Below are 575,000 nucleotides of genomic sequence, written 5' to 3'. Positions count from 1 at the left end.
ACACACACTATACAAGAAGCCTGCAATGCACACACACTATACAAGAAGCCTGCGGGGCGCACACACACACACATTATATACAAGAAGCCTGCGGTGCGCGCGTGCACACACACACACACACACTACAAGAAGCCTGTGGTACACACACTATACAAGAAGCCTGCGGTGCGCGCGCGCACACACACACACACACACACACATTATATACAAGAAGCCTGCGGTGCGCACACACACACTACCAGAAGCCTGCGGTGCGCATGCACACATTATATACAAGAAGCCTGTGGTACACACACACACACACACACACACACACACTACAAGAAGCCTGTGGTACACACACTATACAAGAAGCCTGTGGTGCGCACGTACACATTATATACAAGAAGCCTGCGGTGCGCACACACACACACTATACAAGAAGCCTGCAGTGCACACACACACACACACACACACACACACACACACACACACACACTATACAAGAAGCCTGCAATGCACACACACTATACAAGAAGCCTGCGGTGCGCGCACACACACACACACATTATATACAAGAAGCCTGCAGTGCGCGCGTGCACACACACTACAAGAAGCCTGTGGTACACACACTATACAAGAAGCCTGCGGTGCGTGCGCGCACACACATACACATTATATACAAGAAGCCTGCGGTGCGCGCGCACACCATACAAGAAGCCTGTGGTACACACACTATACAAGAAGCCTGCGGTGCGCACACACACACACTATATACAAGAAGCCTGCGGTGCGCACACACACACACACTATATACAAGAAGCCTGCGGTGCGCACACACACACTATATACAAGAAGCCTGCGGTGCGAGCACACACACTATATACAAGAAGCCTGCGGTGCGCGCACACACACACACACACACACACACACACACTATATACAAGAAGCCTGCGGTGCGCACACACACACACACTATATACAAGAAGCCTGCGGTGCGCACACACACACACTATATACAAGAAGCCTGCGGTGCGCACACACACTATATACAAGAAGCCTGCGGTGCGCACACACACTATATACAAGAAGCCTGCGGTGCGCACACACACACACACACACACACATTATATACAAGAAGCCTGCGGTGCGCACACACACATTATATACAAGAAGCCTGCGGTGCGCACACACACACACATTATATACAAGAAGCCTGCGGTGCGCACACGCATTATATACAAGAAGCCTGTGGTGCGCACGCACACACATTATATACAAGAAGCCTGCGGTGCGCACACGCACACATTATATACAAGAAGCCTGCGGTGCGCGCACACACACACACACACACACACACACTATATACAAGAAGCCTGTGGTACACACACACACACACTATATACAAGAAGCCTGCGGTACGCACACATTATATACAAGAAGCCTGCGGTGTGCGCGCACACACACAATATACAAGAAGCCTGCGGTGCGCACACACACACACACACACAATATACAAGAAGCCTGCGGTGCGCACACACACACACAATATACAAGAAGCCTGCGGTGCGCACACACACACACAATATACAAGAAGCCTGCGGTGCGCACACACACACACAATATACAAGAAGCCTGCGGTGCGCGCACACACACACAATATACAAGAAGCCTGCGGTGCGCGCACACACACACAATATACAAGAAGCCTGCGGTGCGCGCACACACACACAATATACAAGAAGCCTGCGGTGCGCGCACACACACACAATATACAAGAAGCCTGCGGTGCGCGCACACACACAATATACAAGAAGCCTGCGGTGCGCGCACACACAATATACAAGAAGCCTGCGGTGCGCGCACACACACACAATATACAAGAAGCCTGCGGTGCGCGCACACACACACAATATACAAGAAGCCTGCGGTGCGTGCGCGCGCACACACACACACACACTATACAAGAAGCCTGCGGTGCGCGCACACACACACACACATTATATACAAGAAGCCTGCGGTGCGCACGCACACGCACACACACACACACACACACACACATTATATACAAGAAGCCTGCGGTGCACACACACACATTATATACAAGAAGCCTGTGGTACACAAACTAAATATGAAGCCTGTGATATATACACACACACACACACAATAAAATAAACCTGTGGTGTGTACACACAAATAAAGGACACTGGGGAGGATGGGGAAGTTGCCCTGCTCACACACAGTACTGCACATAGAGAAGGTATTGGTGCAGCCAGGAATGTATCCAGCACAGCAGACAAGGAGGGAAACGTCCAATCAGGATGGGGTGCAGAGGAGCCTCCAAAGCTTGGAGGGTGGGGGGTACTACGCCCAGCCGATGACCTAGGTACACCCTCATTGCATGTACAAAGCACCAGGAACATGACAACTGCAGCGGCCAACCATGTTTCCAAATCACTTACCTCATAGGAACAGAATGGAGGGTCACGTCTCTTTAATTACAGCGTCCCCAAGGGCTCCATGGCATTGCCTTCCACATGCATGGTGCACAATACTGCACGGGCACCCCGAGCCTGGAAAGTTGGTGTGCAGGCACCGCCGTGTCTGGGATTTTTCTCCTTTGGTTACAAGACTGAAGCGACAAGTACCGAGCGGATCACTATTTGCCAGGAAGGGAGCCGGATCCTCCCGCGCAGGCGCTCTCGTCGTTCACACGGATAGGATCACTATTTGGCAGCTGTAGAAGGGGAGGCACTGGAACAGGCAGGGGTTTTGCATGTGGAGGAGGGAGGGCAGGGACGGGGCCGTTGTTGGCCACTCTCAATAACAAGCAGTGAAGTCCGGAGACAATAAAGGTGACGGAAGAAGTCGCCGCTTAGTCAGGCCTGGATGTAAGTGACTGTGAGTGGTGCACAGAGGGCTCGGCTGAGGACATGTTGCCCTCGTGTGTCTCTTGTTGTCACTGTGTACAGGATGGCTGTAGTGACGTCAGCTTCAAATCTCTGCCTTTTCACATGGCCCGGCATTATATTAGTCATACGGCGGGTGTACCTACCTCAGGAAACTTACCACCCGTCAAATACTGCTTCTGTGGATGGCGCTCTGCAGCAGCCGCTTTCAACCTTTTGTTTTGTTTTTTTTTTTTTTAGCAAGCTCGTCCTTTAAAACCATGCACAAATCTAAAAGTTCTATTCAACTAAAAAGCAAATATTTCTGATAATGCAGTTTACTAATTGTTAGGTGTGGTGGCTGCATTTGTTTTCTTTCCTTTTTTTTTTTAGGCCTCATGCTCCCCGGACGGGTTCTTCCTCCCCTGGACACCTTTGCTCTATGGGAAGCTGTGTTTGTGCAAACACAGTTTGTCACTTGGGAATTCATTCAGGGGATTACAGACCCCACAAGAACCCCCTTAGACCCTTTTTCACAGAGGGACACTTTTCAGGTGGTTTGGCCTGGAAAGCGCCTCTCAAGCCACCCCAGTGTAAAATTCCGAGTGCTTTCACACTAGAGCGGTGCCTCTAAAACTATCGGCGCTTTACCGCTAACGCCCGCACCACCCCAGTGTGAAAGGGGTCTTAATCAAATAATAACAAAACCACCTAAAATAGAACAGGAAAGGATTTTTTTTTTTTATAATAAAACATGTTATACTTACCTGCCCTGTGTAATGGTATTGAACAGAGGGGCCCCAATCTTCTCTTTTCTCGGGGGCCCCTCCCCCTTGCCGAGTGCCCCCATAGCAAGCTGCTTGCTGTGGGGGCAGTCGTGAGTGCTCGCTCCTGAGCCAACTCTTTGCGTCCATAAGACACACAGAGGACAGCTCAGCCCTGCTTCCACCTCAGTGTCTGTGATTGACAGCAGCGGGAGCCAATGGCTCCTGCATCTCAGCCAATCAGGAGGAAACGACCAGATGTTCTGCAGAAAACTCCAACTCAGTAAAATCTCCAATCACGTCACTTCCAGTGACTCTCCAGCAGCAATAATTAGGAGATTTCAATGAGTTGGCTGTTTTCACAGAACATCAGGTAAGGAGGAAAAAAGTTGTCCCCGCCACCATGTTAGTTAGTTACTAATGAGTGGACTAACAATGTCCACCCATTATATTGTGTACCTTAGTGTATACCCTGCCGGTGTTCTGTGAAAACTTTCCAATTATTGCTACTGGGGAGTCACTGGAAGTGACGTGTTTAGAGATTTTGGTGAGTTGGAAGTGACGTGGTTGGAGATTTTGGCAGAACACCTGGAGAGCCTCAGGTCTCGTGCACACCACTGGATCAAGAGCTTAGGTAAGTATTAGGGGGGGGGGGGGGTTGTATCTTCGTGCATAGAATGCATGAAGGTAAAAAAACTCAGCCTTTACAGTCACTTTAATTAAATGAAACAACAAGAGACAACTACCTTGGAAAATATTAGGCCACGTTCTGTCATTAACCCTTTTGCTGCGAGAGCCTTTTTTGCAGGCCTGAAGATTACAAAAAAAAAACATATATTTTCTAAAAGCAGACATCCTAGAGAATGAAATGGTGGAAGTTCCAATTTTTTTAGGTTACTTATTATTACCGCAAAGGCAAAATTTCAGTAAACATACTAAAGTAAATTTTAGGGCAAACAAATGCAATAAACTACCCAAATTTTTGATAAAATATAAAAGATGAGGTTGCACCGAGTAAATAGATACTCAACATGTCAAACTTTAAATTTGCATGTGCCTGTGAAATGGCAACAAACTTAAGTACCCTATATTTTCTATAGGTGATGCTTCAAAAAGCCCCCTAAAGGTCATCAGTTTAGTGTTACAGGGGAGGTCTTGTTGTAGAAATATTGCTTTTATTCCAGCGTGTGTTGCAATATGTAATGTGTATCGCAATAAACAATTTCACATGTAGGGCCCCCGACGTGTGCGTTTACATTCATACGTGCGTATATGTGGGGGAGCCTAAATTTTTTTTCGGGGGGGGGGATTTTATGTACTTGGGTGTAACTTTATTTTTTTTGCAAACCTTTTTTTGCTTAAAGTAGATATCATTTCATCTGTGCCCAGTCTTGCCACGAAGAGTTAATCCAGCTTTGTGCAATCCTCTTATCTTTCTTCAGTAAGGGCATTTTCACACTGGGGGGCGTCGGCGGTAGCTGCGCTTTATGGTAGTTTTTGCTGCGCCTTTCACCCGCTAGCGGGGTGCTTTTAACCCCTGCTAGCAGCCAAAAAAGGGCTAAAAGTGCCGCTGTCAAATCGCTTTGCGGGCACTTCGGCAGCACTGGCCATTGCTTTCAATGGCAGGGGCCTTTTAGGAGCGGTGTATTCACCGCTCCCGCAACTCCCCAAAGATGCGGCTTGCAGGACTTTTTTTCCCATCCTGCAAGCGCACCACACCAGTGTGAAAGCACTCTGGCTTTCACACTGGAGTGGCAGGGGAGGCGTTTTACAGGTGCTATTTTTAGCCCTTTAACGCCTGAAAAATGCCTCAGTGTGAAAGTAGCCTAAGATAAAAACGGACACACAGAGAAATAGGTGTCCGTTCTTCCCCCTTGCTGTGAGTGACAGGTGATTTCCTTATCTCATGCAAGAGTGTGAGAGAGGCATTCTGTGTACTTCACATCCCCTCTTCCTTTCTTCCCCAGCTCTCCGAGGATTGTCTGCTCCACACCTCAGCATGATTGGGCATGATGAAGTCATGTGGTACCTTTACTGGGTTTTGACTGGATGTTAGTAATCATGGTACATAATCCACGATACCAGCAGAAGTTCAGTGTAAGAAATATGGATGCCTGGCCAAGGGGAGTGTAGAGGTGGGCGGGGAGTCTACTGACATCACGACTCCACCCATCGAGGCCTGGACAACAGACCTGCGCAAAAAATTCGGAGTATTGCAGGGCTCCAAACAGCTAAAGGGGAAATATTTGACAGGTAAGGATACATGCAGGAGAGGCATGTATATCCTTATAGATCAGCACTATGGAAGTAATTTAGAAATGATGAGAGTGGATTTACATCCACTTTAACGTTTTTTTTTTTTCATCACACAGGGAACAAAAAGTCCCCTAATATGATTTTTAGGTGACAGGTTCTCTTTAATGAGACATGCGGGGTCTAAAAGACGCATGTCTCCTCTGGGCTCCACTGAATGTATTGCAATGTAGATCGCATTGCGATACATCCCTTCTCGGCTATGCTAGCCGGAACACTGAGAGGATGACCCGGAAGTGACATCATGCGCGCTGCTTTCCGGGTCACAGCAAAAAGGGGAGGGGAGCAGTTGTGTGTTTGCTCTTCTCTCTCCCCTCTACCCACCATGTCGGTCCCTGGCCCACAGATGGGCAAGTGAGGCCTGGAATGCATGGCAGGGGTGCCGGTACCAGGGTTGTGTAGAGGCATTTGGGTGGCAGCTCAGCTGGCCGAATGCTTCCACCCACAAGCAGGAGTTTGCCTTTCAGTTTTACACACAATCCTGGTGACTGCAGCCACCGGACTGTGTGTGAAACCCCCTGACCTGGCAGCGAAAGGGTTAAAAGCAAATGATATAAGCAAAATCTTTAAAAGAGAAGTAAAGGTTTTTTTGGGGTTTTTTTGCCCATCATACTTACCTAGGTGGATGCAGCATCGGACCGATGCTGCATCTGTGCCCTGCCGCCTCTGCACTGGGAACCGAGCCATCGAACACCACCGATGGCTCTGTTCTCACAGATCCCCGAGTGGAGAGCTGCTGACTGTCAATCAGCAGCTCTCCTCTCTGCTCCTCCAAGCTCACTGGAGTGCTGAGCTGCAGGGGGGGTGGCGTCCGTCTCAGGCTCTCAGCAGCCCACGGAGAGGCTGAGACAGGCAACAGTCCAGTCACCTGGTGGATCCAGACTTTATTGTCATGATGACGCGCGGTGCCTGGACTAATTTCAGTGACGTCAGCAGAGTGCAGATGTTAGACCGCTCTCTGCTGAAAACAGGTCACAGGAGTGCAAAATGAATTGCACTCCTGTGACCCATAGGAGAGGCCCAGCCAAACAAGCTCAGGCTTGACTTCTCCTTTATAACATATTGTTGTTGTTGTTCAGTCGTTTAGGTATGTCCAACTCTTCGTGACCTCGTGGACCATAGCACGCCAACACTGCCTCCCGGAGCTTGCTTAACTTCATGTTCATTGTTTCGTTAATGCTATCTATCCATCTTGTTTTCTTTTGTCCTCTTCTCCTTTTTCCTTCCATGTTTCCCAGCATCAGGGTCTTTTCCAATGAGTCCTCTCTTCACATTAGGTGGCTAAAGTATTTGAGTTTCAGCTTCAGGATCTGGCCTTCCAGTGAATATTCACGGTTGATTTCCTTCAAGATTGACTGATTTGAACTTCTTGCCATCCAAGGGACTTTCAGGAGTCTTCTCCATCACCATAGTTCAAAAGCATCAATTCTTCGGCATTCAGCCTTCCTTCTGGTCCAACTTTGGCAGCCATAGGTTACTACTGGGAATACCATAGCTTTGACTATATGGCACTTTGTCGGTAGAGTGATGTCTCTGCTTTTTATATTGTTGTCTAGGTTTGCCATTGCTTTCCTCCCAGGAAGCAAGCGTCTCTTAATTTCATGGCTACAGTCACCATCTGCCGTGATCTTGGAGCCTAGGAAGATAAAATCTGTCACTAATTCCATTTCTTCTCCTTCTCTTTGCCAAGGAGTGAAATGACCTGTTGCCATGATCTTAGTTTTCTTAACCACTTCTGGACCACCCACTGCACATATACTGCGGCAGGGCGGCCCAGCTGCGCGAACCAATGTACCTGTAGGTCGGTCCCTGCATGAGAGCACGCCACCCGTAATCGCGGTACAGAGAGGCAGAACAGGCAGGTCCCCATTCTGACAAGGGACAATACTGAGATCTGCTCTTCCTAGTGATCAGGAACAGCTATCTCTGTGTTGTCCCAGTAAGCCCATCCCCCACACAGTTAAAACACACCCAGGGAACACAGTTTACCCCTTGATCACCCCCTAGTGTTAACCCCTTCCCTGCCAGTGTCATTTATACAACGATCAGTGCATTTTTTAGTACTGATTACTGTAATAATGTCAGTGGTTCCCAAAAAGTGTTACTTGGGGTCAGATTTGTCCGCCGCAATGTCGCAGTCCCGCTAAAAATTGCAGATCGCTGCCAATACCAGTAAAAACAATAAAAAAAAAATAAAAGTCCATAAATCAATTTCATAGTTTGTAGACGCTATAACTTTTGCGCAAACCAATCAATATACCCTTTTTGCGTTTTTTTTTTTTTTTTTTTTTTTACCAAAAATATGTAGAAGAATATGGCGGAGTACAAAATTAACCACATCGTGTTAGCATGCTGCAACTTGCACGACTTTTTAAAGCGAAATGCTACTAATTATGTTGCCTCAGTTGGGCCTGAGGCCGGACTTCATGAACCAACAATGATGGCCCTGAAAGCTGGCCGTCCTGGCTTGCACCCATGAAGTGCGTCAAAAATATGTGGAGTATTTTGTGGGTAGGGGGGCCATTGCTATGCCAGAAAATTTTTAAATATGAGCTGAAAAAAAAAAATGATATGATAAAATCTTGAATTGGATTTACTGCTTGTGTTTCTTTTATCTGTCTCCTAGGTTATCCTACTGCACTTGTAGTGCCAAGTGGTTTTTCCATTATTAAATAAAACCCATTGTCACTGTAAACACCAACTTAATACAAAAACTGGTATTGAGCATTGAAAGAAGAAGCCACACATTGTTGAGTATAAAACATTTTACTCCGTGGACATTCACATGTGCATTGTAAAACCTTTTTTGGTAAAAAAAAATAACATCTTTGTTTTATGAATTTTTACCTTGAAATTTTTTTTTTTGGTACATAAACAGGCATGTTTCAAAACATAACATACACAACTCAGGAACTTACAAAGTTCAACATTGAAAAACTGAAGGCAATATCAGACATTATCGTGTCAAAAATGTGTTGATCTTGCCTTCATCAGATGGGGTGATGTCCCCCTGTAAAAGCCAAATTTAGAAGATGCACACAAATTGGGAGTCAAAATGGGGATTTCCCTACTGATTCCATGCCTAATGTCAACATGTGCTATCTCGCATCATGGGGGATCAATGGACGTGCTTTGAGGGTGCAGCCCCTTCCTCTCACCTACTAGAGTTGCGAGGAAGGGGTTGCACCCACAAAACGCGTACATTGATATCCCCTCATGGCAGATAGCACATGTTGACACACTGTGTGCATCTTCAAAATGTGGCTTTTAAAATGTATAAAAAGGTTATTTACATTTTCTATTAAAAAAAAAAAAAAAAAAGTTGTTATTTTTTTGGGATTTAGATTCTCCCTAATACATCAATCATATTCTTCATTCTTTGTTCAACCTCCTTGGTTTTTTCCTTTATGAGGTCTAAATCCCGACTACACCACATTATGTCCTTGATTAGCCTTTGTGCACTGTCAGTCATGAAATGAGTAGATTGTTCTTCCACAACATGCACATCACCTAAAAGAAAAAATACACTTCCATCCAGCCTTCCCTCAACCCTTCACTCAACCCAAGCTGAGGCTTCCGAGGACCAACCTGGGCCTTCCATCCTGGAAGAAGTTAAGGAGCCCAGCTGGAGCTAGGTATAGTATTTTTTAACAAATTTATTGTCCAAAAATTATTGTTGTTAACTAGATATTATTATTGATAACAATTGAATGATTTAACAAAAAGTGTTTTACATATCAATAGACAGTAGGGGCCAAAAATGATTGTGACAAGAATGAAAAATGCTGGGCTCAGAATGATAGTCTTTTCTATTTATTAACATTCAATTTGCAACAGTCATGAGCTGAAAATTGTGTGTGATTGGTGAATCAAAAACTAAAACTATGTCCCCTTTTCATACACAGGAAGACCTCAGCCAGGACGAAGCTCTGAAATGTGGCACACAGGAGGAGGCGAGGGTGTCAGCCAGGAGGTGGCGGGGGGTAAGTGTCAGCCAGGAGGTGGCCAGGCCAAGTAGGAGCCTTACCCAATCCCAGGTGCCTCTCCTCCGCCTTCCAACAAAAAGGGAAGATGTGGAGGAGGCAGCACTTGGCCTCATTAAGGAGGCTAATGCGGCCCTGAAAAGCCCCCCTGATGCTGAAGAGGCCTATGGCTGCAATGTAGCTGCCAAATTGCAGCAAATGGAGGAGGGCCAACGCGTCATCTGTGAGAAAATTATTTTTGAGGTCATTCATAAGGGGTTGAGGGGCCAAATGATTGATAACATGCACTTAGGTGCTCTCACCCATCCTCCTCCTCCTCCTGCCACAAGTCCACCTCCAGAGCCACAGCCTCCAAGGAAGGCTGCATGGAAGCGTGGAGGGAAGGCTGCAAGGAAGAAAGTGATGGCCTAGGTTCAGTCTGGTCTGACAGAAGACGCAGGCTGTGGTAGTACCACAGCCTGGGGACAGATATGTCATCTGCTCAGGGCCAGTGCTACCACTAGGCGGATTAGGCAACCGCCTAGGGCACACTGCCGCCTAGGGTGCCCAGCCACTGGCTATTTTACTCCCCCACTGTCTGTCCTCCACAGAGCCATGTCAAGCAAGACTATAAAAAGTAATTCTAAACATTGTTATAGAGATCTGGCTTTAAAAACAAAAATGATTATTCAGGAGATCACGAGAAATAATAAAGAAATACGTTTGTGAGAACTCTGTGTGAATATCAGCAGCAAAATAAATTAATTCTTCTAGCATTATAAAGAACAAAAGAATGCGCTGCATTAAAAGATCCAATAATTTTCAGCATGACGAATGTGCTATCTCCCTTACGAACGCTAGTTTTACCAGACCGAGCTCTTCCATCTCGTACTTGATTCTGAGCATGCATGATTTATGGCGCATCGGAATTGCATACAGACGATTGCATTTGGAACTTTTTCCAACCGAAAAATAGAGAACATGCTCTCAATTTTTTGCTGGCTGGAATTCCGCCAGCAAAAGTCCTATGGAGCATACACACGGTCGCATTTTCCGACCAAAAACTCTCATCTGAGTTTTGCTGGCGGCATTTCCAATCATGTGTATGGGGCATAAGTGGCATATTCCGTGCACAAAAAGACAGTTATGCCCTGTACACACGGTCGGATTTTCCGATGGAAAATGTCCGATCGGAGCGTGTTGTCGGAAATTCCGACCGTGTGTGGGCTCCATCGGACATTTTCCATCGGATTTTCCGACACACAAAGTTTGAGAGCAGGAGATAAAATTTTTCGACAACAAAATCCGTTGTCGGAAATTCCGATTGTGTGTACACAAATCCGACGGACAAAGTGCCCCGCATGCTCAGAATAAATAAAGAGATGAAAGCTATTGGCCACTGCCCCGTTTATAGTCCCGACGTACGTGTTTTACGTCACCGCGTTCAGAACGATCGGATTTTCCGACAACTTTGTGTGACCGTGTGTATGCAAGACAAGTTTGAGCCAACATCCGTCGGAAAAAATCCTAGGATTTTGTTGTCGGAATGTCCGAACAAAGTCCGACCGTGTGTACGCCCTATTATAGTGTTCCTAAAAGAGTGTAGCACAATCAAAAAAACAAACACGCACCTCAATCATGTGGTAATGTGCATACCCAGCAAATTAATAAACACAATACAATATATAAACAAACCTTTTTTAAAATAACGAATTTCAATGTGCAAACAAATGAAATGCGTAGATGTGGATCAAAAAATTATGATATATACACCTAAAAAACTGTAATATCCCAGACAGCAGGCAATTATGCTGAAAGTTTGAAAATGACTTGCTAATCTATTGCTAGACTGGTCAGGCATCACAAGTTTGTTGCACAATTACAGCAAGTCCACATTGCATGTCTCCAGATCAACTTTCTTTGCAAACATTCTGCAAGTCTGCTGCAAGTTCTGGTTCAGTTATGTTGTGCAATAGTCATCCCACCATAAGGGTCACTGTGGCTGAATTTTCATGCTGTAAAGACACACTTATGCCTTGCCTTGGTATCTTCCTTGTGCCCTGATTTGTACCTGTTGCCTGAAGACCTGAACCTGTTCCTGAAACCTGTTACCTGAGTACCTGATCCTGTCTCCCTGTCCTGATCCCTATCCTGTCCCACCTGTTACCTTGCATCCCTGCCCTGCTGTCTGATCCGTCCATCCTCTCCCTGTCCTGTGTTCCTTACCCCATCTGCTGATCTCCCGTTGATGACCCTGGCCTGGCTTATGTCTGTGATTCTGGAACTGCCCTTTGTTTATCTACTGATCCTCTGTGCATGACCCTGACCAGGCTATTGTTTATGATCCTGGTTAGGGATGAGCCGAACACCCCCCGGTTCAGTTCTCACCAGAACCTGCGAAACCGAAAATTTGCACGAACGTTAGAACCCCATTGACGTCTATGGGACTCGAACGTTCAAAATCAAAAGTGCTTATTTTAAAGGCTAATTTGCATGGTATTGTCCGAAAAAGGGTTTGGGGACCCGGGTCCTGCCCCAGGGGACATGTATCAATGCAAAAAAACTTTTAAAAATGGCCGTTTTTTCGGGAGCAGTGATTTTAATGATCCTTAAAGTAAAAAAAAAAAAAAAGTGAAATATTCCTTTAAATATTGTACCTGGAGGGTGTCTATAGTATGCCTGTAAAGCGGTGTGTGTTGTCATTTTTAAAGGAAAAAAAGTCATTTAAAACTGCTTGCGGCTTTAATGTAATGTCAGGTCCTGGCAATATGTATGAAAATCGGTGAGACAAACGGCATGTCCATTACCAGGCCCTTTGGGTCTTGTATGGATATTAAGGGGAACCCAAATTAAAAAAGGAAAGGTGTGGGGCCCCCAGGCCCTGTATACTGCTAAACAGCAGTATACAGGCGGTGCAAACAAGACAGGGACTGTAGGTTTGTTGTTAAGTAGAATCTGTTTGTAATTTTGAACTGGTACATTTTTAACGTGTTTAGCTCCAGCCAAAAAAGCTATTTTAAGCTTTTTGGAAAACATAGGGAAGGGTTATCACCCCTGTGACATTTGTTTTGCTGTCTGTGCTCCTCTTCAGAAGATTTCACCTCACTTTTTGTCCCAATGACAAATGTTTTTTGAAAATGTGGGTTTTTTTGTGAAACAAGGATTGGTGATATAGAATCAGTGGAAAGGAGAAAAGTTTTTCCCATATTAACTCTTACAGGAGAGAATTTCCCTTCCTAGGGGTAGATTTCATCTCACTTCCTGTTGTCTCCTTCCGTAGGAGTCGTTTGTAAGTTGGATGTTTGAAAGTAGGGGCCTGCCCTATATACTCAGCAGGAATTTGGGCCTTAGGTGTTGTGGCCACAACACTGTAAGCCCTCACAGGGCCCTGCTGTAAAATATTAGATCAAGAATTGTAAATTACATGCCCCTGTTGAACAGGGGCAGAAAAATTGGGCCTTTGGTGGTGGTGGTGGTGCTGGTGCCACAACACTGTAAGTCCTCACAGATACTCTTGGTGGGCGCAGAAACGGGCCCTGCTGTGAAATATTAGATCAAGAATTGTAATTACATGCCCCTGTTGAACAGGGGCAGAAAAATTGGGCCTTTGGTGGTGGTGCTGGTGCCACAACACTGTAAGTCCTCACAGATACTCTTGGTGGGCGCAGAAAGGGCCCTGCTGTGAAATATTAGATCAAGAATTGTAATTACATGCCCCTGTTGAACAGGGGCAGAAAAATTGGGCCTTTATTGGTGGTGGCGGTGCTGGTGCCACAACACTGTAAGAGTTCACAGATACTCTTGGTGGGCGCAGAAATGGGCCCTGCTGTGAAATATTAGATCAAGAATTCTAATTAATGTTGAACAGGGGCTGAAAAATTGGGCCTTAGGCACTGGTGCTGGTGCCACAACACTGGAACCCCTCACAGATGCTCTAGTTGGAGCGCAGGAACTAGCCCTACTGCAAAGAATTGCATCAATTGTAATTACACGCCCCTGTTAAACAGGGGCTGAAAAATTGGGCCTTAGGCACTGGTGCTGGTGCCACAACACTGCAACACCTCACAGATACTCTAGTTGGAGTGCAGGAACTAGCCCTGCTGCAAAGAATCGCATGCAAAATTGTAATTACATGCCCCTGTTAAACAGGGGCTGAAAAATCGGGCCATAGGCACTGGTGCTGGTGCCACAACACTGCGACCCCTCACAGATACTCTAGTTGGAGCGGAGGAACTAGCCCTGCTGCAAAGAATTGCATGAAAAATTGTAATTACACGCCCCTGTTAAACAGGGGCTGAAAAATTGGGCCTTAGGCACTGGTGCTGGTGCCACAACACTGCAACCCCTCACAGATACTCTAGTTGGAGCGCAGGAACAAGCCCTGCTGCAAAGAATTGCATGAAAAATTGTAATTACATGCCCCTGTTAAACAGGGGCTGAAAAATTGGGCCTTAGGCACTGGTGCTGGTGCCACAACACTGCAACACCTCACAGATACTCTAGTTGGAGCGCAGGAACTAGCCCTGCTGCAAAGAATCGCATGCAAAATTGTAATTACATGCCCCTGTTAAACAGGGGCTGAAAAATCGGGCCATAGGCGCTGGTGCCACAACACTGCAACCCCTCACAGATACTCTAGTTGGAGCGGAGGAACTAGCCCTGCTGCAAAGAATTGCATGAAAAATTGTAATTACACGCCCCTGTTAGACAGGGGCTGAAAAATTGGGCCTTAGGCACTGGTGCTGGTGCCACAACACTGCAACCCCTCACAGATACTCTAGTTGGAGCGCAGGAACAAACCCTGCTGCAAAGAATTGCATGAAAAATTGTAATTACATGCCCCTGTTAAACAGGGGCTGAAAAATTGGGCCTTAGGCACTGGTGGCGGGACTGGCGGCGCCCAGAACCAAAAATGTTCTTACATGCTATCATCATGATCATTGAGGAGGAAGAGGATAATTACTCAGTATAACAGGATAGTCACTCAGCATCAGCATAGGCAGTCTTTGAAGGGATCTGAGATTTCAAAAAAATGTATTCGGTTACATCAGCATCAGGTGCTTGTTAGCTGGTAGTGATCCAAGACTGATTCATTTTTATGAAGGTCAGTCGATCGACCAAGTTGGTAGACAGACGCACCCTGTGATCGGTTACAAAGCCTCCAGCAGCACTGAATGTGCGTTCCGAAAGAACGCTGGATGCAGGACAGGCCAGTAGCTCAAATGCATACTGTGCAAGCCCTGGCCAGTGATCCATCCTCAAGACCTGGTAACCCAGAGGATTTTCGATGGGAAAGGTGTCCAGGTCAGATCTTGCCCCTAGGTATTCCTGCACCATGTAAAACAGACACTGGTGATGGTTGCTGGAACCGATCATACCTTGGGGCTGCGGACTAAAAAATTGTCTGAACGCATCAGTCAGACAGCCACCTTCTCCACCGCTCCTTTGACTGACTGAAGCCTCAGCAACACGTTGTCCAGAAACAGGAGTTTGTAACCTCCCAGTCTCTGGGAATGTGTTGCACAGACCTTTCTGCAAGGCCTCCCGAAGATGTTTCATCCTCTGCTCCCTCTGCGACGGCAAGATAAGGTCCGCAACCTTACCCTTGTAACATGGATCAAGGAGGGTTGCCAGCCAGTATTGTTCCTTCTCCTTGATACCAAGAATACGAGGATCCTTCCACAGGCTTTGCAGGATCAGGGAGGCCATGCAGCGTAGGTTTGATGAGGCATTCGGTCCGGAGTCCTCTGGGTAACTAAAGATGACATGATCCGCAGCCACCTCCTCTCAGCCACGTACAAGTCCATGTGTTTCTTGGGACTGTAAATGATCCCTTAAAGACTGCTGCTGAGTGCCAGGCTCCACCTCCATACTGACACAATCCTCCTCCTCCTCCTCTTCCTGTGTGATCGGCGGGCACGCAGGAACACTGTCTGGATAAAGGGGGCCTTGAGAGTTAAGGAAGTCCTCCTCTTCCTGCCTCTGTTCTGCCTCAAGTGCCCTGTCCATTATTCCACGCAGCGTGTGCTCCAACAGGTGGACAAGGGGGACAGTGTCACTGATGCATGCACTATCACTGCTCACCATCCTTGTGGCCTCCTCAAATGGTGACATGACAGTGCATGCATCCCTGATCATGGCCCACTGGCGTTGGGAAAAAAAACAAGCTCCCCTGACCCTGTCCTGGTGCCATAGTCGCACAGGTACTCATTGATGGCCCTCTGCTGCATGTGCAGCCGCTGCAGCATGGCCAACGTTGAGTTCCACCTGGTGGGCATGTCACAGATTAGGCGGTTCTTGGGCAGGTTAAATTCCTTTTGGAGATCTGCCAGCCGAGCACTGGCATTATATGACCGGCGGAAGTGCACACAGACTTTCCTGGCCTGCTTCAGGACATTCTGTAAGCCCGGGTACCTGCCCAAGAACCGCTGCACCACCAAGTTAAGGACGTGAGCCAAACAGGGCACATGGGTCATTTGTCCCTGTCAGAGGGTGGAGAGGAGGTTGGTGCCATTGTCACAAACCACCATTCCTGCCTTAAGTTGGCGTGGCGTCAACCACCTCTGAACCTGCCCCTGCAGAGCTGACAGAACCTCTGCCCCAGTGTGGCTCCTGTCCCCCAAGCACACCAGCTCAAGCACCGCATGGCATCTTTTGGCCTGCATACTTGCGTAGCCCCTTGAACGCATACAGATCACCACTGGTTCCGAGGACAAAGCACAGGAAGAAGCCATGGAGGAAGAAGAAGGGGGGGTGGAGGAGAGAGTTGTGTCAGAATCATTAGTAGGGGCATTTTGGAGGCGTGGTGGCGGAACAATCGCCCACACTACTGCACCTTGTCCTGCATCCTTCCCAGCTGCCAGCAGAGTCACCCAATGCGCAGTGAAACTTAGGTAACGTCCCTGTCCATGCCTGCTGGACCATGAGTCAGCGGTAATATGCACCTTACCGCTTACCGCCCTGTCCAGCGAGGCATGGACATTGCCTTCCACATGCCGATAGAGAGCCGGAATCGCCTTCCATGAGAAAAAGTGGCGTTTGGGTACCTGCCACTGAGGATCCGCACATTCCACAAACTCACAGAAGGGGGCAGAGTCTACCAACTGAAAAGGTAGCAGTTGAAGTGCTAGCAATTTTTCCAAGCTAGCATTCAATCGCTGGGCATGTGGATGGCTGGGAGCGAACTTCTTTTGGCGGTGCAGCAGCTGGGGCACGGAAATTTGCCTGGTACAATCTGACGTCGGTATACCGAAAGCAGATTGCCGACAAGTACTTGGCTGTGACACACCTAATTCTACACCTTCATTTCTCTTAGTGCAGGTCTCAGAGATGACTGAAGGTATAGTGGGGTTGGAGATCTCAGCTGATGAGGAGCAAGGAGAGGTCCTCTTTGTTCTTTGGTGTGGCTCTTTTAGATGGCAGGTCAACATATGTCTGGTAAAGCATGTGGTGCCCAAGCGGGAGATGTTTTGGCCACACGAGATACGCTTGAGACACATGTTGCAAATAGCAGCGGTGCGATCTGATGCACTCATCTCAAAAAAGGCCCACACCAAAGAACTTTTGGAATACCGTGCAGAGACAGCAGCGCCCTGCACATGCGGAGCTTTGCGGTGTGATGCAGTCAGTGTGCTGGCCCCTGGAGGGCATCCTGCCTCGTTGGTGATGTGCCTCCTCCTCCTCCTCTCTCCTATCAGATACCCACGTTGAGTCAGTGACCTCATCATCCTCTCCCTCCTCATCACTGGAGCAAACCTGGCAGTATGCTGCAGCAGGGGGAGCATGACTGCCAGATTGCTGTCCTTCTTGGGCACCCCCTCTGTCTGTGCTCACGTTACTGCCTTCATCTAGCTCAGTATCATCATCAGAGCCTTCTAAACACTGGGCATCCTCCTGGAGCATGTACCCAACACTGTGGTCAAACAGTTCGAGGGACTCCTCAGGAGGACATGGTGGGGCTAGGGAAGGAGTCACTGATGCCATTGAGCCGAGGGAAGAGGCCGTGTTGGCAGCTGCTTTGCCAGACAAAGTACCCTGAGCATGGGTGAGAGAGGATGAGGAGGATGAGGATGGCTTGGTCATCCACTCGACCAAGTCTTCCGCATGTTGCGGCTCAACACGGCCAGCTGCCGAAAAAAAGGCCAAGCGTGTCCCACGGCCACATGCTGATGAGGATGCACCGTCTCCACGACCAGTACTGTTTCCTCTAGACACAGAGCCTGCTTGACCTCTTTTATTGGCTTGTGACTGTCTGCCTCTTCTTGTTGGCCTTCCAGACATACTAATGGCCTGCAGTGAGATGTAGCTCCACTAAGCTGGGATATATATATATATTTATATATATATACTGATACTGCAGCTAGCAAAATCAACTGCCTGCCTGTAGTATGAGAACACCACCAATCTTCTACAAGTAGCTTTAGATGAACACTGTGTAGAGGACGCACTACACCAACGTTAAAATAATGTAGCTGCCTGCGGTAGTGATAGGATCAGGAAAACACCACCAACCTTCTACAGGTAGCTTTAGCTGAACACTGTGCAGAGGTCGCACTAGACTAACCTGTAAATAATGTAGCTGCCTGCGGTACTGATAGGATCAGGAAAACACCACCAACCTTCTACAGGTAGCTTTAGCTGAACACTGTGCAGAGTTCGCATTAGACTAACGTGTAAATAATGTAGCTGCCTGCGGTAGTGAAAGGATCAGGAAAACACCACCAACCTTCTACAGATAGCTTTAGCTGAACACTGTGAAGAGGACGCACTACACTAACGTTAAAATAATGTAGCTGCCTGCGGTAGTGATAGGATCAGGAAAACACCACCAACCTTCTACAGGTAGCTTTAGCTGAACACTGTGTAGAGGTCGCACTACACTAACGTGTAAATAATGTAGCTGCCTGCGGTAGTGATAGGATCAGGAAAACACCACCAACCTTCTACAGGTAGCTTTAGCTGAACACTGTACAGAGGTCGCACTACACTAACTTGTAGCTTTAGCTGAGCACTGTTCAGAGGACGCACTACACTAACTTGTAGCTTTAGCTGAACACTGTGCAGAGGTCGCACAACACTAACTTGTAGCTTTAGCTGAACACTGTTCAGAGGATGCACTACACTAACTTGTAGCTTTAGCTGAACACTGTGCAGAGGTTGCACTACACTAATTTGTAGCTTTAGCTGAACACTGTTCAGAGGACGCACTACACTAACTTGTAGCTTTAGCTGAACACTGTGGAAAGAAAAAAGAAGTAGATATGGCGCCGTTCCAGGCCTGATGGATTCAGGTGTGTGCTGCTCCCTTAATGGGAGGAAGGTATTAGGTGGGGAAAAAAGAAAGAGATGATATAGGTGGTGCCTATTGAATGAGTTTCTTCAAGTCCTACACCACCAAATGCACAGTGCAACTGTGCATATTGTTGTGAAGCTGTGTATAAACTCCTAAATGTGCATGAGTGTCAAGCCGTATACCTGACTCAACAAAATGCAATGTGTGGGACACCAACTTATTTTATAAATAATAAAATTAAAGTGCAATATTCCTAATCATTATATACATTAACCGTATAAACAATAACACAGTAAAAACAATAGTAGATTCGCCTGGATTCTGGTGGATTTTTCAATGAGTAAGCCCTCAGTGCGTGCCTTATTGATGCCTATATTGATTTACAGAAATTCGTGAGAAGACTAAATATTAAGAAATATTATGCTTTAAAAGAAAAGAAACATGTAGAAAAAGAAGCCACCACTTACAGACATTCTAATTTAACCACTTCAGCCCCGGAAGGATTTACCCCCTTCCTGACCAGAGCACTTTTTACAATTTAACACTGCGTCGCTTTAACTGCTAATTGCGCGGTCATGCAATGCTGTACCCAAACAAAATTTGCGTCCTTTTCTTCCCACAAATAGAGCTTTCTATTGATGGCATTTGATCACCTCTGCGGTTTTTATTTTTTGCGCTATAAACGGAAAAAGACCGGGTACATTTTCTGGAATTTACACAGCTTTTAGTCTATGATTGCCTATGTCATTTCTTGAGGTGCTAAAATGGCAGGGCAGTACAAAACCCCCCCAAATGACCCCATTTTGGAAAGTAGACACCACAAGGAAATTGCTGAGAGGCATGTTGAGCCCATTGAATATTATTTTTTTTTCCCAAGTGATTGAATAATGACAAAAAAAAAAAAAATTACAAAAAGTTGTCACTAAATGATATATTGCTCACACAGGCCATGGGCATATGTGGAATTGCACCCCAAAATACATTTAGCTGCTTCTCCTGAGTACGGGGATACCACATGTGTGGGACTTTTTGGGAGCCTAGCCACGTACGGGGCCCCGAAAACCAATCACCGCCTTCAGGATTTCTAAGGGAGTAAATTTTTGATTTCACTCCTCACTACCTATCACAGTTTTGAAGGCCATAAAATGCCAAGATGGCACAAAACCCCCCCAAATGACCCCATTTTGGAAAGTAAACACCCCAAGCTATTTGCTGAGAGGCATGTTGTGAGTCCATGGAATATTTTATATTTTGACACAAGTTGCGGGAAAGTGACAAATTTTTTTTTTTTTTTTTTTTTGCACAAAGTTGTCACTAAATGATATATTGCTCACACAGGCCATGGGCATATGTGGAATTAGCCCCCAAAATACATTCTGCTGCTTCTCCTGAGTACGGGGATACCACATGTGTGGGACTTTTTGGGAGCCTAGCCACGTATGGGGCCCCGAAAACCAATCACCGCCTTCAGGATTTGTAAGGGTGTAAATTTTTGATTTTACTCTTCACTGCCTATCACAGTTTCGGAGGCCATGGAATGCCCAGATGGCACAACCCCCCCCCCCCCAAATGAACCTATTTTGGAAAGTAGACACCCCAAGCTATGAGAGGCATGGTGAGTATTTTGCAGCTCTCATTTGTTTTTGAAAATGAAGAAAGACAAGAAAAAACATTTTTTTTTCTTTTTTCAATTTTCAAAACTTTGTGACAAAAAGTGAGGTCTGCAAAATACTCACTATACCTCTCAGCAAATAGCTTGGGGTGTCTACTTTCCAAAATAGGGTCATTGGGGGGGTTTTGTGCCACCTGGGCATTCCATGGCCTCCGAAACTGTGATAGGCAGTGAAGAGTGAAATCAAAAATTTACGCCCTTAGAAAGCCTGAAGGCGGTGCTTGGTTTTCAGGGTCCCGTACGCGGCTAGGCTCCCAAAATGTCTCACACATGTGGTATCTCCGTACTCAGGAGAAGCAACAGAATGTATTTTGGGGTGTCATTTCACATATTCCTATGGCATGTTTGAGCAATATATCATTTAGTGACAACTTTGTGCAAACAAAAAAAAAAAAAAATTGTCTCTTTCCCGCAACTTGTGTCACAATATAAAATATTCCATGGACTCGACATGCCTCTCAGCAAATAGCTTGGGGTGTCTACTTTCCAAAATGGGGTCATTTGGGGGGGTTTTGAACTGTCCTGGCATTTTATGCACAACATTTAGAAGCTTATGTCACACATCACCCACTCTTCTAACAAAGCCCTTTCTGACACTTTTTGTTTACATGAAAAAATTATTTTTTTTTGCAAGAAAATTACTTTGAACCCCCAAACATTATATATTTTTTTTAAGCAAATGCCCTACAGATTAAATTGGTGGGTGTTTCATTTTTTTTTTCACACAGTATTTGCGCAGCGATTTTTCAAACACATTTTTTGGGGAAAAAACACACTTTTTTAAATTTTAATGCACTAAAACACACTATATTGCCCAAATGTTTGATGAAATAAAAAAGATGATCTTAGGCCGAGTATATGGATACCAAACATGACATGCTTTAAAATTGCGCACAAACGTGCAGTGGCAACAAAATAAATACATTTTTAAAATCCTTTGAAAGCCTTTACAGGTTACCACTTTAGATTTACAGAGGAGGTCTACTACTAAAATTACTGCCCTTGATCCGACCTTCGCGGTGATACCTCACATGCATGGTGCAATTGCTGTTTACATTTCACGCCAGACCGACGCTTGCGTTCGCCTTAGCGCGAGAGCAGGGGGGGACAGGGGTGCTTTTTTTTTGCTTTTTTTTTTTTTGCTTTTTTATCTTATTTTTAAACTGTTCCTTTCATTTTTTTTTTTTTAATCATTTTTATTGTTATCTCAGAGAATGTAAATATCCCCTATGATAGCAATAGGTAGTGACAGGTACTCTTTTTTGAAAAAATTGGGGTCTATTAGACCCTAGATCTCTCCTCTGCCCTCAAAGCATCTGACCACACCAAGATCGGTGTGATAAAATGCTTTCCCAATTTCCCAATGGCGCTGTTTACATCCGGCGAAATCCAAGTCATGAAATGCTCGTAGCTTCTGGTTTCTTAGGCCATAGAGATGTTTGGAGCCACTCTGGTCTCTGATCAGCTCTATGGTCAGCTGGCTAAATCACCGGCTGCATTCTCAGGTTCCCTGCTGAGACAGGAGAGCCAGAGAACAACACGGAAGACGGTGGGGGGGGCATTCCCTCCCACTGCTTGTAAAAGCAGTCTAGAGGCTAACTAGCCACTAGGATTGCTTTTACATGAAAGCTGACTGCTGGCTCAAAAGAATGATACCAAGATGATACCTAAACCTGCAGGTATCATTCTGGTATAACCACTCTAAGTCGTGAATGGCGTACCTGAAGACAAAAAAATGGTTAACAATAAAACACAGTAAACGGTAAAGTATAAAAAATTGCATACCTGAAAAGCAAACATGATAAAACGTAATAACAATAAAACATTGCAGAATAGAATACAGTAAAAAAGAGCAGAACGGGGGCGTGGTCTGGATATGGCCGAGTGAAGTTGTGTTTACTAAGAGCTCCCGGCCACCTCGCACCCGTCCCGGCATTTTCAGCTCTTTTAAAGCAGAATGCTCTCTTCTAAGAGACGGACGAACCGAAGAAACAAACAGAGATCCAGTCCGACTACAAATACACCTGCTGTAGGAGATTTACAGAGACTTTTTGGGAGATCGCGGCCCAGCTCCCCGGACCTCAAGATGGCGGGACCTCGTGACTCTCTTTCACAGACCCCAGCCCTTATGGTGGATCCAGAGTCTTCAGAGGGATCGCGGAGCCCTGTGGTGTATCGTAGCTCCCCGGGAGTATCTGATGAGATCCGGGGGAACATGACTCCCCTCCCTGTTACCTTCAGGGCGGACGCAGAATTAAAGGCTATCCTGCAGGCTCTCCCGACAAGAGCAGATATCGAGGCCTTGGTGGGAAAGGTAGAGGCCGCACATAAGCGCGAGATGAAAGAAATCAAACAAGAAGTGCACTCCCTATCTTCCCGTCTCACAACAGGTGAGTCCTCACTAGCGACCCTCGAGCAAAGAGTATCCTCACTGGAATCCACGCACAGGGAACAGGCTTGCTCTGCAGTGGACCTTCAGCTGCGCATGGAGGAAATGGAGGACCGGAGCCGTAGGAACAACCTGCGGCTCCGAGGCCTCCCGGAGGCAACGGGCCCATCAGACCTACTAGCTACGGTCACAGATATCTTCAGAAGAGTGGCAGGGGACCATCTACCTGAGAACGTAGAGATTGATCGGGTCCATAGAGCCCTGGGTCCTCGCCCGTCAGATCCTACCAGACCGCGCGATGTGATCTGCCGACTACATCACTACATTCATAAAGAGGCCATCTCTCGTGGTGCCTGGGAAGCAGGCGATCTAGAATTCGATGGTGCAACAGTGAAGATCCTACCTGACATCTCTAGACCGACTCTCCACCGACGTGCCCTCTTGAAACCACTCCTGGACCTGGCCAGACGCAGCAATGCCACTTATCGCTGGGGATTCCCACTGTCGGTCACTTTCCTCAAAGACCAGAAATCGTTCCTCCTGAGGTCCCCGGAGTCTCTACCTGCGCTCTTTACCTTCCTTGGAACAGACCCGATCGACATCCCTAACTGGTTGGATTACATCCCCCGAGCACCAAGTCGAATAACCACCTTACGGGGACAAGTGCCCCAACCACAGAGGCAGCAACGACACGGACGCCGCCCACGCTCTTTATCCCAAGACGAGATACGGGAAACGTGAGTAGCTGTGACCATCTTCTATCTACCGCTGATAAGACTATGTCTCTCCCCTGCACGTTCCCACGCTAACGATGCATCTGTTTCAGTGCATCTTACGCGTCAGCTGTCACGCCACAAGACACTACTGAAAATCCTTACTACTCATTTGTTGCCCTTATCTTTGATACCCCATCGCTGATCTACCTTCCTCTCTCCCAGTTAATCCAATGACGGAACTCATGTTGTACTGCGGTTAAGATATACAGTGATTTTGACTCAATCACATTGAACAGCACACTCACCGCATTGGAGAATGTCCTTTAGGCTCATCGCCATCTCGTGCAGGGCGCTGGAGCTTAGGAGACCTGCAAAAACCTAGCACCTATACCGCTTCCTATATAGACGTCTTCTATACTTTCACCTACAGAATTTGCCTGGATGTTTTCCCAGTCGGTAGAGTGAGCTGTGGGCTGTTAATTATAAGGAGTGACGTGAATGTAACCTTCTCGGTATGCTTACTGGGAGAGCATCCAAGGTTGATTGAAAAGACGTAGAGCCTGCAGTCCCTTTGGTTTTGAGTTCTAAGAGTACCAAATACTTATCTTACTTATTACCCAAACATACTCTATTCATCTGCTCCAATGCTTAGTGAACTCTCAGTTATGATGGTTTTATATGTTATAGCTACTTGAAGTTATGTATATCAATGTACCTTGAGCTGGTGGTCCCTGCGCCTTGCCTGGGATGAGTACGAAACCTGGTCTATGGATATAAGCAGCAGGGGTTTTAGAAGTGCTCATTCCCAGCCGTATACCCACAAACACCCTCCGGTGGGCACATGACGCAGAAATGAGTGGTCCAATAGCCTACTTATGAGAACACAGGTTTACAGATGTCCATTGTTAATTTTCTATGTTGATATTAGCATTCTGGTTTTTCTTTTTTCTATTTATTTTACTTAATACAGATGTGATGTCGGGATGGGTGGGAGCTCCGGGCTCTCGCCTACAGGTTATTGCCCACCCACTCCCCACATAGGCCATTGTGTACAGCCGGGGCTCTGGCTTTGTATACACAAGAAAGTTATTAAGACTCACTTATTTAGTTGGTTTTACGGTATTTACCGATCTAAACCCTCATATACCCCTCTTTCCTCCCTCTCTCTTCTATCTACTTTGCTCTTTCTCTTTCCCACCCACCCCTACCTTTCTTTCCCCCCCCCTTCCTTTTTAGATTAGTTTACCCCCCCTTTACCCAGAGACATGGCGGTAGACTCTCTTACAGTAACCTCTCTTAACGCCAGGGGCTTGAACACCCCGGAGAAGAGACATATGTTGCTCTGTGACCTTAAAAAATCACGTACTGACATTGCCTTCATCCAGGAGACCCACTTTAAAACAAATAAATCCCCTATACTGAAGAATAGATCCTTCACTCGTGTGTACCATTCAACTTACTCCCAATCTAAATCTAGGGGAGTCTCCATAGTAATCTCCAGCAAACTGCCATGGGAATTCCAAGAGATGTTAGCAGACCCCGAGGGGCGTTTTTTATTTATAAAGGGCTTGATTGCGGGGAATCAGTTCACATTGGCTACACTATACGCCCCGAACGAACACCAGGATAGATTCCTTAAACGCACAATAGAAAAACTGACAAAATACAGACAAGGCCAACTACTCTTGGGAGGAGACCTAAATGTTCCCCTGACCCCTTCAATAGACACATCTTCTGGTAATTCCTCCTTCTCCCCCACTGACAGGAAACGAATAATGCAGACTCTACATAGTGCTCAGTTGACCGATGTGTGGCGCCTCCAGCATTCAGGAGAGAGGGACTATTCCTTCTTTTCTCCCCCACACAAGGTATATTCCAGAATAGACCTTTTCTTGATGCCCCACGACCAGTTACACCTTGTGAGCTCCTCATCGATAGGTCAGATTACTTGGTCCGATCACGCTCCCATCTCCCTCACATACATCCTCACAGACCGACCCTCGCCCAGATCCATGTTCTGGCGTCTAAACGAGAGTCTTCTACAAATCCCCGAAGTACTAGAGGATGTAACCAAAGAGCTTGATCTCTACTTCCGGGAGAATGACACTCAGGGATGTGATCCTGGGATATTGTGGGAAGCTCACAAGTGTGTCCTACGAGGAGTTCTGATTAAACACGGGGCGTCCATAAAAAGAAAAAGAAATGAACAAATCACTAAATTACTTGCAGCTTTGGCCTCAGTAGAAATACAACACAAACAAACACCTACTCGGGACCTAGAGGTGCAACTGATGACATTACGCACACAAATAACAGACCTATTACGTTACAAAGCAAAGGCGGCCCTTCAGTTTTGTCGCAGGTTGTCCTACGAGTCGGGGGACAAATGCGGGAAACTGTTGGCCAGATCTGTAAAAGAACTCAAATCAGCTGCTTATATTCCACAAATAATTAGCTCAGATGGACAAAGAGCCACTACCCCAAAACAAATATCCAAAGAATTTGGAGATTTTTACTCCAAATTATATAATCTCCATAGTTCCCCTTCTGAACAAGCAAATATAGATAAATATATTTCAGACTCACAGTTCCCATCCCTTCCAGCTGAGACCCAGGAGATCTTAGATGAACCAATAACTTTGGAGGAACCCCAGTTAGCAGTGAAAGCTATGAAAGTTGGCAAGGCCCCAGGACCAGATGGTTACACTGCCCAATACTATAAAGCCTTTCTCCCCATTTTAGGCCCACGATTGGTAGCGTTTTTTAATGCCCTAGGAGCGAAAACTAGGTTCCCGGGTGAGACTCTAAAAGCCCATATCTCTTTGATTTATAAAGATGGAAAGGATCCGAGTGCATGCGGAAGCTATAGACCCATTTCCCTTTTAAATTTGGACCTAAAGCTATTCTCCAAGATAATTGCCACTAGACTAGCACAACATCTTCAGAACCTAATACACCTAGACCAGGTTGGGTTCATTCCCTCCAGAGAGGCGAGGGATAACACCATTAAGGCCCTTAACCTTATCCACGTAGCAAACAATAACAAGACCCCATGCTTACTTGTGAACACCGATGCTGAAAAAGCCTTTGACAGGGTGAACTGGAACTATATGTTTTCAGTTCTCCGTCATATTGGCTTAGGAGACAGGATGTTGAAGTGGATCCAGAGTATTTATTCCAACCCCTCAGCCCAAGTAAAAGTAAACGGTGTCCTATCAAGCCCCTTCTTTATTGCTAATGGCACTAGACAAGGCTGTCCCCTCTCCCCCTTACTATTTGCCCTTTCCTTGGAACCTTTTTTATGTACTATTAGAGCAAACCCAGACATCACAGGGCTTCAAATAGGTGACCTCCACTGCAAAATTTCAGCGCATGCGGATGACCTTCTATTCTCTCTAACTAACCCCAGAATCTCTCTGCCAAACCTCATGCAAGAATTTAAAACCTATGGAGCCATTTCTCACTTGAAGATAAACTTCTCAAAGTCAGAGGCAATGGGCATTTCTATACCCCCTCCGACACTAAGAGACTTACAGTCTAGCTTCAACTTTAAGTGGACAGATACAGCACTAACATACCTGGGCACAAAGATCCCCTCCGACCTATCACGTACGTTCGACCTGAACTTCCCATCCTTGTTGATTAAAACCCGGATCTTGTTAGAAGAGTGGAACGCAGGATTCCACTCCTGGTTTGGGAGGTGTAATCTTCTGAAGATGTGTATACTCCCTAAATTTACTTACCTGATCCAAGCGTTACCCATTCATATCCCATCTCCATTCTTCAGGCAGGTCCAATCCCTTTTCACTAAATTTGTATGGGCACATAAAAAGCCCCGTTTGAAACACTCTCAGTTAACGCTTCCCAAAGGTGAGGGGGGACTAGCATTACCTGACATTCGTCAATATTATCTTGCCTCTCACCTAGGGCGAATCCTAGACTGGAGGAGAAATGGAACATTTAAACTCTGGGTCCGACTTGAACAATCCCAAACACAGATACCTCTAAAGAGTGCATTATGGTGTTTTGATGCCCTCCCACCTCAATTGCGGTCACACCCTCTAATAGGTACCACCCTGAAACATAGCCACCAAATAGCCATGCAGACCTCCCTCACGACAAAAAACTCGCCTCTATTTCCCATACTTGGTCACCCAAACTTTACTCCGGGATTACATACAGTAGAATATAACAACCTTAGAGATTCAGGTAGAGATCACGCAGCCAAATTCATCATTGGAGGAAAATGGCCATCCATACAAGACTTAATCAACCCAACTGGTGACTACAATCTCCATTTCTGGAAAGCTGCCCAACTGCACCATTTCCTCCACTCTCTACCAAAAACACAAATGTTTGTGTGCCAACAAACACCGTTTGAGGAACTCTGTTCAGGAGAAGGCCCATTAGCCCACATTCTGTCCCAAACCTATTCACTATTAATCTCACCAAAAGAACAATCCCCACCTCCCTACCTGGCCAGATGGGAGAAAGACCTGAACTGCTCGTTTTCAGTAGTACAGCGACAACGTATAATCACACTTGCCCTTAAATCTTCGCTTTGCACTAAAATTCAAGAAACGAACTTCAAGCTCCTCACCCGCTGGTACCTGACCCCCTCCAGACTACAGAAATGCTTCCCTTCTTGCTCAAGCCGGTGCTGGCGCTGCGCTGAGGAGGAGGGAACCTTGATCCACATTTTTTGGTCTTGCCCGAAGTTGAAGGACTTCTGGGGTGAAGTCAGACGGACAACACAAAAGTGCACAGAGTATATTATTCCAGACAAGGCCGAGTTCTTTCTCCTACACCTTTCCTCAATTCCCATCAAGAGATATAAGAAATCTCTCACACGTCATTTGCTCAATGCAGCAAAGACGTGTATCCCACTTTGCTGGAAACAACCCTCTCCGCCAGCCCTCTCGCTGTGGCTGCGGAGAGTGGAGGACATAAAGAATATGGAAGACCTGATCCTTACAGCTCAACATAAACAGGAGGCCCATAAAAGAACTTGGGACATATGGAATGCATTTATTTATTCCGAAGAAGGACAACGCTTACTTAGCTCATAACTTTTCCCCCACACGTCTTGAGTGGACTCCGCTGGGGATGATATGCTGATTTAACTACCGCCATGTCTCCTTTTTCTCCCATTTTCCGCTACCCCTCTCTTACTTCTTTTTCTCCCTCTAAACCCTCTCCCTTATCCTTCCCACCTTTTCTTTGGTCTAGGGACTTCGGTCCCCATTTTCTTTTGAAACATGGAAAAAGTTGAGGGGAAGATACCCCGGAACCGTTGATACTAGCACATTGTCTCGAGTATATCTATTCTCTAACAGAAATACTCATATACACGGAAACTTTATGCATGCGTATGTACTGTATCTTATTTTGTACTAATCTGACCCATCTATAATGACCACGACAAAGTGCTTTTTGTGTATGTTCTTATACCGGGGCCTCCACCCCTGTTTGGAGTTGAATAAACTTGATATTTGAAAAAAAAAAAAAAAAAAAAGAGCAGAACGATAGAGAGAGAATAGAGAACAATAAAACGACAATAATTTTTTTTATTTTATATATATATATATATATATATATATATTTTTTTTTTTTTTACACTTTTTTTTGTAACTAACTTTTATAACTGTAACCGGTTCTAGGTTCGGGTCTCTCAAAATGCGATGGCATCTTGGGAAACGCTGTGAAAGTGTGCCTAGTCTGTGCAATGCTATACCCTACGCTAATACTCAACTAGTGAATGGTAGCGTTCAAAACATTCACTAATGCAAAGACCAGGATTGTCAGGACAGGAAGGACAATAATACCGGGTGTCACGCCTTTATCCGCGCTTGCTGCAGACACAACATCTTTTTTGGGGGGGTTCATTGGGTAGGGGTACTCGGGAGGACATAAAGAAAATGCCTCTCATGCAGCCGACTGCATTTGGTTGGGGATGTGAATGGGGGAAGTACAGGCGCTGCAGAAGTGGTGGGTTCCCAATTAGGATTGGCGAATGCAGCAGGAAGGGCATTATGGGCATGACGGTCCTGTGTTTGTCTTCGTCTCGGTGGCAGCGGGACACTAGTTGTGCTTGCCACCTCACCAGCTTGAACTGCATTTATGGGACTCGCCACGTCACCAAGTGTTACTGCAGTGCTGGTTTGACTACGACCAGGGTGTACTAGGCCACTGGTGCTTGCCAGTTCACCAAAACGCTACCAAAAAAACTGTTAGCGATCGCAGGGATCAGGCCTGACTCTGCGAATGCTGCAGTTATGTGTTTAGTGTTTTGTAAGTGACAGTGATCGATCGATACTGCACTTGGGTGGGCTGGGCTGGGCCGGGCGGAGGGGCAAAACGCAGGTGCTAGCAGGTATGTGGGCTGATCCCGCTAACACTGCGTTTTTTGGAACCCTAAACTGCTGGGGACGCTAGTATAGATCTGATCGGATCAGATATTGATCCGTTCAGATACTATACCATTAAGGTAGGCATATGCTGCGTGCGTGGGTGTTATCGCTACTGGCGCTAACCTGACGCTGTCTGGGGTGATGCATATCACCGCCGGGCGATCAGGGGTCTAAACCTTTATTTGGTAATAAACGGCGGGTGCCCTGACGCTATAAAAAATAAACCAGCGTCACCCGTAACGGTTATACGGTGATCAGTGGTGAAAGGGTTAACTAGGGGGCAATCAAGGGGTTAAAACCTTTATTAGGTAGTATATGGGGGTCCCTGACGCTATAAAATGCTGATGGCGAACCTAAATATTTACCTCCCTAACTAGCGTAACCAGTGACACTAATACAGCGATCAGAAAAATGATTAGCGACACTGGCGACGGGGGGTGATCAAGGGGTTAAAACTTTATTAGGGGGGCTAACACTAACTGCCCTACCACACTAACTGTCAGAAACTGACACCAATGCAGTAATCAGAAAAAAAAACTGCTTGGTGTCAGTGGGACGGGGGGGGAGGGGATGGATCGGGGGTGTAATGTGTGCCTGGCATGTTCTATTGTGTGTGTGTTGTGCACTCACACTACAGTCTTCTCTCCTCGGCGCCGGAACGGAAAATACCGAGCCGAGGAGAGATGACATCATTTCCTCTGCCTCTGTGTACTATACTGAGGCAGGGAAATGATCCCATTGGCTGGGAGAGATCGTGAGGGGGGGCCACGAATGGATGGCCTCCCCCTCACCTCCGATCACCGGGGACAAATGCCGACCGCCTCGGGCACCGGTACAGGTACGTGATTCTACCTGCCCATGCCATTCTGCCAACGTACATCGTCGTGAGGCGGTCGGCAAGTGGTTAAAGAACAACTCCACTTTTAATCTAAAGACACAACAAAATGAGAGTCTAGTGGTTTTTAAAAAAATGGTGGAGGAAGATATTAAGAAATTGGATATAAAAAAATCAAAAAGAAACAATATTTGGAAGACCATAAAAGAAATAGAAAGGAAAAAAACATAATCATATGTCCAGCAGATAAGGGGGGGGGGACTAGTAATTACTTTAACAAAATAGATTATGAACGTGAGATGTCCAACTTACTGAATCAACCAGACACATATAAAAAATTGAAGGGTAATCCTAAAAGCGAATATCAAAAGAAACTTAAAAAGTTTGTAAAAAAAGGGGAAGATAAAGGAATTCTTACAAAAAAGGAGGCAACCTATTTGATACCAGAAGCAGCAAAAACGCCTGTTATGTGCTATGTCCCCAAAATTCATAAGAGTCAAACCAACCCACCAGGAAGACCAATAGGAAGTGGGATAGACTCACTTTTCTCTCGACTGGGAGCATATCTAGATGACTTCCTACAACCACTAGTAAAAGAAGGAAGATCTTACCTTAGGGACAGCAGACAGCTGTTAGACGAACCCTAAAAATCGAAGAAACAGATATCCTAGTCACAATTGATGTAAATTCACTGTATACCAATATAATACAGAATGACGGAATTAATAGTGTCGATTGGGTTTTACATAATCGAACTGATATGAAAGCGGAACAAATTCAATATATCCTGGAAGGCTTGAAATTAGCCATGAATAATAATTACTTTTGGCATAAGGGAGACTTTTTCGTCCAAACAAAAGGTGTAGCTATGGGGGCTAAGTATACCCCCAGTGTAGCTAATTTGTTCCTTAATCATTGGGAAGAAGAACAAATCTTCAGCACAGAGAGGAGCAATTTAAAATTGTATCGAAGATATATCAATAATATTTTGATTGTATGGAGTGGCACGGAAACAGAATTGCAATCTTTCTTCAATGAAATTAACCAAAACGCCTATGGGATTACCTTCTCTGGAACCTGGAACCAACAAACCATCAATTACCTAGATCTACAACTTTATAAAAATAATGATCGTATAGGTACTAGGACTTTCTTTAAAACCACAGACAGAAATGGGTACATACCGACCACCAGCTGCCATCATCGCCAATGGATAGATAATATCCCAAAAGGCCAATTAATGAGAATGTACAGAAACTGTAGTAACCTAGCAGATGATAACAACCAAGCAGACACTATTAGTCAGATTCGTGGAAAAAGGATATAAGAGAAAGGAATTAGAAACACTAAAAGAGAACATCAAACACATGGATAGAAATTCTTTAATAGATGATAAAGGCAAATAGAACAGGAAAACTAAAAAACACATTGGAGATGTGGCTTCCATCACGGATTTAATATTCAACATAAAGCATTGGAAAAGATAATAAAAAACACTGTCCGATTCTCCAATCTGATCAGATCCTGAGGACTAGTATACCAGCAAGACCTTCCTTCCTCTACAGAAAAACACCAAATCTCAGGAATAAACTAGTTCACAATGCCCTGGACCCCCCCAAAACAAATTAGAATTTCAAACCATTTAAAAGGTTTCTATAAATGTGGCAAATGTCTTCCATGCAAAGTCAGCAAAAAAAACAATAAGAAATTAACCGATTTTTCCTCCATGTCAAGAGGCACTAAATATAACATAAAAGAACTGATTACATGCACCAGTACCCACGTGACATATGTATTAGAATGTCCTTGCCACAAACAATACGTGGGTAGAACAACAACTGCATGTAAGAATCCGGGAGCACATTAACAACATAAGAAACGAATTCGATAAACACAGCATATCAAGACATTTTAGGGACTATCATAACAAAGATCCCACATGTATGGTCTTCTATGGCATAGACAAAATCAAAGGGCATTGGAGAGGGGAGAACAAAAAAACTAAGATCTCCCAAAACGACACAATACTTGTGTGGTTGGTATACCCCTCTTTTTCCTGTAGTGAATATCTCCGCCAGTGATCAGCTGCTAGAAATAATTTGTTTAGCTCACTCCTGGGTTGATCAGGGCTGTATGCTGTTTGGGGATGTTCAGCCTTTAATTGAAGTCTGCACAGAGCTGGCTTTTGCCCTGCTTCCCAGAAAGCCATGATGATTTTTCTCCCCCTTTCAGTATTAATCAGGTCACATCACTGGTAGGGCTTCTGGAAGATGACTCCCCTTACTTTTTTGAGCATTACACAGCCTGTTCCCAACAGATGATAATAGAATGTGTTGATTCTGTAGAATCCCTTGTCAGACAGGCAGTATGTAACCCACAGTTTGTGCAACCACTACTTTTAGCATGGTCTGGTATTTTGCAATCAGCCACAGCCAGACCACAACAAACCATCTCTGCTATCAGACATCTGCCTTCCCAAGAGTCTTTTCCTCCATCACCCATGGCAACCTCAGTTTCAGCCTAATATACTCTACTCCCCACCAAATATCAATACCCTGTTTCTTCCTGCTGCACATATTCTGCTTTTAATCCACCTGCCTCTTTCCCGCTGCTTACACTCCCTCAAGAACTTCCCCCAGCTATTGTTACCTCTTCCCTGCCATATTCAAACCCTCCTCTGCAGTCTGCTTCATCCCCTACCTACAGTCCTGCAGTTACCTACAGGACTTCAGTAGCTAAACCTAAAAAGAGACAGAAGTTCTTTCCTACCCATTTGATCCTGCCAGTAACCCAACCTTGCCTCCACACCAGCTAATCCACTCCAGTCTGATGTTCCAGTGCCCTTTGGCTACAGGGGCGTGTCCAAAGGGTGGTGATAAATAACGTGTACTCAAACTGGTCTGGAGTGGTAACTGGAGTACCACAGGGCTCTGTCTTGGGTCCAATTCTGTTTCATTTATTCATAAATGATATAGGGGATGGGATAAATAGCTCAATTTCCATTTTTGCGGACGACACAAAGATAAGTAGGGCAATAACTTCACATCAGGATATAGAAATTTTACAGGAGGACCTGAACAAAATAATGGGGTGGGCAACTACATGGCAAATGAGGTTTAATGTGGAGAAATGTAAGGTCATGCACTTGGGAGCTAAAAACATAAACGCAAACTACTCACCAGGGGGCGAACATCTGGGGGAATCAAGGATAGAGAAAGATCTGGGGGTCCTAGTAGACTGAGCAATAGTATGGAATGTCAAGCTGAAGCTACCAAAGCCAGAAGAATGTTAGCATGCATAAAAAAGGGGATATACTGTACTCCAGAGATAAAACTATAATCCTGCCACTTTATAAAACTCTGGCTAGGCCACATCTGGAGTATTCAGTCCAGTTCTGGTCACCAGTCCTAAGAAGGGATGTGCTGGAGCTGGAGAGAGTCCAGAGAAGGGCAACTAAATTAATAAGGGGACTGGAGGACCTCAATTACGTGGAACGGCTACAGGCATTAAATTTGTTCTCACTGGAGAAGCGACGCTTGAGAGGGGATATGATAGCGATTTACAAATGCCTCAATGGTGATTCCAACTTGGGAAAAAACTATTCAGTCCCAGGGACTGTAAGTGGACATGGGGCTACACAATGAGATTGGAGGAAAAGCGGTTTAACCCTAAACTGCGCAGGGCGATAAAGATGTGGAGCCCTCTTCCACAATTGGTGGGGGCAGCGGGGAGTATTGATATTTTTAAAAGACTATTGGATGTGCATCTTAAAGAACACAACATACAGGGATATGGGAAATAATTACCGACACTGACACACTAACACCTACACAGGTTGAACTGGATGGACTATTGTCTTTATTCAACCTTACCTACTATGTAACTATGTAAACTCCACAGCATGATGCTGTCACCACCATGCTTCACTGTTGGGATGGTATTGGGCAGGTGATGACGGTGCTTGGTTTCTTCCAGACATAACATTTAGAATTGAGGCCAAACAGTTCCATCTTGGTTTCATCAGACTAGATAATCTTGTTCCTCACAGTCTGAGAGGTGCGTTTTTTGCAAACAACAAGCAGGCTTTTATGTGTTTTGCACCGAGGAGAGGCTTCCATTTAGCCACCTTGCCATAAAGCCCAGATCGGTGGAGGGCTGCAGTGATGGTTGTTCTTCTGGAACTCTGTCCCATCTCCACACAGGCTCTCTCAAGCTCAGTCAGAGTGACTATCTGTACTGTAATACAGGCAGTCCGCGAGTTACAAACAAGATAGCGTCTGTAAGTTTGTTCTTAAGTTGATTTTCTATGCAAGTCGGAACAGGTCCATTTTTTAAGTGTAGCTCAAGTCAAAAAAATAATTTTTATGTTTTTTGGATAGCATAGGAAAGGGTTAACACCCTTGTAGCATTTTGTAGCCGTTTTGCGTATACGTACTCCTCGTAGAGTTCGTGCTGTGTGGGGGCTTGGTGTTGGGGTCCTTACCTTGACACAAGTCCAGTCCATGAACAGGGTGGGGAGGAGTTCATGGACCAAGAATTGGTTGCTCCAGCGTGACCAGTTCTGTCACGCCTTTGCTCCGTGAAATCCTTGAGAATAATCCTGATGATTTCAGAAACTTTTTCCGGATGACGGACCCCGTATTTCACCGTTTGTTGGCTTTGCTGACCCCTTATATTAGCAGGCAGGATACCTGCATGAGGCAAGCCATCACTCCGGAGCAGAGGCTAGTCGCCACCCTGCGGTACTTGGCGACGGGGAGAAGCCTGCAGGACCTCAAGTTCTCGACAGGCATCTCCCCCCAGGCTCTGGGGATCATTATCCCGGAGACCTGTTCTGCCATCATCCAGGTCCTGCAGAAGGACTATATTAAGGTAAGATTTTTATCCTTTAATATCACATTTTATTGTATTTAATGTTTGATAATATATTGTATTTCTTTCCTCATTCCCTAATTACCATGATTGGAATATGCTGTGAATGTCCCCTTTGTCCTCATGCATGCTGGATTTTTATGTACTTACTTTTTTTGTCCTTCATGCATATTTGCCTTCACTTACCTCCCCAGTATGGTCTCCTGGCCCTATATTCACCTCATGTAGTCACTTAACAGTGTATTTTGTCAGCTCCATAGTAGTGCTTTACCCTAAATACCCCCTAAAATGTGTAAAAATGTGATTTGTGCTTTAAATTCAGGCAGAGTGCCAGAGGCTTTTTTTTGGGTCCCCAAATCATTTGGAACCCTCCCTCCCCCCAACTGCTAAGTCAGCTGATACCAATTCTCTATCTATCCTCAATCATCTATCTGCTGACTTTGCCAAACCCATACACACTATACCCATCTCTTTTGTGGTCAGATGTATGGATGAATTCCCCAAAGCATGTAGTGCAAGGGCCTGCCTGTATACTTTCAAATGGTACTGTTTAAAGTTTTTGTATACTATTATTATCTTGATAGGTAATAGCAGAATGTCCAAATGTGCTAAAATGTGTATTTATATCTTTGTATTATGACACTTCTTACCTGTCCAGCAGGCTGTCAATAGTGTAAGGAGGGGCTGGCCAAAGTAATACACATTATTTAGGCATTCATCTCTCAATGAAGTGGAGAGGCTTACCCGTCCAAAACATCTCCCCTCCCCAAAATGTTAGAAATGGTCCATGAGAGGGGGGGAGGGGGAATCTGATAGGTGGACCTTATACCTTGGTCTTTCAAAACTCCCTAAAATAAATGTTATACTGATGTTGGCCAAGAATGTTTGTGTCTAATCTGCTTTCCCTGTTTAGGTGCAAAATGATTAATTTTTTTTCTTGTTTGACTCCACAGTTTCCTTCCAACCCACAGGAATGGCAGACTGTGGCCTCCCACTTTGCCCAGCGGTGGGACTTTCCTAACTGCGGAGGGGCAATTGATGGGAAACACGTCCACATCGTCCCACCACCCAACTCGGGGTCATACTATTACAACTATAAGGGGTTCAATAGTATTGTGATGTTGGCGGTGGTGTCGGCTACTTATGAGTTCCTGTATGTGGACGTGGGGAAGAATGGCCGGATGTCTGATGGTGGAGTCATCGCCCAGATGGAGTTCTACAGGCGTCTCCAGAATGGCAACTTGGACTTGCCACCTCCAGAAGACAATGCCGAAGGACTCCCATTCGTCTTCGTTGCAGATGAAGCGTTTGCGCTGGGGGATCACCTTATGCGGCCATTCCCTATGAGGATCCTCACCCTGGACCAGAGGGCTTTTAATTACCGGGCTATCTACCTGAGCCAGAAGAGTGGTGGAGAACATATTTGGAATCATGGCCAGCCGGTTCCGCCTATTTCTTACACCCATACATATGACGGAGTACAAACTGAATCATATCATCCTGGCATGCTGTGTTCTACACAACTTTGTAAGGCAAAATTCTGCCAACTATGCTGCCTCAGTTGGGCCTGAGGCCAGAATTCATAATGAACCAACCCTGACGGCGCTTGAAAGTGGCCGTCCTGGCTTGCCCCTCCTGAGTGCCTGTGAGGTCCGTCTTAGATACCTTGATTACTTTGCGGGTAGGGGGGCCATCAATATGCCAGACAATGTCTGAAACATTTTTAAAATAAAAAAATCATTTTAACTACTAAAATCTTTGGTGACATTTACTGCTTGTGTTTCTTTTAACTGACCCTGACAGAAATGTGGTGAGTCCTGAAAATGGTGTGATTGTGTAACATTACAAAGCACTGTTGGGTATTATTTCCTAAAGGCAAAGACACTTTGCACTACAAGTGCACTTGAAACTGCACTGAAACTGCACTTGTAGTGCAAAGTGGATTTTCCCTTAGGAAATAACCCCCATTGTCACAGAAAACACCAATTTGAGCAAAAAGTTTTGGAGCGTTGAAACAATAATCCACACATTCTTAATTATCAATCTTTTTAATACCAGCACAATCACATGTGCATTTATAAAAGGTTTTTAAAACAAACCAACATGTTTGTTGTATAACAATTTTTTGGGTCACATTAATAAAAGCAGAAATGTCCATTTAAGGTAAAACAGGCATGTTTAATACCAACAAGAAAGACACAAATCTTGAACTTACAAAGTTCAACTTTTAAAGAAATTGAAGGCAATATCAGACATGAGTATTTATAAACTGTGTTTGATATTGCGTTCAGATGGGGTGAAGTCACCCCTGGAAAAGCCAAATTTTGAAGATGCACACAAATTGCCGAATGTCAACATGTGCTAGCTGCCATCACGGGGGATCAAGGGACGTGTTTTGGGGGTGCAACCCTTTCCTCCCATCACCTTTATTATTGAGGAAGGGGTTGCACCCCCAAAACGCATACATTGATCTCCCATGATGGCAGATAGCACATGTTGACACACTGTTTGCATCTTGAAAATGTGGCTTTTCTCGAATATGTCAAAAAATGTTAGAAATTTTTAGATCCCAAAAAGCACAAAAAAGGGAAGGGATTTGGAGGGGTTTTAAACTCTCCCTAAAACGTCAATGATGTTCTTCATTTTTTTTTTAACATCATTGATGTTTTTCTGGATGTTTTCCAAGTCCCTATTACACCACATGATCTCACTGATCAGGATCTGTGCACTTTCAGAGGTGAAATGACCTGGATCCACAACATCACAATCACCTAAAAAGATAGAAACAAAAACACACCATGTATTATAAATATGCCGGCATCTATCTCTTACCTGAGCCTATGGTCGCAGACACTCACCTGTTGCGGTGACAATTTCCACCACATCTCCTTCCTCCTCCTCCTCCTGTTGTCTTTGGTGGGTTTTCACTTCTTCCTGAGGTGGGGGGTCTGTGATCTCCTCGGATGAGGGGTGTCCTCTGAGTCTTTTATCCCCTATGTAAAAAAAAATAGGTATACTTAGCACACAGATATTTGATGGCAGAAATCGGAATATGAAACATTGCTTGGAAGTGAGGTACAATTGTCTGTTTGGTCAGAGTTTCAAAATGAAGAAATATTTTTTTCCCTTTGTCAAGCTTGAATACTTACCTGTTTTGTGCAAGCTTCACAGATGGAGACACCCCTATAGTATACACTGGAGCACCTGTGTGGGACCCCCTAATAAAAAGGGTGTTCTTGTGTCCCACACTAGTACTCCAGCTTTCACATGTGAAAACTGCTGCTGAGTGTCCTCTCCTTGCACAGAATCTAGTTTGCATTTCATTCTAGTTACAAACCCATCTACACAACCAAATTATTTTAAGAGAAGTAGGCCAAAAAAAGTATTCAAATGTATATGGCCAAAACAATGGTGTTTTCTAGGCCGAACGAACAATGTTTCATTCGAACGAATAATGTGTCCATGAACATGAAAGTTGCCATTTTAAACTGTACAACAGCAAAGAAAAGCACATGGAGCAGCAGGAACGTAATAAAAATAAAGAATAGGAACACAGCACAACTACTTACTTTTTTGCAGCACTCTCCTGATCCTTCTGTACTGCTCATGATCCCTTAATTTGAGGTCCGACCACCACTTCCTGAGCTGATCTTTCGATCGTCGTACCCCAAAATTATTCTGCAGACTTTTGACCATTTTTGCCATTATCTTGGCCTTTCTGACATTGGGGTTGGGGTAAGGTCCATACTTCCCGTCATAGTCGGTCCTTTTCATTATGTCGACCATCTCCAACATCTTCCCAAAGTACATATTTGAGGCCTTAAATCGTCTCCTTCTGGATCGGGACGTTTCAGGCTCCGGGCTTTCCTCCTCCTCCTCCTCGTTGCTGTAATTAGCACGCACCTGCTGTGTCTTCGCCATGTGCTCTTCCCCCACTGCGCCGAACGAGAAGGGGAGGGGAATAGACTAGAAAGAACGTCAGGGACGGGCGGAGTTTCATGCATGCGCAGTGTATATAAAGCGTAATACGTGTGCGTAGTACGTACGATCTGTGAACGGAGGAAGGAGTATCGAAGGCGCCGATCGTGATAACAAAGGTAAGATCTAAACTTGGGCCTATACTGCTTCTAGATTGAGGCCTATATTGTAACAAGATTAGGAGAGTTTCGCATGTCATTAGGGTTTGTCTTGTGTTGTGTCTTGCAGATAAAATGGATGGCTTCAATGACCACAACTTCCTCCCCCTGTTCATAGACAAATACAGGGAGCTGCCCTGTCTGTGGCAGATCAAACACCCCCAATACAACAATAAACAAAAGAAGCAGGCAGCGCTGGAGAAACTGCTGGAGTTGGTGAAGCCGGTGGTCCCCACAGCAACCATCCCTTATTTAAAAGCCAAAATTGGTGGCCTGAGGGCACTTATCTAAGGGAGCGCAAGAAGGTCATGGATTCCCAGAGATCAGGAGCTACAGCAGATGACATTTATGTCCCCAGGCTGTGGTACTATGAGAGACTGCAATTTCTGTCAGACCAGACTGAAGTCAGGGAATCCCTCATAACCCTTCCTTCCACTCTTCCTTCCACCCCAGTTGAGGCCTCCGATGTCCAACCTGGGACTTCCAGCCAGGAAGAAGTGGAGGAGCCCAGCTGGAGGCAGGTATAGCATTGGTCTACAGATTTCTGGTCAATAAATAAATGATGTTTACTAGGTGTTATTATTGATCACTAATTGCTGATTTAATAAAGTGTTTTACATATCAATAGACAGTAGTGGGCAAAAATAATTGGGACAAGAATGAAAAATGCTGGGCTCAGAATGATAGTCTGTTATATTTGTTAACATTCAATTTGCAACAATCATGAGGTGAAAATTGTGTGTGATCGATGAATAAAAAACTCAAACTGTCCCTTTTTCATACACAGGAAGACCTCAGCCAGGACGAGGCTCTGGAATGTGGCACACAGGAGGAGGCTGTGGAATGTGGCAGCCAGGAGGAGGCGGGGGTTAGTGGCAGCCAGGAGGAGGGGCTAAGTGGCAGCCAGGAGAAGGCCGGGCCAAGGAGGAGCCTGACAGAATCGCAGGTTCCTCCCCCTGCCTTCCAACCAAAAGACCCAGGAAGGGGACGTACAGGATTCAGCACTCAGGCTGATTCAGGAGGCTTCTGCGTCCCTCAGAGCCACCCCAACTCCTGAAGAGGCCTTTGCTTTCATGGCTGCCACAAAACTGCAGGGCATGCAGGAGGGTCAACGCCAGCTGTGTGAGAACCTTCTTTACAAAACACTAACTAAGGGGGTGAGGGGCGAAATCACACACAAAACCCACCTGTGTGAGTTGGACCATCCTCCTCCTCCTGCCACAACTCCAACACCACAGACACAGCGTGGAAGGAAGCGTGGAAGGAAGACCAGAGAGTGATGACCCTGGGTTCAGTCTGGTCTGGCAAAAGATGCAGGCTCTTGTATGACCACAGCCTGGGGACACAGATGTCATCTGCTACTTTCAGGATCTCTGGGACTTCTGGACCAGACTGCACTCCCTTAGATAAGGACTCCTCAGGCCACCAATTTTGCAGTAAAATAATTGATGTGTGCCCTGGGGCCAAAGGCTTCGCCAATTTCTGCTGTTTCTCCAGCGTTACCTCCCTCTTTGTTTGGTTATGAGCCCTTAATAAAGGATTTTTTGTTTCAATTAGACTCATTTGTAAACTACAATGTGAAATTAACAAGAGACACCAACACCAAGCAACCTCCTTGAGATTAAATAATACAAGATAATAATGGTGTTGTGGTAACTTGACACACAAAACACACCCAAAAATATTCAGGATGTAAAATCAAAAAATAAAAATAATTAACAACAAGATCAGGCTTGAAAACAATACAAACCAAAAAAAATAAATAAATAAAATCAGGCTTGAAAAAAATACAAACCAAAAAAATAATAATATATATATTTTTTGTCAGATGTGACAAATCAAAATATATTGATGAAATCACGAGAAATAATAAAGAAAGAAGTTTGTGAGAAGTCTGTGTGAATATGAGCAGTAAAACTACTTAATTCTTCTAGCATTATAAAGAAGAAGAGAGTGCGCTGTATTAAACTATTTTAAACATTGCAGCCTGATGAAAGTGCTCTATCCATTCTGAACGCTAATTTTACCAGACCGAGCTGTTCCCTCTTGGAATTTCTTCTGGGCATGCGTGGCACTTTGTGCGTCGGAATTGGCCACACACGGTCAGAATTGACGCGATCGGATTTTGTTGTCGGAAAATTTTATAGCCTGCTCTCAAACTTTGTGTGTCGGAAAATCCGATGGAAAATGTCCGATGGAGCCCACACACGGTCGGAATTTCCGACAACAAGCTCCGATCGCACATTTTCCGTCGGAAAGTCCGACCATGTGTACAGGGCATTACAGGAGTGAATTTCCCTTCTTAGGGGTTGATTTCTTCTCACTTCCCGTTTGTTAGTAGGAGTTGTTTGTCGGATGTTTGTAACCCAGGGAACACTTGTATCAGGCTGCAACATAACAAAATTGAAAAAAGTGAAGGTGTCTGATTACTTTATGAATGCACTGCATGTGTGGTTTGATTGTCAGACAGCAGGTTTTCTGATTCCCTTACCACATTTCTACAAATGAACAAGCATGTGATCTTTGACTTATCCTCAGTCAATCTTACTTTCCAAAAAAAGTGTGCTCACGTGTTTTGTGTGATTTTACACATAGCACACAAGTCTTACCACTTAATTTTTTGAAAAGTAAAAGAAAATAACTGTTTGATGACCCAGAAAAAATATTTTGCAAGGTTCTGAACTCCTCGCTAGATGGCAGTGCTACAAAGCGTGTTTAAGAAAAGCATATATTACGTTACCAGTGTAGAACATATTAGGTCCCAGCATAGCACAATTATTGGATTCATGCGCAATATCTCTATGAATACAATAAAAAAAATATTCCAAGTCCCATAAAAAGTTGGACTGAAAATCTAAGTGCAAAGTTTAATGTCAAAGAGATTTGATTTACAATATTGTGTATTTCAGGAAATTGATAATTCTGGCTATAAGTATAAGAATGTATACATTTATACAGAAACCACACAGAGCATTACTAATGAAATCTTTCTGACACATGTGGTACTAGACAATGTTAAACTCAAACAGTAGAGCTGTGAAGGGTTAGAACCTTTGTTTTTCTACTGTGTTTGTCCTCATTGAGATTTCCATTCACCTTCTGCATACCTCACAACTTTCTGAGATGGAAATGAGGGACACCTTTTAGCAAAAGTATACACCCAGAGTCGTCTTTAATATTGATTGGACCCTGGGCAAACTTTTTCTTGGGCTCTCCAGAATACACTTATCAGCTATTTGCAGGCTCAGGGGGGAGCTGCATTGGGCCCCACAACAATGACTGGGCTTGGGGCAGCTGCCCCTTTTGCCCTGTGTTAAAGATGGCCCTGTATACACCCCCCCCCCCACGCCCCTCTTAAAAGAGAATTATCCAAAAAAATTATTGTTTTTTTACCACTACTATTCCTTTATATTGTCTTTTTGAATTTACAGATGCAGCAATTTAGAAATTGAATGAAAGGTTTAGCATTGTAAAACACTTTTAGATATATAAATAGTGCATTTTAAATACAACTATATAGATCAGACCAAAAATGAGGGACAAATGCGACAAAAAGATGGACAGAGGGGCTTTGTTCGAAATGAGGGACAGTCCCTCGATATCAGAGACAGTTGGGAGCTATGCTTCTGTCTAAAGGAGTGCCAAGCAGACAAGGAAGAGAGAAGAGATCTTCCAAATGGGGATTTAGGTGTTAGAAGAAGGCAGCATGAGAGAACTGCATGCTGACTGTTTTGTATTGACTCTTGTGGGGGTTAGCACCAGCTCACACACAGAAAGATCATGTCTTTTCACCTGCCAGTGGCATGTGTCTTGGCACTAACTACAGAGTCATTTTGTCTTCCACCAGCTCTTCAGAACATACTTTACTCCTTGCTTGTGTTCAGCCTTGAAAGCAAAGAGCACCACACTTAATTAGCAAGACCTTGCACAAAGGTGGTTCTAGGCTCAGTCCCTCAGTTTCATTGTGCATTGGGCCCTAAGTTAAGGACCCAGCCACTCAGTAGGGTATGCTAAGTGCAAAGCAACCACTATCTACAGAACCTCCCTCTCTGGCCACCTCCGCTTCCACTCCTGAACTGGCTGCTCCTCCGTCTTACTCTCCTCACTCCATAATAATTAAGGTTAACTGTATTATACAGTTCACTCCCCTGCTCTTTTTTTTTAAAACAGATAATTTTTATTGAAAACAAACACAAAAAACAAAAATAAACAACTTTTTTCATCTTACCATACAAAGCAAATCCTATATTTGTGAGGACACATAGGTATCGATATTACATGACCGTGCGTTCTAATATGTTATTCATGCATACAGTAAGAAACGTACCAACATATTCATAAACAAAGATATGATCATATGATAAAGCTATTGTAATTGTGATTCTGTGGTCTCAGTACTTGTCACATGTGTCCTCTATGCGTCATTTTTTCCTGCCCCCTTTCCGCTCCTGGTCCTACCAGGGCCAGTGAGCAGAGCAGGGCGTCACCATCCCCTAACCAGCGGGAAGCGGTGTGCAGCATATTTATACATTAACCGTTAGGTAAAACAACCTATATACAAGTCAATCTCTGCAGAACCAGGTATTTTTATAGTACCTCCCGTCCAGGGCATTTGTGTGAATGAGGTGGTATTTTCCTCCCCTTCTCTCAAATCTAGCAAGTTTCTCCCGGTGCTAGGATCTAAAGTGGAATAGTTGTTGGTGTGGTTCTGCCCCCTAGGATTCTATTGTGGACCAGGCGTAGTGGAGCTAATCCAGGGGTGTCTAATCATGGATCCCATATATTCTTGAATTTTCTCCGACTGCCCCGGTGTTTGTATGTGAGTTATTCTCTAATAAGAGAGTCATTCACGGACGCAATCCACTCTGTTTGTGTAGGTGCCGTCGTAGACAGCCATTTTCTAGCAATAAGTTTCCTAGCCAGGAACAATACTCTTAGAATGGCAGTATATGTATGAGGTGTGTAATGTTCTTCATCTAGCCATCCCAATAGACATAGTTTAGGGTCAGTTATAAGTTTGAGGTTCCATATGCCGTTGATAGTGTTTATCACTGCTGCCCAACACCTTTGTAGTTTCAGGCATTTCCACAGCATATGGACAAGTGTACCATTGTCAATGAGGCAACGGGGACAGAGTGGGTAATCTCTTCTATGCCATTTGTAAAACTTCTCAGGTGTGCGTTACGCACGATGAATAATGAATAGTTGGGTAAGTTTTTGAGAGGAGGATAGCGACACTTTAAGTACATTGTCTAATATGGTGTTTCATTCCTCGTCTGAAATACCCCCCATGTAATTTCCTCAACCAGCTCTACAGTTCAAAGTCATCACTTTGGATACATGACAAAGGAGGGAGCTGTATATAGAGGAAATTTGTCCCTTTCAGGATGATGACATAATTAATTGTGTAAGCACCGCAGGCCTGGTTAGCTCCCAATTAGATGTTGTAGCCTGTGCTGCTATAGCATGCCTAAGCTGAAGGTACTGAAAAAATGAGGTATTTGGTAAATTAAATTCCATGCATAGGGATTGGAAGTCTCGGAGTACACCCCCACAATATAATTGTGGAATATAATTTACTCCGTTCCTTGACTAATTGGAAAAGTTTTGTAGTTTATTTAGTTCTGGGTAGTTACGGTTATTCCATATGCGTGACCAGTTTGTGTACCCTGTGTATTGCAGGTGTTGTTTGGTTTTGGTCCATATTTTATCTATAAGTATTAGCGTGGGGTATTGAGTCAGTGTTGCCAGTTCACCTGCCTCTATGCACTCCACAAGGCCATCCCCAGATATCTGTGTGCGCACGATGTTCTGGATGGGATCAGATGACTCAGGGTAAAGCCAGCCCGTTAAATGTTGCAGCTGAGCCGCCATAAAATAATAAAATGGGTTTGGTACCGCTAGTCCCCCTGAGTCCTTTGCTTCCTGCAAGGTTTCCAATTTGATTCTTGGAACCTGCTTCCTCCATATCAGTGCACGATAGATGGTATTACACCTCCTAAACACATAGATAGGGATCCAGTCCCCTGTTCTTTAATGTACTTTTAAAGCACACACTGGTTTTCTCCCCCCAAGTATCTCAGACCAGAAAGTTCTTCAACCACTTCAGATCCGGGCCATTGCCAAATGACGGCAACAGCGCGGATCTAAATTGCCGGGACTACGTCTATTAACGTCGTCCCGTGCACGAGCGGCCTGCGCGCCCCCTGCAGGGCGCGCGCTCGGTGATCAGCGAGTCTATGAGACTCGCCTGATCACAGATCAGAGTAAGGGGTTGGTCCCGACCCCTTACCACATGATCAGCTGTCAGCCAATGACAGCTGATCATATGATGTAAACAGAGCCGGTAATCGGCTATTTTTCCTCCTCGCGCTGACAGCGTGAGGAGGAAAAAAAAAACCCGATCACGGCGATCTTATAACACAAAGCAATAGGCAGCAGTGCTGCCTACCAGTGCCCACCAGAGTCACCCATCAGTGCCCACAGTGCCATCAATCAGCGCCACCCATCAGTGCCCACAGTGCCATCCATCAGTGCCCACAGTGCCATCCATCAGTGCCCACAGTGCCACCCATCAGTGCCACCCATCAGTGCCACCCATCAGCACCCACATCAGTGCCATCCATCAGCACCCACATCAGTGCAACCTATCAGTGCCCATCAGTGTCACCTACCAGTGCCCATAAGTGCCCATCAGTGCCGCCCATCACTGCCCATCAGTGCCACCCATCAGTGCCCCCCATCAGTGCCGCCCATCAGTGCCCCCCATCTGTGCCACCTATCCGTGCCACCTATCCATGCCACCTATCCGTGCCACCCATCCGTGCCACCCATCCGTGCCACCCATTCGTGCCACCCATCCGTGCCGCCCATCCGTGCCGCCCATCCGTGGCCATCAGTGCCGCCTTATCTGTGCCCATCAGTACCGCCTTATCTGTCCCCATCAGTGCCTCCTTAACTGTGCCTATCAGTGCCGCCTTAACTGTGCCTATCAGTGCCGCCTTATCTGTGCCTATCCGTGCCCATCAGTGCAGCCTATCAGTGCCCACCAGTGCCGCCTCATCAGTGCATATCAATGAAGGAGAAAAATTACCTGTTTGCAAAATTTTATAACAAACTATTAAACATGATTTTTTTTTTCAAAAATTTCCATCTTTTTTTGTTTGTTTAGCAAAAATTAAAAACCCCAGCTGTGATTAAATACCACCAAAAGAAAGCTCTATTTGTGGGAAAAAAATGATAAAAATTTCATTTGGGTACAGTGTTGTATGACTGCGTAATTGTCATTCAAAGTGCAACAGCGCTGAAAGCTCAAAATTGGTCTGGGCAGGAGGGGGGTTTAAGTGCTCAGTAAGCAAGTGGTTAACAGCTTCCTCTTTTCTGAACAACATGTTATTCACAGTTCTGCAGCTTTGTCAATAAAGTACAATCAGTGCAGAATAAACATTACATCCCTCTCCTTCCTTGTTCTAAACATTATACAAGGCTTTAGACTGTGCTGGGATATGTGGTGCTGTCCATACATTTGGCTGGAGTTGGTTACATCCCCATAAGATAACATAAAAACTCCAACTCCCAGAACCCATCCCAGGGTCCTGCTAAAGGGGAACTCCTCCTGCACAATCTGGATTACAGCTCGACAGAGGGGTTGATTTACTAAAACTGAAGAGTGCAAAATCTGGTGCAGCTGTGTATGGTAGCCAATCAGTTTCAGCTTGTTCAATTAAGTTTTGACAAAAAGAAAAACCTGGAAGTGGATTGGTTTCTATGCAGAGCTGCACTATATTTTGCACTTTCCAGTTTTAGTAAATCAACCCTACAGTGTCCTTACTGTCTGCTTCATATGCCCAGATAGCCACGGGGTCTAGTCTTCTTCTGCTTATACCATTTGAGAAACAGGAAGTGATACATGCAGGGGAAGACACACCACAGTACAAAGTGTTTTACCCCTATAACACCAAGCATTAACCCTTTTTTAGGAAAAAGGCATATAACCATGTAGGCTCCTGCCTATAAAGGCCTCAAGACAAAAATCTGTTGCATTATTGCTGATATCTGTGTCTCTGTTGGGTAGATATTTCCTTCCTTTCTGTCTCAGATAGAGTGAGAAAGTAAAAGAAAATCTCAACAAATCACGACACAGACACTGTTTAAAGCCTGATGAAGCGCGCACAACGGCATCACGCTCTGCTAGTCAGCTCCTAGGCATATGAGAGAGGAGGAAGCTACCAGCAGCTGGGGAGCAATTTACCCCCCACCTCACTGCTTATGCCTTTTAGGAGGGACTCTTTCACCCTGTTTTGCAATTTATGCTGTCCATCTGGACTGAGTGCACATTTGGTGCCTGGACTTTTTAATTTTTACTTTTTATTTATTTTTTATTTTTTATTTTTTTATTTACTTTTTGGTATTTAAAATTATTTTTTCTGTTTGCTTATTTGAACCTATTTTTGTCCACGTGCTAAGTCGCTGTACGGGCACGTAAGTTTTAAATAAAGTTTTAAACTTTATCACACCATGGAAGCTCTTTTTTGTCTATTTACGAGGGGAAGCGACATATTTACAGAGTAAGAAGCCCAGGAAACATCCAACATAAAATATAGCGGCAAGCGACTCGTTTTCCAGCATAATCGCATTACCCTTATGTGAGACGTGGGGAGCTGAGTACATCATAAGCATCCACCAGAGGAAGCAACAAGGAAAACAACCCAGCATATTATATTAAAGGCGTAATACCCCCGGCGGGGTTCTGGGAGCTGGTGAGTAGGCTACCAAGAGGGGGAGCACAAGAGTCACCAGGCAAATTGTTGCAGCACCATAGTCACCATTGGGGATTTATTTAAGATATTGCCAACATATGGGACTGTTATAATATGCCCGAGATATAACTGCTGTGATTTTTGTGTTATTATTTCTAGTTACGTTACTATTTTCAGTTGTGTATATATATGCAAGCCTCAGGCCTTACTTATGGTCTTTGATTAAGGAGATTTAACTTGCATGTGTTGTATGGTATTTATATTTGCAATACACTACTTCCGGGTGTTTTCTAATGCTTGATATGGCTACGGATCCAACACAGGAATTTAGCACATGATATATGGTTTAATAAATGCACTATAGGTAACACAGCCTCTGGCCTCACTACTAGATGCTGTAAGACCACATCATTTTCTGTGCGACACCTGAGTGTTTGTCATATACCTGCAGCATAAATCCAGCTGCACATATTCATCTGCTGAAGTGACATCCTTAATATAAGGGAAAACTTCTCTCTATGTGTGCAATATTCCATAAACCACGTTCATTGAGTCGCTTAACTTTAGGCTGTCCCTGTTTAAAACTTAGAGGTAGCGCCGTCATACCCATTCTCTATAATTTGTTATGCTTTGCAAAGTATCCTTTTAGGAACTTTGTGTGAGGGAGGCAGCAACCTTTGGCTTCTGACCCCACAGACCTGTCCTAAGCGCAGTTTCCTTGTTTGAATAATTTCCAACCCTTACCCAGTTTCAGAACCACTTTCAGAACCGAAGAAGAAAAACTTTTGGGTATTTGGGCTCTTTGGATTTACTTTTTTATCACACAATGTAATACTTCTCCTAATAACATAAGAGTGGTTTGTTCTGCAACAGATTTCAAAAGGATTCCAACTGCCCATATTATGCAGGGGGTATTAGGATAGTTGGTTGTTGGGGTCCTTACACTATTGTATTTGTTATATCTAAGCAGATAACTATAGGCTATGTTATCTTGTGCACACACCCAAAGGTGAAAGGTGTTGGAAGACATTCATTTACTGAAAAATTTACACACGGTTAAAGCTGAGTTCCAGTCCCCCAAATACTTTTTTTTAAACACTCCCCCGTACTTGTCTACACATATACAGCAACATTTAGAAAATGTCATATGAGTGGTCCTTGTAGTTTATGTTAAAATAGTGGAATACTATACCAGATCTCTGAAGCATGCAGGTTTCATGTCAGCTGTGGGCATCTGAAGCCCTCTTCTCTTCATTTCCAGGAATCAGGGTACCTGGCCACCTAGCATGCACTTCCCGATCTTGTGCCTGTAATGCTACTGCGAGGTGCTCTCTTCATTTCCTCTCTTTCCGGTCTTGAAATAACGCAAGATTTCGTCACTAGGCGATTCGCATGGACTCCTGGGATACATGATGCCGATATCCCAGGAGTCCTTGCAAATCGCCTAGTGACGACATCGCCTAACCGCAGCCTGAAGTGCTGCTGAAAAGAAAAAGAAAAAAGATATTTACTTTAAATAAATACATTTCCATTTGTAAGAGCATTCTTAATGGCCATGAGATAAATTGCAAATGTAGAAAATGAGTGGAACTCTGCTTTAAGAGATAAGGGGGTATACAGAAGAGTAATTATTGCCCCAGCCTGTGCTCAATAAAGCACCCAATTTAGAACAGGATACCTACAAATAGCAAATAACTGAACCAGATTGGGTATTTGAGGTAAATTAGTCTACAATGTTATGACACACTTCAGATCTATGTGTGAGCCGATGTTTTCAAACTTGGTTTTAGTCATTATGCATCCAGAAGGGAGCAGTCTTCCTCCAGTGTAATTATTTTATTAAGTCAAAGTCACAATGGGCCATACATTTTCTGTTCTTGCCTTGATTATAGTTTAGAGGTCTGAATATATATATATATATATATATATATATATATATATATATATATATATATATATATATATAAAAAAAATGTATCTTCTCATTCTTTAGTTTTGTAATTTCAAATTGCCAGTTATCACTGTAACTCTAGGATTCTTTATTGTGTTTCTGTTGCTGCACAAAAGGACTGCTATTGAAGCCATGGAGCCTGATGTGCTGAAGTTTGAAGTGCAGTGAAGTGACGTGAAAAACTCAAAAATGAAATAACACTTGGAAACCAGTACCCTCAATGTAAACCCATATTAACTAAAAGTGTATGTAAAGCCATATATTTTTTTTATTGGTTTTGTTTAGAGTGGGAAGAGTTGACACAGGTGTTTACTCCTTTTTGGTTTGACATACACTTTAACTAATCCAATCTTATTTTTCACTTTGGTGTCTGTGACCACTTCACTGCACTTCACCTTTTAAAGTGTTTTTTTGATCAAAACCTTTTGTTGTTTTGGTTAGAGTTGAGGTTAAAATCACCTCTTTTTTTTGCTGTCTCTCTTCTGCTGGGGGGATTTTCCTTCAATTGATCTGGAGACACAACATTCAATCAGAAGTCTTTCCAAATTAATGGTGTCTTGGACAGTTGTTGACAGAACATTTTTTCCCAGTTGTATGATTTACCCTCACCTCTTTCTCTGGTATCAACTCTAACATTTAGGATTTCCTCTTACTTTATGTCTTAGTGATGGTGGTCACCGGGACAAAAAGAGGAGTGAAACGCCCCTGCTAGGACACAGATGGTAATCAGAGCTGACAGAGGGTCCACCTCAGGGGTTGGGAATCCCTGGCAGGTATGCCTGAGCAGGCACAATGCTTTGGTCACTGGCACTCAAATGTAATTGAGAGCCCACTAGACTGTCAATGGTCCACCCACCTCCCTGATGTGAGGACATTAGTGAGTGTAAGAAGCCTGCTCACATGCCTACACTCTTCTTCCTCTTGTACCCCGCAGCAAATATAGAAAGCCCCAGCGTTTCTGAATGTGCAAGGTTTGGGGCTGATCCAAAGTCTGAATGTGAGAGGTTAGGGGCTGATATGAGATCTGAAGGTGCATGCACTTGGGAAGATCTGGGGTCTGAAGGTACATAAATTGGGACTGATCTGAGGTGAGAAGGTGCATGCAAGGTTACATTTATTTGCTAATTCCCTCTAGCATTCTGTAGAATTGTTACATTGTACCTCTTGCTACATAGGCGTACTGTATATATTTCATATGCTCCTCAGCTCCATCTAGTGGAAATTGTTTTTGTCCAATTTGCATATAATACATGTACATACAAATTTGTTGGACTAATGGCTATGAAAAAACTACAAATATATCAGAATAAGTTTTATGCTTGTCATACTATAAACCATTCACCATTCTAGGGTAATTTTCAGTCTTTTGTTGTATTAGTCTATGCTATTATTTTAATTCCAAAATTTCTATTATTAAAAATGGTTAATACATTTCTGACAAAAACAAATAACTTTGTGGACTGAATTCTTACCTGCTCAGACTGTACCTTTGATTTTCTAACTGGCTCTTGAAAATGTATGATTAAGATCGATTTGGTTGCTATGAGTAAAAATGTATACAGTACATGCATATACACAAACACTGTGTGTGATGGACTCACCCGGGACAGAGGCTTTTGGAGGGGACTGAATGCTGTCCTTTTGCCTACTGATTATGGGCCCTGAATTTTGGAGTATGGTGCTCTTTGTGAGCTGTATGCCTGGGGACCCTTGAGATGGTGTTACTTTGGATTCAGGTCCATGTCCTCCCAAGACACACAGACTCTGGGAACCCTGTATATGCCATATTAGAAATAGTGACTGATTTATACTGTTGGGACACATACTGTTAGAAGATGCTGATGTCATCAACTCCAGCCACCTGTCTGTTTGATATAATGTAAATAAGTCTAGTATGGCTTCTAAGAGTCTTTTACCAATTGTTATTTGTGCTAATTAACCCTGCAATTGTATGAAGGAGTTCAGAGTTCTGTGTTGATATTTATGATAATGTGTATTGTATAGTCGGTGAGCTAGGAGACGTCAAGGCTGCCCTAAAAGGTCATATCTCTGAGTCACCTCATCTGGTTAATTAGCTCATGTTAATTAGGTTTCTGGTTACAGTTTGTATTGTCATCCTGGTGTATATATTTGTGTGAGATCTCAAATAAAGAGGCTATTCCTGATGTACTCTAAGAATGGTGTTGTCTGGTTCTTGGGGGTTACTATAGCCAGATCCATTGGCCTCGTGTTCCAGGACTTAGGAAGCAATATACTGACGGAAGCACTCAAGCGGAGTGTGGGACATTCCGTCACACTTATGTACAAGGTTATTAATTTGTTTCAGTTTATTCACTGCACCTGCTATCATGACTTAAAGTGAACCTGGCATAAAAGCAATTAAATCATGTTGATTGTAAATACTCATCTTTCTGTCTGCCTGTGCTGCTAAACACTGCTCTGTATGCATTTTCTTGTCCATCAAAGACTGCTGAGAAACAGTCACATTAGGGAGTGTATTCCCTGCAACTCTCGCTGATTCCCTCTACTAACCCCCATGTCAGCGTAGGACACAGTAGTGACACAGGGGCATAAAACCATCATTTTTCTCTGTAAGATGCCATTCTACCTTAAATAAAGTGAACCTTAGACATAAATGTGCAACTAGTGATTAACATAAATAACATAAAAAGTGAAAATTTCACATTCAATTTGTTTAGTTTAATTAGTTTAATTTCGCTTTCGTTAAATTTTGTTTATTAATCACTTCCAGCCCAAGGACGTCATATGACTTTCACCAGTCGTCTCTATGACCGTCGGAGGCGACGTTATGATGTCACTTCTGGGCCGCGCTTGTAAACAAAGCCGCGATCGAGACTGGAAAGCATGGGATCGTGATTTTTTTTTATCTCATGCTTTCCAGTCTGGAGGAGAGATGTGGGGTCTTACTGACCCCACATCTCTCCATAAAGAGGATCTGTCACACACCATTCCTATTACAAGGGATGTTTACATTCCTTGTAATAGGAATAAAAGTGATCAAAAAATAGAAATTAAAAGAGAAAGTGTTAAAAAAAAAAAAAAAAAGAAAGTCAAATAAGCAATAAAAAGAAAAAAAAAAAATTGAAAGCGCCCCTGTCCCCGGTAGCTCGCGCACAGTAGCGAATGCACACGCAAGTCCCGCCCACATATGTAAAGGCAGTTCAAACCACACATGTGAGGTATCGCCGCGTGCGTTAGAGCGAGAGTAATAATTCTAGCACTAGACCACCTCTGTAACTTTAAACTGGTAACCTGTAAAAATTTTTAAAGCGTCGCCTATGGAGATTTTTAAGTACCGAAGTTTGGCGCCATTCACATTATACAAAAAAATTTGGCTAACTTTACTGTTTTGTTATTTTTTAATTCATAAAAATTTCCAAATAAAAGTGTTTGAAAAATTGTTACGCAAATACTGTGCGACAAAAAAAGTAGCAACGACCGCCATTTTATTCCCTAAGGAGTCTGCTAAAAAAACATATATAATGTTTGGGGGTTCTGAGTAATTTTCTAGCAAAAAAATTATCATTTTTACATGTAGGAGAGGAGTGCCAGAATAGGCCTGGTATGGAAGTGGTTAATTTTCTAATGAATTCCAACTTTTCAGAAGGATTAGAATTCGGATTGGTCGAAAAATGATCGATCAATTTGAATTCTGTGTGAAGAATAGCTGGTTGTTAAGCAGTGTCCTTAACAACCATGACAAGCTGGCTTCCCCACTGACAGATGAATGTAAAGGAAAGAATGCTGGCATTGCCCGGCAATAGAAAAATGTTAAAAAACATCGTGGGGTCCCCCCCAGTCCAAACCAGGCATTAAGGACGCAGGCGGCTGGCTTCCCAGCCTGCTGCTTAACAACCTGCTATTCTTTACACACAAATTGAAACGGTTGAATTCTAATCGTTCTAAAAAGTTAAAATTTGTTAGAAAAACGAATAAAAGAAACAAATTTTAACAAATGTCAACGAAATTCATTACTAATCATTAGGAGATTCGGATACATCCGAATAACCAAAAATTTGTCCGAATTTGTATTCGGACTGAAACGAATTGCACATGTCTAATAGAAAGTGAAGAGTTCATATATCATAAAAAATAAATACAATATATATAAAGTTCATGCACACACGTAAGAAAAAAAATCTAACCCTAAATAGTGAAATTCAAAATGAATTCCGGGATAAGGCAGTACAAATATTCATCCGTGGATCCCAAATCAGAAGTCCAAGTTAAGGAAAAACACCACGTACGTGTCCTTTCAACCCACATGTATGCTTAACAAAGCTAGTGTGACTCTCTATGCAGGAAGCACTTATGTGAGTGAGCTCTCACTATGTCAGTCAGCCTCCACGGACAGATGTTCCTCTGTTTTAGGGTCTCCAAAAATATAAAGGAGTAGAGCGTCAGGCTCATATAGTGTAAAATCGCCAGTAACACTATATTAAAGAACGCACAATACATATGTAAAAGCATCACACCATAAAAAGAACTATGACTACCACAATGCAATGCAAGACCACGCATGCGTGATAATGTCACGGCTTCTGGTTTCTCCCAGAAACATATTGAAAAGGTTGTATAACCTTGTATAACCTTTAAGAGACTTTTTATGCAGCTAACATTTATATTACAGCTGTTTTTGTAATACATTAACAATTTCTGTCTTCAAAAAAATTGCTAAATTATGTTCACAACCTTAGCTAGTTAGGTAGAGTCCATCATAGCTGAGTTTATAAATATATATATCCAAGGTGGAGAAGAAGTATAAGCTTTCATAAAAGATATCACCAGACATGTCTGTGACAAATAGAAGTAAAAAAGAGTAGAAAAAGGTAAATCAACCATTTTGCATTTTGTCAAAGGAATCAGAGTATTTAAAAAGAAACCAGGACCTCCACAGTTTGTGGAATTTTTCTGTGTTTTCAGAAGAAATAGCTGCTGTCTCTTCACTTTTATGAATGGAGTCCACAGCAAGTAGCCATTCTGTCGTCGTGGGTACTTGAGTATTTTTACAATACTTGGGTATAATAGATTTTGCAACATTCAGCATATGTCTCACTATAGATTTTTTGTATTTGCGTAATGAGTAATTGGATATATTCAGCAGGCAACATTCTGGGGTGAATTTTAGCTTTGTCTCAGTTATGGTGTAAATCTGTGCACAGACATTGTCCCAGTAGTTACGCAAGGCCGAGCAATCCCACCAAATATGCAGCATGGTACCTATGTCATTGCTGCAGCACCAGCATGTTTCTGACGCTCCTGGATACTATGAGTGCAATTTGGCTGGGGTGAAGTATCAATTAGTCAAGATTCTATATGCAGTTTCTTGAATGCTAGAACTGATAGAACACTTATGTGCTAAGATGCAGGCATTGAGCCATTAATCATCTGTAAATGTTCTTTTGAAAGCTAGTTTCCACCCCCTCCTGTGCTTGCTAGTGGGAACTTTCAGATTGGATTGCAACCAGTTGTACATCAAGGAGGTCGCTTTTCCTATAGGCGCTCCTTTCAGGCATAATGCCCCGTACACACGGTCGGACTTTGTTCGGACATTCCGACAACAAAATCCTAGGATTTTTTCGGACGGATGTTGGCTCAAACTTGTCTTGCATACACACGGTCACATAAAGTTGTCGGAAAATCCAATCATTCTGAACGCGGTGACGTAAAACACGTACGTCGGGACTATAAACGGGGCAGTGGCCAATAGCTTTCATTTCTTTATTTATTCTGAGCTTGCGTGGCACTTTGTCCGTCGGATTTGTGTACACACGATCGGATTTTGTTGTCGGGAAATTTTATATCCTGCTCTCAAACTTTGTGTGTTGGAAAATCCGATGGAAAATGTGTGATGGAGCCTACACATGGTTGGAATTTCCGACAACAAGGTCCTATCACACATTTTCCGTCGGAAAATCCGACCGTGTGTACGGGGCATTACTGTTCAAAGTAAGTAATCTCTCTCAAGAAATGCTTTCGGTTGGCTAGGCAGTGAACATAGTTATGAAGCGTGTATATTGCCAGTTTGTAAAATGTTTGGCTTGTAGTTCAGTCTGCAGCTGTTCAAAAGTTTTAAGTTTGCCATTCTCCATACAGTGATAAACAACCAAGGGAGTTGAGTCATCCCTGTGAGGGAAAGACAGTGTGGTGTGACCCTGCGCAAACTCCTGGTTGTGTATCAGTGGTGTTAGTGAACCCGGTGCTGAAGCTATGTTGTAGTTCTGTTTTATAGTTTGAAAATTTCTCAGCGTCAGTCCGATGGTGGGATGCGATTTGAGATTAGTATGGCGTATGTCCTTGGAAATCTAAGGGAGGAACCATAAAGGTATTTTAGTCTCCATTCCTTCAATTCCCACCCAGTCTTTAGCCTTTTCGTGAAAATTCCAATCAAGGATTCGTACTAAGTGAGTCGCATAATAGTAGTGTTTAAAATTTGGTAAATTAATGCCTCCCTCTGTCTTTGGCTTAGTCAGGGTCTGCATACTAATACATGATTTCTTACCTGCCCAAATGAATTCCCGTATCATCGTGTTTAGTCGGGAGAAAAAGCCCTTGAGCAGAAGGATGGGCAAGTTGTGAAAAAGATACAGCATCCTAGGCAGTACCGTCATATTCACCACAACCGCCCTGCGGAACCAGGAGAAAGGCTTCAATCTCCAATTTTGTAGGTCCTGTTTCAGCTTGAATAGGATGGGGTGAAAATTTTGTGTGTAGAGATTTGCTAAGTTAGGGGTAAGCCATATGTCCATATATTTAAGGGAAGATGTCACCCATTTGAAGGGGCAGTTGGATCGGACCCCCCACGAGGCCTTGGGGATTCAGGGAGACATCAAGGGCTTCAGACTTATTAATTTTAAAATTGGAAATGTAACTATATAATTCAAATTCCTTTAGAAGATTGGCAAGATATGTGGTTGCGTAAGGATGAATAAAAGATCATCCGCGTAAGCGGCAATTTTACAGTGGGTACGTCCTAGGTCTAGTCCCTTAATAGATACATTTTTGTTCACAGTGCGTATACAAGGCTCTAATGTACATATAAATAATATTGGAGACAGAGGGCAGCCCTGTCTTGTACCATTATGGATCTGTACTGGTTCTGATAGGGTTCCATTAATCTTCAGTCTGGCTGTGGGGTTTTGGTATAACGCTGAGATCCATGTTAACATATTGGATTTCATGCCAACATGCAAGCACAACGAAAGCATAAAGTCCCATGCTACCCTGTTCATCCCTATGTCCCCTGAGGAGGTGAATAAGGTTTAAGGCTTTAGTGACAATGTCACGTGCCTCCCTGCCTGGCATAAAACCCACCTGTTCCAGACCAATAATATCTGGAAGGTGTCTGCAAAGCCTCGTTGCTATGATTTTGCCCAAACGTTTGACGTCCAAATTTAGCAAAGATATCGGCCTATAACTAGTACAATCATTGGGGTCCTTGCCAGGTTTAGGAATTACCGTGATATCTGCCATAGCAAAAGAGGCTGGTAGCGTTTGGGGGGATTTCAGAGAGTTCAGCGCAGAAAGCAATGGTTTCGCAAGTAAGGATGAGAAGGTTTTATAATAGATGGCAGAAAAGCCATCCGGACCGGGGCTCTTACCATATTTCAAGGCTTTAATTGCCTGTAGAATTTCTATGTCGATAGGTTTGTCAATTTCCTCAGCATCGGAAGTGGACAAATGGGGCAAACCACTTTGTTCCAAGTATTGTTTTATTATCTAAGACCTGTGGCCCACAAACGAGGATGGTTTATGAGGAGGCGGCAAATTGTACAGTCTAGTATAGTCTAGAATAATTCCAACGCTATTTGTTCTATGGTGTGTGCCAATTTAGCATCTTGGGTTTTAACCTGAGTGATGTGAGTGGCAGATCTGATATCTCTTAACGTCCTGGCTAAAAATGTACTACTTTTATTTCCATGTTCATAAAAAAAACTCAGTTTGAAAAACAGAATATGTTTTGCTCTAAGGTCTAATTTAGCTTGCAACTCCTTACGTGCTGTTAGTAGTTCACTAGCCGATTGTACAGCTACCGATCTTTTATGTTGCATTTCTAATTTGGAAATTTTATCCAATAATGTTTTTAGTTCCTTCTCTGATTCTTTCCTTTTTTGTGAGGCTAGGCTAATTAGTTTCCCTCTTACCATGCACTTATGTGCTTCCTAAACAGTGAGAGGTGAAGCATCATCAGTAGGGATGAGCTTCGTGTTCGAGTCGAACCCATGTTCGACTCGAACATCGTCTGTTAACCCGTTCGCCGAATTGCAAACGATATGGTGCCGTTCACGCCAAATTTGTGTGGTGCATCGCAGCTCATAATTCACTGCGGCATCGCAGTGCATTGCTGGATGATGATTGGCCAAGCATGCACTATGACCCGCATGCTTGGCCAATCACAGCGCCGTCTGTAGAGAGAGCTGTAATTGGCCAAAGCCAGGGTGGCTTTGGCCAATTATGGCTCAAGGGGTTTAGTACACGCCCCACACTATATAAGGCCGCTTGCATGGCGGCCCTGTGTAGTGTGTGTTCCGGCGTTGAGAGACAGAGACAGAGAGACAGTGTCATTTGATTTAAGTTAGATAGATTAGGCAGGACAGTCAGTGAGTTAGCTGCACTTACAGTGTATTGTGTATATATATGCATTCCAGTTGTTGTATATATATATATATATATATATATATATATATATATATATATATATATATATATACACACTGTATTCAGTTTAGCTTGATCCGTTCCTGTTATTATCTTCCTACTGACAGGCAGGCTTGTGTTGTTACAGTATTTACAGCTATGTGAAGAAAATTGCTGGCGTTCTTCTGATCCTATTAGTACCACAGTCAGGCAGCTAGACAATTTACAGTTAGTGTAGTGCATCCTCCTCACAGTGTTCAGCTAAAGCTACAAGTTAGTTTAGTGTGACCTCTGCACAGTGTTCAGCTAAAGCTACAAGTTAGTGTAGTGTGTCCTCTGAACAGTGTTCAGCTAAAGCTACAGGTTAGTCTAGTGCACAGTGTTCAGCTAAAGCTACAAGTTAGTGTAGTGCGTCCTCCTCACAGTGTTTAGCTAAAGCTACAAGTTAGTGTAGTGCGTCCTCCTTACAGTGTTCAGCTAAAGCTACAAGTTAGTGTAGTGCGTCCTCCTCACAGTGTTCAGCTAAAGCTACAAGTTAATGTAGTGCGACCTCTGCACAGTGTTCAGCTAAAGCTATAAGTTAGTGTAGTGCGTCCTCCTCACAGTGTTCAGCTAAAGCTACAAGTTAGTGTAGTGCGTCCTCCTCACAGTGCTCAGCTAAAGCTACAAGTTAGTGTAGTGCGTCCTCCTCACAGTGTTCAGCTAAAGCTACAAGTTAGTGTAGTGCGACCTCTGCACAGTGTTCAGCTAAAGCTACAAGTTAGTGTAGTGCGTCCTCCTCACAGTGTTCAGCTAAAGCTACAAGTTAGTGTAGTGCAACCTCTGCACAGTGTTCAGCTAAAGCTACAAGTTAGTGTAGTGCGTCCTCCTCACAGTGTTCAGCTAAAACTACAAGTTAGTGTAGTGCATCCTCCCCACAGTGTTCAGCTAAAGCTACAAGTTAGTGTAGTGCGACCTCCGCACAGTGTTCAGCTAAAGTTACCTGTATAAGGTTGGTGGTGTTTTCCTGATCCTATCACTACCGTAGGCAGCTACATTATTTTAACGTTAGTGTAGTGCGTCCTATGCACAGTGTTCAGCTAAAGCTATCTGTAGAAGCTTAGTGGTGTTTTCCTGATCCTATCACTACCGCAGGCAGCTACATTATTTACACGTTAGTCTAGTGCGACCTCTGCACAGTGTTCAGCTAAAGCTACAAGTTAGTGTAGTGCGTCCTCCTCACAGTGTTCAGCTAAAGCTACAAGTTAGTGTAGTGCGTCTTCCCCACAGTGTTCAGCTAAAGCTACAAGTTAGTGTAGTGTGACCTCCTCACAGTGTTCAGCTAAAGCTACAAGTTAGTGTAGTGCGTCCTCCTCACAGTTTTCAGCTAAAGCTACAAGTTAGTGTAGTGCTTCCTCTGAACAGTGTTCAGCTAAAGCTACAAGTTAGTGTAGTGTGTCATCTGAACAGTGTTCATCTAAAGCTACAAGTTAGTGTAGTGCGACCTCTGCACAGTGTTCAGCTAAAGTTACCTGTAGAAGGTTGGTGGTGTTTTCCTGATCCTATCACTACCGTAGGCAGCTACATTATTTTAACGTTAGTGTAGTGCGTCCTATGCACAGTGTTCAGCTAAAGCTATCTGTAGAAGCTTAGTGGTGTTTTCCTGATCCTATCACTACCGCAGGCAGCTACATTATTTACACGTTAGTCTAGTGCGACCTCTGCACAGTGTTCAGCTAAAGCTACAAGTTAGTGTAGTGCGTCCTCCTCACAGTGTTCAGCTAAAGCTACAAGTTAGTGTAGTGCGTCTTCCTCACAGTGTTCAGCTAAAGCTACAAGTTAGTGTAGTGCGACCTCTGCACAGTGTTCAGCTAAAGCTACAAGATAGTGTAGTGCATCCTCCTCACAGTGTTCAGCTAAAGCTACAAGTTAGTGAAGTGCGTCCTCTGAACAGTGTTCATCTAAAGCTACAAGTTAGTGTAGTGCACAGTGTTCAGCTAAAGCTACAAGTTAGTGTAGTGTGTCCTCCTCACAATGTTCAGCTAAAGCTACAAGTTAGTGTAGTGCGTCCTCCTCACAGTGTTCAGCTAAAGCTACAAGTTAGTGTAGTGCGTCCTCCTCACAGTGTTCAGCTAAAGCTACAAGTTAGTGTAGTGCGTCTTCCTCACAGTGTTCAGCTAAAGCTACAAGTTAATGTAGTGCGACCTCTGCACAGTGTTCAGCTAAAGCTACAAGTTAGTGTAGTGCGTCCTCTGCACAGTGTTCAGCTAAAGCTACAAGTTAGTGTAGTGCATCCTCTGAGCAGTGTTCATCTAAATCTACAAGTTAGTGTAGTGCACAGTGTTCAGCTAAAGCTACAAGTTAGTGTAGTGCGTCCTCCTCACAGTGTTCAGCTAAAGCTACAAGTTAGTGTAGTGCGTCCTCCTCACAGTGTTCAGCTAAAGCTACAACTTAGTGTAGTGCATCCTCCTCACAGTTTTAAGCTAAAGCTACAAGTTAGTGTAGTGCAACCTCTGCACAGTGCTCAGCTAAAGCTACAAGTTAGTGTAGTGCATCCTCCTCACAGTGTTCAGCTAAAGCTACAAGTTAGTGTAGTGCATCCTCCTCACAGTGTTCAGCTAAAGCTACAAGTTAGTGTAGTGCGTCCTCCTCACAGTGTTCAGCTAAAGCTACAAGTTAGTGTAGTGCGTCCTCCTCACAGTGTTCAGCTAAAGCTACAAGTTAGTGTAGTGCGACCTCTGCACAGTGTTCAGCTAAAGCTACAAGTTAGTGTAGTGCGTTCTCTGAACAGTGTTCAGCTAAAGCTACAAGTTAGTGTAGTGCGTCCTCTGAACAGTGTTCATCTAAAGCTACAAGTTAGTGTAGTGCACAGTGTTCAGCTAAAGCTACAAGTTAGTGTAGTGCATCCTCCTCACAGTGTTCAGCTAAAGCTACAAGTTAGTGTAGTGTGTCCTCCTCACAGTGTTCAGCTAAATCTACAAGTTTGTGTAGTGCTTACTCCTCACAGTGTTCAGCTAAAGCTACAAGTTACTGTAGTGCGACCTCTGCACAGTGTTCAGCTAAAGCTACAAGTTAGTGTAGTGCGTCCTCTGAACAGCGTTCAGCTATAGCTACAAGTTAGTGTAGTGCGTCCTCTGAACAGTGTTCATCTAAAGCTACAAGTTAGTGTAGTGCACAGTATTTAGCTAAAGCTACAAGTTAGTGTAATGCGTCCTCCTCACAGTGTTCGGCTAAAGCTACAAGTTAGTGTAGTGCGACCTCTGCACAGTGTTCAGCTAAAGCTACAAGTTAGTGTAGTGTGTCCTCTGAACAGTGTTCATCTAAAGCTACAAGTTAGTGTAGTGCACAGTGTTCAGCTAAAGCTACAAGTTAGTGTAGTGCGTCCTCCTCACAGTGTTCAGCTAAAGCTACAAGTTAGTGTAGTGCGTCCTCCTCACAGTGTTCAGCTAAAGCTACAAGTTAGTGTAGTGCGTCCTCCTCATAGTGTTCAGCTAAAGCTACAAGTTAGTGTAATGCGTCCTCCTCACAGTGCTCAGCTAAAGCTACAAGTTAGTGTAGTGCGTCCTCCTCACAGTGTTCAGCTAAAGCTACAAGTTAGTGTAGTGCATCCTCCTCACAGTTTTCAGCTAAAGCTACAAGTTAGTGTAGTGCTTCCTCTGAACAGTGTTCAGCTAAAGCTACAAGTTAGTGTAGTGTGTCATCTGAACAGTGTTCATCTAAAGCTACAAGTTAGTGTAGTGCGACCTCTGCACAGTGTTCAGCTAAAGTTACCTGTAGAAGGATGGTGTTGTTTTCCTGATCCTGTCACTACCGTAGGCAGCTACATTATTTTAACGTTAGTGTAGTGCGTCCTCTGCACAGTGTTCAGCTAAAGCTATCTGTAGAAGCTTAGTGATGTTTTCCTGATCCTATCACTACCGCAGGCAGCTACATTATTTACACGTTAGTCTAGTGCGTCCTCCTCACAGTGTTCAGCTAAAGCTACAAGTTAGTGTAGTGCGTCCTCCTCACAGTGTTCAGCTAAAGCTACAAGTTAGTGTAGTGCGTCCTCCTCACAGTGTTCAGCTAAAGCTACAAGTTAGTGTAGTGCGACCTCTGCACAGTGTTCAGTTAAAGCTACAAGTTAGTGTAGTGCATCCTCCTCACAGTGTTCAGCTAAAGCTACAAGTTAGTGAAGTGCGTCCTCCTCACAGTGTTCATCTAAAGCTACAAGTTAGTGTAGTGCACAGTGTTCAGCTAAAGCTACAAGTTAGTGTAGTGTGTCCTCCTCACAATGTTCAGCTAAAGCTACAAGTTAGTGTAGTGCGTCCTCCTCACAGTGTTCAGCTAAAGCTACAAGTTAGTGTAATGCGTCCTCCTCACAGTGTTCAGCTAAAGCTACAAGTTAGTGTAGTGCGTCTTCCTCACAGTGTTCAGCTAAAGCTACAAGTTAGTGTAGTGCGTCCTCCTCACAGTTTTCAGCTAAAGCTACAAGTTAGTGTAGTGCTTCCTCTGAACAGTGTTCAGCTAAAGCTACAAGTTAGTGTAGTGTGTCATCTGAACAGTGTTCTTCTAAAGCTACAAGTTAGTGTAGTGCGACCTCTGCACAGTGTTCAGCTAAAGTTACCTGTAGAAGGTTGGTGGTGTTTTCCTGATCCTATCACTACCGTAGGCAGCTACATTATTTTAACGTTAGTGTAGTGCCTCCTCTGCACAGTGTTCAGCTAAAGCTATCTGTAGAAGCTTAGTGGTGTTTTCCTTATCCTATCACTACCGCAGGCAGCTACATTATTTACACGTTAGTCTAGTGCGACCTCTGCACAGTGTTCAGCTAAAGCTACAAGTTAGTGTAGTGCGTCCTCCTCACAGTGTTCAGCTAAAGCTACAAGTTAGTGTAGTGCGTCCTCCTCACAGTGTTCAGCTAAAGCTACAAGTTAGTGTAGTGCGACCTCTGCACAGTGTTCAGCTAAAGCTACAAGTTAGTGTAGTGCATCCTCCTCACAGTCTTCAGCTAAAGCTACAAGTTAGTGAAGTGCGTCCTCTGAACAGTGTTCATCTAAAGCTACAAGTTAGTGTAGTGCACAGTGTTCAGCTACAGCTACAAGTTAGTGTAGTGTGTCCTCCTCACAGTGTTCAGCTAAAGCTACAAGTTAGTGTAGTGCGTCCTCCTCACAGTGTTCAGCTAAAGCTACAAGTTAGTGTAATGCGTCCTCCTCACAGTGTTCAGCTAAAGCTACAAGTTAGTGTAGTGCGTCTTCCTCACAGTGTTCAGCTAAAGCTACAAGTTAGTGTAGTGCGTCCTCCTCACAGTTTTCAGCTAAAGCTACAAGTTAGTGTAGTGCTTCCTCTGAACAGTGTTCAGCTAAAGCTACAAGTTAGTGTAGTGTGTCATCTGAACAGTGTTCATCTAAAGCTACAAGTTAGTGTAGTGCGACCTCTGCACAGTGTTCAGCTAAAGTTACCTGTAGAAGGTTGGTGGTGTTTTCCTGATCCTATCACTACCGTAGGCAGCTACATTATTTTAACGTTAATGTAGTGCGTCCTCTGCACAGTGTTCAGCTAAAGTTATCTGTAGAAGCTTAGTGATGTTTTCCTGATCCTATCACTACCGTAGGCAGCTACATTATTTACACGTTAGTCTAGTGCGACCTCTGCACAGTGTTCAGCTAAAGTTACAAGTTAGTGTAGTGCGTCCTCCTCACAGTGTTCAGCTAAAGCTACAAGTTAGTGTAGTGCGTCTTCCTCACAGTGTTCAGCTAAAGCTACAAGTTAGTGTAGTGCGACCTCTGCACAGTGTTCAGCTAAAGCTACAAGTTAGTGTAGTGCATCCTCCTCACAGTGTTCATCTAAAGCTACAAGTTAGTGTAGTGCACAGTGTTCAGCTAAAGCTACAAGTTAGTGTAGTGTGTCCTCCTCACAGTGTTCATCTAAAGCTACAAGTTAGTGTAGTGCGTCCTCCTCACAGTGTTCAGCTAAAGCTACAAGTTAGTGTAGTGCGTCCTCCTCACAGTGTTCAGCTAAAGCTACAAGTTAGTGTAGTGTGTCTTCCTCACAGTGTTCAGCTAAAGCTACAAGTTAGTGTAGTGCGACCTCTGCACAGTGTTCAGCTAAAGCTACAAGTTAGTGTAGTGCGTCCTCTGCACAGTGTTCAACTAAAGCTACAAGTTAGTGTAGTGCGTCCTCCTCACAGTTTTCAGCTAAAGCTACAAGTTAGTGTAGTGCTTCCTCTGAACAGTGTTCAGCTAAAGCTACAAGTTAGTGTAGTGTGTCATCTGAACAGTGTTCATCTAAAGCTACAAGTTAGTGTAGTGCGACCTCTGCACAGTGTTCAGCTAAAGTTACCTGTAGAAGGTTGGTGGTGTTTTCCTGATCCTATCACTACCGTAGGCAGCTACATTATTTTAACGTTAGTGTAGTGCGTCCTCTGCACAGTGTTCAGCTAAAGTTATCTGTAGAAGCTTAGTGATGTTTTCCTGATCCTATCACTACCGTAGGCAGCTACATTATTTACACGTTAGTCTAGTGCGACCTCTGCACAGTGTTCAGCTAAAGCTACAAGTTAGTGTAGTGCGTCCTCCTCACAGTGTTCAGCTAAAGCTACAAGTTAGTGTAGTGCGTCTTCCTCACAGTGTTCAGCTAAAGCTACAAGTTAGTGTAGTGCGACCTCTGCACAGTGTTCAGCTAAAGCTACAAGTTAGTGTAGTGCATCCTCCTCACAGTGTTCATCTAAAGCTACAAGTTAGTGTAGTGCACAGTGTTCAGCTAAAGCTACAAGTTAGTGTAGTGTGTCCTCCTCACAGTGTTCAGCTAAAGCTACAAGTTAGTGTAGTGCGTCCTCCTCACAGTGTTCAGCTAAAGCTACAAGTTAGTGTAGTGCGTCCTCCTCACAGTGTTCAGCTAAAGCTACAAGTTAGTGTAGTGTGTCTTCCTCACAGTGTTCAGCTAAAGCTACAAGTTAGTGTAGTGCGACCTCTGCACAGTGTTCAGCTAAAGCTACAAGTTAGTGTAGTGCGTCCTCTGCACAGTGTTCAACTAAAGCTACAAGTTAGTGTAGTGCATCCTCTGAGCAGTGTTCATCTAAATCTACAAGTTAGTGTAGTGCACAGTGTTCAGCTAAAGCTACAAGTTAGTGTAGTGTGTCCTCCTCACAGTGTTCAGCTAAAGCTACAAGTTAGTGTAGTGCGTCCTCCTCACAGTGTTCAGCTAAAGCTACAAGTTAGTGTAGTGCGTCCTCCTCACAGTGTTCAGCTAAAGCTACAAGTTAGTGTAGTGCGTCCTCCTCAGTGTTCAGCTAAAGCTACAAGTTAGTGTAGTGCGACCTCTGCACAGTGTTCAGCTAAAGCTGCAAGTTAGTGTAGTGCGTCCTCCTCACAGTGTTCAGCTAAAGCTACAAGTTAGTGTAGTGCATCCTCCTCACAGTGTTCAGCTAAAGCTACAAGTTAGTGTAGTGCGACCTCTGCACAGTGTTCAGCTAAAGCTATCTGTAGAAGCTTAGTGGTGTTTTTCTGATCCTATCACTACCGCAGGCAGCTTCATTATTTTAACGTTAGTGTAGTACGTCCTCTTCACAGTGTTCAGCTAAAGCTATCTGTAGAAGGTTGGTGGTGTTTTCCTGATCCTATCACTACCACAGGCAGCTACATTATTTTAACGTTAGTGTAGTGCGTCCTCTTCACAGTGTTCAGCTAAAGCTACAAGTTAGTGTAGTGCGACCTCTGCACAGTGTTCATCTAAAGCTACTTGTAGAAGATTGGTGGTGTTCTCATACTACAGGCAGGCAGTTGATTTTGCTAGCTGCAGTATCAGTATATATATAAATATATATATATGTTCCAGCTTAGTGCAGCTACAGGCCATTAGTATGTCTGGAAGGCCAACAAGGAGAGGCAGACAGTCACAAGCCAATAAAAGAAGGCAAGCAGGCTCTGTGTCTAGAGGCAACAGTGCTGGTTGTGGACACGGTGCATCCTCACCAGCACGTGGTCTTGGGACACGCTTGGCCTTTTTTTCAGCAGCTGGCCGTGTTGAGCCGCAACATACGGAAGACTTGGTCGAGTGGATGACCAAGCCGTCCTCATCCTTCCCATCCTGTCTCACCCATGCTTAGGGTACTTTGTCTGGCAAAGCAGCTGCCAACGCAGCCTCTTCCCTCAGCTCAATGGCATCAGTGACTCCTTCCCTAGCCCCACCATGTCCTCCTGAGGAGTCCCTTGAACTGTTTGACCACAGTGTTGGGTAAATGCTCCAGGAGGATGCCCAGCGTTTAGAAGACTCTGATGATGATACTGAGCTAGATGAAGGCAGTAACGTGAACACGGACAGAGGGGGTGCCCAAGAAGGAAAGCAATCTGGCAGTCATGCTCCCCCTGCTGCAGCATACTGCCAGGTTTGCTCCAGTGATGAGGAGGGAGAGGATGATGAGGTCACTGACTCAACGTGGGTGCCTGATAGGAGAGAGGAGGAGAATGAGGAGGAGGCACATCACCAACGAGGCAGGATGCCCTCCTAAGGCCAGCACACTGACTGCATCACACCGCAAAGCTCCACATGTGCAGGGCACTGCTGTCTCTGCACGTTATTCCAAAAGTTCTTTGGTGTGGGCCTTTTTTGAGACGAGTGCATCAGATCGCACCTCTGCTATTTGCAACATATGTCTCAAGCGTATCTCGCGTGGCCAAAACATCTTCTACTTGGGAACCACATACTTGACCAGACATATGTTGACCTGCCATGCAGTTCATTGGCAAGCGTATCTGAAAGACCCACACCAAAGAACAAAGAGGACCTCTCCTTGCTCCTCATCAGCTGAGATCTCCAACCCCACTATACCTTCAGTCCTCTCTGAGACCTGCATTGAGAGGAATTAAAGGGGTTGTAAAGTTGTTTTTTTTTTTTTTTTAAAATAACAAACATGTTATACTTACCTTCACTGTGCAGCTCGTTCTGCACAGAGTGGCCCCGAACCTGGTCTTCTGGGGTCCCTCGGCGGCTGTTTCAGCTCCTCCCCGCAAGCATTCACCACCTTCATGCGAGCTCCCTCGCACGGTGGTGAGTGCTTGCGGGCGCGCTCCCGTGATACAGCTGGCGGCTATAGCCGCTCGCTGTATCACTCGGCCCCGCCCCCCGGCGCGCCGCGTCATCGGATGTGATTGACAGCAGCGCGAGCCAATGGCTGCGCTGCTTTCAATCCATCCACTGCAGCCAATCAGCGACCAGGCTGAGCTGCAATGAAGCTGACGAGGACGAGGAGCGAAGATTCGAGGCGTCAGGTAAGTAAAACGGGGGGGCTGGGGGCGGCGGTACTGTCAAAAGTTTTTTCACCTTAATGCATAGAATGCATTAAGGTGAAAAAATTTTTACCTTTACAACCCCTTGAAGGTGTAGAATTAGGTGTGTCACAGCCAAGTACTTGTGGGCAATCTGCTTTTGGTACACCAACGTCAGATTGTATGTCAGGTCACCTTGAGGCTAGCTGACAGATGCACACCGTTGGGATCAGGAGTGCACCGCAAGGCAGTGGACCCTACGGCTGACTGCTGTGGATGGGATGGAACACCAACACGAATCCCACTGGGGTTAGAGCATAGGTTTCCCTGGGGTGCGGAGTCTAAGAGCCAGTAGGTGTTCACCAGAGCCTCTAGTGATGAGGATGGACTGGGCTGCAACTGGCTCCAGGTCGCGACCCCCAGGGTCCCCCAGCTCACACCCACAGTAGGCAACAGGAGGATAGGGATAGTAAAGGAATAAGCCAAGGTCAGGGCCACAAGCAGACAAGGACAACAGAGTACACGCCAAGGTTCAGGGTCACAGGCAAACAGGGATAGTCGGGGACACGCCAAAGGTCAGGGTCACGAGTAGACAGGAATAGTAGAAAACACATCAAGGTCGGTAACAGAAACAAACGTAGAGCACACAGCAGGCAGGAACAAGAAGCCAAAACACACAAAGGTTGATTAGCAGGTCTGGCCTGCAGTGCAGAGGTTAATATAGAGTTCTCTGATAGGAGCTGGGGTGGAGCCATGCTAGAGGAGAGTTAATAAAAGCAGTCAGGTGAGAGACAGCTAGTCTTTAGAGATGAACACATGGAGACAGGTAAGCTGAGAAACAAAACTCTATTGCATAACCATGAAAGTACCCCCTCTCTTACGAGGCCTCCCCCTTCCCCGCCTGGGACCAGGTTTAGAGGGGAACTTCAAATGAAACTTCCTCAACAGACGAAGTGCAAATACTTCAGAAGCCTTGATCCACGACCCCTCCTCAGGACCAAACCCCTTCCAATGCACGAGGTACTGGAGAATGCCTCTACAGAGTCGGGAATCCAAAATTTGGCTAACCTCATACTCCTGATTATCCTCAGAGACCGGCGCTGCGTTAGAGAGAGGACAATTGCACTTATTGAGGACTAAAGGCTTCAGAAGGGCAACATGGAAGGAGTTAGAGATTTTGAGGCTTTTTGGAATCTAGAGCTTGAAACAAACCGGATTCAGTTTAGAAGTTATGGTGTACGGACCAATGAATCTTGGGGCAAATTTTAGAGAAGGAATCCGGAGTTTGATGTTCCTGGTGGAGTGCCAGACTTTGTCTCCTGGCTGAAGAGAAGGCAACTTACGCCTGCGACGGTCAGCAAAACTCTTGAATTTGTTGGCAGCTTTCTGGAGGCAATCATGAACGTCAGCCCACATGGAATTGAATGATTCCTGAACATTAGCCAAGGCTGGAATGTCAGAAGAACAGGTCATAGGAAGAGGGAGTTGATGTCTTCCATAAACAGTGATAAAGGGTGTTTTCTGAGAACTGACGTTAACATGATTATTGTGGGAGAACTCTGCCCACGGGAGTAGTGATGCCCAATCATCGTGATGAACCGAGACCAAGGTACGGAGAAAGACCTCCAACTCCTGATTAACCCTCTCAGTCTGGCCATTGGATTGGGCATGGTAAGAAGAGGTAAAATCCAAGGTAATGTTGAGGGATTTGCAAAAGGCTCTCCAAAAACGGAACGTAAACTGAACACCCCTGTCTGAAATGACATGGGAAGGAACACCATAAAGGCGGAAAATCTCTCGTACAAAATGGGAACCAAGGCAGAGGCAGAAGGGAGACCAGGAAGAGGAACAAAATGAGCCATCTTGGAGAACCGGTGGATTACCACCCAAATGGCTGTATTATTCTCCGACAGTGGAAGATTGGTGATAAAATCCATGGCGATGTGAGACCAGGGCTCCTTAGGAATGGGCAAGGGCATGAGAAGACCAGCAGGGGCTTGTGTGGAAGATTTAGACTGAGCACAGACATGACAAGCCTTAACGTAATCTTTAACATCCAAGCGGAGGTTAGGCCACCAGTAGAGTCGACTGATGAGCAGGAAGGATCGGAGGAACCCAGCATGACCTGCCACCTTGGAATCATGTCCCCAATGAAGGATCTTAGCTCTTAGCTCCGTGGGAACAAAGGTCTTGCCAGGAGGAATTTTTGATTCCAGGGTGGTAGAATGGGCAACAATGCATGAGGTCGGATCCTGAGTCGAATGATCGGCTCAGGATCAGGGGTGGATTCCTCGTCCAAAGTGTCAAATGACCTAGAGAGCGCATCAGCCCGACCGTTGCAGGATCCAGGTTTGTACGTAATCGTGAATTTAAAACGAGAAAAGAAGAGGCTCCACCCGGCCTGTCTGGGGTTCAGACGTTTACCATTCTGTAGGTATTGTAGATTCTTGTGATCAGTAAAGATCGTAATGGAGTGAGGGGAACCCTCCAAGAGATGACGCCACTCTTCCAATGCCAATTTAATTGCGAGAAGTTCCCGATCTCCAATGGCATAATTTCTCTCTGCCTGAGAAAATTTTTTGGAGAAGAACGCACATGGTTGACGTCTCTTCTCAAAGAACTGAAGAAGCACAGCTCCCACCCCCATCGAAGAAGCGTCTACTTCAATAAAAAATGGGTCCCCAGGATTTGGTGTCCTCAAGAGAGGTCCAGAAACAAAGGCCTGTTTCAGATCGTGAAGCGCAGAGACAGCCTTGGGAGGCCAGTCTTTGGCATTCGCACCCTTTTTGGTTAAAGCGATAATAGGCACGGCAATGGAAGAGTAATTCCTTATGAACTGCCTATAATAATTTGTGAAGCCAAGAAAGCGCTGTGTGGCCTTGAGGCTAGCAGGAAGGGGCCAGTTGGTAATGGCCGAGACCTTTCTGGGATCCATGCGAAGACCCAAACTAGAAACAAAACATCCCAGAAACAGAACCTCAGGACATTCAAAGGAACATTTCTCCAGGTTGGCATAGAGATTATTCTCTCTAAGGTGCTGAAGTAAGGTGCGGACATGGTTTCTGTGAGCAAGCAGATTTTCGGAAAAGATGAGAATGTCATCCAGATAGATGACAACAAACTGCTACAGTAGATCCCTGAAGATTTCATTGACAAAGTTCTGGAACACAGCTGGAGCATTACACAAACCAAAAGGCATAACCAGGTATTCGTAAAACCCATCCCTAGTGTTAAACGCAGTCTTCCATTCATCCCCTTCCCGTATTCTAATGAGGTTGTATGCACCTCTGAAATCCAACTTGGTGAAAATGGAAGCCCCCTTCAACTTGTCGAATAGCTCAGATATTAGAGGTAAGGGGTATCGGTTTTTGATGGTCACTGCGTTTAACCCTCGATAGCCGATGCAGGGTCTGAGGGTACCATCCTTTTTAGCAACGAAAAAGAACCCTGCTCCTGCAGGCGACGAGGATTTCCGGATGAAACCTCTCTCCAGATTCTCGGCGACATACTCAGACATGGCCTGGGTCTCTGGAATGGACAGAGGGTAGGTACGACCCTTGGGTAGAGTTGCTCCAGGGACAAGTTCAATGGCACAGTCAAAAGATCTGTGGGGAGGAAGCACTTCAGCAGACTTCTTACAGAACACATCCCGGTAATCGCTGTATGCTGCGGGAAGATCAGAAGATACGGATGTGGTAGCAATGGGAAGTCTCTCCTTGGGGACCACCTTGAGAAGACAGGACGAGAAACATGAAGGACCCCAAGACAGGATCTGCCCAGAGACCCAGTCCACATGTGGAGAGTGGAGCTGTAGCCAAGGAAGGCCCAATACAATGGGGGTAGAGGCCTTGGGTAGAATGAGGAAGGAAATCCACTCCTGGTGGAGTATCCTTACCGACATCCTAATAGGTAGCGTCTGGAAACGTATAGGGCCCCCTGGGAGCACAGTGCCATCAATTGCCGAGACTACCAGTGGTGTAGCGAGGGGGAGAAAGGGTAAGCTTCATAGAAGAAGCAGTTCTCCAGTCCATAAAATTGCCGGCAGCCCCGGAGTCCAGATATGCTAGGACCGATTGGGGAGAAGGGCCTACATTGAGGAACACCGGAAAAAGAAGACGAGAAGGTGATGTTTCTGGGTCCAATACTCCACCTTCCAAATGTATTAGACCCGAGCATTTCCCGGACGAAGTGAGCAGGAGTCACAAAAATGACCCTTGCCCCCACAATAAAGACACAAGCCCAGAGTTCTGCGTCTAGCACGTTCTTCGGGGGTTAGTCTGGTCCTGCCCAGCTGCATAGGTTCCTTGGCAGGCAGGGGATGCTCCAGAGAGCAACGGGGGAAGAGTTCTGGCTGACTAGGACCTAGGGGGTTCTGGCGTCTTTTTTCTAGGGACCTCTCCTGGAAACGAATGTCAATCTGATTGCACAAGGAAATTACATCGTCCAGACCGGCGGGGATGGCTCTTCCTGCCAATTCGTCCTTCACTCGGTCAGAGAGGCCATGTAAAAAGGTTTCGACCAGGGCCTCATTGTTCCAACTCAATTCAGCTGTGAGGATACGGAACTGCAGCGCATATTGTTCCACTGAACAAGACTCTTGGTGAAGGCGTAAAAGGGCACTAGCCGCTGAAGAAACCTAAGCTGGCTCCTCGAAGATATTACGAAAAAGCTTCAAGAAGTCGGACAGGCTGGAAACCACCGGGTCATTCTTCTCCCACAGGGGGGCAGCCCAAGCTAAAGCTTCACCAGAGAGGAGGGAAATGATATAGGCTACCTTAGCCCGATCAGACAGAAAGTTTTGAGGCTGGAGCTCAAAATGAATGGTGCATTGACTGAGGAAGCCCCTGCAGGCCTTGGAGTCCCCAGAGAAACGGGACAGAGCTGGCAGTAAATATGAATGTGTGGCTGCGACTGGTGCGATAGGTGCAGCTGCTGACTGTACTTGAGGCTGCAGGTTCGGGTTTCCCAAGGAGGCCTGGAGCTGCTCAAAATGGAAAGCCAGATCCTTAAGGAATTGCATCACCTGAGTCTGATTAGATTCCTGGGTCTCGAGTCTGCGAACTATGCCCTGCAATGGATCAGCTGCAGGAAGCGGCACGTCAGCCGGGTCCATGGCTGATCAAACTGTCAGGTCACCTTGAGGCTAGGTGACAGATGCACACAGTTGGGATCAGGAGTGCACCGCAAGGCAGTGGACCCTACGGCTGACTGCTGCGGATGGGAGTCCGGGTGTAAGAAAGGCAGGGGCGCTGGAACACCAACACGGATCCCACCGGGGTTAGAGCATAGGCTTCCCTGGGGTGTGGAGTCTAAGAGCCAGCAGGTGTTCACCAGAGCCTCTAGTGGTGAGGATGGACTGGGCTGCAACTGGCTCCAGGTCGCGACCCCCAGGGTCCCCCAGCTCACACCCACAGTAGGCAACAGGAGGATAGGGATAGTAAAGGAATAAGCCAAGGTCAGGGCCACAAGCAGACAAGGACAACAGAGTACACGCCAAGGTTTAGGGTCACAGGCAAACAGGGATGGTCGGGGACACACCAAAGGTCAAGGTCACGAGCAGGCAGGAATAGTAGAGAACACGCCAAGGTCGGTAACAGAAACAAACGTAGAGCACACAGCAGGCAGGAACAGGAAGCCAAAACACACAAAAGTTGATCAAGAGGGCTGGCCTCCAGTGCAGATATTAATATAGAGTTCTCTGATAGGAGCTGGGGTGGAGCCATGCTAGAGGAGAGTTAATAAAAGCAGTCAGGTGAGAGACAGCTGGTCTTTAGAACACATGGAGACAGGTAAGCTGAGAAACAAAACTCTATTGCATAACCATGACATTGTACCAGGCAAATTTCCCTGCCCCAGCTGCTGCACCGCTGAAAGAAGTTCGCTCCCAGCCATCCACATGCCCAGCGGTTGAATGCTAGCTTGGCAAAATTGCTAGCACTTCAACTGCTACCTTTTCAGTTGGTAGACTCTGCCCCCTTCCGTGAGTTTGTGGAATGTGCGGTTCCTCAGTGGCAGGTACCCAAACGCCACTTTTTTTCATGGAAGGCGATTCCGGCTCTCTACCGGAATGTGGAAGGCAATGTCCTTGCCTCGCTGGACAGGGCAGTCAGCGGTAAGGTGCATATTACCACTGACTCATGGTCCAGCAGGCATGGACAGGGACGTTACCTAAGTTTCACTGCGCATTGGGTGACTCTGCTGGCAGCTGGGAAGGATGCAGGACAAGGTGCAGTAGTGTTGGAGGTTGTTCCGCCACCACGCCTCCAAAATGCCACTACTAATGATTCTGACACACCTCTGTCCTCCACCCCCTCCTCTTCTTCTTCCTCCATGGCCTCTTCCTGTGCTTTGTCCTCGGAACCAGCGGTGCTCCGTAGGCATTCAAGGGGCTACGCAAGTATGCAGGCCAAAAGATGCCATGCGGTGCTTGAGCTGGTGTGCTTGGGGGACAGTAGCCACACTGGGGCAGAGGTTCTGTCAGCTCTGCAGGGGCAGGTTCAGAGATGGTTGACGCCACACCAACTTAAGGCAGGAATGGTGGTTTGCGACAATGGCACCAACCTCCTCTCCGCCCTCCGACAGGGACAACTGACCCATGTGCCCTGTTTGGCTCACGTCCTTAACTTGGTGGTGCAGCGGTTCTTGGGCAGGTACCTGGGCTTACAGGATGTCCTGAAGCAGGCCAGGAAAGTCTGCGTGCATTTCCGCCGGTCATATAATGCCAGTGCTCGGCTGGCAGACCTCCAAAAGGAATTTAAACTGCCCAAGAACCGCCTAATCTGTGACATGCCCACCAGGTGGAACTCAACGTTGGCCATGCTGCAGCGGCTGCACATGCAGCAGAGGGCCATCAATAAGTACCTGTGCCACTATGGATCCAGGACAGGGTAAGGGGAGCTTGTTTTTTTTTCCCCACGCCAGTGGGCCATGATCAGGGATGCATGCACTGTCCTGTCACCATATGAGGAGGCCACAAGGATAGTGAGCAGTGATACTGCATGCATCAGTGACACTGTACCCCTTGTCCACCTGTTGGAGCACACGCTGCGTGGAATAATGGACAGGGCACTTGAGGCAGAACAGAGGCAGGAAGAAGGGGACTTCCTTAGCTCTCAAGGCCCCCTTTATCCAGACAGTGTTCCTGCGTGCCCGCCGATCACACAGGAAGAATATGAGGAGGAGGAGGAGGAGGATTGTGTCAGTATGGAGGTGGAGCCTGGCACTCAGCATCAGCAGCAGTCTTTAAGGGATCATTTACAGTCCCAAGAAACACATGGACTTGTATGTGGCTGGGAGGAGGCGGCTGCGGATCATGTCGTCCTTAGTGACCCAGAGAACTCCGGACTGAATGCCTCAGCAAACCTACACTGCATGGCCTCCCTGATCCTGCAAAGCCTGTGGAAGGATCCTCGTATTCGTGGTATCAAAGAGAAGGAACAATACTGGCTGGCAACCCTCCTTGATCCATGTTACAAGGGTAAGGTTGCGGACCTTATCTTGCCGTTGCAGAGGGAGCAGAAGATGAAACATCTTCGGGAGGCCTTGCAGAAAGGTCTGTACAAACTCCTGTTTCTGGACAACGTGTTGCAGAGGCTTCGGTCAGTCAAAGAAGGAGCGGTGGAGAAGGTGGCCGTCTGACAGATGCGTTCAGACAATTTTTTAGTCCGCAGCCCCAAGGTATGATCAGTTCCAGCAACCATCGTCAGCGTCTGTTCTACATGGTGCAGGAATACCTAGGGGCAAGATCTGACTTGGACACCTTTCCCACCGAAAATCCTCTGGGTTACTGGGTCTTGAGGATGGATCACTTGCACAGTATGCAATTGAGCTACTGGCCTGTCCTGCATCCAGCGTTCTTTCGGAATGCACATTCAGTGCTGCTGGAGGCTTTGTAACCGATCACAGGGTGCGTCTGTCCACCGACTTGGTCGATCGACTGACCTTCATAAAAATTAATCAGTCTTGGATCACCACCAGCTACCAAGCACCTGATGCTGATGTAACCGAATAAATTTTTTCTGAAATGTCAGATCCCTTCAAAGACTGCCTATGCTGATGCTGAGTGACTATCCTGTTATGCTTCCTCCTCAATGATCATGATGATAGCTTGTAAGAACATTTTTGGTTCTGGGCGCCACCGGTCCCGCCACCAGTGCCTAAGGCCCAATTTTTCAGCCCCTGTTTAACAGGGGCATGTAATTACAATTTTTCATGCAATTCTTTGCAGCAGGGCTAGTTCCTGCGCTCCAACTAGAGTATCTGTGAGGGGTTGCAGTGTTGTGGCACCAGCACCAGTGCCTAAAGCCCAATTTTTCAGCCCCTGTTTAACAGGGGCATGTAATTACAATTTTTGATGCAATTCTTTGCAGCAGGGCTAGTTCCTGCGCTCCAACTAGAGCATCTGTGAGGGGTTCCAGTGTTGTGGCACCACCACCACCACCAAAGGCCCAATTTTTCTGCCCCTGTTCAACAGGGGCATGTAATTACAATTCTTGATCTAATATTTCACAGCAGGGCCCGTTTCTGCGCCCACCAAGAGTATCTGTGAGGACTTACAGTGTTGTGGCACCAGCACCACCACCACCAAAGGCCCAATTTTTCTGCCCCTGTTCAACAGGGGCATGTAATTACAATTCTTGATCTAATATTTCACAGCAGGGCCCGTTTCTGTGCCCACCAAGAGTATCTGTGAGGACATACAGTGTTGTGGCACCAGCACCACCACCACCACCAAAGGCGCAATTTTTCTGCCCCTGTTCAACAGGGGCATGTAATTACAATTCTTGATCTAATATTTCACAGCAGGGCCCTGTGAGGGCTTACAGTGTTGTGGCCACAACAACACCTAAGGCCCAAATTTCTGCTGAGTATATAGGGCAGGCCCCTACTTGCAAACATACAACTTACAAACGACTTCTACTTGCAAACGGAAGGAGACAACAGGAAGTGAGATGAAATCTACCCCTAGGAATGGAAATTCTCTCCTATAAGAGTTAATATGGGAAAAACTTTTCTCCTTTCCACTGATGCTTTATCACCAATCCTTGTTTCACAAAAAATCCCACATTTTCAAAAAACATTTGTCATTGGGACAAAAAGTGAGGTGAAATCTTCCCTAGGTTTTCCAAAAAGCTTAAAATAGATTTTTTGGCTGGAGCTAAACACATTAAAAATGTACCAGTTCAAAATTACAAACAGATTCTACTTAACAACAAACCTACAGTCCCTGTCTTGTTTGCACCGCCTGTATACTGCTGTTCAGAGTATATAGGGCCTGGGGGCCCCACACCTTTCCTTTTTTAATTTGGGTGCGGGGTTCCCCTTAATATCCATACAAGACCCAAAGGGCCTGGTAATGGACTGGGGGGTACCCATGCCGTTTGTCTCACTGATTTTCATCCATATTGCCAGGACCCGACATTACATTAAACCCGCAAGCAGTTTTAAATGACTTTTTTTCCTTTAAAAACGACATTTTGTGTAGGGACTGTTCTAAGCACGGGAAACATGCGCCACTTTACAGGCATACTATAGACACCCCTCAGGTACGACATTTAAAGGAATATTTCACTTTCTTTTTTTTTTTTACTTTAAGCATCATTAAAATCACTGCTCCCGAAAAAAGGGCCGTTTTTAAAAGTTTTTTTTGCATTGATACATGTCCCCTGGGGCAGGACCCGGGTCCCCAAACCCTTTTTTAGGACAATACAATGCAAATTAGCCTTTAAAATTAGTACTTTTGATTTTGAACGTTCGAGTCCCATAGACGTCAATGGGGTTCTAACGTTCGTGCGAATTTTCGGTCCGTTCGCAGGTTCTTGTGCGAACCGAACCGGGGGGTGTTCGGCTCATCCCTAATCATCAGTAATGTTTTCTCGGAAATATGTGTTTATAGATTCTGAGATAGGTTTCAGAGTCAGGGGATCAGTCTACAAAGTTGGGTTGAGACGCCACGTACATGTTTTTTTAGTTGCATCATGTAGTTGCAGCATCACTGAAGTGGGGGCATGGTCTGATATGTCCCTATATTGGCATCTTTCAAATTGGTCAGATTTCTCTGAGACACAAAAATATAATCAGTTCGGGAGTACTTATTGTGGACTGTGGAATAATAAGTTAAGTCTCTCCCCTGTGGGTTGGCCACGCGCCAAGAATCTACCAAAGTCAGAGAATTCAGCATCACTCTAATTTTTTTAAGCATGCGAAAGGAAATGGCCGATTTACCATTGGAGGTGTCCTGGAAGGGGTCCAAGGGGACATTTAAACCCCCCCTAGGACAATACATCCAGAGGCAAACCAAGAAAGTTCATCAATTAATTTTTGGCAAAAAGACACATGTGCAGTATTAGGAAAATAAACATTAGCTAACGTAATCGGAAAATTTCCTATTTTTCCTTTGAGAAAGAGAAACCGGCCCTCGGGATTGTTGGGCAAGCTCAAATCCTGAGTCCTAGCCTATTAAAATGGAAACAGCTTTGGTTTTTGCCATCAAATTAGTGGCGTGGAAGGCTTTGGTGAAAAAGCTGTCAGTTGCAAATAGACGAAGGCCATCTTCTCCCTCTCAAGATAATGTAAAAGTTGAGTTCTTTTGTGTGGTATGTTTAGCACCCTAATGTTATGTGATATCACAGTAGGGCGGCTGCCCAGAGAAGAGTATATCATTTTAAATGTGAATTTAAGCGAGCAAAACAAAAAAAAGAGGTGGATGAAAAGAGGAGAGGGGGGAGGTTGGGGGTGGGTGTATAAGACAAAGAAAGTGAAAGTAAGATTGACCCCACTCTCCAAGAAGTTTAAGAAGTGGGATAAGAGTATTCCAGTATTTTACCTCTGGGTAGTGACACCAAGAGATGTAGGGAATAACTTGGGGCTGTGAGGAATGATCCAAAAGGAACACCTCAAAAAGAGAAGTATCACTAGAGGATAATCATCACAATGTCCACTTATAGAGGTAGTGGGAGGAACGAGCGAGAATGTTTCAAGGCTCAAAGTTTTAATGGAGGCCAAAAAGAAAAAACAAATAGCAATGTCAACAGAAAGTGCCTCATCATAACCTCTCGGCTCCCATCAAAAATTGAATGCATAAATCGCTAAATTATGATGACAACCATGACCCCTTAAAGGGGTTTATTTAAGTATATCATATAGACTCAACCAATATATCTATGCATCTACTTGTATCCATGGTTGAAGTATATCAAAAAAATAAAAAAAATAAAATAATTATAATGTATGGAGCTAAGAGTAGCCCTTAGGCCAAGTCAATGGGAGAGGCTCCATTACTGCAAAAATGTCACGTCAGCGTATAGTAGAGTGCCAAGTTTCACATCCTCAGCAACAACGGGTATTAGGGGGCGCATGCCACAGAGTACAGTGCCTATTTTCTGTTGTAAAGTATCTAGGACATTTATATCTCTGTGTAGCAGATGATTACAAATTTTCCACGTGCGTCCGTCATTTAGGCTACCTAAAAGGCAACCGATATGTAGTCATGGCTCTCCCTTTGTTCAAACAAAAAAAAGAGTGAGGAGCTACCAAGATTTGACAAGTCATAGTCCAAAGGTGATGGACAGATGTGACGGGACCAAACAAAAGTAGATGTTGAGGCTACCATCTTATCAGCTGCAAGGTTGCTGTGGATGACAAGTAAGGATGAACCATATCAGTCCCTAGATCAATCGAATTTAGTATCTTTACCCAAAGCTCTTGACAACGTGGGGCGCATTGGAGTAGAATGAGGGCCAGGATTACATTGTTTATTATATTTCCCCTTCTTGGTATGTGGTTTGATTGGGTTAGGGTTAGGGGAACTTTGTGCACTGTGGGATTGAGGTGGGTTGCAGAACTCCCTGTACCAATCAAGTAATTCAACAAGTGGGATTTGTAGATTATTACAGAAATCTTGCAAGTCATTGGGAGTGCGTAAGTATAGTTGCTTGCCCTGGAAGGTCACATTCAAAGCAAAAGGAAACTTCCATTTATACGGGATGCTCTGCTTGTGAAGTATCTCCAGTAGGGGGTCGCAGTGTACCTCGGTTGTTCAAGGTGATTGGAGACAGGTCTTGAAATAGGTTTATCACAGCGCCATTGAATGTAATACATTTATTTTGACAAGCCTTTGCCATAATTTCCTCTTTTAGTTTAAAGTCAGGGAGACAGCAGATAATGTCTCTGGGAGATGCTGAATCAGCTGGCCGAGCTCTCAATGCCCTGTGTGCCCTCTCAAAAACAATCTGCTTGTCAGTCTAGCATTCTAGTAGGTCAGTAAAGATTGATTGTAGCGCAGAAGCAATGCTGCTCTGTTCCATCGTTTCGGGTATACCCCTCACCCTAATGTTGTGTCTTCTCCCCTGGTTATCTAGGTCCTCTAGGTGACGATTCATCTCTATTAGATGGGCTGAATGGGAGTCTGTAACTCTCTTTGGGCATGTTATGGCTCTGTCTCGCCTGTTCCCAGCTTCTCTGCCCCCTCAAATTTTTCAGAAAGAGAAAGGATGTCGGCCTTAAGCTCCATGGTGGCTGAAGAGAATGTATGTTTTATTTCAGCTGCTATCTTCATCATGGCTGGGAAAGTAAGAGGGTGGTCGGGAGCAGCAGTGTCTCTTACTGCTTCTTCGTATGCTGACTGCAAGTCCTCGCTAAAGTCCTCTTCACCATGAGGCTGCGCCATCTTGTTTGAGGCCTTCTGGCGTCGGGGCTGAGATCGAAAGATCTCCGGTATGCTCCGGGACCCAGAGAGAGGTGCCGAACGGTGGGTGCGATTGCCGGTATTGTGGCGGGTGAGTCTGCCCATGTTGCAGCGGTGCAGTGTTGCCGAAAAGCCTGTAGAAGCCACCGGTTAGCGGAGCTCCTCTATCTTGCTGTCATCCGCGCTGCGTGCCAAGCCATGCCCCTAATTGTCTATTTCTTACTCTGGGGCATGATTTTTTTTTTAACATGTCCTCCAGCAGTGGCTAGTTAGATTGCAATAAATCATTAATTTTTTCCTTGGTTGTCCAGTATTTAACTCTCCATAATAAGAGACCTTTTTCCACAAAACTCATTCAGTAGGTTTACCTTTACAGTCCTTTTTATTTGGTGGTGCAAATTATAGCATGTTTGTGTAAGGGAAAAGGCGACTTTCTGATATTTAGGTATATGGCAGTGAATGAACAGCCAAGACAACAGTAAATGTAAAAAGTGTGCTAAATTATATTTATTGCACCTTATTCTGTTGATTCTGCAGTGGACACAGTCCAGCTATGAATGTTTTATTCTTTATTTTAAGTTTTACAAGGTCAAATAGGAACCAACCTTTTAGTTATAAAGTACATAGAAAATAATCAATAATGTTCCCTTTATATGTAGAGGCCCACAGACTGAATAGTCTAATCCAAAAGAGAAAACAGGACAGCTAAACAATGTTAGTTATATCAGTATCTTCTTTCATAGAAAGCAAACAGACAGCAAAACTCATGATACCAGAGTACAGAATAGTCTTATGTAGCATATCAAAATAGCTTCTCCTAGACGACCCGTTGAAGTGCAGGAGAGGAAAAACATAGTAGAGACATAGTTAAAAAGACTGTAGATCAGAACAGAGGGAATTCAAAAAGTAGGATTCAGCACAGTAGAGAGAATAGAGATAGAAAGGATAGCTAAACAGGAAGAAGAGGCAAGGGAAGGTAGGGAATAAGGGAGAATGTAAAAAATAAATAAAAATTGCCAGTTAAAAAAAAAATTGTGAAAAAAAACGGCATGAGGTCCCCCCCCAGGTCCATACCAGGTCCATTGGGTTTAGTATGGATTCGGAGGGGACCCCCACGCCATATAAGAAAAAAAATGGCATGGGGTCCCCCACAAAATCCATACCATACCCTTATGCAAGCATGCAGCCCAGCAGATCAGGAAAGGGAGGGGACAAGCGAGCGCTCCCCCACATCCTGAACCATACCAGTCCTCATGCCCTCAACATGGGGATGGGTGCTTTGGGGCAGGGGGGGTTCTGCGCCCCCCACCCCAAAGCACCTTGCCCCCATGTTGATGCGGACAAGGGCCTCTTCCTGAAAACCCTGGCCGATGGTTGTCCGGGTCTGCGGGTGGGGGGCTTTAACAAGGGAGCCCCGAGATCCCACCCCCATGTGAATGGGTTTCGGGTACATCGTACCCCTACCCATTCACCAAAACAGCAGTAAAAAGAAAAAAAAAAAAAACAAGAACCAGTTTTTGACAAGTCCTTCCCACCACCGTCTCTCCCAGTGCCATCTTTTCCGTCGCAGTCTTCTCCGCCGCCATCTTCTCCCGCCGCCGTCTTCTCCTGCCGCCACCTCTCCCGGCACCTTCTCTCTTACCACCGTCTTCTCCCTCTGCTGTTTTCTTCCTTGCTGCCGGTCACCCACTAAGAAACAAAAACACACAGAACAACAGCGGCTTTTTTTTTTTGTGGGTAACCGGCAGCCAGGTAGAAGGCGGCGGTGGGAGAAGACGGCAAATGTGAGAAGACGGGATAAGACCTCATCTGGAATATGCAGTTCAGTTTTGGGCACCAGTTCATAAAAAGGATATCAGGGAACTGGAGAAAGTGCAGAGAAGGGCAACCAAACTGATAAGAGGCATGAAGGTGCTCAGCTATGAGGAAATATTAGAGGAACTGAATTTATTCACTCTTGAGAAGAGGAGAATAAGGGGGATATGATCAACATGTTCAAATATATAAGGGGTCCATATAGTGAACTTGGTGTTGAGTTATTCTCTTTACGGTCAGCCCAGAGGACATGGGGGCACTCTTTACGTCTAGAGGAAAAGAGATTTCATCTCCAAATACGCAAAGGTTTCTTCACAGTAAGAGCTGTGAAAATGTGGAATAGACTTCCGCCAGAGATGGTTCTGGCCAGCTCAGTAGATTGCTTTGAGAAAGGCCTGGATACTTTCCTAAATGTACATAATATAACTGGGTACTAACATTTATAGGTAAAGTTGATCCAGGGAAAATCCGATTGCCTCTTGGGGGATCAGGAAGGAATTTTTTCCCCTGCTGTAGCAAATTGGAGCATGCTCTGCTGGGGTTTTTTGCCTTCCTCTGGATCAACTGAGTGTATAAAATTGGGTATATTGGATTGTACGATATTTTTTATTTTATTTATTTATTGTTTTTAAGGTTGAACTGGATGGACTTGTGTCTTTTTTCAACCTGACTAACTATGTAACTATGTAAGACAGCAGCGGGAGAAATCGGCGGCAGGAGAGAGGGCAGTGGGAGAGATGGCAATGGGAGAAGACGGCTTGGGGAGAGACAACGGCGGGAGAAGACAGCTCAGAGCTATTAATACAGGACTTGTCAAAAACCAGCTCTTGTTTTTTTTTTACTTTTCACTTTTTTTGGTGAATGGGTAGGGGTACAATGTACCTGATATCCATTCACATGGGGGGGGAGCCAGAGATCTGGGGGCCCTCTTGTTAAAGGGGGCTTCCAGATTCCGATAAGCCCCCAACCTGCAGACCCGACAACCACTGGCCAGGGTTGTCAGGAAGAGGTCCTTGTCCCCATCAACATGGGGGCAAGGTGCTTTGGGGTGGGGGGACACAGAGCCCCTCTGCCCCAAGGCACCCACCCCCTCATGTTGAGGACATGCAGACTGGTATGGTTCAGGAGGGGGGGGTGCTCATTAGTCTGGGGCTGCGGATTCAGGTGACCCTATCCCCCCTCACTACAACAGTGTGGGAAGTGCAGGCATCTTTTTTCAGTTTTTAGTCCACGGTAGCTTATAGTTTTGGCAGCTCACGAGGTTTCACCCATTTGGGTGCTCGTTAGTCCCCTCCCTTTCCTGACCTGCCGGGCTGCATGCTCGGGTAAGAGTCTAAAATGGATTTGGGGGGGGCCATGCCATTTTTTTTTAAATGATCATCCGCTAACGTCCGCTATCCCATAGAGATATATGTATGTCTGTTTTTCATCCTTCAATGGATGGAGGTCAAATGGACATGTGGAACGCCCGTGTGAAAGGACCCTAAAGCTTTGTTGATATTCTTGTAGCCTTCACCTTTCATGTGTAAAGAAATTATTTTCTTTCTCAGGCCTTGTGACATTTCTCTTCCATGTGGTGCCATTGCTGACAGTATGAAATGGGAAAGGGTTTTCTTTGTTAAGTAACACCCTTTTTAATCAACTGTCTGCTGGACACCATGAATAATTAGATTCACCTGTAGTTGAATTCTTGTTAATTAGGATTTTGTTGTATAAAATTTAGCATTGCTCCTAAGACTTTCATTGGGGTGTATTCATTTTTGCAACATGGTCTTGAATGAAAAATACTTTGTGTGTGCAAATTAACAAATATTGGTTGCAGTCAATGGCCTGGGATTTGTGGGAGTATTTTGTATTATAGTGTCCTATAGAAAATGTTGATTCTGAAAGGAAAGTAAAGGTTTTCTGACAAATCTTTTTGGGTTTACTCATTTATGTTGAGCACTGTATATACCACATCATAGTAAAGAGAAACCTCATAGTGCTCACTGAATTTACATTGAATCATCTCTAGCTCTAGCAGCATGATGTCATTAGACACAAGCTCCACCCCTCTACACATTATGTCCAATAGCGGACTTTCTCAGTAGCCGCTGCCAAGAGCCTACCTGGCTAATTTCCCCATTCATAAAATTATTGTTTGACTCTAGAGAGAGTAAGTTTAGTTTTAGTAAAAAGAAGTTTATTTAGTTGGTCATAGAGAATATGTAGTTGTTGCAATTGTTCTTTTTTTTTTACACCGGATTCTTGGATAATAAGGATCCCTGTGGTCACACATTTATGCGTTTCCCAGATTGTCGTTGGGGGCAGAGTCTGTATCGCTGTGCTTTTGGAAAAACTATTAGATTCAGAGTTCAGATTCTACCAAGAATTTGACCTGTATATCCTGTAGCAAAGACTCATTCAATATCCAATGCCACGGTCTGTGCAGGTACCTACAGAGGGATATTTAGGGATATTTAGGCAAACAGCCTCTGCTCCACAATGCTGGCATACTGCAGAGCCACTGTGATCGAATACTGTATAGTTAGCCTTCCTAGAGCTTAACCATTCTCCAAGAAATACAGCCCTGAAGATGGGGAGGCAATTCCCCTGGAATGCATTAGCTTCACTTGTATACATTTATCTTCAATAAATAACTAATAAATAACAGAAAATCATCAAGTGAGACTTTTTTTGGACACTGGCCACTCCCCTCCAATCCGTTCCAATCACTAAAATAGAAATAGAAGGTACAGCAACCTCAAAAAGAGACTGGCAAACAAAGGGGTAAGAATCAGAAAAAGATCCACACTTTAGGTGGTCTATGTGGGAAGAAATGAGACCTACAACAAGAGAGTCCAAAGGAATGTATACTGAAACCAGAAGCCCCCTGTGTCACCACACGTGCAGTAAGCAACATGAAATTAAATCCAAGGTAACACCCCTCGGCTCAAACCCAAACACAATTTTTGTTATCAATATGATATGTGTGTAGCACCCTAAACTCCTAAACTTACCTGCCAGGTATAGCTAAGCTACCTTGGCTAATTGTTGAGGATCAATTGATTTCACCCTAAGTCTGGAATTGCTGCACTTCTCTCTTCTGCCACGGGGTGGCCGAGTACCTGGTGGCATTAGATAAGACAAGGGCAAAGCAAGGAAAGATTAGGAGTATATGGGGTACCTCAGTCAATGGGCAGGGGTTTTCTTAAAACCCTTGGCCTGCTGGGAGAACCTATACATTTGGGTGAAGTCAGGTGATCATTGTTCCACCTGGAAGGCTGTCTGGGTGGACGTGTTTTGTACTGCGCGGGCTGCTAGGCCGGAGTTTGGGCACATCTGGCTACTAGGCTGTCTGAGGGCCTATCCAGAAGCAAGAGAGCAGCGCAGGGTTGGGATTGCGGTTTGGAATCCAAACAGAAGTGACGGTGCTGCCTTATTACCAAGGACCACAGTGAGTAGCTGAAGCAAGTACCAGAGGAGTTTTCTCACCACCTCAAGGTCGCGTTCGGGCCCAACTGCTCACCTTTATGTCAGAACCACCGTGGAAAAGAGTACCGGGACCGGGTAAGCCAGTGAGGAGTGCAAGCAGTGTGCCTGTAGGGGAAGTGATACCTGTGGCCATAAAAGGGGATAATACCATTGTGCCCGTCAAAGCAAGCGCCAAGCGCAACTATATCCTGGCCGAGGAGTGTTCCACTATAACCGATTCAGACATTTCATCAGACGGCCTGAACTCTTTTCGGATACTTTGTCTTGCACCGGGTAGTAGAGTGACAGCAATGATGAGCAAATGAGTGTTGTGCAGGAAGGTGAAGTTCCTCCTGTTGTTGCTGCAAATGTGAAAATTAAGCTGTCTGCTAATGCAGCTCCGCTAATAAGTATCACCAGATCTTTTGAGGAGGATCGTTGGGCTTAATGGGTTCCCAAGGTTCACCCTATTACACCCATGTCAGTGACTAAGCTTGATCATAAGCCAGACCAGATGTCGTCGCTGGGTGTTCGGTTCAGCGTTCTCCAGACGCACGGGTCCTGCCCGGGTACGGTGACCCTAAGACCCTGCTTCGGCTGTCTAAGATACAGAAAGTGGCGGAAGAGTACGTGTATCTATACCCCTATATACCGGCTCACCTGGAGGAAGAGATTTTGGATAAAGAGGTCCAGTGGGTGGATGAGACTGTGCGCAGTTTTGTTCAAATCCCTCTTCAGTTGGACTTTCCAAAATTGTTACCCAAGGTAGCTGGAAAATACCTCTCAGTGCTAAACACCTGGGGCTACGGCTGTAGAATAAATCTGGACAGTCTGATTATTCGCAGGCCAGACAAGAAGGACATTAAACGCTATGTCACTATGGTGAACGCCAAAAGGAGAGTCTTTAAAGTTACCCGATCCTGGGTATTACTGGTAAATGCCATAACGATGCCTATGTTATCTTTCCCTGTGGATTACAAATGTGTGTTGTGTGATGTCAAGGAGGCTATGCTGAGAGCCTCTTCACATTCACATACAAGTTGTTACTGGAGAACATTCCAGGGAGCTGTACTGCCAGGATTGTGCTGGACTGAATGCTGCCGGCAGATACAGAGAGTCCCCACTTAAGCCATGTTAGCTGATGTTGAAGTTGTTGGGGTGTTCCACCCTGAAAAGTGACCTCAGGTTGTTGTTTTCTCAAATGATGAAGAAAATCTTTTTTGTCCCCAGCTGTCATACGGACAGATTGAGGACACCCTTGCAAGGGGACCTATGTCCCAAAGTGCAGTCCAATGCACCATGGCCTAGCTGCTTGTGTCTGAATGCAGCTGTGCCTCTTGTCCCTGGAGTTGTTCCTAAAGAGGAAGGGAAACTGCTGGGAAATGTCGTCCACCCCAAGTGAAAATCTGATGGACAGTGATATGTTAAGGACCCTGCGGGGGGGGGGGGGGGGTAGTTAGTTAGGTAGAATGAGCTGTGGCAAAGGGGCAAATTCTTACCTTCCATGTGAATAATTGACTAACCCATGCATCAGAACTGTTTCTAGTGTTGGTCACCAGGTGGCGTGAGCGGTGCTGACCTGAGTGAACTTAATTCGCATTATGTGTATTGATAGAACATGCTAAGTAAAAGATTCGTTTTTCAGATCAGTGGAAAGGGGATGGTATTCTCCGTTGAGAATGGGGCCCGCTTTTACTGTGTGTATAATATACATATATTATAGGGTGTATTTACACTGCTATGCTGTTCTCGGCTGAGGACAATTAAAAGACCACTTAATCACGTATGTATATATGTTGCACCATGTTATTATAGGATTGGATGCATTTGCATTGCTGTCTATCTCTCTTTCAGGTGTTGCTGTATCAGTGCGTCTTCCTTGAACAAGGAGAGACGGAATCCAATCTGATGACAACACTAACCCTTTTATATCTTCTTATCACTGTATATATATATTAGATGGATAGGAAGTAAGGTCATTGCTTATGTTTGCCTGTAAATAATTGGGTGGTGCGCCACCTTCAAAAGTGTAAATCATTTTTGATACTTATCTGTCATGTATGACTTACCATTTCTCATGTGTCTGATACTCATGTTTATTTCATGTGGTACGCCACATATATTGTTATCATTGTTATTCTTTACTTGTTTCCCCACCCATCTCAGTTTTTGCCAGGACATTCGCTCTCAGGCTTGAGAGCTTAAATTATTTTCTGCAAATTCCAAGACGTAGTTTTGTAGGCAGGGGGAGGATGTAGCACCCTGGAGTTTAGGCAGGGTTGCTCCCAAATTTACCTGCCAGGTATAACTGCCTTGGCTAATTGTTGAGGATCAATTGAGTTCACCCTAAATCTGGAATTGCTGCACTCCTCTCTTCTGCCACCGGGTGGCCGGATACCTGGTGGCATTAGATAAGACAAGGACAAAGCAAGGACAGATTAGGAGTATATGGGGTACCTCAGCCAATGGGCAGGGGTTTTCTTAAATCTCTTGGCCTGCTGGGAGAACCTATATATTTGGGTGGGGTCAGGTGATCAGTGTTCTGTGCCACCTGGACGGCTGTCTTGGTGGACATGTTTTGCCTTGCCTGGGCTGCTAGGCTGGAGTTTGGGCTTATCCCAGGTACATCTGGCTGCTAGGCTGTCTGAGGGCCTATCCAGAAGCAAGAGAGCAGCACAGGGTTGGGATTGCGGCTTGCAGTCCAACCAGAAGTTATGGTTACGCCGGCCGGGGAACCTGTTGTGGTCAGAGGTAGAGGGGAAGCTGTCGCCACTAAGGAACCATCCACCTTATTACCAGGGACCACAGTGAGTAGCTGAAGCAAGTACCAGAGCAGTTTTCTCACCAACCGGGGACGGTGAAGAATCAGGAAACTTCGGCGGGTATCAAGCCATGGCCCCTGCCAGCAGAGGTGAAGCTTGCAGAGCAAAAAAAGGGGGGTAAAACAGTCCAAGAATCCAACCTCACCAGGTAAGTACAGTACCAGCCGGTTCGCCATAATGAGAAGGAATACCTGCCCAATGTAGCAAAGGGAGCTTTATGGAAAAAGAAATTTTGGTGTGGACAAGAGAGTCCCCAGAAAGCAAAAAGAGAAGGGTCAACCACGGCTTAGGGTACAAAAATGTTCAATAGGCTTTATTGAAGATTAGGGAGGGGGGTATCAGGGGCGGATCCAGAATCTAGTCTCGGGAGGGGCACTGCCAGAAAATATATTTTTTTGGGGTACATCTATCGGGGAAATGGCTGGTGTTGGCGCTTCAATCATCACGGCACCATGGTTGTTATGGTGTCAGGATGATTGAAGCGCATTATTACTATTATTACATTGTTATAAAAAATTAAATAGTTTAACTCACCATAATGCAGAATCAGTGGGAGCCCCGAGTGTGTCACTTGCCACGTCACCTGTCACCAGATGCATATTGTCACTTGCCACGTCGCCTGCCACATGTTGCGGATTGTCACTTGCCACGTCGCCTGTCACCAGATGCAGATTGTCACTTGCCATGTTGCGGATTGTCACTTGCCATGTCACTTGCCACGTCGCCTGCCACATGTTGCGGATTGTCACTTGCCACGTCACCTGTCACCAGATGCAGATTGTCACTTGCCACGTCGCCTGCCACATGTTGCGGATTGTCACTTGCCACGTCGCCTGTCACCAGATGCAGATTGTCACTTGCCACGTCGCCTGCCACGTTGCGGATTGTCACTTGCATGTCACTTGCCACGTCGCCTGCCACATGTTGCAGATTGTCACTTGCCATGTCGCCTGTCACCAGATGCAGATTGTCACTTGCCACCTGCTAAGGTGGTCTCTTGTGTCCCAGAGACAGGCAGCAGAGAGATGATGTAATCTCTCTGCTGCCGCAGCTGCCTGCATGGTGGGGGGGAACTGCAGGGATGCAGGGCGGGCGGTGAGAGATGATGTCATCTCTCTGCTCCCCCGCCCACCTGCTCCCTGATTGGCCACACATGTCAGCGGTGCTCTGTCACCTATGGAGCCGCCCGGCGGCTCTTTTACTCACAGAGCTGCCCAGCGGCTCTTTTACTCACAGAGCCGCCCAGCGGCTCTCTCTCTCACGGAGCCGCCCGGCGGCTCTTTTACTCACAGAGCCGCCCAGCGGCTCTCCCTCTCATGGAGCCGCCCGGCGGCTCTTGTACTCACAGAGCCGCCCAGCGGCTCTTTTACTCACGGAGCCGCCCAGCGGCTCTCTCTCTCACAGAGCCGCCCGGCGGCTCTTTTACTCACGGAGCCGCCCAGCGGCTCTCTCTCTCACGGAGCCGCCCGGCGGCTCTTTTACTCACAGAGCCGCCCGGCGGCTCTCTCACAGTGACACTCACCTGCATTTCTCGGAGGGGGCAATTGCCCCGTTGCCCCCCCCTGGATCCGCCCCTGGGGGGTATATATATCATACAAATACAAAGATTTAGAATATATGCAAGGAAAACAATGTGCCCTATTTAACAAAGTGCATCTCACTATACCAAAGCCTCTGGACTGACGGTGTAGGGCTTCTTTTCCCTTTCTCTGACAGACCGCAGAGGAGATTTTGACACGGTGGTCCGGCATAAAGAAAAAAAGCTAGATTTTTAGGCTCAGGACCCTTCAGCTTAAAGGCTTGAACCATGAACCGAGCCTGAGTGTATTTCTTGAGCCTTAGACCACACTGTTTAGATAATGAAGCCCCCCCATACGGCTCGAACCATGAATTGAACTTGAATGAACTGTGTATTTTTTCTGTGTCCTAGAGCACTCTGCTCAGACAATGAATTTCATCAGACTCATTCCCCCCTTCCTTCACCCACCCTCCCTCAACCCCCCTCCCCCCCCTTCCCTTCCCTCCTACCTCCCCCCTTCAATCTCTAATTCCTGGTTTAGGGGATGATTTAGAGGGCCCCGGATGGGAGATTTAGATTGGGTTTGAGAGAGCCATGTGAAGTGATGTAAAAATAAAAATATGAATAATAAGCATACGGTTTGATGTAAGGCGAAGTAAAAGACTGCTGTCTTTCCTTGTTTTGCTTTCTGGGGACTCTCTTGTCCACACCAAAATTTCTTTTTCCATGAAGCTTGCAGAGCAGCCTTGTGTGTCAAGCCAGGGACTGAGCAGGACAGTGGGGTGAAGCTTGAGAAGTATCTTGAGTGCCAAGCTAAGGACCTAGCAGAGAAGCAGGGTTGATGCTTGAGGAGGATACTACAGGGAAGATTGGAAGAGCTCGAGGGATTCAGTGGCAGTGAATCATCTAGTCTAGTGAGAGAGAGACTGGGAGCTAAGTGGGCTGAAGAACTACAAGAAGTAATGTAAAAATAAAAATATGAATAATAAGCATACGGTTTGATGTAAGGCGAAGTAAAAGACTGCTGTCTTTCCTTGTTTTGCTTTCTGGGGACTCTCTTGTCCACACCAAAATTTCTTTTTCCATGAAGCTTGCAGAGCAGCCTTGTGTGTCAAGCCAGGGACCGAGCAGGACAGTGGGGTGAAGCTTGAGAAGTATCTTGAGTGCCAAGCTAAGGACCTAGCAGAGAAGCAGGGTTGATGCTTGAGGAGGATACTACAGGGAAGATTGGAAGAGCTCGAGGGATTCAGTGGCAGTGAATCATCTAGTCTAGTGAGAGAGAGACTGGGAGCTAAGTGGGCTGAAGAACTACAAGAAGTAATTGTAGCGGAAGTGAAGGAACTGTTACACTTTGTGTTAGGAACTGTTCAAGACTGTTGCCATAGGAGACATCATGTGCAGATGTGGCATCTTGCTGGATGCCTTTCCCTGCATGGCTGTCCACCTGCAGAACTCTCGGAGTATGCCAATTATCATTGCAACTACCTAAGGGTGTCCTGGCCCTAACCCTCTCTCCCAAAGTTCTGTTAAGAGAAATAAAATCTGTTTGCATTTAAGAAGTGTCTGGAGCCCAATTAATATACCTTATACTAGACCCACTATGCCTTGCAACCCACCGTATACAGAAGGATGTCAGCAGTTCTTGGCTCTAAAGGTTCTCATTAAACTAGAGGAGGCCCTGGACCTTTCTGCATGTGTATCTTGTAGTGTACAGTATATATATATATATATATATATATATATATACAGTATCTCACAAAAGTGAGTACACCCCTCTTATTTTTGTAAATATTTTATTATATCTTTTCATGTGACAACACTGAAGAAATTACACTTTGTTACTATATAAAGTAGTGAGTGTACAGTTTGCATAACAGTGTAAATTTGCTGTCCCCTCAAAATAACTCAACACACAGCCATTAATGTCTAAACCACTGGCAACAAAAGTGAGTACACCCCTATGTGAAAATGTCCAAATTGGGCCCAATTTGCCATTTTCCCTTCCTGGTGTCATGTGACTCGTTAGTGTTACAAGGTTTCAGGTGTGAATGGGGAGCAGGTGTGTTAAATTTGATGTTATCGCTCTCACTCTCTCATACTGGTCACTGGAAGTTCCACATGGCACCTCATGGCAAAAAACTCTCTGAGGATCTGAAAAAAAGAATTGTTGCTCTACATAAAGATGGCCTAGCTATAAGAAGATTGCCAAGACCCTAAAACTGAGCTGCAGCATGGTGGCCAAGATAATACAGCGGTTCAACAGGACAGGTTCCACTCAGAACAGGCCTCACAATGGTCGACCAAAGAAGTTGAGGGCACGTGCTCAGCGTCATATCCAGAGGTTGTCTTTGGGAAATAGACGTATGATTGCTGCCAGCATTGCTGCAGAGGTTGAAGGGGTGGGGAGTCAGCCTGTCAGTGCTCAGACCATACACCGCACACTTCAAATTGGTCTACATGGCTATCGTCCCAGAACTAAGCCTCTTCTAAAGATGATGCACAAGAAAGCCCACAAACAGTTTGCTGAAGACAAGAAGACTAAGGACATGGATTACTGGAACCATGTCCTGTGGTCTGATGAGACTAAGATAAACTTATTTGGTTCAGTTGGTTTCAAGCGTGTGTGGTGGCAACCAGGTGAGCAGTACAAAGACAAGTGTGTCTTGCCTACAGTCAAGCATGGTGGTGGGAGTGTCATGGTCTGGGGCTGCATGAGTGCTGCCAGCACTGGGGAGCTACAGTTCATTGAGGGAACCATGAATGCCAACATGTACTGTGACATACTGAAGCAGAGCATGATCCCCTCCCTTCGGAGACTGGGCCGCAGGGCAGTATTTCGACCCCAAACACATCTCCAAGATGACCACTGCCTTGCTAAAGAAGCTGAGGGTAAAGGTGATGGACTGGCCAAGCATGTCACCTAAACCCTATTGAGCATCTGTCGGGCATCCTCAAACCGAAGGTGGAGGAGCGCAAAGTCTCTAACATCCACCAGCTCCGTCATGGAAGAGTGGAAGAGGACTCCAGTGGCAACCTGTGCAGCTCTGGTGAACTCCATGCTCAAGAGGGTTAAGGCAGTGCTGGAAAATAATGGTGGCCACACAAAATATTGACAATTTGGGCCCAATTTGGACATTTTCACTAAGGGGTGTGCTCACTTTTGTTGCCAGGGTTTAAACATTAACCACTTGCCAACCGCCGCACGCCGATGTACATCCAAAGTTTGGCGGCGGATATCGTTGTTATGGCAGTAGCTAGCTGCCATAACCCTGGTATCCCCGTTTTCGTGCGGCAGTCTGCTTTCAGATAAAAGTGGTCTCTGCGGCAGATTCGCCACAAGATTACTTTTATCGGTGGTGGGAGAGGTCCCCCCTCCCACCGTGATCTGGTGCCCTCCGCCGCTTACCGGAGCGTCTGTCTCCTTGCTGTGCCTGGAGACGAGTGAGGCTAAGATGGCGCCCACTCGTCTCCATGACACTGCAGGGCGGATGCGACGTCAAAACGTCACTTCCGCCCATACGTCTTAAAGGCACATTTTTTTCAATGTCATTTTTTTAAATGACTTTTTTTTTTTTTTATTGCATTTTAGTGTAAATATGAGATCTGAGGTCTTTTTGACCCCAGATCTCATATTTAAGAGGTCCTGTCATGCTTTTTTCTATTACAAGGGATGTTTACATCCCTTGTAATAGGAATAAAAGTGACACATTTTTTTTTTAAACAGTGTAAAAATAAATAAAATCATGTAAAATAAATAATAAATTTTTTTTTTTTAAAAACCCCCCCGTCCCGACGAGCTTGCGCGCAGAAGCGAACGCATACGTGAGTAGCGCCCGCATATGAAAATGGTGGTCAAACCACACATGTGAGGTATTGCCGCAATCGTTAGAGTGAGAGCAATAATTCTAGCCCTAGACCTCCTCTGTAACACAAAATATGCAACCTGTATAATGTTTTAAACGTCGCCTATGGAGATTTTTGAGGGTAAAAGTTTGACGCCATTCCACGAGCGGGTGCAATTTTGAAGCGTGACATGTTGGGTATCAATTTACTTGGCCTAACATTATCTTTCACAATATAAAAAATTGGGCTAACTTTACTGTTGTCTTATTTTTTTATTCAAAAAAGTGAATTTTTTCCACAAAAAGCGCACTTGTAAGACCGCAGCGCAAATACGGTGTGAAAAAAAAGTATTGCAATGACCGCCATTTTATTCTCTAGGGTGTTAGACGAAAAACAATATATAATGTTTGGGGGTTTTAAGTAATTTTCTAGCAAAAAAACCTGTTTTAAACATGTAAACACCTAAATCCCAAACGAGGCTGGTCCTTAAGTGGTTAATAGCTGTGTGTTGAGTTATGTATGAGTGGACAGCAAATTTACACTGTTATACAAGCTGTACATTGTAGCAAAGTGTCATTTCTTCAGTGTTGTCACATGAAAAGATATAATAAAATATTTCCAAAAATGTGAGGGGTGTACTCACTTTTGTGAGATACTGTATATAGATATAAAAAAGGGGGGAGGGCCTAGGTATATGTTTGCTAGAGGCACCAAATCCTCTCTGTGTACCTAAGGGAATGTGTGGGTGCATAGAAGGGAGCCCCTTGAAACTAAAAGCTCCAGAAGAGCAGAATGCCCTCTAGCTCCTGAACTGGAAAAAGCTCAGTCAACAAGTCTGTTTACAATTGAAGGGTAGGAGAGAGGGAAGGTGAGAAAGGTAGGAAGTGAGGATGGAAGAGGAAAGAATGAAGGGGGAACAAATGGAACTTAAAATGGAAGGAGTAGAAATAAGGGGGAACAGAAACAAAAAGGGGTAGAGGGAAGGAACACCAGGGTATAAATAAACAAGGTGAAAGAAAACCCAATTGAAAGCCTCAATGTGGAGCCAAGAGGGGGATAAGTAGAAACTTCTAGAAAATGAATAGGGGTCTTTCCAATGCACGGCAGTAGGATTGACGATACTAAGCTAAGCAGGGCAGTAACTTCTGCGCAGGATGTGGAAACCCTGCAAAAAGATCTAAACAAATTAATGGGGTGAGCAACTACATGGCAAATGAGGTTCAGTGTAGAAAAATGTAAAATAATGCATTTGGGTGGCAAAAATATGAATGCAATCTATACACTGGGGGGGGAGAACCAATGGGAGAATCTAGGATGGAAAAGGACCTGGGGGTCCTAGTAGATGATAGGCTCAGCACTGGCATGCAATGCCAAGCTGCTGCTAACAAAGCAAACAGAATATTGGCATGCATTCAAAAGGGGATTAATTCCACAGATAAAACAATAATTCTCCCGCTCTACAAGACTCCGGCCGCACCTAGAGTACGCTGTCCAGTTCTGGGCACCAGTCCTCAGGAAGGATGTATTGGAAATGGAGCGAGTACAAAGAAGGGCAACAAAGCTAATAAAAGGTCTGGAGGATATTAGTTATTAGGAAAGACTGCGAGCACTGAACCTATTCTCTCTGGAGAAGTGACACTTGAGAGGGGATATGATTTCAATTTACAAATACCGTACTGGTGACCCCACAATAAGGATCAAACTTTTTCGCAGAAGGGAGTTTAACAAGACTCATGGCCACTCATTAAAATTAGAAGAAAAGAGGTTTAACCTTAAACTATGTAGAGGGTTCTTTACTGTAAGAGCGGTAAGGATGTGGAATTCTCTTCCACAGGCGGTGGTCTCAGCAGGGGGCATCAGTAGTTTCAAGAAACTATTAGATAAGCACCTGAACGACCACAAGATACAGTGATATACAAGGTAATACTGACATATAATCACACACATAGGTTGGACTTGATGGACTTGATGGTTGGACTTGGTGTCTTTTTTCAACCTCACCTACTATGTAACTATGTAACGTGACTCCTAATTCCATAGTCACACTGAACTCCCTGCCTGCTTAAGAAGGTAAGTAACTATCATTGGGTTTACGGAGCCATGGGAGCAGACCCTGCAAAAGGTTAACATTGTAAAAGAAAGGAACATCGTGAGAAATCTAACATACACATATAAAACAGTCAAAACCCAACAGTGTAAGCAAAAGGTAACATGGTACTAGGGTTGCCACCTTTTCTTCAAGCCAAACCCGAACGCAATTTTTTTGTAGTGCACGCTATAGGATTGTAAAATACCTTGGGTTACCCAATGAGAGTAGTAATAAGGTATGCTACGGTGAACAGTAGCTGTGGCCAAATTGCATGGTTAAATAAAACAAAAGCATTTGATTCGAATAATAAAAGAAATGTCAGTTAAAATATGAAAATAGCCTACCTTAAAAGTGGATACTGTCAGTCAGTAGAGCAGTGGACGGTGTCAGAAGATCAGTGGATGGTGTCAGTAGAGCAGTGGATGGCGTCAGTAGGGCAGTGGACAGGGTCAGTAGAGCAGTGGATGGTGTCAGTAGGGCAGAGGATGGTGTCAGTAGAGCAGAGGACGGTGTCAGTAGGTCAGTGGACACTGTCACCCGGTGAGAACGGTATATATGGATGGTGTATGGGGGTGAAAACTGTATATATGGATGGTGTATGGGGGGGGGTGAAAACTGTATATATGGATGGTGTATGGGGGGTGGAGAACAGTATATATGGATGGTATATGGGGGGGGTGAAGAACTAAATATATGGAGGATGTATGGGGGGGACTGTATATATGGGGGGGACTGTATATATGGATGGTGTATGGGGGATAGAACTGTATATATGGGGGGACTGTATATATGGATAGTGTATGGGGAAGAAACTGCATATATGGGGGGGACTGTATATATGGATGGTGTATGGGGGGACTGTATATATGGGGGGGACTGTATATATGGATGGCGTATGGGGGGAACTGTATACATGAATGTTGTATGGGGATGGAACTGTATATATGGGGGGATTGTATATATGGATGGTGTATGGGGGGGACTGTATATATGGGGGGACTGTATATATGGATGGTGCATGGGGGCGGAACTGTATATATGGGGGGAGAACTGTATATATGGGGGGGACTGTATATATGGATGGTGCATTGGGGGGAACTGTATATATGGGGGGGACTGTATATATGGGGGGACTGTATATATGGATGGTGTATGGGGGGGAGAACTGTATATATGGGGGGACTGTATATATGGATGGTGTATGGGGGGAGAACTGTATATATAGGGGAACTGTATATATGGATGGTGTATGGGGGAAGAAACTGCATATGTGGGGGGGACTATATATATAGTGTATGGGGGGGACTGTATATATGGATAGTGTATGGGGGGGACTGTATACATGGATGGTGTATGGGGGGGACTGTATATATGTGGGAACTGTATATATGAATGGTGTATGGAGGGAACTGTATATATGGATGGTGCATGGGGGGCAACTGTATATATGGGAGGGGGGACTGTATATATACGGGGGGAGGACTGTATATATGGATGGTGTATGGGGGGGAGGGAGAACTGTATATATGGGGGGAGAACTGTATTAATGGATGGTGTATGAAGAGAACAGACAGAACTATATGGATGGATTATACATGTGCACTTCGGACGAATGCAAGGAAATGCATCGAAATTCGGATGAATTTTGCATCTTTTGGATATTCGGATGCATCCGAATGTCCGAATAAATAAATAACGAATTTCAACGAATACGAAAGAAATTATAGCGAATATAACTAATGAATTCGACATGATTTGGTAATTTGTTAAAGATCTAATGAAACAAAAGGTTAACTCAAAGTAAATCTTACAGTCCAATCAGCTGATTCATTCTGTGCTGGAGGTTGGATTACTGGCAAAGTGCACATTGAAGCGCAAATAGCGATAATAAATACCCGCATATGTAAACTGCAACTGGTGCTAGGGTAACTGCATTTTTCTCATTGATAATAGCGCAAGCCCAATACAATTGGTTAATTTCATCTATTTGGATGTGTCTTGTTAGGCAATTAGTAGGTGTTCTCAGTTAATTAACCATTTTGATGCTAATCTCATTCATATCACTTCTAATATATCTTTGAAATGTGTTTTATTCTTTTTTTACCCAAATCTTTCAATACATTACAAAGAACAGAGAAGTGTTTCTAAACCCAATAAATTAATATTTTCAGATCTTGATATTTAAAGGTGACCATACACTGCAATCAGTTAGATCTTAAATAAATTAGATTTAGTGCAAGAGCCTGTTTGATTTCCTATAATTTGAATAAATTGTTCAAGTGCGTCTTCCTAGTACCTATTTTGTCTAAATATCGAGTTGTACAGAGATTGGTCAATCAGATTGCATAGTGCATGACCATCTTAGGTGCCAAATTTGGAATGTAGATGTGCCATGACCCACTTGTATTTTCCAAACAATATTTCTTGGGCATTATAAAAGGCACATGAGAAACCACTTTTTTTTCAAGACATGCTAGAGTGATCAGGAATCTTCAAACTACATCTCTCTAGCTGTTGCGGAACTACACATCCCATGAGGCATTGTAAAACTCTGACATTCACAGACATGATGGGAATTGTAGTTCCTGAACAACTGGAGAGCCGTAGTTTGAAGACCCCTGTGATAGACCATTATTATGCCTCCAGAATTGGGAGAGTGGCATCTACCCAACTTCTCTCTGCTGGTAGACACAAGAACCTACATCTATAGATATATCTATATACACATACACACACACACACACACACGAAGCAATATACATTGGCCCGGAAGTGAATCTGTACACAGGAAATAGGTGTGTGTTTTGAGACCAAATCATTTAGACATACGCACATGAATCACACAACCACCCCATGTAAAAAGAAATAAAAAATTATCTTAATTTGCAAATAAGGATCATCTGTTCCACAGAGAACAGTGAGTGGGGCATGGTGGTGGGAAGAAATTAGCAGCAGTACAAGCAACTTCCTGGAGGGGCTTGATGTCATTCCTTTGTGCTGGCCGCTGCTTCCGGGAACCAGATATGCACCACAGGTACATACCTCCACGCACAGTTAACCTAAATTAAATCCTTTTCTTATTTTTGCTTGGGGATAGAGTGCTGAGGATTTAGAATTCTTTTCAGTTTTTGGGGATGTCTGCACCCCTGATAGGGTGAAGACACCTCCCAAATTTTGCCAGTTTCTCCTTTAAATGTATTCACTTCCTGTCACAGAGCCAAACAGGAAGTGAGGGTAAAACCCTACCAATGCCTTTCCTTGGGGACACACAGGTCAATCTAAATGGTTTCCCCATTAGGTAAATTGGACTCTAGCATTTTGCTCTGTACACTAGGGATGGGCCGAACACTCCCAGGTTCGGTTCGCATCCAGAACATGCGAACGTGAGAAATCAAAAGTGCAAATTTTAAAGGCTAATATGCAAGTTATTGTCCTAAAAAGCGTTTGGGGACCCGGGTGCTGCCCCAGGGGACATGTATCAATGCAAAAAAAAGTTTTAAAAACTGATATTTTTTCGGGAGCAGTGATTTTAATGATGCTTAAAGTGAAAAAATAAAAGTGAAATATTCATTTAAATATCGTACCTAGGGGGTGTCAATAGTATACCTGTAAAGTGGCGCGTGTTTCCCATGCTTAGAACAGTCCCTGCACAAAATTAAATTTCTAAAGCAATAAAAGTAATTTAAAACTGCTTGAGGCTTTAATGTCGGGTCCCGGCAATATAGATGAAAATCAGAGAGACAAACGGCATGGGTACCCCCCCCCCCCCCCCAGCCCATTACCAGGCCCTTTGGGTCTTGTATGGATATTAAGGGGAACACCACACCCAAATTAAAAAAAGAAACAGACGTTGGCCCCCCAGGCCCTATATACTCTGAACAGCAGTATACAGGCGGTGCAAACAAGACAGGGACTGTAGGTTTGTTCTTATGTAGAATCTGTTTGTAATTTGGAACAGGTACATTTTGTAAGTGTAGCTCCAGCCAAAAAACCTATTTTAAATCTTTTTGGAAAACATAGGGAAGGGTTATCACCCCTGTAACATTTGTTTTGCTGTCTGTGCCCCTGTTCAGAAGATTTCACCTCACTTTCTGTCCCAATGACAGTTGGGTTTTGAAAATTTGGGGTTTTTAAGGGAAACAAGGATTGGTGATAAATCAGCGGAGGAGACACCTTTTTCCCATATTAACTCTTACAAGAGAGAATTTCCCTCCCTAGGGGTAGATTTCTGCTCACTTCCTGTTGTCTCCCTCCGTTTGTAAGTAGGCGTCTTTTGTAAGTTGGATTTTTGAAAATAGGGGACCGCTTGTATACACTATATGGCCTGCCCTATGCACTTTGTGGAAAATTGGGCCTTAGGTGTCGGTGGTACCAGAAAACTGTAAGCCCTCACAGTTACTCTTAGTGGGCACTGGAACAGGCCCTGCTGTGAAATATTATATCAAGAATTGTAATTACATGCCCCTGTTAAACAGGGGCAGAAAAATTGGGCCTTAGGCGGTGGTGGTGGTGGCACAACACTGTAAAGCTTCACAGATATTTTTGTTGAGCACAGGAATGAGCCTTGCTGTTAAATATTTGATCAAAAATTGTAATTACACGTCCCCGTTAAACAGGGGCAGAAAAATTGGTCCTTAGGCAGTGGTGGTGGTGCCACAACACTGCAACCCCTCACAGATACTCTTGTTGAGCACAGGAACGAGCCCTGCTGCAAAATATTACAGCAAAAATTGTAATTACATGCCCCTGTTCAACAGAGGCAGAAAAATTGGGCCTTAGCCACTGGTGGTGGTGCCCAGAACCAAAAATGTTCTTAGTAGCTATCAACATGAACATTGAGGAGGAATAGGATAGTCACTCAGCATAACAGGATAGTCACTCAGCATCAGCATAGACAATCTTGAAGGGATCTCACATTCATAAAAAAATGAATCGGTTACATTAGCATCAGGTGCTTGGTAGCTGGGGATCCAAGACTGATTCATCAGACCTTGGGGTCGCGGACTAAAAAATTGTCTGAACGCATCAGTCAGATGGCCACCTTCTCCACCGCTCCTTCTGTGACTGACCGAAGCCTCAGCAACACATTGTCCAGGAGTACCAGAAAATTGTAACCTCCCAGGCTCTGGAAACGCATTGCACAAACCTTTCTGCAAGACCTCCCAAAGAGGTCATCCTCTGCTCCCTCTGCGATGGCTGGATAAGTTCCGCCACCTTACCCTTGTAATGTGGATCAAGAAGGGTTGCCAGCCAGTACTGATCCCTCTCCTTGATATTACGAATCCGAGGGTCCTTTCGCAGGCTTTGCAAGATCAGGAAGGCCATGCAACGTAGGCTTGCTGAGGCATTTGGTCCGGAGTCCTCTGGGTCACTAAGGATGACCTGATCCCCAGCCACATACAAGTCTATGGGTTTCTGGGGACTGGAAACGATCCCTTGAGGACTGCTGCTGATGCTAAGTGCCAGGCTCCACCTCCATGCTGACACAATCCTCCTCCTCCTCCTGTGTGATAGGCAGACCTGCAGGAATACTGTCTGGATAAAGGGGGACTTGAGAGGTAAGGAAGTCCTACTCTTCCTCCCTCTGTTCTGCCTCAAGTGCCCTGTCCATTATTCCAAGCAGCGTGTGCTCCAACAGGTAGACAAGAGGGATAGAATCATTGATGCATGCACTGTCACTGCTCACCATCCTCGTGGCCTCCTCTAATGGTGACAGGACAGTGCATGCATCCTTGATCATGAGCCACTGGAGTGATGAAAAAAAGCCAAGCTCCCCTGATCCTTTCCTGGTGCCATACTCGCACATGTTGATGGCCCTCTGCTGTGTGTGCAGCCACTGCAGCATTGCCAACGTTGCGTTCCACCTGGTGGGCATGTCACAGATGAGGCGGTTCTTGGGCAGGTTGCATTCCTTTTGGAGGTCAGCCAGCTGAGCACTGGCATTATATGACCGGCGGAAATGCACACAGACTTTCTTGGCCTGCCTTAGGAGATCCTGTAAGCCCGGGTACCTGCACAAGAACCGCTGCACCACCAATTTAAGGATGTGAGCCAAACAGGGAACATGGGTGACGTGTCCCTGTCGGAGGGCAGAGAGGAGGTTGGTGCCATTGTCGCAAACCACCATTCCCGGCTGAAGCTGGCGTGGCGTCAACCACCTCAGAGCCTGCCCCTGCAGAGCTGACAGAATCTCTGCCGCAGTGTGGCTCCTGTCCCCTAAGCAGACCAACTCAAGCACCACATGGCATCTTTTTGCCTGAGTGCTTGCATAGCCCCTAGAACGCCTACGGAGCACCGCTGGTTCCGAGGACAAATCTGCACAGGAAGAGGCCATAGAGGAAGAAGAGGAGGGGTGGAGGAGAGAGATGTGGCAGAATCACCACTACCAGCAATTTGGAGGCACGGTGGTGGAACAAGCTCCAACAATACTACTGCATCCTTCCCAGCTGCCAGCAGGGTTACCCAGTGCACCGTGAAAGAAAGGCAACGTCCCTGTCCATGCCTGCTGGACCACGAGTCAGCGGTAATATGCATCTTACCGCTGACCGCCCTGTCCAATGAGGTCAAGACATTGCCTTCCACATGTCAGTAGAAAGCCGGAATGACCTTCCGAGAAAAAAATTGGCGTTTGGGAACCTACCACTGAGGTACCACACATTCCACAAATTCTCGAAAAGGGCAGAGTCTACCAGCTGAAAAGGCAGCATTTGGAGTGCTAGCAATTTAGCCAAACTAGCATTCAGCCGCTGAGCATGTGGATGGCTGGGACCGAATTTCTTTCGCCGGTTTAGCAACTAGGGTAGGGAAATTTGCCTGCTACAAACGAATGTTGGCGTACCAATAGCAGATTGCCTGGAAGTGCTTGGAACACCTAATTCTACACCTTCATTCCTCTCAGTGCAGGTCTCTGAGAGGACTGACGTTATAGTGGGGTTGGAGATCCCAGCTGATGAGGAGCAAGGAGAGGTCCGCCTTGTTCTTTGGTGTGGGTCTCACACCAGAGCGTCCTGCACATGCGGAGCTCTGCGGTGTTATGCAGTCGGTTGCCTGCCCTTAAGCTGGCCCCTGGAGGGCATCCCGCCTTGTTGGAGATGTGCCTCCTCCTCCTCCTCTCTTCTATCTGGCACCCACGTAGAGTCAGTGACCTCATCATCCCCTCCCTCCTTGCCACTGGAGCAAACTTGGCAGTATGCTGCAGCTGGGGGAACATGACTGCTAGTTTCTTGTCCTTCTTGGGCACCCCCTCTCTCTGGGCTCATGTTACTGCCTTCATCCTCAACCTGGGTACCATCATCAGAGCCTTCAAAACGCTGCACATCCTCCTGCAGCATGTACCCTACACTGTGGTCAAACAGTTCGGGGGACTCCTCATGGCATGATGGTGGGGCTAGGGAAGGAGTGACTGATGACTAGGGATGAGCTGAACACCCCCCGTTTCGGTTTGCACCAGAACCTGCGAACGGACCGAAAATTTGCGCAAACTTTAGAACCCCATTGAAGTCTATGGAACGCGAATGTTCCAAATCAAAAGTATTAAATTTAAAGGTTAATTTGCATGGTATTGTCCTAAAAAGGGTTTAGGGACCCGGGTCCTGCCCCAGGGGACATGTATCAATGCAAAAAAAAGTTTTAAAATTTTTTTCGGGAGCAGTGATTTTAATGTTGCTTAAAGTGAAAAAAAAGGTGAAATATTCCTTTAAATATCATACCAGGGGGGGTGTCTATAGTATGCCTGTAAAGTGGCGCGTGTTTCCCGTGCTTAGAACAGTCCCTGCACAAAATTACATTTTTAAAGGAATAAAAGTCATTTAAAACTGCTTGCGGCTTTAATGTAATGTGGGGTCCCGGCAATATGGATGAAAATCAGTGAGACAAATGGCATGGGTACCCCCCCCCAGTCCATTACCAGCCCCTTTGGGTCTTGTATGGATATTAAGGGGAACCCTGCACCCAAATTAAAAAAAGGAAAGGCGTGGGGCCCCAGGCCCTCTGAACAGCAGTATACAGGCGGTGCAAACAAGATAGGGACTGTAGGTGTGTCGTTAAGTAGAATCTGTTTGTAATTTTAAACTGGTACATTTTTAAAGTGTAGCTCCAGCCAAAAAATCTATTTTTAAGCTTTTTGGAAAACATAGGGAAGGGTTATCACCCCTGTGACATTTGTTCTGCTGTCTGTGCACTTCTTCAGAAGATTTCACCTCACTTTCTGTCCCAATGACAAATGTTTTTTGACAATTTGGGTTTTTTTTTAAAAACAAGGATTGGTGATAAAGCATCAGTGGAGAGGAGACACGTTTTTCCCATATTAACTCTTACAGGAGAGAATTTCCCTTCCTAGGGGTAGATTTCATCTCACTTCTTGTTGTCTCCTTCCGTTTGCAAGTAGGAGTCGTTTGTAAGTTGTATGTTTGAAAGTAGGAGTGTGCCCTATATACTCTGCAGAAATTGGGGCCTTGGGTGTTGGTGTTGCCACAACACTGTAAGCCCTCACAGTTACTCTTGGTGGGCGCAGGAACGGGCTCTGCTGTGAAATATTAGATCAAGAATTGTAATTACATGCCCCTGTTGAACAGGGTCAGAAAAATTGGGCCTTTGGTGGTGGTGGTGTCACAACACTGTAAGTCCTCACAGTTACTCTTGGTTGGCACAGAAACGGGCCCTGCTGCGAAATATTAGATCAAGAATTGTAATTACATGTCCCTGTTGAACAGGGGCAGAAAAATTGGGCTTTAGGCACTGGTGCCACAACACTGCAACCCCTCACAGATACTCTAGTTGGAGCGCAGCAATGAGCCCTCCTGCAAAATATTGCATCAAAAATTGTAATTACACGCCCCTGTTAAACAGGGGCTGAAAAATTGGGCCTTAGGCACTGGTGTTGGTGCCACAACACTGCAACCCCTCACAAATACTCTAGTTGAGCGCAGCAACGAACCCTCCTTGCAAAATATTGCATCAAAAATTGTAATTGCACGCCCCTTAAACAGGGGCTGAAAAATTGGGCCTTAGCCACTGGTGGCGGCACCCAGAACCAAAAATATTCTTACAAGCTATCAGCATGATCATTGAGGAGGAAGAGGATTGTCACTCAGCATAACAGGATAGTCACTCAGCATCAGCATAGGCAGTCTTGAAGAGATCTGACATTTCAAAAAAAATTATTCGGTTACATCAACATCAGGTGCTTGGTAGCTGGTGATCCAAGACTGATTCATTTTTATGAAGGTCAGTCGATCGACCGAGTCAGTGGACAGGCGCACCCTGTGCTCGGTTACAAAGCCTCCAGCAGCACTGAATGTGCGTTCCGAAAGAACGCTGGATGCAGGACAGGCCAGTAGCTCAATTGCATACTGTGCAAGCTCTGGCCAGTGATCCATCCTCAAGATCCAGTAACCCAGAGGATTTTCGGTGGGAAAGATGTCCAAGTCAGATCTTGCCCCTAGGTATTCCTGCACCACGTAAAACAAATGCTGCCGATGGTTGCTAGAACCAATCATACCTTGGGGCTGCGGACTAAAAAACTGTCTGAACGCATCGGTCAGACGGCCACCTTCTCTACCGCTCCTTCTTTGACTGACCGAAGCCTCAGCAACACGTTGTCCAGGAACAGGCGTTTGTAACCTCCCAGTCTCTGGGAACATGTTGCACAGACGTTTCTGCAAGGCCTCATCCTCTGCTCCCTCTGCTCCCTCTGCGACGGCAAGATAAGGTCCGCAACCTTACCCCTGTAACGTGGATCAAGGAGGGTTGCCAGCCAGTATTGATCCCTCTCCTTGATACCACGCATACGAGGATCCTTCCACAGGCTTTGCAGAATCAGGGAGGCCATGCAGCGTAGGTTTGCTGAGGCATTCGGTCTGGAGTCCTCTGGGTCACTAAGGACGACATGATCCACAGCCACCTCCTCCCAGCCACGTACATGTCCATGGGATTCTTGGGACTGTAAATGATCCCTTCAAGACTGCTGTTGATGCTGAGTACCAGGCTCCACCTCCATGCTGACACAATCCTCCTCCTCCTCCTGTGTGATCGGTAGGCTTGCAGGAACACTGTCTCGATAAAGAGGGCCTTGAGAGCTAAGGAAGTCCTCCTCTTCCTGCCTCTGTTCTGCCTCAAGTGCCCTGTCCATTATTCCACGCAGTGCTCCAACAGGTGGACAAGGGGGACAGTGTCACTGATGCATGCACTGTTAATGCTCACCATCCTCGTGGCCTCCTCAAATGGTGAAAGGACAGTGCATGCATCCCTGATCATGGCCCACTGGCGTGGGGAAAAAAAAACAAGCTCCCCTGACCCTGTCCTGGAGCCATAGTCGCACAGGTACTTATTGATGGCCCTCTGCTGCGTGTGCAGCCGCTGCAGCATGGCCAACATTGAGTTCCACTTGGTGGGCATGTCACAGATTAGGCGGTTCTTGGGCAGGTTAAATTCCTTTTGGAGATCAGCCAGTTGAGAACTGGCATTATATGACCTGCGGAAATGCACACAGACTTTCCTGGCCGGCCTCAGGACATCCTGTAAGCCTGGGTACCTGCCCAAGAACCGCTGCACCACCAAGTTAAGGACGTGAGCCACATGGGTCAGTTGTCCCTGTCGGAGGGCGGAGAGGAGGTTGGCGCCATTGTCGCAAACCACCATACCGCCTTAAGCTGGCATGGCGTCAACCACCTCTGAACCTGCCCCTGCAGAGCTGACAGAATCTCTGCTCCAGTGTGGCTCCTGTCCCCCAAGCACACCAGCTCAAGCACCGCATGGCATCTTTTTGCCTGCGTGCTTGCGTGACCCCTTGAACGCCTATGGAGCACCCTTGGTTCCAAGGACAAAGCACAGGAAGAGGCCATGGAGGAAGAAGAAGAGGAGGGGGTGGAGGAGAAGGGTGTGGCAGAATCACCACTAGTAGTATTTTGGAGGCGTGGTGGCGGAACAACCTCCAACACTACTGCACCCTGTCCTGCATACTTCCCAGCTGCCAGAAGAGTCACCCAGTGCGCGGTGAAAGATAGGTAACGTCCCTGTCCATGCCTGCTGGACCATGAGTCAGCGGTAATATGCACCTTACCTCTGACCACCACATTCCACAAACTCACGGAAGGGGGCTGAGTCTACCAACTGAAAAGGCAGCAGTTGAAGTGCTAGCAATTTAGCCAAGCTAGCATTCAACCGCTGGGCATGTGGATGGCTGGGAGTGAACTTCTTTCGGCAGTGCAGCAGCTGAGGCAACGAAATTTGCCTGGTACAATCTGACGTCAGTGTACTGATAGCAGCTTTCCCCCAAGTACTTGGCTGTGACACACCTAATTCTACACCTTCATTCCTCTCAGTGCAGGTCTCAGAGAGGACTGAAGGTATAGTGGGGTTGGAGATCTCAGTTAATGAGGAGCAAGGAGAGGTCCTCTTTGTTCTTTGGTGTGGGTCTTTTAGGTACGCTTGCCAACGAACTGCATGGCAGGTCGACATATGTCTGGTCAAGCATGTGATGCCCAAGTGGGTGATGTTTTGGCCACGCAAGATACGCTTGAGACATATGTTGCAAATAGCAGCGGTGGGATCTGATGCACTCGTCTCAAAAAAGGCCCACACCAAAGAACATGCGGAGCTCTGCGGTGTGATGCAGTCGGTGTGCTGCCCTTAAGCTGGCCCCTGGAGGGCATCCTGACTAGTTGGTGATGTGCCTCCTCCTCCTCCTCTCTCCTATCAGGCACCCAGGTGAAGTCAGTGACCTCATCATCCCCTCCCTCCTCATCACTGGAGCAAAGCTGGCAGTATGCTGCAGCTGGGGGAACATGACTGCCAGATTGCTGTCCTTCTTGGGCACCCCATCTCTCTGGGCTCACGTTACTGCCTTCCTCTAGCTGGGTACCATCATCGGAGCCTTCAAAACACTGGGCATCCTCCTGGAGCATGTACCCAACACTGTGGTCAAACAGTTCGGGGACTCCTAAGGAGGACATGGTGGGGCTAGGGAAGGAGTGACCGATGCCATTGAACTGAGGGAAGAGGTCGCGTTGGCAGCTGCTTTGCCAGACAAAGTACCCTGAGCCTGGGTGAGAGAGGATGAGGAGGATGAGGATGGCTTGGTCATCCACTCTACCAAGTCCTCCGCATGTTGCGGCTCAACGCGGCCAGCTGCCGAAAAAAAGGCCAAGCGTGTCCCACGGCCACGTGCTAATGAGGATGCATCATTTCCACGACCAGCACTGTTGCCTCTAGACACAGAGCCTGCTTGCCCTATTTTATTGGCTTGTGACTGTCTACCTCTCCTTGTTGGCCTTCCAGACATACTAATGGCCTGCAGTGAGATGTAGCTGCACAAAGCTGGGATGTATATATATACTGATACTGCAGCTAGCAGAATCAACTGCCTGCCTGTAGTATTAATAGGAGCAGAACAACAGCAATTGTCTTCAGGTAGCTTTAGGTGCACACTGTGCAGAGGACGCAGTACACTAACTGTAAATACTGTAGCTGCCTGCCTGTGGTAGTAATAGGATCAGAATAACACCACCAATTTTATTCAGGTAGCTTTAGGTGCACACTGTGCAGAGGACACAGTACACTAACTGTAAATACTGTAGCTGCCTGTCTGTGGTATTAATAGGAGCAGAACAACAGCAATTGTCTTCAGGTAGCTTTAGGTGCACATTGTGCAGAGGACACAGTACACTAACTTTAAATAATATAGCTGCCTGCCTGTGGTATTAATATAGGATCAGAACACCACCAATTTTATTCAGGTAGCTTTAGGTGCACACTGTGCAGAGGACACAGTACACTAACTGTAAATACTGTAGCTGCCTGTCTGTGGTATTAATAGGAGCAGAACAACAGCAATTTTCTTCAGGTAGCTTTAGGTGCAAACTGTGCAGAGGACACACTACACTAATTTGTAAATACTGCAGCTGCCTGCGGTACTGTACTAATAGGATCAGAAGAACATCACTAATTTTCTTCAGGTAGCTTTAGGTGCACACTGTGCAGAGGACGCACTACACTAACTTGTAAATACTACAGCTGCCTGCAATACTAATAGGATCAGAAGAACACCACCAATTGTCTTCAGGTAGCTTTAGGTGCACACTGTGCAGAGGATGCACTACACTAATTTGTAAATACTGCAGCTGCCTGCAGTACTGTACTAATAGGATCAGAAGAACACCACCAATTTTCTTCAGGTAGCTTTAGGTGCACACTGTGCAGAGGACGCACTACACTAACTTGTAAATACTACAGCTGCCTACGATACTAATAGGATAAGAAGAACACCACCAATTTTCTTCAGGTAGCTTTAGGTGCACACTGTGCAGAAGACGCACTACACTAACTGTAAATACTGTAGCTAATAGGACCAATAGGATCAGAAGAACACCAGCAATTTTCTTCAGGTAGCTGTAAATACTGTAAAAACACCTGCCTGCAGGAAAAGAAAATAACAGGAACAGATCTAGCTAAACTGAATACAGTATATATAACGCTGGAACACACTACACAGGGCCGACGTGCAGGCGGCCTTATATAATGTGGGTGTGTACTAAACCCCCTGAGCCATAATTGGCCAAAGCCATCCTGGCTTTGGCCAATTACGGCTCTCTGTACAGACGGCGCTGTGATTGGCCAAGCATATAGTGCATATAGTGCATAGTGCATTGTGCATGCTTATCCAATCATCAGCCAGCAATGCACTGCGATGCCGCAGTGAATTATGGGCCATGATGCGCCACTCGAATTGGCGCGAACGGCCCATATCGTTCTTAATTCGATGAACGGTCAAACATACGATGTTCGAGTCGAACATGGGTTCGTCTCGAACACGAAGCTCATACCTACTGATGACATTGACCCGATGGAAGAGGCTGCTTTGGCAGCTGCATTGGCAGACAAAGTACCCTGAGCCTGGGTGACAGAGGATGAGGAGGATGAGGACGGCTTGGTCATCCACTCTACCAACTCTTCTGCATGTTGTGGCTCAACACGGCCAGCTGCCAAAAAAAAGGACAAGCGTGCCCCACGGCCACGTGCTGAGGATGCACCGTGTCCACGACCAGCATTAAATGAACTGCAGCTCACTGAGTCACCTGCCTGAAAGTGTCTTTGAACACGTACTCCAGGAATGGCCGACAGTCAGGTATAGGCTTGGCTGGACTACAATGCAGCAGATATATATTTTATGAACTGCAGCTCACTGAGTCACTTGCCTGCCTGCCTGCCTGAAATTGTCTGTGAACACGCACTCCAGGAATGGCCTACAGTCATGTATAGGCTTGGCTAGACTATAATATATATATATATATATATATATATATATATATATATATATATATATATATATATATATATATATATATAGTGGGGAAGGAAAGTATTCAGACCCCCTTAAATTTTTCACTCTTTGTTATAATGCAGCCATTTGCTAAAATCATTTAAGTCCATTTTTTTCCTCATTAATGTACACACAGCACCCCATATTGACAGAAAAACACAGAATTATTGACATTTTTGCAGGTTTATTAAAAAAGAAAAACTGAAATATCACATGGTCCTAAGTATTCAGACCCTTTGCTCAGTATTTAGTAGAAGCACCCTTTTGATCTAATACAGCCATGAGTCTTTTTGGGAAAGATGCAACAAGTTTTTCACACCTGGATTTGGGGATCCTCTGCCATTCTGTCAGAGAGGATCCCAGAGCAGGATTGTTGTCGAGCACTCTGGTGTGCGCGGGCGTGCGCCCGTGCGCGTCGGCGCACGCGCACTGTGTTTGGCGCCAATTGCCTTATTTAGTCTGCTGGTGCATTGTGCTCGGTGCTGTCTGATCTTCAGCTTCCTGTTCCTGTACTTCCTGTTTACCTGCCTGAACGTCTGATCTCCCTGTGACCCGGCTTGTCTATTGGATTCTCCCCTGCTATCTGCCTGCATCTGACCCCGGCTTGCCTTTGACTTTGAACCTGCCTGATCCCTTGTACCGTGCTGACCGCCTGTTGGCAACTCTGCTTGTGACCGGACCTGCCTGCCCTGCTGCTTCTCTGCACCAGTTAAACTGTGCTTCAGCCTGCCAAGTACCTCCCATCTGCTTGCACCAGGATCTTGGGCCTTATCCTCACAAGTCACCCGCCAGGCTCTCATACCACTCTGCGCTCCCGTGCCTTCTGTTTGCTCTATCAGGGGCCAGGAACCAGATACGTACGGGAGTCCTCCCCCTGCTATAACGGGTTCATCAGTCAGGTACGTGAAAGTCTGACAGTATCGGACAGCCATGTCCGAGCCTGAGCAGGGGACCTCTCCCATGGAGGAACTATGCAGACACCTGGCGGGTCTCACACAAGCTGTGAAGAGCCTTCAAGAAGGTTATACTAGACTGGAAGAACGAGTTCAGGTGTTGTCCTCACCTGCAAACCCTCAAGTTGCTTCCACTGCTGGACTCGCATCCACACCCTCTGTGGTTATGTTACCCCCCGAACCCATTGTCCCCACAACCGAAAGATTTACTGGTGATCGTAGTAAATACAGATCATTCCGCAACGCCTGCGAACTTTATTTTGCTTTGCTACAACGCACCTTCTCCTTGGAGGCAACCAAAGTGGGTTTTGTGATTTCTCTTCTGTCCGGTGAACCACAGGCCTGGGCCCATCGTCTTCTGGAGCAAAAGTCAACCTTTTTGGATAGCCTGGATACCTTCTTTGCCGCTATGTCTCAGTTGTATGAGGACCCCCAGTTAAAAGCCACCGCTGAATCCGCTTTGCACGCCTTGCAACAAGGGCGTAGACCCACCGAAGACTATGTTCTGGAATTCAGGCGTTGGAGTTCGGATACAGACTGGAATGACGCTGCCCTGTGTTACCAGTTCCGTATGGGATTATCCGATTCACTCAAAGATGAACTGGCACGGGTCAGAGTAACCCCAAACTCTGGATGACCTTATCAACCTGTCTGTTCAGATTGATCGGCGTCTGAGGGAGCGCCGTTCCGAGAGGTCCGCCAATCAGTTCCGTCCCACCTGGGTCCTCCCCAAGGTCCCTAGTTCTACCAGTGCTACCAGCTCTGTAGGCCCAAGTCTTCATGTAGCATCTACCTCAGCCCTCGATACCTCCGAACCAATGCAACTCGGGCTTCTCCGCCCATCCCTCACTCCTGAAGAGTGACAGTGCCGACCAGTCAATAATCTTTGCATGTATTGCGGAGAATCGGGTCACTACGTGAGATCTTGCACTAACAAGACATGTAAGTCCCTTTCAACTTCTCCTAAGTCTGCACCTGCCTTGCCTAACCTTGCTAACCACCTGGCTCTTTCTATTGTTCTCCAGCTTCCAGGACAGGATCTGCCAGTCTCGGTCATAATTGACTCCGGAGCATGCAGCTGCTTCATAAATCTTACTTTCGCTGCTCATCACCGCATCCCTCTCCAACCAAAATCGCAGGGACTTGCTGTCCGCCTTGCTGATGGTTCCACCCTTAGCTCTGGTCCGGTCACCCAAGAAAATATCCCACTGCTGGCCATAATGAGCACTCATCATCAGGAATTTCTTCGACTGGACGCCATCTCTTCAACACTCTTTCCTATTATTCTGGGGATGCCTTGGCTGCAGGCTCATAACCCCAGCATTGATTGGATTTCGGGGGAAATCAAGTTCCTTTCCAGTTATTGCCAACAGCACTGTTTGTACAACACTCCTGTGAAATCCAATCAACTCCTTTGTCTGGACATTGATACTGAATCACAGCAGGCGATTCCCGCTCCTTATCGGGACTTTTCTGATGTCTTTAGTAAAAAGGGGGCAGAGACCCTTCCGCCCCACAGACCTTATGACTGTCCAATTGAACTTTTGCCTGGATCTGAAGTTCCCTTTGGGAGAATCTTTCCTTTAACAGAGCAGGAGCTGGACACCCTCAAGGTATATATTGATGAGAATCTGAAGAGAGGTTTTATCCGTCCATCCACTTCGCCAGCCGGAGCTGGCATTTTCTTCGTCGAGAAGAAGGATCACTCACTACGGCCTTGCATCGATTACAGAGAACTAAATAAAGTGACCATCAAGAATCGTTATCCTTTACCTCTTGTGCCAGAACTGTTCCAAAGACTGGGTTCAGCAAAAATCTTTACCAAAGTTGACCTCCGTGGAGCCTATAACTTAATTCGCATCAGAGAGGGAGATGAGTGGAAAACTGCCTTCCGTACCAGGTTTGGGCACTTTGAATATCTTGTTATGCCCTTCGGTCTGTGCAACGCGCCAGCGACTTTTCAACACTTTGTTAATGACATCTCCGTGATCTCCTGGACTTATACATTATAGTATACCTGGACGACATTCTGATCTTTTCCTCCTCAGTCACTGAACATCGCAGGCATGTCCGGAATGTTTTAATCCGGCTCAGGCAGCATGGATTTTATGCCAAATTGAAAAAATGTGAGTTTGAACTCCAGAGCATTCAGTTCCTCGGCCTAATCATCTCTACCAACGGTATTAAGATGGATCCACAAAAGGTGGCAGCTATCCTGGATTGGCTCACTCCCTTTGATAAAAAAGGGGTCCAACGCTTCATCGGCTTTGCCAACTTTTATCGAAAGTTCATAAGGGGCTTTTCTGCAATAATTGCCCCATCACAGAACTGACCAAGCAAGGGAACCAATTCTGTTGGTCCCCTCAGGCGCAATCCGCCTTTGAAAAGCTCAAGGAACTTTTCACCTCCCCTTCTATTCTGAAACACCCAGACCCTGCCTTACCGTTTGTTCTTGAAGTGGATGCATCTGAGTTCGCAATAGGGGCAGTACTGTCTCAGCGGCAAGGTGCCAAGGCTCTTCTCCATCCAGTAGCCTTCTTCTCACGGAAGGTCTCCCCTGTGGAGAAAAATTACGACGTAGGAGATCGGGAGCTTTTGGCCATTAAAGCCGCACTTGAAGAGTGGCGCTACCTGTTGGAGGGGGCCGCTCACCCCATCTTGGTCTACACAGATCACAAAAACCTAGAGTATCTGAGAACAGCCAAGAGATTGAGACCACGGCAGGCAAGGTAGGCTCTGTTCTTCTCTAGATTTCAGTTCCACATTACGTACAGGCCAGGTACCAAGAACATCAAACCGGATGCATTATCCCGTATGTTCCATGATTCCAGGGAATCTTTACCCCCAGACACCATTCTCCCTGCTGGAAATTTTCTGCTTCTCCAAGGGGATCTTATATCTCAAATTAAACAAGTCTCCAGGAGTTGGTCTCCTCCTGCGGAAGCCAATGTAAGCTTGCAAGACGGCCTATTCCGATACAAGGACAAAATCGTGGTCCCAGTGGATCTGAGGGTGGCTGTACTGGAACTCTGCCATGATCACAAGTTGGCTGGGCATTTCGGTATTTTGAAGACTACAGAGCTGGTACAACGTACCTTTTGGTGGCCTCAGCTGGCAAGCGATTGCAAGAGTTTCGTGGAATCATGCATCATCTGTGCTCGAAGCAAGAATAGCCGAGCGAAGGCCTGGGGCCTATTAAAACCCTTACCCATTCCAGAAAGGCCATGGAAAATGATTTCGATGGATTTCATCGTAGAGCTCCCCCTGGCAGAAGGTTTTTCCATCATCTTCGTCATTGTAGACAGACTGTCTAAAATGGCCCACTTCCTGCCCATGAAGGGTACGCCTTCAGCGTTGGAAACGGCAAAGATCTTCATTAAGGAAATAGTGCGTCTACATGGAGTGCCTTCAAGTATAGTATCAGATCGTGGTGTTCAGTTTACTTCCAGGTTTTGGAAGGCTCTCTGCAGTTCCCTCGAGATTGAATTGGTGTTCTCGTCTGCCTATCATCCCCAGATGAATGGGCAGATAGAGAGAACTAATCAGACGCTAGAACAATACCTCCGATGCTTTTCTGCCTTCTCACAGGACGATTGGGTCTCTCTTCTGCCTATTGCTGAGTTTGCCTACAACAACTCTGTGCACTCAGCCATTAAACAAACACCATTTTTTGCAAACTACGGTTTTCACCCGTCCTTTCTGACCGGCTCCCTACCCGAATGTGCGATTCCCGCAGTCTCCGAAACAATGAATTTCTTCATCTCCAACAATAAGTTACTACGAGAAACCATGGCTAGAACCCAGGAATACAATAAAAAGATGTATGACAGGAAGAAGCGAGGAGAACTCATGTTAGAACCTGGCAGCCAGGTCTGGCTGTCCACTGTTAACTTAAAGATGACTTGCCCCTCGAGGAAGTTGGGTCCCAAGTTCATAGGTCCCTTTTCGGTCAAGAGGAAGATCAATGATGTTACCTATGAGCTTGACTTACCCAATACTCTAAAGGTCCATCCGGTCTTCCACGTGTCCTTGCTTAAACCTGTTACTCCCAATTCCTTCCTGGGTCGTAATACTGGCCCGCCTGAACCCATAATTATCAACAATGAGGAAGAGTTTGAGGTGGAAGCAATCCTGGACTGCAGGAAGAGACACAACCAAGTCCAGTACCTAATCAAGTGGAAGGGGTATGGACCAGAAGATAATTCTTGGGAACCGGAAAAAAACAACCTGCACGCTGAAGAACTCTTAAGAGATTTTCGGAATACCCACGCGGATAGACTGGCCCAGCTGGGCATCCGGAGGCTGCCCTTAAGGAGGGGCACTGTCAGAGAGGATCCCAGAGCAGGATTGTCGTCGGGCACTCTGGTGTGCGCGCGCGCCCGTGCCTGTCGGCGCGTGAGCGGTGTTTGGCGCCAATCGCCTTATTTAGTCTGCTGGTGCATTGTGCTCGGTGCTGTCTGATCTTCAGCTTCCTGTTCCTGTACTTCCTGTTTACCTGCCTGAACGTCTGATCTCCCTGTGACCCGGCTTGTCTATTGGATTCTCCCCTGCTATCTGCCTGCATCTGACCCTGGCTTGCCTTTGACTTTGAACCTGCCTGATCCCTTGTACCGTGCTGACCGCCTGCTGCCAACCCTGCCTGTGACCTGGACTTTGAATCTGCCTGCTCCTCTGTACTGTGCTGACCGCCTGCTGCCAACGCTGCTTGTGACCGGACCTGCCTGCCCTGCTCCTGCTCCTCACCAGTTAAACTGTGCTTCAGCCTGCCAAGTACCTCCCATCTGCTTGCACCAGGATCTAGGAAGGGCTCTGGTCGCCCCAAACGTCTTCCATTTAAGGATTATGGAAGACACTGTGCTCTTAGGAACCTTAAGTGCAGCAGAAATTTTTTTGGAACCTTGGCCAGATCTGTGCCTTGCCACAATTCTGTCTCTGAGCTCTTCAGGCAGTTCCTTTGACCTCATGATTCTCATTTGCTCTGACATGCACTGTGAGCTGTAAGGTCTTATATAGACAGGTGTGTGGCTTTCCTAATCAAGTCCAACCAGTATAATCAAACACAGCTGGACTCAAATGAAGGTGTAGAACCATCTCAAGGATGATCAGAAGAAATGGACAGCACCTGAGTTAAATATATGAGTGTCACAGCAAAGGGTCTGAATACTTAGGACCATGTGATATTTCAGTTTTTCTTTTTTAATAAATCTGCAAAAATGTCAACAATTCTGTGTTTTTCTGTCAATATGGGATGCTGTGTGTACATTAATGAGGAAAAAAAATTAACTTAAATGATTTTAGCGAATGGCTGCAATATAACAAAGAGTGAAAAATTTAAGGGGGTCCGAATAGTTTCCGTCCCCACTATATATATATATATATATATATATATATATATATATATATATATATATATATTTTAAATGAACTGCAGCTCACTGAGTCACCTGCCTGAACGTGTCTTTGAACACGTACTCCAGGAATGGCTTACAGCCAGGTATAGACATGGCTAGACTATATATATATATATATATTAAATGCACTGCAGCTAGCAACTGCCTGCCTGAAGTATATTAGAAACAGTATACCAGGAACAGTCTGCAGTGAGATGAAGCTAAACTGTATACAGTGTGTGTGTATATATATATATATATATATATATATATATATATATATATTAATATTAAATACACTGCAGCTAACTGTATCGCCTGCTTGCCTGCCTGAAGTATATTAGCAACAGTACACCAGGAACGGTCTGCAGTGAGATCTAGCTAAACAGTATACAGTATATACTAGACTGACTGTGTATATATATATATATATATATATATATATATATATATATATATATATATATATATTACACTGCCTAAAGTATATTAGAAACAGTACAGCAGGAATAGTCTGCAATGAGATCTAGCTAAACTGTATGCAGTGGATATATATACTAGACTGACTGTATATATATATATATATATATATATATATATATATATATATTAGACTGACTGTATATATATATATATATATATATATATATATATATATATATATATATATACATATATATATATGAAATACACTGCAGCTAACTGAATCAACTGCCTGCATAAAGTATATTAGAAACAGTACAGCAGGAACGGTCTGCAGTGAGATCTAGCTAAACTGTATGCAGTGGATATATATATATATATATATATATATATATATATATATATATATACTAGACTGACTGTATATATATATATATATATATATATATATATATATATATATATATATATATATATATATATGAAATACACAGCAGCTAACTGAATCAACTGCCTGCTCAAACTGAATGAAATGAAATGAGCCTCTCTCTGCCTTTCTCTGTCTCTCTGTGTCTCTCTCTGAACAATGCCACCAACACACTACACATGGCCGACATGCAGGCATCCTTATATAGTGTGGGGTGTGGACTTAACCCCCTGAGCCATAATCCTTTGGCCAATTATGGCTCTGTTCGCTGACAGCGCTGTGATTGGCCAAAGCATGCGGGTCATAGTGCATGCTTGGCGATGACGCAGTGCATTATGGGCCGTGACGCACCACTCGAATTTGGTGCGAATGGCCCATAATGTTCGATCTTCGTCGAACGATCGAACAGCCGATGTTCGAGTCGAACTCATGTTCGACTCGAACAGACAGCCCATCCCTACTGTACACCCCAAATTATTAGGTATCTTGGACTTTGGGGTTAATTTACTAAAGGCAAATACACTTTGCACTACAAGTGCACTTGGAAGTGCAGTTGCTGGAGATCGGAGGGTGACATGCAAGGAAAATAAAAAAACAGCATCTTTGCTTCTACATGATTGGATGATAAAATCACCAGTGCTTCCCCTCAGATTTACAGCGAGTACACTTGTATTGCAGAGTGGATTTGCTTTTAATAAACCCCTCAATACCTAATAATTTGGGGTGTACACAACAACGTGCTAGAGTGCAATTTGCTTAATGGGGACACTGTTTGATTGACCTGTGTGTCTCCAAGGAAAGACATTGGTAGGGTTTTACCCTCACTACCTGTTTGGCTAAGTGACAGGAAGTAAAGCCAATTTTCAGAAAAGGGACACAAAGCCCAACCTAAAAAAGACAAGCAGGGGTCCTAACACTCACTTGGTTTCCCTCAAATGTCCACATTTAGAACAGGATTGTCTTGAGCTAGATTTTAGCTCAGTGCTCTAAATCAGTGGTTCTCAACCCTGTCCTCAAGTACCACCAACAGGCCATGTTTGCAGGTTTAACTTCATCTTGCACAGGTGCCTTAAATCAGAGTCAATGGCTTGGTATTTTGGACAGCTATTTTAGCTAAGATAAGTTCCCAAAACATGTCCTGTCGGGGGTACTTAAAGACTGAGGCTGAGAACCACTGCACTAAAATGGAAAATTGAATACTTACCTCTCTAAAATTTTCCTTTCCTGGTGCCTATCCATGGCAGAATACGCACAATCCATGCGTATGCTGCCATGAAGGCACCAGGAAAGTATCTTTTAGACAAATCACACCTTTTGTTTTGCCATGCCAATCAGCCGAGTTAAAGCGGGGTTCCACTCAAATTTTTAACTTAATCTTACCCCCTTCAGTTAATTGCATAGATGTTCAAATGCCGCACAAATTTTTTTTTATCGCTGTAATTACCTTTATATTGTACTTTATTGTGGCACTTCCTGTCTCTCCTCCCATGGGAGCAGGCGTGTTTATTGCCTTTCCCCGGAGCCGCACTGTCTCCAGGGAGCTTAGTGTCAGGCTTCCCAAGATTCAGTGCGGGAACAATGATCATGCTTGTGAACAAGCTGTGAATGAACAGCATTCACCGCATCCAGGAAATCAATGCTTGTGGGCTTCACATGCCCACAAGCAAGATGGAAACAGCCAGCATCACATTTTTAAAGTTATTCTTCAGTACGAAAACAGACAGAGGCGGAAATATTACACCCAAACTGTGAGTATTATTTTGGGATTAGCAAAGTGTCTCAATGACCTAAAAAAAAAAAAAAAAGATTGGTCGCGCGGACTCCCACTTTAAGCTGCAGCTGGGAAATGTGTTGCATTAAAAAAAATTTTTTGGGGGGGGGGGGGGCGTAAAATGCATTACTTGGATTGAGCATGCATCTGCAAAACAAATTAACAAAATACATAAAACATAACAATTTGCTACAATTTTTATTGTTCAACAAAACAGGACTTGGAAAAGAGCAAGGAAAGTATGTTAATTTGAGACACTAATAGAATATGGTTTTGAGGTCTGACCATTTGAAAGAAAAAATTAACAGGAGTTAAAAGGACTGCGCCCACAAACAGTCTCTTAAAGATTTAAACATTTATTAGTCACAACATCTTGAAAACAAAACAAATTTGGTCTAAAGAGGCAAGGGGTCAGTCAATGCAGACACAGACTGGGGGGACAAAACAACATGTAACAAATGACAAACAATGGCGTCCGGACGTCAAGGAAATTGATGTCTGCTCAACCAGCTAACAATGAGGAGTTCAGTTGCTGAATATGGTTTCAGACTGACATCAATCCCCCAGGGGGAAGGGGGGCTTGAGCCAAGAGGGGCGGGGGGGCCATAGGGAGGGGCACGAATGGGGGCACTGATGGATCACTGTAATCTGTGATGAAGGAGTAGTCCCATGTATTGTCTATAAACAGTGCTGAGCAAATATGTAAAAGCAGCCAATCCAATTTTGTAAATGGCAAGGTGCATCAGTATGCAAAGTAGTGCTGTGCATGTATCCTGGTTAGAAGTTGTAAAGTCAGTGTGAAGCACCTTATTTGGCCATGCTATTGGTAAACAAAAGAATGAAGGTAACCTGGTACATTATCACTTCCGGGTCCTGAGTTGATATCATCAGATACTTCCGTAGTGTTGTACACCATTCATTGTATTCTGTTTCCAGTGGATGCTTATGATAGCATAATGTTGTTGCTCACAAGAGCGCTGTGCTCGGAGAAGCGCTGTATAGATGGGCAAGTGGCAGTCCATGGAAGTGCGCCTGTGATTTCTCCTATGGAGAGGCCCCGACCTGGTGGTCGTGTTCCATCCCTCGGCATGCGAGCCGGTAAACCCCTATGGGGGATGACAACGAGGCGTGATGTCCGGGCGGAACTGACGTCAATGCGTTTCACATTACAAAGATGTGTAGCTTCATCTGGACGTATAGGTGGCGTGCGAGGACTCCTTATTGACGTCCGTTCCTCGTACACGCCCACCTGGCTGACAAATTTAAAGGAGATGTTCCCAATCTGTGTAATAACCAGATTAGCGATTGCCTGTTGGTTGCTGCTTGTCTTGTTTTATTAAATTCCTACACAGACTGTAATGTTTCTTGGATACAACTAATCCGGAAAATTGAATGAAATATCCGCCACCAATAGGATAATGGAACTCTGATAGTAATGGTACTGCACATCAATAGCCCATATTTGACCTCAAATGCAGAAAACATTCTCATCAGTGGGTTATAATCATGCTTAGCTTACGCATCATATTTAGGATTATAAACCCAATGGGGACAGGTACAGGATAAAGGGGAAGGAAGGGAAAGGGGGAGGAAACATATAGACCAGGACAATAGTTGGCCCGCGACTGCGTGTGTCAGTTGTTTGCAACACATGCATATACACAATGCACAATTAATCAGACTTTTAATCTCAAAACTGTTTTATTTTGGGAGTCATTAAAAGTAGCTGTCCTGTGTACATATGGACATACTTGACAATGTCCACAGAGGAACATCCCCTTACTTCTAGGGAACTGGGACAACCAGGAAGTATCCGTATTTTTTGGATTGAACCAAACAATCGCCTAAATTTCTAGCTCTTCTTGCCACCATTTTTGGAACGGGCCCTACTATCTGAGCTATACCAGGAGTAAAATTGCTCCAATGGAGAGGATTACAGACGAGAAAGTGACAAACTGTATAAGCGGTTTTCGGGAACATGGATACTCTCATAAACAAATAAGAAGAGCGAAGCGTAAGGCAGCGGGGCAGAATCGCCCTGCTCTCCTGGACAAAACTAAAAAACTACCTTCCACCCTCCTGTCAACCACTGTCCCTGACCCAGTGAGAATTATCACACAATTCGGTATCCAGTGGGATACGGTCAAATCCATCCTACAGAAACACTGGGGTATCCTCACAAGTGCTCCTGGTATAGCTCAGATAGTAGGGCCCATTCCAAAAATGGTGGCAAGAAGAGCTAGAAATGTAGGCGATTGTTTGGTTCAATCCAAACATATTAAAAGTACGGATACTTCCTGGTTGTCCCAGTTCCCTAGAACAGTGGTTCTTAACCTGGGTTCGATCGAACACCAGGGGTTCGGTGAGTCAGTCTCGCGGGTTCGGCCAAGGTCAAGACACACACCTGACTCATATGATTCGTGATGACACGCCCCGCTTGTCCATCATTGGCTGCAGGTGATAACGCCACATCGCTGGGCCTATCTGTGCTGCAGGGAATTTGGTGCGCCCAGTAGTCGAATTGTAACTGTCATGATGGTACGTCGTGTGATTTCTTTCTTAATATTTTAATCCCTTCATACTAACTATGTCGAGCAAAAAAAGAAAGTAGTCGGACGAATATGTACAATATGGATTCTCATGTATAAGGGAACGTGATGGGAGTCAGCGTCCTAACTGCATGATTTGCAATGCCAAGTTGAGCAATTCTAGTCTAGCACCGGCAAAACTAAGAGAACACTTCCTTAAGCTGCATGGAAAATACGAGAACACAACGCTCGCTGAATTCAAGGTGAAGAGAGCTAGATTCAATGAAAAGGCTACTTTGCCTGTTCTCGGCTTTGTACCCATCAACAAACCGATCCTCACAGCATCGTACGAAGTTGCTTACCTGATCGCAAAGCAGGGCAAACCACACATCATTGCTGAAACACTCATAAAACCAGCTGTGTTGAAGATGGCGAATATCATGCTGGGAAAAGCAGCTGAAGTTAAGTTATCCCAAATTCCTCTTTCAAATGACACCATCAGCGACAGAATAGAGGACATGAGCAAAGACATTTTGGCTCAAGTAGTTGCAGATCTGATTTCAAGCCCGGCAAAATTCAGCCTTCAACTCGACGAGACCACAGACGTTTCCAATCTAAGCCAGCTTGCAGTATTTGTGCGCTATGTGAAAGACGACGTGATAAAGGAAGATTTTTTATTTTGTAAGCCTCTTACAACAACAACTAAGGAAGCCGATATGAAGAAACTTGTGGATGACTTCTTCAAAGACAACAATCTTTCGTGGGATATGGTTTCTGCAGCTTGTTCAGACGGAGCTCCAGCCATGCTGGGAAGCAAAGTCTGGTTTTGGTGCGCTAGTGAAAGCCGATGTACCACACATCATTGTTACGCATTGTATTCTGCACAGGCATGCATTGGCAACAAAAACCTTGCCTCCAAAACTGGCAGAAGTATTAAAAATTGTAGTGGAATGCGTGAACTATGTGCAAAATAGTGCTCTGAGGCACCGCATCTTCAGGGAGCTGTGTAAAGAAATGGGATCTGAATTCGAGGTACTTCTGTACCATTCTAACGTTCAGGGGTTATCCTGGGGGCAGGTGCTGAATCGTGTTTTTGCAGTGCGTGTGGAATTAGCCCTGTTTTTGCAAGAGCACCAACATTGTCATGCAGATTGCTTCAAAAATTCTGAGTTCATTCTAATTTTAGTGTACATGGCTGATATCTTCGCAGCTCTCAATCATCTCAATCAACAGATGCAGGGCGGTAGAGTCAACATCATCGAAGCGGAAGAAAACCTGAAGGCTTTTCAAAAAAAGATACCGTTATGGAAACGACGAATAGAGAACGATAACTTTGCAAACTTTCCCCTGCTAGACGACTGTGTAAGTAAGATCGAAGATGTATCTGGAATCGCAGACATTTCTGTACCCGCGGAACTGAAGCAAGCAATTGCCACGCACTTAGATTCGCTTGCAAAGTCTCTCAACGGATACTTCCCTACAAGAGAGTCATATCCAGCATGGATGAGACAGCCGTTCACGTTTAGTGTTGAGACAACAGATGTCAATGATGAATACCTCGATGAAATCATTGAAATTCAGCAAAGCCAGGTTCAACAGCAACTCTTCAGAACAACAACGCTCTCAACGTTTTGGTGTCAACAAATGGTAACGTACCCTGTTATTGTTAAGAAAGCTCTTGAGATTTTCATACCGTTTGTTACAACATATCTTTGTGAGCAATCCTTTGAGGATGCTGGACATAAAAACGAAGAAAAGGAACAGACTTTCTTGCGAAAATGACATGAGAGTGGCACTTGCCAAGGTAAATCCGCGCATTTCTGAACTGGTCTCTGAAAGGCAACAGCAGAAGTCACACTGATTTGCAGTAAATATTCATTATTATGTTTTTGTGTGAAAATCATGTTTTAATATTTAATGGTTTTGTTCTTTGTTCTTAATGGTTTTGTTCATTTTGTGCACCTATGTATAAAAATATACCTATGTATAAATATATACCTAAATATTTACCTATGTTTTGAATTTGAAAAAATCATATTTTATTTTTCCAATTAAGAAGGGTTCAATGAATGCGCATATGAAACTGGTGGGGGTCAGTACCTCCAACAAGGTTAAGAGCCACTGCCCTAGAAGTAAGGGGATGTTCCCCTGTGGACATTGTCAAGTATGTCCATATGTACACAGGACAGCTACTTTTAGTGACTCCCAAAATAAAAACAGTTTTGAGATTAAAAGTCTCATTAATTGTGCAACAACTAGGGTCATTTACATGTTAACTTGTCCATGTAAAAAGATATATATCAGTAAGACCAAACATCAATTCAGAATCCGCCTAGGAGAACACTTGAGGGAAATTCTGGAAAAGAATCCAGACAAACCAGTGGCAAGACATTTTGCCCAGTTCCATCAGGGCAAACTGTCTGGTATGCAGGTCAAGGGCATATATGCCCTTGACCATCAGGGACTTCGACCAGGTCTTACAGCAAAAGGAAAAGAGATGGATTTTCCGTTTGGGCTCTCTTATTCCGTTAGGCCTTAACACGGAGTTAAATTTACAGCCCTTTTTGGCAACTTAGACCAATTAAATCTTTAGGCATCCCCTAGTAAAACTATTTAGAATTTCACAGTACTCCTGTTCTCTTCTTGACTGAACACCGAGGGGCGCACTTTGCCTATACCTCTAACCCGTGGCTTTGTGTATATGTATGTGTTGGCAAACAACTGACACAGTTGTACATATAACATATGAATGATATATTATACCACAAACCAGTTACAAAACATCTGGACCGTCTTAAACTAAAGTTGTTGCACAAACCAAACCTCCAATGCGTTTCAGAGTCATTAAAACTCTTTTTTCAGGGAAAGTTTAGCAATTGTTGTACATGAGGTAATATCTTGATGAGAATGATATGCAGCCAGTAGTGGAATAAAAAGAATAGTAGGAACCAGTCAAACAGAGGCAAGGGGACAGTCGAAGCAGAAAGGAATAGATGGCCTCCTTGCAGTCGCGGGCCTACTATTGTCCTGGTCTATATGTTTCCTCCCCCTTTCCCTTCCTTCCCCTTTATCCTGTACTATGTACTGTTTATGACTATAACCCACTGATGAGAATGTTTTCTGCATTTGAGGTCAAATATGGGCTATTGATCTGCAGTACCATTACTATCAGAGTTCCATTATCCTATTGGTGGCGGATATTTCATTCAATTTTCCGGATTAGTTGTATCCAAGAAACATTACAGTCTAAATAGGAATTTGATAAAACAAGACAAGCAGCAACCAACAGGCAATCGCTAATCTGGTTATTACACAGATTGGGAACATCTCCTTTAAATTTGTCAGCCAGGTGGGCATGTACGAGGAACGGAAGTCAATAAGAAGGAGTCCTCGCACGCCACCTATACTTCCAGATGAAGCTACACATCTTTGTAATGTGAAATGCATTGACGTGAGTTCCGCCCAGACGTCATGCCTCATTGTCATCCCCCATAGGGGTTTACCGTTTCGCATGCCAAGTGATGGAACACGACCAGCAGGTCAGGGCCGCTCCATAGGAGAAATCACAGGCGCACTTCCATGGACTGCCACTTGCCCATCTATAGAGCGCTTCTCGGAGCACAGCACTCTTGTAAGCAACAACATTATGCTATTATAAGCATCCACTGGAAACGGAGTACAATGAATGGTGTACAACACTACCTAAGTATCTGATGATATCATCCCAGGACCCGGAAGTGGTAATGTACCAGGTTACCTTCATTCTTCTGTTTACCAATAGCATGGCCAAATACGGTGCTTCACACTGACTTTACAACTTCTAACCAGGATACATGCACAGCACTACTTTGCATACCGATGTACTTTGCCATTTACAAAATTGGATTGGTTGCTTTTACATATTTGCTCAGCACTGTTTATAGACAATACAAGGGACTACTCCTTCATCACAGATTACAGTGATCCACCAGTGCCCCCATTTGTGCCCCTCCCTGCAGCCCCCCCCGCCCCTCTTGGCTCAAGCTCCCCTTCCCCCTGGGGGATTGATGTCAGTCTGCAAAGACATTCAGCAAATGCTGGACACTCCTCATTGTTAGCTGGTTGAGCAGACATCAATTTCCTTGATGTCCGGGCGCCATTGTTTGTCATTTGTTACATGTTGTTTTGTCCCCCCAGTCTGTGTCTGCATTGACTGACCCCTTGAGGCCAGCCGATCTTTTATACCCAGGGCAGTATAGTATTCAGTTTATACTCTTTTATCTACATGTAATATTTTTTGTACTATTAATAAATATATTTTGATATTTCACTTACATCGCGTGTTGCCCTTTAATGAGCCCCATCTTTTCTTGTTCCCCCCTCTGTTTGGGACATCTTTTGATTTCACAACATCTTGAGGAAGATTTTGCAAAATAATACAGCACAGACAATTAAATCAATGTGACACACACACAAGCCAACCCCTGTCCAAAATTAAGCACATCATCCAGCAAGCTACAAAATTAGAGATGGGACCAACACCCCCCAGTCAAAGGGGGAAAAACAAAGAGCCAAACATGGGCAAAAGTTATACAACAAATACCATTGCAGTCTAAGGGAACTGACTTGTTCATTTTGCTAGTCCCCACTTGGCTGGCTTATATTCTAGTTATTGGCCTTAAAATGGGTTTGGGGGCCCAGGTCCCACCCTGAAGGACATATATCAATGTCACCAATTTGGACAACCCCAAAAACGAAACAAGGAGAAGTGCCTTTAAAAATTCAAAATTGCTTAAAAGCTAGTAACTTGGGGGGGGGGGGGCTTACTCTGCCTGTAAAGTGGTGCATCTGTAGCATGTATCCAAAATGCTGCTTCAAAGATGCACAGCTTTAGAGAAAACTTACAAATCTATATTGCAGCTGCAAGATTTTAACCCAAAACAAAAAAAAGCCTGCCCCCCCATACATACAGAGCCATCTGGGTCTTGTATGGTTCAGGAAGGGGTTGGGCGATCGCTCTTCTCGCCCCTTTCCTAGCTGTCCCTGTTGTATGCTCTGAAAAAGGATGCGGTTTGGATTGGTGAAGGCAGCTCACAGCCTTTTGAGAATGGAGTGGAATGTGGAATTCCCCTTTAAAAGCAGAAGCTAGCCTATGGAAATCCAAGGGATTAGAGGGGGAGACAAGAGCATTGGAGAATGGAGTGTAGAGTTCCCCTTTAAAAGCAAAAGTTAGCCCATGGAAATCCAGGGGATTAGAGGGGGGAGACAAGAGCATTGGAGAATTGAGTGTGGAGTTGCCCTTTAAAAGCAAAAGCTAGCCCAAGGAAACCATATGCATTAGAGAGGGAAGGTTAAATGCCCTTTAAGGAGGAGCTAAAGGAGCAAGTGTCTTTTTACATAATTTTAACAAGGTGCATGTTACATGTTGGCAACGTAACATGCTAACATGACCTGTGTGCAAATCTCCTTCAAAAATACATAAAGGTGAACCAGCGTAAAATAAAAATTGTCAAGTTTAGAGGTGCGCCCGTTCAACCCATGCAATTGCATGTACGTTGCTTAACATTTACTAAGATTATGACCAGGCAGTGAACAAACTCATGTGAACGAGAGCAAGAGCCGCTTTGCTATGCTTATATTGATCTCTCGCAGTTCTAAACGTATTTGCAGGCACAGCAGGCTTTCTCTGAAAAAGTTACTTTCTCATTCTATTTTGGGCATATTTGTTACTTGGGCAGTTGTTACTAAACTTCCTCACATCACCCCATAGTATTGGCACATCCATCCTCTGTTAATATTGAATTGGAGATTCCGTGCACCATGTCCATAGCGCACAGATTGCATTCTCCCATGCCCTGAGATGGGGGATTCATTGGGGATTCATGCTCTGTTACCGGTGCACCATGTCATAAATATGGAAATGTGCATTGGGCCTCGCCGTGCGCCTCTACTGATGGCACACGGCTTTCGTAAATCACCCCCATAGTCTTGCTTACAGACCTCCGCCAGAGCAAATATTGAAAGCAGCAGGATAGATTTCCACTGGAGAAGTCTGTATAGAATGTCATGTCTCATGGACTTTTTGGTCCAGGCTTAAAGTCCTCTACATTGAACAGGAGGGGTGATTCTTCTGCCACTAGAGAAGAGGTGCTCAGCGTTTCATGGGAGCAGGCTTTGGGGGTGCGGTCAGCCAGTCAGGAACCTCTAAAGCCCCAATATCTAAGAAGGAGCATAGCAATGGGAGCTGATCTGGGAAGTACAGGTTGTATTGGCAGCGCTCCTTTTGCACTTGAAGGTGAAACGAATGGTCCCACCATTAAATAATGTTGGCAGATCTAACATGTTGCATGAGGGGGTGCCGTTGTCTTCTCATGTATGATGTCTGGCTGCACAAATCAGGAAAGAATGTATTGTCAGCACTGTCAAGCTCAATGGATTTATTTTCCCACGCCTTCCATATTATTTCTTCCTTCAAGATGAAAAAGTGTGTCTGACATATAACATCTCTGGGGCCAGTCCAGGCCGGGACAAGGGGAGTGCAGGAGGGACACCTGCCCTGGGCACATGGGCACAGCAGAGCAAGGGGGCAGAGATTAGACACAGGGCAGTAAACCCATTCTATAGCATGCATTAACTGTCGGCGAAGGGGTGCAGTTCTGCATGCTTGCTCTGGACACTAGACAAACCTGTCCCAGTACTGGATGTTTCTATAAAGTAATGTGTTAGGGATTGTCAGCATTGTATTTCTCAAGTCCGGTCCTCTGGTGGCTTCTGGGAGACCCTAGATCCATATATTGTTGTCCTAGCTGCAGGTCTTGCCATTATCAACTTTTAGCTGTAGCTGTGTGAGAGCTTTAGCATGGGAGGCGTTAGTTTCCTCCAGGGCTGACAGACGTTTCTCCAGCTGTAATTTTGAGGTCTCTAAAACAGTCACTTGGGACTCATTCTAGGTAACCTGTTGTTTCAAATCAAATTGACGTCCTTTTTTTTCCCACAAATAGAGCTTTCTTTTGGTGGTATTTGATCACCTGTGTGGTTTTTATATTTTGCGCTATAAACAAAAAAAGAGCGACAATTTAGAAAAAAAAGCAATATTTATTACTTTTTGCTATAATAAATATCCCCAAAAAATATATATAAAAACATTTTTTTTCCTCAGTTTAGGCCGATATGTATTCTTTTACATATTCTTGGTAAAAAAAAAAAAATCGCAATAAGCGTATATTGACTGGTTTGCGCAAAAGTTATAGCGACTACAAAATAGGGGATAGATTTATGGCATTTTTATCATATTTTTTTTTTATTAGTAATGGCGGCGATCTGCGATTTTTTATCGTGACTGAGACATTATGGCGGACACATCAGACACTTTTGACACTATTTTGGGACCATTGTCATTTATACAGCGATCGGTGTTATAAAAATGCACTGATTACTGTGTAAATGACACTGGCAGGGAAGGGGTTAAACACTAGGGGGCGATCAAAGGGTTAAGTGTGTCCTAGGGAGTGATTCTAACTGTGGGGGGGTGGGCTACCACTGACATGACAGCGATCACTGCTCCCGATGACAGGGAGCAGTAGATCCCTGTTGTGTCACTAGGCAGAACAGGGAAATGCCTTGTTTACATAGGCATCTCCTTGTTCTGCCGCTCCGTGACACGATCGCAGGACACCGGCAGACATTGCGCGTGCCCACTAGCCCCACAAATTAAAGGGGACATACAGGTACACCCATTTGCCCATCACTGGCATTACACGACGTGCGGCGGTCAGCAAGTGGTTAAAGAGACTTCCTTTCTTTTCTGTATTGGGTAGAACATATACTGTATTTATTGGCGTATAACACTCACTTTTTCACCATGAAAATTGGGTGCAAATAGTGCGTGCATGTTATACGCCAATACTTCAGTTTTAGCTGCCTCGGAGGGGACAGGGTGGGGGGCGGGACGATCACCGTCAAATTACATACAGTGAGAATCTCCTGTTTACTTGGCTGCCTCTGTATAAGGAGGTCCTGTCTCCTGGGCCGCCATTGGACCACTGTTCTGTCTATCATAGGAGATTCTCACTGTATGTAATCTGTCGGCGCTCGTCCCGCCCCCCTCCCTGTCACCTCTGGGCTGCAGATAGGCATCGATCAGGCTGCACTGATGGCAATGGTGAGGCTGCATTGATGTGGACTGATGAGGCTGCATTGATGGCACTTGTGAGGCTGCAGATGGGCACTGATCAGGCTGCATTGATGGCAATGGTGAGGCTGCAGATGGGCACTGACCCTTATTTTACTTCAAAGTTCCTTATTTAAAATGTTTTTTTCCTGAAACTTCCCTCTTAAAATGAATGTGCGTGTTATACGCCTGTGCGTGTTATACACCGATAAATACGGTAACTTGTTCTACTGTAAAATAGTATATGGGAATGGGTAAGAATACTTTCTAATTGATTAAGGGAGTCTAAGGGGGTATTTATAAAAAAAAAATTGCAGGGCTGTTCATACATGTCAAGCTGCATGTATATTCTTTCTTTGCGAAAGCGAGCAAAATCAAATGTTATTAAGCTATTTTCTCTGCAGGTTGTATATTCTTAATTTCTTCATTTTTACAGAATAGAATGAATCAGCAAATTACCTAATTTGAAGATTATTCATTCTGGAGAGAATAACAGAAAATAGAAAGTCAAATAACATTTAATTTTGCCTCATTCACACAGAACCAGAACAACAGTTTTGCAGCATGAATAGCTCTGCAAATGTTTTGTACAAAGTCCCGGGCCCCTCGAGGCCTAATGGTGACCTCCAGAGTTAGGGACAGCTGATATCATTCCATGTAGAGTGGGTTGCAAGGCATGGTGGGTGTAATGCAAGATGAAAGGATGGGCACCAGACCCTTTTAGAATGCAAAAAAAAAAATAAATTTATTGTCTCTTAAACAGAACTGGGGAAGAGATGGTTAGGGCCAGAACACCCTTAGGTAGATGCAATGTTAATTGGCAGACTCTGAGACTTTTATAGGTAGACAGCTATACAGGTGAAGGCCTCCAGCCGGACACCACTTCTGTATAGGTAGGACCACTGTCTCCTATGGCAACAATCTTGTAGCTGTTACTAACGACAAATAACTATTTGCAACATGAACAGTTCTCAACTTTCCCCACACTCTCTCACTGTGGGTCTGCACTCAACGAGCTCCCAGTCTTTCACTAGACTTCAGATCCACTAGCCACTGGTTCCCCTGAGCTCTTCCACTTTAGCACTCAGTATCTTCCTCAAGCGTCACCCCCGCTTCCCTACTGGGTCTCTGGCTTGGCACTCACAGATACGCCTCAAGCTTCACCCCCGCTGACACGTTAGGTCCCTGGCTTGGCACTTGCTGATGCTCCACAAGCATCATCTCTGCTGTCCCCCTGGGTCCCTGACTTGGTACTTGCTGATGCTTTCCCACTTCTTCATCGTCCCCAGCTGGCGAGAAGTCTACTCTGGTACTGGCCTCAGCTTACTCACAATGGTCTTCGGTAGCAAGGTGGGTGGTCCCTTAGTGGCAACAGCTTCCCCTCTACCTCCAACCACAACTGGTTCCCCGGCCAGCAGAACAGTTACTTCTGGTTGGACTACAAGCCTGCAGTCCCAACCCTGTGCTACTTCTGGGTAGGCTCTCAGATAGCCTAGCAGCCGGGGGAATACGACACATGTCCACCCAGACAGCCGTCCAGGTGGCACAGAACCTTGATCACCTGACTCCACCCAAATAAATAGGCTTTCCCAGCAGGCCAAGGGACCCAAGAAAATCCCTGCCCATTGGCTGAGATACCCCATTCATTCATAATCTGTCCTTGCTATGCCCTTGTCTTATCCAATGTCACCAGGTACCCGGCCACCTAGTGACAGAAGAGAGAAGTGCAGCAAATCCAGAATTAGGGGTAAATCAATTGATCTCCTAACAATTGGCCAAGGCAACTATTGCCTGGCAAATAAATTTAATAGCAGCCCTGCCTAAACATCAGGGTGCTACATCCTCCCCCTGCCTAGGAAAACGACGTCTCAGAGTTTGCAGAAAATATAATTTGAGCTCTCAAGCCTGAGAGTGAATGTCCTGGCAAAAAAATTGGGATGAGTGGGGAAACAGGAAAGGAATAATGATAACAATAACAATGCATGTGGCGTACCACATGAAGTAGGTATGTACAACATATACATATACATGAGCAAGTGGCAGTTCACACAGGGCAGATAAATAGTAGACATTATATACAATTTTACGTGTGGTGTACCACCCAAACGGTTAAGGGAAAATATAAACAGTAGCCTTATATCCTAACTATCTACCTAATAAATATAGTAATGAAAACATAAAAGGTTAGCATTGCTATCCACATTGAATCACTGTCTCTCCTTGTCCAAAGACGACACAATGAGGTTGATTTACTAAAGCCAAATAGACTGTGCACTTTGCAAAGTGCAATTGCACTCTGTAAGTGCAGTTGCTCCAGAATTTAGTAAATGATGTAAAGCTTCACTTTGCAAAGAATACCCAATCACGTGCCAGAAAAATAAAAGAAACAGCATTTGCGCTTGCACGTGATTGGATGATGGAAGTCAGCAGAGCTTCTGCTCAGTTACTAAGCTCTGGAGCAACTGCACGTGCAGAGTGCAACTGCACTTTGCAAAGTGCACAGTCTATTTGCGATTAGTAAAGCAACTTCACTGGGTGCAGGAACACCTGAAAGAGAAAAGTATAATTGAAAGAAAGTGCTACTTGTCACAGGAAATGCGCTAGTCTACCCCACATCCCTAAATTACACAATTTAAAGACAAGTTTCCTCTGGGTAGGACTTTGAATAGGGCAGATAGCTAATGAAATGTGAAGAGAGTATAAAAAGTATATATCTTTTAACAAGGATGTTTAAAATGTAGGGCTGGGAAAATTAAAGATTAATTCCTCGATTAATCGTTAATTTTTTTGATCGGTACTCACCTCTCCACCGGCTTCCGGGTCTTCAGGGAGTTCCATCAGAGATCCGGCGACATCACGGACATCGACGTCACCGGACTCCTCCCCCTTCCCCAAGTGCCTCCGTCTGCTAACGAAGGGAAGGGGGGAGGAGTCCAGTGACGTCAAAATCATAAATTGAGGAAGACAGATCTTAACGATTTGATTGATCTCACTAGTCAAAGTATTCAGATAAACATTTATGTAAATCCTGGACTTGGCTATGAAAATCAACATATCTGAGGGCTTTCCTGGCTGTAAGTCAGTTTGACGATGAACTGACATTGATTGGTTATTCAGCAATCTAGAAACATTTATGATGAGGGCAATTTTTTTCCAAAGAGCTGACACTTTGCTGTCTCAGCAGGTGATGGATATCTCTGGCTCTCCATCGGTCCCCCTGATGCACAACGGTGCTATTTAAATAGACTGTAGGGTGACGCCGTAGCCCAGTCCCGCTGAGGAAGTTCTGATTGAACGTAACGCGTACGGGGAGGAGCTATGCATTAGTCGATTAATAGATTTTAAAGAAATTGATTAATCAAACATGAAAATTTTAATCAGTAACAGCCCTATTAAAATGGTGAGCACATACATAATATGAAGAACAACTTGTAATGATACTCTGGAAACTGATAAGCATACAATACAGTGAAGTTGTACAGACAATAACCGCAAAGGATCTGTTGAACTAGAGGTGAGTACAACAGAGGTACCCGGCGCGTTTCAAGATTTGCAAAGGTTGCTTTCTCTTCATCAGGGGTATTTATCGCAGAACGTAAAAACATCTGCAAATAAATAAACAAAAATTCATTACATAATGATAAGTGTGCAGTAGAAATACAGCTTCAAGGTAAACAAGCATGTCATCAAATTTTATCATATATATTAATGTTTAGAGACTGACCGTACAAACTGTATAGCTGTTTGGATTATCTTGTGTCCAGATTATTTAAAATATGCTGCGGCTGTTGGCCCAAACGGCCCTCGATTTAATGAGATGGATCAACACATCATCCAAATTGCAGCAGATCTCAAAGCAGAAGGGGAATGGTCCCTCACAAAGGACACCCCGTTATGGCCCTTTGAGATAAAGCCCTCTCTGTGGTCCCATAAGTAGAAAAGAAAGAAGGATGATTATCCAACTAATATACAAACTGAGAGGAACAAAAACCTCAGAAATATCAAAAACTATATGGATCGCCTATAGATCCTATCCAAATACCAGTTTGTATGTGTATATATGTGAAAAACATTCATGTTGATAATGGTAAGGCGAGAGAAGAAAGAAGAGCAATCTCGAGGAAAAATTAAGTTAATTGTGCAAAAATATTGGCATGTCCTAATGATGGACCCAGTTATAGGTCCTTTCGTGCCCAACACCCTGGCATTTACTTTCAGACGGGCCAGGTCACTCCGTGACCACCTTGTGTCAAGTGAGTTTAAAGAAGGTGGCCATAGGGATCCATGTAGACGCTTTGGTACATTCACATGTGGGGGATGTAATTATTGCCGTTTCATCAACACTTCCAAGAATATAACACTCCCAAACTGTGAAAGATACTCCCCACGACATTTTGCAAATTGCAGTACGCCTGGTGTAGTTTATCTCCTTCTATGCGACTGTGGGTGCTTTTATGTAGGCAAAACTGCCCAAGAATTTTGGCCTACCGTCATCTTGCATCTATGCGGACATGTAATCACAGTCTTCCCCTGGGGAAACATGTCACCAATGTCCACGATGGAGTTTTCCCCAGAGTCTCGTTCATCATCCTCGAACACGTCCACCCTGGGATGGGGGGGGGGGGGGAATTGGAACCGGACTCTGCTCCAGCGTGAACAAAGGTGGATATTCCGCTTAAGTGCCAGCTCACCACCTGGCCTAAATGGGTCAATCTCCTTCAGGCCATTCCTAGAGGGTTTTGCCTCTGGAGGGTCTGAATGGGAACCACCCAACCCTACTTAAATAAACAAACCATCTAATGCCCATATATGCATATATATACAGTATATGAATTATTTAGTTTACAATAAGAACAAAGGGATTCCATCCCTGTTTCCTCTTGGAGACAACCTTATTCCAGCCTATTGTATTTAGTCATCTTTTGAGACAATTTCACCTCAGTTCATTGCATCTATCAATCAATATGGGTGTTTAATCAAGTTATTTTTGCTCCCTCCTCCTTCTTCATTCTTGCTGTGTTGAATACTATAAATTGTCAACATTTATCAAAATCAACATTTACTTGATTTTGATAAATGTCAGTACGGTCAGTCTCTAAACATTAATATATATGATAAAATGTGAGACATGCTTGTTTACCTTGAAGCTGTATTTCTACTTCACACTTATCAATATGTAATGAATTTTTGTTTATTTATTTGAAGATGTTTTTACGTTCTGCGATAAATCGCATATACCCCTGATGAAGAGAAAGCAACCTTTGCAAATCTTGAAACGCGCCGGGTACCTCTGTTGTACTCACCTCTAATTCAACAGATCCTTTGCGGTTATTGTCTGTACAATTTCACTGTATTGTATGCTTATCAGTTTCCAGAGTACCATTACAAGTTGCTCTTCATATTATGTATGTGTTCACCATTTTAAACATCCTTATTAAAAGATATATACTTTTTATACTCTTTTCACATTTCATTAGCTATCTGCCCTATTCAAAGTCCCACCCAGAGGAAATCTGTCTTTCAATTGTGAAAGAGAAAAGCAGACAGCAAAGAAATGCATCCTATCCCTATGGTAACCGTGCAATATGTACATAAGTGAATTGTAAGTAAATGTTGATTTCCCTCAGCCAAGAGCAGCATAGCAGTGTAAATACACCTATATTATGTGTAAACGACAATGATCTCGATATCTAAACATACATATGAGTGAAATTGGACCCCATCCTCATCCAAGGATGGTACCCCTTTCCACAGCTATCTTACAAAAACTTTTAGCATTTGCTATCAGATAAACACATTATATGAACAAGGGCTCACTCAGGCTGGCGTGACTCATGCCACCTGGTGGCCAGCATATCCTGGCACACTTAATAGTCCATTAATCAGTTTGTAAGGTGAGAACTTGCCCCTTTGTCACAGCGTATTCTACCTAACTAGCTAAACACCCAGTGTCCTTAAAGCCTCAAAGTCCATGAGGTTTTCACTTGGGTGTGAACAACATTTCCCAGCAGTTTCCCTTGTTCTCAGGGACAACTCCGGGGACAAGGCCATGGTGCAAGGGACCGCACTTCTGAACACAGGTCCCCTTGCAGTAATAATCTCAGTCTGTGTGTCCACAACAGCCGGGGACTGAGAATGAAGTTCCTTATTAGCTGAGGAAACAACATGCTGAATGTCCGATCAACACATTACTTTTGCAAGGGAGACATACTGGCGATTTCAGAACACTAGCCAGCATGACTCAAGTGGGCACTTCCTGTATCTGCCAGCAGCATACAGTCCAGCACAGTCCCAGCAATACAGCCAACAGGAATGTTCCCCACTAGCAACACTTTCTGCACAAAAGGTGGAGTGGCTTTCCGGTATAGCGTCCTAACTCCGTAAAGCACACATTTGTAATACACATGGTGTCAGTGAACACAATTCAAGAGCATTCACCAGTAATACTTGGGATCTGGCAACTTCAAGGCCTCTCCTTTAGCATTTACCGTAGTAATGAAATGTTGAATGTCCTTCCAGGTTAACATTATCTGAGTTGATTTGACAGACATATTCATGAACAGGTAACAGTGAGGTTCTGTTAGCCTAGCAGCCAGATGTCCCTGGAATAGGCCTTAGGTTTCTGGCCTCACAGCCCAGGGCACTACAACACATGTCCACTGAGACAGCCATCCAGGTGGCACAGAACCCCGACTCTACCCAGCCACTTAGTGACAGAAGAGAGAAGTGCAGCAAATCTAGAATTAGGGGGAAATCAATTGATCTCCTAACAATTGGCCAAGGCAACTATTGCCTGGCAAATAAATTTAATAGAAGTCCTGCCTAAACATCAGGGTGCTACATTTATAACATAGTATTGTAGTGGTTTTGGCAAAACGGGTCTTGACAAAATTACATACTTAAAGCAACGTTTAAAAAGCAGGGGGGTTTGTCCCCATCTCTTTCTTTTTTTAGAAAGCTCAAGTGCCCTGCTACCTTTGGTAACCTGATATAACCACAACTGGCCCTCTGTGGGCCTTTAATCTAGACCCACAGGGAATTGGGAATTTTCAAGCAGTGGCATAAGGGGAACATGTTGGTGCCTATTACATAGTCCGGTTGAAAAAGTCCATCTGGTTCAACCAATAAAAAAACAAAAACAAATAAATCATATAATCCCATATACACAATCCTATACCCACAGCTGATCCAGAGCAAGGCAAAAAAACCCCAGCAAAGCATGATCCAATTTGGTACAGCATGGGGAAAAATTTCCCTTCTGGTGCCGAGAGGCAATTGGATATTCCCTGGATCAACTTTACCTATAAATGTTAGTACCCAGTTGTATAATGTACGTTTAGGAAAGAATCCAGCCCCTTTTTTAAGCAATCTACTGATCTGGCCAGAGCCAGCTCTAGAGGGAGTCTATTATTCATTTTCACAGCTCTTACTGTGAAGAAACCTTTCCGTATTTGGAGATAAAATCTTTTTTTCTCTAGGCATAAAAGACCACTTGTCCTCTGTGATGACCTTAAAGTGAATAACCTAACACCAAGTTCACTATATGGACCACTTTTGTATTTATACATGTTGTTCATATCCCCCCCTTAATCTCCTCTTCTCAAGAGGGAATAAATTCAGAAGCTCTAATCTTTTCTCATAGCTGAGCTCCTCCATGCCTCTTATCAGTTTGGTTGCTCTTCTCTGCACTTTCTCCAGTTCTCCAATATCCTTTTTTGTGAACCGGTGCCCAAAACTGAACTGCATATTCCAAATGAGGTCTTACTAATGATTTGCACAGGGGCAAAATGATATCTCTCTCTCTCTCTCTGCAGTCTATACTTCTCTTACTACAAGAAAGGACTTTGCTTGCTTTGGAAACTGCAGCTTGGCATTGCATGCTATTATTAAGCTTATGATCTACCAAAACCCCCAGATCCTCCTCCACCATTGATCCCCCCGTTGTACTCCCCCTAGTATGTATGATGCATGCATATTCTTAGCTCCCAAGTGCATAACTTTACCTTTATCAACATTAACTGGTTCCCGACCGGCGCATGCCGATGTAAGTCGGCAGAATGGCACGGCTGGGCAAATGGGCGTACCCATACGTCCCTTTAAATTTGCTGCCGTGCCATTGCGTGTGCGCAGCCGGTGGCGCGCGCGCAGGCTGGGAGCTCCTTGAGTCGAGCCGTGGGTCCCACGGACTCGATCGCCGCGGGGATACCCGCGATCGCCTCACAGAGAGGATGAACGGGGAGATGCTAATGTAAACAAGCATCTCCCTGTTCTGCCTAGTGACAGTGTCACTGATCTCTGCTCCCTGTGATCGGGAGCAGAGATTAGTGACGTGTCACTCGTAGCCATGCCCCCACAGTTAGTAACACTCCCCAGGACATACTTAACCCCTCCCTAGCCCCCTAGTGGTTAACCCCTTCACTGCCAGTGTCATTTACACAGAAATCAGTGCATTTGTATAGCACTGATTGCTGTATAAATGACAATGGTCCCAAAAATGTGTCAAAAATGTCCAATGTGTCCGCCATAATGTCGCAGTCATGAAAAAAAAAAAAAATCGCTCATCGCCGCCATTACTAGTAAAAAAAAATTAATAATAAAAATGCCATAAAACTATCCCCTATTTTGTAAACGCTATAACTTTTGCGCAAACCAATCAATAAATGCTTATTGCGATTTATTTTTTACCAAAAATATGTAGAAGAATACATATCGGCCTAAACTGAGGAAAAAAATGTTTTTTTAAATTTTTGGGGGGATATTTATTATAGCAAAAAGTAAAAAATAATGCGTTTTCTTCACAATTGACGCAATTTTTTGTATATAGCACAACAAATAAAAACCGCAGAGGCGATCAAATACCACCAAAAGAAAGTTCTATTTGTGGGGGAAAAAAGTACGTCAATTTTGTTTGGGAGCCACATCGCACGACCGCGTAATTGTCAGTTAAAGCAACGCAGTGCCGAATCGCAAAAAGTGCTCTGGTCAGGAAGGGGGTAAATTCTTCCAGGGCTGAAGTGGTTAAACCTCATTTTCCACCTAGTTGCCCAATTAAAGAGTACATTGAGGTCTGCTTGTAAGTTGGAGACATCCTGTAAGGACATTATTCCACTGCATAGCTTGGTGTCATCTGCAAAGACTGAAATGGTACTTTTAATCCCAGACCCTACAGTATATCATTTATAAATATATTAAAAATATATTACAGTATGACATGTCCATACTAGTTCCCAAATTCTAAGCTTATTGGTTGTTGTGGGGGCAAGGAATTATGTGTGATTTGTGTGTACAAAGCACTGTGCTATGTTTTTGGCTCACAAGAGCCTTCTCAGTATCCACCCTGTAATGGTCGTGTGTACTGGGCACACAAAAAAACGTGTGTCATGCCATTTTGTCATAAAATAGACATAGCTGCAGTGACCTTCCCCTCCCTCCTCCTTCAGTTCATAAAATACACAAACTGTTAGCAATCCCAGAACCTTGTAATCAGATCCTAGAGACTACAGATGCAGACCCTCTCATGCTTATTAGCCGGATCCACACTTCAATCTAGAAACCCTCGTAAACTATCAACTTCGCAAGTTTGAGCAACCGGGAAAACAAACAGAGATATTGCCAGCTCACCCCTATTGTAAATACCTTAGCTGGAGTTTGTAGGAATACACATGTTTGTCTCTTCCTCTTGGTAGAATCCATAATCTCAGTGTATTTCATAACTTCTGAAATAATAACCGTACAGCCAGAATATGAACATATTTACCTCCCTCGGTTAATCAGTAGCATTCTGAGTCCAAGCACCGCTACCGTAGGAGGATCGGGAGCAGAACCGTCCCATTTCCTGTCCTAGGCGAACCGGACAACTGAAACCTGTCATATTTATATTCATTCCGAAAGTAATTCAATGCTGGACTATGAAATGCATGTTATTATTATTATTATACAGGATTTATATAGCACCAACAGTTTACTAGAATACTGTAACATGTAGGTATTCAGAGATATTAATACATATAAAAACTGGATCTGTGGCATGATCATAAACACAGAGGCATCTCATGGCCACCCCTCAGCCTTCTGATTGGTCAATTCTGTCAACACCCCTTCGAGGTCCAGAAAAGGGGACTGCAGCCATAGTTGACAGCACTCGTTTTAACATCAAACAAAGGAACACCTATCAAATTGTATGAGAGACTGGAGCCTCTCTTTAAGTATACTCACCCTCAACTCTTTTTCTGTTGCATTAATGTCTCTGTTTCTTAGTATTATCTTTTTTTGTAAAGGTTTTATTTTCACCATTTTTTACCTTTTTATTTATAAACCATAGTTTGAACAGTGTTAAAATTGTCTCTAGTGCCCTAACGCAAAACTTAAAGAATTGCTGTCTTTTGAAGAGCGCTACTACATGGTGAATCTCTGAATATACCTGTGACAGTGTGTGTACACACATTTATTTTAAAATCAAATTTTTTTTAATGCCAATTTTGTTAACGTTTGCTACATCTTTATAGCAGTAGTTGGTGGCAGTTTAAAGGGTTAATCGTTTAGTTAACTAAACACAGTGACAATCGCTCTCAGTTTGCTGGCACTTAGATTATGGTCCTGCAAGCTGGAAAATCTTTGTGCAGGGTGAGGCTGAGAGTGTCATTGTTGTGAATCAGTGAACGATATGGTGCTGCGCTAATCCAACAATAAACGGACACTGCTGCTAAAGGTAGCAGTATGCATAGAGATCCCTAATGGGAAACTGCATGAATTGATTGTGTATCACAATATCAAACTGGTGAGCATAAATAAGGTGCCAAGTGCAAAAGCAGTGTATAAATAATAACATTAAAATACCAATAAATTAACATACTAATACATAACAGATAATAGTGCGTGTTATATTAAAAAAAGTGACACAGTGCAAAGCAATTCAGTCCAAACTAATTTGGACGGTGTGTGAATCCACCTGAGAACCTCCTCACTGCAGATTGGATATAACCAGCAACACTGGTGAGGCTCAAGCTCCAATTTTGGGACAAAACCCAAGAACCAGCCAATACGAAAATTGATTCAACAAACTGGCAAGTATGCAATGTTTTCCACCCTCCCTATCCCGGCACCCTAAGGCAGCTGCCAAAGCTGCCTTATGCTGGCGCCTGCCCTGCATATTATGGATAGTGCATAGTGTAGCCAAGGAGGATTCCATGGAGATTATGAAGAGCAGAGAGAACAGCGGCCAACCTTTCCTGGTGCCGTTGCAGAGATCAATTTGAGGTGAAGTTACTAGGCTATAGTTCTTAAGAGAATGTTAGGGCCCAGGCCCATGTGTTGCAAAACCCTGAGCATGAAAGAACAGTCTACGTAGTTGAATGCCTTTTTGGTGTAAGTGGTTAAAAGGAGCAGGGCCGGGACAAGGGGTGGGCAGCAGGGGTGGGTGCCCTGAGCACTATGGTATCATGTGAGGTGGGGGGTGTGGCAAGGAGATTGCGGGGGAGGGGATTTGTGTTATAAGGTTGAATTTAGGGGTGGCAGGTGGTAAGTATTGTTTTACGTAGAAGGGGGAATCTAGGCGGTAAGTGTGCTAAAAGTGGTGATTTAGGGGGGGGATGTGTTGGGAGAAGGGATAGGGGGAAGAGGATTTGTGCTAGGAGGGGGATTGGGGGGTAATTTGTGCTGGAAGGGGGGATTTGGAGTGGGGGTGAATTTATGCTTAGGGGGCAAGCATGCAGCTTAGTGCTCAGTTTTTTTGGGGGGGGATCTTTGCTGACACATAATACTCATACATCATGGGGGGGGGGGCAGTTTGGCATAATCACCCTGGGCTCTAGACCTTGTCCTGGCACTGAAAAGGAGTAATGCCGCATACACAGATCGGAATTTCCGTCAGAAAAAACTTGTATGGTTTTTCCAACAGAATTCCGCTCAAGCTTGCCTTGCATACACATGGTCACACAAAAGTTCTCTGAACTTTCGACTATCAAGAACGCGGTGATGTACAACACTACGACGAGCTGAGAAAATTAAGTTCAATGCTTCCGAGCATGCATCAAATTGTTTCCATGGTTTTTTGCGTGTCGGAATTGCATACAGACTAATGCATTTTCGGATAGGAACTTTTCCCGTCCGAAAACTAGAGAAATAGTTACATAGTTAGTAAGGTTGAATAAAGATACCAGTCCATCCAGTTCAACCTGAGTGAGTGTGCGTGTCTACAATTGTCCCTATCCCTGTACATTGTGTCTCAAGACACCCATATAGTGCTTTCAATATACGCAGTGCTCCACACATACATCACACACTCACATCGATCCCTACCCTCAAGGAGCCCACAATCCAAGGTTCCCAACTCACATTCATATTCTAGGGTCAATTTTGGACAGAAGCCAATTAGCCTACCAGCATGTTTTTGGAGTGTGGGAGGAAACTGGAGTATCCAGAGGAAACCCACACAGGCACACAGAGAACATTCAAACTCCAGGCAAGTAGTGTCGTGGTTGGGATTCGAACCAGCGACTCTTTTTACTGCTAGGCGAGAGTGCTACCAACTACACCACTGTGCCACTGTGCTGCCCAATCTTGCTCTCAATCTTTTGCTGGCTGGAATTCCGCCAGCAAAAGGCCAATGGAGCATACACACCGTCGCAGTTTCTGAGAAAAACCTCTCAACTGAGTTTTGCTGGCGGCCTTTCCGATTGTGTATGTGGCGGCATAAGAGTATTTTGTGTATTTGAGAATGCTATGTAATTTGGATTGGTAATAGAAAATTATCACTGGCCTTTTTCTCTTGAACAAAGCTAACTTGATCTAGGTGGATGCAAGAGGGTGGGAGCAAATTGAGAAATGAAGCCAGAATCTTTTGTTTATACAGTATTTCTATGTCGACATGATCAGGGAGATTGGCCTGTAACTTTGGCAGGGAATCTCTCCCTTCATTCATCATAACAGTAATCTGATTTAATTTTGACTCTAGAAAAAAGGGAATTCTGAACAGTGGCGGCCTGTCCATATGGGGCGCCCGGGCGCCGCCCCCCTCCTGTGTAGTCACAAAAAATAATTAAAAAAAAAAATTTTTTAAACTGCCCCTTTAAGAAAAAAAAGGGCCTTTGAGTGCAATGTGTTCGAGCGCCGGACACAGTGCACTATGTGAAGTGCCACGTCAATGCAATCACGAGATTGCAGCCGTGGCGCTTAATTTGCGGGCTATTAACTCGCCTTGCGGCGCAATACAAAGCGCCGAGTAGCTTCCGCTCGTAGAATCACTTAGGGCAGGAGCATTGTTGTTTAAATCTTGAAGTTACTTCCGGGTTTTGTGTGATAGATGAAAACCGGAAGTGACATCAGCAGCTCCGTTCTTCGGCCCGAGCTGAGCTGCTGGAAGCCAGGTGAGGTAATGAGATCTCGCGCGCCATGCAGCATGAGGGTCGGTTCAGTTCTTAAGTTATTTAGGTGCTAACGTTTTTTTTTACCCACTCCCCACGTATCTACAACAGTCTCCACTTATCCGGGAAGGCTTCCAGCATGGTTTTGGATTTTATCTGTGGGCATTGCATTTTTAATGTTAGGCACTGATGTTGGATATAAGGACTTGGTTCACAATTGGTGTTTTATTCCACCCAAAGGTGTTCATTAAGGTTGAGGTTATGGATCTGGGCAGACCACTTGAATTTTTCTGTGTCAAACTCTTCAGATCATGGAGCTGGCCTTGTGGGTAGTCATGCTGGAATTTAAATTAGCTATACAATTGATCAAAATATCTTAGCATGCATTTGAAAGGTATGCTGCATACACCACATATCAGCCATGACATTTGAGTGCATTGACCTTCAGAAGTATAACCTTGGTTTCTAGGACTTATATTTGGTGTTTACACATGTTTTATTTTCTGGATACTATGTACAAACATATATCTTTACTAGGGCCGGTTCACACTGGTGCGCTGTGCGAGATCGCATGTGATTCGCACCGCACTGCAGTGCAAATCACATGCAATGTCCGTGCTGTGTGATTTCAGCCATACATATAGTATGGCTGAAATCGCATCGCATTTGGGCTAAACTCGCACAGGACCCTTTTTTTGGTCCGCACCAGAATCGGATCGCATGGGTGTTCACACCTATGCGATCTGATTCATGTCCGAACTGTCAGTTCGCGGTGCGATATGCGAGCTGAAATGGGGGTGTCATTAACATTGTATGACACTCCCCAGCAGTTTACATATGGCAGTGTGAACTGCCATGCGAGTCGGGTCCGATGCAGAACCCGCAGTTGATTCGCAGGGTTCCCGCATCGCAGCAGTGTGAACCGGGCCTTAATCTGCATAGTGAAAGGTCTGCACAAAGGTAGATTATAGTTTGATTGGCACACCCTTTCTTATCATTCATCCGCTATAAAGATAAAAGACAAAATTCTATAAGTGGTGTGGTTTATAAAAGTGGGAGGGGTCAAACACTATGGGCGGGGTCTGGCGGGCGGGTATGGCGCCCCCCCATCCAAAAACTTCACCAGCCGCCACTGATTCTGAATGTGATTGACTTAGGTAAATTGAGGAAAGAAAAAATAAATAAATGCACATTTTTTGCAGGTAAAAAATGTGCATTTATAATTTTTTTTTCTTAGGAGCTTGTAAAGCATTGTGATCTGGTAGGCAGTTACTGAAATCCAGGAAGATCAATGAACTATGAACTATGAACTATGAGAGCTCTCACCAGCACCCTTGTGGTTCATTAAGAACTACAAGCCATTAGCCATGTTGCTAGGTGGCAAAAAGACCAGGAGATTCAGCCTGAAGTCCATGGCCGGCATGGGGCGGGGGGGATGGGGGGTGGCTGTAGTGGTGCTGGGTTTTTTGGCTGGGCGGTATGGTTGTGTGGCGGGGGGTAAGCTCACTTGCTGGTTGCTGCCTGGCTTACCAGTGCCCATCAATGCTGACCACTAAACTCACCTGCCTGACACACTGACTAATACACTGACCTACCTACCTGACATTCATACACCGACCTACCTACCTGACATACGTACACTGACCTATCTGACACACACTAACCTACCTGACACACACTAACCTACCTGACATACACTGACCTACCTGACACACACTGACCTACCTGACCTACACGACATACACTGACCTACCTGACATACATACACTGACCTACCTACCTGACATACATACACTGACATAAATACACTGACCTACCTACCTGACATACATATACTGACCTACCTGACTTACCTGACACACACTGACCTACCTGACCTACACTGACCTACCTGACACACACTGACCTACATGACATACACGACATACACTGACCTACCTGACCAGACTTCAGGTGTCCTTCTGTAGCTCAGGGGCACACCCATCACACAGTAGAGTAGACTGCAGGCAACTAGAGCCATAATGAGGAGAGGAGAGCCGCCCGCCCGAGTGCCGAGTGGGGTTGGGATCTTCTGACAGTGGAGTGGCGGCCACATTGTAATTCCCGCTTTCTGGAGCCTGCAGCGCCTATGATGGACATGGGATGTCCATCAGCGTTGCAGGCTCCAGAAGGTGGGACCTGCTATTACACTCGGCCGCACTCGGCAGCGCTTGGGTTCAGATTGGTCCCAGCTCGGGGCTAATAATGAAACCATGCCCACTCAAGACTCAGGGTTTTTTCGAGACCCACTCGGGGCTTTAGCCACTGTCAGCTCCCCCGCCGACGCCACTGCCATTAGCCACAATAGCTGACAGTAGTTGTACACCACCCACACGGCCGCAGTGTTTTCAAATTGTGACAGCAGGTGCGGGGAGAAGGTCCAAATGGCAAGAGATCACCCAAAAGAGCCCAAGATCTGAGACTGGCAGCCCAAGATGGAGTTTGCCCAGATCCTAATCATAACCTTACACATTATAAAGTTACAATAATCTCAGTTCTTTAAAGTGGTTCTAAAGGCAGAAGGTTTTTTATTTTAATGCATTCTATGTGTGCAGCAGCCCCCCTCAGCCCCCCAATACTTACCTGAGCCATGGCTCAGCCCTACCCCATCTCTTCTCATTGGCTCACTGACTTTGATTGCTAGCAGAGGGAACCAATAGCACTTGCTGCTGTGTTAGCCAATGAGGGAGAGTCCCCGGACAGCCGAGGCTTTTGTGCAGATCTGCAACAGAGAGAGAAGGGGTATCCCCAGTGATAGGTGGCTCCTTTATTGCGAATTAGATCTAGTGGCGGTTTTAAGACTCTCCAGCATGCATGTGTTTCTCTTGCCACAACTGGATAGATGATGATCAGAGCTGTGTTGAATTCAATGTGTGGTATGATGAATCTGATTGTTTGGAGAATTGGTTCCTTCTCTTCATAATAATGGAGGCAATATAGGAAATTTCATGGCTTTTCTGCAGATGCAGTTTTCTATGCATACTGTCAAGGCAAAGTTCAGTGCCGGCTGGTCATTCCAAGACTGTATTTATGTTGTAGAATCTCTCTAAGTGTGTCTGCTTGGTCAGGATCTCTAGTCACTTCAGGAAGGCCTCTTATGAGTAGGTCGTAACATTGAGACCTGTTTTTCTGATCCTCTATTTTATACACGAGGGATCTAAGAAGGAAACTATGTTTGATTTATGCTGTACCTGCTGATTCACCTGGGCATGTGATGTTTGGGTCGTTTCAGCATATTCAATTGTACATACTAAGTATTTCATATTATTTTTCAATGGGAAAATGTCAGATTTTAATGTCATTATAAATAGCTGCTGTAGCCTACCAGCATCTTATCCTTCCCTAGAGTCGGAGTATGTATGTCTGTTTTCTGATTTTTTTTTTCTCAGGCTTACATAGAGGAATCTGTTTATTTGTATTAGAAGCAGAAATAAGGTTACTTTGAGTGGTTGAGTGGATGCTTCTCAAACAAATGCTGTTAAAAACCGTTTACACAAGCTGTCCTCTAAAAAAAATGATACTATTACTAAAACATAGATACAATTTTTGTATACTGGACTAATGTCAGTTAGCAATTAGATGCTTCCATTGTTTCTTACAAGAATTCCGATTATACAATGCATTCAGGTAACCCATGGTCAACAATAGCTTGACCTTTTAAAATATGGTATATGACCTATGTATGATACAACAGTGCCATTTAGAGGTTGAATTGGGAAATGTTCGCCGATACAAAATTAAGCCAGAAAAGGATACACGTATTTGGGATTGTCTACCCAAAACTTTTCAAATAAAAAGGCCAGCGATTTTAGGCTGAAGGACAGGGCTGGACTGGGACAAAAATGTGGCCCTGGACTTTATCCAGACCAGCCCAGGGCACAGCACACATCAGGGCACAGCGCACATCAGGGTACAAGCACATCAGGGCACAGCACATCAGGGTACATCGCACATCGGGGCACATCGCACATTGGGGCAACAGAACACAGCACATCAGCGTACAGAACATCAGGGTACATGGGGCACATGAGGGTACATGGGGCACATCAGGGCACATTTGGGCACATCAGGGCACTTTCGGGCACATCAGGGCACATCAGGGAACATGCAGGACACATTCAGGGCACATTCAGGGAACATCAGGGCACATCAGGCATATGGGGTACATCAAGGCACATCAGAGCACATTCAGGGCACATCAGGCACATGGGGCACATCAGGTCACATTCGGGGCACATCAGGCACATTCAGGGAAATCAGGGCACATTCAGGGCACATCAGGCACATGGGGTACATCAGGGCACATTCAGGGAAGATCAGGGCACATGGAGCACATTCAGGGCACATCAGGCACATAGGGTACATCGGGGCAAATTCAGGGAAGATCAGGGCACATGGGGTATATCAGGGCACATTAGGCACATGGGGTACATCAGGGCACATGGGGTACATCAGGGCACATCAGGGCACATCAGGCACATGGGGTACATCAGGGCACATTCAGGGCACATAAGGGAACATCAGGGCACATGGGGCACATCAGGCACATGGGGTACATCAGGGCACATCAGGGCACATCAGGCACATTGGGTACATCAGGGCACATTCAGGGCACATCAGGCACATGGGGTACATCAGGGCACATCAGGGTCCATTCAGGGAACTTCAGGGCACATTCAGGGCACATGGGGTACAATCAGGGCACATCAGGGCACAGCATTTACTTGTTGTTTTCTTCACATGCAGAGTAGCGCAGGCAGCCTCTGTAGTAAGTTCTCTCTCATGTCACGCTGCTGCTGCTCCCCCCGGTGGCCCCTCTTCCTCTCTTCTCATCCATCCCAGATGATGTCACAAGCAAATGTAGATGGACGAGAAGAGAGGAGGAGGAGGGGCCGCCGGGGGAAGCAGCGTGACATGAGAGAGAACTTACTACAGAGGCTGCCTGCGCTACTCTGCATGCATCTCGATCTACATGTCAGGTGCCAGCTGTCAGCGATTGATGTAGACACAATAGGCAGCCACTGAAACCGGCCCACTGAGCCATTCGGCCCACCCGGAAAATCCCAGTAGTCCCGATGGCCAGTCCATCCCTGCTGAAGGAGGACTCTATAATGACATAACACCAAGGATAGTCTGTGCCAGAAGAAGCCTCACCTGATGACATTTTCGTCCGATCTCCTGCAGCCGCTTGTAAAATAAGCCTCGTGTCCTTTTTGCCTACAGAGATTGTGAAGCCTCTACAACCTGAGCTAAGTAACTTTTTTTTCCAAGAAAAAGTTTATTGAGAATTTACATAAGAATACAATCTTATCGGAAATAACAAGAAATTACAGTGTAGGAATAGCAAGTATAAGAAGTAACAACTAGTAAGCAAGGTCAGAAATAAATTGTTAGGTATAACCAGTTTAAGATAAAATATAGAACATTTGACAATTACCATAAAGACATGGTAAATTATATTGAAAGAGTGGCCTTCCACATGTAAATCAGTACGTTAATATTTAATGTTTTTATTGCGTATAGTAGGGTTGTGAAACATAGAAGGCTAAATTCCCCCTCAAGATCGGATTATGACCTGTGTATCAAAGTTAAAATCTTTAAGTTTTAACTGATTTATGTCTCTTGGGGATATGTTTTGTTTTTTTTGTTTTTTTTTGTTTTTTGAGTAGCACCTAGTGGAAAATTCTCAAGTTTAGGGATCCAGGTGTGGAAACTCTTAGCAATATCGAGTTTTCTCTATAAGGGTTTATGATCTCATCTTTATTTATATGTTTGTAAAAACTTGTGGTGTATAGTATGTGGTATAGGGATGCAAGTGGCTAATTGAGAAGTCGGGTATACTCGGAGGTTGTTTGGAAGTGTTGCCAGCAAGCCCAAGTGTTTCTAAATGTTTTAGAGGAGTCATGTGCTTGGAGTTCTTCCATTAAAGCTATTTTGTTTACTCTGGTAATCCAGTTGGCAATCGTAGGTGGATTGGGAGATTTCCAGAGGGCTGGTATGCAAAGTTTTGCAACATTAAGGAGATGTTGGGCCAATGATCTGTGGTAAATTTTCATCGGTAAAGTGGACTGATGAAGCAGAGCTTGGGCTGGGGAGAAGTCTAATGCCGCGTACACACGAGCGGACTTTACGGCGGACTTGGTCCGGCGGACTGGGTTTCGTCGGACAATTCGATCGTGTGTGGGCTCCAGCGGACTTTGTTTGCTCAAAAGTTGGACGGACTTAGATTTGAAACTTGTTTAAAATTTATCCGACGGACTCTTCTTTCTAGCGGACAAACCGATCGTCTGTGAGCTAGTCCGACGAACTCAAACTGACGCATGCTCTGAAGCAATTACAAGACGGAAGCGCTCGGTCTGGTAAAACTAGCCTTCGTCTTGAAGCTAGCACATTCCTCTTCTGTCGTCTTTTAATACAGCCTTTTTTTAGGATTGATAATGCGAGAGGAATGAAGTTTTTTTTCTGCTTTATATTCACACAGAGTTCTCACAAACTACTTTCTTCATGATTTATCCTCCTGCCATGACTAATATAATATTTTGTAAAAGCCAGATCTCCATAAATTATAAATTTTAAAATCGATTTTGGACTAATTTTTTTTTTTTTTTTTACTTGCACAGGATTGGGTACTCTTTGCAAAGTCAAGCTTTTAAATAATTTCTGATGCTCTGGAGCAATTGCACTTGCAGAGGGCAACTGCCCTCTGCAAAGTGCACAGACTATTTGCTTTTCTCAAATCAACCCCATAGTCTTTTGGACCTGTACCTGCCTACTCCCAAAGAAAAAGGCGTTTTTTAATCAAAAGACATAGGCAAGAATGTAAGGTAACCAAAAATGTATTTAGTTTATTCTAAAAAATATTAGGAAGGCAACACTGGAGACACTTTTAGAATCTGGGAAGCCTTTCGTCCCCCAGGACACACATCAAGTTTGAGGACAAGAAAATTGGTATCTTGCGACTATAGGGAGCACAGGGAGCACAGTCAGACCAGACAGAAACCAGGCAATCACTTTCGACTCTTCCGTGGAGCCTTCCCTCTACGCTTCTCTGCAGCCTTCCTTGGAGGTTGTGCCTCTGGTGGTGTACTTGGGGCAGGAGGAGGAGGAGGAGTGGCTTCATCTGCCAGATATGTGGTAGCAGTAAGCTCCCCTCTCAAGCCCTTCTGGTAAGCCTCAAAAATCAGACCCTCACAGAGGAGGCGTTGGCCCTTTTCCAACTCCAGCAATCTGCTGGCTATATAGGTGCCATACGCCTCCTCTGCATTGGGTGGTTTGCTCAGGATGAGGCTTGCTTCCCGTATGAGGTCTAGGGATTCCTGCTCAGTTGGTGTCATTCTCCTGGGCCTTTTGTGGAGAATGCGGAGGGGAGGCACCTGACACTCTGTGCGGCTTCGACTTGGCCCAGCCACAGCCTCCTCCTCTCTCCCACTGGGCAAGGCCTCCTCCTCTCTCCCACTGGGCAAGGCCTCCTCCTGGCTGAGGTCATCCTGTGTCAAAAAAAGGGACATAAGTTGTAATTTTGTGTTATGCAATCACACACAATTTTCAGCTCATGACTTTCAAATATAATTACACAAAATAGTAAAGGCTATCTATTTGACAACACCATTATTTCAGATGATCAACAAGATCTGAAGTGAAGTATATATTTGGCCACTACTGTCTAGTGATATGTCTACATATTACTCTTTGTGCAGAAGTGATTTTTTAGGAAGCACTTTCAAAATTAACACCTTAACATCATTAATAACATTTACACAATCCCAAATTTAAAAAAAAAGGATACCTGGCTGAAGGTGGGCGCATCAACTTCATCAATGCTGAAAAGGCCCAAGTCATCCTGGGACTCCTCAGCTGGGGTGGAGGTGGATGGAAGGCTGGAGGGAAGAGTGGAGGGAAGGCTGGAGGGAAGGGTGGGGGGAAGGGTGGAAAGTGATTGCCTGGCTTCGGTCTGGTCATCCAGGAATCGCAGTTTGTTGTAGTACCACAACTTGGGTACATATACTTGGTCAGCTGCTGCCCCGGATCTGAGCGACTCCTGGATTTTTTTGTGTTCCCGCTTATACATGTTTCGCAAGATACCAATCTTCTTGTCCACAAACTTGAAGTCTGCCTGGGGGAGTCGAGTCTTCACAAACTCTAAAAGTGTGCCCAGTGTTGCCTTCCTAACATCCCTATTATAATATAGGGGGTGTTTGACCTCCCACAGGTTTTTCTTGTCCTCATAGAGCTCAATAAATTGGCCCAAAAATTCTTCCTCTTTAAAGGGATTCATTTTTTCTGCAAGACAAGACACAAGATCCAAACTTAAATGTCAGTCCCAAATCACAGGATTAGTTTGGGTTGTAATCTAGGGGACACATACACACACACTTTAATCTTACCTTCATTTGTGACGCTCGCTACTTCCGCACGGACATACGTAGGCCATCGTAATAGCTTTATATACACTGCGCATGTGTCATGCTCCGCCTGCGTCGCCCGCCCCTGACGTTCGTAAGTACGATTTGGCCCCGCCCCTTCACTCTTCGTTGCGCAGTGGGAGTAGATAGCAAAAGATGGCGGACAGATTAAGTGGAAGTAGCGCGGAGGAAAGCCCGGAGCCCCAAACATCCACATCCCGGAGGAGATATAAGGCCACCAACATGGCTTTTGAAGAGATGGTGGAGATGGTGTCCATATTGAGAAGGGAGGACTACGATGGCAAAAAAGGACCGTACACACGACCGAATATGAGGAAGGACAAAATAATGTCCTCAGTTGTCACCGCTCTTGAAGAGAAATTTGGTACAAAACGTTCGAAAGAACAATTGAGGAAGCGGTGGTCTGACATCAAAAGTCGGGAGCCAGAACAATATTGGCAAATAAAGAAGCTGCTTAAAAAAAGTAAGTACTTGTGTTTTACTATTGAGATACTTAACTTGCATGCTGATCCTTATTTTGGGAGTTTTTTCAGCATCGTTCGTAAAGACCGTTCTTTAGAATAGATATGATACTTTATAAAGTGACGTTATTTTTTCGCCAAATACGATGGGACAGGGTTGGACATACATTTATGTCTTGATAATTTGTCGAATTCCCACAATTAGTTGATGTGGTGTAGGTGTGTTTGAAAATATAATGCTTCATCAAAAATGATTCAGTGTAATGTAGGGACAGGACACATCAGCTTTTCCACATCTGGACTCACGAGCACTAGTGTACTATGTGACCATAAATAAATTTTAGAGGGGTAATACACATAGGAGATCATTGAGGTGTCAGCATCTGTGAAACTTGCCCGAAAATGAGCATTGTTTATAATTGTTGTTCAGAGGTAATGTTCATCCTGTCTTCAACATTTATTATGATGAAAAATTGGCCACAACTCATAACCAACATTTTACTTTATTTATTAAAAGCTAAAATATCAGTGTGTTTTAACTATACCTTTTGTTCAATTCTCATAGGGGAGAAAAGACTCAGACAACAATCCAAGAATCTCAGGACCCCCCCAAGTCACCAGCCTGAGGCAGAAGATACCCCAAGCCCCAGCCCAAGACCACGCCCACCCGACGACCTTGAGGAAGGAGAGGTGGAGGAAGTGTGTGAGGTTTCAAGCCCACCAAGTGAGTGACTGACACCCCAGCTTGAGTTACTGTATTTTGGCGTGCATATTGTAAACCTTGTTTTTATTCACTCATTTTAGGTGAGTTTCTGGTTGTGGAAGGCCAAGCAGCAAAGCACTTCACCACAGACAGTGCGCAAAGACTAATTGGCCAGATAATGCTGTGGAATGGCCAGATCGATCAAATGCGTGACCAAATTCACAGCATGCAACTTCGCCTGGACTCCATGCAACAGGAAATGAAGAACATGATTGATGTTTTGGGCCGAATATAATCACCATTGGCCTAAAATCATCAATCATGTTCTTCATTTCCTTGTGAAGTTTGTTTGTTAAAAAAATAGTATTTTAAATTTTTGGGGTATACCCAAATTTACATTGTGATGCACACGGTGTGTCATCATGTGCTATCTTCCATCATGGGTTAGCAATGTACTTCTTTTGTGTTTGCAACCCCTTCATCCAGAAAAATCTTTGGTGGTGAGAGGAACCAAAAATGGGATTGCACACACAAAACACGTACATTGCTCACCCATGATAGGAGATAGCACATGTTGACTTGACCCTTTTGTAAAGGTCCATTTTGAGCATCTTCTAAATTAACAATTTCTGCAAGGGTGACATTACATGCACCGTTCTCTAAATGTTGAACTTTGTAAGTTCTTTTTTTTTTTTGTTTGGTTTTTAAAAAACACTGTTGTTTATGTAAATCTTTTTATATAAAGGTCTATATATTTGTGAAAATATGCCTTGAATAATTTTGTAAAACAAAAATTTTTTACACAACGTAAAATAATTTAACAAAAAATAAAAAGAAAAAAAAGAAAAAAAATGTTGTTAAAAATGCACCTTTCAATGTGCACAAAGTAAAATTTTTTACGCAATACAATGTGTGTGGCTGATTCTTGAAGTCAAATTTTGTGGTTTGTTTTTGTGGGCCTGATTAACTAAAGCTAAATGCACTTGACACTACTATAAGTGCACTAGGAGACAGACATAACTTAAATGTAAACAACAATAAAAACAAGATATTTAGATAAAACAATTTTCTTTTTTATTTTTGTAAGAAACTTACAGCTGTTGCTGAATAGCAATGGCCCCCCGACCATTAAAATAATTGACATAACGGTCACGCACTTGACGTGCGGTTCGGGGGGCCAAGCCAATACGGCCAATTTCTAGGCCTGTCAAAGTGCTATCCTGTTCCAGGCTGGCCTCAGGCCCAACAGAGGATAGATATGTTGCTGAATGTCTCCTTAAAAAGTTATGCAAGATGCAGCAAGCAAGGATGACGTAGTTTAGTTTATAGTCCGCCAAATTAATTGAAGAAAGGAATAAACGGAACCGGCTGGCCAGAATCCCAAAGGCATTCTCCACAACTCTTCTTGCTCTGGCCAGCCGATAATTAAATACCCTCCTCTCAGGGGTGAGTGTCCTTTGGGGGAACGGCCTCATCAAGTTCTCACCGAGAGCAAATGCTTCATCCGCAATAAAAACTGAGGGGAGTCCATCCACATTCTCGTCATCAGGTGGCAATTCCAGGCCACCGGTCTGGAGACGATGGCACAGCTCGGTCTGTGCAAAGACTCCTCCATCAGACATCCGGCCGTTCTTCCCCACATCCACAAACATAAAGTCCAAATGTGCCGAGACCACCGCCATCAAAACTACACTATGGAACCCCTTGTAGTTATAGAAATAAGACCCCGAATGCGGTGGTGGCACAATCCGGACATGCTTCCCGTCAATCGCCCCTACACAGTTGGGAAAGTCCCAACGGTCAGCGAACTGGGAGGCCACAGTCTGCCATTCCTGTGTACTTGAAGGAAACTGTGGAGTGCAAAAAAATAAGATAAGGACTTTAAAACATAAATTGTATATCAGATTACACCAAAACATTAGTAAACAACAGCAGTCAAATATTATTAATATGTGTGTTTGTAATTGAAATGTTGAAAAACATAAGGCACACTTATAAGATTACTCACCCCCTCTGATGGCCCATTGATACATTTGAATGTGGGTGGAGGGGTTCTAATTAGGTTAACAAACACACCTGACTGGTTCAAACATTTGTGGGGTGGGGGAGGGACAAACAAGACAATGGAGCAGACAATATACATTGTTCAAGGGACTATAGGCTAGAGATATAAATGGACCCAGGATTGCATGGTGGGGAGGTTAATGAAAGAAATTATGCATGTAGGGCAATAAATGATTAAAATAGGCATGCACGAAGATAAAGGGGACATTCACAGCATATTGAAAGCATGGCAATTAGGTAAAGAGGACAGTTCTACAATACATCAAAAAACATTTTATACATATCATGTAATGTTAAAGGATAAAACTTACCTTCATATATTCCTTCTGCAGGACCTGAATAATAGCAGAACAGGTCTCTGGGATTATGATCCCCAGAGCCTGGGGGGAGATGCCTGTTGAGAACTTCAAGTCCTGAAGACTTCTCCCTGTCGCCAAGTAACGTAACGTGGCAACTAGCCTCTGCTCCGCACTGATGGCTTGCCTCATGCAGGTATCCTGCCTGCTGATATAGGGGGTCAGCATAGCCAGCAGACGCTCAAAGACGGGGTCCGTCATCCTGAGAAAATTCCTGAAATCCTCAGGATTATTCTCACGGAGCTCACGGAGCAAAGGCATATGAGAGAACTGGTCACGCTGGCGCAACCAATTCTTGGTCCATGAACTCCTCCTCGCCCTGTTCATGGACTGGACTCGGGTCAAAGTATTAACCCCAACACCAAGTCCCCACACAGCACGAACTCGAGAACGAGTACGTCCACGCGACATGGCTTCAAAACGGTCGGCTGCTCAAACAAACAAACTTATAACAAACGCACTGAAGAACAGCAAGGCCTATGAAGAACGACCTGAAAATCAGGAACGAGCGGACCAGAACGGCCTGCAAGGCAGGTTACAAACTGACCAACACGCACTGAAAAGCAGATACAAACCTCACAAGCACAAACTGAACCGCAGAAAACGAACGAAATAAGCTGAAGTGTGAAAAGCGCGAATCGTCTCTAACCAAACTTCTACTAACACGAGATAAACACGAGATTAGCAGAAGGAGCCCAAAGGGTGCCGTAGTGGGGCTTGAACTTCCTTTTTCTAGTCCCGTCGTACGTGCTATACGTCACCGCGTTCCAAACCAGCGGACTTTTGCAGTGAGCGTGTGTGGCCAAGTCCGTCCGTTTTTAAGTCCGGCGCAAGGAGCCAACAAAGTCCGACGAAAAGTCCACCGGACCAAGTCCGCCGTAAAGTCCGCTCGTGTGTACGCGGCATAAGTGTATAGTTGTAATTTGGGCGATATACCGGAATACATCAATCCAGAATTTCATGATCGGGGGACATTCCCACCAGATGTGAAGAAGCGAACCTTCCTCCTTATTGCATCTCCAGCATGTGGTTGGATTGATTTTGTGTAATTTGAGGGGCATGTTATACCATCTGGAGAACAATTTAAAAATATTTTCTTGTACATTCACATGATTGAGCCCTTGTGTATATTAGTATATATCTTTCCCCATTCTATGTCTGAGAGATTGATGGAGAGATCTTTTTCCCATTTTGAGCTTGCAAGATTTGATTTAGGCTTTTGGTCATCAAAAAGTATGGAATAGATAATAGATATGAGATGACGTTGTGGTTCCGAGTTAGTGCAAATAGATTCGAAGTGTGTTCGTTCTCGTGTTTGTGGGTAGTTAGATAATGTTTGAGTTGCATATATGACCATAAAGAAATTTGGTGATCTGTCCTTCGTGTATTCAGTGTTGATAATGGAAGGAAATTTTTTCATTAAAGAAGTCTTCCACCTTTGGATTTAAATGGGGCCCTAATTCTATTAAAAAGGGTCTAACAAAGTCCGGTGGAAAATCAGGATTGTGTCTAATCAGTGTAAGTGGGCTTGGGATTGAAGAGATATGAAATTGACGGCATGTAGTGTTAAATGCATGCAACGTATTAGCGGATGTTGTTTGCATTGTTGAGGAATGTGTCTAGTATTTATTCAGGTTATATTTTGGAGTGGTAAATTTGAGAAGGACTGTTCATTAGAAATCCATGCTTTGGTGGTTGTATGCACATTCCAATCTACTATTCTGGTCAATTGACACTCCAAGTAGTATTTTCGGATGTCCGCCAATTCCAAACCACCTTTCAATTTAGCTAAAGATAATCTATCAAAGCTCAACCTAGCTCTTTTTCCACCCCAAATGAATTCCGAACAAGCTTTACGAAAGGATTTATAAAATGTTTGTGGTAATTTTACTGGAGTCGTTTGGAGCAAATAAAGAATTTTTGGCAAAATGTTCATTTTAATAATAGAGGTTCTACCAAACCAAGAAAATAAACCAGACGACCAAGCTTTAAGATCTTTCTGGATAGTTTGTAAAATCGGGATATAGTTTTTGCTATATAGATCTGAAAGATTGGTCGGTATGTGAATTCCAAGGTATTTAATGGAATTTGAGTTCCATCTGAAAGGAAAGTTTGTCTGGCATAAGGTTTTGGTCTCACGTGGTAGAGATACATTAAGTGCTTCCGATTTAGCAAAATTAATTTTAAGATTAGTTAGAGTTTCAAATAAAGATAGATCTTTGAGGAGATTGGGAAGCGAAAGGTGAAGATCTTGTAGGAATAATAGTATGTTATCGGCAAATGCCGCTAGCTTGTAGGTGGAACGAGCTATGGATATACCTTTGATATCCTGATTATCTCTCAAACGTTGAAGACAAGGCTCTAATGTCAGGATAAAAATTAGTGGGGAAAGAGGGCAACCTTGAAGTGTCCCATTGGACACAGAGAAGGCATCCGACAGGTGTCCGTTAACTCTAACCTTAGCCGTCGGCTTCGAGTATAGTGCAAGTATATATTGTAGCATGCGGTCCCGTAAGCCAATCTTCCTGAGGACTTCTGTTAGATAATCCCATGCTACCCTGTCGAATGCCTTCTCCGCGTCCAAGGAAAGGAAGAAACCGCTTTGCTTCTTCAAAGTCAGCCATTTATGAATATTGATTGCTTTCAGAGTGTTATCTCTTGCTTCTCTACCAGGAACAAAACCTACTTGATCTAAAGAAACAAGGTGTGGTAGAAAGGGCAAGAGTCTGTTAGCTAGGATTTTAGCATAAATTTTTAGATCAACATTTAATAAAGAAATTGGCCTATAGTTGAAAACTAAGGTCTGGTCTTTATCAGATTTTGGAATGACAGCGATATGTGCAGTAAGGAGGTCTCGAGGAGGAGGATTATCTGTGGAGAGGGAATTAAATGCATGTAAGAAGTGTGTATATAATACATCAGTAAACGCTTTATAGTATCCCACTGTTAAGCCGTCTAGTCCCGGGCTCTTACCAGGTTTCAGTTGTTTGAGAACAGTATCTAGTTCATCTTTAGACAATGGTCGTTCCAAGTTTAACGCTTCAGCGTCTGAGATTGGTTTAGGACCGTATTGGGCTAGGAATTCTTTGATTAAATCCGATCGGCTTTCTGTATTATTCCGGGTAGATGGGGTTTTAATATTGTACATGTAGCAATAACTCACGGTGGAGCTGCTGGTTTAAAGCGGGCTGATACCGTCACCTTCGTTACCTCAATTTCACCAGAACCGGGTCTAGGATCCCGTTGAGTTTAATACCAGATGATGTAGACACTTGACACTTGAGTATCTTTTCCAAGGTTTTAATAAAGAGTAACTGAAGGAAGTAGCAGGAAAGAGGTAGAAGAAGAGTTGCAGGGAAGTTCAAATACCTTTTCTTAGTATAGTATTAGGAATTGGAATCTTGTAGATGAATGTACTCTCCTTTTAGAGTTGAATCTTTGCCCGCCCAGATAGGTTTCTCTCATTAACCTAGCAGCCGATACGCAGGACGAACAAAAGTCTCTGCCACAGACTTGAATTTAATGGAAACCCGTACGATCCTCTGCCACAGGATGTAATGGTTTACGATGAATAGCAAACACAGCACCAGAACCTTTAGGCCGACCCGGCAGTACTATGCGGTAGGTTAACTTTAGGATGCGTCCTCCAACTGAGTCACCAGGCCCCTCTCCAGACCAGCACTCTGCATGATCCTTCCATGATGGGTCCTCCCCTGGGATCTTCTCAGTTGTCCAGCTTCTTCCCGTAGGACAGACAGCACAGGACCATTCCTTTGCCGCTGTGGTAGGCCCCAGACTGGCTTCTGGGCCCACCCACACGCTGCAGCAACGTGGTCCTCCCGGTCGGAGGACCACGAGGTAGTACTCCTAACACATATATGTCGACCAGGAGGGCCAGCAGGTGGAACGAAAGAGACTCTAAAACATGGCGTCTGTCCCATAAATACCCTCTCCCAGAATGCAACTCGGAGGACCACCTCCACCGAGTTATCTCCGGGACAGAGGAGCACTTATACACTTTAACGTGTTACCTTTCCAACACCGACCCATGGCGACAACGACACCCACAGGCACAGTGTGAAACTACATGCAACACAGCCAAACTGGAACAGAGGCTAAATCTGACTATGTATGAACAGGTAACCCACTAAATTTACCTATAAGCGGTAGATTGAAAAATCTACCAGCGCTACATACAGTTCTGTATAATATTTGACAAAGCTAAGGTGAGATCCTGGAGGGTCGAAATTGCTTGTGATTTTTTGTGAGATTTTTCGAACTCATGAATACGGTTGGCAAGATTTGATATGGTTTTTTGTCTTTCACGCCGTCGTTTGGAGGCTATCGCTATCAATTCCCTGTGAATAATGCATTTATGAACTTTCCATTTTAGCATTGGGGAAATGTCAGTGGTATCGTTCTCAGTGAAGTATTGGGTGAGCCTTTGTTGGATGTGGGACGCTATGTTATTGTCCATAAGTAGAGATGGATCAAGACGCCATATCTGTGTGCGAGATTGAGTGATCGAAAATTCAATCAACATGGTGATAGGGTGATGGTCCGATAAATACATTGGTTCTATAGTTGCTTTAAGGAGCATGGGGAGGACTCTCTGTGTGATAAAGAAATAATCTGTTCTGGAATAACTTCTATGGGGATTAGAATAAAAAGTATAGTCCTTAGTGTTAGGATTCAATGTACGCCATGAGTCATGCAACGTGAGGTCTTGGAGGGATTTCTTAATAGTATGTAGTGCCTTGAATGGTAATTTAGACGAGCCTGATGAGGTGTCCTGAATAGGGTTTAAAGGAACATTAAAATCTCCCCCTACTAACAAGATACCTTCCTGAAAGGAGACGAGATCTTGCATTGTACGTGTGAAAAAGGGAACTTGTTTGACATTGGGGGGCGTAAATATTAGCCAGGGTTAGGCATTTGTCAAACAAGGATCCTTTGAGAAATAGGAAACAACCATCTTCATCTATATGCGACCCTGTTATTTAAAATGGCCAATTTTTCGAAAAAAGAATAGAGACTCCTTTAGTTTTAGAGTCCTTATTTGTGGCGTGTATTGCCATTGGAAATTGGTGGTTTGAAAATTTTGGTACGGTGTCAGTTTTAAAATGTGTTACTTGTATGAACACGATATCCGCTTTTAATTTGTGCGTGGAGTGGAGGACTTGCGAACGTTTATCGGGTATATTGAGACCCTTAGCATTTAATGAGATGATTTTGGCTGTAACATTGTGGTTAGCCTTTGGATGAGAGTTAATCTTATTAGGTGACGGTATGTGGTCTGACGCATATTTTTTTGCGTGCATGTTAGACGATGTGTTAATGGAGAAGCACAGGAAAGATGCAATATATGGATTTGTGAAATTGATAATAGTTGGGATGAGTTCCGCAATTGGATGTCAGGAGTGGAGTCAATTAGGTGCTTTAGGCACTAGAGAAATAATGTTTGTATGAAATAGAATGTAGTGTAGGTGGGAGGGTAATATACGCTGGTCTATGACAATTGAAAGTTATGGAAGTGGAAATAGAGTCTAAAAATGAAGAAGAGAAAGAAAGAAAAAAAAATTAAATAAATTAATATTCTGGGGACTTGCGAAGCCTGCTCGCTAGTCCAAGTGCAATAAATACCTAAATGTATATGCAACCAGATTGAGTCAGTGGTTTTTGCATAAAAAAAAAAAGTAGCTCAGAAGAACCAGAAAATCAAAAGAAACCACTGTGTGGGAGGGTAAATCAACACTGGAGTGTAATATAACCTTGCAAAATGAATGAAATCCCGCTAACTTCAGGAGAATAATCTTTTAATGTAACATATGAAGAAGGTGTCTGTAATTTTATTTGAATCTGAGAAGTGGGAGAATACGATTTATTTCTGGCCTGAGCAAAAGATTGAAATAACATACCGTCATATATACGGTTATGCGTATCTTTTGTAAGATCTAATGAATTTTATAAGTATGGCAGTGACTGTATTGATAGGGATAACTGTCAGATTTATTTAGAATACTTAATAGGTAGAACATAACTTGTATCTAAGTAGTGATAAACACTATGACAGAATATGTTTTGGGAGCATATGGTAATGTATTTAAACATCAACAAACCATTAGAGATAAAACAATAACTCTTAAAAGTAGAAAAAGATATAACATCAGAACATTAGAAAGTTTAAGCATCATTCATTTCCCTTTTCCTTACTTCTCTCTTTTCTCCACTCCCTCTCCTCCTTTCTTTTTCTCTTCTCTTCCCCCTCCTTTCCTTTTTTTTGTATAACAATAAAACATCCCAGTTAAAAACAATGTAGCTCTGTTCAACAGTGTTTACTAAGGAAGATATAAATAACCATGAGGTGAGCAACCGAGTTCCTAATTAGTTCTGAAATAAATCTGTGGAAGGACAGAAAAGAATTATAGTGTTTATGAATTAGATGATGGAATTAAGAGAGCACATGGAGGAGTGAATTATATTATGAACACTATAAGAAATATAGTATTATTTCAAATATATATTTTCTATCTAAATGGACTTCTTCAGTTTTGTAGGGAATTATTGTTTGTAAATATGTTGTAATCAGTCCCTAAGTGTGGAGAATGAGGAGACAGATTAAAGGCATTGGTAAAAGACTTAAAAGTGTTGTCTATAACAGGTGACCAGGACATGCGTGTTGTGAGTGTGTCCTGTTTCTTAAAGTAGAGACCAGTTTTAGTCTTGACTGAGTTTTGAGTATGTCAGGGTAATATAAAAAGAAGAATAAGGTACCAGTTTTGGAGATGGCAGTTCCAGTTAAAATGGTCTGTAGTAAAAGGGCTATGGATCATCAGCTGCATGCTAAGATCATAATAGAAAAAGGGAAAGCCCGATGATATTCTATAACCATAAAAAAGTGTCCGCTTACAGGGAAAAATACCGATTGGTCTAGTTATAAAGTAAAATAGGGTTTGTCATTAGTAGGTTCTAATCATCCCTCCTTTCCCTCATCGTACTGGACTAGAGAGAATGGAGAATGGTGTTGTTTGGGATGGTGATGTTATATGAAATTTCCAGTTCCCCCACCTTTCTTCTACAGTAGAAAAAAATATAGTCATTAACCTTACATATCCGTGTGCGTTAGGCAATATATCAAATAGTTAACTAGTCAATCAGGCAATAATGTTATACATTCGTCTCTAAACTAAACTAATTAAATTGAATAATAGGACTACAGAGTAAAGATACCTCAAAGCCCTCAGCCCTCCAATCGGTAGTTAGCAGACTTAGGGCCAAGGTATGAACCATGGAAGTCTTAATCTCTAAATGTGAGAACGAGAGAGTCAAATACAACAGTATAAAGAAATCCAAAAAGGGATGAGCAAGATTAGTCTTCATTTTTTAAGAAGAAGAATATGTGAATAGAAAGGGCTAGATAATTTCTCTACCTCGATGGAGTATAAGGGTAAAAAAAAGTTATTCCAAACCATAACAATGCTTGGGATCTTGGAGGAGGAGAGAGAGAGAAAAAAAAATGGGAATCGCCCTATAGTGCATTATTAGTGAAGAGAGATTTGTAGAGAACAGAAGCTACGATAACCAAGCTGCAGAAAAAGGAGAATTAAAGATAGGGGTAAAGTTAAATCGATAAAGAAAAATAAAACTGAACTGAGTGAAGGTAGCTTTCTAAGATTGCAGTCTGAGCTCCTATTATTCATCGATCCCATCTGGCTTTACGTGAGCTCCTGGGTTTCGTCGGGCTGTTGATTGAAGGAGATTGTGGTCCATGCTAAAGTGATCTCTCTTCAGACGATGAGCGGTGCCTGTGGTAACGGACATCCTGGGTCTCCATCGGTTCACTCCTGAGGTGATGTGTAGGTGCCATTGAAGGACGGAATTCCGCATACCAATCTGGTATCTCCGAAATTGGAATGTCCAACGTGTCACAGAAGTAGTTAAGATCTTCAGGGACTCTGAGGAGAGCAGAGCACTCTTGTACAGAGGCTGCTAGACCAAAAGGAAATTTCCAACTATATATTATACCTTTGGTACGCAATATTTCCAACAGGGGTTTCAATTCTCTCCTACGTTGTAAAGTAATGCTGGAGAGATTTTGGAATATGCGGAGCTCCTTACCATGATGTAATAGAGGTGTCATAGTACGCGCTCTTCTCAGTATTTCCTCTTTAATTTGGTAATCTACTATGCAGCAAATGACGTCTCTTGGCGGGTCTGAATCTTTTCCTTTCGGTCTAAGGGCGCGGTGTATACGTTCCATGGTGATTGGGGTATCCCTCGGTCTGTTTAGCACAATGTTAAAAATGCCTATAACTTGTGTTTGCAGGTGATCTGAATCCACAGTTTCTGTCAAACCTCGTAAGCGAAGATTGTGGCGTCTACCACAGTTATCCAGATCTTCTAAGTGGCGATTCATGTCTCTTAGTTGTCTTGTGTGGGTGTCTAGTAGCATATGATTCTTATGGAGCACTGTAGAATGTGATGCAGTCATCTTCTCATCTGCTAATACTCTGCCTGTAATAGCCTGAATGTCGATTCTCAGGTCTGTAATAGCAGCCGTCAGGGTATTTTTGATATCCGCTGCCACAGACCTAAGATCATTCAGGCTGGGCTGTTGAATTACATCTGAATGTGGAGTCAGAACAATTCCTCTATCGTTGTTTTCCGAGTGAGGAGAGGAGACAGCACCGGCATTAGATCCTGTCAGCTGGTGCTGCGCGTTCTGTGAGGTGAGAGCCGGCGCCATATTGCCGGCCTGGGATCGGAATATCTCCGGAATGTTTTGAGGTATTCCGCCGGTCAAATCACGGGGCGAACGTAATCTCAATGTCGAGGGTGCTCTGGAGGCCATTCCCATAGTGTTTTCGGGTGTTTCTGTGGTTTCCACCTTCTGTGATAGATAGTATTCGATCCCTGTCAGCGAGAGCTCTGGGATTAGGCAGCCATCTTCTCCAGGGTCAAGCCACGCCCCCCCAAGTAACTTTTTAGCGTATTTCTACTGCATACAGGCCATAGTTCCTGCTTATTCACTAGGAAGTAGGTAGCAGTTTTGATTGTTGTATGTATATCTGTCAGTCTTGTATCCTAAAATTGTAATAGTTGAAAACATTAAAACACTACAGAGGTCTAAGCTTCCTTGCTTATAACGCAAAGAACCTTAAATTAGACGCAAAGCAAAACATGCGGCTGCTCACACACAAGGGTGATATACAAAACCCAAAAGAAATATACATACTTACCAACTGTCCCGAATTTCCCAGGACATTCATGGAATTTGGACCTTTTTCACGATTTTAGCATCTCCCGGGAAATGTCCCGGGAAATTCTTTTTTTTCCAGATTTTTTGCGGCTCCCCACCGCCTCCCCTAGAGGTCCGTGGCTGGCGGAGACAATGTCTCCGCCGGCCGCCATTTTCCCGAAGTCCAAGAACAAGAGGCAGAGCCGGCTGGGTGGCTGTAACACAAAGCCCACTGTGTGCCTTCATCCCGCCCAGCCCCTCTGACCCAGTTAAACCCTGCCTATTCCCCGCAGCCCCTCCCACCCTGATACACCACACTGCCCCCCCAGCATGCCGTGACCTTTACTGTAACCCGGAAGCTGATATGGTCTGGGTAAGCCTTCCTGTGTAGCAGTGCTGTGTATGAGGAAGCGGCTTGCGTTCCACACCTCGGCTGGGTGACACTGTCACTGTTCAAGTCTGTGGTTATGGCGGGAGAGGAGCACGGAGGAGGCTGGAGAGCGCTGCAAGGGGTTATGGCGGCACCTCTCTTGTCACTTTCTCCCATCTTGTGTTATACTACTCCAGGTAACCGGAGCCCTGGGGACACCTGATGTAAGGAGGGGCCCTGGGGACACCTGATGTAAGGAGGGCTCCGCTGGGGACACCAGATGTAGGGAGGGGCTCTGCTGGGGACACCAGATGTAAGGAGAGGCTCCGCTGGGGACACCAGATGTAAGGAGGGCTCCGCTGGGGACACCAGATGTAAGGAGGGGCTCCGCTGGGGACACCAGATGTAAGGAGGGGCTCTGCTGGGGACACCAGATGTAAGGAGGGGCTCCGCTGGGGACACCTGATGCAAGGACGGACTTTGCTTGTGGCAGGCGACGTGGCAGGTGACACGCTCAGGGATCCCACTGATTCAGCATTATGGTGAGTTGAATGATTTCATTCTATATTACAATGTAATGATAGAAATAATGCACTTCAATCATCCTGACACTATAACAACCATGGATGATTGAAGTGATGTGTTTGGAGTATCTTTATCTGCTGATTGTTAAACTTTCTATAATACACATATTTCTATTGTTGTGAAGGATCTGGGGCTGCTTTCCCTCCATCCCTCTCCCCCCCTTTCCCTCTCCATCCCTCATTCATCTCAGACTCGAACCACACCCCTTTGAGCCACGCCCATGTAAGTCACGCCCACTATTTCATGTAAACCATGCCCATTTCTCGTTGCTTCGTTCGTTGCATTTTTATTTTCTCTGTGCCACGCCTATAAACGCATGTCACTCCCCCTAATTATAATAAGATTCCGCCTACAGCCAAAAAAAGTGTCCCGAAAATTTTTTTTTACAATGTTGGCAACTATGAATATAATAAACTTGTTTATTACTTATAAAATGGATCCCTCCAGCAGGGCGCTGTCACCGTCGACAGGGATTCCATTTTCACCCGGTCTTCTGGGTTCATGGGCTCCAGCTGCTTGAATGATTGAGCTGTGATAACATCACTCCCACACATGCACACGGGAGCCACAATCATGGCACGGCACTCTGAATGGATTGCGTACTCAAGTGTGTCATCCATTGAGAGCACAGTGCGGCATGCGCCGGTGACAACACCAGCTGTTACATATTGGAATATCTCCTAAACGGTGCACATTTAGGATATGGCCCTATTATAGGCTTACCTATAGGTACAAGATAGAAAGTGGAGTTTACTACCGCTTTAATAGAATCCCTGAGCTATGTCTGATTTGAGGCTGTAATAATAATTGAATCCCCAGCTGGCTAGTGATACTGACTGACATCATTGTTCATATATGGTCATGACTTGATCAATACTGTTGTCTGGGATTCCCACCAGCTTGTTCACAATTTGAAACAAACTGTCTGGAAGCAGCCATCCTGCTTGGCTTTGTGTCATCAAACACTTAGATTTTTACTGAAAAATGTAAGTATTTATGTTCAATCTAACACAACCATGGATTTTATAAATGAAGGTGGTATAAGACAGGATATAGAGCAAATTTATTGGCACACGCTATCCCCAATGAGACAGCCTGAGGATACAGGCAAAAGGTCAGAGTAAAGACATACAAATGGTTGTTCCATTAATGGTAGCTGATACCCCAATCCTTTACAGACATAGAAGGATGTGTTTTTTATGGAGAAAGAGACTTGTTTTACCAGGGATCTTGTAGCTTAATAAGGAACTGATTGGTTCTCTAATACTGATTGTGTCGCCATGGAGAGGAAAGATTTTTCTGAGTAATCAGACTTGTTTATACACCTGGGACCTGCTGGACACACACAAAAAGTGATATATGTAGGCAGGTGCAGTCTGCTTTCTACACTGCAGGTGGTGCTCATTGCAGAGGCAGAGGAAGTCAAGAGGAACATGGACACTCTATAGTTTCCTGGGTTACTGGGGCAACCATTGGCTGCTGGCACCCCCATGTGATTCTGGTGGCCATCTTGGGTCAGACAGAGTCTATTTAAGATCCTTGCTCCTGGGTTTTGGTGCACATTTCACGTGTGGGTAGTGTAGGAACAGGTCACCCATCTGTCAGGACAGTGTTTAACGGCAGGGAGAGGTTCCAGATGAGTAGGGAAAGTGCAGAGACACGCCATCCTTCCTGCAAGCCTTCCCACTTGGGGTACATGTAGGCAGCTGTAGTGCAGGGCAGCCTAGCTGGCTGCAAGAAGTAGTGGGTTAGCAAGTGTATATACTCACTTTCCAGCCTATTTGATATGTTTATGTGTACACATGTTCAGAGTTGTCTGGCCTCTATCATTGTCTCCAGCACCATTTTGGAGAAGCCTGCTGTCCCGATAGGACAGCAAATCTCGGGAGATTTGGACAGCCATTTTTGGGTGGATACCTTTATATAAGAAAGCCCAGCCACATTTAGCTCAGTTCACGTGTGTGCATAGATAGGGGTAGGGAACCCGCTTGTCAGGGAGAGTTAGGAGAAGATAAGGAGAGTGTTCCAGCTTTTGAGGGATAGCTCAGGGTTCCTACGGAGTCCTGGAAACAGATAGGGGATGAGTACAGCGCTGCTACAAAGATGTTGAAAAATAATATTTACACAATAAGCAGCTAACACACCTCTAAGACAAAGAAGTAAAAAATCAACAAGTATATATATAGTGTAGCGCTATGTGTATGAGTAGATAAGAATGAAATGTTAGAATCGAGCCATCCTGCAATGGCCAGAAAACAAACAAAAAATTTGTTTAGAAAAAGTGACTTAATGAAAAAAATTGGTTGCACTAATACAAAATCACATATAAAGCATAATAGAAATACACCAGTGAAAAAGTGAAAACAGGATCAAAATATAAATCAACCATAAATAAAGTCCATATGAATAAGATGTGTCCTTGATGGAAATCAAAAACCACCACCAACAGTCTCTGAGGATTAGCTGATGAGGACAACAACAGGGTGTCACTGGTGGGTGAGATGGAGAAACACCAAATCCAATGTGACGTCTATGTGTGTGTCAAAACCACCACCATAACATCTGAGGAGGCTTACCAGACGCAAAGGACTTGAAAAGACATACGTCTTACAAGTCACAAAAAGCTTGTTTAACCACCGAGGCTAGCAGGATGAAAACATCGGGTATCCAAAACTTCAATTAGAGGGGAGGGAGGGTCTGTCGACAGCTTTCACTTTGATCTGAATGGAAGATGACAGGTTCTCTTTACTGCCAGACACCCCTAGGTGACTAAACCTCCTCTCAGATCTCCTGTAGGGGGCCCCGGAGCCCACACACTAGACAGATCCAATCTCACATTCACCTCCAGTGTTCTATGCACAGGGAGAACACTGGAGGTGAATGTGAGATTGGATCTGTCTAGTGTGTGGGCTCCGGGGCCCCCTACAGGAGATCTGAGAGGAGGTTTAGTCACCTAGGGGTGTCTGGCAGTAAAGAGAACCTGTCATCTTCCATTCAGATCAAAGTGAAAGCTGTCGACAGACCCTCCCTCCCCTCTAATTGAAGTTTTGGATACCCGATGTTTTCATCCTGCTAGCCTCGGTGGTTAAACAAGCTTTTTGTGACTTGTAAGACGTATGTCTTTTCAAGTCCTTTGCGTCTGGTAAGCCTCCTCAGATGTTATGGTGGTGGTTTTGACACACACATAGACGTCACATTGGATTTGGTGTTTCTCCATCTCACCCACCAGTGACACCCTGTTGTTGTCCTCATCAGCTAATCCTCAGAGACTGTTGGTGGTGGTTTTTGATTTCCATCAAGGACACATCTTATTCATATGGACTTTATTTATGGTTGATTTATATTTTGATCCTGTTTTCACTTTTTCACTGGTGTATTTCTATTATGCTTTATATGTGATTTTGTATTAGTGCAACCAATTTTTTTCATTAAGTCACTTTTTCTAAACAAATGTTTTGTTTGTTTTCTGGCCATTGCAGGATGGCTCGATTCTAACATTTCATTCTTATCTACTCATACACATAGCGCTACACTATATATATACTTGTTGATTTTTTCCTACGGAGTCCTGCATCCGCAATCCTGGTTGGATAAAAGACTCCCCGTTGCGGACAATAAAACCGGTGCCCTCACTGTGAGGGCGGGACAAGCGGATCAGATGCTTATATCCATCTGCTGAAGGAATACCGTTGTTACCGGGTAACGTGTGTAAATAGCAGCCTCTACAGATACGCATTGTGTGCTTGGGTTTATACTGTGTTAGTCAGTGGAAAGTGCCTATAGTACTGACGAATACAATTACCGCTTACATCAAAAGTGACTTTGCTGTGTATTTGTGCCTCCATGCTTGGAGTGAAACTACATGCCTTACTGCTGTAAATACTCTTTCTACTACCGTCTCTCTGGTAATAAACATTGCCTGGTTTATAGAGTCAGTACGTGTGATTCCCTCTGTGAAAACGCTACATTCTACCCCCGCTTACATTTTGGTATAGTCAGCAGGATGTCTGAACCATCATCCTCGAGCGGGGAAGAGGCTAGAGGCTCAATCATGGCACCATACAGAGCGGCTTTGGCTCTGATTCCAAAATTTAATGGCACAAATATTCCCTTAACAGACTGGGTGGAGAGATTGGACAGTTCGGTCCGCTTGTTCGAAATACCCGCAGCACACTTTGCCAATTTGGCAGTTAATGCGCTAGAAGGAGAAGCCCGTTGGGCTGTGATGGTTCTGCCCGATAAGGAAAGGGATAACAGAACAGCTATTGTGCGCCGCCTAGAAAACTTGTATGGGGAGAGTACATCCATAGCCAAACTCTGGAAGAGTTTCTATTGTCGGGAACAGCACGACCGAGAGACTATTCCTCAATTTGCAGTGGCCTTACAGGAAATCTGGTGCCGGTTGGAGGAGAAAATGGCTCCCGCCGCAACTGGGGTCGCTAACCCCGATCAGCTTATCCGGGACCAGTTCCTCGCTGGTGTATGGTCCTCTTCATTAAAGAGAGCCTTAAGTGAGGGCTGATGGTACGGTGAAATTCGCTGCTATCCTACAGGAGGCCATTGAGAGGGAACAGGAAGAACTGGGCCATGAAGCCAGGTTACCCTCATTCATAGAGCCAGGTGGCCGGTGGTGCGGGAGGAAGTGACTGCCTCATGCCCTGCCACCGCCTCAAATGCAGGGATGCCCTCGATGGAAAAGGTCGTACAGAATCTAGTTGATATGGTCACCTCTCTCAGGCAAGAGGTAGCAGCTCTGCGGAGCGGGTATGAACAACCACGGGCGGCGGTAAGCCCCCTCCAGAGGGACCCCGATATCAACCGAAAATGCTGGTAGTGTGGACGGTTAGGCCATGTCGCAAGGAATTGTGTGAGCCCAGAATGTACGAAACATTCCTTTAAACTAGAGATTCCTGGGAAATGTTCATTCACTTGCTCAATGTGATCCTGCAATGATTTCTGGGTGCCCAGTGGCGACAGTGATGTTCAACAGACAGCCAGCTAGATGTCTGGTGGACACTGGATCAGAAGTCACCACCATGGCCTATTTGTTCTACCAGCAACAGTTTGGGCCAACCCCAACTCTAGACCCCTCCTGGTTGAGGCTGAAAGCTGCTAACAACCTACCAATTCCAGTAGTAGGGGTCACTTGGATGTCCATGAAAGTGTATGAACAAACTCTCCCTAGGGTCGGGGTCATGGTGACCCGAAAGTCCTCCTTCCCAGAAATTCCAGTGGTGTTGGGCATGAACGCCCTAAAAGAACTGGACTTAACTCGCCTTCTACGGGAGGCTTTAACATAAGCATCCGGGCAGTCAGAACCACAACTGCAGAATTTGATCAACGCTTGTCGGACTGTTCAGACACAGAGTCATAAACACACAGAGAAGGTGGGGGTCATCTGTCTCCCTGCCCTTCATCGGGTTATTATACCCCCACGTCAAAAGTTGGTGTGTCCCCTTCCTGTGGTAGCTAGAAGACACGTAAGAGGGGCCACTGTGATGGTCGAACCACAACGCAACCTGGAAACCAAAGGTGAATGGCTGGAAGCCAGAACTCAGTCTGTTGTCCGGCTGGGACAAGTGTAAGGTCAACTGGTTAAATTGGGGTCCACCCCGAAACAAGTGCCAATGGACGTGGCCATTGCAAATTTGTATACAGTACCCAAAAGCTGCATTACTGATACCTGCCCTGGGGTTGAGGCTGCCTGTGCTGCTTTGCAGAGGGCTCCACCTGATTCAGCAGAGACCCATCTCCCGAAATTGTTAACACAACTGGCATTTCCGGTGCAGGAGATGACCCCGGAACAAAGCAACAAGCTTCAGCAAATAGTTTGCAGACATTTGATGGCATTCGCTCAAGGCTCTGAAGACTACGGCTGTACTAATGCTTTGGATCATTTTATCCACACTGGAGACACGGCTCCTATTCGGGAAAGGTATCGTAATATACCCCCGGCTCTTTGCAAAGAGGTCAAAGACTTATTACGCGGCATGCTGCAAGGGGGGGTGATTCGAGAGAGTCATAGTCCCTGTGCTGCGCCCATAGTTCTTGTGCGGAAAAAGGATGGCAACTTATGTTTTTGTGTGGACTATCACAGATTGAATGCCTGTACCCATTGGGATGCTTGCCCCGGGTCGAAGAATCCCTAATGGCCTTGAGACAGGCCCAGTATTTCTCCATGCTAGATTTGGCCAGCGGATATTGGCAGGTCCCGGTAAAAGAGGAAGATCGTGAAAAAACGGCCTTTATCACCCCTCTGGGACTATACGAGTTTAATCGGATGCCCTTTGGCTAGACTAATGCCCCCAGTACGTTCCAAAGGCTAATGGAACATTGCTTGGGAGATTTGAACTTTGAATCTGTCCTGATTTACCTAGATGACATTATCATCTTTTCCAGAACGTTCGAGGACCATTTGCTACATCTGGTCAAGTCCTCCAGCGGCTAGCTCAGTATGGTTTTCGGCTCAAACTGGAAAAATGGCATCTCATGAAAACAAAAATCCAGTATTTGGGGCATGTGGTCGAGGCAAAAGGAGTGTCCCCCAATCCCGACAAAATTCAGGCTGTACAGACATGGACAACTCCTAAAACATTAACAGAGCTTTGCTCTTTCTTGGGGCTTGTGGGTTACTACCGCAGATTCATTCCGAACTTTGGGACTATTGTAGTCCCTTTGACCAAGTTGTTGTGTGGGCAACCGGCCAATAGAAAAGGAAAATCTTCTCCCAGCATTACTGACAGTTGGGGGGCAGCACAAAGTGAGTCATTGGAGGCCCTCAAGGCAGAGCTGACTTTCGCTCCCATATTGGCTTACGCTGACTATCATAAACCCTTCCGGGTGTACACCGATGCCAGTCTCCAAGGATTGGGGGCTGTGCTGGCTCAAGAACAAGATGGAACGGAGCGTCTGATCGCCTATGCAAGTCTGAGTTTACGCCCTACCGAACATAACCCAACCAACTACAGTTCATTTAAACTTGAGTTGTTAGCGGTAGTCTGGGCAGTCACCAAAAAGTTTGCTGAGTACTTAATAAGTGGTCACGTGGACATATATACTGACAACAATCCTCTTGCCTATCTAGAGACTGCTAAACTGGGGGCCTTGGAGTAACGTTGGGTGGCCTGACTGGCCTGGTTCAACTATACCATTCACTACAAGCCAGGAAGCTCCAATGGTAATGCTGATGCTCTCTCCCGATTTCCTCTCGACGGCCCTCAGGAGAATCTAGATCAACAACTCGAAGAGGATGAGGTTGTTCCCTCCGGGATCCACCGGCAAGGGCAACTGGCTTCAACGGCTCTGCAGAGCAACCAACTTACGCTAGGAGGGCCAGAGATTCATACTCCTCAAGAGTGGCTGCAACTCCAGCAGCAAGACCCTGACATTGATCAGCTCATGAGATATTGGGACAGGAATCGGAAACCAGATTCAGGGGAGCGAAGGAGGCTCTCACTGAAGTTGTGTCAGCTTCTGAAACAGTGGGATAGGCTGGAAAGATATAATGGACTCTTATACCAAAAGGCACGCATTCCAGGGGAGCAGCGAGTTATTCATCAACAGATTATCCCTCAATTGAAGGTTTGTCAAGTCTTTCACCATTTCGAGGACACTTCTGTGCAGAACGGACGGAGGCCTTTATTCGTAAGTACATATTTTGTCCGGAGTTATCCAAGTGAGTGCAGAAGGCATGTCAGGGGTGTAAGAGTTGTGCCATCCACAAAGGGAGAACAGAGAAAACTACCCCTTTGGTGGTGAGCACAGGAGAACCCTTTGAATTACTGACCATGGACTTTCTGACAGTGGCTGACACCTCTTCAGGTTATCGCTACGCCTTGGTGTTTGTGGACCACTTCTCTAAGTTCGCCATCGTGGTGCCAACTAAAAAACAGACTGCTGCCACCACGGCCAAACTGTTCTGGACCCATGTGGTCCAGCCCTACGGGTACCCCAAATGGATTCTGTCTGACCAAGGACCAAACTTTGAGTCTAGGGTGTTTTCTGTACTTACCTGCCATCTTAGTGGTATTCGGGAGTCTCATACTACTCCTTTCCACCCCCAGGGAAATGGGGCCTGTGAACACTTTAATCGCACATTGTTGGGATTGATTTGCACATTAGAGCAAGAGCATCAAGAATGTTGGCCGTAGTATGTAGGAGATGTTGTTTGGGCTTACAATCAGACTTTGCATGGAGCCACTGGCTTATACCCCCATTTTCTGATGTTTGGGCGTTGTGGCCATCTACTGGTGGATTTACTCTTGGAAACTCCTGAGCCTATCACGTCAAGGACCCCGGATGAATGGATCCAAGATCACTGGCACCGCCTGGATCAAGCCAAACAGATAGTACTGGGAAAGCACCAGGATTTAGCCGAGGAAAGTACTGTTCGTGTCAGACTTTTACTTACCAGACTGATGAGTCCGCTTGGGCAGAGGGTAGACTCCCTTACTTATCCGACTCACGGCCCCTGGTAGAGCAGACAGGAGGCACAAGAGTGCGGAATGGTATGAGAGCCTGCTGAAGAGATCCAGGTACAGGATGAGAGATGATCTTCAGGCAACAGGTCAGTAGTTCGGAACACTGGTAACAGGTGCTGAGCAGGAGCAAGACAGGCAGATCGGGACACAAGCAGGGTTCGGCAACAGGCTGGCAACAAGGTACAATAGGAGCAGGCAGAAGCGGAGTCAAACAGGCCAAGGTCAGGTTCAGGCAGCAAACAGGAGAATCCAGGGGCAATCCGGGTCGTCAGGAGATCAGGTAAACAGGAAGTCAAGACAGGAAACAGGAACTAGGCCACAGGAAGCTGATGATCAGGCAGCACTGAACAGAGTGCCTGACCAACCTAAATAGGCCGACTTGGCGCCAAACGATGCCCACGTGCACGCCGACGCTCACGCCGGCGCGCCCGCACGCGCCCGCACGCGCCCGCACGCCAGTATGCACACCAGCGCCTGCAGGAACGCACGCAGCAGCACGCACAGGAACGAGCGTGCCAACACGCACCGGCACACACTGGCGCGCCCCAAGGCGGCCAACACCATGACCAGCAAGGTGAGTTCTATGACAGTTCGATTGTTGCCACTGTGCAAGACAGGGAGACAAAGTCTTGGTGAGGAATCCTAAACACTCGAGGGGCAGCAAGCTGGAGCCCTAGTGGGAGCCCTGTCCATACAGAGTCAAGCAACAACCTTTCCCTGGGTGGCCTGTGTATGATCTGGTTTCAGAGAAGCCAAATGGACCTCACAAGAGACTGCATCGTAATCTCCATCGTCCCTGTGTGCTCAATGCTGATTCACGAACGGATAATGCTGTTCCGGTCTTTACCCCATCTGCTAGATGCGACAACAGCCAGGATGTCCTCAACAGTGACTGTGCAACCTGGTACCTGCCCCCCCCCTGCCGGCGGTAGAGACCTTATCCCTAGCTGGGGGAGATACAGGGAACCAGGCTGCTGCTACTGAATGGGACCTATCTGTGAAGAAGCCAGATGTACATGGTGCCCCCACTGTGAAGGAGGATGAGCCTCTTGTGGAAGAAATAGCACCTACCGATCCTGTTGCCTCGGAGGGAGATAGACATTTGGAAGACCCGGAGCCTCGCTTGCCCAAGCGTATTACCATGGGACTGAAACCTGTCAAGTATTCTGACTATGTGACTTGAACTGTTACGTATTGCTTGTTTTATTGCTTGCTATATTATTGCACTGTGTTTATTACCTCTCCCTAGGTGCATGCAAGGGATTGCAATTCTTAAAGGGGGGGGGGATGTAGGCAGCTGTAGTGCAGGGAAGCCTAGCTGGCTGCAAGAGGTAGTGGGTTAGCAAGTGTATATACTCACTTTCCAGCCTATTTGATATGTTTATGTATACACATGTTCAGAGTTGTCTGGCCTCTATCATTGTCTCCAGCACCATTTTGGATAAGCCTGCTGTCCTGATAGGACAGCAAATCTCGGGAGATTTGGTCAGCCATTTTTGGGTGGATACCTTATATAAGAAAGCCCAGCCATGACGGGTTCACTGGGTGACAGTTGAGTTCACGTGTGTGCATAGACAGGGATAGAGAACCCGCTTGTCAGGGAGAGTTAGGAGAAGATAGGGAGAGTGTTCCAGCTTGTGAGGGATAGCTCAGGGTTCCTACGGAGTCCTGCATCAGCAATCCTGGTTGGATAAAAGACTCCCTGTTGTGGATAATAAAACCGGTGCCCTCACTGTGAGGGCGGGACAAGCGGATCAGATATCTATATCCATCTGCCGAAGGAATACCGTGGTTACCGGGTAACGTGTGTGAATAGCAGCCTCCACAGATACGCATCATGTGTGCTTGGGTTTATACTGTGTTAGTCAGTGGAAAGTGCCTATAGTGCTGACGAATACTATTACCGCTTACATCAGAAGTGACTGTGTATCTGTGCCTCTATGCTTGGAGTGAAACTACGTGCCTTACTGCTGTAAATACTCTTTCTACTACCGTCTCTCCGGTAATAAATGTTGCCTGGTTTATAAAGTCAGTACGTGTGATTCCCTCTGTGAAAACGCTACACTCTACCCCCGCTTACATACGGATCTGCCAAGCCACATCCCATCCCTCAACACAGAAGCTGTTGGTGTACCTGATGTCAGGGCTGGGCTTAGCCCTTACTTCTCTGAGCTGGCCGCTCAGCTGTCGGCTAATTGTCAGCTCCTATCTCTCCACAGTTACCCACTTGTTGATGAAATCCTGCTCATCAGTCCTGCCTACTTAAGCCATCCAGCCCAGAGGATCTCTGCCTTCACCTTGGTCAACATCACAGAGAATATCTCCTGTGTTCCTGTTAAAGACTTGCTTGGCTGACATCCCTTCTGGCTCCAGATCCTGCTTGCTGTTCCACTACACTGATCCCTGACTTTCTGGCTTAGCTGACTATCCATTCCAGTTACCGGACTTTGGCTATGTTTTGACGTTTGTTCTATTTACTTTTATTATTAAACAAGTGTGATTTAACTGTACTTCTGTCTCGGTCTGATTCATGGTTTCTGACAGTAGGCGAAGGCCATGAATTCAGAAGATACAGTCAGTCCACTTGATGGTAATATTTTTTCCAGATTATGAATAAAAAATTTGCGCTGCACTTAATTATATACCATAAAAAAGGTAATACCTGAAATCACTTTTAAAAATAAAAAAATATATATATTTATACACAATACTTCCTACGTGCAATGTGCACAACACCATCTAAGATACAATATATATATGTTTGAACAATTCTAAGTGCAATGTGCATACATGTAATTATAACAACAATAAATCATACATATTTGTGCATATAATAAATATCTAATCCAGTGACAGGCTAAAAAACATGCAATAGCTCACATAAAGTGCGACATGCAAAGATATGTTAAATTTTTAAAAAATTTATTTGCATATAAGTGCCCAGTGAACCTTGAAAATCAATTAGTACGATCTGTGTTATTGAAATCCTTATAATAGTGTCCACAATATCCAAAATAAATGTGCATCTGTATCCAAAAGAAACTATTAAATGTCCAAATCATCCAGCGTGCTGAATTCAAGTGTCACAAACAGCCGTGATGTGCCTCGGTGACCCCCCAAAGTGATTGCGCTCACCTTAGAGCGTGTGACACAGTGATTAGCTGCGTCAAATCACACTGTGTAGCCACCCCCTGGGCTCTGCATAGCAAGCTAGATAACGACTCCACTCTGGGTTAATATGGCTCCATAGACATCAAATCATGAAATGAAGAGAGACTATATAGTGTAATACTATTAAACGATGTTTATTACATAAAAGACCACTTCCCACAAAGGGGTACTCACATTCTCTTGGTGCTGCTGTGCACCAAACAATAAGAAACTGTATAAAAAAGCCGATCGGTATGCCGCGGGGTATAACGCTTCTCCCAGCTCAGCTGTGTGCTGCTCACTCCATCCTGGCCCCTCCCCTACGCGTGTTCGACACAGGGAATCACGTGTCTTCATCACGTGTCTTCATCCCCCTGATGAAGAAACGTGATTCCCTGTGTCGAACACGCGTAGGGGCAAATTAATTTTTAAAAAATTTAACATATCTTTGCATGTCGCACTTTATGTGAGCTATTGCATGTTTTTTAGCCTGTCACTGGATTAGATATTTATTATATATATATATATATATATATATATATATAATATATATTTATTATGTAAGGAGGGGTTTGGGTTCCTGGAGGACTGGGCCGACTTCTCAGTCGGTAACCGGTACTATAGAAGGGACGGACTGCACCTAAATGAGGAGGGTGCAGATCTGCTGGGAATGAAGATGGCCAAAAAGTTAGAGGGGTTTTTAAACTAGGCGATGGGGGGGGAGGGTCCAGAGACAGTGATAGCCAGCGCGGAAGATATTCCAGAGGGTAGTATTGGGGGCATTAGTGGTAGGTTAACCAAAGCGCAAAAACACAAGGTGAGTATAGTAGCAAGTCCAAGTTGCAATCTTGAAACACCCAATACGAGGACAATATGCGACCGGTCTAAACTATGTGGCATGTTCACCAATGCCAGGAGCCTGGCGGACAAGATGGGTGAACTAGAGATACTGTTGTACAAGGAGGATTTGGATTTTGTGGGAATTTCAGAGACCTGGTTCAACAGCTCTCATGATTGGCTGGCAAACATTCAAGGGTATACCCTATACCGCAAGGATAGAGAGGGTAAAAAAGGGGGAGGGGTATGCCTATATATCAAGAATAATGTACAAGTGAATGTGAGAGATGACATCACTGAGGGGGCTAGGGAGGAGGTGGAATCTTTATGGGTAGAGCTCCAAAGGGATGAAGCTAAGGGGAAAATAATACTGGGAGTATGCTATAGGCCCCCTAACCTGAGGGAGGAAGTGGAGACGCATCTCCTATCACAAATTGGATTAGCAGCAAGGATGGGAAGTGTTATCATAATGGGGGATTTTAATTATCCAGACATAGACTGGGCGGAGGGAACCGCGCATTCATTTAAGGCTCGCCAGTTCCTTAATGTCTTGCAGGACAATTTTATGGGTCAGATGGTAGACGCACCAACTAGAAATAAAACATTACTAGATCTACTGATTACCAACAATACAGACCTGATAACAGATGTGGAAATACGGGGCAATTTAGGTAACAGCGATCACAGGTCAATTAGTTTCAGTATAAATCACACAAATAGGAGACATGAAGGGAACACAAAGACACTGAATTTCAAAAGAGCCAACTTCCCTAAACTACAAACCTTGCTAAAAGGCATAAATTGGGATAAAATATTAGGAACAAAGAATACAGAGGAGAGATGGGTTTGCTTTAAGAGCATATTAAATAAGGGCATTAGCCAATGTATCCCATTGGGTAATAAATTTAAAAGAGCGAACAAACATCCTGGATGGCTTAACTCCAATGTAAAAATGCATATAAAAGCAAAGGAGAAGGCCTTCAAAAAATACAAGGTTGAGGGATCATCCACAGCATTCAGAATTTATAAAGAATGCAATAAGAAATGTAAGGGTGCAATTAGGATGGCTAAGATAGAACATGAAAGACACATAGCGGAGGAGAGCAAAAAAAATCCCAAGAAATTCTTTAAGTATGTTAACAGTAAAAAAGGGAGGACAGACCATATTGGCCCCATAAGGAATGAGGAAGGACATCTGGTTACAAAGGATGGGGAGATGGCAGAGGTATTGAATTTATTCTTCTCCTCAGTCTTCACGAGTGAATCGGGGGGCTTCAGTAACCAAAACTGCAGTGTTTATCCTCATGACACAACACAGGAAGCACCTACATGGTTAACAGAGGACGGAATTAAAATTAGACTTGAGAAACTTAACATTAATAAATCACCGGGACCAGATGGCTTGCATCCGAGGGTACTTAGGGAACTCAGTCAGGTGATTGCCAGACCGTTGTTCCTAATTTTTACAGACAGTCTATTGACTGGAATGGTACCAGCTGATTGGAGAAAAGCCAATGTAGCACCAATATTTAAAAAGGGCCCAAAAAACATCCCTGGGAATTACAGACCAGTTAGCCTAACATCAATAGTATGTAAACTCTTGGAGGGGATGATAAGGGACTATATACAAGATTTTAGTAATAAGAATGATATCATTAGCAGTAATCAGCATGGATTCATGAAGAATCGTTCTTGCCAAACCAATCTATTAACCTTCTATGAGGAGGTGAGTTGCCATCTAGATAAAGGAAGGCCCGTAGACGTGGTGTATCTGGATTTTGCAAAAGCATTTGACACAGTTCCCCATAAACGTTTACTGTACAAAATAAGGTGCGTTGGCATGGACCATAGGGTGAGTACATGGATTGAAAACTGGCTACAAGGGCGTGTTCAGAGGGTGGTGATAAATGGGGAGTACTCAGAATGGTCAGGGGTGGGTAGTGGGGTCCCCCAGGGTTCTGTGCTGGGACCAATCCTATTTAATTTGTTCATAAACGACCTGGAGGATGGGATAAACAGTTCCATCTCTGTATTTGCAGACGATGCTAAGCTAAGCAGGGCAATAACTTCTCCGCAGGATGTGGAAATCTTGCAAAAAGACCTGAACAAATTAATGGGGTGGGCGACTACATGGCAAATGAGGTTCAATGTAGAAAAATGTAAAATAATGCATTTGGGTGGCAAAAATATGAATGCAATCTATACACTGGGGGGAGAACCTCTGGGGGAATCTAGGATGGAAAAGGACTTGGGGGTCCTAGTGGATGATAGGCTCAGCAATGGCATGCAATGCCAAGCTGCTGCTAATAAAGCAAACAGAATATTGGCATGCATTAAAAGGGGGATCAACTGCAGAGATAAAACAATAATTCTCCCGCTCTACAAGACTCTGGTCCGGCCGCACCTGGAGTATGCTGTCCAGTTCTGGGCACCAGTCCTCAGGAGGGACGTACTGGAAATGGAGCGAGTACAAAGAAGGGCAACAAAGCTAATAAAGGGTCTGGAGGATCTTAGTTATGAGGAAAGGTTGCGAGCACTGAACTTATTCTCTCTGGAGAAGAGACGCTTGAGAGGGGATATGATTTCAATTTACAAATACTGTACTGGTGACCCCACAATAGGGATAAAACTTTTTCGCAGAAGAGAGTTTAATAAGACTCGTGGCCACTCATTACAATTAGAAGAAAAGAGGTTTAACCTTAAACTACGTAGAGGGTTCTTTACTGTAAGAGCGGCAAGGATGTGGAATTCCCTTCCACAGGCAGTGGTCTCAGCGGGGAGCATTGATAGCTTCAAGAAACTATTAGATAATCACCTGAATGACCGCAATATACAGGGATATGTAATGTAATACTGACACATAATCACACACATAGGTTGGACTTGATGGACTTGTGTCTTTTTTCAACCTCACCTACTATGTAACTATATATGCACAAATATGTATGATTTATTGTTGTTATAATTACATGTATGCACATTGCACTTAGAATTGTTCAAACATATATATATTGTATCTTAGATGGTGTTGTGCACATTGCACGTAGGAAGTATTGTGTATAATATATATATTTTTTTATTATTAAAAGTGATTTCGGGTATTACCTTTTTTATGGTATATAATTAAGCGCAGCGCAAATTTTTTATTCATATTCTTTGCACGGTGATGAATACGTGAACTGTGTTTGCTGCTAGATATTTATTTTTACTTTTATTTGTATGTTTTGTGCACACTGAGCATTGGATTATTGTGGCTCGCAAGACTTCTTTTCTTTATTTTTTCCAGATTGCATGAGCAGGATCACCGCATGGATCAGTTTGCCATAGCGTTACAAATGCTCCTGAGTCACATGGCTCACCTGGAATCTCCCACTGTGGCTGCTCTGGTACAACCTGTGTTGCAGGCCGTCCCTGCTGCTGCTCCAGTCTCTGTGCAGGCACCCACCTTGAGTATTACCTCTATATGAGGTATGTCTGGTTCCGCTCCGCTTTCCCAGCGATTTGGGGGTGATCCAGTCCAATGCAGATGGTTTCTCAACCAGGTTGAGATATACTTTGAGATGCTGCCCCAGGCGTTTCCCATGGACAGAAGCAAAGTAGGTTTTGTGATATCTTTGCTTTCTGAGAGAGCCTTGGCCTGGGCAAATCCTCTATAAGAGACGCAAAAACCTGTTGTCGAGTTACCCTGAGTTTGTGGCTTCTTTTAAAAGGGTATTTGATGTTCCCGCACGCTCCGCTTCTGTTGCCAAGTGCCTCATGTCCATCAAACAGAGTACGAGAACTGTTGCCAATTATGCAATTGAATTCCGTACTCTGGCAGCAGAAGTTGCTTGGAACAATGAGGCCCTCATGGCTGCTTTTTCTCATGGTCTCTCAGATACCATCAAGGATGAAATATCAGCCCGAGCTATACCCACTGAGCTGGAGAAGTTGATCACGTTTGCCATCCTCATTGACTCCAGACTCAGAGAAAGACTCTCTTTTAAGGAGCACTTCCAGAAGCCTCCTGTACATTGGTCTCTGAGCTTTGCAGTCTCACCCTTGCCTCCCTCACCTCCCATGCCTCCTGGTACCAAGTCGGTCAGTGAAGGTGAACCCATGCACTTGGGTTTCACGCATGTCTCTGCGGATGAGAGAACCCTTAGGAGGAGGGAGAGATTGTGCCTTTATTGTGGCCAAGCAGGTCACTTTTTGAAGTCTTGTCCTACCCGTCTAGGGAATGCCCAAACCTTGAGGTCCTGTCACGGATAGACCTTAGGTGGCATTGTTTCGTCCCCAGTTACCCAGAAGAATAAGCCCTTGGTTTTGGTCACCCTTTCTTGGACTAGAGCCTTTTTTTTCAAAGGACGACAATCGACTCTGGGGCTGCAGGCCGGTTCATTGATGCTGCTTTTGTATCGAAGCACTCGAAGCACTCGATTCTGCTGCAGTGACACTCCACTTGCCATTGAGGCTCTTGACGGGAGACCTCTACAGCCTGCCCATGTGACTCATGAGACTTTCCATGGCCGTAGGGGCTCTTCACTATGAGGTAATCCAATTCCAAGTTATTTCCTCACCTAAGTTTCCGCTGGTTATTGGTTATCCTTGGTTACAGAGGCACAACCCCTCTTTTGATTGGCTCCATGCTGAGGTTCTCTCTTGGTCGCCACAAGACATGCTTCCAGAAGGTAGCCAAGGTCCTGTGCACCTCTTCACTCTCCTCTCTGCCGGAGGAGTACCACGATTTTAGTGATGTCTTTGACAAAGGTCAAGCCAGTAGTTTGCCTCCACACCGGTCGTATGATTGCGCAATTGACCTTCAACCTAGTGCCATACCCCCTCGTGGCTGGGCTTACCCTTTGTTGGTCTTGGAGGATAAGGCCATGGAGGAGTATGTTACAGACGCACTTTCTTGAGGTTTCATCTGCAAATCCTCATCTCCTGCTGGTGCTGGTTCCTTCTTTGTGAAGAAGAAGAGTGGTGAACTGAGACCTTGTATTAATTATAGGGGTCTCAATCGTTTCACGTTTAAGAATGCCTATCCGATTCTGTTGATTACGGAATTATTTGACCGCCTCAAGGGAGCAACGGTTTTCACGAAGCTTGATTTGAGACACATAAACATACAATCTTGTGAGGATTAAGGAGGGCGACAAGTGGAAAACTGCATTTAATACTAGAACAGGCCATTATGAGTACCTCATTATGCCTTTTGGCCTTTGTAACGCCCCAGCAGTTTTCCAGGAATTTATTAATGATGTCCTCTGAGATTTGTTGCAGTTATGTGTGGTGGTTTATCTCGACGATATCCTCATATTTTCCAAGTCCCTGGAGAGCCACCAAACAGATGTCTCTCATGTGCGTCAGAAACTAAGAACAACCTCTACTGTAAACTGGAGAAGTTCGAATTCCATCGTGAACAGGTTAAATTCCTGGGCTATGTCACTTACACTGCTGGTACTTCGATGGACCCAGAGAAACTCTCAGAAGTCCTACAGTGGCCCCAACCCATGGGTTTAAGTCCTCTGCAGCATTTTCTGGGCTTTGCCAACTATTATCGGAAGTTTATTCATAACTTCTCATCTCTGGTCAAGCCCCTGACTGATATGACCAGAGAGGTCGGTAACCCACAGAGTTGGTCCCCGGAGTCCATTAAGGCCTTTGAGAGTCTCAAGGCTGCCTTTGTTTCTGTTCCTGTGTTGGCACATCCTCATCCTACGTTGCCTTTTATCCTTGAGGTTGATGCTTCCGAGACTGGAGTTGGTGCCCTTCTGTCTCAACGAACTACCTCTGAGAGCGCTATGCATCCCTGTGGCTAATTTTCTAAGAAATTGTCACCTGCGGAGTGCAATTACGAGATTGGTGACAGAGAGCTGTTAGTGATCATTTTAACCCTGAAAGAATGGAGACATCTCCTCGAAGGTACCACTGTGCCGGTTCTCATTCATACTGACCATAAGAATCTCACATTCTTTTCTGAGGCTAAATGCCTCTCTCCCAGATGGGCGCGATGGGCTCTTTTCTTGTCAAGTTTCAATTACATTGTCTCATTCTTACCCGGTACTAAGAATGTAAGGGCTGACGCTTTGTCACGACAATTTTCCTCCACTTCCAAGACGGAGTTAGTTCCGGTTCCTGTGATTCCTCCTGATCATGTTCTGAGTACGGTACGCACCAGTCTCACTTCTCCTTTGGGTGACAAAATTCTTGCTGCTCAGGTCCATGCTCCTCCTGAGAAACCTTGTGACTGCTGCTTTGTCCCAGAGAGTCTCCATACTGCTGTGCTCCAGACTTACCATTTTCCCAATGCTGCTGGCCACCCTAGGAAGAATCAACTCTTTTGGGCCAATTCCCAACAATTCTGGTGGCCTAGTCTACGTGCTGATGTAACAGCCTTCGTAGCTACCTGTTTTGTGTGTGCTCAGAGTAAGACTCCACGACACCTTCCAGTGGGCCTCCTACACCCCATACCCAATGGAGTGAGGCCCTGGACCCACCTGTCTATGGATTTCATTGTAGAGTTACCCAACTCCCAGAGCAACACAGTTATCCTTATGGTGTAGACCAGGGATATGCAATTAGCAGACCTCCAGCTGTTCCAGAACTACAAGTCCCATGAGGCATAGCAAGACTCTGACAGCCACAAGCATGACACCCAGAGGCAGAGGCATGATGGGACTTGTAGTTTTGCAACAGCTGGAGGTCCACTAATTGCATATCCCTTGTGTAGACCTTAGATTGTAAGCTCCTTGAGGGTAGGGACCGATGTGAATGTACAATGTATATGTAAAGTGCTGCGTAAATTGACGGCGCTATATAAGTACCTTAAATAATAATAATGGTGGTTGACTGGTTCTCAAAAAATGTGTCATTGTATTCCACTTAAGAAGTTGCCCACTTCTAAGGAACTGGCTTCCATTTTTTCTTTCGCATACAAGGTGATTGTCTCGGACAGGGGTAGCCAGTTTGTGTCCCGGTTCTGGCGAGCCTTTTGTGCACAGTTGAGAATTCAGCTTGCTTTCTCCTCTGTGTATCACCTGCAGTCTAAAGGCACCACAGAACTAGAAAATCAGTCCTTGGAGCAATTCCTACATTGCTATATTTCTGACCATCATAACAACTGTTCAGACCTGTTAATGTGGGCAGAGTTTGCTCACAATAGTGCCTTGAATTCTGCTTCCCGATTGTCCCCGTTTATGCCAAACTATGGTTTCCAACCTTCCATGTTGCCTGACTCATTTGTTCCGCAGAGTGTTCCTGCGTTAGAGGAGCATCTCCGTGGTCTTCGTTCCACTTGGGCACAAGTCCAGAAGGCTTTGCGAGATGCTAATGAGAGGTAAAGACTCCATGCTGACCGCAGACGCCTGTCTGCGCCTTCCTACCAGGTTGGGGACAGGGTCTGGCTGTCATCTCTCAACCTCCAACTTGGTGTTCCCTCTCTGAAGTTCGCACCTCTATTTATTGGGCCTTTCCGTATTTTTTGCAGGGTTAACCCAGTGGCTTACGCGTTAGACCTTCCTTCTAAGATACGTATCTCAAATGTATTTAATGTCTTCTTATGAAAACCTTTGGTCTGCAACCGCTTTACCACATCGGTGCCACGTCATCACCCTGTACAGGTTGAGAACCATGAGGAGTATGAAGTACAGTCCATTGTTGACTCCCGTAGGTTCCATGGGCGCATACAGTACCTGGTGCATTGGAAGGGGTACGGTGCGGAGGAACGCTCTTGGGTCTTATCCTCGGATGTACATGTCCCTGTCCTCCGTGATTTCCATAGACATTTTCCCCTCAAGCCTGGTGGTCCTCCAAGGGGGAGGGGTCATTGAGGAGGGGGTATTGTCAGGGCTAGACTCAGCCCTTCCTTCTCTTAGCTGGCTGCTCAGCTGTTGGCTGATTGTCAGCTCCTATCTCTACATAGTTACTCACCTGTTGATGATATCCTGCTCATCAGTCCTGCCTACTTAAGCCGTCCAGCCCAGAGGATCTCTGTCTTCGCCTTGGTCAACATCACAGAGAATATCTCCTGCGGTCCTGTTAAAGACTTGCTTGGCTGACATCCCTTCTGGCTCCAGATCCTGCTTGCTGTTCCACTACACTGATCCCTGAATTGCTGGCTTGGCTGACTATCCTTTGCGGTTACCGAACTTTGGCTATGTTTTGACTATGTTTGTTCTATTTATTTTTATTATCAAACAAGTGTGATTTAACTGTACTTCTGTCTTGGTCTGATTCATGGTTTCTGACACTTGAGACCTACTGCTACACTCATCGCTGTTACATCCTGTGAGTGCACCCTGTCGAGTTGTCTTCCCCCTGGGTTGGTTGTGCTTTGCTGAAATTTAACTTCAATACGGTTCTGTTTCTGCAACTGGACTGGGTATTAAGTGCAGCCCCACCATGCTGAACCTCTCCACATATAGGTAAATAAATACATGTAGAACACATTAATGTTTTGGATGTAACTGGTTAAGATGCATCTCAGCTACAAATGAAAAACTTTAGGGGACATTATACCAGGAGAAGTATTAAACAAATTAATATAGAGGACTCCACTCAGGGGGTTATTTCATAGAATTGTTCCCAAGGTTGTACTAAATTAATAACTTTAATTACACATAGGGACTGGACTACTACATTTGTCTATTTTGATAGACATATAGAATAGGAGTAAGATGCTGTGGAATAGTGACAGTAAAAGACTAAATTTATTATGTTAAGTTCTAAATAAATACTGTAAATATGTGCATACAGGCCCAGATTGCTCTGCTCCAGGTTGCTATATAGTACCACTTCTCCACTATAGGTGCCAGAACCATCTCGGCTCAACTTCCATATACTGTACATCAAAGAAGAATTTTGGTGCCACACACCAATATCCTCCACAATAAAGTTTACTAGCAAAATGTTAGCATTCTGTCTGAGCTAATATCTCTGAATGGAACTAAATCTATATTTAAGCTCTGTTTGGAGTGAATATCTAAAAAGGCATACCCCCAAACATCCTGGATTCACCAGGACTGTACCAAGATTTCAAGTAAATCCTGGTGTCCAGGGAATCTGGGCTGAATCCCACAGCGGAGTCCAAGTTCCAGCACTGGACTCCACTAATCCATCTGTCGGGTACGCGCCACGCCTTGTTGCAGATGTCAAGGCTAGAACTTTCTCAGTGCCCAGCCAGCACAGCACCCCCACCTCCCACTCACCCGCTCACCGGCTCGCCCTCCAGATCTACATCCTGTACAAATGGAGGCGGAGGTAGGCTAGGTCTGCTCCACCTCCTCCCCATGTCCCCCCCTGTGTGTGCCCTCCACCCCTGGCATGCAGCGGGGAAGTTTAAAGCAGTGCACATGTTGTCACTGCCTGAGATTCTGAAGACCAGCCAGCCTTGGGCGAGTGAACTCTCCCCTCTCTCTCTTCCCTCCATCTAGTCCTTCTTTCAATGTGCCATAGTGATCCCTCCTTCCTGCCTTCCATATACTATAGTGATTCTTCCTTTCTGCCTTCCATGTGCCATAGTGATCCTCCCTTCCTGCCTCCCATGATGTGCCATAGTGATTCCTCCTCCCTGCCTGCCATGTACCATAGTGATCCTTCCTTACATGTGCCATAGTGATCCTCCCTTTCTGCCTCCCATGTGCTATAGTGATCCCTCCTTCCTGCCTTCCATGTGCCACAGTGACCCTTCCTTCCTGCCTTCAATGTACCATAGTGAGTCTTCCTGACTTCCATATGCCATAGTAAACCTTCCTGCCTTCTATATACCATAGTGATACTTTCTGCCTGCCTTCCATATGTCATAGTGACCCTTCCTGCTTTCCATGTACCATAGTAATCCTTCCTGCTTTCCATGTACCATAGTGTTCCTTCCTGTCTTCCATATGCCATAGTGATCCTTCCTGCTTTCCATATACCATAGTGATACTTTCTGCCTGCCTTCCATGTGTCATAGTGACCCTTCCTGCCTTCCATGTGCCACAGTGACCCTTCCTCCCTGCCTTTAATGTACCGTAGTGATCCTTCCTGCCTTGCATAAGCCATAGTGATCCTTCCTTCCATATACCACAGTGATACTTTCTACCTGCATTCCATGTGTCATAGTGACCCTTCCTGCCTTCCATGTGCCACAGTGGCCCTTCCTGCCTTCAGTGTACCATAGTGAGTCTTCCTGCCTTCCATATGCCATAGTGATCCTTCCTGCCTTCTATACACCATAGTGATGCTTTCTGCCTGCTTTCCATGTGTCATAGTGATCATTCCTGCCTTCCATGTGTCACAGTGACCCTTCCTTTCTGCCTTCAATGTGCCATAGTGATCTTCCCTACCTTCCATGTACCATAGTGATCCTTCCTTCCATGCACCATAGTGATCTGTCCTACCTTCCATGTACCATAGTGATCCTTCCTGCCTTCTAGATGCCATAGTGATCCTTCCTGTCTTCCATAAACCATAGTGATCTTTCCTGCCTTCCTTGTGCAATAGTGATCCGTCCTGCCTTCCATGTGCCACAGTGATCCTTCCTGCCTTCCATCTGCCATACTGTCCCTTTCTTCTTCACCTCCGTGTACCATAATGATCTTTTCTGCCTTCCATATGCCATAGTGTTCCTTCCTGCCTTTCTTGTGCCATAGTGATCCTTCCTGCCTTCCATGTACCATAGTGATCCTTCCTGCCTTCCATGTACCATAGTGATCCTGCCTTCAACGTACCATAATAATCCTACCTGCCTTCCATGTACCATAGTGACCCCTCCTTCCTTTTTCCATATACCATAGTGATCCTTCCTGCCTTCCATGTACCATAGCGATCCTTCCTTTCTGCCTTCCATGTACCATAGTGATCCTTCCTGCCTTTCATGCACCATAGTGATCTGTCCAACCTTCCATGTATCATAGTGATCCTTCCTGCCTTCAATGTACCATAGTGATTCTTCCTTTCTTCCTTGTGCCATAGTGATCCTTCCTGCCTTCCATGTACCGTAGTGATTCTTCCTGCCTTCCAGGTGTCATTCCTGCCCTCTATGTACCATAGTGATCCTTTCTGCCTTCCATGTACCATAGTGATCCTGCCTTTTATGTACCACAGTAATCCTTCCTGCCTTCCATGTACCATAGTGACCCCTCCTTCCTTTCTTCCATATACCATAGTGATCCTTCCTGCCTTCCATGTGCTATAGTGATTCTTCCTGCCTTCCATCATGCGCCATAGTGATCTATCCTAGCTTCCATGTACCATACTGATCCTTCCTGCCTTCCATATGCCATAGTGATCCTTCCTGCCTTCCATATACCATAGTGATACTTTCTGCCTGCCTTCCATGTGCCATAGTGATCTTCCCTACATTCCATGTACCATAGTAATCCTTTCATCCTTCCATGTAACATAGTGATCCTTCCTGTCTTCCATGTGCTATAGTGATTCTTCCTGCCTTCCATCATGCACCATAGTGATCTGTCCTACCCTCCATGTACCATAGTGATCCTTCCTGCCTTCCATATGCCATAGTGATCCTTCCTGCCTTCCAAATACCATAGTGATACCTTCTGTCTGCCTTCCATGTGTCATAGTGACCCTTCCTGCCTTCCATGTGCCACAGTGACCCTTCCTTCCTGCCCTTAATGTACCATAGTGAGTCTTCCTGCCTCCCATATGCCATAATGATCCTTCCTGCCTTCTATATACCATAGTGATACTTTCTGCCTGCCTTCCATGTGTCATAGTGACCCTTCCGCCTTCCATGTACCATAGTAATCCTTCCTGCTTTCCATGTACAATAGTGATCCTTCCTGCCTTCCATATGCCATAGTGATCCTTCCTTCCTTCCATATACCATAGTGATACTTTCTGCCTGCCTTCCATGTGTCATCGTGACCCTTCCTACCATCCATGTGCCACAGTTGACCCTTCCTTCCTGCCTTCAATGTGCCATAGTGATTCTTCCTGCCTTCCATGCACCATAGTGATCTCCCCTACCTTCCATGTACCATAGGGATCCTTACTTCCTTCCATGTACCATGATGATCCTTTCTGCCTTCCATGTGCCATAGTGATCCTTCCTGCTTTCCATGTACCATAGTGTTCCTCCCTGCCTTCCATATGCCATAGTGATCCTTCCTGCTTTCCATATACCATAGTGATACTTTCTGCCTGCCTTCCATGTGTCATAGTGACCCTTCCTGCCTTCCATGTGCCACAGTGACCCTTCCTCCCTGCCTTTAATGTACCGTATTGATCCTTCCTGCCTTGCATAAGCCATAGTGATCCTTCCTTCCATATACCACAGTGATACTTTCTACCTGCATTCCATGTGTCATAGTGACCCTTCCTGCCTTCCATGTGCCACAGTGACCCTTCCTGCCTTCAGTGTACCATAGTGAGTCTTCCATATGCCATAGTGATTCTTCCTGCCTTCTATACACCATAGTGATGCTTTCTGCCTGCTTTCCATGTGTCATAGTGATCATTCCTGCCTTCCATGTGCCACAGTGACCCTTCTTTTCTGCCTTCAATGTGCCATAGTGATCTTCCCTACCTTCCATGTACCATAGTGATCCTTCCTTCCATGCACCATAGTGATCTGTCCTACCTTCCATGTACCATAGTGATCCTTCCTGCCTTCTAGATGCCATAGTGATCCTTCCTGTCTTCCATAAACCATAGTGATCTTTCCTGCCTTCCTTGTGCAATAGTGATCCTTCCTGCCTTCCATGTGCCACAGTGATCCTTCCTGCCTTCCATATGCCATACTGTCCCTTTCTTCCTCACCTCCGTGTACCATAATGATCCTTTCTGCCTTCCATATGCCATAGTGTTTCTTCCTGCCTTTCTTGTGCCATAGTGATCCTTCCTGCCTTCCATGTACCATAGTGATCCTTCCTGCCTTCCATGTACCATAGTGATCCTGCCTTCCACATACCATAAAAATCCTACCTGCCTTCCATGTACTATAGTGACCCCTCCTTCTTTTTTTCCATATACCATAGTGATCCTTCCTGCCTTCCATCTACCATAGCGATCCTTCCTTTCTGCCTTCCATGTACCATAGTGATCCTTCCTGCCTTTCATGCACCATAGTGATCTGTCCTACCTTCCATGTATCATAGTGATCCTTCCTGCCTTCAATGTACCATAGTGATCCTTCCTGTCTTCCATATACCATAGCAATCTTTCCTGCCTTCCATGTACCATAGTGATCCTTTCTGCCTTCCACGTGTCATAGTGATCCTTCCTTTCTTCCTTGTGCCATAGTGATCCTTCCTGCCTTCCATGTACCGTAGTGATTCTTCCTGCCTTCCAGGTGTCATTCCTGCCCTCTATGTACCATAGTGATCCTTTCTGCCTTCCATGTACCATAGTGATCCTGCCTTTCATGTACCACAGTAATCCTTCCTGCCTTCCATGTACCATAGTGACCCCTCCTTCCTTTCTTCCATATACCATAGTGATCCTTCCTGCCTTCCATGTGCTATAGTGATTCTTCCTGCCTTCCATCATGCACCATAGTGATCTATCCTAGCTTCCATGTACCATACTGATCCTTCCTGCCTTCCATATGCCATAGCGATCCTTCCTGCCTTCCATATACCATAGTAATACTTTCTGCCTGCCTTCCATGTGCCATAGTGATCTTCCCTACATTCCATGTACCATAGTGATCCTTACTTCCTTCCATGTAACATAGTGATCCTTCCTGTCTTCCATGTGCTATAGTAATTCTTCCTGCCTTCCATCATGCACCATAGTGATCTGTCCTACCCTCCATGTACCATAGTGATCCTTCCTGCCTTCTATATGCCATAGTGATCCTTCCTGCCTTCCAAATACCATAGTGATACCTTCTGTCTGCCTTCCATGTGTCATAGTGACCCTTCCTGCCTTCCATGTGCCACAGTGACCCTTCCTTCCTGCCCTCAATGTACCATAGTGAGTCTTCCTGCCTTCCATATGCCATAGTGATCCTTCCTGCCTTCTATATACCATAGTGATCTTTCCTGCCTTCCATGTACCATAGTGCTCCTTTCTGCCCTCCACGTGTCATAGTGATCCTTCCTTTCTTCCTTGTGCCATAGTGATCCTTCCTGCCTTCCATGTACCGTAGTGATTCTTTCTGCCTTCCAGGTGTCATTCCTGCCCTCTATGTACCATAGTGATCCTTTCTGCCTTCCATGTACCATAGTGATCCTGCCTTTCATGTACCACAGTAATCCTTCCTGCCTTCCATGTACCATAGTGACCCCCCCTTCCTTTCTTCCATATACCATAGTGATCCTTCCTGCCTTCCATGTGCTATAGTGATTCTTCCTGCCTTCTATCATGCACCATAGTGATCTATCCTAGCTTCCATGTACCATACTGATCCTTCCTGCCTTCCATATGCCATAGCGATCCTTCCTGCCTTCCATATACCATAGTGATACTTTCTGCCTGCCTTCCATGTGCCATAGTGATCTTCCCTACATTCCATGTACCATAGTGATCCTTCCTTCCTTCCATGTAACATAGTGATCCTTCCTGTCTTCCATGTGCTATAGTAATTCTTCCTGCCTTCCATCATGCACCATAGTGATCTGTCCTACCCTCCATGTATCATAGGGATCCTTCCTGCCTTCTATATGCCATAGTGATCCTTCCTGCCTTCCAAATACCATAGTGATACCTTCTGTCTGCCTTCCATGTGTCATAGTGACCCTTTCTGCCTTCCATGTGCCATAGTGACCCTTCCTTCCTGCCTTCAATGTGCCATAGTGATTCTTCCTGCCTTCCATGCACCATAGTGATCTTCCTTACCTTACATGTACCATAGGGATCATTCCTTCCTTCCATGTACCATGATGATCCTTCCTGCCTTCCATGTGCCATAGTGATTCTTCCTGCCTTACATGTACCATAGTGATCCTTCCTGCCTTCTATATGCTATAGGGATCCTTCCTGCTATCCATATGCCCTAGTGATCCTTCCTGCCTTCGATATAACATAATGATCTTTTCTGCCTTCCATGTACCATATTGATCCTTCCTGTCTTCCATGTGCCATAGTGATCTTTCCTTCCTGCCTTCCTTGTGTCAGTGATCCTTCCTGCCTTCCATGTAACATAGTGATCCTTCCTGCCTTCCATATGCCATAGTGATCTTTCCTGCCTTCCATATACCATACTGATCTTTCCTGCCTTCCATGTACCATAGTGATCCTTCCTGCCTTCCACATGTCATAGTGATCCTTCCTTTCTTCCTTGTGCCATAGTGATCCTTCCTGCCTTCCATGTACCGTAGTGATTCTTCCTGCCTTCCAGGTGTCATACTGATCCTTCCTGCCGTCTATGTACCATAGTGATCCTTTCTGCCTTCCATGTACCATAGTGATCCTGCCTTCCATGTACCACATTAATCCTTCCTGCCTTCCATGTACCATAGTGACCCCTCCTTCCTTTCTTCCATAGACCATAGTGACCCTTCCTGCCTTCCATGTACCATAGTGATCTTTCCTTTCTGCCTTCCATGTACCATAGTGATCCTTCCTGCCTTTCACATGCCATAGTGATCCTTCCTGCCTTCCAAATACCATAAAGATACCTTCTGTCTGCCTTCCATGTGTCATAGTGACCCTTCCTGCCTTCCATGTGCCACAGTGACCCTTCCTTCCTGCCTTCAATGTACCATATTGAGTCTTCCTGCCTTACATATGCCATAGTGATCCTTCCTGCCTTCTATATACCATAGTGATACTTTCTGCCTGCCTTCCATGTGTCATAGTGACCCTTCCTGCCTTCCATGTACCATAGTAATCCTTCCTGCTTTTCATGTACCATAGTGATCCTTCCTGCCTTCCATATGCCATAGTGATCCTTCCTTCCTTCCATGTACCATGATGATCCTTCCTGCCTTCCATGTGCCACAGTGACCCTTCCTTCCTGCCTTCAATGTGCCATAGTGATTCTTCCTGCCTTCCATGCACCATAGTGATCTTCCTTACCTTTCATGTACCATAGGGATCCTTCCTTCCTTCCATGTACCATGATGATCCTTCCTGCCTTCCATGTGCCATAGTGATTCTTCCTGCCTTCCATGTACTATAGTGATCCTTCCTGCCTTCTATATGCCATAGGGATCCTTCCTGCTATCCATATGCCCTAGTGATCCTTCCTGCCTTCGATATAACATAATGATCTTTTCTGCCTTCCATGTACCATATTGATCCTTCCTGTCTTCCATGTGCCATAGTGATCTTTCCTTCCTGCCTTCCTTGTGTCAGTGATCCTTCCTGCCTTCCATGTAAAATAGTGATCCTTCCTGCCTTCCATATGCCATAGTGATCTTTCCTGCCTTCCATATACCATAGTGATCTTTCCTGCCTTCCATGTACCATAGTTATCCTTCCTGCCTTCCACATGTCATAGTGATCCTTCCTTTCTTCCTTGTGCCATAGTGATCCTTCCTGCCTTCCATGTACCGTAGTGATTCTTCCTGCCTTCCAGGTGTCATACTGATCCTTCCTGCCGTCTATGTACCATAGTGATTCTTTCTGCCTTCCATGTACCATAGTGATCCTGCCTTCCATGTACCACATTAATCCTTCCTGCCTTCCATGTACCATAGTGACCCCTCCTTCCTTTCTTCCATAAACCATAGTGACCCTTCCTGCCTTCCATGTACCATAGTGATCTTTCCTTTCTGCCTTCCATGTACCATAGTGATCCTTCCTGCCTTCCACATGCCATAGTGATCCTTCCTGCCTTCCAAATACCATAAAGATACCTTCTGTCTGCCTTCCATGTGTCATAGTGACCCTTCCTGCCTTCCATGTGCCACAGTGACCCTTCCTTCCTGCCTTCAATGTACCATATTGAGTCTTCCTGCCTTCCATATGCCATAGTGATCCTTCCTGCCTTCTATATACCATAGTGATACTTTCTGCCTGCCTTCCATGTGTCATAGTGACCCTTCCTGCCTTCCATGTACCATAGTAATCCTTCCTGCTTTTCATGTACCATAGTGATCCTTCCTGCCTTCCATATGCCATAGTGATCCTTCCTTCCTTCCATGTACCATGATGATCCTTCCTGCCTTCCATGTGCCATAGTGATTCTTCCTGCCTTCCATGTATCATAGGGATCCTTCCTGCCTTCTATATGCCATAGGGATCCTTCCTGCTATCCATATGCCATAGTGATCTTTCCTGCCTTCGATATACCATAATGATCTTTCCTGCCTTCCATGCACCATATTGATCCTTCCTGTCTTCCATGTGCCATAGTGATCCTTCCTTCCTGCCTTCCTTGTGTCAGTCATCCTTCCTGCCTTCCATGTAACATAGTGATCCTTCCTGCCTTCCATATACCATAGTGATCTTTCCTGCCTTCCATGTACCATAGTGATCCTTCCTGCCTTCCACGTGTCATAGTGATTCTTCTTTCTTCCTTGTGCCATAGTGATCCTTCCAGCCTTCCATGTACCGTAGTGATTCTTCCTGCCTTCCAGGTGTCATACTGATCCTTCCTACCCTCTATGTACCATAGTGATCCTTTCTGCCTTCCATGTACCATAGTGATCCTGCCTTCCATGTACCACAGTAATCCTTCCTGCCTTCCATGTACCATAGTGACCCCTCCTTCCTTTCTTTCATATACCATAGCGATGCCTCTCCATGCACCATAGTTATCCGTCCTACCTTCCATGTACTATAGTGATCCCTACTGCCTTCTATATGCTATAGTGATTCTTCCTGACTTCCATATGCCATAGTGGTCCTTCCTGCCTTCCATATGCCATAGTGATCCTTCCTGCCTTTCATATACCATAGTGATCTTTCCTGCCTTCCATGTGCCATAGTGATCCTTCCTTCCTGCCTTCCTTGTGCCATAGTGATCCTTCCTGCCTTCCATGTACCATAGACATCCTTCCTGCCTTTCATATGCCAGAGTGCTCCTTCCTGCCTTTCATGTACCATGTTGATTTTTCCTGCCTTCCAAGAACCATAGTGATCCGTCCTGCCTTCCAGGTGTCATAGTGATCCTTCCTGCCCTCTATGTACCATAGTGATCCTTCCTGCCTTCCATGTACCATAGTGATCCTGCCTTCCATGTACCATAGTAATCCTTCCTGCCTCTCATGTACCATAGTGACCCCTCCTTCCTTTCTTTCATATACCATAGCGATCCTTCCTGCCTTCCATGTACCATAGTGATCCTTCATTTCTTCCTTCCATGTGCCATGATGATACTTTCTTTCTTCCATGTACCATAGTGATCCTTTTTTCCTGCCTTCCATATACCATAGTGATCCTTCCCTCTCTCTCTCAAATCTCCCTCCTTAAGGGTTGTTCACACTGGAACACAGTGCGGTAATGGGGCATTCTGTGTTCATTTCCTGCACTGCATGCAACCATGCTGCCCTTGTGAGATGCACACAGGGGCCATTAATTGCCCGCCAAAGCATCAGGGGATAGAACTCCTGCTGCAGCCACAAAGCAAAGCATCATGGCTGCAGCATATGTACACCCCCGGTTGCTGCCTCTGCAGCTAAAGGGGAGCACTTGGTGAGGTGGTAAAACCCTGTCTGAGCCATGGTTTTACCACCCTTACAATCACTAGTGTGAATGAGCCCTAAGTGTTATGTTGCATATTTCTGATATTTGAGATAAGATTTCCTTCTGATGTTCATTTGTTCAAGCTCAGCTTCTGTTTAATCATCTCTCTTTAAGCCACTCCCACTGTTAGGCACAACTTGACCATGACCATCATTGGCTACTATGTGTGCTACACATACTGCAGTACTTTTTCTTTGGCTCCATCCAAGGGTTCCTCAGCTCATTCATAATCTTTGATTTTAAGCTCTAGTCTATTTTCAGTATATACAAAACCAGATGTATTGGAAGTAGTTTTTAAATGATTGTGTTGAGGTGTATATATACCTGAGACTCCAGCTTGTGGCACAGCAATCTAAACATATTTTATAGGTACAAGGAAGCCCAGGTTTTGGTTTAATCGTGGCCCTTAAGCCCCTCCCACTATCATGTTTGGCCACACCCATGGTTTGCTGCGGCGCACTACGTCGCTGTCTCCCTGAAATGTCCCTCATTCTCAGCTTCAAAAATTGGGAGGTATGGAATTGAGGAAACTCAGGGAGGTGGAGGTGCTGATATTTTGCTAATAAATGTTTTTGTGTAGGCTATTGGAGTATAGCATAAGAATTTCTGTTTAAAATTATGGGAAGCCACGTTAGCATTTGAAGTACTGATATAAAACAGTTTTTTAGTTCACCTTGAAGTGTTTTATTGTATTTAACTTGAAATCATATTGTTGTATTTTCAAAGGATTCTCATGGTAAAGAAACAGAATTTCCCCATATGCAACCCACTGTCATATTTACACTATTATTAAAGAGGTTCAGAAGACACCAAATAGTAGTATTGTAGGTACTGGTAAAGTGCACTTACCCACAAGGACCTATTGTCTGAGTAAAACTGAATCAAAATTTTACGTCATAATTAACATTGAGGACAAGTCACTTTTCAGAGGAACTCTATGATTTCATTACTGCACACAAGGAGTCGAGGAACTGCCATTTAATTTTTCACATGACTGCAATATCTGCCTGGTCCCAAGCATTGATGAGCATGCTCTGTTCGAAAGGTACCCCCACATGCAGAGTGGCCCCACCCACATACTGAAAAAGTATTAAAAGATTAATCGTCCAAAATAGTATCTTGTATAGGAAACTGTATGATTTTACTTAAGCTGTATGTGGCCAGGGCCAATTGATTGGTACCTGAGGTAGAGTAATGGCACGCAGAAACCAAGAAAAGTGGCACTGTTATTATTTGGTTAAATAGAAGTTAAAATTCACAAGGTGGGCAGCTGGAAAAGGCTTGCTTAACAATCCCAAAACAGTATGGTATCAGAGTCTTAGTAATACTGGCAAGTTTTCACTTCAACAATGCTTACGTTACCGGCCAGCAGTGAAGAGGGTGGTTGATAGGCAGAGTAGTGGTTTAGGCACACTAGCAGACCAACAGAAAGTTCTTTGTCCCAGCTCTGAAGTCCCAGAACAGCGGAGACAGCAGCAGTATCCCTGATTTGTCTCTCCTCATCAGGAACCTCTCCCTACCGCCAGGTGTACTGTCCCCAACCAGTGAGGATCCTGTCCCTATTCTATCGACTTCACAAATGCTCTAACTGCAGTGGGACAACACTATTTATTAGCATTGCCCACGCTAAAGATGGCTGCAGAGGTCATCCAGTGGTGCAGCACCCAATTGGACAGCTGTATTCCTGATGACACAGAGGCTTCAGAGGAATGAAGTTCTCCTCATACTCCATTCTCCATTCCCTCTGTGCATCGGCCAGCAACACAGAACCACTTACAGAGGGAAGGATAACCTGCACATACCTACATGTATGTTGCCTATACTACAGTACAGGGTCTTATCTTATTTTTAGAATTACCTCTACTTAACACTGGTGCTCATGAAGATTGTAACAATAGTTTCTAGCCCCAGGATCCGAATGCTGGTACTTTTTTTTGCAAACAGTTTACATTAGCGAAGTTTAGTGTGAAGGTTAGGTTTACAATAAGTGTTAGTCCAAGGAATAGTGTTGGGGTTACAGAGTGACTTAATTTATGAGAGGCTTAGTGAAGAGCATAACATAAGTGCTAGGAGCTCTTCTCCCAAAACTACTGAACTAAACCATAGAACTAGCCTAATGTAACATTTTAATAATTTTTGGACATTTACACAGCGATTTTTGTGGGCTGCAGAAATTTGCGTAGAGCATACATATTCTACTTAATAAGCATGGAACATCGAGCATGGAAAAGAGCTTACAAGATGTTCATTCATGTGTTTTTTCTCACTGCAGTATGATCCATTTCTTGTTCAATTAAAGAGAAAAATATATATATTTGTATTATCTCATAAGGCTATTTTCAATTTCTAGTAAATAGCTTAGTTCAAATACATTCATATATTTGAGTGATTTACGGTATAAGGTTCTAGAGGTCACTTGGATAATGATTGATTGAAACTAGTTGCTCTGTTTACTTAAGTGAATTTAGTGTCCATCAGCTAAAGTGCATTTAGGTAAGAATATTCAGCTCATTTTTTAACCTCACCTACCATGACCACTAGCAAACTTGTGTTTCTCCTTATTTCCTTGACATGGTCAGGTAAGATATTGGATTTATGTGCATTACATTTGCCTTTACAATGCTTATAATTTTATTTGCTAAAATTGTTGGGAAAAAGGTTGTTAAAATGGAGCTTGTTAAGGTGTTAAAATAATGTCACAACTTTGGCATCTGCTCCCACTGGGGCGGATTGGCTGGCCAGAACCTGGTGCAGAAGCTGGGTGGCGAAAGCCACAGAGTGGATATGATGGACTTTGCTGGCTGCCATTTAAAGGTGGTGAGAACCCTGAAAAGCGCCAAGGCACAGGACTTAAGCTACTGTCTGGTCTTCACCAGAGGTCCTAGTGCTTGAGATGTTGTGTTGTGTGCGGTATTCAGATTGTAGTCCTTTAGCTCATCTGAGCAGGCAGCAACCAAAAGCAGATGAGACTCTTTTGCAGCACTGGGACACTGAAATACACAGCAGCAGGGTACACAGGGAAATAGCCAGAAAACACAGGAATACACAAAGAGACAAATGAGCGACACAGGCTGAAAGTAGTCCGGTGCAAATAATGAGGCAGGTTGGACTCATAAGGGAAATAGACAGGCGCAAAGAAACTAATAACAAGATGGAGTGTAAAGACACAGAGGTGCAGGGAGACGGACTGCAGGTAAGAGTGCACAGAGCAGGATATGGGTATGGAGACACAAGGTAGGGAGCAGGCTGGGAAAAACTAGGAGCAGGGCCAACAATTAACTGAGACAACCTGGGAGCACGGCAGGAAATAGACTGGGATATATTAGGAGCAACGAAGGAAACAAGTGATACAATAGGAACAAAGCTGTAAGAAATAGAAATGCTGGGGATCACAAGAGGCTGGGGGTCTGGCTGGTAGCATGTGGACTCTTTGCTGGAACACTGAGCAATCTACATGCTAGCCTTTTAAAACAGCACCCCCTCTATGATTGGCTTCAGCTGTTCACAGACTGAAAGATCCAGTTCTGGAGTCTGAAACATGTGAATGTGACAATACCCCCCTCCTTTTACCAAGAAAACAATTGGTAACACACTACACCATGAAGGACTGAAATCCCGCAGCGCCCGCAAGGTCCCCCTGCTCAAGAAAGCACACGTACAGGCCCGTCTGAAGTTGGCTAATGAACATCTGAATGATTCAGAGGAGAACTGGGTGAAAGTGTTGATGAGGTCAAAATCAAGCTATTTGACATTAACTCAACTCGCCATGTTTGGAGGAGGAGGAATGCTGTCTATGACCCCAAGAACACCATCCCCACCATCAAACATGGAGGTGGAAACATTATGCTTTGGGGGTGTTTTTCTGCTAAGGGGACAGGACAACTTCACCATATCAAAAGGGACGATGGACAGGGCCATGTACCGTCAAATCTTGGGTGAGAACCTCCTTCCCTCAGCCAGGGCATTGGAAAAGGGCCGTGGATGGGTATTTCAGCATGACAATGACCCAAAACACATTGCCAAGGCAACAAAGGAGTGGTTCAAGAAGAAGCACATTAAGGTCCTGGAGTGGCCTAGCCAATCTCCAGACCTTAATCTCACTGAAAATATCTGGAGGGAGCTGAAGGTTTAAGTTACCAAAGGTCAGCCTCGAAACCTTAATGACTTAGAGAGGGTCTACAAAGAGGAGTGGGACAAAATCCCTCCTGAGATGTGCAAACCTTTTGGCCAAGTACAAGAAATTGCCAACAAGGGTTTTGCACCAAGTACTAAGTCATGTTTTGTGAAGGGGTCAAATACTTATTTCACTCATTAAAGCAGAGTTCCGCCCAAAAGTGGAACTTCCACTTTAAGGCCTCCTCCCCATCTCCTGTTTGTGAAACTGAGCTTTCGGGGAGGAGGGGAGAGGGAGCGGGTACCTGGCCGCCTAGGCAATCGTAAGTGGAAGCTCTCCCTCCCAAAGTCTTCTGGGACACATGACAGGTCCTAGAAGACTTCAGGACCAAACACAGAGCGCAGTGCCGCTCGCGCATGCGCAGTGAACACCTGGCTGTGAAACCACAAGCTGTCACAGTTGGGTGCCCATAGTAAAGATGCCGGCGCCACTGACGAAGGACACGGGGAGAACACAGCGCAGGTGAGTGCACTGCTGGATTGTGGGACAGGTGAGTGGCTGTTTATTAAAAGTCAGCAGCTACACTTTTTGTAACTGCTGACTTTTAATAAACAAAAATATGACTGGAACTCCGCTTTGAAATGCAAATCAGTTTATAACTTTTTTGAAATGGGTTTTTCTGTATTTTCTTGTTGTTATTCTGTCTCACTGGTAAAATAAACCTACCATTAAAATTATAGACTGATCATTTCTTTGTCAGTGAGCAAACATACAAAATTTAGCAGGGGATCAAATACTTTTTTCCCTCACTGTATGGGCCAATGTATTGAGCAGCAAAATTCATAGATAGTACCTTAAGGCGGATATTCTTAGTTGCTAACCAAACTTTGTCACCAGGTTGAAAGCTAGGAGCCTTTCATCGATCTGAAAATGGTGTTGTACTTAGTAGCTGCTTGTAGTAATTGTTCTTGCAATTTTCAGAGCTGAAAGCACAGGCAAAGATATGCATGTGTACGTCTTCCATAGACAAGAAAGAAAAGAGACCCCTGGGTGCTGGCATTCTGATGATTGTTATGGGTGAACTCTGCCCACAGCAGAAGATCCAGTTGTCCTGGTGGGTCAACATAAAGGTTCAGAGAAGTTGTTCTAGAGACTCTTTGGTGGCTCAGGTTGCCGATTTTATTGAGAGTGATAGGAAGAGGAGAATTGTAAAGATACTGACAGATATTTGCAAAGGCCCCTCCAGAATCGTGAAGTGAATCGGACTCCACAATCAGACACAATTGAAATGAGCATGTAATGAAGTCTGAGGACCTCTCTAATAAAGATCAGCACCAAAGCAGCGGCTTTGAAGGCTCAAAAAAAAAACGTGTCCACGACCACCTAGATCATAGTATAATCTTCAGAAGAGGGCAGGTCAATAATGAAGTCCATGCCAATGTGGTACCAGGGCTCTTTAGGAAGAGGTAACAGAAGAAGAGGTTTTGTTGGTGCTAGAGTGGGAGATTTATTCTGAGCACAAATTGGACATGCTCCTCCACATCCTTTCAGAGACCCAGCCACCAGCGGGCTTGTTGGCGATTCAAGTGGCAAGCTATCTGGCGATACTACAATTGTTTATAGTCCCTTTAGATGGTAATCTGGTGGGGCGAGCCTAATAGGGGGTATTGCCACTCTTACAGGAAGAGAAGAGAAAGGCCCAAACTTCTACAGTGGAAGCAGGGGCGTAGATAAGGGGGGTCAGGGGTGTTCAAACCCCCCCAGAGCATCCTGGCAAAATGCCCAGACATTGTCCCTGCTGTTTAGCCTCAGCATCAGCACAGTAGAAGCAGAGTTTTGGAGTGCAGCAGCCAGCCCCCTTCTATTGTGCTCCATCCCCTCACTTTAATAAGGGGTCCCCCTGAAAAGCATGAAATTACTGCAAGGTCTCAGATGCCGGAAATTGACAGTGCAGGGTTGAGAGAACTCCTAGACTCCTCCTCGAGGTATCATATGACACACCCGAAGAGAGACTGGGGGATGCAGAAGTTTTCCTACTTATGTGCTGTGCTGAATCTGAGGTCTGGTAAGTGGGGAGGCATACGTTTTCTGTTTTGGGAAAGAGGAAGTGAGAATTCCAGCCTGGGGGGGAGTTTAGTGGGGGGTTAAGGAAAAGGGGGTGGGTTTGCTTTTGGAGAAAGGGGGATTTTCTTGTAAAGAAGTTTACAGGGGGTGGTTAATGGCAGGGATTTGCTTCTGGGAGGGAGTTTGATTGGATGAAGGGAGATTTTCTTCATAATTAGGAATCTTTGCTGGGGGAGAGGGTTTTGACTGAGGGAGATATTTTTGCTTTGGGGGGGGGTCGGTTTAGAAACAGAGGGGTTTAATTTTTGGTGGATGGAGATATTTTACAGTGGGAATTTTTGCTTGAGGAGGGAGGGTTCTTAGGAGGGAGAGGGGGATTGTTTTCCATCTTCTCTAAAAGAGATTGTTTTTTTAAAATGATACATACCTAGGTGGAAGGAGCATCGATCCAATGTTGCATCTGTCCCCAGATGCTTATAAGATCAACAACAGAGCGATTAAATACCGCTGATCACTCAGTTCTCAGCCTTCAGTAAGCAAAGAGTGGTGACTGTCAGTCCCTGGCCCTGCCCCCCCTCCCCCAAGCTCACTGGAATTCCAGGTTGTGGAGGGGGCAGGAGCGGCTAGCTCAGGGTCTCTGTTTCTCACGGAGAGGCTGAGCAAGCTACTGGTCCAGGCATCTGGGTGAGTCCTGACTTTTAAGTTAGGATCCTTCCACAGCCTGCTACCGCTGAGCGATATCAGCTGACAGCGGGCTATAGCTGGCTGTCAGCTAAAAATGGGTCACAAAAGTGCAGAACGAACTGCACTGCTCCCCAGGAGAAGTACAACCAAGCGGTATGCCGTCCCTTCAGAGCGCATGCACTGGTGACATCACCAGCTGATTTCCATGTGAATATCTCCTAAACACCATATGTTTAGGATATACTGTATTCACTGTACCTACAGGTAAGCGTTATTATAGGCTTACTTGTAGGTACAAGTTTAAAAATCTAGCTTTACTACAGCTTAAATCTGAATAAAAGCAAACCATATTGACCAGGTGCAAAGGGCACCATCCTCTAGTAGGCAGTGCACAATAACGGAAAATTGTATCAAATACTTACCGTAATTTTCCTTTCCTGACGCCAAACCATGGCAGCATACTAGTGATAGAGCTCCGCCTCTTGACCACTCCCTCAGGACCAGTGAATAGCATAAATGAAAGGCCTAGTTAGGCCCCACCCCATTCTCTGTAATTAGCTACATACCGAAACGTATAAGGGTGAGACCGTATGCTGCCATGGTTTGGCGTCAGGAAAGGAAAATTACGGTAAGTATTTGATACAATTTTCCGTTTTCCTGACGCCAACATGGCAGCATACTAGTGATAAATAACTAGCTGACAGGGTGGGATCAACTTGTCAAACCAATCTTCTAATTAGGATGAGACAGAGGACTGAATAGTCCTTCCTATAAAGTCCCCCGGGTCTATTCCGTCAAGTTTGAGTAGGAATGTAGGAACGACTATGATACCCCTGTACCAATGGGCACCATGGATTCTCTTGAATGTGCTGCCTATGAGGCTTCAACCACTCTGGTAGAGTGCTCCGCAACCACTGAAGGAGGCTCACGACCCCTAGTCCTATATGCACAACCAAGCCTGCTAGGATCCAGGCAGTAACCTCTTTTCCTTGAGGATTCCCAGCTAGAATGACAAAAGGTTTATTTAGATGACCTGAAAGGGACAATTGTGGACAGATACTACTTAAAAGTTCTGAAAATGAACAGTACGTGTGACTTTCCTGTGTGATGTTGTGGAAAGTTAGGCTTTGTCCAGCTGTCTGTTAAATAGCAGGCTGCTGTTATGTTTGATGCATCATGATCTACAAGACCCAACTCTACACTTTCTGGAAAGAAAGTAATATATATATACAGTATATTGTAATGGAAATTTGTAAGTTCTGTAAATAATTGTATTGTATTTTGTATGTATTGCACACTGCCCTCACAGTGCACACAGCACTAATAATGTTTTCAGTAAATGTTTACATTCTTTCGAGTCCTGATTAGAATTAGTCTGCCTATGTAACGCCCCTTGTTACCATAAATGTACAATTGTAATATTAATGTGATACCTACGTAATCATGTGCATAAAAACCTTCAATTGCGTCATAATAAAGCAGAACAGTTATTTGGAAAGATGCTGAGCGTATCTTTTGTGTCTGTTCCCTACTGCAGTAGTTATTAATAATTTGGAACCACTAATCAATATGAGGATAGGAGTTGCCTATCATCAATTTAACCGAGTCAGCATGGCGAGCTTTGCCTTAGGAGGGGATGCCAGGTGACCCTGACTATCTGAAACGAGGAGCTTGAGACGATCCGGGAATTTCTGATAATCAGCCGGCTGAGGTAAGCCTTTTGCTTACATTTGAGTTATCAGACTTCCTTGATTGGTAAGGCATTTTCAGGACAAAGGGTTCCTATTTTACTCCCCTTAATCGAACTGTATTGATTGGTGGTTATATGTTATGTTGTCCCTGTCTATTGTCCATCAGAGTGTTATAGATAAGAAAGGGAAGAATAGTGCTATTCACAGGTATATGTAGTACATCTGCTAGATAAAGTAGTTTAGAGGCAAGAGGGTATAGGCACATGTAGAGAAGACTGGCCAGTCATTATGGGCATTGAATTAAGTAAGGGAATGAAGGGTAAGAGACCCTCAAAAATGCCCAGTGCAAGAGGAGCGCTATATATGAACCAAAGGTGCGGTTCCACCTATACTGAGCCCCTAGATTAATGGTAAAAGTGGACAGGGATCCACAATGGGTAACTGGGTTACCAAAGTACACAGGGAATAAGAATCATGCAGAGTAAACAGCTAGAGAAACAGCTATCTATGTGAGCAGGATGGATCAAGGGTGACAATAACACTAGACAGAAAGGGACATTTTCATGTTAAGTTGTGGGATGAATTTGGGGTCAGGCACTACAACTATTAGAGTCAGAAACAGAGAAATGAGAGTTAAAACAGAATACTTTATATGTTGTCAGAGAAGGAAGATGGGATGAGCACTGTGGCTGCCCGTCTGATCATAGAAGCTAGATATAAAAGATATCTGAACAAAATAAGGAATGCAGAATTTAAGGCAGGGAAATATTAAAGAGTTAAAAGAAAGTGAGAGAATGATATGCATGTGTTGTGTACAAATGGGAAAAAAATGTAAGCGAGATATTGGAGTATGTGTGTGCGAATGCTGGGACCTTTAGTTCTATCCCTTGTGTGTGTCATGTATACAGATGTGACCCCCTCCTTTGAGCTCTCATGAACGAATGTGGCTGGGATGAGAGGTCAGTGATAAGCTGGGAGGACACTATGCCAGTTCCAGTTTTTTTTTAGACAAAACATTTATAACAAAATGTGCTGGGTTAACGAATCTAATGGTAAACAATGTGATCACAATTTTTTTAATCTGTTTTCCAGGCATGGTAAAATGAAGGTTACATTTAACCGTGTATTACACAAATTGAATATCATTTGATAGTGGAAAGTGCATTTAAAAAAAAGGGAAATGAAGTAAAATTAAGTAATAATGAGTATTCATTTCTAATATGAGTTTAACAATTTTATTAATAATGTAAATATATTGAAACTGGTTTAGACAACCTTTGGTTGGAAATGAAATCCAGGTTATTGGGGAAATTTGTAAAAATGGGTTTAGTTTAGATTAAGATAACAATTTTGTAATTTTACATTTATACAATAAGCCCTTATTGAGAGAAAAAAAGATTAGATGAGGTTGTTATTTGGAATACAGCTGCCATAATATTTAACAAAGCCAAGATGGATGAGATACATAAGAAGTTTTTCTACAAAAATAAAATTTTAAGGTTTTTGATTATAACTTGATGTGCGGTCCATGATGTGAGAGTAATAATAAATAAAATTTAAATATAACAGACCCATCACATCAAGTCCACACACCCTGTTAAGATAGATGCCACCTGCAGCCAGTTGTTTTTTAGTTTTTGATGCTTTCTGGTCCATCATACAGATTGTTGGTCCTTTTGTTTTTATTTATTTTTATTTTTGAAATCCAAAGCAGAATGTGTGGATTGTGAAATGATGTGCCCCTTTTCCTTGTAAGTGCAGTGGTATAAGCAGAAGAATATTTTGGATTTATGGGCATCTCTCCATGACCGCAGGGTATTGTTATCATTTATTATAATATTGCCAGGAAAAATGTGTCTTTTGAAACATGAAACTGAAGTTCTTACACAAACAGCGTGATAGAAAACAAGCCATTGTAATATATTTATGCAAACTGGACCCAGTAATGAAGGGTTCATCCCGATATATCAGAGCTGCAGCTTTTATGCAAAGGTTCTATTAGACAAAGTTAGATATTGTTTTGGTCAAACATTTAATTTTTAATGGTCCGACATTCTGTGCAAAAAATATACAGCTAACTAAATGTTTGTCTAATGAAAGGTTTAAAATATGAGTTTGTTTATGTACAAATCTAACAATGAAAAATGCGTACATTTGAATCCAGCCACCTTATTGCCTCTATTGTAGGAGGCTGGAGACAAAGGAAGACACATATGTTAAATTGATGGTGTAGGAATCAGCTGCTGTGAGCCCAGTGCAGGACACACTCCCTGAAGACCCAGATATTATTTTTTTTGTAGATTTGAGTATGCAGTTTATCACCCAGAAGGATACTCTGTATTCAAAGTCATTGGATCTTTTTTTGCCCAGCTCAAGAAGCAGAGCTCCATGTTTTAGCAAAGCCTGTGAGCTATAAAAAGAGTGTATATTTATATAGATAGTCGAGATATAGAGAGCTTTTGGTTCCATTTAAAGGGCCAGAAGTTTGTTTTTACTTCCGCAGGTAAACCAATCAAGCATGCCAAGTTAATTTGATTGGCTGTTTTCAGCCTTCCAAGTTCTTGCAGAGGTAGCCATATTAACTTTCACACATGGAAGCAGACCAGGCGACTAAAGATACTGCATTTACAGCCCCAGACACTTGATGAGTCTGTGCAACTCACAGATTCCACCCTAGTTCTGGCCCAGTATAGCTGGGATTAATAATTCAACTTTAAGGACCCCAGAACGAGAAGAACAAGTGGTCCACAGGGAGCAACTTCTTATGAAACAGGACTTTGGAAAAGGTGATCATTTATGTCTGCCAGCCACTCTTTTCCCTCCAGCTTGACACATGGACCGTGTCATCAGTTACAAGCAGTTATGGCTGCCTTAGTAAATGAGCGTGGGATAGAGTCAGGGTTCACCACAGTTGTTTTTATAACATACCACTTCTTGTTTTACCTGTTACCAAAGGTGTTACCAAAAGCTGAACATCCCTTCCAGATATTACAAAAAGGATATATTCAGATGCCCAAGCCAGGATCTTAAGAGTATGCATTTTGTCTGTATGGACATGTTTTCTGGATGTCCAGCGGCAAATGCTACTGCAAAGGCCACAGTAAAAAGTGTTATCAGAAGTAGTTTGTAAGTGCAGAGTGCCAGAAAGTACAGAGGGTAACAGAGGAAATCATTTTTATAGGAGAGTCCTTACTAGAAGTTTTGAGGTTTTATTTTTACACCCCCTACTGTCTACAATGTAGCGGACAAAGTAGAGTAAGAAACTAGAAAACTTTTGCCTGAATGTTTTCTTATATTTTATGAAGCCCCTAAGGGGGATGTTGGACTCTCTCCCTATGGGATTTGGTTTGGGAGTGTGTTACTCACTTGCTTATATTTTGTCTCAGCAGCTGAAGTCCTCCATTCGGATCTCACAGAGAATGTTGCTGATCTTTTAAGGTTTTTGACAAACTCATTTATGTGTTTTCTCCCCAATTCCAGATCCTAAAAGTTTGGAAGGATCTAAAACTAAAGCCAGGTGACTTGTGGATTGTTAAGAGACATTTATATATAAGGAAATGTTTGGAGACTCAATACAGCATCTAATTTCATGCACAAGTTGTGCAAAACTTGAAGGAAAAGTCACCTGGATCCACACCAGACACTGCAAAAATTACTAAATTAAAGAAATCTCTGTGTTTGATTTGTTTCCCTCTTGTGATCATAGTCTAGGGTACTTTTTGATTCAATTACTTTAATTGTAAGGGATATATATATTTGAAAAGTAGTTTAGCCATGTTGAAGTCATATTTGTCTCTTGTACGTCTTCCATTTTATGTAGAATTGTCTGTGTTTACATATGCTGATAAGTCAGCATGCCCACAATTCAGCTAGAAGGCCATTCTAGCCACAGGAGTATACAGCCAGTACTCTGTAAATATGTCTTATCAATCATTTGTTTTTCACAATGAAAAGTCATTTTGTAATGAAAAAGTTGCTCAGCTATTATTTTCTCCACAATGGAGTTTTTTTTGTCTCTTTGGCCAGGACTACCTCCACCTAAGAGTGTGGAGGTTCCAGGTTAAAGGTGATAGCAGGTATAGATAGTGATCAAAATATTGACCAAAAGAGGGGAGACTGTAATGGAAATTTGTAAGTTCTGTAAATAATTGTATTGTATTTTGTATGTATTGCACACTGCCCTCACAGTGCACACAGCACTAATAATGTTTTCAGTAAATGTTTACATTCTTTCGAGTCCTGATTAGAATTAGTCTGCCTATGTAACGCCCCTTGTTACCATAAATGTACAATTGTAATATTAATGTGATACCTACGTAATCATGTGCATAAAAAACCTTCAATTGCGTCATAATAAAGCAGAACAGTTATTTGGAAAGATGCTGAGCGTATCTTTTGTGTCTGTTCCCTACTGCAGTAGTTATTAATAATTTGGAACCACTAATCAATATGAGGATAGGAGTTGCCTATCATCAATTTAACCGAGTCAAAATATATATATATATATATATATATATATATATATATATATATATATATATATATATAATTTTTATTTTTTTTATTTTTTTTTTTTTACTTTGAAGCTCCAAGAACTTGAATCTCTGATTCTCTGATAACTTTCTGTTTAAAGTTCTTGTAATTGATACTGCCTTGTAAGTGATGGCCTGAACCGAACATTGCTCCATCGAAACAAACTGATATGAGATCCAGCAACTCCAATAGATCTTTCTTTCTTGGTGACCGACTCCTCACGACTACACTCAAAAGTTGTGCAAACTGAAAGATTATTGGCTCATTTAAACGTGTTACTGCTGAGATAGCCTATCCTCACATAGCTCACGAGTCTGGGCTAAGGCCTGGAGGAAGTATAGAACAGCTGAGACTGGAAGGACAATAGGATCAATGTCTCGCCCTACCAAGAAAAAGCAAACTTGTTCCAGAATTAGGTCTAGATGTTGTAAGTAGAATGTCTTCTTGCACGCAACAAAGTAGAGATCACTCTGGAGTGAAACTGGAGCAACCGGAGTTGCTCATCCTCCCTCTTTAGTGCCCCTGCATGCAGCCCCAGTCTGCTTATGCTATGGAGGGGAAATGTCTTCTGTACCCTGAAATAACCGGCCAGGGAAAACCGAGGGCCTCCTGGTCAATATGGAGGACTGGCTATGACAACTATGTTCTTCCTTGACAGCCTCAAGAGGAATCTCATTTACGGGAAATGTTGGGGAAAAATATATAGGTTAGATTGCAGTCCCAGGGAGAGACCAGAGCATCTGGCCCTTGCGCCTTGGGGTACAGAAACAAAATCAGACCAAAGTTTGTGATTACTGTGGGAAACAAGGAGGTCTGTTTGTGGTAGGCCCCACCTATGGACCAGCTCAGAGAAGACCTGGGACGTAGACCCACTCATTGTGCTCTGGGAAGCTTGTACTTGTTCAAAAGAAAAATCCGCTGGGAGGTAAACTGCTTCCGAAATTTTGCTGGTGATCTTCCACCCAGGCATTATGGGTTTCACCTCTCCTAAAAGCATATTGCTGCGAGTTTTCATCCTGGAGCTGAATATAGGTGACTGCTGCCCTGTTGCTAAACTGCAAGGAGATTGGTCCTCCTTGACTCTGTGTAGTAGGGCCAAAGTGCTAAAAGGGCTGTTTGAACCCCCAGCACGTTCAAGATTACCCTCCTTGGCTGGGAAGCTGTTTGCCTTGACCGAAAGTCCCTCGCAGTGCATCTTCCCGGCTGTCTTGCACTTGCAGACATGATTCGTAGCAATTCTCCAGTCTAAAGGGTCCTAACGGACTGAGACTTCCTCAAGGTCTTTCCATCACCGTGGACCATACTCATATTGAGTAACACTTATTAACTGTATCCTGTTTCCTCCCTTGCACTAAGAATTCTAGATGAAATTCGCGCAAGTGCCCATGCACCCCAGGAATCATCTATATGCGTGATGACGTTGTGCCCAGATGACTGAGGCACTGAGAAGCCATCAAACAGGCAGAAGTATTCGTCCTCAAAAATCTGTTCCTGACCGTCACCACTTCCTCTGATGGAAATAAAACAGAGGAACTAGCAGAGCACCCCCGCGTACACCAACCATTGGGATGGAGAAAGTTGGCTTTGCTTTCCCTCTAAGGTGTGAGGATAGGATAGGCATCCTGACAATCCAGCAACAGCCTCCAGCCATGTGGTTATACTGTTTAATGGACTCCGTCTTAAAGAGCTCAAAGAGGGCCCTACAGGGTTCAACCTCTTCCGATCTGCAACTGGACACTAACCAACAACTCCTGCGAACGCCAAACAGGATTGGGTAGAAAACTTGCAAACCTTCTTGAGTCTGAGGTGTCTGTAAGCAATGTAGCAGCCCACCCGCTGTTGTGGCGGACTTGGCAGCTTCGTGGAAGAGAGGAGCAGTGAGGAATCTCCCGAAGTGACCATGAGTGTCTGATACCTTCATCCAAGACTCTGTACAACATGCCGTCCAGACACCCGTGAAGCGTGCCTTCTAGGTCTTACCTTAAGAGTCTGGGCATGCACTTGTGTGACTGGCTCACTGATCCCCCCAGAAGTCTGCACCAAGAAACAAGCCAGACCCTTGGCATCCACTGCTACAAAAATGTAATTTTTGGCAAGATACTTCCAATAGGAAATCATGTCTAAAGGGATGCAGACCCTGCCACTCTCCTCAGAGTCCTGCAGGTGCAGCAGCTGGTTGATAATTATTAAACCATTCCCATTAGACTCACCCAGTACATGGGCTGATTATTTCTGGTCTGCCGGCATCTGCAGATGCTACAGTATGTAGGAGCAGGTTGACCATTAGCTTGTTCAGAGTATACAGTTTCGACATCCTGTTTATACGAGCATTTCTCAAACCCCCTTAATTCTTCCCCACTCTTGTTTCTAGGAAGCAATACGCAGCCCAGGGTCTCAATCATTTGGCCTCCCTAGCCGCCAAGGTGCCAGGGTACTCTTTCAGTGGCTATACAAGCAACTAGGGGGGACTTCCTGGTCAGCCTCCATATTTTGAGTAGCAGACTGCTGCATCTGTAATATATGTAGCAAGGACCCAGGACCCCTTCAGTCCAATGAGAACCTCCAGATGCATGAGTTGTCAACATCCCTCCACATAGAGTGGGTCATAAGGCATGTCTGTAGGTGTAGTGCATGTCTTTGGATTGTGGTGAGAAACCCACACAGGGAGAAGATATAAACTTCAACACAAGCATTAGCATGTTGGGGAATTGGACCAGCAACCCCAGTGCTGCTAGACAGAATTGCCACCCACTTAGCCAGCAGGCAGCCTCTGCAAGGTAGATTCATGGGCGCCAGACACTTAGGGTGTGCCACCTGTCCAGGATTCACCCGGACAGTTCAGGTTTTGAATCATGTGTCAGGATTTCAGTCCACCTGAGACCCGGACATATTACCCAGACCAGGCTGTGGCTCCCCAAGTAACAGATAGTCATATACAAAACTGTTGCCGCTGTAGGCGGCTGTTTAGCCTCACTGAAGGGTGATGATGTCAGCAAGGGCAATTTGGCCAAACCCACTAGAGCGCTCTGTGCGTTACATTACTACTCTCCTTGGGGCACCCAAATGTGTCTGTGCAACGCCAACCCAGCAGACTCCCAGACTTCTACAGGAGGACAGCCATGCAGGGAAACGCATCCAGCAAGATGCCACATCTGCACGGACAAGAACGCGGTCTCCTATGGCAACAGACTCCAACAGTTTCCAATACAAGTGTAACAGTTGCTTCAGGTAATTAAGGCGAGTTCAAAACAGAATCTTGTGCCATTCTTATCAATAATAAAGACATTTGGCATTACCTGTTAGCTGCATACTCCTCTAGGCAGTGTCTACTCACCAGCCTCCTGGGCATAGATACTGCGCCACAGGCCCTGCAGGACTCGCTTGCTGGGGCGCTGGCTCTGGGGAAGAGGAGAAAAGACGTCTTCCTTGGAGTTCTTCTCCTGAGTGGGAGCGCCATCTGGGCTATGCTCCTCTGAAGAAAGTCCACCTTGCCTTGGCCCAGCCCTTTTGAGAGCGTGGCCATGCGGGGCTGAAGCAAATCAAAGCCAATCCGCATGAGAGGGCACTCTTTTTCCTGAAAACTTACCGATACGGTGGTCCCCAACCTAGTTGTTGAGGGTCTTTATAATGTATAAAGGGTCTTTAGAAGTAACTGACTCTTGATCTGTGGACACCTTCTTCAGCCCTGCTTACTGTCAGCAGAGCTGAAGATGGAGGAGAGTGTGTTTGGAGAGAAAGCTGTGTGAGAGGATCCATTGCTGGGGTGAGCAAAACCATACCAGAGACTGTAGCTCTGCTAGAGCCGTGTACTTTGTCTATATATCAGCCTGTTGGGTAAAGAGACTGAACTTTTCCTATCTGTGCACCTGTGTGACAAGACAAGCCTGTCGTTTTCTTCTGTTCGTTTTGCTGAATAAAGCAATTTTTATTTTACTGAACTGTCTGAACTGGCCTTTCACCCCTCTGATCCCCTACAATACATACATGTATTTACATACACACCCACACATCCACATACTGTTTTTTTTTTAATGTGTATATACATATACACACACCCATATCACATCTACATACATACATACATACCTGCAGAGGACAGCAAGGAATGGGAAAGGTAATGAAAGACAAAAGAGGGAGACATGGGTAAAAGATACAGGCGACCCTGTATGGCACAAGGGGCTAAGAGAGAGATAAAGATTAGCCCGCCCATATTCCACAAGCGCTGCAGTTGTTACCAATTTTAAAGATTTTGTTCCTAAAGAGTAGGGATGAGCCGAACACCCCCCCCCGGTTCAGTTTGCACCAGAACCCGCGAACGGACCGAAAATTTGCATGAATGTTAGAACCCCATTGAAGTCTATGGGACTCGAACGTTCAAAATCAAAAGTGCTTATTTTAAAGGCTAATTTGCATGGTATTGTCCTAAAAAGGGTTTGGGGACCCGGGTCCTGCCCCAGGGAACATGTATCAATGCAAAAAAAAGTTTTAAAAACGGACGTTTTACGGGAGCAGTGATTTTAATGATGCTTAAAGTGAAAAAAAGTGAAATATTCCTTTAAATATCGTACCTGGGGGGATCTATAGTATGCCTGTAAAGTGGCACGTGTTTCCCGTGCTTAGAACAGTCCCTGCACAAAATGACATTTTTAAAGGAATAAAAGTCATTTAAAACTGCTTACGGCTTTAATGTAATGTCCGGTCCCGGTAATATGGATGAAAATCAGTGAGACAAATGGCATGGGTACCCCCCCCCCCAGTCCATTACCAGGCCCTTTGGGTCTTGTATGGATATTAAGGGGAACCCCGCACCCAAATTAAAAAAAGGAAAGGAGTGGGGCCCCAGGCCCTCTGAACAGCAGTATACAGGCGGTGCAAACAAGACAGGGACTGTAGGTTTGTTGTTAAGTAGAATCTGTTTGTAATTTTGAACTGGTACATTTTTAAAGTGTAGCTCCAGCCAAAAAATCGATTTTTAAGCTTTTTGGAAAACATAGGGAAGAGTTATCACCCCTGTGACATTTGTTTTGCTGTCTGTCACCTCTTCAGAAGATTTGACCTCACTTTCTGTCCCAATGACAAATGTTTTTTGACAATTTGGGGTTTTTAGTGAAACAAGGATTGGTGATAAAGTATCAGTGGAAAGGAGACACGTTTTTCCCATAATAACTCTTACAGGAGAGAATTTCCCGTCCTAGGGGTAGATTTCATCTCACTTCCTGTTGTCTCCTTTCGTTTGCAAGTAGGGGTCGTTTGTAAGTTGGATGTTTGAAAGTAGGGGCCTGCCCTATATACTCTGCAGAAATTGGGGCCTTAGGTGTTGGTGTTGCCACAACACTGTAAGCCCTCACAATTACTCTTGGTGGGTGCAGAAACGGGCCCCGCTGTGAAATATTAGATCAAGAATTGTAATTACATGCACCTGTTGAACAGGGGCATAAAAATTGGGCCTTTGGTGGTGGTGGTGGTGTTGCCACAACACTGTAAGTCCTCACAGTTACTCTTGGTGGGCTCAGAAACGGGCCCTGCTGTGAGATATTAGATCAAGAATTGTAATTACATGTCCCTGTTGAACAGGGGCAGAAAAATTGGGCCTTAGGCACTGGTGCCACAACACTGCAACCCCTCACAGATACTCTAGTTGGAGCGCAGGAATGAGCCCTCCTGTAAAATATTGCATCAAAAATTGTAATTACACGCCCCTGCTAAACAGGGGCTGAAAAATTGACCCTTAGGCACTGGTGCTGGTGCCACAACACTGCAACCCCTCACAGATACTCTAGTTGGAGCGCAGGAATGAGCCCTGCTGAAAAGTATTGCATCAAAAATTGTAATTACACGCCCCTGTTAAACAGGGGCTGAAAAATTGGGCCTTAGGCACTGGTGGCGGCGCCCAGAACCAAAAATATTCTTACAAGCTATCAGCATGATCATTGAAGAGGAAGAGGATAGTCACTCAGCATAACAGGATAGTCACTCAGCATCAGCATAGTCAGTCTTGAAGGGATCTGACATTTCAGAAAAAAATTATTCGGTTACATCAGCATCAGATGCTTGGTAGCTGGTGGTGATCCAAGACTGATTCATTTTTATGAAGGTCAGTCGATCGACCGAGTCGCTGGACAGGCGCACCCTGTGATCGGTTACAAAACCTCCAGCAGCACTGAATGTGCTTTCCTGAAAGAACGCTGGATGCAGGACAGGCCAGTAGCTCAATTGCATACTGTGCAAGCTCTGGTCAGTGATCCATCCTCAAGACCCAGTAACCCAGAGGATTTTCGGTGGGAAAGGTGTCCAAGTCAGCTCTTGCTCCTAGGTATTCCTTCACCATGTAAAACAGACACTGGCGATGGTTGCTGGAACCGATCATACCTTGGGGCTGCGGACTAAAAAATTGTCTGAACGCATCGGTCAGACGGCCACCTTCTCCACCGCTCCTTCTTTGACTGACCAAAGACTCAGCAACACGTTGTCCAGGAACAGGAGTTTGTAACCTCCCAGTCTCTGGGAACGCGTTGCACAGACCTTTCTGCAAGGCCTCCCGAAGATGTTTCATCCTCTGCTCTCTCTGCGACGGCAAGATAAGGTCCACAATCTTACCCTTGTAACGTGGATCAAGGAGGGTTGCCAGCCAGTACTGATCCCTCTCCTTGATACCATGAATACGAGGACCCTTCCGCAGGCTTTTCAGGATCAAGGAGGCCATGCAGCGTAGGTTTGCTGAGGCATTCGGTCCGGAGTCCTCTGGGTCACTAAGGACGACATGATCCGCAGCCACCTCCTCCCAGCCACGTACAAGTCCATGGGTTTCTTGGGACTGTAAATGAACCCTTAAAGACTACTGCTGGACTAACTAACTCTTACAGGAGAGAATTTCCCTTCCTAGGGGTAGATTTCATCTCACTTCCTGTTGTCTCCTTTCGTTTGCAAGTAGTCATTTTTAAGTTGGATGCTGAGTGCCAGGCTCCACCTCCATGCTGACATAATCCTCCTCTTCCTCCTCCTCCTCGTCCTCTTTCTTTGTGATCGGCGGGCACGCAGGAACACTGTCTGGATAAAGGGGGCCTTGAGAGCTAAGGAAGTCCTCCTCTTCCTGCCTCTGTTCTGCTTCAAGTGCCCTGTCCATTATTCCACGCAGCGTGTGCTCCAACAGGTGGACAAGGGGGACAGTGTCACTGATGCATACACTGTCATTGCTCACCATCCTCGTGGCCTCCTCAAATGGTGATAGGACAGTGCATGCATCCCTGATCATGGCCCACTGGAGTGGGGAAAAAAAAACAAGCTCCCCTGACCCTGTCCTGCTGCCATAGTCAAACAGGTACTCATTGATGGCCCTCTGCTGCGTGTGCAGCCGCTGCAGCATTGCCAAGGTTGAGATCCACCTGGTGGGCATGTAACAGATTAGGCAGTTCTTGGGCAGGTTAAATTCCTTTTGGAGGTCAGCCAGCCGAGCACTGGCATTATATGACCGGCGGAAATGCACACAGACTTTCCTGGCCTGCCTCAGGACATCCTGTAAGCCACCGCTGCACCACCAAGTTAAGGACGCGAGCCAAACAGGGCACATGGGCCATTTGTCCCTGTCGGAGGGCGGAGAGGAGGTTGGTGCCATTGTCACAAACCACCATTCCTGCCTTAAGTTGGCATGGCGTCAACCACCTCTGAACCTGCCTCTGCAGAGCTAACGGAACCTCTGCCCCAGTGTGGCTCCTGTCCCCCAAGCACACCAGCTCAAGCACCACATGGCATCTTTTGGCCTGCGTAGTTGCGTAGCCCCTTGAACGCCTACGGAGCACCGCTGGTTCCGAGGACAAAGCACAGGAAGAGGCCATGGAGGAAGAAGAAGAGGAGGGGGTGGAGGAGAGAGGTGTGTCAGAATCACCAGTAGTGGCATTTTGGAGGCGTGGTGGCGGAACAACCTCCAACACTACTGCACCTTGTCCTGCATCCTTCCCAGCTGCCAGCAGAGTCACCCAATGCACCGTGAAACTTAGGTAACGTGCCTGTCCATGCCTGCTGAACCATGAGTCAGAAGTAATATGCACCTTACCGCTGACCGCCCTGTCCAGCGAGGTATGGGCATTGCCTTCCACATGCCGGTAGAGAGCCGGAATCGCCTTTTGTTAAAAAAAGTGGCGTTTGGGTACCTGCCACTGAGGAATCGCACATTCCACAAACTCACGGAAGGGGGCAGAGTCTACCAACTGAAAAGGTAGCAGTTGAAGTGCTAGCAATTTTGCCAAGCTAGCATTCAACGGCTGGGCATGTGGATGGCTGGGAGTGAACTTCTTTCGGTGGTGCAGCAGCTGGGGAAGGGAAATTTGCCTGGTACAATCTGATGTCGGTGTACCGATAGCAGATTGCCCACAAGTACTTGGCTGTGACACACCTAATTCTACACCTTCATTCCTCTCAGTGCAGGTCTCAGAGAGGACTGAAGGTATAGTGGGGTTGGAGATCTCAGCTGATGAGGAGCAAGGAGAGGTCCTCTTTGTTCTTTGGTGTGGGTCTTTTAGGTACGCTTGCCAATGAACTGCATGGCAGGTCAACATATGTCCGGTCAAGCATGTGGTGCCCAAGCGGGAGATGTTTTGGCCACGCGAGATACGCTTGAGACATATGTTGCAAATAGCAGCGGTGCGATCTGATGCACTCGTCTCAAAAAAGGCCCACACCAAAGAACTTTTAGAATAAGGAGCAGAGACAGCAGCACCCTGCACATGCGGAGCTTTGCGGTGTGATGCAGTCAGTGTGCTGCCCTTAAGCTGGCCCCTGGAGGGCATCCTGCCTCGTTGGTGATGTGCCTCCTCCTCCTCCTCTCTCCTTTCAGGCACCCACATGGAGTCAGTGACCTCATCATCCCCTCCCTCCTCATCACTGGAGCAAACCTGGCAGTATGCTGCAGCAGGGGCAACATGACTGCCAGATTGCTGTCCTTCTTGGGCACCTCCTCTGTCTGGGCTCACGTTACTGCCTTCCTCTAGCTGAGTACCATCATCGGAGCCTTCAAAACGCTGGGCATCCTCCTGGAGCATGTACCCAACACTGTGGTCAAACAATTCGGGGGACTCCTCAGGAGGACATGGTGGGGCTAGGGATGGAGTGACTGATTCCATTGAGCCGAGGGAAGAGGCCGGGTTGGCAGCTGCTTTGCCAGACAAAGTACCCTTAGCATATGAGTATATATATATACTGATACTGCAGCTAGCAAAATCAACTGCCTGCCTGTAGTATTATTAGTATGAGAACACCACCAATCTTCTACAGGTAGCTTTAGCTGAACACAGTGCAGAGGTCGCACTACACTAACTTGTAGCTTTAGCTGAAAACTGTGCTGAGGTCGCACTACACTAACGTGTAAATAATGTAGCTGCCTGTGGTAGTGATAGGATCAGAAAAACACCACCAATCTTCTACAGGTAGCTTTAGCTGAACACTGTGCAGAGGTCGCACTACACTAACTTGTAGCTTTAGCTGAGCACTGTGCAGAGGTCGCACTACACTAACTTGTAGCTTTAGCTGAACACTGTGCAGAGGTCGCACTACACTAACTTGTAGCTTTAGCTGAACACTGTGCAGAGGTCGCACTACACTAACTTGTAGCTTTAGCTGAACACTGCAGAGGTCGCACTACACTAACTTGTAGCTTTAGCTAAACACTGTGCAGAGGTCGCACTACACTAACTTGTAGCTTTAGCTGAACACTGTGCAGAGGTCGCACTACACTAACTTGTAGCTTTAGCTGAACACTGTGCACTGTAAATACTGTAGCTGCCTGACTTTGCTACTAATAGGATCAGAAGAACACCAGCAATTAATTTTCTTCAGGTAGCTGTAAATACTGTAACAACACCTGCCTGCCTGTCAGTAGGAAGATAACAGGAACGGATCTAGCTAAACTGAATACAGTATATATATATATATATATATATATATATATATATATATATATATATATATATATATATATGTGTGTGTATATATATATATACATTTATATACATACAACACCTATATATATATATATATATATATATATATATATATATATATATATATATATATATATATATATATATATATATATATATATATATATATATATATATACACAATACACTGTAAGTGCAGCTAACTGACTGACTGTCCTGCCTAATCTGTCTAACTTAAATCAAATGACACTGTCTCTCTGTCTCTGTCTCTCAATGCCGGAACACACTACACAGGGCCGACGTGCAGGCGGCCTTATATAGTGTGGGGCGTGTACTAAACCCCCTGAGCCATAATTGGCCAAAGCCACCCTGGCTTTGGCCAATTACAGCTCTTTGTACAGATGGCGCTGTGATTGGCCAAGCATGCGGGTCATAGTGCATGCTTGGCCAATCATCAGCCAGCAATGCACTGCGATGCCGCAGTGAATTATGGGCCGTGACGTATCACTCGAATTTGGCAATTCGGTGAACGACCGAACGGATGATGTTCGAGTCGAACATGAGTTTGACTCGAACGCGAAGCTCATCCCTGCTAAAGAGGAAACACTGCAGAGGCCCCAATAAGACCCACAGAAGGGGCTCCCAGACTATATAGCGCATGTTAGCAGCCTGAGTGCTGGGACTTTGCACTGGGAGAGGCTCAACCCAGCTTGTCTAATGAACCTTTCATTAGACAAACACTTAGCTGTATATTTGCTGCGCAGAATGTGGGACCATTAAAAATTAAATATTTGACCAAAATAATGTCTGTAACTTTGTCTAATAGCACCTTTGCATAAAGCTATAGCTCTGATATATTGGGGTGAACCCTTCATTGCTGGGTCCAGCTTGCATAAATATATTACAATGGCTTGTTTTCTATCATGCTGTTTGTTTGTGTAAGAACTCCAGTTTCATGTTTCAAAAAGACAAGTTTTTCCTGGCAATATTATAATAAATGATAACAATACCCTGTGGTCATGCAGAGATGTCCAATAAATCCAAAATATTCTTCTGCTTATACCACTGCACTTACAAGGAAAAGGGGCACATCATTTCACAACCCACACATTCTGTTTGGATTTCAAAAATAAAAAATAAATAAAAACAAAAGGACCAACAATCTGTATGATGGACCAGAAAGCACTCAGCCACATCAAAAACTATAAAACAACTGCCTACAGATGGCATCTATCCTAACAGGGTGCGTGGGCTTGATGTGATGGGTCTGTTATATTTAAATTTGATTTATTATTACTCTGACATCATGGACCGCACATCAAGTTATTATCAGACGTTAAGATTTAATTTTTGTAGAAAAACTTCTTATGTATCCCATCCATCTTGGCTTTGTTAAATATTATGGCAGCTGTATTCCAAATAACAACCTCATCTTAATCTTTTTTTTTTTTTCAATAAGGGCTTATTGTATAAATGTAAAATTACAAAATTGTTATCTTAATCTAAACTAATCCCATTCATTACAAATTTCCCCATTAACCTGGATTTCATTTCCAACCAAAGGTTGTCTAAACCATTTTCAATATATCTATATTATTAATAAAATTGTTAAACTCATATTAGAAATTAATACTCAAATGATAATTTCAATATAACACACTAATATATCCACAGATAAATTTCCTTAAAGGGGGACATATTACTTAATTTTACTTAATTTCCCTTTTTTAAATGCACTGTTTCCACTATCAAAGGATATTCAATTTGTGTAATACACAGTTAAATGTAACCTTCATTTTACCATGTTTGGAAAACAGATTCAAAATAATTGTGATCACATTGTTTATCATTAGATTCGTTAACCCGGCACTTTTTGTTATAAATGTTTTGTTTTTTTTGTGTGAAATTGGCATGGTGTCCTTCCAGCTTATCACTGACCTCTCATCCCAGCCACATTCTTTCAGGAGAGTGCAAAGGAGGGGTCACATCTGCATACATGACACACACAAGAGATAGAACTAAATGTTCCAGCATTCACACACATACACGAATATCTCTCTAAAATCGCTAATCGCTTACATTTTCTCCCATTTGTACACAACACATGCATATCATTCTCTCACTTTCTTTTAACTCTTTTTATTTCCCTGCTTAACTTCTGCTTTCTTGACTTTACTAGTTGTAGTGCCTGACCCCAAATTCATCCCACAACTTAACATGAAAATGTCCCTTTCTGTCTAGTGTTAATTGTTACCCTTGATCCATCCTGCTCACATAAATAGCTGTTTCTCTAGCTGTTTACTCTGAATGATTCTTAGTCCCTGTGGACTTTGGTAACCCAGTTACCCATTGTGGATCCTTGTCCACTTTAACCATTATTCTATACAGTTCGATTAAGGAGAGTAAAAATAGGTACCCTTTGTCCCAAAAAGGCCTTACTGATCAAGGAAGTCTGATAACTCAGATGTAAGCAAAAGGCTTACCTCAGCCGGCTGATTATTAGAAATTCCCAGATCGTCTCAAACTCTTTGTTTCGGATTCTCAGGGTCACCTGTAAAGCCCCTCCCAGGCAAAGCTCGCCACCTGACCAGGACATTTTATAGATGGGCAACTCCTATCTTCATATTGATTAGTGGTTCCAAATTAATAGTAACTACTGCAGTAGGGAACAGACACAAAAGATACGCTCAGCATCTTTCCAAATAACTGTTCTGCTTTATTATGACGCAATTGAAGGTTTTTATACACATGATTAAGTAGGTATCACATTAATATTACAATTGTACGTTTATAGTAACAAAGGGCGTTACCTAGGCAGGCTAATTCTAATCAGGACTCAAAAGAATGTAAACTTGTACTGAAAACATTATTAGTGCCATGTGCACAGTGAGGGCAGTGTGCAACACATACAAAATAGATACAATTGTATACAGAACTTACAAATTTCCATTACACTTAATACCTGGGAGTACCTTAATACCTGGGAGGAACGTAATACCTGGGAGGAACTTAATACCTGGGAGTATTTTAATACTTGGGAGTAACTTAATACTTGGGAGTACCCTAACACCTGGGAGTACTTTAATACTTGGGAGTAATTTAACTTAACACCTGGGAGTAACTTCGTACCTGGGAGTAACTTCGTACCTGGGAGTAACTTAGTATCTGGTAGTGCAGGATACCAATAGTAAGTCTTTCTTACTATCCCCACTAGAATAGAGGGTAAAATTGCCATTCGGTGCACATCTTGCTCCATGTATGCGTTCCTTGATGGACCAATCGAGGGCAAATACTGCTGTGTGAGATGTGAGCGAGTTGTTTCTCTGGAAGCCCAGATCCTGGTTCTGGAGAATCAGGTGGCAACACTAAGAAGCATCAGCAACCTGGAAAGGAGCTTGGACATTACCCAGCAGGTGCTGATGGGGGCCAGTGAAGAGGAAGTTGTAGACATGGAACACAGGAGCCAGAGGTAGGTAGCTGGGTGACAACTAGGAGGGGTAGGGGGAAGAGCACTAGGGAGGCCAGTCCTGAGCAGGTACACCCCAACAAATATCGCAGTCGCACTAGAAGCTGCAATTGTTTGCACCAGTTAATCCACTGCGCACTTGACACTTTGTTTTTTATGTATATTAATTTGAATATATGAGTAATAGGAATCGCAACACATGATACTTTGATGTATGATTATTTATAGTTCACAGTTTGTGGTAGACCTCACTGTGTTATGACAGGGCATTATTTAATGCACTTGATTATCCGTTACAATTGTATATGCACATGGCACTTTTATGATTAGGAATCAATTTTCAACACATTGTGATCATCTGAGACTACAGATTTGGAGTTGGTATATTAGGCTAGGGTAGCACCACATACATATTTATGTCATAATAGTCGCAACAGGAGTCGCATTGTATGAAAGAAGTTTTTGTGGACTTTATTGCACAACTGTCACTTTAGATGTACTTTATTGCTTATGTATTTATGCAGGGTTTTTTAGTCGCATCTATAGTTGCACATATGCACTTTTTGTGAATTTTGCACAATGTGTCACTTTTGAATATTTTTTATGCCATAATAGTCGCAAAAGGAGTTGCAATTTCTGCACTATGCACGGGGCACTTTATTATATTTATGAGCACTAGGAATCATACTATAATAGTTTGATGCACTATTTTCTTGGATTTATGTTACATCATTTATGTATTGAAGTAGATCTTATTTGGTCATCACAGGGCATTGTTATTAGATTACACAGGATATAGTTTTGTAGCACGCTGTGACTTTTTATTTCCCCGATTTGGAGTTGGTACACAAGGATAGGGCAGCGCCACATATTAATTTTATTTTAAGTGGCTAAAGAGTTATTAAGCCCTGTTGGATGGGGCAAAACATGTCAGGGGGTGTGACCCGAAGATCGGCATTGACTGAGGCTTTTACATGTATACATCCATACTACATCTTATCACATGCCTGACAAAGGGGTCCTGCGCGGCCCCGAAACGTTGCACCTTTCTTTGTGATATGACTTCCTTTCATTAAAACCTTCTTGGACAACTTATTGCTGATCCACGGTGTGCTGGGGAAGATCTACGTTTGATGCTTCCAGGACCCAACTGGTAATCGCTGCAGCGCCCACCATTTTATGAGCCATTTTACCAGGAACGTGTGCGATAGGAATATTGATAAATAGACTACATCCATACTAGGACTGACTAGGGTGAGTGGCAGTTTCTTGCTTAAAATGTGAGCCTGACTAGGATTATAAGACAGGACAGGATTTATGAGACGGTTAAAGATATGCTAGGGAAGTGGTTTTCAAAGTGATGAATCATGGAACATGGATAGATTAATTTACTTTTAATATTTAAAGTAAACACGTCAAAGTGGAAGTAAACCCGCCTATTATTTTCAGTCAAGGAAGCTGACATTTTGGCCTTTGTTTAATCTACAACTGCCATGATGCTGCTCTTGTGAACAGTTATGACTCCAGCCATTGGATGGTTTGACAGTTTGTTTGAGAGCACAACTAATGGGAGTGTTACATTCCTAGCACCTGCTGGAAATGTAACTGTTTTTTTAAACAAATAAATGGATGGGTTTTCTTCCGCTTTAAATAGTGTTTTTAGTTTGTGGAGCTCAGATGCCATGTAGTTACGCTTTAAAAAAGAACTTCAATAAAACCAGCAACTATTGGGACAGTGAACACCTGGGTCAGGACTATGTAATGCACAACATAATGTATAGAGTGCAGGGGTCGGGAGTAAGTAACATACAAAACAACATGTAGAGTGCAGCAGTTAGAATGAACCCTGTGTTCACATTGGAGTCCCTCCTTATATCAAAGTCCCAAGCATTTTCCTATACATCAGGGTTCCAAGAGTCCCCCCTTACATTAGAGGTCCATAGCATTCCCCCTTACATCAGAGTCCTCAGAGTTCCCCCTTACATCAGAGTCTGCAGGGTTACAGTGTAAGGGGGATCCCTGTGAACCCTGATGTAAAGGAGAACTCTGTGGACCCTGATGTAAAAGGAGAACTCTGTGGACCCTGATGTAAAAGGAGAACTCTGTGGACCCTGATGTAAAAGGAGAACTCTGTGGACCCTGATGTAAAAGGAGAACTCTGTGGACCCTAATGTAAAGGAGAACTCTGTTGACCCTGATGTAAAAGGAGAACTCTGTGGTCCCTGATGTAAAAGGAGAACTCTGTGGTCCCTGATGTAAAAGGAGAACTCTGTGGTCCCTGATGTAAAAGGAGAACTCTGTGGTCCCTGATGTAAAAGGAGAACTCTGTGGTCCCTGATGAAAAGGAGAACTCTGTGGACTCTGATGTAAAAGGAGAACTCTGTGGTCCCTGATGTAAAAGGAGAACTCTGTGGTCCCTGATGTAAAAGGAGAACTCTGTGGTCCCTGATGTAAAGGAGAACTCTGTGGTCCCTGATGTTAGGGAGATCTGGAATAAAAGGAAACTCTAATGTAGTGAGTCTCTGAACACCGAAGCCTCCCCCCTCTTACAGAACAATCCCAGTTCCCCCTAACATTCAGGTCTGCATCATTCCCCCTTACATCACAGTCTACAGTGTTCCCTTTTTATATCAGGATCCACAAGAGTTCTCCCTTGCACTGTAAATGTGAATTCTGGAAACTCTGATGTTGTAATGGGGAACGCTGAGGACGCATTTCAAACAAAAAACAAAAAAAAGCCCTGCAAGGTGAAGGCATAATGTGCTAGTATACACTGCATTCTAGCACATTATGAAAGACTTACCTTAGAACGAAGCCCTCCAGCGGCACGCTGTCACTGGTTGAGCCGCGATTACATGAACGGGAGTCTCTGTGTTGTCTCGGCTGCTGCTCAATCAGTGCAAGTTTAGGAGATATTAATTTTCAAAAAAAAAGTCTACTACCACTTTAGGCTGCATTCACACCTGAGCATTTTCGGCTCATAAAACGTTTGTAACCTTAGTAGGCTTATAGATTGGTGCCGCCATCACAACGCTAAGCTATGGCCCAGAGTGGAACAGACACAAAGTAGTGTACCTCTGAACAGAGCACGGTGGTGCTACACATCGCTTCCCACAGGTGTCAAGAGGCACCCCCACATCGGCCCCACAATACGAACTTGCGCCAGACTCTTACACCAGACCACACTCTCCTCCAGAGACTCGCCCCTGACCCCTATTTTAGGCAACCCACAATTCGCACCTGGTATTAGCGACGCACTGTTTCAAACCCTAATCAGGTTGGGACTTTTTCAGGCCTCCCATTTTCAAACGGGAAGAAGATGGGTGTCGCTATCTGAACTTATGGACCCAGTAGGACCCTTCTGATTGGACTTTCTGAGAGCACTCCAATTAGACCATTTCCTAAAGTCCATGCCACTCCCTAGAGACCCTGACCAACCCCTCACGACCTTTGAAGAATACTGCTTTGACTTGGGAACCATGCCACACACGCTATCGCTCACATATAACCTGTTAAATATGCCACCAGATGACTTTCAGCACCCAGGTATAGCCGGATGGGAATGGGACTTGAATTGATGCTTTAATTCGAGACAGCGACTTCATATCTTCCATTTCACACACAAATCTTCCATCTGTACAAAAGCGCAGGAGACCAGTTATAAAATTCTGTCTAGGTGGTATAAAACCCCAGCTCAATTGCATAAATACTTCCCTGCAACTTCTGCCAGAGGGAGAGAGGGGACATCCTACACATCTTTTGGTCATGTCCCAAGCTCAAAAGCTTTTGGGAGACAGTCCACCAAATTATGCAAAAATTTACAAAACGTCCCATTCCGGATGATCCGGCTTTCTTCCTCCTTCACTCCCGGCGGATCCCGGCGAGAGTGTACAAGAAATCTGTACTCCGACATCTCCTCGACGCTGCCAAAGCTTGCATCCCCCTCCTGTGGAAATCTCCTCACCCACCGACCATTGCTATGTGGCTTAGAAAAGTCATGGAAATAAACAAAATGGAAGACCTCATACTCACAGACAGGCACCAACGAGACAGATACTCTAAAACTTGATCTCTGTGGAACCTATTTGTGTTCTCAGATGAAGGCCAGGCCCTCAGGGACAGTGACGTAGATGCCTGAACTTCGCGGTGTTCCTCCATCAACTTCTTTGCTCGACGACATATGTATCGATATAGGCTCTGACACGCTGAACCTTGGACACCCCGGGGATCCATGCTCCTGGGTCCCCCCCCTCTCCACCCCACCTTTAACACCCCCCCCCCCTCTCTGACTCTTTTATTTTTAATTATTTTCTTATCTAAGATCTGTAATCTACAGACGTTTTTATTTTTTCTCTTTATTTTCATTTAATTGTAAAAAAGGGGCCAGAAGAGGCGAGGCCCGTGGGAAGATGTATCTGTCTCACCATCGTGTGGGCAGAGAATATCTCATGGTGGAGTAGAATATACAGTGCACTAAAGTATGGTGTAAGTGGTAACCAAGCCAGTATGATAGATCAGGACCTTCAGAGATGTAACTGTTCATAATTTTACGGACCCCCACCTGAGGTGTGTTCTCGTCTATAACATATGTGCTACCCTTTTAATTATGTTGACCCTGCGGGACTTGTCTGTTCTGGACTGTATAAATAAGTAAAATTTGAAAAAAAATAAAAATAAAACGTTCGTAAAACGTTCACATCTGAGCGTTTTGTCACCTGAAGCAAAACACCTGAAAAACACCTTAAGCTAAAAAAAAAACATGAGCTTCTTTGGGGCAGATTACAGGTGTTTTTCTGCTTTTTTTACATTGATGACCTGAACAAAAATGCGGAAAAAAATTGCAACTTTGAAACGCTCAGGTGTAAATACAGCCTAAGGGGGAAAGCTGGATTCTATGATGGGGGGGGGGGGGTTACTCCAGTGACCACAGAGTGAATACACTAAAGTTACTGATATAAGGCTTTATTGATATCAGTGACCCCCTTACTTTTGTGTATTCTACCCCCCCCCACTTTCATAAGAGATCTGACCCCCCCCACCCCACTACAGACTGTGTGACCTCTTGGCTGGAGCGGTTGTGTTATTCACACTGACCTCTGTAATCTCTCACCAGGTACAGGGCACTGAGGGTAAGCTTTGCCTTTTGCCTTTTCCAACTCTGAGTCCCAGGGCAGCACTCCTTGCATTTCAGAAAAGGTGTCAAACACCATGATGTCACTATCAGTGTTAATTTTGGCAGCAAATTTCAATTTAGTTTTAGTCTTAGTCTTAGGACTAAAATGGCATTTTAGTTTTAGTCCCATTTTAATCTTCTGCAATTGTTTTAGTTTTAGTCGTATTTAGTCGACTAAATCTCCAGTACATTTTAGTCGACTAAAACTCATTTTAGCCGTCTAAAATATAATGGGTGTAATTAAATTTTAATAAATTAGTTAACATCTCTCTACAATTTCCAAACTCATTATATACTGCTGGAGTGAAACATCTCATATGTTATTATTTATGGTATTGAGGTATAAACATGCACTACAGACCAGTGTTCATTTTGAAGTCAAACTTCAATTTAGTTTTAGTCATAGTCTTTTCACTAAAATGCCATTTTAGTTTTAGTCCCATTTTAGTCTTTTGACTAAAATGCCATTTTAGTTTTAGTTGTATTTTAGTCATCTCAATTGTTTTAGTTTTAGTCGTATTTTAGTCGACTAAAATAGTATTCATCGTTTTAGTCGACAAAATTAACACTGGTCACTATGCCTACACCAGCCCGCTGTGAGCACACCCTGAACCCAAACACCAGTTTGAAACTGCGCACCTGCAGTTGCTAGATGACCTGTGGCCTTATTTTGTTGATGGGCATGTTCACACCCATGCGATGTGATTCTGGCAATCGTACTGTGTTTTGCAATCTGTTTTGGGGTGTCGTTAATCTAACATTGACGACACCCCACACAGGTGGTTGGCAATCCTGTGCCCCCCTCCTGGTAATGACACATGCACCCCCTTAGTAATGTCAAATGTCCCCCACCTCTAGGTAATGATAGGTGTCCTCCTCCTGGTAATCACACATGCCCCCTGATGTTAACGCTAGATTCCCCTGCCCCCCCCCCCCCCCCATCTTCTAGTACTACTCTAATTGACACAAAAACATCTTGGTGGTGTTAGGGGATTGTTTACCAACATTTCTGTAAGTGTTGTGGGGGGTTATGTGTCTGTTCCCAGCTGTCAGTGTTCCCACATGAGCAGACATGTCAGGTTGCGGGTACACTGAGTGACATGACTGAGCAGAGCAGTGTCATACCTCAGCTAAAGCCATCCTGTCCCAGCTATCTTCTTCCTCCTCCTCTCACACTCGTACACACAAAGACACAGGTCTTTGTGATAGGGAGGCGGCTCACTGTCACCACAACTTATCAGCAGTATACAGCAGCACAGAGCCACACTTACCTGTCCCGGGTTCCATGGCACTCAGTTCTCCATTCCGTAACAGGTAACAGCACAACTTCTCCCCAGCCAATGAGAGCGGAGGAGGGGTGTGGTCTGGGGGTCTGGGGAGAAGCTAAACTAGAAGCTCCGGACTGGATTGCAGAGCTGGGCTGGGGCCCTGGGAGACACAGGGCGGATCGGACGTTGATTCTATTTCCAGGATTTTGTGATTGTAAAAATCCAGCATGTAAGATGACAGCTCATAGCAGGGAGGTGTGGGCCCCCTGGAGTTGAACGCGGGGTTGCTATGGCGACTCCTGCACCCCTTCACACCACGCCCATGGCCGCATCTAAATGAATGGAACGGAACAAATATGAATGCATCCAAAGTTACGAATTATCCAAAATAACGAATGCCGCATCTAAAGGAATGATCTGATGTATAAAGTACCTGAAATAAATAAATAAATAAATAAATAAATAAATAAATGAACAAAAAGCAAAAAAACAAATGAAACTAAAATGAAACAAATTTTTCGGTAGTGAATATGTCTAGCCATAATTAATTATATATAATATTTTAGTGTAATCAATTCCAATGGGCTGAATGACAGACCTAGACACTGCCACTGGAATTGATTACAATATTATATTATATATAATTGTGGCTATACATTCATCACATTATTAGACCCCTTTCACACTGAGGCGCTTTGCAGGTGCTATAGCGCTAAAAATAGCGCCTGCAAAGCGCCCTGAAAAAGCTGCTCCTCTCACTCCAGTGTGAAAGCCCGATACAGCATATCAACCAAAAGAGACAGAAAATTTGTGTGGAAAAAAACAACATTTTCTACTTTGTTATAAAACATATCCAAATAAAAAACTCTAAATTTTAAAATTTCTTCATAAATTTAGGCCAAAATGTATTCTGCTACATACTACATTCTACAGGAGGAGGAGGAGTGTTTTTTTTTTTAAAAAAGGACTGTCAAATACTCTCTGAAAAGCGATCTGAATGCAGTACCCACTTACGGGGTTATTTTTTACACTTATTTTTTAGCAACACACTCTACTTTTATTAATTTTTTTTTTTTTATTAATAATTTTTTTTTTTTAAATAAAAACCCAGACTGGATTTGAAAAGAAAATGGACTGTGGAGTTGAAAAAAAACCCAGACTGGATTTTAAAAAAACCTGGCTTGGAGTTGAAAAAAACCTGGACTGGAGTTTAAAAAAAATGGACTGGAGTTGGAAAAAAACTCGGACTGGATTTTACAAAAATCCGAACTGGAGTTGGAAAAAAAAAACCCGGACTGGATTTGACAAAAAAAAAAAAAAAAAACGGACTGGAGTTGAAAAAAACCTGGACTGGAGTTTAAAAAATAAAACGGACTGGAGTTGAAAAAAACCCTGGACTTGTGGAGGAGGAGGAGGATTTTTTTAATTATTCCCCCTATGGTTGCCACCTCATCCCTTTAAACCCGAACACATATTGATTACACAGGTTCTGTGGCTTATAAGGCACCAAGTGATTAAACTCACTTGGTGCCTTATCTGCATTTAATTAACCTCAGAACCTGTGTAATTCAAAGGTGTTCGGGTTTAAAGGGATGAGGTGGCAACTCTAATTTCACCCCCCCCCAAAGAATATGTGCAGCAACCCCCAGCGGGACATAGATCTGGTTAAAAAAAGCCCCCAGCAGCTACCATATTTATAGTCATTTTTTGGTGGCTAGAGGGAGGGAAGAGCCTACTTAACTGCATATTAGTGTAACATAGCAGTTAAGGTGCAACATCCATATAAATTACAGAATTTATACAGAGAAAAATTGGTCAGATTTCAAAGGCAACATTGGACAATGCATATTTAATATCAATATGTTTTATTGGTAGACAAGTAACAAAAGAAGCATGCCGGACTGGAGTTGAAAAAAAAACGGACTGGATTTGAAAAAAAAAACGGACTGGGGTTGAAAAAAAGAATGGACTGGAGTTGGAAAAAAACCCAGACTGGATTTGAAAAAGAACAGACTGGAGTTGGAAAAAAAACCCGGACTGGACTTCAAAAAAATGGACTGGAGTTGGGGAAAAAAAACCCGGACTGGATTTAAAAAAAAAAAAAACGGACTGGGGTTGAAAAAAAAGAATGGACTGGAGTTGGAAAAAACCCAGACTGGATTTGAAAAAGAACAGACTGGAGTTGGAAAAAAAACCCGGACTGGATTTAAAAAAAACCGGACTGGAGTTGGGAAAAAAAAACCCGGACTGGATTTGAAAAAAAAAAAAACAGACTGGAGTTGAATAAAAAAAACAGACTGGAGTTGGAAAAAAAACCCGGACTGGATGTGCAAAAAAATGGATTGGAGTTGGTGAAAAACTCGGACTGGATTTGAAAAAAAAAATTGTACTGGAGTTGTAAAAAAAACCCGGACTGGATTTGACGAAAAAAACAGACTGGAGTTGGGGAAAAAAACCCGGATTGGATTTGAAAAAACCCGGACTGGATATGAAAAAAAAAAAACGGACTGGAGTTGGTAAAAAACCCGGACTGGATTTTACAAAAAAACCAGACTGGAGTTGGGGAAAAAAACCCGGACTGGATTTGAAAAAAAACAGACTGGAGTTGGAAAAAAAACCCTGACTGGATTTAATGAAAAAACCCGGACTGAATTTGAAAAAAAACCCAGACTGGACTTAAAAAAAAAAAACGGACTGGAGTTGTAAAAAAACCCCGACTGGATTTAACGAAAAAACCCGGACTGGATTTTAGAAAAAAAATCCCGGACTGGATTTGAAAAAAGAAAACGAACTGGAGTTGGAAAAAAACCCGGACTGGATTTGACTGAATAGCAAAAAATGCTCTGGTCATGAAGGGGGTAAAACCTTCCAGAAGTCAAGTGGTTAAAGGTACATATAAATGTATTGATTTTATCAGTAACATCTGCAGTGGGTGTTTGGTACACTTCTGTGATCCAGGTCTGATTTGTTTTATTAAAATTCAACTTCTCTGTCACAAATGACCCCCACTTTGCTAAGTGTCATGTCTCTGATATGACACGTGCCAAAGGGAAGGCTAGTACCTCAAACTAGTGATACATCCTTGACAGCCAGTAGTCCATGAATCTTATTGCTTGTAAGCATTTTAGTTACAGCCTTGCCATCCCTGCCTGTGTTTATTTGACCAGGGTAGGAGTGGTTTTGTGAAAGAAAAAAAAACAAAAAGAAAATAAAAAAAGGAAAATTATCTAGAAACGTTAGTTTGTAAATAATGTTAAATAACAAACATTGATGACAGGTGGAAAAATGACTGGGAATGGTTGGAAAATGACCATCTCACTACTATCAAACATTAGGTTTCTGCCCTTTCTGTCTTGTTTTAGAGACTGTTGCCTTCTCACTGCTTGATTATGACCTTTGTATGTACCATACTGGTAGCTTCACCTGTTCGCCTGTGACTTCATGGGATCTAAAAAAGTACTCTCACCTACATGTGGTAGTCCAAGGCACACTCACAGCTCATTTGCCTTTTGTCATACCCAGAAAAAAGCAGGAGAAAAATGCAATCAGCAGAGTGGAAAGTGCCATGTTGTGGGGTGTGGAGGCAGGTGTATGATCAGTGAGTAGCCAAAACACACTCACCACTCTTTAGTCCCCTGCAGTTGCAGCTGAAAGAGTGCAGGAGAACTGACAATCCCAGGAACGTGGAGGCAGCAGGGTCAGGAGAAACAGAATCGGGTCAGCAGCCTTGGGCAGGCAGGGAGTAGCAGTCATTGCCAATCTTCTGCCTTCTCCTGAGTTGAGAAGTAGTGGGAGTCCAGCAGAGAGGACAGTCCCAGCAATACATGAGTGGCAGGGCTAGGAGTAGTTGTGGCAGGCCAGCAACCTTGAGAAGGCAGGGAGCAGCTGTGAGCAGTTTTCCACAGCACCTCAGCCCGGAAGAGAGCAGGAAGATTCCAGGAGAAATAGCAGTCACATTAAGGTATGGCCATTGGGGTAGGGAGAGGCAGTGGCAGGTCGGCAACCACAGACAGGCAGGGAGCAGAAGCTAATGTATCTTCACTGCTGCTCAACCTGGGAAAGTGAAGCAGATATACGGGAAATAGCAGTGCAGTGACTGACACAGCCAGGAGATGCCCAAATGCAGGTGAAACAGCTAGATTTACTCAGATTGACCTGGGGATGAAGAATGGAGCACCAGGTCAGAGCAGCAGGAATCACCCAAAAGAGTGGTGAGAGAGGCTGTTGCTTGCAGAAAGGCAACAGAGCTCCTGTGTTAAGGGTTTACTCCGTTGGCCATCTTGAACATACCTCCCAAGGTATTTTTAAGCTGCTATTGATGTATGAAGTTATAAGAATATTAAAGGAATAAAAAAGAAGTATGTTCTGAAAAGCCCTTATGCTGATCTCCATGACATTTCATCAATAAACTGTTCAGGTCTCATACATTCAGTATATCTGTTAAGCAGGAAGAACACATGGCCTGGCATTTTGTTGGTTTATTTTGGCAAGGAGTGTTTGCACCTTTGGACCCATTAACTGGAACACTCTTACCAACAGAAAAAAAGGTGGCCTAAATTTAGAAAATCCTTGCCTCAAGCTTCTGGGAAACCCTGAAATAGGCACATATTCTGTACAAACCTTTATTTAATCTCAAAATGCTATTTATTTTTCTCTGGAACGAAATTTCATTACAGAGTGTCTGTAAAAAGCCAAACAACATTTTTTACATGAAATGGATATTTTTAAAAACCAAGCATAAATTAAAATTTTCTTTGTAATTAGTTTACTTTTGCAACAGACATAATACAGAATAGATCATCATCTCAGTATTAAAGAAGATTCATTGTTATTTCTATATTCATGGGATAATCACCGTCTTTTATGTGTCTTTAGTTTTAGGTGATGAACTAGAAGGCTATGTAAAAACGGAAGGAGCATGGATGCAAGGTAAACAAAGCCAAATATACATGGGTGTAGATGCACTAGGCTGTGCCAAGTTATGTGAAAAAGAGCAGATGTTTACATGTAGGTAAGTATAAAATGTAATGTCACAATTTCTGTTGTAATTCTGGTACTGTAATAGAGCAGCTGGTAAAGGTTGCAGTTAGCAGGGTTAAAAACCTGTGATTTTGCTGTAATGCTTTGGCAGTTATTGTACATATGCTGTAAGAAAGATAGGGGGCGCTAGATACCATAATAATCAAGTGCTCTAAATAAATATATCTCCTGCATTACCAAGAAAATGGAAATGTAAGAAAGCTAGGGGGCGCTAGATACCATACTATTCAAGTGCTCTAAATAAATATATCTCCTATCTCTTGTACATATGCTGTAGAAGGATTTTTTTCTAACATCCATTTGGGTTGATCTCAGTAACGTAGCTATACCCCCTGAACTTTAAGGCTGGGTTCATACTATTGCGAATTGGATGCAAGTTTCCCCTGTGCGTCTTTTGGTCTGTTTCAGGTCCGAATTCAGCCCAAAATTCTCGCTGAAATTGGACCTGAAACAGTGAATGGAGGCGCACCGGACTCCTGCTGTGAGCAGCTGCGTTCTCAAGTGTAAACCCATCCTAAATCAAGGAGTCTAAAGGTAAACAAATATTAAGAAACTTTTTTTCTCAACACAAGCAATTGTAATATTATTTTTCACAATGAGTAATAAAAACAATATAAAAATCTGAATTCTGAACAAAAACATTTTAAACAATTGCATAAGATGTGTTATTGCTATCTTTCTGTGATGGGAGAGCTGTCCAAAATAAAATGTGTGGCACTGATTTCTCATACAGCAAACCCTGTTATACATGAAATTGTACAACATGTGAATGGTGAAAGAAAAGGTTAACATGGCAGTTAAACTCTGCCAATTGTTACAGTTTATGGGCCACAGATCTATCCAAAGAACTGGCCATCATGCCAGAAATTTTGTAAAAAATATGGGTAACACAAAGAGCAAATATGGCAGTACATAGGCAGCACGGGTAATTGTGAGAAAACATGGGAAACAACAAGAAACCATGACAATAAATAAGCCACAAATTTGGAATTTTGCCAATATTAAAGCAAAAGATGGGCAATGGTGACAAGATCTGGGCAACAAATAAGCAGTCATAAAAAAAGTGGGAAAAAAGGACAGTCGTGACATAGTGTGGACAAGACAGGTGCAGAACGAAAAAATGTATTCGGTTTCAGGTGCATTTGTTAGGTTAACAATTTTGTTTAGTTACATTCATTATGTTAAATTGGGTGAAATGTGCAGCGCTTATGTGATCATATAAACCATAACAAATGATATGAGTACAAAAAAAACGTGAATAATAAATGATGTGCTCAAAAATACTCCAAGCAGTCCTCTATTATGACATGTGATGTCTATAAATAGAGGAATTTGGACGTGTGATGTCCAAAAAAAGTCAGTGACAAACTTCAATTGTGTGTGGTGATAATCCTCAACCACATGTGGATATGATATAGTGACAGTCTTTAACTTCAAATATGTATGATGTAATAATAGTTTATAGTAGATCCACCAACCAAAGACACCAGAAGCTGCTTACCAGAGGGATTGAACTCAAATAGGTGTACACCTAGTGAGTCAATCAAGCTTTGTGGTATAATATACCAAGAGGATCAGATGCTCTATCCAGATATGACCTCCAGATGGACCTCCGAACAGGTGTAAGGTATGTATGGACTCAGTAGATATAGGCAGTCAGCCCCACCATTAAAAGAAAGAGGAAGGCATAGAGCGTAACTCCGTATGAAAATTTTAATACATGAAAAGCAAAAGAAATACACCCACGTGTTTAGCAGTAAAATCAAGCGCTTGTTTAAAAGAAGACAGTGGTCTCAGCATATTCTTCCAACGCATTTCGACTTAGAAGTCATCATCTTACATCATTACATTCATTATGTTAGAATGATTCTTTTTCGTAATTTGTTTCATTTTTGTTTAGTTTTTTTAGTTTTTGATTGTGTGCTGGAACCCCAAACACCTTGATGCTATTCATGAAATACCACAAAATTCTTCTATAGGAAATTATGACAGCAACTTTATGCATTGTAAAAAAATGTAATTACCATTACTAACATAAAACGCACATGATCAAAGCTGTTATCTTTTTGTATTTCTTAAGACACACATACTTAACAATTATGTTGAGTATAGTCATTAAAAGCATGTTATTCCTTCATTTGTGCACACCATCCACTGCTGCCTGAATAAGGTTGAGGGGGAAACAAGGACCAATAAAATAAGTATACTATACATATACAGTACAATGCCATTTAAAAAGATCCAATGGGTTAACTGCAGGTAATGGCAATGGATTGGATATGTATTACACAATAGAGTCCTATTTTATATTTGGTACAATGTATGCACATTAGATCTGTTCCACTGCATTAAAGGCAGCTCACCTTCTCATAATCAAGTAATGTAATCTATGAAAATTAAGGTGGCAGTTTTATTAGGTAAGCAAGTGCAAGAGCATACGTAGTGCAGTAATAGTAACCCTAACCCATGCCAAATCATTACATTTATTTTTTATCAAAATGGATTAGTGGAAGGTTATTATGAGTTGACTAATATGAATAAGAATAACTTTAATTTGTATATCGTAACTGTTTTTTGCCATATGCAGATATGTTCCTAAAAACAGAATGTTTTTGCTGATTTTACAAAAACTGAGAAAGCCCTGTCAGTTAATATTGTCCCCTCCCCTGTGGCCAAAAGTAACATAAATGTTTTGGTGGAGTTGGAAATGTCACATTTGGCCCATATCTATGGAATGGTAAGTCTAACCTGTAACAGATTTGGCTGTCATTAATTGGGCCTGCACATTATATGATAATTGAAGGGAAAATTCCTTATTTGGAATGATCATAAGATTTTCATATAGTGTGTACACACATTTGAAGAGCCAATTCAGACCTTCCAAAAGAAAATTACTGATGGAGCAAACTGCAAAATGTTGCTTATTAGTGAACAGAACTTACGAGCCAATCAGTTCATGTGCTGACAAGAAACATGCTGGTAGGATAAGTAAGCAATGTAACAGAGAGATGGGTTCATCACTTTGCTGCTTCTAATTTCACTGTCCAGTCACAGCCTAGGGCTGGTCCAGGATGACCTGGGCTCAGAAGAAGTGGGTTAAATGACACCGGCCATACGACTGAGGACATTTAGTGGCATAACAAAAGTATTTTTCATAAAAATCTCCAGATTGAAGGTAAATATTGCAGCAAGCCACATCAGTGCTCATCCATGCCGCATCAGTTCTCATCCATGCCACATCCATGCCACATCAGTGCTCATCCATGCCACATCAGTACTCATCCATGCCACATCCATGCCACATCAGTGCTCATCCATGCCACATTAATGCCACATCAGTACTCATCCTTGTCACATCCATGCTACATCAGTGCTCATCCATGCCACATCCATGCCACTACAGTGCCCATCAGTGCCTCACAAAAGTGTAAAAGGTAGTCAAATTAGATTTTAAATGTATGCCCCTAGAACATCTGATGGTGCTCCCTGCATGTTGGGCCTCTGTATGTGGCCAGGCTGTGGAAAACTCTCACACATGTAGTATTGCCATACTCAGGAGGAATAGCAGAATATATTTTGGGGTGTAATTTTTGGTATGTACATGCTATATGTTAGAAATATCTTATACATGGACAACTTTTTGTAAAAAAAAATGCGTTTTTATTTTCTTTCCACGTTTTCCAAAAACTTGTTGAAAAAAATGACATGTTCAAAAGACTCATTATGACTCATTGAATATATGTTGGGGTGTTTACTTCTCAAAATGGGGTAATTTTTTGGGGCGTTTCCATTGACTTGGTGCTCCAGGGCCTTCAAAAGTGTAACGCCTCGTACATACGAGCGGATTTTCTGTCGGAAAAAACTTGGATGGTTTTTCCGACGGAATTCCGCTCAAGCTTGCCTTGCATACACACGGTCACACAAAAGTTCTCTGAACTTTCGACCGTCAAGAACGCGGTGACGTACAACACAACGACGAGCCGAGAAACTTAAATTCAATGCTTCCGAGCATGCGTCGAATTGTTTCCGAGCATGTGTAGGAATTTTGCGCGTCGGAATTTGTACAGGCGATCGCATTTTCGGATAGGAACTTTTTCCGACCGAAAAATTGAGAACCTGCTCTCAATCTTTTGCTGGTGGGAATTCCACCAGCAAAAGTCCGATGGAGTATACACAAGGTCACATTTTCCAAAAAAAAGCTCTCATCGGTCTTTTGCTGGCCGAATTTCCGATCATGTGTATGCAGCATAAGAGGTGGTCAAGAAATTGAATGTGTAATTTATGTCCCTAGAACACCTGATGGTGCTCCTTGCATGTTGGGCCTCTGTGTATGGCCAGGCTGTGTAAAAGTCTCTCACATGCGGTATTGCCATACTCAGGAGGAGTAGTAGAATGTGTTTTGGATTGTAGTTTCAAGTATGCATATGCTGTGTGTGAGAAATAACCTGTTAATATGACAATTTTGTAAAAAAAAAAAAGAAAAATCTTCTTTTTGCAAAGAATTGTGGGGAAAAATTACAACTTCAAAAAACTGACCATGCCTCTTACTAAATACCTTAGAATGTCTACTTTTGATCAATTTTCAGTGATTGGCACCATAGCTTGTAGACTCTATAACTTTCACAAAGACCAAATAATATCCATCGATTTGGGTTATTTTTACCAAAGATATGTAGCAGTATAAATTGTGGCCAAAATTTATGAAGAAAAATGACTAATTTGCAAAAATCTTTTTTCATTTATAGCGCAAATAAAAAAAAAACCCAGAGGTGATTAAATACCACTAAAACAAAGCTCTATTTGTGTGAAAAAAAAAGGACAAAGTGTCATATGGGTAGTGTTGCATGACTAAGTAACTGTCATTCAAATTGGAAGAGCACTGAAAGATGAAAATTGGTCTGGTTAGGAAGGGTGTTTAAATGAAATAGACATGGGCAGGGATCTTGCCCAATTTCAGAGTTACAAATAACCTTAATTACGTTTAAAACATTCTCCCAGTATAGCTGAATCTTTGGGAAATGTCGCCAGATGTGGGCATGTGTTCCCTTGCCCCCACATTCTGTCTAAAGCTACTTTCACGCTGGGGCCACACCGAGCATTAGTGCTAAAGCGCTGCTCGTTTAAGCTGCGCTTTTTGGCCACTAGCAGGGCGATTTTAACACTCGCTATCGGCCGAAGAAGGGGTTAAAAGTTCCCATGTTGAGGTGCCTCCAAAGCGCTTTTCAGGTGCTTCAGAAGTGCTGCCCATTCATTTCAGTGGGCATGACATTTTGCCCCAAAGATGCTGTTTGCAGGACTTTTTCTAACATCCTGCAAGTGCTCGGGCTTTCGCATTCAGGCAGCATGGGGGGCAGTTTTCAGGTGCTTTACAGGTGCTATTTCTAGCGCTAAAATGCCTGAAAACTGCCTAAGTGTGAAAGGGGTCCTAAATTCAGATGACAATGCTGAATTGATCTTGTGTAATTTGGATGGAACTTAATACCCCCTAGTCAGCAGTTTGTAATTAATTTATTTTATCCTTATATTTATTGAGGTAGAATGTACATAGTCTATAACTTTACACTTTAAGGCTTCAGGGATAGGTAAATTCAATCTATGCTCCCATCCATTTAAGAGACATAAAGGCCCAGGACCCAGGATTGACATCAGCATCTTGTAAAAATTTGAGATGCCATGTTTAGTTATCCCCCTTGGTCTTTTGTTCCCTTTTTGACTGCATAGCAGTGTGATTCACACTACTACTATCTAGCTAATGCCTATCCTGCTATAATTCCTTTGCACACAGAGATAACTTGGCTCTGAGGGGCACAGTTATAGTATTTCAAATGTTTATATCCTCCCTCTGTATATGATAACATACAGCTTTTCAGACTTACAACCTTCATAGATAGCAACCTATGTCAATTATAGCTATATTCCAAGAGTGTTTACAAGTACAGTAATACCTTGGTTTGCGAGCATAATTAGTTCTAGAAGCATGCTTGTAATCCAAAGCACTCTTATATCAAAGCAAATTTTCCCATAAGAAATACTGGAAACTCACATGATTCATTCCAAAACCATTTATTCATATAAAAATGATCAAAATATGAGCAAAAGCTCATATTAATACTGCACAGTACTGTAGTAGTAATACTGTACTGTAAAAAGAAGGACCACAGTTTTAATGTAAAAAAAAGAATTACACTCACAATGTTAAGGAATCTTGGAGCTCATCCATGTAAAGCCACTGTGTATATATACAGTAAAGCTGTTGTGTATATATACAGTAAAGCCGCTGGTGTACAGTATACAGCACTGTATGTGGCCGGAGATTTGGGGGCTATGGTGGCTCCTAGCGCTTCCTGGAGAACTCGGAGACACTCGGGAACTGTTGACATCGCTTCCGGGTGCTCCGAACGCATGTTACTCCCAGCCCACCCAGCTGGGAGTGTATCTGAGTGTCTCCAAGTGTCTCCAGGAAGCGCTGGGAGCCACCATTGCCCCCGAACCTCTGGCCACATACAACGCTGTACTGTATACTGCACACCAGCGGCTTTATTGTACACATACAAAGCGGCTATACATGTATGAGCACCAGACTCCTTAACATTGTGAATGTAATTTATTTAGTTTTTAAGCAGCACCCTGGAGTTTAAGCAGGGTTGCTCCTCACAAATTTACTTGCCAGGAGTAGTTATCCTAGTTGACTGATTGAGATCTATTGATTTCTCCCTAAGTTTGGCCTTGTTGCACTTTTCTCTTCTACCACAAGGTGGCCGGGTACTTGGTGGTACTAGATATGAGAAGGGCAATGCAAGGTCAGGTTATGGGTATATGGAGTATCTCAGCCAATGGGCAGGGGTTTTCTTGAATCTCCTGGGAGAGCCTATATATTAGGGTAGAGTCAGGTGATCTATGTTCTGTGCCACCTGGACGGCTGTCTGGGTGGACGTGTGTTGTATTGCCCAGGCTGCTAGGCCAGGGATTGGGCCTATCCTGGGCCCATCTGGCTGCTAGGCTGTCTGAGGGCCTATCCAGAAGCAAGAGAGCAGCGCAGGGTTGGGATTGCGGCTTGCAGTCCAACCAGAAGTGACGGTTCTGCCGGCCGGAGAACCTGTCATGGTCGGTGGTAGAGGGGAAGCTGTCGCCACCTAATTACCAGGGACCACAGTGAGTAACTGAAGCAAGTACCAGAGCAGCATTCTCACCAACTGGGGATGGTGAAGACTCGGGAAACTTCAGGGGGAACCAAGCCAGGGACCCAGCCAGCCGCGGTGACTCTTGCAGAGCAGCCTTGTGTGTCAAGCTAGGGACCAAGCAGGCCAGTGGGGTGAAGCTTGAGAGGTATCTAGAGTGCCAAGCTAGGGACCCAGCAGAGAAGCGGGGGGTGACGCGTGAGGAAGATACCACCATGAAGATTGGAGGAGCTCAAAGGATTGAGTGGCAGTGAATCATCTAGTCTAGTGAGAGATGTGGAGCTCAGCGGGCTGAAGAACTACAAGGAGCAATTGTAGTGAAAGTGAAAGAACTGTTATGCAGCATACACACGAGCAGACTTTTCGACCGGACTGGTGCGACGGACCGAGTCTGGCGGACAATCCGATCGTGTGTGGGCTTCATCGGACCTTCAGCGGACTTTTCCAGTCGAAAATCTGACGGACTTCAGATTTGAAACATGCTTCAAATCTTTCCGGCGGACTCGAGTCCGGTCGAAAAATCTGTATGCTAGTCCGACGGACGAAAACCCACGCTAGGGCAGCTATTGGCTACTGGCTATCAACTTCCTTATTTTAGTCCGGTCGTACGTCATCACGTACGAATCCGTCGGACTTTGGTGTGATCGTGTGTAGGCAAGTCCGTTTGGCAAGTCCTTCGGAATGGCCGTCGGACTTTTGTTGCCGAAAAGTCCGCTTGTGTGTGTGCGGCCTTACACTTTTTGTTAGGAACTGTTAAAGACTGTTGTCATAGGAAACAGCATTCCTGCACATGCAGATGTGGCTTCTGGATGGCTTTCCCTGCATGGCTGTCCTCCTATTGAAGTCTCTGGGTTTGTCAATTAATCTTGCAACTACCTAAGGGTGTCCTGGCCCTAACCCTCTCTCCCCCAAAAAAGTTTGGTAAGAGAAATAAACTTTTTTTTGCATTCAAGAAGTTTCTGGCACCCAATAACTTTAACTACTCTGCACCCACCATGCCTCACAGCCCACCACATACAGAAGGATGTCAGCTGTTTTTGGCCCTGGAGGTTCTCATTAGACCGAAGGAGGCCTGGGACCTTGCTCGTATATCAAGTAAGCGCTCGCATATCAAGTAAAAATAAATAAATGTTGCTCATCTTTCAAAACGCTTGTATACCGTGTTTTTTGCAAACCAAGGTGTTACTGTACATGCTTTGCAAGTACTATAACAGCCAGTATTGTGTAGTCCAGTACTTAAAGTGATTGTAAAACAACCCATTCAGTTTAAAATAGAAATGAAAGGCAAAACATTTGTGTATAGATATATATATAAAAAAAATATAAGTACCTTTTTTTCCCCTTTTTTTATAAGTGATCACATTCCCTCTGTTCTCAGCTGCATAAGAACTGGGGGGAAGGAGAAGTAGCAGTACACTGAGCTTCCCAGTGAATGGCTGTGCATCAGGGGCGTGTCAGGACAAGTCTGATCATTGGAGGGGAGCACACTGAGTTCCCAGCATAGCTAGAGAACTGACCATGATGTGTTCTACTGCTTAGTGCGGTCAGTTTTAATAGGAAAGCAAGAGGACTAGCAGGAACACCAGGGATTTCACATAAAGGAAGAAATACTAATAGAAAAGGATACTTTCTTATACAAGTACATGGCACAGCAACCACATATCAGGAATATGAAATGTTGGGGTAACAAACGCTTTAAATGTCAAAAGAGGAGCTAAAGGCAGTTAAAGAGCCATACACTAAGGACACCATCAGAGCCACCACCACCACAGCACTGGTGAGTGACTACTGGTCATACATACACTGCCGTTACTAGCAGAGGGACAAATTTGCAGGCTAGGAACATTTTATCATTGCATGCAGGTGTTCCGTCAGATTAGGTGACTCGTCAGAATTTGTAATGGAAGTGACATTCCGTTGCCGCCATCTTGCTACACCCCGCACTCCTCCACAATAAGGATACACCAAGAAGGGGGCAAGCGGACATCTTGTTACACCCACCGGAGTTTTGCATTTCACAGTGATTTTTAACAGTAAACTGAGCATATATGGTGAAATATGGTGTATGGAGGGGAGGGTGGGTCTGGCAGAGGCGGTGCCTGAGTGTGTTGTCATGGTGCAAGGGAGCAGAGTGGAGCATCTGGAGCCTCATGTGCAGTTCTGCGGGATAGGAGCAAGGCAAGCTGGGAGCGGGACTGTCAGTGCTGTTTGTACTGAAGTGGACTGAAGGGACCACCTTGGCATTGAGAAAGACTGTCACTGTGACTCGTTTACTGTGTACTTAAAACTGTAATTTTGTAACTTTTGGAAATGCCAGTCAAAACTTGGCTGTGCCAGTAAATTTTGAGTGTCGTATCAGTAAAATTAATTCTGGTAGGTTGGCAGCAATGATGGTCTTGTGCCTGCTGCCCAGCCTGTTGGTCTTGTACCTGCTGCCCAGCCTGCCTCTGATGGTCCTGTACCTGCTACCCAACCTGCTTCTGATGGTTCCTTGCCTGCTGCCCAGCCTGATTCTGGTACTAAGGTTAAGATCTCACCAACTGTTGGGTGTAATACCTCTGCATCCCTGTTGCATGCCTAGCATGGGTTACCTGTTTGGTCCAAGATTTCTACTGCCGTCGTTCCTGAGTTCTGTTTGAAGCCTTTTGCTTTTGTTGTGCCAAAGCCTGGTGGTCCAGACATCCACACTGAACTTGATAACTGCACTCGCTATACAGCTCCAGTAGTAGATGTCTTCTGGGGAGGAGCAGAGTTTCATTTGAACTTTATCCTGAACTAAGCATAATCTCTGTGACTCCAGGCATGTTTGAGGGGTCCAGGTTGGGAAACCTCGCCTTTGAGGAACCTGGGTGGCTGTTAAAATGCAATGCAATATCTAGCAACAGAGATCTAGATGTGGAATGTCAAGTTGCGATGGGACACCCTGGCTAAAAGGTACTTGTATGGCTTAAGGACTCCAGTGTTAAGATTTCAGATGGCCCAGGGAATAGCCATAAAGAAACAGAGAATAATTAAAAGTCTATGAGCATCTGCTTCTGCTGTCATCCAGAACCTAAAGTGAGATAAGTCAGGTTGCACCGCTGCAGAGTATTTGGAAGTTCCTCAAGAAATCTATTAAAGATTGGAGAACTGTGTGGAATACAGTTTGAGCACACCTATCAAGGGGAGGGAGAGAAGTTGTCAGTTTTCTTCACATGACTACACAAGATTCCTCATCAAGTCATCCTGCAGGGTGGAATGAAAACTGAGGCTGCAAGTAGAGCTCTACTAGACCTCAAGAGTGACCCCTTGACTTAGTCCAAGATGATGAAGACAATTAGGAAAGAAGAAGCCCTGATCACACACAAGACCCAGAAATATACCACTCCAAAGAGACATGGGCAGTAAGCCTCTATATGCTCAACTCAGAACAGCTCTGATGTGACAGAAGGAGCTAAGATTGGAATGCCCCAGTGTTTGAGGCCTTAACACAAGCTGTGACACGAATAGCTCAATCGCAGTCCTTCCTACAGCAAACCTTCTCTGAAGTTCAGAAGACTGTTGGACAAGTGGTACAGACTCCAGTGGAAATGAAGAAATCCCTCACCAATGTGCAGTGGGCAGTGGTTGCCATGACCTCAGGAAGGAAAGCATCAGGGGAGTCCTGGTTAGGTAATGCAACACTGCCTTCTTAAAGGAAATGTTATGGCTGTGGTGAAGCTGGACACTTCAGAGCACAATGCCCAAAGGGAAGAATTCTTCCTGGCAATGCAGAAGAAGTCTTGAAGATGCTATCAAAACTGCTATTTGGGAAACTTCCTAGGGCCCCAGTAAAGGAGTCAACTAGGTACCTGCTTACGACAGCTAGCTCCAAATCCAAAGAAACAAGAAAACAAAAAGCCTTGCAGAAGACCTCCTCCTGCTGTTTCTGAATGACCATCCAACTGACTCTTCTTGGTCACGGTCGTGCAGCCCCAGAGAGAATGCACACCAGCCCCTTTAAATTCATTTGAGACATCAGCGAAAAAAACATCAAACCAAGAATGGGGCCCAAATACAGATTGCCGGACTTGCTGCCCATGCCTGACAAGCTAGTAGGTCCTTCTTTCATCATGTCAGCCCAAGTAAAGGCTAGGGATGAGCGGAACACCCCCCCCCCCTTCCCGGTGCGGTTTGCAGCAGAACTTGCATACAGACAAAAAAATTGTGTGAACACCGTTAAAGTTTATGGGATACAAACGTGAAAAATCATAAGTGCTAATTTTAAAGGATTATATGCAAATTATTGCCATGAAAAATGTTTGGGGACCTGGATACTGCCCCACGGGACATGTATCAATGCAAAAAAAAGTTTTTAAAACATACGTTTTTTCAGAAGCAGTGATTTTGAGAATGTTTAAAGTGAAACAATAAAAATTAAATATTCCTTTAAATATTGTGCCTGGGGGGTCCCCTTAGTCTTCCTGTAAAGTAGCGTACTTTCCCCATGTTTAGAAAAGTACTGAAGCAAAATGACATTTCTAAAGGAAAAAATGTCATTTAAAATTGCTCATGGCTGTAATGTACTGCCAGATCCCGGCAATATACATAAAAAATCATTTAAAAAAACTGTGGGTTTCCCCCCACTATTAAGGCAAACTCCACGCCAAAATGAAAAAAAAAATGGTGTGGGGGGCCCCCCCTCCAAAATCCATACCAGACCCAAAGAGCCTGGATGGGGGGAACCCTTGCCATTTTTTTCTTAATTCTGTCATAGGGCTCCCCCATTTTTTTCTTAATTCTGTCATAGGGCTCCCCTTAGTGAACTTCAATACACTATATTATATATTTAACACTGCACTATATACCTTGCACTGTATTATGTATATTACACTAAGTGCACTATATACCCTGAACTGCAGTATATATACTATACGGACTGCACTATATACTCTGAACTGCAGTATATATACTATATGGACTGCACTATATACTCTGCTGGGCCTTAGGTGTTGGTGGTGGCATAACATGGTAACCCCTCACAGTTATTCTTGTTGGGCGCAGGAACGGTCCCTGCTGTTAAATATTATTTCAAAAATTGTAATTACATGCCCCTGTTAAACAGGGGCAGAAACATTGGGCCTTAGGTGTTGGTGGTGCCAGAACACTGTAACCCCTCACAGTTACTCTTGTTGGGTGCAGGAACGGTCCCTGCTGTTAAATATTATTTCAGAGGCTGCTTGCCCTCTTTTAGTGGCCTGTGAGCGTCTGCCTCTCCTTTGGAGGCCTTCTGGACATGATGGGTATTTTTTTTTTGAACATCGCACGACACTGTATTATATACTATGTACACCGCCTAAAGTGTATTTGAAACTGTACACACTGTATTTTATACTGTGTACACGCCTGCACTGTTTTAGAAACTGTACATTGCCGAATGCACTGTATATATAGGCTACGCTAAACGCAGAGTATATATATATATATATATATATATATATATATATATATATATATATATATATATATATGTGTGTGTGTGTATATATATATATATATATATGTGTATATATATATGTATATATATAGACACACAGTGGGGACGGAAAGTATTCAGACCCCCTTACATTTTTCACTCTTTGTTATATTGCAGCCATTTGCTAAAATCATTTAAGTTCATTTTTTTCCTCACAGAATTGTTGACATTTTTGCAGATTTATTAAAAAAGAAAAAACTGAAATATCACATGGTCCTAAGTATTCAGACCCTTTGCTCAGTATTTAGTAGAAGCACCCTTTTGATCTAATACAGCCATGAGTCTTTTTGGGAAAGATGCAACAAGTTTTTCACACCTGGATTTGGGGATCCTCTGCCATTGCTCCTTGCAGATACTCTCCAGTTCTGTCAGGTTGGATGGTAAACGTTGGTGGACAGCCATTTTTAGGTCTCTCCAGAGATGCTCAATTGGGTTTAAGTCAGGGCTCTGGCTGGGCCATTCAAGAACAGTCACTGAATTGTTGTGAAGCCACTCCTTCGTTATTTTAGCTGTGTGCTTACGGTCATTGTCTTGTTGGAAGGTAAACCTTCGGCCCAGTCTGAGGTCCTGAGCACTCTGGAGAAGGTTTTTGTCCAGGATATCCCTGTACTTGGCTGCATTCATCTTTCCCTCGATTGCAACCAGTCGTTCTGTTCCTGCACCTGAAAAACACCCCCACAGCATGATGCTGCCACCACCATGCTTTACTGTTGGGACTGTATTGGACAGGTGATGAGCAGTGCCTGGTTTTCTCCACACATACCGCTTAGAATTAAGGCCAAAAAGTTCTATCTTGGTCTCATCAGACCAGAGAATCTTATTTCTCACATTCTCACATTTCTCTCATCTTGGAGTCCTTCAGATGTTTTTAGCAAACTCCATGTGGGCTTTTATGTGTCTTGCACTGAGGAGAGGCTTCCGTAAGGCCACTCTGCCATAAAGCCCCGACTGGTGGAGGGCTGCAGTGATGGTTGACTTTCTACAACTTTCTCCCGACTGCATCTCTGGAGCTCAGCCACAGTGATCTTTGGGTTCTTCTTTACCTCTCTCACCAAGGCTCTTCTCCCCCGATAGCTCAGTTTGGCTGGACAGCCAGCTCTAGGAAGGGTTCTGCTCGTCCCAAAAGTCTTCCATTTAAGGATTATGGAGGCCACTGTGCTCTTAGGAACCTTAAGTGCAGCAGAAACCTTCGCCAGATCTGTGCCTTGCCACAATTCTGTCTCTGAGCTCTTCAGGCAGTTCCTTTGACCTCATGATTCTCATTTGCTCTGACATGCACTGTGAGCTGTAAGGTCTTATATAGACAGGTGTGTGGCTTTCCTAATCAAGTCCAATCAGTATAATCAAACACAGCTGGACTCAAATGAAGGTGTAGAACTATCTCAAGGATGATCAGAAGAAATGGACAGCACCTGAGTTAAATATATGAGTGTCAAAGCAAAGGGTCTGAATACTTAGGACCATGTGATATTTCAGTTTTTCTTTTTTAATAAATCTGCAAAAATTACAAGAATTCTGTGTTTTTCTGTCAATATGGGGTGCTGTGTGTACATTAATGAGGAAAAAAAATGAACTTAAATGATTTTAGCAAATGGCTGCAATATAACAAAGAGTGAAAAATGTAAGGGGGTCTGAATACTTTCCGTCCCCACTGTATATACCGTATTTATTAACACGCACCGGCATATAACACGCACCCTAATTTTAAGTTTCAGGGAAAAAAAATATATTTGTAAAATAAACAACTTTGAAGCAAATTAAGGGTTAGTGCCCATCCATGTCCATCTGCAGCCTGAATAATGTCCTCAATGCAGCTCAAATAAAGTCCTCAACGCAGCCTGATCAATGCATCAATGCTGCCTGATTGTTGTCCTCAATGCAGCCTAAATAAAGTCCTCAGTGCAGCCTGATCAATGCAGCCTGATTTTTGTCCTCAATGCAGCCTAAATAAAGTCCTCAATGCAGCCTGATTAATGCCTTTTTTAAACTACTGTCATTTGCAGCCTCACCATCTCCCTTACCAGCAGCTTGAATCAGGAAATCACCGAGCCGTCATCTCCTCTCCACTCTGCTCTCACTTCACACACACACAGTCCCACCTCCGCCATCGGCATTGGACCAGCTCCTGTGATAGGCAGAACACTAGTCCAATGCCGGTGCCGGAGGCAAGACTGTGTGACGAGAAAGCCCAGTGAGAGCCGAGGAGCTGAGTGGAGAGGAGATGATGGCTCGGTGAGGTATGCTGTTGGCGTATAACATGCACCCCTGATTTGCCCCCCCGATTTTCAGGGGAAAAAAGTGCGTGTTATACGCCAATAAATACGGTATATGTATGTATATCTCTCTATCTCCGTCCACTATAACACATTATGCGGGCGCTGTGTAAGAAGCCTTATATAGTGTGGGGCTTGGACTTAGTCCCGCTGAGCCATGATTGGCCAAAGGCACCCTGCCTTTTGCCAATTATGGCTCTCGCTGAGGAGCGTGCTGTGATTGGCCAAAGCATGCAGGTCAGGTGTATGCTTTGGCCAATCATCATACAGCAATGCACTGTGGTTTTGCAGTGCATTATGGGGCGCTCGAATTTTGCTGCAAACTCCCTATAAAATTCGCTGTTCAGCATACGGGCAAACACCCGATGTGCGAGTCGAAAGTAACTCAAAGCTCATCCCTAGTAGAGGCCCTTCTTGATTCAGGAGCATGGGTGACACTCTTGTATTAGCACTTCTATTATAAGCATTTAAAGCTGGAAAATCTGGAAATCTGGGATATTGGAACCAAGAAGTTACCTAATGATGGGAATCTGCCAATCAAGTTGCCATTCAACGGCTAGCCATCGTGTATCCTTGTCCCCCTTGAGCTACCAGAGGTTCCCAATATTAGGGACATATACTGATTTTGTTAGGAGAGTAATGAATTTTGGAGCCAGGCAATGGGAGGTCAAAGGTACCACATCCCACTAAATATGAATTTTTACTTGAGAAAATGCTGGCAGGATTTTTAAGGTACCAAGTAAACAAGTAGTTTTTGTTAAAAAGATAAATATTTCTTAAACAAAGTTTCTTTTAAAATGTCAATAAATGTTCAAGAGAATCACATATCATTTCAGATATCATGTACAACCACTTCTTACTCTACATGTTTTGTTCAAAAGAGCTTCCTCAGGAGTCTTTGAAAGTGTTGCATGAAGTTTAAATACTACAAAAGAAACAACAGTCATAAGTAGTTATACTTAGAAACTGCCATAAGAAAAATATCACATAGCCATATAGCATATCATGGATCATAGAAATATATATTTTATATAGCATAATGATGAGCTGGAGATTCATGCCTACCAGATGCTTCTTGTTCATAAGGGGTACATCTCTAAATCCTATTGTAACCTGGACTGAACAGGGGGACCCAAGTGCAACCATAGAGAGAGGATAATTTTTCTGAAAAGTAAAATTTGAATATACATTTTCAACCTAAATGGCCTAGATTGCTCTGACCAAGGTTAAGCAAAAAAATATAAAAATATACATATATATATAGTGGTATTCATATGTAGTGAATAGCAGGGTTTACCTCATGTCTCAATAAAGTTATAGAACCAATGTGATCTTCTCTCCCCAAATATAGGGGAATGGGATGTGCTGCTAGGAAACTTGACACAAAGACATAGCTGATGGTATACGCCTGCAGCACTCCTGCTGCCAGGTCTGTCTATATAAAGGAATCAGCCCGATGCGTTCTTGCAACAAACGAAAAACAAAAAATAATATATGTATTTCCTTTTAATAAAGGCCTCCAATGTATGGAATTCAACAAAACACAAAGGACAAAAGAAAACAGATTGTTTCCCTCTTAAAACGGGGCCAGTATCCAGGGGTCAATTTAAGGGGAAAGCATCACAGCTGTGTTCAGTTCCATCTGAGTAGATGGAGAGAGCCAAAGTCCAACTCTTGGAGATGTTCTCCAAGAATGATTTCGATATTGGGTGTGCAAAGAAGAACCAGCACCAAACCTGTCTTTAGGAAGACAAGCCATTTAGGGACAGAGCCCGATGGATTCCACTGGGTGATATGGAAGAGCAGTTGGTGGAATTGACGAAGACAGGAATCTTTTGAGAGTCAAGGAAGTTCTTATGACCTAACCATAGTGGTCACACAGAAAAAGAACAGGTCCCCGAGGATGTACGCAGACTACTGCATGTTCAACAGGAGAACTATTCCTGGCCAGTAAACCACTCTATGGATAGACAATGCTCTAAAATGCTTGTTGGGGGCGAAGTGGTTCAGTGTGTTGGACCTAAAGAGTGGGTACTGTCAGATCTGTACCCAGAAGATTGAAAAAAGATGACCTTTATCTGCCAGTTGGGTTTCTATGAATTTGAAAGGATGCCCCAAGGCCTGTCAGGAGTTCCAGCAACTGACGGAGGATGGAGTGGCCAGTGGGGGACATGAACTTGAACAAAATGCTGGTGTACTTGGATAACATTGTCTGCGGCAGAACCCTTGAGGAGCATAAGGAGAGCCTACAGAAGGTCCTGAAGAGACTTCACGACAAGAGGTTGAATTGCCCCCTCCCCGCTGAGACCACCGCCTGTGGGAAGGGAATTCCACATCCTTGCCGCTCTTACAGTAAAGAACCCTCTAAATAGTTTAAGGTTAAACCTCTTTTCTTCTAATTTTAATGAGTGGCCACGTGTCTTGTTAAACTCCCTTCCGAAAAAAGTTTTATCCCTATTGTGGGGTCACCAGTATGGTATTTGTAAATTGAAATCATATCCCCTCTCAAGCGTCTCTTCTCCAGAGAGAATAAGTTCAGTGCTCCCAACCTTTCTTCATAACTAATGTCCTCCAGACCCTTTATTAGCTTTGTTGTCCTTCTTTGTACTCGCTCCATTTTCAGTACATCCTTCCTGAGGACTGGTGCCCAGAACTGGACAGCATAGTCCAGGTTCGGCCGGACCAGAGTCTTGTAGAGTGCGAGAATTAATGCTTTACCCTAGAGTTAATTATTTTTTTAATGCATGCCAATATTCTGTTTGCTTTGTTAGCAGCAGCTTGGCATTGCATGCCATTGCCGAGCCTATCTCTGCTAGGACCCCCAGGTCTTTTTCCATCCAAGATTCTCCCAGAGGTTCTCCCCCTAGTGTATAGATTGCATTAATATTTTTTGCCACCCAAACAAATGCATTATTTTACATTTTTCTACATTAAACCTCATTTGACATGCAGTTGCCCACCCCAATAATTTGTTCAGATCTTCTTGCAAGGTTTCCACATCCTGCAGAGAAGTTATTGCCCTGCTTAGCTTACTATCGTCCGCAAATACAGAGATTGAACTGTTTACTCCATCCTCCAGGTCATTTATGAACGAAATTAAATAGGATTGGTTCCAGCACAGAACCCTGTGGGACCCCACTACCCACCCCTGACCATTCCGAGTATTCCCCATTTATCACCACCCTCTGAACTCATCCTTGTAGCAAGTTTTCAGTCCATGTACTCACCCTATGGTCCATGCCAACAAACCTTATTTTGTACAGTAAACGTTTATGGGAAACTGTGTCAAATGCTTTTGCAAAATCCAGATACACCACATCTATGGGCCTTCCTTTAGATGGCAACTCACCTCCTCATAGAAGGTTAATAGATTGGTTTAACAAGAACGATTCTTCATGAATCCATGCTGATTACTGATAATGATACTGTTATCATTTCTAAAATCTTGTATATAGTCCCTTATCATCCCCTCCAGAGCTTGCATACTATTGATGTTAGGCTAACTGGTCTGTAATTCCCAGGGATGTATTTTGGGCCCTTTTTAAATATTGGTGCTACATTGGCTTTTTTCCAATTCGCTGGTACCATTCCAGTCAGTACACTGTCAGTAAAAATTAGGAACAATGGTCTGGCAATTACTTGACTGAGTTCCCTCAGTACCCTCGGGTGCAAGCCATCCGGTCATGGTGATTTATTAATGTTAAGTTTCCCAAGTCTAATTCTAATTCTGTCCTCTGTTAGCCATGAGGGTGCTTCCTGTGATGTGTCATGAGGATAAACACTGCAGTTTTGGTTACTGAAGCCCCCCGATTCCCTCCCTTGCCATCTCCCCTTACTTTGTAACCAGATGTCCTTCCTCATTCTTTATGGGGCCAATATGGTCTGTCCTCCTTTTTTACTGTTTACATACTTAAAGAATTTCTTGGGATTTTTTGTGCTCTCCTCCGCTATGTGTCTTTAGTGTTCTATCTTTGCCACCCTAATTGCACCCATACATTTCTTGTTGCATTCTTTATAAAGTTTGAATGCTGATGATGATCCCTCAACCTTGTGTTTTTTGAAGGCCTTCTCTTTTGCTTTTATATGTATTTTTACATTGGCGGTAAGCCATCCAGGACTTTTGTTTGCTCTTTTAAATTTACTACCCAATGGGATGCACTGGCTAATGCCATTGTTTAATATGCTCTCAAAGCAAACCCATCTCTCCTCTGTGTTCTTTGTTTCTAAGATTTTATCCCAATTTATATCTTCTAGCAATGTTCGTTGTTTAGGGAAGTTGGATCTTTTGAAATTCAGTGTCTTTGTATTTCCCTTATGTGCTACATTCATAGGGTGAACCTAGAGAATTCCTATGATATTCATGTGGTGACTTTGTATAATTACTGTAACCATTCCAATATATTTTATTGTTATAGTATGTTCAAAAATATATATTTTTTTTCAATAAGATATTATATCAGTGCCTTTAACCAGTTGCCGACTGTCGCACGCCGATGTACGTCGGCACAATGTCACGGGCAGGCATAAGGGCTTCGAGTAGCGATCCGAGGTGAGGGGGAGGCCACTGATTCATGGCCACCCCCTCATGATCGCTCCTGGCGAATGACAGGCTTCCTCTGCTGCTGTAATGTAAACAGCGGCAGAGGAAGTGATGTCATCGCTCCTCTGGAAGCCTTTTCGTTCCGGCTCCCGAGGAGAGAAGACATCCAAGTAAGTGCACCAAACACTTACAGTAGAACACTCTAGGCACACATTTCACCCCCATCACCCCCCGATCACCCCCCTGTACCCCCTGTCACAGTGACACCAATAGCAGTTTTTTTTTTCTGATTATTGCATTGGTGTCAGTTTGTGACAGTTATAAGTGGTAGGGCAGTTAGTGTTAGGCCCCTTTAGGTCTAGGGTACCCCCCTAACCCCCCTAATAAAGTTTTAACCCCGTGATCACCCCACGTCGCCAGTGTCACTAAGCAATCGTTTTTCTGATCGCTGTATTAGTGCCACAGGTGACGCTAGTTAGGGAGGTAAGTATTTAGGTTCGCCGGCCGCCTTTTTTAGCGTCAGGGACCCCCATATACTACCTAGTAAAGGTTTTAACCCCCTGATTGCCCCCTAGTTAACCCTTTCACCAGTGATCACCGTATAACTGTTACGGGTGATGCTGGTTAGTTAGTTTGTTTATTATAGTTTCAGGGCACCCGCTGTTTATTACCTAATAAAGGTTTAACCCCCCAATCGCCCAGCGGTGATATAAGTTATGTTTTAGTCTGTGTCGCCCCAGGTTTGGGTCTGTGTCACCCCAGGCAGCGTCAGGTTAATGCCAGTACCGCTAACACCCACGCATACGCCTCCCTTAGTGGTATAGTATCTGAACGGATCAATATCTGATCCGATCAGATCTATACTAGCGTCCCCAGCAGTTTAGGGTTCCCAAAAACGCAGTGTTAGCGGGATCAGCCCAGATACCTACTAGCAGCTGCGTTTTGCCCCTCCGCCCAGCCCAGCCCAGCCCACCCAAGTGCAGTGTCGATCGATCACTGTTACTTACAAAACACTAAACACATAACTTCAGCTTTCGCAGAGTCAGGCCTGATCCCTGCGATCACTAACAGTTTTTTGGTAGCGTTTTGATACAGTATCTAACAGTCAGGAGCTTTTTTGCCTGTGAGTCTCACTAGTGTACCACTAAATTTAGAGCCCAAAATGGCAAATCGAAGGTACACTAGTGAAGAGGCCTACACATTTCTGAGCATGACAGATAGTGAAGAGTAGGGATGAGCTTCGAGTTCGAGTCGAACTCATGTTCGACTCGAACATTGGCTGTTCGCAAGTTCACCGAACAGCGAACAATTTGGGGTGTTCGCGGCAAATTCGAATGCCGCGGAACACCCTTTAAAAGTCTATGGGAGAAATCAAAAGTGCTAATTTTAAAGGCTAATATGCAAGTTATTGTCATAAAAAGTGTTTGGGGACCTGGGTCCTGCCCCAGGGGACATGGATCAATGCAAAAAAAAGTTTTAAAAACGGCCGTTTTTTCAGGAGCAGTGATTTTAATAATACTTAAAGTCAATCAATAAAAGTGTAATATCCCTTTAAATTTCGTACCTGGGGGGTGTCTATAGTGTGCCTGTAAAGGGGCGCATGTTTCCTGTGTTTAGAACAGTCTGACAGCAAAATGACATTTTGAAGGAAAAAACTCATTTAAAACTACCCGCGGCTATTGCATTGCCGACAATACACATAGAAGTTCATTGATAAAAACGGCATGGGAATTCCCCAAAGGGGAACCCCGAACCAAAATTAAAAAAAAAAAATGACGTGGGGGTCCCCCTAAATTCCATACCAGGCCCTTCAGGTCTGGTATGGATATTAAGGGGAACCCCGGCCAAAATTTAAAAAAAAAAATGACGTGGGGTTCCCCCTAAATTCCATACCAGACCCTTCAGGTCTGGTATGGATTTTAAGGGGAACCCCGCGCCAAAAAAAAAACGGCGTGGGGTCCCCCCAAAAATCCATACCAGACCCTTATCCGAGCACGCAACCTGGCAGGCCGAAGGAAAAGAGGGGGGGACAAGAGTGCGGCCCCCCCTCCCTCCTGAACCGTACCAGGCCACATGCCCTCAACATTGGGAGGGTGCTTTGGGGTAGCCCCCCAAAACACCTTGTCCCCATGTTGATGAGGACAAGGGCCTCATCCCCACAACCCTGGCCGGTGGTTGTGGGGGTCTGCGGGCGGGGGGCTTATCGGAATCTGGAAGCCCCCTTTAACAAGGTGACCCCCAGATCCCGGCCCCCCCCCTGTGTGAAATGGTAAGGGGGTACATAAGTACCCCTACCATTTCACGAAAAAAGTGTCAAAAATGTTAAAAATGACAAGAGACAGTTTTTGACAATTCCTTTATTTAAATGCTTCTTCTTTCTTCTATCTTCCTTCATCTTCTGGTTCTTCTGGCTCTTCTGGTTCTTCTGGTTCTTCCTCCGGCGTTCTCGTCCAGCATCTCCTCCGCGGCGTCTTCTGTCTTCTTCTCCTCGGGCCGCTCCGCACCCATGGCATGGGGGGGAGGCTCCCGCTCTTCTCTTCTTCTCTTCTTCTTTTCTTCTTTTCTTCTTTTCTTCTCTTCTTCTCTTCTTCTTCATTTTCTTCTCCGGGCCTCTCCGCAATCCATGCTGGCATGGAGGGAGGCTCCCGCTGTGTGACGGCGCTCCTCGTCTGACAGTTCTTAAATAACGGGGGGGCGGGGCCACCCGGTGACCCCGCCCCACTCTGACGCACGGTGACTTGACGGGACTTCCCTGTGGCATTCCCCGTGACGTCACAGGGAAGTCCCGTCAAGTCACCGTGCGTCAGAGGGGGGCGGGGTCACCGGGTGGCCCCGCCCCCCCCGTTATTTAAGAACTGTCAGACGAGGAGCGCCGTCACACAGCGGGAGCCTCCTTCCATGCCAGCATGGATTGCGGAGCGGCCCGGAGAAGAAAATGAAGAAGAAGAGAAAAAGAGAAGAAAAGAAGAAAAGAAGAAGAGAAGAAGAGAAGAGCGGGAGCCTCCCCCCCATGCCATGGGTGCGGAGCGGCCCGAGGAGAAGAAGACAGAAGACGCCGCGGAGGAGATGCTGGACGAGAACGCCGGAGGAAGAACCAGAAGAACCAGAAGAGCCAGAAGAACCAGAAGATGAAGGAAGATAGAAGAAAGAAGAAGCATTTAAATAAAGGAATTGTCAAAAACTGTCTCTTGTCATTTTTAACATTTTTGACACTTTTTTCGTGAAATGGTAGGGGTACTTATGTACCCCCTTACCATTTCACACAGGGGGGGGGCCGGGATCTGGGGGTCACCTTGTTAAAGGGGGCTTCCAGATTCCGATAAGCCCCCCGCCCGCAGACCCCCACAACCACCGGCCAGGGTTGTGGGGATGAGGCCCTTGTCCTCATCAACATGGGGACGAGGTGTTTTGGGGGGCTACCCCAAAGCACCCTCCCAATGTTGAGGGCATGTGGCCTGGTACGGTTCAGGAGGGAGGGGGGGCCGCACTCTCGTCCCCCCCTCTTTTCCTGCGGCCTGCCAGGTTGCGTGCTCGGATAAGGGTCTGGTATGGATTTTTGGGGGGACCCCACGCCGTTTTTTTTTTTTTTTTTGGCGCGGGGTTCCCCTTAAAATCGGGTCTGGTATGGAATTTAGGGGGAACCCCACGTCATTTTTTTTTTTTAATTTTGGCCGGGGTTCCCCTTAATATCCATACCAGACCTGAAGGCCCTGGTATGGAATTTAGGGGGACCCCCACGTCATTTTTTTTTTTAATTTTGGTTCGGGGTTCCCCTTTGGGGAATTCCCATGCCGTTTTTATCAATGAACTTCTATGTGTATTGTCGGCAATGCAATAGCAGCGAGTAGTTTTAAATGAGTTTTTTCCTTCAAAATGTCATTTTGCTGTCAGACTGTTCTAAACACAGGAAACATGCGCCCCTTTACAGGCACACTATAGACACCCCCCAGGTATGAAATTTAAAGGGATATTACACTTTTATTGTTTGACTTTAAGCATTATTAAAATCACTGCTCCTGAAAAAACGGCCGTTTTTAAAACTTTTTTTTGCATTGATCCATGTCCCCTGGGGCAGGACCCAGGTCCCCAAACACTTTTTATGACAATAACTTGCATATAAGCCTTGAAAATTAGCACTTTTGATTATTCATGTTCGTGTCCCATAGACTTTAACGGTGTTCGCTTGTTCGAGCGAACTTTTTTCCTGTTCGCATGTTCTGGTGCGAACCGAACAGGGGGGTGTTCGGCTCATCCCTAGTGAAGAGGAAGTCACTCATCTGTCAGATTCAGGCTCAGAATACGAACCTGTAGACAGCAGCGGCTCCATGACAGATAGCTCTGACGACGGAGTTGTGGTCCCTGCCAAGGTCAGGCGTACCAGACCCCAATCTTCTTCTTCTGCTGTTGAGGTGCAAGAACCGCAGGACTCTTGTATGGAGCAGAGCAGTACTAGCGCCGCTATTCCTTTTGGTGAACTGGCAAGCACCAGTGGCCTAGTACACCCTGGTCGTACATCCAGCACTGCAGTAACACTTGGTGACGTGGCGAGTCCCATAAGTGCAGTTCAAGCTGGCGAGGTGGCAAGCACAAGTAGTGTCCCGCTGCCACCAAGAAGACAAACACAGGCCTGTCGTGCCCATAGTGCCCTTCCTGCTGCATTCGCCAATCCTAATTGGGAACTCACCACTTCTGCAGCACCCGTACTTCCCCCATTCACTGGCCAACCCGGCATTCAGGTGGAAACAGTTGATTTTATGCCACTTGATTTTTATTTGCTGTTTTTCACCGAATATCTCTATATATCTATTGTGGACCAAAGCAATTTGTACGCTGGTCAACACATCGCCACTATTCCCCAGTCCTCCTTTGCCAGAGATTGGAGACAAATTACGGTTTCCGAATTTAAGCTCTTTTTGGGCCTTTCCCTCAACATGGGCATAACTAAAAAGAGTGAGTTGCGGTCATATTGGTCCACTGACCCAATTCACCATATGCCCTTGTTCTCTGCCTCCATGACCAGGGCACGATACAAGCAGATCTTGCGGTTCATGCACTTCAACAACAATAAACTCTGTCGTCCTCGTGGAGACCCTGGATACGATCGGCTCTACAAAATTCGGCCCCTCGTAAACCACTTCAACCAACGTTTTGCAGACTTGTTTACTCCCCATCAAGTTGTCTGCGTTGATGAGTCCCTGCTTAAGTTTTCTGGTCGCTTGTCATTCAAACAGTACCTTCCCAGCAAGCGTGCCAGATACGGGGTCAAGATGTATAAGCTCTGTGACAGGGCCACAGGCTATACATGTAGTTTTATGGTTTACGAGGGAAAAGATAGCCACGTAGAGCCGACAAACTGCCCTGACTACATAGGAAGCACTGGCAAGATTGTGTGGGACTTGGTGTCACCCTTATTCGGAAAGGGGTACCACTTATATGTGGACAATTATTACACGAGCGTGCCACTTTTTAGTCACCTTTTTGATCATCAGATTGGAGCATATGGCACCCTGCGACCTAATCGCCGGGGCTTTCCCCAACGGCTTGTAGATTTCCGTCTTAGGCTGGGGGAGAGAGCCTGCTTGCAGTGTAATAATTTGCTTGCTATGAAGTGGAAAGGATAATAAGAATGTTTTCGTTCTTACCTCCCTTCATGCAGACACGACGGTCCAAATTACTATGGCGACTAGTGTTGTGGAGAAACCTCTCTGTGTCCACGAATATAGCCAAAATATGGGAGGGGTGGACCTCAACGACCAGTTGTTGGCGCCATACCTAGTTGCCCATAAGACCAGACGCTGGTATAAAAAAGTGTCTGTATACTTATTTCAATTGGCTTTGCTGAACGCTCATGTGCTATACAGAGCTTCAGGACGGACTTGATCCTTCCTTAAATTCCAGGAAGAGATCGTCAGAGCCCTTCTGTTTCCAGACGGTGCTCCACCTCACCTTCCCAATCCAAATGCAGTAAGTCGGCTGCATGAGAGGCATTTTCCTTATGTCCTCCCGCGTACCCCTACCCAACGAGCCCCCCAAAGAAAATGTCGTGTCTGTAGAAAGCACGGATATAGGCGTGACACCCGCTATTATTGTCCCTCCTGTCCTGACAATCCTGGTCTTTGCATTGGTGAATGTTTTGAGCGCTACCATACACTAGTTGAGTTTTAGCGTAGGGTACAGCATTGCACAGACTAGGCACACTTTCACAGGGTCTCCCAAGATGCCATCGCATTTTGAGAGACCCAAACCTGGAACCGGTTACAGTTACAAAAGTTACAGTTATAAAAAAAAATGTAAAATAAAATGTAAAAAAAAAATAAAAAGTAAAAAAAAAAATACACAAAAAAAATATAAAATCCAAAAATAGTTGTCGTTTTTCTATCTACATTGTATTCTATTCTGCAATGTTTTATTGTTGTTATATTTTACCATGTTTGCTTTTCAGGTATGTAATTTTTTTATACTTTACTCTTTACTGTGTTTTATTGTTAACCATTTTTTTGTTTTCAGGTACGCCATTCAGCTGCAGCGCGGATTTATTTATCTTGACAGCAACAGCGTTTGCTCCCACGATACATAAAGCCGTGACTCCAGCGCTGTCGGAGGTGATTTCACCACCACAGTTACATACTTCAGCATATATGCCAAAGCATGGGGGCAGCAGGGGCGGAGGAGCGATTTTCTCCTACCTTTTGCGGGTGGATGCCCCCATGCTTCGGCATATATATATTTTAGGCACAGGTTGCGCTAAAAAATGTTTTATTTTTTACTATTTTTTTTTTTATTTGCTTTGCAGGTATGGTAAGTCTTACTGTTATACTGTAATGTTACTTTATTTTATTGTTAACCATCATTTGCTTAGCAGGTACGCCATTCAGTTGGAGCGCGGATTTATATATCTTGACAGCAACAGCGTTTGCTCCCACGATACATAAAGCCATGACTCCAGCACTGTCGGAGGTGATTTCACCACCACAGTTAAAAAAAGAGCATATATGCCGAAGCATGGGGGCAGCAAACTTTTGGTACGAATGCCCCCATGCTTCGGCATATATAAATGGTGCATGTATGCCCATCATTAGAAGTGGGTGGTTGAAGGGAGGTATTCTAATGGTGGGCATACCGACCGATCAATCTCTTTTTTTCGTTCAGCCCACAGGCTGCATGAAAAAAAAGATTACAATATATGCCCAACAAGGACCAGCAACGTACTGGTGTGTTGCTGAACTTTGAGTGGTTATACCAGAATGATGCCTGCAGGTTTAGGTATCATCTTGGTATCATTCTTTTCAGCCAGCGGTCAGCTTTCATGTAAAAGCAATCTTAGTGGCTAATTAGCCTCTAGACTGCTTTTAGAAGCAGTGGGAGGGAATGTCCCCCCACCCACCGTCTTCCATGGTCCCCCCCACAGTCTTCCATGGTCCCCCCCACCGTCTTCCATGGTTTTCTCTGGCTCTCCTGTCCCAACAGGGAACCTGAGAATGCAGCCCGTGATTCGGCCAGCTGACCATAGAGCTGATCAGAGACCAGAATGGCTCCAATCATCTCTATGGCCTAAGATACCGGAAGCTACGAGCATTTCATGGATTTTCATAGGTTTCGCCGGATGTAAACAACGCCATTGGGAAATTGGGAAAGCATTTTATCACACCGATCTTGGTGTGGTCAGATGCTTTGAGGGCAGAGGAGAGATCTACGGTCTAATAGACCCTAATTTTTTCAAAAAAGAGTACCTGTCACTACCTACTGCTATCATAGGGGATATTTACATTCCCTGAGATAACAATAAAAATGATTTTAAAAAAATGAAAGGAACAGTTTAAAAATAAGATAAAAAAGCAAAAAAAAATAATAAAGAAAAAAAAAAAAAAAGCACCCCTGTTCCCCCCTGCTCTCGCGCAAAATGCAAGCGTCGGTCTGGCGTCAAATGTAAACAGCAATTGCACCATGCATGTGAGGTATCACCGTGAAGGTCAGATCGAGGGAAGTAATTTTAGCAGTAGACCTCCTCTGTAAATCTAAAGTGGTAACCTGTAAAGGCTTTTAAAGGCTTTTAAAAATGTATGTAGTTTGTTGCCACTGCACTTTTGTGCGCAATTTTAAAGCATGTCGTGTTTGGTATCCATGTACTCGGCCTAAGATCATCTTTTTATTTCATCAAACATTTGGGCAATATAGTGTGTTTTAGTGCATTAAAATTTTAAAAAGTGTGTTTTTTCCCCAAAAAAAATGCGTTTGAAAAATCGCTGCGCAAATACTGTGTGGAAAAAAAAAAAAAGAAACACCCACCATTTTAATCTGTAGGGCCTTTGCTTTAAAAAATATATATAATGTTTGGGGGTTCAAAGTAATTTTCTTGCAAAAAAAATATATTTTTTCATGTAAACAAAAAGTGTCAGAAAGGGCTTTGTCTTCAAGTAGTTAGAAGAGTGGGTGATGTGTGACATAAGCTTCTAAATGTTGTGCATAAAAATGCCAGGACAGTTCAACCCCCCCCCCCCCCCCAAATGACCCCATTTTGGAAAGTAGACACCCCAAGCTATTTGCTGAGAGGCATGTCGAGTCCATGGAATATTTTATATTGTGACACAAGTTGCGGGTAAAAGACAATTATTATTTTTTTTTTTTGCACAAAGTTGTCACTAAATGATATATTGCTCAAACATGCCATGGGCATATGTGAAATTACAACCCAAAATATATTCTGTTGCTTCTCCTGAGTATAGGGATATCACATGTGTGAGACTTTTTGGGAGCCTAGCCGCGTACAGGAACCCGAAAACAAAGCACCGCCTTCAGGGTTTCTAAGGGTGTAAATTTTTGATTTCACTCCTCACTGCCTATTACAGTTTCGGAGGCCATTGAATGCCCAGATGGCACAACCCCCCCCCCTCAAAAATGACCCCCACTTTAGAAAGTAGACACCCCAAGCTATTTGCTGAGAGGTATGGTGAGTATTTTGCAGACCTCACTTTTTGTCACAAAGTTTTGAAAATTGAAAAAAGAAAAAAAAAATTTTCTTTTCTTTCTTCATTTTCAAAAACAAATGAGAGCTGCAAAATACTCACCATGCCTCTCAGCAAATAGCTTGAGGTGTCTACTTTCCAAAATGGGGTCATTTGGGGGGGGGGGGGGGGCTTTGTACCATATTAGCATTTTATGGCCTTCAAAACTGTGATAGGTAGTGAGGAGTGAAATAAAAAATGTACGCCCTTAGAAATCCTGAAGGCGGTGCTTGGTTTTTGGGACCCCGTATGCAACTAGGCTTCCAAAAAGTCCCACACATGTGGTATCCCTGTACTCAGGAGAAGCAGCAGAATGTTTTTTGGGGTGCAAATCCACATATGCCCATGGCCTGTGTGAGCAATATATCATTTAGTGACAACTTTGTGCAAAAAAAAAAGTTTGTCATTTTCCCGCAACTTGTGGCAAAATATAAAATATTCCATGGACTCGACATGCCTCTCAACAAATAGCTTGGGGTGTCTACTTTCCAAAATGGGGTCATTTGGGGGGGGGGGGGGTTGTGCCATCTTAGCATTTTATGGCCTTCAAAACTGTGATAGGTAGTGAGGAGTGAAATCAAAAATTTACACCCTTAGAAATCCTGAAGGCGGTGGTTGGTTTTCGGGGGCCCCGTACGCGGCTAGGCTCCCAAAAAGTCCCACACATGTGGTATCCCCGTACTCAGGAGAAGCAGCAAAATGTATTTTGGGGTGCAATTCCACATATGCCCATGGCATGTTTGAGCTATATATCATTTAGTGACAACTTTGTGCAAAAAAAAAAAGTTTATAATTTTCCCGCAATTTGTAGCAAAATATAAAATATTCCATGCACTCAACATGCCTCTCAGCAAATAGCTTGGGGTGTCTACTTTCCAAAATGGGGTCATTTGGGGGGGTTTTGTGCCATCTTAGCATTTTATGGCCTTCAAAACTGTGATAGGTAGTGAGGAGTGAAATCAAAAATTTACACCCTTAGAAATCCTGAAGGCGGTGATTGGTTTTCGGGGGCCCTGTACGCGGCTAGGCTCCCAAAAAGTCCCACACATGTGGTATCCCCGTACTCAGGAGAAGCAGCAAAATGTATTTTGGGGTGCAATTTCGCATATAACCATGGCATGTTTGAGCAATATATCATTTAGTGACAACTTTTTGTAAAATATTTTTTTTTTTTGTCATTATTCAATCACTTGGGACAAAAAAATAAAATATTCAATGGGCTCAACATGCCTCTCAACAATTTCCTTGGGGTGTCTATTTTCCAAAATGGGGTCATTTGGGGGGGGGGGGTTGTACTGCCCTGCCATTTTAGCACCTCAAGAAATGAGATAGGCAGTCATAAACTAAAGGCTGTGTAAATTCCAGAAAATGTACCCTAGTTTGTAGACGCTATAGCTTTTTGCGCAAACCAATAAATATACGCTTATTGACTTTTTTTTACCAAAGACATGTGGCCGAATACATTTTGGCCTAAATGTATGACTAAAATTGAGTTTATTGGATTTTTTTTTTATAACAAAAAGTTGAAAATATCATTTTTTTTCAAAATTTTCGGTCTTTTTCCGTTTATAGCGCAAAAAATAAAAACCGCATAGGTGATCAAATACCATCAAAAGAAATCACTATTTGTGGGAAGAAAAGGATGCAAATTTTGTTTGGGTACAACATTGTATGTCCGCGCAATTAGCAGTTAAAGCAACGCAGTGCCAAATTGTAAAAAGTGCTCTGGTCAGGAAGGGGGTAAAACCTTCCGGGGCTGAAGTGGTTAAAGTCCTCTTAGGGGGTTTTCCTTTTCGCATACATGCATTTATACGCGTAAGCTTGTAAATCGCATGTTCTTGGATGCAGATTTTTGGATTGTGAGTAACGGATCTAAAAGCAGCTCATGTTTACGCGCCTGTGTGAATGGCTGTGTTCAGATCTGCAACTAGAAAACACTTGTATATGTGCCCAAGGCTTCATTCACGGAATGTTAACAATTTTACTGATGTTATCACATGTGTTTTCTAAAAGAAAAGTTCCTGTGTAATAATCAGTAAAATTTTTACGTAAAGACGCGTATGCGTACATAATGATTGTAGTCCTGCTGGGAGTCATTCTGATCTCAGCCAGGATTACAGGCAAACAGGAGGTACTTTCCAATAATCATTTCTTTTTCCCTTTTATTCAGACTTAATTTACGCATGTACAAACGTGTATACATGCGTTTATATGTGTAAGTGCATGAAGCACATGTTCTTAGGTGCAGATTTCTGGATTCTGTGTTATGGTTCTGAATGCAGTGCATGTTTATGAACCCGTGTGACTGGCTCCATTGAAAACAATGCAGCTGTGTTCAGATCCATAATTAAAAAGACACTTGTATATGCATTTTTTAAAGCTGTGGGAAAGAAGTCTAAAAGGGACATGAACAACAATGATAACCTAGCAGGTATTCTAATCCCTCCCCATTCAATCTAAAACAAAACAAATAAATTAAACAAGTTTTGCCTTTAGTTATACTTTAAAACCTTTCTAATATCTCTTCTGATATGCCATGGAGTTTGTGAGATGTGTGCTAATATCAGTTAAAATATATTTTCTTGTTATTTATCTTATATTTTACAGCCTTTGCAGCACCAGTGTGGACAACTATTCAATATTGCCGTTATCAAAATGCAATCAGAAAGTACCGTTTTATAGAGTAGCTTTTATGCATCTTGTCGCTTTCTATGGAATCTCTGAAGAAAAAAAATACACTGGCCGTTTGCTTTTGCATGTGCTAATTTTATTCTTTAAATCCTTTAGATCTTTTGTGTATGGCTCAAAAAACCAACTATGCGTTACACTTCTTGACAATCAGAAGTCTTCAACGGCCCATCGAAGGAGTGATGTAGCCATATATGAAAGAAAACGTATGTGCTTCATTTATAACATTTATTATTTATTGTGTTTATACTTAGTTATTAAAAGTCATGCATAATACCCAATCTCATGAAAATGTGTCTGGTTAATGTGTGGACTCACCAAACATGCAATGTAGATACTACATTGATTTCTTTAAGAAACAAAGCTTTTTACTCTTAACCACTTAAGCCCCGGACCATTTGGCTGGCCAAAGGCCAGATCACTTTTTGCGGTTCGGCACTGCGTCGCTTTAACTGACAATTGCGCGGTCGTGCGACGTGGCTCCCAAACAAAATTGATGTCCTTTTTTCCCCACAAATAGAGCTTTCTTTCGGCGGTACTTTATCACCTCTGTGGTTTTTATTTTTTGTGCTATAAACAAAAATATAGCGACAATTGTGAAAAAAACGCATTATTTTTTATTTTTTGCTATAATAAATATCCCCAAAAAATATATAAAAAAACATTTTTTTTCCTCAGTTTAGGCTGATACGTATTCTTCTACATATTTTTGGTAAAAAAATTGCAATAAGTGTTTATTGATTGGTTTGCGCAAAAGTTATAGCGTCTACAAAATAGTTTTATGGCATTTTTATTAATAATTTTTTTTTTACTAGTAATGGGGGCGATCAGCGATTTTTATCGTGACTGCGACATTATGGCGGACAGATCAGACACTTTTGGCGCTATTTTGGGACCATTCACATTTATACAGCGATCAGTGTGATTAACCACTTGAGCCCCGGACCATTATGCTGCCTAAGGACCAGAGGTCTTTTTCCAATTTGGCACTGCGTCGCTTTAACTGCTAATTGCGCGGTCATGCAATGCTGTACCCAAACGAAATTTGCGTCCTTTTCTTCCCACAAATAGAGCTTTCTTTTGATGGTATTTGATCACCTCTGCGGTTTTTATTTTTTGCGCTATAAACGGAAAAAGACCGAAAATTTTGAAAAAAAATGATATTTTCTACTTTTTGTTATAAAAAAAATCCAATAAACTAAATTTTAGTCATACATTTAGGCCAAAATGTATTCGGCCACATGTCTTTGGTAAAAAAAATGTCAATAAGCGTATATTTATTGGTTTGCGCAAAAGTTATAGCGTCTACAAACTAGGGTACATTTTCTGGAATTTACACAGCTTTTAGTTTATGACTGCCTATGTCATTTCTTGAGGTGCTAAAATGGCAGGGCAGTACAAAACCCCCCCAAATGACCCCATTTTGGAAAGTAGACACCCCAAGGAAATTGCTGAGAGGCATGTTGAACCCATTGAATATTTATTTTTTTTGTCCCAAGTGATTGAAAAATGACAAAAAAAAAAAAAAAAAAAAAATATTTACAAAAAGTCGTCACTAAATGATATATTGCTCACACAGGCCATGGGCCTATGTGGAATTGCACCCCAAAATACATTTAGCTGCTTCTCCTGAGTATGGGGATACCACATGTGTGGGACTTTTTGGGAGCCTAGCCGCGTACGGGGCCCCGAAAACCAATCACCGCCTTCAGGATTTCTAAGGGTGTAAATTTTTGCTTTCACTCTTCACTGCCTATCACAGTTTCGGAGGCCATGGAATGCCCAGGTGGCACAAAACCCCCCAAAATGACCCCATTTTGGAAAGTAGACACCCCAAGCTATTTGCTGAGAGGCATATTGAGTCCATGGAATATTTTATATTTTGACACAAGTTGCGGGAAAGTGACACTTTTTTTTTTTTTTTTTTTTTTTTTTCATAAAGTTGTCACTAAATGATATATTGCTCACACAGGCCATGGGCATATGTGGAATTGCACCCCAAAATACATTTAGCTGCTTCTCCTGAGTATGGGGATACCACATGTGTGGGACTTTTTGGGAGCCTAGCCGCGTACTGGACCCCGAAAACCAATCACTGCCTTCAGGATTTCTAAGGGTGAAAATTTTTGATTTCACTCTTTACTGCCTATCACAGTTTCGGAGGCCATGGAATGCCCAGGTGGCACAAAACCCCCCCAAATGACCCCATTTTGGAAAGTAGACACCCCAAGCTATTTGCTGAAAGGCATGGTGAGTATTTTGCAGCTCTCATTTGTTTTTGAAAATGAAGAAAGACAAGAAAAAACATTTTTTTTTTTCTTTTTTCAATTTTCAAAACTTTGTGACAAAAAGTGAGGTCTGCAAAATACTCACTATACCTCTCAGCAAATAGCTTGGGGTGTCTACTTTCCAAAATGGGGTCATTTGGGGGGGTTTTGTGCCACCTGGGCATTCCATGGCCTCCGAAACTGTGATAGGCAGTGAAGAGTGAAATCAAAAATTCACGCCCTTAGAAAGCCTGAAGGCGGTGCTTGGTTTTCGGGGTCCCGTACGCGGCTAGGCTCCCAAAAAGTCTCACACATGTGGTATCCCCGTACTCAGGAGAAGCAGCAGAATGTATTTTGGGGTGTAATTTCACATATTTCCATGGCATGTTTGAGCAATATATCATTTAGTGACAACTTTGTGCAAAAAAAAAAAAAAAAAAAAAAAAATTTGTCTCTTTCCCGCAACTTGTGTCGCAATATAAAATATTCCATGGACTCGACATGCCTCTCAGCAAATAGCTTGGGGTGTCTACTTTCCAAAATGGGGTCATTTGGGGGGGTTTTGAACTGTCCTGGCATTTTATGCACAACATTTAGAAGCTTATGTCACACATCACCCACTCTTCTAACCACTTGAAGACAAAGCCCTTTCTGACACTTATTGTTTACATGAAAAAGTTTTTTTTTTTTGCAAAAAAATTACTTTGAACCCCCAAACATTATATATTTTTTTAAAGCAAATGCCCTACAGATTAAAATGGTGGGTGTTTCATTTTTTTTTTTCACACAGTAATTGCGCAGCGATTTTTCAAACGCATTTTTTGGGGAAAAAACACACTTTTTTTAATTTTAATGCACTAAAACACGCTATATTGCCCAAATGTTTGATGAAATAAAAAAGATGATCTTAGGCCGAGTACATGGATACCAAACATGACATGCTTTAAAATTGCGCACAAACGTGCAGTGGCAACAAAATAAATACATGTTTAAAAGCCTTCAAAAGCCTTTACAGGTTACCACTTTAGATTTACAGAGGAGGTCTACTGGAAAAATTACTGCACTCGATCTGGCCTTCGCGGTGATACCTCACATGCATGGTGCAATTGCTGTTTATGTTTGACGACAGACCGCCGCTTGCGTTCGCCTTAGCGCGAGAGCAGGGGGCGACAGGGGTGTTTTTTTTTTTTTGTTTTTTTTTCTTTATTATTTTTTTGCTTTTTTAATCTTACTTTTAAACTGTTCCTTTCATATTTTTTTTTTTAATCATTTTTATTGTTATCTCGGGGAATGTAAATATCCCCTATGATAGCAATAGGTAGTGACAGGTACTCTTTTTTGAAAAAATTGTGGTCTATTAGACCCTAGATCTCTCCTCTGCCCTCAAAGCATCTGACCACACCAAGATCGGTGTGATAAAATGCTTCCCCAATTTCCCAATGGCGCTATTTACATCCGGCGAAATCTAAGTCATGAAATACTCGTAGCTTCCGGTTTCTTAGGCCATAGAGATGTTTGGAGCCACTCTGGTCTCTGATCAGCTCTATGGTCAGCTGGCTGAATCACCGGCTGCATTCTCAGGTTCCCTGTTGAGACAGGAGAGCCAGAGAAAAACACGGAAGACGGTGGGGGGGGGGGCATTCCCTCCCACGGCTTGTAAAAGCAGTCTAGAGGCTAATTAGCTGCTAGGATTGCTTTTACATGAAAGCCGACCGCTGGCTGAAAAGAATGATACCAAGATGATACCTAAACCTGCAGGCATCATTCTGGTATAACCACTCAAAGTCGTGAATGGCGTACCTGAAGACAAAAAAATGGTTAACAATGGTTAACAATAAAGCACAGTAAAGTGTAAATAATTACACACCTGAAAAACAAACATGATAAAACATAATAACAATAACAATAAAACATTGCAGAATAGAATACAGTAAAAAAGAGCAGAACAATAGAGAGAGAGAATAGAGAGAGAGAGAACAATAAAACAACAACTATTTTTTTTTATTTCATATTTTTTTTTTTTTTTACACTTTTTTTGTAACTAACTTTTATAACGGTAACCGGTTCCAGGTTCGGGTCTCTCAAAATGCGATGGCATCTTGGGAGACCCTGTGAAAGTGTGCCTAGTCTGTGCAATGCTGTACCCTACGCTAATACTCAACTAGTGAATGGTAGCGTTCAAAACATTCACCAATGCAAAGACCAGGATTGTCAGGACAGGAGGGACAATAATAGCGGGTGTCACGCCTATATCCGCGCTTGCTGCAGACACGACATCTTTTTTGGGGGGGTTCGTTGGGTAGGGGTACTCGGGAGGACATAAAAATGCCTCTCATGCAGCCGACTGCATTTGGTTGGGGATGTGAATGGGGGAAGTACGGGCGCTGCAGAAGCGGTGGGTTCCCAATTAGGATTGGCGAATGCAGCAGGAAGGGCACTATGGGCACGATGGGCCTGTGTTTGTCTTTTTGGTGGCAGCGGGACACTACTTGTGCTTGCCACCTCACCAGCTTCAACTGCACTTATGGGACTCGCCACGTCACCAAGTGTTACTGCAGTGCTGGTTTGACTACGACCGGGGTGTACTAGGCCGCTGGCGCTTGCCAGTTCACCAAAACGCTACCAAAAAACGTTAGCGATCGCAGGGATCAGGCCTGACTCTGCGAACGCTGCAGTTATGCGTTTAGTGTTTTGTAAGTGTCAGTGATCGATCGATACTGCACTTGGGTGGGCTGGGCCGGGCCGGGCGGAGGGGCAAAACGCAGGTGCTAGCAGGTATCTGGGCTGATCCCGCTAACACTGCGTTTTTGGGAACCCTAAACTGCTGGTGACGCTAGTATAGATCTGATCGGATCAGATATTGATGCGATCAGATACTATACCACTAAGGGAGGTGTACGGTGCGTGCGTGGGTGTTAGCGGTACTGGCGCTAATCTGACGCTGCCTGGGGCTGGTGCTTGCCAGTTCACCAAAACGCTACAAAAAAAACTGTTAGCGATCGCAGGGATCAGGCCTGACTCTGCGAACGCTGCAGTTATGCGTTTAGTGTTTTGTAAGTGTCAGTGATCGATCGATACTGCACTTGGGTGGGCTGGGCCGGGCCGGGCGGAGGGGCAAAACGCAGGTGCTAGCAGGTATCTGGGCTGATCCCGCTAACACTGCGTTTTTGGGAACCCTAAACTGCTGGTGACGCTAGTATAGATCTGATCGGATCAGATATTGATGCGATCAGATACTATACCACTAAGGGAGGTGTACGGTGCGTGCGTGGGTGTTAGCGGTACTGGCGCTAATCTGACGCTGCCTGGGGCTGGTGCTTGCCAGTTCACCAAAACGCTACAAAAAAAACTGTTAGCGATCGCAGGGATCAGGCCTGACTCTGCGAACGCTGCAGTTATGCGTTTAGTGTTTTGTAAGTGTCAGTGATCGATCGATACTGCACTTGGGTGGGCTGGGCTGGGCCGGGCGGAGGGGCAAAACGCAGGTGCTAGCAGGTATCTGGGCTGATTCCGCTAACACTGCGTTTTTGGGAACCCTAAACTGCTGGGGACGCTAGTATAGATCTGATCGGATCAGATATTGATCCGTTCAGATACTATACCACTAAGGGAGGCGTATGCTGCGTGCGTGGGTGTTAGCGGTACTGGCGCTAACCTGACGCCTGGGGCTGGTGCTTGCCAGTTCACCAAAATGCTACCAAAAAAACTGTTAGCGATCGCAGGGATCAGGCCTGACTCTGCGAACGCTGCAGTTATGCGTTTAGTGTTTTGTAAGTGACAGTGATCGATCGATACTGCACTTGGGTGGGCTGGGCGGAGGCACAAAACGCAGGTGCTAGCAGGTATCTGGGCTGATCCCGCTAACACTGCGTTTTTGGGAACCCTAAACTGCTGGGGACGCTAGTATAGATCTGATCGGATCAGATATTGATCCGATCAGATACTATACCACTAAGGGAGGCGTATGCTGCATGCGTGGGTGTTAGCGGTACTGGCGCTAATCTGACGCTGCCTGGGGCGACGCATATCACCGCCGGGCGATCAGGGGGCTAAACCTTTATTTGGTAATAAACGGCGGGTGCCCTGACACTATCAAAAATAAACGAACTAACCAGCGTCATCCGTAACGGTTATACGGTGATCAGTGGTGAAAGGGTTAACTAGGGGGCAATCAAGGGGTTAAAACATTTATTAGATAGTATATGGGGGTCCCTGACGCTATAAAACGCTGACGGCGAACCTAAATATTTACCTCACTAACTAGCGTCACCAGCGACACTAATACAGCGATCAGAAAAATGATCGCTTAGCGACACTGGTGACAGGGTGTGATCAAGGGGTTAAAACTTTATTAGGGGGGGTTAGGGGGGTACCCTAGACCTAAAGGGGGGTAATACTCACTGTCCCAACACTGTAACTGTCACAAACTGACACTATGCAGTAATCAGAAAAAAAAAAAAAACTGCTGGTGTCAGTTTGTGACGGGGGGGGGGGTGATTGGGGGGGGATCGGGGGGCGATCGGGGGGGGGATCGGGGTGTTTTGTGTGCCTGGCATGTTCTACTGTGTGTGTGTGTGTTGGTGCACTCACATAGATGTCTTCTCTCCTCGGGCCGGAACGGAAAATACCGACCCGAGGGGAGATGACATCACTTCCTTTGCTGCTGTTTAGCATACAGCAGCAAAGGAGTGTTTTCATTGGCCGGCGGCGATCGCGAGGGGGGGGCCACGAACGGATGGTCTCCCCCTCATCACCGATCGCCGCTGGACAAAAGACGACCGCCTCGGGCACCGGGGGGGGTCCGATCGGACCCCCCACCCGCGGAAGGCAAATCACGTACCCTGTACGTGATTTTGCCTGTCCGTGCCACTTTGCCGACGTACATCGGCGTGAGGCGGTCGTCAAGTGGTTAAAAATGCATTGCTTTCTGTGTAAATGTGACTGGCAGTGAAGGGGTTAACCACTAGGTGGCGCTGTAGGGGTTAAGTGTGTCCTAGAGAGTGATTCTAACTGTGGGGGGAGGGGCTATGTGTGACACTACACTGATCACTGCTCTCGATTACAGGGAGCTGTGATCAGTATCAGTGTCATTAGGCAGAACGGGTAAATGCTTGTTTACATTAGCTTTCCCCGTCCTTCCTCTCCATGAGATAATCGCGGGTATCCGCGGAGTCGATGTTCGCGGGACCCACGAACAAACTCACGGAGCTCCTGTTGGGCGCACGCCTGCAAGCTGCCTCTTAAAGGGCAACGTGCAGGTACGTCAATCTGCCTGTACCTGTCCTTCTGCCGCAGTATATCTGCGTGAGGCAGTCAGGAAGCAGTTAAAGTTTATGCAAACCCTAGCAATACATTTCTTTTTTAATTTTTCTTTTAGTCTGTTTACTATACCATTGGTAGCATTTTATTATATCTGTTTAAAATGTTAAATCTGTTTGAAAAGTGCAAAAAAATGTTGCTCTTCACAGAAATTCAGAGCTGTTCTGTGTCCCCTGCACACTTTTTGGGTTATCGCAAATAACTCTCTTATGAACTACAAAATGATTTGCCTTTTCCTTGTGGCAATCTGAGAGTGGGAATGGCTCAGTAGTGAGTAGGGCTGTCAACATTAATGCCGCGTACACACGAGCGGACTTTACGGCAGACTTTGCCCGGCGGACTTTTCGACGGACTTTATGACGGACTTTCTGAATGAACGGACTTGCCTACACACAATCAACCAAAGCCCGACGAATTTGTACGTGATGACGTACGACCGGACTAAAACAAGGAAGTTCATAGCCAGTAGCCAATAGCTGCCCTAGCGTGGCTTTTTGTCCGTCTAACTAGCATACAGACGAGCGGACTTTTCGACCGGACTCAAGTCCATCGGATAGATTTGACACATGTTTCAAATCTAAGTCCATCCAACTTTTGAGAAAACAAAGTCCGCTGGAGCCCACACACGATCGAATTGTCCGACGAAATCCCGTCCGCCGGGCAAAGTCTGCCGTAAAGTCCGCTCGTGTGTACGCGGCATAAGTCCCCATGGCTGACAACAAGCATTTCAGAACAATGTCAGTCAGTCTGTCCCCTTAGGAAGGCATAGGACAGGCTGCATCTTTTTTCATTAACACACAATGCAAGAAGCCAAGCTCATTTTTAGGACAGAGAGTGTTCTAATCTGGTTTCCGACTGACAGTGAAATCTGCCATCAGAGTACAAACAGGGTTAATTAGGGCAAACACAGCTCCCCATCCCCCTCATAAGCAATCTCTGTCCACAGTGTCCCATGCAAGTTCAGCTCCCTCTACTTTCCTCTACAATCCTTCTAGAGTGCACACTACCTCAAACCCTTCATAGTGCTTTCCAGGCTTCCTCCAGAGCCCCCTATCACTCCACAATACCCTCTGCCAGCCTCAACAGCCCCATCTTCCACCCTGCCTCCCTGCAAAGCCTCACAACTCCCCGCAGTACCCCTTATCCTGCTGCAGAGACCTCCCCTCCTCTGCAGAGCCCCCCCCCTCTTTGTGCCCCCTGTGTCCCCACAATGCCCCCAAGCTACATATATAAATATATACTGTACATTGATAATGGTGAGGTGCTAATACAGCTGTTTAAGAACTACATCTGTATTCCATTTAATTTATTCATGTATCTATTCTGTTAGTTTACCTTGAAGAATGCATTTCTGGAACTGGAAAGGATTACCGAGGAACTGAATCTAAAACAAAATCTGGGATAACATGTCAAGCTTGGGCATCAAACACCCCACATTTACCAAAGTAGAGGTTTTTTTATCATTCATACCATGACGTGTTTATTTAAAATGCATTTATTAAGGCAGATTTAACTCCCCTTCACCCCTGTGTAATGGGAAATGATGCAATTTTTGTTATTCCCCTCTAGTGAACATGTATGCATGATATTTGGGTTTCACACTGCACATTAGCTCTTCATGTAAGAAAGGGGAGTTGTGCGCTTGCAGGACGGTAAAAAAAGTCCTGCAAGCCGCATCTTTACAGCACTATAGGAGCGGTGTATACAGGATACGGTGTATCCTAAAGCTCCCCTGCCTATTGAAAATGATGGGGCAGCACCGCCAAACCGATGGTAAAAGCTATGGTTTTAACCCTTTTTCGTCCGCTAGCGGGGATTAAAACCACCTCGCAAAGCGGCCGAATAATGCCGCTAAAACGACGGTAGAGTGACGCTAAAAACAGCGCCGATTTACCGCCAGCACCCGCCCGGCACGGTGTGGAAGTAGCCTAAGGCATTTGTTATCCCAACACTTAATTTTCATGATATGTGCATGCTGTACCATGTACTTGTATGAGAAAGTATCCTGTTCTCTTTGTATTGTCTTTTATGTGAAATCCCTGGTGTTCCTGCCAGTCTCTCTGCTTTCCTATTAAAAACTGACCACACTAAGCAGGAGAGCACAGCGTGGTCAGTTCTCTAGCTATGCTGGGATCTCAGCCTGCTCTCCTCCAATAATCAAATTTGTCCTGACACCCCCCCCCCCCCCCAGCTGCACAGCTATTCATTGGGAAGCTCAATGTGCTGCTGCTTCTCCCCCCAGCTCCTATGCAACTGAGAACAGAAGGAATGTGATCACTTATAAAAAAGGGAAAACATGTATTTATAGTGTGTTTTTTTTATATCTATATAAAAATGTTTTGAGTTTCATTTCTATTTTAAACTGAATGGGTTGTTTTACAAGGTGATCGTTTAAATCACTTTAAAGCTCCACTTTTGTTGAGAAAAAAACATTCCCTTCTGAGTGGTCTATGTACATTATTAGGATTTTAGGCATAGTAGACATAGTAGGCGAGGTTGAAAAAAGACACAAGTCCATCAACTCCAATCTATCTGTGTGATTTTATCTCAGTGTTACATTGTATATCCCTGTATGTTGTGGTCATTCAGGTGCTTATCTATTAGTTTTTTTAAATTATCGATGCTCCCCGCTGAGACCACTGCTTTTCTTCTAATTCTAGTGAATGCCCGCGTTTCTTGTTAAGTTCCCTTTCGCTGAAAAGTTTTATCCCTATTGTGGGGTCACCAGTACGGTATTTGTACATTGAAATCATATCCCCTCTCAATCGTCTCTTCTCTAGAGAGAATAAGTTCAGTGCTCGTAACCTTTCCTGATAACTAATGACCTCCAGTCTTTTTATTCATTTTGTTGCCCTTCTCTGGACTCTCTCCACTTCCAGCACATCCTTTCTGAGGACTGGTGCCCAGAACTGGACGGCATACTCCAGGTGCGGCCAGACCAGAGTCTTGTAGAGCGGGAGAATTATCGTTTTATCTCTGGAGTTAATCCCCTTTTTAATGCATGCCAATATTCTGTTGGCTTTGCTTGTAGCAGCTTGCTGAGCCTGTCATCTACTAGGACCCCCAGGTCTTTTTCCATCCTAGATTCCCCCAGAGGTTCTCCCCCTAGTGAGTAGATTGCATTCATATTGTTGCCAGCCAAATGCATTATTTTACATTTTTCTACATTAAACGTCATTTGCCACATAGTTGCCCACCCCATTAATTTGTTCAGATCTTCTTGCAAGGTTACCACATCCTGCATAGAAGTTATTGCCCTGCTTAGCTTATACAGAGATTGAGCTGCTTATCCCATCCTCCAGGTCATTTGTGTATAGGTTAAACAGGATTGGTCCCAGCACAGAACCCTGGGGGACCCCACTTTCCAACCCGGACCATTCTGAGTACTCCTCATTTATCACTACCCTCTGAACTTGCCCCTGTAGCCAGTTTTCAATCCATGTACTCACCTTATGGTCCATGCCAACGGACCTTACTTTGTATAGTAAATGTTTATGGGGAACTGTATCAAATGCTTTTGCAAAATCCAGATATACCCCATCTACGGGCCTTGCTTTATCTAGATGGCAGCTCACCTCCTCATAGAAGGTTAATAGATTGGTTTGGCAAGAACGATTCTTCATGAATCCATGCTGATTACTGCTAATGATTCCATTGTCATTACTAAAATCTTGTGTATAGTCCCTTATCATCCCCTCCAACAGCTTGCAGACTATTGATGTTAGGCTAACTGGTCTGTAATTCCCAGGGATGTATCTTGGCCCTTTTTTAAATATTGGTGCTACATTGGCTTTTCTCCAATCAGCTGGTACTATTCCAGTCAGTAGACTGTTCATAAAAATTAGGAACAATGGTCAGGCCATTACTTGACTGAGTTCCTTAGAACCCTCGGGGTTTTTTCAGGTCTATTTCTAATTCTGTCCTCTGTTAGCCATGAGGGTGCTTCCTGTGACGTATCACGAGGATAAACATTGCAGTTTTGGTTACTGAAGTCCCCCGATTCCCTTGAGAAGACTAAGGAGAAGAATAAATTCAATACCTTCGCCGTCTCTCATTCCTTAGTAACCAGATTCCCTCCATCATTCTTTATGGGACCAATATGGTCTGAGATCCCTTTTTTACTATTTATGTACTTAATTAATTTTTTTTACTCTCTTCCGCTATGTGCCCTTCGTGTTCTATCTTAGCCACCCTAATTGCACCCTTACATTTCTTGTTGAATTCTTTGTAATGTTGGAATGCTGATGATGATCCCTCAGCCTTGTATTTTTGAAGGCCTTCTTTTTTGCTTTTATATGCATTTTTACATTGGAGTTAAGCCACCCAGAACTTTTATTAGCTCTTTAAATTTATTTCCTATTGGGATGCACTGGCTAATGCCCTTATTTAATATGCTCTTAAAGCATACCCATTTTTCCTCTGTGTTCTTTGTTCCTAAGATTTTATCCCATTTAGTATCTTCTACCAAGGATCGTAGTTTAGGGAAGTTGGCTCTTTTGAACTTCAATGTCTTTGTATTACCCTTATTCTAAAGAAATCACTGTGTCCATGTGGGAAAATGAGCCCAATGGGAGTGGTTTCATAATTATCAATCAGCTGTGGCACCTGCAGGGCACTAATGAGGAAAAGTGCAGGGCCTGCATCCCTTTAGTTGTTATTTTCTATTGGGAGTATCTCACCAAAAATGACATTTTTGTTGCAGGGGATGCCTGGAATCTGACTTGTATCTTAGTGTAGACTTCTGGGAAAATCAGTGAGCCAATCACATAAGCAGGAAATTATGTTTCTGGGGGATGTTCTGTACACATTGTACAGGTTGCCATATTGCATTGCATTTTCAGAACATTGCAGAGCTGCAAATTGAAAAAGGAAAGATAAGTTTTAATAACATTCAATTACAATATGACTTGTATTGCAATTGTATACGCTATATTATTTATATTTATTTACTATTTTTTTCCCCACAAAAGTGGAGTTACCTTTTAAGTAAGCTGGCCAGCAAAATGTTCAGAGAAGAGAAGGTAGAATAAAAGGAAAAGAACAGGTGACAGGTAGTGACCAAAGGTTTGTACAGAAGTACAGTATATGGAATGCAGCACACATCAATATTTACAAGGTACAATTAAGGCATATTACATTTCTTTTGGATATTTTGGATACCTATGTGGACAATATTGTACATTATAAATCTACCTTCACCAGCAAACTGTGTTGTACTGGGTATAATACTAACCATACTCAAGCCAGTGCTGTTCACATCACTGTGACAGTTCTACAGCTAATACACATGCTTTCTGGGTTGAATGCAATGCATCAGTTCCTGAGGCACTTCAGCACCAAGTGTTAGCAATGTTAGAATCATAAATAAAATCATACTTATCTGCAGACAGTACCAGTGCTCTGGTGCCCAGGGTGAAATGGCAAACTAAGTGGGTTGTTTATTACAAATAAGTCGGTGCCTTTTTAAAGACAAAAAATATATACTGAATGCAGTTCCTTTCTCAGTGCAGTAGGTTGCGATGCAATGTCATTGCGTGAATAGAACTTACTTCCACTACTGCCCTCCACCCCATCTTCCATAATCCATATGTATCTCACAGTTTTTTTAACTTTTTTAAGCAAAAGAGTCAGGCCTCGCCTTAGGCGAATGACATGCACACTGCCCGCTGTGCCTTCCAGGTTATGCACGTCACATATCCCAGGAGGCATAGCCTTCCATTCAGGAAAGGAGGAGAGGGTGGCCTCACAGGCATGTCATTGGCTTCTCGATGACATCAGAAAGAACATGGCAGCACAGGACAGAGCTGTGGCTGGGCATTAGAGGATCTCAGCAGGACAATGCTGGATCCACTGGATGGGTGAGTATCTGAAATGTGCAGATACCTCCTTAGAGTAAGCAGGGGTGAAAAAAAAAAAAACAGGGTGGGTGCAGATCCGCTTTAAGGAAATATCACTTGTGACATTTCAATAAAGTTCTAAAACAAAAGTAAACAGTGTGATACACCAGGATTAGAACATCAGCACTGTTTACTTCTAGTGCACACCAACAGTCTTGTGATCAGAGTGGCTTGCTGGTGCGAACAAGTCCTAAGAATTCTACCATACATTATGGTGCAATAGAACAGTGCAATACACTATATTTGCTAAACTTACTTGTTTTTGTGACACTGCAGTCATTGGCTCCCTGTGGACTTCTGTTTAGGAGCGCTAGAATGTATTTGGTTAAAAGAATAAAATATTTTATTCTATTCAAAAGATGACACACTGACAAAAGAAGCCCAATTATAATGACTGTAATAATAATCCCCAGCATTGGTGCCAGCTTCTGCAATAACAGTACCAAGCATTGGTGCCAGTTTACACAATAATAACCCCCAGTATTACTGTTAGTAACAGCAATAACCCCAAACATTAAAACAATAGTTTAAACAATAGTAACTCCCAACATTGGTGCCAGTTTATGTAATAACACCCCAAGCATTGGTGCCAGTTTGCACAAAAATAACCATGGGCAGTGTTCCAGTTTCAGCAATATTAACCCCTAGCGTTGGTGGCAGTTTACATAATGATAACCTCCAGCATTGGTTCCGGTTTCAGCAATATTATCCCCCAGCATTGGTGCCAGTTTAATCAATAATAACCCCCCAAATTAGTGTCAGTTTACATAATAAAAACCCCAACATTGGTGCCAGTATACACAATAATAACCCCTAACCTTGGTGCCTGCTTTTTCAATAACCCCCAGTATTGGTTCCAGTTTACACAATAATAACCCCGTGGATTGGTGGTAAGTGCATTAGTGACTAGTGTCAGTTAATTAAGCCCTTCATGCTGCATATCTGGCCAGTGGCAAAACTAACTCCCTCACCCCCCTAGAAATAATTTCACAGTAAATGCATAAATGACTGCATTAATGTTGATCTGCTGCTTATTGGCTTAGCTGAACCCAACACACTGCTACGTGGCACTGCATAAACGACTGCATTAATGTTGATCTGCTACTTATTGGCTTAGCTGAACCCAACACACTGCTACGTGGCACTGCTCTCTATCTTCCCGGCCTCTGAATGACAGTCATCTGTAGGGTTGAGATCACTCCACCTGACCGAGAACTGTGGCTTTTTCTAGCACTGGGTGCAGGAATGCAGGGAGCGCTCCAGCACTGGGCACCCCACTGCAAGTGTAAGGTCTTTGCTCAGGGCTCCCTCTGGCAGTCTGTGCTACTGCTGGGCATCTGCCCTCAGGCAGCTTTAGTGGCAGCAGTCACATACCTGCTCCACTCTCCACCTGTGCCCCCCCTTCCTATTGAGGGGTTCTTCCCCTTTTGCTCCCCCCTTGACCTGGCTCTGTCTGCAGGAATATAAAGCAACCTATTTACTATAAAGTAAAAAATGAAAGGCTGATTGGCTGAGCTCCAGTTGAGACAAAGTTTGTCTCAGATACTTTTTAATTAATTTCCCCAAATACATTAGCATATGATGACATGTTTACCACATTTTACATTTTTCATGGTGCTGTAATATGACACAGATTTTTTTCTTGCCCAGCTTTACTCATGAAAAGTTTCCAAATGATGGGCTTGAAGCAAATTTTTGTAGAAATCCAGATGGAGATTCAAATGGACCTTGGTGTTACACTACAGACCCCGCCATTAGATATGAATTTTGCAACATTCCCCAATGTGAAGGTGAGTAAATGTTTATTATATGTTAATTATAAGGGTAAATTTACATATATCTGTCTGTCAAAAAGGAATTTCACCACTCTATAAAAGCACTATTCCTTAGGCCAATCAGCTGCTGTTTAAAGCCAGTCAACTTTTGCAACCTACAACTCTTTTTTTGAGGCTAAAGCCTAGTACACAGGGCAGAATGTCGAGCGGCATTGGCTGGTTCAATAGATACTGACTGACATTTGGCCGTGTGTACTGAACTTCATCCTGCTTCTGTCAAAAGGGCATGACCGAAAGAGGTCTGCCGACCGGCTCCCGGTCAGCACACTCAGCCAATGGCTGAGAGCGCTGATCAGAGTGTTCTGGAGGGGATGTCACCCCCCAGTCAGAACACAATAGCACAGCAGGGGAGATCGTTGTACTAACGTTGGATAGTTAGTACAGAAGCTCCTCTGGAGCTGTCAGTTACTTTTTGTTCAGCCCTGCTGGGTTGCACGAAAAAAAAAAAAAAAAAAAAAAAAAAGATTAGTGTGTACTATGCTTAAGGGTACTTCACAACTCAAACTAAAACGTTATTGACTTATGCAAGCTTTCATCACGTGATTATGCAACAGGGCATATTGTATCAATACAAAATACTGATCAAGATTTAATGCTTCTTCTACAGATGATTGCTTTCATTGCAGTGGAGAAAATTACAGGGGGAAAATTTCAATGACTGAGTCCGATTTGGAGTGTCAGGAATGGGATATACAAACCCCCCATTCTCATGATTACAACCCTGCAAGGTAAAATTGCAGTAGAAAGGTCTGCTTTTATAATACTATGCAAGCATTTTAAACTTCAAGGGCTCCTAAGCAGAAACTTAAAAAAAAGTTTTAATTCGAAATCCTCCCACTGTTACTAGAATATTGTGAAGTGTGTGGCATGAAATGACCTACATGTGCAGTAGTAAACTAATCTTTTAAAGTTAACCTCTCATTACCGATTAGTGAGGCATGCGGAAGAAATTGGCTTCCTTGATCTTTCTATGAAAATGGTTGCCATAACACACTTATGCCTCGGGCATATATATATATATATATATATATATATATATATATATATATATATATATATATATATATATTCAAACTTTGGGTGGGGTACTGCCTTTTCTTTGTCCTTGCTGTTAGACTGGAATGGTGTCAAGGTGGACTCCCTGTTCTCCACCGATATCCATTAACCTAAACGAAGGGACACGTTCTCCAATGCAAATATATTTACTGAATCTTCAAATCATCAAAGTCGTCATGTTCATCAATTGCAGCTACTGTATACAGTTGCGAGCATCCCTGCTCTTCCTCAGGCTGTATGGCTTTGTGTGAAAATTCTATGAGTGATTCCCTCTTTTGTTCAAAAACTCTAGTACAAGTGGGAGTTACCCCACAGGTGTGTCCCATGCTTCCAAAATGAAAGGCCCTGGGAGAAAAACATTAACCCCATATCAGTTCCAATTTGTTTCCTACCTAGGCAAACAGATGCCTGCACAAGCCAAATAGATTGAGAAAGAGATAAAACAAAATTTTCAACTCATAGTGTCACAATCAAAACATCAATAATTCCATATAAACATATTTTCATTCATCATCGAAATAAAAATATCTTAAATGAAAAAATCGCATACAGGTGCAATAGACATGTAGTCCACAAATTCCAATCAGGACTTCATAGGATTTTCATCTTTCTGATCAATTCCCACTTATTCCCATGTGTCAAGATGCGACTATCTGAAAATAGAAAATGTAAAAATGTCGCTACCTGGATCATCATAAAAATAGATGCGACTATCTGAAAATAGAAAATGTAAAAAAGTTGCTAACTGGATCGTCATAAAAATAGGTACAAATCATAGTCCCTATTCATCCCATCTGGATAGAGGGATCGTAACCTGTTGATCCACCAAACCTCTCGCTGCTTAAGTCTCAATATTCTGTCACCCCCTCTTCTGTCTCGGGGAACCTCCTCAAGCACCATAAATCTTAAATCTGAGGCCTGATGCCCTTTCTCCAAAAAATGTCTTGATACTGGCAGTCCTGGTTGTTTCAATCTCATGGTGCTGCGATGCTGTGCGATTCGGTCTTTAATCTTTTGGGTTGTTTCACCAACATACAACAATTTGCATGGGCAGGTCAGAATATAGATCACATAGGAGGATTGGCATGTAAAAAATCCTTTAATTGCAACCTTATCTCCATTTTCAGGATGGACATACTGGTCACCTTTAAGTAAAAGCTTACATTGAATGCAACTCAAGCAGGGAAAGCAGCCTTTCCTTTTCTTACCCAGAAATGTCATTTTAGATATGTTTTCCCTTGGTCTATATTCTAACCTCACCAATGCGTCTTGCAGTGTTTTATTTCTTCTAAAGGCTTTAAATGGTGTTTGTTGAAAGACCTCAATCTGTGGATAGGAGCGTTTTAAAAGGGGCCAATGTTTCTTGATGACTCTAAAAACCTGCTCGCTGTAACTGTGAAATTGCATCAAAAAACGGTAATCGTCTCGTCTGTGGTCTATGTCTCACTGGAGCTGTACCCATCTCCTCCTGCTCTATCTTTTTTACTTCTTGTGAAATAATGTAATTGGGATATCCTCGTTCCTGAAACTTAGAACACATTTCCTTCATTCTTAAATTCCTCACGGTTTCATTACTAACTATTCTCCTGACCCGCAAAAGTTGGCTTCTTACAATGGAACGGAAGACATGGGGGGGATGAAAGCTGTCAAACAATAGTAAATGATTCCTATCAGTTGGCTTGATATACAAATTGGATTCCATCCGATTGTTATCAATATGAATCCTGGTATCCAAAAATGGAACCGATTTCCCCCCAATGTTGATTTTGAATTGGATCTCATGAGAAAAATCGTTCAGCATCACATCAAAGGCAAGTAGCGATTCCATGTTGCCCCGCCATATGACAAAAACATCATCAATGTATCGCCACCAGGTGGCGCAATGGCTTTTAAATAATTCATTCTGAAAGATGTACCTGTGTTCAAAGTCATTCATAAATGTACAGGCATATGGCGGGGCAACATTAGAACCCATTGCAACTCCTTTCAGTTGCATAAAAAACTGATCCTTAAACAGAAAATAGTTGTTTGATAATATTATTTTAAATAATTTTTTAAAAAGAGAGATTTGCAATTCTGAAAAGTTATTACATCCTCTAATCAGATCCATCGCTGCGTCAATACCAGGTTGATGTGGGATGGATGTGTACAGACTATTGACATTCCAAGTGACTAAAATTTCATTTCCAAAACACTGGTAAATTTCCTTGATTTTACACAAAAAATCATTAGTGTCCTTGATATATGCTCTGGTGTTCTTCACAAGGGGTGCCAAGATCTTGTCTAAAAACTGTGCAGTTGGAACAAAAATAGAATTGCGTTCTGACACTATGGGACGACCAGGTGGAGAATAGCTGTCTTTGTGTGTTTTAGGTAAGGTATACAAAATGGGAATCCGGGTATGAGCAGGTAACAAAAAATCATAAAGGTCACGTGTGATCATTCCCTCTTTTAAAGCTGGTTTTAAGACACTTTCCAGTTGCTTCCTAATTTGCCAGGTGGGGTCATTCGGCACCTTTTTATAGACAGTTTGGTCACTCAACTGATGTATGATTTCATTTTCATACAGTTGTGGGTCCATCACCACTACCTGACCCCCTTTATCTGCCGGCTTTACTATAATGTCCTCCCGTCAGCTGAGACTTCTCAAAGCAGATCGTTCTGTGTGTGACAGGTTATTGGACACATGATCTCTATAATCAATTTGAGAGACCAATTCCTTTATTTCCCGGGTTACCTCTTTCACAAAGGTTTCAACAGGGGCATAGGTAGTGGGTGGTACTGATTTACTTCTATTTTTTAAACCCAAAGATTTACAGGTCAAGGCACTATCTGTAACATCCCCGTCAGGAAAGGGTTTATGAGCAAAATGAACTATCTGATATTCCGAAATAAACTATATAAATCTTGGTCAAGTAAAAAAGAGTCAAGATGGCTTTTAGGACAGAAAGAGAGACCACGATTAATCAGTCCTACCTCATCCGAAGATAGGACGCATCGTGAGATGTTGTGGACTAGGGATCCCGGGATCGACCTTGATTGCCTTGTGGTTGACGGTAGTGGTCCTGACCGGGTATCCCCTCTCTGTTCATCCGGGACCTCGTTTGCATACGAGAGTGTCCCCCTCTCCAGCCTTGTGATAAAAAATTGGACGAGGAGTCTGTGTCAGTGTTGGCTGATGAGTTGTCTGATGTCTCTCTCCTAATACCTCCATAGTCGGACCGACCACGTCGATTATAGGATCTGGGCCAACGATATACTTGATTTCTTTCATAGTCCTCGACATCTCGATCGAATTTGTTTCTCTTTCTGATTTCCAGATCAGTTCTATGTTTGTTAATAGTTTCATCCACTGAATCCTTCAGTTTGACAAATTCATCAGATGTCACTGAGGCTTTTAAGTCCTGTTCAACCAACTAATTGGTCAGATAATATAGCCAATTCCTTGTGTATGTAAGAAATGGTAAGTGTCCTCAGATCGAAAGAACACTTGTTCAGGATCTGCATAAAGGTGCTTTTATATTCATCATTGTCATTAAACAGTGTAGGGGTCAACCTCACCCGTAAGCCCCTAGGTATCCGCTAGTCGAGGTCTATGAAAGAAATCAAGTACATCGTTGGCCCAGATCCTGTAATCGACGTGGTCGGTCTGACTCTGGAGGTATTAGGAGAGAGGCATCGGACAACTCATCAGCCAACACTGACAAAGACTCATCGTCCAATTTTTTATCACAAGGCCGGAGAGGGAGACACTCTCGTATGCAAACGAGGTCCCGGATGAACAGAGAGGGGATACCCGGTCAGGACCACTACCGTCAACCACGAGACAATCGAGGTCGATCCCGGGATCCCTAGTCCACAACATCTCATGATGCGTCTTATCTTCGGATGAGGTAGGACTGATTAATCGTGGTCTCTCTTTCTGTCCTAAAAGCCATCTTGACTCTTTTTTACTTGACCAAGATTTATATAGTTTATTTCGGAATATCAGATGGAAAGTTCATTTTGCTCATAAACCCTTTCCTAACGGGGATGTTACAGATAGTGCCTTGACCTGTAAATCTTTGGGTTTAAAAAATAGAAGTAAATCAGTACCACCCACTACCTATGCCCCTGTTGCAACCTTTGTGAAAGAGGTATCCCGGGAAATAAAGGAATTGGTCTATCAAATTGATTATAGAGATCATGTGTCCAATAACCTGTCACACACAGAACGATCTGCTTTGAGATGTCTCAGCCGACGGGAGGACATTATAGTAAAGCCGGCAGATAAAGGGGGTCAGGTAGTGGTGATGGACCCACAACTGTATGAAAATGAAATCCTACGTCAGTTGAGTGACCAAACTGTCTATAAAAAGGTGCCGAATGACCCCACCTGGCAAATTAGGAAGTAACTAGAAAGTGTCTTAAAACCAGCTTTAAAAGAGGGAATGATCACACGTGACCTTTATGATTTTTTGTTACCTGCTCATACCCGGATTCCCATTTTGCATACCTTACCTAAAACACACAAAGACAGCTATTCTCCACCTGGTCGTCCCATAGTGTCAGGACGCGATTCTATTTTTGTTCCAACTGCACAGTTTTTAGACAAGATCTTGGCACCCCTTGTGAAGAACACCAGAGCATATATCAAGGACACTAATGATTTTTTGTGTAAAATCAAGGAAATTTCCCAGTGTTCTGGAAATGAAATTTTAGTCACTTGGGATGTCAATAGTCTGTACACATCCATCCCACATCAACCTGGTATTGATGCGGCGATGGATCTGATTAGAGGATGTAATAACTTTTCAGACATGCAAATCTATCTTTTTGAAAAATTATTTAAAATAATATTATCAAACAACTATTTTCTGTTTAAGGATCAATTTTTTATGCAACTGAAAGGAGTTGCAATGGGTTCTAATGTTGCTCCACCATATGCCTGTACATTTATGAATGACTTTGACCACAGGTACATCTTTCAGAATGAATTATTTAAAAGCCATTGCGCCACCTGGTGGCGATACATTGATGATGTTTTTGTCATATGGCAGGGCAACATGGAATCGCTACTTGCCTTTGATGTGATGCTGAACGATTTTTCTCATGAGATCCAATTCAAAATCAACATTGGGGGAAATCGGTTCCATTTTTGGATACCAGGATTTATATTGATAACAATCGGATGGAATCCGATTTGTATATCAAGCCAACTGATAGGAATCATTTACTATTGTTTGACAGCTTTCATCCCCCCCATGTCTTCCGTTCCATTGTAAGAAGCCAACTTTTGCGGGTCAGGAGAATAGTTAGTAATGAAACCATGAGGAATTTAAGAATGAAGGAAATGTGTTCTAAGTTTCAGGAACGAGGATATCCCAATTACATTATTTCACAAGAAGTAAAAAAGATAGAGCAGGAGGAGATGGGTACAGCTCCAGTGAGACATAGACCACAGACGAGACGATTACCGATGCAATTTCACAGTTACAGCGAGCAGGTTTTTAGAGTCATCAAGAAACATTGGCCCCTTTTAAAACGCTCCTATCCACAGATAGAAGAAATAAAACACTGCAAGACGCATTGGTGAGTTTAGAATATAGACCAAGGGAAAACATATCTAAAATGACATTTCTGGGTAAGAAAAGGAAAGGCTGCTTTCCCTGCTTGAGTTGCATTCAATGTAAGCATTTACTTAAAGGTGACCAGTATGTCCATCCTGAAAATGGAGATAAGGTTGCAATTAAAGGATTTTTTATATGCCAATCCTCCTATGTGATCTATATTCTGACCTGCCCATGCAAATTATTCTATGTTGGTGAAACAACCCAAAAGATTAAAGACCGAATCGCACAGCATCGCAGCACCATGAGATTGAAACAACCAGGGCTGCCAGTATCAAGACATTTTTTGGAGAAAGGGCATCAGGCCTCAGATTTAAGATTTATGGTGCTTGAGGAGGTTCCCCGAGACAGAAGAGGGGGTGACAGAATATTGAGACTTAAGCAGCGAGAGGTTTGGTGGATCAACAGGTTACGATCCCTCTATCCAGATGGGATGAATAGGGACTATGATTTGTACCTATTTTTATGACGATCCAGTTAGCAACTTTTTTACATTTTCTATTTTCAGATAGTCGCATCTATTTTTATGATGATCCAGGTAGCGACTTTTTTACATTTTCTACTTTCAGATAGTCGCATCTTGACACATGGGAATAAGTGGGAATTGATCAGAAGGATGAAAATCCTATGAAGTCCTGATTGGAATTTGTGGACTACATGTCTATTGCACCTGTATGCGATTTTTTCATTTAAGATATTTTTATTTCGATGATGAATGAAAATATGTTTATATGGAATTATTGATGTTTTGATTGTGACACTATGAGTTGAAAATTTTGTTTTATCTCTTTCTCAATCTATTTGGCTTGTGCAGGCATCTGTTTGCCTAGGTAGGAAACAAATTGGAACTGATATGGGGTTAATGTTTTTCTCCCAGGGCCTTTCATTTTGGAAGCATGGGACACACCTGTGGGGTAACACCCACTTGTACTAGAGTTTTTGAACAAAAGAGGGAATCACTCATAGAATTTTCACACAAAGCCATACAGCCTGAGGAAGAGCAGGGATGCTCGCAACTGTATACAGTAGCTGCAATTGATGAACATGACGACTTTGATGATTTGTAGATTCAGTAAATATATTTGCATTGGAGAACGTGTCCCTTTGTTTATGTTATATATATATATATATATATATATATATATATATATATATACATATATATATATATATATATATATATATATATATATATATATATATATATATATATATATATATATATTTTTTTTTTAACAGTCTTTATTTTCATTTTTCACAAAGGGACATACTGAAATATATTGTGTACACAATTCCAAGCATAGCTTTACAGAAACAGCCTATCTTGAGTTGTGACATAAAAATGTGAGAAGTGGAAAACATTAGGTCTCAAAGATTGAAGGCACAGTCAAACTGATCACAAGGACCACTCACTGTGTAGTATAGTATTTTACAATTTGAAAAGAAAACAAGTACAGTGTTCTGGATACACACAGGCATTTCTTGAAGATATGGACTTCCTGGATACAATATGCCTACCCTTCACTGTCCATAGCAAGCTATTCTGAGGTACTGGAGCCTAATGATCCTGACTTGGGTGACTTTGATGTCCTCCGATTCTTACCCCCTACTTTTTATTCCTCTCTATTCTTTCCTACTACCTATTTATACCACCCCACTCTGGAGGCTTTTATACTTTTCTGCTCTCACCATATGTTAGACCAAATCTCTTGTTTTGATTTAGCAATATTTCCTGCTTAATAATTTGGGATTGGCCTGTGCTTTCGCATAAAATTTAAAGACCACCCTCGCAATATCAGTTCATAATCTGGAATATTAAGATTCCTGTTTTAGTCAAATTTAGACTCATAACTGATAACTATACTGATAACTATTATTCTCATTGCATTTCTTTCATCCAATTAAACAATGCTTAATTGGTACTAAGGGGGCCCAAAGTGTGGCAAGAAAATTTCCCCCACACCATTACACCACCACCACCAGCCTGAACCGCTGATACAAGGCAAGATGGTTCCATGCTTTCATGTTGTTTACGCCAAATTCTGACCCTACCATATGAATGTTGCAGCTGAAATCAAGACTCATCAGACCAGGCAACATTTTTCCAATCTTCTATTGTCCAATTTTGGTGAGCCTGTGCGAATTGTTGCACAGTTTTCAACAAGAGTGGCAACCGGTGTGGTCTTCTGTGGCTGTAGCCCATCTGCTTCAAGGTTCGATGTTTTGTGCGTTCAGAGATGGTATTCTGCATACCTTGGTTGTAACGAGTTATTTGAGTTACTGTCACGTGCCTGACTGTGGAGCCTGAGATGATGAGGGTGGCTTCTTGAAAAACTCCTGTCCAAGCACCCCTGGTAGTGGAGACAGGGACTGCTAGGGCAGTGGAAGGGTGCAGGTGCCTGGCAGCTGTAGGAGTGAGCTGTAACTTGAAGACACAGGAGCCCTCCCAGTGGTGGCGTGGAGTCCGGTCACAAGCTTTGTTCAGTGGGAGCCAGGCAGACAGGAGCAGAATCGGGATCAGTTGCAAGGTATCAGGAACAATGAATCAGACTGAGACAGAAGTATAGTTAAATCACACTTGTTTAATAATAATAATAATAATAATAAGGTAAACAGAGTAAACGTAGTCAAAACAAGCCAGAGTTTAGTAACCGGATCGGGTAGTCAGCCAAGCAAATGTCAGAGAGCCAGAGATAAACGTAGTAGTACAGCAAGCAGAATCAGGAGCCAGAAGGAACACCAGCTGAGCAAGTCTTCAACAGGAACGCAGGAGAAAGTCTCTGTGATGTTGACAAAGGCAAAGGCAGAGATCAAGTGAGCTGGACGGCGTTAAGTAGGCAGGACTGACGAGCAGAATCAACAACAGCTGGGTAACTGTGGAGAGAGATGGGAGCTGGCAATTAGTCGACAGCTGAGCGGCCAGCTCAGAGAAGGAAGGGCTGAGCCCAACACAAGGTCGTGAACAGGCAGAAGTCGCTAATGTGCTGGCGGTGGGGTACCAAATCAGGAGACGTAGCCATAGTCATAAATCCAAGCCGGGGTCAGTAACATAAGCAAGAACCAGATATAGCAGGCAGGGGTGATCCAAGAGAGTTGTCAGACATAGCCAGGTCGGGAACAAGGTCAGCAGGAATGGAAAAGAATCAGGAGCACAGGAACCAAAGCTGAAGACAATCCAGCACTGAAGCCAGGCTGAATCTCAGTTTAAATAGGCTGCTGGGTGCCAGAATCTATGGATGTGCGTGCACGCTAACGTGTTCACGCATGTGCTCATATGTATGCGCCAATATGCATGCGCATTGCAGTCCTTGCTCATCTTGGTCTGTGACGCTGAACAAGTAAATTAAGAAAAACAGCGTAAATACTGTTCCAAAGCCTGATTCGTACGTTCAGTCTGCCCATTTGTCTGTGCGTGGTAGGCTGAGGAAAAGTTGAGCTTGATACACAATGCTTCACATAATGCTTTCCAGAATCTTGACATGAATTGTACTCCACGATCTGAAACAATGTCAATGGGAATTCTGTATAGCCTTACAATTTCTTTTACAAAAATCCTGACTGTTTCTGCTGGCGATGGGGTCCCTTTCATAGGAATGGAAAGATGATCAACCACCACAAAAATGGACAAAAACCCCTCAGAAGGGGGAAGCTTGACAATGAAGTCCATTGCAATCATATCCCAAGGCCTCTCAGAAATGGGAAGTGGTCTTAGCAATTCCCAGGCTTTGTTCTTACTGCTTTTGTTCTTGATGCAAGTTAAGCAGGAATTTACATATTTTCTGCAATCTTTTGCCAGGTTTGGCCACCAGAAATGACTAAGTCCATGGTCTTGTATTCCCCAAAGTGACCTGCCAAGGGATGGTCATGACAGACCTGCAAGATAGCAGTGCGCAAGTTTTGAGGTACAAAGATCTTATTTTCATGCCGGTAGAGTCCATCATTTTTTTGGAGATTCATGCCCTGAGGTAGGGAAGCTCTCAGAGATGCCTGACGGACCTGTAATATCAGATCAGATTGAATTAACAGAAAATTCCCAGCTTGCAGAGTAGTGTCTGGTTGAGATGGAGCCTCTGATTCAGTGAACATACGAGATAAGGCAACAGGTTTTACGTTCTTAGATCCTGGCTGGTAAGTAATGTGGAAATTAAAGTGTGAAAAGAAAAGAGCCCATCTTGCTTGTCTAGGTCTGAGTCGCTTAGCAGCTCTGAGGTATTCTAGGTTTTTGTGATCTGTAAAGATCAGTATTGGATGTGCTGCTCCTTCCAAGAGGTAACGCCATTCTTCCAATGCTGATTTTATTGCCAAGAGTTCTCGATCCCCCACATTATAATTCTTCTCTGATGGGTACAGTTTCTTTGAGAAGAATGCCCGTGGGTGCATTCGAGACTTTGGTCCTTGATGCTGGAACAGGATGGCCCCTACGGCATTTTCTGACACATCTACCTCTAGAACATATGGTAGAGCAGGATCAGGATGTTTCAGGACTGGAGCAGAGGTAAACAATCCCTTTAGATTATCAAATGAGGCCTGAGCTGCTTCAGTCCATTGAAAGAGACCTTGCTTCTTTGTGAGTTGGGTAATGGGTGTTATGATGCCGGAGAAATTCTTAATAAATTTCCTGTAAAAATGAGCAAAACCGAAAAAACGTTGTACTCCTTTTTTATCAGTTGGGAGTGGCCAAGACAGTATAGCTGAAACCTTTTGAGGGTCCATTGCATACCCCCGGTTGATATCACTAGACCCAGAAAATGAATGGTCTGACGTTCAAATTCACATTTCTCAGCCTGCTTCATATAGATGCAGTGTAATTCCAGGGAAACTGAGAATGTGAGAATGTCATCCAGATAGACAATCACAAATAAGTCCAAGAAGTCCCTGAAAATGTCATTGACAAAATGTTGGAAAGTGGCTGGCACATTGAAAAGTCCGAATGGCATAATGAGATATTCAAAATGGCAAAAACGTGTTTGGAAGACCTTTTTCCACTCGTCCCCCTCACAGATCCTGACCAAGTTGTAGGCCTGAGCCTGGAGTGCTCCTTCTGGAAGCTGTAGTGAAAAAGGAACAGCGATTTGAGCAGATCTTGTCATAGTCAGGGGACAGGAATCATAAGGAGAATAAGACTTACGGGTCTTGTTAGGGCCAGTGCTGGCATAGTGACCGGCTCCTCCACAGTACAGATAGAGGTAATTCTGGCAATAACATAGCTTTTCCTCTGGTGACAGCGGTGGCTGAAGAAGGCCCAGTTGCAGTCGGTTCAGGAACTTTAGTAGCGGCAGGAGATAATGAAGGAGCAGGTAGATTAGCAGATACCTTTGGTAACATTCACGTGGGACGGATCTGGCTTGTCCTCTCTGATCTTCACTCTCTCAGACGACGATCACTCTGAATAGATTATTGAATAAGTGCTTCCAAGGAGCTGGGTACCCCAACTCGAGCCAGTTCATCTTTTAGTTCATCTGAAAGTCCCAGGCGGAACTGGTAATGAAGTGCGGCATCGTTCCATTGTGTATCACAATTCAACCACTTAAAGTCTGTTACATGATCCTCTACCGGTCTTCGACCCTGCTGGAGAGCATGTAATCTGGATTCAGCTGTTGCTGTGCATTGTGGATCATCATACAGGTTAGCCATTTCATCAAGAAAGGAGATCATGGTGTTCAGAAGAGGACTGGCTTGTTCCATCAAGCGGTGGGCCTGTGTTTGAGGCCCCCCTGGAGTAGTGAGACGATGAACCCCACTTTAGTGCTTTCCAACGAGAAGGTGCGTGGTTACAGCAGGAAGTATAACTGGCAGGCATTTCTGAAAGCACGGAACTTGCTGCGATCTCCTGAAAACCACTCAGGTGTAGGGACTCGGGGCTCAGGGCTCCTAGGGTGGAACCACTACTGTGGGTACTTGCACTGTAGCTGCCTGAGCAGAGGTTGAAGGTGATGTGGCTGTCTGGTGTGTTGAGGTGGATGGAGAGAGAGACTGCACTCTTTGCTCCAGTTGACGGTAGCCATCTTGCAGGCCCTGGACTGCTTAAGTAAGGGTGACAATCTACTGGCACAGCGCCTCCAAGGGTGAGACCCCCCCTTTCGGGCTCCATATGGCTGGATTGTACTGTCACGTACCTGACTGTGGAGCCCGAGATGATGAGGGTGGCCTCTTGCACAATTCCTGTTAAAGCATCCCTGGTAGAGAAGTCAGGGACTGCTAGGGCAATGGAAGGGTGCAGGTGCCTGGCAGCTGTAGGAGTGAGCTGTAACTTGAAGACACAGGAGCCTCCCAGTGGTGGTGTGGAGCCAGGCAGACAGGTGCAGAATCAGGATAAGTTGCAAGGTCGGGAACAGGCAGAAGTCGCTAACGTGCTGGCGGTTGGGTACCAAATCAGGAGGCAGAGCTGTAGTCATAAATCCAAGCCGGGGGTCGGTAACATAAGCAAGAAGCAGATATAGCAGGCAGGGATGATCCAAGAGAGTTGTCAGATGTAGCTAGGTCAGGAACAAGGAAGACATGAATAAGAATCAGGAGCACAGGAACCAAAGCTAAAGACAATCCAGCACTGAAGCCAGGCAGACTCTCAGTTTAAATAGGCTGCTGGATGGCAGAATCTATGGATGCATGTGCACGCTAATGTGTATGCACACGCGCCAATGCACATGCGTATTCCAGTCCTTGCTCATCTTGGTCTTGACTCTGCACATGCCCATTAGAATTAGCACTTGCTGAATGGCATTAGCAGCTGCTCAATGGGAATGAGCACTTACTGCATGGGAATGAGCACCTGCTGCATGAGTTCTCTGACAGTTACTGTTGCCTTTCTATCATCTCGATCCAGTCTGCCCATTCTCCTCTGACATCAACAAGGCATTTTCGTCCACACAACTGCTGCTCACTGGATATTTTTTCTGTAAACCATAGAGATGGTTGTGCGTGAAAATCCCAGTAGATCAGCAGGTTTTGAAATACTGAGACCAGCCCGTCTGTCAGCAACAACCATGCCACGTTCAAAGTCACTTAAATCCCCTTTCTTTCACATTCTGATACTCAGTCTGAACTTCAGCAAGTCACCTTTACCACATATAGATGCTTAAATGCATTGAGTTGCTGCTATGTGATTGGCTGATTAGCAATTTGTGTTACCAATCAATTGAACAGGTGTACCTAATAAAGTGGCCGGTAAATGTAAATATTTACAACAGCAGATATACTGTATGCTCTGTCTTTATTTTGTAACCTCCATTGTCAGGCATCTTTTTTTAATTTACTTAGCTTGCACTATAGGAAAACTGGTAAGTTGCCCCTAGGACAATTTTTACAATTTTTACAATTCCCCAGGCAGGGTCCTAAGTGAGAAAGCACGAAGTAGCCCTCTATTAAATCACCAGGGAAGACCTAAGGTTAACAGTGGTCGAAACTAGGTCCACCAAGCAGACAGTACCAACATATCCAGCCCACACAGAGAAAATTCCATCTTGGTGTCAGATAGGGAAAATACTATTCCCATCACTATTAAAGAAGAAGTAAACCCTGGTGGGTTTTACTTCCTCTTTATTTCCCTGCAAAGCTAAAGCACAATGGGCTACTATGCATCGGACAGTAGCGCATTATGTGTCACTTACCTGACACAGAAGCGCGCGGTGTTGCACATAATGCTAATGTGTTATAGCTGCGGGGGATGTTCTGCCTTCAAACATAAGTGCTTTGTGAGGATTATCTCTTTTTAGAACACAACTCCAAGTAGCTATTGTGTATCAACATATGAACAATGCAAAATAACATTCATTTGAACCCAGTACTGATTGAGATTAAATAAAAGCTGACATGCAACATACTCTTTTGTAATTATCTCCTATCATTGTAAGCTTATTTTCCATTACTAAGTTTAAATTATTACACAATAGCTAATCTTATGCTGAAAGATAATTACAAGGGTGAATGCCATCACTTGCCTCAAATCTTAATAATTGTAACTATGTTTCCAGGATGCCAGAAAAAAATCTCATAAGGAATTACTGTCGGAATCCAGGTGGAGAACCACGACCATGGTGCTTTACTACTAACCCAGACAGGCGGTGGGAATACTGTGTTGTTCCACGCTGTAGTGAGTGCTGAAGTTTAAATGCTGTAAATTTATTGTACAGGAACAATTCACTTTGCTAAATCTTCATTATTATATAACCATTGTGATTACTTTGCTGCATAGAACTTATGAATATAATGCAATGCCATGGGCTTGGTAAATCAATGTTTTCAGTGTTTTTACATAAATTATTATTAATTTTAGGTGGACCCTCGGAACTGCAAAGTAGTTGTATTTGTATGTAATAACTCTGGAAGCAGTTAGTGATTATCTATATCAGGGTTTCTCAACCCAGGGTTCCTCCAGGGCCAAGACAAGGGGTGGGCAGGAGGGCCGGCTGCCCTGGGCTCAATGGTTTACTAGGGGCACCTTCCTTCTGTTGCAGGACTGACAGGAGTAGTGAGAGCCAGTGATATTGACACGCAAGTCACTGCTGGGTGTAGGATCCCCTAAGTTTGAGCATCATGAGCAGGGGAAGGGGGTGCAGTTTGCAATCTCTGCCCTGGGCGCTGGATGACCTTGTTCCAACACTGGGGTCCTCCACTGGTGGCTAGGGGTTCCTTGAGCAATAAGCAATTTCCTCCTCTCAGATAAGTTCCCACTGACACAATTGATCTTTTTATCTATCTGTAAGGGGGTAATTCTTCCCAATGACCATAAGTGTAAGGAGCATTCTTCCACTGACCATCACACCATGAGTTGTAGATATATTCATTTTTTTGGCAGGGGTTTGCCTGAGACTAGAAAGTTATTTTAAGGGTTCCTCTGTGTTAAAAAGGTTGAGAAAGGCTGATCTATATTATAAGTAAGTCTCATAGGTATAAAAATAATGGAAGGGTCCTTATAGTATATTCACTATTTGCTACTTGAGACCTATGCTCTATATTCACCTGTTTTACCATTTCTTTCACTGTTTTAACCCAAACATTTTCCCCCCAATTGATGTCCTTCTTTTTTGGGGGGCGGAGGGCTTGGGGGGAGCAAATAGAGATTTAATTTGATAGCAGATGTGGATACATATTTATTTTTACAGTACAACTTTTGATAGATTTGTTAAAGGATCAGAAGCCCAAGACCCAATTGTTTCAGCTCCTGGGTTTAGCGTTGAATCCCAGCTGTCTCTGGGTCAAAACTTTTCCTCTACTACAGAAAGTTACCTGTTAATCTTCCCATAGATCTTGAGTTATAATAACTTCCAGCAGACTAAACTGAAATCTTGAATAAGGTTAGCAGCAGACCCAGCTATCTTCTATGGGCTAAAAAATTCCTTCCACCTACAGTGCATCCAGAAAGAAAGGTAGAGTGGCCAGACAGAAGCCACTCCTCAGTAAAAGGCACATGACAACCCGCCTGGAGTTTGCCAAAAGGCACCTGAAGGACTCTCGGACCATGTGAAACCAAATTCTCTGGTCTGATGAAACAAAGATTGAACTCTTTGGTCTGAATGGCAAGCCTCATGTCTGGAGGAAACCAGGCACCGCCCATCACTGGGCCAATACCATCCCTACATAGAAGCATGGTGGTGGCAGCATCATGCTGTGGGGATGTTTTTTGCAGTGGCAGGAACTGGGAGACTAGTCAGGATCGAGGGAAAGATGAATGCAGCAATGTACAGAGACATGCTTGCTGAAAACCTGCTCCAGAGCACTCTGGACCTCAGACTGGGGCGAAGGTTCATTTTCCAAGAGGATAACGACCCTAAGCACAGCCAAGATAACAAAGGAGTGGGTACGGGACAACTCTGTAAATGTCCTTGAGTGGCCCAGCCAGAGCTCAGACTTGAACTTGATTAAACATCTCTAGAGAGATCTGAAAATGGCTGTGCACCGATGCTCCCCTTCCAACCTGATGGAGCTTGAGAGATCCTGCAAAGAAGAATGGGAGGAATTGCCTGTGATTTTTTTCGTTTTTTATTTTTAATAAATGTGCAAAGATTTCAAACAAACTTCTTTCATGTTGTCATCATGGGGGAATTGTTTGAAGAATTTTGAGGAAAATAATGAATTTAATTCATTTTGGAAAAAGGCTGTAACATAACAAAATGTGGAAAAAGTGAAGCGCTGTGAATACTTTCCGGATGCACTGTATGTAATTGAGAAGATAAAGCGTTTGCAGTCTGAATGGACAGAACAGGCAAGGGAGACAACACGGCTCCTTCATATATACAATACACTCAGTGAGCATTGTCACACTAGGACAGGATAAGAGTTAGCCACAGGATTACCAGGTGACAAAAAGAAAACTAATGCAGCCATCACACATAATTGAATCCTATACAGTATATTACATTTTTTGTTAAGCTGACCTTTTTTGTTCAGCGATAGATAGTTCGCAATTTTGTGCGTAGAATCCAAAAACATTGTTTTTTTTGCCATCACATATACAGTGCCTTGCAAAAGTATTCACCCCCTTGGCTTTTTACCTATTCTGTTACATTACAGCCTTTAGTTCAATGTTTTTTTTAATCTGAATTATATGTGATGGATCAGAATACAATAGTCTAAGTTGGTGTTGTAATATTAGAAAAATAAATACATAAAACTATTTGTCAGAAATAAAAAACTGATAGTTGGCATGTGCGTATGTATTCACCCCCTTTGTTATGAAGCCCATAAAAAGCTCTGGTGCAACCAATTACTTTCAGAAGTCACATAATTAGTGAAATGATGTCCAATTGTGTGCAATCTAAGTGTCACATGATCTGTCATTACATATACACACCTTTTTGAAAGGCCCCAGAGGCTGTATCACCTAAGCAAGAGGCACCACTAACCAAACACTGCCATGAAGACCAAGGAACTCTCCAGAGAAGTAAAGGACAATGTTGTTGAGAAGTCAGGGTTAGGTTATAAAAAAATATCCAAATCTTTGATGATCCCTAGGAGCACCATTAAATCTATCATAACCAAATAGAAAGAACATGGCACAGCAAACCTGCCAAGAGACATCCGCACACCAAAACTCACGGACCTGGCAAGAAGGGCATTAATCAGAGAGGAAGGACAGAGACCTAAGGTAACCCTGGAGGAGCTGCAGAGTTCTACAGCAGAGACAGGAATGTACATAGGACGACAATAAGTTGTACGCTCCATAGAGTTGGGCTTTAAGGAAGGATGGCTTTATGGAAGAAAGCCATTACTTTCAGGAAAAACAAAATGGCACATTTTGAGTTTGCGAAAAGGCATGTGGGAGACTCCCAAAATGTACGGAGGAAGGTGCTCTGGTCTGATAAGACTAAAATTGAACTTTTTGGCCATCAAAGAAAATGCTATGTCTGGCGCAAACCCAGCACATTACATAACCCAAAGAACACCATCCCCACATGGAATATGGTGGTGGCAACATCATGCTGTGGGGATGTTTTTCAGCAGTCGGGACTGGGAAACCGGTCTGAGTTGAGGGAAAGATCGATGGTGCTAAATACAGGGATATTCTTGAGCAAAACCTGTACCACTCTGTGTGTGATTTAAGGCTAGGAAAAGGGTTCCAGCCGTACAATGACCCCAAACACACTGCTAAAGCAACACTTGAGTGGTTTAAAGGGAAATATGCAAATGTGTTGGAATGGTCTAGTCAAAGCCCAGACTTCAATCCAATAGAAAATCCATGGTCAGCCTTAAAGATTGCTGTTCACAAGCACAAACCATCCAACTTGAAGGAGCTGGAGCAGTTTTGCAAGGAGGAAAGGGCAAAAATCCCAGTGGTAAGATGTGGCAAGCTCATAGATACTTATCCAAAGCAACTTGGAGCTGTGTTAGAACAAAATATTACAGCACACACATGCAAAACAGACATTTACCTCCTGCAAGGCTATTTAAAACACCTAAACATTTTCAAAAAAGTTTGTGAAAAAAAAGGTTGTGAGGCAACAAAACGCGAAAAATGCCAAGGGGGGGGGGGGGTGAATACTTTTGCAAGGCACTGTATTAATACTTAGATTCACAATGATTTTATGAAGAGAAAATATTGCATAAAACTACATAACATTTTTTAATGGTTTGTTTTTTTCATCTTGAAGCCTCTAATCCTCCTCCGTCACCACCTGGATTGCAATGTTTGTCTGGAAAAGGAGAGTCATATCAAGGAAATATCGCTATCACAGCATCAGGAAAGACTTGTCAGGCTTGGAGTGCTCAGGAACCCCACATGCATTCCAGAACCACAGATAACTACCCCTGCAAGTAAGAGATTTATTTGTTTACATATCTTAGTATATGTCAGTTGGCAAAGAAGTTACGGTCAGAGGTGCAATCAGACTTCTACCTTAAAGCGGCCACCCGAGGCCAACCCGTCCCTCGGCTCTTGGGTCCCGGCACCACCATCCTAAGTAAGGGAAACAGGCAGTGGAGCCTTGCGGCTTCACTGCCAGTTTCCTACTGCGCACACACGAACGGCGCGGCGCTTTGTGAATGGGACGCGATGTGTTGTGGGACACACACAGTTCCCATAACACACCGTGCCCCATTCCCCAGAAGACAACGCGGGGAGCAGAAGACTGAAGATCACCGTGGTGTAGGAAGAGGCAGATTAGGAAGACTGCCTAGCAACAGCCATTTCACGTAAGTAAAATCCTTTTTTTTTTTCCTCCGTTTTTTTTAGGTATTTCTTTGTGCCATTTTTTTTTTCCGGGTGGACCTCCACTTTAAGGCTGGCTTTACACCATTGTGTTGTGGTAACACGAAGCACTCTGTCAGGTGCATTGTATTGGCATTGATTTAGAATTCAGTGTCAGCCTGGGTTCACACTTGTACGACAAATGCTCCAACATTGTGAGCTCAAGTTGCATGACATGTGAAAATCAATGTTTCCCTATGGGAGCCGTCTTAACTGGTCTGACACAAGTCGGTCCGACTTTGAAAATGCATTACTTTGGTCCGACTCTGATCCTACTTCAGCCCATTGAATATCACTGAAGTCGGATCAAAGTCAGATCGCCGTCTTGACTGATCCGATTTTGGTATGGTTTGAGCTCTGATGATCTTGAATGCGAACTCCATGCCAAATTAAAAAAAACAAAAAAAAAACGGTGTGGGGGTCCCCCTCGAAATCCATACCAGACCCTTATCCAAGCACACAGCCTGGCAGGTCAGGAAAGAGGGTGGGCACCAGAGAGCACCCCCCCTCCTGAACCGTACCAATGCACATGCCCTCAACATGGGGGGGTGGGTGATTTGGGGAAGGGGGGCCTCAAAGCACCTTGTCCCCATGTTGATGAGGACAAGGGCCTCTTACTGACAACCCTGGCTGTTGGTTGTCAGGGTCTGCGGGCAGGGGGCTTATCAGAATCTGGAAGCCCCCTTTAACAAGGGGTCCCCCAGTTTCCAGCCCCCCATCCTATGTGAATGAGCATGGGGTACATTGTACCCCTACCCATTCACCTAAAAAAAAATTAAAAAATAAAACACATTACACATGTTTTTAAACTAATTTATTAAGGCAGCTCCGTTGTCTCTTCCGATCTCTTCTCCCCTCTCCAGCTCTCCTGCCTCCTCCGCTAACGTCTTCTGCCTCTGCCGGCTTTTCTCCCCTCTCTGCTTCTTCTCCACTCTCCGCTGATGTCTTCTAGCCCTCTCCATTTTTTCTCCCTCTGTCCGCTGTCTTTTCCCTCTGTTCTTCTTCCGATGTTGACTCGACACTCTCTCCCGCTCTAATGCTAGGTGTGCGGTGTGCCATTACTTATATTGGCATGGGATGGGGTCACCGGAGGGCCCACTCCTTATGTAGTTACTGCCCATCATGCCCCCCGGCGGTGACATCATAAGGGGCGGGCCCTCCATATGACATCACCCGGTGACCCCGCCCCATGCCAATATACGTAATGGCAGACCACGCACCCAGCATTAGAGCGGGAGAGAGTGTAGAGTCAACATCGGAAGAAGAACAGAGGGAGAAGACAGCGGAGAAGACAGCGGACAGAGGGAGAAGAATCGGAGTGGGCTTGAAGACATCAGCGGAGAGCGGAGAAGACCCGGAGAGGGGAGAAGAGCCGACAGATGCAGAAGACTTCAGCAGAGGAGGCAGAAGACCCAGAGAGGGGAGAAGAAATCAAAAGAGACGACAGAGCTGCCTTGATAAATTACTTTAAAAACCTGTGTAATGTGTTTTATTTTTGACATTTTTAGGTGAATGGGCAGGGGTACAATGTACCCGATACTCATTCACATAGGATGGGGGGCCAGAATCTGGGGGCCCCCTTGTAAAAGGGGGCTTCCAGATTCCGATAAGCCCCCCGCCCCCAGACCCTGACAAACAATGGCCAGGGTTGTCGGGAAGTGGCCTTTGTCCTCTCAACATGGTGACAAGGTGCTTTGGAGTGGTGGGATTTTGGTGGGGACCAAGTGCTTTTTTTTGGCTTGGGGGTTCCCCTGAAAATTCATACCAGACCAAAAGGCCTGGTATGCTCTTGGAGGGGGAACCCATGATGTTTTGTTTTTTTTTTACATTGTGCATGGAGTTCCCCCTAAAGATTCATACTAGACACAGTGCCTGGTATTGTCAGGGTTAAAAGTCGAATCCATGTTTATTGAAGTCGGATGGATGTAGGACAAATGTAGGACTGATGTAGGACTGATGTTGCAGAGAAAAGTAGGATGATAGTTGTATGACTGCCGTGTAGTATCAGTGTGAACCCAGCCTCAGAGAACGTGTGCAATCGTGTGCGTTCCTGACACAAAGACAAATGCACTCATCTATAGTAAATGCACAGGTTTGCCACTAATTCTTAATGGTACCCCTGCGCATTGGTAAATGCGGTGCTTTTTCGGTGCAATGCAATTTTTTTTTAAAAAGGGTGAGGGGCTACTTTTCCTGTGTTTCTGCAGGTAGGACAGGCCATTAAAATGAATAGGCTGGCCTACATGCTGCAGGCAGCCATACAGATGTGAACCAAGGGCTCGTTCACACATGAGGTTGGGGGTGGTAAAACCATGCAGTTGAGTCATTTTTACCATCCCCAGCTGCTCCCACTTCAGCTGCAGAGGCAGCAGCTAGGGTCATATACATGCTGTAGCCATGGCTAGAAGTATACTCCCATACAGGGCTGGTGCAAGGATTTTAGGCTAAACCTCCTTTTGCAGCCCCCCCTTGTCTCCACCCCATTTGCCCTGCCCATGTATACCCTACCTTTTTAATGAAGCGCCCATCAAATGCAGCCCACCAGCGCCCATCAAATGTAGCCTCACCAGTGCCCATCAAATGCAGCCTCACCAGCCCCAATCAATGCAGCCTACCAGTGCCCATCAATGCAGCCTCACCAGTGCCCATCAATGCAGCCTCACCAGTGCCCATCAATGCAGCCTCACCAGCGCTCATCAAATGCAGCCTCACCAGCGCCCATCAAATGCAGCCTCACCAGCGCCCATCAAATGCAGCCTACCAGCGCCCATCAAATGCAGCCTACCAGCGCCCATCAATGCAGCCTATCAGCATCCATCAATGCAACCTACCAGTGCCCATCAATAAATGCTTGCTTGCTTCCATTCATTCAGGAGTCGGGACACAGACACAGTCCTCCGCCGCTGCGCCTATGTGCGAATAGAGCGGCGGCTGCCTGCTGATGCTGAGACTTATTGCTTGCTGCAGAGAGCAGAGAGTAGGAGCACCAGTGGCCATGTGCAATAGGCAGTGGTAGCACCGGCCCTGCTCTCATACACACACATACATACTCACATACATAGGCAAACATCCATACACACATACACACACACAGTCCTGTTAGAAAATTTCAATACTATACCTGCACATGCACTGCCGTGTGCTGTGCACTGTAGGGAGAGGTGGAAAGTTAAGGACTTGGGAAGACCCCCCTTCACAGCTTTCACTTTCCTGGCTGCAATTCACTGTCCTGATCAAGCTCTTGCTGTGCTGATGTACAGTTCGGCAGAGGAACAGGAGCTCGGTCTAATGTAAATGCCTTTTTTACCAGGATGTCGGGGCACCCCTGCTGAACTCAGACGGCACCCTGGTTGAGAGAGGCTGATTTAGAATGTCACCCTCAACAGGGCCAGATAAACATAGAGACTATTGGACCTGCAGCTCTAGGCCCCTTACCTTAAGATAGGCCCATTTGCCCAAAAAAAAATTCACAAAAAAAAAAAAAACATGATCGAGCTTTGAGGGTTATAGAGACCTCAAATTTGGGGGGGGGGGGGGGGGGGTAGGTAGCTGAAGACCTTTGGGGCTCCTAGGACCTATGGTTTCAGAGATACGGGGCTGCTTGTGCAGCCTGTCAGAAGCTACATACAGAGCGGCCAGTTTAACCACTTCAATACAGGGCACTTATACACCTTCCTGCCCAGACCAATTTTCAGCTTTCAGCGCTGTCGCACTTTAAATGACACTTGCACGGTCATGCTACATTGTACCCAAACTACATTTTCATCATTTTGTTCCCACAAATAGAGCTTTCTTTTGGTGGTATTTGATCACCTCTGGGATTTTTATTTTTTGTTAAACAAATAAAAAAAAGACCGAAAATTTTGAAAATAAAATTTTTTTTTTTTTGTTTGTTTCTGTTACAAAACTTTGTAAATAAGTAAGTTTTCTCCTTCACTGATGGACACTGATGGGGCTGCACTGATAAGCACTGATAAGGCAGCACTGATGGGCACTGATGAGGTGGCACCAATGAGGTGGCACTGATGATGGGCACTAATATGTGGCACTGATGAGCACTGATAGGCGGCACTGAGGGGCACTGATAGGTGGCACTGATATGCAGCACTGATGGGTACTCATAGTTGGCACTGGGCACAGTGCAAAAAAAAGTTTTAAAAACTGACTTTTTTTCAGGAGCAGTGATTTTAATAATGCTTAAAGTGAGACAATAAAAGTAAAATATTCCTTTAAATTTCGTACCTGGGGGGTGTCTATAGTATGCCTGTAAAGTGGCACATTTTTCCCGTGTTTAGAACAGTCCCTGCACAAAATTACATTTCTAAAGGAAAAAAAGTCATTTAAAACTACTCGCGGCTATAATGAATTGTCGGGTCCTGGCAATACAGATAAAACTCATTGAAAAAATGGCATGAGATCCCCCCAGTCCATTACCAGGCCCTTTGGGTCTGGTATGAATATTAAGGGGAACCCCGAACCAAAATTTTAAAAAAAATTGCGTGGGGGTCCCCCCAAATTCCATACCAGGTCCTTCAGGTCTGGTGTGGATATTAAGGGGAAACCTGCGCCATTTTTTTTTAAAATGGCGTAGGTGTCCCCCTCAAAAGCTATACTAAACCGTTCAAGTCTGTATATGGATGTTAAGCGGAACCCCGCAACAAAATAAAAATAAAATGTCTTGGGGGTCCCCCCAAAAATACATACCAGACCCTTATCTGAGCACGCAACCTGGCAGGCCGCAGGAAAAGAGGGGGGCGAGAGAGCGCCCCCCTCTTGAACCGTACCAGGCCTCATGCCCTCAACATGGGGAGGGTACTTTGGGGGTAGCCCCCAAAACACCTTGACAAGGGCCTCATCCCCACAACCCTTGCCCGGTGGTTGTGGGGGTCTGTGGGCGGGGGGCTTATCGGAATCTGTAAACCCCCTTTAACAAAGGGACCCCCAGATCCTGGCCTCCCCGTTTGAAATGGTAACGGGTACATTGTACCCGTACCATTTCACAAAAAAAGTGTCAAAATGTTAAAAAAACAAGACACACCTTGGGACAAGTCCTTTATTAAAAATAAAAAAAATATAAATGTCCCACGAAGTCCATTCATCTTCTTCTATGGCTCCGCCGATGGACTGAAAAATAGAATAAAAAAGATCCGCCTCCATGGGAGGCACCCGCCATATGACGCTTCAGCGCAGATGACAGTTCTTTTATAACTGAGGGCGGGGCCACACGGTGATGTACCCGGGTGACCCCGCCCCCTCTGACGCATGGGGACTTCCCAATGGCTTCCCCGTGGTGTCAGAGGGGAGCAGGGCCCCTGTTTACGTACCCACCTTCACTTATAAAAGAACTGTCATCGGCGCTGAAGTGTCATACGGCAGGTGCCCCCCATGGAGGCGGATCTTTTTTATTTTATTTTTCGGTCCATCGGCGGAGCCATAGAAGAAGATGAATGGACTTTGTGGGACATTTTTATTTTTTTATTTTCTAATAAAGGACTTGTGTCTTGTTTTTTTTTACATTTTGACACTTTTTTTGTGAAATGGTACAATGTACTCATTACCATTTCAAACTGGGGGGCTGGGATCCGGGGGTCCCCTTCATAAAGGGGTATTCCAGATTCCGATAAACCCCTGCCCGCAGACCCCCACAACCACCGGGCAAGGGTTGTGGGGATGAGGCCATTGTCCCCATCAACATACAGACAAGGTGCTTTGGGGGACTACCCCAAAGCACCCTCCCCATGTTGAGGGCATGTGGCCTGGTACGGTTCAGGAGGGGGGGCACTCTCTCACCCCCCTCTTTTCCTACGGTCTGCCAGGTTGCGTGCTTGGATAAGGGTCTGGTATGGATTTTGAGTGGGACCCCTACGCCATTTGTAAAAAAAAAATTTGGCACAGAGTTCCCCTGAATATCCATACCAGACCTGAAGGGCCTGGTATGGAATTTGGGGGGGACCCCCACGCAATTTAAAAAAAAAAATTCTGGTTTGGGGCTCCCCTTAATATTCATACCAGACCCAAAGGGCCTGGTAATGGACTGGGGGATCCCATGCCTTTTTTTCAATGTCTTTTATCTGTATTGCCGGGACCCGACAATTCATTATAGCTGCAAGTAGTTTTAAATGACTTTTTTTCCTTTAGAAATGTCATTTTGCGCAGGGACTGTTCTAAACACGGGAAAAATGTGCTACTTTACAGGCATACTATAGACACCCCCCAGGTACCAAATTTAAAGGAATATTTCACTTTTATTGTTTCACTTTGAGCATTATTAAAATCACTGCTCCCGAAAAAACGTCCGTTTTTAAAACTTTTTTTTGCATTGATACATGTCCCCTGGGGCAGAACCCGGGTCCCCAAACACTTTTTATGACAATACCTTGCATATAAGCCTTTAAAATTTGCACTTTTGATTTCTCCCATAGACTTTTAAAGGGTGTTCCGTGGCTTTCAAATTTGCCGCGAACACCCCAAATTGTTCGCTATTCGGCGAACAGGCAAACACCCGGTGTTCGAGTCGAACTTGCGTTTGACTCGAACATCGGGTTTATCCCTAAAGGTGAGTGGCAAGTGGTTAAATACAAGCTGGCACACTCTGTTTGCAGCAGACTGAGAGGATGAGCTCACAGTGCCTTAATTACCTTAAAAACAATATATAATAGTTATTTGTACAGTATATTACTTATTTATGGTAATTAACCCCTTACCACCCAGGCCAATTCTAACACTTCTCTCCTACATGTAAAAATTATATTTTTTTGCTAGAAAATTACTCATAACCCTCAAACATTATATATATTGTTTTAGCAGACACTCTAGGGAATAAAATGGTGGTCGTTGCAACTTTTTATGTCACACGGTTTCATGAATAAAAAAAAACCACTAAAGTTAGCTTGATTTTTCTGTATACTACGAAAGATGATGTTATGCCGAGTAAATAGATACCTACAAGACAAGGAATTGGTCGCACACTGGAACTCCAAATTATCTCGATGTCATCTTTATTGTCAAAAAAGGGTCAGACAGATACAGGCAATGGTAGATGTTTCACAAGCAATAGCTTGCTTGTTCACAACCATTGCCTGTATCTGTCTGACCCTTTTTTGACAATAAAGATGACATCGAGTTCCAGTGTGTGACCAATTCCTTGTCTTGTTCGTCTTCCACGGTGGTGAGCCAAGGTCTGCACCTGTGATCCATCCTGCACCTGAGTTTGCCTGGAGCGGTGTGCTTCTTTTCCCCTAAATAGATACCTAAAATGTCACAAATCTCCATAGGCGACGCTTTAACATTTTCTTACAGGTTACATGTTTAGAGTTACAGAGGAGATCTAGTGCTAGAATCTATTGCTCTCGCTCTAACGTTTGCAGCGTATGTAACCTGTGTGTATATGTCTCTGACACTAGCCAGTGCCTCACCAGCCACTGACCTCACCGCATGTCGCTGACCCAAAAAATTTCACGAACGTGAAAAATCAAAAGTGCTAATTTTAAAGGCTTATATGCATGGTATTGTCATAAAACGTGTTTGGGGACCTGCCCCAGGGGACATGTATCAATGCAAAAAAAAGTTTTAAAAACGGACTTTTTTTCAGGAGCAGTGATTTTAATAATGCTTAAAGTGAGACAATAAAAGTAAAATATTCCTTTAAATTTCGTACCTGGGAGGTGTCTATAGTATGCCTGTAAAGAGGCGCATTTTTCCCGTGTTTAAAACAGTCCCTGCACAAAATGACATTTCTAAAGGAAAAAAAGTCATTTAAAACTACTCGCGGCTATAATGAATTGTTGGGTCCCGGCAATATAGATAAAAGTCATTGAAAAAAATGGCATGGGATCCCCCCAGTCCATTACCAGGCCCTTTGGGTCTGGTATGAATATTAAGGGGAACCCCGAACCAAAATTTTAAAAAAAATTGCGTGGGGGTCCCCCCAAATTCCATACCAGGTCCTTCAGGTCTGGTGTGGATATTAAGGGGAAACCTACGCCATTTTTTTTTTAAATGGCGTAGGTGTCCCCCTCAAAATCTATACTAAACCGTTCAAGTCTGTATATGGATGTTAAGTGGAACCCCGCGCCAAAATAAAAATAAAATGGCTTGGGGTCCCCCCAAAAATACATACCAGACCCTTATCTGAGCACGCAACCTGGCAGGCCGCAGGAAAAGAGGGGGGGACGAGAGAGCGCCCCCCTCTTGAACCGTACCAGGCCTCATGCCCTCAACATGGGGAGGGTGCTTTGGGGGTAGCCCCCAAAATACCTTGACAAGGGCCTCATCCCTACAACCCTTGCCCGGTGGTTGTGGGGGTCTGCGGGCGGGGGGCTTATCGGAATCTGTAAACCCCTTTAACAAACGGACCCCCAGATCCTGGCCCCCCATTTGAAATGGTAACGGGTACATTGTACCCGTACCATTTCACAAAAAAAGTGTCAAAATGTTAAAAAAAAAGACACACCTTGGGACAAGTCCTATATTAAAAATAAAAAAAGTGTAAATGTCCCACGAAGTCCATTCATCTTCTTCTATGGCTCTGCCGATGGACTGAAAAATAGAATAAAAAAGATCCGCCTCCATGGGAGGCACCCGCCATATGACGCTTCAGCGCAGATGACAGTTCTTTTATAACTGAGGGCGGGGCCACACGGTGATGTACCCGGGTGACCCCGCCCCCTCTGACGCATGGGGACTTCCCAATGGCTTCCCCGTGGTGTCAGAGGGGAGCAGGGCCCCTGTTTACGTACCCACCTTAACTTATAAAAGAACTGTCATCGGCACTGAAGTGTCATACGGCGGGTGCCCCCCATGGAGGCGGATCTTTTTTATTTTATTTTTCGGTCCGTCGGCGGAGCAATAGAAGAAGATAAATGGACTTTGTGGGACATTTTTATTTTTTTATTTTCTAATAAAGGACTTGTGTCTTGTTTTTTTTTTTACATTTTGACACTTTTTTTGTGAAATGGTACAATGTACTCATTACCATTTCCAACTGGGGGGGCTGGGATCCGGGGGTCCCCTTCATAAAGGGGTATTCCAGATTCCGATAAACCCCTGCCCGCAGACCCCCACAACCACCTGGCAAGGGTTGTGGGGATGAGGCCCTTGTCCCCATCAACATACAGACAAGGTGCTTTGGGGGACTACCCCAAAGCACCCTCCCCATGTTGAGGGCATGTGGCCTGGTACGGTTCAGGAGGGGGGGCACTCTCTCACCCCCCTCTTTTCCTACGGTCTGCCAGGTTGCGTGCTTGGATAAGGGTCTGGTATGGATTTTGAGTGGGACCCCTACGCCATTTTTTAAAAAAAAATTTGGCACAGAGTTCCCCTTAATATCCATACCAGACCTGAAGGGCCTGGTATGGAATTTGGGGGGGACCCCCACGCAATTTTTAAAAAAAATTCTGGTTTGGGGCTCCCCTTAATATTCATACCAGACCCAAAGGGCCTGGTAATGGACTGGGGGATCCCATGCCTTTTTTTCAATGTCTTTTATCTGTATTGCCGGGACCCGACAATTCATTATAGCTGCAAGTAGTTTTAAATGACTTTTTTTCCTTTAGAAATGTCATTTTGTGCAGGGACTGTTCTAATCACGGGAAAAATGTGCCACTTTACAGGCATACTATAGACACCCCCCAGGTACGAAATTTAAAGGAATATTTCACTTTTATTGTTTCACTTTGAGCATTATTAAAATCACTGCTCCCGAAAAAACGTCCGTTTTTAAAACTTTTTTTTGCATTGATACATGTCCCCTGAGGCAGAACCCGGGTCCTCAAACACTTTTTATGACAATACCTTGCATATAAGCCTTTAAAATTTGCACTTTTGATTTCTCCCATAGACTTTTAAAGAGTGTTCCGTGGCTTTAAAATTTGCCGCGAACACCCCAAATTGTTCGCTATTCGGCGAACAGGCAAACACCCGGTGTTCGAGTCGAACTTGCGTTTGACTCGAACATCGGGTTCATCCCTAAAGGTGAGTGGCAAGTGGTTAAATACAAGCTGGCACACTCTGTTTGCAGCAGACTGAGAGGATGAGCTCACAGTGCCTTAATTACCTTAAAAACAATATATAATAGTTATTTGTACAGTATATTACTTATTTATGGTAATTAACCCCTTACCACCCAGGCCAATTCTAACACTTCTCTCCTACATGTAAAAATCATATTTTTTTGCTAGAAAATTACTCATAACCCTCAAACATTATATATATTTTTTTAGCAGACACTCTAGGGAATAAAATGGTGGTCGTTGCAACTTTTTATGTCACACGGTTTCATGAATAAAAAAAAAAACACTAAAGTTAGCCCGATTTTTCTGTATACTACGAAAGATGATGTTATGCCGAGTAAATAGATACCTACAAGACAAGGAATTGGTCGCACACTGGAACTCCAAATTATCTCGATGTCATCTTTATTGTCAAAAAAGGGTCAGACAGATACAGGCAATGGTAGACGTTTCACAAACAATAGCTTGCTTGTTCACAACCATTGCCTGTATCTGTCTGACCCTTTTTTGACCCTTTTTTGACAATAAAGATGACATCGAGTTCCAGTGTGTGACCAATTCCTTGTCTTGTTCGTCTTCCACGGTGGTGAGCCAAGGTCTGCACCTGTGATCCATCCTGCACCTGAGTTTGCCTGGAGCGGTGTGCTTCTCTCTGTTCTTTTCCCCTAAATAGATACCTAAAATGTCACAAATCTCCATAGGCGACGCTTTAACATTTTCTTACAGGTTACATGTTTAGAGTTACAGAGGAGATCTAGTGCTAGAATCTATTGCTCTCGCTCTAACGTTTGCAGCGTATGTAACCTGTGTGTATATGTCTCTGACACTAGCCAGTGCCTCACCAGCCACTGACCTCACCGCATGTCACTGACCCAAATCGTAAAAATACATTTAGACAGGGCTGTATGAATGCCGGAGCTGTGATGCTTTACTTAACAGCTGCAACTTTTTTTTCTAATTTTTTTAGCTGCAGCATCTTTACCTCAGCCTGCAGAGTTTGACAGGCAGCACCGCCTGTCAAATTTGCCTATTGATTTCAGTGGGGCCACTCTGCAACTGCAAGCCAAACTCGCTTGCAGTAGCAGCATAGTCCAACAATGTAAAAATACCATTCAGCAATGTAAAAAAAAAAAAAAATGAGGTGGCAATAGCACCCCCTTGAACGCCTGTCAGCTGCTGCTATACCACTCGTTAAAAAACAATCCACCACAGATCACTTTTCAGAGGGCAGAAGCATTACCGCAAATGTGAAAGAAACTTGAAACACATCATCCATTTCACACTCACCACCAACCAGGTCACTCCCCGTCCACTTCTCATAGCCACCTCCCTTCAACTTATATCACAGGTGACCATTTCCCAACCTGCAGATGACAGACCCTACTCCAAAAGATATCACTCCCAGTTACCCCCCCACCCGCTGATTGATATCCCTCCATGACCCCCGCACACCCCCCTTCTGACAGACCTCTCTCCCCAGCCTGTCATCACACACCCTCTCACCTGCTGACCTGTGCATGGGGGAATCACCGCAGTGTTATTGTGTTCTGCCAGTGGGGAGCCTTCCCTACCCACACAGTACAATGATCAGTGTTGCTAACTATAGCTGGCAGCACTGATTGTTTTGGGAAAAACCCGACAGGCTGGTTGTACTCAAGTCGATTAATAGATTGACTTGTGTACAACCAGCTAGCCCATACATAGATTGACTATAGCTGGTCTCTGCTTAATTGGCTTAATTTCAATCCGTGTATGGCCCGCTTAACCACTACATAGTCCCTAAACATCCTTCCACAAACCTTTACATTTTTCCTTCCCAGATTCCTTCATCCTCCTCACCTATACATAGTGCCCATTGTCATACCCTCCACATTCCTCTCCTGTACATAGTGCCCGCTGTCATACCCTCCACACTCCTCTCCTGTATATAGTGCCCTTTGTCATTCCCTCCACACTCCTCTCCTGTACATACTGCCCGCTGGCATACCCTCCACACTCCTCTCTTGTACATACTGCTCACTTGCCATAACCTCCACACTCCTGTACATACCGCCCACTGTCATACACTCCATATTCCTCTCCTGTACATACCGCCCACTGTCATACCCTCCACACTCCTCTCTTGTACATACTGCTCACTTGCCATAACCTCCACACTCCTGTACATACCGCCCACTGTCATATACTCCATATTCCTCTCCTGTACATACCGCCCACTGTCATACCCTCCACACTCCTCTCCTGTACATACTACTCAACTGTCATACCCTCCACACTTCTCTCCTATATATAGTGCCCATTGTCAAACACTTCTCTCCTGTACATAGAGCCCACTGTCATACCCTCCACACTGCTCTGCTGTACATATTGCCCACTTTCATAAACTCCTCTACTGTACATAGTGTCGGCTGTCATACCCTCCACACTCCTCTCCTGTACATACTGCCCCCATCATACCCTCCACACTCCTCTCCTGTACATACTGCCAACTGTCATACCCTCCACACTCCTCTCCTATACATACCGCCCACTGTCATACCCTCCACACTCCTCTGCTGTGAATACTGCCTACTGTCATACCTTCCACACTCCTCTCCTGTGCATACTGCCCACTCTCATACCATCCACACACCTCTCCTGTACATACTGCCCAATGTCATACCCTCCACACTCCTCTCCTTTACATACTGCCCACTGTCATACCCTCCACACTCCTCTCCTGTACATACCGCCCCCATCATGCCCTCCACACTCTTCTCCTGTACATACTGCCTCCATATTACCTTCCACACGCCTCTCCTGCACATACTGCCCCCATCATACCCTCCACACTCCTCTCCTGTACCTACTGCCCACTGTCATCCCCTCCACACTCCTCTCCTGTACATACTGCCCACTGTTATCCCCTCCACACTCCTCTCCTGTACATACTGCCCACTGGCATGCCCTCTACACTCCTCTCCTGTACATACTGCCCACTGGAATACCTTCCACACCCCTCTGCTGTGCATACTGCCCACTGTCATACTCTACACACTCATCTCCTGTACATAGTACCCACTGCCATACCCTCCCCACTCCTCTCTTGTACATAGTGGCCACTGTTATACCCTCCACACTCCTCTCCTGTACATAGTGCCCACTGCTATACCCTCCACATTCCTCTCCCTCACCTGCACATACTTCCCACTTTTATACCATCCATACTCCTTCCATATGCCTCTTACCCACAAAAAAAGTTATTTCAAATTATATTGAATATCCTCAATGTTATCAGCTCTAAAATGGGCACACTTTTGTTAGTTCAACTAAAGGAAATCGTCTCAGTCCTCATATTTGTTCTGCCCATTATTAGTACTCATTTAATTTAGTGATTACTATTGCAATGTATAGAGGAACATAGGGGATGTCAGCTACTCTAAATATACCACTGGTAAAAAAAATGTCCCTGAAAATATTTTTGAAATGTTGGCAATTGTGCACTTGGGCACTACCCAAGGGCCAACGGGTCAGTAGGGGGCCCCATGAGAGGCTCCTGGGATCCTGTGATATTAAAGTGGTCGTAAACTTTGCTAACATTACTACTTTTTAGGGTTCTGAGGTAGGTTATGCCATAATGTACAAGTATGCACAGCATATTAGCACAGTAGGGTACACTTACCTGTCAGACTAAGCCCTCCAGCGCTGCGCTGTGATCAATCCGGCGGGTCCCGGGCTTTCCCATCTTCACCAGGTCTTCCTTCCGGGTTTTGTGCCTTCGGTCACTTGCCTTAGCCGGTCTGTTATGCTGTCAATCCCACGCATGCTCATGTACATCCTCTCTCTCACTTATCCTCCCTCTCTCGCCCCCCTAATCCATGCGCCTGGCCCCTAATCTACATGCAGGGTACCGTATGGACGCATGGATTCCAATGTTCTTTTTTTTAAGCACATGATTAGAGCCTGAGGCTCTAATTGGCTTAAAAAAGGGTGGGCTTGGGGTGCAGAGCACTGCGCCCTGAACCCACCCACTTGTGTCACAATAGCAAATTAATATTCGCTATTGTCTTCCTGATTCTCCTCCCGGCCGATCAGGAAGTGGCCGCGGGTCCTGAGACCTGATGGGCCAGGGAGTCCCAAGATCCACTTCCTGTCCGTCGGGGGGAGAAGGAATGGCCCTAGAGCGAGATCTCCATGGACGGCTCACCCACAGCCACGTCCAGCACTCGGTCAGTGAAGAGAGTAGGGGAGATGACAGTGTCATCCCAGGTGGACTCATCATCTGCCTCCTAAGGTGAGGAGGCCCTCTGCTTTCCCGTCCGTCCGTCTCCTGCTGGGGTTGGTGGTGGTGATGATCGCTGGCTTCATGTCTGTCTCCTGCGGGGGGGGGGGTGTAATGCCCCCCCCCCCCCACTGTGGCTCCCGCCGGAGGAGGGGGTGGGTGACTGGTGGTTCTGGCGATCGCCAGGGGGTGGTATTGGTTTGCCGCCTGACCCCAAAATATTGAGCACCAGCTGCCACTGTTTATCCATGTCTTTGCCACAAATCTCAGTGCTACAGCACTATGGACAATAATATTTTCCCTAATACAACCTGGTTAAACACGAAGAACAAAGAGCTAGGTTTTTCTTTTCCACTGTGTCTGGTCATTAAGTTAAATTTTTTTTTTAAATAAACCACTTTGAAGCAAAATAATTGTCAGTGCCCATCAATGCAGCCTGATTAGTGCCCATCTGCAGCCTCAATGCAGCCTGATTTGTGCCCATCTGCAGCTTCAATGCAGCCTGATCTGTGCCCATCTGCAGGTTCGATGCAGTTTGATCTGTACCCATCTGCAGTCTGATCTGTGCCCATCTGCAGCCTGATCTGCGCCCATCTGCAGCCCATCTCCCATCAATGCAGCTGCCTCATTAATTCCCATCTGCAGCCTCACCATCTCTCATCAATGCAGTGCAGGAAATCATCTCCTGTTTACTCGTCTCTCAGTCGGCAGTCACATACACAGTCCCACCTCCGCCATCGGCATTGAACCAGCTCCTGTGATAGACAGAACACTGATCCAATGCCGGTGGCAGAGGCGGGACTGTGTGTGTGTGACGTGAGAGCCGAGTGAGAGCCTAGTTAGAACCGAGTGAGAGCTGAGTAAACAGGAGATGACGGCAGTGAATTCCGGTGGCGCTCCTCCCCCTCCTTCCCCTCCAAGTTACACTATTGGTGTATAACGTGCGCCCGTGATTTGCCCCCTATTTTCAGGGGAAAAAAGTGCATGTTATACGCTGATAAATACAGTATTTCACATGACATGGACAGAGAGATTCTTATTTCTTAATACTATACCAGGTGGGAGATACTGTGCAGAGTTTCAGCCTGCAGTGTCATTTTAATGAAGTTTTCTAGAAAATCTAATGTGTTGTAGTGTCAACTCATTTTTTAAACATTTAAACAATTGCAGCAAGAAATACAGTAGATGCATACTGCAAGTTTTCTAAAAATTATGTAGCGGTAGCTATGCATCCTCATTACATTGCCAAGATGGCTGGGACTCTCAATGAAAAGAAACACAGCTTGTCAGCTCTGCACAAGGGACTTCCCCCCTTCCTTTTTCTTCTCACAGACTTGTTCACAAGCAAGACAGCCCACTCTGCCCTTTCCCCTAATTCTTCAGAGGCAGTTGAGTTAGCCAATCAAGGGAGGGCTGGAGGAGATGCAAAGAACTCCGGGAGATGGAGTTCCCAGCACAGACTGCTTGATTAAAACCAACACGCAGAGAACTACACATCCCAAGAAGCACCGCTGCATGGGAAAAGTTTTACCTCAGAGGCTTTCTGGGAGAAAGGGGGAGCTACCACAAGGCATGGGAGAGCCTGGACATGGGGACAGAGGGCTGCGACCTTAGATCTGGGGGATTCCGCCTGCTGCAGTCAGGAAATCAACGGCAGGCATCAGGGGTTAAAGGAGGACTCTGAGTGCACCCCCAGGCATCCCAATCAGCATGCGATGTCCTCGTGAGGAGGTGTCAATCGGGCACTTGCAAGGACCGGTATCACAGTATCTTCCCCTGCGGCCTTTGGATAGAGGAGTTGGTGAGCGGGCTCTCACCCAAATCCTTCCTAAGCCAGAACTCTGAATTATCTTTGTTGCCTTGCCTTCCTTAGTTACATGGAACTGTGATGCTGTTATACTCTTTTAGGCAGTGAAAACACTTGTCTACTATTCCATAGGATTACAATACTGGTTGCCTGTCAAGACTTTTTGGATGTACTGTGTTCACCTCATTACAGGAGATCAATAAGTGCACCATCTTAAAGTAACTCAAGATCTTAAGGGCCCCATCTGTGTTCAGGACACTAGTCACTTATAGGTGAATCCACACTGGTGGTTGATTCAGTGCACTGGGTCAAGTATTGTGATTAAGCAGGCCTGCTGGGACTGTGGTGCTGGGGTGAAGAAGGGAGAGGACTGACAGACTAAAACAAGGTAATTCCTCTACCCTCCGCCTGCCTAGACTCATATAGCCCAATTTAGCGGAGGTTATCAAACGTTGGTGGAAGTACCGTTATTTTTCTAACTTATTATTCTCGTGTGTTTATCTCTGCTCTAGGGGCTATTTCACTTAAAGGAGTCCCCTGAAAGCAGACAGATTTGATCTTACCTTGTGCCTCAGCACTTTTGCTCTTTGTTCTATCAATGCCTATTTGTTTTATGGCTCAATATTATTATGACTGTTCCATTTTTCTTTAAGCAAGTCTCTCACTGTGTTCACTATAAACGGTATCCTTTTACTGTGTTATCTACATTACATTACATACAGGTGTGCCAGTGGGGTTGGGTCTGTTCTTGGGGTTGAAGAGGCAGCGTAAGGAACCAACAATATTCAAGCGGTTCCTGCAGGGGTAGCGTTACAATTATATAATAACAATGGTGACTGTGTTGAAAATTATCAAACATTTTTAATGAAAAGGGGAGTTCTGAAGTACAGATACTCGTATACTTCAACATCTTTCGGTGAGGCTTTTCAAGCGGTTCCTGCAGGGGTAGCGTTACAATTATATAATAACAATGGTGACTGTGTTGAAAATTATCAAACATTTTTAATGAAAAGGGGAGTTCTGAAGTACAGATACTCGTATACTTCAACATCTTTCTGTGAGGCTTTTGTCTGCATGATTCATGCAGACGAAATAGTATGGCTGAAGATGGAAGATATTCTCTCTTCAAGGTGTAGGCTCTGTATCTACCTGTTCTTCACCAGAGCCTCTAGCTAAGGATTATAATTTAAACAGTAGACAGGACAATAATTTAAACAGTAGACAATATAAGGTCCATTATGGCAAGAAGTAGATAAACAGGTTAAGGTATCAGTCATTAGGCAAACTTGTAATCAATGGTAAAATCTAGTAATGTAGGGATTGTGCCAGAACATTAGACAGAAGTACAGTGTGGAATGTAGTTATGATTGAGAATCAACACTAGATAATGGAGAAAAAATAATAATGAATGTCTGTAAGGGTAGGAGGTTAATCAGTTGATCAATTCAAACCTTTCATCGGATCTGCATATGTTTTTTTTTTATGTGAGTGGTGACTAAGGATGAGCTCCGGCGTGTTCGCAAGCTGCACGTGCCGAGCCCGCCAGGAAGTCGGCACTGCACAGCGCTAATCACAAGCAGTGAGACATTTCGCGATGTGCGGCTGCAGAGATCGGGAAATGTCTCACTGCTTGTGATTAGCGCAGCGCATTGCCGACTTCCTGGCGTGCTCGGCACGTGCAGTTTGCGAACACGCCGGAGCTCATCCTTAGTGGTGACATACTGATATGATATTTTTTAAACCCAAATTTTTTTTTTAGGAATCTAGAAAAGAACTATTGCAGAAATCCTGATGGGGAGTCAATGCCCTGGTGTTATACCACAGACAAAGCAACACGATGGGAATTTTGTGAAATACCCAGCTGTGATTCACAACCTGTTGGTAAATCTATTTATCTCCTTGTTTCACAACTCGTGTTCAATGGGAAATCTTTAGAAAGACACAGAGGGTCATTCACTAAGAAGAAGGTGCTGCACCAGTGCATAGATTAATTGGTGTGCCGAAAACATTGTTAACCTAACGTGCGAACCGGCTCACGTTGAAGCGCAAATAGTGATAATAAATACCCGTGTATGTACACTGCAACTGGCGCTAGGGTAACTGCAGTTTTCTCATCGATAATAGCGCACGCTAAATACAATTGGTTAATTTCATCTAATTGGTTGTGTGTCTTGCAATTAGTAGGTGTTCTCAGTTAATGAACCCTTTTGATGCTAATCTCATTCCTATTACTTCTAATATATCTTTGAAATGTGTTTTATTCTTTTTTTTTACCCCAATCTTTCAATACATTACAAAGAACAGAGAAGTGTTTCTAAACCCAATAAATTAATATTTTCAGATCTTGATCTTTAAAGGTGACCATACACTGCAATCAGTTAGATCTTAAATAAATTAGATTTAGTGCAAGAGCCTGTTTGATTTTCTAGAATTTGAATTAATTGTTCAACAATAAAAATTAAATATTCCTTTAACCACTTAAGGACCGAGCCTCTTTCCTGAGATTTGGTGTTTACAAGTTAAAAACTGTTTTTTTTTTGCTAGAAAATTACTTAGAACCCCCAAACATTATATATTTTTTTTCTAACACCCTAGAGAATAAAATGGTGGTTGTTTCAATACTTTATGTCACACCGTATTTGCGCATCGGTCCTACAAGCGCACTTTTGGAAAAAATACACTTTTTTGAATTAAAAAATAAGACAACAGTAAAGGTATCCCAATTTTTTGTTATATTGTGAAAGATAATGTTACACCGAGTAAATTGATACCCAACATGTCACGCTTCAAAATTGTGCCCGCTCGTGGAATGGCAACAAACTTTTACCCTTAAAAATCTCCATGGGTGACGCTTAAAAAATTCTACAGGTTGCATGTTTTGAGTTACAGAGGTGGTCTAGGGCTAGAATTATTGCATTGCTTGAACGATCACGGTGAAACCTTACATGTGTGGTTTGAACACTGTTTTCATATGCTTTTGCTTTTGCATGCGAGCTCGGCGGGACGGCTTGTGTTTAAAATTTTTTTTTTCTTATTTATTTTACCTTTTTATTTTTACATTGTTCTTAAAAAAAAAAAGAAATTGTGTCACTTTTTTTCCTATTACAAGGAATGTAAACATCCATTGTAATAGAAAAAAAGCATGATAGGACCTCTTAAATATGATATCTGGGATCAAAAAGACCTCAGATCTCATATTTACACTAAGATGCAATAAAAAAAAAATGTCCCTTTAAGAGCTATGGGCGGAAGTGACGTTTTGACGGCGCTTCTGCCCTGCAGTGGTATGAAGATGGGTGGGGGCCATCTTCCCCTCACTCATCTCCATGCCTAACAGGAAGAAGGATCCGATCGCCATCACCGTTACCGATGGCTCCGGTAAGCAGAGGGCACCGGGGCGTGGCGGGAGGGGGGAAGGCCCCCACTTCCGCCACCGTTAAAAGTGATCTTGCGGCGAATCCATGGCAGAGACCACTTTTATCTGAAAGCAGACCGCCAGCTGAAGAAGAGGATACCGGGGTTATGGCAGCTAGCGATATTCCTTTTCAAATTAGCGACGTAAAATGATGGCGGGCGGTCTATAAGTGTTTGAATATCGCGCCTGGGGGTGTCCTTCGTATGCCTGTAAAGTAGCGCATCTTTTCCATGTTTAGAACAGTACCACAGCAAAATGACATTTCTAAAGTAAAAAATGTCACTTAAAACTGCTCGGGGCTGTAAGGTTTACATTTCAATATAATTGTTCTGAGTAGCTAGGGGAAGCAATACAATTTATATGTTTTACTAAAAGGGTGGGAACTAGCTAGCTAAAGTGTCTTTGAAGTTAAATCTTGATTAAAATGCAAAATACTTGTTTACATAGTTGTCAATTCCAAGGCTTGTTGACCAGGCCTTCAAAGGCCGAGTTAGTATTATTTGCAGATTAAGGTGTAAATATAACCTTTGAACACAATCAAGACAATTGTTACACAATATGACTACTAACAGAATATACAACCTAGATAGATAGATAGATAGATAGATAGATAGATAGATAGATAGATAGATAGATAGATAGATAGATAGATAGATATGTGTGTGTGTGTGTGTGTGTATATATATATATATATATATATATATATATATATATATATATATACAGTGGGGGCGGAAAGTATTCAGACCCCCTTAAATTTTTCACTCTTTGTAACATTGCAGCCATTTGCTAAAATCATTTAAGTTTATTTTTTTCCTCATTAATGTACACACAGCACCCCACATTGACAGAAAAACACAGAATTGTTGACATTTTTGGTCCTAAGTATTCAGACCCTTTGCTTAGTATTTAGTAGAAGCACCCTTTTGATCTAATACAGCCATGAGTCTTTTTGGGAAAGATGCAACAAGTTTTTCACACCTGGATTTGGGGATCCTTTGCCATTCCTCCTTGCAGATCCTCTCCAGTTCTGTCAGGTTGGATGGTAAACATTGGTGGACAGCCATTTTTAGGTCTCTCCAGAGATACTCAATTGGGTTTAAGTCAGGGTTCTGGCTGGGCCATTCAAGAACAGTCACGGAGTTGTTGTGAAGCCACTCATTCATTATTTTAGCTGTTTGCTTAGGGTCATTGTCTTGTTGGAAGGTAAACCTTCGGCCCAGTCTGAGGTCCTGAGTGCTGGAGAAGGTTTTGTCCAGGATATCCCTGTACTTGGCCGCATTCATCTTTCTCTCAATAGCAACCAGTTGTCCTGTCCCTGCAGCTGAAAAACACCCCCACAGCATGATGCTGCCACCACCATGCTTCACTGTTGGGACTGTATTGGATAGGTGATGAGCAGTGCGTGGTTTTCTCCACCTATACCGCTTAGAATTAAGGCTAAAAAGTTCTATCTTGGTCTCATCAGACCAGAGAATCTTATTTCTCACCATCTTGGAGTCCTTCAGGTGTTTTTTAGAAAACTCCATGCGGGCTTTCATGTGTCTTGCACTGAGGAGAGGCTTCCGTCGGGCCACTCTGCCATAAAGCCCCGACTGGTGGAGGGCTGCAGTGATGGTTGACTTTCTACAACTTTCTACCATCTCCTGACTGCATCTCTGGAGCTCAGCCACAGTGATGTTTGGGTTCTTCTTTACCTCTCTCACCGAGGCTCTTCTCCCCCGATAGCTCAGTTTGGCCGGATGGCCAGCTCTAGGAAGGGTTCTGGTCGTCCCAAATGTCTTCCTTTTAAGGATTATGGAGGCTACTGTGCTCTTAGGATCCTTAAGTGCAGCAGAAATTTTTTTGTAACCTTGGCCAGATCTGTGCCTTTCCACAATTCTGTCTCTGAGCTCTTCAGGCAGTTCCTTTGACCTCCTGATTCTCATTTGCTCTGACATGCACTGTGAGCTGTAAGGTCTTATATGGACAGGTGTGTGACTTTCCTAATCAAGTCCAATCAGTATAATCAAACACAGCTAGACTCAAATGAAGGTGTAGAACCATCTCAGGGATGATCAGAAGAAATGGACAGCACTTGAGTTAAATATATGAGTGTCACAGCAAAGGGTCTGAATACTTAGGACCATGTGATATTTCAGTTTTTCTTTTTTAATAAATCTGCAAAAATGTCAACAATTCTGTGTTTTTATGCCAATATGGGGTGCTGTGTATACATTAATGAGGAAAAAAATTAACTTAAATGATTTTAGCAAATGGCTGCAACATAACAAAGAGTGAAAAATTTAAGGGGGTCTGAATACTTTCCATCCCCACTGTATATAAATATATATATATATATATACAGTATATATACATACATACATATAACAAATCAATAAATGTTTGATAAATAAAATGGCTATTCCATTTACCAGATCAAATGTATTGTCGGATCCCATCAATATAAATAATTGAAAAAAATGGCATGGGCTCCCCCTCCCAGTCCATTACCAGGCCCTTCAAGTCTGGTATGGATTCTAAGGGAAACCCTGCACCAAAATGTACAAAAAAAATGGCATGAGGGCTCCCCCCCAAAATCCATACCAGGCCCTTCAGGTCTGGTATTGATTTTAAGGGGAACCCCCAGCCAAAATTAAGCAAAAAATGGTGTGGGGGTCCCCACAAAATCCATACCAGACCCTTATCCGAGCACGCAACTTGGCAGGCCACAGGAAAGGGGGGGAACGAGAGAGCACCCCCCCTCCTGAACCGTACCAGGCCACATGCCCTCAACATGGGGAGGGTGTTTTGGGGTGACCCCGCCCCCTTCGAAGGTTATTTGAATGGCCTGGTATGGATTTTGGAGGGAACCCTGTAATTTTCATACCAGACCCGAAGGACCTGGTAATGGACTGGGGGGGGGGAACCCATGCTGTTTTTTTCAATTATTTTCATTTATATTGCCGGGATCCGACAATACATTACAGCCGCGAGCAGTTTTAAATGACATTTTTCCTTTAGAAATGTAATTTTGCTGTGGTACTGTTCTAAACACGGAAGTGATGCACTACTTTACAGGCATACTAAGGACACCCCCAGGCACGATATTTAAAGGAATATTTCATTTTTATTGTTTAACTTTAAGCATTAGTAAAATCACTGCTCCTGAAAAAACGTCCGTTTTTAAACTTTTATTTTTCATGTTTTGTCCCATAGACTAACTATTTGCACGATCTCGCCGTACATTATCGGGCATTCTGCAGCACTCGAATTTGCTGCAAACGCCCCATAATAATTGCTGTTCGGCGAACACCCGAAGTTCGAGTCTAACTTACGTTCGCCTCGAACATCGGGCTTATCCCTAATGAGAACACACCTTTTTTCAAGACAAGCTAGCGTGATCAGGAATCTTCAAACTACGGCTCTCCCGCTGTTGCAGAACGTCTCATGAGGCATTGTAAAAAGCTGACAGACATGATTAGGCATAATGGGAACTGTAGTTCTTAAACAACTGAAGGGCCGTAGTTTGAAGACCCCTGTGCTAGACCATTATTATGCCTCCAGAATTGGGAGTGTGGCATCTACCCAACTTCTCTCTGCTGCTGGACACAAGAACCTACATCTATAGATATATATATATATATATATATATATATATATATACACATATATATATATATATATATATATATATATATATATATAGATACATCTATATATACACACACACTGAAGCAGGAAGCAATATACATTGGCCCGGAAGTGAATCTGTACACAGAGAGTAGGTGTGTGTTTTGAGGCCAAATCATTTAGACATACACACGACCCACACAAACACCATCTCATGTAAAAAGAAATAAAAAGTTATCTTAATCTGCAAATAAGGATCATATCTTTCTCAGAGAACAGTGAGCGTGGCATGGTGGGGGGAAGCAATTAGCAGCAGTACAAGCAACTTCCTGGAGGGGCGTGATGTCTTTTCTGTGTGCTGGCCACCACAACGGGGAACCTGATATGCACCACGGGGAACCTGATATGCACCACGGGGACATGCATCTAGGTGCAGGCCCATAACTTTATTGGCAAATAATAGGAAAGCAGATTTAGATTTCCAGGACTGGACTAACAAATTTTTCTAGTGAAAGGCAACTGGTGTTTTCTATTAAACAAGGTCTAAATGGGCCATTGACATGCATCACAGTTGAACTTAGGAATGTGTCTTTGCAAAGTTAAACTAAATGAAATCCTTTCTTATTTTTGCTTGGGGATAGAGTGCTGTGAGATTTGAAGTCTTGTCAGTTTTTGGGGATGTCTGCACCCCTGATAGGGTGAAGACACCTCCCAAATCCAAATTTTGCCAGTTTCTCCTTCATATTTATTCACTTCCTGTCACATAGCCAAACAGGAAGTGAGGGTAAAACCCTACCAATGTCTTTCCTTGGGGACACACAGGTCAATCTAACTAGTGCCCCCATTAGGTAAATTGCACTCTAGCACTTTGCTGTGTACACCGCAAATTATTAGGTATCTTGGACTTTGGGGTTTATTTACTAAAGGCAAATCCAGTTTGCAAGTTCAGTCACTGGAGATCTGAGGGGGACATGCAAGGAAAATAAAAAACAGCATTTTTGCTTCTACATGATTGGATGATAAAATCAACATTGCTTCCCCTCAGATTTACCGTGAGTGCACTTGCAAAATTATACAGCACAGACAATTAAATCGAAGTGAAATTAAAAACCTACAAATATTGACAACATCAAAAATATTTCAGGGAAAAATACCCCCCCCCCCAAAAAAAAAAAAATTTTAAATACAAACAAAAGTAAAAAATACTTGCTCTAAAACACATCTGTTTTGCAAAGACATAACAAACAAAATACAAACAGAGACTACATGTGTTAGAAGCTATATATAAGGACGCCCAAATGTACTCTTGACAGACACGCAATCTGGCCTCTTTTCAAGGCAAGGTAAAGAATGCTATCTGCAAGCTTTATATAACATAGGTTTGTGTGCTAATGAGGCAATTGAAATCACAATCCATGAAACACACAAAATAAGTTCACCCAATGTAGAGACAGAACTTCAAAGTGGGTACACCTGTTAAGGATGTCCTTAAATTACTAACCCAAAAAACACACTCTCTGAGCATGCCCAGAAAAATCCAAGTACTGTTCACACACAAAAAGAACAAAAAAAAAAGACTAACCCAAATGCATTTCACACACCAAAAGCCACACCAAAAAACAAAGTCCCTGAGCATGCCCAGACCAACACAAATACAGCTAGCACAAAATAATCCACCCCCCTGTCCAAAATTAAGCACATCATCCAGCATGCTACAAAATTACAGATGGGACAAACACCCTCTGGTCTGGGGAGCAAACAAAGAGCCTAACATGGGCAAAAGTTATACAACAAATACCATTGCAGTCTATGGGAACTGACCTGTTAATTTTTCTAGTCCCCACTTGGCTGGCTTATATTCTAGCTACCTGCGTTAAAATGGGTATGGGGGCCCAGGTCCCACCCTGAGGGACATATATCAATGTCACCAATTTTGACAACCCCAAAAATGATACAAGGAGAAGTGCCTTTAAAAATGCAAAATGCTTAAAAGCTAGTAACTTGGGGGGCTTACTCTGCCTGTAAAGGTGTGCATCTGTAGCATGCATCCAAAATGCTGCTTCAAAGATGCACGGCTTTAAGAAAACTTACAGATCTACATTGCAGCTGCAAGATTTTAACCCCCCAAAAAATGGCCTGCCCTCCCCCAATACATACAAGGCCATTTGGGTCTGTTAAGGCTTAAAATGAGAACCCCCACATGAAAAATACCACCCCAAACTAAAAAATAGTGTGCCCCTCCCATACACTAACAAACCCCTAGCCAAACACACAGCAAGCCAGCCCATGAAAGGGGGGTGGATGCTTTTCAGGGGGACAAGGGCTTCTTCCACACAATCTTAGGCTGAGGTTGTGGGGGGCTGCAGACAGGGGGCTTTACGGAATGTGGAAAGCCCCTTTAAACTAGTGGGTACAAGGTGCTTTGTGGTTGGTATTGGGCTGAGCCCAACATGCTCCAAAGGCAGCCAACTATGTTGAGTGCATATGGCCTTGTATGGTTCAGGAGGGGGTTGAGTGATCGCTCTTCTCGCCCCTTTCCTAGCTGGCCCTGTTGTATGCTCTAAAAAAGGATGTGGTTTGGATTGGTGAAGGCAGCTCACAGCCTTTTGAGAATGGAGTGGAGTGTGGAGTTCCCCTTTAAAAGCAAAAGCTAGCCCAAGGAAATCATATGCATTGGAGGGGGAGGGTTAAATGCCCTTTTAGGCTTTAAAAAAGGAGCTAGAGGAGTGAGAGTTTTTTTACAGAATTTTAACAGGTTGCATGTCACATGTTTGCAACGTAACATGTTAACATGACCTGTGTGCAAATCTCCTTAAAAAAAACCCATAAAGGTGAACCAGCTTCTTGAAAAAAAAAAAATTGTCAAGATTAGAGGTGCGCCCGTTCAACCGACGCAGTTGCATGTACGTTGCTTAACATTTACTAAGATTTTGGCCGTGCAGTGAACAAACTCATGTGAACGAGTGCAAGAGCCGCTTGCGCATGCGCACTGCTTACATTAATCTCACGCAGTTCTAAACGCACTTGCAGGCGCAGCAGGCTATCTCTGAAAAAGTTACTTTCTCATTTTATTTTGGACACATTTGTACTAAACTTCCTCACATCACCCCATAATATTGGCACCTCCATCTTCTGTTAATATTGAATTGGAGATTCCGTGCACCATGTCCATAGTAGCGCACAGATTGCATTCTCCCATGCACTGAGATCGCTATAGTAAATAGGGGATTCGAACCCTGTTACCGGCACACCATGTCGTAAATATGGAAATGTGTGTTGCGCCTCGCCGTGCGCCTCTACTGATGGCGCATGGCTTTAGTAAATCAACTTCAATGTCACCTTGTCCATTGAGGACAAAGTGACAGTGTCTGTGTAATGTCCACCCCAATCACCTTATATTCGCATCTTCAGTGCTCACTGCCACTCCTACTGTGGCTGCCACTGCAAAATACCTAATGCTTCTGGGTTTGGGGAAGCATGTCACCTTCTCAAATAATGCACTACTTGGGCTTAGTAGCCAATTGCTTGCCAGATGACAGAGTGGATGACATAATTACTTCCGCTGAGCTCCAAAACTACATAATAGCTATTTTGGTGGCAAAAAAATGAGAGAATATTTTTTTTTACAGAAAAATAACATGGCAATTGTTTATAATAGTATTTAGTCTTTGCTTATCTACCTGTAAATTTGCTTTGATATTTTTCACTAAACAAAATTACACAACACATACACACCTAATAACCAACTCAACCAACACTAACCTTTGCAGCTTTTAAAATCTAACAATGTACAAATCATTGCATGTCCTCATAAATACTTAGTATTATTTGGGAACAGGACAATAAATTTAGATGTTGCTTCCATTATTGAAAGCTAATTATAGTTTTTGACCCTGCAATAAATAGGAAAGTCTAGTGTAATATAATATATGAATGCTCAGAATTTGCTTTAGTGTACTGGATCACATTAACATTTTTTGTCATATGACTTAATATAGACATTAGATGCCTGGCATAGGCTTGTACGGGGGGTGTGCCAGGTGTGCCTGGGCACACCCTAATCATTATGTGCGGTGCCGATTCCCTCTACTACCTGGGCCCCCCTCACCCTGCAGTCCTGCTAGCTTTCCTCCTCTTCTCTCCCCCCAGCTGCTGCAGGGGCTGTTTCAGGGTGAAGAGCGGGGGAAGGGGTTAGTAAATAAGTCATTTACCAGCACCTTTTCTAAATGAATACAGTGAACACACTCGCTCACTGTGTTCGTTCATAACTAAAGCATAGTAAACTGTATTTACTCTGCCTCGGTTTCATTCAGCACAGACCTATTCATTCACTGTCCAGTGCAGGTGATGCTGCAGAGAAAGGCATGTGTGTTTGAGCTTTGGGGTGCACACCCTAATGTAGTAGGCTGCGCACACCTATGATGCCTGGATACTTTCATGAGCTGGCCACTGTAGAGGCAAAGATCAATTGGTAGGTTATAAAACCTTGTCCAGCTGCTATTCTTCCCTATGAGATAACTTGACTTTTATAGCTGTTGACCCATTTCTCCATCCTTCTTGATTCATTTAAATATGTACCTCCAGATGACACAAGCAAACATGTTTAGGGGCCTGCCAAACAACAGACATGCCTCTAAACAGTCTGACATTTATTTTATTAAAGTGGAATTAGATTTCTTAAGCAAACCTGTTTAGCTTAAAGTAATTGTAAAGTCTTGTTTTTCTTTCTATAAAAATAACAAACAAGTCATACTTACCTCCTCTGTGTAGTGATTTTTCACAGAGCAGCCCAGATCCTCCTCTTCTTGGGTCCCTCCCTTCTGTTGAGCGCCCCCACAGCAAGCAGCTTGCTATGGCACCTAAGCCGTGCCGCAGCTCTGTGTATTCATTCAGACACAGAGCCGTGGTTCGGCCCCGCCCCTTCTCTCTCCTCATTTGCTAACTGACTTTGACAGCAGTGGGAGCCAATGGCGCCGCTGATGAGTCTCAGCAAATCAGGAGGAAGAATCCTGGATGGCTGAGGCACTCGTGGACATCGCTGGATCGAGAGGGGGCTCAGGTAAGTATCAGGGGGTACCGGGGGGGCTGCTGCACACAAAATGCTTTTAATCTTAATGCATAGACTGCATTAAGATAAAAAAAACTTCTGCCTTTACAACCACTATAAACCTACTTAACTGGTGGCAGGAGTATAAGGCAAAGCAGATACCTATAGGCATCTGCACAAGACTTTAGATGTGTTATTGATCGCTTTGGTTACTCTGGGACATTCAGTGAAGCAAATTCCACTTCTTTGAAACTCAAGCCCTGGTCTGGTCTGATCCCTGTACTTCACCATAGGTCAGCGAGTCCACTTATCATATTGAGGGAACAGTAGTAAGCTGTGGGAGAGAAAGGGGGTAGGTAAGTGTGTTGCAATTTGGAATCTATATATGTACCATATGAATATGTATATATACATATGAAATATAAAAATGTATATGAATATGAATTTTCTACAGTGCATAGTAGAATAAATTCATTTAAATAAAGAGAAATAATTAAATGTTTTCATTACAGTAATATCTGAGCCTAGCACACCTACAAGAGTTTCAGAATGTTATGAAGGAAATGGAGGAGATTACCGAGGCACAGCTTACATGACAGTTTCTGGTAAAGGATGTCAGGCCTGGAACTCTCAAGTGCCACATGCACATTCCAGGACACCTGACAAATTTCCAAATGCGTAAGTGATGCTACCATTGTTACAGAGGATAAACAAAAACAATGGATGCAGCAGAATGTGTAAAAGCATGCATGGTGATGATAAGCAGACACGTGTTCTCCACATGGAGTAAGGGGACTACGGTCTTTTGAAACTTTTATTGGATTTATATGCGTCTGATCAGGTTACAGCTGTCCATACATGGATTGAATATTGGCTTGTTCAGCAGGGACTGGCTGAATCTCGATCCATGTATAGGCAGTGAGGATGTACAGAAGTCAATCTACCAATCGACTTCTGTACCACCGCTCTGTCAGATTTTCCCCACTCAGTCATAGCCGCCTTTGCTGATCAGTGTATTCTGATGACGGGGAAGTTTTCCTGCTGTCAGAATACAATGACACAGGGGGAGAATTCCATGATCCATCTCGAATGTGTTGATGGGGGAATCAGGTAATTTTTACTTTGTGTAACCCACTGGTTTAACAGAAAAAACGACTCCTCTATGGGCTTCCCAAGACAAACAATCTGCCTAAAGCTGGCCATACACAATTAGATTTTTTTTGTTCAGCCTGCTGGATGAAAAAAAAATATGTTTCTCCATCCACTCTATAAAGCATGGATGAATGAATATCCCGCTGCAGCTATTGTATTCTGACAGCCGTTACCAGCATCTGATTGGATGCAGACGCTCTTCTGCTGACAGTTTTTTGTTCGGCTCCTTTGATATTTCTATTGCAGGATGTCAGGTGGGAGGGTGGCTACAGGGTCAACTATGTAGCAAATTTCAGCCGGTTCAAGAAGAATCAGACAATATGTGCATACTGTATGACCAGCTTAGGTTGTGATATTTGCCCGGAAAGCAAGTTTTGTAGATAGTAGATTGATCTATGATAATTTTGTGCTAGGTTCTATTTTCTTTTTTCTTGCCGATTGTGATCATCACATGCAGTACTTTCCTCAGAGAAAAGAAATGGAATCATACATATTACATTTATATTTGCAGGGGATTGGAAAAGAATTACTGCAGGAATCCAGATAATGACAAAAGCCCATGGTGTTATACCACAGATCCTAGTGTACGATGGGAGTATTGTAGCCTGAAGAAATGTACTGATGTACCACCTATAGAACAGAAGCCTGTGCAGACAACAGAGCCTATTCTAGTATCCAGCAGTCCAGGCAAGAAAACAAACAGCCCACTTCTGTTACTTTATAAAACACACCTATTTACTAAGGCATGAATTATCTGTGCATTGAAATATACAGTATATTTTTTCAATTCACACGTACATTGAGGTAATGCATGAGCCACAACATGCTTTACCATGCACTGCAGCATGCTTTACTGTAGTTCATGAATTTTGAATTGGGCCCTTTGCAGGAAAATCACTATTGTTTTTTTTTTACTGCAGTGCACTGCAACACACATCAACATGCATTACTGCACTATGCGATACCATGCGTTGCTGTAATGCCCACATTTTACCATGCATTGCAGCAATGCACTGGTGTTTATGGGCCAAAAGGTGCATTTACCACTAGTAACTAGTACACAAGGTTCTATAGAGAATCAATAAACCTGAGTAGTATCATTAATAACTAATAGCATTTGGATAAAGGCTGCAAGGTTTTCTTTACAAGAAACTGGAAAATGTTTCTTCCATGAATGGAAATGCTAAAGGTGACAAAAATAGTAGTAGAACATGATCATATCTGACATGTGAATTTATAGATAGGCAACTCCTATCCTCATATTGATTAGTGGTTTCAAATTAATAATAACTACTGCAGTAGGGAACAGACACAAAAGATACACTCCACATCTTTCCAAATAACTGTTTTGCTTTATTATGACGCAATTGAAGGTTTTTATACACATGATTACGTAGGTATCACCTTAATATTACAATTGCAAGAATGCAAACATGTAATTAAAACATTATTAGTGTCATTGCACAGTGAGGGCAGTGTGCAATACATACAAAATAGAATATAATTATATACATAACTTACAAATTTCCTTTACAGTCTCCTTTCTTTTGATCAACATTTTGATCGCTAACCATACCTGCTATCACCTTCAACCTGGAACATCCACACGCTTAGGTGAAGGTAATCCTGGCCACAATGGAGGCAAAACTCCATTGTGGAGAATACAGTAGCTGATCAGCTTTTTTCATTACAAAATTACTTTTCATTGTGAAACACAAATAATTGATAAGACATATTTACAGAGTACTGGCTGTATAATCCTGTGGCCAGAATGGGCTTCTAGCTTAATTGTTGGCATGTTGACTTATCAGCATATGTAAACACAGACAATTCTACATAAAATGGAAGACGTACAAAAGAAAAGTGTCTGGTGTGGATCCAGGTGACTTTTCCTTCAAGTTTTGCACAACTGTACATGAAATGCTGTATTGAATCTCCAAACATTTCCTTATATATAAATGTCTCTTAACAATTCACAAGTCACCTGGCTTTAGTTTTAGATCCTTCCAAACTTTTAGGATCTGTAATTGTGGAGAAAACACATAAATGAGTTTGTCAAAAACCTTAAAAGATCAGCAACATTCTCTGTGAGATCCAAATGGAGGACTTCAGCTGCGGAGACAAAATATAAGCAAGTGAGTAACACACTCCCAAACAAAATCCCATAGGGAGAGAGTCCAACATCCCCTTAGGCTTGATAAAATATAAGAAAACATTTAGGCAAAAGTTTTCTAGTTTCTTGCTCTACTTTTTCCACTACATTGTAGACAGTAGGGGGTGTAAAAAAACCCTCAAAACTTCTAGTAAGGACTCTCCTATAAAAATGATTTCCCCTGTTACTCTCTGTAGAATCTGCACTCTGTACCTACAAACTACTTCTGATAACACGTTTTACTGTGGACTGTGCAGTAGCATTTGCCACTGGACATCCAGAAAACATGTCCATACAGACAAAATGCATACTTGTAAGATCCTGACTTGGGCATCTGGATATATCATTTTGTAATCTCCGGAAGGGATGTTCAGCTTTTGGTAACACCTTTGGTAACAGGTAAAACAAGAAGTGGTATGTTATAAAAAAAAAAACTGTGGAGAACCCTGGCTCTATCCCATGCTCATTTACTAAGGCAGCCATAATTGCTTGTAACTGATGACACAGGCTATCTGTCAAACTGGAGGGAAAAGAGTGACTGGCAGACATAAATGATTACCTTTTCCAAAGTCCTGTTTCATAAGAAGTTGCCCCCTGTGGACCACTTATTCTTCTCATTCTGTGGACCTTAAAGTTGAATTATTAATCCCAGCTATACTGGGCCAGAACTAGGGTGGAATCTGTGAGTTGCACAGACCCAGCAAGTATCCGGAGCTGTAAATGCAGCATCCTTAGTCACCTGGTCTGCTTCCATGTGTGAGTTTTAATGTTAGTATGGCTACCTCAGCAAGAACCTGGAAGGCTGAAAACAGCCAATCAAATTAACTTAGCATGCTTGATGGTTTACCGGTCGAAGTAAAAACAAACTTCTGGCCCTTTAAATGGAACCAAAAGCTCTCTTATTCTCTACTATCTATATGAATATATATACTCTTTTTATAGCTCACAGGCTTTGTTAAAAAATTGAGCTCTGCTTCTTGAGCTGGGGAAAAAGGATCCAATGACTCTGAATACAGAGTATCTTTCTGGGTGATAAACTGCATACTCAGTATAAAACCGGGAATAACTCTACAAAAAATTTAATATCTGGGTTTTCAGGGAGTGTGTCCTGCACTGGGCTCACAGCAGCTGATTCATATGTCATCAATTTAACATATGTGGTTTTCCTTTCCAGCCTCCTCCAATAGAGGCAATAAGGTGGCTGGATTCAAATGTACGCATTTTTCATTGTTAGATTTGTACATAAACAAACAAAACAAATTCATATTTTGAACCTTTAATTAGACAACTATTTAGTTAGCTGTATATTTGCTATGCAGTATGTGGGACCATTAAAAATGTAATATTTGACCAAAATAATGTCTGTAACTTTGTCTAATAGCACCTTTGCATAAAGCTACAGCTCTGATGTATCAGGGTGAACCCTTCATTACTGGGTCCAGCTTGCATAAATATATTACAATGGCTTGTTTTCTATCATGCTGTTTGTGTAAGAACTTCAGTTTCATGTTTCAAAAAGACAACTTTTTCCTGACAATATTATAATTTCTCATTGCTTGCTCTGTTGTTAATTTTAGCTAGATGACTGTCAGAAACCATGAAATCAGACCGAGACAGAAGTACAGTTAAATCACACTTGTTAAATAATAAAAGTAAAAAGAGCAAACTTAGTCGGAACGGATAGTCAGCCAAGCAGAAGTCAGGGATCAAAGTAGTGGAACAGCAAGCAGGATCTGGAGTCAGAACGGATGTCAGCAAAGCCAGTCTTTAAACGGGAACGCAGGAGATAGATACTTGTGATGTGACCAAGGTGAAGGCAGAGCCCCTTTGGACATGACAGCTTAAGTAGGCAGGATTTACGAGCAGGATCATCAACAGCTGGGTAACTGTGGATAGAGATGGGAGCTGGCAATTAGCCGACAGCTGAGCAGCCAGCTCAGAGAAGGTAGGGCTGAGCCCAGCCCTGACAGTAGCCCCTCCTCAATGACCCCTCCCCCTCGGAGGACCACCAGGCTTCAGGGGAAAATGTCTATGGAAATCACGGAGGAGGACAGGGGCATGTCCGAGGATGAGACCCAAGAGCGTTCCTCCGGACTGTACCCTTTCCAATGCACCAGGTACTGTATGCGGCCACGGAACCTACGGGAGTCAACAATGGACTGTACTTCATACTCCTCATGGTTCTCAACCTGTACAGGGTGAGGATGTGGCACCGAGGTGATAATAAGGTTTTAATAAGGAGACATGAAATACATTCGAAATACGTATATTAGAAGGAAGGTCTAATGCGTAAGCCACTGAGTTAATCCTGCAAAGAATACGGAAAGGCCCAATAAACCAAGGTGCGAACTTCAGTGAGGGAACACAAAGTCGGAGGTTGCGAGATGACAGCCAGACCCTGTCCTCAACGTGGTAGGAAGGCGCAGGCAGGCGTCTGCGGTCAGCATGGAATCTGTGCCTATCATTAGCATGACGCAAAGCCTCCTGGACTTGTGCCCAAGTGGAACGAAGACCATGGAGATGCTCCTCTAACGCAGGAATACTCTGCGGAACAAACGAGTCAGGCAACATGAAAGGTTGGAAACCATAATTTGCCATAAACTGTGACAATCGGGAAGCAGAATTCAAGGCACTGCTGTGAGCAAACTCTGCCCACGGTAATAGGTCTGACCAGTTGTTATGATGGTCAAAAATATAACAACGTAGGAATTGCTCCAAGGACTGATTAGTTCGTACTGCGGCCCCATTAGACTGCGGGTGATATGCAGAGGAGAAAGCAAGCTGAATTCCCAGCTGTGCACAAAAGGCTCGCCAGAACCGGGACACAAACTGACTACCCCTGTCTCAAAGATCTCCCAAGTAAAAATGGAAGCCAGTTCCTTAGAATGGGCAACTTCTAAAGTGGAATACAATGACACATCTTTGAGAAACGGTCAACCACCATAAGGATAACTGTGTTGCCTTGGGAGTTGGGTAACTCCACAATGAAATCCATAGACAGGTGGGTCCAGGGCCTCTCTATTGGGTATGGGTTGTAGGAGGCCCACTGGAAGGTGTCGTGGAGTCTTACTCTGAGCACACACGGAACAGGCAGCTACAAAGGCAGTTACATCAGCACGTAGACTAGGCCACCAGAATTGTTGGGAAATGGCCCAAACGAGTTGATTCTTCCCAGGGTGGCCAGCTGCCTTGGGAGAATGGTAAGTCTGGAGCACGGCAGTACAGAGACTCTCTGGGACAAAGCAGCGGTCACAAGGTTTCTCAGGAGGAGCATGGACCTGAGCAGCAAGAATTTTGTCATCCAAAGGAGAAGTGAGACTGGTGCGAACCGTAGCCATCATATGATCAGGAGGAATCACAAGAACCGGAACTGACTCCAACTTGGAAGTGGAGGAAAATTGTTGTGAAAAGGTGTCAGCCCTTACATTCTTAGTACCGGGTAAGAATGAGACAATGTAATTGAAACTTGACAAGAAAAGAGCCCAGCGCGCCCTTTTGGGAGAGAGGCGTTTAGCCTCAGACAAGAATGTGAGATTCTTATGGTCAGCAAGAATGAGAACTGGCACAGTGGTACCTTCGAGGAGATGTCTCCATTCTTTCAAGGCTAAAATGTTCGCCAACAGCTCTCTGTCACCAATCTCATAATTGCACTCCGAAGGTGACAATTTCTTTGAAAAGTAGCCACAAGGATGCATAGCGCTCTCAGAGGTAGGACGTTGAGACAGAAGGGCGCCAACACCAGTCTCAGAAGCATCAACCTCAAGGATAAAAAGTAACGTAGGATCACGATGTTCCAACACAGGAGCAGAAACAAAGGCAGCCTTGAGACTCTCAAAGGCCTCAATTGTCTCCGGAGACCAACTCTGTGGGTTACCGTCCTTTCTGGTCATATCAGTCAGGGTCTTGACCAGAGATGAGAAGTTATGAATAAACTTCCGATAATAATTGGCAAAGCCCAGGAAACGCTGTAGAGGACGTAAACCCATGGGTCGGAGCCACTGTAGGACTACTGAAAGTTTCATTGGGTCCATCGAAAAACCAGCAGTGGAAATGACATAGCCCAGGAATTTAACCAGTTCACGATGGAACTTGCACTTCTCCAGTTTACAATAGGGATGAGCTTTCTGTTCGGGTCGAACATGAGTTCGACTCGAACATTGGCTGTTCGCCCGTTCGATGAAAACGAAACATTATGGGCCGTTCTCTCCAAATTTGAGCGGCGCGTAACGGCCCATAATGCACTGACCAGTGCATTGCTGTATGATGATTGGCCAGAGCATGCACCATGACCTGCATGCTTTGGCCAATCACAGCAACCTTAGCTAAGAGAGCCATAATTGGCCAAAGGCAGGGTGCCTTTTGCCAATCATGGCTCAGGGGGACTAAGTCCACACCCCACACTATATAAGGCCGCCTGCAGGTCTGCCTCGTGTAGTGTGCCGTTGGCGTGAACAGAGAGAGAGTGTCATTTAGATTGAGCAGGCAGGCAGGCAGGTGATTCAGTTAGCTGCAGTGTATTTAATATATGAGACTATCTATCCACTGCATACAGTTTAGCTATTTCTCACTGCAGGCCGTTCTTGGTGTACTCTTTCTAATATACTTCTGGCAGGCAGATTATTCAGTTAGCTGCAGTGTATTTAATATATATATATATATATACAGAGAGTCTTGTATATATATATATCCACTGTATACATACAGTGCACCCATAGTTGATATTAGACTTCTGGTGGTGTACACAATACCGTGCACCCATAGTGCAGTTGCAACTACTTTTCTGGTGGTGTACCCAATACAGTACACCCATAGTTGCTATTAGACTTCTGGTGGTGTACACAATACCGTGCACCCATAGTGCAGTTGCTACTACTTTTCTGGTGGTGTACACAATACACAATACATACAGTTCACCCATAGTTGCTATTAGACTTCTGGTGGTGTACACAATACTGTGCACCCATAGTGCTGTTGCTACTACTTTTCTGGTGGTGTACACAGTACACAATACATACAGTGCACCGATAGTTGCTATTAGACTTCTGGTGGTGTACACAATACTGTGCACCCATAGTGCAGTTGCTACTACTTTTCTGGTGGTGTACACAATACAGTACACCCATAGATGTTATTACACTTCTGTTGGTGTACACAGTACCGTGCACCCATAGTGCAGTTGCTACTACTTTTCTGGTGGTGTACACAGTACACAATACATACAGTGCACCCATAGTTGCTATTAGACTTCTGGTGGTGTACACAATACTATGCACCCATAGTGCAGTTGTGTCAGGGCTGGCTCAGCCCTCACCTTCCTCCTAGTATGCGCATCTCTAATGTGTTTCATGTCTCCTTATTGAAACCGTTGGTCTGCAACTGCTTTACTACCTCGTGCCACGTCCTCACCCTATACAGATTGAGAACCATGAGGAGTATGAGATACAATCCATTGTTGACTCCCGTAGGTTCTGTGGGTGCATACAGTACCTGGTGCATTGGAAGGGGTACGGTCTGAAGGAGCGCTCCTGGGTCTCATCCTCCGACGTACATGCCCTTGCCCTCCTCCGTGATTTCCATAGACATTTTCCCCTCAAGCCCCGTGGTCCTCCGAGGGGGGGGGTCATTGAGGAGGGGGTACTGTCAGGGCTGGCTCAGCCATTCCTTCTCTGAGCTGGCCGCTCAGCTGTCGGCTAATTGCCAGCTCTCTTCTCTCTCCACAGTTAACCAGCTGTTGTGGATCTGCTCGTCAGTCCCGCCTACTTAAAGACGTCCAGCTCACTTCTTTCCTGCCTTCGCCTTGGTCACATCACAAACCATCTCCTGCGTTCCTGTTTAAAGACTGGCTTGCTGACATCCCTTCTGGCTCCTTATCCTGCTTGCTGTTCCTCCACTTGGATCCCTGACTTCTGGCCTGGTTGATTACCCGATCTGGTTACTGAACTCTGGCTTGGCTGACTATCCGATCTGGTTACTGGACTCTGGCTATGCTTTGACTACGCTTACTCTATTTACCTTTTTATTTTTATTAATAAACAAGTGTGATTTAACTGTACTTCTGTCTCGGTCTGGTTCATGGTTTCTGACAGTAGGCGAAGGCCATGAATTCAGAAGATACAGTCAATCCACTTGTTGGTAATATTTTTTCCAGATTGGATGAGTAAGATCACCGCATGGATCAGTGTGCCATTGTGTTACAAATGCTCCTGAGTCGCACAGCTCACCTGGAAACCCCCACTGTGGCTGCTCCAGTACAACCTGAGTTGCAGGCTGTCCCTGCTGCTGCGCGAGTCTCTGTGCAGGCACCCGCCTTGAGTATTACCTCTATAAGAGGTATGTCTGGTTCCGCCCGGCTTCCCCAGCAATTTGGGGGCGATCTAGTTCAATGCAGAGGGTTTCTCAACCAAGTTGAGATATACTTTGAGATGCTGCCCCAGGCATTTCCCACGGACAGAAGCAAAGTAGGGTTTGTTGACCGGTTCTCAAAGATGTGCCATTGTATTCCACTTAAAAAGTTGCCCACTTCTGAGGAACTGGCTTCCATTTTTGCTCGGGAGATCTTTCGCTTACATGGGCTACCCAAGGTGATTGTCTCGGACAGGGGTAGTCAGTTTGTGTCCCGGTTCTGGCGAGCCTTTTGTGCACAGCTGGGAATTCAGCTTGCTTTCTCCTCTGCATATCACCCGCAGTCTAATCAGTCCTTGGAGCAATTCCTACGTTGCTATATTTCTGACCATCACAACAACTGGTCAGATCTATTACCATGGGCAGAGTTTGCTCACAACAGTGCCTTCAATTCTGCTTCCCGATTGTCTTTGTTTATGGCGAATTATGGTTTCCAACCTTCCATGTTGCCTGACTCGTTTGTTCTGCAGAGTATTCCTGCACTAGAGGAGCATCTCCGTGGTCTTCGTTCCACTTGGGCACAAGTCCAGGAGGCTTTGCGTCATGCTAATGATAGGTACAGACTCCATGCTGACCGCAGACGCCTGCCTGCGCCTTCCTACCAGATTGGGGACAGGGTCTGGCTGTCATCTCGTAACCTCCGACTTTGTGTTCCCTCACTGAAGTTTGCACCTTGGTTTATTGGGCCTTTCCGTATCCTTCACAGGATTAACCCAGTGGCTTACGCGTTGGACCTTCCTCCTAGTATGCACATCTCTAATGTGTTTCATGTCTCCTTATTGAAACCGTTGGTCTGCAAGCAACTGCTTTACCACCTCGGTGCCACGTCCTCACCCTATACAGGTTGAGAACCATGATGCGTATGAGGTACAATCCATTGTTGACTCCCGTAAGTTCCGTGGGCGCATACAGTACCTGGTGCATTGGAAGGGGTACGGTCTGGAGGAACGCTCCTAGGTCTCATCCTCCGATGTACATGCCCCTGCCCTCCTCCGTGATTTCCATAGATGTTTTCCCCTCAAGCCCGGTGGTCCTCCGAGGGGGAGGGGTCGTTGAGGAGGGGGTACTATCAGGGCTGGCTCAGCCCTTCCTTCTCTGGCCGCTCAGCTGTTGCCAGCTCTCTTCTCTCTCCACAGTTAACCAGCTGTTGTGGATCTGCTCGTCAGTCCCGCCTACTTAAAGACATCCAACTCACTTTTTTCCTGCCTTCGCCTTGGTCACATCACAAGAAACCATCTCCTGCGTTCCTGTTTAAAGACTGGCTTGCTGACATCCCTTCTGGCTCCTTATCCTGCTTGCTGTTCCTCCACTTGGATCCCTGACGTCTGGCCTGACTGATTACCCGATCTGGTTACTGAACTCTGGCTTGGCTGACTACCCAATGCGGTTACTGGACCCTGCTATGCTTTAACTACGCTTACTCTATTTACCTTTTTATTTTTATTTTAATTTACTTTTTTAATAAACAAGTGTGATTTAAGTGTACTTCTGTCTCGGTCTGGTTCATGGTTTCTGACAAGTTGCTACTACTTTTCTGGTGGTGTACACACTACACAATACAGTGTAGTGTGGTGTTGCAAAACAAAATCCCCATCATGTCCGGAAGGCCACCAAGGAAAGCCAAACGCTCACAGGCCACTAAAAGAGGGCAAGCAGGCTCTGTGTCTACAGTCCTCAGTGCTGGTCATGGACATGGTGCATCTTCTGCAGGTGGCTGTGGGGCACACTTGTCCTTTTTTTATGCTGCTGGGACAGGGGCAGAAAAATTGGGCCTTTGGTGATGGTGGTGCCGCAACACTGTAACCCCTCACAGATACTCTTGGGCGCAGGAAAGGGCCCTGCTGTGAAATATTAGATCAGAAATTGTAATTACATGCCCCTGTTAAACAGGGACAGAAAATTGGGCCTTAGGCAGTGGTGGTTGTGCCCTAAACCAAAAATATTTTTGGAAGCTAGCATCATCAAGATTGAGGTGGAATAGGATAGTCACTCAGCATAGGCAGTCTTCAAGGGATCTCACATCCATATAAAAATCAATCAGTTACATCAGCATCAGGTGCTTGATAGCTGCTGCTGATCCAAGACTGATTGATTTTTATGAATGTGAGCCTATCAAAGGAGTCTGTGGACAGGCGCACTCTATGATCTGTTACAAACCCTCCAGCAGCACTGAATGTGCGTCCAGAAAGAACGCTGGATGCAGGACAGGCCAGTAGATCAATTGCATATTGAGCAAGTTCTGGCCAGTGGTCCATCCTCAAGACCCAGTAACCCAGTGGATGCTCTGTTGGAATGGTCTCCAAGTCTACTCTTGCCCCTAGATATTCCTGCACAATGTAATGCAGACGCTGGCGATGGTTGCTTGAACCAATTAGACCTGAGACCTGATCAGACCTGGCGCTGAGGACTGAAAAATTGTCCAAAGGCATCAGTCAGTCGGCCACCTTCTCCACTGCTCTTCCTCTGACTAAACAAAGCTGTCATGGTTATGCAGTAATCTTTGTCAGCTTACGACTCCTCCATGTGTTCACCTTTAGAGGCCAGCCACTCTCACATGGCTACATAAATAACCTCTCCTCAAAGCATGGCTCCACCCCAGCCCCTATCAGGTAACTCTATAGTAACCTGTGCACTGCAAGCCTGCCTTGCTGATCAACCTTTCTGTGTTTAGCTTCCGTGTGCATCTTGCTGTGTCTTCTACGTCTTCTACCCCTGCCTGCTTTTGACCCTGACCTTTGGCGTGTTCTATGTTTATCCTTGTCTGCTAGTTGCCCCGACCTTTGGCTTATTCCCTTACTATCTCTGTCCTCCTGTAGCCTAGTGTGGGCGTGAGCTGGGAGACCCTGGGGTCACGACCTGGAGCCAGTTGCAGCCCAGTCCATCCTCACCACCAGAGGCTCTGATGAACAACTGCTGGCTCTTAGACTTTACGCACTGGGAAATCTTATGCTTCTAGCCCCTGTAGGATCCGTGTTGGTGTTCCAGCAGACCTGCCTTCCTTAACCACTTAGACCCCCCTTTCGCAGCAGTCAGCCATAGGGTCCACTACCTTTGCAGTGCACTCCTGACCCCAACGGTGTGCATCTGTCACCTGGCCTCAAGTGACCTGACAGAAGCCTCAGCAACACGTTGTCCAGCACCAGGAAATTGTAACCTTACAGGGTCTGGAAATGCATTGCACAAACCTTTCTTCAAGGCCTTCTGAAGATGTTTCATCCTCTGCTCCCTCTGCGAAGGCAGGATGAGTTCTGCTTCCTTACCCTTGTTACGTGGATCAAAAAAGGTTGCCAGCCAGTAATGATTCCTTCTCTTTGATACCACGAATCCTAGGGTTCTTACGCTGCATGGCCTCCCTGATTCTGCAAAGCCTGCGAAAGTTTGCAGAGGCATTCGATTCCTCTGGGTCCCTAAGGATCACATGATCCCTAACAACCTCCTCCCAGCCATGTACAACTCTTTGGGTTTCTGGGGACTGAAAACCATTCCTTGAAGACTGCTGCCGAGTGTTATCCTCCACGTCCATGCTGACACAATCCTCCTCCTCCTCCACTTCTTCCTGTGTGTTTGGCGGGCCTGTAGGAATAATATCTGGATAAAGGGGGCCTTGAGAGGTAAGGAAGTCCTCTCTTACTCACACTGTTCTGCCTCAAGTGCCCTGTCCATTATTCCATGAAGCGTGTGCTCCAACAGGAAGACAAGAGGGACAGTATCACTGATGCATGCATTGTCGCTGCTCATCATCCTCGTGGCCTCATCAAATGGTGACAGGACAGTGCATGCATCCTTGATCAGTAGCCACTGGCGTGACGAAAAGAAGCCAAGCTCCCCTGACCCTGTCCTGGTGCCATACTCACACAGGTACTTATTGATGGCCCTCTGCTGCGTGTGCAGCCGCTGCAGCATTGCCAAGGTTGACTTCCACCTGGTGAACATGTCACAAATGAGGCAGTTGGTGGGCAGGTTGCATTCCCTTTGAATGCCAGCCAGCTGAGCACTGGCATTGTAAGACTGTTGGAAATGATCACAGACTTTTCTGGCCTGCCTCAGGAGATCTTGTAAGCCTGGGTACCTGCTCAAGAACCACTGTACCACCAAATTCAGGATGTGTGCCAAACATGGAACACGGGTCAAGTGTCCCTGTCGGAGGGCGGAGAGAAGGTTGGTGCCATTGTCGCATACAACCATTCCTGGCTGAAGCTGGTGTGGCGTCAACCACCTCTGAGCCTGTCCCTGCAGAGCTGAAAGAATCTCTGCCCCAGTGTGGCTCTTGTCCCCTAAGCAGTGGTTTAACCTTAAACTACGTAGAGGGTTCTTTACTGTAAGAGCGGCAAGGATGTGAAATTCCCTTCCACAGGTGGTGGTCTCAGCGGGGGGCATCGATAGCTTCAAAAAACTATTGGATAAGCACCTGAACGACGGCAACATATATATAATGTAATACTGACATATAATCACACACATAGGTCATAGGTTGGACTTGATGGACTTGTGTCTTTTTTCAACCTCACCTACTATGTAACCATGTAACTCATGCACCGCATGGCATCTTTTTGCCTGGGTGTTTGCGTAGCCCCTTGAGCGCTTACGAAGCACCACTGGTTCAGAGAACAAATCTTTAGAAGAGGCCATAGAGAAAGAAGAAGAGGAGGGGGTGGAGGAGAGAGCTGTGGCAGAATTACCGCTAGCATTTTGGAGGCGTGGTGGTGGAACAAGCTCCAACAATACTGAACCCTGTCCTGCATCCTTCCCAGCTGCCAGCAGAGTTACCCAGTGCGCCCTGAAGGAAAGGTAACATCCCTGCCAATGCCTGCTAGACCATGAGTCTGCGGTAATATACACCTTACTGCTGACCGACCTGTCCAACAAGACAAAAACATTGCCTTCCACATGCCGGTAGAGAGCTGGAATGGCCTTCCATGAAAAGAAATGGCGTTTTGGAACCTGCAACTAAGGTACAGCACATTCCACAAATTCACAAAAGGGGGCAGAGTCTACCAGCTGAAAAGGCAGTAGTTGCGGTGCTAGCAATTTGACCAAGCTGGCATTCAAGCTAGCATTCAGACTGTGAGCATGTGGATGGCTGGGACCGAATTTCTTTTTACGGTTTAGCAACTGGGGTAGGGAAATTTGCCTGCTAAAATCAGATGGTGGTGTACTGCTAGCAGATTGGCTGCAAGTACTTGGGACACCTATTGCAATACCTTCATTCCTCTCAGTGCAGGTTTTCGAGAGGACTGGAGTTGGGTTGGAGATCCCAGGTGAGGAGCAAGGAGAAGTCCGCCTTTTTTTTTGTTGTGGGTCTTTCAAGTGCTGTTGCCAACAGATATTGTAATTATGAATATATTTAATTTATATTTAATGTATTTATATTTAATTTATATTTAATTTATATTTAATTTATTTATATTTAATGAATATATTTAATTTAGCTTTTATGTATGTAGGTCAGAACATATTATCTTCATAGAAATCTCTAGTAGACCAGACAAGTCAGTGCCTAGGCTTGTGTATACAAACAATAGGATCCAAACCTCATTGTTTTACACATCCTCACTTCAAAGGATCCCATGCTGAAATATGCAATGAAGGGAGGCCAACCCATAATCAATACTTAACTTCCCAGGAAAATTCAAGTTAAGCTCCTGCTCAGAATAGTCACAAGGATTTGCATTAAAGGGGGCTTATTTATGCAAAGTATAGGGATTGGAGATGTGGCCAGTCCTTAACCAGGAATAGGGAAGATCACCAATCATAGCCATTCTATGCCAACCAATGAGGCATCAGCATGTAATGATTAGGGATGAGCTTCGAGTTCGAGTCGAACTCATGTTTGACTCGAACATTGGCTGTTCGCAAGTTCGCTGAACAGCGAACAATTTGGGGTGTTCGCGGCAAATTCGAATGCCGCGGAACACCCTTTAAAAGTCTATGGGAGAAATCAAAAGTGCTAATTTTAAAGGCTAATATGCAAGTTATTGTCATAAAAAGTGTTTGGGGTCCCGGGTCCTGCCCCAGGGGACATGGATCAATGCAAAAAAAAGTTTTAAAAACGGCCGTTTTTTCAGGAGCAGTGATTTTAATAATGCTTAAAGTCAAACAATAAAAGTGTAATATCCCTTTAAATTTCGTACCTGGGGGGTGTCTATAGTATGCCTGTAAAGGGGCGCATGTTTCCTGTGTTTAGAACAGTCTGACAGCAAAATGACATTTTGAAGGAAAAAACTCATTTAAAACTACCCGCGGCTATTGCATTGCCGACAATACACATAGAAGTTCATTGATAAAAACGGCATGGGAATTCCCCGAAGGGGAACCCCGAACCAAAATTTAAAAAAAAAAATGACGTGGGAGTCCCCCTAAATTCCATACCAGGCCCTTCAGGTCTGATATGGATATTAAGGGGAACCCCGGCCAAAATTAAAAAAAAAAAATGACGTGGGGTTCCCCCTAAATTCCATACCAGACCCTTCAGGTCTGGTATGGATTTTAAGGGGAACCCCGCGCCAAAAAAAAAAAAAAAACGGCATGGGGTCCCCCCAAAAATCCATACCAGACCCTTATCCGAGCACGCAACCTGGCAGGCTGCAGGAAAAGAGGGGGGGACGAGAGTGCGGCCCCCCCCTCCTGAACCGTACCAGGCCACATGCCCTCAACATTGGGAGGGTGCTTTGGGGTAGCCCCCCAAAACACCTTGTCCCCATGTTGATGAGGACAAGGGCCTCATCCCCACAACCCTGGCCGGTGGTTGTGGGGGTCTGCGGGCGGGGGGCTTATCGGAATCTGGAAGCCCCCTTTAACAAGGGGACCCCCAGATCCCGGCCCCCCCGTGTGAAATGGTAAGGGGGTACTTACCCCTACCATTTCACTAAAAAACTGTCAAAAATGTTAAAAATGACAAGAGACAGTTTTTGACAATTCCTTTATTTAAATACTTCTTCTTTCTTCTATCTTCCTTCATCTTCTGGTTCTTCTGGTTCTTCTGGCTCTTCTGGTTCTTCCTCCGGCGTTCTCGTCCAGCATCTCCTCCGCGGCGTCTTCTATCTTCTTCTCCTCGGGCCGCTACGCACCCATGGCATGGGGGGAGGCTCCCGCTCTTCTCTTCTTCTTCTTCTCTTCTTCTTTTCTTCTCATCTTCATTTTCTTCTCCGGGCCGCTCCGCACCCATGCTGGCATGGAGTGAGGCTCCCGCTGTGTGACGGCGCTCCTCATCTGACAGTTCTTAAATAACGGGGGGCGGGGCCACCCGGTGACCCCGCCCCCTCTGACGCACGGTGACTTGACGGGACTTCCCTGTGACGTCACGGGGAATGCCACAGGGAAGTCCCGTCATGTCCCGTGCGTCAGAGGGGGGCGGGGTCACCGGGTGGCCCCGCCCCCCGTTATTTAAGAACTGTCAGACGAGGAGCGCCGTCACACAGCGGGAGCCTCCCTCCATGCCAGCATGGGTGCGGAGCGGCCCGGAGAAGAAAATGAAGAAGAGAAGAAGAGAAGAAAAGAAGAAGAGAAGAAAATGAAGAAGATGAAGAGAAGAGCGGGAGCCTCCCCCCCTGCCATGGGTGCGGAGCGGCCCGAGGAGAAGAAGATAGAAGACGCCGCGGAGGAGATGCTGGACGAGAACGCCGGAGGAAGAACCAGAAGAGCCAGAAGAACCAGACGATGAAGGAAGATAGAAGAAAGAAGAAGTATTTAAATAAAGGAATTGTCAAAAACTGTCTCTTGTCATTTTTAACATTTTTGACAGTTTTTTAGTGAAATGGTAGGGGTACTTTTGTACCCCCTTACCATTTCACACAGGGGGGGGGCCGGGATCTGGGGGTCCCCTTGTTAAAGGGGGCTTCCAGATTCCGATAAGCTCCCCACCCACAGACCCCCACAACCACCGGCCAGGGTTGTGGGGATGAGGCCCTTGTCCTCATCAACATGGAGACAAGGTGTTTTGGGGGGCTACTCCAAAGCACCCTCCCAATGTTGAGGGCATGTGGCCTGGTACGGTTCAGGAGGGGGGGGCGCACTCTCGTCCTCCCCTCTTTTCCTGCGGCCTGCCAGGTTGCGTGCTCGGATAAGGGTCTGGTATGGATCTTTGGGGGGACCCCACGCCGTTTTTTTTTTTTTTTTTTTTTTGGCGCAGGGTTCCCCTTAAAATCCATACCAGACCTGAAGGGTCTGGTATGGAATTTAGAGGGAACCCCACGTCATTTTTTAAAAAAAATTTTGGCCGGGGTTCCCCTTAATATCCATATCAGACCTGAAGGGCCTGGTATGGAATTTAGGGGGACTCCCACGTCATTTTTTTTTTTTTAATTTTGGTTCGGGGTTCCCCTTTGGGGAATTCCCATGCCGTTTTTATCAATGAACTTCTATGTGTATTGTCGGCAATGCAATAGCCGCGGGTAGTTTTAAATGAATTTTTTCCTTCAAAATGTCATTTTGCTGTCAGACTGTTCTAAACACAGGAAACATGCGCCCCTTTACAGGCATACTATAGACACCCCCCAGGTACGAAATTTAAAGGGATATTACACTTTTATTGTTTGACTTTAAGCATTATTAAAATCACTGCTCCTGAAAAAATGGCCGTTTTTAAAACTTTTTTTTGCATTGATCCATGTCCCCTGGGGCAGGACCCAGGTCCCCAAACACTTTTTATGACAATAACTTGCATATTAGCCTTTAAAATTAGCACTTTTGATTATTCATGTTCGTGTCCCATAGACTTTAACGGTGTTCGCATGTTCGAACAAACTTTTTTCCTGTTCGCATGTTCTGGTGCGAACCGAACAGGGGGGTGTTCAGCTCATCCCTAGTAATGATATACACAGACTAGATGAGAGGGAAACACACACTTTTATGGGAGAGCAACCATCGGAATGGAACCTTGGTGCAAAGGGTAATTATGGGAAAGGTCTGCATTTTACTTGTAACAAAATATGTTTGCAGATTAATGTTTTCAGGAATATACTCTGCATTCCTTCATGTAATTCTCTTATTTTAACCTAATATTTTTTTCCTTGGTCTAGACTATAGACAGATGGTTGTGTATTAGATAAACTTTCAACTACTCACCAATAAATGTTGTTATTGTGTTCACTCATGGTCAAAGAACTCTCATTTAACCCAAATCATATCTGAGAGATATTAAATCTCAAATATAGTATACGGGAAAAAGACTGCATGGGAGGTCGTCATATGTCCGGTCAAGCATTTGGTGCCCAAGCGGCTGCTGTTGTGGCCACGCTTGATCCTCTTCAGACATAGGCTGCAAACAGCAACGGTGCGATCTGCTGCACACGTGTCCAAAAAGGCCCACACCAAGGAAATTTTCAAAATCAGCGGTGAGTCAGCAGTGCCCTGCACCTGCAGAGCTCTGCGGTGTGATGCAGTAGGGTGGCTGCCCTTAAGCTGCCCCCTAGAGGACATTCTGCCTCGTTGGAGTTGTGCACCCTCCTCTTCCTCCTATTCTATCAGGCACCCAAGTAGAGTCAATGACCTCATCATCCCCTCCCTCCTGGTCACTGGAGCAAACTTGGCACTATGATGCAGCTGGGGGAACAAGACTGCCAGTTTCTTGTCCTTCTTGGGCACCCCCTCTCTCTAGGCTCACGTTACTCCCTTCCTCAACCTGGGAACCAACATCGGAGCCTTCAAATCGTTGTGCATCCTCCAGCAGCATGTACCCGACACTGTGGTTAAATAGTTCGGGGGACTCCTCCGTGCATGTTGGTTGGGCTATGGAAGAAGTGACTGTGGACAAGAAGCCGGTGGAATAGGCCGCTTTGGCAGCTGCATAGGAAGGAAAACTACTCTGAGCCTGGGTGACAGAGGATGAGGAGGATGAGGACGGCTCTGTTATCCACTCCACCAACTCTTCTGCATGTTCTGGCTCAATAACACGGCCAGCAGCAGAAAAAAGGGACAAGTGTGCCCCACTGCCACCGGTAGAGGATGCACTATGTCCATGACCAGCATTGTTGACTGTAGACACAGAACCTGCTTGCCCTCTTTTAGTGGCCTGTGAGTGTCTGCCTCTCCTTGGTGGCCTTGTGGACATGATGTATATTTTGTTTTGTAACACCGCACTACACTGTATTGTGTACTGTGTACACCACCAGAAAAGTGCTGTATTGTTATTATAATTCTTGATATAATATTTCACAGCAGGGCCCGTTCCTGTGCTCAACAAGAGTATCTGTGAGGGGTTACAGTGTTGTGGCACCACCACCGCCTAAGGCCCAATTTTTCTGCCCCTGTTTAACAGGGGCATGTAATTACAATTCTTGAGATAATATTTCACAGCAGGGCCCGTTCCAGTACCCACCAAGACTAACTGTGAGGGCTTACAGTGTTCTGGTACCACCAACACCTAAGGCCCAATTTTCTGCAGAGTGTATGGGGCAGGCCATATAGTATATACAGGCGGTCCCCTATTTTCAAACATACGACTTACAAACGACTCCTACTTACAAACGGAGGGAGACAACAGGAAGTGAGAGTAAATCTACCCCTAGGAAGGGAAATTCTCTACTGTAAGAGTTAATATGGGAAAAAGGTGTCTCCACTGATGCTTTATCACCAATCCTTGTTTCCCTAATAACCCAAAATTTTCAAAAAACATTTGTCATTGGGACAGAAAGTGAGGTGAAATCTTCTGAACAGGGGCACAGACAGCAAAAAAAATGTTACAGGGGTGATAACCCTGCCCTATATTATCCAAAAAGCCTAAAAATAAATTTTTGGGCTGGAACTAGACTTAAAAAATGTACCTGTTCCAAATTACAAACAGATTCAACTTAACAAAAAAACCTACAGTCCCTATCTTGTTTGTAACCCGGAGACCGCCTGTATACTTCAGAGTATAAAGGGCCTGGGGGCCCCGCGCTTTTTTAAAATTTGGGTGCGGGGTTCCCCTTAGTCCCAAAGGACCCGGTAATGGGCTGGGGGGGGCAACATTACATTACAGCTGCAAGCAGTTTTAAATGACTTTTTTTCCTTTAGAAATATAATTTTGTGCAGGGACTGTTCTAAACACGGGAAAAATGCGCCACTTTAAAGGCATACTATAGACACCCCCAGGCACGATATTTAAAGGAATATTACACTTTTATGGTTTCACTTTAAGCATTAAAATCACTGCTCCCGAAAAAACTGCCTTTTTTTTGCATTGATACGTGTCCCCGGGGGCAGGACCTGGGTCCCCAAACACTTTTTATGACAATAACTTGCATATTATCCTTTAAAATTAGCACTTTTGATTTTTCACGTTCGAGTCCCATAGACTTTAACAGGGTTTGTGTGTTTGCACTAATTTTTGGTCTGTTTGCATGTTCTGCCGCGAACCGACCCGGGGGGTGTTCGGCTCATCCCTAGTTTACAATAGAAATTTTTCTCTCTTGGTTTCTGAAGCACACGGCAGACATCTGTGTGGTGGCTCTCCAGAGACTTGGAAAATATGAGGATATCATTGAGATAAACCACCACACAACTGCAACAAATCTCGGAGGACATCGTTAATAAATTCCTAGAAAACTGCCGGGGCGTTACAAAGGCCAAAAGGCATTATGAGGTACTCATAATGGCCTGTTCTGGTATTAAACACAGTTTTCCACTTGTCGCCCTCCTTAATCCTCACGAGATTGTATGCCCCTGTCAAATCAAGCTTTGTGAAAACCGTTGCTCCCTTGAGGCAGTCAAATAACTCTGTAATCAACGGAATCGGATAGGCATTCTTAATCGTGAAACGATTGAGACCCCTATAATCAATACAAGGTCAAGAAAGTGCATCTGCAACATACTCCTCCATGGCCTTATCCTCCAAGACCAACAAAGGATAAACCCGGCCACGAGGGGGTATAGTACCAGGTTGAAGGTGAATTGTGCAATCATACGGCCGGTGTGGAGGCAAACTACCGACTTGACCTTTGTCAAAGACATCGCTAAAATCGCGGTACTCCTCCGGCAGGGAGGAGAGTGAAGAGGTGCACAGGACCTTGGCTACCTTTTGGAAGCATGTATCACTGCATTGTGGTGATCTCAGCATGGAGCCAATCAAAAGAGGGGTTGTGCCTCTGTAACCAAGGATAACCAATAGCCAGCGGAAACTTAGGTGAGGAAATAACTTGGAATTGGATTATCTCATGGTGAAGAGCCCCTACAGCCATGGACAACGGAACCATCTCATGAGTCACATGGGCAGGCTGTAGAGGTCTACCATCATAACCCTCAATGACAAGTGGAGTGTCACGCAGCTGCAGCGGAATTGAGTTCTTCGATACAAAGGCAGCATCAATGAACAGGCCTGCAGCGCCAGAGTCGATTAGAGCCTGTATCTCGATGGACAACTCAGCCCAAGAAAGGGTGACCGAAACCAGGAGCTTATCCTTCTGGATAACTGGGGATGAAACAACGCCACCTAAGGTCTGTACGTGACAGGACCCCAAGGTTTGGGGCGTTCCCTGGACGGGTAGGACAAGACTTCAAAAAGTGACCTGCCTGTCCACAATAAAGGCACAATCTCTCCCTCCTCCTAAAGGTTCTCTCATCTGCAGAGAGACACGTGAAGCCCAAGTGCATGGGTTCATCTTCACTGACTGACTCGGTACCAGGAGGCATGGGAGGTGAGGGAGACACGGGTGGGACTGCAAAGCTCGGAGGCAAACGTACAGGAGGCTTCCGCAAGTGCTCCTTAAAAGAGAGTCTTTCTCTGAGTCTGGAGTCAATGAGGATGGCAAACGTGATCAACTTTTTCAGCTCAGTGGGTATATCTCGGGCTGCTATCTCATCCTTGATGGAATCCGAGAGACAATGAGAAAAAGCAGCCACGAGGGCCACATTGTTCCAAGCGACCTCTGCTGCCAGAGTACGGAATTCAATGGCGTAGTCGGCAACAGTTCTCGTACTCTGTTTGATGGACATGAGGCACTTGGCAGAGGAAGCGCAGCGTGCGGGAACATCAAATACCCTTTTAAAGGAGGCCACAAACTCAGGGTAACTCAAGACAACAGGTTTTTGTGTCTGCCATAGAGGGTTAGCCCAGGCCAAGGCTCTCTCAGAAAGCATAGATATCACGAAACCTACTTTGCTTCTGTCCATGGGAAACGCCTGGGGCAGCATCCCAAAGTATATCTCAACCTTTTTGAGAAACCTTCTGCATTGAACTGTATCGCCCCCAAATCGCTGGGGAAGTGGAGCGGAACCATACATACCTCCTATAGAGGTAATACTCGAGGCGGGTGCCTGCACAGAGACTGGCGCAGCAGCAGGGACAGCCTGCAACTCAGGTTGTACCGGAGCAGCCACAGTGGGAGATTCCAGGTGAGCTGTGTGACTCAGGAGTGTTTGTAACGCTATGGAAAACTGATCCATGCAGTGATCTTGCTCATCCAATCTGGAAAAAAAATTACCAACAAGTGGATTGACTGTATCTTCTGAAATCATGGCCTTTGCCTACTGTCAGAAACCATGAAATCAGACTGAGACAGAAGTACAGATAATTCACACTTGTTAAATAATAAAAGTAAAAAGAACAAGCTTAGTCAAAACATAGCCAAAGTGCAGTAACCGGAACGGATAGTCAGCCAAGCAGAAGTCAGGGATCAAAGTAGTGGAACAGCAAGCAGGATCTGGAGCCAGAAAGGATGTCAGCAAAGCCAGTCTTTAAACAGGAACGCAGGAGACAATTTTTTGTGATGTGGCCAAGGCGAAGGCAGAGCTCCTCTGGACTGGACGGCTTAAGTAGGCAGGACTTACGAGTAGGATCATCAACAACTGGGTAACTGTGGAGAGAGATGGGAGCTGGCAATTAGCTGACAGCTAAGTCCTTAGTTCCCATCTGACATTATTTTCCTGATGTCATAACATGATAAATTATAACTATACCCTGCGGTCATGCAGAGATGCCCAATAAATCCAAAGTATTCTTCTGCTTATACCACTGCACTTACAAGGAAAAGGGGCACATCATTTCATAAGCCACACATTCTGCTTTGGATTTCAAAAATAAAAATAAAATAAAAACAATAGGACCAACAATCTGTATATGACAGAACAGAAAGCTCTCAACCAGATCAAAAACTATAAAACAACTGGCTGCAGGTGGCATCTATCCTAACAGGGTGTGTGAACTTGATGTGATGGGTCTGTTATATTTAAATTGTTTTTATTATTAATCTCACATCATGGCCCGCACATCAAGTTATTATCAGACCTTTAGATTTAATTTTTGTAGAAAAACTTTTTAGGTATCCCATCCATCTTGGCTTTGTTAAATATTGTGGCAGCTGTATTCCAATTAACAACCTCATTTTAATCTTTTTTGTATAAATGTACAATTACAAAATTGTTATCTTAATCTAATCCCATTTTACAAATTTCCCCAATAACCTGAATTTCATTTCCAACCAAAGGTTGTCTAAACCAGTTACAATATATGTATATTATTAATAAAATTGTTAAACTCATATCAGAAATTATTACTCAAGTGATAATCTCAATATCACACCCTAATTCTAATATATATCCAGAGATATAGTTACATATAGTTACATAGTAGGTGAGGCTGAAAAAAAGACACAAGTCCATCAAGTCCAACCTATGTGTGTGATTATATGTCAGTATTACATTGTATATCCCTGTATGTTGCGGTCGTTCAGGTGCTTATCTAATATTTTCTTGAAACTATCAACGCCCCCCACTGAGACCACCGCCTGTGGAAGGGAATTCCACATCCTTGCCGCTCTTACAGTAAAGAACCCTCTACGTAGTTTAAGGTTAAACCTCTTTTCTTCTAATTTAAATGAGTGGTCACGAGTCTTGTTAAACTCCCTTCTGCAAAAAAGTTTTGTCCTTATTGTGGGGTCACCAGTATGGTATTTGTATATTGAAATCATATCCCCTCTCAAGTGTCTCTTCTCCAGAGAGAATAAGTTCAGTGCTCGCAACCTTTCCTCTTAACTAATATCCTCCAGACCCTTTATTAGCTTTGTTGCCCTTCTTTGTACTCGCTCCATTTCTAGTACATCCTTCCTGAGGACTGGTGCCCAGAACAGGACAGCATACGCTAGGTGCAGCCGGACCAGAGTCTTGTAGAGCCGGAGAATTATCGTTTTATCTCTGGAGTTAATCCCCTTTTTAATGCATGCCAATATTATGTTTGCTTTGTTAGCAGCAGCTTGGCATTGCATGCCACTGCTGAGCCTATCATCTACTAGGACCCCCTTTTCCATCCTAGATTCCCCCAGAGGTTCTCCCCCCAGTGTATAGATTGCATTCATATTTTTGCCACCCAAATGCATTATTTTACATTTTTCTACATTGAACCTCATTTGCCATGTAGTTGCCCACCCCATTAATTTGTTCAGATCTTTTTGCAAGGTTTCCACATCCTGCGGAGAAGTTATTGCCCTGCTCAGCTTAGTTTCGTCTGCAAATACAGATATTGAACTGTTTACCCCATCCTCCAGGTCGTTTATGAATGAATTAAACAGGATTGGTTCCAGCACAGAACCCTGGGGGACCCCACTACCCACCCCTGACCATTCTGAGTACTCCCCATTTATCACCACCCTCTGAACTCGCCCTTGTAGCCAGTTTTCAATCTATGTACTCACCCTATGGTCCATGCCAACGTAACTTATTTTGTACAGTAAACGTTTATGGGGAACTGTGTCAAATGCTTTTGCGAAATCCAGATACATCACGTCTACGGGCCTTCCTTTATCTAGATGGCAACTCACCTCCTCATAGAAGGTTAATAGATTAATAGATATATTTCCTTAAATTAGGACATTTTCCACTATCAAAGGATATTCAATTTGTGTAATACAAGGTAAATGTAACCTTCATTTTACCATGTTTGGAAAACAGATTCAAAATAATTGTGATCACATTGTTTATCATTAGATTAATTAACCCGGCACATTTTGTTATTAATGTTTTGTCTAAAAAACAGAAATTAGCATGTTTCCTTCTAGCTTATCACTCATCTCTCATCCCAGCTACATTCTTTCATGAGAGCACAAAGGAGGGGGTCACATCTGCATACATGACACACACAAGAGATAGAACTAAAGGTTCCAGCATTCACACACATACACAAATATCTCTCTAAAATCGCTTACATTTTTCCCATTTGTACACAACACATGCATATCATTCTCTCACTTTCTTTTAACTCTCTTTAATATTACGCTGCTTAAATTCTGCTTTTCTTATTTTGTTCTGATATCCTTTGCATCCCATGTATTGTAATCCCATACTTCATATACTCTAGCTTCTATGATTAATTTCTGATCAGACGGGCAGCCATAGTGCTCATCCCATCTTCCCTCTCTGACAACATATAAAGTATTCTGTTTTACCTCTCATAGTTGTTTTGACTTTATTAGTTGTAGTGCCCGACCTCAAATTCATCCCACAACTTAACATCAAAATGTGCCTTTCTGTCTAGTGTTAATTGTTACCCTTGATCCATCCTGCTCACATAGATAGCTGTTTCTCTAGCTGTTTACTCTTCATGATTCTTAGTCCTTGTGGACTTTGTCAACCCAGTTACCCATTGTTTATGGATCCTTGTCCACTCTAACCATTTATCTAGGGGCTCAGTATAGGCGGAACCACACGTTCGCTCCTCTTGCGCTGGGCATTTTTGAGGGCCTCTTACCCTTCATTCCGTTACTTAATTTAAATGCCCATAATGACTGGCCAGTCTTCTCTATGTGTGCCTATACCCTCTTGTCTCTAAACTACTTTATCTAGCAGATGTACTACATATACCTGTGAACAGCATTATTCTTCCCTTTCTTATCTATAACATTCCAATGGACAGTAGACAGTGATAACATAACATATAACCACCAATCAATACAGTTTGATTAAGGGGAGTAAAATAGGTACCCTTTGTCCCGCAAATGCCTTACCGATCAAGGAAGTCTGATGACAGCGTACACACAGTCGGACTTTTCATCTACAAAAGTCCGACGGACGCCGACGGACCAAATCCGGGGGACAATCCGATCGTGTGTGGGCTTCCCCGGACTTTCAGCGGACTTTTCCAGCCGCAAATCTGACGGACTTTAGATTTGAAACATGCTTCAAATCTTTACGTCGTAACTCCGCCGGACCCAGAAATCCGCTCGTCTGTATGCTAGTCCGACGGACAAAAACCCATGCTAGGGCAGCTATTGGCTACTGGCTATCAACTTCCTTATTTTAGTCCGGTGTACGTCATCACGTACAAATCCGTCTGACTTTTGTGTGATCGTATGTAGGCAAGTCCGTTCATTAGAAAGTCCGCCGCAAGTCCGCCAACAGTCCATCGAAAGTCCGTCGAAAGTCTGTCGGACGGGCTGTCGGACTTTTGTAGCAGAAAAGTCCGACCGTGTGTACGCGGCATTAGCAAAAGGCTTACCTCAGCCAGCTGATTATCAGAAATTCCCGGATTGTCTCAAGCTCTTTGTTTCGGATTCTCAGGGTTACCTGTAAATCCTCTCCTAGGCAAAGCTCGCCATCTGACATGGGAATTTATAAATAGGCAACTCCTATCCTCATATTGAATAGTGGTTCCAAATTAATAATAATTACTGCAGTAGGGAACATTGTTCTGTCCACCAGTTGTTTACACTGACTATTTGTACTTGTGTTGTTAAATTTACATGTAAAGTATGTAATTTACTTAAGACAATCATATTTGATGTGCAGGCTCCATCTAGCGTTCCTTTTTGGTATTGCTGCAGTTGTGTTTATTTGTTTTACTGTATGTGTAGTTAAGGAAGTTGTCAGCAAGCAGGGAATTCTGGGTAGAATCTTCGCAGGGAATTCTGGGTAGAATCTTCACAGGAAGTGAACCAGCCACCATTCTTTTCAAGACATTGCAGGAAGCAAGACATGTCTTTCTCAATCTATCGCCATCACCCCTTGGAGAACTTAAAAAGTAAGTTTTTACTATTACATCTTGTATTGTATATCGTGGTTTCTGCAATGTATGCTGTATTGTATGCAATATTGTACTTATTGAAGTCTATTTCTGTTATTTGTAGTTTCACCTGGCTTGTTCTAATAAAACTGAGATCAAAGAAATATGGTATCTGAAGTTATTGGGACAGAAAGGTTTAGCTATCTGCTCCTTGAGACAGAACAGTGAAATTTTTAGGCTGACCTCTGAAGGGAAGATAAGCTGACTTCGGAAATATGTAAAGCCCGGGGCTACACAGTATCCATACAGTCAGAAGCCTTAAAGAAACAGGCCTGCGGCAGGCGAAGCAAGCAGCCACGCTACACAGAGACGCGCTCCGTCAAGCAGCATCAACACTAGAGAGGTCTCTATACAGCAAGACAGCTTCTTCCCCGCAGCCATGTCTCACAGTGGGACATCTTTTTACAAAACACGTTCACGAGCAAGCTCATCTAAATCATCTGTGACAAATGCAGAAGCTATCGCCCGTTTAAAAGCAGAAGCAGCAAAAGCCAGGTTTGCATTTGCAGACCAAGAGTTGCAGATGAAAAAAGAAAAGGCCCACCTTGATGCAGAAAAGGTGAGACAGGAACAAGAGAGTGAGAAAGAAAGAGTATGCATGGAGCAAGAGAGAGAGAAGGAAAGAATACGCCTAGAGGAAGAGCTAGCCCAGCATTAAGCATCTTTGAAATTGCAGCAAGCTATCTTAGAAGCTAACATGGAGAAGCTGGCAGTGGACCGAGATGCTGCCGCCACCATTGCAGGAGCAGAAGCTTTAGAAGCAGCCGTCTATGATGAGCCAAGAGTAGGCAGCAGCATACCGGATCTAGAGGAGGACCAACAAGATTCTTTGCAACGCATGTCAGATTATGTCTACCAGCACTGTGACCCAAGCAGCATCCCACAACAAGAAATTAAACATGACGTCAGTGAGTCACATCAAATAAAGCAGCAACAAGACGACCTGGAACCCCAGTGCTACAAGCAAGAAAAATCTGACAGAGTTACAGACTTTCCAGTTCCAACCAAACCTTCTACTCCACAAGGTACCCAGCCTTCATACAAGCATCAAACACCAGTCTTCACTCCAAAGGTGTATGCAACAAGCTGGTATGAACTACCAACCTTATGCAAGTTTGAACCCAGCGCGCCTAAAGAAGAGACTTTTACCAGGTATGCCTTTACACCGCACCACAATACACCAGCAGCCTACCCCAATGCCAATCAGGCTACTGTAGACTCTGCCAAGTTCCTGGCCAAAAGAGAGTTAGTTACCCAAGAACTTGTCAAATTCAGTGATCGCCCCAACACTACAGGGCGTGGCCATCCTCTTTCCAGAGTGCCATTCAAGGTCTAGGTCTATCCTGCAGGGACCAGAAAAACCTCCTCCTAAAGTGGCTTGGCAATGATTCTGTTGAACATGCCAAAAGGATCAGAGACATTAACATAAACCACCCTGAGATAGGCCTTGCAAACATCTGGAACAGACTGGATAGATGTTATGGCTCACCAGAGGCTATAGAGAGTACACTGTTTAAAAGGATAGAAGACTTCCCAAAATACCTAGCAGAGGTTACCAAAGACTCAGAGAATTTAGTGACCTGTGTATGGTGTTACAAGTGGCTAAAGCAGAAGGGGACTTACCTGGCCTTTCTTATCTTGACTCTGCCAGAGGTATTAACTCCTTAGCACAAAAACTTTCTTATGAGTTACACGAAAGATGGATTACCCATGGCTGTAACTACAAACGAAAACACAATGTGCCTTTTCCACCCTTTAGTGAGTTTGTGGACTTTGTAGACAGACAAGCAGGAATGAAAGATGACCCCAGCTTCATTTTTCCAGTGTCCTATACCACTTCTTCTGGCCCTAAACAACTCAGAGCTCCAGTAGCAGTGCACAAAACTAACATATCTTCCCATAGATTTGCAGAGTCTCAGCCAGAGGATCAAGACAGCGACCCTGCTAAGTTCTGCCCTCTACATAAGATGCCACATCCTCTTCTGAAATGCAGAGCCTTCAGGACAAAGACCATCCAGGATCGCAAAGCTTTCCTCAAAGAGAACAACATCTGTTACAAGTGCTGCTCTTTGTCCACACATTTTGCCAAGGATTGTAAGGTCAGTGTCAAATGTACAGAATGTGACAGCACAGAGCACAACACAGCTCTGCACCCAAGGCCTACGCCAAGAACTTTCCCACCTGTTTATAGGGACAAGGAGCACGGCAGGGAGACCAAAGACTCTAGTATAGACGCCATAGCAATCACTTCACAGTGCACTGAAATCTGCAAAGGAAGTACAGGTGGCAGATCCTGCTCTAAAATCTGTCTTGTGAGAGTTTACCCAAAAGGACACAGAGACAAAGCAGTCAAGCTCTACGTCATCTTGGATGATCAGAGTAATAAGTAACTAGCTAGATCTGTGTTTTTTGACATTCTAAACCGTAAAGGCCCCAGCAGCCCTTACTCTCTTAGGACTTGTGTAGGTACAGTGGAAATGGCGGGGAGAAGAGCTGACTGCCTACAAATTGAATCTATGGACGGTAAGACATGCCTACCCTTACCGACCATAATAGAGTGCAACCAGATGCCAGACAACAGATCAGAGATTCCCACGCCAGACGCAGCAGCTCACCAGACTCACTTGAACCACATAGCACATCTCATACCAGAACTAGATGATCAGGCTCAGATAATCTTACTCATAGGGAGAGATATCTTGCAAGTTCACAAAGTAAGAAAACTGATCAACGGCCCTCAAAACACCCCATATGCCCAAAAACTGGACCTTGGGTGGCTCATTATAGGTGATGTTTGCCTGGGAGGTGCACACAAACCGGCATCTGTTAATAACCTGCTCACTAGTACCCTCGAGAATGGTCGTCCTTCTCTTTTCCAACCCTGTCAAAATCACATCCTCATAAAGGAGCTACCACACAACAACCCCGTACCTCTTCCCTTCCTAAGTCCCCTCTGTGACAGCAATACCTATGACGATGACCAAAGCGACTTAGGAAGCACAGTGTTCAAGAGAACAAAAGAAGATAACCAGGTAGCAATGTCCATTGAGGATAGGCTCTTCCTAGAGGTCATGGAAAAGAGTATGGAGAAAGACGTGACAAATAGCTGGGTTGCACCTCTTCCCTTTAGGCCACAAAGACGACGTTTACCTAACAACAGAGAACTAGCCTATAAACATCTCACTTCCCTAAGACACAATCTTCAAAGGAAACCAGAGATAAAAAAAACATTTCCTTTCCTTCATGGAGAAAATATTCCAGAATGGTCATGCTGAGATAGCCCCAAACCTCAAAGACTCAGAGGAATGCTGGTACTTACCCATATTTGGGGTCTATCACCCTAAGAAGCCAGGGCAGATTAGAGTGGTGTTCGATTCTAGCGCCAAGCATGAGAGTGTCTCTCTAAACGATGTCCTTCTCTTTGGCCCTGACCTGAACAACAGACTATTAGGAGTACTTCTTCGCTTTCGCAAAGATTCAGTCGCATCCATGGCAGACATACAGCAAATGTTCTATTGCTTTCTTGTTAAAGAAGAACACCAAAACTTTCTGAGGTTTCTCTGATTCAGGGACAACAACCCCTCTGGAGACATCACAGATATGCACATATTTGGCAAAAGTCCTTCCCCTGCAGTTGCTACATATGGCCACAGACACTCTGCTAGAGTGGGGGAGTTAGTGTATGGGTCAGATGTCAGACAGTTTGTGGACAAGGATTTCTATGTAGACTATTGCTTGAAATCACTAACCACAAATGAAGCCACAATCAGTCGCCTTAAAAAAACTCAGGCAATCCTTGCTTGTTCCAACCTAAGACTCCACAAGTTTGCTTCCAACAGTAGAGAAGTTTTAGAAGCCTTTCCTGTCCAAGATCATTCTAACAACTTAAAGGACTTAGATCTGGGCACAGACTCACTTCCCATGCAATGCAGCCTTGGTTTGCTTTGGGACTTAAGATCTGACACATTTACTTTCCAAGTAAACACAGAAGAAAAACCCTTTACCCGTAAAGGTGTCCTGTCTACCATAAACAGCCTGTATGATCCCTTATGGGGCGTACACACGGTCGGACTTTTCGTCTACAAAAGTCCGACAGCCTGTCCGACAGACTTCCGGCGGACTTTCGGCGGACTTGCAGCAGACTTTCTAACGAACGGACTTGCCTACACACGACCACACAAAAGTCCGATGGATTCGTACGTGATGACGTACACCGGACTAAAATAAGGAAGTTCACAGCCAGTAGCCAATAGCTGCCCTAGCGTGGGTTTTTGTCCGTCGGACTAGCACACAGACGAGTGGATTTCGGGGTCCGTCGTAGTTACGACGTAAAGATTTGAAGCATGTTTCAAATCTAAAGTCCGTCGGATTTGAGGCTGAAAAAGTCTGCTGAAAGTCCGGAGAAGCCCACACACGATCGGATTACCAGCCAGCTTTAGTCCGTCGGCGTCCGTTGGACTTTTGTAGACGAAAAGTCCGACCGTGTGTATGCCCCATTAGGCTTTGTAGCACCTGTGAGTCCCTAGATTAGGACCACCCTCTCCCCACAGACAAGAAGAACCTGTGGCTAGAGTGGGAGAACTCACTAACAGCTCTATCCAACTTTAAAATTCCACGACCATATGCTCCTCTGTCATCTGCTGACGTTCAGATGCAAAGACTTTGTGTGTTTTCAGGTGCTTCTGTTAAAGCAATTGCTGCTGTAGCTTACCTGAAAACCATAGACACTAAAGGACAAGGCCACATAGGGTTTGTAATGGGGAAAGCAAAACTTACACCACTTCCCGAACACACCATACCCAGGCTGGAACTTTGTGCTGCAGTATTGGCTACAGAGCTAGCTGAACTAATTACAACAGAGGCAAACCTAGAAATTCAAAAGGCTGAGTTCTACACAGACAGTAAAGTAGTTCTGGGTTACATCCATAACGAAACAAGGCATTTCTACGTCTATGTCAATAACAGAGTGTTGAGGATAAGGAGATCCACCCGCCCAGAGCAATGGCATTTTGTGCCTGCAGATTGTAATCCTGCAGACCTAGCTACCAGATCTGTAGCGGCCAGCCGTTTTGAAAGTACTTTGTGGTTCACAGGTCCTACCTTTCTACTCAATGTAGACTGTAACACTAAGGACCTCTCCACATTTGATCTAATAGATGCAGATAAGAATCAGGAAATTCGCCCTCAGGTTTCTACCGCAGTCACAACTTCTCCTAACCAGTTTAAAACCCACTGTTTCAGCAGGTTCTCCACCTGGAGGTCACTAGTTAGAGCTATCACTTGCTTAATCCACATAGCTCAGTCCTACAAAAAACAACGGTCAACTCATGACAATTGCAGAGGTTGGCACCACTGTAGGAAAGTCTACTCAGCAACTGACCTAGAACTATCTAAAAATTGGTTAATATCTGTTGTACAGAGAGAAGTCTTTGCCAAAGAGATCGATTGTAAAGAAACTTGATCCAATCCTTGATGAAAATGGCATGTTGAGAGTAGGTCGTTTAAAAGAAGGCAAGTTAGAGTTCTCAGAGAAACATCCTTTAGTGATCCCTGATCACCATCATATTGCCTACTTACTCATTCAACACTACCATGTCGCCACCCGGTACACCAAAAGGAGGCACTCAAACAGTAAACGCTGGGCAGTCATATTCGTCTGCATGTCCATCCAAGGTGTCCACATCGAAGTGATTGAGTCAATGGACACTTCAAGTTTCATTAATGCTCTTAGACGTTTCATTGCAATCAGAGGCCCAGTGAAACTCATTCGCTCTGACAGAGAGTCTAACTTTGTAGGAGCAGTAAAAGAACTTCAAATTCCTTCTAATTTAGACGTTCTCAGAGTATAAAGATACTTGAGTGAACAAGACTGTACGTGGATCTTCAACCCACCTCACTCTTCTCACATGGGAGGTGTTTGGGAGAGGATGATAGGCATAGCCCACAGAATTCTCGACTCTATCTTCCTACAAATAGGAACTGCAAGGCTTACTCACGAATGTTTAGTGACATTTATGGCAGAGGTTACAGCTATCATTAACGCCAGACCTTTGACATCAATTTCAAGTGACTCTGAAGATCCAGTGGTCCTCACATCTGCCATGTTACTCATGCAAAAGACTAGTCTTGCCGGTGCTCCAGCTGGAGAGTTTTGTGAGAAGGACCTTTACAAATGTCAATGGCCTTTACAAATGTCAATGGAGACAAGTACAAACCCTTGCCAATACCTTCTGGAACCGATGGAAGGAACAATATATATCTACTCTACAAGTAAGGAGAAAGTGGCGTACTGAAAGGTCTTGTGATGTTATGCTCATGAAAGATTGCCAGACACTAAGGAATATGTGGCCTTTAGGTCTGGTCACCAAAGTACTCACAAGTAAGGATAATCGTGTCCATAAGGTCGAGGTCAAGATCTTTCAACAGAATAAGGCTAAAGTATTCTTAAGACCAGTGACCAAACTTATTCTGTTGCTTTCTATGGAGGATAGGGATGAGCTTTGAGTTCGAGTCAAACTCATGTTCGACTCGAACATCGGCTGTTCGCAAGTTCGCCTAACAGCGAACAATTTGGGGTGTTCGCGGCAAATTCGAATGCCGCGGAACACCCATTAAAAGTCTATGGGAGAAATCAAAAGTGCTAATTTTAAAGGCTTATATGCAAGTTATTGTGATAAAAAGTGTTTGGGGACCTGGGTCCTGCCCCAGGGGACATGGATCAATGCAAAAAAAAGTTTTTAAAACGGCCGTTTTTTCAGGAGCAGTGATTTTAGTTTAAGTCAAACAATAAAAGTGTAATATCTCTTTAAATTTCGTAGCTGGGGGATGTCTATAGTATGCCTGTAAAGGGGCGCATGTTTCCCATGTTTAGAACAGTCTGACAGCAAAATGACATTTTAAAATTTAAAACTACTCGCGGCTTTTGCTTTGCTGGTCCGACAATACACATAGAAGTTCATTGATAAAAATGGCATGGGAATTCCCCACAGGGGAACCCCGAACCAAAATTTAAAAAAAAAATGACGTGGGGGTCCCCCTAAATTCCATACCAGGCAATTCTATGATATGGATATTAAGGGGAACCCCGGCCAAAATTTAAAAAATAAAATGACGTGGGGGTCCCCCTAAATTCCATACCAGAACCTTCAGGTCTGGTATGGATTTTAAGGGGAACCCCGCGCCAAAATTAAAAAAAAAAACGGCTTGGGGTCCCCCCAAAAATCCATACCAGACCCTTATCCGAGCACGCAACCTGACAGGCCGCAGGAAAAGAGGGGGGGACGAGAGAGCGTCCCCTCTTCCTGAACCGTACCAGGCCACATGCCCTCAACATTGGGAGGGTGCTTTGGGGTAGCCCCCCAAAACACCTTGTCCCCATGTTGATGAGGACAAGGGCCTCATCCCCACAACCCTGGCCGGTGGTTGTGGGGGTCTGCGGGCGGGGGGCTTATCGTAATCTGGAAGCCCCCTTTAACAAGGGGACCCCCAGATCCCGGCCCCCCCTGTGTGAAATGGTAAGGGGGTACAAAAGTACCCCTACCATTTCACTAAAAAACTGTCAAAAATGTTAATAATGACAAGAGACAGTTTTTGACAATCCTTTATTTAAATGCTTCTTCTTTCTTCTATCTTCCAGTTTTTTAGTGAAATGGTAGGGGTACTTTTGTACCCCCTTACCATTTCACACGGGGGCGGGATCTGGGGGTCCCCTTGTTAAAGGGGGCTTCCAGATTCCGATAAGCCCCCCGCCCGCAGACCCCCACAACCACCGGCCAGGGTTGTGGGGATGAGGCCCTTGTCCTCATTAACATGGGGACAAGGTGTTTTGGGGGGCTACCCCAAAGCACCCTCCCAATGTTGAGGGCATGTGGCCTGGTATGGTTCAGGAGGGGGGGCGCTCTCTCGTCCCCCCCTCTTTTCCTGCGGCCTGCCAGGTTGCGTGCTCGGATAAGGGTCTGGTATGCATTTTTGGGGGGACCCCACGCCGTTTTTTTTTTTTTATTTTGGCACAGGGTTCCCCTTAAAATGTAGGGGGACCCCCACGTCATTTTTTTTTTTAAATTTTGGCCGGGGTTCCCCTTAATAACCATAACAGACCTGAAGGACCTGGTATGGAATTTAGGGGGACCCCCATGTCATTTTTTTTTTTAATTTTGGTTCGGAGTTCCCCTGTGGGGAATTCCCATACCGTTTTTATCAATGAACTTCTATGTGTATTGTTGGACCGACAATGCAATAACCGCGAGTAGTTTTAAATGACTTTTTTTCCTTTGAAATGTCATTTTGCTGTCAGACTGTTCTAAACACGGGAAACATGCGCCCCTTTACAAGCATACTATAGACACCCCCCAGCTACGAAATTTAAAGGGATATTACACTTTTATTGTTTGACTTTAAGCATTATTAAAATCACTGCTCCTGAAAAAACAACCATTTTTAAAACTTTTTTTTGCATTGATCCATGTCCCCTGGAGCAGGACCCAGGTCCCCAAACACTTTTTATGACAATAACTTGCATATAAGCCTTTAAAATTAGCACTTTTGATTATTCATGTTCGTGTCCCATAGACTTTAACGGTGTGCGCGTGTTTGAACGAACTTTTTTCCTGTTCGCATGTTCTGGTGCGAACCGAACAGGGGGGGTGTTCGGCTCATCCCTAATGGAGGACTCTGTTAGTGACATCACTTGTTGTCAGGCGGGTAGTGTGCTGTCTTATCTATAACATTCCAATGGACAGTAGACAGTGACAACATAACATATAACCACCAATCAATACAGTTTGATTAAGGGGAGTAAAATAGGTACCCTTTGTCCCGCAAATGCCTTACCGATCAAGGAAGTCTGATAACTCAAATGTAAGCAAAAGGCTTACCTCAGCCAGCTGATTATCAGAAATTCCCGGATCGTCTCAAGCTCCTTGTTTCGGATTCTCAGGGTCACCTGTAAATCCTCTCCTAGGCAAAGCTCACCATCTGAAATGGGAATTTATAGATAGGCAACTCCTATCCTCATATTGATTAGTGGTTCCAAATTAATAACTACTGCAGTAGGGAACACTGTTCTGTCCACCAGTTGTTTATGCTGACTATTTGTACCTGTGTTGTTAAATTTACATGTAAAGTGTGTAATTTACTTAAGACAATCATATGTGATGTGCAGGCTCCATCTAGCGTTCCTTTTTGGTATTGCTGCAGTTGTGTTTATTTGTTTTACTGTATGTGTAGTTAAGGAAGTTGTCAGCAAGCAGGGAATTCTGGGTAGAATCTTCACAGGAAGTGAACCAGCCACCATTCTTTTCAAGACATTGCAGGAAGCAAGACATGTCTTTCTCAATCTATCGCCATCACCCCTTAGAGAACTTAAAAAGTATGTTTTTACTATCACATCTTGTATTGTATATCGTTGTTTCTGCAATGTATGCTGTATTGTATGCAATATTGTACTTATCGAAGTCTATTTCTGTCATTTGTAGTTTTACCTGGCTTGTTCTAATAAAACTGAGATCAAAGAAATATGGTATCTGAAGTTACTGGGACAAGAGGTTTAGCTATCTGCTCCTTGAGACAGAACAAACATACACAAAAGATACACTCCGCATCTCTCCAAATAACTGCTCTTATTTATTATGACGCAATTGGAGGTTTTTATACACATGATTATGTAGGTATCACATTAATATTACAATTGTACATTTATGGTAACATAGGCAGACTAATTCTAATCAGGACTCGAAAGAATGCAAACATGTAATGAAAACATTATTAGTGCCGTTGCACAATGAGGGCAATGTGCATTACATACAAAATAGAATATAATTATATACAGAACTTACAAATTTCCTTTACATATATTATAAACAGGCCCTACTGTCTCTAACAGAGGAAAAATCCCACATGATATTTATACATGGCGTCTGTGTCCCCCCTGAGGAGATTCACTACCCTGTTTATCCTGGTGTCTATTGCTGATGGTGGCTTGTGTGTGGATTTTGTAAACATAAGTGGAATTTTGAACTAAAGTGGAGAGTTAATAACCAGGAGTTGTGCTTTTGACTGCTTCTATTTGCAAGTGTTGTTGTTTTTGGGGTTTTTTTTTTCCTTCTTTATTTGATACGTTTGCTAGCAGTTTTTAAAATACTTTTTTTCCCCTCCTTTTTTCTGACACTGTTTAAACAGCTTTTTTTTTTCTTTTCCGGCTAATTAAGGGGAGTGGTTAATTGTTCACAGGTGTATAAAAGTATCTATACAAACTCCCCTAGGAGCTTGCTCCCTGCTGATGGTGGCTTGCGTGTGGATTTTGTGAACATAAGTGGAATTTTGAACTAAAGTGGAGAGTTAATAACCAGGAGTTGTGCTTTTGACTGCTTCTACTTGCAAGTGTTGTTTTGGGGTTTGTTTGTTTTTCCTCCTTTATTTGATACATTTGCTAGCAGTTTTTAAAATACTTTTTTTCCTCTCCTTTTTTCTGACACTTTTTAAACAGCTTTTTTTTTTTTTTATTATTCCTGCTAATTAATGGGAGAGGTTAATTGTTCACAGGTGTATAAAAGTATCTATACAAACTCCCCTAGGAGCTTGCTCCCTGCTCATGGTGGCTTGCATGTGGATTTTGTGAACATTAGTGGAATTTTGAACTAAAGTGGAGAGTAAATAATCAGGAGTTGAAAACGGGAGTTAAGACAGGAGTCTTCTAACCTGTAAGTAACATCTTAAACTTCCTTTAAGTAATTGTATTGTAACTGGGAAATGAGTGCTAGCAGGGTTGAAGGTTTTTCTCAGTGCACAGTGTGCCACATGTATGCAAAATTGGTGCAACAGCTCCAGGATGGATACCCCTGTGACAGATGTGAGCAGGTTGCCCTTCTGGAAGCTCGCATTAGAGATCTGGAGGAGCAAGTTGCAACACTGGGCAGAAAGGACAACCTTGAAAGGGGCCCTCTGTTCGCTGAGCAGGTGGTCAGTAGGGTTGATGAGGAGGGGCAAGTCAAGATTATCGGATAGGAAGATGGGTTAATGTAGTTAGAGGGAGTGGAAGGGGCTTGCAGAAAAGGAAGGCCTGTATTTGTGCATCAAAACAAATTTGCCAAGTTGGGTGAAGATGTGTAGGTGGCAGCCCCAGATTTCACTGCTACCCCTAACAGCCGGGAGAGCAGCCCATCTAGTAGAGATGGTGAGGGCAGTGCAGGTAGGCCTAGACAGTTGGTGGTTATAGGGGATTCTATAATCATAAGGACTGATAGAGTAATTTGTCACTAGGATCGTCTCAACCAAATGGTTTGCTGTCTCCCTGGTGCTAGGGTTTGGCATGTGGTGGACCGGGTGGATAAATTACTGGGAGGGGCTGGGCATGACCCAGCTGTCTTGGTCCATGTTGGAACCAATGACAGTATACATGGAAGGTGGAGGCTCCTTAAGAATCAATTTAAAGAACTAGGCTGCAAGTTGAAGGGAAGGGCCTCCAAGATGATATTCTCTGAAATATTGCCTGTGCGCAACACAGGAAAGGCAGGGGGTGATTAGAGAGCTGAATACATGGCTAAAGACCTGGTGTAGGGAGGAGGGATTTGGGTTTCTAGAGCACTGGGCTGACTTTTCATTGGGGTGCAACCTATATGCTAAAGACGGTTTGCACGTGAATAGAAGGGGGTCTGCTGTGCTGGGGGAGAGGTTTATGGGAAGGCTGGAGGAGTATTTAAACTAGGATTGAGGGGGGAGGGTGAACTAGAATTACATCGGGCAGACAGGTCAGTTGGGGGTCAGATATTAATGGAGGGTGGAATGGGGATAGATGGGGGAAGGGTTATGGCAGGTGACAAGAAATTTCCCATGTTGCAAACAGCCATTGGAAACTATAGTGCCATTTGTACTACTAAAAATGATATGAAAAACACCAGAGCAAAATGTAATAATGCATTAAAGTGTTTGTACACCAATGCCAGAAGTCTGCCAAGCAAAATAGGTGAGTTGGAAGCTTTGGTGCATGAGGAGAGCTATGATGTAATCGGTATTGCTGAAACTTGGCTTCAACCCTCACATGACTGGGCTAATAATATTCCTGGCTGTGCACTCTTTCGAAGAGAAAGGGTAAAAAGGAAAGGTGGCGGGGTCTGTCTCTATGTGAGAAGTGATCTCAAAGCAAGTGTGAAAGAGGACCTGGTTGATGGAGTGTGATGAGTCTGAAGCATTATGGGTGGGACTGCATATAGATGTGCGTAGTTCAAAGTTAATCATTGGAGTTTGTTATAGACCACCCAATGTTAACGAGGAGGTGGAGACTCAGCTCCTTGCACAGATGGAAAGGGCTGCAAGGGCTGGGACGGTGGTAATAATGGGGGATTTTAACTACTCAGAAATTGACTGGAGTAATGGTACTGCTGGGACAGTTAAAGGGCAAAAATTTATAAACCTATTACAGGACAATTTTATGGTCCAGTTTATTGAGGCCCCAACTAGGAATGAAGCTCTTTTGCACCAGGTAATCTCAAACCATGCAGAGCTTATTACTAATGTCCAGATAAAGGAACACCTGAGTAGCAGTGATCATAACATGATTTCATTTGATGTTAGCTGTAAACAAGAAATACATACGGGAAAGATAAAAACACTTAACTTCAAGAGAGCAAATTTTCCAAGGATGAGGGCTGCTCTCCAGGATTTAGACTGGGAGGGAATATTTGTATCGATAAACAGAAATGCAAACTCTTAAAACAAATTGTTTGGGACCTCACTGCAAAGTATCTTCCCATGGGCAATAAGTTTAAAAGGCTAAAAACAAAACCTGTGGCTCACAGTCAAAGTTAAAAAAGCTATAAGCAATAAGAAAAGAGCTTTTAAAAAATACAAAAATGAAGGAACGCTAGTGTCGTTTAAATGTTACAAAGAATTTAACAGAATATGTAAAAAAGAAATCAAGGATGTAAAAATTCAAAACGAACGACAGATTGCAAAAGATAGTAGGACAAACCCCAAAAAATTCTTCAAATATATTAATAGTAAAAAGGTCAGGTCTGAGCATGTAGTCCCTTTACAAAATAATCTAGAGTGGGTGACTGGGGACAAAGAGAAGGCTAATTTATTAAATACTTTCTTCAGCTGTGTATACAAAAGAGCATGGGGGAGCTCATGTCCATAATGGGGGTGGTATTGACACAGCCCCGAATGATCCACAATGGCTCAAAAGTGATATGGTCCAGAAATATTTAGACAGAATAAAGGTGGGTAAAGCACCTGGACCTGATGGCATCCACCCACGGATCCTAAAAGAATTGAGCTCTGTAATTTCAAAGCCATTGTATCTAATTTTTAGGGACTCATTAATGACAGGAACAGTACCACTGGATTGGTGCAGTGCGAACGTGGTGCCTATATTTAAAAAGGGATCAAAGTCTTTACCAAGTAACTATAGATCTGTTAGTTTAACTTCTCTAGTCGGGAAGATACTGGAGCGTTTAATAAAAGACCACATAGACGAGTTCTTGCTGGAAAAAACATTTTAAGCAACAGACAGCATTGATTCATGAAAGACAGAAGTTGTCAGAGAAACCTGATTTCTTTTTATGAAGAGGTAAGTAAAACCTTGGACAGAGAGGTGGCCGTGGACGAGGTATACTTGGAATTTGCAAAAGTGTTTGACACAGTTCCCCACACGCGGCTCATGTGTAAGGTAAAGTCTACAGGCTTGGAAAAATCAGTTTGTAAATGGATAGAAAACTGGCTAAAAGACAGAATTCAGAGAGTAGTAGTTAATGATTCTTACTCTGAATGGTCTAAGGTTATCAGTGGTGTACCCCAAGGTTCAGTGCTGGGACCCTTACTTTTTAATATCTTTATAAATTATATTGGGTCTGGGATCAAAAGTAACATTTCTGTCTTTGCAGATGACACCAAGCTATTCAGTGGAATTACGTCCTTACAGGATGTCTCCAATTTACAAGCTGACCTCAATGCACTGTCTAATTGGGCAACTATGTGGCAGATGAGGTTTAATGTTGGGAAATGTAAAGTTATGCACTTGGGGGCTAAGAATATGCATGCATTATACATGCTAGGGGGAGTACAACTGGGCAAATCCGTAGTGGAGAAGGATCTGGGGGTTTTGGTAGATCATAAGCTCAATAATAGCATGCAATGCCAAGCTGCGGTTTCCAAAGCGAGCAAAATCCTTTCTTGTATTAAGAGAGGTATGGACTCCAGAGAGAGAGATATCATTTTGCCCCTATTCAAATCATTAGTAAGACCTCATCTGGAATATGCAGTTCAGTTTTGGGCACCAGTTCTCAAAAAGGATATCGGGGAACTAGAGAAAGTGCAGAGAAGGGCAACCAAACTGATAAGAGGCATAGAGGAGCTCAGCTATGAGGAAAGATTAGAGGAACTGAATTTATTCATTCTTGAGAAGAGGAGAATAAGGGGGGATATTATCAACATGTTCAAATATATAAGGGGTCCATATAATGAACTTGGTGTTGAGTTATTCTCTTTACGGTCAACACAGAGGGCATGGGGGCTCTCTTTATGTCTAGAGGAAAAGAGATTTAATCTCCAAATACGGAAAGGTTTCTTCACAGTAAGAGCTGTGAAAATGTGGAATAGACTCCCTCCAGAGGTGGTTCTGGCCAGCTCAGTAGATTGCTTTAAGAAAGGCCTGGATACTTTCCTAAATGTACATAATATAACTGGGTACTAACATTTATAGGTAAAGTTTATCCAGGGAAAATCCGATTGCCTCTTGGGGGATCAGAAAGGAATTTTTTCCCCTGCTGTATTAAATTGGAGAGCATGCTCTGCTGGGGTTTTTTGCCTTCCTCTGGATCAACTGTGGGTATAAAATTGGGTATATTGGATTGTATGATTTTTTTAATTTTATTAATTTATTGTATTTAAGGTTGAACTGGATGGACTTGTGTCTTTTTTCAACCTGACTAACTATGTAACTATGTAACTATTGTCACTAAGACAGAAAGTGAGGGGAGATCCAAAATTATAGATCTGTCACCTAAATATAAATAAAAGGGTATAAATCTATTTTTATTTCTTTTTGCATTTCAGGAAAATCTTCCATGTGTCAGCAACCCATCAGACAGCAAAACAAAATAAAACAAAACAAAACAAAAACTTAATAAGGTTATAGGGGTGTTAAAGGGTAAGTTCATCCCCACCCCCGGTCCCACTGGGCTGAAGTCTCGCGATCCCCGACGATCCCCCGCTGTCAGTCATCAGGGCGCCGCTTTACGGATCTACGGATTTGAAATCCTCCTGGCTTTCTCCCTGCCCTCCAGGACGGGCTAGGCGGATTCTGATTGGTCAGCGTCGTCAATGTGACAGTGCTGGACAATTAGAATGCCTTCTATCCGTACACACTGGGAGGTACGGATAGGAGATTAAGCTGCAGGAATTTCAAATCCCCGGACCGGTGAAGTGGCGACCCAGTGTCTGACAGGGGGGATTGCGTGACTCAGGTACAGTGGGACCGGGGGGCATGGTGAGGGAGTCCATTGTAAGTTCACCTTACAAATTTTCTGTGAAGGTGAACTTACACTTTAACCTTTCCTTATTCTAGCTGAAGCTAAGGCAAAAAGTTTGGCTACATATGTACACTTCACGTAACCTATCTATGACTAAAATTGCTGTGCCTATTTTTTTTTCATAACTTAATAAACATTGGCAGGTTAAGTGAATAAGATTGATTATCTCATTACAATGGCATCTAAAAGTCAATGGCATATATTAGGCAGCAAGTAAACATGTTGTCCCTGAAGCTGATGTGTTAAAAGTATAGAAATTGAAAAAATGGACATTGCAGTTCGTTGTGTATGGGGCTACCTAGCCCCAGACCAGTCAGGGTGCCATGCTGACCCGTGTCCACAGTCAAAAGAACCTACAATGGGTACATGAGCATCAAAACTGGGCCATGGAGCTAAGGAAGGAGGTGGCCTGGTCTGATGAATCATATTTTCTTTTACATCTGGATGGCCAGGTGCTTGTGCGTCGCTTACCTGGGGAAGAAATGGCACCATTATGCAGTATGGGAAAATGTTCTGCTGGGAAATAGACATGTGCAGAACAGAAAAATGTGTTTAGTTTCAGATAGATTTGATATGTTACTAATTTCATTTCATTGATTCGTTTCAAGATTTTATTTTGTTTATTAATTTTCTAACGAATTCCAAATTTTCAGAACAATCGAATTTAGATCTGTCAAACTGATCGACCAATTCAAGTTCTGTGTGAAGAATAGTGTCAGGAACCATGAAATCAGACCAAGACAGAAGTACAGTTAAATCACACTTGTTTAATAATAAAAGTAAATAGAACAAAACGTAGTCAAAACATAGCCAGAGTTTAGCAACTGGAACGGATAGTCAGACAAGCCAAACATCAGGGAGCCGGAGATGAGCGTAGTAAAACAGCAAGCAGGATCTGGAGCCAGAAGGGATGTCAGCCAAGCAAGTCTTTTAACGGGACTGTAAGAGAGTGTCTCTGTGATGTTGACTAAGGTGAAGGCAGAGATCCTCTGGGCTGGATGGCTTAAGTAGGCAGGGTTGACAAGCAGAATATCATCAACAGCTGAGTAACTGTGGAGAGATTGGAGCTGGCAATTAGCCAACAGCTGAGCGGCCAGCTCAGAGAAGGAAGGGACGGGCCAAGCAAAGACAAATAGCTGGTTGTTAAGGAGCAGGCCAGGAAGCCAGCTGCCGCGCCCTTAACAACCAATGACTTATCAGCTTTCAGCGGGCTTCCCTGCTGATAGCTGAATGTAATCAGGACTGCTGGCAAATAAAAAATCTGAAAAAAAACAGGTTTGGGTCACCCCCCCACCAGGCCCCTCGGCCAATATTTAAAAAAAATGGTGTGGGGTCCCCCCAAAATCCATACCACACCTTTATCTGAACATGTAACCTGGCAGGCCAGGAAAAGGGAGGAACAAGCGAGCACCCCCCACACCCCCAGAACCATACAAGGCCACATGCTCTCAACATGGAGGGGTGCTTAAGAATGCAGGGCTCTGCCCCCTCCCCAAAGCTCCTTGTTCCATGTTGATGGGGACAAGGGCCTTTTCCCCACAACCCTGGCTTGTGGGTGTGTGGGGTTACTTATCGGAATCTGGAAGCCCCCTTTAACAGTGGTGGCCTCCAGATCCAGGCCCTCGCCATGTGAATGAGTATGGGGTACATAATAACCCTACTCATTCACCAAAAAAGTCAAAGTTAATAAAAACACAACACCAGTTTTTGACAAGTCCTATATTTAAAAAAAAACATAAAAACGCCAAACTGAACAAAAAGAAAAAAAAATGTTGCCCACCAAACACGACTTCTCCTGCCCAGGGACACAGTTGGATGAGTGGTAAACGTAGTGGTGGGGTTACCCGATGATGCAACCTGGATGACCCTGTCCCCATGTCTACCGCTCATTATGCGGCGGGATCAACCGATGATGTCACTAGGTAACCCTTCCCCCATGTTTATGTGAAAATGGCACCCGCCCAATGAGAGATAGACACGGGGCGGAGTCACCCGGTTACATCACCAGGTAACCCTGCCACTGTTTACCTGTCATGCGGCTGTATCCCTAGGCGGGAACAGTCGTGTTCTATGGGCGACTTTTTCTTTCTGCTCGGGTTGGTGTTTTTTTTTAAATAAAGGACTTGTCAAAAACTGGTGTTGTGTTTTATAAACCCTTTGAGCACCAGACTTATTCACATGGGGGGGCTGGGATCTGGGGGACCCTTTATTAAAGGGGGCTTCCAGATTCTGATATGCCCCCCCGCCCGCAGATCCCCACAACCACCGGGCCAGGGTTGTGGGGAAGAGGCCCTTGTACCCATCAACATAAGGACAACATGCTTTGGGGAACCCCCCTGCCCCAAAGGACCCCCCATGTTGAGGGCATGTGGCCTGGTGTGGTTTAGGAGAGGGCGTCACTCGCTCATCTCCCCTTTCCTGGCCTGCCAGGCTGCATGCTCTGATAAGGGTCTGGTAAAGATTTTGGGGGGCCCACACAATTTTTTTATAATTTTTGCATGGGGTTCTCCTTAACATCCATACCAGACTCAAAGGGCCTGGTATGGATTGGGGGGAGCCAACGCTGTTTTTTTTTTCACATTTTTTTATATGCTGGCATTTCTGTTTACATTCAGCTGTCCCAGCCCACTCCTTAACAACCAGCTTATCTTCACACAGAATTCAAATCGGCCGATCATTCACCAGTCCTTCGACTGATCCAAATTCAAATCATTTTGAAAATTTGAAATTTGTTATGCCCCGTACACACGGTCGGATTTTCCGACGGAAAATGTGTGATAGGACCTTGTTGTCGGAAATTCCGACCGTGTGTAGGCTCCATCACACATTTTCCATCGGATTTTCCGACACACAAAGTTTGAGAGCAGGCTATAAAATTTTCCGACAACAAAATCCGTTGTCATGATTTCCGATCGTGTGTACACAAATCCGACACACAAAGTGCCACGCATGCTCAGAATAAATAAAGAGATGAAAGCTATTGCCCACTGCCCCGTTTATAGTCCTGACGTACGTGTTTTACGTCACCGCGTTCAGAATGATCAGATTTTCGGACAACTTTGTGTGACCATGTGTATGCAAGACAAGTTTGAGCCAACATCCGTCGGAAAAAATCCTAGGATTTTGTTGTCGGAATGTCCGATCAATGTCCGACCGTGTGCACGGGGCATTAGAATATACGAAATACGTATATATAATGAATTTCAACAAAATTCCTTACTATTTAATTTGGAGATTCAGATACATCCAGATAACCAAAGATTTGTCCGAATTTATATTCGGAACTAAGCGAATTGTTTACGTCTAGTGGGAAATCTTGAGTCTTGGCATTTATGTGGATGTTACTTGACATGTACTAACTACTTAAACATTGTTACTGACCAAGTACGCCTCTTCATGGAAACAATATTCCCTGATGGCAGAGGCCCCTTTCAGCAGGATAAGTCATCCTGTCACACTGCAAAAATAGTTCAAGAATGGTTTGAGGAACACTATGACGAGTTTGAGGTGTTGACTTGGCCTATCAAGCATCTATGGGATGTGCTGGAAAGACAAGTGCAATCCATGGGGACCCCACCTCACAAGTTACAAAACTTAAAGGGTCTGCTACCGATGCCAGATACCACTGCCTTGATGCCTTGCTGCCAGATACCATAGCATATGTATAGTGGCATCCATGCTACAACAGGTCAGGGCTGTTTTGGGTGGCAAAAGGAGGACCTACTCAAAATTAGGTGAAAAAAACATTGAAATCTATGTTGCAGATTTATAAGGAATTATTTACTTTTTTCCCAATGCCACCCTAAATCAAACAATTCATTACTTTCAATTGAGAGAATCTAGAGCAACAATCCCATAACATTTCCATTAATATGCACATTATAACTGCAATTTCAAACTTTTATAAATCAGGAGCTATTTTAGTGCCAAGTAAGGTGACATTTTCTGCTGTCTTTTGTAAAAACAAAAAAAAGAAAAAAAAAAAAAAGCTCTCTTGCTGATTTTTTTAAATAGGCCCTAATATGTTGTTGTGATATTTGCAAAGTGTTGGACTATGCAGTGATGGCAAACCTTGGCACCCCAGATGTTTTGGAACTACAATTCCCATGATGTTCATGCACTCTGCAGTGTAGTGGAGCATCATGGGAAATGTAGTTCCAAAACATCTGGAGTGCCAAGGTTCGCCTTCACTGGACTATAGGATTATTGGTAGTTTATTCACTAATACATTTAAGTTTTAAAGAGGAATCCGTAATGAAATATAATATTTGAAAGCGTCAACAGAATAGTAGTGCAGGTCTGTTATGCCGTGTACACACAGGCGGACTTTACGACCGGACTGGTCCGACAGTGTGTGTGCTCCATTGGACCTGCAGCTGACTTTTTCGGGCAAAAATCAGACAGACTTTAGATTTGAAACATGTTTTTGAAATCTTTCCGACGGACTCGAGTCCGGTCGAAAAATCCGCTCGTCTGTATTCTAGTCTGACGGACGAAAATCAACGCTAGGGCAGCTATTGGCTACTGGCTATCAACTTCCTTATTTTAGTCCAGTCGTACGTCATCACATACAAATCCGTCAGACTTTGGTGTGATCATGTGTAGGCAAGTCCGTTCGTTCGAAAGTCCGTCGGAAAGACCGTCGGACCTTTGATGCCAAAAAGTCCGCCCGTGTGTACACGGCATTAGAGCTCCTGTGCTGCTTTAAAAGACTACCAAAACTATGTGCAGAGACCTTTGTATGTTGACACTTTAAATTTCTGGTGCACTTTAGTAATTTCCCTGTTCTTTAGTACGGATCTTCTCTTTATATCTCAAATCAGGATACAAATGGAAAATATGGCCATGCATGCATTACATTTCCTTTTGGTTTAAAATACCCAGGGAATCCAACCAATGAAAAGGCTTCATTTGTAAACAACACACAAAGCTATATCCAGTAGTTCAATACAATGCTAATTAGTTTCATTTAATTTGTCTGTCAGATTGTGTTATTGGTAAAGGTCAAGATTATCGTGGTACAAGATCAGTCACTGTTAAAGGCTATACCTGTCAAGAATGGAGCTCCCAGACGCCTCATCCACACAACAGTTTTACACCAATAACTCACCCAGATGCTGGATTGGATAAAAATGTAAGATAGTTTGAAAATAAACTTCATCAGATAATAATAATGTAATATTTTATGTAGCACTAACTCACAGTGGAGCTGCTGATTTAAAGCAGGCTGTTACCGTCACCTTTTTTACCTGTAATTTCACCAACACCGAACTTAGAGTCCACGTTAACCTTATTATCAGAACAATGTAGGTACCAGTCACTTGAGTACTTTTCCAATGCTTTAATGGGAGATAACTGGAAGAAGTAGCAGGAAAGAGGTAGAAGAAGAGTTGCAGGGAAGCTCAAATACCTTTTCTTGGTGTAGCACTAATGAATTGAAGTCTCAGGGGTGAATATATTCTCCGTTCAGGATTAAATCTTTGCCCGCCCGGATAGGTCTCTCTCACTAACCTAGCAGACAAAAAGTCTCTGCCACAGACTTGAGTGAAACAAAAGTGTACGATCCTCTGCCACAGGATGTAGTAGTTTTCCATGAACAGCAAACACAGCACCAGAACCTTTAAGCCGACCCGCAGTACTTGTGCGGTAGATTAGTTTAAGATGCGTCCTCCAATCGAGTCACCAGGCCCTTCTTAAGACCAGGCTTGCATGGTCCCTTCCAAGATGGGTTCTCCCCTGGATCTTCCCAATTGTCCGGCTTCTTCCCGCAGGACAGACAGCACAGGACCATCCCAGCCATAGCAGGCCCCAGACAGGATTCTGGGTCTACCCGCACGGCTGCCGGAGGGCCGCGAGGTAGAACTCACTAACACATACCTTTAGGCCAGGAGGGCCACGAGGTAAAGCTCCAAGAAACATGGCGTCTGTCCCATAAATACCTTCTCCCAGAATGCAACCCGGAGAAGAAGAAGACCAGAAGAAGAGCACTTATATACTTCAGCTTGCTGCTTTCCAACACCGACCCAGAGTGACAACGACACCCACAGGCAGAATGCGGAACTGCATGCAACACAGCCAAACTGGAACAGAGGCTAATCTAACAGTAAATTAAATCTGAACTATGTACAGCCCAGATGACCCATTAAATTTACACATAAGCGGTAGATTGGAAAATCTACCAGCGCTACATTTATACTAAAAGTAGAATACACGTGTGACTACAAAATAAAGTATCTACGAGTGTGTGTGTGTGTGTGTAAAAATATATACTGTATTTATTCAGTATAGTGTATATATAGGATTTCAATGCTGTTATTATTTTAGGATGCTTTTGCCTTTGTAATATATTTGATAATTTGTTTGGTATAAGTATTACCTGTTCATTCCTTATTCCTTATAGTCTTTTGCCGCTTCGATGCTCTACTACAGTGTATGTTTTTTTTTTTCTTTGTTTAATTATTTCAACAGAAAGATTTGACTTAGGGCCTGTATCGGTGGGCTTTTCTCTGCTGCAGAATTGCTTCTCTTCCCATACAAGTCTATGGGACTGCAAAAGCAGTTTGAAACAGGTCAACTACAGTAAAAATGTACCTGTAATGAATTCTGAATAGTCTCACAAGCAGCTGAAACCGATGTCAAAAGCATCTTTTGTCCATCTACGTCCATAGACACTGGCCCTTAATTTTCATTTTACTGAAATTATTTATAGGCCACATGCTTTAAAATGTGATTATATGGAAAAAGGGTATCATATATTATTACAATACATCATATACTATAAAGTGGGTATAGTTCAAGTGTACTAAATAATTTCACTTCTAATGCGCATCTTTGTATTTTCTTCTTATCACAGTACTGCAGGAACCCTGATGGAGATATAAATGGCCCATGGTGCTTTGTAGCAAGTCCAGGCCCAGTTAGTTGGGATTACTGTGAAATTCCTACCTGTGGTAAATATTCTCCATACTCATTTTATAACTTATACAAGATAACATGAAGCCTTATAATCTAGGGTAGTTACTGGGAGATTACAAAAAGTCCATCAGAGTTATTCATGTGCTTTGTTCCTGCCTGGCCTATACACAAATTAAGGCCAGTTAGGACACGCACCACTCTGGGTGGACACCATATGATGTGCTCCCCGGAACGGGCCTCGCACAGACACATTACCCACAGATAACAGATCAGTGTACCAGCCGTGACCAATCACAGCAGATCACATGACAATTGTACACAATGGATGGCTTTCATTCCTGTCATCCATTGTGTACTATTGTGTTGATCTCTGTGATTGGTCACAGTGATCACATGGCACAGACAGGGTCAATCACAGCCCATCTGTACCATGTGATTACCTGTGGTCAATCATAGCTAACCACAATGGTTGGCACTGAATGAATCCATTTAATTCAGTAAAAATGGTTGCTTATAACAGTGAAATTCACTGCTATAAGCAATCATAGTGTGCAAAAAAAGAAAATCCCGATTACCTTCCTAGAGTAGTACAGTGTTACTGTCACTTTATTGCTCTGGTCACAGTATGTTAAAAGCAAAATCGTAAAAAAAAAATGTAATAGAAAAAAAAATTTGAGAAACAATGTAAAAATATTTTGTTTTACATACTGTTACAAGTCAGGGTCCCTGATCACCGCCACGCCAGTTATATGATGACACTGTACTGCACTGCATGACAGTATGTAAAAAAAAAAAAACAATTGTAGTCTACTTTTCCACATTTTTTTTTTTACATTTTAAGTCTTTTTTTGTTTACTTAGAAAAAAAATGAAAAAGCCAGTGGTAATTAAACACCATCAAAATAAAGCTCTATTTGTGTGAAAAAAATTATAACAATTTCATTTGGGTACAGTTTTGCATGACCGCGCAATTGTTATTCAAAGTGCAACAGCGCTGAAAACTGCCACTGGGCAGGTAGGGGGTGAAAGTGCCTGGTATTGAAGTGGTTAATTTAGCTGCTGCAAGAAAAACTCAGTTACATTTTTCTAATATGCATACCTTTTAGGATATAAATTGTGTAATTACTATATTTTTAGCAAATTGATCATATATTATTAAGAAAACAATGTGTTATTCATTAAAATGGAAAACCCCCTGTAGTTCATTCTATCCAATATATTAAACTGTCATAAGTTGACACTGACTGAAGCTGTGTGAGATCAAGCTTGGGTACCACCAGTTTAGAATGGTATTGAGGAAGGGGGAATTCTTACGGTACATTCCATTCCTGACATTTCTCCAGGGTTTGTGGCAATATGTTGGGTTTTCTCCAAACCCAACATATTGCCTGTCTAGGGACACTACAACAGACAAAATTTTCTCTTCTAGTTTTCTCCAATAAATGTTTATCAGCCAATCTGGCGTCACACAAAATAGTTTTTGCCAATTTTTTTTTTTTTTTGGGGAGGGGGGGGGTTGAGCTGTTCAATTCCTTACATTTTTAAAGATGCAAGCTGTCGAAACATGTTAGGTTTCTTCGTTAGACTATACAATAATGGTCCGGAAAACCACAGATACAGTGAAATAAAAATAAAATGTCCTTGATATATATGACACCAACAACTATGAATTGCAAGGGCCTGCCCGATTGCATACAAATTGTAGGGATTGTGTAGGCAGACCTTAACATAGCTTTGGTACATGTAAGTTAGGCAACACAGAGAGTTGCACAATACAATTTTAATGGGTATGTTGAGGTATAGTGGCACGCAACATTCGTGTTATTCTCACATCTAATATTTTGTAAGGTGTGATGAAGAAAAGTTGCATTTCTAAAAACTAGCCATTTAGAAATATCAACCAAAACCCCAAACTTTCTGTACTGATTAGTAGCTAACAAGGTACAACTCTCTGCTACTATATATGTATTGAAATACTGCTCCAGTAAGATTTCTAAAGTACACTATGCACATCACTGTACATTCTCTCTTAAAAAACTTTCGAGTTCTGCATCCAGCCAACCCGTAGAGAGTGACCTTTCATTGACCAGTTTAGTCAGTGCAAAAGCAGGGGGTTTAGATTAACTGAATACACACTTCGCAGAGTGTAACGGAATTTGGTAACAATCATTAACAACTTGAGGATGTTAAGTGCAGGAAATACACCCTAAAAAAACTTTACCAAATGTCTAGGATTCAGCTCCTCTCCCCTTGCCACTGCACCTCCCGCCACTATTACCAGCAATCACCAGCTGTCAAAATAACAGCCGAGAATTGCTATGCAGCTGCTTCTGAGTAAGATGATACTTGCAGATTGTCTGCAAGTGTCATTAAAGTGGCTGTAAACTATACATATACCCAGTGAAGTGACTAGCCTGAGGTGATGCACAGAGATGAAACAAACACTCCTATATGAGTTGTACCTGTTTATCTGCAGCCCTCTCTTCTCTACAGTCATTCAAAGTGCAGAATTTATACAGCTTGTCTGAACTTTCATAACGCATGGGACCAGGAGCTGAAGTTACACTCTGCAGACCTCAGTGAGGGGAGGGTGATGTCAGGAAATTTGTCAGAACTGACTAATGCAGATAGTATAGGAATGAGGCAGCGGCACACTTAGTGCTCTGAAGTGAAACAAGTACACACTATAGAGGGATATGCTTTGTTTATATTTCATGTCAAAGTTTTTTAACCACCTAAAGTAAATGTAATGCAACATTGTATTGTCATTAACCTCTTTGAGCATGAGCAAATATGTGGCTCTGGCGGCTGGGCCTTTGCACCGACTTGCCACATGTTTGCATGCAACAGGACCGATAGAACTGTGCCGAAAGTGCGCACTCTGCACGCTCCCGGAACAGTTACCAGCAGCTAACGGAAAGCTCCCGTTCATTGCCGTGACAGACAATCACAGCGGACACATGACCATAAGCCCCACCCTGCCTCCCAGCATTCTAAAGCCCCTAAAAGGCTAGCAGACGCCTGCTCTAAGGGGTTAAGTAAACACAAGAATAAGGGAGGAGGGGGAGGGAATTGGTGGACGTGGGCCTAACTGACGCTGTACCACGTGTCAGGGTCTGGGAAAGAAGTACCGACTCACCCAATCTTGGGTGGAGCTCACCAATAGGACCTGGGCATCACTGAAAAAAGAGGGGGGTTACTGACAAGGATAGTCCCAAAAGAGGTCCATACCTCAAAAGAAGAGTGGAAACTGTCAGCGGTATACTCAAAAATACTTTATTCAAAAATTACAAAGTTAAGTAAATACAGTGTAACAGTGTATTGTTTTTACTATTTCATTCATATTTGCTTAAAAGTGTGACCTTTAATGTGGCTTTTTTTGGCTGTACTTCTCTTGAGGGTAACAGGAGAGTATTTACTTTTGTTCTCCTGTGATTCAAAGTCAGCTGATAGCGGTTTATTTCCCAGGCTACCTGATTGACAGCTGGCTCTGCCTTTTAGCGAATGGCTAAGAGCAGGAGACAAATTGCATTTAGTTATGCCTTTTTGCCTATGGATTATATAGAAAATGAAATCATTTTGCAAGACCACATTGCCAGAAAAAAGTCTAGTTTGTTCACAAAAAAGTACAATATATGCATTATTTTGTTATCTAAAGTAATGACAAAGTTCTTGCTGAATAATCAGGCCTATAGTGGAAATGTAATAATTGCTGACGCCCATAAGGGTGTGAAATGTTATGTGCTCATGTTATGTACTGCTCCTCCACTGATCTGATGTTAAAGTGGTACTTTAGTCTTAAAATTAAGTCCTCCTAGATTACTTCAGGGTGGCCCCTTTTGCAGGTACTGTATAGCTATGTAAAACATATCAAAATAAGTGCCTATACTGTTTAAAAAAACAAAAAATACATTGTCTCACCCTGCTCTGCACATGCTCAGTTGCTCAGTTGCTCTACATTTTTAGGCACTTTGTAGAGTTTGTAGTTTGTAGAGGCTGATCTGCAAACCCTGTGATCATTTTTAGCCAAGGAAGCTGCCTTCTTGGCCTCTGTTTAATTTGTAACTGCCATGATGCTGCACATGTGATCCCTTATGACACTGGCCATTGGATGGTTTGACAGTTTGGTTGAGAGCACAAGCAGATGTGACAGCTAGCATTTTCCGGCATGCCGGGAATGTTAACTGTTTTTTGAAACTATCAAATCAATGGGTTTACTTCCGCTTTAAAGCGAAATTAAACCCTCGTATCCTTTACAGCCAAGGAAGCTGCTTCTGTTTGAACTGCAACTGCCGAGGTGCTGCCCATGTGATCAGTTATGACACCAGCCATTTGATGGTTTGACAGTTTGGTTGAGGATACAATCAAATGTGACAGTTTGCATTTCCAGCATTCCAGGAATGTAACTGGTTTTTGAAATGGGTAAATTGATGGGTTTAGTTCCACTTTATGACTTACTGCTGGGGCTTAGGGCTTCAGCAAAATGGCAGCCTCCAGCAAGAAGAAACAGGAGCAATGCTGCAAGCAATTTACAGCACACACTAGTTTTGGTAGCATAATTATTCATGTGGAATGTATGTTCCTTGCTAAAGAAAATTATTTTTTATCAAGTTGTTATGGGTAGAGTTCCACTTTAATGTATTTTACTGTTTAAGCCTCAACAGAAATTGCGTGTGGAAAGCCCAAAAAAACAGGAAAAACAATGTGCTTTGGAAAATTGACTAGGTGTGAAGCATATCAAAATTCTTGGCCTTGGCAGATCAGTATTCGAACAAGGTAAATGATGCCCTGCTCTATTCATTTTAAGAAAATTGCTTACAGAACATTTCATTGTAAAGTTTATGCAAAATAATAACTCTTTCCCTGTTTATTCCAGATGAAACCACAGGTCTTATAAGCTCTGGCTGATACTTGATATTGTCTGGGAGGGTTTTCATTTATTTAGGTCATGGTATATCCAGTAGCTGGACACCGTCCTTAAAGTGATTGTAAAGTTTTTTTTTTAGTCAAAAATAATAAACATGTTATACTTACCTGCTCTGTGTAGTGGTTTCCAACACAATTCTGCAACTGAGCACATTTCAGTGTTTTTGAGTTGATTACATTATTGCATAAATTGTATTATTATTATAATATTTTTTTTTGATAATTATTTATAGTTATTTATTATATTATAATTTATGATTTTGTGTTTCAAACTTTATCATACCTGGAATGTCTACTAGACTCTTTTTTTGGACAGATTTATATGAGTTATTCCTAAGAATTACAAACCTACAATATAAAACGCCTAATTTTTATGCGAAACATTGTACCTCTTTCACCTTTAAAAATCTGACATAATCATACTGACAATGAGGTTATTGCATAGCATGCATTAAGATAAAAAACCTTCTGCCTTTACAACCACATTAATTCAATCACCATGTAATGTGTAAATGGTGTAGCATTCCCTACGTAGGGGTTGCTAAGTGATGTGGCCCACCTGTCACCCTGCCCAGCCCGGCATTCACTTCCCAGTCAATTTGAGACAATGAACAGTCCATGTGCTTGTTTTGGTCATTTTTATTAGGGAATTTAACTTGGATGGGGTAAGGGAATTATGAGATGCCCGGTGAATTGTATATCAGTCAAGTGGCGGATTATATATCAATCAATTGGTAGATTGATATACAATCTACCAATTGATTGATATAAAATTCGCCAATTGATTGATATACAATCTACCAATTGATTGTATATCAATCAATTGGAACAACTATATACAGTTCTCTGTACAAGTTACCACTCCAGTCTCCTCCAGCACTTTCTTTGCTTGCAGACTAATCCTCTTCCTTCCTCCTGCACAACTCTTTATCTCCCAGGAGTAGTTAGCACATGGTTAGGCCTAACACTGGCCTTAGCAATTGATTTTTTTCAGGCAGGCCCCCATGGTTAAGCAAGAAATGAAAAGTCTTTAGTGCAAGCTGTCCTCCTGGCTGCAGCTGCCCAACTCCACTGTCCATGACATTGCAGACCTCACTAATGGCTCTGGACCCATCTCTGACTGCATGTTCCCAGTCCTCTCAGGCGTGCCTCCCCAGTCCTGACTGCACATGTTACTCACCAGCCCTCCTGGCTGCAACCGGTAGTTCCCTCCTTAAGACTTGCCCGGCAGTACTAGATCTTGTTGTCCTCACCTGCTCCTCCTGTGCCTCCTGTCCAGAATCTTCACGCTTTCCTGAAGGGCTCTGTCCTGCACCCGAGCCCATGCCCAAGGTCACCCCCCCCCAGACTGGGGAGCTTCCTCAAAGGCCCTGACAGCCTAGTTCTCCATCTCCAGTTCTTCCACCCTACAACTCCTCCCCAGCTGGGCTGACTCTTGGTATTTAGGAAAGCCTACCCCCTGCCAATCCAGGTTGGGGATTGGTCAGGGCTCCTTAACACACCCCAGGCAGCTCCACCTTCCCGCTCCTTCTCTTTTTCTAGTACCTTCCAGAAGGCTCTAGAAAGAAGAGGGAGGTCTTAGTGATGCTGCCTGTGAGCCACTCCCAGCCCGCTAACTCTGAGCCACTCCCAGCCCACACAAATCAAAACAAACAGGCCTAGCTTCCAGCTGGGCCTGCCAAAATGTACCTATACTCACAAAAAAAAATAATCTAGCTCCTACCTATGTAGAGGGTGCTACAATGGTTATTGTCCAAGAGCAATTGGACAATTGGGAGGTGTGAAAATTGTGGTGCCACCCTATTTTCTAATTACATAACCCCATTGTTGGTGTCAGGAAGCCTGCATAGGTGTTAAGCTGGTACATGGATTGGAATTCATCTGGTTCAGCAGGGACTGAACGATTTAGATCCATGTATGGAGACAGTGGTTGTACAGAAATCGATCTACCGATTGACTTATGTACAATCAGCCTGTCAGATAAATGCAGTTCAATCAGGACTGCCAGTTATAGCTGGCAGTGCTGATCAGTGTGTTCTGACGGTGGGTAAGTCTCCCCGCCATCAGAAAACAATAGTTCAGTGTGGGTGATTCCACCTCGAAAGTGTGGATCGGGTAATTTTCTTTCATTCAGTCTGCTGGTTGAACAAAAAAACGGAATCATCTAAGTGCTGCTTTAGTTTCTCAATTTCTATGGCTAAAGCTAGGTATATACAAGTAGATTTTCAAACAAACGTTCAAAATTACTTCTAAATTTATTTTTCTTTCATTTCAATTTTGGACTGATTGAACTTTAATAAACGAAAACCACATGCACTGGTAAAATTCATTCATTGAGAAAAATTCTGCTCCCTCAAATTTTCTCATCACTACAGTCGAAGACAGACGTCATTCTGACCCCACTAATCGATCAGAAAATTGAATGTTCTAAAAACGTAAAATCAAGTCAAATAAAATTCTATTAGTATATAGCCAGGTTAAGGGTTAAAAAAGATGGTGACAAAGGTCCCCACACCTGTTCAGGGATGGTAGTACCATTTTGAAATAAATGGCCACTTTTATTTCTTTTGTAAACCAATTGTTTTGAATGAGTTTATGTAACTAGGACAGATTATCCCCACAACTTTCACTCCTCCCATCCTGCTCATGGACTTTTAATATTTACACATTTCACAGTGATTGAATTAAGGTGCACTAAGGTGTGAATATAAATGCTGGGGTATCTCCCTGACACTAAGAACTGACGAAGTTGCTTGGGTAAGCTATGAAACGTCTTCAGTGTTACAGAACAATTCCATTTAAATTTGACTACAGCTAGATGTACCTGATATTGTTTAAAACTGCCAAGGGCTGAATACATTTCTGGACTTTCCAAGGTGCGGACGCTGAAGTTGAGAAGAATGATGGCTATAAGGGTTGATTTACTAAAGGCAAATAGGCTGTTCACTTTGCAAAGGAAGGTACATTTTGCAAGGGAATTTGACCCAGAGTTTAGTGAAAAAAGCCTTTGGTAAATCAACCTAATAGTGTCAAAGTAACCAATTTTGCAGCCTGAATTTATTTTATCTTTCTTTTTTTTTTTGTTTCATAAATTTTATGGGGTAATAAAACAGCATACATTATATATAACTGTAACATTAGAACCGATTAAGGTTCTGGATCATAAAACATTACACAACTAATAGGAATTGTGCTAAATATATTCAAAGTGTGAATTTTGTAAAACAAGGTATTGCAAAATATACACATAGATATCATATTGTTGAAGTTATAAGTAACATTTGTATTATCAAAGCTATATTTATCTGTAAAAGATCAAATACGATTCTCAACTGGATCTAGATTTAGGAGGTAAGCAATATAATATACAGTATCTCACTAAAGTGGGTACACCCCTCACATTTTTGTAAAAATTGTGTTATATCTTTTCATGTGACAAAACTGAAGAAATGACACTTTGCTACAATGTAAAGTACTCAGTGTACAGCTTGTATAACAGTGTAAATTTGCTGTCCCCTCAAAATTAATCAACACACAGCCATTAATGTCTAAACCGCTGGCAACAAAAGTGAGTACACCCCTAAGTGAAAATGTCTAAATTGAGCCTAAAGTATCAATATTTTGTGTAGTCACCATTATTTTCCAGCACTGCCTTAACCCTCTTGGACATGGAGTTCACCAGAGCTTCACAGGTTGCCACTGGAGTCCTGTTCCACTCTTCCATGACAACATCACGGAGCTGGTGGATGTTACAGACCTTGCGCTCCTCCACCTTCCATTTGAGGATGCCCCACAGGTGCTTGATAGGGTTTAGGTCTGGAGACATGCTTGGCCAGTCCATCACCTTTACCCTTAGCTTCTTTTGCAAGGCAGTGGTTGTCTTGGAGGTGTGTTTGGGATCGTTATCATGTTGGAATACTGCGCTGTGGCCCAGTATCTGAAGGGAGGGGATCACGCTCTGCATTCATGATTCCTTCAATGAACTGTAGCTCCCCAGTGGCGGCAGCACTTATGCAGACCCAGACCATGACACTCCCACCACCATGCTTGACTGTAGGCAAGACAAACTTGTATTTGTTATTTTTACTCCTCACCTGGTTGCTGCCACACGCTTGACACCATCTGAACCTGCTGGCAGCACTTATAAGTCTATTTACCAAAAACAACCTCTGAATATGATGCTGAGCATGTGCACTCAACTTCTTTGGTCGGCCATGGCGAGGCCTGTTCTGAGTGGAACCTGTCCTGTTAAACCGCTGTATGGTCTTGGCCACCATGCTGCAGCTCAGTTTCAGGGTCTTGTTGTTATAGCCTAGGCCATCTTTATGTAGTGCAACAATTCTTTTTTTCAGATTCTTAGAGAGTTCTTTGCCATGAGGTGCCATGTTGAACTTTCATTGACCAGTATGACAGTGTGAGAATGATAACACCAAATTTAATACACCTGCATAACACTTGGGAGGGAAAATGGCTAATTGGGGCTAATTTGAACATTTTCACTTAGGGGTGTACTCACGTTTGTTGCCAGCGGTTTAGACATAAATAGCTGTGTGTTGAGTTTTTTAGAGGGGACAGCAAATTTGCACTGTTTTACAAGCTGTACACTCACTACTTTACATTGTAGCAAAGTATAATTTCTTCAGTGTTGTCACATGAAAAAGTATAATAAAATGTTTTACAAAAATATGAGGGGTGTACTCACTTTTGTGAGTTACTGTATGTATTAAAAAACATTTGAATTTGATCCCTATTTTATTCTTTAGCTAGCACCAATATAAAGTTGCCCATAGATGGATCGAGTTTTGATCTATGTGTGGCCACTGCTGCTCAACAGAAGTCGATAGCATAGGAATACCCTGTGCTTGAGAATGATTTCACACATGATTCAGACTTCTTTGTCTGGTCCTTTAATGCCTTTCTATAATTAATAAAAGGTAAGTCTTGTGCTAGATAATGTTAAGATAGGATTGCTGCAACTAAATCCTGAATACTGGCTTTAAAACACTATAAGAAATACATTTAGTGCTCTATACCTTTAAATAAATGAGTAAACGTGCAATAATTACACATACACTACGTAATAGCATACAAATGCATTTTCATAAAGGGGCAAAATAAATAACCATATAATAAAAAAAGTCCATTCTAATGTCTAAGTGCTTCCAAAGTGCTCAGTAGGGATGAGCCGAACACCCCCCCCAGGTTCGGTTCGCACCAGAACATGCGAACAGGCAAAAAGCTTGAGCGAACATGCAAACCCAATTAAAGTCTATAGGACACGAAAATGAAATGCAAGTTATTGCCATAAAAAGTGTATGGGGACCCGGGTACTGCCCTAGGAGACATGTATCAATGCAAAAAAAAGTTTTTAAAACAAGCAGTGATTTTAATAATGCTTAAAGTGAAACAATAAAAATGAAATATTCCTTTAAATATTGTGCCTGGGGGTCCCCTTAGTCTGCCTGTAAAATTCAGCAAAGTGTCAAAAAGTAAAAACCGCAATAGACAGTTTTTGATTCCTTTATTAAAAAAAGAAAAAAAGTGTCCCGCGATGTACATCCATCATCAATCACGCCACCTCACGGACCTGAAAAATAGAAAAATAAAAGGAAAAAACTTGGCCTCCATGGGAGGCCTCCCAGCGACTGCTGCCTTTTGGCTTTGACAGCTGTTATATAGACAAGGGCGGGGACACCCTCTGACGTAACCGGATGACCCCGCCCTGTCACATGACATCACATGACGTCAGAAGGGGGTGGGGTCACTTGGTTACGTCAGGGGGTGGCCCTGCCCTTGCCCTCACAGCAATGAGACAGCAGTCACCGGGAGGCCTCCCACTGAAGCGGAGCTTTTTTTTTTTATATATATTTTTCAGGTCCATCGGGACGGCGTGATTGAAGATGATTGGACATCCCGGGACACTTTTTTTAATTAAGGAATTGTCAAAAACTGTCTATTGTGGCTTTTACTTTTTGTCACTTTTTTGGTGAATGGGTAGGGCCATATTAAGGGCAAGCAGCCTGGTATGGTTCAGGAGGGAGGGGGCCACTTGCCCCCCCCCTTTCCTGGCCCGCCCCAGGCTGCTTGCTCGGATAAGGGTCTGGTATAGATTTTGGGGGGGCCCCATGCCAGTTTTTTTTTTTAATTTTGGCATAGAGTTCCCCTTAAAATCTATGCCAGACCCAAAGGGCCAGGTATGGATTTTGGGGGGACCCCACACTGTTTTTTTTGTTAACTTTTGGCGTGGAGTTCCCCTTAAAATCTCTACCAGACCCAAAGGGCCTGGTATGGATTTTGGGGGGACCCCATGCCGTTTATTCATAATTCTGTCATAGGGTTCCCCTTAACCACTTCAATGTACTGTATTATATACTCTGCACTGACTGCACTGTATATACAGTATATATACTAGACTGCCTGCACTATGTATGTATGTATATATATATATATATATATATATATATATATATATATATATATATATATAAACTGCCTGCACACCACTAACTAACCTGCCTAATCTAGCTCAAGTTCTCCATGTTATCACACTACATACGCCCGCCGTGTAAGCAGCCTTATATAGTGTGGGGCATGGACTTAGCCCCCTGAGCCATGAGCCATGGCACCCTGCCTTCAATCATGGCTCTTCCAGCAGATCGTGCTGTGATTGGCCAAAGCATGCAGGTCAGGTGCATGCTTTGGCCAATCAGCAGCCGTCAATGCACTGCGATCTTGCAGTGCATTATGGGGCACTCTGCGGCGCCCTAATTTGCTGCAAACATCCCATATGTTCGGTTCATTTTTGGACAAACGAACACCTGATGTTCGAGTTAAACTTACGTTTGATTCGAACATTGGGACCATCCCTAGTGCTCAGTGCTCCAAAGGTAAAAAAAAGTGCTTCAGTGCAAATAAAGTGCTCTTCCAAGGTGTATTAATAATGGCCTCTTACTAGACAAGGGAGAACTCAGATTATAGAGATCAGTTTTTAACAAATCTTCTGGCTAGCGGACACTCTCACCATCTTATAATGCCTCTCTATAAACATTGGTGTGCACTAAAACATTTCTTTGTCTTACAGCTTTAATCTGCACTACTGTGGAGGAACATTGATTGACCGTGAATGGGTTCTCACAGCGAAACACTGCTTAGATCGGTATGGATAGTACTTAATGGTTAAAATAAAAATCACAAATGAATGCTATTTCCAGCAATGTCTTCTATATGTTGTACCGGCTGGTATCCTAAAAAGAATAAATAAATTTAAAAAAAACTTTTGCATACCCTAAACAAAATTCTGACAATTTAAAGGATATTTTTTTTCTACTCACTGTAAAAGCATACATCCCAACCGTTCCTTGATTCGCTGGGACCGTCCCGTGATTTGATGTAAGTCCCAGTGTCCCGGTGATACATGGCTGAGTCCCGGAGTGAAGCCGAGTGTCGGAACAAGTTCCGGCATTTGGTTCCAGTGACTTCCACGGCAGGAGCAAACTAGCGTGGGCAGCTGTGTGGGATGTATGGCATGGGCGTTACATCACGGGTTGACTCCAGTGGGTCGTGCAGCCTCAGTGACATATTATCATACCTGCTGCCAAAAACCCCGGAGTCCAGCTTCATCCCCCTCTGTCCCACCGCTGAGCTCCAGTACTCCAGGTTTTTCACTTTGCCTTCTCCACAGTTCCCAACCCTCCACTCTCATTGGCTGGGGAGAAGCTGTACACATTATGGATGAAGAATGCGCCGCGCCTAGGGGTGTACCTGAATAACTGTAATCCTGAATATAAATCACAAATAATATAGCGTGCAAATCACAGAGAGTTTAAAACTAAAATCACTTGCTGAAATCACTTGCTGTATGAATCCTATAACCATGCACACCAAAGTGTCTAGTACAATAAATCACAAGGTGCAATGTGCATATAAAACATACCTATATCTTACAATATAACCATAATGTGGTAAATATTTAATCATCAGTGATTAAATATAGAGAAAATAATCTCTGATGGGGTGTATATGCTGAAAAAACGTTATATTTATAACACATATAAATCCACTGTGATTAAAGTGAAAGTGAAAAAGTAAAAAATATTAATAAAAAATGGTAAAAAACACATATAAAGTAAATCAGTCACATGCGTAGAAAAATTAAAACTATAATCGCCCTAATTATGGTGTTAAAATCACAATCGTGAAAAAATCTTCCAATCCAACAATGTAAAGTGACCAAGTTCAAGCAAAAGTCAGTATATTAGTGATGGTTCAAAGAAAAAGTTCCAGTTCTGAATCAAACGTGCCCAAAGAAAACATGCTGTGAAGTGCCTTGGTGACCCCCAATGTGATTGCGCTCACCTTGGAGCGTGTGACACAGTTTTTAATTGTGTCAATACACGCTTTTGGAGCCACCCCTGGGCTCAGTAATTGGTACAGCTGATTCCCAAAATAGATTCTTTATGGCTCCACTCACATCAGACCATATAAAAGAGAAAGGCTAATATGGTGTAATACCGTAGGATACTTTTATTAAAATCACATCCAATCCCCGCATGGGGTACTCACATTTATAAGGTGCTCATGTGCACCAAACATAACAATGGAAAAGAAACGGCTGTGCGGCGTGCTGCGGGGTGTGAGAGCTCCACAACCCAGCTCTGTGCTGATCGCTCCGTCCTGGCCCCTCCCCTACGCGTCTTCGACACAGGGAGTCACGTGCCTTCATCAGGGGGATATCACATGCCATTTCCCGAACAATGAAATGGGGATGAGAGCAACCCGGGAACGGGAAGTGACTGTGTTGTGTACACATTGTGTACTGGCAACGGAACAGTGAGCACTGAGCAGTCTGTTACACAGCTGACCAAGGTAGGAGGAGAGAGCCGTTGTCACTGTGAGGTAAGATACACTGCTCAGGTCAGTGTCAGCAACTCACCTATGGGGAAGATCCCCATCCTAGGAGATAGGGGGGCTGTGGTGGGAGGAGCACAGGATTGATACTGGAGGGGTGATGGGGGGACTTGTGCTGGAAGGGGAAGACAATCTTGTCAAGGATGGGAATTTGGAGTTGGAGCTCTGTACATAGCACCCTCGTGGACAGTGCACTCTGTACCTAGCACCCTCCTGGACCGTGCACTCTGCACCTAGCACCCTCCTGGACCGTGCACTCTGCACCTAGCACCCTCCTGGACCGTGCACTCTGCACCTAGCACCCTCATGGACCGTGCACTCTGTACCTAGCACGCTCATGGACCGTGCACTCTGTACCTAGCACCCTCATGGACCTTGCACTCTGTACCTAGCACCCTCATGGACCTTGCACTCTGTACCTAGCACCCTCATGGACCTTGCACTCTGTACCTAGCACCCTCATGGACCTTGCACTCTGTACCTAGCATCCTCATGGACCTTGCACTCTGTTCCTAGCACCCTCATGGACCTTGCACTCTGTTCCTAGCACCCTCATGGACCTTGCACTCTGTACCTAGCACCCTCATGGACCTTGCACTCTGTACCTAGCACCCTCATGGACCTTGCACTCTGTTCCTAGCATCCTCATGGACCTTGCACTCTGTTCCTAGCACCCTCATGGACCTTGCACTCTGTTCCTAGCACCCTCATGGACCTTGCACTCTGTTCCTAGCACCCTCATGGACCTTGCACTCTGTTCCTAGCACCCTCATGGACCTTGCACTCTGTTCCTAGCACCCTCATGGACCTTGCACTCTGTTCCTAGCACCCTCATGGACCTTGCACTCTGTTCCTAGCACCCTCATGGACCTTGCACTCTGTTCCTAGCACCCTCATGGACCTTGCACTCTGTTCCTAGCACCCTCCTTGACGGTGCACTCTGTACCTGTCAAAAAACATGAATCAGACTTAGACAGAAGTACAGTTAAATCACACTTTTTTAATAATAATAAAAAAAGGTAAACAGAGTAAACGTAGTCAAAACATAGCCAGAGTTCAGGAACAGGAACGGATAGTCAGACAAGCCAAAATGTCAGGCAGAGATGAGCGTAGTAGAACAACAAGCAGGATCTGGAGCCAGAAGTAATGTCAGCCAAGCAAGTCTTTAACAAGTACACAGGAAAGCGTCTCTAGAGATGTGACCAAGGCGAAGGCAGAGATCATCTGGACTGGACGACTTAAGTAGGCAGGACTGACGGGCAGGATATCATCAACAGGTGAGTCACTGTGGAGAGATAGGATATGGCAATTAGCCGATAGCTGAGTGGCCAGCTTTGAGAAGGAAGGGCTGAGCCCAGCCCTGACAGTACCTAGCACCCTTCTGGACCATGCACTCTGTACCTAGCACCCTCCTGGACCGTGCACTCTGTTCCTAGCATCCTCCTGGACCGTGCACTCTGTTCCTAGCATCCTCCTGGACCATGGACTCTGTTCCTAGCACCCTCCTGGACTGTGCACTCTGTACCTAGCACCCTCCTGGACCATGCACTCTGTACCTAGCACCCTCCTGGACCGTGCACTCTGTACCTAGCACCCTCCTGGACCGTGCACTCTGTACCTAGCACCCTCCTGGACCGTGCACTCTATTCCTAGCACCCTCATGGACCTTGCAAATGATCACCTAACAAACCAAAGAAATTGATGCTTGATGGCTAAAAACTCAAGATGCTCTTACTGCTCTTGTAGAATGTGATGTAACTGGATACAGTGATCCTTGGTACTTGATAGCATGTTCTTAGATGATAGCTTGCTGGATCCAGCATGAGTTAGTGGCAGTTGGTGCAGTGGGCCTTCTACAACCACAATAGGGAATGCTACTTATGAAACCAGACATGGCATTCAAATATACCCTAATTGCCCTGACTACATCCAAAGAGTGTAAAGCAACTAAGCTGGATTGGCTTGGGACAAATCAATGGGAGCACAATATCTTCATTTAAGTGGAAAGCTGATGCTACTTTAGGAAGCAAAGAGTCTCCGATGCAGGACAACCTTATCCATACAAAGGACCAAAAATGGAACTTAAAAGTTTAGAGACTGCAACAATGGTGGCCTGACTAGAAAGGAAATGTGTAAAGCCCTTAAAGGGGGTGCGAATAAGCAGCAAAAATGCCAGAGAATTCTGAAATATAGTAAGACCACCATTACTGACACCTGACCTTTAATTATGCCAACTGTTGATTCACCCCACACTGGAGAAATGCCAGTAGATGGGCAACAAGGACCCCATCCAGGCTCATACCACGCAAAATATGTCTTCCAAGTATAGGGATAATAAATCCTATGAGACATGGCCTTGCAAGCCATAAGCATGAAGTGGATGTCCACATCCGATATGTGGTTTTGACCTTCATGCAAGCTGCAGATCAGGTTTCCTTCCCAATTCTTAGAAGGGCAGTAGCAGCAGTCAAAAAAAGTCCTCTGAGACACATGGACAGTAAACATAGCATCCACACTATTTCTTCCTAGAGGGAAGAAACAACACCCACCAGAGATCGAGTGGGGGAAGAGTGGAGAAAATGGGGGGGAAATTCCCATGTCCTAACTCCTACGTTAGGCTAATAACTGAGCTTTTGCCACACTGTTGGTCAGTTTAGCCATGAACAAGGGCTGTCCTTGGGCTGTCTCATTCTTTAGTTGTACCTACTGTCCTACTCCTGCAGGTGGCACTATAGTTACATAGTAGGTGAGGTTGAAAAAAGACACAAGTCCATCGAGTCCAACCTATGCGTATGATTGTATGTCAGTATTACATTGTATATCCCTGTATGTTGTGGTCGTTCAGGTGCTTATCTAATACTTTTTTGAAACTATCAATGCTCCCTGCTGATACCACCACCTGTGGAAGGGAATTCCACATCCTTGCTGCTCTTATGGTAATGAACCCTTTACGTAGCTTAAGTTTAAACCTCTTTTCTTCTAATTTTAATGAGTGGCCACGTGTCTTGTTAAACAAAAAAGTTTTATCCCAACTGTGGGGCCACCAGTACGGTATTTGTAAATTGAAATCATATCCCCTCTCAAGCGTCTCTTCTCCAGAGAGTATAAGTTCAGTGCTCAAAACCTTTCCTCATAACTAACATCCTCGACTCTTTATTAGCTTTGTTGCCCTTCTTTGTACTCGCTCCATTTCCAGTACATCCTTCCTGAGGACTGGCGCCCAGAACTGGACAGCATACTCTAGGTGTGGCCGGACCAGAGTCTGGTGCACGGGAGAATTATCATTTTATCTCTGGAGTTGATCCCCTTTTTAATGCATGTCAATATTCTGTTTGCTTTGTTAGCAGCAGCTTGGCATTGCATGCCATTGCTGAGCCTATCATTTACCACCACCCTCTGAACTCGCCCTTGTAGCCAGTTTTCAATCCATGTACTCACCCTGTGGTCCATGCCAATGGATCTTATTTTGTACAGTAAACGTTTATGGGGAACTGTGTCAAATGCTTTCGTAAAATCCAGATTTACCATGTCTTCAGGCCTTTCTTTATCCAGATGGCAACTCACATTCTCATAGAAGGTTAATAGATTGGTTTGGCGAGAACGATTCTTCATGAATCCATGCTGATTACTGATAATGATACCGTTCTCATTATTACTAAAATCTTGTAAATAGTCCCTTATCATCCCCTCCAAGAGCTTGCATACTATTGATTTTAGGCTAACTGGTCTGTGATTCCCAGGTATGTATTTTGGGCCCTTTTTAAATATTGGTCCAACATTGGCTTTTCTCCAATCAGCTGATACCATTCCAGTCAGTAAACTGTTAGTAAAAATAGGAACAATGGTCTGGCAATTACTTGACTGAGTTCCCTAAGTACCCTCGGCTGCAAGCCATCTGCTCCCGGTAATGTTAAGTTTCCCAAGTCTAATTTTAATTCTGTCTTCTGTTAACCAAGGAGGTGCTTCCTGTGATGTGTCATGAGGATAAACACTGCAGTTTTGGTTACTGAAGCCCCCCCGATTCCCTTGTGAAGACTGAGAAGAATAAACTCAATACCTTTGCCATCTCCCCATCCTTTTTAACCAGATGTTCTTCCTCATTCTTTATGGGGCCAATATGGTCTGTCCTCCCTTTTTTACTGTTTACATACTTAACCACTTGCCTACTGGGCACTTACAACCCCTTCCTGCCCAAGCCATTTTTCAGCTTTCAGCGCTGTCGTACTTTGAATGACAATTGTGTGGTCGTGCTACACTGTACCCAAACAATTTTTTTATCATTTTCTTCACACAAATAGAGCTTTCTTTTGGTGGTATTTAATCACTGCTGGGTTTTTTATTTTTTACAAAAAAAATATGTTTTTCACTTTTTTTCTGTCAGCAAATTTTGTAACTAAGTAATTTTTCGCCTTTACTGATGTGCGCTGTTGAGGCAGCACTGATGGGCACTGATAGGCTGAACTGGTGGGCACTGATAGGTGGCACTAGTGGGCACTGATAGGCGGCACTGGTGGACACTGATAGGCAGCATGGATAGGCGGTACTGATAGGCACTGTTGGGCACTGATGGGTGGCACTGATGGGCATTACTGATGGGCATTGATTGACAGCAGTGATGGGCATTGATGGGTAGCACTAATAGGCGGCACTGATTGCCAGAACTGACTGGCATCGCTAATGGGCACTGATTGGTGGCACTTGTGGCAGTGGTGGGCACTGATAGCTGGCATTGGTGGGCACTGATTTGTGACACTGTTGCTCAATTATGCAATCAGGGCACTGATGATCGGTGCCCTGATTACATTCCTAAATGTCCCCCTGCGTGGAGATGCCGCTGATCGGCTCTCCTCGCCACACACTCTGTCAGTGTGAGGCGAGGAGCGCCAATTATCGGCACTTCCTTGTTTACATGTGACCGGCTGTGATATGCACAGCCGATTACATGGTTAAAGAGCCACGGACGTGGCTCTTTCCACAGATCGGGTTCGCGCTGTGTCCTAACAACACGGTACAGCCGCGATCATCGCGCTGCACGCCCCCACAGGCGCGTGAGAGTGACCGTTCTGGGACGCCATCATATGACGTCGTCCCAGAATGAGAGCCGCACCACCCTGCCGTCATTTGACGGTGGGCGGATTGCAACCAGTTAAAGAATTTCTTTGTATTTTTTTCGCTTTTTTCCGCTATGTGTCTTTCGTGTTCTATCTTAGCCGCCCTAATTGCACCCTTACATTTCTTGTTGCATTCTTTATAAAGTCTGAATGCTAATGATGATGCCTCAACCTTGTATTTTTTGAAGGCCTTCTCCTTTGCTTTTATATGCATTTTTACATTGGAGTTAAGCCATCCACGACTTTTGTTCACTTTTTTAAATCTATTACCCAATGGGATGCATTGGCTAATGCCCCTATTTAATATGCTCTTAAAGCAAACCCATCTCTCCTCCGTGTTCTTTGTTCCTAAGATTTTATCCCAACTTATGCCTTCTAGCAAGGTTCGTAGTTTAGGGAAGTTGGCTCTTTTGAAATTCAGTGTCTTTGTATTATGTCTCCCTTATGTCTCCTATTTGTGTGATTTATACGGAAGCCAATTGACCTGTGATCGCTGTTTCCTAAATTACACATCCGTGATCAGGTTTGTAAGAAATTATCTAGAGCAGAGCGGTGTCCTCCACTGAACACGAGAAATATTTATATTACATGTTAATGCTTATTTTTCTAGAGATTGTGAATGAGAGTTAAAGTGGTTCTAAAGTCTCAAGGTTTTTTACCTTAATGCATTTTATGTAGAAGAGGAGGTTCAGAGCCGCTCTGTGCAATTCCATTGCACAGAGCAGGTAGGTATAGAGATGTTTATGTAAAAAATAATAATTTACAATTGCTTTAATAAATTCACATTATTGCAAAATTGATTTTGTTTTTAAAAAGTGAAAGCATTTGAAGAGGGCCTCATGCACACTGGACGTTTAGCCTTTGTGTGTCAAATCCTGTCATTTTCTGGCACCTGGAAGGCACAGGTTTAGTCTTCCACACTGTTGCCAGCGTCAAAATCTATGACAGGCAGAAATTTGCACTGTATTTAGTGGGACTCGACCGTATGCATTCAGGAACATGCAAGAATTCTGCATTCCGAGCATATGTCCCTGAATGCATACAGCCCTACATGCAAGTATCATAGTACAGCATCCAACCAATGCATAATTCAGCCTTTCATAGATTTTTAACAGGCTGTTGGCAGTGGGGCTGGATGCTGCACCTTTGCCACCCAGGCACCCTAAAAAACACCAGGACGCACATGGACTAAAAGAAGTATATTATTATTCTTTATTGGTCAACATCATTAACATCGCTTTTACCAGGCCTATTTATCAGCACTACTGACGAGCGTGTTTTATATCTCTTCAACCAGGAAAGGGAGATCCATAATAAAATCCTCAAAATTCCTCAAACAGTTGACATGTAACTGTAAATGTTTTAACTCCAAATATACCCATGTACACCTTTTTTGTGCTCCATGTTGAACTGTTACATAGAAACATAGAAAAATTACAGCAGAAAAAGACTGAGTCTGCCCATTTTATATATATAATATATATATATTTTTTTTTTGTTTTGTTTTGGTTTGTTTTTTTTTTTTTTTTTCATTAACCTTGTTGTCTGACTATAGATCTATGTTTATTCCAAACATGTTTGAAGCCATTTACTATTGACTGTCTCACTTTCAGAAACCATGAATCAGACCGAGACAGAAGTGCAGTGAAAATCACACTAGTTTATTAATAGTAATAATAATAATAATAATAATAAAAGGTAAACAGAGCAAATGTAATCAAAACATAGCCAGTGTTCGGTAACTGGAACTGATAGTCAGACAAGCCAGGACATCAGGGGGCCAGGGATCAGCATAGTGGAACAGCCAGGAAATCAGGAAACCGGAGAATCAGCGTAGTGGAACAGCAAGCAGTATCAGGAACCAGAAGGAACGTCAGCCAAGCAAGTCTTTCACAGTTACACAGGAGAGAGTCTCTGATATGTTGACCAGGCGAAGGCAGAGAGGATCTGGTCTGAACAGCTTAAGTAGCCAGCAGGACTGACGAGCAGGATATCATCACCAGGTGAGTCACTGTGTAAAGATTAGAAATGGCAATTAACCGACAGCTGAGTGGCCTGCTCTGAGAAGGAAGGGCTGAGCCCAGCCCTGACAGTACCCCCTCCTCAACGACCCCACCCCCTTGGAGGACCACCAGGTTTAGGGGAAAATGTCTATGGAAAGCACGTACGGACAGGGGCATGTACGTCCAAGAATGAAACCCAAGAGCGTTTCTACGGACCGTACCCTTTTCAATGAACCAGGTACTTTATGAACCCACGAAACCTACGGGAGTCAACAATGGACTGTACTTCATAGTCCTCATGGTTCTCAACCTGCACTGGATGAGGACATGGCACTGAGGTGGTGAAGCGGTTGCAGACCACAGGTTTTAATAAGGAGGTATGAAATACATTTGAGATACGCATATTCGAAGGAATGTCTAAAGCGTAAGCCACTGGGTTAATCCTGTGGAGACTATGGAAAGGCCCAATAAACTGAGGTACCAACTTCATTGAGGGAACACGGAGTGGGAGGTTGTGAGTTGACAGCCAGACCCTGTCCCCAACCTGGTAGGAAGGCGCAGGCAGGCGTCTGTGGTCAGCATGAAGTCTGTACCTATCATTTGCATATCGCAAGGACTCCTGGACTTGTACCCAAGTGGAACGAAGACCACAGAGATTCTCCTCTAATGCAGGAATGCTCTGACGAGCAAATGAGTCAGGCAACATAGATGGTTGGAAACCATAGTTCGCCATAAACGGGGACAATCGAGAAGCAGAATTCATGGCACTATTGTGAGCAAACTCTGCCCAAGGTAAGAGGTCTGACCAGTTATTATGGTCAGAAATATAGCAATGTAGAAACTTCTCCAAGGACTGGTTGTCTCGTTCTGTGTCCCCATTAGAGTGTGGGTGATATGCAGAGGAGAAAGCAAGCTGAATTCCCAACTGTGCACAAAAGGCTCGCCAGAATCGGGACACAAACTGACTAACACTGTCCGAGACGATCACCTTGGGTAGCCCATGTAAGCGAAAGATCTCCCAAGCAAAAATGGAAGCCAGTTCCTTAAATGTGGACAACTTCTTAAGTGAAATACAATGAGACATTTTCGAGAACTGATCAACCACCGTAAGGATAACTGTGCTGCCCTGAGAGTTGGGTAACTTCACAGTGAAATCCATGAACAGGTGGGTCCAAGGCCTCTCTCCATTGGGTATGGGTTGTAGGAGGCCCACTGGAATATGTTGTGGTGTCTTACTCTGAGCACACACGGAACAAGCAGCTACAAAGGCAGCTATATCAGCACGTAGACTAGACCACCAGAGTTGTTGAGAAATGGCCCAAAAGAGTTGATTCTTCCCTGGGTGACCAGCAGCCCTGGGAGAATGGTAAGTCTGGAGCACGGCAGTACGGAGACTCTCGGGGACAAAGCAGCGGTCACAAGGTTTCTCAGGAAGAGCATGGATCTGAGCGGCAAGAATCTTGTCACCCACAGGAGAAGTGAGACTGGTGCGAACCGTGGCCAAAATACGATCAGGAGGAATCACTGGAACAGGAACCGATTCCAACATGGAAGTGGAGGAAAATTGTTGTGACAAAGCATCAGCCCTTAAATTCTTAGTACCGGGTAAGAACGAATGTAATTAAAGCTTGACAAGAAAAGAGCCCATCGCACTCTTCTGGAAGAAAGACGTTTAGCCTCAGACAAGAATGTGAGATTCTTCTAGTCAGTAAGAATGAGAACCAGCACAGTGGTATCTTCGAGGAGATGACTCCATTCCTTAAGGGCTAAAATGATCGCCAGCAACTCTCTGTCTCCAATTGCATTCCATGGTTGACAATTTCTTGGAAAAGTAGCCACATGGATGCATAGCACTCTTAGAGGTAGGAGGTTGAGACAGAAGGGCGCCAACGCCAGTCTCAGAAGCATCAACCTCAAGGATAAAGGGTAACGTAGGATCAGGATGTGCCAACACAGGGGCAGAAACAATGGCAGCCTTGAGACTCTCAAAGGCCTTAACGGAGTCCGGAGACCAACTCTATGGGTTACCGTCCTTTCTGGTCATATCATTCAGGGGATTGACCAGGGACGAGAAGTTACAAATAAACTTCCGATAATAATTGGCAAAGCCAAGAAAACGTTGCAGAGGACATATAACCACGGGTCAGGGCCACTGTAGGACTGCAGAAAGTTTCTCTGGGTCCACCGAAAAACCAGCAGTGGAAATTACATAACCCACGAATTTAACCTGTTCGCGATGGAACTCGCACTTCTCCAATTTACAATAGGGATTGTTTTCTCTCAGCTTCTGAAGCACACGACAGAAATCTATGTAGTGGCTCTCTAGGGACTTGGAAAATATGAGGATATTGTTGAGATAAACCACACATAGCTGCAACAAATCTCGGAGAACATCGTTGACAAATTCCTGGAAAACTGCCGGGGTGTTGCAAAGGCCAAATGGCATTACGAGGTGCTCATAATGGCCTGTTCTGGTATTAAACTCAGTTTTCCATTGATCGCCCTCCTTGATCCTCACGAGATTGTATGCCCCTCTCAAATCAAGCTTTGCGAAAAACCGTTGCATCCTTGAGGCGGTCAAATAACTGTAATCAACAGAATAGTATAAGTATTCTTGATCGTGAAATGATTGAGATCCCTATAATCAATACAAGGTCTCAGTCCACCACTCTCCTTCACAAAGAAGAAACCAGCACCAGCAGGAGACAAGGATTTGCGGATGAATCCTCGAGAAAGTGCGTCTGCAACATACTCCTCCATGGCCTTATCCTGCAAGACTGACAAAGGGTAAACCCGGCCCCGAGGTGGTATGGCACCAGGTTGAATGTCAATTGCTCAATTATACGACTGGTGTGGAGGCAAACTACCAGCTTGACCTTTGTCAAAGACATTACTAAAATCGTGGTACTCCTCCGGCAGGGAGGAGAGTGAAGAGGTGCACAGGACCTTAGCCACCTTCTAAGAACATGTCTTGCTGCATTGTGGAGACCAGGAAAAAACCTCAGCACAAAGCCAATCAAAAGAGGGGTTGTGCCTCTGTAACCAAGGATAATCAATAACCAGTGGAAACGTAGGTGAGGAAATGACTTGGAATTGGATTATCTCATGGCGAAGAGCCCCTAGGGTCATGGACAACGGAACAGTCTCATGAGTCACATGGGCAGGATGTAGAGGTCTCCTGTCAAGAGCCTCAATGGCAAGTGGAGTGGCACAAAGCTGCAGTGGAATCGAGTGCTTAGATACAAAGGCAGCATCAATGAACAGGCCTGCTGCCCCAGAGTCGATTAGAGCCTGTATCTCGACAGACGACTCAGACCAATAAAGGATAACTGGGACCAGGGGCTTATCCTTCTGGACAACTGGGGACAAAACAACGCTACCTAAGGTCTGTCTGCTACAGGACCTCAAGGTTCAGGCGTTCCCAGGACAGGTAGGACAAGACTTCAAAAAGTGTCCAGCCTGGCCACAATATAGGCACAATCTCTCCCTCCTCCTAAAGGTTCTCTCATCCGCAGAGAGACGTGTGAAGCCCAAGTGCATGGGTTCACCATCAACGACCACCTCTGTACCATGAGGAATGGGAGGTGAGGGAGGCAAGGGTGGGACTGCAAGGCTCGGAGACAAATGTACAGGAGGCTTCCGCAAGCGCTCCTTAAAAGTGAGTCTTTCTCTGAGTCTGGAGTCTATGAGGATGACAAACGTGATCAACTTCTCCAGCTCAGTGGGTATATTTTGGGCTGCAATCTCATCTTTGGTATCCGAGAGACCATTAGAAAAAGCAGCTACGAGAGCCTCATTGTTCCAAGCAACCTCTGCTGCCAGAGTACGGAATTCAATGGCGTAATCAGTAACAGTTCTCATACTCTGTTTGATGGACATGAGGCACTTGGCAGCAGAAGCTTGCGGAAACGTCAAATACCCTTTTAAAGGAAGCCACAAACTCTGGGTAACTCAGGACAACGGGTTTTTGTGTCTCCCATAGAGGGTTTGCCCAGGCCAAGGCTCTCTCAGAAAGCAAAGATATCACGGAGCCTACTTTGTTTCTGTCCGTTGGAAACGCCTGGGGCAGCATCTCAAAGTATATCTCAACCTGGTTGAGAAACCCTCTGCATTGGACTGCATCATCCCCAAATTGCTGGGGAATCGGAGCAGAACCAGACATACCTCTTATAGAGGTAATACCTGAGGCAGGTGCCTGTACAGAAACTGGAGCGGCAGCAGGGAAGGCCTGCAACACAGGTTGTACCGGAGCAGCCACAGTGGGAGATTCCAGGTGAGCCGTGCGATTCAGGAGCATCTGTAACACCATGGCAAACTGATCCATGCGGTGATCCTACTCCTCCAATCTGGAAAAAATATTACCAACAAGGGGATTGACTGCAACTTCTGAATTCATGGCCTTCACCTACTGTCAGAAACCATGAATCATACTGAGACAGAAGTGCAGTAAAAATCACACTAGTTTAATAATAATAATAAAAGGTAAACAGAGCAAACAGAGCCAAAACATAGCCAGAGTTCGGAATAGATAGTCAAACAAGCCAAAATGTCAGGGAGCCTGAGATCAGTATACTTCAGGACAAGCCAGGAAATCAGGAAACCGGAGAATCAGCTTAGTGGAACAGCAAGCAGAGTCAGGAACCAGAAGGGACATCAGCCAAGCAAGTCTTTCACAGGTGCACAGGAGAGAGTCTTTGATATGTTGACCAGGCGAAGGCAGAGAGGATCTGGATTGAACAGTTTAAGTAGCCAGCAGGACTGACGAGCAGGATATCATCAACAGGTGAGTCACTGTGGAAAGATTAGAGCTGGCACTTAACCGACAGCTGAGCGGCCTTCTCTGAGAAGGAAGGGCTGAGCCCAGTCCTGACACTCACTACCTTTGGTTTCATAATGAAAAGACTGCCGTCCTGAACCTTATTTACCACCTTGATGTATTTAAAGGTTTCAATCATGTCTGCCCTTTCCTTTCTTTCCTCCAGACTGTACATATTACATTTTATGAAGTCGCTCTCGATAGGTTTGGGCAATAAAACATTTTACCATTTTTGTTACCTGTCTCTGGACTCGTTCTATCATATCAATATCTTTCTGTAAGTTAGATCTCTTGAACTGGACACAGTATTCTAAATGAGGTCTCACTAAAGATTTATATAGGGTGGTTAGAACCTCCTTACTCCTGCTGGTGATCCCTCTAGTGATGCATCCTTTTATTATATTCGCTTTTCCCACTGCCTGGTCACACTGCTCATCTGAAATAAGCACCCCCCAAATATTTTTCTCTTGTAGTGCTGACCAACACTGTATCCCCAATATTGTACTCTCTTAGGGGATTCTTTTTCCCTAGGTGAATTATTTTACAACTGTTAAACTTAGCTTACCAGGGTGCCTTGGCGAGGCTCTGTAGCTTACGCATGCATTTGCAAATGGGTGCAGACTAAAACCCTGTTTTTAACGCATACTGTTAGACAGGTTGATTAGGTTGTCTGTGGGCTGGTCGGTAAGTAAGCTTGATTGATTTATCCTTGCTTGTTTGTATGTTATGTGCCCTCCAATGCTGCTTACTGTAATGGCCAGCTATAGGTGGGGGCAGTGGTCCCCTTTTTTGTAAACTTGGCTTTAGTCTTCCAAGTCAGCAAGCAAGCCCGTACCATCTTTACTTCTTCCAGCATTCCTTACAGACCTCAAGCCCTGGCCTAAGATGTCATTAGGGAATAACATCCCACACTTGTGTAGAGCAGAGTGTGTGCCTTTCGGTATGAGCACTGTGTGCAGGAGAAATGATTGCCTATGTCACCCTTACACTCCGAGCCTCACTCTGCAACATCATTCTCATGCTGCAATTAGAACAGTTCAGGTCTCACACAGCATGGTAGGAACCAGTATAAGTTTTCTGATCACATTGAGAATATGAGCCAAATGATTTTAGATGGCTTTTTAGTCACAATTGAAATAAATATCATAGTAATTTTAAATTGCTACTAGTTAAAGTGGAACTTCACTCTCCCAATCAATATTGATTTTTTTTTTAATCCTTGTGCTGTTAGCAATCGTAAATAGATAGGAAAATATTTCATATTTACTTGATTTAAACGGATTGTTTTACCTTTTTCAGTTATTTCCTGGTTTCTTGCCTAGGCAAATTATGTCATACATCCCAGGAGTCTTCAGGAGGGGAGGAGAGGAGGAGGAGGGGTTTTTTCACCTAAGCACACTTTCCTGCATTCATTCTTGTGCTAAGGGCAGATGGATTCCAGAAAGTGAACCATTTGCCCTTACTCAAGATGGTTGCGGCCAGAAATGCTAAGGGGGGGTTTTCAAAGTGATTTCTTAACAAAATAGAGCATGGAGACATGGATGGGTGAGTTTGCTTTGAATAATAAAAATTAATTAAATAGCGCTTTTGGTTTGTGGTGTTCAGATGCAGTGAAGATCTGCTTTAAACTTGTGATGCTGCCTGAATGTCTAGAAAAAGTTCATCACTAGTTGTCTTCGAAGGGCTAATATGGTAAACATTATTTATATACACATATGGTGTTCTGTATACAAAGATGAATAATGCTGTGCATACACAGAATTAGCAATTATTATGGTCATTATTTCAAATACAGTACCGCTTATACTGTTCATCAAATCAGAATAATACGACTTTTGCACATATATTGTTATACAGTTCCAACGATCCAGCATCTTACAAAATACACCTTGGAATCCATTATGAAGTCAGTACTGAACCATCCAAGCAAGTTAGAGACGTTGAGAAGATGTTCTTGGAACCATCAAATGCAGATTTAGCACTATTAAAACTGAAGAGGTAATTAATTTCCTTACATTTTATGCCGACCATCTCTTTACACAGATGACTAACTTGTAAGTATTTTTTAAATGTTCTTGCAGCACATATCAATTACTTTACTGCTTTCTCTCTGTGTTTACATTAATTTCCTCAACTCCATTTTCCTCTCATGCTCCAAAATCATGCTAGAAGTTTAAAGTATAACTCCAGCCCACTGTTTTGTTTTTTTTTTTTTTTTTTTTGGTGGTGATGAATTAGAACATGTTTTTTGCTGTCTACGGAAAATTTGTAAGTGGTAGAGGAACTAGGGGGACCCACCATTGAGAATAAGAATCACTAAATACTAAAGTTCTAGCCCTTACTATTTCAAAATTACTAAAAAAAAAAGCCAGGAATTTTTATTTTTATTGTTCTGTTTCAAACGCTGCTTCATGCATTGACAAACCTCCTTAGACACAGTCTATCCTAACAGTATGGTATTGCTGACTTGACCCCATCCACAGGCAGCTTAACTCTTTGATAAAACACAGAAGTTGTCCAACGCTGTTTTACTTCAGCTAATTGCAGTAAAGATGGTGATTTTTCCTTGTCAAAAGATTTTATTGTACATACAATGCGGTATTTGACATTACAGTGAGTACAAGTTATGTAATAAAGGAAATGAAGCTCAGAAATACATATTTAAACAATGTAGATTATATATTGCATTATAAGTTCTTATGGTATTAATAATACATACAAATGGTGCTGGTTGTAAGAGGAGTTGTGTTCTATGGTTAGTATGAGCTTCCAAATAAAACAAAAAAAGAATAAGTAGAGAAGAAAGGAGAGATAGAAAGAGGAAGTGCAAGAAAGAATAGAGGGAAGAGTCCGTATGGTTGAGTCGAGGCGAGGTCCATCGCAGTCACTAAAGACTATATAATGCATTGGTTCACTGGGTCAGTTACCATGGTAGTAAAACTTCTTTGTTAAAAGTTGAAGGCAAGTAGTTGCTAATCCATGGTTGCCATATTTTATCAAATTTGACAAACGAGTCATTGTCAATGGCTACCATTTTAGCTTGAGTCATGGTTACGTTCATTCGATTTACTACCTCTTCCACTATCAATGAAGGAGATCTCCAGGCTTTTGCCAGTGTTTGTTTCGCCACTGTAAATAGTTGGATGAGTAATTTAAATTGGTTATGTGTTAAAAATTCTGGTTTTCGGTTAATGAGAGCCATTGCAGGATCAGGGGTGATGGATATTCCTAACATTTTAGATGCAATAGTAAAGATAGCCTTCCAAAAGATTTGTGCTTTGGGGCATGACCACCAAATATGAAAGTGAGTACCTGGGTCAGAGCATCCACGATAACACTCTGTCGAGTAGTTATGCACATATTTCGCTATTCTAACCGGTACAAGGTACCATCGTATTAAAACTTTATAATTAGCCTCTATTGCTAGTATGTTTGGGGAAGCCGATTTGGTTGTTAACCAAATTTGATTCCATTCTGTTGTTTCCAGTGTTCGTTCTAAATCTCCCTCCCATTTCTGTACATACGATGGTTTCTCCGTTTCGAGTTGGTTTACTAATTGAGCATAAAGGGTCGAAATCATGCCTTTAGCATGAGGATTATCTTTACAAAATTTTTCAAATGTAGTAAATTGAGTCAGTGGAGATTTTGTGGTTAAGAGAGGCATAAAGAAATTTTTAATCTGAAGATATCTAAATAATTCTGATTGAGGTAATCCATATTTGTCGCAGAGGGTTGGGAAGGGAATAAAGGATGAGGAATTTACAAATTTGTGCATGTTTAGTACATCATAAGTAATCCATGCTTTGAAAGATCTAGATGAGACCCATGCTGGGTAGAATGCAGGGTTTTTATAGAAAGATAATAGAGGGTTATGTAAAGATTGTAATTGATTTCTGAGTTTGTATTTGTCCCACATGGAGATAAAATGTTTGGTAATTGGGTTACCTAACCCTCTACGATCTCTTGGCGAAAGCCAGAGCAGATTTGCAATTGATAAGGGATCGCAGTCAGCTGCTTCAATTGACACCCAAAGAGGGGATTCATGTTGTGTATGGTATTTAGTTAAAGTTGCTATATGAGCCGCTCTATAGTAAGAGGCAAAATTGGGACATCCTAGACCACCATTCAACTTAGGGAGATATAATGTATGCAGTTTCGTATTAGGTTTAGAGGAGCCCCAAATAAATGAATTTGCTTTTCTTTGTATAATTCTTAAGTAATAGGCAGGAATTGGGATAGGTAAAACTCTGAATAAATATAATAATTTGGGTAAGATTGTCATTTTTATTGTGTTAATTTTTCCAAACCATGATAGAGGGAGGTGATTCCAGGATTTCAGCATATTTGTTATATTTTTAACCATTGGAGGGTAGTTAGCTGAAAAAAGATCCAAATAGGATGCAGTGAGATGTATTCCTAGATAAGGGATAGATTTATCTGCCCAAGTAAATGGGAGACCGTTTTTAGCTGAATTTAATTCCAATGTTGAGAGGGATATGTTTAATGCTATACATTTTTTAGAATTAATGAAAAGACCCGAAAAGGCAGCAAAGTCATCAAGTATTGGCATCAAATTGGGGCCTGATATTTGCGGTGATGAAAGAAACAAGAGGATGTCATCCGCAAATAGACATAGTTTGTGATGAAATCCTCCTATCTCAATTCCAGTTATGGTTGGTTCTGATCGAATTCGTTGGGCAAGAGGTTCTATGAGGAGGGCAAACAACAGGGGCGAAAGCGGGCACCCCTGTCTAGTGCCCCTCTCAATGTTAAAGGCCTCAGATTTATACCCTGCGTATTTAACGTATGCTTTGGGTTTATTATATAAAGCTTTGATCCAGTTTATAAAATTCGGGCCAAAACCCCATTTTTGTAACATATAATGCAAGTATGGCCAAGATATGGAATCAAAGGCTTTTTGAATATCAAGTGAAAGAAAACAGGAGGGAATGCGTCGGGTCTTGGCAATTTGTGCTAAAAGAACCGCTCGTCGTACATTATCGCCTGCTTGGCAAGTTGGCATAAAGCCAACCTGATCACGATTTATAAGAGTGCCAATGAAATCACCAAGATGGGACGCTAAAATTTTTGCCAGAATTTTGATGTCTATATTAAGCATCGAGATAGGACGGTAGTTAGTACAGGATGTGTCATCTGCATGAGGCTTAGGAATCATGCATATGATCGCCGTTAAAGATTCCTGTCTAAATGAATTGTTTTCAAGTAGTGCATTAAATGTTTCTGTTAATATGGGGGAAATAGAGTCTGAAAAGGTACGATAATATAATGCTGAATAACCATCAGGTCCTGGTCTTTTATTAATTTTTAATTCTTTGATGATTTTTGCTACATCTTCTACCTTGATGGGTTCCTCTAATTGCGCTTTTTGTGAATCAGATAATTCAGGTAAATTAATTTTTGAGAAAAAGGAATCTGCTTCGTTTAAATTAAACGAATTTGACTCCGTGTACAGTGTTTTTAGGTGGGAACTAAATTTATGGACAATTTTAAGGGGACTACTAGTGTATATATTTTTAGATATCTTCAGCTTAATTGGTTTAAAAGATTTATTAGTTGTTTTGAGTGCACGTGCCAAGTATGTGCCTGGTTTATTTGATTTCATATAAAAGGCATGCCTGGAACGACGTAATATTTTATCAGTTGATTCTGTTAGAAAAAGATCATATTCCAGGCGTGCCTTCTCTAATTCACTTTTAGTAATTGGGTTAGGATTGTTTTGAAACGCTAAGAAGTGGGAATTAAATTGTGTTTCTAATTTTCGTGCAAGATTTCTACGCTCTCTTTTGAGTATACCAATCTGTTGCTGAAATATCCCTCTCAACACCGGTTTATGAGCTTCCCAAAGTGTTATTGGAGAAATTTCTGGGCTTTTGTTGAGTATGAAATACTCTTTCAATGCATGTTCAATTTTATTTCTATATATAGGTTGTTTGAGTAATATTTCTGGTAGATACCATGTTTTATCTTGAGTTTTAGGTATAGTGGATGTAATGGTAGTTAGGACTGCGTTGTGATCAGACCATGGGATGGGGATTATGTTTGATGATAGAATTTCTGGTATCATCCCTGTGGTAAGAAAAATATGATCTATACGACTGAATGTTTGATGGGGGTGTGAAAAATATGTGTAGTTTCTTTTTGTTGGGTTACTCTCCCTCCATGAATCAACTAGATTGTGTTTCGAAAGAAGTTGAGAGAGGGATATTTTAGATTGGTTTCGAGGTGACGTATATGGAGTTTTGTCCAGAAATGGGAGGAGAACCTGGTTGGAATCACCACATACTATAATTGTTCCCATTTTATGTGCATTAACTACTTGCAAGAGATGTGTTAAAAATGGAATTGGTTGTTTGTTTGGAGCATAATAGGAGACCACAGTTACTTCTGTATCTAAAATGTTTCCCGTCAGGATTAAATAACGTCCTTCCGGGTCTTTAATTTCCGAGTGGACTGTGATTGGGGTGGAGCGGTGGAATGCCACTAAAGTTCCGCGTTTTTTGGTATTGGCCGAGGCAGTAAATACTTGTGGATAGGATGAACTAAAAAATTTAGGTGTTGAGTTTATTGTAAAATGCGTCTCTTGAATACACACAATGTGTGCCTTTTGTGTTTGGAATGATCTAAACGCTTTAGTACGTTTCTGTGGCACATTGAGTCCCTGCACATTGAGGGATAAGATGTTTAAAGGAGCCATGGTAACTGAGTCAGTAGGCAGCACTTACCAATTATTCTGGTTTGGAGAACGCTGGACTCAACCCATATGGACTTGAAAAGGGGAAAGAGAAAAAAGAATCTTGTGTGATCTGGTTTAGGGAAGAAGAAGAAAACAGGTAAGATTTCATTACATAAGCTTAAGAATAAAATACTAAGGTGTTCAGAATTTGCCCGTGGTGAGGGGTGAAACCACTCAACAGGGGGTCGAAGGCCTTCGTCAGGTCTCCCCATATTAAGCGGGGGGGATCCGAGGAAGACTAGGTGAGGCGCACGGAACTTCCGTGAGCAGGAGAACCACTTTGTAAAAAATGTAAAAAGGAAAAATAACATCACTAGGATGTAAATTTGTAGCCCTTAAGGCTTGGAACGAAACATCTCTATATTATCTAATGTTTTGAAGAAAAACTTAACACTTATGAAATAAAGATTGTTTAAATTCTCTGTTATTTAAGTAGAATAAACTATCCAGTCTGGAAAAAGAGGAGAAAAAAAATAATATATATATATAAAAAAATATGTTTTGTGGTTAGTGTTTAGGTTTACTACTAAACTTTGTTTCAGTATTTTAACTAAAAGTATCACTTATAGAAGTAAATTTGTATCATTTCAGTCATGACTAGGTCTTCTTTTGATAATAATAGTGTTTAACTCAAAGTTGCAACTGATAAATAGGAAAGGTATTTTAACCAATCTGGTTAGGGAAAAAGAAAAAGCTACTTAGTTTCAAAATATGAAGTAAGTATGGAACTTATAGGAATGGTGTTCTCGTATGATAATATTCAACAAACTCAGATGACATCTGAGTAAAGGGTTAATCTAGCCCATCTTATATTTATTTTTAGAATAATAGTATGGGCTATAGCATCTGGATAAAAAACCTTTTTTTTTTTTTTTTTTTTTTTTTTGTAAAAAAAAACTATGTGTATATAATCTATATAACAATATATCTAAGAAATAAATTTATAATTCTCCTGACATGACTGAGCTTCCTTATTTATTTGATTATAGTAGTGTGGAACTCAATGCTGCATACAATAAATAAGGAGAGCTACTTTAAACCATTCCATTTATATAAAAAAAAGAAAAGAGAACAACAAAAAAAACAAAAAACAAACCAGGTTTCATGTTTTGGGAATAAATATGGGACTAAAAAGATCTATGTTCTCAGATGATTATGTTATGCATATATAATTGTTACTTGAATCTGGGATTTACCCTTGTCCATATTGTATTCTATTTATTAGAATACAAGTATGGGATGTAAATTCATGTAAGAATTGCATTGTGAATGCATCCAATATGCTGTGTATTCATTGAGAGCATATCTTTTTAGCTAATTTAATATTTTATGTTTAAATTCATGTTCCTGGAAAAATAGTCTTTCAGTCCATTGGATCTACTTCTTGTTCTTGTGGAGGGGATATATAGCGGCCTCTCTTGTGGACATGCTGGTTGCCGTTTTTTTCTATAGCTGGGGATGAAGTTGGTAGTGAAGAAACGGATGCTGTTCGTCTTTGTGAGGTATTGATTGCAGATGTTCCATTGATCAAGTTAAGATCTTGTAGAGCTTGTTGTAGTTCGTTCGGAGATCTACAAATGTGCCTGTTTCCTTGGTAGGTAAAACGTATGGAGAATGGAAAACCCCATTGGTATGTGATATTGTTTCTTTGCAGTTCCAGCAGATGTATTTTCATAGCACGTCTTTTAGAGATAGTAACTTGAGAGAGATCTGCGAAAATCTGAAAATTGTGACCTTGAAAGGTTAAGTTTTTTTTTTCTCTGGCCGCAAATAAAAGTTGTTCTTTCGTTCGATAAAAATGGAACTTTGCTATGATGTCTCGAGGGGGTCCATCTGTTTTTTTAGGCATGAGGGCTCTGTGTACCCTATCCATTTCCAACCTTTTGATCGGTATTCCTGGTTGTAATTCCTGGCATAAAGCTGTTATTGTAGAAGATAGGTCAATGATCGATTCAGGAATGCCTCTGAAACGCAAATTTGACCTTCTTGCGTGATTTTCATAATCTTCCAATTTGTTTTGTAAGATTATATTTTCTTCTTTAAGAAGATCTATTTCAGTCATAAATTCCTGTGTTGTGTTTTCTAGTTCTTCAGTTTTAATTTCCAGCACTGCTGTACGGTTCCCCAATTCTCTGATTTCTTTAGTAAGATTATTGGTTATTTGTTCTGAGGTAATCTTTAATGCTTTGTGTAGCATTTTCTCAAATTGTTTGATAAGGTTTGGAGTTACTGCTGGTTCTTGTGAAGATTTTTGTGACAGAAATAATTCTGTGTCAGATTCATCTGAGGAGATTTGCTGTGACAGCTTTGTCTTTCTCCTGCTCTCTGAGGTGATTATGCCTGAGGCTGAGGAGACTGAGGGGACTGGCGCCAATTTCACTGCAGTCTTAGCCTGTGTGCCCCTGCTGGGGGCATTTTTATATTTATTCCGGTTTCCCCCCAGTACCATTTTGCTTTCAAAGTTTTCTCTCACCTCTCAGGAGTATAATGTCTCGTTTTTTGAATGAAAAACGACGGTGGGCTGCCTTTATACAGCGGTTCTCCCTTTTCACGGAGCGGAGCTCTAGCAGGACATGTCCGCTGCGCTAGACTCCACGCATGCGCCCCCCAGATGGTGATTTTTCAATCTTTCTTTTTTTTTTTTTTTGCCACATCAGTTAACTTTATCCAGAGACTGCTTTCAGAATGATACTCATATATGTCTCTAATCCAGTCACATCATTGTGGCCTTTCGAGCTTTTTTTATTTTTTTTTATTTTAAGTAATGTGTTACGATTTGCGTTTCAATGTGAAAATAGTAACAGTAGTGCCGAACTACAAATCACATAACATACAACTTATACCTCAAAACCGGTTGACCACATATCCTATTGTTACTATTATACATATTTATGTATTATTACTTTTCTCTTGATTGAGCCCACCCCCCCACCCCCCTGTGACCCTCCCTTATTGGACCCCCATAATTCCAAGGCACACCCAATGGACAGCATCGGTTCTGTGTATTGTTCTCTCTTGTCTCTAAGCTACTCCTAACTCAGCCGCACTCCATTAATAAGAAGGCAAGTACTCTCAGCGCTAGAGTAGCACTGATTGCGGGCATGGCATTGCTTGGACCCACAAATTCCACAATCTCACAAACTTATTGTAGTTGCCTGACCTAATGTAAAATGTCCTTTCATTCCACACTGTGGAGTTGACGGTTCCAATCCAATCTTCCGGAGTTGGGGGGGTTCTTGATTGCCAAGACTGTGCTATTAGTTTCCTGGCTTGAAACAGGCATCTTGCTACCGCTACCGCTGTGCTCCTGTCTCTCAGCCCATTATTAACATGTCCCAGCACACAAGTCTTGGGATCAAGCTCTAAATTAATTTTAAACGTGGTATTTATTTTCTTTAAAATTTCGGACCAATACCTGACTAGTTTTGGACACCTCCATACCATATGAATTAAGTCGCCTGTTCTTCTGCATCTAGGGCACTCGTCGTTAATTCTGCGGCCAAACATAAAAAGCTTTTTTGGTGTGTAGTAAGATCTGTGCAACAGCATCAGATGGGAGGCTTTTTGTGAGGGTGAGACCGACACCTCTGGTCCAAGTTCCAGGATCCTTTTCCACTGTGTGTCCGTTATCTCCCCCACATCGGCCGTCCATCTGTCCCTGCCCCCAGGGAAGCCTACCTGCATATTTATTCGCTTTATTAATTGGGTATATATCTCTGAGATTAACCCCTTAGAGGTCTCTGATTTAATTATTGTTTGTAGTAGTGGAATCCTACACCATGTGGGGGGTTGCCTACCGAGCTGCTTGCTCAAGGCATGCCTAATCTGTAGGTAACTATAGAATACACGATTTGGCAACCCGTGCTCATGCCTCAGTTCCTCAAAGGATTTCAGGGTATCCCCCACATATAGCTGTATCAGCCGGCTTATCCCGCACCTTTCCCACAACTTGTTCCTGTCGACAGATAGTAATTCCTGCAAGTTCTTATTATTCCAAATTGGTGAGTATTCTGAGGTTCCTTTATACCCCATTATTCGCTTAGTTGTCTGCCAAACCCTAGTAATCATTTTAAGTGTTGGGATCTCTCCTTGTAGTGAATCTGCCTCCAGTGCTTCCATTAGTGAACTATGTGGGCTTCCCTGCAAGATAATTTGAGCACTCTTACTTCCCCCTCCATCAATGGCGCATCCGCCAAGTTGTTGTAACTGGGCTGCCAGGAAATAGGTAGACGGATGGGGAACCCCCAGTCCCCCCTCCGTGACGGGGCACTGCAGTTTTTGTAAACCTATCCTGGCCTGCCCTTTTTTCCATATTAATTCCCTGAAAAGGGATTGAATTCTTTGGAACCACTTCTCCCCAATCCAAACTGGGGAGTTGTGGAGCAGGTATAACAACTGAGGCAACCAGACCATTTTAATCAGATTGGCCCGACCCGCCACAGATAAGGGGAGTCTACTCCAGATATCACATTTTTTTTTTAATTTTGATAGGAGGGGGACCAAGTTGTCCTCAATGAACGCACTGGGGTCCTTGGATAACACAACACCGAGATACTTCATTTTCTCCATAACTTTCAGTTGGGGCAAGCTCATCGAAATAGGATTGGCCAATGGATCAACCGGCAGGAGCGATGATTTCTCCCAGTTGATGGTCAATCCTGAGAACTTTCCAAAGTCCTCCACTAGATGTATCACTTTCTCCAGTGAAGAAGTCGTGTCCCCCAGGAAAAATAGGACATCGTCCGCAAAAAGCGCTATTCGCTCTTCCTCCCCTTTTCTATGAAATCCCTGCAGTTCAGATGATGATCTCACCGCTCCCGCCAGTGGCTCCATGGCCAAAACATACAGCAAAGGAGACAAGGGGCACCCCTGTCTCGTCCCTCTTTCGAGGGGGAAGCTTTCCGAGTAATCATTATTTATCTTGAGTCTTGCCTTTGGATTTTTATATAGGATTTTTAACCAGCTGATAAATACAGGGCCAAATCGAAATCTCTCGAGCACCCACCAGAGATATTCCCATTCCAGGCTATCGAAGGCCTTGGCGGTATCCAAAGACAGTATAGCTCTAGACCCTACATTCTCTGTTGGTACCTGGAGGTTCAAATAAGCCCTTCTGATATTAGTACTGGTAGACCGACCGGGGATAAACCCCGATTGGTCTGGATGCACAAGTTTTGCAATACATTTGTTTAATCTGGATGCCAGCACCCTTGCAACAATCTTGGCATCTGAACACAGTAATGATATCGGTCTATATGAGGTGACTTCCAGTTGGTCTTTCCCCTCTTTTGGTATCACTATTATATCAGCCTCTGACATTGATGAGGGCAGCCTCCCATCCTTGATCGACCGCTCCAGTACTTTTAAAAGCTCTGGGAGCAGCACCTCCCCGTACTTTCTATAAATCTCCAGTGGCAATCCATCCGGACCGGGAGATTTCTGGCCTGACAGCTCCGCGACAGCCTTTTGCAACTCCTCCAAGGTCAGAGGAGACTCCATCTCACTCCTGTCCCTTTCCGAAAGCACGAGCAGATCCACCCCTTCTAGAAACCCATCCATATCGCGCCAGTCCGACGCCCGGCGCGACCTGTACAGGTCCCTATAGAACGCAGAGAAAGTCTCTAAGACCTCGGCGGCCGGTGTCTTAATTGAGAAAATGGCTGATGGAGATAGATTAGACTTAGTTATAAGTGCAAGCATCCGGTCTACTTTCTCCCCTTCACCAAAATAATTTTGTTTCTGGAAAAGTCTTTTGTTCTCTACTCTTCTATTAATTACTTCTCTGTACTCTTGTTGTCTGTTAAGCCAAATCTCCTGTTTTTCAGGGGTTGGGTCCGCCACGTATTGCGCTTCTGATTCCATGGCTACCCTACTAGCCCTCACCTCCCATTCCCTTGACGTTTTCTTTACTATGGCAACCTGCTGGTGTAATAGTCCCCTAAGGAATGCTTTTAGGGTATCCCACACTACCCCCACTGGTGCTGTACCTGAGTTGAATGTTACAAACTCTTTTAATTTGGAGGTTACTTCTACTGGGCTGCTTATTAAATCCAACCAAAGTGGCTTTATTGTCCACCTTTTCTGGCCAGGTCTAGTGTTTAGGTTCAGGGTCAAGGTCAAGGGAGAGTGATCTGAGATTCCCCTCGGCTTATACTCTATGTTCCCTATTAATTGCAGAGCTTCACTGTTACCTACTGCCATATCTATGCGCGAGAGAGTAGAATATGACCCTGAATAACAGGAGTACTGCCGGGTGTTTGGATTGTGAGATCTCCATAGGTCGCACCACCCAAATTCTTCCAGAAGTTGGCCTAGGCGCCCCTCTGATAATCTCTCCGCCCGATTCACAGGCGGAAACCGATCCATTTTATTATCCAAAACTGCATTAAAATCCCCCACCAGTATTATCGGTACGTCTACCATACTGTCCACAAACTCCAACAGATCCAAAATGGTCTCTGTTTTAAACGGAGGCGGGATATAAATATTTGCTAACACCAGAGGCCTATTTTCCACAACACAACTCAAAAAGACATAGCGTCCCAGCGCGTCTATTCTGGCTTCCCTGCAGGAAAATGAAATACCTCTTCCCACCAATATGCTCACCCCTCTTGAATACGAGGTGTAGACTGAGTGATACTGTTCTTGAAATTTATGGTTCCGAACGTGTAATTTGGTATCGTTGGTGAGATGAGTTTCCTGCAGACAAGCCAGTTCAACGCCATAAGCTTCCATCGCCAAGAACACTGCTGCCCTTTTGGCCGGATCGCCCATGCCCCTAATATTCCAGGAACCTATTTTTAGCGTTTTCAAAGGCATCTAACGGAAATGGAGAATAAAAGAGAAGAGGAGAGAAAAAAAAAAAAAAGAAAAACAGGAATAACAAAGAGAGAAAGAAAAAAAAAGAAAAAAAAGAAAATGCCCAAAAAGAAGAGGCAATTCATTCGTGCATTAGTGAATACAAAACTTGCCAACTCTGTGGTTGTGTTACCCAGAAAAGAAAAAGAGTGGGGAAGGGCAAAGGGCCCCCGCATCCAGGGACCTTTCCCTCCCCCCTCTGCATTTCCTGGCTGCAAATACAAATTGCGTGTGCCAATATACTTTACTTTTATAAACCCCCCCTCCTAACTGTGTGTGCCTTACGTGCGCCCCATTGCCCAACCCTGTATCTCACTGTAAGCCCCCCTCCCCCCCTTCAACTTTATTCATCCCCCTCCTCACCACCCTTGTTCGTGACCCCCCCCCTCCTGCCTAATTAGGCTAGCCCTAGGGGCTGCACTTGTGACCTTTTTTCTCCCTCCCAGCCATTCTAGAAATAACTCCCCTCTCATATACTGGAAAAATGCATTGTGACTTACTACCACACTCTTTCCCCCCTCCCCCCCTCCCACAGCCCTCTTCCAAGCCCTCAAAGCAACACTTAAAACATTCATAACTAGTGAAATCGCATCATTTGTCCGTGCTTCCATCTATCACGCCCCCCCTTCCCCCCTCCCCCGTGTCATCTGCCAATTGCTGTGAGGAAAACAACAGATAGGAAAAAATAAATAAAATAGGAAATAAAAAAAGATACATTTTCCTCCTTTCCTTTCCAAGTTTAACTAGCCTTATTCAACCCCTAGCTCTGCAGGTCCATTTTGTTATCTTCCAGCCATTTTGTTGCCCCTGTTGTTGTGTCGAAGAAATGGGTAGTCCCTAGGGCAGTGATACGTAGCCGTGCAGGATACAGCAGGGCATATTCTATTTTGTAATTCCGTAGGTTACGCTTAATGTCCCTAAATTCAGCCCTTCGTTTCTGGAGGTCGGGGGAGTAGTCGGGGAAAAATAAAATCTTGGCTCCGTTGTGCAGAATATCTCCCAGCTCTCTGGTCCTACTCATCAAGGTTACCTTATCTCTGTAGTTGAAAAGCTTCATAATTATTGGTCTGGGATATCCCCCTGATGGTGGGGCCCTAGTTGGCACTCTGTGGGCTCTTTCAATAGCAAAAAGGTGAGACAAGGTTTCCGTCCCGAATATTCCCCTGAGCCACTTCTCCAAAAACTCCTCAGGGTGGGGACCCTCACACCGCTCCGGTAGGCCTACCACCCTCACGTTGTTCCTGCGGGACCTGTTTTCCATTTCCTCCATTTTAGCTTTATGTAGACCCATCTGCGTTTTTAATGCCTTAAGCTCTTGCTTTAGTGGGGTTAGATCGTCCTCAACCTGGCTCACTCTCTCCTCCAGTGTAGTTGTTCTGGCAATAGTCCTTTGCAGTTCTTGGCTTACTATAATTAACTCTTCCTTTAGCCCTGTCAGCTGGTCGCACAGGTCGCTTAGGGAGGCCTTACAGGAATTGACAGCGCATAGAACATCTTTCAGTGTGGGTTCAGCTTCTACTGGTGCGTTTTGCACAGTGGCATTATTAGTCGCTAATCCCGCGGGCTCGCCCGCAGAGCTTTTGCTGCTCGCCGTTTTTATTGTGTGCATTACCGCTAGTCCTTTTCCTAGACTCTTCCTGTCCCTTGAACCTCCCGCTTGTGATCTGTCCTGCTGCTGCTGCTGAGTGCTTTTAGATGGAGATGAGGTAGAGGGGTGCGCAATTTTTTCCAGTTTGGCCGCTGCTGCAGCTGCTGCCTGGTTCCCCTTCTCTTTTGAAGTGCGGGTCATTTGGGAGCTAGTATTCTCCTGTTGTTGCAGCTCCTCTCCCTTTTTCCTAGTCATGACTTATTGTATGAGCCAAAGGGATATATAAGAGGGTTTAACCACGCGTGGAGTTGATACTCTACCACTTTTTTTTTTTTTTTCCCTTCCTCTCTTCCTCTCTTCCCCTCCCCCCCTCCTCCTCTCTCTTCCCTCAGTATTGTCTCAGACCCAGTAATGTCCTTCTAGCTGCTGCTGGGATAATTGACCAACCTAAAATAGCAGGTATTTCAGCACTGTTAAGATTTTTTATTATGGCGATAGGTTAGGGTCTGTCTTATTGATACAGCCCTCCACCACCATTCAGGAAGTATATTCTCCCTGATAAAGACAGGATCGCTGTGTAACAGTATGTCAGGCTGCCTGAGCCTCCACCCCCCCCCCCGTCCGTGGCGGTATCCCGACCCTCGGGGAGAGGGGAGAGACAGTCCGCTTTTGAATAACCACAGTAGCTGGTACCTTAGTGCTGCCAACCGGCTGGGCAGCACATTGACGCTCCTAGTGATGGCTCCTTTTGCTGTTAACACACGCCGTCCCAGCCGCCTCCTCCCGCTAGTGCCGAAGCCGTTGCCCGGGTAACCATTCAAGCAGAGAGCCCGACCCTCTCCTCCCTGCTCCGAGGGCTCGGATCCACGTCCTCTCCCGGGCGGCTGCGCTGCTGCTCTGGCGTCACACTCCGGCACGGGCAGAGACAGGGGAGCCAGGCAGCCGAACAGACGCCAAGTTCTGCAGGGGGAAAAAGCTCATCCAGCCAGGTCAAATCGCCGGGTTGATTCAGGTGAACACGGAGGCATCGGGCTGGGGGAAGTTCACACACACCTCCTCTCACTCCAGCATCCGGTCACGCCCCAAATTAGACATATTTCAGAAAAGGTCCTTTTTCAATCTTTGAAGTGTAAGAAGACAATGAATGTCCTACGCCCTGTGTCTGGGAATAACTAACACTGACTGAGTGTACATGGAAGAAGTGGAGAGGGTCTAGGTAGGACTAAACCAACCAGCACCAAGCAGGAGAGGAGGACAGAGGAAGATACCAAAATTGTGTTAGTACAAACGTTATGGTGACCCAAAACCACCACTAGATGTCAGCCTATTTAAAAAACAACAACCCAATGCAGTTTAATACTACACAGAAAAACTACCTGAAAGTAAAGCAGAACATTTATATATAAATCCATTTTAGGCTACCAGATTCCCCACTTTCAAATACAGGGATGCACAACAAGAACTAGGTTCTATTAAGATGTGAAGACCTAATTAGTCATTAACCACTGCCCGACGGGTGGACATCCATGGACATCCTTGACTTTCATCTGTTATACTGGGATGATGCCTGAAGCTACAGTCATCATCACAGTATCTTTTTTTAGGTCAGCAATTCCCTGTCTTGTAAAAGTCATCCTAGTGGCTGATTAGCTGCTAGATTGCTTACAGGCAGCGGGAGGGGACATTCCCTCCCCCCTACTGCCACCCACCAACAGCTCTCTGGGCGCTCCCAAGTGATCTTGCATCCTGGTATAAGATCTGGTGGAAGTGCTAGGTTACCATAGAGCTAGAAATGGACCGGATGGTCCCTGGGCATCTCTATGGTACTGGAAGGCTGGAAGCAACATTATGATGTCACTTGCGGTTCTGGCAGATGTTAAAAATTACCATTTTTTTCCCTGGAAAGCACAGATCAATGTTTTTTTTGTTTTGATCTATTTTTTTCTAGGATAGTGGTGAGATCTGCAGTCTTATAGACTCCACATGTCTCCATAAAGAGGACCTGTCATGCCTTATTTATATCACAAGGGTTTACATTTCTTTTGATAGGAATAAAAGTGATCAAAAAAAAGAACATGACCGTGTAAAAATAAAATAAGTAATAATAAAAAAAAAATTAAAGTGCCCCTGTCTCCCCATGCTTGCGAGCAGAGGAAAACTCAAATGTAGATTGTGTCGGCATAAGTTAACAGTGTTTGCATATGTGAGTTATCCCTGCGAATGTTATAGCGAGAGCAATAATTCTAGTGCTAGACCTCCTCTGTAACTCTAAACTGGTAACCTGTAAAAAAATTAAGAGCGTTGCCTCTGGAGATTTTTACATACCATAGTTTGGCGCCATCTTCTATATATTACCAAAAAATTGGGTTATATATTTTTGCATGAAAAATTTGTGTATTATGTGTATTTTTTTTTTAAAAAATTGAGTTTGAAAAATTGCTGAGTAAATACAGTGTGACACTGACAATTTTATTCTCTAGGGCCTCTGCTTAAAAAAATATATATAATGTTTGGGGGTTCTGAGTAGTTTTCTAGCAAAAAGATATGATTTTTACATGCAGGAGAGAAATGTCACAATTGGTCTGGGTGGCAAGTAGTTAAATATGTATTTTAGGGTATAAAATGAACCTTCATTTAGAAATATTAATAATTAAAATAGATAATACTAACCATCACCAAACTAAATATATCCGCTATTTCTCCCTTGTTATTAATAATCTGAGGATATGTTTTCTTATAATTGCACCATAGACAAATGAGGCAGTCAACTGTCTAAGCAGTTCTCAACCGATTTAGTAATGACCAAAATGTAATATATTGCAGCTTACCAATTCTTAGATCTATTGGCTGCATTTTTATTCTTTTTATGCTTTGTTTCCTTTATTTGCACCTGGTGATCTGGCCAGTAAGTCTGTTGTTTTTAAACAGAGCAAGCTGTCCTACAAATGTAGCTGTTAGTGGGTTGAGACAAATCATTTAATGCTGACAGGGGTGCTTACAATGACTAGCTTTTATTTTTTTATGTAAAAACTTTATCCCAAAAGGCAAAAAACTGTTCCTGTTACTGCTTAAAAAGTGTTAGCTGGAGTTTGGCTTCAGTTTGTTAGTGCATCTAAATCTGCTAGTACATCTAACACTGTTCTCTGCCCATACTGACAATGTTGCTGTCCAAAGAGGTTTCCGTACTCCTTCACCCAGAAGGTTAGGCACTTTAATACAGGAGGTGTCTCTTTTTAATTCCTTGTCATCTAGTCCCCGTCAGCTCTTCTCAACCTTTAACTCTCTGCTTCGTCCCCCACCCCCTCTACCCACTAACTCACTCACTGCCCAAGAGATTGCCAATCACTTCAAAGACAAGATTGATGCAATTCGTGAGGATACCTCTACTGTGCGTACATCTTCCCCGCCCAACATACCTTGCCTAACAGCACATTCAACACTCTCCTCTTTTGAATTGGCTACTACTGAAGAGGTTACAAAACTTTTCTCAGATGCCCACTTAACCAATTGTCCCCTGGATCCTGTTCCCTCACAACTACTGCGGTTACCCTCTTCTTCTATCCTATGCTCCCTCACTCACATCTTCAATCCCTCCCTCTCTAGTGGCACCTTCCCCTCCCCTCTAAAACATGCACAGATCACTCCCATACTTAAAAAGCCCTCACTGAACCCTACCAAACTGAACAACTTAAGACCCATCTCATTGCTCCCATTCACCTCTAAACTTCTAGAACGCTTAGTCTACAACCGTCTTAGCTCCTACCTCAGTAAAAATAACCTTCTTGACCCTTTACAGTCTGGCTTTCGCTCACAGCACTCCACAGAAACTGCCTTACTAAAACTCACTAACGATTTACTAACTGCTAAACCAACAGCCAGTACTCCTACTACTTGACCTCTCTGCAGCCTTTGATACTGTTGACCACCCGCTCCTTCTCAATAAACTGCATTCCCTTGGCCTCCGAGATTCTGCTCTATCCTGGTTCTCCACCTATTTATCACAGCGCTCCTTCAGTGTCACCTACAACTCTGTCTCCTCCTCTCCATTGCCCCTTGCTGTGGTGGTCCCCCAAGGCTCGGTTCTTGGACCCCTTCTCTTCTCTATCTACACCTCTTCCCTTGGTCACTTGATAACCGCCATGGCTTCCAGTACCACTTATACGCCGATGACACCCAAATCTATCTGTCTACTCCTCACCTCACTCCTTCAGTCTCCTCTCGCATTACTAACTTACTGACATATCAGTATGGATGTTGCACCACTTCCTTAAACTAAATCTCTCTAAAACTCTAGCTATTAATATTCCCCCCCCGCCTGTGCCCCCCTCCACGACTTTTCCATCAAAATCAACAATGCAACTATCAGTCTCTCCCCTCACGCCAGGGTACTAGGTGTAATCCTAGACTCTGACCTGTCATTTCAGCCTCAAATCCAATCGTTGTCAAAATTTTGTAGAATTCACCTCCATAACATCTCTAAAATTCGCCCCTTTTTAACAAATGAAACCACCAAGCTCCTCATTCACTCCCTTGTTATCTCTCACCTTGACTATTGCAACTCCCTTCTCATTGGCCTGCCTCTCCATAGGCTATCCCCTCTCCAGTCTATCATGAATGCTGCTGCCAGACTTATCCACCTTACCAACCGCTCAGTGTCTGCCAACCCTCTCCTCCAATCCCTACACTGGCTCCCAATCACCCAGCGAATTAAATTCAAAATACTAACCACAACATACAAAGCCATTCACAACTCTGCTCACCCAAATTGTCCTCTCCGCTCTTCTCAAGACCTCCTACTCTCAAGCCCTCTCATCTCCTCCTCTCATGCTCGTCTCCAGGATTTCTCCAGAGCCTCTCCCATCCTCTGGAACTCGCTACCTCCACCTGTCCGGCTATCCCCTACTCTTACTACCTTCAGCCGATCCCTGAAAACTCATCTCTTCAGGAAAGCCTATAACGTCTCTAACTAATCTTTTACCACTTCCATCAGCTCATTCCCCACAGTTACAACCTTTTGTACCACCTGCCCCACCCTATTAGATTGTAAAAATAGAAAAAAAGTCGCGCTAATAATGTGATAAAAGCAGCAAAAATGAATGCCTCAAATGAATCTTATTGAAAATAGAACACAAAAACAAACAAAGTGATATTAAATATAACAATAGATCAAATTTGTGAGCGCAAAGAAATGTCCATACAACCAATGAGTACAAAAAAGTGAAATATAAACGTAATGTTCCCAAAAAATCAGTCCATATATTAAAAAATTATGCAAAACCAGGAAAAAAATATCCCCAGGTGACAGGTGAAAGAAATCTTGTTGAAGTGAATGGGGTGCATAGATGAGACCTCCACCTTCAAAAAATACTGCCGCTTACCAGAGGATGTTGGTCCCTTGTTATAGGGGACCTCACTGCGCAGACGGCTGTAACCCCAGCCCGGGATCTTAGAGGCAGGCACTGGATGATATCGCATCCAAAGGAACCCTCTCCATAAGCCGCAGCAGGATGGTATATTACCGTAAAAAACACAAGATGCTCCACATAGCATAAAACCCTTAACGTTTATTAAATAAAAAAAAGCCAAATGTACACTTACAAATCGGTAGATATAAATCAGCAATAGGAAAAGCCGGCCGGCTCCAGAACAGCCCGTATCTTCCGGGACAAGATGTATAGCGGTGTCGTCAGGACGTAGCTCCTCCTCCCTACGTTGTTTCGTCTCTACAGGACGTGGTCACTGGATACCATAGATACCATAGATTGTAAGCTCTTCTGAGCAGGGCCCTCTTAATCCTCTTGTATCTTATTGTATTATAACTATTGTCTCCCTTTTATATTGTAAAGCACTGCGTAAACTGTTGACGCTATATAAATCCTGTATAAAAAATAATAATAATAATTTTTGGTTTTGGGTTTAATACCACTTTCATACCAGTATTAGTAACTGAGTAGCATTTCCATGGATTATTAAAATGAACTGCTTCCATCAGTAGTAGCAACATCATTCAGCAAATTATAGTTATGCATTAAAGGAGTAGTATGGCCAATGCTCTTTTGGCCATACTTCTGTGGGTCGCAGGAGTGCACTTCTGCACTCCTGTGTCTCAGATTCAGCCAACAGCCTGCTAAAGTCCCATCGCTTCAGTGAGCACTGGAGGGGAAGAGCAAAGAGCAGATGACTGACAGCCACCGGCTCTGTGCTCACTTAAGACTGAAAACTGATTAATCAGCAGTCTTTGATTGCTTGGTTCCCAGTCTTAGAGGAGGCATGGGACAGATGCAACATCAGACCGATGCTGCATCCACCTAAGTGAGAATGAATGTTTGTTTTTTTCTGAAAACCCGCACTTCTTATTTAAAAAACATTCCTCAAAAGTGTTGAATTGGCTGTAGAGTGTTACAACTTAATTCACTTGGCTGCAGACAGTCTTTGCACTGATGCAAAGTTCATTCAAAAGTACAAACAAGTTGAGCTTGGAATTTTTTTGGTTTTGTTTTGCAAAATTCATTCAAAAGCCTTTATGCATTAGATACTTATCAGCATATGGATACCTGGCCCCTAGCAGTAAATTTGCTCCACATGAGCTTCAATGAGCCGTCACAGCGTTTCCAAAGTCCTGTCACCAGTGAACTGTCAGCATTCAGGACCTAGCAATCGCACTCTGCAACAAATTCACATCTTATTCAAAGCAGACTCTGAATCTCAATTTCAAGCTGCAATTTGTGGGCAAATAGCATCATGATATGTTTAGTCACTGACATGCCTCGCTTAGTATAGCTCAGTGTGTTGCGGGAGAATGCGTTTCATTCACCTTGTCAGGGTTGGTGAGGTTTACACCCTGATGAAGTTCAGATGAATCACACACTCAATTACAAACAGAACCCTTTACTACCTGACCAAAAAAATTTACAATTATGTCCCCATTATGGAGATATCTTCCTAATGTACTGATTGATGTAAAAGGCAGAGACCACCTTAGACACCTTAGGAAGCCCTGGATCTCAACACAAACTTGTCTCTATGCAGAACCAAAAGGGGCTCCTTGGCTGCCACTTCAGTACCTTGCAGAGGTAATGGCTACAAAAGCACCACCTTGTGGGTGAAAGTAGAGAGAGAAATGTATTTATTGGGTTCAACTGGCAGTTCCTAAAGAGAATATCATAAGAATACAATCTCCTGTGCTTTAGAACTGGACTTCAAGAGACAACTGATGATCTGGTGGAACCTACGGAGCATCTGCCAGGAGTCTTACCAGGTCAGCGTACAACATCTGCCTAGGCTGATCCAACAGGAACTGGCCAAGATTCGAACCGGTAATGGGCAGGCTGAATGTACCTAATTGATGGATCTATCAACTTGGGTACAACCAGCCAGCCGGATTCTCTTGCGATCATCGCTAGTGATAATCACTGTCTTTTCCCATCAGGGACGGCTTCCCCCGCGCCGAGCAGACAATTGCTCAAAAGGAGGGATTCCCCTGTCAGCACTGTCTGTGTTGATGGGGAATTTGTGCACATTTCTTTCCTGCAACTCATGGTCGCAGGAAAGAAATTTGCACCGTGTATGGCTGCCCATAGAAAGGGTATCCAACCACTCATTAGTTGGATCACTAAAGTGGAACTTTAGTCAGAAAATGAAGTCCTGCTAGATCACTTCAGGCTGTCACATTTTGCAAGTATAGCTATGTAAAACATTAAAAATAAATACCTATACTGTTTAAAATCCATTAATACAGCAACTCTCCCTGCTTTGTACATGCTCAGTTTCTCTCTATTTTAAGCTCTGACGAATTTGTGGAGGCCGATCTGCTGACAGCCTTAAAGCTGAATTAAGCGCTCCTATCCTTTGCAGCCAAGGAATCTAATTCTGTTTGATCTGAAACCGCCATGGTGATGCACATGTGATCAGTTATGACACCAGTCATTTGATGGTTTGACAGTTTGGTTAAGGATACAAGCAAATGTGTCAGTTAGCAATCCTGGCATTCCAGGAATGTGGCTGTTTTTTTAAACCATTAAATTGATGGGTTTACTTTCGCTTTATGATTTAATGCTGTTTAGGTGCTCTGGGCTTCAGCAAAATGGCAGCCTCCAGCAAGAAGAAACAGGAGAAATGCTGGAGGCAATTTACAACACACACTAATTTTGGTAGCATAATTATTAATGTGGAATATATGCTCCTTGCTAAGGAACATTATTTTTTATAAAGTTGTTATGGATAAACTCCTGCTTTAAAGAAAGCCGTATCCTTTACCAGAATGGTAAGTGTCTTCTTAAGGTGGGACACTGCCAGATCCACACTGGGAATAGATCACTTATGCACAAAATACTCACTAAACAGATACAAGGCTTATAAGTGGCCGGGGGAGCAAACCTGTGACTCCTCAGGGGAAAGCTCATCATTCAAGGGCTGGAGTAACCCAGAATCAGTCTCTGCGGCCAATGGTTTGGTAGCCGCTAGGTTCATGGCAAGTCAGATATAGAATCTACAGTAGAGGACAGAGGAGTGCTAATGTGCCTTCTGTGACCAGACTTAACAAATAACTGGCTAACTTGGTTCAAAAAATCTTGTATGACCATGGTAAAAAGGTCAGCAGAGAGACCAAGCCATGCCTGATGAATCCAAAGAAAATAGAACAGGTTCTAAAGAACAGAATAACAAGATTACAAGCTGAAGACATTAGCATTGTCAGAAGGTGAGCTCTGAGCTGCAAGCAGCCCCAGAACTTTAAGTATATTGTGAGCTTGGGCTCAGGGTAAGAGACAAGGTCTCTCACAGAACTCAGACAGTTGGTAGCAGGTGAGGTTACCATGCTTTTCATGTTGCTCGTCTCAAGCACCAATGGTGGGATATTTTCCTCAAGGCTGTATGGTGAGAAAGAGAATACGGAACACGCATGTGACACTCCACCCTATGGGTGACATCAACATTCAGCCCCACAGCATTAGCCTCCTCTGCAAAAAATTGGAGAATAAAGGTGTCCATGTATCGGTGAAAGCGACTGAACCTGGAAAGCACTCCACACCTAACTTTTAAAAGAATAAGGTCTGAAAAGTGCTCCACATGGAACCCAGTGCTTGAAGGCCACTTCTAGGCTATACTCTAATGTCCAGTCCAGTGGGGTCCAGAGGTGATCTGCCCAAATCTAGACATGTGCATTAGTTTTCGTCCGAATGCATTTTCGTCCGAATTTCAGGTATTTTCGTTATCGTTTTGACAAACGATAACGAAAGTGCAGAATACGAAAACCAAAAGATCCGACATAAACAAATGCTTTATTTTCGTTTTCATTGCGACAATAGTTCGATATAGATAGAAGATTCGACATGACTCTGACAATAACAATCTGTGTCTATCGAACCTGTTGTCGAATGTGCCTAACCTTAACTCTTTTAGTCCAAGATTATTCTACATAGAGAGAAAAGATTCGACATAGAGAGAATAGATTTGACATAGAGAGAAAAGATCGCTGCTGGAATTGGGTGGGGGAATTAAAATAAAAATAATGATGAATGTTATTGGCCGATTGTAACCAAAGAGTAGGGGCAGTAAAATAGCTAGAGCTAAGTACACATGTACAACCAACTTACTTTCACTTACGATTTGCTAGCAGAGAGACACACACACACTGAATCATTTCAGAAGACAGTCAATCTTAGCTGGTCCGTTTGTCAGAGAATCTGAATTATTTAGCAATTAAGCATAAGCACAACAGCAGAACAATAGTGAAGCAAACTACAGTTCAACTTACAGGTAACTTTTTCATAATAATCTGCTGCTATTGTTGTGAACTTGATAGTGATACTAGTGTTGCTAGTGTTGTGATAGCCTCAGAGGCTGCCCGTGTTGTGGGGGGGGATTTTATTATTATAGATTCTATATTATAATGCCATATCAATATCTAACACAACGTCGGATGCCGCGCCCGCCATTGCACTTGGAGATTAAAAAACGAATGTGAAAGTTGGCTGAATTTTGGGGTAGAGTAGACCATTCAACATGAATGATGAAGATTCGACAAAGCAACGAAAAACATACAAACGTCGAATCTTTGGCTTATGGTGTCTGTCGAAAGTTCTAAGAAGATTCGAAGGAGCAGCTAAACTGTACGAAGCTGCAATCGTACATTTCCAGTCAAATGCATCCGCCCATAGGCTATAGAAAAATTCTAATGTTGGTTGACTAGTAAAATAATTAATAAATATAATTATTACTAGTCATACAACATTAGAATTCTACTACAGCTAGCTTGTAGGCGGAAAATTCGACTGGAAATGTACAGTTTAGCTGCTCCGTCGAATCTTCTTTGATCACTCGACAGACACCATAAGCCTTCAATGACAGATTTGACCTTAATTAATTTGGATTTTCAGACTAATGCAATTTTTAACGAAAAACGACATAAATAAAAACGAATTTCGGGAGTAACTAAATAAATTTACTTTTCGGACGAAAACAAAATTCCAAAACAAAATATTTCAGTGTGCACATGTCTACCCAAATCCAGGCTGACCATGCCGGAAAGTTATAAGCAATGAGATGAAGCTGCAGCACCGATGTATCTTGATTGATGAAAATACCTAGCAAAAAATTTAAAAGATGTCCATTGACCTAGGGCAATAGCCAACAACTGAGGCATGCTGGTGGTTTAAAGGGGTTTTCCTGGGCTGGCCTACAGTTTTTTGTTTACCAGTTTCCAAGCTTTCAGTAGGTGGCAGTATAATCCAAAGATTAAAGATTACCCAGGTCCCCAACCACCGGCCGCAGACCAGTACCAGGCAGCAGCCTCTTTGTAGCCAGGCCGCAAAGGCTGCTCTGTCACAAGTGCGGCCCATTGGCGAGCAGAAAGATGACATCATCTCCCACCGCCCGCCCCGCATCACCTCAGTTCTGCCCTCGCAGCCGGGAAGGCTGCATTGTTATGTGCAGACGCAGGCAAGCAGAGAGATGACTTCATCTCTCACTGCTCGCCCTCACTCTGGGACCCAGCCAATGTGCATGTGCCAGTTCCCCCTCGGACACTGTAACGCTGGGGAGAGACTGCCAGAATCCTCTTTCTCTGCTGTCACTGTCGCCTGCCACCAAATTTCCTTTATATTTAAATAGTGACAAGCTGCATCTGGTATTTTTTGGTGGCAGGCAATAGTGGGAAGCTTCAGCTGGTGGCAGGATAGTGAAAATCTGCATCTGGTGGCAGGCAACCTGGCATGAGACAATCCACATCTAGTGGCAGGCGACGTGGCAAGTGACAAGCTGCATCTAAAGGCCAGTGACCTGACAAGCTGCGTCTGGCAGGTGACCTGACAATCCACATTTGGTGGCAGGGGACATGGAAAGTGACAATCTGCATCTGGTGGCAGGTGACGTGGCACGCTGCATCTGGTGGCAGCCAGCGTGACAAGCTGCATCTGGTGGCAGATGACGTAATAATCCACATCTGGTGGAAGGCGACATGGCAAGTGACAATCCGCATCTGGTGGCAGGAGACGTGGCAAGTGACTATCTGCATCTGGTCGCAGGCGACGTGGCAAGTGACAATCTGCATCTGGTTGCAGGCGACAGTGGCAAGTGACACATTAAGGACTCCCACTGATTCTGCATTATGGTGAGTTGAACTATTTAATTTTATATTACAATATAATAGTAGAAATAATGTCCTTCAGTCATCCTGACACCATATCAACTATGGCGCCGCTATGACTGAATTTTTTTTAATGTAACAACACTGAAGAAATGATACTTTGCTACAATGTAAAGAAGTGAGTGTACAGTTTGTATAACAGTGTAAATTTGCTGGCAACAAAAGCGAGTACACACAAATGTCCAAATTTAGGCCCAAAGTGTCAATATTTTGGGTGGCCACCTTTATTTTCCAGCACTGCCTTAACCCTCTTGGGCATGGATTTCACCAGAGCTTAACAGGTTACCACTGGAGTCCTCTTCCACTCCTCCATGATGACATCACAGAGCTGGTGGATGTTAGAAACCTTGCGCTCCTCCACCTTCCATTTGAGGATGCCCCACAGATGCTCAATAGGGTTTAGGTATGGAGACATGCTTGGCCAGTCCATCACCTTTACCCTCAGCTTCTTTTGGAAGGCAGTGGTCTTCTTGGAGGTGTGTTTGGGGTCATTATCATGTTGAAATGCTGCCCTGCGGCCCAGTCTACGAAGGAAGCGGATCATGCTCTGCTTCAGTATGTCACAGTACATGTTGGCTTTCATGGTTCCCTCAACCACTCCCACCACCATGCTTGACTGTGGTCAAGACACGCTTGTCTTTGTACTCCTCACCTGGTTGCCGTCACACATGCTTGACACTAGGGATGAGCTTCGAGTTCGAGTCGAACTCATGTTCGACTCGAACATTGGCTGTTCGCAAGTTCACCGAACAGCGAACAATTTGGGGTGTTCGCGGCAAATTCGAATGCCGCGGAACACCCTTTAAAAGTCTATGGGAGAAATCAAAAGTGCTAATTTCAAAGGCTAATATGCAAGTTATTGTCATAAAAAGTGTTTGGGGACCTGGGTCCTGCCCCAGGGGACATGGATCAATGCAAAAAAAAGTTTTAAAAACGGCCGTTTTTTCAGGAGCAGTGATTTTAATAATGCTTAAAGTCAATCAATAAAAGTGTAATATCCCTTTAAATTTCGTACCTGGGGGGTGTCTATAGTGTGTCTGTAAAGGGGCGCATGTTTCCTGTGTTTAGAACAGTCTGACAGCAAAATGACATTTTGAAGGAAAAAACTCATTTAAAACTACCCGCGGCTATTGCATTGCCGACAATACACATAGAAGTTCATTGATAAAAACGGCATGGGAATTCCCCAAAGGGGAACCCCGAACCAAAATTAAAAAAAAAAAATGACGTGGGAGTCCCTCTAAATTCCATACCAGGCCCTTCAGGTCTGGTATGGATATTAAGGGGAACCCCGGCCAAAATTAAAAAAAAAAAATGACGTGGGGTTCCCCCTAAATTCCATACCAGACCCTTCAGGTCTGGTATGGATTTTAAGGGGAACCCCGCGCCAAAAAAAAAAAAAAAAACGGCGTGGGGTCCCCCCAAAAATCCATACCAGACCCTTATCCGAGCACGCAACCTGGCAGGCCGCAGGAAAAGAGGGGGGGACGAGAGTGCGGCCCCCCCTCCCTCCTGAACCGTACCAGGCCACATGCCCTCAACATTGGGAGAGTGCTTTGGGGTAGCCCCCCAAAACACCTTGTCCCCATGTTGATGAGGACAAGGGCCTCATCCCCACAACCCTGGCCGGTGGTTGTGGGGGTCTGCGGGCGGGGGGCTTATCGGAATCTGGAAGCCCCCTTTAACAAGGTGACCCCCAGATCCCGGCCCCCTCCTGTGTGAAATGGTAAGGGGGTACATAAGTACCCCTACCATTTCACGAAAAAAGTGTCAAAAATGTTAAAAATGACAAGAGACAGTTTTTGACAATTCCTTTATTTAAACGCTTCTTCTTTCTTCTATCTTCCTTCATCTTCTGGTTCTTCTGGTTCTTCTGGCTCTTCTGGTTCTTCCTCCTGCGTTCTCATCCAGCATCTCCTCCGCGGCGTCTTCTATCTTCTTCTCCTCGGGCCGCTCCGCACCCATGGCATAGGGGGGAGGCTCCCGCTCTTCTCTTCTTCTTTTCTTCTCTTCTGTTCTTCTTCATTTTCTTCTCCGGGCCGCTCCGCAATCCATGCTGGCATGGAGGGAGGCTCCCGCTGTGTGACGGCGCTCCTCGTCTGACAGTTCTTAAATAACGGGGGGCGGGGCCACCCGGTGACCCCGCCCCCCTCTGACGCACGGTGACTTGACGGGACTTCCCTGTGGCATTCCCCGTGACGTCACAGGGAAGTCCCGTCAAGTCACCGTGCGTCAGAGGGGGGCGGGGTTCACCGGGTGGCCCCGCCCACCCGGTTATTTAAGAACTGTCAGACGAGGAGCGCCGTCACACAGCGGGAGCCTCCCTCCATGCCAGCATGGATTGCGGAGCGGCCCGGAGAAGAAAATGAAGAAGAACAGAAGAGAAGAAAAGAAGAAGAGAAGAGCGGGAGCCTCCCCCCTATGCCATGGGTGCGGAGCGGCCCGAGGAGAAGAAGATAGAAGACGCCGCGGAGGAGATGCTGGACGAGAACGCCGGAGGAAGAACCAGAAGAGCCAGAAGAACCAGAAGAACCAGAAGATGAAGGAAGATAGAAGAAAGAAGAAGCATTTAAATAAAGGAATTGTCAAAAACTGTCTCTTGTCATTTTTAACATTTTTGACACTTTTTTCGTGAAATGGTAGGGGTACTTATGTACCCCCTTACCATTTCACACAGGGGGGGGGCTGGGATCTGGGGGTCACCTTGTTAAAGGGGGCTTCCAGATTCCGATAAGCCCCCCGCCCGCAGACCCCCACAACCACCGGCCAGGGTTGTGGGGATGAGGCCCTTGTCCTCATCAACATGGGGACAAGGTGTTTTGGGGGGCTACCCCAAAGCACCCTCCCAATGTTGAGGGCATGTGGCCTGGTACGGTTCAGGAGGGAGGGGGGGCCGCACTCTCGTCCCCCCCTCTTTTCCTGCGGCCTGCCAGGTTGCGTGCTCGGATAAGGGTCTGGTATGGATTTTTGGGGGGACCCCACGCCGTTTTTTTTTTTTTTTTGGCGCGGGGTTCCCCTTAAAATCCATACCAGACCTGAAGGGTCTGGTATGGAATTTAGGGGGAACCCCACGTCATTTTTTTTTTTAAATTTTGGCCGGGGTTCCCCTTAATATCCATACCAGACCTGAAGGGCCTGGTATGGAATTTAGGAGGACTCCCACGTCATATTTTTTTTTTAATTTTGGTTTGGGGTTCCCCTTTGGGGAATTCCCATGCCGTTTTTATCAATGAACTTCTATGTGTATTGTCGGCAATGCAATAGCCGCGGGTAGTTTTAAATGAGTTTTTTCCTTCAAAATGTAATTTTGCTGTCAGACTGTTCTAAACACAAGAAACATGCGCCCCTTTACAGGCATACTATAGACACCCCCCAGGTACGAAATTTAAAGGGATATTACACTTTTATTGTTTGACTTTAAGCATTATTAAAATCACTGCTCCTGAAAAAACGGCCGTTTTTAAAACTTTTTTTTGCATTGATCCATGTCCCCTGGGGCAGGACCCAGGTCCCCAAACACTTTTTATGACAATAACTTGCATATAAGCCTTTAAAATTAGCACTTTTGATTATTCATGTTCGTGTCCCATAGACTTTAACGGTGTTCGCATGTTCGATCGAACTTTTTTCCTGTTCGCATGTTCTGGTGCGAACCGAACAGGGGGGTGTTCGGCTCATCCCTACTTGACACCATCTGAACCAAATAAGTTTATCTTGGTCTCATGAGACCACAGAACATGGTTCCAGTAATCCATGTCCTTAGTCTGCTTGTCTTCAGCAAACTTTTTGTGGGCTTTCTTGTGCATCATCTTTAGAAGAGGCTTCCTTCTGGAACGACAGATATGCAGACCAATTTGATGCAGTGTGCGGAGTATGGTCTGAGCACCGACAGGCTGCCCCCCCCCCCACCCCTTCAACCTCTGCAGCAATGCTGGCAGCACTCATACGTCTATTTTCCAAAGACAACCTCTGGATATGACGCTGAGCACGTGCACTAAACTTCTTTAGTCGACCATGGCGAGGCCTGTTCTGAGTAGAACCTGTCCCGTTAAACCACTGTATGATCTTGGCCACTGTGCTGCAGCTCAGTTTCAGGGTCTTGGCAATCTTCTTACAGCCTAGGCCATCTTTATGTAGAGCAACAATTCTTTTTTTCAGATCCTCAGAGAGTCCTTTGCCATGAGGTGGCATGTTGAACTTCCAGTGACCAGTATGAGAGAGTTACATAGTTACATAGTAGGTGAGGTTGAAAAAAGACACAAGTCCATCAAGTCAAACCTATGTGTGTGATTATATGTCAGTATTACCTTGTATATCCCTGTATGTTGTGGTTGTTCAGGTGCTTATCTAATAGTTTCTTGAAACTATTGATGCTCCCCGATGAGACCACCGCCTGTGGAAGGGAATTTCACATCCTTGCCACTCTTACAGTAAAGAACCCTCTACGTAGTTTAAGGTTAAACCTCTTTTCTTCTAATTTTAATGAGTGGACAGCATACTCTAGGTGCGGCCGGACCAGAGTCTTGTAGAGTGGGAGAATTATCGTTTTATCTCTGGAATTAATCCCCTTTTTAATGCATGCCAATATTCTGTTTTCTTTGTTAGCAGCAGCTTGGCATTGCATGCCATTGCTGAGCCTATCATCTACTAGGACCCCCAGGTCCTTTCCCACCCTAGATTCCCCCAGAGGTTCTCCCCCCAGTGTATAGATTGCATTCATATTTTTGCCACCCAAATGCATTATTTTACATTTTTCTACATTGAACCTCATTTGCCATATAGTTGTCCACCCCATTAATTTGTTCAGATCTTTTTGCAAAATTTCCACATCCTGCAGAGAAGTTATTGCCCTGCTTAGCTTAGTATTGTCCGCAAATACAGAGATTGAACTGTTTACCCCGTCCTCCAGGTGGTTTATGACCCCACTACCCACCTCTGACCATTCAGAGTACTCACCACTAGGGATGAGCCGAACACCCCCCGGTTCGCACCAGAACCCGCGAACGGACCGAAAGTTCGCACGAACGTTAGAACCCCATTGACGTCTATGGGACTCGAACGTTCGAAATCAAAAGTGCTCATTTTAAAGGCTAATTTGCATGGTATTGTCCTAAAAAGGGTTTGGGGACCCGGGTCCTACCCCAGGGGACATGTATCAATGCAAAAAAAACTTTTAAAAACGGCCGTTTTTTCGGGAGCAGTGATTTTAATGATGCTTAAAGTAAAAAAAAAAAAAGTGAAATATTCCTTTAAATATCGTACCTGGGGGGTGTCTATAGTATGCCTGTAAAGTGACGCGTGTTTCCCATGTTTAGAACAGTCCCTGCACCAAATGTCATTTTTAAAGGAAAAAATCTCATTTAAAACTGCTTGCGGGTTTAATGTCATGTCGGGTCATGGCAATATGGATGAAAATCAGTGAGACAAACGGCATGGGTACCCCCCAGTCCATTACCAGGCCCTTTGGGTCTTGTATGGATATTAAGGGGAACCCCGCACCCAAATTAAAATAAGGAAATGTGTGGGGCCACCAGGCCCTATATACTCTGAACAGCAGTATACAGGCGGTGCAAACAAGACAGGGACTGTAGGTTTGTTGTTAAGTAGAATCTCTTTGTAATTTTGAACATTTTTAACGTGTTTAGCTCCAGCCAAAAAATCTTTTCTAAGATTTTTGGAAAACATAGGGAAGGGTTATCACCCCTGTGACATTTGTTTTGCTGTCTTTTCTCCTCTTCAGAAGATTTCACCTCACTTTTTTGTCCCAATGAAAAATGTTTTTTGAAAATTTGGGTTTTTTTGTGGAACAAGGATTGGAAAGCATCAGTGGAAAGGAGAAATTGTTTTCCCATATTAACTCTTACAGGAGAGAATTTCCCTTCCTAGGGGTAGATTTCATCTCACTTCCTGTTGTCTCCTTCCGTTTGCAAGTAGGAGTCGTTTGTAAGTTAGATGTTTGAAAGTAGGGTCCTGCCCTATATACTCAGCAGAAATTTGGGCCTTAGGTGTTGCTGTGGCCACAACACTGTAAGCCCTCACAGGGCCCTGCTGTGAAATATTAGATCAAGAATTGTAATTACATGCCCCTGTTGAACAGGAGCTGAAAAATTAGGCCTTAGGCACTGGTGCTGGTGCCACAACACTGCAACCCCTCACAGACACTCTAGTTGGAACGCAGGAACGAGCCCTGCTGCAAAGTATTGCTTCAAAAATTGTAATTACACGCCCCTGTTAGACAGGGGCAGAAAAATTGGGCCTTAGGCACTGGTGCTGGTGCCACAACACTGCAACCCCTCACAGACACTCTAGTTGGAACGCAGGAACGAGCCCTGCTGCAAAGTATTGCATCAAAAATTGTAATTACACGCCCCTGTTAGACAGGGGCAGAAAAATTGGGCCTTAGGCACTGGTGCTGGTGCCACAACACTGCAACCCCTCACAGACACTCTAGTTGGAATGCAGGAACGAGCCCTGCTGCAAAGTATTACATCAAAAATTGTAATTACACGCCCCTGTTAAACAGGGGCTGAAAAATTGTGCCTTAGGCACTGGTGGTGGAGCCCAGAACCAAAAATGTTCTTACAAGCTATCAGCGTGATGATTGAGGAGGAAGAGGATAATTACTCAGGGATAGTCACTCAGCATCAGCATAGGCAGTCTTTGAAGGGATCTGAGATTTCAAAAAAAATTATTCGGTTACATCAGCATCAGGTGCTTGGTAGCTGGTGGTGATCCAAGACTCATTCATTTTTATGAAGGTCAGCCGATCGACCGAGTCGGTGGACAGACGCACCCTGTGATCGGTTACCACGCCTCCAGCAGCACTGAATGTGCGTTCCGAAAGAACGCTGGATGCAGGACAGGCCAGTAGCTCAATTGCATACTGTGCAAGCTCTGGCCAGTGATCCATCCTCAAGACCCAGTAACCCAGAGGATTTTCGGTGGGAAAGGTGTCCAAGTCTGATCTTGCCCCTAGGTATTCCTGCACCATGTAAAACAGACGCTGGCGATGGTTGCTGGAACCGATCATACCTTGGGGCTGCGGACCAAAAAATTGTCTGAACGCATCGGTCAGACGGCCACCTTCTCCACCGCTCCTTCTTTGACTGACCGAAGCCTCAGCAACACGTTGTCCAGAAACAGGAGTTTGTAACCTCCCAGTCTCTGGGAACGCGTTGCACAGACCTTTCTGCAAGGCCTCCCGAAGATGTTTCATCCTCTGCTCCCTCTGCGATGGCAAGATAAGGTCCGCAACCTTACCCTTGTAACGTGGATCAAGGAGGGTTGCCAGCCAGTATTGGTCCTTCTCCTTGATACCACGAATACGAGGATCCTTACGCAGGCTTTGCAGGATCAGGGAGGCCATGCAGCGTAGGTTTGCTGAGGCATTCGGTCCGGAGTCCTCTGGGTCACTAAGAACGACATGGTCCGCAGCCACCTCCTCCCAGCCACGTACAAGTCCATGTGTTTCTTGGGACTGATCCCTTAAAGACTGCTGCTGATGCTGAGTGCCAGGCTCCACCTCCATACTGACACAATCTTCCTCCTCCTCCTCCTCCTCTTCCTCCTCGTCCTCTTCCTGTGTGATCGGCGGGCACGCAGGAACACTGTCTGGATAAAGGGGGCCTTGAGAGCTAAGGAAGTCCTCCTCTTCCTGCCTCTGTTCTGCCTCAAGTGCCCTGTCCATTATTCCACGCAGCGTGTGCTCCAACAGGTGGACAAGGGGGACAGTGTCACTGATGCATGCACTGTCACTGCTCACCATCCTCGTGGCCTCCTCGAATGGTGACAGGACAGTGCATGCATCCCTGATCATGGCCCACTGGCGTGGGGAAAAAAAACCAAGCTCCCCTGACCCTGTCCTGGTGCCATAGTCGCACAGGTACTCATTGATGGCCCTCTGCTGCGTGTGCAGCCGCTGCAGCATGGCCAACGTTGAGTTCCACCTGGTGGGCATGTCACAGATTAGGCGGTTCTTGGGCAGGTTAAACTCCTTTTGGAGGTCCGTCAGCCGAGCACTGGCATTATATGACCGGCGGAAATGCACACAGACTTTCCTGGCCTGCCTCAGGACATCCTGTAAGCCCGGGTACCTGCCCAAGAACCGCTGCACCACCAAGTTAAGGACGTGAGCCAAACAGGGCACATGGGTCATTTGTCCCTGTCGGAGGGCAGAGAGGAGGTTGGTGCCATTGTCGCAAACCACCATTCCTGCCTTAAGTTGGCGTGGCGTCAACCACCTCTGAACCTGCCCCTGCAGAGCTGACAGAACCTCTGCCCCAGTGTGGCTCCTGTCCCCCAAGCACACCAGCTCAAGCACCGCATGGCATCTTTTGGCCTGCGTACTTGCGTAGCCCCTTGAACGCCTACGGAGCACCGCTGGTTCCGAGGAAGAGGCCATGGAGGAAGAAGAAGAGGAGGGGGTGGAGGAGAGAGGTGTGTCACAATCAGCATTTTGGAGGCGTGGTGGCGGAACAACCTCCAACACTACTGCACCTTGTCCTGCATCCTTCCCAGCTGCCAGCAGAGTCACCCAATGCGCCGTGAAACTTAGGTAATGTCCCTGTCCATGCCTGCTGGACCATGAGTCAGCGGTAATATGCACCTTACCACTGACCGCCCTGTCCAGCGAGGCATGGACATTGCCTTCCACATGCCGGTAGAGAGCCGGAATCGCCTTCCGTGAGAAAAAGTGGCGTTTGGGTACCTGCCACTGAGGAACCGCACATTCCACAAACTCACGGAAGGGGGCAGAGTCTACCAACTGAAAAGGCAGCAGTTGAAGTGCTAGCAATTTTGCCAAGCTAGCATTCAACCGCTGGGCATGTGGATGGCTGGGAGCAAACTTCTTTCGGCGGTGCAGCAGCTGGGGCAGGGAAATTTGCCATGTACAATCTGACGTCGGTGTACCAAAAGCAGATTGCCCACAAGTACTTGGCTGTGACACACCTAATTCTACACCTTCATTCCTCTCACTGCAGGTCTCAGAGAGGACTGAAGGTCTAGTGGGGTTGGAAATCTCAGCTGATGAGGAGCAAGGAGAGATCCTCTTTGTTCTTTGGTGTGGGTCTTTTAGATACGCTTGCCAACGAACTGCATGGCAGGTCAACATATGTCTGGTCAAGCATGTGGTACCCAAGCGGGAGATGTTTTGGCCACGCGAGATACGCTTGAGACATATGTTGCAAATAGCAGCGGTGCGATCTGATGCACTCGTCTCAAAAAAGGCCCACAGCAAAGAACTTTTTGAATAACGCGCAGAGACTGCAGCGCCCTGCACATATGGAGCTTTGGGGTGTGATGCAGTCAATGTGCTGCCCTTAGGCTGGCCCCTGGAGGGCATCCTGCCTCGTTGGTGATGTGCCGCCTCCTCCTCCTCCTCCTCCTCCTCTCTCCTATCAGGCACCCACGTTGAGTCAGTGACCTCATCATCCCCTCCCTCCTCATCACTGGAGCAAACCTGGCAGTATGCTGCAGCAGGGGGAGCATGACTGCCAGATTGCTGTCCTTCTTGGGCACCCCCTCTGTCCGTGCTCATGTTACTGCCTTCATCGAGCTCAGTATCGTCATCAGAGCCTTCCAAACGCTGGGCATCCTCCTGGAGCATGTACCCAACACTGTGGTCAAACAGTTCGAGGGAATCCTCATGAGGACATGGTGGAGCTAGGGAAGGAGTCACTGATGACATTGAGCTGAGGGAAGAGGCCGCTGCTTTGCCAGACAAAGCACCCTGGGCATGGGTGAGAGAAGATGAGGAGGATGAGGACGGCTTGGTCATCCACTCGACCAAGTCTTCCGCATGTTGCGGCTCAACACGGCCAGCTGCCGAAAAAAAGGCCAAGCGTGTCCCATGGCCACGTGCTGATGAGGATGCACCGTCTCCACGACCAGCACTAGACACAGAGCCTGCTTGCCCTCTCTTATTGGCTTGTGACTGTCTGCCTCTCCTTCTTGGCCTTCCAGACATACTAATGGCCTGTAGCTGCACTAAGCTGGGATAGAACACCTGTAATTTTCTTCAAGTAGCTTTATATACTGTAACCAGACAAGCCTGCCTGTCAGTAGGAAGATAACAGGAACGGATCTAGCTGAACACTGTGAGCAGGACGCACTGTACTAAATGTAAATAGTCTAGCTGCCTGACCGTGGTACTAATAGGATCAAATAGAACACCTGTAATTTTCTTCAGGTAGCTTTATATACTGTAACCAGACAAGCCTGCCTGTCAGTAGGAAGATAACAGGAACGGATCTAGCTGAACACTGTGAGCAGGACGCACTGTACTAAATGTAAATAGTCTAGCTGCCTGACCGTGGTACTAATAGGATCAAATAGAACACCTGTAATTTTCTTCAGGTAGCTTTATATACTGTAACCAGACAAGCCTGCCTGTCAGTAGGAATTTAACAGGAACGGATCTAGCTGAACACTGTGAGCAGGACGCACTGCACTAAATGTAAATAGTCTAGAAGATAACAGGAACGGATCTAGCTGAACACTGTGAGCAGGACGCACTGCACTAAATGTAAATAGTCTAGAAGATAACAGGAACGGATCTAGCTGAACACTGTGAGCAGGACGCACTGCACTAAATGTAAATAGCAGGAACGGCTCTAGCTGAACACTGTGAGCAGGACGCACTGCACTAAATGTAAATAGCAGGAACGGATCTAGCTGAACACTGTGAGCAGGACGCACTGCACTAAATGTAAATAGTCTAGAAGATAACAGGAACGGATCTAGCTGAACACTGTGAGCAGGACGCACTGCACTAAATGTAAATAGCAGGAACGGATCTAGCTGAACACTGTGAGCAGGACGCACTGCACTAAATGTAAATAACAGGAACGGATCTAGCTGAACACTGTGAGCAGGACGCACTGCACTAAATGTAAATAGCAGGAACGGATCTAGCTGAACACTGTGAGCAGGACGCACTGCACTAAATGTAAATAGCAGGAACGGATCTAGCTGAACACTGTGAGCAGGACGCACTGCACTAAATGTAAATTGCAGGAACGGATCTAGCTGAACACTGTGAGCAGGACGCACTGCACTAAATGTAAATAGTCTAGAAGATAACAGGAACGGATCTAGCTGAACACTGTGAGCAGGACGCACTGCACTAAATGTAAATAGCAGGAACGGATCTAGCTGAACACTGTGAGCAGGACGCACTGCATTAAATGTAAATAGTCTAGATAGAAGATAACAGGAACGGATCTAGCTAAACTGAATACAGTGTATATATATATATGCAACACCTGGGATGCATATATATACACAATACACTGTAAGTGCAGCTAACTGACTGACTGTTCTGCCTAATCTATCTAACTCAAATCAAATGACACTGTCTCTCTCTCTCTCTCTCTATCTCTCAGCACACCGGAACACACACTACACAGGGCCGCCGTGCAGGCGGCCTTATATAGTGTGGGGTGTGTACTAAATCCCCTGAGCCATAATTGGCCAAAGCCACCCTGGCTTTGGCCAATTACAGCTCTCTCTACTGACGGCGCTGTGATTGGCCAAGCATGCGGGTCATAGTGCATGCTTGGCCAATCATCAGCCAGCAATGCACTGCGATGCGGTGAATTATGGGCCGTGACGCGCCACACGAATTTAGCGCGAACGGCCCATAACGTTCGCAATTCGGCGAACGATCGAACAGCCAGTCGACTCGAACACGAAGCTCATCCCTACTCACCACCCTCTGAACTCGCCCTTGAAGCCAGTTTTCAATCCATGTACTCACCCTATGGTCCATGTCAACGGATCTTATTTTATACAGAAAACGTTTATGGGGAACTGTGTCAAATGCTTTTGCAAAATCCAGATACACCACATCTACGGGCCTTCCTTTAACTAGATGGCAACTCACTTCCTCATAGAAGTGTAGCGCTGGTAGATTTGCGATCTACCATCTGATAGGTAAAATTAGTAACTTGTTCGTTAGGAAGGTTAGATTTGCCTCTGTTCCAGCTAGGCTGACGTTGCATGTGTTTCCATACTGAGCCGTGGTTGTCGCTGTTACCGCTGGCTAGTGTTGGAAGGGCAACGTGTCTAAGCGTATGGATGCTCTTCTGTCCCGGAGACAACTCTGTGGAGGTGGTCCTCCGAGTTGCATTCTGGGTGAGGGTATTTATGGGACAGACGCCATATTCTGTGGTTTGTTTTACAGCCACCTGCTGGCCCTCCTGGCCGACAGGTATGCGTTAGAGAGCTATCTCGTGGTCCTCCGTTCCGGAGGCCCACGTTGCTGTGGCGCAGGGGTGGGCCCAGAAGCTTTTCTGGGGCCTACCACAGCGGCCGAGGAATGGTCCTGAGCTGTCTATCCCAAGTGAAGAAGCTGGACAACCGAGGAGATCCCAGGGGAGGACCCGTCATGGAAGGTTACTGCAATGTGCTGGTCTGGAGAGGGGCCTGGTGGCTCGATTGGAGGACATATCCTAAAGAGATTATACAGCATAGTGTTGCTGGGTTGGCTTAAAGGTTCAAGCACTGTGATTGACTTTCACCACAAAAACCAATACATCCTGTGGCAAAGGATCGTACGGGTTCATCCCAAACAAGTCTGTGGCAGAGACTTTTGTTCGTGCTACGTACTGGCTGCTAGGATAGTGAGAGAGGCCTATCCAGGCGTGCAAGGAGTGTGTCCCACCAAGGGAGTGCATTCTACTGAAATATCCAACCCCAAAGGACATTTGTCAAGAATCTTACTAAAAAGGTATTTGAGTTTTCCTCTGCAGTTTCCCTTCTGCCTCTTTCCTGCTACTTCCTTCGTTGATGGTTTAATAAAGCATTGAAAACGTACTCAAGTGTTGGTGCGTGTGTCGTCCAGAGGTAAACTCAACGGAACCCTATACCCGGTGTCGGTGAAACAGAGGGAAGGAGAGTGAAGGTAACAAGCCCGTTTAAACCAGCAGCTCCACCGAGAGTTATTGCTACATGTGGGGGTGTCGTCGGGGATTTGTTGACCGTCAATTCTCGCAACCCAGAGAAGTGTTTTATCGGGAGTTTATGGTGAGAGCTGGACTTTTAAAAAAATCTTACAGGAAGAGAAGGGGTTAAACTGCAGGACTTTATTTCTGAGTGCGTAGACGGCGGGCGCCAGTGAAGGCCCGGGAACTACGTGATCAGAAGAACAAGTGGGAGGAGCCTACCCTACTTGATACCGTGTGGGACGCGTGTATGTGTTTGGCGCCAGAGGAAGAGAGAGGCCTCGTGATCGTGCTGAGAAGATCAGAGTGTGGCCATGTCTTTTCCGGCGATGCAGCCAATTATGGGACCGAGAATGTTCCCTGCAAGCACCGTGTTGAATACTGTGTTGACCGGAGCCCTGCTTACGGATACTGGAGTTCGTTTGAAGCCGCAGGGGAGGTTTGTTCTGTATACCTCAGGAGATATTGAGGGACTGCGCATGATCTGCCACCGATGTGAAGGACTGGCCTTACATCTTCGTCCATTTGGCCAATGTCCGCAATGTGGAGAGTACTTGTTTGTGGTGGAGCAACCTACCAAGTCGCCCCGTGCTTATCGAATGGATTGGGCAACAGGTATCGCCACAGTAGAAGCTGCTACTACTACAGAGAGAGAACGGCAGGCTGTCATTTCCCCTGTTGTTGCTGACAGTGTTCCGGAGAGAGACACTGTTGCTGCTGTCTCATCAGGGGACATTACTTTGATTTCTGCATCCACTACGCCTACTCCTGTTGTACCTGTTCAAAGGAAGGTGGGATATGTGAAGGCTTCCTGCGGCCGTGGTCGAGGCTTACCCCAGAGGTTACCTGAACCGGAGCTACCAAAGTCCACGTCAGGAACGGGTAAGCCACTGATGGGGAATGTATCTGGGACTGTAAATAAATATCTGCCACCAGAAGAGTTGGGAGATTCGGAAATAGAATCCATGCCGGATCTTTCCGGTGATGATGACCTATTTGAGACTATGTCACAAGAGCTGTTATGGTCACAAAGTGAAGGTGTCGCCATTGCTATGACTTTCCCTGAATGGACGTCACCCTGTGTGGAGCCACACAGTACTGTTACTGGGACTTTATTGAAAGTTGCTAGTTCACTACAAACACCGGCTGGGTCTATGGTGAGCAAATCATTGGATTCCTGTGTGCCGCCTGGTATGGGGAAGGACAGATCTTTGCCCAAACTTGCACATTTGCAGAGCATGTTAAACAAGCGTGTAGCTGCAGAGTATGGTTTGGAGTTCCCTTATGTGCCTCAGGATATAATGCAAGTGATTGAACTTAACCGGGAACTTTGGTACAGTGAAGCTGTTTGGGACTATTTGTCTGTGCCTAAGCCTTTCCGAAAGACTGGATGTTCTGTTAAAATGGATGAACGTTTTAGTGGATGTTTTATGCACTGGAACTTCGGTCGGCACATCTATGCTGACAAAGTGGTCATCTGCAGGCCCAGAAAAGATGACGTTGTCTATGTCATTACCACAGTGGATAAAATGGGAAAGACATTGACCTTGCCAGATCCCCGGTTTTATTGGTGATTCTGGACAAAAGTACCGTACTTTGAAGTTAGATAGTTAGTGTCAGTGTAAAGAGATCTTCGTGGTCAAGATCTGCATATTCTGTTCAGTGTTTCAAATCCAAGGACTTCTTTTTTGCTAGCCGGATTTCCTTTATTTAAAGAGATTATTATACAGGGATGGACTCCTTAAGATTTTATTTTTTTGATACTAGATGATGGGAAGAGAGGCTCATTTTCTCTAAAAATGAGGCTTTGCTCCTGATATTGTACAGTATATGTGTGTGTTTTTAATATGTTTTCCTTTTCAGGAACTATTGAATCTCCTATCAAGCTGGGAGGCTTTTCAGCTAGATAGATAGTGAAGTTATGTACAGTCGTAGGATGGTTTTGTTTGCGGATGTGAACATAATGTTTTATAGATGTAAGTCTTATAATATCTTTCCACTGTCTTTCTTTCTCTCTTTGTCTATCCAAGTTATTAAAAGCTCAAATACCTACTCCCAGGCTTGGGAGTTACTGTCATTGTTTTTGGACAGACGTTGGGGACAACGTCTACTGTAGTGGGGGGAGTATGTAGCTCTGGTAGATTTGCGATCTACCATCTGATAGGTAAATTTAGTAACTTGTTCGTTAGGAAGGTTAGATTTGCCTCTGTTCCAGCTTGGCTGACGTTGCGTGTGTTTCCATACTGAGCCGTGGGTGTCGCTGTTACCACTGGCTAGTGTTGGAAGGGCAACGTGTCTAAGCGTATGGATGCTCTTCTGTCCCGGTGACAACTCGGTGGAGTTGGTCCTCCGAGTTGCATTCTGGGCGAGGGTATTTATGGGACAGACGCCATATTCTGGGGTTTGTTTTACAGCCACCTGCTGGCCCTCCTGGCTGACAGGTATGCGTTAGAGAGCTATCTCGTGGTCCTCCGTTCCGGAGGCCCACATTGCTGTGGCGCAGGGGTGGGCCCAGAAGCTTGTCTGGGGCCTACCACAGCGGCCAAGGAATGGTCCTGAGCTGACTATCCCGAGTGAAGAAGCTGGACAACCGAGGAGATCCCAGGGGAGGACCCGTCATGGAAGGATCATGCAATGTGCTGGTCTGGAGAGGGGCCTGGTGACTTGGTTGGAGGACGTATCCTAAAGAGATTATACAGCATAGTGTTGCCGGGTTGGCTTAAAGGTTCAAGCACTGTGACTGACTTTCACCACAAAAACCAATACATCCTGTGGCAGAGGATCGAACGGGTTCATCCCAAACAAGTCTGTGGCAGAGACTTTTGTTCGTGCTACGTACTGGCTGCTAGGCTAGTGAGAGAGGCCTATCCAGGCGTGCAAGGAGTGTGTCCCACCAAGGGAGTGCATTCTACTGAAATATCCAACCCCAAAGGACATTTGAGTTTTCCTCTGCAGTTTCCCTTCTGCCTCTTTCCTGCTACTTCCTTCGTTGATGGTTTAATAAAGCATTGAAAACGTACTCAAGTGATGGTGTGTGTGTCGTCCAGAGGTAAACTCAACGGAACCTTAGACCCAGTGTCGGTGAAACAGAGGGAAGGAGAGTGAAGGTAACAAGCCAGTTTAAACCAGCAGCTCCACCGACAGTTATTGCTACAGAAGGTTAATAGATTGGTTTGGCAAGAACGATTCTTCATAAATCCATGCTGATTACTGCTAATGATACCGTTCTCATTACTAAAATCTTGTATATAGTCCCTTATCATCCCTCCAAGAGTTTACATACTATTGATGTTAGGCTAACTGGTCTGTAATTCCCAGGGATGTATTTTGGGCCCTTTTTAACCAGTTACCAACTGGCCCATAGCCGAATGACGGCTGCAGGGCGGTTGGATAACTCTGTGAGGGCGTACAGTGACGTCCTCCCGGAAAACCATTCCCGCACGCCCCCCAGGGCGCGCACACGGGAACATCCATGTTTGCCGGGTTCACGGGACCCGGCGCAACACGGATCGCGGTAAAGGGCCAATGACAGTGGCCCTTTACCACGTGATCGCTCCGTCCAATGACAGGGCGATCACAAATGTCAACAAAGAATGTGAAGCAGGGTCATCAGAAGTTCATCTCTCTCCTCTCCTCACACCGATGCAGCGTGACAGGAGAGGAGAGCTTTACGGTACCATACTGTGAGTTTTTTACTTATATCAGTGCCACAGCAGTGCCCAACAGTGCCACAACAGTGACATCTGTGCCACATCTGTACCACCTGTGCCACCTCTGTGCCACCAGAGCCACACCAGTGCTACTACAGTGCACACCAGTGCCACACCAGTGCCACCTGTGCCACACCAGTGCCACCTGTGCCCATCAGTGCCACTTGTGCTCATCTGGGCCACTGCAGTGCCACATCAGTGCTGCCTGTGCCCACCAGTGCCGCCTGTGCCCACCAGTGCTGCCTGAGCCCACCAGTGCTGCCTGTGCCCACCAGTGCCACCTCTGTGCCACCAGAGCCACACAAGTGCAACCAGAGCCACACCAGTGCCACTACAGTGCACACCAGTGCCACCTGTGCCCATCAGTGCCACCTGTGCCCATCAGTGCTCATCTGTGCCCACCACTGCCACCTGTGCCCACCAGTGCCACCTCTGTGCCCACCAGTGCCACCTCTGTGACACCTCTGTGCCACCAGAGCCACATCAGTGCAGCCAGAGCCACACCAGTGCCACTACAGTGCACACCAGTGCCACCTGTGCCCATCAGTGCTCATCTGTGCCACATCAACCTCACCAGCACCAGTATGGCAAAAAAAATATTTACGTCCAAGGAGGCCTACCAGCGTCTCAGCATGACCGATGAGAGCAGCGGGGAGCTCTCTGAGTCTCAGTCCGATTCGGATTCAGCCTATGAACCCGTGACAAGCAGCGGGTCTGATACAGAATTGGAAGAGGAACATGTGCCCATGAAAAGAAGGCATTCTGGCGTGGAGCAGCAGCCTACTACCACCTCAAGAGCAGTGCCGTCCACTTTAAGCGCAGTGCCGTCCACCTCAAGCACAGAGCCACTGCAACAAAGGCCAGGCACCAGTAGGGTGTCATCTCAGCCCCAAAGGGATAGAGGCCATGCCAGCCTTCCCTATGCCCTTCAAAACCCCCTGTGGCTTCCCCCTAATTCTGGATCAGCAAATATCCCCCCTTTTACCGCCCAGCCAGGTGTCCAAGTGAACACCGATGATTTTGTCATGCTTGATTTTTTTTATTTGATTTTCACTGAAGACTTACTATCGTCCATTGTGGCCCAGTGCAACCTCAATGCCCAGCAGTACATAGTAAGCAACTTTGAGTGGAGAGAGCTTACCATAGCGAAATTCAAAATTTTCTTATGCCTAACTTTTACTATGGGTCTCACAAAAAAAACGAAATTTACTCATATTGGTCAACTAACCCCATCCACCATATGCCACTCTTCTCTTCGATTATGCCAAGATCAAGATACCTTATGATTTTGCGCTTCCTCCACTACAATGACAACACCCAGTACCCTCCCCCAAATGACCCAGCCTTTGACAAATTATTCAATATTCAGCCACTCCTAAATTATTTCTCTGAAAAATTTCCCCAGTTATATACCCCCGACCAGAATATCTCTGTTGATGAGTCCCTTGTAAAATTCACAGGCAGGCTTGGGATCAAACAGTTTATACCCAGCAAAAGGGCCCGATATGGGGTTAAAATGTATAAACTTTGCGACCGAGCCACGGGGTACATTTACGCCTTCCGGGTGTACGAAGGGAAGGACTCCCAACTGCATCCCCCTGAACAGGAAACGGAAAAGCATTATACATTATTATATAATTACTATTACATTATACCTAAAAGGGTGATAATCAATAAAACTGGGTGAAAATTAAAAAATTAAAAGGTGATTAGAATACACCAAAAACCAATTGGGTGATGTGCTAATAGGAGTCCAAAAAATATTTGTAACAGTCCAAATAGTCCAGAATTAACACTCAGTTACTTGGCATACGGACTAATCCACAACTGATGAAAGGCATGCTTACCAGAACGTAAGCCAAATAAACAGGTGGCTTTAACCCTGCCAAGGTCTTGACACGAAAATAGTCACAGCAGGATGGATCCTTATACAAATCAATCATCGGTTGGCATTGATAGCATCCCAGAAAAAAATCTATACACCATAGCGTAATACTGACACACAAGAAATGGTGCATGCAATTATGGTGACACTCACATTGTAAACAAAGAAAGGTGCATAGAGATCAGTGACGAAAATGCAAATCACCACACCACACAGAGAGCCTCCTTACCAGATGGCAGATAATAGGTGCAAAAATTCAAACCGATGTAAGAAGCATCAACCAGTGTAATTACGGATATAGTGCACCAACACCACACAGAGGGCCTCCTTACCAAATCGCAAATTCAAGAAGCAGATATCCCAACGAACAAATCAAACGTCAGCTGGATGTGTTGGGGCTAATGGATGGATATAACCCGCAGCATTGAACCGGAGGTCCCATAACTCCCATGATATGGATGAACCTTTTGTTATTCTGAAGAAAGCCAATGCTATGTACATGCTATGTGTTGGAAATATCTTAGAAATGGACAACTTTGCGTTTTCATTTTTTTTCCACATTTTCCAAAAACTTCTGGAAAAAATGAACCATTTAAAAGACTCAATATGCCTCATAGATTATATGTTGGGGCATTTGCTTTCCAAAATAGGGTCACTTTGTGGGCGTTTCCATTGTCCTGGTGCTCCAGGGCCTTCAAAAGTGTAATAGGTGGTTGAGAGATTAGATGTGTAATTTATGCTCCTAGAACGCCTGAATGTGCTACTTCAATGTTGCGCCTCTGTATGTAGCCAGGTTGTGTAAAAGTTTCACACATGTGGTATCGCCATACTCAGGAGGAGTAGCAGAATATATTTTGGGGTGTCATTTGTGTAATGTACATGCCATGTGAGAGAAATAACCTGTTATGTTGACAATTTGGTGTGAAAAAAATAAAAATAAAAAAAATCTTCATTTTGCAAAAAATTGTGGGAAAAAAATAACAACTTCAAAAAACTCACCATGCCTCTTACTAAATACCTTGGAATGTCTACTTTTCAAAAAGGGGTCATTTTGTGGGTATTTGTACTTTCCTGGATTGTTAGGGTCTCAAGAAATGAGATAGGCCTCAGTACATCAGGTGTGATCAGATGTGATCACTTTTCAGTGATTGGCACCATAGCTTGTAGACTCTATAACTTTCACACAGACTAAATAATATCCACTAATTTGGGTTATTTTTACCAAAGATATGTAGCAGTATAAATTTTGGCCCAAATTTATGAAGAAAAATTACTTATTTGAAAAATTGTATAAAAGAAATGAAGAAAAATTAATTTTTTTACAAAATTTTCGGTCTTTTTTCATTTATAGCACAGAAAATAAAAACCCAGAGGTGATCAAATACCACTAAAAGAAAGCTTTATTTGTGTGAAAAAAAGGACGAAAATTTCATATGGGTACAGTGTTGCATGACTGAGTAATTGTCATTCAAAATGTGAGAGCACCGAAAGCTGAAAATTGGTCTGGTTAGGAAGGGGGTTTAAGTGCCCAGTGGTCAAGTGGTTAAATATTGGTACTACACTGGCTTTTCTCCAATCAGCTGGTACCATTCCAGTCAGTAGACTGTCAGTAAAAATTAGGAACAATGGTCTGGCAATTACTTGACTGAGTACCCCAAGGACTCTCGGGTGCAAGCCATCTTGTCCCGGTGATTTATTAATGTTAAGTTTCCCAAGTATAATTTTAATTCTGTCCTCTGTTAACCATGGAGGTGCTTCCTGTGATGTGTCATGAGGATAAACACTGCAGTTTTGGTTACTGATGCCCCCCGATTACCTTGTGAGGACTGAGGAGAAGAATAAATTCAATACCTTCGCCATCTCCTCATCCTTTGTAACCAGATGTCCTTCCTCATTCTTTATGGGGCCAATATGGTCTATCCTCCCTTTTTTACTGTTTACTTACTTAAAGAATTTCTTGGGATTTTTTTTACTCCCCCTCCTCTATGTGTCTTTCATGTTCTATTTTAGCCGTCCTTATTGCAACCCTTACATTTCTTGTTGCATTCGTTATAAAGTCTGAATGCTGAGGATGATCTCTCAACCTTGTATTTTTTGAAGGCCTTCTCCTTTGCTTTTATATGCATTTTTACATTGGAGTTAAGTCATCCAGGACTTTTGTTTGCTCTTTTAAATTTATTACCCAGTGGAATGCATTGGCTAATGCCCTTATTTAATATGCCCTTAAAGCAAACCCATCTCTCCTCTGTGTTCTTTGTTCCTAAGATTTTATCCCAATTTATGCTTTCTAGCAAGGTTCATAATTTAGGGAAGTTGGCTCTTTTGAAAATCAGTGTCTTTGTATTCCTCTTATGTTTCCTATTTGTGTGATTTATACTGAAGCCAATTGACCTGTGATCGCTGTTACCTAAATTGCCCCGTATATCCACATCTGTGATCAGGTCTGTATTGTTGGTAATCAGTAGATCCAGTAACGCTTTATTTCTAGTTGGTGCGTCTACCATCTGACCCATAAAATTGTCCTGCAAGACATTTAGGAACTGGCGAGCCTTAGATATATGCGTGGTTTCCTTCTGCCCAGTCTATGTCTGGATAATTAAAATCCCCCATTATGATAACACTTCCCATCCTTGCTGCTAATCCAATTTGTGATAGGAGATCTGTCTCCCCTTCCTCACTCAGGTTAGGGGGCCTATAGCATACTCCCATTATTATTTTCCCATTAGTTTCATCCCTTTGGAGCTCTAACCATAAGGATTCCACATCCTCCCTAGCTCCCTTAGTGATGTCCTCTCTCACATTCACTTGTACGTTATTCTTGATATATAGGCATACCCCTCCCCTTTTTTACCCTCATTATCCTTGTGATAAAGGGTATATCCTTGAATGGTTGTCAGCCAATCATGAGAGCTGTTGAACCAGGTCTCTGAAATTCCCACAAAATCCAAATCCTACTCGTACAACAGTATCTCTAGTTCACCCATCTTGTCCGCCAGGCTCCTGGCATTGGTGAATGTGCCATGTAGTTTAGACCGGTCGCATGTTATCCTCTTATTGGGTGTTCCGCGATTGCAACTAGGACTTGCTACTATACTTACCTTGGGTTTATGTGCTTTGGTCAACCTATCACTAATGCCCCAATACTACCCTCTGGAATATGTTCCACGCTGACTATCTCTACCTCTGTACCCTCCCCCCTGTCGCCTAGCTTAAAATACCCCTCTAACTTTTTGCCCATCTTCATTCCCAGTTTATCTGCACCCTCCTAATTTAGGTGCAGTCCATCCCTTTGATAGTACTGGTTATCGACTGAGAAGTCGGCCCAGTCCTCCAGGAACCCAAACCCCTCTTTACTACACCAGCTCTTCAGCCACTTGTTTACTTCCCTAATCTCCCTCTGCCTTTCTGGTGTGGCTCGATGTACCGGTAGTATTCCTGAGAATACTAAAAGATAAAAAGAGGGAGAGAAGGCGCCTCTGGGTGCAGATTTTTAACAAAATTTAATATGCAATAAAAATTCTCTCATAGTGCACTCACATTTTCGGAGTTAAAATAAAGCATTGAGTCATATCCCAGAGTCTGGGGCTGTCATTGAGTGAGCTGAAATTTTCCAACAGGATGGTTGAACAGAAATCGATCATTAGATACTGAATCTGGTGAATTTCAATCCATGAATGGCCAGCAATGTTCTTTTCTGCTATCTCTATTCTTTAAAGTGTAATTAAAGGCAAAACATTTTTTTTTTGGATAGAGTAGAGAGGGATTAGAACACCTGTCAGCTTTTATTGCTGTCTGTGCATCCTTCTTTCTATTTGTCCTAATGTCCGCTTGAGTTCTTTCGTCATATACCGCTTCTTTCCAGTCTGAATATAGATATCAGATATTCCAGCCGCTGACAACCATAAACAAGACAATACTCATTTGGTTGCTCAACATGAACTGATTTATTTGAGAGGACACACAAGTATATAGAGCAGGCTGACAATACAAACGGTAACCAGAAACCTAATTAACATGAGCTAGTTTACTAATCATTTACCCAGACTTGGTGACTCAGAGATATAACTCACAACTTACAATACACATAAGTAGAAACACATCCCCCAATAGTTTGCTAGGAGACAAAGGTGTGTTAATGAGCATAATAAACTATTGGGTGAAAGACCTGGGCTTTCCAGATCTCATTAATCAGAATTCCTTTCACATACATCTTGTCCACTGAGTCCCAAGCTGGCAGAGACCATCGTGGCCTCCTTAATAATGTCCTTTAGCATTACATAACAGAATATCTTCCTAAATGTTTGTAGCTCCCTCAAATGCCAGGGCCCATAGTCGGTAGGCAAGAGGCTAGCATTCAGTCCCCTCCAAAAGCCTCTGTCCTGGGTGAGTCTGTCACAGTCCTGCTTACCGTTATCATCAAAGGTGAAAGTGAAAGAAAATCCCAAATTTTGGGTTGACATCAGAACACTAATAGAGGGAAAATCTTCCAATGGGAACACCAGGGGTTCTTTTGAGCCTAGTGACACACTGGGATTCACTCACTTTGGTGGGATTTCCTCCCATTTCCTGCTTTGGCTAAGAGACAGAAAGTGAAGGGAAATCTCCCCGATGGGATACAGATGGCAAAAAACCCTCCCTTACTGTATTCAAAATGAAAAAAAATGTTTTACCTTTAGTTACACTTTAAACAGAACATTACAATAATAGAATAAATACTAAAAGTTTGAAAGTATTACAGTATTACTAAAAGATGTAAAAATTATATCAATATAATAAAATATTACAAATACAACATTATTCTAAGATATATTATTACCAGAACATGCTTATAGGCAGACCTATAGGAAAGGGCAATGGCGCTAGGCATGGGGGTTGTAACGAACAGTGGAGATTGGCTTCTGAAAACAGCTGTAGGACAACAAAATTGTAGGAATTCGCAGCTTGAAAAAGACCAGACATGCTTGCCATTCTTACAGACAGTGTCGGCCGTCCCTTTCGGCCATAGCCTTTTGAAGATTTATTCGAGTGGATGATCCGCCTCTACAAAAATATTAAAATACTGAAACAATAAAAGTATCACAGTAATTAAAACTACTGTAGCCATGGACCGACCCCTAGAGACCCAGTGGTGACCTCCAGAGACAGGGAGAGCTGACATCCATCTTCACAGTGTGGGTTACTAGGCATAGTGGTTGTGGTGTAGCTAGAGTAAGTTGAGCGCCAGACACTTTAAGAATGCAAAAAAGAGATTTATTGTCTCTTAACAGAACGGGGGAGAGAGGGCTAGGGCTTAAACACCCTTGGGCAGATGCAAAATTCTTGGCAGACTCTGAGACAAAATAGGTATAGAAGAACGGCTATGCAGTTCAAAGGCCTTTAAGCTGAATTGCAGCAAACTGTATCTGTAGACAGCTGTTTCCTATAGCAGCTGAACTTACAACTTTAACTTCAGTGCAGATCACAACTCACAGTATCCTGTTGTAAATCCTCTCACAGAGCTCCCAGTCTCTTACTAGACTTTTCAGATCCCAGTCGCCACTGGATCCCTTGAGCTCCTTCACAACGAACCCACTGTGGCTTCCAAGTGTCATCTACACTGCCCCACTGGGTCCCTGACTTGACTCTTCAGCTAACCTGCTGAATCCTCTGCGAGCGTCACCCACACTGTTCCGCTGGGTCCCTAGCTAGACTCTGCTGAATCTTTCCAAACTTATTCACTGTCCCCGGCTAGTGAAAAAGGCTGCTCTGGTACTTCTTCAGTCTTCACAGAACCAGGCCTCTGATAACAGGAGAGATTGGCTCTTGCTGGCAACTGTGTCCCCTTTACCTCTTACTCTGGTTCTTGCTTGCATCTGGTGGCACTAGTGGTCATCTCTGACGGCAACTGCTTTCTTTCACCCGTGGCAGCTACTTGGTTCTCCGGCCAGCAGAACCCCTGCAACGTGGTTTGGCTCCAAGTCTGAAGCCCCAACCCCGTGCTGCTTGCTTCAAACCTAGATAGGCCTCAGACCGCCTAGCAGCTAGGTACTCCCAGATAGGCCTCATGTTTCTGGCCTAGCAGCTGGGAGCTTTTCAACACACGTCCACCCAGACAGCTGACTCCTCCCGAATAAATAGGCTCTCCCAGCAGGCCAAGGGCAAAGAATTCCCTGCCAATTGGCTGAGACAACCCATCCACTCCTAGTCAGGATTTACTATGCCCTTGTCCATCGAATGTCCCAGGTAACAATGCCACCTAGTGACAGAAGAGAGAGGTGCAAGAAAACCCAGACTTAGGGAAAGGTCAGTGGATCTCCCTAACATGCAGCCAGGCTGGTTACCACCAAGCAAACTAAATTTGCCAGCAACCCTGCTTAAGAACAGGGTGCTACACTAAAATATTTTTAAAGGTATGAGTGGGTGACCCTAGCTCAGAGTCCTTTTCCAAGGACACCCCCTCTACCCAATGTTTAACACTATCTACTGTAGACCACTAACACCACAGGTGGCAGGCTTGGCCCCATGTAGAACTTAACCCTAGAGTGTTCAATCAATTTAAATACCAAATTGATATATACAACATACTTACAGTACATACATAACATAATAAAACAAAAGAAATTATTTTAATAAATTGTCCATTTAAATGTTCAAACCTTTTGATCTGAGGTATTTTCCAATCTTTGGGGATGAACGCTTCAAAGGCTTTCTGCCAGCCTCTCAGATCCAAAATGGCCAAATGCATTCCACCATGCGAAAGGGAAGAAAAAATGGGTTACTATGAGGAGCTGTTTTTTAGGGTGGTTGCTCAAAGCCTTTCCTGATGGTGGCAGGGATGCCTCTGTTACCCTTTGCAGCTCTGCTACCAAAGGCAGACAAGCAGGCAGTAGGCAGCAGCAGTAGCACCATCAGCAGCTCGTCTAAAATAGGTGTTGCAAACTCACTTCAGGCAGCAGAAGGCAGGCCTAGCCCTACATAGCACCCAAAAGCATGGTTTGTCCATGATGGTCAATGAGTATGTCAGCTCCAGACCCTATGGACAACTGGGGGTCTAAGATGGACCTTGAAAAACATGGGCTGGAGGTGCTAGCCTGCTCTTCTGCACATATCTTATCAGAAAAGGTGTTCACCACAGATGCAGGGGTGGTGGTGATTGACAGATGCATCTGTCCGTCCACAAGCAATGGTTACTGCCTGAACTTTTTCAAAATGATCCATGCTTGGATCGCAGATGCATTCCAAAGTCCTCTGCCAGCTTTCGCCGATTGGCTACCGCATGCAACCAAGTTTCTTTGCCTGAGACAGAGTATATATTTACAGAATTAAGAGCAAACACTGTTCCTGATGTGGTGGTTGTGCTGCTGTTGTTTTTGCTACATCCAAATTCCTCTCACTACAGTGTATGTGTGATAGTTCCAATTTGTAATAAATGCTGGACACCAATCCCAGTGTCTACCTAACCAATTCCTGACACCACCTCCTTCCAACCCACCTCCCTCTTTTGCCCCCTCCCCAAAAATTGAAATGAATCAATAAATATATAAATATATCCATAGAGAATTTAAAAATCTACATTTTAAAACAAAATTTTTAAATTTAAAAATATTTTTTTCTTTTTTTTTTTATTAGAAGATAGCTTTCAAGGGACTTTTAGCTGACCTCTTAGGCTCCTTGTAGTTCTGTCCAAATGTGGTCCATATCTGGGCTAATTGAAAAACTATACCCAATGGCTAGCACTCTTAATCTAATGCTTCCAAGAGAGCTACAGTATTTGTGTTTTTCAATGTCATGCCATGGAAATTGGGTGCCACATGCTGCTTTTTAACTTGCAGACCCATAGGGCAGAAGTTCTCATTTTATGTTATGTTGACAAGTGCCTACTGTGAAGTCCATTTCTGTTTTTAGTTTATTATTGCTACTATGACAACAACCTTTTTGCCCATTAACAATGATGAAATGAGGGGTGTTTGGGGAGCAGATCAATGCATGGCAAATACACTGACACTAGTTGAGGTTTATACTATAAGACACTACAACTTTTAGTTTTACTGGCATTTCTTTAAACATGTTTTTGGGGTGCTTCTGATGTTATGTACAAAGGTATTTTAAAAAATGTTTATAACAAGCACTGTCGAGGTTTGTATTCCCAGAAATAACCCTTAGTGATTCTGTAACAGCATGTACAGCATTAAGGTACCCCAACAAAGCTGTAAATTGACCAATTTGTGTCTTCCCTTTATTACCTTCAAAGTTGCTTAACCACTTCAGCCCCGGAAGGTTTTACCCCCTTCCTGACCAGAGCACTTTTTACAATTCGGCACTGCGTCGCTTTAACTGCTAATTGCGCGGTCATGCAATGCTGTACCCAAACGAAATTTGCGTCCTTTTCTTCCCACAAATAGAGCTTTCTTTTGATAGTATTTGATCACCTCTGCCGTTTTTATTTTTTGCGCTATACACGGAAAAAGACCGAAAATTTTGAAAAAAAATGATATTTTCTACTTTTTGTTCTAAAAAAAATCCAATAAACTCAATTTTAGTCATACATTTAGGCCAAAATGTATTCGGCCACATGTCTTTGGTAAAAAAAATGTCAATAAGTGTATATTTATTGGTTTGCGCAAAAGTTATAGCGTCTACAAACTAGGGTACATTTTCTGGAATTTACACAGCCTTTAATTTATGACTGCCTATGTCGTTTCTTGAGGTGCTAAAATGGCAGGGCAGTACAAAACCCCCACAAATGACCCCATTTTGGAAAGTAGACATCCCAAGGAATTTGCTGAGAGGCATGTTGAGCCCATTGAATATTCATTTTTTTTGTCCCAAGTGATTGAACAATGACAAAAAAAAAAAAAAAAAAAAAAAATTACAAAAAGTTGTCACTAAATGATATATTGCTCACACAGGCCATGGGCATATGTGGAATTGCACCCCAAAATACATTTAGCTGCTTCTCCTGAGTATGGGGATACCACATGTGTGGGACTTTTTGGGAGCCTAGCCGCGTACGGGGCCCCGAAAACCAAGCACTGCCTTCAGGATTTCTAAGGGCGTACATTTTTGATTTTACTCCTCACTGCCTATCACAGTTTCGGAGGCCATGGAATGCCCAGGTGGCACAAACCCCCCCCAAATGACCCCATTTTGGAAAGTAGACACCCCAAGCTATTTGCTGAGAGGCATGGTGAGTATTTTGCAGCTCTCATTTGTTTTTGAAAATAAAGAAAGACGAGAAAAAAAATTTTTTTTTTTTCTTTTTTCAATTTTCAAAACTTTGTGACAAAAAGTGAGGTCTGCAAAATACTCACTATACCTCTCATCAAATAGCTTGGGGTGTCTACTTTCCAAAATGGGGTCATTTGGGGTTTTTTTTTGCCACCTGGGCATTCCATGGCCTCCGAAACTGTGATAGGCAGTGAAGAGTGAAATCAAAAATTTACGGCCTTAGAAAGCCTGAAGGCGGTGCTTGGTTTTCGGGGTCCCGTACGCGGCTAGGCTCCCAAAAAGTCTCACACATGTGGTATCCCCATACTCAGGAGAAGCAGCAGAATGTATTTTGGGGTGTAATTTCACATATTCCCATGGCATGTTTGAGCAATATATCATTTAGTGACAACTTTGCGCAAAAAAAAATAAAAAAAATAAAAAATTGTCTCTTTCCCGCAACTTGTGTCACAATATAAATTATTCCATGGACTCAACATGACTCTCAGCAAATAGCTTGGGGTGTCTACTTTCCAAAATGGGGTCATTTGGGGGGGTTTTGAACTGTCCTGGCATTTTATGCACAACATCTAGAAGCTTATGTCACACATCACCCACACTTCTAACCACTTGAAGACAAAGCCCTTTCTGACACTTATTGTTTACATAAAAAAATAATTTTTATTTGCAAGAAAATTACTTTGAACCCCCAAACATTATATATTTTTTTTAAAGCAAATGCCCTACAGATTAAAATGGTGGGTGTTTCATTTTTTTTTTTCACACAGTATTTGCGCAGCGATTTTTCAAACGCATTTTTTGGGGAAAAAACACACTTTTTTACATTTTAATGCACTAAAACACACTATATTGCCCAAATGTTTGATGAAATAAAAAAGATGATCTTAGGCCGAGTACATGGATACCAAACATGACATGCTTTAAAATTGCGCACAAACGTGCAGTGGCGACAAACTAAATACATTTTTAAAAGCCTTTAAAAGCCTTTACAGGTTACCACTTTAGATTTACAGAGGAGGTCTACTGCTAAACTTACTGCCCTCGATCTGACCTTCGCGGCGATACCTCACATGCATGGTGCAATTGCTGTTTACATTTGACGCCAGACCGACGCTTGCGTTCGCCTTAGCGCGAGAGCAGGGGGGGCAGGGGTGCTTTTTTTTTTTTTTTTTTTTTTTTTTTCTTCTTTATTATTATTATTTTTTTATCTTATTTTTAAACTGTTCCTTTCATTTTTTTTTTTTTAATCATTTTTATTGTTATCTCAGGGAATGTAAATATCCCCTATCATAGCAATAGGTAGTGACAGGTACTCTTTTTTGCAAAAATTGGGGTCTATTAGACCCTAGATTTCTCCTCTGCCCTCAAAGCATCTGACCACACCAAGATTGGTGTGATAAAATGCTTTCCCAATTTCCCAATGGCGCTGTTTACATCCGGCGAAATCTAAGTCATAAAATGCTCGTAGCTTCCGGTTTCTTAGGCCATAGAGATGTTTGGAGCCACTCTGGTCTCTGATCAGCTCTATGGTCAGCTGGCTGAATCACCGGCTGCATTTTCAGGTTCCCTGTTGAGACAGGAGAGCCAGAGAAAAACACGGAAGACGTTGGGGGGGAGGGGCATTCCCTCCCACGGCTTGTAAAAGCAGTCTAGAGGCTAATTAGCCGCTAGGATTGCTTTTACATGAAAGCCGACCGCTGGCTGAAAAGAATGATACCAAGATGATACCTAAACCTGCAGGCATCATTCTGGTATAACCACTCAAAGTCGTGAATGGCGTACCTGAAGACAAAAAAATGGTTAACAATAAAGCACAGTAAACGGTAAGGTATAAAAAATGGCATACCTGAAAAGCAAACATGATAAAACATAATAACAATAAAACATTGCAGAATAGAATACAGTAAAAAAGAGCAGAACAATAGAGAGAGAATAGAGAGAGAGAGAACAATAAAACGACAACTATTTTTTTTTATTTTATATTTTTGTATGTTTTTTTTTTTTTTTACACTTTTTTTTGTAACTGTAACCGGTTCCAGGTTCGGGTCTCTCAAAATGCGATGGCATCTTGGGAGACCCTGTGAAAGTGTGCCTAGTCTGTGCAATGCTGTACCCTACGCTAATACTCAACTAGTGAATGGTAGCGTTCAAAACATTCACCAATGCAAAGACCAGGATTGTCAGGACAGGAGGGACAATAATAGAGGGTGTCACGCCTATATCCGCGCTTGCTGCAGACACGACATCTTTTTTGGGGGTTCGTTGGGTAGGGGTACTCGGGAGGACATAAAGAAAATGCCTCTCATGCAGCCGACTGCATTTGGTTGGGGATGTGAATGGGGGAAGTACGGGCGCTGCAGAAGCGGTGGGTTCCCAATTAGGATTGGCGAATGCAGCAGGAAGGGCACTATGGGCACAACGGGCCTGTGTTTGTCTTCTTGGTGGCAGCGGGACACTACTTGTGCTTGCCACCTCACCAGCTTGAACTGCACTTATGGGACTCGCCACGTCACCAAGTGTTACTGCAGTGCTGGTTTGACTACGACCGGGGTGTACTAGGCCGCTGGTGCTTGCCAGTTCACCAAAACGCTACCAAAAAAACTGTTAGCGATCGCAGGGATCAGGCCTGACTCTGCGAACGCTGCAGTTATGCATTTAGTGTTTTGTAAGTGTCAGTGATCGATCGATACTGCACTTGGGTGGGCTGGGCTGGGCCGGGCGGAGGGGCAAAACGCAGGTGCTAGCAGGTATCTGGGCTGATCCCGCTAACACTGCGTTTGTGGGAACCCTAAACTGCTGGGGACGCTAGTATAGATCTGATCGGATCAGATATTGATCCGATCAGATACTATACCACTAAGGGAGGCGTATGCTGCGTGCGTGGGTGTTAGCGGTACTGGCGCTAACCTGACACTGCTTGGGGCTGGTGCTTGCCAGTTCACCAAAACGCTACCAAAAAAACTGTTAGCGATCGCAGGGATCAGGCCTGACTCTGCGAACGCTGCAGTTATGCGTTTAGTGTTTTGTAAGTGACAGTGATCGATCGATACTGCACTTGGGTGGGCCGGGCAGAGGGGCAAAACGCAGGTGCTAGCGGGTATCTGGGCTGATCCCGCTAACACTGCGTTTTTGGGAACCCTAAACTGCTGGGGACGCTAGTATAGATCTGATCGGATCAGATATTGATCCGTACAGATACTATACCACTAAGGGAGGCGTATGCTGCGTGCGTGGGTGTTAGCGGTACTGGCGCTAATCTGACGCTGCCTGGGGCGACGCATATCACCGCCGGGCGATCAGGGGGCTAAACTTTTATTCGGTAATAAACGGCGGGTGCCCTGACACTATAAAAAATAAACGAACTAACCAGCGTCACCCGTAACAGTTATACGGTGATCAGTGGTGAAAGGGTTAACTAGGGGGCAATCAAGGGGTTAAAACATTTATTAGGTAGTATATGGGGGTCCCTGTCGCTATAAAACGCTGACGGCAAACCTAAATATTTACCTCACTAACTAGCGTCACCAGCGACACTAATACAGCGATCAGAAAAATGATCGCTTAGTGACACTGGTGACAGGGGGTGATCAAGGGGTTAAAACTTTATTAGGGGGGGTTAGGGGGGTATCCTAGACCTAAAGGGGGCCTAACACTCACTGCCCTAACACTGTAACTGTCACAAACTGACACTATGCAGTAATCAGAAAAAAAAAAAAAAAAATACTGCTAATGTCAGTTTGTGACGGGGGGGGGTGATTGGGGGGGGATCGGGGGGCGATCGGGGGGGGATCGGGGGTGTAAAGTATGCCTGGCATGTTCTACTGTGTGTGTTTGTGTTGTGTGCACTTACATGTCTTCTCTCCTCGGCGCTGGACGGAAACTGCCAGACCGAGGAGAGATGACATCACATCCTCTGCCTGTGTGAAACTACACACAGGCAGAGGAGGATTCCCATTGGCTGGGAGCGATCGCGAGGGGGGGGCCACGATCGGATGGTCTCCCCCTCGCCTCCCGACGCTCCCAGTCAGATGCCGACCGCCGCTGGCACCGGGGGGGGGTCCGATCGGACCCCCCGCCCGCGGGAGGCAGATCACGTATATATACGTGATTCTGCCTGCCCGTGCCACTCTGCCGACGTATATCTACGTTAGGCGGTCGGCAAGTGGTTAAAATGGTCCGCCTACTGCTGTATGAAATTTCTCCCCTGGACTTTCCATGCCATTTTGTTGCATTTGGCTGCTGTAGTTACCCTCTAGAAGCCTCAGAAAACACCCCAATAGTTTTCCGATTTACTTCAATGGGATTCTGATTCTTTGCCTTCCAAATCCTGAACATTGTGACCTATTCAGCTGCATTTCCTGCAAATCGAACAGTAGCATAGCCAAGCACTGCTACTAGTAACTAGGCTCATTTTTACAACTACTAGTGAAAATGTATATTAAATTTGACTTAAAGTGGATGTAAACCCTCACATATACCCAGTGAAGTGAACAGCCTTAGATGATACACAGAGATGAAACAAATCTCCCTACATAAGTTTTACTTCTGTCTTCACCTTTATATAGTTTTTAGAAAGTACACATCCTGTTAGAATTTTCTCTTCCTGATTCCCCGTAGGAGTGGATTATTGCTAGACACTGTGAGACAGCTGATTGGAGGAAAGGCACACACCCCCTCTCCACACATACAGAGGTTGCCTGTGAATAGTTTACCTGTGTGTTAATCTAGTTATAGCAACCTCCCCCACATACACTTCAGGCTCCCATCTCAGAGAAAAGATTACAAATTTAACTCAGCGCTGCTCCTATAACTCAAACCAGTATAGTATTAAGCAAACCTATATCAACATATACAATATCATGATATGGCTTAACGACATGGTATAAAGTGCTCAGTGCAAAAAAAAAAAAATAATATATATAAAGTGCAATCATATAAAGTCTAATCTAATATGGTGTGCTGAACTTGTAAACAGTTGTAATGGTGGTTCTCAGGTGACTATTCGTGCTCCCCTCCTGGGTCCCCACTCACCAGAAAAAAGGCTGTAAATATGCCTGTTAGTATCTCCAGATCAGCATCTCCCGTCACTGGTAACTGGATTGTATGGACACTACATAGGGATAACTCCTATTTTCCACCGGTATGGTTAAAACATATGGATATCCTTAATCCTTCCCAAATTTTTCAGTGTTCAGGCATCCATAAGGATGTGTGGCAATGAAGGGAAAAGAGTATATATAGTGTAATACTGCTTAGTATTACACTATATAGCTGAGGAGACCTAGTGACCATTGTTCGCGCACCAAGGCGGCGTTTCTCTGCACGTTTTAAAGTTTTTTTATGTAAGTGTAATATTTTTTGGATTTTATGAATAAACCTCGCATTATTACACTATATATACTCTTTTCCCTTCATTGCCACACATCCTCATGGATGCCTGATCACTGAAAAAGTTAGGAAGGATCCAGGATATCCATATGTTTTAACCATACTGGTGGAAGATAGACGTTATCCATATGTAGTGTCCATCAGGGGCGTTGCTAGGTCTGCAAAAGATCTGGGGCTAGAGCCCATAGCAGCGGTCACCGGTCACCAACCTTGCTTGTTAGCTCTTTTTTCAACTCAAATCCTTTTTGAGAAAAAAATAAAAAAAGAGATGCACCAGTTTTGCACTCTCCAGTTTTAGTAAATCAACCCCAGTGGGGAAGATTTACTAAAACTGGTGCACACAGAATATTTTGTAGCTATGCATAGCAACCAATCAGCTTCTAACTTCAGCTTGCTTAATTAAACTTTGCCAATAAAACCTAGAGGCTGATTGGATACTATGAACAGCTGCACCAGCTTCGGTTTTAGTACATCTCTCTCATTGTGTGGTCAAGGTGCCTATTTATTTCTAGGTGCAGGCAGCTAATGACAGTCATGAACTGGTGGAACATTTTAAGACCCAACCCTTTCTGACTGGCTGTGAGATATGGTGGGAAACTGAAGAGGAATGGCAGACCCATCAGACCTCACTACAGGATATAAATAGCATTGAACATTTGGCAGCAAATGCCATATGAACTTCCAGATGTTTTTGAATCTCAACCTTGAGTGAACTGTATTGATTAGCATTGACTATTAGGTTGGCGTATCTATATGCTTATATCTACATGTGAATAATGCTTGGATTGTATATTTCCTTTCAACTTTCAATGTATTCATTTGAAGATAATATAACTGATATATGTTACAGCACCTACCCTGTCCACCTTTAGGAGATCCCTGAAAACTCATTTATTCAGGGAAGCCTATCCCACACCCACATAACTGTCCCTGAGCCACCCCCATCAAATCATTCTTTGCAGCTATTACCTTTTGTACCACCACCCCCTCCCTTTAGAATGTAAGCTCTACGAGCAAGGCCCTCCTGTACCTTTTGTATTGAACTGTACTGTAATTGTGTTGTCCCCCTTATACATTGTAAAGCGCTGCTGTTGGCGCTATATAAATCTCGTATAATAATAATAATAATAATAATATATGTTTCTTTTATAGCCCAGCTTTAATCACAGATGAAGTTCTCCCTGCTTGCCTACCACCTGAAAATTATGTGATGCCTGACAAGTCTGAATGTTATGTAACAGGATGGGGCGAGACACAAGGTGAGACCGATGTATGTGTAGCACTAACTCACGGTGGAGCTGCTGATTTAAAGCGGGCTGTTACCGTAACCTTGTTACCTGTAATTTCACCAATACCTGGTCTAGGGGTTCCCGTTGAGTTTACTGTGAGGCAATGTAGGCACCAGTCACTAAGTATTTTTTTCCAATGCTTTAATGGGGATAACTGGAAGAAGTAGCAGGAAAGAGGTAGGAGAGTTGCAGGGATGTTTAAATACCTTTTCTTAGCGTAGCGTCAAGGACTTTAAATCTTTAGGATGGATGTGTCCTCAGCTTAGGATTAAATCTTTGCTCGCCCGGATAGGTTTCTCTCACTAACCTAGCAGCTGGAACGCAGCACGAACAAAAAGTCTCTGCCACAGACTTTGGGTGGAATAAACTCATACGATCCTCTGCCACAGGATGTAGTAGTCTTTGATGAATAGCGGATTTTGTCAGCAATTGTAAAAGAAGTGGTCTGGGAAGCAAGGTGTGGATATAGGAAGGGAAGTTTTGTACTGTCTGAGGAAGATTGTGCAGAGTGGGTGTTGAGTAAATTGTATTATGTGTTGTTATTTGATCGGAAGAGGTTGGGTGTGGAGGAGGCAGATGTTTTCTGGAATTTTGGGAGGTGGAGGTTGGGTTAGGGGTTTTTAAAGTCTTTTTAATGTGTTTTTTATAAAAGAGTGAATTTTTGTTATACTTACCTGGATGATGTAAAGAACGTTGCTCAGTCTCTTGAGAGTTGATTGAAGGAGTTCAGAGTATACGATTCATGCTGATGGGAAAAAAAAAAAAAGTCTTTGATGAATAGCAAACACAGTACCAGAACCTTTACAACCAGTACTTGTGCAGTAGTGTAGTTTAGGATATGTCCTCCAATTGAGTCACCAGGCCCTTCTTAAGACCAGCCTTGCATGATCTTTTCCAAGATGGGTCCTCCCCTGGATCTTCCCGATTGTCCGGCTTCTTCCCGCAGGACAGACAGCACAGGACCATCCCAGCCATAGCAGGCCCCAGACAGGCTTCTGGGTCTACCCGCCCAACTGCAGAAGCGCAACCCTCCAAGCCGGAGGGCCACGAGATAGCACTCACTGACACATACCTCTAGGCCAGGAGGGCCACGAGGCAAAAAGCTCCCCGAAATATGGCATCTGTCCCCTAAATACCCTCTCCCAGAATGCAACTTGGAGGACCACCTCCGCCGAGTCATCTCCGGGACAGAAGAGCACCCATACACTTCAGCCTGTTGCTTTCCAACACCGACCCACGATGACAACGACACCCACAGGTACAATGTGGAACTACACGCAACACAGCCAAGCTGGAACAGAGGCTAAATTAACATTAGATTAAATCTAAATAATGTACAGCATCGATGAACCGCTAAATTTACCTATAAGCGGTAAATTGAACAAATCTACCAGCGCTACATATGATTAGCATATTAAATCTCAATGCTGTCTTATTACACATTTTAATGTGATCACATACAACATTGCTGTCTGCTCCTTCCTACCTTACTCGGTTTAAATGAATATTGTACATACCTCGGATAACGTCAAAGCAAAGATGTATATTATGTCTTAATAACAGTCAAATGTCTCAAACAAGAGCAGGTATAGCAGTGTGTCTGCATGTGTGGGACACTAAACTGTAAATTGATTAAAAGGTACTCCACACATATTGAGAAAAAAACATTACCCCTGTGGGTGATCAATGTACATTGCAAACTTTGTAGCAGATTTCTACCTTTTCCTGTTCTAAAGAAATAGCTGTTTGCTTCATCTTGTCCTTTCCAACCTGATTCCTGAATGGGGGTTCTAGTTAGTTATACCTACATGGTGCATTTTCAGTGTTCTGATGAATATAGCTGTAGCACCTCTATCCTCTATTAGAAGTAATTAACCCTTAGTGGATACCTAACCAAAAATGAGATTCCTATTGCAGGAGAATCCAAAATGTTTTATTATATATTAGTGCAAGCAGGAAATTACATTTCTGTGGGTATTCTGTACACCGACAGTGTATAGGATGTCTCCAGGTTGCCATACTGTATGTAATTTCTTTTACAATTTTAAAGAAGACTGAAGCTGCAGATTTAAATGAAAAGGTATTTTTTAGTTAAGACAAAAAGGTCATTGTGATTGTATAAGTATACAGAACAAATACAAAAGTGGTACAGTAGTGAACACACTGGAGACATTACTGACATACATACATAATGATATTACATCCATAAACAAATAGGCCACAATAAAGAAACATAACTGTATAGGTTTTAACCACTTGCGGACCACCCCATGCACATATACGCCCTACGCTGGATCACGTACATGTAAATGATCCAGCATTTCTGGGTAGAAAGTGTGATTCGGTACTGCACAAGTCAGTCAGCAGGTCCGACCAATGATTTGTGCCTGGGACCTGTTAATTTGCTTAGTGAATCACAGTACAGAGCAGTGGCATATCATCCATAGGTGCAGGGTGTTCACACGGGCCCTGAGAGGGTGGGGGGGGGGGCACTGTGACCCACACTGCACCCATGGATGATCTGTCCCTGGTTGACAGTCGGGATGATTAGTGAGGCGGGGGGACAGTTGCAAGCACCGATCTCCCTGTATGGCTTTCAATGAAACAGCTGACAGACGCTTCTTCTTCTTCTCTCTCCCGTGGCTATCAGCTGAAAAGCTATACAGGGAGATCAGTGCTTGCAACTGCCCCCGCACAGCCACACCGATCATCCCTGATTGTCCCACAAGTCCTCCTCTTTCGGCCCCCCTCCGTGTCCTCCTCCGGCCCCTTGTGTGCGCCTCCTCTGGCCCTCCCTGTGTCCTCCTCTGGTCCCTGTGTCCTCCTCCACCCCCTCTTGTCCCCCTGCAGCCAGCTTCCCTCCACTCCTCTCCTGTCGGCTGCTGTGAGGGATCTGTTAGGATGGAGAGCAGAGGAAGGGACCGGTAAACATGTCATTTACCAACCCTTTCCTTTTCTGAATTGGACACAGCGAGTGATCACTACCGATCGCTCCTGTGTCCTTTGATAACTGAGCATAGTAAACTGTGTTCACTTTGCTTCAGCTTATGAATGAACAGACCCCTGATATCTCACCAAGCCCACTAACAGGGCTGATTAAAAAAAAAAAAAAAAAGAAAGAAAAAGAAAATTATAGAAAAACAATAAAAAATAAAATTGTAAAAAATAATATAAAAAAACTACTGACACCGTTCCCACCCCACCCCCCTACTAACACTTTCCACTGCCCCAACCCCCTCCCCCCCAAAATAGCATTGTGAAAAAAATTAAAAACAAATTAAATTGCAAAAAAATACTAACACCATCCACTAAAAAATAATAAAAATATAAAAATTCTGACACTGTCCATTGCTCTACTGACACCATCTTGCACATACTCTCCACTGCCGTACACTCTGCACTTCTCACCTGCACAGTCTACCCACCGCCATACACTCCACACTCCTTTCCTGCACATGCTACCCACCTCCATACACTCTGCACTTCTCTCCTGCACATACTGCCTGCCACCATACACTCCATACTTCTCTTCTGCACATACTACCCACAGCCATACACTCTGCACTCCTCACCTGCACATACTACCTACTGCCATACACTCCATACTCCTCTCTTGCACATACTACCCACCACCCTACACTCTGCACTCCTCTCCTGCACAAACTGCCCACCACCTTACACTCTATACGCCTCTTCCTGCACATACTATCCACCAGCATAAACTCCACACTCCTCTCTTGCACATACTACCCACCGCTGTCCACTCCGCACTGTACATTCCTTATTTGACATTACCACAGTTTGCACTATGTAGGTAATCTCAGACTCTATTAAACTAGGCTTCCCTTTAAGCCACACTCAATATTTAGCCCAATTTCGCCGTGGTGCTACGTGCACCAATTTTTTTTTTTTTTTTTAACAATACCTAGGTCCCAATTTTATCTCGCACACGGGCCCACAAATTTTATGATACACTCCTGGTACAGAGCCCTGAAAAGCAGGGAGAAAAATCAGCCACATTGATTAGTAAAAGCAGCACATATTGCACACATTACACTTGTTGGGCACACAGATAACCCCTTAATTGCCCCTAGATGTTAACCCCTCCCCAGCCAGAGTCATGATCACAGTGACAGTGTATAGTATTAGTACTAATCACTGTGTTAGCGTCACTGGTGATGTTAGTGTCAGTTAGTCAGTTCCCACTCAGTATCAGTTAGTGTCAGACTGTCCACTGCACTATCACAGTCCTACTATAAGTCGCTGATCACCATCATTACTAGCATAAAAAAATAAAAACGGAAAATTCCAGTATCTATACCATCTATAACTTTCATGCACTGTCGAGGTTTGTATTCCCAGAAATAACCCTTAGTGATTCTGTAACAGCATGTACAGCATTAAGGTACCCCAACAAAGCTGTAAATTGACCAATTTGTGTCTTCCCTTTATTACCTTCAAAGTTGCTTAAAATGGTCCGCCTACTGCTGTATGAAATTTCTCCCCTGGACTTTCCATGCCATTTTGTTGCATTTGGCTGCTGTAGTTACCCTCTAGAAGCCTCAGAAAACACCCCAATAGTTTTCCGATTTACTTCAATGGGATTCTGATTCTTTGCCTTCCAAATCCTGAACATTGTGACCTATTCAGCTGCATTTCCTGCAAATCGAACAGTAGCATAGCCAAGCACTGCTACTAGTAACTAGGCTCATTTTTACAACTACTAGTGAAAATGTATATTAAATTTGACTTAAAGTGGATGTAAACCCTCACATATACCCAGTGAAGTGAACAGCCTTAGATGATACACAGAGATGAAACAAATCTCCCTACATAAGTTTTACTTCTGTCTTCACCTTTATATAGTTTTTAGAAAGTACACATCCTGTTAGAATTTTCTCTTCCTGATTCCCCGTAGGAGTGGATTATTGCTAGACACTGTGAGACAGCTGATTGGAGGAAAGGCACACACCCCCTCTCCACACATACAGAGGTTGCCTGTGAATAGTTTACCTGTGTGTTAATCTAGTTATAGCAACCTCCCCCACATACACTTCAGGCTCCCATCTCAGAGAAAAGATTACAAATTTAACTCAGCGCTGCTCCTATAACTCAAACCAGTATAGTATTAAGCAAACCTATATCAACATATACAATATCATGATATGGCTTAACGACATGGTATAAAGTGCTCAGTGCAAAAAAAAAAAAATAATATATATAAAGTGCAATCATATAAAGTCTAATCTAATATGGTGTGCTGAACTTGTAAACAGTTGTAATGGTGGTTCTCAGGTGACTATTCGTGCTCCCCTCCTGGGTCCCCACTCACCAGAAAAAAGGCTGTAAATATGCCTGTTAGTATCTCCAGATCAGCATCTCCCGTCACTGGTAACTGGATTGTATGGACACTACATAGGGATAACTCCTATTTTCCACCGGTATGGTTAAAACATATGGATATCCTTAATCCTTCCCAAATTTTTCAGTGTTCAGGCATCCATAAGGATGTGTGGCAATGAAGGGAAAAGAGTATATATAGTGTAATACTGCTTAGTATTACACTATATAGCTGAGGAGACCTAGTGACCATTGTTCGCGCACCAAGGCGGCGTTTCTCTGCACGTTTTAAAGTTTTTTTATGTAAGTGTAATATTTTTTGGATTTTATGAATAAACCTCGCATTATTACACTATATATACTCTTTTCCCTTCATTGCCACACATCCTCATGGATGCCTGATCACTGAAAAAGTTAGGAAGGATCCAGGATATCCATATGTTTTAACCATACTGGTGGAAGATAGACGTTATCCATATGTAGTGTCCATCAGGGGCGTTGCTAGGTCTGCAAAAGATCTGGGGCTAGAGCCCATAGCAGCGGTCACCGGTCACCAACCTTGCTTGTTAGCTCTTTTTTCAACTCAAATCCTTTTTGAGAAAAAAATAAAAAAAGAGATGCACCAGTTTTGCACTCTCCAGTTTTAGTAAATCAACCCCAGTGGGGAAGATTTACTAAAACTGGTGCACACAGAATATTTTGTAGCTATGCATAGCAACCAATCAGCTTCTAACTTCAGCTTGCTTAATTAAACTTTGCCAATAAAACCTAGAGGCTGATTGGATACTATGAACAGCTGCACCAGCTTCGGTTTTAGTACATCTCTCTCATTGTGTGGTCAAGGTGCCTATTTATTTCTAGGTGCAGGCAGCTAATGACAGTCATGAACTGGTGGAACATTTTAAGACCCAACCCTTTCTGACTGGCTGTGAGATATGGTGGGAAACTGAAGAGGAATGGCAGACCCATCAGACCTCACTACAGGATATAAATAGCATTGAACATTTGGCAGCAAATGCCATATGAACTTCCAGATGTTTTTGAATCTCAACCTTGAGTGAACTGTATTGATTAGCATTGACTATTAGGTTGGCGTATCTATATGCTTATATCTACATGTGAATAATGCTTGGATTGTATATTTCCTTTCAACTTTCAATGTATTCATTTGAAGATAATATAACTGATATATGTTACAGCACCTACCCTGTCCACCTTTAGGAGATCCCTGAAAACTCATTTATTCAGGGAAGCCTATCCCACACCCACATAACTGTCCCTGAGCCACCCCCATCAAATCATTCTTTGCAGCTATTACCTTTTGTACCACCACCCCCTCCCTTTAGAATGTAAGCTCTACGAGCAAGGCCCTCCTGTACCTTTTGTATTGAACTGTACTGTAATTGTGTTGTCCCCCTTATACATTGTAAAGCGCTGCTGTTGGCGCTATATAAATCTCGTATAATAATAATAATAATATATGTTTCTTTTATAGCCCAGCTTTAATCACAGATGAAGTTCTCCCTGCTTGCCTACCACCTGAAAATTATGTGATGCCTGACAAGTCTGAATGTTATGTAACAGGATGGGGCGAGACACAAGGTGAGACCGATGTATGTGTAGCACTAACTCACGGTGGAGCTGCTGATTTAAAGCGGGCTGTTACCGTAACCTTGTTACCTGTAATTTCACCAATACCTGGTCTAGGGGTTCCCGTTGAGTTTACTGTGAGGCAATGTAGGCACCAGTCACTAAGTATTTTTTTCCAATGCTTTAATGGGGATAACTGGAAGAAGTAGCAGGAAAGAGGTAGGAGAGTTGCAGGGATGTTTAAATACCTTTTCTTGGCGTAGCGTCAAGGACTTTAAATCTTTAGGATGGATGTGTCCTCAGCTTAGGATTAAATCTTTGCTCGCCCGGATAGGTTTCTCTCACTAACCTAGCAGCTGGAACGCAGCACGAACAAAAAGTCTCTGCCACAGACTTTGGGTGGAATAAACTCATACGATCCTCTGCCACAGGATGTAGTAGTCTTTGATGAATAGCGGATTTTGTCAGCAATTGTAAAAGAAGTGGTCTGGGAAGCAAGGTGTGGATATAGGAAGGGAAGTTTTGTACTGTCTGAGGAAGATTGTGCAGAGTGGGTGTTGAGTAAATTGTATTATGTGTTGTTATTTGATCGGAAGAGGTTGGGTGTGGAGGAGGCAGATGTTTTCTGGAATTTTGGGAGGTGGAGGTTGGGTTAGGGGTTTTTAAAGTCTTTTTAATGTGTTTTTTATAAAAGAGTGAATTTTTGTTATACTTACCTGGATGATGTAAAGAACGTTGCTCAGTCTCTTGAGAGTTGATTGAAGGAGTTCAGAGTATACGATTCATGCTGACGGGAAAAAAAAAAAAAGTCTTTGATGAATAGCAAACACAGTACCAGAACCTTTACAACCAGTACTTGTGCAGTAGTGTAGTTTAGGATATGTCCTCCAATTGAGTCACCAGGCCCTTCTTAAGACCAGCCTTGCATGATCTTTTCCAAGATGGGTCCTCCCCTGGATCTTCCCGATTGTCCGGCTTCTTCCCGCAGGACAGACAGCACAGGACCATCCCAGCCATAGCAGGCCCCAGACAGGCTTCTGGGTCTACCCGCCCAACTGCAGAAGCGCAACCCTCCAAGCCGGAGGGCCACGAGATAGCACTCACTGACACATACCTCTAGGCCAGGAGGGCCACGAGGCAAAAAGCTCCCCGAAATATGGCATCTGTCCCCTAAATACCCTCTCCCAGAATGCAACTTGGAGGACCACCTCCGCCGAGTCATCTCCGGGACAGAAGAGCACCCATACACTTCAGCCTGTTGCTTTCCAACACCGACCCACGATGACAACGACACCCACAGGTACAATGTGGAACTACACGCAACACAGCCAAGCTGGAACAGAGGCTAAATTAACATTAGATTAAATCTAAATAATGTACAGCATCGATGAACCGCTAAATTTACCTATAAGCGGTAAATTGAACAAATCTACCAGCGCTACATATGATTAGCATATTAAATCTCAATGCTGTCTTATTACACATTTTAATGTGATCACATACAACATTGCTGTCTGCTCCTTCCTACCTTACTCGGTTTAAATGAATATTGTACATACCTCGGATAACGTCAAAGCAAAGATGTATATTATGTCTTAATAACAGTCAAATGTCTCAAACAAGAGCAGGTATAGCAGTGTGTCTGCATGTGTGGGACACTAAACTGTAAATTGATTAAAAGGTACTCCACACATATTGAGAAAAAAACATTACCCCTGTGGGTGATCAATGTACATTGCAAACTTTGTAGCAGATTTCTACCTTTTCCTGTTCTAAAGAAATAGCTGTTTGCTTCATCTTGTCCTTTCCAACCTGATTCCTGAATGGGGGTTCTAGTTAGTTATACCTACATGGTGCATTTTCAGTGTTCTGATGAATATAGCTGTAGCACCTCTATCCTCTATTAGAAGTAATTAACCCTTAGTGGATACCTAACCAAAAATGAGATTCCTATTGCAGGAGAATCCAAAATGTTTTATTATATATTAGTGCAAGCAGGAAATTACATTTCTGTGGGTATTCTGTACACCGACAGTGTATAGGATGTCTCCAGGTTGCCATACTGTATGTAATTTCTTTTACAATTTTAAAGAAGACTGAAGCTGCAGATTTAAATGAAAAGGTATTTTTTAGTTAAGACAAAAAGGTCATTGTGATTGTATAAGTATACAGAACAAATACAAAAGTGGTACAGTAGTGAACACACTGGAGACATTACTGACATACATACATAATGATATTACATCCATAAACAAATAGGCCACAATAAAGAAACATAACTGTATAGGTTTTAACCACTTGCGGACCACCCCATGCACATATACGCCCTACGCTGGATCACGTACATGTAAATGATCCAGCATTTCTGGGTAGAAAGTGTGATTCGGTACTGCACAAGTCAGTCAGCAGGTCCGACCAATGATTTGTGCCTGGGACCTGTTAATTTGCTTAGTGAATCACAGTACAGAGCAGTGGCATATCATCCATAGGTGCAGGGTGTTCACACGGGCCCTGAGAGGGTGGGGGGGGGGGCACTGTGACCCACACTGCACCCATGGATGATCTGTCCCTGGTTGACAGTCGGGATGATTAGTGAGGCGGGGGGACAGTTGCAAGCACCGATCTCCCTGTATGGCTTTCAATGAAACAGCTGACAGACGCTTCTTCTTCTTCTCTCTCCCGTGGCTATCAGCTGAAAAGCTATACAGGGAGATCAGTGCTTGCAACTGCCCCCGCACAGCCACACCGATCATCCCTGATTGTCCCACAAGTCCTCCTCTTTCGGTCCCCCTCCGTGTCCTCCTCCGGCCCCTTGTGTGCGCCTCCTCTGGCCCTCCCTGTGTCCTCCTCTGGTCCCTGTGTCCTCCTCCACCCCCTCTTGTCCCCCTGCAGCCAGCTTCCCTCCACTCCTCTCCTGTCGGCTGCTGTGAGGGATCTGTTAGGATGGAGAGCAGAGGAAGGGACCGGTAAACATGTCATTTACCAACCCTTTCCTTTTCTGAATTGGACACAGCGAGTGATCACTACCGATCGCTCCTGTGTCCTTTGATAACTGAGCATAGTAAACTGTGTTCACTTTGCTTCAGCTTATGAATGAACAGACCCCTGATATCTCACCAAGCCCACTAACAGGGCTGATTAAAAAAAAAAAAAAAAAGAAAGAAAAAGAAAATTATAGAAAAACAATAAAAAATAAAATTGTAAAAAATAATATAAAAAAACTACTGACACCGTTCCCACCCCACCCCCCTACTAACACTTTCCACTGCCCCAACCCCCTCCCCCCCAAAATAGCATTGTGAAAAAAATTAAAAACAAATTAAATTGCAAAAAAATACTAACACCATCCACTAAAAAATAATAAAAATATAAAAATTCTGACACTGTCCATTGCTCTACTGACACCATCTTGCACATACTCTCCACTGCCGTACACTCTGCACTTCTCACCTGCACAGTCTACCCACCGCCATACACTCCACACTCCTTTCCTGCACATGCTACCCACCTCCATACACTCTGCACTTCTCTCCTGCACATACTGCCTGCCACCATACACTCCATACTTCTCTTCTGCACATACTACCCACAGCCATACACTCTGCACTCCTCACCTGCACATACTACCTACTGCCATACACTCCATACTCCTCTCTTGCACATACTACCCACCACCCTACACTCTGCACTCCTCTCCTGCACAAACTGCCCACCACCTTACACTCTATACGCCTCTTCCTGCACATACTATCCACCAGCATAAACTCCACACTCCTCTCTTGCACATACTACCCACCGCTGTCCACTCCGCACTGTACATTCCTTATTTGACATTACCACAGTTTGCACTATGTAGGTAATCTCAGACTCTATTAAACTAGGCTTCCCTTTAAGCCACACTCAATATTTAGCCCAATTTCGCCGTGGTGCTACGTGCACCAAATTTTTATTTTTTTTTTAACAATACCTAGGTCCCAATTTTATCTCGCACACGGGCCCACAAATTTTATGATACGCTCCTGGTACAGAGCCCTGAAAAGCAGGGAGAAAAATCAGCCACATTGATTAGTAAAAGCAGCACATATTGCACACATTACACTTGTTGGGCACACAGATAACCCCTTAATTGCCCCTAGATGTTAACCCCTCCCCAGCCAGAGTCATGATCACAGTGACAGTGTATAGTATTAGTACTAATCACTGTGTTAGCGTCACTGGTGATGTTAGTGTCAGTTAGTCAGTTCCCACTCAGTATCAGTTAGTGTCAGACTGTCCACTGCACTATCACAGTCCTACTATAAGTCGCTGATCACCATCATTACTAGCATAAAAAAATAAAAACGGAAAATTCCAGTATCTATACCATCTATAACTTTCATGCAAACCAATCAATATACACTCTGCTACAAGACATGTAGCAGAATACATTTTGGCCTAAAATTATGAATAAATCAGATTTGAAATTTTTTTTCATTGGATATGTTTTATAGCAGAATGTAAAAAGTATATTTTTTTTCAAAATTTCTATCTTTTTTCGTTTATATAATAAAAAATCAAAAAACCCAGTGGTGATCAAATACCACCAACAGAAAGCTCTATTTGTGTGAAAAAATTAGATAAATTTAATTTGCATACCGTGTTGCATGACCTCACAATTACCAGTTAACCACTTGCCTACCAGCCACCGTCATTGTACTGCAGCAGCACGGCTCATTCCCGTGAATCACCGTCATTGTACGTTGGCTCGGGAACTCTAGTTTGTGGGCATAGGTGGATCTGTGTGCTTTCCCAGGCAGCCCATCCCCTATACAGTTAGACCACACCTGCAGGAAACACATTTAACCCCTTGATCGCCCCAATGTTAACCCCTTCCCTGCCAGTGTCATTAATACAATAACAGTGCATATTATTAGCACTGATTACTGTAGTAATGTCACTGATTCCCAAAAAAGTGTCAAAAATGTTAGGTGTTCGATCTGTCCGCCGCAATGTCGCAGTCCTGCTAAAAATCACCCATCAATTGTAGCCTTACTGTGCCCATTAATTGTAGCCACTGTGCCCATCAATTGAAGCCACTGTGCCCATCAATTGAAGTTTCTGTGCCCGTCAAATGCAGCCTCACTGTGCCCATCAATACAGCCTCACTGTGCCCTTCATGAGGGGTTCCTACCATCCCTGTGCTGAGTTCCCGGTTCTGTACACCTGTGCCCGTCAATTTCAGCCTCGCTGTCACTGTGCCTGTCAAATGCAAGCCATCAACCAGCGTTATTGCGCCCATCAATCTGTGTCACTGTGCCCATCAAAATGCAGCCTCACTGTGCCCATCAATCAGCATCACTATGCCCATCAAAATGCAGCGTCACTGTGCCCATCAATCAGCGTCACTGTGCCCATCAATCAGCGTCACTATGCTCATCAAAATGCAGCCTCACTGTGCCCATCATTCAGCCTCACTGTGCCCATCAAAATGCAGTGTCACTGTGCCCATCAATCAGCGTCACTGTGCCCATCAATCAGCATCACTATGTCCATGAAAATGCAGTCTCACTGTGCCCATCAGTCAGCATCAATGTGCCCATCAAAATGCAGCCTCGATCTGCCCATCAATCAGCATCACTGTGCCCATCAATCAGCGTCACTGTGCCCATTAATCAGCATCACTATGCTCATCAAAATGCAGCCCCGCTGTGCCCATCATTCATCCTCACTGTGCCCATCAAAATGCAGCCTCACTGTGCCCATCAGAAACCAACCTCACCGTGCCCATCAATCAGCGTCACTGTGCCTATCAAAATGCAGCCACTGTGCAATTTTAGAGTGGGAGTGTTCGGGTGCAATGCCGCAAGGACTACCCAAAGCAAGCAAATGAAGCATCTCACCTGCAATCACTGATTGCATAGATGTCACGCTGCCTATAGACAGCTGTGTCGGCTGCCTGTACACAGTACACTTAAAGGACCTTTTTTATATATATAATAATTTTTTCGTGACTAGCTTGGGGGCGGGGTCCCCTATAGACGGGCCGCCGCTGTTTTTTTATGTAATATGTGCAAAGAGAGATCATACAAATACTTATAAATATAACATTCATTAAAAGTAATGATAGATACAGATAATATTAGAAAATATAATAAGAATACATAACTAAAGATGCTGTTTTTGCCATGGGTCTCCTCAATAAATGGCATGGCACAGGTGGCCACAGACGCATGCATGACTGCAAACTCTAAAGACTAGACATGTATTACAAGCTGTTTGTGGGTCATACAGAGGTGTATCCAACCCATCCCCCCGGAACAGAATTACCTTACATTCCTGAAAGTGGATTGGCTTGTCCAGAGTCAGTTTACAATCACACATTCCTTTCACATAACTTAACCAAAAGTAACTAGACTTTGTCCTGAATAATCCTTAGCCAAGGATTGGAGGCATTCTTAAATATTTGTGAGGCCACTAGACAACTTCAACTAATGTGTAATATGCTATTTCTATATCAGCTAAAAAAAAAAAAATTTGCAAGCATCTGGTGGTGTCTGCTGTTAGACAGGGGTTTTGTGCTTTAAAGTATAAACAGGTTTACTTAAAAGAAAACCATTCATAATGCTAAGTGCCCCATATCCAGCCGCTTGCTATGGGGGCACTCATGGGTGCTTGCTCCCAAATCCTGCCGTGGCTCCCTTGTCACTGTATCTGATCAACATCAGCAGCGGGAGCCAATGGCTACTAATAATCTCCCTCTCCTCCACCTCTTCTCCCTCCAACCGCCTAAAAGTTACCCGTAGAAACCCATGTGATCTCTACAACCTCTACAACAAAATCTCACCCCTATCCTGCACCAACCTAGCCACTTCTGTCTACAACGCTTCACTTCTAGCCTCACTGGACTCACTGGCCCCCCTCACTACTCACAGAATTCAACCTTGGCAAACAGATGATACTAGAAGTCTGAAAAAACATAGTCATGCTCATGAGCGCCTGTGGCGTAAGACTAATGCCATGTACACACGATCGGACTATCCGAGGGGAAATTTTGGATGTGAGCTTGTTGGCTGAAAGTCCGACCGTGTGTATGCTCCATCGAACATTTGTTGTCAGACTTTCAGCCAACAAATTTTGGCTACCAGGTTCTCAAATTTTCCGCCAACAAAACGTTGTTGTCTGACTTTCTGATCGTGTGTACACAAGTCAGTTGCACAAAAGCTCACGCATGCTCGGAATCAAGTACGAGCCGGAAGAGCTCAGTCTTGTAAAACTAGCATTCGTAATGGCGATATCACATTCGTGACGCTGCAAATTATGAAATCTTTCAATGTAGTGCATTCTCTTCTTCTTTATAATGCTATAATAATGAAGTTGCTTTGCTGCTGATATTCACAGAGTTCTGACAAATGTATGTTTTATTATTTCTAGTGATCTCCAGAATAATCTTTTTTTTTTTCTAGTGATCTCCAGAATAATCTTTTTTTGTTTTTTTGTTTTGTTTTTCTCGTGATCTCCAGAATATTTTTGTTTTTTCTTTTTGTGTGTTACCACAACACCATCATTACTTTGTATTTTTTAACCTCAAAGATACAACTATGTTGGTGTCCCTTGTTAATTTGACATTGTATTTTTTGAAATGTACCTGCCTACTCACAAGCAAACTGTCCTTTTTGAAGTAAAACACATAGCCAAGTATTTGTCAAAACCAACATTTTTAATTTAATAGAGAGCACAAGCTCATAACAAAATAAAGAGGAAGGCAATGCTGAAGAAACAGTTGGAATTGGTGAAACCTTTGTTGCCCAGGGCAGATATCAATTATTTGACTGTCAAAATTGGTAACCTGAGGAGTCCATTTAATAAGGAGCACAATACAGTCCAGGGCTCTGAGAGATTGGGAGCAGCAGCAGATGACATATATGTCCCGAGGCTGTGGTCTTACAACAGCCTGCGTTTTTTGCCAGACCACACCAAACCCATGCCATCACTCTCAACACTTCCTTCCACGCTTTCTTCCATGCTGCTGTGGTGTTGGTGGAGGTGGTGGAGGAGCAAGGTCCAACTCACTGAGGTGTGTTTGTGGTGTGAGTTCACCCCTCGTCCCCTTGTTTAGGGCCTTGAGAATAATCTCTTTACATATAGTGCGTTGGGCCTCCTCCATCTGTTCTAATTTGCTGGCAGTGGCACATCCAAATGCCTTGTGGACACCAGGGGACGTGGTAATTGCCGCAGTAACCTGTTTTAGGAAAGCAGCCGCGGACTCCTCGAGGTTCCTTGCCTTTCTGGTCCTTTTGGTTGGAGGGCGGAGGGGAGGAACCTGGGATTCCGTCAGGCTGCTTGCCACAGCCTCCTCCTGGCTGAGACTTTCCTGTGTATGAAAAATGGTACATAGTTTTAGGGTTTTTTAGTCATCAATCACACACAATTTTGAGCTCATGACGGTTGCAAATTGAATGTTATCAAATAGAAAAGACTATCATTCTGACCCCAGCATTTTTCATTCTTGTCCCAATCATTTTTGGCTACTAATGTCTATTGATATGTAAACCACTTTGTTAAATCAGAAATTTGTGATCAATAACATCTAGTTAACATCATTAAATTTTTGACAAGAAATATGTTCAACAATGCTATACCTGGGTCAAGCTGGGCTCCTCCACATCTTCTTTCTGGGTGGAAGGCCCAGGTTGGACCTCAGGAGTCTCAGCTGATGTGAAAGGAAGCGTTGATAGTGATGACCTGGGTTCTGTCTGGTCAGACAAAAAAACACAGGCTGTGGTAGTACCACAGCCTGGGGACATGTACGTCATCTGCTGCTGCTCCGGATCTCAGGGAATCCTGGACTTTCTTGCGCTCCCTATTATATGTGCTCCTCAGGCTACCAACTTTGGCCTTCAAATAGGTGATGTCTGCCGTGGGATACACAGGCTTCACCAATTCCAACAGTTTATCCAGCGTTGCCTTCCTATTTTGCTTGCTCGAATAGCCCTTGCATTGGACTTGCCAGAGACATGGCAGCTCCCTGTACTTGTCTATGAAGTTGGGCAGCAAGTCAGGGGCTGTGAATTTGTCAACCATTTTATCTGCAAGACACAACACAAGACAAACCCTAATGTCAGGCTAAACTCTCCTAATCTTGTCCAAATATAGGCCTCAATCTATAAGCAGTATAGGCCACTAACCACTGATGCCCCAAGTTACAATTGTACCCTAGTTTGAACGATCGGCACTAACAATCCTTCGTTCTCCACTCACAGATCGTAAGTACGTCGCCCGTGTGTTATGCTTTATATACACTGCGCATGCGTGAAACTCCTGTCCTTCTTTCTAGTGTATTCCCCGCCTTTTCTCTTTCGGGGCAGTGGGAGAGCACATGGCGGAGACACAGCAGGTGTGTGCTGTTATCAGCAACGACGAGGCCCGGAGCAAGGTAGTTCTCGATCCAGGAGGAGATATAAGGCCTCAAGTATGTCCTTTGAAGAGATGGTGGAGACGGCGGACATCTTGAAGAGGACAGACTATGATGGGAAACATGGACCGTACAGAAACCCTAATGTGAGAAAGGCCAAGATCATGGCTAAAGTTGTGAGAAGTCTGCACAGGACTTTTGGGGTACGACGATCCAAGGAGCAATTGAGGCAATGCTGGTCAGACCTGAAATTGAGGAAGCAAGATCAGTATAGAAAGGTCAGGAAAGTACTGCAAAAAAGTAGGTATTTGTCCTGTGTTCCTATTATTATTACTTTCATGCTGGTCCATGTGCTTTTCTTTACTGTTGTACAGTTTAAAATGGCAAGTTTGAGGTTCATGGGCACAGTAATCGTTTGTATTAAAGAGGGAGTCCAAAGTCTTAGACAGGTATCTGCACCCCCCTCTCCCCTGAAAGGTGCCAAATGTGACACCGGAGGGGGGGAGGGTTCCAAAAAGTGGAAGTTCCATTTTTGTGTGGAACTCCGCTTTAACTGCTTGCTGCCCGCCCAAATGACGGTGGGGCGGTGCGGTGCAGCTCTTGTTCTGGGATGCCGTCATATGACAGCATCCCAGAACAGCCGCTCTCGCGCTCTTGTTGCTAGGACACGGTGTGACCCCGATCTGCGTACGCGGCTCTTTAACCATGTGATCGGCTGTGTCCAATCACAGCCAGTCACATGTAAACAAGGAAGTGCCGGTAATCGTCTCTCCTCTCCTCACACTGACAGAGTGTGAGGAGAGGAGAGCTGATCAGCAACATCTCCTCACAGGGGGACATTTAGGAATGTAATCAGAGCACTGATCATCAGTGCCCTGATTACAATAAAGAAATATAGTGTCACACTACAGTGCCCACCATTGCCCACCAATGTCAGCATACAGTGCCCACCAGTGACAGCAATCAGTGCCCACAAGTGCCACCAATCAGTGCCCATTAGCCATGACAGTCAGTGCTGGCAATCAGTGCCGCCTATCAGTGTCTCCCATCAGTGTCTCCCATCAGTGCCGCCCATCAGTGCCCATATGTACTGCCTATACGTGCCACCTATCCGTGCTGCCTATCCATGCCCACCAGTGCTCCTCATCAGTACCACCTCATCAGCGCCCATAAGTGCAGCTTCATCAGTGCTCATAGACAAGACGGGGGGGCTTCCATCATAACAAATGTAGAGTGTGGTGGTCTCATCCCTTACATATAAACCATGGAAAAAGAAATCCCCCTAAATTGGGACTTTAACAGGCCACCAACTCTTGGAATAAAAAATAATATATTTTATTGATATACTTAAAGACGTGAAAGCGTCTGTAACATACAAGATAAAAGATCATTCCATACTTAGTTAATACAGAATCAAAACAGAGAATATATAAGGTGAAAAAGGTGGATGTACTCTAATGGGAGTAATGTACCCCGATACCCGACGCATTTCTGGTATTCTGGTACCTTCATCAGGGGTTTGAGAGTTCTAAGTGTTTTGGACATATATGGATTCTACAAATATACAAAAAAGCCTTTTTAGAAAGGAGACATCACATTCTAGAAATGAACTGTGAATAGATCCTAAGACCAAATAAGCATGAGTATAAATAATTAAACATGCATTAAAACAAGTCAAAATAAACCAATTAATAAAACTCAATATGCACAGTATGGCAATGTTGAGAACATACATGTTAGCAGTGGTGCATACCCCAAGGAATGACTTTGTGTTCAGATAGCACCCATGGCCCCTAGGATCAAATAGCGTATTTTCATATGTGCCAGACCAAGGCTATATAAGAATAGTACGTGTATTGAGTTACCGATATCTATAAAAGAAGTATGAATATTGAATGATTGTAGAATTCCCACATGGGGTTAGTCCACGTAGAAGAAAAGAGGAAGTGGGAAGAAAAAGAGGAAGAGAGTGCCAAAGGGTGAAGGAAATGGAAAATAAGGTGGTGCAAAGGGGGCATAGATATGAAGCCCTAGCCCCAATATAAGAGACATGCATACATGTGCAGACCTCGGATTAGAATGTGGATAGAGTACCAAAAGGAAGTGTGCTGCCAAAGTTGTGTGGCTAACAGGTGCCGCAGGTGTGCTTAAAAATAAAAGTAGCAGTAGTGTAAAGGCACCGTTGGGGTGCGTGTGGTAACAGATATAACAAGAGAAACTACTAAGGTTTTAAAAAAGTAGGGTGCTGAGAAGAAGTCTCGATGATATAAGGAGCTGACCAAAATGGTATATTTACCAAAAAATATCATGGGTGAGCCAGCTAGGGAAAAGCGTTCATTCCAACCAGTAGCATGCCGGCTATATGCCAGAAGGATAGATATCCAAAGACTGTCCCATAGTGGTGGGCTCCTATGTGTATTTGGGTAGCAAATACCCGCTCCCCCATATTTTTGGGGACTTCCATCATTCCAATATTAGCACGCTATTGCATGCACTTAGAGAAGAAAACCTATTTATGATTTTAACAATCGCTATACGGATCTGTTGATGTAGATGTTTTTAAGTGTCTATACAACTGTGGATGTGGGAGATTGGCAGACATAATCTTTAGATCTCATCTGTCTCCCCTCCCTCCTTTTCGTCCTCATCATCTTTTCTCCGTCCGGTCCTGAGACTGTCAATACATCACATTTTTTACGTGAACTTCTTCTTTCTGGGTTTTAGTTTACTTCTATCCCCCAATATGTTCAGAGGGAAAGAATTGGATACCCTCATGGGTCACTATAGAGAACAGGGGCTGAAGGAGGCAAGGGGATCGGAAATTAACTCCCTTTTCCTTCAACTAAAAACTCTAGTGGAAAATAAGGTCTCCCTTTTTTGGCAAATTGAAAACTTTGAACACTATGTCCAGGAGGATATTAACCCTCTGGGTCTAAGAGTTCAAATTTTTCCTACACTTGATAACTTAGACACCACATTCCAAAAAACGCTGGGAAAATAACCTTCAACAATGTACCAAAACAATGATGCGCTTACTTACCGAGGAATACCGAAAAAGAACGGCCGTTCTTGAAAAAGAAATCGAAGAGGTGTACACAATACTTGAACCCTTTAAAGACATTTCCACTTTTAGGGAGCAGGAAGAACACATTAAGGAACATATAGACCGTGTTGTAAAGGAGCCAATTGCGAACAAGGAACAGAAGTTTTGGAGGGATAAGATAGCATTCAATGAAGGGAAGGCATATCGCTTGCAACAACGCAATCCACAAGGGCGCCAACAAAGGAGGAACAATCACCCCAAACCCCCAAGGAATTCTCATAATGATAGGGGCTCCAACTCATCTCTGAATTCCCTTTCTTCCGCGTGTTCACAGACTTCGGGAAAGACCTCCAGGAAACAAAAATGGCGTTCACCACGAACAGGATCAAACAACAAAAGACATATGACTGAGGCCATGTCATCTACACAATCTCCATCTCCGGCAGGGGGCAATGATCACTTAAATAAGATGGATAACTCACGTGGGGGTACCTTGGGGCAGGCAAGTTCAACCATGAACCCCTCTTTGGCTTCTACGAGGGACAGACCCATGGATAAACATTGACATAAGGCACTTGGCCCAATAGCAGGTGAAGGTCTTAACATCATTAATCTCTCAGATTATGGTTTGTCTGCTGACGAGATCTCAGTTCTGAGCAGGGGCCTCACTTTTTGTCCATCCTCAAACATGGACACCTTTGAAATTGTCAAAGATTTGCATCTATTTGCATCTATTTGCACGCAAACTGATACTAAAGAGTATGTATACAAAACCACAACAGAATTATTGGGGCTAGGGCTTCATATCTATGCCCCCTTTGCACCACCTTATTTTTCATTTCCTTCACCCTTTGGCACTTTCTTCCTCTTTTTCTTCCCACTTCCTCTTTTCTTCTACGTGGACTAACCCCATGTGTGAATTCTACAGTCATTCAATATTCATACTTCTTTTATAGATATCGGTAACTCAATACACGTACTATTCTTATATAGCCTTGGATGAAAATACGCTATTTGATCCTAGGGGCCATGGGTGCTATCTGAACACAAGGTCATTCCTTGGGGTATGTACCACTGCTAACATGTATGTTCTCCACATTGCCATACTGTGCATATTGAGTTTTAGTAATTGGTTTATTTTGACTTGTTTTCATCATGCATGTTTAATTATTTATACTCATGCTTATTTGGTCTTAGGATCTATTCACAGTTCATTTCTAGAATGTGATGTCTCCTTTCTGACATGCTTTTTTGTATATTTGTAGAATCCATATATGTACAAAACACTGAGAACTCCCAAACCCCTGATGAAGGTACCAGAATACCGGAAACGCGTCGGGTATCGGGGTACATTACCCCTATGAGAGTACATCCACCTTTTTCACCTTATATATTCTCTGTTTTCATTCTGTATTACCTAAGTGTGGAATGATCTTTTATCTTGTATGTTAGACGCTTTCACGTCTTTTTTAAGTATATCAACAAAATATATTATTTTTTATTCCAAGAGTTGGTGGCCTGTTAAACTCCCAATTTAGGGGGAGTTTTCCATGGTTCATCAGTGCTCATAAGTTCCACCTCATCAATGCACACCAGTTCAGCCTATTAGTGCCCATCGGTGCCGCCTCATCAGCGCACATCAGTGAAGGCGAAAAATTACTTAGTTACAAAATATACTGACAGAAAAAAGTAAAAAACATTTATTTTTCAAAATTTTTGGTCTTTTATTAAAAAAATAAAAAACCCAGCAGTGATTAAATACCACCAAAAGAAAGCTCTATTTGTGTGAAGATAATGATAAAAAAAATTGTTTGGGTACATTGTAGCATGACCGCGCAATTGTCATTCAAAGTGCAACAGCGCTGAAAGCTGAAAAATGGCATGGGCAGGAAGGGGGTGTTAGCGCCTGGCAGGCAAGTGGTTAAACATCGTCCGTTCGACCACTAATACAACGTTTTTGGCAGATTCAGGTTAACTACATTTGTTCATGCCTATTTGGATTAAATTAAGTTTATTACATTGTTGTCTAGATGTGTTTGAAACTATAATGAAATGACAACTTGATTCAGTGTAAGGAGAGGACACTCAGCAGCTGTTTACACATCTGGACGCAGGAGCACTAGTGCGGGACACCATAACAACTAGGGATGAGCCGAACACCCCCCGGTTGGGTTTGCACCAGAACCTGCAAACGGACCGAAAATTCACACGAACGTTAGAACCCCATTGACGTCTATGGGATTCGAACGTTCGAAATCAAAAGTGCTCATTTTAATTTGCATGGTATTGTCCTAAAAAGGGTTTGGGGACCCGGGTCCTGCCCCAGGGGACATGTATCAATGCAAAAAAAACCTTTTAAAAACGGCCGTTTTTTCGGGAGCAGTGATTTTAATGATGCTTAAAGTAAAAAAAAAAAAAAAAAAGTGAAATATTCCTTTAAATATCGTACCTGGGGGGTGTCTATAGTATGCCTGTAAAGTGGCGCGTGTTTCCCGTGCTTAGAACAGTCCCTGCACAAATTGTCATTTTTAAAGGAAAAAAAGTAATTTAAAACTGCTTGCAGCTTTAATGTAATGTTGGGTCCTGGCAATATGGATGAAAATCAGTGAGACAAACGGCATGGGTACCCCCCAGTCCATTACCAGGCCCTTTGGGTCTTGTATGGATATTAAGGGGAACCCCGCACCCAAATTAAAAAAGGAAACAGCAGTATACAGGCTCTGTACTCTGAACAGCAGTATACAGGTGTTGCAAACAAGACGGGGACTGTAGGTTTGTAGTTAAGTAGAATCTGTTTGTAATTTTGAACTGGTACATTTTTAACGTGTTTTGCACCAGTCAAAAAATCTATTTTAAGCTTTTTGGAAAACATAGGGAAGGGTTATCACCCCTGTGACATCTGTTTTGCTGTCCGTGCTCCTCTTCAGAAGATTTCACCTCACTTTTTTTCCCAATGACAAATGTTTTTTGAAAATTTAGCTTTTTTTGTGAAACAAGGAATGGTGATAAAGCATCAGTGGAAAGGAGAAATGTTTTTCCCATATTAACTCTTACAGGAGAGAATTTCCCTTCCTAGGAGTAGATTTCATCTCACTTACTGTTGTCTCCTTCCGTTTGCAAGGAGGAGTCGTTTGTAAGTTGGATGTTTGAAAGTAGGGGCCTGCCCTATATACTCAGCAGAAATTTGGGCCTTAGGTGTTGTTGTGGCCACAACACTGTAAGCCCTCACAGGGCCCTACTGTGAAATATTAGATCAAGAATTGTAATTACATGCCCTTGTTGAACAGGGGCAGAAAAATTGGGCCTTTGGTGGTGGTGGTGCTGGTGCTACAACACTGTAAGTCCTCACTCGCTCTTGGTGGGCGCAGAAACTGGCTCTGCTGTGAAATATTAGATCAAGAATTGTAATTACATGTCCCTGTTGAACAGGGGCTGAAAAATTGGGCCTTAGGCACTGGTGCTGGTGCCACAACACTGCAACCCCTCGCAGATACTCTAGTTGGAACGCAGGAACAAGCCCTGCTGCAAAGTATTGCATCAAAAATTGTAATTACACGCCCCTGTTAAACAGGGGCTGAAAAATTGGGCCTTAGGCACTGGTGGCGGCGCCTAGAACCAAAATATTCTTACAAGCTATCAGCGTGATCATTGAGGAGGAAGAGGATAATTACTCAGGATAGTCACTCAGCATCAGCATAGGCAGTCTTTGAAGGGATCTGAGATTTCAAAAAAAATTATTCGGTTACATCAGCATCAGGTGCTTGGTAGCTGGTGGTGATCCAGGACTGATTCACTTTTATGAAGGTCAGTCGATCGACCGAGTCAGATGGACAGACGCACCCTGTGATCAGTTATAAAGCCTCCAGCAGCACTGAATGTGAAAGAACGCTGGATGCAGGACAGGCCAGTAGCTCAATTGCATACTGTGCAAGCTCTGGCCAGTGATCCATCCTCAAGACCCAGTAACCCAGAGGATTTTCGGTGGGAAAGGTGTCCAAGTCCAATCTTGCCCCTAGGTATTCCTGCACCATGTAAAACAGACGCTGGCGATGGTTGCTGGAACTCATCATACCTTGGGGCTGCAGACTAAAAAATTGTCTGAACGCATCAGTCAGATGGCCACCTTCTCCACCGCTCCTTCTTTGATTGACCGAAGCCTCAGCAACACGTTGTCCAGAAACAGGAGTTTGTAATCTCCCAGTCTCTGGGAACGCATTGGACAGACCTTTCTGCAAGGCCTCCCGAAGATGTTTCATCCTCTGGAGGAAGGGGGTTGCACCCACAAAACGCGTACATTGATATCCCATGATGGCAGATAGCACATGTTGACACACAGTGTGTGTTCTGTGGCTTTAGCAAAATAGATGTAGGGAAAATACACACATTTTAGGCAAGGGATCATGATGGAAATCCAAATTTTGAGTCTCAATTTGTGTGCATCTTCAAAATTTGGCTTTTACAGGGGTGAGATCACTCCATCTGATGAAGGCAAAATCAACACAGTTTTGACATACTAATGTCTCATATGGCCTTCACTTTAGCAAAGTTGAACTTTGTAAGTTCCTGAGTTGGGGATGTGTATGTTATGTTTTTAAACATGCATGTTTAGCATCAAAAAAGGCAAATTGATGTCAAACATACATGTTATACACCAAGATGTGTGTTTGTTCCAAAACCATTTATAATGCACATGTGAATGTGCTTGGATTAAAATGTTTTATACTCAACAATGTATTGCTTCTTCTTTCAATGCTAAATACCAGTGATGGGAGTAAGTCACACATGTGCAAGTCACAAGCAAGTCTCAAGTCTTAACCTTCAAGTCACAAGCAAGTCCCAAGTTACTGTGGCGAAAAGCAAGCAAGTCAAGTCGAGTCCCTGCTAGAAGTCAAGCAAGTTAAGTCAAGTCATTTATTTTGGTTAAGTCACAAATTAAGTCAAAATACTGATCTACCCCGAAGCTGGAACTTGGGGGGAGCTTTTTTTTGTGGGGGGGGGGCGGCTTTTGGCTAGGCCAAGACACAGCACTGGTGGTGCCAAGTCATTGCAAGTCAAATAGCCCAAGTCAAAGTCAAGTCACAAGTCATTAGTGACAAGTCAAAGTCAAGTCGAGTCAATTATTTAATTTTGTCAAGCAAGTCGCAAGTCCTCAAACAGGTGACTCGAGTCTGACTCGAGTCAAGTCATGTGACTCGAGTCCCCCACCTCTGCTAAATACCAGTTTATTTTTTAAGTTGGTGTAGTTACAGTGTCAACGGGGGTTATTTAGTAAAGGCAAATCCACTTTGCACTACAAGTGCACTTGTAGTGCACTTGTAGTGCAAAGTGGATTTGCCTTCAGTAAATAACCCCCACTGTGCTGTAAAATTTGCCAAAATCAGGCCATTTTAGGGACTCCAAGCAATTAATTCATGGAGTTGAAAAGGATGATTATTTTTATCATTAATGCATTACATACATTACCAACAATAACATTGTGTGTGTGTGTGTAGCAGATCCACAGCACGACATAATAGTTAGCCGAAGAAGAGATTGTCACCTCATGTATCAAATAAGTTACGTTTGCAGTATTAAAGAAAATGGCCAAAAATAAAAGGCCATTTGAGAACCTAGGAGACGGATAAGAAACACAAACAGAAATTCAAATGAAATATGAGTTTAGTTTTTCTAAAAAAATGTATTAAACAGAATCCAGATTTTCTGGTAAATCAATTGCCCCCCTACCCACAAAGTACTCAACATAGTTTTGCTGTACTTCACGGGCGATTTGGGGGGGCAAGCCAGGACGGGCACTTTCAAGCACCGTCATTGTTTGGTCATGTAAAAAGTCGGCCTCAGTCACAACTGAAGCCAGATAGTTGGCTGCATTCTTCCGCAGGAAATTATGAAGAATGCAGCAGCTCAAGATGATGTGATTTAGTTTGTATTCGGCCATGTTGATGGCTGTAAGGAAAAGTCGGAACTGGCTGGCCATTATGCCAAAGGCATTCTTGACCACTCTTCTGGCACGGGCCAGCCAGTAATTAAAAACCCTCTGCTCCGGGGTCAGGGTCCTCATGGGGAATGGCCTTATCAGTTGTTCCCCCAGCGTAAAGGCCTCATCTGCCACAAAAACAAACTTGAGGCCCGCAACGTTATCCTCTGGAGGTGGCAACCCCAAGGTGCCATGTTGGAGACGACAGTAAAATTTTGTCTGGGCAATCACTCCTCCATCAGACATAAGGTAATTCTTCCCTACTTCCAGATATAGGAATTCATAAGTCGCCGTCACCACCGCCAACATCACAATACTACTGAACTCCTTATAATTGAAGTAGTATGACCCTGAGTTGGGTGGTGGGACAATCCAGACATGCTTCCCATCTATCACACCACCGCAATTGGGAAAGTCCCTCTGCTGGTGGAATTGTGAGGCCACAGTCTGCCATTCCTGTGGGTTGGAAGGAAACTGTGGAGTCAAACAAGAAAAAAAAAAAGTACTTTTGCACATAACATTGCAAGCAGATTAGACACAAACATTCTTGGCCAACATAAGTATAACATTTATTGAAATGAGTATTTAATGAGCATTTAAAGACAAAAGTATAAGGTCCACTCATCAGATTCCTCACCCCCTCTGATGGCCCATTGTAAAAATGTTAGGGTGGGGGGGAGATGTTTTGGACAGGTAACCCTTTCCAAAAAAAAGCCTCTTGCAATCTGCCTGAATTTAAGGACAAAAATAACATTTGGACACATTTTAGGGGGTTTTTAAGGTAAGCACTACAATGGAGCTGACAAAATACATTGTTAGGTGACTAGGCTAGCTGTGTATGGGCCCAGGATAGCATGCTAGGGAGGTTAGTGAAGGCAAATATGCATGAAGGAGAAAAAAGGATAATTAAAAGCTTACAGCATGCATGAGAACAAAGAGGACATTCACAGCATATTACAATCCTGGTAATTATGGAATTATGAAATAAATACAATACATTCAAGACGGTGCTTGAAAGGATAAAACTTACCTTAATATAGTACTTCTGCAGGACCTTAATTATGGCAGAACAATAATGATTCCCAGAGCCTGGGTGGAGATCAGTCATAAACTTCAAGTCCTGGAGACCGTCGCTAAGTACCGCAAGGTGGCGATGTGCCTTTGCTCGGGAGTGATGGCTTGCCGCATGCAGGTGTCCTGCTTCGTAATATAAGGGGTCAGAAAAGACAAGAGATGGTGAAAGATGAAAGATAGATAGATAATTCCTGAAATCATCAGGATTATTCTCCTGGAGCTCTTACAACATAGGCATATGACAGAATTGGTCACAAATAAGCAACCAATTCTTGGTCCAAGAACTCCTCCTCCCCCTGTTCATGGACTGGTCAAAGCAATAACTCCAACACCAAGACCAACAACAGCACGAACTCTACGACTAGTACGTAACCGCAACATGGCTAATAAACGAACGGCTGCTCAGAATGAACTGACAGAACGCACTGAAAATCAGAAAGGACCTGACAAGAATGCACTGAAAATCAGAAGCGAACTATAAATAGAACGCACTGAAAGACAGAAACGAACTGACAAGCATGCACTGAAGAACAGATACGAGCCGACAAACACAACCTCAAAAGCAGAAACAAACTGAAAAGCATAAGGCTGAAAAGCGCGAATTGTCTCTCACCAAACTTCTACACGACACAAGATAAACACCAGGTTAGCAGAAGAAGCCCACTGGCTATTGAACTTCCTTTTTATCGGCTCGTCGTATGTCTTGTACGTCACCAAGTTCCCACGTTCGTAATTGGTGGCCAACATTTGTGTGACCGTGTATATGCAAGACAAGTTGGAGCCAACAACCTTCGTACAAAAATCCACGGTTTTGTTGTCGGAAAGTCCGATCGTGTGTACCGGGCATAAGTCCCTGAAAGATTTCAACCAATATAAATCTGCCCTCCAAAAATACAATTCCAGCCTCTCACTGCCAAGCAGACCTATTTTATCACTCTCATTAGCAACTTATCGCGTCCCCGCCAACTCTTCTCTACCTTCAACTCTCTACTTAGTCCTCCACTGCCTCCACCCACCAACTCACTCACTCACTGCCCAGGAGATCGCAAATCACTTTAAGCAGAAAATTGATACAATTCGTGAGGAGATCTCTACTGTTCAGATACTCTCCACGATTTACACTTCATGCCCACAGGTACAATGATTACTTCCCTCTTTCAACCCCACCACTATAGACGAAGTTGCTAAACTACTTTCTAACGTACACCTTACCACCTGCCCTCTGGATCCTGTTCCCTCACAAATGCTACGTTCACCCTCTGGTTCTATGCTTCACTCTCTAACCCACATCTTCAATCTCTCCCTCTCTTTCTGGAATCTTCCCCGACTCTCTAAAACATGCACTTGTCATACCCATACTTAAAAAGCCCTCACTGGACCCATCCAATCTTAACAACCTATGCTCCATCTCCTTGCTCCCCTTCTTATCCAAACTCCTTGAACGTCTGGTCTACAACCAACTGAGCATCCATCTTGCTGATTAATAGCCTTCTTGATCCCCTTCGGTTTGGATTTCGTCCTCAACACTCCACAGAAACTGCTCTCCTAAAACTAAGAAACGATCTACTAACGGCCAAAACCAATCGACACTATTCTGTACTCCTACTCCTGGACCTCTCTGCTGCCTTTGATATGGTTGACCACCTCCTTCTCAAAAAACTCTACGCCTTTGTTCTCTGTGACTGTACTCTTCGCTAGTTCTCTTCCTACTTATCCAACCGCACCTTTAGCGTTTCTTACAACTCTACTTCCTCCTCTCCTTTTCCTTTCTCTGTTGGGGTCCCCCAAGGTTCTGTTGGACCTCTCCTATTTTCAACATACACCTCCTCCCTGGGTCAGCTAATAGCCTGTAAAGTGGCGCGTGTTTCCCATGCTTAGAACAGTCCCTGCACAAAATGAAATTTTTAAAGTAATAAAAGTCATTTAAAACTGCTTACGGCTTTAATGTAATGTCCAGTCCCGGTAATATGGATAAAAATCAGTGAGACAAACGGCATGGGTACCCCCCTCCCCCAGTCCATTACCAGGCCCTTTGGGTCTTGTATGGATATTAAGGGGAACCCCGCACCCAAATTAAAAAAAGGAAAGGCGTGGGGCCCCAAGCCCTCTGAACAGCAATATACAGGCCGTGCAAACAAGACAGGGACTGTAGGTTTGTTTTTAAGTAGAATCTGTTTGTAATTTTGAACTGCTACATTTTTAAAGTGTTTAGCTTCAGCCAAAAAAATCTATTTTAAGCTTTTTGGAAAACATAGGGAAGGGTTATCACCTCTGTAACATTTGTTTTGCGGTCTGTGCTCCTCTTCAGAAGATTTCACCTCACTTTCTGTCCCAATGACAAATGTTTTTTGAAAATTTGGGTTTTTTAGTGAAACAAGGATTGGTGATAAAACATCAGTGGAAAGGAGAAAAGTTTTTCCCATATTAACTCTTACAGAAGAGAATTTCCCTTCCTAGGGGTAGATTTCATTTCACTTCCTGTTGTCTCCTTCCGTTTGCAAGTAGGAGTCGTTTGTAAGTTGGATGTTTGATAGTAGGGGCCTGCCCTATATACTCTGCAAAAATTGAGGCTTTAGGTGTTGGTGTTGCCACAACACAGGGCCCTGCTATTAGATCAAGAATTGTAATTACATGCCCCTGTTGAACAGGGTCAGAAAAATTGGGCCTTTGGTGATGGTGGTGCTGGTGCCACAACACTGTAAGGCCTCACAGTTACTCTTGGTGGGCGCAGAAACAGGCCCTGCTGTGAAATATTAGATCAAGAATTGTCATCTCTTCCCTGATGAACAAGAGCAGAAAAATTGGGCCTTAGGCATTGGTGCCACAACACTGCAACCCCTCACAAATACTCTAGATGGAGCACAGGAATGAGCCCTGCTGCAAAGTATTGCATAAAAAATTGTAATTACATGCCCCTGTTAAACAGGGGCAGAAAAATTGGGCCTTAGCCACTGGTGGCGGTGCCCCAAAACAAACATATTCTTACAAGCTATCAGCATGATCATTGAGGAGGAAGAGGATAGTCACTCAGCATAACAGGATAGTCACTCAGCATCAGCATAGGGAGTCTTGAAGGAATCTGACATTTCAAAAAGTAATTATTCGGTTACATCAGCATCAGGTGCTTGGTATCTGGTGGTGATCCAAGACTGATTCATTTTTATGAACGCACCCTGTGATCGGTTACAAAGCCTCCAGCAGCACTGAATGTGCGTTCCGAAAGAACGCTGGATGCAGGACAGGCCAGTAGCTCTATTGCATACCGTGCAAGCTCTGGCCAGTGATCCATCCTCAAGACCCAGTAACCCAGAGGATTTTTGGTGGGAAAGGTGTCCAAGTCCGATCTTGCCCCTAGGTGTTCCTGCACCATGTAAAACAGACGCTGGAACTGGTAACACCTTGGGGCTGCGGACTAAAAAATTGTCTGAACGCATCGGTCAGATGGCCACCGCTCCTTCTTTGACTGACCGAAGCCTGCAGGCTTTGCAAGATCAGGGAGGCCATGCAGCGTAGGTTTGCTGAGGCATTCAGTCCGGAGTCCTTTGGGTCACATAAGGACGAGTGAGTCCTTATGGTGACACTATGATTTGTGTGGCAGTGGTCAGGGACACTGGGACTGGTGTGGTGGTGGTCAGGGACACTTACTGGTGCGGCTGTCATTAGGGACACTGTGAGTGGAGTGGTGGTGATCAGGGACACCCGGACTGATATGGTCATGATCAGGGACACTGTGACTGGTGCCACAGTGATCAGGGACACTGAGAGTGGTGTGGTGGTGATCAAGGACACTGTGACTGGAAGCCCTGGTTTGGTGACATTGTACAGCTGTGGCTGTGATCAGAGACAATGGCTAGCTGCTTTGACATACAGTGATATCAGAGCAGCAAGCCATTGTACAATATCACCGCCACAGCAGTACAATGTCACCATAGTGACACTGCACTTCCTCTTGTGACAGAATGTGCTGCCTTTGGAGGTGATTTTTTTTTGTTTGTTTTTTTGTATTTTTACACTGATTGCTTGCACAGTCATGATGATTGTGTATGCCATCAGTTTCTTAACACCGTTGGCTGCATTTGTTCAGTTGTAATAATTCACAGTCTGCATTCATTTGGCTGTGATTAGTCACAGCGATCACATAGGACAGGGGTCTATAGTACAGGGGCCAATTTAATTGACCTAGTACCATGTGATCGCTGTGACCAATCACAGTAGTAAACAAAGGCTGCATGAATGAAAGCATTTGTTTGATACAACTACTGTGATCACTGTGATTAGTCACAGCGATCACATGGTTCCAACAACATTAGTCCTGTACCCCGATCTTTGATCTGCTGTGTTCGAGGGACAAAGCGATCATAGATAAGGCTGCACATGAGCAGCGAGAATGGGAGAACATACCGGTACATCCTCCCAGATTGATGAAGCTCTGGCTCAGCTGTTTATATGTAGTGACCAGGCAGGAAGCAATTAAACAGAGTAACAATCAACTCCTGACAACATCAATTTGAAACAGTGGTCAAATTCGACAGAAAAAAAGAGAAATGTAACAACTTTCATTTTAGAAATAAACTGATATCCCATCTGTAATTGAGACTCTGTGGATACCTATTTTTTTCAATTTGAAAACATACAGGGCCTCCCACTCCAACAATCTTCTAAAAACATCACCTCCCTGGGATGGGGCAAAAATCACACGTCACCAGCATGTAGATTTTGGAAATGGCAGGACGCATTAGATGGACGAGAAGCAGAAAATTCGAACCCCTCACAAAAGTGTTTCCTAATTCTTGTACGGAGGTGTCTGGTGATACATCCCACCTATTCAATGAATGGATATACTTTTTTTGGTGGAAATACAATACTGCTGTTAGTATTAATAATGCAATTAGTCCCTTTAGTCCTTTCAACATCATCAGCACAATTCCTTTCTTTTTTTTTTTTAGTATTTTTTTCATTCTGCCTTGCCTGTTGCTGGTTGCAACTTTACAAGCTCAATTAGCATATCATATTAAATCCAGCCATCATTCTCTACATTCTATATTACCATATGAAAGCAACATTTTTGTATTTATATTCTGTCTGTATTTTATATTTATTTCATTTATCCACTGACAGGGTAGCTTGATATCTAAAGCAGAACTCCAGGCTAGGATATTACAGTGTATGCATGATGTTGGCATTAAACTCAAGTATGTGGCATTTTGGACCTGTAAGTAGGGATGAGCCGAACACCCCCCGGTTCGGTTCGCAACAGAACCTGCGAACGGACCGAAAATTCGCACGAACGTTAGAACCCCATTGACGTCTATGGGACTCAAACGTTCAAAATCAAAAGTGCTCATTTTAAAGGCTAATTTGCATGGTATTGTCCTAAAAAGGGTTTGGGGACCCGGGTCCTGCCCCAGGGGACATGTATCAATGCTAAAAAAACCTTTAAAACTGCCATTTTTTCGGGAGCAGTGATTTTAATGATGCTTAAAGTAAAAAAAAAAAAAGTGAAATATTCCTTTAAATATCGTACCTGGGGGGTGTCTATAATATGCCTGTAAAGTGGCGCGTGTTTCCCGTGCTTAGAACAGTCCCTGCACAAAATGTCATTTTTAAACCAAAAAAAATCATTTAAAACTGCTTGCGACTTTAATGTAATGTCAGGTCCTGGCAATATGGATGAAAATCAGTGAGACAAATGGCATGGGTACCCCCCAGTCCATTACCAGGCCCTTTGGGTCTTGTATGGATATTAAGGGGAACCCCGCACCCAAATTAAAAAAGGAAAGGTGTGGGGCCCCCAGGCCCTATATACTCTGAACAGCAGTATACAGGCGGTGCAAACAAGACAGGGACTGTAGGTTTGCTGTTAAGTAGAATCTGTTTGTAATTTTGAACTGGTACATTTTTAACGTGTTTAGCTCCAGCCAAAAAATCTATTTTAAGCTTTTTGGAAAACATAGGGAAGGGTTATCACCCCTGTGACATTTGTTTTGCTGTCTGTGCTCCTTTTTAGAAGATTTTACCTCACTTTTTGTCCCAATGACAAATGTTTTTTGAAAATTTGGGTTTTTTTGTGAAACAAGGATTGGTGATAAAGCATCAGTGGAAAGGAGAAAAGTTTTTCCCATATTAACTCTTACAGGAGAGAATTTCCCTTCCTAGGGGTAGATTTTATCTCACTTCCTGTTGTCTCCTTCCGTTTGCAAGTAGGAGTCGTTTGTAAGTTGGATGTTTGAAAGTAGGGGCCTGCCCTATATACTCAGCAGAAATTTGGGCCTTAGGTGTTGTTGTGGCCACAACACTGTAAGCCTCACAGGGCCCTGCTGTGAAATATTAGATCAAGAATTGTAATTACATGTCCCTGTTAAACAGGGGCTGAAAAATTGGGCCTTAGACACTGGTGCTGGTGCCACAACACTGCAACCCCTCACAGATACTCTAGTTGGAGCGCAGGAACTAGTCCTGCTGCAAAGAATTGCATGAAAAATTGTAATTACATGCCCCTGTTAAACAGGGGCTGAAAAATTGGGCCTTAGGCACTGGTGGCGGGACTGGCAGCGCCCAGGAACCAAAAATGTTCTTACAAGCTATCATCATAATCATTGAGGAGGAAGAGGAGAATTACTCAGTATAACAGGATAGTCACTCAGCATCAGCATAGGCAGTCTTTGAAGGGATCTGACATTTCAAAAAAATGTATTCGGTTACATCAGCATCAGGTGCTTGGTAGCTGGTGGGGGTCGAAGACTGATTCATTTTTATGAAGGTCAGTCGATCGACCGAGTCGGTGGACAGACGCACCCTGTGATCGGTTACAAAGCCTCCAGCAGCACTGAATGTGTGTTCCAAAAGAACGCTGGATGCAGGACAGGCCAGTAGCTCAATTGCATACTGTGCAAGCTCTGGCCAGTGATCCATCCTCAAGACCCAGTTACCCAGAGGATTTTCGGTGGGAAAGGTGTCCAAGTCAGATCTTGCCCCTAGGTATTCCTGCACCATGTAAAACCGACGCTGGCGATGGTTGCTGGAACCGATCATACCTTGGGGCTGCGGACTAAAAAAATTGTCTAACGCATTGGTCAGGCGGCCACCTTCTCCACCGCTCCTTCTTTGACTGACCAAAGCCTCAGCAACACATCGTCCAGAAACAGGAGTTTGTAACCTCCCAGTCTCTGGGAACTCATTGCACAGACCTTTCTGCAAGGCCTCCAGAAGATGTTTCATCCTCTGCTCCCTCTGCGACGGCAATATAAGGTCCGCAGCCTTACCCTTGTAACGTGGATCAAGGAGGGTTGCCAGCCAGTATTGTTCCTTCTCCTTGATACCACGAATACGAGGATCCTTCCGCAGGCTTTGCAGGATCAGGGAGGCCATGCAGCGTAGCTTTGCTGAGGCATTCGGTCCGGAGTCCTCTGGGTCACTAAGGACGACATGATCCGCAGCCACCTCCTCCCAGCCAGGTACAAGTCCATGTGTTTCTTGGGACTGTAAATGATCCCTTAAAGACTGCTGCCGATGCTGAGTGCCAGGCTCCACCTCCATACTGACACAATCCTCCTTCTCCTCCTCGTTCTCTTCCTGTGTGATGGGCGGGCATGCAGGAACACTGTCTGGATAAAGGGGGCCTTTTAGAGCTAAGGAAGTCCTCCTCTTCCTGCCTCTGTTCTGCCTCAAGTGCCCTGTCCATTATTCCACGCAGCATGTGCTCCAACAGGTGGACAAGGGGGACAGTGTCACTGATGCATGCACTGTCACTGCTCAACATCCTTGTGGCCTCCTCAAATGGTGACAGGACAGTGCATGCATCCCTGATCATGGCCCACTGGCGTGGGGAAAAAAAATAAGCTCCCCTGACCCTGTCCTAGTGCCATAGTCGCACAGGTACTCATTGATGGCCCTCTGCTGCATGTGCAGCCACTGTAGCATTGCCAACGTTGAGTTCCACCTGGTGGGCATGTCACAGATTAAGCGGTTCTTGGGCAGGTTAAATTCCTTTTGGAGGTCTGCCAGCCGAGCACTGGCATTATATGACCGGCGGAAATGCACACAGACTTTCCGAGCCTGCCTCAGGACATCTTGTAAGCCCGGGTACCTGCCCAAGAACCGCTGCGACACCAAGTTAAGGACTTGAGCCAAACAGGGCACATGGGTCATTTGTCCCTGTGGGAGGGCGGAGAGGAGGTTGGTGCCATTGTCGCAAACCACCATTCCTGCCTTAAGTTGGCATGGCGTCAACCACCTCTGAACCTGCCCCTGCAGAGCTGACAGAACCTCTGCCCCAGTGTGGCTCCTGTCCCCCAAGCACACCAGCTCAAGCATCGCATGGCATCTTTTGGCCTGCATACTTGCGTAGCCCCTTGAACGCCTACGGAGCACCACTGGTTCCGAGGACAAAGCACAGGAAGAGGCCATGGAGGAAGAAGAAGAGGAGGGGGTGGAGGAGAGAGGTGTGTCAGAATCATTAGTAGTGGCATTTTGGAGGCGTGGTGGCGGAACAACCTCCAACACTACTGCACCTTGTCCTGCATCCTTCCCAGCTGCCAGCAGAGTCACCCAATGCGCGGTGAAACTTAGGTAACGTCCCTGTCCATGCCTGCTGGACCATGAGTCAGCGGTAATATGCACCTTACCGCTGACCGCCCTGTCCAGCGAGGCATGGACATTGCCTACCACATGCCGGTAGAGAGCCGGAATCGCTTTCTGTGAGAAAAAGTGGCGTTTGGGTACCTGCCACTGAAGAACTGCACATTCCACAAACTCACGGAAGGGGGCAGAGTCTACCAACTGAAAAGTTAGCAGTTGAAGTGCTAGCAATTTTGCCAAGATAGCATTCAAACGCTGGGCATGTGGATGGCTGGGAGTGAACTTCTTTCAGCAGTGCAGCAGCTGGGGCAGGGAAATTTGCCTGGTACAATCTGACGTCGGTGTACTGAAAGCAGATTGTCCACAAGTACTTGTGAACTTGTTGAACTTGTGCTGTGACACACCTAATTCTACACCTTCATTCCTCTCAGTGCAGGTCTCAGAGAGGACTGAAGGTATAGTGGGGTTGGAGATCTCAGCTGATGAGGAGCAAGGAGAGGTCCTCTTTGTTCTTTGGTGTAGGTCTTTTAGATACGCTTGCCAACGAACTGCATGGCAGGTCAACATATGTCTGGTCAAGCATGTGGTGCCCAAGTGGGAGATGTTTTGGCCACGCGAGATACGCTTGAGACATATGTTGCAAATAGCAGTGATGCGATCTGATGCACGCGTCTCAAAAAAGGCCCACACCAAAGAACTTTTGGAATAACGCGCAGAAGGAGCTTTGCAGTGTGATGCAGTCAGTGTGCTGCCCTTAGGCTGGCCCCTGGAGGGCATCCTGCCTCGGCAATGTGCCTCCTCCTCCTCCTCTCTCCTATCAGGCACCCACGTTGAGTCAGTGACCTCATCATCCCCTCCCTCCTCATCACTGGAGCAAACCTGGGAGTATGCTGCAGCAGGGGGAGCATGACTGCCAGATTGCTGTCCTTTTTGGGCACCCCCTCTGTCTGTGCTCACGTTACTGTCTTCATCTAGCTCAGTATCATCATCAGAGCCTTCTAAAAGCTGGGCATCCTCCTGGAGCATGTACCGAACACTGTTGTCAAACAGTTTGAGGGACTCCTCAGGAGGACATGGTGAGGCTAGGGAAGGAGTCACTGATGCCATTGAGCCGAGGGAAGAGGCCGCGTTGGCAGCTGCTTTGCCAGACAAAGTACCCTGAGCATGGGTGAGAGAGGATGAGGAGGATGAGGATGGCTTGGTCATCCACTCGACCAAGTCTTCTGCATGTTGCGGCTCAACACGGCCAGCTGCCGAAAAAAAGGCCAAGCATGTCCCACGGCCATGTGCTGATGAGGATGCACCGTCTCCACGACCAGCACTGTTGCCTCTAGACACAGAGCCTGCTTGCCCTCTTTTATTGGCTTGTGACTGTCTGCCTCTCCTTGTTGGCCATCCAGACATAATGGCCTGCAGTGAGATGTAGCTACACTAAGCTGGTATATATATATATATATATATATATATATATATATATATATATATATATATATTTTTTGATACTGCAGCTAGCAAAATCAACTGCCTGCCTGTAGTATGAGAACACCAGCAATCTTCTACAGGTAGCTTTAGCTGAACACTGTGAGGAGGTCGCACTGCGCTAACTTGTAGCTTTAGCTGAACACTGTGCAGAGGATGCACTACACCAACGTTAAAATAATGTAGCTGCCTGCAGTAGTGATAGGATCAGGAAAACACCACCAACCTTCTACAGGTAGCTTTAGCTGAACACTGTGCAGAGGATGCACTACACTAACGTTAAAATAATGTAGCTGCCTGCGGTAGTGATAGGATCAGGAAAACACCACCAACCTTCTACAGGTAGCTTTAGCTGAACACTGTGCAGAGGTCGCACTACACTAACGTGTAAATAATGTAGCTGCCTGCGGTAGTGATAGGATCAGAAAAACACCGCCAACCTTCTACAGGTAGCTTTAGCTGAACACTGTGCAGAGGTCGCACTACACTAACTTGTAGCTTTAGCTGAACACTATTCACAGGACGCACTACACTAAATTGTAGCTTTAGCTGAACACTGTGCAGAGGTCGCACTACACTAACTTGTAGCTTTAGCTGAACACTGTGAGGAGGACGCACTACCCTAACTTGTAGCTTTAGCTGAACACTGTGAGGAGGACGCACTACACTAACTTGTAGCTTTAGCTGAACACTGTGCACTACACTAACTTGTAGCTTTATCTGAACACTGTGCAGAGGTCACACTACACTAACGTGTAAATAATGTAGCTGCCTGCGGTAGCGATAGGATCAGGAAAACACTACCAACCTTCTACAGGTAGCTTTAGCTGAACACTGTGCAGAGGTCGCACTACACTAACTTGTAGCTTTATCTGAACACTGTTCAGAGGACGCATTACACTAACTTGTAGCTTTAGCTGAACACTGTGCAGAGGTCGCACTACACTAACTTGTAGCTTTAGCTGAACACTGTGAGAGGACGCACTACACTAACTTGTAGCTTTAGCTGAACACTGTGCAGAGGTCGCACTACACTAACTTGTATCTTTAGCTGAACACTGTGCAGAGGTCGCACTATACTAACTTGTAGCTTTAGCTGAACACTATGAGGAGGACGCACTACACTAACTTGTAGCTTTAGCTGGACACTGTGCAGAGGTCGCACTACACTAACTTGTAGCTTTAGCTGAACACTGTGAGGAGTACGCACTACACTAACTTTTAGCTTTAGCTGAACACTGTTCAGAGGACGCACTACACTAACTTGTAGCTTTAGCTGAACACTGTGAGGAGGACGCACTACACTAACTTGTAGCTTTAACTGAACACTGTGAGGAGGACGCACTACACTAACTTGTAGCTTTAGCTGAACACTGTGACGAGGACGCACTACACTAACTTGTAGCTTTAGCTGAACACTGTGCACTACACTAACTTGTAGCTTTAGCTAAACACTGTTCAGAGAACGCACGACACTAACTTGTAGCTTTAGCTGAACACTGTGCAGAGGTCGCACTACACTAACTTGTAGCTTTAGCTGAACACTATGAGGAGGACGCACTACACTAACTTGTAGCTTTAGATGAACACTGTTCAGAGGACACACTACACTAACTTGTAGCTTTAGCTGAACACTGTGCAGAGGTTGCACTACACTAACTTGTAGCTTTAGCTGAACACTGTGCAGAGGTCGCACTACACAAACTTGTAGCTTTAGCTGAACACCTGAACACTGTGAGGAGGATGCACTACACTAACTTGTAGCTTTAGCTGAACACTTTTCAGAGGACGCACTACACTAACTTGTAGCTTTAGCTGAACACTGTTCAGAGGACGCACTACACTAACTTGTAGCTTTAGCTGAACACTGTGCAGAGGTCGCACTACACTAACTTGTAGCTTTAGCTGAACACTGTGAGGAGGACGCACTACACTAACTGTAAATAGTCTAGCTGCCTGACTGTGGTACTAATAGGATCAGAAGAACACCAGCAATTTTCTTCAGGTAGCTGTAAATACTGTAACAACACAAGCCTGCCTGTCAGTAGGAAGATAATAACAGGAACGGATCTAGCTAAACTGAATACAGTGTGTGTATATATATATATATATATATATATATATATATATATATATATATACACGACACCTGGGATGCATATATATATATATATATATATATATATATATATATATATATATATATACACAATACACTGTAAGTGCAGCTAACTGACTGACTGTCCTGCCTAATCTATCTAACTTAAATCAAATGACACTGTCTCTCTGTCTCTCAACGCCGGAACACACTACACAGGGCCGCCGTGCAGGCGGCCTTATATAGTGTGGGGCGTGTACTAAACCCCCTGAGCCATAATTGGCCAAAGCCACCCTGGCTTTGGCCAATTACAGCTCTCTCTACTGACGGCGCTGTGATTGGCCAAGCATGTGGGTCATAGTGCATGCTTGACCAATCAGCCAGCAATGCACTGCAATGCCGCAGTGAATTATGGGCCGTGATGCGCCACACGAATTTGGCGCGAACGGCCCATATCCTTCGCAATTCGGCTTTAATTGTTTTAGTAAGTCTGCAAGAAATTTGTTATGTGATAACATGTTACTTATCCTACTGGAGAAGATCTACAAAGTAGAACTAAACATACTAAGCTTTAGTAAATAGATAGGAAGGTACATTATGATTTTTGTTAGTATTACCTTTTTTATTTAATATTTTAAACTTTAATTAATTTTCTTTTTTTTACATTTCTTTAGTGGCTTACTAGTTTCTGACCTTGGCCTAAATAATGTCATACATCACATGGAAAGAGAACTCCCCAAAACAACTAGGCGGGATTTTTTAGGCTCAAAGAGTGTACAAACACATACTGAATAACAATTAAATTTAAATATTTTATTAGTATCAAAATGTAATAAGGAGCGTATGATAAAATACAATACACTACAATATATTACATAGAACAGAGAAAATGGCCACACAACGCAATTATAGTAGGTCACTATGCAATGATGGAATAGGTGTGTAAACCTGACACCAACATGTTTCGGAGTTCTATACGCTCCTTCTTCAAGGTAGGGTTAGACAACTTTAGTAAATTTCTTATTGCCAGAGAGTGAACATACGCAGCGCGTAGGACAGTAGAGTAAAAGCAATACTATGAGGTCCTAAAAAGTTTGTAGGGGAGCACGAAAGCGCCCCACCCAGGCTAAGGTTAAACCCATGGGAAGCTGCACAGAGATAGCCTCACAGGGGATGGGGGAGGGGGAGAAAAATTATGATCCCAGACCTCATGAAAAGCCACTTGGGTTGAATAGTATTTCTGGTACTGGTGGCAGTTTTATATTTAATGAGCTATTCACCAAGTAAGGACTCAAAGAGACAGCTGGTAGTACAGGGAAGATAATCAATTCCCAAAGGTATCTGTATAGAGGAGTCCTCCCTGCCTGGTGCGACCTATGTGCAGACAGTCACCCAGTCATACATCACATGCGTCTTCATGGGCATTTTTTTCCTTTCATCTGGAGGAGAGAAGGAGGCAGGGCCGATCCTGGGTGGGTGCGCGGGGTGCACAGCACCCAGGCGCCGCAGAGGGGGGCAAAGTGACAGAGTGCTCTCCTCCCTCCTCCTCTTCTTGTGTGTCTCTGAAATGCTCAGGGTTCTGGCGGCACCAGGGGTCAGTGGGGGGCCCCATGAGCTTACTTGTTACTCTGGGGACAGCAGCCATTGCTTCTAACTACATACACTGCCCAGCGGCGTATGTACAGTAGTTAGAAGCTCTGGTCCTGGTGTCTGTCTCCCCCTTCCCCCGTAGTGTCCTGCACTCACTGTGTGACCTCTGCTTCACATCCCCCTGCCCCCTCCCATCAGCAGTGCCATGTGCTGGGAGAATTGGGAGGCAGAGCACACTGCAGGAAGTTGAGCTGAGCTGTTCTGGGGGAAGTCTGGGGAGGTAAGCTGCAAAGCTTCTGCTAGGGGGGATTTGTTTTGCAGTGAAGAGTCCTACTCCTAGGTAACAAGGAGAACTGGAAATCACAGCCTGTGTGGGGGGGAAGGTTAATCTGAGTCAGCAGCAACCCCCCAGAGCTAACAGACACTTCCCAAACTGATGCACAGCCCTATCTATATAAACAACCCCCAATCAATCTGTCAAGATAATGTGAACTTAAAAGAGAAGTAATGGATTACTTTTTTTTTGTTGCAAATTTATATGTAGCGCTACCCCCTAAGGAGCCGCTTAATGTATGTTTGGTTCTGTACTCTGCCTCTCAACCCCAGGAATGGTCTCAGCCCCTCTGGCATACCTGCTTGAAAGTATTAGTGTGGAACCTAGCAACAGAGAGAAAAAACACAATAATGATAACCATGAAGTATATTTACCAAGGCCCTGGGTTCCGTCACATCACCAGCTGTGGTAGTAAAGAGAGACTCACACACAATATCAATGAACCACTTATAAAGTTTACTAAAGTGGATATTAAACAGAATGAAGAATGTGATTAAACACAAACAATAAATGAGAGTTGATAACAATCAATATAGATATGGAAACTGTGGATTCAATAATCACCATAGGGAGTATATGTAGACAGGTGTACAATGGAACAAGTGTTCAATATTCTCCAAAACCTATATTAAACACCTTCTCACTGAGGCCTCAATACACACACCTAAATGCAATATAATATTACTTACATTTAATAATACAATGCAATATTTAACCTGTACTCAAGAGCTCCCCCTAGGTTGTAATTCAATGTTCAAACTACAAAATAGAGCCGTGATGCTTTGCAAAAGATGGTAAAAGTTCCTTGACTCCAGATATCTTCAGCAGGCCTGTAGTTTAAACTGCAGTATTTGTAATCCAACAGGGCAAAAGAGAGAAAGCAAACTGTAGAATAAATGGTACATTGATAACTGTTTAACTTTAGAAATATGGCACTTGTAACTTCCTCCCTATGTGTGTGTGTAATACAGTACTGACCTTACAGCACAGGGAGCAGCAAACCCCCAGAGTTTTGCTGTATGTGGCCTGTGAATAAGTAGAATAAGTAGAAGTCTCACCAGCAGTCTGTAAACAACTTACTCAGCAAACAGTGCACTTTACTTAAATGGGCAGGTGCCCTCTCACCACAATAGACTCAGAGGCTGTAAGGCTCTGTCCGGACTCCCCTTCTGATGCCTCAGTCTGATTAAAAGATGGAGCCGTCGCGCTGTGCTGCTCCTCTGGATGACTGAGATGCAGGAAACTTCCCGATGTCCTGGCACTGCCCACCGATCCGCTTACTAAGTTGGCAGGGCTGTACTCTGAAGTCCCTCAGAGGCTGGTGATCTGGCTCTGCATCATAGGCCGCAGTGTCTCTGCCCTGGTCACACGCACAGACCTCCTGCTGGCTGTTGAATGGCGTCCAGAGAGCCCGAAAGATGGCAGAATGTTCCTTTTATTACTGCTCCCAGCAGGCTGTTCTGTGACTTGGTATTGTGGGTCCAGTAGTTCCTAAACTGAGTTAACAACATGAGTCACTTCCTCATCAAACTACATATCCCACAATGCATAACAATGCATAACTGTTTGCCTCTTAAATGGAGGAAAGTTCCTGATAAAGTTTCAGCGGTCACTAGAGGGAGCCAAACCCTTACTTAAGGAACAATACATTACTTAACATGATAGCTTTGGTAGCAAACCCCTGTGCTACACACTCCCCCTCCTTGAAATCTTTGGACCCCAAAGACAGTAAAAGTTTGTGACCTGTTACATGCTTTTATACAAAAGCAGAGAAAGAAGTTAATGCATACATGACAACAAACAAGTTGCATTTTCATAAGAAGAGTTCAAACTCAAACAGCTCATATCATGAAAAAAATCGCGCTAATGAAGTCCAAATTACTAAAAACATATGTGAAAAATTCCAAATGCTTGACCAGTCGAGAAGAACTGGGTATTCATCACATGAAGATCATAAGAGTTGCATGCGTACCAGAATGTAAGCCAAGTAAACGGGTGGCTAATACCCCAGCCTGGGTTAGTAGTTATACAGCATGAAATGTAGACCTAGCAAACTCCTCAGCATGGGTTAGCATTAATCCCAGGGATGTTAATTGTGTGTAAGACAATAAAAAATGTACATAGCATGATAACGTCAAAATAATAAATTATATGTGTGCAAAAGATCTAGTAACACTCACAGTATGAGCAACCAGACGTGAGCAAAAATTATTATTAACCACCCAGTGAATGAAATGACATTAGGTGAACCGTCACCAGACAGAGGGTCTCCTTACCAGATAAAAATACTAGAAAGGCATAAAGGATATAACCTATAGAAAAGCAAACGTCCACCCAGTGGATAATCGAATAAATTGGAACCGTCACCACACAGAGGGCATCCTTACCAGACGTCAGATCAAACTGAGCAAATATCTCTATAGGAAAAGCAGAACCTCGACTCGATCCAGGGAATGGCTTGTATGGTAGATGGATCAGTAGCTCAGCAAGTAAGGGAATGGTTCATGGAGTCATGGTTGACAGTAGATGATACCCAAAAAATATATAATATAGATCAATGGCGTGATATCATCAACACTGATTTATTAAAAATACGAGAAATGCACTTACAAACGAACGATAAAAAACTTGCATAGAAATGTGAAGCCGGCCGGCCGGCGTAAGCAAACAAGTCCCGTCCTCCTCAACGAGACAGCGTGGTGACGTCAGCACGTACCTCCTCAGACGCGTTTCGTCATAGCTAACATAATATTATAATACCTCACCACAAAGAACCTCTCCAGTACTGTCTCTATTTACAGGTGCATGACGTGATTCTCCCGACTATGTGTATATATGGAGATGTTTCTGTACATTTGGATGGTCCCTGGAGGCTTATCACTCAGAGATATCCTGTTCAGATATCCCCCTGATATCTGAACAGGATATCCTGAACATGCCCTCTGTGTGGTGACGGTTCCAATTCATTCGAATTATCCACTGGGTGGACGTTTGCTTTTCTATAGGTTATATCCTTTATGCCTTTCTAGTATTTATATCTGGTAAGGAGACCCTCTGTCTGGTGACGGTTCACCTAATGTCATTTCATTCACTGGGTGGTTATTAATAATATTTTTTGCTCACGTCTGGTTGCTCATGCTGTGAGTGTTACTAGATCTTTTGCACACATATAATTTATTATTTTGACGGCATCACGCTATGTACATTTTTTATTGTCTTACACACAATTAACATCCCTGGGATTAATGCTAACCCATGCTGAGGAGTTTGCTAGGTCTACATTTCATGCTGTATAACTACTAACCCAGGCTGGGGTATTAGCCACCCGTTTACTTGGCTTACATTCTGGTACACATGCAATTCTTATGATCTTCATGTGATGAATACCCAGTTCTTCTCGACTGGTCAAGCATTTGGAATTTTTCACATATGCTTTTATTAATTTAGACTTCATTAGCGCGATTTTTTCTTGTTTATTTGATTTGTGTTTATCCCACATTAATTGCAGCTCAGGGATTTGTCCACCCTATTGGTTTATTGGATTAGGGCAGTTTTTTCCTTTTTCAGCTCATATCATGACACAGAGCTGACAGAGGAGCCTCCCACCAATTGTCATAAGAAGGGAGGCTGTTCTGTCCACTTGCTACTGACACCGAGGTGTCCTGTATAGATGTGCCAGTGGGTGAGATGGGGTTGTCCTCCACCAAATCAACGGTGGAAGGACCAGGCACTTCAGGAGTCCTTTTTGAAGTAAGACAAATATCTTCGGAGCTTTCACCCAGAGTGTCATAGGTTATTCTCTTGGTTGGGTGAATAACTCTCCTCGCTCTCTGTTCTTTAGGTTCTGGTGTTACTGGCACACTAGTACCATCTTCATCCACAGCCACTTCTTCCTGCACATCCACTTCAGCTTCCTGTATTTCGGCTTCTTGCATTTCAGCTTCCTGCATTTCAGCTTCCTGCATTTCCGCATCAATGAAGGAAGAAGAACCCTCGGAGTCTGTTTCCATCAAGGAAGACTGGGGGTCTTCCAGATATTCTGAAGATCTACTTTGAGGCACAAACTCGGCGGCCTCTGGTCGGAGAACTCCACTGTCTGTCAGCGTGGAATGAGAAAAGGGGATGGTAGCGGTCTCTGACGTGTGAGATGGCCACAACCAGTCTATTCCCATCTCTTCATCTTCGCTGTCCTCATTATCTACAGCAAGAGGCACCGACTGAGATCTAGTCACTGGTCAGGATCTCTGGGAGGTGGTGGAGGTGGACGGTGAATCTTGCTGCGGTGGTACACGAACTGCCTCCGACAGAGGCAAAAGATGATTGCGATGCCAAGTCTTTAGTGGGCCTGTGCATCCCTCTGGCCAAATCTGGTACACTGGTAGTCCTGGATAGGGATGAGCCGAACACCTCCCGGTTCGGTTCGCACCAGAACCTGCGAACGGACTGAAAGTTTGTGCGAACTTTAGAACCCCATTAAAGTCTATGGGACTCGAACGTTCGAAATCAAAAGTGCTAATTTTAAAGGCTAATATGCAAGTTATTGTCCTAAAAAGGGTTTGGGGACCCGGGTTCTGCCCCAGGGGACATGTATCAATGCTAAAAAAAATGTAAAAACTGATGTTTTTTCTGGAGCAGTGATTTTAATGATGCTTAAAGTGAAAAAAAAAAGTGAAATATTCCTTTAAATATCGTACCTGGGGGGTGTCTATAGTATGCCTGTAAAGTGGCACGTGTTTCCCGTGCTTAGGACAGTCCCTGCACAAAATGACATTTTTAAAGGAATAAAAGTAATTTAAAACTGCTTGCGGCTTTAATGTAATGTCGGGTACCTGCAATATGGATTAAAATCAGTGAGACAAATGGCATGGGTAACCCCCACCCCCCAGTCCATTACCAGGCCCTTTGGGTCTTGTATGGATATTAAGGGGAACCCCGCACCCAAATTAAAAAAAGAAAAGGCGTGGGGCCCCCAGGCCCTATATACTCTGAACAGCAGTATACAGGCGGTGCAAACAAGACAGGCACTGTAGGTTTATTGTTAAGTAGAATCTGTTTGTAATTTTGAACTGGTACATTTTTAAAGTGTAGCTCCAGCCAAAAAATAAATTTTTAAGCTTTTTGGAAAACATAGGGAAGGATTATCACCCCTGTTAAATTTGTTTTGTTGTCTGTGCACCTCTTCAGAAGATTTCACCTCACTTTCTGTCCCAATGACAAATGTTTTTTGAAAATTTGGGGTTTTTAGTGAAACAAGGATTGGTGATAAAGTATCAGTGAAGAGGAGACACATTTTTCCTATATTAACTCTTGCAGGAGAGAATTTCCCTTCCTAGGGGTAGATTTCATCTCACTTCCTGTTGTCTCCTTCCGTTTGCAAGTAGGAGTCATTTGTAAGTTGGATGTTTGAAAGTAGGGGCCTGCCCTATATACTCTGCAGAAATTGGGGCCTTAGGTGTTGGTGTTGCCACAACACTGTAAGCCCTCACAGTTACTCTTGGTGGGCGCAGGAACGGGCCCTGCTGTGAAATATTAGATCAAGAATTGTAATTACATGTCCCTGTTGAACAGGGGCAGAAAAATTGGGCCTTAGGCACTAGTGCCACAACACTGCAACCCCTCACAGATGCTATAGTTGGAGTGCAGGAATGAGCCCTGCTGCAAAGTATTGCATCAAAAATTGTAATTATATGCCCCTGTTAAACAGGGGTTGAAAATTTGGACCTTAGGCACTGGTGCTGGTGCCACAACACTGCAACCCCTCACAGATACCCTAGTTGGAGCGCAGGAATGAGCCCTGCTGCAAAGTGTTGCATCAAAAATTGTGGTGCCCAGAACCAAAAATGTTCTTATAAGCTATCAGCATGAAAATTGAGGAGGAAGAGTATTGTGACTCAGCATAACAGGATAGTCACTCAGCATCAGCATAGGCAGTCTTGAAGGGATTAAAATTGGTGAAATAATTTTTGCGCAAATATTAATAAATAGTTCAAAATATAAATATCAAGTGAGGATAAATGAAATAAATAATAGCTAGAATAAAAAACACAAATGTGAATAGTGAAATTATATTAGATGATGTGTTGATTCATAATAGTGTCTTAGTGTATAAATTAATGATGACCTGGTGAAAGCATAATATAGTCAAATTATACTATATAATTGCACTTCAAGTAGTGTATATACAAATAGGCAAAAAATGGATTAATAATATTATAAGAAGTCCAGAGTTCTTGTAATGGGCAAAAAATGTGGGATTCAATTATGTAAATAATTAATTATTTTGCCCTCGTGGTCTTAGTGCAGCTTCTTTAGTGGTCTGGTCTCCCAGAACGCTTACCTCAGTGCTAGTTATAGCATGCAGTCACCACTAGAGGGATCTCCCGTCCTTCCTGGATAAAATATGTGATTTCTCTAGTTGGTTTTATGTATCCGTCTTTTTTTCTCTTAGGCCCCTTTCACACGAGGCGGACTCCATTTCTACGGAGCCCGCCTCGGTCCGCCGGCTCAGCGGGAGATCTGTCCGTTGATCTCCGCTGAGCCGGCGGATGACAGGTCCCTCTCTGCTCACTGAGTGGGGAGGGGCTTGTCAGGCGCCGCTGCCGCCTATGGAGGGATCGGACGAAAACGGACAGCATGTCCGTTTTCGTCAGATCTCACCCGATCCGCCAGCGACGGACCTGGACGTAGGGCCATCCGTCTGCTTTTAGTGGATCGGACGGGGTCGGATGTCAGCGGACATGTCTCCGCTGACATCCGACGCTCCATAGGCTAACATGGATCGCCCGTTCAGGTCCGATCGTGTGAAAGGGGCCTTAGGTTGCAGCAGTTCACTCAGTGCTGGTTGTAGCATATAGTTGCCACTAGAGGGATCTCTCAACTTTCCTAGATAGGGGATGTGATTCCTCTGGCTGGTGTATTACATCCGTCTTTCTTCCTAAACCGCAGCGGTTCACTATCCAGTCACCTAGTTGAGGCAGTGCCTCAATCTGTCCTGCTACTGAACTCTGGGTTGAAAAATGAATCATGCGGAAAGCCTTTCAGCATCTATCGCATTTCTGGGTGTATTAGATGGCTGTTCCCCTGCATGTATGTAAATCTCCTCCCATCCCCAATGTGTTCCACAGCAGAATTTTAGTTGTAAAGTTATGCTTATTTTTCTGTTAATTCTTATATAATTAGGAAATTATCAGGGATCTTACAAATTTCAGTTTGTTGAGCTCCAAAGAAGTCAATTAAGGATATCAGCTGATCGGAAATTACATGAAAATGGTGAATCTGAAACATTTAATTTTTCCTAGATTCAGTCAGTCCTGAAAGTCAGTGTTCCAATTACTGGAATATAACTAGCACTTGAAAGAATGCTGCATATTAATTTCAGGAAGATATGCGGATTGAATCTATTACATTGAGAGGTCCTGTCTGCCCCTTTTCTGCGAGGAGACTTGAGGAGCTGATTTCCCCTGAGTGGATGTCCACTAGTAAGCTGATTTACAGCTTACCTCTGGTAAGCCTACATCTTAATAGGTGGAGGATTCCTCACTGGGTGTTTTACGTCTAGGATCACCGATTATATCTACCTTGGCTCCAAGGACTGTCTGCTTTTGGATTATTTTTTATATATTTTTTCTGTATTTAGTCACTTTTTTCAACTTTATTTGGGACTTTCATTTTTCAGTCACTTTTAGTTACTTTCAATAGATTTTGTATGTCTAATTATTATTATTTTTCACACTCGATGAATTGTATTTATTTATTCACTTAATCATGTTGGTTTAGTTACATCACATGTCATCTTTTCTAGCGCAGTCTTTTTTGATTATTTTTGTCTAGTATGTGCACGCCTCACTTTAGGACTGCAGCTTTTTATGTTATTTAATAGAGTTTTTTCATCATTGCATAGAGTAGCGCGGGAATTTTTGGTGTTTACGTTTCCAGGAGGACTGGGAAATTGTAACCTCCCAGGCTCTGGAAATGCGTTGCACAAACCTTTCTGCAAGGCCGCCCAAAGATGTTTTATCCTCTGCTCCCTCTGTGATGGCAAGATAAGGTCCGCAACTTTACCCTTGTAATGTGGATCAAGGAGGGTTGCAGCCAGTAATCATCCCTCCCCTTGATACCACAAATACGAGGATCCTTCCGCAGGCTTTGCAGGATCAGGGAGGCCATGCAGCGTAGGTTTGCTGAGGCATTCGGTCCAGAGTCCTCTGGGTCACTAACGACGACATGATCTGCAGCCACCTCCTCCCAGCCACGTACAAGTCCATGGGTTTCTTCGGACTGTAAATGATCCCTTGAAGACTGCTTCTGATACTGAGTGCCAGGCTCCACCTCCATGCTGACACAATCCTCCTCCTCCTCCTCCTCGTCCTCTTCCTGTGTGATCGGCGGGCACGCAGGAACACTGTCTGGATAAAGGGGGCCTTGAGAGGTAAGGAAGTCCTCCTCTTCCTCCCTCTGTTCTGCCTCAAGTGCCCTGTCCATTATTCCACGCAGCGTGTGCTCCAACAGGTGGACAAAAAGGACAGTGTCACTGATGCATGCACTGTCACTGCTCACCATCCTTGTGGCCTCCTCAAATGGTGACAGGACAGTAAATGCATCCCTGATCATAGTCCACTGGCGTGGGGGAAAAAAAACAAGGTCCCCTGACCCTGTCCTGGTGCCATAGTTGCACAGGTACTCATTGATGGCCCTCTGCTGTGTGTGCAGCCGCTGCAGCATGGCTAACATTGAGTTCCACCTGGTGGGCCTGTCACAAATTAGGCGGTTCTTGGGCAGGTTAAATTCCTTTTGGAGGTCTACCAGCCGAGCACTGGCATCATATTACCTGCGGAAATGCATACAGACTTTCCTGGCCTGTCTCAGGATATCCTGTAAGCCCGGGTACCTGCCCAAGAACCTCTGCACCACCAAGTTAAGGACGTGAGCCAAACAGGGCAAATGGGTCAGTTGTCCCTGTTGGAGGGCAGAGAGGAGGTTGGTGCCATTGTCGCAAACCACCATACCTGGCTTAAGCTGGCGTGGCGTCAACCACCTCTGAACCTGCCCCTGCAGAGCTGACAGAATCTCTGCCCCAGTGTGGCTCCTGTCCCCCAAGCACACCAGCTCAAGCACCGCATGGCATCTTTTTGCCTGCCTGCTTGCGTAGCCCCTTGAACACCTACGGAGCGCCGCTGGTTCCGAGGAAAAATCAGCACAGGAAGAGGCCATGGAGGAAGAAGAATAGGAGGGGGTGGAGGAGAGAGGTGTGGCAGAATCACCACTAGTAGAATCTTGGAGGCGTGGTGGCGGAACAACCTCCAACACTACTGCACCCTGTCCTGCATCCTTCCCAGCTGCCAGAAGAGTCACCCAGTGCGCGGTGAAAGATAGGTAACGTCCCTGTCCCTGTCCATATGCACCTTACCACTGACACCCTGTCCAGCGAGGCCAAGACATTGCCTTCCACATGCCGGTAGAGAGCCGGATTCGCTTTCTGTGAGAAAAAGTGGCTTTTGGGAACCTGCCACTGAGGAACCGCACATTCCACAAACTCACGGAAGGGGGCAGAGTGTACCTGCTGGGGCAGGGAGGTTTGCCTGGTACAATCTGACGTCGGTGTACCAATAGCAGGTTGCCCGCAAGTACTTGGCTGTGACACACCTAATTCTACATCTTCATTCCTCTCAGTGCAGGTTTCAGAGAGGACTGAAGGTGTAGTGGGGTTGGAGATCCCAGCTGATGAGGAGCAAGGAGAGGTCCGCTTTGTTCTTTGGTGTGGGTCTTTTAGGTACGCTTGCCAACGAACTGCATGGCAGGTCGACATATGTCTGGTCAAGCATGTGGTGCCCAAGCGGGTGATGTTTTGGCCATGCGAGATATGCTTGAGACATATGTTGCACATAGCAGTGGTGCAATCTGATGCACTCGTCTCAAAAAAGGCCCACACCAAAGAACTTTTTGAATAACGCACAGAGACCGCAGCCCCTGCACACGCGGAGCTCTGCGGTGTGATGCAGTCTGTGTGCTGCCCTCTGGAGGGCATCCTGCCTTGTTGGTGATGTGCGGCCTCCTCCTACTCTCTCCTATCAGGCACCCACATGGAGTCAGTGACATCATCATCCCCTCCCTCCTCATCACTGGAGCAAAGCTGGCAGTATGCTGCAGCTGGGGGAACATGACTGCCAGAATGCTGACCTTCTTGGGCACCCCCTCTCTCTGGGCTCACGTTACTGCCTTCCTCTAGCTGGGTACCATCATCGGAGCCTTCAAAACACTGGGCATCCTCCTGGAGCATGTACCCAACACTGTGGTCAAACAGTTCGGGGGACTCCTCAGGAGGACATGGTGGGGCTAGGGAAGGAGTGACTGATGCCATTGAGCCAAGGGAAGAGGCCGCGTTGGCAGCTGCTTTGCCAGACAAAGTACCCTGAGCCTGGGTGAGAGAGGATGAGGAGGATGAGGATGGCTTGGTCATCCACTCTACCAAGTCTTCCGCATGTTGCAGCTCAACATGGCCAGCTGCTGAAAAAAAGGACAAGCGTGTCCCACGGCCACGTGCTGATGAGGATGCACCGTGTCCACGACCAGCACTGTTGCCTCTAGACACAGAGCCTGCTTGCCCTCTTTTATTGGCTTGTGACTGTCTGCCTCTCCTTGTTGGCCTTCCAGACATACTAATGGCCTGCAGTGAGATGTAGCTGCACAAAGCTGGGATGTATATATATACTGATACTGCAGCTAGCAGAATCAACTGCCTGCTTGTAGTATTATTAGTATGAGAACACCAGCAATTGTCTTCAGGTAGCTTTAGGTGCACACTGTGCAGAGGACGCAGTACACTAACTGTAAATACTGTAGTTGCCTGCCTGTGGTATTAATAGGATCAGAAGAACACCACCAATTTCTTTCAGGTAGCTTTAGGTGCACACTGTGCAGAAGATACAGTACACTAACTGTAAAAACTGTAGCTGCCTGCCTGTGGTATTAATAGGATCAGAACAACAGCAATTGTCTTCAAGTAGCTTTATCTGCACACTGTGCAGAGGACACAGTACACTAACTGTAAATACTGCAGCTGCCTGTCTGTGGTATTAATAGGATCAGAACAACAGCAATTGTCTTCAGGTAGCTTTAGGTGCACACTGTGCAGAGGACACAGTACACTAACTGTAAATACTGCAGCTGCCTGCCTGTGGTATTAATAGGATCATAACAACAATTTTCTTCAGGTAGCTTTAGGTGCACACTGTGCAGAGGACGCAGTACACTAACTAAATACTGCAGCTGCCTGCCTGTGGTACTAATAGGATCAAAAGAACACCACCAATTTTCTTCAGGTAGCTTTAGGTGCACACTGTGCAGAGGACACAGTACACTAACTGTAAATTCTGTAGCTGTCTGCCTGTGGTACTAATAGGATCAGAAGAACACCACCAATTTTCTTCAGGTAGCTTTAGGTGCACACTGTGCAGAGGACACAGTACACTAACTGTAAATACTGTAGCTGCTTGCCTGTGGTATTAATAGGATCAGAACAACAGCATGTGTCTTCAGGTAGCTTTAGGTGCACACTGTGCAGAGGACACAGTACACTAACTGTAAGTACTGCAGCTGCCTGCCTGTGGTACTAATAGGATCAGAAGAACACCACCAATTTTCTTCAGGTACCTTTAGTTGCACACTGTGCAGAGGACACAGTACACTAACTGTAAATGCTGTAGCTGGCTGCCTGTGATATTAATAGATCAGAACAACAGCAATTGTCTTCAGGTAGCTTTAGGTGCACACTGTGCAGAGGACGCACTACACTAACTGTAAATACTGCAGCTGCTTGCCTGTGGTACTAATAGGATTAGAACAACATCAATTATCTTCAGGTAGCTTTAGATGCACACTGTGCAGAGGACGCACTACATTAACTGTAAATACTGCAGCTGCCTGCCTGTGGTATTACTAGGATCAGAACAATAGCAATTGTCTTCAAGTAGCTTTAGGTGCACACTGTGCAGAGGACACACTACACTAACTGTAAATATTGCAGCTGCCTGCAGTACTAATAGGATCAGAAGAACACCAACAATTTTCTTCAGGTAGCTTTAGGTGCACACTGTGCAGAGGACGCACTACACTAACTGTAAATACTGCAGCTGCCTGCAGTACTAATAGGATCAGAAGAACACCACCAATTTTCTTCAGGTAGCTTTAGGTGCACACAGTGCAGAGGACACACTACATTAACTGTAAATACTGCAGCTGCCTGCGGTACTAATAGGATCAGAAGAACACCACCAATTTTCTTCAGGCAGCTTTAGGTGCACACTGTGCAGAGGACGCACTACACTAACTGTAAATACTGCAGCTGCCTGCGGTACTAATAGGATCAGAAGAACACCACCACTTTTCTTCAGGTAGCTTTAGGTGTACACTGTGCAGAGGACGCACTACACTAACTGTAAATACTGCAGCTGCCTGCGGTACTAATAGGATCAGAAGAACACCACCAATTTTCTTCAGGTAGCTTTAGGTGCACACTGTGCAGAGGAAGCACTACACTAACTGTAAATACTGCAACTGCCTGTGGTATTAATAGGATCAGAACAACAATTGTCTTCAGGTAGCTTTAGGTGCACACTGTGCAGAGGACGCAGTACACTAACTATAAATACTGCAGCTGCCTGCCTGTGGTACTAATAGGATCAGAAGAACACCACCAATTTTCTTCAGGTAGCTTTAGGTGTACACTGTGCAGAGGACGCACTACACTAACTGTAAATACTGCAGCTGCCTGCGGTACTAATAGGATCAGAAGAACACCACCAATTTTCTTCAGGTAGCTTTAGGTGCACATTGTGCAGAGGACGCACTACACTAACTGTAAATACTGTAGCTAATAGGATCAGAAGAACACAAACAATTTTCTTCAGGTAGCTGTAAATACTGTAAAAACACCTGCCTCCCTGTCAGTAGGAAGAGAATAACAGGAACGGATCTAGCTAAACTGAATACAGTGTATATATATATATATATATATATATATACACAACACCTAGGATGAATATATATATATATATATATATATATATATATATATATATATATATATATATACACAATACACTGTAAGTGCAGCTAACTGACTTGCCTGCCTACTCTATCTAACTTAAATCAAAGGACACTGTCTCTCTGTCTATCTCTCAGCCGCTGCCGCAACACACTACACAAGGTCGCCATACAGGCGGCCTTATATAGTGTGGGGCGTGTACTAAACCCCCTAAGTCATAATTGGCTAAAGCCACCCTGGCTTTATCCAATTACGGCTCTCTGTATAGATGGCGCTGTGTTTGGCCAAGCATGGGGGTCATAGTGCATGCCTGGCCAATCATCAGCCAGCAATGCACTGCGATGCCGCAGTGAATTATGGGCCGTGACGCACCACTCGAATTTGGCACGAACAGCCCATTACATTCGAAATTTGACGAAGGCTTGAACATGCGATGTTCGAGTTGAACATGGGGTCGACTCGAACTCCAAGCTCATCCCTAGTCCTGGGAGTTTTGTGCAGATAACATAGGGCTGTGACTTTCAGCAATCAGCCAATTTGTGTTTCCAAGGTACACCTAGATTCCTCAGCAGCACTCTATCGACTGGTTGTAAGTCCCATACTCGCACCCTGTGTTCGAAATTTCTTTTGTTCCTCTGTCCTTGGGCATCTGAAACAGCTTGAGCCTTATCATAGGCAGTCTTCAGGCTTTTCCGCAGTCGGTCCACATACCCTCTGTGGGAAGTTGCTGAGGTATGGTCTGGGGATGTGCCGAAAGGTAGATCTACTGGTAGCCGGACCTCCCGCCCAAACATCAAGAGATAGGGAGAGTATCCTGTGGCATCATTTGCAGTGCTGTTGTAAGTGTGCACAATAGCCGCTATGTGCTTGCTCCAGTGTTGCTTTTGCTCTGAAGTTAGAGTTCCGAGCATATTCAAAAGAGTTCTGTTGAATCTCTCTGGTTGAGGATCTCCTTGAGGATGGTACAGGGTGGTTCTAAATTTCTTGATGCCCAGCAAGTCTAAAAGTCTCTTAATAAGACTGCTCTCAAAGTCTCTCCCTTGATCGGGATGGATACGCTGGGGCAGGCCATAATGTACAAAGAACCTCTCTACTAAGATCTTGGCCACGGTGGATGCCTGTTGATCCTTTGTGGGAAAAGCCTGGGCATAACGGGTGAAATGGTCGGTTATCACCAGGATATTTCCCTGCCTACTCAGATCAGACTCCAAGCACAGGAAGTCAATGCACACCAGCTCCAGTGGTCCCTGGCTCTGAAGGTGGTCCATTGGGGTGGCTCAGTGAGGCAAAGTCTTCCTTTGGATGCATCTAAGGCAAGAGTGGCAGTAGCCCTCGACTTTAGCCCGCATACAGGGCCAATAGAGTCGGTCCCTCACCAGTTGGAAAGTTCTCTCGGACCCTAGATGGCCATGATGATCATGTAGGGTAATTAACACTGTCTCCCGATGCTTTTCTGGTTGGAATAACTGTCATTTCTCTTCAGGATCATCAGAGGGGCCCCTTTGGTAGACCACCCCTTGTTGCAGCTGCAACCGATCCCACTCTCGGTGCAATAAACGGGCCTCTTTTAGGGAGTCAGTAAGGAGCAAGTCAGGGCATTGGCTCTCCAAGGCCTTTAATGCCAAACTACGGAGGAGATCTTCCAACTGGTCCCTTCTCAGGTCCTTTTTGGAAAGCTTTGGCAGACCTTCATCCCAGACTTGGGTGATGTTGCAATAGCATCTAGGCACCCCAGCGGCTGACACTCCAACTTCCTCAGCCCTGGCTCCACCTGTAACTTGCTGTTCTGCTCCTTGACAAAGGGCTCTCACCCCCTCAGGGGTCAGCTGGGTCCATTCTTCTGGGAAGTCTCGGGAACAGTGGGGCCTTCTTGACAAAGCATCTGCATCCTTGTTCCTGATCCCTGGCCGGTACTTCAGGCTGAAGGTAAACCCTGATAGGGCAGCCAACCATCTGTGGCCTGTGGCATCCAACTTGGCGGTAGTGAGTAGGTATGTGAGCGGATTATTGTCAGTCTTTATAACTCTGCTCCATATAGGTAATCCCTCAGTTTATCCACTACTGCCCACTTCAAGGCCAGCAACTCGAGTTTGTGTGTGGGGTAGTTCTTCTCAGCGGGTGCCAAACTCCGACTCACATAGGCAAAAGGCTGTAGGTGCCCATCATGTTCTTGATACAGCACCCCGCCTAACCCTTCTCGGCTGGCATCTACATGTAGTTTATACAGCTTAGCTGGATCTGTGTAGGCTAAGACTGGAGCAGTTGTAAGGCCCCACTTCAGCTGTCTAAAAGTTTTTTCACATTGGGCAGTCCACTTTTCCTGAATGGACTCTTTGGGCTTCATAAACCCTCCAGCTGGTCTTACAGGCTTCACTGAATCTGGATCATCGTCCTCCTCTTCAATTTTCAGTAGCTCATTGAGTGGGCGAGCTATTTTAGCAAATCCATCGAAGAATCTCCGGTAATATGAGCAGAAGTCCAGAAATGAGCTAAGCTTGGTCATATTAGTGGGTCTCGACCAGGAGGTGACGGCTTCCAGCTTCTGAGGGTCTGTGGCCACTCCATCGGCAGACACGATATGGCCAAGGTAGTTGACCAAAGGTTGATAAAACTGGCACTTCTCCATGTAGAGCTTCAAGCCTTCGTCATGGAGTCTCTTCAGGACCTTTTCCAGACACTCTTCATGCTCCTCCAAAGTCTTGCTAAACACGATGAAGTCATCTAAATACACCAACACCTCGATCAGGTTCATGTCACCCACAGTCTTCTCCATCAGCCTTTGGAAGGTGGCCGAGGTGCCGGACAGGCCTTCAAAGAATCCCACTGGGGTAATGAAAGTGGTCTTCTCCTGATCTTCAGGGTGCATGGGGATTTGGTATTACCCGCTCTTCAAATCTAGCACGCTAAACCATTTCACCCCTGACAGGCTCTGTAAGGCGTCTTCTATCCTTGGGGTGGTATATTGATCAGGAATGGTCCTTTGGTTTAGCGTACTGTAGTCGATACAGCGACCCATTTTTCTTCCGCACCACCACTATCAGGGAAGCGTATGGACTCCAAGACTCTCGGATGACACCTGCTCTCTTCAACTTTGCCAGCTGTTCACGCAGGTCTTCCAAGTCCACTAAAGGAATCTGTCTGACTCTTTCTCGGAATGGCTTATCCTCTTGAAGACGGATCCGGTGTTGGGCAATTTTTGCACATCCCACATCAAACTCGCTCTTGGAGCATGCAACCCGCCATCTTAGGAGCTGGGTCTTGGCCCTTTCCCTCCAGGCAGGTGAGAGAGGAGTATGCTTCAGATAGAACTCCTCCACAGGGATTTCATCTTTCCCTCCCCTCACCAAATCTCACGGTGAGACCGGGGTGGCTGGGTTTACTTGCCCCGAGCTGGCATCTTCACAGGTGAGGCTGTTGTGTTGTGAACACTAACTGAGATCTTCGCGTGACTTCTCTGTAATGCCTTAGTTGGGACCACTTCAGGAATTATCTCCAACCCCATGACTTCTTTCTGACCGTCCGCTTCAAGGACAATGAAAGGCCCTGGTTGCTTCCAATTCAGCTTGACGGATGCTCTCAAACAAGCTACCTCACCGGGCTGTAACACTTTCTCACTCCAGTCCAAGCACCAGATCTTTCCCACTCCTTCAGCTGGGGCCTTCTGTTCTTGCACCAAGCGCTGATAGGCTTGTCTCAACATGGGGTGTACACTTGTAGTTAAAGTGCCCTGCTCTTGAACAAGAGGTGTTAGCAGTCTTCTGACAAGGTCAGTATTAGTCCCGATGATGAGGGTACTTTTACTAGCCCCTGGTTGACGAGGACAGACCACTGCCAAAGTATCAAAAGTCTCCGCCTTCCCAGCTACGTAGGGGTCAAAAATCAGTTTGAGTGGTAGACAGCCATCATAGGGGTAGTTCTGAGTCCCAATACTCCATATCTCTAGCTCTTCTAACTTCTGCAATGGCAGGTGTTTGAGGTGCTTGTCATAAAAGTCTCTGTAGAGGTGGGTTACTTGAGCTCCAGTATCCAGGAGGGCCTTGGTGTAGATTCCTTCCACTTGGAGGGAGACAACTGGAGAAGGGAACACTAACTTGGGAGGGAATTTGTGAGAAGTGGCAGGCTGGGCCTGTTCAGTGGCTTGTATCTGCACTCTTTTCTTGCTGAGGTTCTGATCCGGATTGAGCCTCTGTTGAGCTCTGGGAGTCTGGTGTGCATTGACTCTCCAACGCCGGGTAGCCTGGGTCAAAGGGAGTGGGATCCTGGTTCACTCAGAGGCAACAGCAGGGGGCCCTCTATGAGGGTTTGGATTTCCGCCGTGGTCTCTTTGCGTCGGGTTTTCTGGAGCTAGCTAATGTAGCAGGGCACCCGGTTGACTCCTTCACCAGGGCCCTCTAGAGTTTCCCACTGGCTTTTGGCACTGTGCCTCAGGCTTTACTGGGCTTGGGCATGCTCGTCAATAATGTCCAGTTCCTACGCAGTTGAAACAAACTTCGTTACTCATTGGTCTCTGACCTGAGGTAGTAGATGGAGTCTGAGGCACTCTTGTCTCTGTACCACCTTCATTAGTTGTCTTGGTGATTTTCGCTATCAACAAGGTCACAACTCCATTATCTGTGCCATTTGCGATTTCATGGCGGCTATTTCAGAGTCTCACTCCACTGTTCCTACGGATCCAACTTCAGCTGGAGATGTAGAGGCTGGACGAACAGCTGCTTGTTTGTCATCGAACATGGCCTCTTCTTCTCTCACTACTCTGATGAGATCAGGGTATTTTAGGGACATAACACCCACAGAGGTCTTCAGCTGGAGCCAGACTGGGTCGGAGCGTAGAGCCCCCTTTAGAATTTGCTGTATTCTGGCCTGATCTATGGCGGAGGGCATCATCCCTTTCTTTAGCACAATCTGGTATAGCATCTTATTCAGCCGTCTGATGTATTCAGACAGGCGTTCACCTTGACATTGAAGGGCATGTTCAAATTGATAGATCATATCAGCCACTTTCTCTGTCTGCCCGAACTCCTCCTGTACCATGGCCAGGTAATTTCAAGTTCCTGATAGCCTCAGCAGCAGCTCCTCGCAAACTCTCACTGATGCGTTGCTTCTTTTGGGCCTCTAGCAGATCCCATTCTTAGGGCCAGCTCCATCCATACTTCAAATTCTTCCTCTCATTTGGCACAGGCTGTTTTCCAGAGAAAATCCTCATCTTCTGGTATCCAGCCTCAAAACACACTGGATTACTCTTCTGGTATTTTGATACAAAGTCCCCTATGGCTGTAAAGAACTCTGGCCCAATCATGGTCAGAGGTGACTGGGAGCGCACTTTTCCTGTAGCTGACTCTGCTTGTGTGGAGCTGGTAGGGCCCTCCTCCGGAACCTTTGGTTGTATTATGCAAAGCTTTGTCTTGTTGGCCAGTTGCACACTTGCACCTTTGAAGCTTTCAGGGACCCCTCGTCTCCATTCTAAGAGTGCATAGGTGCGGGAGGTCCCACAATCTGTTCTAACAGCAATCACCTACACCTTTTTGTCTGGGGACAGCGTCTTTACAGCTTGACTGATTTGTTCTTCTGCCCAAGCTTCCCCAGGGGACTCAATCGCCATGCTCGCTTCTGAGTGGGTGTCTTCTTCTTTGCACCATTGAATCGCAGTGGCGGGATCCATTCTGGTGCTTATAGGGGTGGCCTCTAGGGGAGTTGCTTGCAGAGTAGCAGAAATCCCGGAGGAGCCCCCACGTTTAGCGCTAACCCCCCTAAGGAGCAGCTTAATGTATGTTTGGTTCTGTACACTGCCTCTCAACCCCTCTGGCACACCTGCTTGATAGTATTAGTGTGGAACCCAGCGACAGAGAGAAAAAACACAATAATGATAACCATGAAGTATATTTACAGAGGCCCTGGGTTCCGTCACATCACCAGCTGTGGTAGTAAAGAGAGATTCACACACAATATCAATGAACCACTTATAAAGTTTACTAAAGTAGATATTAAACAGAATGAAGAATGTGATTAAACACAAACAATAAATGACAGTTGATAACAATATAGATATGGAAACTGTGGATTCAATAATCACCGTAGGGAGTATATGTAGACAGGGTACAATGGAACAAGTGTTCAATATTCTCCAAAATCTATATTAAACACCTTCCCACTGAGGCCTCAATACACACACCTCAATGCAATATAATATTACTTACATTTAATAATACAATGCAATATTTAACCTGTACTCAAGAGCTTCCCCTTGGTTATAATTCAATGTTCAAACTACAAAATAGAGCTGTGATGCTTTGCAAAAGATGGTAAAAGTTCCTTGACTTCAGATATCTTCAGCTAGCCTGTAGTTTAAACTGCAGTATTTGTAATCCAACAGGTCAAAAGAGAGAAAGCAAACTGTAGAATAAATGGTACGTTGATAACTGTTTAACTGAAGAAATATGGCACTTGTAACTTCCTCCTTATGTGTGAGGTGAGTGTAATACAGTACTGACCTTACAGCACAGGGAGCAGCAAACCCCCAAAGTCCTGCTGTATGTGGTCTGTGTATAAGTAGAATCACTTCTGTGGAACTACAAGTCTCACCAGCAGTCTGTAAACAACTTACTCAGCAAACAGTGCACTTTACTGAAAGGGGCAGGTGCCCTCTCACCACAATAGACTCAGAGGCTGTAAGGCTCCATCCGGACTCCCCTCCTGATGTCTCAGTCTGATGAAAAGATGGCGCTGTTGTGCTGTATTGCTCCTATGGATGGCTGAGATGAAGGAAACTTTCCGATGTCCTGGCAACGCACACCGACCTGCTTGCTAAGTTGGCAGGGCTGTACTCTGAAGTCCCTCAGAGGCTGGCGATCCTGCTCCGATCCGTAGGCCGCAGTGTCTCTGCCCTGGTCACATGCACAGACCTCCTGCTGGCTGTTAAATGGCGTCCAGAGAGCCTGAAAGATGGCCATGCTGTTCCTTTTATTACTGCTCCCAGCAGGCTGTTCTGTGACTTGGCATTGTGGGTCCAGTAGTTCCCAAACTGAGTTAACAACATGAGTCACTTCCACATCAAATTACATATCCCACAATGCATAACTGTTTGCCTCTTAAATGGAGGAAAGATTCTGATAAAGTTTCAGCGGTCACTAGAGGGAGCCAAACCCTTACTTAAGGAACAATACATTACTTAGCATGATAAATTTGGTAGCAAACCCCTGTGCTACACATACTTACCTAGATGGATGTAGTATTGGTCCGATGCTGCATCTGTCCCCGGCATCTCTACACTGAGAACCGAGCAATCGAACATCGCCGATAGCTTGGTTTTCAAAGTTCCCTTTAGCAGAGAGCTGCAGACTGTTAGTCACAGCTCTCTGCTCTGCTCCCTCCTCGCTCACTGGAGCACTGAGCTGTAGAGGGGGTAAATCGGCCAATCCGATACTGCCCACTGTACAGGAGAGGAATGTGGAGGGTACGACAGCACCCATCTTTAAACCTTGGGGGCCCATAATCTCCTATTGCCCAGGGCCCCATGAGTTGTCAGTCCGCCCCTGGGTGGGGCTGTAACAAATTCAGACCTCCTAGACCGGGTCCTGTAATAGATGGAACACTGATTCAATGCAGTGAAATTGAATCAGTGTGATGTGTATCAGCTGGTCTAGGAGGCGGTCTAGGAGACTTTGTGTTACAGTTGCCGCCTGGGAGATTCAAATCCAAGCTCCCTGACACCAGGAAATCATCGCCACCCTGTGTGATCCAGGAGTACTGGTAAGCTGCAATTAGTGGGCACTAGTGAGCTGCAATTGGCGGGTACTGGTAGGCTGAAATTGGTGGGCACTGGTAAGCTGCAATTGGTGGGCACTGGCAGGCTGCTTTTGGTGGGCACTGATAAGGCTGCATTTGGTGGGCACTGGCAGGCTGCATTTGGTAGGCAGTGATGATGCTGCATTTGATGGGCACCCGTAGACTGCATTTGGTGGGAGCTGGCAGGCTGCATTTGGTGGGCACTGGCAGGCTGCATTTGGTGGCCACTAGCAGGCTGCAAAAAAATATGTAGAAGGATACATATTGGCATAAACTGATAAAGAAATTTGTTTCTTAAAAAGAAATTTGGGGATATTTATTATAGCAAAAAGTAAAAAATATTGTTTTATTTTCAAAATTGTCGCTCTTTTTTTGTTTATAGGGCAAAAAATAAAAAACGCAGAGGTTATCAAATACCACCAAAAGAAAGCTCTATTTGTGGGAAAAAAGGACGCAAATTTTGTTTGGGTACAGCATTACATGACCGCGCAATTGTCAGTTAAAGCAACGCAGTGCCAAATTGTAAAAAGTGCTCTGGTCAGGAAGGGGTAAAATCTTCTAGGGCTGAAGTGGTTAAGGCAAGCCGGGGTCAGGACTGGAGATAAGCAAGCTTAATCAAGGAAGTAAGGTCAAACATAGGTAATCAGATACAGATACAGGATCAGACTCAGGTAAAGCTGTAAATCAGACAGCACTGCACTAGTGCAGCTGCTGTTTTTATATAAGCCATTTGGCACCAGTATTAATGGCTAACATGCGTGCATATTTTTGCGCATGTGCAAATACACCTCTGCGCACGTGTATTTGCCTCTGCCTAGGAGCTTCGGCTGCACTATCGCTAGCATGTCCCTGACATGCAGTCTCTGACCATCTCTTGTATCATGTCTGCAGTCTGACCATCTCCTGTAGTATGTCTGCAGTCTCTGACCATCTCCTGTAGTATGTCTGCAGTCCCTGGCCATCTCCTGTAGTATGTCTGCAGTCTCTGACCATCTCCTGTAGTATGTCTGCAGTCCCTGGCCATCTCCTGTAGTATGTCTGCAGTCTCTGACTATCTCCTGTATCATGTCTGCAGTCTCTGACCATCTCCTGTATCATGTCTGCAGTCACTGACCATCTCCGTATCATGTCTGCAGTCTCTGACCCAGGGGCGGATCCGGGGGGGGCAACGGGACAATTGCCCCCTCTGAGAATGTGGGTCAGTAAATGTGCTGGCACTGGCAGGCGTCTCTGTGGGTAAGAGAGCCGGTGGGCGGCTCCGCGGCTGAAAGACAGCGGTGGGGAGAGACAGCGGGTCTCGGGCGGCTCCGGTGGGGACTGGGGAGAGACAGCTGTGCGGCTCGGTGACAGGCAGCGTGAGCGGCTGCTGGCCAATCAGGGAGCCGGCGGGCAGAGGAGCAGAGAGATAACATCATCTCTCACCGCCCAGCGCCCGCCCTGCATCCCTGCAGTTCCGCCCTCACTGTGTGTGCAGTGTGCAGGCAGCCGCGGCAGCAGAGAGATTACATCATCTCTCTGCTGCTTGACTGGGACACAACAAGAGATGATTATAGCAGGCAAGTAACAATCCGCAACGAGTGGCATGGGACGTGGCAAGTAACAATCCGCAATGTGTGGCATGGGACGTGGCAAGTAACAATCCGCAACGTGTGGCATGGGACGTGGCAAGTAACAATCCGCAACGTGTGGCATGGGACGTGGCAAGTAACAATCCGCAACGTGTGGCATGGGACGTGGCAAGTAACAATCCGCAACGTGTGGCATGGGACGTGGCAAGTGACAATCCGCAACGTGTGGCATGGGACGTGGCAAGTGACAATCCGCAACGTGTGGCATGGGACGTGGCAAGTGACAATCCGCAACGTGTGGCATGGGACGTGGCAAGTGACAATCCGCAACGTGTGGCATGGGACGTGGCAAGTGACAATCCGCAACGTGTGGCATGGGACGTGGCAAGTGACAATCCGCAACGTGTGGCATGGGACGTGGCAAGTGACAATCCGCAACGTGTGGCATGGGACGTGGCAAGTGACAATCCGCAACGTGTGGCATGGGACGTGGTAAGTGACAATCCGCAACGTGTGGCATGGGACGTGGCAAGTGACAATCCGCAACGTGTGGCATGGGACGTGGCAAGTGACAATCTGCAATGTGTGGCATGGGACGTGGCAAGTGACAATCTGCAACGTGTGGCATGGGACGTGGCAAGGGACAATCTGCATCTAGTGACAGGCGACATGGCAAGTGGCAATCCGCAACGTGTGGCAGGTGACAGTGGCAAGTGACACGCTCGGGGCTCCCACTGATTCTGCATTATGGTGAGTTGAACTATTTCTTTTTTTATAACAATGTAATAATAGTAATAATGCGCTTCAATCATCCTGACGCCATAACAACCATGGTGCCGTGATGATTGAAGCGCTAACACCAACCATTTCCCCATTAAATTTACCCCAAAAAAAGTATTTTCTGGCAGTGCCCCTCCCTAGACTAGGCTCTGGATCCGCCCCTGCTCTGACCATCTCTTGTATCATGTCTGCAGTCTCTGACCACCTCTTGTATCATGTCTTCAGTCTCTGACCATCTCTTGTATCATGTCTGCAGTCTCTGACCATCTCTTGTGTCATATCTGAAGTCTCTGACCATCTCTTGTGTCATATCTGCAGTCTCTGACCATCTCCTGTACTATGTCTGCAGTATGTCTGGGTGCTCTTTCTAACAGACTCTCTAACAGAGGCCCCCCTCCAGGTCCCATTAGAGTACTCTCTTCCTGTATTTTGTTTATTGTTAAGAGATCATGGGAGGAGGATCCCATGGTAACGAAGACTCTTTACAGGTGCATTTCTGTGTTTGAGTCGTTGCCATAGAAACCTATGTAAAGGGGAGGAGTTAGTAAGATGCCTATGTGGGGGCGCCAGAAATATCTCTGCACCCAGGTGCCCTGACCCTAAGATTGGCCCTGGAAAAGGGGGCTTTTTCAGCTGCGCACACTCTCCTGCCTGCATGCTTGAGCTAAGGGCATATGAATTCCAGGAAGTAAATGCTACATGAATCATCTGCCCTTACCCAAGATGGACATGGTTAGAAGTGCTAGGAGGGTGCTTTTCAAAATGATTTCTCAACAAAATAAAGCATTAAGGCATGGATGAATGGGTGATTTTGCTTTGAATGAGAAAATAGTGTTTTTCAGTTTGTGGTGAATCAGATATAATTAAATTGCTTCAAAGCTGAACTCTAGTCAAACAGCTAAATACACAGATAAAATATATAGTGTGTGTGTGTTTTTTGGGGGGGATTCATGTTTCTGTCAATCCAGTCCTGAAAATTATGCAGTTTGGCCAGACAGCACAGCCTCTGGTGCAATAACACAAGATTTGTACCCTCCCCCACCCAGTGAATGGACCATGAAAGGAGCAGTCTGATAAACTCATCTCTCTGATGCTCTGCTCTCTCCTTCTATCTGTATGCTACTTGCATGGCAGCAATATTGTAGCTTCATGTGATTCATTTCCTTCCTCCAGTTTAAGCTCTGCTGTACAGGGACTGCAAAAGATTGATATTGTGTCAAATTCATTTTGTATTTAAAATATACATTTAAGGATGTAATAACAAATACAGATCCCCATTCATTTGTTTTGTTTTTTTTTTTTTATCTACATGTAGTTCAGCCTTAATGTTTTATTATGTAGCTATTTTTTTAATTATTCCAGGCATTGGTAAAACAGGAGTGCTCAGAGAATCTGCTGTCCCTGTCATTGAAAATACATTATGTAACAGCCCAGAATACCTTAATAACAAGGTGACAAGCCGGGAGCTGTGTGCTGGCAACATCCATGAAGGAGATGGCAGTTGTCAGGTAAGATGATTTTAACCTTTGCTCAGTTAGATCCCCTATTATTGGTGTGATGTAATATCTACACAAATTGGCAACTTTAATTTACTTTCCTTATATCAGTGCTACTTTTACAGTATATAATAAAAACAATTAAAAATATTACTTACAAAATGAATTAAATACAAATAATCAGGTTTGTTGAAAATCATTTAGATATTCCAATCAAGAGGCCAAATTTGTCATATGTAGTTTATTGCTAGTTTAATCTGAGTGTTAAAGGGGGTGCCTAACAAATGTTTTCAGTGCCTGGGAAAAAACACCAAACATTAGGTAGGAAAAGACATACTCGTCCACTTTTATCTGGTATTTTGTTGCATTGTGCTAGTCTGAACACTGCTGGCACTGTTAGGCATTCACTTCAATGGTTTTGGGTTTGCTGGAAAAGGACTGCTTGATTACTGACCAAAACAACCCAAGTCCCATTTGCATTCAGCACCCAAGACCATTGGAGTGCTGCAGTGGCGGTCCATCCATTAGGGGCGCCCGGGCGCCGCCCCCTCTGTCACGCCAGAATGAATAGATTCATGCATTGCATGAATCTATTAATTTGGCCACTGTAGCCACCCCCTATTCAGGCGTCCGGCGCCTTTTCGAACGCCGGGGGCCCGAAATACAGTGGCGGGGTTGGGGTTTTTTAAGCACCCAGTTAGAGCCATAGGCTCTAATAGGCTTCAAAAAAGGTGAACTGCGAGCCCATATTCGCTTTTCTAACACTGAACCACCTCTCAGCCAATCAGCAGGCACGGGTCTTATACCCGTCACCTGATTAGCTGAAGGCACAGGCACTCCGATTGGACGCCTAGCAGGAAGGAAGACAAGACAAGAGACAAATGGAGGACAAAGGAGCCGCCAGCTGATCTGCTGCTCATCCCACAGCTCGCCACCGTCACCCACTGCCTGATCCCCCACCAAGATGGGGTAAGTGCCAGGCAGTCAGCCAGCAAGCGGACAGGATGGGGCACAGTGGCTGCTTTTGATGGGGCACAAGGGCTGCATTTAATGGGCACAGTGAGGCTGCAATTGATGGCACAATGGTTGCATTTGATGGGTTTTTTTCAGTATTTTTCAGAATTTTTCAGTTTGTTTGCACCCCCCAAAAATTGTGAGCACCAGCCGCCACTGATTGGAAAAACTGTACAATAGCTGCAAGCCTTACAACTCCTACTGTGATCATTTGCAACCTGAAGAATAATTCACAGATACTTCACAAGCTAACCACCAGTGGATGTGCACAAGTGGTTCTCATATTTCTAACTATCTTCTAACTAAATATTTGATTTATAACCAAGACAACTTCTTGTTTCCAAAGTTGATCATTTCATTACCCTGCTTTATGTAACAGAGGGTAGGAAATCAGCTTGTACCCCTCTAAACAGAGACATGGACAAGTTCCTGTTTTCTAAAGAACCCTGGTAAACTCCTGATGGACTAAACTCAAAAGGAATTGTGTTTCAAGATTTCACCCAAATGCCAAATTCTTGCACAGCTATGCAACACGCATTCTCTGCTTGCATCCAAACACAAGAAGTCAGTCCCTTGGCTTTGTTTTGATGTTTTATTAGGGATAACAACTTGGATGGAATGAAACATACCAAGAAGGGGGGCAACTTCCTTCCTCTGTACAAAAGATCCTGGAATGCTTTCCTTTCTGTACACACAAACACAAAACAGAGGATCAGTAGCAAAAGTCCATTACAGACTATGTATTCTTAGTCCCTCTTAGAAATAGCACAAAAGAGAGGCAAATTGCATGGAGGAGTACATCCTTTCCTATGTAGAGTTCCACTACTTGCAGGCACTACCAGCCCTCCTGGCTGCTCTGAATATCTCCAAGGGCAAAGATAAAAATGGTTAAGCACAACTCTGCCCTTTTTAGAAAGCTTGCTACATGTGACAGTCTCTCCCCTTGAAAATCCCTGGGTGTGCTGGTGTACTCACTCTGTCCTCCTTGCTCCCACTGCTCTCAGGCAAGCATCCTGTTCAAACCGCCCAGCCTGGAGATGCCCGCCCCAGACCCCTCCTAGGCCACCGACAGCCTCTTCAGCACTCTATCTTCCACTCGACTCCCCTGCTAGCATGACTCATCCATATTTAAGGGCTGGCCTAGCTACCCTGTCAGGACAGTATGCCTGAGGATTGGCCAGCTTCCCCTAAGTATGCATATCAACCCTCCTGGCCTCCACCCACTAACTTCTAGAAGTTTCCCCAAACTTCCAGATCCAGGGGGAGGCACCAGAGATCTGCCACTGTGAGTCATCCAGCCTGACCTGCAGTAAACCCTGACCCAGATTCAGACTTCCTTTAGCATGAGTCAATAAATTTGAATGCACTATCCCAGTAGCACACTAGAGGGTGCTACATTTAGTTGTAACTTCTCATACCTCCAAAGTCATAAAACGTTGGGAGGGGACTGGGGAGATTCCTATATGACAATTAAGAGAGAAATCACGTCTTCATAGAAACAAATTTTACACTTAAATGTATATTGAAAATTTAAAGTATTTTTTCCTTTCTTTCAGGGTGACAATGGAGGACCTTTGTCTTGCTTTGATGGGGAAAAGTATATTTTACAAGGCGTAGCCTCGTGGGATCTTGGCTGTGCTCAGCCTATGAAGCCAGGTGTATATGTACGTGTGTCTCGCTTTATCTCATGGATTGAACAGACAATGAAAGCAAATTAATGCATTAACAGTACTTACGTTTTATTCTAAATGAACAAAAGAGACTGATAAGTATGTCAATATAACAAAAATAAATATGCTTTTTATTAATTGGAATGATCTTATTAGTAATATCATTTATTACATGCACATAGTTTTGTTATAATTTCTGTTTCTTTTGTCTTATTATAATCTTTATTTCCTTATTAATACAACAGTTCATATACAAACTAGGAAGAATAACCAAAATACGTAGAAACACAAACTACAGACTTTAGGTTGATCAATAGTACATATATTACAGATTCATTGATAGGAAATGCCCAAAGGAGAGAAAAAAAAAGAAAGAAAGGATGAAAGAGAAAAAAAAACATTAAGAATGGGGCTAACATAATTGCTAATTTACCAACAATATGGAGCCAAAGAATCTATACCAAATAAGAAAATATACAGTTCATATACAAACTAGGAAGAATAACCAAAATACATAGAAACACAAACTACAGACTTTTGGTTGATCAATAGTACATATATTACAGATGTATTGATAAGAAATGCCCAAAGGAGAGAAAAAAAAAGAAAGAAAGGACGAAAGAGGAAAAAAACATTAAGAATGGGACTAACATAATTGCTAAATTACCAACACTATAGAGCCAAAGAATCTATACCAAATAAGCATACATGTAAGATTCACAGAGACAGAAAAGCATATCTGCCTTGTTTTAGCCTACCATAAAAACATAATCATTTTGTTCCCCATTACTATTTATAAAACATATCCAGGTTGCCCACTTAGCCTGGAACTTCTCAAATCTATTTTTGCAGATGTGCACCCATTTCTCAGCCTCCACAATATTGTTGATTTGTTTCATCCAGTGTTCTATAGAGAGTGTCTGTGGCATTTTCCAATAAACTGGTATTATCCCCTTAGCAGCTTCTTACAAATGATGAATGAAACTCTTCTTATAGGCCCCTATAGAACTTTACATATAAATGTACTCTGCGCTGTGGACTCTATTGTAAATGGTTGCATTAGCTGCCCTGTACCTGTGAATATCACTAAAAAAATTACTGATTTGTATTAAATGCTATAAAGTAAATGATTTGGGTGTGGCGCTATTCCTCAAGGAATACTTTTCAGTTACAGTACAATCAATAACTGTGTCAAAATGTTACATAGTTGCAAAACAATATAAAGTGCTAATGTGCAAACATAAATAAATAAAAATCATTATATATAATTTTCAATAAAGTGTTCCTGTGCTTCTTAAATGTGCAATGTTTTTTCAAAGTGCTATACAGAAGAATATCATAGATTGTCTAATGGTTTATAAATTACCCCGGTACCAAAGAAGTGCAGTAATAATTAATTTCAAGTGCTCCCCTCTACACATCGCACTCACCGGACATCCATGACCCCTTAATCTAATAAGCGGGTCTTTACACGTTTGTTTTTATTCCTCCAGGCTCTCTCTATCCCCTCTTTGGTAATACACAGGTGTCGATCCTCCTTCTCTTAGCTATAGGGATTCCTGTGCAGAAGCATATGAACCTATAGAACTTTGAATGTTATGAAAGACACTGCATAGGATCATGGGGAATTAGGGCAGTAGTAATTTCAGATATCAATTTCCTAATCTCAGCCCCATATGGCCTGATCATGGTACAATCCCACCAAATATAAGCCTGGGAACCTTGTAGGCCACATTTATCCGAGACTGAGGGATACGCTGCAGCTAACATCTTCAGAACCTTATACCCCCTTGATAAGGGTTTGTAATTGGTCTCTTGTATTCTAGTACAGTTAGAGGAGAATTGTACCAACCTCCAGTATCTTACGTTTCTGTAAATCTGTGAAGGAGCGCTCCAACTCTTCCAGTCTCCCATTCCCTAAAACACCTGAGACCTGTTGATTTAGAAGTTTATAAGCAAGAGATAACGATCCCCTATCAATAGGCTGCTTAAGCTACAAGGATTCAAAGCCAGTGAGATAATTCACCGCTCTGATACTGCTTAGCTGGGTGGTACAAAAACTATGCAATTGCTGGTATCTCCAGGCACCAAATGGAAACCTACCGTATTCTTCTCTAAGTTCCCCCAATGTGTCACGTACCTGATGTTTTTGAGCCTGATTTGCAGAGGAAGGCCTCCCTTATGGCTCCCTCGCGGCCCCCTGGTAAGGTAACAGAAGGCACAGGAGTAAGGAGCGGCACGGATGCCTGGCAGGATCTGCAGACTGGATCAGCTCAGCAGACTGGATCAGCTCAGCAGACTGGATCAGCTCAGCAGACTGGATCAGCTTAGCAGACTGGATCAGTTTAGCAGACTGGAACAGCTTAGCACAAAATATTTTACAGCGCACACATACAAGAATGACATTTCCTGCAAGGCTAGTTAAAAACACCTGAACATATTCAAAAAATACGGGGGTTTGGTCACACTATATGGTCATATAGTGCTAAGCCCACTTACTGCGACAAAGTACCCGGAATTAGTGGGTCCTACTCTAGTAATAGAATGGAAGATCCTTTGTCTCAACCATGGGAGCTAAACTCCTCTATGTGGGAGAACTGAAGGGGATACATCCTAAACACTGGTGGCCACTAAATAAGAGGTAATGAGGAGGGGGAGGGGTTCTCCAGCCCAAAAAAACCTGGTAAGGGTCTATTCCAATATACAAGTACATATTTGGGGGGCACACCCTACAATGCCTTTAAATTCAAGATGGTGCTGCTATAAGACCTAAAAATAGTACAAAATATTTTACAGCGCACACATACAAGAATTACATTTCCTGCAAGGCTTGTTAAAAACACCTGAACATATTCAAAAAATACGGGGGTTTGGTCACACTATATGGTCATATAGTGCTAAGCCCACTTACTGCGACAAAGTACCCCGAATTAGTGGGTCCTACTCTAGTAATAGAATGGAAGATCTTTTGTCTCAACCATGGAAGCTAAACTCCTCTATGTGGGAGAACTGAAGGGGATACATCCTAAACACTGGTGGCCACTAAATAAGAGGTAATGAGGAGGGGGAGGGGTGCTCCAGCCCAAAAAAACCTGGTCAGGGTCTATTCCAATATACAAGTACATATTTGGGGGGCACACCCTACAATGCGTTAAAATTCAAGATGGTGCTGCTATAAGACCTACAAATAGTACAAAATATTTTACAGCGCACACATACAAGAATGACATTTCCTGCAAGGATAGTTAAAAACGCCTGAACATATTCAAAAAATACGGGGGTTTGGTCACCATCTTGAATTTAAACGCATTGTAGGGTGTGCCCCCCAAATATGTACTTGTATATTGGAATAGACCCTGACCAGGTTTTTTTGGGCTGGAGCACCCCTCCCCCTCCTCATTACCTCTTATTTAGTGGCCACCAGTGTTTAGGATGTATCCCCTTCAGTTCTCCCACATAGAGGAGTTTAGCTCCCATGGTTGAGACAAAGGATCTTCCATTCTATTACTAGAGTAGGACCCACTAATTCGGGGTACTTTGTCGCAGTAAGTGGATTTAGCACTATATGACCATATAGTGTGACCAAACCTCCGTATTTTTTGAATATGTTCAGGTGTTTTTAACTAGCCTTGCAGGAAATGTCATTCTTGTATGTGTGCGCTGTAAAATATTTTGTACTATTTGTAGGTCTTCTAGCAGCACTATCTTGAATTTAAACGCATTGTAGGGTGTGCCCCCCAAATATGTACTTGTATATTGGAACAGCTCAGCAGACTGGATCAGCTCAGCAGACTGGATCAGCTAGCAGACTGGAACAGTTTAGCAGACTGGAACAGCTCAGCAGACTGGAACAGCTCAGCAGACTGGAACAGCTCAGCAGACTGGAACAGCTCAGAAGACTGAATCAGCTCAGCAGACTGGAACAGCTCAGCAGACTGTATCAGATCAGGAATAGTCAGGCAGGCCGGGTCAGATATCAGGCGGGCAGCAAAGGTACAGAGAGGCAGGCAGGAGAATAGTCACAAACAGGCCGAGGTCGGATGCAGGCAGGTAACTGGATGATCAAAGGTAAGCCGGGTCTTTCACAAGTAAACAGTCTCAGATCAGGTTTTTAGGCACACAACGCTGTACAGTAGACAGTGGGGATTGTGTGTGACAGGCAGGTTTAAATAGCCCATCTGGCGCCAACAGAGGTGTGCGCAACGATCAGCTCAGCAGACTGGAACAGCTTAGCAGACTGGATTAGATCAGGAATAGTCAGGCAGGCCGGGTCAGATATCAGGCGGGCAGCAAAGGTACAGAGAGGCAGGCAGGAGAATAGTCACAAACAGGCCGAGGTCGGATGCAGGCAGATAACTGGATGGAAAAAGGTAAGCCGGGTCTTTCACATTTAAACAGTCTCAGATCAGGTTTTTAGGCACACAACGCTGTAGAGTAGACAGTGGGGATTGTGTGTGACAGGCAGGTTTAAATAGCCCGTCTGGCACCAACAGAGGTGTGCGCAACGGCACCAGCGATCGTGAACCAAGAGAACTGGAGCGCCTGATACTGGGAGGATCTTCATGACATTGCCCCCTCAAAGGGCCGGCCTCCAGATGTCGATCTGGGCAACTTCTCGGGGTGGGCCCTTTTGAAGGATTGTACCAGACTCTTGGCATGGATGTTGTCCTCGGGTTCCCAAGAATTTTCTTCGGGTCCATACCCCTTCCATTTAATCAGGAACTGGTTCTGGTTCCTTCTCCTTCTGCGGTACAGGATAGCTTCCATTTCAAATTCCTCCTCACCATCTACCATGACAGGGTCAGGAGGAATGGCACTTCGATTTGGAAAAGGATTGGGAACAGAAGGTTTCAACAGGGACACATGGAATACTGGATGGATCTTTAATGAGTCTGGGAGTTCCAGTTCGTAAGCTACTTCATTGATTTTCCTTCTAACCGGGAATGGTCCTAAGAACTTGGGGCCCAGTTTCTTTGAAGGACATACCATCTTTAAGTTCACTGTGGATAGCCACACCGGGTCACCGGGTACCAGTACCAATTCACCTTGTCTCTTCCTGTCAAAGGTTATTTTGTTGTGCTCCTGAGTTCTATTCATGGTTTCCTGCAAAAGTTGGTTATTGGACGAAAAGAAGTTTATTTTCTCCTGAACTGCTGGCAGCGTACATTCGGGAAAGTTGTTGGGCAGAAACGAAGGGTGGAAGCCATAGTTGGCGAAAAATGGGGTCTGCTTGAAGGCGGAGTGAACAGAATTATTATAGGCAAATTCGGCCAATGGGAGCAGGGAAATCCAGTCATCCTGTGAAAAAGAGGAAAAACAGAGTAGATACTGCTTAAGAGTTTGGTTAGTCCTTTCGGTTTGCCCATTGGACTGGGGGTGATAGGCAGAAGAGAAAGACAATTCAATATCCAGAGCCTTGCAGAGGGATTTCCAGAATCGGGAGGTGAACTGTACCCCCCCGATCTAAGATGATGTTGGCTGGTACCCCGTGAAGTCTGATGATTTCCTTAATAAATACCTGTGCTGTTTCAGGGGCTGAGGGAGTGCCTTTCATGGGAACAAAGTGTGCCATCTTTGACAGGCGATCAGCTACCACAAAGATAGTGGTATGATCCTCTGCCGGGGGGTAGCTCAACAATAAAGTCTAAGGATAACATCCTCCATGGCCTGTCTGGAACAGGCAAAGGTTTTAGTAGCCCCCAAGCCTTGGTTCTATGACTCTTGTTCCTGATGCATGTAGTGCAGGTATCTACAAGTTTTTTACAATCCTCCTGTAACTGAGGCCACCAAAAGGTACGTTGTACCAAGTTGGTGGTTTTGGTTATCCTAAAGTGCCTGGCTAGTGCATGGTCGTGACAAAGTTCTAAAACAGACACCTGTAGGCCTTCGGGAATGTAGATCTTGTTCTCGTGCCAAAGCAACCCATCTCTGACCTGCAGTTCTGGTTCAGAAGGAGGCATCTGCCCTGCGGAAGCTTGTTTGAGTCTGGAAAGTAGGTCTTCTGAAGCAGAAGGAAATTTCCAGGAGCGAGGATGGTATCCGGAGGGGGAATTTCTTTGGATTGGTGGAACATCCAGGACAGAGCATCAGGCTTTGTGTTTTTAGAGCCTGGGCGATATGTAACATGGAAGGAAAACCTGGAGAAAAAGAGTGCCCACCTGGCTTGTCATGGCTTCAGTCTCTTTGCGGATCTCAGATATTCCATGTTTTTGTGGTCGGTAAATATCAGAATGGGATGGGCAGCTCCTTCCAGCAGATAACGCCATTCTTCCAGCACAGATTTTATCGCTAATAATTCCCGATCACCCACGTCGTAGTTCTTCTCTGCTGTTGATGGTTTACGTGAGAAGAAGGCTACTGGGTGAAGCAGGGCCATGGTTCCTTGCCTTTGGGATAATATTGCCCCTATGGCAATTTCGGATGCGTCCACTTCCAGAACAAACGGCAGGGAGGAATCTGGATGTTTCAAAACGGAGGCAGAGGTAAAGAGCCCTTTGAGGATCTTGAATGCTTGTTGGGCCTTAGGGGACCAATGGAAGCGGCTTCCCTGTTTGGTTAATTGAGTGATTGGTGCAACGATGGCCGAGAACCCTCTGATGAATTTGCAATAAAAGTTTACAAATCCAATGAAACGTTGGATTCCCTTCTTGTCTGCTGGGACTGGCCAGTCCAGGATTGCGGCAATCTTCTGGGGATCCACTTTGATGCCCTTACTGGAAATAATTAGACCCAAAAATGGTATACTTTTCTGCTCAAATTGACACTTATCAGCTTTCGCATACAAGCCGTGTTGTCGAAGCCAGGCCAACACAGTGCTGACATGCCTGCGGTGGGATTCAAGGGAAGAAGAAAAAATTAGAATATCGTCTAAATAGACGATAACAAATAAGTCCAAAAAATCTCAGGGAACATTGTTAATAAAGTATTGAAAAGTGGCAGGGGCATTGCAGAACCCGAAGGGCATCACCAAGTACTCGAAGTGCCCAAATCGGGTACGGAAGGCAGTCTTCCGCTCGTCCCTGTCCTTGATACAGACCAGATTATAGGCTTCACGGAGATCGAGTTTGGTGAAAATAATAGCGGCCCCCAGTCTCTGAAATAACTCTGGTACTAAGGGAAGAGGATATCGGTTCTTTACTGTAATTTTATGCAATTCACAGTAATTCACGCAAGTTCATCCTTCAGGGGATCAGAGAGTCCCATGCGGAACTGATGGCGGCGAGCGGCATCGTTCCAGTTTGTATCTGCACTCCACCGCCTAAATTCAGCCACGTAATCCTCTACTGCCCTTCGTCCCTGCTGAAGGGTACGCAATGCGGCTTCTGCAGTTGCTGAAAGCTGGGGTCCTCGTACACCTGGGCCATTGCATCGAAGAAGGTGGTGAGGTTGGTCAAAACTGCATCCTTCTGTTCTAAGAGGCGGTGGGCCCAAGTTTGGGGGTCTCCAGTAAGCAAGGACACCACGAATCCCACTTTGGTGACCTCCAGAGAGATGGTCCATGGTTGAAGGGCGAAGTACAGCTCGCAGGAATTGCGGAACGCCCTGAAGCTACTACGATCCCCGGAGAATCTCTCAGGTGTAGTGACTCTAGGTTCTGGAGGGAGCATTACAACCATTGGTGTTGGTCCTGTCGCGGCTGAAGAGGTTGACACGTGAGGGGTTCCCAGGGTACCGGTGGGGTTAGATAGAACAAACACCCATTCTTCCACCCGGGTGTAGCTTTGCTGAAGGTTTTTAACTGCCTCAGTCAATCCTGCCAGGTGTTGACACAGTTCTTCCATAGGGGAGGCTCCCTGCTCGGGCTCAGACATGGCTGTCTGCTACTGTCACGTACCTGATGGTTTTGAGCCCAATTTGCAGAGGAAGGCCTCCCTTACGGCTCCCACTCGTGGTCCCCTGGTAAGGTAACAGAAGGCACAGGAGTAAGGAGTGGCATGGGTGCCTGGCAGGATCAGCAGACTGGATTAGCTTAGCAGACTGGAACAGCTCAGCAGACTGGAACATCTTAGCAGACTGGAACAGCTCAGCAGATTGGAACAGCTTAGCAGACTGGATCAGCTCAGCAGACTGGAACAGCTCAGCAGACTGGAACAGCTTAGCAGACTGGATCAGATCAGGAATAATCAGGCAGACCGGGTCAGATATCAAGCGGGCAGCAAAGGTACAGAGAGGCAGGCAGGAGAATAGTCACAAACAGGCTGAGGTCGGATACAGGCAGATAACTGGATGGTCACAGGTAAGCCAGGTCTTTCACAGGTAAACAGTCTCAGATCAGGTTTTTAGACACACAACGCTGTAGAGCAGACAGCGGGGATCGTGTGTGACAGCCAGGTTTAAATAGCCCGTCTAGTGCCAACAGAGGTGCGCGCGCGTGCGCGCAATGGCACCTATGATCGTGAACCAAGGGAACTGGAGCACCTGATACTGGCAGGATCTTCATGACACAATGGGTGCAGTCTCCCATCTCGAAAAAAAACATAAGGCAATGGTGTCTCCATCCGTCACCTAAGTTAGGCCTTGGATGAGGACTCATTTCAGGGGAACCCTCAAAAACCGCCTATCAGGAGTAAAGGGGATATTTATTTACAGAGTTCTGAAGTTTCAGGGTGAATAGTAAGAGGAGGTAAAATCCAAAAGGACCCCTATGTGGATACTGAACCCAAGTGACATAAGCCAAGTTACGACCCACCAAAGTTCCCTCCAGTGACACCAAAACATTTTGAGTAGCATGATGTCTCTAATTGAGGATTCTAGTTAAGGCTATTGCTCTATAATAGTTTCTCAAATTTGGGAGACCTAGCCTACCTTCAGATTTTGCACCGTAAGATCATGATAAACGAATCTAGGCTTTGCCTTTCGCCAAATGATGTTTGTGCAAATTAGCCAAATGTTAAAAAAAAATAATATATATATATATATATATATATATATATATATATATATATATATCTTTGTGAGCTGAATGGGTACCATCTGCAAGACAAATAAAACCTTTGGCAATACACTCATTTGTACGATATTAATTCAACCCAAGCAGGTAAACTTGGTTTTGTCCCAGCATTCTAATGCCGCGTACACACGACCGGACTTTTTCGGCATCAAAGGTCTGACGGAACAAATCCGTCGGACAATTCGATCGTGTATGGGCTTCATTGGACCTTTTCTGTCTAAAAATCTGACCCACCTTAGAAATAGAACAAGTTTCAAATTTTTCCGACGGACTTGATTCGATCGAAAAATCCATTCGTCTGTATGCTAGTCTGATGGACCAAAAACGACGCAAAGGGCAGCTATTGGCTACTGGCTATGAACTTACTTATTCTAGTCCGGTCGTACGTCATCACGTTCGAAAGGATCAGACTTTGGTGTGATCGTGTGTAGGCAAGTCCGTTTCGTCGGAAGTCCGTCGAAAAGTCCTTCGGAGTTCAGTCCGACGAAAAGTCCGCTCATGTGTACGCGGCATAAGATGCTCCTTATTAGTTGAAGCAGTGGGGAATAATTTTTCTCATATATCCTAGACTGATTATATATACATACCCAGATATTTAAGGGGTAGTTTATTTGATGAAAAAGAAAATGATTGTTTAAAGAATAACTCAACTTTTGTTGAGAAAACAAGCATTCCCCTCTGGGTGATCTATGTACATTGCAAGGATTTTACCAAACTTGTTGCAGATTCCTAGCTTTTTTTATTCTGAATAAATGTCTGTTTGTCAGTATCTATGTGCAAAGTGAATTTATTGGGAGTGTTTTTATAATTATCAATCAGCTGTTGCACTTGCAGGGCTCCAATGAGGAAAATTGCAGGGTCTGCATCCATGTAGATGTGATTTCCCTTTAGGCGCATCTCCCCAAAAATGCCATTTTTGTTGCAGGGGATGCCAAAAATCTGACTTGTATCTTAGTGCAGACTTCTGGAAAAATCAGTAAGCCAATCACACAAGCAAGAAATTACATATCTGGGGGGTGTTCTGTATACCATCTGTGTATATCGCATTGCATTTTACAGAAAATTGTAGTGCTGCAGATTAAAAAATTACAATCTGATTTGTGTCGCAATTGTATATGCTATATTGTTTTGGGGGTTTCTTTGCTATTTTTTCCCCACAAAAGTAGAGTTAGTCTATGGTAGATATAACTGCAACATTTCAGATTTACTAAAATGTATTTTGAAGACTAGAATATTGTCTGAATATATATAGATAATTTATGCTCTATGGGACCCACAGTAAACCCATGGATATTCACATTCCCTCTGACCTAGAGCAGCAGTGACTCTATAACCAAGGCAAACAGCAGGGGTGACAAGGGCATCCCTGCCTAGTGCTGTTCTTTTTCGTGAAGGGAGAAAAAAGGGCACCATTACCTTGACCCTAGCTGAGGGCATCTCATGTAGAGCCATAATCCATTCTAACATTTTTGGTCCCAAGCCCACAGCAATCTGTGTCTCCTCTAAGAATACCCAGTCTACCCTGTCAAATGCCTTCTTGGCATCTGTTGACAGGAGTAGATTGGGTAGACATACTGGTTGAGAAAGAACCCAGTGGGCTAAATGAAGAGTCCTTATTGAATTGTCCCTGGCTTCCTTAGCCACAAAAAAAATTACCTTTTGGAAGGTTCTTAGAAACGTCCTCCAGTTCATCCTGGGTGATCGATTTCTTTAAATGGGCAATCGATTCTGGGGATAATTTGGGGTATTTTATCTCTGCCAGGTAGTTCTCAATCCTAAGCCTATGCTCCAAAGAAACATGTTTCAATTTATCAGTGAATAAACAGTAAAGATCACAACAAAAATGAAATTGCTTAGCAATCCCAGATGAATGGAAAACAAATTGATAATCGAAAGAGGCCAGTTTATGTACATGGCATGTCTCCCTCCTCTTTCTCAAGTCTCTTGACAGTATCTAATTTTTTTCCTGTATCTGTCAATGAAAAAGACACAACAATTTCTCATAGCTCATTAAGACGGCTCTCATAGTCAAAAGGTTGGAAACGTTTATGTCTATTCTCTAATTGTTATATCTCTCAAATCATTTGCTGTACCTCCTGACATCTTTGCTTTTTAAGCCGAGCACCTTGAGAGATCAAGACCCCTCTAATAACTTGTATTGTTGATTTCAAAATATGATGTAGTAGCTTCAGAAACCGCTGCCAAGGCTATAGGGTCATCCAAAATATTGGAGGAAAGTAATATGTCAAAATAGCAGCTGACAATTACACAACAGAACATTTGTGTAAAGACAATAGAAAATAAAGATTGCCGCACTAATAAAAATGTGATAACCAAATTGATTGTTTTATCCAATAATATTTTATTCATGTTTTGCTGGACTTGTGGAGTTTCAATAAACCATAACGGTTTTATACTATGTGGCAATCTTTTCCTCTTTTTGCACCTTACCTGTGAGCGAGAGAGAATAGGAGTAACAAGTGGAGCTGATATCAACATCACCCTGTCTATATCCAGAGGACGGATCTTTCGTGTTGTACAAACCCATGCTATACTAGGCTCCTATAATGTGGAGTCTGGCTATCCTGTAAGGGCACAACCTTTTTCTTATCACGGTGAAAGGTGCGCTTTGGGTGTCTAGACAGTTATCATCCTTGAGATACGACTGCTAAGGATATTGTACACATCACTTGTTTTGGACTTTTTTATGGACTGATCACTGTTATATATTCATTCAAAATATTGTCATTTATATGCCAGGTCCATTCCCTCTCCGCACTACCTAACAGTTGGATCATGATTGACACCAGACCATTACCTTATAAAGTAATCTGTTCAATAGACACTCCTACTAAAATATCTAAAATAGAACCAGTCTAACCAAAGCAGGTCAATTCTAGAGTATGTCCTGTGGACTTTAGAATAGTAGCTGTAATCTCTTTGGGACGCATTAAGTGGCCACCAGCAACCTACTACGGCCGGATAATACACAGAGCGAATTTCTTTCCTGCAACAACTGGAACTGGAAGTGACATCAGAGTGGGTGGTGCATGTTTGAGCATACCCAGTTGCTACTTCTTCAAACCAATATCAGAAGTTTGAATCTGGTGCAGCTGTACATGGTAGCCAATCAACTTCTTAGTGCACCAGTTTTAGTAAATCTCCCCCACTACAACCAATGTTGCAAATGGCTTTTGATGCTTAAAATTACAGGTTTTGACACGCGTTATTAACTTATTACTGCAATGCCCTATTATCAGTTGCCATTTTTCCAGTGTTCTAATGGTTGAATTTCTTACATCATGCCTAAAGTTTAAGTACAGGTTCTTGAATGTAAAGATACATTCCCAAAACGTTTTTAGGACGCATCTCTTAAAGTGATTGTAAAGGTTCATTTTTTTTTTTAAATGACAAACATGTTATACTTACCCGCTCTGTGCAAGGGTTTTGCACAGAGCGGCCCCGAACCTCCTTTTCTGGGGTCCCCTGGTGGCACTCCTGGCCCCTCCTTCTTCATTGACCTCAAGTACACCCATAAAGGGAACTTCCTCTCATCAAACAGATGACAATCCTGACCATGACTGTCTTGCATTGCCTAAATGAAAACCTTGACAGGTCAAACATAATCCTTATGGGTATTGAGAGCAACATTAACTTAATGACAAAAATAGGAAAAATAAACATAAAATTTAAATTAAGTTAAAAATAAAAATTCAAAATAAAAGTGAAAATAAAAATAAAAATTGCCATAAATGAAAAAAATATATAATGAAAAAAATACATAAAAAAAATAAAAATGAAAATAAAGATAAAAATAAAAATAAATAAAAACTACAAATAAATAGTGAAAAAAGAAATATATAAAAAGTAAAATTAAAAATAAACATAAAAAATATATAGAAATGAAAATAAACCAATGAACAAATACTAAATCACATAATCAAATCACCAGTTGGATAAAAAACAATTGAGGTGCAACTCTATGTTCAACCACTTAGGATTCATTGTATTAAGCAAATAAATCCATTTTGTTTTGTTTTGTGAAATACCTTTAGTAAGATTACCCCCCCCCCCCTCCAATGGGGGAGCACCCTGTCTATATCACAAATCTTCAAAGATGTGGGGTCTCAATTTTGAACCAATCTATAATGCCTGAATAGGCTATGCTTAACAAACCTATTTTTTTATATTGTTGACATGTTCGCGTAGCCTTACCCCAAGCTTCCTAGTAGTTCTCCCCACATATTGGAGCATGCATAGGCATTCCAATAGGTAGGTCACATGTGTACTATCACACGAGATGAACTTCTCTATCTCGAACCATGTACTTCTGGACTTAGACTCGAAATGTGTAATTTTCTTTGGTTTGTGTTTAATGGCCCTACATGCCACACATCTCCCACATGTGAAAAAACCCACCTGGTCCAGAAAAGTCCACACCCTTCGAGGAGGGTCGACAACATTCCTGGCAAGTTTGTTCCTCAAAGTAGGAGGCTTGGTGTAAATATATTGGGGTTTGCTCTGTAAAATTGTATTTAATACTTGATCCTTCAGGATTAATGGCCAATGTTTAGATATTATTCTCTCAACCTGCTTATATTGTCTTGTAAACCCAGTCATAAAAGCTAACCCATAATTCATACTTCTATGTTCCTTATCTTGTAACATTACATTTCTATCCAATCGTAGGACTTCCTGTTGTGTCATAACTAATTCTTTGGGCGCATACCCTTTCTCTTGGAATCTACTTATAATTACTTGTGTTTGGCTATAATAATCCGCAATGTTGTCACAATTCCTGCATATTCTCATCATCTGGCTTTCAGGTGCCCCATTTAGCCATCGGGGGCAATGGCAACTTCCTTTCGGAATATACCCATTACGGTCCACCTCCTTAAAGAAAGTGAGTGTGTTTAATTTGCCATTATTCTTGAAAATGACCAGATCTAGGTAGTTGACAGCCAATTTATCGTACGTTTCTGTAAATTAAATTCCATAGGAGTTATTATTATTATCATGTGGGAATTCCAGAAAAGTTTATTGCGTTCCCGCCCACACAATGAGGATATCGCCGATATACCTCTTGTATAACTTCAATCCTGGTCTCAATTCTCCATGTATGGCCTCATGTTCCCATTTGCTCAGAAATATATTTGCCACTGAGGGTTAATACTTGTCCCCCATGGCTACTCCCTTCCTCTGCCTATAGTGGCTACCATTATACCAAAAGAAATTATCTCTCATGGCCAGGTCCAGTGCTTTAATCAAAAACTGTTTTTCTTTCCTTTTTAAATTGGTCTTTTGTTAGGCCCACTTTACTGCGTCCAAGGCGAAACTTTGTTTGATGTTGGTGTAGAGCAAATTAACATCAATACTCGCCAGGATGCAGTCGTCTGATACTTCCATATCTTTAACCACGTTCCGTCCGTGGTATAGCGAAATGACGGTGGCAATATGTTTGCGTTATCCTAATCAGGATAACAGAGCAGCGCGTGCCCACGGGGGGCGCGCAGCGCGGCGATCAGTCTGACACACCGAAACTCCGATCGTGGTACGAAGCCTTTGACAGAGGCTTCTTACCACATGATCAGCTGTGACCAATCACAGCCGATCATCACGTGAACCAGGAAGTGCCAGTAAATGGCTTTTCTCGGTTCACACTGACAGGGAGAGCCGATCGTTGGCTCTCCCTGTCAGGGGGGGGGTCTGTGCTCATAATCAGCACATTGATAATCAGCACAGCCCCCATCAAAAGGTGCCAATCAGCTTTGAATCAGTGCCCATCACCTGCCAGCCTGTCCCCCTCTATAAACGCCTGTCAGTGCCCATAAAAGTGTCGATCAGTGCCCAAAAAAGTGCCAATCAGTGCCCAAAAAAGTTCCACTGTCCCATCAGTAATGCCAATTAGTGACCCATCAGTAATGCCTGTCAGTGCCACTCAGTAATGCCTGTCAGTAGCTCCTCATTAGTGCTGCCTATAAAGTGCCACCTATCAGTACCCATCAGTGCCACCTTTCAGTGGCATCAGTGTTGCCTATCAGTGCCATCAGTGCCGCCTATCGGTGCCATCAGTTTTCTTTTTCAAAAAATTTTTTGTTTATAGCGCAAAAATTAAAAACCGCAGAGGTGATCAAATAACACCAAAAGAAAGCTCTATTTGTGGGAAGAAAATTATAAAAATTTGGTTTGGGTACAGTGTTGCATTACCGCGCAATTGCCATTCAAAGATAAAAATTGTGCTGGGCAGGAAGGGGGGAAAGTCCCTGGTATTGAAGTGGTTAAGCAGGTTAATTAGTTTCTCACTGTCTCTTAAGTAGGCTGGTGACTTCTGGGCCAAGGGTTGCAGGAAGCAATCCAAGTATTCACCCAGCCTACTAAAGAAAGAGTCGATGCCACTTACTATTGGTCTCCCCGGGGGTTTGGCCATGCATTTGTGAATTTTCAGTATTTGATAGAAAACCAGCATAAGGGGGGCATCAGGTATAAGATATCTAGCGTCTCTTTTATTGATGAGATCTTTATAGGCTTTATTGAGCAATCTTTTCAATTTGGCCTTATATTAGTTTGTAGGGTTTCCCTTTAATTCTTCATAGGTTTCTTGATCGTCAGCTGGTTGTATCACAACCTCTTTGTTTTTTCTAACAGGCTAAGCCCTTGTTCTATATCTTTTTTACGCCTTCCTGATACAATGTTGAGTTTATCAAGATCCTGTTCGACCAGGGTCCTGAAACCTCACTAAAGTGTGGGTGTGGGTGGTTTATATGCCCCTCAGTTGTTGTTTCAGTGGACTGGGTGGGCCGTTTTGATGGGTGGTCTTAGTGCAGTGTTGTTGTGGTCTCTGCCTAATTTTCCTTCTTTGGGAGGAGTGGAGAGGAACAATAGTAGTACCAGCGGTGTAAGATGGTGTCACCGGAGGCAGTTATAAGTGGCACTGGATGTGATGTCAGCTACAACCTGGAAGTGACAAAAGGGATGGAGGAAGAGGAATTTTCTTCCCCTCCTGTCCTGGCAGAAGTGGGGCACTTAGTGGCAGTTAGGGATGAGCCCCCCGGTTCCGTTCGCACCAGAACTTGCGAACAGACCAAAAATTTGTATGAACACGCGAACACCATTAAAGGGTATGGGACATGGACATGAAAAATCAAAAGTGCTCATTTTAAAGGCTTATATGCAAGTTATTGCCATAAAAAGTGTTTGGGGACTTGGGTCCTGCCCCAGGGGACATGTATCAATGCAAAAAAAGTTTTAAAAAAGGATGTTTTTTCAGGAGCAGTGGTTTTAATAATGTTTAAAGTGAAAAAATAAAAATGAAATATTCCTTTGAATATCATGACTGGGGGGTGTCCTTAGTACAATTTGGGACAATTCCTTTATTTTTAAAAAAGTGTACCAAGAAGTCCATTCATCTTCGTTCACAGCATCCGACGGACCAAGAAAAAAAAAAGGCTGCAGGTTTTTTGCAATGATAGCTGTTATATAGCTGAGGGCGGGGCCACCCGGTGATGTAAATGGGTGACCCTGCCCCCCTCTGACGTAGCGTGACGTCATGTGATGTCAGAAGGGGGTAGGATCACCTGTTTACGTCCCCAGGTGGCCCCGCCCTCAGCTATATAACAGCTGTCAATGCAGAAAGCCTGCAGTCAATGGAAGGCTCCCATGGAGGCGGAGTTTTTTCTTCTCGGTCCGTCGGACACTGTGATCGAAGATGAATGGACATCGCGGACACGTTTTTTTTTTAATAAAGGACTTGTCCCAAAATGTCTACTGTCATTTTTACCATTTTGACACTTTTTTTGGTGAATGTGTAGGGGTACAATGTACCCCATACCCATTCACATAGGGTTTTAAATGACATGTTTTCCATTGCAAATGTCATTTTGCTGCTCTCATATATAAAACCGTGTAAGCAGCCTTACATAGTGTGGGGTGTGGACTCTGAGCCATGATTGGCCAAAGGCACCCTGCTAATACTAATGATATGCACCAACAGTATTAGAAGATTTGTGTAGGATAGCCCAGGAGCTGCAGCTAGAAAAACAGGGAGGGCACTCCCTTTCCAACCACTGGAAGAAAACAAAAGAAACAAGAGGGAAACCACATAGTGTAGCATTAAAAAATAAATGCCAATTTATTGAAAAATAGAAATGTACTCACAAAAGTATGCATGTATAGGGCATGGCATAAGGGTGACTTTGGACTCAGAAATGTCAGAGGGGCAGCCAGAGAAACACCAGCCTTGGCCACCGGCTAGGAATGCCCAGCTGGTGGCCAAGGCTGGTGCTTCTATGACTGTCCCTCGGACATTTCTGGCTCCCAAGTCACCTTTATGCCATTCCCTACACATGCGTACTTTTGTGAATTCATTTCTATTTTTCAATAAATGTAATTTATTTTTTAATGCTACAGTATGGTGTTACACTGTTGTTTCTTTTGTTTTTTATATGCATCAGTGAGCCACTTTTTATTGTATCCTTGTTTGAGAAACCTTTCTTTGCCAGTGGGTCACAGTACATTTACTGTGGGAGGGTGGCTTGGGCAAGCTGGATCACGTACATGTACATGATCCAGTTGAGGGGCACCTATCACCTCTGTGTCCACTAGACACAGTGAATTGCAGCTCCCACAATGTCAACAAAGCTGTTATGAATGAATGAATTTCATTCATAACAGCTGTGATTCCTATAGTGATGCTGTGATTGTCCCACAGCTATCATATGGTACCTGGGCCAATCACAGCACCTTGTACCATGTGATAAGTAAAAAGTTAAATTATGTGCAGCGCTCAAAACATGGAAATACATATGTATATAAACTAATGTACACTGTGCAATGACCACAAAAACTAATAATAAAGAAAATGAGATTGAGATGTGAAATTCACACCCAAACTAAAGTCCATGTGCCATCATACAAAAGTTGTTTTAAAAGATAAACATAGCAGTCTTTACATAAACAGTGAAAACAAATTATGTGAATAGAAGTGGGATTCCACGTGACATCAATGTTGAGGTGAGGACACAGACAATAGAACCACCACCGGTTAGTGAGGAGGTTTACCTGATTGAGAGGACTCAAAATGGGCATATGCTCAGTGAGTCAACAAGGCTTATGGTGCAACCACCAAAATATGGGACCTCCACATCTGAGTTCCAGATCAAGTTTTAAAGCAATCCAATTGATCAAGAGATGTCACCAAGAAGCGGTCTTCAGAAGCAGCCAACTTGTTAGACCAAATCCTCTCAAGTGTTCAAAATAGCATGACCAAAAAAGAAAATACTCCACATAGTGTGAGTCCGTATAAACGTAAAATGTATTAAAAGTAGATTGGAAACACTCACATTTAGAAAGTGGATCAAGCCCTTAAAATTGAAGTTTGTGGATAACGCAATGACATTAGCAGGGCTCATCTAAAGAGACATCATCTGGGGTATGAGCCTGCTGTAGTCATCGCGTTTACATACATTATGAGGCCCAATAGTAAAATTGTCAACCTGTTATCATAATTGATGCTTCCTGCATGTGGACACTGCACTTCCTGGTTTAAACAAAATGCATTCCAAGCCTCACTCTAGATAGAGTTGTAAAATCCATTAACATGAGAGGAGGCGGGCTTTTGCGAGTCAAGCCTCACTGTGATCCTGACACACACAGTATGTGGCAGAACCATTCGAGCCTTTTCAGTGAGTTAGTGAACACATAGCTCTCATTAAAAAAGGTTATACTAAACATAATGTCCCAAGACATTATCAACAGTTTCATAACAGAGATCCTACAGGCACGGAATTTTTAATTATCGATAGGTATATTCCCCCTTGGAGAGGCAGGGCCACGACCAGGGGCGTGTCATGCCTCAAAACTTTTTGGATTTATGAGCACCAATGCCACTCCCCCTTGGACCTTAATATTGAATGGGACATCAATGCATTCATCAATAGAGCCTAAGGTGTAATTTATATGAATTTTTCTGGATATCCAGATTTTTTATACTATAAGAAATTCTAAGTAATTTTATGTAATGTATTCACATTCATTTATTTTTCAATTTGATTATGTAAAGACCAGTCCTGTGATCAAATTGCTAACGTTTTATTTTGATTTTAATTAAATTTTTGTCTAATATATGATTAGTTGCTTCCTCTTTTTTCAAATACATGATGATGTCACGGCTGTTCACACTTCCTGTTTAGATTGCAGTTGATATTTTGACCTCTCTGTTTATTCAGATTGAGGTCTGTACTGCATTACGCCTATAGGTGGCGAGACAAATGCCGATGATCATTACATTTCCTGTTGACGATGTGATAGATGTGTCTGTTGATTCCATTGAATCGCATGCTGTCCATGAGTATATGAGGCTTGGTTCATGTCCTCATAGGACGCTCTGTGTGCCAGCTGATCCAGTTACTTCCTATGTGGATCACAGTGAGGCTTGACTTGAAAAAGCCCGCCTCCTTACATGTCAATGGATTTTACAATTCCATCTAGAGTAAGGCTTGGAATGCAAGCCACGGCGCCATTTTGTTTAAACCAGGAAGTGCAGTGTCCACATGCAGGAAGCATCAATTCTGATCACAGGTTGGTAATTTTACTATTGGGCCTCATAAGATATATAAACGCAAGGACTACAGCAGGCTCATACCCCAGATGATGTCTCTTTAGACGAAACGCATCGGCACAAGCCCTGCTGATGTCATTGCATTACCCACAAACTTCAATTTTAAACGCTTGATCCACTTTCTAAAAGTGAGTGTTTCCGATTTTCTTTTACTAAGTTTTACGTTTATATGGATTCACACTATGTGGAGTATTTTCTTTTTTGGTCATGCTATTTTGAACACTTGAGAGAATTTTTTGTTCTGACAAGTTGGCTGCTTCTGAAGACCACTTCTTGGTGACATCTCTTGACCAATTGGATTGCTTTACAACTTGATCTGGTACTCAGATGTGGAAGTCCCATATATTGGTGGTTGCACCATAAGCCTTGTTGACTCACTGAGCATATGCCCATTTGAGTCCTCTCACTCGGGTAAGCCTCCTCACTAACCGGTGGTGGTTCTATTGTCTGTGTCCTCACCTCAACATTGATGTCACATGGAATCCCACTTCAATTTATACAATTTGTTTTCACTGTTTATTTAAAGACTGCCATGTTTATGTTTTAAAACAAATGTAAAAAGCATAACTGCGCTAATAAAAATCAAAAATAACAAGCAGCAACACTAGAATGTGACTAAAATTCAAATACAATACTGTAAAAAAAGTGCAGCGCTAACATGAAACACATGTGGAAAAGCCAATAAAGTTCAGTGATAAAATCAAGTTCATTGTGTGTATAAGGAAAGTGATGAAATCCAAACAGTGAAATGGATGGCGAATCAAATAAGACCGGAGAAATCTTCAGACATACGGTTCATCTACGGTTAACTCTTGTGGTAAAGAAGTTGAAAATACTCTTACCAGAAGGGGTGGATTCGGATGCCAGTGACACCAAATCAAATTGGCTTAAGGAACCAGGTGGAGGGTTCTCCCGGATGGTGATAGAAATCCAGAATCTTTGGAGATGTCCCCTCTGGGCTGGAATCGCTGTGATGATGTCCTCCGAGTTGAGGGAAGTGGCCCTTCAGATGGAAGAGTCCCAGTTTCTCATGGACCCAAAGGGTATAAGGGGGGAAAAGCATAAAAGTGCTCCAATGGTGCAGGTCAAAAAAATATTTATTGGAACCAAGCAATATACAAAAATATAAAAAGTGATCACATAAAATGTTCATAAAAACAGTGTAGGGAACTGAAAGCCTTGCCCTGCCCTTGCCCTTTTATATTTTTGTATATTGGTTGGTTCCAATAAATATTTTTTTGACCTGCACCATTGGAGCACCATTGGAGCACTTTTATGCTTTTTCCCCCTTATACCCATCCATTGGCCGGCACCCACTAATCGGCATCTGCTGTGTCCAATGCGGAAATGCAGAACCACGTATATGTACGTGATTCTGCACAGAATGGCTGCCCTGTAGCAATATATCTGTCTATAGGGCGGTCGTTAAATGGATGATTAAAACTTTTTTTCTTAGTTTTGGATAGACTAGAGGTTAAAATCACCATCGAGGTATTTTTGTTGTCTCTATCCTGTTGGGGGATTTTTCAGTTATTCTGGAGACACAACATTAAATGAAAAATCTCCACAAGGGTGACTCATCTTATGCCGCGTACACACGACCAGACTTTCCGACAGAAAAGGTCAGATGGAATCATTTCATCGGATATTCCGATTGTGTATGGGCTTCATCTGACTTTTTCTTTCGAAAATTCTGACGGATCTAGAAATAGAACATGTTTTAAATCTTTCCGACTGAATCAATTCCTATCAGGAAAACTGTTCGTCTGTATGCTATTCCGATGGACCAAAAACTACGCAAGGGCATTTATTGGCTACTGGCTATTGAACTTCCTTTTTCTACTCACGTCATACGTCATTGCGTTCTAAACGAACGGACTTGTGTTGGCAAGTCCGTTTCAGCGAAACTTTGTCGGAACTCCATCGGAAAGACCATCAGAGTCTACTCTGACGGAAAGTCCGGTCATGTATACGCGGCATAACATATCCAATCATAAACATATCCAAGTCAGCTATTGGCTACTGGCTATTTAACTTCCTTTTTCTAGTCCCGTCGTACGTGTTGTACATCACCGCATTCTAAACGATCGGACTTTGGTGTGATTGTGTGTACGCAAGTCCAACTCAATCAGAAAAACCATCAGAGTTTTTTCTGACAGAAAAACCAGTCGTGTGTACGTAGCATTAGACAGTTCTTGACAGAACATTTGTCCCAGTTGGATGGTTTACCCTCAATTCTTGCTCTGGCGCCAACAATAAAATTTTAGATTTCCCCTCACTTTATGCCTTAGTGATGGTGGTAATCAGGACAAATAGAGGGATGAATCGCCTCAGCTAGGACACATATGATCAAATCTGACAGAGGGTCTAACGTAGGGGTCAGCAACCCCTGGCAGGTGTACCAGAGCATGCACGTGATGCCTTCTTCACTGAAAACTAAATGTAATTAACAGATCACTAGACTGTTAAATACGAAGCCAGGCCTGCCCATGGACCACCCACCTTCCTGATGTGAGGATGTCAATGTGTGGAAGAAGCCTGTTCCCATGCCTATACAAGGATGTATGTTCTGGCCTCGCTCCCCGTACTCCCGGAGTCTATGGGTAACTATCCAGGCAGATAACCTTTTTCTGGGCACACAATAATAGACTGCTGTTTCTTGTCTGTGTCTTTATTGGCACGTTGCAGATTTCAATACAAGTGTGAATGACACACGTTATATGCGGTAAAACTGAAAATAACAAGAATAATATAACATTACCATACAATAGTAAACATCATATAAAATAACAACTGAAATGACTATCTGCTTTCCCTAATAGCCTGTGGAGGAGGAAGGGGAAGATTGCTTACCTCGATGCCATGGATGGGAAGAGATTACATCTAGGCAGCTGGCATAATCTTGACAATGCTGTTCCCTAAGGGGTATTCACTTCCTGACTAAAGAGGATGTGATGATTTTTATGTCACATCCTTTAAAGGTTAAAGGTATTATTACAAATGGTATTAATGTTTGGCCAGTAGGTGGCGCATGCGTAAGCTAACCTGGAACAAACATAATTTATAGCTTAATGATGCAGCAACACAATATACAATCAAATGACAATATGAATTCTCTTTTCTGAACCTGGAGACAGAGAAAGGTCTCCTGGAGACATAACACTCCCCGTCTGGCGTTAACCAACGCCACTAACAGCGTTATTAGACACAAGTAAAATCAAGACCGATATGGGTCTGAGAAATGACTTTACTTCACCCTGTTTGGAAGTCTTAACTTCGACCTTCCTGACATGTCCATCTTTGCTTGGGAATGTCTGTGTGATAAGTCCCAAAGGCCAGTCATTCCTGTGTGCTTGGCAGTCCTTGACGAGCACCACATCTCCTGACTTCAGATCTGGTTTGTTAACTTGCCACTTATTTCTGAGTTGTAGGGTTTGGATGTAATATCTCCTCCATCTGTTCCAGAAAGTGTTGGCTAGGCATTGTACCTGTCTCTATTGACATCTGAAAAGGTCTTTATCAGTAAACTCTCCATTTGGAGCACTGACTGTGTTGGTTTTTTGGGTGAGTAGAGTTGCAGGTGTCAGCAACATGGGTTCCTCTAGATTGTTGGTAACTGGAATCAGAGGTCTAGCATTTATGATGGCTGAGACCTCGGCCATGAAGGTGGACAGACATTCATACGTGAGTCTGGCATTCCCCATTTGAAGGAAAATAGAATCCAAAATCTTGCGGGCTACGCCTATCATTCTTTCCCACGCACCACCCATATGAGAAGAATGAGGAGGGTTAAATGTCCAGGTACATCCCTGTTGGTTGAGATACCTTTCTACACTGTTGTTGTCTAGATTGGAAAGGATCTGAAGTTCCTTGGCCGCTCCAACAAAGTTGGTGCCCCTATCAGAGCGGATGTGCTTAACAGGGCCTCTAATGGCAATGAAGCACCTGAGAGCGTTGATAAAGCTGGAAGTGACCATTGATTCAATCAACTCTATGTGAACAGCTCGAACAGTCATACAAGTAAAAATAACTGCCCAGCGTTTGCTGCTGCCGTGGCCTCCCCTGGTTTGGCGAGTGGTAACGGACCAAGGACCGAATACATCAAAGCCCACACTTGTAAAGGGAGGATCTGAGTTAAGTCTGTCAGGTGGAAGGTCAGCCATCTTTTGGGTTTGTAAGAGTCCATGGAGTTTGCGGCAGGTAACGCAGTTAAAGATACACTTGCTCACACATCTTTTTGCTCCTATTATCCACAGTCCAGCAACCCTCAAAGCTCCTTCAGTGAATAGCCGGCCTTGGTGTTTAACTTGACTGTGATAGCGTTGTACAAGCAGGGCAGTGACATGGTGCTGAGCTGGGAGAATGAGAGGATGCTTCTTATCGTACTTCAAGGTATACTATTCTCAACAGGTTACTGCTGTCGAGGAATGGATCAAGTTTCCTTAGGACGCTGTCTTTAGGGATTGGCCTTTTGTTGTTAATACAGTCAATCTCTCTAGCAAAGGTCTCTTGTTGCACAGTGTAAATGATCAGAGGTTTTGATTGCTCTAGGTCAGTCACTGAGTATGTATTTTTACAGCGGTGCCAGTCTTTGCTGTTAGTCATTTTCCCAAAGGAATGGGCTATGTGGGATAAGGAAGTAATGGCTCTAATTAGTGATTTCAATGTGGAAAACCTGGAGAACCAATGAGATTTGAGTTGGTATTGTGAAACCACAGTGACTAATGGACGAACTTCTAGATCCTTGACTGCATCTATCAAGCTGAAAGTCTCTGATTCAGAAGTGTTGTGTTCTGAATTGTACAGGAATGCAGGGCCTGTAAACCATGTTGTGTCCCAAAGACAGTTGGCTGGGACAGCTCTAGTCGCTAGGTCTGCTGGATTGTGTTTAGTTGGAACAAAGTGCCACTGCTTTGGGTGTGTGGATCTCCTAATCTTCAACACTCTATTACTGACGTAGACGTAAAAGCGTCTGGTTTCGTTGTAGATGTACCCCAGGACAACTTTACTGTCAGTGTAGAACTCAGTGTCTTTGATTTCTAGGTTCATCTCTCTAGCAATCGTGTCGGCTAACTCCACAGCTAACACTGCGGCACAAAGTTCCAGTCTAGGTATTGTGTGTTCTGGGAGTGGGGCGAGTTTTGCTTTTCCCATAACAAAACCTATATGGCACTGTCCTTTCATGTCCTTGGTCCTTAGGTAAGCTACAGCAGCGATTGCTTTGACAGAAGCATCGCAGAAAACACAAAGTCTTTGGTCTTGGACTTCTGTAGATGGTACAGGAGCATATGGTTGAGGGACCTTTAAGTCAGACAAGGCTGTCAGGGAACTTTTCCACTCTGTCCACTGATCTCTTTTCTCGGGGGGAAGTAGATCATCCCAGTTCACTGTCTCTTGAATCAGGTCTCTGAGAAGTGCTTTACCCTCAATGGTGACTGGAGCTACAAATCCTAGGGGGTCATACAGACAGTTTATGGTTGACAGAACGCCTCTGCGTGTAAAGGGCTTTTCTTCCCGACTAACCTGGAAGGTGAAGGTGTCTGACTTTAAGTCCCAGAGTAGTCCAAGGCTACGTTGCGTTGGTTGAGAGTCAGAACCTAAATCTAAGTCTTTGAACTCACCAGAGTGGTCTTGAGAGGGGAAGACCTTCATCAGTTCTACGCTGTTAGAGGCGATCTTGTGTGGCTTCAAATTAGAACAGGCTAGCATCTCCTGTGCTCTCTTGAGGAGACTGATAGCTGCTTCAGCAGTGGGTAGAGATTTTAAGCAAATCGACTACATAAAAGTCTTTTTCTACTAAGTGTCACTTCAGACCCGTAGATGGATTCGCCTTCGTGAGCCGAGCGTCTAAGCCCATAAATGGCAACTGCGGGGGAAGAGCTGTTCCCAAATATCTGGACCTTCATGCGATACTCTACGATTTCTTTGGAAGGGTTGTTATCCTTAAACCAGAAAAATCTCAAAAAGTTCCTGTGTTCCTTTTTAACGAGAAAACAGTGGAACATCTGCTGGATGTCCGCCATGAATGCTACAGAGTCTTTGCGGAAACGGAGGAGTACCCCAATGAGTCTGTTCAGATCCGGTCCTGAGAGAAGAACGTCATTTAACAACACGCCTTGTTCTTTAGAGCTAGAGTCAAACACTACTCTAATCTGACCTGGTTTCTTGGGGTGGTACACTCCAAGTATAGGCAAATACCAGCACTCCTCGTTGTCTTTAAGGGCAGGAGCTAACTCTGCGTGATTATTCTCAAATATTTTTCCCATAAAGGTAAAGAAGTGATCTTTCATGTCTGGTTTTCTCTGGAAATTACGTTTAAGGGAGACAAAGCGTTTAAAGACTTGTTCCTTGTTGTTAGGTAGACGCTGTCTATGAGGTCTAAATGGGAGAGGTGGGACCCAATTGTTTGACTCTTCCTTGGCTGTCTCCTTTTCCATTATTTGCATGAAAAGTCTATCTTCAAAGGACATTGCTAGCTGCTGGTCTTCCTTTGTTCTATGAAAGACTGTATACCCTAGGTGGTCTGGGTCACTGTCACAAGCGTGGTCATCTGAGTCTGGGTCCACAGAGGAACAAGGTATGTGAGTACTACCTGGAAGCTCTTTGGTGATGAAGCTATTGTGACATGGTTGCAAGGAAGAAGGGCGTCCTTTGTCAAGTACATTAGTGAACTGACCGTAGTGGGTCTGTGCACAGTCTTTAGGCAGACGTCCCCTATGATGACCCACACCAGGTCAAGTCTTTGAGCAAAGGGAGCATTGCGGGGACCATTAATCTGTTCTCTTACTTTATGAACCTGCAGAATGTCTCTTCCCAGGAGCAGCATTAACTGAGCCTGCTCGTCATATTCTGGTAGGAGATGGGCCATACGTTTTAGATGAGGCTGGTGAATTGCTGCATCTGGTGTAGGGATTTGTGACCGGTTGTCTGGAATCTGGTTGCACTGGAGTATGGTGGGTAAAGGTAGGCGAGTCTGACCGTCTATGGACGCTACACAAAAGGCGGTGGCTCTTCTCCCCGCCGTCTCAACAGTACCCGCACAAGTCTTTAGAGAGTAAGGGGAGCATGGACACCTAACACCGAAGGTGTCAAAGAATGTGGATTTAGCTATAGAGCGGTTGCTTTGGTCATCTAAGAGTGCATACATCTTGACAGCTTTGTTTCTGTGACCCATTGGATAAGCTCTAATAAGACAGATCTTTGAACAAGACCTATCGCCTGCAGGATCTTTGCATACCTCACAGATAACCAGAGATAACCTCACAGATCTTTGCACACTGTGAGGTAACCACTGAGATGTTTGAACCAATGTTCTCTTGCTCCCCGCCATGCTTGTTGGTATCGCCAGCTCTCTGGGCGGTCCAAGGAGCAGGGCCTGGATGTAGTGCTGAGTTGTGGTCTGTGTTGTCACACTCTGTGCATGATATACTAACCTTGCAGTCCTTGGCAAAGTGTGATGTAGATGAACAGCACCTGAAGCATATGTGGTTCTCTCTTAGGAAGGCTTTGCGATCTTCTAGAGACTTTTCCATGAAGGTCCTGCATTTTGGTAGAGGGTGCGGCTTCCTGTGTAGAGGGCACTGCTTGCTAGCTTCTCTGACTTTGTCCTCTGGGTGAACACTGTTGGAAGACCTATAGGAAAAATCTGTAGGAGAAACATGAGACTTGTTCACTGTCACTGGCATCCTGTGCTGTTTGAAGCTAGGGGGCGTGGCTGATGGCAGTATAAAGTCAAAGCTGGGATCATTCAAGAACTTAGCTTGCTCTGAAACAAAGTCTACGAAAACGTTGAATGGTGCAAATGGTACCTGGAACCTTTTCTTATGTTTAGAACCATATGTGACCCATCTTTGTTGTAGGTCATAAGGAAGCTTCAGAATTAAAGGTTTAAACCCTCTGGCCGCATCCAGGGAGGCGAGACCCGGCAGGTCTCCCTCCTCTTTAGCAAGAAGTAGTTCCTCTAGCAAGTCAGATAATTCTCGTAGTTTGTGATAACCCTTGCTAGGTTTTCTGGGAAAGTCCTCAATCCTTTTAAAAAGTACATGTTCTATAGTCTCTGTCGAGCCATAGCACTCTTCTAATCTGCTCCAAATCTTTTTAAGGCCAGTCTCTGGTTGTTTTATGTTAATGTTCCTGATTCTTTTGGCATGTTCAGCAGAGTCTTTCACATTTCGTCGGAGTGAGACAGGTCTAGATCTTTTATGGTATTTTGAAAGGTCGATCGCCAGGCTTTGTAATTTTCTGGCTGATCGTTTGTGATTAAATCTCGTCTGACGAAGAACTTGGCAAAGTCTGTTATAACTTGGTTGGTGTTAGAGCATGTTGGCGATTCACTACTGTAGTGGGAGTGTGGTGTGTGACCATACCTGTCAGAAGTTTCTGCTTTAAGCCCTCTTGTCTCGTACCGTTGTGTAGTAGAAGGATTATTCTGATGCTGGTTTGGAGGTTGTGGGTCGTGGCATGCAGAGACGTAGGCTTGATCTGTAATGTGCTGGCGAGTGTTCTGCTGCTTGCAGCTCCGAGGAGTTTGGTTGCTCTCATGCTCTGTTTCTCCTAGGACACCGTCTATTTCCTGTAGAGGAGAGGTATCGTAGATTGATTTGAAGTGTTGGTGCAAGTACTCTGAAGTGCATTGCGAGGGATTCGGCTCTCCTTGTTCGGAGCCAAGCACATTGATGCATCCACCACTGAGACTCACGGCTGCTTCCAGGGCTTCTGCTTCAGCTATGGCAGTTGCAGCTTCTCTTTCTGTAGTGAGCTTCTCTAATGCGACATCTAGACGTGTTTGTTCAAATTTTATAGAGGCTTCAAGATTTATGGCTTCTAGTGAGGCTCTATCTTGCGCTTGCTTGGCTTCTAACGAGGCCTTTTCTAACTTCAACTGCATTTCTTGTCCAGCAAAGGTAGCTCGTGTCCTTGCCGCTTCTGCTTTCCCACGGGCGATGGCGGCTGCAACACTGGCTGTCACCGACTTGCCGGAACCCTAAACTTGTAATCTGGTTTTGAGTGAGGATATGCTACTGCGTGACATGGCTGCTTGACTGAGTAGCGGCCTGTGGGAACAGTAAGCATGTAGGGCTGCAGTATCTGTATGCTCTTGGCTGTATGAAAGTGGCTATATAGTCGATTGCAGACTGTAGCTCTTCCGTGTGGCCAAACCTCTTCCCCTTCTGCACTATCTGTAGTGTTCCTAGACTGAGTTTTACTGTCCTGGCCTCGCCCCCCATACTCCCGGAGTCTATGGGTAGCTATCCAGGCAGATAACCTTTTTCTGCGCACACAATAATAGACTGCTGTTTCTTGTCTGTGTCTTTATTGGCACGTTGCAGATTTCAATACAAGTGTGAATGACACACGTTATATGTGGTAAAACTGAAAATAACAAGAATAATATAACATTACCATACAATAGTAAACATCATATAAAATAACAACTGAAATGACTATCTGCTTTTCCTAATAGCTGTGGAGGAGGAAGGGGAAGATTGCTTACCTCCGATGCCATGGATGGGAAGAGATTACATCTAGGCAGCTGGCATAATCTTGACAATGCTGTTCCCTAAGGGGTATTCACTTCCTGACTAAAGAGGATGTGATGATTTTTATGTCACATCCTTTAAAGGTTAAAGGTATTATTATAAATGGTATTAATGTTTGGCCAGTAGGTGGCGCATGCATACAGCTAACCTGGAACAAACATAATTTATAGCTTAATGATGCAGCAACACAATATACAATCAAATGACAATATGAATTCTCTTTTCTGAACCTGAAGAGAGAGAAAGGTCTCCTGGAGACATAACAATGTATGTACAGTATTTCCTATGCTTTCCTATGATTTCTTTTATAAATAAATCCCGAAAGGTACTGTATACAGTGCCTTGAAAGAGTATTCATACCCCTTGAAATTTTCCACATTTTGACATGTTACAACCAAAAACATAAATGTATTTTATTGGGATTTTATGTGATAGACCAACACAAGGTGGCACATAATTGTGAAGTGGAAGGAAAATGATAACTGGTTTTCAAAATGTTTTACAAATAAATATTGTCTTTGCCTTTGTCAACCACGGGCTACAATTCTTCACGGATTCACAGGGCCACTCCTGCACCATCAATGGTTTTTACACTTGTTCTACTTCCTTCATAGTACACTGCATCCACTGTTCTTGTGGTATGAACAATCTGTCCAGTACCTATAATACCAAGAATGGTTTTTGAATTTTATCAATACTGTCTTAGCCGTTATTAATAATAGAAATTTTGGAATTAAAATAATAGCATAAACTAATGCAACAAAAGACTGAAAATTAACTTATGCCCCGTACACACGATCTGACTTTCCGACAAGAAATGTTGGATGTGAGCTTGTTGTTGGAAAGTCTGACCATGTGTATGCTCCATAGAACATTTGCTGTTGGACTTTCCGCTAACAAATGTTTGAGAGCAGGTTCTCAAATTTTCTGACAACAAAACTTGTTGTTGGAAATTCCGAGCATGTGTACACAAGTCCGACGCACAAAAGTCCACGCATGCTCGGAATCAAGCAGACGAGCCACACTGGCTATTGAACTTCATTTTTCCCGGCTCGTCGTACGTGTTGTACGTCACCGCGTTCTTGACGTTCGGAATTTCCGACAACATTTGTGTGACCGTGGGTATGCAAGACAAGTTTGGGCCAACATCCTTTGGAAAAAAATCCACGGTTTTGTTGTCGGAAAGTCCTATCATGTGTAAGGGGCATTAGAATAGCTCACAAATGACAAGCATGAAACTAATTCTGATACAGTGCCTTGAAAAAGTATGCATACCCATTTAAATTTTTCACATTTTGTCACGCTACAACCAAAAACAAATGTATTTTATTGGGATTTTGTGTGATAGACCAACACAAAATGGTACATAATTGTGAAGTGGAAGGAAAATTATAACTGCTTTTCAAAATGTTTTACAAACAAATATGTGAAAAGTGTGGTGTGCATTTGTATTCAGCCCCCCTGAGTCAATACTTTGTAGAACCACCTTTTGCTGCAATTACAGCTGCAAGTCTTTTTGGGGATGTCTCTACCAGCTTTGCACATCTAGAGAGTGACATTTTTGCCCATTCTTCTTTGCGAAATAGCTCAAGCTCTGTCAGATTGGATGGAGAGCATCTGTGAACAGCAATTTCCAAGTCTTACTACAGATTCTCAATTGGATATAGGTCTGGACCTTGACTGGGCCATTCTAACTGATGAATATGCTTTGATCTAAACCATTCCATTGTAGCTCTGGCTGTGTGCTTAGGGTCTTTGTCCTGCTGGAAGTTGAACCTTTGCCCCAGTCTCGAGTCTTTTGCAGACTCTAACAGGTTTTCTTCTAAGATTGCCATGTATTTGGCTCCATCAATCTTCCCATCAACTCTGACCAGCTTCCCTGTCCCTGCTGAAGAAAAGCATCCCCACAACATGATGCTGTCACCACCATGTTTTGCAGTGGGGATAGTGTGTTCAGGGTTGTGTTAGTTTTCCGCCACACATAGCGTTTTGCTTTTACGACAAAAAGTTTAATTTTGGTCTCATCTGACCAGAGCACCTTCTTCCACATGTTTGCTGTGTCCACATGGCTTCTTGCAAACTGCAAATGGGACTTCTTCTGGCTTTCTTTCAACAACGGCTTTCTTCTGGCCACTCTTCCATGAAGGCCAGATTTTTGGAGTGCCCGGCTAATAGTTGTCCTGTGGACAGATTCTTCCAAGTGAGCTGTGGATCTCTGCAACTCCTCCAGAGTTACCATGGGTCTCTTGGCTGCTTCTCTGATTAATGCTCTCCTTGCCCAGCCTGTTAGTCAGTTTAGATGGACGGCCATGTCTTGGTAGGCTTGCAGTTGTGCAATACGCTTTCCATTTTCAGATGATGGATTGAACAGTGCTCCATGAGATGTTCAAAGTGTGGGATATTTTATTATAACCTAACCCTGCTTTAAACTTCTCCACAACTTTATCCCTGACCTGTCTGGTGTGTTCCTTGGCCTTCATGATGACGTTTGTTCACTAAGGTTCTCCAACAAACCTCTGAAGGCTTCACAGAACAGCTGTATTTATACTGAGATTAAATTACACACAGGGGGACCAATAACTAGTTAGGTGACTTCTGAAGGCAATTGGTTCCACTAGATTTTAGTTAGGGGTATCAGAGTAAAGATGGCTGAATACAAATGCACGCCACACTTTTTAGATGTTTATTTGTAAAACATTTTGAAAACCATTTATCAGTTTCCTTTCACTTTACAATTATGTGCCTCTTTGTGTTGGTCTATCACATAAAATCCCCATATAATACATTTACGTTTTTGGTTGTAGCGTGACAAAATGTGAAAAATTTCAATGGGTATGAATACTTATAATAAGGCACTGTATCAGAATTAGTTTCATGCTTGCCATTTGGTAGCTATTGTAAGGTAATTTTTAGTCTTCTTTTGTATTGGTATATGCTAATATTTTAATTCCAAATGTTCTATTATTATATAATGGCTAAGACAGTATTGATAAAAATCAAAAACCATTCTTAGTATTATAGGTACTGGACAGATTGTTCATACCACAAGAACAGTGGATGCAGTGTACTATGAAGGAAGTACAGCAAGTGTAAAAACCATCGATGGGGCAGGAGGGGCCCTGTGAATCCGTGAAGGATTGTTGCGCGTGGTTGACAAAGGCACAGGTAAGACAGTCGCATTCCTTACTAGATGCTATAATGTTCACACCAACCAGTTAATATATAATATATTATATTATTGGGAATTTTTTTTTTTAACCAAAAACGTAGCAGAATACATTTTGGTCTAAATGTATGAAGAAATCTGATTTTTCTTTTTTATTGGACAGAAAGTAAAAAGTTGTTTTTTTTTTTTCAAAATTGTCAGTCTTTTTTCGTCTATATTGCAAAAAAAAAAAAAAAACCATTGGTGATCAAATACCACCTAAAGAAAGCTCTCTTTATGTGAAAACAATTATAAAAATGTCATTTGTGTACAGTGTTGCATGACCTCGCAATTGCCAGTTAATGTATTGCAGCGCTGAAAAACAAAAAATGCTCTGGTCATGAAGGGGGGTAAAACCTTCTGGAGCTCACATGGTTAGGAACACTTCACATCTCTGTTAAATTTTACATGTATTTTACAATTTCATGTTTTGGTTATATGATGTCTTGCTTCCTTTCTGAGGACAATTTAAAATAAGCTTTTTATATTTACTGTAGGAATTTAAAGCGGACCTTCAGTAATTTTTTCATCTTTCCATCTATTAAATCTTCTGCCCTTGTTGTTTTAACTTTGGATAGTAAAACATTTTTTTCTGCCAGTAAATGCCTTATACAGCTCACTTCCTGTTTCTTGTCTGGTAAAAAGCCTAGGCTTATGACTTCATGCACAGCTCTCTCACTCTCACTCTCATGAGAGTTTGCCAGGAAGGGAGAGGGATTAGTCATAAGAGGGCCAATGAAAGCTGCAGAACTGGAGGTGTGCCCCTGTGTGTCTGTGTAAATCCAGGAAGTGAACAGGCAGCAGCTTCAGCTGCCCACAGTTAAAATGGTTGCAGCCAGACTTAGTGGAGGGAGATTTCTGCAGCATATTTGGCAAGTACAGAATCACAATACATATAAAATAATATGCAAACTAGTTGGAGGGAAACTTGAGAATGCCAAAGATGTTTTTATTACAAATTATTTGAGCAGACTGCAGTTCCTCTTATATTGTGTTAAACTGTGATCTAAACTAATGACTTACTTTATATTCCAGGTGCAATTAACCAATACTGAGAATACAAGTTCATATCAACATCACTGATTTCTTAAGTCAGCCATACATAAATCAAAATTGAGCTGGTTCCACAGGAATTGGACACATTTTGATCCATGTATAGCCAGTCAGATTTTCAACAGAGCCCCTGGCTAAAGCCTGCAACGCTGATCAGTGTATTCTGATGGCGGGGAAGTCCCCCTGCTATCAGAATACAATAGTTAAGTGGGAAGGATTCTCCCATCCACATCAAGTGTGTGGATGGTGGAATCCAATCAGTTTTTTTTCGTTGAACCGGCTGGATGAGTCAAAAAAAAAAACAACAAATCCATCTATGGGCTACCTTACTCAGATGCAATAGGTTATCCACAGGTTTAATTGGCTGCATGTGGGCAAGTGTGACTTAGGCTACTTTCACACTGCATCGCCCAGGCAGCGCCTGGCCGCAGTGGCGGCTGGTGAAGTTTTAGGATGGGGGGGCGCCAGGCCCCGCCCTTCCTTTTTTACCCCTCCCACTTGGTGAAAATGGGCATGGTTTCAGCAAAATAGTGGGTGTGGCTCTAGGGTGATGTGGTTAGCGTCTGAGATGAACGAGGGATGGAGGAAGAGGGAGAGAGGGAGGGACAGCAGGCCCAGATCCTACACAACAATAGAAATATGTGTATTCTAGAAAGTTTAACAATCAGCAGATAAAGATACTCCAAACACCTGGTGTTAGCACTTCAATCATCCGGGCACCATGGTTGTTATGATGTCAGAATGAGTAAAGCGCATTATTTCTATTAAAAAAAAAGAAAGAGAAAACCTGCGCTATCAAGCAAAAAATTAATATAACTGCAGCTGCAACAAAACCACAAATATCAATGAGGTGAAAAATTACATACAAAGAAAAAATTGTGCGCTTGCATTAGATATTTAAATCTATATTACTACATGATTATCATAAGTAGATAAACAAATAAATAAAAAAATAAATAAAAAACACTATCAAAGTTAATTGTGAGAGAAGTTTTTATTGAAAACGAGGCTTGAATGTAAGGAAGTACTATAAATGGCGATGATTCACTGCGTCGCCCGTGCCCCTTTGAAGACGTGACCTATCACGAAACATGTAGGGCGTGGCTACGCAGTGTACGCCAGATCGCCATAGAGCCCCATGTAACCTAGCATGGGCGTCTCTGTTGTTTTTATATTTTGCCGGCTTTTATGTTTTGGATGTTTTAAAGATGCCTAGTTGTCTGAGGCAATAAAATTCCCCTTTTTTACATACTATACCATTGGAGTTTTTTCTTTCTCCCCTTCTTTACCTATGAGTCCAAACGAGGGAGTGTTTACATCAATGCGGAAGTGTCGGAACCATCTCCAGCTGTGTGGTGAGCTGACATCTACTGTCCCTGCAGAGGGCTAAATCTGCATGCTTCTAAGACCTTGCTATAAAGGAGGTCCAACGTGTCTGGTAAGGATACATCTATTATCAACCTTCGGATCCACTGGTGGTTGGAGGTCCCTTCACGTCCCCTTATTCCTTTATACACACTAAGGAATGCAAATCATGAACTTTGGATATGCGTTTTTCCTGTGACTCAGGATGCAATATTGAACTTTTTCACTTATGACTTTGCACTTGGGTGGAATAACTTTTGTTTTTTTGTTTTTTCTTTTCTGCACACCAGTTTATAACTTTATTGTTGATTTATATGTATGCAATGGTCAATATTAGTATTTGACTTACATGTCGCTGTTTGCTCTGTAGCATAGCGACTTTCTAATTCACTCACAATTAACTTTGATGGTGTTTTTTATTTATTTTTTTATTTATTTGTTTATCTACTTATGATAATCATGTAGTAATATAGATTTAAATATCTAATGCAAGCGCACAATTTTTTCTTTGCATTATTTCTATTATTACATTGTAATATAAAATGAAATCATTCAACTCACTATAATGCAGAATCAGTGGGAGCCCTGAGCGTGTCACTTGCCACGTCATCAGCCATCAGATGCCATCAGGTGTCCCCAGCGGAGTCCGTCCTTACATCAGGTGCCCCCAGCGAAGTCCCTCCTTACATCAGGTGCCCCCAGCAGAGTCCCTCCTTACATCAAGGGGCCCCCAGCGGAGTCCCTCCTTACATCAGGTGCCCCCAGCGGAGTCCCTTCTTACATCAGGTGCTCCCAGCAGAGTCCCTGCTTACATCTGTGTCCCTGTCAGCGGAGTCCCTCCTTACATCTGTATCCCCGTCAGCGGAGTCCCTCTTTACATCTGTGTCCTCAGCGGAGCCCCCCTTACATCTGTGTCCTCAGCGGAGTCCCCCCTTACATCTGTGTCCCCAGCGGGGTCCCCCCTTACATCTGTGTCCCCAGCGGATTCCCCTCTTACATCTGTGTCTCCAGCAGAGTCCCTCCTTACATCTGTGTGCCGGGCGCCCCTATGGACAGGCCGCCACTGCTTGACACTTTTATTTATTCCAAATTCCCAACTAAAGGACTTTGCATATCCAGTTGGGTTTCGTTCTTTGGCTTAACCAGATGACCCCAAAACTACTTTCCCATGTGCAGACCCTAGCCTTTTGGTGTAAACTTTGCTGTTTTATGTGGCTCCAAGATGTCTGGGCTAAATTCTGCATGTTAACTCTTTCTAAACCACTAACAAGATAAGAGAAGATTACCAAGATGGAGCTTGCTGGAAGGTGTAGTATAGACACACAGCTTTCTCCATGTGTTCAGTGGAGAGGGGAGGGGCCTCCCCTCTCCACTGAACACAAGGAGATTAGTCCTCACGGCAGCCATCTTTTTGTAGCCCGCCGGAAGTGACTTTGTTCTCACACTGAGAACAAAGCAACTGTCCGGGCACTGGGCGGATGCTGCTCGGCACGATCATCAAAGCAGCTCCAAACCCTGCCAATAAAGCTCCGCGTCTGCAATCTCGTGATTGCATTGACGTGGCGCTTCGCACAGTGCACTTAGTTAAAGGACATATTTTTTTAATTTTTTTTTTCTTAAAGGGGCTATTTAAAAAAAAAAAATTCTTAAAGGGGCGCTTTTAACCCCCGCTAGCAGCTGAAGAAGGGGATAAAAGCGCCGTGTTGCAGCGCTTTTCAGGCGTTTCGGAAGCGCTGACCATTCATTTCAATGTTCAGGGCATTTTGGGAGCGCTGTATACAGCACTCCCAAACCGCCCCAAAGATGTGCTTGAAGAACTTTTCCTAACGTCCCGCAAGTGCACAGCCCCATTGTGAAAGCACTTGGGCTTTCACATTCGGGCGGCAAGGGAGGCAGGTTTCAGTCGCTTTACAGGTGTTATTTCTAGCGCTAAAATGCCTGAAAACTGCCTCAGTGTGAAAGGAGTCTCATTGAAACTGGCAGTTACTTCTATCACAAATTTCTTTTTAACTTGTCTGCCAGCAGTGGCTAGTTAAATTGCATGGTTTAATTTTCTCATTAGTTGTCCAGTTTATAACTCTCCACATTTTGAGATCTTTTTCCACAAAACTCATTCAGTAGGTTTGCCTTTAAAGTCCTTTTCATTTTGTGGAGCAAAATATAGGATATTTAAAGGAACAGGCAACTTTCTGATCTATTTAGGTCCATGATGGTGAATGAACAGCCAAGAGAAACAGTCTATGGTCAGTAAGAGGTAACTGATAACACTTATTGCACCTAGTTTTATCTGTTGATTCTGCAGTGGACACACAGTCCAGCTAGGACCTTTGTCCTTTGAACACTATATACACATTTTGTGCCATGCTTTTATAATAATTTACTGGCTACTTGATTCTTAGGAAACTAAATTGTATCCTGTCAGCTGTACCCAGAACTATTGCTATAATGCTTGTTTTATATTTTCAGTAAACAAAGAACTTCATATAATACTGACCACACAATCCCATCTCTACAAAGTAGTGAAGAATAATTTTTCATTAGTTTTACAGCTGGGGGAAACATTCACCTCTGATTATATTTTAACCACTGTGCTAACACATTGATCCAAAAAACTCCTCTACTCTGATTTAAACTCTGATAAATTGACCTGGCCAACCAGAAGTATCTGTACTTTAAACACATTTCAGTCAACATGTGCCTGAAAAAAAATTACTAGATATTACGTCAAAAAGGGGCTATGAATCAACCTGGTTCAATCATTTAAAGTGTGCTTTTTGAATTAAACTGTATAGCTGTCCTCTGCAAAATCTTTTGTGGCAAATTGGTGAGCTGTCTGGTGGACAGAATGTGGTGGGGGGAATCTTACACCCCAAGTACTGTATTGGTATTCAGATATCTTTGGACACTATGCAGTCTCACAGGTTGAATAGCACTGCAGATTTTTTATAATGACTTTCAATGACTAGTGTCATGGTAAGTTTGGGCGACTCTTGAAACAATTACAGATTTAAAACCATATTTAAAAGCACAGAGAGGCTTGTCTACTTTTTTTCCTATTTCCGAAAGCTCAGGTGCCTTGCCACCTTTGGTCACATGATATAACCACAAATTGTCCTCTGTTGGACAGTGGTGAAAAGCTATTTTACAGTGCCTTGAAAAAGTATTCATACCGCTTGAAATTTTCCACATTTTGTCATGTTACAACCAAAAACGTAAATGTATTGTATTGGTATTGTATGTGGTAGACCAACACAAAGTGGCACACAATTGTGAAGTGGAAGGAAAATGATAAATGGTTTTCAAATTTTTTTACAAATAAATAAGTGAAAAGTGTGGCGTGCATTTGTATTCATCCCCCCTGAGTCAGTACTTTGTAGAACCATCTTTTGCTGCAATTACAGCTGCAAGTCTTTTTAGGTATGTCTCTATCAGCTTTGCACATCTGGAGAGTGACATTTTTGCCCATTCTTCTTTGCAAAATAGCTCAAGCTCTGTCAGATTGGATGGAGAGCGTCTGTGAACAGCAATTTTCAAGTCTTGCCACAGATTCTCAGTTGGATTTAGGTCTGAACTTTGGAAGAACCTTTGGTGAACCTTTCCCCCAGTCTCGAGTCTTTTGCAGACTCTAACAGGTTTTCCTCGAAGATTGCCCTGTATTTGGCTCCATCCATCTTCCCATCAATTCTGACCAGCTTCCCTGTACCTGCTGAAGAAAAGCATCCCTACAACATGATGCTGTCATCACCATGTTTCATGGTGGGGATGGTGTGTTCAGGGTGATGTGCAGTGTTATGCCGCGTACACACGGTCGGACTTTTCGTCTACAAAAGTCCAACGGACGCTGACGGACTAAAGCTGGCTGGTAATCCGATCGTGTGTGGGCTTCTCCGGACTTTCAACGTACTTTTTTAGCCTCAAATCCGACGGACTTTAGATTTGAAACATGCTTCAAATCTTTACGTCGTAACTACGACGGACCCCGAAGTCCGCTCGTCTGTATGCTAGTCCGACGGACAAAAAAACGACTCATGCTCATAAGCAAAAACTAAACGGAAGCACTCGGTCTAGTAAAACTAGTGTTCGTATTGTAGGTAGCACATTCATCACGCTGCAAAATCTGTGATCGTTGAATGCAGCGCATTTTATTTCTTCTTTACGAATGCTCTAAAGAACGAAGGTGTTTTGCTGTTCATAATCAGAGTTCTCCCAAACTGATTTCTGGATTCTTTTTCTCTTTGATCTCATGAATGATATAGTATGCTTTTTAAAAACAATGTTTCCATACTAATAATACTTTTTCCCTTTTTTTTTTTTTTTTTTTTTTTTTAGGTTTGTAAAGTTACCACAAAGAACCCATTATTCAATTTTTTTTTTCTAGTGATTATTTTTTAGTTTTTAGATAAAGTTAACCCAAAGCACCGTTTTTGGTTATGTAAATTTTTTTATTTTCAAGACTTACCACTTGAACATTATTAACATTAGTAATGTATTTTTGGTGTGTTTTTTTCAAACTCAATGAGATTGTTGTCCCTTGTTAATTTAACATTGTGTGTAAAATCAATGATTTAAAAGAAAACACATAAAGTCTTTTGCTAAACTCAAAAAAGATCCATTTATTCATGGTCAAAATAAAATAAAGAGGAAGTCAACGCTGGCAAAAGTCGGTGTACAAGAAAATTGGGATCTTGCGGAGTCCATATAAGAGGGAGCACAATCTGGTCCAAGAATCCCAGAGATCAACAGCACCAGCAGATGATCTAGATGTCCCCAGACTGTGGTCCTACAACAGCCTGCGTCTTCTGTCAGACCAGACTGAACCCAGGTCATCACTTTCTTCTCTTCCCTGCAGCCTTTCCTCCACGCTGCCCCGCAGCCTTCCCTGTAGCCTTCTTTTGAGGCTGTGGCTCTGGTGTTTCAGTTGTGGCAGGAGGAGGAGGAGGAGGAGGAGGAGGAGGAGGGGGGGCTGCCTCATGTAGTTGGGTGTTTCGTGTTAGCGTGCCCTGCAGCCCCTTATGGATTGTTTCCCCAAATAGGCGCTCACAAATGAGGCGCTGCTCCCAATCCATCTGAAGAAGCCTGCTGGCTAAGTAGCAGCCATAGGATTCTTCCACTTCGGGGGGGCTCCTTAAAAAACGGGTGGCCTCTTGCATGAGGCGCAGGGATGCGTCCTGTGTGACCATCCCCTTCCTGGCCCTTTTTTTGGGAAGGTGGAGGGGAGGCACTTGGGATTCGGTCAGGCTCCTACTGGGCCCAGCCACCTCACTTAGCCCAGCCACCTCACTTGGCCCAGCCACCTCACTGGGAGCAGCCACCTCACTGGGAGCAGCCACCTCCTGCCTGACACTGGGCCCAGCCTCCTCCAGGATGATGGTGAATCCGGCCTCCTCCAGGCTGTCCATGGGCCCGGTCTCCTCCTGCCTGCCACTTTCCCCACATTCCTCCTGGATGGACTCATCCTGTGTATAAAAAAAGGACAATAGTTTGAGTAAATTTTTTTGGGTTCATCAATGACACACAGTTTGCTTCTCATGAATAGCAAATTCAATGTGAATACATCTCTTTAATAAAAGAGTCTAATCAGACACCCTAATTATTTCAAGCAGGTGCCAAACATATTTAGCCACTACTGTCAATTGATATGTATACACAATTTTGAGTGCAAAATTATTTTAGACAATTATAACATCCAGTTAACATCAT

The 575,000-nt window shown here is 44.1% G+C and overlaps 3 protein-coding genes across 13 annotated transcripts in view; 2 read left to right on the top strand and 1 right to left on the bottom strand.

Annotated features, from left to right (window-relative positions):
* The window catches only part of MAP3K4 (mitogen-activated protein kinase kinase kinase 4), a 257,666-nt gene extending 254,975 nt beyond the window's left edge, over nt 1–2,691 (bottom strand). For all 7 annotated transcript variants that reach the window (XM_073627458.1, XM_073627459.1, XM_073627463.1 and 4 more), the window contains exon 1: nt 2,442–2,691. In XM_073627458.1, the coding sequence (XP_073483559.1) occupies nt 2,442–2,446 (5 nt within the window). In that variant the 5' untranslated portion in view covers nt 2,447–2,691. The remainder of the gene's footprint in view (nt 1–2,441) is intronic.
* Nucleotides 2,692–116,063: 113,372 nt separating this feature from the next.
* Nucleotides 116,064–124,637, top strand: LOC141141265 (protein FAM200C-like). The gene is made up of 3 exons (XM_073628944.1): nt 116,064–116,428; nt 122,977–123,684; nt 123,743–124,637. Exons 1-3 carry the CDS (start codon nt 116,064–116,066, stop codon nt 124,635–124,637), a joined length of 1,968 nt encoding a protein of 655 aa, XP_073485045.1.
* A 75,459-nt stretch (nt 124,638–200,096) lies between these two features.
* Nucleotides 200,097–535,720, top strand: LOC141140367 (plasminogen-like). 5 transcript variants are annotated; one of them, XR_012243931.1, is made up of 20 exons: nt 200,097–200,214; nt 232,436–233,449; nt 235,436–235,571; nt 266,875–266,981; nt 275,692–275,806; nt 281,909–282,048; nt 282,701–282,821; nt 296,729–296,847; nt 300,845–301,007; nt 319,278–319,399; nt 330,105–330,270; nt 331,256–331,431; nt 377,773–377,921; nt 379,641–379,737; nt 384,357–384,477; nt 391,709–391,783; nt 407,322–407,462; nt 466,595–466,701; nt 473,567–473,673; nt 531,756–531,800. XR_012243931.1 is itself a non-coding variant. In XM_073627455.1 (19 exons), the coding sequence occupies exons 1-19, from the start codon at nt 200,166–200,168 to the stop codon at nt 534,619–534,621; spliced, it is 2,412 nt and encodes an 803-aa protein (XP_073483556.1). In that variant the 5' UTR covers nt 200,100–200,165; the 3' UTR covers nt 534,622–535,720. The 5 variants fall into 5 exon arrangements, 1 of the variants encoding a protein (XP_073483556.1); XR_012243929.1 differs by lacking the exon at nt 232,436–233,449 and having other exon boundaries at nt 200,100–200,214; XR_012243930.1 differs by lacking the exon at nt 232,436–233,449 and having other exon boundaries at nt 200,100–200,214; nt 531,735–531,800.
* The last annotated feature ends 39,280 nt before the right edge of the window (nt 535,721–575,000 follow it).

The sequence above is a fragment of the Aquarana catesbeiana genome, linkage group LG04 (assembly GCF_042186555.1).
Source record: "Aquarana catesbeiana isolate 2022-GZ linkage group LG04, ASM4218655v1, whole genome shotgun sequence".
Classification (NCBI taxonomy): Eukaryota; Metazoa; Chordata; class Amphibia; order Anura; family Ranidae; genus Aquarana; species Aquarana catesbeiana.
Note: the sequence above shows the minus strand (reverse complement) of the source record. Positions and strands in the feature narration are given on the sequence as shown.

Excerpts from the sequence above, each read along its gene's own strand:
- LOC141141265 (XM_073628944.1), top strand. The coding sequence starts at position 116,064 with ATGAATTTCTTCATCTCCAACAATAAGTTACTACGAGAAACCATGGCT. Across the intron at positions 116,429-122,976 it reads ATTATCAACAATGAGGAAGA|GGAACGTGATGGGAGTCAGC; the intron begins GTTTGAGGTGGA and ends CTCATGTATAAG. Across the intron at positions 123,685-123,742 it reads GGAAGCAAAGTCTGGTTTTG|GCATGCATTGGCAACAAAAA; the intron begins GTGCGCTAGTGA and ends TATTCTGCACAG.
- LOC141140367 (XM_073627455.1), top strand. The coding sequence starts at position 200,166 with ATGACCACTAGCAAACTTGTGTTTCTCCTTATTTCCTTGACATGGTCA. Across the intron at positions 235,572-266,874 it reads GAGCAGATGTTTACATGTAG|ATCTTTTGTGTATGGCTCAA; the intron begins GTAAGTATAAAA and ends TAAATCCTTTAG. Across the intron at positions 319,400-330,104 it reads CTGTGATTCACAACCTGTTG|TAATATCTGAGCCTAGCACA; the intron begins GTAAATCTATTT and ends TTTTCATTACAG.